We start from the raw sequence: 512,241 nt of genomic DNA, 5'->3' as shown, positions 1-512,241 counted from the left end.
AGCGCTTTGCCTGGAGTCCGAGCCGGCCCGCTCCACCTTGGACCGAGTGTGACCTCGGTACAGAGCGCAGCACCGGCCTCGAGTTGGCACCTCACAACATCGCCAGCACCTAAGAGGAAGAAGCAGCGTGGGGAGCGCGGACACTCCCCTGCACCGTCGGTATGGGCAGGGTTGAGTACGGAGATGCACCGGATGCCTGTCGAGTCTTCTCTGGTGCCTGCATCTCCGGTCAGGGAGCCTCCCCTGACTCCTGGGAGTGGAAGAGTGCCCCTGCCGATGCCATCAACACCAGAGGCTTTTCAGGTGGCAAGAGTCTGGTTGGCCTTGCCTACGCTGCCTCCACCCCCCTTCCGCCGAGGGAGAAGGGGCCAGTGTCACGGGGGAAACCCATGTTGGATCCCTCTGAATGGCAGTGGAGATCCCCGGTACGGGGAGGATCTCCTGCTGGACGGTCTGCGAGGGTAGAGCTGAGCTGTTCCCCCAGCAGTCGCTCCAGGTTGGCATCGACGAGCTGACCTGTTTTGGCACGGGATGTGGAGTCTCCCTCTCGGCGCCAATGTCAATCCCGGCACCGGAGGCACTGCATGCCAGGAAGCGGCACTGGTCGAGGTGTGCCAGGCGGCGCTCGGACAGTTCCTGCTCCAGATCCCCGGCACCGAGGAGTTCGCCCATACCTAGAAGGCGCAGAACCTGGTTGCCATTGGAGGACCTGGCACCGCGCAGTCCACGATGCGGAACCTGGTTGCCAGAGTCTGGCTTGGCACTGAGGAGTTTGGAGCGGCGCCAACCTCAGTCACTGAAGGTGTCTGCAGGACTGCAAGGCAAGCAGCAGCGGAAATCATCGGTACCGAGACGACGCTTCGGTACCTCTAGCTCTTCGGAGTGCACCTCGGTTCGTCAGCACCACTCGTTGCAATGGAGGCAGTCCTCATTGTCGTCCATGTCAGAGGCATCAAGAGGGCAGTCCCCGGCACGGAAGGGCACCCGGGACTGAAGTACACAGCACCGCCGGTCCAGTGACTTGGGGTCTCTCGGGGGGGGGGGGGGACGGTCATCAGGAGAGCTGACGCCCCCATAAAGTGTCAGCCTTTGGCACAGTCAGCCCTGGGTTTGGCCTCAGGGTCAATGGCTGCAACAGTGGCTTTATTGGGCCCCATGGGGTATCCAGATGGGGCCGGGGCCCCAATCCATTATGTCATCAGGAGTGCAGTCCGTGCCTCCAGCCAGGAGAAGGCCCATAGACACCACTCCTCAGACAAGGAGTCGGACCCCATAGAGGGACCTTCAATGGGTGCAAACCTTTGCCAGGAGGGGGCGCACCCGCAGGACGTGCCTCGGCAGTCCTCTTCCTCCTCACCGGATGAGGCAGTCTCCTGGGACCACTCGGCGCCACAGGAGGATTTGAAGGCACACCAGGAGCTGCTCAAGAGGGTGGCCTCCAACTTGGAGCTAGAGGTGAAGGAGTTAGAAAAGGCTGAAGATAGCCTCTTTAATGTGCTGGCGCCGGCTGCCCCAGCGAGAGTGACCCTCCCAGTCCACGAAAGGGTCCTTAAGATTGTAAAGGCCCTGTGGCAAACCCCTTCCTCAATTGCCCCTATCTCAAAGGTGGCCGAGAAAAAATAGTATGTCCCAGCTTAAGGGTTTGAGTATTTATTCACTCACCACGCCCCAGGGACCTTGGTGGTAGATGCGGCTAACCAGCGAGCCAGGCAATGTCAGCCAGGGTCCACTCCCAAGAACAAAGACAATAAGAAGCTGGACTTGTTTGGAAGAAAGATTTATTCCACGGCAAGCCTGCAATTCAGGCCCTCCGGGGCAGGCCCTCCTGGGCAGATATAATTTCAACCTGTGGGACTCCCTCAGGCGCTTCACTGAGGCCTGCCCCAGAACCAGGCTGCGGACTTTAGCACCATCGTGGAGGAAGGAATCACGGTAGATAGGACAGTGCTCCAGACATCCTGTGACACTGCTGATTCAGCAGGCAGGGCCATAGCCTCCGCCATCTGTATGAGAAGGTGCTCATGGCTGCAGTCCTCGAGCCTGTCCCAGGAGGTGCAGCAGTCTATTCAGGACCTCCCCTTTGATGGGTTGGCCCTATTCTCTGACCAGACTGATACGAAGTTGCACGGTCTGAAGGACTCCAGGGCCACGCTTTGCTCCCTCAGCCTGTACACGCCCCAGTTTTCCAAGCATCAGTGACGGCCCCAGGCGCAGCAGCAGCCAAGGCCTCCACCCAGGCCTTTTTAACCTTATAGGGATAGTAATAGGAGGTTTAGAAGGAGAAATCAGCCCCCCAGCTTGTCCTCAGCTCCCCAGCAGGGGCCCCCAGGAGGTTGAGCAACCAGAGAAGACCATTTTGATGGAGCGCCCGAGGGTGGCGCCCCGCCTGCTCTCCTGGACCCGCCCCACTCCTTCCTAAACACATTAAGGCCCTTCTATCCCGAATGGGCAAAGATCACGTCTGATCGTTAGGTCCTTGGGATAATCTCAGGGGGCTATGCCCTACAGTTTACATCTACCCCTCCCCATTAACCCTCCCCCTCCATTTCTCTTCAGGGACCCTTCTCACGAGCAACTCCTCTTGCAGGAGGTGGACACCCTCCTCAACATAGGAACGGTGGAAATGGTCCCTCAAGGCAGAAGGGGGAAGGTGTTCTATTCGAGGTACTTCCTCATCCTCAAGGTGAAGGGGGTTCTGAGACCCATATTAGACCTATGTCGTCTAAACAAATATGTCAAATGATTCAGGTTTCACATGGTCTCCCTAGCCTCCATAATCCCTTCCCTGGATCCAGGAGACTGGTATGCTGCCCTCGACCTCAAGGATGCATACTTTCATGTGTCTATCCTCCCCAGCCACAGGCATTTTCTCTGTTTCACAGTGGCTGGTTCCCATTACCAGTTTACAGCCCTACCCTTTGACCTATCTTGGGCTCTTAGGGTGTTCACCAAGTGCATGGTGGTAGTGGCTGCCCACCTGAGATGAAAGGGTGTGCCAGTTTTTCCTTACCTGGACGATTGGCTGATCGGGCAGGTCCAGGTCCCAAGTGTAGGAGAGCATGACCCTCACTTGCTCTACGTGCAGCAGGCTGGGACTGCTCATAAACGAGCAGAAGTCCACACTAACCCCAGTGCAATGCTTAGAATTCATTGGGACCACCCTGGACGCTTCCCAGGCCAGAGCCTTCCTGCCTCAGCCATGTTTCGAGGCGATGGTCTCTCTCATCTCCCAGCTGCACTGATGCCCCACAGCAACAGCCAGGCACTGCCTACAGCTGTTAGGCCATGTGGCGGCCTGCATATATGTAGTGAGATTAGCTCGCCTGAGGCTCCGACCGCTTTAGGCATGGTTGGCCTCGGTATATGTGGTGAGCAGATACCCATTGGACCGGGTGGTCACAGTTCCCCTGCCCATCTTAGCCTCCCTAAACTGGTGGTGGACTCCCAGAGCAGTGATGAACGGCATTCCGTTCAGCGAACTGGTCCCGTCGGTCACCCTAATTTCCGATGCGTTGGACGTAGAATGGGGAGCCCACATCAGCGCCAACCTAGACGCTCAGGGGCTCAGGTCAAGGGAGGAGAGGCTCCTGCACATCAACGTGAAGGAGCTGAGGGCCATTCGCCTAGCGTGCAAGGTGTTCTTCCGATTCCTGACAGATAGTGGTGCAGGTGCTGACGGACAACACCGCAGCCATGTTTTACATAAACAGGCAGGGGGGAGCGCGCTCCTCAGCCCTCTAAGAGTTAGCTATCCATCTGTGGGCATGATTTCCACTTGACTGCCTCTCACCTCCTGGGAGTGAGGAACGATGAGGTGGATCGCCTCAGCAGGTTGTTTCTACTCCACCACGACTAGTCGTTGCACCCAGAGGTGGTGGCTATGATCTTCCAGAAGTGGTGCATTCCCCAACTGGACCTGTTTGTGTTGGCTTGGAACACGAAGTGTCTGAGGGTTCTGTTCGCTCTGGGGTCATGAGACTGAGTCGATTTCCGACACATTCCTCATGGACTGGACGGGCCCTCGTATGCATTCCTGCCCATTCTGCTGCTACCCAAGGTCCTGCTGAAAATAGAGGGACGGTGAACGTTATACTCATCGCTCCGGCCTGGCCGAGACAGCACTGGTTCAGTATGCTGCTGGACCTTTCGATCGCCCCACCCCTGGAGCTCCCGAGGTGGCACAACCTTCTATCCCAGGACCACGGTCGCCTGTTGCACCTGGACTCCCTGCACCTCACAGCCTGGAGGCTCTGTGGCTGATGGAGGGAGAGAGAGCCTGCTCAGTGCAGGTCCAGCAAGTCCTGCTTGGCAGCAGGAAACCTTCTACACCGGTCGTGTATCGGGCTAAGTGGAGGCAATTTACCTATTGGGCGGAGTCCTGGGGTATTCCACCTAGCCTCTCGCCTGTACAGGCGATCCTGGAGTATCTGCTCCAGCTAAAGCTCCAGGGTCTGGCACTGGCCTCGTTGAAGGTTCACCTGGCAGCCAATTCGGCCTTCCATCAGCCACTAGAGGGGAGATCGCTGTTCTCCCATCCCATGTCGGTCAGGTTCCTCAAGGAGGTGGAGAGGCTTTATCTGCAGGTCTGTGACCCGGTGCCTCCTTGGGATCTCAACCTGATCCTTTTGAGACTCATGGGGGCCCTCCCCTTCGAATCCATGGCTTCATGCCCTCTGCTCCAGCTTTCATGGAAGGTAGCCTTCCTGATGGCCATTACCTCAGCCAGGAGGGTCTCTGAGATTAGGGCCTTAACCTCTGAGCCCCCTTATACGGTATTCTATAGGGACAAGGTTCAGCTGAGGCCACATCCGGCCTTCCTAACCAAGGTGGTTTCCCAATTTCATTGTAACCAAGATATTTTTCTCCCTGTGTTTTTTCCCAAACCTCACGGTTCGGAGGAGGAGAGGAGATGGCGTTTGCTGGATGTGAGATGAGCCCTGGCCTTCTATGTCGAGCATACAAAGCCGTTCTGGAAATTGACGCAGCTCTTTGTTTCAGTGGCCGACTGGATGAAAGGCTCACCTGTCTCTAGCCAGTGCATCTCCTCGTGGATTACATTATGCATCAAGTTCTGCTACGAGCAGGCAAAGGTGCCGCTTCTGACAACCATCACAGTGCACTCAACCAGAGCTCAAGCCTCATCTACAGCCTCCTGGAAAGAGTGCCGCAGCAGGACATCTGCAAAGCTGTCAACTGGTCATCAGTGCAAACCTTCACGTCCCACTACGCCATCGTCCAGCAGGCGAGAGAGAACGCGTAATTTGGCAGAGTGGTGCTCAGGGCAGCTCACTGGTAGGAGTTACTCCTACCCACCTCCAAAGGTATTGTTTGTTAATCACCTATAGTGGAATGGACATGAGCAAGCACTCGAAGAAGAAAACAAGGTTACTTACCAGTAACTGCTGCTGTTCGAGATGTGTTGCTCATGTCCATTCCACAACCCACCCTCCCTGTCCCCGCTGCCGGAGTTGGCAGAAGGAAGGGACTGAGGGGGCGTAGGGCCGGCAGCACCTCATATACCGCGGCATGTGCGCGGGGCTCCAGGGGGCACCAAAGCTGGCCCTACGTGATCTGCTAAGGGGGAAAAAGTTCCGGGTAACCGTGCACGGAGGCGTGCACACACATATAGCCTAATGGACATGAGCAACCCATCTCGAAGAACATCAGTTACTGGTAAGTAACCTTGGTTTTCACCAAGCTAGCAACAAAGAACTTCACCTCACTGGTTATCTAGAAGCCAAAAATGCAGTTACTTTAAAGCTACCCAGCTCTCTGACTTCCACCCAGACAGCCAAGTCAAATATAGGGATTAATGAAAATCTTGTCCATCATGTGAAAAGTTCTATCAATCCCAAAGGACTGGACACATTGCCAATCAGGTCAATGAATATTTCAGATCTTACCCAAATACATGCTTGTAGCCAATTCTTATTAGCTAGACTAAATTTCTATTAAAAAAGAAAAGAGTATTGGTTAAAAGATCATTGTACATACAGATGAGAATGAAGTCCGTAGATCAGTTTCATAGTATAGATGGTAAACTGAGTTGCAAAAGTTCCTTCAGGATCAGTTTCACAGGTTATGTAGTCCAATAGACAGTTCGTATGCAGAGTCTGTAATTTCTTCCATAAGAAATAGCAGGGTGAACCAGGGTACTTCTGGGATCTTAATCTTATTCCCCCTGATGAAATCTAAGCGGACCTAAGATAAAGCAGGATCAGGGCCATGGTGCCCTTTTATAGTTCTTTAGCAGGCCATGACAGCCTCTTGACAGCAGACATCACAGCAGGCATTCCTTGGATCAAGAATAGGTAATAGGTTGTTTTGAAGTAAATCCCTATTTCCTAGGCACATTCTGGTAATTAGCTGTGTTGATTAGCACAAGGTAATTATCCATCAATAGGTATACAATGTGGAGTTAAAAATTTCAAAGAGAAATGAAAACTGGTGGTATTACACCCAAGTTTCATCTAAATGTTAATATTCTTTTTGATCTCTCAATCAATAGAACACAGCAATAGACAGGAAAAGCAGTTTACTATCTACCAGCTAATAAAATCATATTGTGAAATTTTTAGCAGGTAAACACAGACATCTATAATTAGTATTTACTTCTAACAATATAAACTTGCATTTCAAACTCTTGGGCCTACTAACATGGCAGTGGTTGATTTATCTATAAGGAATGGCCTTCATTACCATTTCAGTACTTTCCTGGTATGTCTTTAAAGGTTGATTTTTGGGTCACTTTCAGCCTGCTTGTTCTTAACTCTTTTCGGCCCAGTGTCTCACAAGTATTGGTTAGCTACAGGGGAGACCTCTTCAAATGATCAAACAGGTGCGGGGAGAAGGCTAGGAAGTGGGAGAAAGGCTTACTCAAATAGTTCCCTCCTCACTTTCTGTAATGGAGTTCTTTTAGGAGAGAGATTTGGGGGGCAATAGGCTCCCATACTTTTTGGTGCTCCCCACACTTGCTGAGAGAGATTTATCTAAGGGTTTTTTAAAGATGATCTCCTAGATGACCAGAGTTTGTCTTCAAGACTAGTCCATTTGTGGGGGCTGGCCTTTGGGCTCTGGACCAATCATAAGTGGAGATGGAGTTTTGGGAAGACCCCAGATTGGTTCACAGCTATCAGGAATAATGGCATTAGAGCATCATTTCCTCCTTAGCTCAGTCCCAGGAAGGGTTCTCTCCAGTGCTGAGCTGCCAGTGAAACTACTGGTTACAGAGATGCAGAAGCTCAATAAGATGTGTGACCCGTCCCAAAGGCCAGAATTGTCAAACTTGAGTGCTTAAAACTAGACATCTAACTCCCAGGTCTGGTCTACACTGCTGGCAGATTACTAACTTCTACCTACCGCGGTGCCCCACTGTGCTGCACCGATAGGAAACAAATACCCTCTTGTCGACGCAGCGTTACTCTTCTTGCGGGGTGGATTAACGGCATCGACTTCTGGAATCGATTGAGTGGGTCTCCACTGCCGCTCAATTGATCCTGCACTGTCAACGATGTTGCCGGCAGTGTAGACATAGCTTCAGGGTGCTGAGCACCTGCAGCTCCTATTGCTTTCATATGTTACCATTGGATATTAAGACCTGGTGCTTCTGTGAGTATATTTAAAGTTTTGGAAGTCTGAATAGAAACAAAGTGAGTTCCATAATCTAATTGAATGTGTTTTGGAGGCATCTGTCACCTAGAATAGGAATTGTTGTAGGCCCTTCCTCAAATATTGGAGGAACTAATTTGACATCAAGATATTCTGCCCAGTCACTGCATGTCAGTGAAACCCAGTACATAGAATTATGCATACAATAACCTGAATTTGAAATTCTCCTTGCTTGCTGATAAAAGGATAGCTATTTATTTTTTGATCAGTCATACCATCCAATGTGAAACACAATTTCATGTGACATAGATGAACCAAAATGTTTTGTAGTGTGGGTGGGATTTTAGTGTCATCATTTATGTACTCCAGCCAAATTAGGTGTAATTACTTGTTTTCTGTCTACGTATAATGAATGCTTAGGTGTGTTGCTAGGCTATGCATTTCCATATACTGTTTACAAGCAAAACATCCTCCTGGTATTTACCTAGCCATCCCACTTTGATATTAAAATATTTGTTGATCTCTTTCCAAAGAGAATCCTAGAGCTCAGCAGTGTTCTTATCAGATCCAGACTATATCCAATGTGTTAGATATAGTATATGGGTAACTATGCTGGTGTTCATTAAGCATACCAGGAGTACAACCCTTTTATTGGCTTCTGTTATGGACACACAGCTTTTCCATTGCCTCAATCCTGTATGTAATTCTGGGTAATAGGGTGCATCATGTTGCTTTTATGATTTACACTGAAACTTATTAAACAGCATTTACATAGAATATTTTCAATTAGAAAAAAAATCAGTGATTAATAGAAGAGAAGAATGTTGGCAGTCATTTAAAGAAAGTGTCACCTGCACACCCTCTTAAGAGCCAGTTGTAAAGTGTTAATAGAATATTTAATAGTTCGTAGTACTTTAATCAGGGTGACTTGTTTTACTCAGAAGATACTCATTTACGTGAAACACTTCTAATTGTCGATCATGTATCTTCAGTTTTTATGGTGGTCTTTGCAGGGTTTTTCCCCATAAAGATCAGAATTATTTGTTGTCAGAAACATGAACTTGAAACAGCAGTAGCAGGTTTTGGGAAGAAGATAAGCAACCCTTAATAGCTTAGGGTCCCAGGGCTTCAGCCTATAATAGAGGAAGGACTATAATGTCATTTTGAGGGTTGGTGTGGAACTCCTGTAACTCAGAGGAGACGGGCTTATGAGGAATAATTAAAAAAAAAAAAAAAAAAGTGGGAATCTAATTAACCTGGGAAAGGCCAAGCAACTGTTTAGCCCAATGGGAACAGTTGGTGAAGCCTCTACCAACAGAGGCTGTGGCCTGAGGAAGGTCAAGGGTGTATTTTGCTTGTGGGGCTCTTGTTACTCTGGAAATGGGGGACTTTTGCTATAGCTGAAGAGTCAAAGTATTAAATTTACCCAATCACCACGAAAAAAAGGGGGAATTGTGAGTAGATGCATCCTGATGCTGGACCCGGTAAGCTGCTGTTACTGCTTTTAGTATGTGATGGTGCTGCTGTATGGATTATGTGGTAGATAAATATTTGACTCAGATTCATATCAATTAAACTGCTGAAAATTTGGATTTACTTCCATTACTTCAGTAGTTTCTCCTGATTTACATCATTGTAAATGAAATCCAAATCAGAACCTTTATCCTAGTTTATGGAACATGAACGATACTCCTTATATTGTTTTCCATCGTTAAACTATTTTCTCAAGACAGATGAAAGCTTTAGTCCCTAAAAGGTTGACAAATGCTGCCTAGATAAAATGGAATGGTACAAATCCCTTTAAAACGATGTTTGCAAAGCTATTAGTGGAGCTCTCATGCTGGTCATTAACAAGAGGCTGCAAGTAATATCTTACTTGGATTGGTTGACTTAGAATCAAAATATGTAATAAATGCAAGCTAAATGATTATAGAATGTTTGGCAAGAGGCTAAATTGACAAAGTATTGGATTTACTTTGAGGTGAACTAGTTCACTCGGAGAAGGTGAGGTTCAGGCAAACAGAAGTGAAAATGACTATATATAAAATGATTTCTAATCCATAACAAGATAGGAGACTTGTATAAATCGTTTGACAAGTGCACACTGTTATTCCAGTAAAAGAGGCCACAACTTTAATGAACATCACAATTAATCAACTCCTAACAAATTGCTAATAGTCCTTCAGCCAGCCCTGGGAGTACACCTACATCTGTTCCTGATGGCTGATTTTGTCCCCTGCCCCACTAGAAACAAATGCTCCCCATTTCCTCCTTCTACTCTCTACCGTATTAGCAAACTTCAACATCTGGTTGTTGAGGTGGTGCATGCGTATATGCACACAGCCAGATACTGCTGCTAATTCCCACTGTGAGGATTAAAGATACCTTCACCTGGTGTCACAGATGTATGTTAACTAGAAGGTGCAAAGGAGCTGGATCCAGTCCTATCTCTTGCCCTTGCTGCTCTTGTAAGTAAGCCGCTGTAACCAAAGCCCAGCTGTGACCCATGGTTGCTGTCAGCTACATTAACCAGACAGACTGAAAACCAGGGCCCTCTGAGGCTGGACACGTGGGATCTTTCCTGCCACCTTGGTTTAAGCATGTGCAGAGCTGGGTATCTCACAGGGAGGAGAAGGAAAGGAGAGTTTCAACAAGGGATGGTCATTCAGGCACGGAAATCCTCATCTCCCCCCACCCTCTCATTCGTGAGAGAAGTGCTGTGACTGATTGATTTACTGGGCCGGAGGAAGCATAGCAATGTGGGTTTTTTCCTGTACAAAAAGTACAAGGCTCAGTTAACTATGACATGACCCAGAGCATTCTGAAGCCACATTTCTTGTCCTGAAATCTGAAGGTGATTCGAAATACTCTTGAGTTTGGAGTGTTCAAAAGTGTGTGGACCAGAGTCAGGAAGGCTGTAAACAAACCAGCTATCCTGGTTATGCAGTGTATGTGCTGACAAGGGTTGCTTGAGCCATGGGGCAAAAGCGTGTCTTTAAATGGTGCCATGTCACACCTGTGACACATGTATCAGACATATGGCCCATTCTTTATCTCAGGCCAACATGCCAAATGTTTTAATGGAGCTTTTAAAATGCTTTTATATCTTAACTTTGCTGGAGGGCCTATTTGTTTAATTTCCTCCTTCTGAGTTGTTTCCCTATAAAGGTCATTTTCTGCAATCTAGCTGTTCAAAAACATCTTATCGGAGAAAATGGCTTCTATTCGTTGGTTTTATAGTTCCTTTTCACAGCTCACCCTGCATTTCCTTATATATATTATAGTGCAGGTGATACATAATGCATTTCCTTGCTTGTATCTATATATAGCCATGAATATTCATATGCTAGTTCTGATTTAATTAGGGGATAAATCACAATGAAATTGTATGCACACATCAGCTGTGGTGTGGTGTTGATAGTCATGTGATATGTATTTATCACATGGTTCCACTATTTATTGTGTACTTTCAATCACTTCACTTGCACTCTGGCCACCAAGTTTTCTTCTCCGGGACTGATTTTACCAATCAGATCCTCTGAGCAGGTGCCACAAAAATGCTTCCTCTTCTCCTCCTGTGGTGGAATCCCCCTCACAAATTACTGGCGCCTGAGAGCTAGGTTGGACAATACTCAGGCTTGTACCTATGGCAGGTTTAATGTCCAATACCTCCATAACTTCCAGGAGTAGAAACGGGAACTTCATCTTCAAGAGGACTCCCACCAAGGCTCAGCATTGTAGCCCTGAAAGGCACCAAAGAACCAAATTCTGAAATCATGACATTTGAACATACAGAGAAGATATTTTTGGGCATTTGTAGAGGCTTTCTTTCCTCTGAAGAAAGCCCAGCTGGAAGGAAACAAAAGGAAGTTCCAGTAAACAGAACGTTACAAAATAAAACCTTATCCTCCTGCCTCACTGCAGTACACACCATAGGTAAGTGCTATTGCCTCTACAGGGACTTCTCAGAGGAGTAGGGTGCAAGGATCAGAACTCCATCCTTGGTTCACTCTTGCAGTCTTTACTCCCAGTGTCTGATGGGGATTTTTGCCTGAATAAAGACTGCAGGACCCCGCCCTGTGAAGATAATTGTACAAGTATGTGCAGCTGCACAATTATATTGTAAAGGCCAGATTGTCCCTCACCCATGCAACTGAAGTCCTGGGATCACAAGGACAGCTCCCACCATTAGAGTGGGGCCCTGAACAATCCCCCTATACTGGGCTGTTGAGCTGGCCAGCCAGCGAGAAGGGAGTAGATTGCACCATTACAAGAGATGCTGCTGCAGGCACATTCCCTGGATCTCTAGTAGGGATTATGCCTCTAAGGTACAAAACCCTTCCATAGCAACCCCAGAGTGAGTCCATTCGACTGCAAATGCAACAGGTCTGTGCCATAAAAGCTGTGTGACTAGGCAGTTTAGGCTTAACAGGCTGCTGGCTGGAACAAGAAATTTGGCTTAGCCCCACCTTCACAGCGTGACTGCAGGGCAGTGTGCAGATCAAACAGGTGGTGGAGAAGTGCACAATTAGAAGATGGGAGGATGGACTGCAACACCTTGCTATTCTCAGTGGTCTAGCAGTTAGATGGCTGAATAATCTAGAAAGCGACTTTGTGGTGCACGAAAGAAGTGGAGATTGATTTTTGCTGAGAGGCCCCCATTGCACACCAGACAGTTCTCACATGAAATATTACCACTTGTAATTAATATTACATTATATGTTCCACTGACGCCACTTCGTTGTGGACAGAATGGCCAGTGGAGTCACTCACTCTATGACGACAGGCTTGCAGCAAAGAAAAGTGACATTTGTTACAACATCAGTGTATGTAGAAAGGGCTATATTGATACAGTTGTTGCCAGATGTGGTCTGACTTGGTATTACTCTGTAAAACATTGGGTTGTTTAACTACCAAAGAAAATTGCAGCTATGTTAGGATAACAAGGCCATGCACGTGTATGTTTTTTCAGGACTGCCCTCGTCTGCTCAGTTCAATCCGATGTAGTGTTTTACACGCTATCTTTCATATAAAGTATCTTAAAACATTCTACAGTGACATGGGAGATATGCCTGTAACAGATGTGTCTAGAATGGATACTTAAATAACTTATTTGGGCACCAGACTCAAGAGAAATGCAAATATATGAAAACATGGTTGTTGATATTACTGAATATTGAATAAAACGGTGACCGTATGAAAATCCTGCCTCTGAGTAGGTGGTTGCGTCTGTATGGAAATAAATCATTTCCTCGTCTCCCGCAAGGAGATTCTGGTTTTTATCATCTGAGATTGAGTAACAAAATATAATACTGGACAACAGGGGCCCTAATCTTGTGCCTACTGCCGCCACAGGGAAAACTCACTCTGATGGTGCAGGTTGGGACCCATGTGAAACTCTTGTCATCTGAGGAACTTACCATTGTAAAAGCACCGAGTAATCTTCAGCACAACCTTTGCCATCAATGTCACTGACACATCTTACAGAGGGAGAAACTGAAGCAGAGAGAAGTCAAAAGGACAGTCAAATGGATTTAATAAATTCACTTTAAATGTATGCATTGTCTGACAAAACCCACTTGAAACAGTGTGGCCCAGATCCTCAAAGGGACTTAGGCATTGCTTTGCTCAGTAGCAGCAGCCTATCCCCCTGCCCCCTGTAGGAATCTTCAGTCAGGAGTTAGCCAGCCAGACTGCCCATACAACATGTGGGGGGAGTGAGAAAGGGATCCTCAGACGCCAGCAAGCCAAGTGGGGAGCTGCCTGAACTAACATTAAGCCAGGAACTAAATGCTGAGGAGAGGGGCATTGGAGCTTAAGTGACTCACCTGGTGGATGTGCTAGAGATAGGTGCCTCCCTCTGCTTGGGATCCTTAGCCGCAAACCCTCTCCTAAGCTCGGTCAGATGCTTAGGTAGCACATGGCCTAGCAGCTGAAACAGTCTGTCTCTCGATCTCCTGCTCATGCTCAATACCTTTCTCATGCTCGTCCTACATTTCCCTGTGCCTACTGTGGGCTTTTGCATGAGTGCTGTGCTGACCCCTCACTGGTGGCGTGCATGCAGCCCTTTGGCTGTGGGGTCTGACAGGTCTTAGGCGTGCTCTGAGCACACCTACAGGATAGGGCCTGGGGGTGAGATAAGTGTTCCCCCTCCTAGTTTGAAAATCCTGCTTTGGGGCCTCCAGGGCTTCAGCTGGAGGTAGGACTCTGAGCTGCACACCAGATGTGGGGTGGCATGTGGGGCATTAGGACTTTCAAATGCGGATCAGTAGAAATGTAGATGTCTAGAGCTGTGTGGGGTTTGGGGTCAGCAAAAATGTCAGTGGCACTGAAATGGTGAATTCCCAAGTCCTAGTGTGAGGTAGTGCAGCCTAGCTGATAGCTTGCAGGACTGGGTCTGAGGAGACCTAGGTTCTAGTCCTGGATCTGCCACTGGCCTGCTGAGTGGCTTTGGGCAAGCCTCAGCACCTCTTTGTGCCTCAGTTTCCTCATCTGTAAAATGGGGGTGATGGTACTGATCACCTTTGTAAAATAATTTGCGATCTACTGATAAGTGATGAGTGAGGGATTATTATTAGTGACTAGTCCTCTGCTCTCATCACTTTCCCTTTATTAAAGACTGGGCTAAAATTAGGCTGTTACACAAAGGTGAATTATTTTACACTGACCCTTCTTTTGATCACTCCGGTCAGCGTTACATGCAGAATGTGAAACACCAGTATGCTGGGCTGGGCACTTCTTCCTGGTCCCAGGCTGCTGCTGCCCTTGATGTTTTAGCTGGGATTTTGGTGCTGTGCCTTGATGTAGAAGCACTGTGTTTAGTGTTCATTAGTTGCCATAGTTCCAAGAGTTTCTCACATTCAACAGCAGAGAGATTTCAGAGAGAGCCATTTAACTGATAACCTTAGTCTTATGTTTGGCATGCAGCACTCGCTGACCATATTTTGTGGTTCTCTGTAGTAACTGAGATACATTTCCCTCTCTGGAACAAATACTGGCCTCTCTGTTGTTAGCACGGTGTGTTTAACAATAGCAGTTATACATGGGATCATTTCCTGTGTGGGCCAGGAGACTCTTCTTGGTTCTACACACCCGTCAGGAGTTATAATTTATCTTTGCTTTATTTGATAAAGGCCTTTCTTATCTTTCTGCGTCAAAGACACATACAGGAACTGATTGAACAAGCAAACATCCCCAATCACTTTCTCCTCCCAGCCCAACGAGTTTATTTTGCCAGTAGCCTTCTGCTGCCAACAGCTGAGGACCTGGGGTTTGGTTTGGTTTTGTTTTTTGTTTTTTGCATCTCTCAGCACATCTCTATGGGCAAAGAGAAAAATATGAATTGAAAGAGGAAAAGTGAAAGATCTGGAAACTGCAGCAGACTGGTGGTGGCTTGAAGAACAGAGTATGGAAATTCCAAGAGAACAGTCTGTCTCTTGAAGAATCGGCCAAAGAGTTAAAGGCACCACATCTTAATTTTTTTCCGCTGAAACCCCAGAAAGCATTGGGACCTGCTCTTTCAGTCCAGACTTCAGATGCACATTTCCTTCCCGCTTGGATTTCTCTGTGGTGGAGTCACTGTAGGCGGTGGAGTCTGTTATGTCTCTTGGACTTAGCGTCTCCGTCCTCATCTCCCAAGGAAGATGGGCCACCTCTTGTATGCAGTGTTACATTCTCTCTTGGGCTTGTGCATCCCCTCAGCCAACCTCCTGGTAATTGTGGTCGTCTACAAACTAATGAAGAAGCAGCACGGCAGAAGCTACATCTTCATCCTCAACCTGGCTGCTGCAGACCTGCTTGTGGGGGTGATGTGCATTGCAGAGGCACTGGATGATATCCTGGATGGAGACTTTGACAAGAACTTATCCTATTGTCTCATGCGGATCTGCATGAGCATGACGCCTTGCATTGGCTCCATTCTCACCTTGCTCTTGATTTCCTTGGATAGATACTTGGCAGTGAAGTTCCCCCTCTATTATCCTACCCTTTTGACCAAAAAACCCATGGTCTTCTCCCTCATCATCCTGTGGGCTGTCTCCTTCTTGTTTGGGCACATGCCTCTGATTTCTCCCTCCCTACAGAAAAGCAACTACATGGGCTACTGTGGGCTCCTGTATGCAGCCAGGAGTGACTACCTTTATGTGATCTGCTTTGGGATCTTCATCCCTTCCTTGCTGGTCTTGATCTGCCTGCACATCTCAATCGGGAGGGTTGCCTACTCACAGCACAAACGAATCTGGCGTACCTGCATGCAAACAGAACCCCTCACTGCTCACCTCCGCCACTTCAAGGCACTGCGGACAGTGCTTATAGTGATTGTTGGCTTCACCATCTGCTGGGGACCTTACTATGTGGCAGGCTTCGTGCAAGCTACTTGTGATTCCTGCAACCTGGCTGAGCCGATGACGGATGTCTTATTCCTGCTGGGAGAAATCAACTCCCTCATCAACCCCCTCATCTATGCTCTGTATAGCAAAGATATAAGAAGCCACCTGCCCACACTGATGAAATGCAAGAAGAAAGGCCAAGTAAAGCCTCTGGCTGTGGTTCACTTTAATATCCAAGCCCTTGATGGTTTATCCAATGGAGAGGCTGAGACACCCACTTCATCTGGGACTCAAGCCCCCAATACTACCCTCTACAACAGTTCTAATTCCTGCAAAATAGTCTTCTCCGTGTCATGATCCAAAGCAGAAGAGAAGGTCTGCATGAATCACCAGTGAAGTGGAATGAGACTGACAATTCTCGAGTGTAGCAAGTGATAGGAGGAGAAAACCCAACACCCAACCACCTGGAGCTGGAGCACATTAACTGGTATCCAGATTTACTACTTTCTCTTTTGTCCACCTCTGTGTAAAATGTAGCTGAGCTGGCTGGGAAAAAAAATCAAAACTTGGACAAAAAATGGTCGGGGGATTGGTTTTAAAAAATAGCTTGTAAGAGTTCTGCTTGGACAACTAAACTCTGCAATAATTTATAACCAGTGTTATAAGTCTCAACATACCCTGAGCTGCTGTCCACTCTTGCTCACAGCGGGGTAAATTAGGAGTAACGTCTTTTGAAACTGTGTTCATAAGTAGCAGTTAAACACGCAAAATTATTTCATGTAGGCCAAGGAGACTGTTTGCATTTGTTTTAGAAACCCAGGAGGGTGTTATAATTGTATCATTACTTTGTTTGGAGAAGGCCTTGCTTACCTTCCTGTCAGCCACATTCAGTGAATGAGTGAACAGTCACTCTAACCCAGTGTTTCTCAACCTTTTTGATTCCAGGGGCCGGCTTGCTGCCTTCCTAAGCTGTGTGTGTAAGCTGTGGCAGGGAGATCTCAGGGACTGGCACCGGTCCATGGACTGGTTGTTGAGAAACACTGTTCTAAGCAACTGCTCTCTGACACCATGTGAAAGCAAGATCAGTCAGGCTCTGTATTTCCTCTGTATCAAAATATAACGTGCATTAGCTACGCAACACAATTCTGCTTTACCATATGGAAAATATCTTTTCCTGAGCTTTTAAAATATAGCGGTGGTCAGAGGCTGGTGGCCAAAAGTTGCAGCCACCTAGCAAATGACTGGCTGATGGGTCAGGCCGGTTACTTACAGCTTCAGCCATGTAGTGCCCGGTGGATAGGTGGCCAGATCACACAGTCCACCATATATAACACCATTTGGCAATTTTTGTTGGCAATTGGAGCCTGAATCATCCCTAGAAGAAATCCCTCCTAGGGAGGGGTAGGAATACCCTTGAAGGACAGAATGGGAAAGCCTGCACTGTTGCTATGTGTGTACAGAGAATGTAGTTAAGGCACTGGACTGGAACTTGGGGAGAGCTGGATTCAGTTCCTTGCTCTATCACAGACATTTTGTGTATGAGCGATCTTGGGCAAGTCACTTAATCTCTCTGTAAAATGGGGATATTAATACTTCCTTTCTGCATGCTGGTGATGAAAGTGATGAAGATAAGTCCATAAAATCCTTGTGTTGGGCTCAGCTACTACAGGAGGAGGGCACAAAACAAACAAGGCAGCTATGTAGCCCCTGGCCCTCTTTTCCCTTTAACACAATGTGTGATTGTAATTCCTATGCAGTACAGCACATGAGCTCTGTCAGGAACCATTATGCGTTCCCCTCTATCAGCACTGGAGTTAACTAGTCAAGACCTTAAACATATACTGTATTGTTTGCACACACCGTCTAGTGGTGATTTAACATTAAATATACTATTTATTCTAATGATACCCAAACTGGAATGTTACATTTCTGAAAACTGGAATAGATTTAAAAAAATATTTAGCTCGGGTGTTGCTTTTCTTTTTAAAATACAAGTCATTTGGGTCTAGTCTTAATCAGTCTTAGAATTGAGCAAAGGCATCATCTCTGAATAACACCTCAACAGTGCATGCTTTGACACAGTTAACAAGTCAGTGCATCTATACAAAATTTGTAAATAAGGGCATCCTTCCACAACCACTTACCACTAGGTATAACGCAAGAATAATCCCACTTATGCTAATGGGAATGCTAAGGGTAGCAAACACTCTTTGGTGGCATGTGGGTTACTGACCTCTTGGATTGGAGTCAGAATAAGAGAAGGAAAAAAAGAGCTGTCCTTAAATTCAACCTGGTGTATATGATTCCTTTAAACCCTTTTTTTTTTTTTGGAATGTGTATAAACAATGCAATTCTCTAGGTCACACACAGCTGTCCACATGGCTGCAAATATTCCTCAGAATAATTAAACTAATCATGGAACATACACACACACACTGCTAGTCAGACAGGTGCATTTATTACAGCCCTTATTGAACAGTCTATATCATCACTTATGTCAGCATTCTTACAAAGGTACTTTAATTTTAAAGCCTGTGTTGCAAGGTAGGAAGGGGGTTTGATTTTGTCCCGCTGCTCGTTAGAAGGGAAGTTTAAACACCCATGTAGTCTATCAAACAGACGCTGAATCTTTATTTTGCAGGCAAACAGCAACAGTTCATCTTCGCATACATGTTTGGGTGATGGAAGCAGAGCAGCTTGTCTTACCTTTGAGGGAAAGAAAGTGTGTGTGGGTGAGGGGGACAGTTATAAAATGCTTATGTTTAGAACAGCAGTCAACAGTTCTGACAAAATCAAACTTCACAGGAGTGAAAAGAAATCTGAGAGCAAAACTTGCATGCCACAGGGGCCCATCAGCACAGCTACACCCAGCAGTGGGAGCATAAGCCTGGCTCACCCCTCCCAACCTGTGAGGGGACATGCTCTCCCTCTCTTACATGGCAGGTCACATGTCCTGTACTTCTGCTAATTAAAGACTTAATTTGCTGTTCTCAGTGCTGGCTTGTGATATTAGAAACAACGTGAATTGTGTAAAAATGCTCAGTGATTGAAATAAAATATTTGAAACAAATTAAGAATAGCCTGTGGAGATGCCCCCTCTGCCTGTGTCTTTCCTGACTCCAATAGAGGAGTATGCTCTGCTTTATTTAATCCATGCTCTATTCCCATCTCTACAAGATGCATACCTCCCAGTGCGGATTACAGTGCTTCTGGAAGGAATAATCTGTATAGAGGGGCTGTGTTTGGCTGCTGCAGACTAATATATGGATTATTTGGGGGAAGGAGTTAGCTGGGGCACATAGGTCCAACTCTGGAAATAGGCAGAAACTGGCAGAAAGACAAAGGTCTACATTGAGGGATAGAATGATCTCTACTTTGAGTTCAATACCCTTATCGGCAAAGGTAAGTTTCATTTTATAGGAAGATGTGTGCTGAAAGTTGTAAGGATGTTTGTAAAGCGCAGTGCCAGCAGGTCCCAAATCAATTACTTCCTGGGAAGAAGAAATCTAAAAAACACGAGAGACTGTGAAGTGATCCTACGAGCGAACACTGCAGAGCAGCCTAGATCGCTTGTAATGGATTTCTGTGTGAAAAGGCTAGTGGGGGATAAAAGCTGAGTGGTGGAGGCTTGCAGACAGGGAAGATAGTCTGAGACTTAAGGCTGAGGTTCTACTGAGACTGGACAACAAACAAACTGATCATGATGATACCAATGAGGTTTGGGGAAAAATAGCCAAACATTTTACAGAAAATACACAAGCTGCCTGTGCCCAAGCTAAAGGAGGGAAGTTTAATGGCAGGGAGCCATGCTGGTGGTCTGGTGGGTGGATGGGTGCGTGACTATGCTAAAGTACCTGCACTTTTGTCCCCACGTTGAATTTTGCTTGTTGGCCCATTGCAAGAAAAGAAACTGCAATCTTGTCTTGCCCAAAAATCCTGACACCAACATATTGGTTCAAGGATATAAAGATGGGCTTAAATGAAACGCGGGGTCCAGAATCGATCACACTACTTGGCCAGATCCACATTCGCACCCTGTTGCCTGCTTGGTCTGAATAATGGCCTCCCTGAATATTTATGTTGATCCTAAACAAGAAGGAAATAAATGAATCAAATTAGTGCTTTACATAACAGATCATGCCTTGCTTTTACTAATGCAACGTAGGGCCACTTCTGCAAACTTTTACTGTTCTGCAACCAAAAGGCCTACTCACAAGTAAAGGGCTGGAGGATTGAGCCCTCATAAGTCTAACCCTACTCCACAGTCCGTGGGCGTCATGCTTCTGCTGAGGTAGGTCATAAAACAGGGCCCATAGGGCTTGACTTTACCAGGTGCTGAAAGTGCTCAGCAGGACATGAACATGCTCAACTTCTTTTGAAGCCAAAAGCGGTTCAGGGGGCCTGGCCCCTTGCAGAGCTGAACACTAAATACCCAGAAGTAGAAAAAGGAGAGTCTTTCGCCACATTGTGTTTACTTCTTTTTAATACACTGTAGTTTTCAGGGCTTTACATTCACTGACTGCTATGTTCGTTATGTTAAGCAAATGTATTGCTTGTTTGGGTGAGGGGTGGGGAGTAAAAAGTGGCATTGGTGTTAACACTTTTTCCCATGTATCATCCCACTCCATTGCCTCCCACCTCCCCTGGAAGGGTCCCTGGCGCACAAAATGGAGCTCTGCAAATACTGTACATTCCAGGTGGTGTTACATGTCTAGTTCAGAGGGATTTACAGTTGTCATCTTATGTCTTCCTCTTTGATTTAAGCTGGCTTTTCTGTTTTACAGGATACAATGGGCCCTGATCCTCCAAATGCTTTCATATGTGCTTAACTTTAAGCACAAGCGTGGTTTCATTCACCACAATGGGATTTCTTATGTGCACGATTAACTGTCTGCAGGATCCTGGCCTCAAAACATAAATAAAACTTCAAGTTGGAAAGCACCCATCCTAAGCTATATTTTGGCCTTTTAATTTATTTAAAAGGTGCTATTAAAAATGCACATTTTTAAACAAAGGGAGAAAATAACCCTTCTGATCTCCGAGATACAGATAAGCACATGCTAAGCAGAAAACAAACATGATCTGATTTAAATGGACATACCATACAATTCCATTTGGATGATAGCAAGTACCTTTGCCACTGGACTCAAACACAGCTTGGATTGCTGCATTATTTGGCTTGTCTTCCTGTACTATGCAAATATAACCTCTCCTCTTTTGCACAATGATAACTGCCAGATTTCCAGATGGATAGCTGTGTTCAGATAAGGTGTTTAAGGTCTTGTTTGTCTAGTAGAACTTCCCTATTATCAAGCATTCAAGGTTTCTGATATGTGTTTTATAGTACAAAAGTTGTCATGTCAACTAGATTATTGTTTTAGATCTGGTGAGACTGAACTGCCAATATTTTAAGCCAGGGGCTCTCTCTCAGGCTGGCTGGCCCTTTAAGGTAAACCCAGCTCAGCCTTGCCTGTGATCTGGCAGCTCTCCCCCAGCTGAGTGTGATGGTGCTCTAATTCTAGTGCCTGACCCCAGCTGCGGGGTGACTGCTTACACAGACATCTGAGAGCTAGGAGAGCGATGTTGTCTCTCTGCGAAGGGCCTGGGGGAGTCAGGGTGGAAGAAACCCCCACACAGCAGGTAAGGCTTCTGTGGGGGCAGCCTTGAGACAGGGCCTGTATGGAGCAGGGATATCCCTGAGGGAAGCTACCAGACTCCCCAGGGAAGGGAGGGAGTGGGGAGGAAACCTACTGGGAGGAAGCAGCCTAGGAGAAGCTTTGCAGGACCTGAGAGTAGGGGCAAAGCAGCAGAGAACATCAGCGTAGCCCAACTGGGGCAGAACTACTAGTTTCAATACATATTTGGACCTTTTGTCACTCTGGAAGAGGACTGAACTTTTAGTGCCTTAGGGTCAGGCTGTGGAAGATTCTGACACAGACAGGCCATTTCGGGGGCATGGAAGAGGCCACCAGGGGGCGCTAGAGGCAAAGTACCTTGCAACATTGCGCCTTGATGAGGACAGAAGATGCTATGGTGGTAAGACCAATTGCTTACAGGCTCACAGAAAAATGTCTTCTTGTAGCCTGTGAGGAGCCCTGCTGGTCTGTATGCAACCAGAAATAAGTGGGAACCGATACAGGAATTTATTAATTTGAGTCGTATTCCTTGCACCAGTAACCAAAGAGGTAGGTAATGCTACTTAGCAAACTTACACTAAAGACACATCTGGAAAACTGCACTGGGTATATTGAATAATTGTGTAATTGTAATGGGAGAAGTGAAACCCTGTAGGAAAATCTGGAGCAGGATGTATCCTCCCCATGGAAATCATCATGCAAAAACCAAACAAAAAAAACACCCCAGGACCAAATGCTTGGTGTAATCTGTAAATCAAAACATTTGCTTTTCAGGAGTATCTTTATGAGCCCATGGATAAGTTATCTCTGGCAGAGTTGATTTAACATGCTTCATGCACATTTATGGCATCTTGTAACTTGACAGTGCTAATTAATAGTTCTATCTTTAGGACTGAGTAGGGTGGGGGATGCTAGCAAAGGCAGGGAAGTTATCTCAAACCCATGTTCACTTTGGGGGCAGTATTTTAATAAATTCTCTCTCGTGCGTCACTGAGTCAGACAGATGTCACTGCAAAGGAAAAAAACAAGAGGCTCTTAGAGCGTTACAATGGTAAAGATAGTTTCAGGACTACGGAGTCACTTGGAGATGTTATTTCTGTTGGGTTTAAACAATTCTTGATGTCTTGTATATTCATGACTTGTAACTATCTGTAGTATCTTTTACATGCTCCTTCTTAAACATATGACTCTTCTCCAAAAGGTTAATCTTCGATCTACCATTTAAAAGTCATTTCCAAGAATGGACACTGATGGGTGGAGGTATATCAGCACAGCTCAGGTTATAAAGTTCTTGCATCTCCTAAAGAAGCTTGTGGGTGAACCTGACCACATAGCTGCTCCAAATGATTGACACTCCAGTGCTATGCTGGGGCAGGGGAGGCTGGGGCATGGTGAGAGGCGTGCCTCTGTTTGAGGTGTTAAACTGAAGCTCCAGCTGCAGGTAAACCATCTCCCTGTGCTCTTTCCAAAAGAGTGGCAGACTTAGCTGGTGCCCTGGCCAACAGTCCCAGTAGAAAGAACAGGTTCTAAAAACTGAGCCTGTGCATGACATGCTGCACGACGCACAGTGAGAACCTCGGTGTAGCAATACCAGTGCCCAGCTTGTGGCTTTGCAAAGTGCTCTGGGATAATGAGGGTATTAAAGGTATTTGTTATTTCAAACCAAACTCTGTTCTGCTCTGAATGCAAATACTTTAAAATAGAGCATGTCCTGATGCAAGCCCGTTTCGTTACTGTGCAGCAGTAACCCCACTATAGTCAAGATTCAGGAGCTTACTTTATGTCGGTTCTTGATACTGCTGTAGCATTCACCACAGTGACAGCTAAGACTTCAAGGTAGGTTTTACCCTTTGCCATTCACAGATTCAGGGAAACTCTGCTTACCCCTCCCCCTCCATCGTTTCTAAGTTAGCATTTCCTCACCTTCTGTTACTGCAGAATGGGTTTGGCAAATAAGTGGCTCCTGTTATTGTGTTGCCCTTTCCACCCTCTCACATCAAAATCCAATCTAGTTCTCCAAACAGACATCTTCTTGTCATGAAATGTTACCAGGCAATGCTCACTTGGGAATGCAGAGTGTTCAAATCTTGCACCTATCACAATAGTAACACACAGCACTTCTGCAGCAGCTGGAGTCCCTTGGAGAAAAGAGGAGTTAACTCTTGTAATCAGGAATAGTATTCCCAGAGTGGGACTGGCTCCGTTGTAGAACATGCCTTTATCATCGTAAAATACTAGCTCAGATTTAGAGCCCTTAAATTGTCAAGTGACCAGCAATTTTTGGGTGCCTAACATGAGACACCATAAAGGGATCTGATTTTCAGAGGGCATGCCCTTCCTGAAAATCAGGAGCCCTTTAAGATATCACTAGTTGCTCTTGAAAATCTAAATTAAAAAAAATTTTTTTTTTTTAAAATTAGTGTTTTATCTGGGGTAAAAGTAATTAATCTTTTAAAATGCGATGAAATTTGTGGACTGCCTGGGTAAATTAGCCTTGTGAAGGATACAATAATTGTGCTGTACCATCTGGAAATATGGTAAGGAACTTTCTTCCGTGTCTGTAGTATTTTTCCAAGAACTGTCTCTTCACTAACTACATATTAAAAAGAAGAAAAAATTGATGAGTTGGATCTTCACATAAACCTCACTATTAAAGGCCCAATCTCCCAACTGTTTAAGTGTTTATCTTATTAAGAGTTTAGGGCCTTATTAAACCCCACTGCAGGAAAGTTTTTGCAGTTAAAAAACGTGATCTTGATTTCCCCCCCACACACACATCCTTCACCCTGCACATGTCATTTGACTGTGCCCTGAAGGCCTTACAACCTAAGTCTATAACCTTACTGGGGTAATGGTGGCCATACAATTACTTTGGACAGGCAGAGAGGTTTGTAGTGTGAAGATTAGAACACAGATCTCCTGAATCATTGGTCTAGTGCTTTCATTGCTAGATCATGCTCCCCTGCTACATGTTACAGCTCATTTTGTTCCTTCAGGCACAAGCTAAATGGAGAGGACTACCAGGGAAAGGCAAAAAGAAAAGGACATTTGCAAAACTCTGACTGTCAAACACCAAAAGCTTAGCTAAAGCTGTCTTAATAGCCGCTGGCAAAGCAGCAAGTGGAGAAAGCTCCTTTGCTGGCCAATGTCCTTCTGATAAAGGAACTGACAGAAGTGCGGGGTCAGAATATGCTGGCTGATGGTGGAGGGAAGAGACAGCAGCTTTCTAAACTTCTCAGTGTTATGAGTTCCTGGCTTCTCACGCATCGGGGGTGAAACTCATGCCCATGATCAAGGGCAGCAAAAGGCCTATACATCATTTAAATCCTACTAAGGCCCTTCTTAAGTGATGCATGCACAGAGGTGAATTTCACCCTAAAAGGGTCAGACCCAAGAGTGGGGATCTATCATAGTGAAAGTACAAGAGCTGTTACCTTTCCACCTGCAATGGTAAAGTCACAGCAAGTAATACTGTAGTTAATTTCCTCTTTCTCTACTCTTTCCGCTGTCTCATAAGGTATGAGAGTCCAACCTCCAGGGGAGGGTGGCTCACGGGAGAGCTGGTAGGAAATGGTTTTGAGTTGTTTTGAATCTAAGGAGACAAGAATGGAGTTATACATTTATAGGTGGGCTAATAGTACTGTCTATTATTAAGTTTGCCCAACATTTCTTATTAGAAGACCCTGTTTTCAGTTGCTTATAACCTGCCAAATTTCAACTGTTTGAGCTGAAATTTTCCATGCCAGGTGTCTGCTTCAGCTTGAAAAAAAAATTATTTTAAAATATTTCAGCCAAAACAGTTCAGCCATTTCAGAGAAGGCGGTTATGGAAAAATAAGTTGTTAAAATCTTGAGACCTTTTCTCTGAAATGCTCCGGCACCTACCTGATTTGCAGAAGGGACGTGAAAGTTGGCAGAGGGCTGGCCTTTGTGTCAAGGATGTGCATTTTGCTACCCATGTGGAAATCTGCCCAAATCTGGCCAAGTTCTAAGCATTTGAAAAATTAACACAGTCTCTTTGCAGAGACTTGCTAAAGCTGAACAGCTAAAATCTCTGAAAATTCTGTCCTCCCTATTTCTCCCCCTTCTGCAAGCTTTCTCAGCGATGATTTTGTTTTCTTCTAGATCATTGATAAAAATGTTAAATAGCGTAGAGCCAAGAACAGGTCCCTGCGGGACCACACCGGAAACAAATTTGCTCAATGACAATTTCCCATTTACAATTACATTCTGAGACCTAACAGTTAGCCAATGTTTAATCTATTTAATGTGTGCCATGTTAATTTTACATCATTCTAGTTTTTTTAATTAAAATATTGTGAATTACCAAGTCAAACGCTTTACAGAAGTCTAAGTATATTACATCAGCACTATTCCATTTATCAACCAAACTTGTACTCTCATCAAAAACAGATACCAAATTAGTTTGACACTATCTATTTTCCATAAATGCATGTTGATTTGCATTTATTGCATTACCCTCATTTAATTCAGTGGCTCCATTTTCTTGCCCAGGATCAATATTGAGCTGACAGGCCTATAATTCCGGGATCATTCTGTTTACCCTTTTCAAAAATTGGTACAACATTAGCCTTCTTCCAGTCTTCTGAAACTTCCCCAGAGCTCCAACACTTATTGAAAAGCAACATCAATGGTCCAATGTGCTTTAAGCCAGCTCTTTTAAAACGTCTGGATGCAAGTTGTCTAGACCTAACGCTGGAGCATGTTAAACAGAAGCTACTAAAAATACCAGTGGAATGGAAAGAGTGTTATCACTAGATGAGACTAAATCATCTGTTTTTCCCCCCAAATACAGAACAGAAATATTTATTGAACACTTCTGCCTTTTCTGCATTATTATTGATAATTCTTCCATTTCTATCTAGTGCTGGACCAGTGCCATTGTCAGGATTCTTTATGTTCCTAACATTTTAAAAACTCTTCCTTATTGTCCTTAGCTCTACTTTTGCTGGCCATATATTTCACCTTACGTCCATTCCTTTATCCATTTTCTACAATTCCCAACTTCTGATTTATTTCATCACTATCAATTCTCCTTCCTTTCATTTTATTTTATATTTCCCCCCCCCCCCCCAAACGAGGTCAGTTTTGTTGTTGTTTTGTTTTTTTTAAACCAGCATGGCTGCCTTCCTCATGTGGGATTTTGGCCACATAGTAAGGTGTTCTTAAATAACACCCAATTATCATTCAAGGGGAGAGGAAGATAGGAAAGGACTGGCTGGGCAAGAAGACTGGAACTGAGATGATGGACCAGAGGAATGGAGACAAGGACTGGGGAGGCAAGAAGAATGGGACTGGGACAAGGAGCCAGTGGTGGGGCAGAAGGGTCTGTGTGCACTGGTAGTGCACTGTCACTTTAAGAGCCCAGAATGGAACTCAGGATCCATGAATCACACCATTCCTCTATCAGCAAATGTCTGTGAAACCCACTGGTAAGGGGTGTATCTTATACTCTTCTGTGCTGGCTTGCATAGAAAATGACAAGCTTCTAATGCTATTAGTTACTTTATTAACTCAAGTGGCAGATGTCTGTGCAGTGAATCCAAAGGTTCCAACCCTGATTATGATGATCCATATGGGTGTCAAGATGATGCCACATGATGGGATTTTTTTCAATTTGTTTTTTTTCAAAACCTGGGAAATTACACACACACCCTACATTTAAAAAAACGTTATTAAGATTGCAAAATAAGCACTCCAAAGTTAGGAAATGCCAGAATTAAGGTTGCCTGTGCTGCCTTAATTTGGCCCGTTTGTGTGTAAGTATTATGATACAGTCTTTAATTACATAATCACCTATGATTATTTTCCCATGGGACTCCTTTCTCATTCAGCGCACCGGCTGGATCTGCTTTGGGGATAAATCAGGGTTATGCCATGATGGAGACTGTTCTCTGAAGGACTCCTCCTCTATTTTTTTCCTTCCAAAAACTGGAGGCTGTCTAGTGAACGAGGCTGGGGATTAGGCTGGGGATTGCAGGAAAAGGAAGGATGGTCTCATGATTAAGGCAGTTGAATGTTGCCCTGGAGAACTGAATTCTATCCTTGCCTCCGCCACAGAGTTCCTAGGTGATGCTGAACAAGTCACTTAAACTTTTCACAGTCGGTCACTAACTGTGTGTTCCTCCTTTCTGCCTGAGACCATGCAGCCCGATTTGCAGAAGTGCTGAGCACTCACAACTGCAACTGAAGTCAATGGGAGTTGTGCTTGACTACATAAAGTGCTACATAATAAGTACACTGAAAAATCAGCTCCTAGGCATGTCCAGTTGGGTGCCCAAATAAGTGTACATTTTTTACCTTTTCTCTGTGCCTCAGTTCCTCATCTGTAAAAGGGGGATAATACCTACCCCTCACCTCACAGGGGTTTTGTGATGATAAATTAATATTTGTGAAGCACTCAGATACTACAGTGATAAGCACCATAGAAAAGCCCATGAGGAAATTAATAATTCTCTCTTCAGAAGAGGCTTTGAATAACGTACAGCAAATAAGGCCTAGGACCACATTGAACAACGAAGATAAAACAAAATGTTTGACTAGTTTCTCATGAATTGAGCACCGCCACCCATTCTGTGCACTGAATGAAGCCTGGGCCTGTGGAAAAACTAGTATGTGCTCATGTAATTAAGGATATGATTCTGTCACGGATTCCGTGCCTTTCCAGACCTCCATGACTTCTTCTGGGGCGGGGGAGGGCTGGAGCACCTGTCAGCCCCAGGGCCACCAGAGCAGTAGCCCCAGGGTTCAAGCAGTGGCTGGGGTTGGGTCAGCCCCTTTGGGGCAGGAGCAGCTGGCCAGGGTTCAGTCCTGGGTCTGTCAGAGCAGCTGGCCGGTGGACTGATTGTTGAAGTAGCAGTCACTGGCCCCCCAGAGTGGCGGCTGGGGTTGGGTCAGCCCCTTGGGTCTGGAGCAGCAGTGGGGCTGGAGCAGTTGCCAGAGATTGACTCCCAGCAGTGCTCTGACTGTTAGCTGCCATCTTCCCCCCCCGATGCTGTGGGCTTCTGTGAATTTTTGTTTAGTGCCCGTGACGTGTCCCCGAGTTTTACTAAAAAATACCTGTGACAGAATCTTAACCTTAGTCATAATGCATTCATGCAAAGGGGCCAAATGCAGATTGCACCGGCAACCCTAATTCTGGCATTTCCTAACCTTTCAGGGCTTGACTTTGCAACCTTAATGTCCTATTGAGGTAGCTTGTATGTGTGTAAAATTGTATATTAAAACAAAGAGTTCAAACACAAACCTTTGACATCTGAATGAGAGAACCCACCCTGGGTAACTATAACACAATTGTGCCTATTTCTTTTTTTTATGCTAGGAGCTGCCTTAACGTAAAAAAAAAAATGGCTCATGTGGTAATAAATTAATGAGTAGTCACTGAAATCCATATTCAGTTAGAAAGCCTTTCCAACCCAGGCACAAATTTTCAGTTGACGTTCGTTGTAACAGTGAAAAAATCCAACTCACAATCAACGAAGCTGGCCTGCTCTGCTGCCATGAAGGCAAACTGTTTTGCCATTTGTCTTTCCTGTTGCCTGCAAAGCAAAAACATACAGAAGGTAAATTCCAAACATCTTGCTTTGAAAGCTACAAGTACATTTCAGATGTCCTTGCAACAGTAATGCAAGTTGGCTGCTGTCTGACAGGTATTTGGGCCTGATTCTCCTCTTACTTATACAACTGTAAGTAACTCCATTGGTGACAGAGGAATGATGCCAGTGTTAAATCTGTCCATGCAAAAGGAGAATTGGGCCCATTTACAGATAATTGTATGATGTAAAATTTGACTCTTACTTGATTATTGTTTGACCAGCTCTACTAATGAGCTTAAACTGTAATGTATGCAAATATGCATCTTGTATAGAAGAGATTTGACATCTTGCAAGATTCTGTAATTGATAGGGATGGACAGAACATAAGGGAAAGTACAGAATATGGAGTTACAGTGGCAGAGTTGGAAATTTCCTCTCTTGCTTATGAGGATATTCACTGAGATGATAAAAATCCTGCCAGTAATGCTGATGAGCTGAAAAACAAAGCAAGAATTCTTAAGCTCAACAGCTGGGGTCCCATAAAAGACTGAGTCAGATCTGGTTTTATTTTGTGTTGAATACCTCTGAAATATCATGAGCCCTAAATTAACAGCCTGTGTCAGATTTTATTTCTGGGTGAAGACTTCTTCACTGCCATGAGTTATCTTGACAAGCTGACCCAGCCTTTGGATGTGCAATGTATTTTGAAATGGCTAGGGCAGTGGATATACTGGATTTCAAGATGGGATGACTGGAATTTATCCAGACTATGCAGATTTCTTAGTATAGAAAACAATGGCCTCTCTCTTGTAGTTTTGCATCCAGCACAACTTCAGGTATGTTATGCTAGCTAAACACACTTTTGAAGTCTGCTCAAGATTCAGAGACTTTCCTAATAGCCAATGCTGGGCAAGCCATGGCAAGAATGGATTAGGAAGAAACAAAACATAATTAGGGGCTGTTATTTTCATGCTATTCTGTGACGTTATTTTCTATCTAAGTTTGTAATATGTTTGATGGCTTAATTTTAGATTTGGTACATAATGGAATATGCTTATATTATAGGAGTACATACACTATAGGAATAAATGGAACTCCTATTGTAACTGAGTGTTCAGGGATAAAAATGTTCTTAACATTTCCCCAGGCACTTTACTTTTTTTCTTTAAATTTTTGGAGCAGGCTCAGATATTTGCATAGGCTTTTAGCTTCCTTTTAAGGGCAGAGGAACTGGACATGCACAGTAAGATGAGCAGTAAAATGGATGACTAGTTCATAGTTCAGTGGGGATTCCACTATCCAACTAATTCCTTTCTAGCCCTCTGCACAGCTAATCAGTTATAAAATTTATTTATCTGGTTATTAGCCTTCAGCTTGGACAGGCAAAAGGCTCTACCAATGCCTTCTCTAAGAATTAAATTTGTACAGCTGAGTATTGGCATTAGTTTATTTCTATCACTCCCTGCAGCTTCCATCCTATTTTGCTTTCCTTTTTCTTTAAGGAAGGAGAGACTTCTATAAAGTCACCAATTAATTTGATTGATGGTACTTGATAGTGTTGTTACTGTAGGTAGAGATGGCGTTTGTAGAGAAGAGACAAACCTTTTACTATTTTCTTATTATTTGGCATAAAAGCAACCTGCTCTGTTGTCTTGTAGACCTGAAAGGTTTGGGTATTTTTCTGTATTGCTACTGCTAGAAGTATCACTTGTTGCTATAACAGTCTAACAAACTTTAAAAAAAAATTTCCCCTTAGTTGACCTTTAAGAAGTGCTGAGTGCTCACAACTCGAATACATGTCAAATTGTGAGTATTCAGCACCTCTGAAAAGTGGGTTCAAAGTGTCTCTCTGTCTGATTACCCAAAAACGAAGGCATCCAAAATCAGCATCTAGCTGAAAAATGTGGCTTAAGCATTTGGGGCAACACTTAGGCAATATGTGACTGAATCTGGCTACGCCTACTCTCTGGAGATGACTAAAGCCAAAGATGTCACTAATATCAGTGAGAGACAACAGTGCCAGAGGGGCATGTGCTAACACATACTGACCAGGCCCTCTCTGGACTATCCCTGACATAATACCAACATATATTCCTCCTGTTGGTTGCAGATTCTCTTTTCACTCCCATTTGCTATATGTTGAGTTTCTCTATGTTGTTGTCATGTGTCATCTGCCGTCGCCACCCCTCCCCCCCAGGTTGGAATCCCCCAGGTTCCCGAAAAGAACTAACTACACAGTTCACTCTATTAACCAGTGAATGGTACCTTTGATAGGCTCTTTCCCTTGCTTGCTGCCTGTCCACTTCACTGCCATGAGCTGCATGAGGGTCAATGGAGATTGACTCATTTCTAGCACTCTCATAAGCCTTTTTTTCAGTAACAAGGTACTCATAGAGATCCTGATTTTGCTCACAACAGAAATACTGAAAAGCAAAGCAGCAGAGTCACTTTAGAAGGGGGGGTGGGGTGCTTCATGGAGAAGCTCTGTTAACTCTTTGCGATCACTTACTGATTCGTAATCATCAGAGGCTGTATCAAGTTCTTCAAAGGAAGGAAACAGTTTCAGCAAGCTGCCACAATATTCGCACGTTGCAGTATACTCCTCTTCAATCTACAGCGGGGGTGGGTGAGGAAAACAAGGGTTTGTATGTCAGTGTGATGTTTCCATAATCCTCCTGTTTCCTGTTTTAGGAAAAGGAGGCACCTTCAAAAATGCCATGTTTAAAGTCCTTTACTTCAGCCTATGCAGATACAACCAAGCTTCTGGGCTGAGTTATCATGATCGTTTGAAGGCTATTGGCTCACTTTTACTTTCTAAGGAGATTGCCAAGCACTGTAACTTATCCAATTTGTTATTTCATTAGGGATCTTAAAGAGCTGTCTAGCTTCTGCAAAGCTGGTGGCAGAGGGGCTTGGGCTGCGCTGCAAACTTTTTGTAGCGTGGGTTCCTGGCAAAATATTTTCAGAGACTGTTTTTCCTTTTATTTTTAAATTTCACAGGGTGCTGCTTAGTGCCATGGATCAAATCATTCAGATAAATGATCAGGTATGTTTCAAGGGCAGCTCTGTCAGTGGAACACTGTCTGCTTCCTGCTCCCAGATCTTACAGAATGATATTTAGATTGCTTATCTTGTTTTTGAAGCAGTGTTGTCCCTGTTAGATAAGCATATACCACTTTGGGCTACCCACAACTACGTACTGGGCATGTATCATAATATATATATCTCCATTTTAGTGAAAGAACTAGATTTTGCCCTAAATGTATCCTGAGCATGAACTATTGTGGGGCGCTTGCACTGTCTGAAGTATTTTGGTGCGTGGATTACACATTTCAATACCCTAGAGAATGAAAACCTCTCACTGTTAATGAAACCCTTGCGAGCGGAGTTTGACAGATGGCAGCATCTTACACAGATTTCATTTTTGCCTCCTGTCGCTGTTGGGGTTAAGACAAACACATTACCATGTAGCAGAAAACAACATCACCTGTATCTCCAGGCCTTCTCTTGATGATTCTGGCCTATATGCTAGAATAGTTGGTGGCCCAATATGGGACAGCGTGCGCAGAGATTCCTCAAACAGCCTTATGAAGTCTTCATTAAACTTAAATTTGAAAATAGCAAATTCAGGGTAGAGTCAGCTCTTTGTTCAGAGGGAACATTGTTAAGCTTAAAATGCATAATTGTAGGGAGCAGCAGAGCCATACCTCCATGTCGCACAAAATGCCTAAACTGCTGAGGTCTTGTGACAGGACTGCATGTGTATCTGAATAGCAGCAATGAGAATTAATTAGGAAGATGTTGTATTCTATGAGAGCATTTCTTCCTAGCATTTTGGGAGGAATTTCCTCCCTTGCTTTTCAATACCCTCCGTCCCCCTTAACACACTCCATCCAGCTGGGACAGCTTATTAACACACTGCTCCTAAAACCACTGGTAGGGTTGCGGTCCATCAATGTGGAGTCCTTCCCCTCTTCTGAGAGAGATTGGACATATAGGCCCTGATCCACACTGCACTTAAGCATGTGCCGTTAAGCATGGACTCAACTTTAAACAAGGAATAGTTCCACTGAAGTCAACAGGACAGCTCATTGTCTAAAGTTAAACACTTATATTCAGTCTAGATCAGGACTAGAGTCTCTAAAGCAGTTCCCACCTCTGCTGTCATGAGAAGCAAGAGACTAGAAGCTAGAGATGGGGAAACTCCTATTAAGTCTTCTAATCCATCCTCTGACAGCCAAGACTGTTTACTATAGTCTACACATAAATATCCCAAGTGAAGGGGTTTCCACCACTCCCCTCAGACAGCTATTCCCAATCCAACAGATTTGGTTGGCAGGAAGCTTTTCCTGACATCCAGTAACAATGCATCCCATTGCTCAGTTACATTTCCTTGTGCCACCCCATATAATTCACCTTCTACCTTAGTATTTACATCCTTCACAAGCTTGCAACAAGTCATATCCCCCAGTTGTGGCTCAGATAAGCCATGCTTCTAGTTCTTTAAATCTTGTCAGTCCAATCATTTTTGTTGCTCTTTTCTGAGTTCCCTTCCCTTTGTCACTATGCTCTAGGTACTGAGGTGTCCAGAAATTAATGCAGCACTCCAAGAAGGAAAGCAGCGCCTCTGGGTATCAGTTTACCATTTTCAGCAACAGTAGCAAGGTAAATGCTGTCTTTCTTGAGCTCTTCAGTCTTTCTCTGAACTAGAATTAAAATACACAGTCAACATAGGCAGTGATCAACTTTTGACAATGTGTTTGATCTCTTCAAAGAAAAGAGCTGCAGGGAATGCCCAGCTTGAGGAGAAGAAACACTATGGAGACCAAAATACATTCAGAGCTACATTGTGGACGGCCCTCTCTTTTTAATATAGTGGCATGCTGCTGGGAGACTACAGGCCCCAGGCATTCAGTGCTCCATCTTGCCTCCAGTATTTCCTATTGCAAATGTGTTTGTATTGAATTTTACAAATATGTATCCATTAAAGACTAGAAGAGCAGCCCTTTCGGATAGGATATCCCTATCGGTAGTGGTTGTCCAATAAAAGGTATTATCTCACCCATCTTGTCTTGCTCATATCTTGGGACCAAGGCAGCTATAACAACACTGCAGCTAACATTTGGATGATGCAGTGTAGTTGTAGCCGTGTCGGTCCCAGTATATTAGAGAGACAAGGTGGACACGTAATATCTTTTATGTAGAGACAAGTTTTTGAGCCACTTTCCTTCAGGACCCAACTGACTTCTTCCACAAACTCTGCAATATTAACAACCTGCTTCAGAACACCATCCTCACCACCATGGATGTCACTTCCCTATACACCAACATCATCCCTCCTAGCTGCCTGTCTCAAATATTTACAAGGCAACAGACAACCTTCAGATAGCCACCCCAAACAAATTGCCAAACACATCCATTTCATTCTCACCCATAACATTTTTACATTCAACAACAAACACTTTGTCCCAACCATTGGAACAGCCCTGGGTATTGGATGACTCCCCAGTGCACCAACCTCTTCATGGGCCACCTTGAAGAAGAATTTCTGGACAAATGCACCATGAAACCAATGATATACTCAAGATACATCAATCATATTTTCATCATCTGGACACACAGCTTAAACTCCCTCAGATTTCCACCACAACTTCAACAACCATCATCCATCCATTACACTCTCTCTAGAGCACTATCACAGTAGCATCAACTTCCTGGACACCATGATCAGCTTCAACAATGGAACCCTACAGACAACCACATACAAGATCCCAGATCACCACATCTACCTTTATAGATCCAATAACCACCCTGAACACACAAGACATCTCTCATCTACAGCCAGACATTCAGATATCACAGAAAATGTTTCAAGGAGAAAGTCCAAGATATGCCCCAGAACACACTCATAACCGCCTTCACCAAACAAGGACACTCCACCAGAGAAGTATATAGTATCATGGAATGAGCTATCCAAATACCTGAGAGAACTTGCTTCAATACAGAAATAATACTCCATCTGACCACATGCACATCCCTAGTTGTCACCTACAACCCCACACTGGAACCCATATGGGATATCATCAAAAAAGTGCAACCCATATTTTCTGAACCTTCATTTCTGGCCTTCCAACAATCCCCCACCCTCACCAAGTTCAACCTCACAAACAAGCTCCCTCCAGACCAGGACACACCAACTCCAAAGTGGCACCAGACCCTGCCAGAACAACAGATGCAAAACCTGCAGACATAGCTCCACTGCTATGATTAACACCCCCACAACACATCTTTCAAGATCCGTGGGTCCAACACATGCCTATCACAACATGTGGTATACTTCATTCAATGCACTAAATGTCCCAATAGCAACTATATGGGTGAAACCAGACAATCACTACGCTCTCGAATGAACTCTCACAGGAAAGTGATAAAAGATAACACCACATCACTTGTGGGTGAACACTTTTCATAGGTCAGATATAGAGTGATCGCTCTATCAGTCCTCATCCTCCAAGGAAACCTGCACAACACTTTCAAAAGATGAGCCTGGGAGCTTAAATTCATTACACTGCTAGACACTAAACACTAAAAATCGTGGACTGAACGTGTGCTGTGACTGCAGAGGTGTCAATGGGCCACTCTACCTTGAATGGTTCTTTACAATATTTGATAACTATTTATGCTAAACAATCTGCTCCACCTGGCATTTAGCTGTGATGCTCAGAGTAGCTTTGAGACCTAAAGAAGAGCTCTGTGTGGGCTCAAAAGCATGTCTCTCTCACCAAAAGAAGTTGGTCCAGTAAAAGATATTGCCTCGCCTACCTTGTCTCGCTTGGATGACTCAGTTGAGCAGCAGAAGGAAAGAGGCTGTATATTTTCAACTCTATTAGAGGTTTTGAAAGTTATTTTCCATAGGGATACGATACACAGCTACGTCTGTCATCTACAGAGCATTTCCACACACACTGCTGGGTACTTCTACTAGCTGAATATTGTCACAGGTTTAATAATAGTTGTACTTAGAAGAAATGCTATTTAGTGGTTACAGCAAGGAGCTCTCCTGGGTTTTGGTCCCAACTCTGACACTGACTTGCTGTAGAACCTTGGTCTCTTGACTTTGTGTGCCAAGTTTACCCCCTGTGTAAAATAAGGGATTACACAAATACTTGGTTTCTAGGCATCTTAGATGAAAAATGCTATAAATGTGCAATTACTACTACACATCCTGGCTCTTATATCTTAAGCATAAGATACTTGAACTAACAAAGAAATTTCTTACTGGTTTTTCTGTAGATATGTTCATAAATCCAGCTTGTTTCTGTCTGCATTGATTCTGAAATTCCTGAAGGTTTCTCACGAGCAGACTGATCAACATTATCAAATATTTTTCTTTCACTACATGTAAGATACAAATTGCAAATTAATCATATATGATAGCTGCAAAGAAATTGCTTCTGAAAATCTATTCAGGCAGGAGTTTTTTCCAATTATAGTATTTAATACACCGTTAGAATTTAGAGTAACATATATGTAGGGGGAAAAAAAGGCCTAGAAACATATTTTTGTTGTCTGGAAGATTTATAGACATATGCTCAGCTAAGCTACTTTCTGAAGGTCTCCAATGGATTAGACAATTAAAATGTCCTTAAAGGGCGTTTGCGATTAAACCATGAAACTCTCAGAAGAACAAGTAAATGGACACTAGGTTTGTTTTATATGTTAAATACTTTAAAACAAAAACCCTTGTCTTCCATGGTAAGAACTGAGATGAAAGATGTAAAGTCTGGCAAATAAAAATGAATCAAACCAGCATTTAAAAATCCTGCACTGCACCAGCAAGGTTGACTGTTCCAACACTTGACTTTTTTTCTTCTTGTATCTGCTCACAAAGACCCTGTTAAGTATCTAAGGTTTTTTGGTTTATAAATCAAGAGCCTAAGACTTATGAGCAAACTTTAAAAACAACAAAACAATACATGCACGCATGGGGAAGGAACAAATGTTCAGTAAGTAAAGCCCTACCAATTTTAAGCATAGTCTATTTTAAACAGCACTGAGTTAAAATTTGCAAATCCACCTGAGTATCCCCTTACATTTCCAACACCTTTCATATGCAGAAGATTATGATCCACTTCAGCCTTTTCATCCAATCTAAAGTTAAAGCATAACATCAAATCTAAAATTAGGGCTGATCAAAACTAGAAAATTAGATTGACGCAGCTATGTCGCTCAGGGCTGTGAAAAATGCACCCTCCCCTTCTCTGAATTGGTAAGATGACCTAAGCCCTAGGTTGATGGAACAATTCTTCCATCAACCTAGCTACCTCCTGTCAGGTAGACAGATTTACTACAGGGAGGGGAGAATCCCTCCCACCCTGCTGTAGTGTCTACACTGAAGCGCTACAGAGGCACAGATGCAGCTGTGCTACTGTAGTGTTTTAAATAGAAACAGAGCCTTAAAGACAGAAAGCATCACAGACCTCTTCCTTTTTAACTGTATAGTGCAGCTGGAAAGGTGAATTCAACAGCTGAGTTGAAAGGGATAGCCTGATCAAAGCTATGAGCAAGTAGTAATATAGGTGGAATACATTGGGGGTCTCACCACAGATCCTAGGGAACAGGCACCACAAAAACTATCACCAGACAGACATAGCGCAAATAATCAGCACCGTTGTTGGCTATTTAAGCAGAAGCCAAAACAGCCTGGCTATAGAGAATGAACTGCCCTTTCACTCACGAGTACTTTTCCCTCCAAGCCCAGGTTGAAGTTATTTGAAGAGTAGCCCATGCTATCATGGTCCATGCAGTACCAGCTTTGTGGATAAATAGAAGACAACATTCTCGGGGGTTGTCAGACACCTTTGACAAGGCCTATATCTTAAAAACAGGCTTGAACTATATTCGGGAAAAACACTGAAAGGAAAGGAGATCTGTAAGTAGCTTTCCTCACTGCTTCTAAGTCCCTCGGTTCATGTTTGACCACCACCAAGTCATATGAAGTTCTGTGGTAATTTTACGTGTGCTTACCTGCTTAACTTGTGTAATGAGGGAGAGCAAATTTCTCTTCTAATTCCGCCTAATATTGTAGGAAGGCCTTTGGTACCTATTGAACACAACAAACTAGTCTATGCATGCACGCATTACAAACAATACTCAGTGATTAAATGCACAGACTCTCCAGTCTGTCTGCTGGTATAGGTACATGAGAGAGAACTGTATGTGTTAAAATCCAAACTAAAACACATCCTACTTTGTAAATGTTCTATAGCACGGTGCTTCTTAAGAGCAAAAATTTGTTACTTAGTCCACAAAGATGAAGTATTCAAGACTAACTCCTGCGTCAGTTTTGCGGGATTATTATTGCTACATGCAGTCTAAACCTCCTGTAACCCTAGGCTTTCCAGGCTACTGACCTGCAGGTTCCAACCCCTGAAGACTACAGCTGCTCAGGTGCTCCTTTCGGCTACCAGTCAGAGGGTCTCTTAGCCCACCCTTCTCAGAATGCTCTGGTTGCCAATATGCTATGCTTCTGTATATAAAACCCATCTAAATTTAGGACATAAATAGCTCAGCGGTCAGCTTTTGCCCTCTGTCCCTCCCTGACAGCTATGCTCTCATTCCGTGTTCTTTTGGTTGATCATAGAGCACAACGTTTCCTCAGTCAAAGGCTGGATTGTGGAACTAACACTTGGAAGAGGTTGACAAAATTCCTTCCTAAGCTGCCTTAAGACAAGACACATTCATTGTGGCTGTCTAGTTCTTGATAGTTTGTTTTCCCCCCTCGCCCCGTTTATTGGATCTACTAACTCTTCCCATCTTGCTTCCTTTTGTAATAATTGGGCCTACACAACTTTATCCTAATGGTGAGCTTACATGTGAAAAGCAACTGAAAGGTCATTAAATGTTACAATAACCTCTAACAAGAAACGGTTATGGGAAAACGTATAAAGGGAGACAGACTAAATTAATCCAAACAAAGAGGCCTACTGATGTAATCCAAGGACTATAGTAAGATCATGCTTTGTAAACCAGAGGGGTGTGGAACTGGAAATTAGGCCTAAGTGCTGGAAAAAATAATGAGGGGAGGAGCTATTCAGCTAATCACCCCTTTTTGGGACCCTTAAAAAGAGGCTTTGGGGGGCAGGAAGGGACTCCCACCACCACCACAGCCACTGCTAAGGGAGTTTCAATCGTGACACCCAGATCTTGGCGCACAGTGGGGCCATCTGGCCATCACCACCACACCAGCAAGGACCCCAGCCTGCCATGTGAGAGATCCTGCTCTGTCTTCCCCTTCTTTGTGAGTCTCTTTCCCACTCCATCTTCCTCTTGTCCTCTTCCCCACCCTTAGCTTTTCACTTGGTCCTAAAAAAAACTGCACCTCTCAGTACTAGCAGAAAGAGATGAGACAGCCCACAGAGCTCTGCTCAGCCTGAGAAGGACCAGTGAAAGAGAGGGACCTGACCAAACCAACCTGACTGGGGAGGCAAGCCAGGATCCAAAGCAACTGCTGTTGTGGGCAATGTGCCAGCCCACAGCACCTAGCTGTGACTGACCAGCCACCTGTATCCTGTGAACATCAACAACAGCCATATATACCCCATCTTTACTATCTTCTCTCCCTTCTGGGTCCTTCTGTTGTGTCAAAATCAGAAAAGTGACTATCATTCCAGACTCAAAAATGAGCAGACCTAGCCACTTTCTTCCTCATCAAGGAATAATAGACTCATTATGCTGTCCTAGGCCTTGAACCCGTCTGGGAATCCCCAGCCAACTGCCACATAGGGCGCTTCACCCGATGTTTGCTGAAACAGGGTGGGCTGAGAAGTTAGTAGGACTACAGCTTCAGCCAGGGCACTGCCCAGGGAAGCCCTGATTGGAGGCGCCCCCGGGCTCCACCAATTGGTACAACCATGCTATTTAAGCCAAAAGGAGGCATAGGACATTTCTTTGAGCAATGAAGTGATTTCCTGTTGTGGCTGCATTTGACCCTGCTTGTGCCTTCTTCCTGCACCCAAGCCTATTCTTGATTCCTGCTCTGCTTCTGGCTCCTACCTCACTCCTGCCTTCGCTCCTGTTCCCATGGGAGTCCTGCTCCATGCTTGATCTTTGCCTCTTTTCCAGTTCCTGCCCTTATCTCACTTCTACCAACAGTTACCAGTCCTGTCTCTGACCCCGGCCTCCAACTTCTGATTCTGGCTTGACCCTTGGCTCTGGCATTTGGTATCCGACCCTCAGTTTCAATTCCTGACTCTGGCTTGATCCCTGGCTCTGGTAATTAGCAGTTGACTCGTGTATTAACGCTTGGCTTTGTTCCCCCGCCCTAAACCACTCCACCCATTAGACATGATTCTGACTACTAGGCTACATTGCCTACATCCTGATCCACTGCACTCTAACCAGTATTCCCTCTCTGAAAATACTTCAACTTTATTTTGCATAATCACTCAATTTCACTGCTTTTTGCTTTGTTTTAATTCTTTTCCTTTTTTGGTGTTTCTATCAATACATTTCTGACATTTGGTATAAACTTCCTAGTCTGTTTTCCATGGTACTAAGCAGGCTAAGGTTTCATATACCAAAGTTTGGTTAAAACTGTTTAATGGGGAACACTTACAGTTATAATAGGGTTACGTTAATGCCTTTAACTCATTGGGCCTATATATTCCATCATAATTAATACAACATCCCCTTTATTTGTATAGGTGGGACACTGATCCCTTTTGTTGATGGGTGCTTGTCTGAAGGTTACTGGGTCTGCACTTTCATAGATTCCAAAAACAAAAGGGACCACTGTGATCATCTAATCTGACTCCTAAGACCACAGAAGTTCCTGTAAATAATTCCTTGAGTGTACCTTATAGAAAAACACCTACTCTTGATTTAAACATTGTCAATGATGGAGAATCCATTATGACCCTTGGTAAATTGTTCCAATGGTTAATTATGCTTGTGCTCAGCCTGTCTGATATAGTTAAGGCTGTATCCAAATAGCTTTCATGTAGACCAGATATAAACTAAGAAACTTTTACCTGTACAGTATTGTCAATTAGGGATTTGAGGTTTTTAATGACATTTTTATATCAGCAAAAGCCCTAGTCTAGACATGATTATATTGGAAAAAGTAGGATTTTGCTGGTATAGCTTGTTTTGTTTGGGGAATTATAATAAGCTATACCAGTAAAAATGCTCTTTTGCTAGTAAAAGCTGTGCCTACATTAGAAAGTGTTTTTGTTCTAAATTGGGAGTAGATACCTTGCAAGACACTTTATAAACTACATAAAATAGAGTTACTATCAAACTGAATTGCCTACTGGGGCATGAAGTCACTGTGCTAGTGGAAGGAAGGAACACTGTTTGTTTGTTTTTTTTAAGGTTGCAAATTGTATCAGATTTGCCAGCTATGTAATGACACCCCCTTTCAGAGGGCAGATAATTAGGCAGACAGAACATTTCTCTCTTGATTCAGATTGTGAAGGGTGGGAAATCCAGTAGTTACACTGTGCGTATGTAATCTATATCTGGCTTTCATACTCTGACCAATGCTTATTCTTAATCCTTTCTATGCTAGGAAAAAATTATGCGCTTTGATGCTGCCGTTTCTGGGCCATACTGTGCTTTTTCAAGATGAGGGGCCAGCTTCCAATGTGCAGGCCCACTTGTAAGTCCCAGTATTCTTTGCGGAATGTCCGTAAGACACATGAATTTCAAGACCATATGGGTGTCCAAACTGGTTTGCAAGCCAAGAGACAGAAAAGCAAGGATGCTTCCCATTCTAGTAATTGCTGTATTTATGGAATCTTTCACTACAATAATTGCAGACTAAAACACACTCAGAGTCCCTGGAAATGACTGACTGCAGAACTCACCTTCTCTGCTTTTCTAGAGCATTGAAGTCTGTCTCCTTTCCAGACCCACAGTAATTATTTAAAAAAATCTACCCCATAGCCTGATAGCACTCCCCCATACGTTGGTATTTAATATCTTCCACTGCATGCTACAGATCTCTAATCCCCTTTCCCTATAGCTGCTCCATGCCCTGCTCTGTCCTCCCTATGCCTTGAGGGACTGATGATCACTCCCTTCATGCACTAATCCCCTTACCCCATAGCCCCAGTACACTGAAATACCTAACTCTTGGAAAGGTAGGACATAATCCTTTGAAGGGCTCCTTTGAAGTGAGAGCAGTGCAGTTTGTGATTGCCAGTGATTAGAGGTTGCTGAGTGAGCAGGGCTGAGTCATTCTACTCAAGAAAGCTGAGGTGCTTAATGCCTATTTTGCTTCAGACTTCACTGAAAAGGTTAACGGTGATCACCTACTCAACATAATTAATATTAACAAAAAGGGGGAAGGAATTCAAGCCAAAGTAGGGAAAGAACAGGTTAAAGAATATTTAGATAAGCTAGAGGTAATCAAGTTGGCAGAGCCTGATGATATTCATCCTAAGGTACTAAATGAAATAATCTTTGAACCGTAAGCAATTATCTTTGAGAACTCCTGGAGGATGGGTGAGGTCCCAGAAGACTGGAAAAGGGCATACATAGTATAACTTTGAAAAGAGGAACAAAAAGGACCGGGGGAATTATAGAGCAGTAAGCCTGACATGGTTACCTGGAAAGATACTGGGCCAAATTATTAAATTATTAGTTTGGAAGCACCTGGATGATAACAGGGTTATCAGGAATAGCTAACATGGATTTGTCAAGAACAAATCATGCCAAACCAACCTAATCTCCTTCTCTGAGGTCACTGGCATATGTAGATGTGATCTATCTTGATTTTTAGTAAGGCTTTTGACACAGTCCCACAAACTAGGGATATGTAGCCTTGATGAAATTACTAAAAGGTGGGTGCACAATTAGTTGAAACACCATACTCAAAAATGGTTATCAATGGTTTGCTTTCTAACTGGGAGGGCACAAATCAGTCTTGGGTCCAGGACTGGTCATTATTTTCATGAATGAGTTGGATAATGGAATGGAGAGTATGCTTATAAAATCTGTAGATGACACCAAGATAAGAGGGATTGCAAGCACTTTGGAGGATGGGATTAGAATTCCAAATTACCTTGACAAATCAGAGAACTGATCTGAAAACAACAAGATGAAATTCAGTAAAGACAAGTGCAAACTACTACCCTTATGAGGGAAAAATCAAATTCCCAACTACAAAACAGTTGGTAGGTGGTAGTACTTCTGAAAAGGATCTGGGGGTTATAGTGGATCACAAATTGAATATGAATTTTCAGTGTGATGTAGCTGCAAAAAAAAGCTAATATGCTGGGGAGCATTAACAGCAATATGTAAGATATGGGAGGCAAGTATCCCGCTTTACTTGGCATTCGTGAGGCCTCAGCTGGAGTACTGTGTTCACTTCTGGGCAGCATGTTTTAGGAAAGATGTGGACAAATTGGAGAGTCCAGAGGGGAGCAACAAAAATGATAGGTCAGGTTTTCTAAACTGTTTATGTGGAAAGGTTAAAAAACTGGATATGTTTAGTTTTGAGAAAGGAAGACTGAGGGGGGACCTGATAGTAGTCTTTAAATATGTTAAGGGCTGCAATAAGAGGATTGCAATAAATTGTTCTCCATGTCCACTGAAGGCAGAAAAAGAAATAATAGGCTTAATTTGCAGCAAGGGAGATTTAGGTTAGATATTAGGAAAAACTTTCTAGCTATAAGAGTACTTATGCTCTGGAATAGGTTTCGGGGGAGGTTGTGGAATCCTCATCGTTGGAGGTTTAAAAACAGGTTGGACAAACACCGGTCACAGATGGTCTAGGCCTACTTGGCCCTGCCACAGCACAGGGGGCTGGACTTTAACTTCTCAAGGTACCTTCCAGTCCCATATTTATTTGAGTCTATAATACCTGTGTTGGGAGCTGGTTGCTTTGTGGCCCTCTTCTGAAGGCTGATCTCTGATCTGGGTTCTGTGCTTCCATCAGACTTTCCTGCTGAACTCTTGTCTTGAGGAGATCTAAGCAGGCGAAAGGCAATATGATCAGACTTCAGGGGAAGGGCTTTTTATCCATAGTGCCTCACTAATGACCATGGTTAAGTCAGATGGCTTGCCATCTACTAAGAAATTTAGATTCCCTGTTGCCAAAGACAAAATGCTTCACCTAGCTGACTGTTTAGTGGCTTATATGAAATAAATGGGTACTCTTAATGTAGTTCCTACTGGACAGGTATCCATATTATAACAGCCCCCTAACTGCTCTCATTAATCAACAAGAACAGAACACACAATAACAGGCTTCTACTGTAGCAGGGAAAACAAGTTCAATATTAGAAAAATCTTTATAGTAGAAGGGCCTAATTCAGTCCTCTGATACATGTATACAACTTTCATTAAAGGCAATGAGAGTTGCACATAAGTTAGTAGGGAAAGAATTTCATCATGTGCAGTTTCACAATGGAATGTGTGTAAGGAAAGCTATGGAATAATAATCACTGGGAATATTAATATGTAGGTACCCCTCTTGCAAAATAACCAATTTTGCTGTGAAGTTAGCGTGAGAGAAATATACACGGCTGATGATGGTTACTTCCAACCCAAATGATCATTATAACTAAGGACCAACGTTTGGGGAAGAATGAAAGCAAAGACGAGTTAATTGTACCGATTGTATTGACTTCCTGGTTGTACATTCCCTATAACAGGAAAGGTTACAGCATGCCACAGCTCAGACAATAATAACAAACATATTCAGTTTTCTCTTAAAGTAATAGTTCAGCTGAAGCCTGATCTAACTCCCATTGAAATCAATGCAAATAATTCCACTGAGTTCAAACAGGAGTTGAAGTGGGTCTTTCCTTACCTGCTTAATGTATCTAATGTGGAAATTTCTCTTCTAATTCCTCCTAGTACTGTAGGGTGAACCTTAGAACCTGTTGCATACAAAAATCATTAGTATTTACAACAGATTGTATATGTAAACTAGTAAATAAGTATAATTCTGATCTGCTCTATAAGACTAAAGAATTGTGTGCTGATATGAATGTAAACTAAAAACAAAACTTGTTTTTTTGCTGAATTAAATACAACCAACACAGCAACTACTTTGTCTTAAATGAGAAAGATAGTCAACTCCCTTTCCTGGCTTCAGATAATGGTGACCACCTTTTCTCCCCCACCTGACTAGTGATTTTATACTCCAGATCTCAGATTACTGAGGCAAAAGTGCTCACCCTTGGGTGTCTACAGCGAGGCACCTAAATCTGCAGTTAGATACCTAAATGAGGTTAATAGGGGCTGCGTGTGCTTAACATCTCTAGAAAAGCAGGCTAAATATTTAGGAGCTTAAATATAGAGTTAGGTGTCAAAGTTTAGGCATCCAAAACTGAAAATATCGCCCTGACATTATACCCAATTTCTCAGTGCAGCCTGTATCTCTTCTTCTTGCCACAACGTATTTACTTCCTTCTCCTACATCAGTGGTTTTCAACCTTTTTTCATTTGCAGACCTGTAAAAAGTTTTCAAATCTGTGCATAGATCCTGTGCATAGATTTGTGCAGACAAGTTTTCAAATCTCAGACATAGTCTGCAAACTCCCAAGGATCTGCAGACCGTAGGTTGAAAATCACTGTTCTGTGGTAATGACAACTTTTCACAGACCCCTTAGACATAGTTTGTGGACTCCCAGGGGTGTGTGGACCCCTGGTTTAAAACCACTATCATCACTGGCTCCTCCCTTTTTGTGTGCACTGATTTTTCTCTTCCCCTATATGTCCAATGCACTACAACCCCGTGTCGAGGAAGGATGGGATTACATGGTCATACCCTGGCCTGGAGCTGGCTGTTCTGTGGCCCCCTCCTGGAGGCTGCTCTCTGATCCCACCTCTGTGCTGCTATCAGATTCCTGCTGTGAACTCTTGTCTTCAGATGAGCTAAACAAGTTGAAAAGACAGTATGTTCAGCCTACAGGGAAAAGACACATCTCCGCCTAGCATTTATTGTTTCACTAATGACCACTATTTATAACAGATGGCCTTATCTCTAAAAGAATTCAATTTCCCTCTCCTTGAAGAAAGAAAATGCCACATTAGGAAGTACATTAGTGTACTCTGTCTAGTTCCTAGTAGATGTGTTCATAAAGTCCCATCTCCACCACTGGCACCTCTGCTGATAGTCTCAGCAGAGGTTCAAGTTCTGAATAAGCATGAAGACTGAAATAGACTAACGTAGGAAATACGTTCCAGGGGCGTGGCCGTGTTAGTCTGTATACAGCAAAAACAACAAGAGTCCTGTAGCACCATAAAGACTAACAAATTTCTGCGGGCATAAGTTTTCGTGGGCTGCAACCCACTTCGTCAGATGCATGAAATGGAAATCACAGATATACACATTCAAAGGGTAGGAAACAACAATGGGGAGGGCAAGTGCTAACGAAGTCCATTCAGTTAGAGTAGATGAGGCCTATTCACAACCATTGATTAGAAGGTGAGAATGTGTGAACAGTGACAATTATTTCTTGTAATGAGCAAAAACAAGAGTCCTGTAGCACTTTAAAGACTAACAAATTTAATTTCTGCAGGCATAAGATGTATCTGACAAAGTGGGTTACAGCCCACGAAAGCTTATGCCTGCAGAAATTAAATTTGTTAGTCTTTAAAGTGATACAGGACTCTCGTTGTTTTTGCTGTATACAGACTAACACAGCTACCCCTCTGGAATTCTTGTAATGAGATAACCATTCCAAATCCCTATTTAGACCCAGTCTGATTGTGTCAAGTTTGCAGATGAGTTCCAGCTCTGCAGTTTCTCGCTGAAGTCTGGTTTTGAAGTTTTTTTGTAGAAGTATGGCAACTTTCAAGTCAGCTACAGAGTGTCCTGGGAGATTGAAGTGCTCTCCCAGTACTCGTCCCCAAGCACCTCTTCTTTACCTATGCTACATTGATGACATTTTCATCATTTGGACCCAGGGGAAAGAGTCCCTCAAAGAATTCCACCGGGATTACAATAATTTCCACCCCACCATCAACCTCAGCCTGGACCAGTCCACACAAAAAATCCACTTCCTGGGCACTACAATACAAATAAAGGATGGTCACAGTAATACCACCCTATACCGAAAACCAACTGACCGCAATACATACCTTCATGCCTCCAGCTTCCACTCTGGACACATTACACGATCCATTGTCTACAGCCAAGCCCTAAGATACAACCGGATTTGCTCTGATCCCTCAGACCGAGACAAACACCTACAGGATCTCCATAAAACAGTCTTAAAACTACAATACCCACCTGGGGAGGTGAAAAAACAAATTGACAGAGCCAGATGGGTACCCAGAAGTCACCTACTACAGGACAGACCCAACAAAGACAACAACACAACACCACTGGCCATCACCTACAGCCCCTAGCTAAAATGTCTCCAACACGTCATTAAGGATCTACAACCTATCCTAGCAGATGATTGCTCACTCGCTCAAGCCGTAGGAGGCAGGCCTATCCTTGCTTACGGACAGCCCCCCAACCTGAAGCAAATACTCACCAGCAACCATACACCATACAACAAGAACTAACTAACTAACCCAGGAACCTATCCCTGCAACAAACCCTGTTGCCAACTCTGCCTGCACATTGACTCTAGTGACACCATCACAGGTCCTAACTACATCAGCGACACCATCAGCTCATTCACCTGCACGTCTACTAATGTAATATATGCCATCATGTGCCAGCAATGCCCCTCTGCCATGTACATTGGCCAAACCGGCCTGTCACTACGCAAAAGAATAAATGGACACAAATCAGACATAAAAAATGATAACGTCCATAAACCAGTAGGAAAGCACTTCAATCTCCCAAGTCACTCTGTAGCTGACTTGAAAGTTGCCATACTTCTACAAAAAAACTTCAAAAACAGACTTCAGCGAGAAACTGCAGAGCTGGAACTCATATGCAAACTTGACACAATCAGACTGGGTCTGAATAGGGACTTGGAATGGTTATCTCATTACAAGAAGTAATTGTCACTGTTCACATTCTCACCTTCTGATCAACGGTTGAGAATAGGCCTCATCTACTCTAACTGAATGGACTTTGTTAGCACTTGTCCTCCCCATTGTTGTTTCTTACCCTTGGATGTATATATATACACCTCCTATCTGTGATTTCCACTTCATGCATCTGATGAAGTGGGTTGCAACCCATGAAAGCTTATGCCCACAGAAATTGGTTAGTCTTTAAGGTGCTACAGGACTCTTGTTATTGTTTTTTGAGGAAATATGGATACACCTAGGTCTATTCAATCAGGGAGTGGGGAATTAGAGGGAGGGTGACGCAACTAAAGATATGGAGACATACTTATTAGTCAATGATGACAGGACAAGTAGTAATAGGTGTAAAATGCAATGCTAAGAAAGGTATAGAGGCCATTTGGTAGGGGCAACAAAGGTTACAGAATCATCTACTAGCTACATTAGATGCTAGACATCTTCCTATCAAAGATGGTTTTTGGAGGAAAAAATCCTCAATATTGCCCTGATGCAAGGAATGATGGATTAGACGACCTACTGGAGAGCCTCATAAACATCAATGTTTCTAAGGTGATTACAAAGGATGGTGTGGGGGGATGAAGGAAGATAGTGAAACCAAAGATTCCCAAGTAGAATATTGTGCTGAATATTGTATTGTTAGCTCTAAGATCATGTACAGCAACTGTACAGCACTGCTCAAACCAGAATAAAGCAAATTAAAATTATATTTCCATTTGCTTACCTGCTTCGTCCCTCATAGGATGAAGATGAAGTTTCTTTTCCAATTTCCTTGATATCTGTTGAATGCAAATATATATAGACTAGGTGGACTGCAAGATATGCATCTGAGTATGCAAGCATAACCCCCAGTATTTGGGCTGGACTAGAGGAGAGGTAAAGAATTTTAGGGCAAGGCATTAAGGCAGTGTATAGAGTGCCTCCCACTGTTTTTATTGGGCCCCACAGCAGTAAATGGAAAGGATAATCCATGTGAAGGACTCTGAGGGATAATGTTTTGCCAACAAGTCTGGATAACTCTTTGGCTTCAGCTTTCAATAACCTGGCCCCAACGTGTCCTTTCTCCCAAATAACTCGCCAGGCACCATGCTTTACAGTAGAGCTGATCAGAGCATTTTAACACAAGTGAAATTTCCAACCAGCTCCCACTCTAGATGACATTGTAAGTAATAAAACAAATGAGGAGATGGCTACAGCATCAGTGGCAGAAGTCTTGGGCCAAGTCTGAATAAAAATTATGTTGCCATATTCTGCCATTGATGTGCAAAAAGCAAAGAATTTCTTTTTCTCCACCCTGGCATCAACAGTATCACACAGCAAGACTGATCTGGATAGATGATAATCTTGTGAATCTCAGCTGCCACCACTCAGAGTGACCATTTTCTTCTCTGTGAAGAAATTTCAAATTATTTTGCAGGTAACAGCTTGGATCTGGACTAAGATGTCTGTGGAGACAGAATGGTGTCTTGCGGGGACAAATGCTGACTGCTCTCAGAAGATGTCGCTCAGAGATTGTGGGGATGCTTTGGCCCACAACCTGTACAGATTCATGTTGGCTGGAGAAGGCCTGTTGGAAGTACTGGGCTTGATGTTGGTTGAGACTGTCATTTTCCTACAAGGAGGGGAGTGCAAAGTTCCAGGAGTCCTTAATGAGGATATTGTGTGAGTGCTACTCAAGAAACCAAAATCGTGATACTATCTTGCTAACCATTGACCTGTATCTCATATTTCTGTTTTGGGAAAGATCATTGAGAAGGAGGTTGCAGGATGACTCTGGTACTTTGTGCAGTTCTCATATTTCCTTATCTTTAGACTCTTTCACAAACAGAACTGAGCCCTTTAAGAGGAACCTGCTCCAGCCCACCTGTGCCTCATTAACAGACTCTTGAGTGGGTGTGACAGAGGGCAATCCACTCTATAAAGAGCCAGAGGCACAAGGACACTGAGCTAGAGGCTTCTGCATGAGACTATTAACTAAGAGGAAGAATTTAGGCCAGAAAGCTGTAGTGAGCCTGCAAGGATAGACCTTCTAAATCAGGGGAGTTGCTCCCACCTAGAAAGCAGGGAAGATGCTAAGAAACCAGATAAATTTCTAAGCAGGAAGGACTGGTAAATAAGGCTCCTGCAGAGAAGATCCTGAGAAACTAGGAGTTTTGAGATGGTATTCAGGGAGGAGGGGCTGTGTCCAGCATAAGATTTTTTAAATTTAATTTTTATGCCACTAAAACTAGACTCTAAGGAGGGGTGTTACTGAACAGATAAGTTTTTCTGTAGGTTAGTGAGATATCAAGCAGGGAAGCTGAGGCAGGGTGTGACAGTCACCTGTGACCACCAAGGGGTGCTCAGGAGGCATAACAGGCCCAAATATGTGACTATCTGCACTTGTTCTGTGGTTGTCCTAGCAATGCATAAAGATTTAATAGCTCTGGTGCTCTCTTCAAACCTCAGAAGGCCTTGATTCTTTCAGCCATGAGGTTTTGCTGGCACATCTGCAGGTGCTAGTAGGGATGGATGGAGTTGTTCTTGGGTGGCTCCACTTCTATCTGTAGGGGAAGTCCTAATGGACAGTTCTAGAAAATTGCTTGTCTTGCCAAAGGACTCTCTCTCTGTGAGCCAGGTTACGCTGAGTTTCTTTTGGAAAGGCTATTGTTTCTATGGCTATCCGAAAGGCTAATGGAGAGAGGCTGCAGGGTGGTAGTGGTACCCAGCAGAAAGAACGAGCCAGGCTCCCTATAAGACTAGGGGGTCGACAGAGGGGAAGCTGGCCGGGGCTCAGTTTTACAAGTGAGAGGATGCTGGTAAGAAGGGGAGCTGCAGCTAGGAAAAGGAAGATGCTAAATACCCCCGCTCCCTGTCCAAACCCGGCAAGGCAAGGCAAGCCGCGCTGCGTCAGGCAGGGTGGCAGCAGAGGTTTGCTCGATGTAGAGCAGCGCCCGCAGCTGAAGCTACGTGCCTTAAAAAAATCCGCTTCTGCTGGGCGGCCCCTGCAGACGGGTGCCCCCTGCCCGAGCACTGAGCAGGGCCCAGCTCCCCCTCCCGCTCAGCGCTGATGCCGCCGCCCACCCTGCAGTCACAGCTGAGACGGATCAGGCCGGCGGGACTCGTGGCCCGGGAGCGGGCCGAGCCGAGCCGAGCGGCTGCAGGCGAGTCACTGCTACACCCTTTCCTGTGCTGCCCGTCTCCGCTCCGCACCAGCGAGCGGGACAGGAGCCGCGCGCCGCCAGGCGAGCAGCAGGGGGGTCGGGACACGCTGGGCCGCTCCCTCCCCGCGCCTCGCGGGCACCCCGCTCCCCCCTTCGTATCCCTGCTGCCCCTCGCGGGTCTGGGGCAGCACCAGGCTGCTCTCCGGGCCCCGGCTCGGCGGACCCACCGCGCTCCCGCCCCGCACTGCCGGCTCCCTCCATGGCGCGCCGCGGCCCCTTTAACACATGGAAGAAGGCAGGGATTCCTCTCCGGGAGCCTTGTGACGCCAACAGTTGTGCGTTCTAATTGCTAGGGAGACGGCGGGGCGGGGCGGGGCGCTCAGAGAGAGCACGACTTCAAGGGGGCGGGTCCGCCCCACCCTTTCCCTGCGCGCGGGGGAGGAGCGGATTCTAGTCGCGCACGCGCAGTCTCCCGGGGTCCAGACGGGGAGGGTCACGAGTCAGCTGCGGCGTTTGCTGCTGTTCCGCGGCGGAGGGGCGGGATCCGCAGCCAGCCGCCCCGCTGCCCTTTGCTGGGCTCAGCCGTTGGCTGCAGCTCCGGGCCCCCTGGGCGGCCTCGTCCTGGGCACAGGGTGTGTCAGCGTCTATTGCCGTGAGCGGCGTGATGGGCCCCTCCCTGTCGCTGTAGAGCCCAGCCGCTGGGCCGACTGCACCGCGCCGTGCACGGGGGTGTAGGCGGTGGAGGATGCGTCTCCTCCTTTCCCCGGCGTGGGCAGGGCCGAGGCGAGCTCCCGTTTGTGAAACCGGTTCCCCACCCCGCTGTCTCACGGCGCCTGCCCCACCGTGCTTCCGCCCAGGAGCCAACGATGTGGTGCTTAGGCCAGTAAAGCGCCTTAGCCTGGTCTGTCAGAGGCGCTGGATTGCTGTCACCTGTTGTTCGCCGCCCTCGGCCTGGCTGGGGCAGCGTCTGCTGCTGTACAAGTGTCTGTGACCAGAGCCCGCACTTGTACAAGTTGTGGCCTTCGCGGCAGCCCTGCCCTGCCCTGCCCGGCGTTTCGGGGAGGGTCGGAATTAGTGAGCTGGGGAAGGGTGTGCCTGGGGAAGTTACTCGTTGGGTTTCTGTCCGTTGGAGCCACACGTCTCCAATATTTTACATTTTGAAAGGTACGAGCCTAGTGTTATACAATCTCAATAGTAAATATTCGAGCCTCATGAGATCCAGATGGGGGCGGTTGTTTTAAGATGCACGAGGGTGTCTGAAAACAGTTCAGTACGACACAGTGTTCTGTAATCTGGACTCAGGCGAACATGGCAGGTAACACTGAGCAGATGGACTTTCACTTCAGTTTACACTAACTCTGTTTCTTAAAAGGGCTTTGGTTTGTCAAATTTGAAAATAAAAAATGACAAGAATTCTAGTCTGCCACAGGATGTCATGCTACAGGTGGTGACTAGGGGGAGATGTTGAATAATCTTTTGTCCCTGTTCCTAAGAGACTAAAATGACTAAGACTGTTTTCTTTAACCATCTAAACTCATCTGGGGTGGAACTCCCCAGAAGTCAATAGGGTTATGCCTCTAAGGGTGAGTTTGGTCATGAGGTTTTGCAAGATGTTTTGGGGTGTGAGGTGCAGATTGCTGTCCTACAGAGCTCTGCTGAGGCTGGCATTGTTGGGTAAGGCTGTTAAGCTTCCTTGGGTGTGGGCAACAGTGCAGTTTGTGCTGTTCTCTTGCAATCCCTTGCAGTCTCTGGGAAGACTGCCTAATTGTTGCTCTCCTGGTGAGTGTTTAGTTGGCAAAAGCTGAAGGAGAGGCAGATGCCATGCTGATTGAGTGGAGTGGGAATGCTGCCTCAAAGGGAGTGTATTACAATCTTACAACTACAGCTGGTTGAAAAAGGAAACTTGTCTCAAATGTTCTTTTGAAATTTTTAGACTGGGGGCGGGGGAGAAGGGAGCAAATTTTGTAGATGTTTTCAACCAGCTCTACTTACTCCTTTTAGAGGAAGGATGCTCCAATGGTTAGAACTCTAGCCAGAGTTCTGGGAGATCCCCATTCAATTCCTTACTCTGCCACACATTTTTGTTTGATCCTGGGCAAGTCACTTGGGTCCAGATTTTTAAAGGTATTCAGGATCTAAGGGTTCATCTCCACAACCCATGGCAGTGAGTCTCAGAGCCTGGGTTGACAAACTGGGGCCTGCACTACCATACTAAAAATAGCTGTGTGGAGGTTGGGGGGGGAGGGGGAACACACCAGATGTTCTGATTTTTATAGGGACAGCCCTGATAGTTGGTGCTTTGTATTCTATAGGTGCCTATTGTCCCCCACCCACATCTTGATTTTTTCACACTTGCAATCTGGTCACCCTAGGTGGGGGTAAGGCTGGAGCGCCATAGGGTTCAGTGCCTGAGCCTACCTCTACACAGCTATTTTTAGTGCCATCACATGAGCTTAAATATTTTGGTCCTGGGATTTGAGACTTGCTGCCTCTTGCTGTGTAGCCATACCCTCTGTCAGTTGCAATGCAGACTGGAGCCTCTAAAAATCAGTGCCTTATATTTTTGTCTCATTTCTTCTGTAAAATAGGGCTAATAACACTTCCTTTGTTTCCTTTGAGTGTTGAGGATAAATGCAATAAAGACTGTGAGGAGTTCAGAGACTGGTGATAGGGGCCATATAAGAAAACTCCAGAGAACTCCCTTCATAGACAGGCTATCATTTTCTGTTTCTCCCACACTAACATAATAACCCCCCAGCATACTATAATTGGAACTGACTGCATGATGTTGAACTCTTGGAACACACACATACTCTGTCTCTCTCAAATGTTATATTTTAAAGAATAGATTAGAAAGAGAAGTAAATTACGTTTATCGTATCTATATGTACATTTAGTGTGCTTAATTCTCTGTATGTACAGGGAGCACTTAGGCACCAAACAGTCTACCCGAGGAGCTGCCTCTGGGTGTTGGTGGCTGATTACCTAACAGACTCTTTCCAGACTGTTGGATTACTGAATTGTATTGTGGACTCTTCAGTATTATGAGGAAAGCATATTTTTGGACTAGGAAGGTAATATTTTGTCTGTCAGTTTGGTGGGTGTCCTTTTGAGGTTTAAGCTGTAAATCTATATTCAGTCATTTTAAAGAAGCAACTCTTCTCCCTCCTGAACTAAATGGGTCCTTTGAAGATGTTATGCAAATCTTTGGCATGATACCTCATTACTCTTTTGCCAATCTATATAGAATGGGTGGGTCACAATGTTAATTTGTTACATAATATACACATTTGTATGCACTATGGCTACTTCTTTTGCAAGTGTGAAATACCGTTTACAGTGGCGTTGTTATGATATACTATCACAACAATGGCAAGTATCATTAGAAATCTTTCCTAATCCAATAGTTTTGCTACTTGCAGTTTATGGAGATTAAGGTTTAGTCTACACTAGAAAAGATTTACTGGTGTAACTAATGTAGATGCAGTTTCTACTAGCAGAAATGTGCTTTTGTTTGTATAGTTTATACCAGCTCCCTGAATAAAATAAGTGGTAGGGGCAAAATACCTTTTTGCTGCATAAACTTGCTGCATAACTGCATCTACATTAGAGCTTTTTGCTGGTATAACAACCTCTCCCCCAACTCATACTATCATACTGGCAAAAGTTTCTAGGGTAGACCTGTCCTATTAAATGTTGTATTTGTTTGATGGGCCTTCACACAACTCAGCATTCTTATACGGAAGAAGGTACTCCTTCTGCCTTGATTGGAGACTCAATATCAATGAGGGATTTTCTCACCAGTCATGTTTCTCTGTAGGTCACTGATCCCAATCTGACTGAGTTGCTGTCATCGTACACCAGTTAATTGATCTGAATGATGGCTTCTGAAAAATGGCTTATTTTTGCTCATTTTTCACATAGCAGAGATTCAGTGGCTGTGTGTCTCTTGCACAGACAGCCAGATAAATAGCCACATCAGAGATTCAGAAGTGAGCAGTTTCAAAAATGCAGTTGGATATTTACCAGGAGCTGTAGCTGCTAATTCAAAAGATGTCCAAGATGTATCCTACTAATGCTTGACTGTCCATCACAGTCATTCTTTGTATAGGTATTGAGTTGTAGCATTGATTACACAACATGCATTGTCAGGGCACAGCTATGCCTTGAAGTCCATGCCTGATCACACCACTTGCTCTGCAGAAAGCGTTATTAAACACCAAACACTTCACTCATGTCTGTGTACCATTTGCAATTAGTTTTCATTTAAAAGCCTTTAGCTTCTGCTGTAAAAAGATTTTACAGCCCTTTCTGATGAATGAGAATTGAAACATGGGCACACTATTTGTCTACATTGACTTGTTGCCACAAAGGAGCAACTTCAGCTACCTCCAGTCAATGGAGCTGTGAGATTTTTGCATTACCTTTTTTAGTATGGCAACCTATACAAGTGATGTCAAAATTAATACAGTAAGTATATTTATTATGTCCAGACTACTCAGTTGACTGTTAAGTAATTCCTTACAGAGCATATCAGATAAGGCTAGATTTAATGACCTATTGTCCCCACTAGTTTGTGGTATTCCAGGACCTCTCCTAATAGACCACCACCCTTTGCTGAGTGGGCAATTCCCCATCACCACCAAGGTCCTAATAAGACATCCACACACACACACTAGGTCCACGTCAAGGAATCCCAGCTCCTGGATTCAAGTGATCACATCAGAATCTTACTGATTTTTTCAAAATGAAAGCTAAGCCCACTAGCTCTCATGGTTGTGAAGAAAATCTTGAAAAGATGACCCAAACGTAACTAATGCCTGGATGATGCATTGTTCCAGGTGGCATGGAACAGCAGCACTCAGCGGAATGAACAGGACCATCATCGCTGGCATGTTAACTCCAAGACTCATGGCAGCGGAAGATTCCACCAACAGCACCCAAGGAGAGGACTTATGTGGCAGGAGGAGAGAGTAGCAGGCAGCCCAGCCTACCCACGCAGATACCCCAGCAGCTGGGGTGTAAGTATTCTGAAACTGTCCTGCTACCCCGCCTCTCGAAGGAAGAGAGGAGGCCCCATGATGCTACCTTTGCCTTCTGGGAAGTTGTGGGCATCCTTAGCCTCTGTCATTCCAAGTGTGAGAGGAGCCATGGGGGGAACCTCTCTGTAGGCCAAGTTCATGTATGGGAGTGAACCTGTAAGCAGGCATTGGCTTTATAGCAGGGCCTGGCTTTTGCTCATAGCCTGACTTTGGCTTAGACCTGGGGCCTTGTACCAGGCCCCATGCTTCAGGCTCTCTTTCTGCTACAGTCTATTCTTTCTGTAACCCTCAGCCAGAGTCGTCAGTCACATTGGTAAAATAGTCTCCAAGAATATGTTTCAGGTTTGCTTCCTTAAGAAGTTAATCTGATTTTTGGATCAAGTATCAACTACCTGAGTCTATAAATGGATTACACTTTTGACTTCTTGGCAGCAGCCGTTACATATTCTGTGTTCAAAAATTACTCTCAGCAATAGATACACCAAAACCAGGCAGTGTAAAATCTGGAGTGAAAAGACCCCTCTTCCCACTAATTTATCAAGAAATAGATGATGTCACAGGTCTTTAACTGTGTGAGTAAAGTGCTATGCCAAGCCTCAATAAAATATACTTAATTCCAGTGCATTATTTTCTCCAACATAGGTGTTAAATCATCTAAGATGAATTGTGCAGTGTGACATACAACTCCTGTTAGGGAAATTAATCTGGCTTCATGAATGTTACAAACCAGGACTTCATTTTCACTCTACACAGTTGTTGTTTAAATTATTGTGATTCCACCTTGCTTAAACTAAGGGCCTTCTGCAGTAAATTCATACCTTAAGTTGGAAAAGTTGCCTTTCACTGTAAGCATTGCGAGGCTACTGGAATGTGAATTGCTTTTGAGAATTCCTGATTAACTGGTCTGTCTACCTTCTGAAGAGCTGGAACCTGAGTCTGATCTTGCCACACTAGTGTAAAACCGGAGTTTGTTCATTCATTTGAAATCACTGAAGTTATGCTAGTATAAGATCCACCAGCAGGACCTTGAACTATAGCATCATCAGATATTAGAAGATAAGTTTCCGGGAGTTCTTTACAGGATCTCACAAACCCTAACCACAGAACAATTTATTTCCTACTGATGGGTTATAGGGTGAACAAGTATTTGGGAGTACTATCTTGCAGCCTCAAGAAATTCTAAAGGAGCCCTTCCTCTCATAGTGACTAGGTCACAGAAAGGAAGGAAACGCTTGACTTGGAATATCAGATTGCTCTTCCATTTTGGAGCATACAGCATATTGTCCCCTATGGTGACAAGGGGCTATGCTGTTAGAGGGAAATCAGAGTTGCACAATGCTTTAAGAGGGTGGTGGGCTAGATCTCAGACCCTTTTGGGAGGAGGAAGTGGCATGGCTGAAGACCTAAATCTGCTTGTTTTCAGTGTCCCAACAGGACAATAAAACTATAGTCTCAATCTTGCAAACCTTCTACATGTGGAACTTGCAATGATGTCTATGGACGTTCTGCATGCAGAGCGCTTACAGAATACTCCATAACGTGTTATCTCCTCTGGTTTGATTCAGATAAAAAAATTGTAAGTGACCACTAAGACTGAGACTGTGGTCTCAACTCACAATAGCACAAAGGAAAATTTACAGTTAGAGGCTGAAACAACTTGGAAACAGCTGCCACTGTAAATACACACAATTAAACTTAGTAATATGTGGGTACCTCCATCAATTAAACATGCTCCACAATGTTGTTTTTGCAAAGTATTTATTAAAAAACTAAAGTAAATATGGCAACAAAACAAATAGCAAATGACATGACACTGGCCATAAAGCTTTCACTATATTATTCTAATCAGTCTCTTACAATATCACTAATCAAGTATGTCTCCAGGGGAAGCCACATGTAAACAACGTGAATGCACTTCTCTATGACCAACTCCTAGCTGTTTGAGAACTATTAGGTATGCACCTCTTGCTTTATTGGTATCTGATCCAGGGCCCTTGTGCAATGTTCTGGGTCCACTCAACTTTCAACAGAGAATGAGAGCAGAAGATGCTCAAAACTTTGCAGGATCAGGCTTGGCTCATTTTTAAAGCCACAGAAAATGATCCAACATCACTTAAAAAAAAAAAATAGTAGGGAATCAGAGCAGCAAGCGAACCAACCCTTTGAGTCACAGTAACTCCTCGCCTGAAGCATTTGTTTTTTTCTCTTGATCTTTTTACAAAGCCCATCAGGGACAGTAAGTCAAGAGGTGTCTGTTTTCTCCGATAACTCCCCTAAAGGGAAATTTTGGGTGCACTTCAAAGAGAAAAACAGACCCTCATGTCTATTAAAACTGTATGTCTAATGGAAGCTTTTTTAAAAAGTAGTAAAAAAAAACCCCCCAAAACCTTCAAAAATTATTCAAGAATTTAAAACACCCTCTTTCAGTTCAGATGAGTGATAGGACCCACATGCTCATCTTGTCAGGTTAGCCATGACTTAAAACCCAAAGAGTTGTTACAAAATGTTGGCTAATTAGGAATCCTAATATATAGGAAGACATAATTGAATGCCATTTTTAAAAATATCCTTAAGAATGTAAAGCACTATGCCCAGACAACCCCATGTTTCACTAACTACAAAGATATAATCAGGGACAGCACGTAGAAATTGTCACATTGATGCCAAGGTTTCCATTGTCCGCAAAAAGATGTGCTATAGCTGTATCGAAAACTAGACAGTCACTGTTCATGATGGCGGCAGCCACCCCATCGTGAATGGAGCGGGGCGTTGCCTCCCAAGTCAGCCTCCGACGGTTACCATTCAGTTCCAGTCGGTATGCAAAGTTCTCGGCTTGTTTGCGAGTGCCAATGAGCAACACAATAGCAAAAAACTGTTGGTGACCCTCATACTTTTCCTGTTTCTCCAACACCAGCATGAAGTGATGGCCAAAGCAAGACTGCATCATGACCCAGTCAACTGCTCCGGGAAGGTTAATGTCCGTGGCGAGAAAGACTATGTCTTCTCCCTGAAGGGTGGTAATGCTTTTGTGGGCGTGCATGAGGTGGGACATCACGGCTTCCAAAGATCCCTGCCATTTACAGGAGGCCCCAGGACATGGACAGGAATAGGGACGGTATTCACAGATGTCTTCATGCTCTGGCTTTTCTGTATGGTGGAGTGTCAGGGAACAGCCTGTAGTGGCATACTAGAGGGAGACAAAATACAGGCCATCAAGATATGTGCATCCAGCTGTTCTATATGTTATATAGCTCTCAGTTGTGAACTGCAAAACACAACAGCGGCAAGAGCCTGCATTTCATTCTAAATTTTACATTCTGTATTTTTAAGTGCTCTGGATTCACAGCTAAGCTTTATTTTACCCCTAAATGGATTCCTGCTTCACATGCTTTTAAATGAGAATTGCAAGCATGTAGATAAACACAGGTATTCTATTAGAACATGCTTTTAGACCATCTAGCATTAATAGCATTTGTATCACATTCAATGAAAGATTTTATTTAATTTAAATATTTGCAGTCTCACTCTGTGACTGAATGACAATCAAAGGGAATGAAACTGACTATTTTCACCATACGAGTAAGGTGACAGCCTATGTATCAGATTTTGTTTAAAGCTCTGTGTTTTAATAGTCTCTGAACAACACAGGTAAGGACACGTATTTATTTGTTTTAAACCAAATAGTGCACCTTTTACATTCTTAGAGCAAATTCAACATTCCTCAAACAAAGCACATATTTCTCTACCCTCATACACCAATAGTCCCTTAATGGAAAAGCTTTCCCCCTTCATCCCAGCCACTGAATATCACCATTGGCACAGCTGTGAGACAAGCTGGGGCACTTTCTACACTGACAGCAATAAGCCCTCCATAATTTTTACATCTACAATTTAAGAGAAAATGGATTAAGCAAGAGTTTTCACTCACACTATGGCTAAAGAATAAAGATGTCTCAGATAGGAGTCTAACAGGAGAGTCAAACTTCTTTTCTCAACCTTACCCTGTATCTTTTTAATGCACTGATTTATTTACATAGTCATCTTATTTTCAGTCGCTATTTAGGGATCAGTCCAAAAACAACCACCAGCAAATAAGCTGAGTCACTATGCTGAGATACCCAGTATGTTATATTTTAAGTTTCTATGCAACACAGTTAGGAAATGTCAAGTGACAGTTCTTACAGCAAGCAGTACTTGGCATTTATGTAAGGGCCTCATGGAAAGTGCATCATGGAGTTTCCTTTTTTGTATACATCTAGTGTTCCACGGATGTATTGACGTGTTTTTTGTTTTGTTTTTTAATTGTGTGTGTGTGTGTGTAGGGGAAAGAGAAAAATATATTTGGCTGTGCAGTAAGAACTTTAGAAATCATACATTCAAAGACAAATGGTCTGAGGAATTTTGCATAAGGAATAGAAATAGCTGACCAGGGATCAAGGAAGATTCACAGTAGACAAGATTAAAGCTGACTTGCAAAAGTTTTGTTTGTGTTTTTAAATTGGATTTGTGCTCTTTGTTTATACATTGTACAAAGAAGGCCCTACAGGTTTTGTTTTTTTTTTGGTTAGCAATATCAGGAATGTCAAGTTTTGATGGAGAACCTTAGATGTTTGTTAGAAGATCTCACATGTTCTTAGAGGATGGGGGAGTTGAATCTTTAATACAATACCCTTTACTGAAAATGTTTGTTAATCACTGGAGTTAAGAGGTGATACCAAAACAAAGTTTTCTGTAACTGACTGAAAACCCCTTTCAACTTCAATTATCTGAATTCTTGTGCTAGCACAATGTTACTAAAGCTATACCTTCACTGACGGAGGAAAATTCACCACCATCAAATTGACTTCTCTGGATCGACTGAGCGGTCAGTGAAGACCCGCTCAGTCGATCCAGAAATCGACATATTAAGACGACCTCCTCAAGTAGCATAGTGCTGCATTGACGGGAACACAGTTCCTGATGGCGCAGTGCAGTGAAGATGGCGCGCAGAACAGAAGCAGAGAAGTCGATGGGAGTTACGCAAGTTTTTTGCGTAGCTTGCGTAATTCCAGTCGACTGCTGCCAAATCTCGGAGGTAAGCGAAGACAAGCCCTAATTCTCCAGTTATCATACTCTTTTCAAGGGCAGACAAGATCTACATTTCTGATGTCAAATTAAGTATGTTTTGTTTGTTTTTGGAAGGTGGAACCTCTTCAGCCTTTACATACTATAAAACAGCAAGAAAAACAGGGCACATCCCCAATTTTTTTTTAAATCGTCCTTTGCAAGTCCTTTAAGCCTGAGCAGTCAGGCCAAGGCTATTTTACCTAGCTTACACTATATTTCAGCTGGCAGCCCTCCACAACATTGGGAACTAGGGAGTATCACATCTGTGTGTGTAGTGCTACCTTCAAATGTGTAGAAGCTTGAACATATTTCTGTTAGACACAGATGTCAACTGTACTAATAAGTTTAGTCATCTTTGCAACATACCCATTCACAGCTGTTTAGTCACTGAAAAAAAGATATGGTCCCTTTCCCAAGGAATGGGACAGAGAACTAAGATACCAGCTGAGGTGTAAGAATGACAAACAATGTTTGGAAAGAAGCTGAATTAACAATAAAAATAGCCACAAGCCTGGAGAGAAAGTTTCTGATGATACCAACAAGTAAACAAAGGGTTGTTTCATAATAATTATCTGACCAATTAAAAAAAAAAAAAGGTTAAAGGTTAAATGCAATTCTCCCAAATGTTTAAAAAATAAACAGCTAAGTCAGAACAAGCACAAAGAATTTCAGTTCCAAGGGTTAAACACCTGAGAAACAAGGGCTTGGATTCAATTTCATCTCAGTTATTATACCTGTTATGCTGCTAACGTGACACTGTAGTACAGTGGAAGAAGACTAGCATACAGACTCTTGTTTTAGATATCACTAAAGAGTTAACATGAAGCTCTGCATTTACTGTATCTGCCTCCTCCCCCTACTGTTTAATCCTCTAAGAGATTTGGTTAGGTAACATTTGCCCGGTGAGCTCAACCACCATGACAGTAGAAAGAACGTCACAGGGTGCAGCCACAAGCGAGGCCAGATGCTGCAATTTGTCAGGATTGCTGCACCGCTGTCTGCGCGTGCATGCACACAACAGCCAATTGTTCCAGACACACAGTGATAGATACAGGCAGACGTGAAACAAGTCGAAGTCTTAAGCCTAAGCATTCTTCCCAGGAAAAGATTTCTAGTCTGATTGCTGTTCCTGGTGAAAATAAGTCTTTACATTAGTGACATTTTTGGAAGTTAATACAAAACAGAATGCAAGATAGAACTGAAATTCAGTGATATTGTGCTCATGGCACAGAAAAGGCAGTATTTTAGAGAGAGACCACCGAAGGGGCAGTGATTTTTGTTAGAAGAGCCATCACTGTAAGTACTTTGCATTTCTTTTTGAAAGCACAGCCTATCCCTTACCATGTTTTTTAAAAACAAATTTGAACAGCCCCCAAATGCTGCCCTTTGTTGCTGGAAAGCTGTTCTCATGGCATAACACCCTCTTATTTAGCATTTAATGACTGTTCCTCAAAGGGTTAAATGGGAGTTTCCTTATAGATGTTCAGTATGTGAAAAGTGTGAACTCTCTTGGCGTGGCTGAGCCATGCCCAAAATTATATGGTGTGAGAGTGCTGCTTTAGCTTCTGACATCATCCCTGCCACATGCAGCCTAGATCTAGATTTAGAAGCCCAACCCACACCGATATTTTTCTCACCAGCGGTGAGTAAAAGTCTGTTAAATAGAGGGTCACAGCCCTAAAACCAAACAGCCTCCTGTATGCTCCAGTTCCTTCCATTTGTTAGAAGGCTTCCTCGGTTAGAAGCAGCTAGGTCCAGCACCTTTCACAAACTCAGCTTCTTTAGCAAAGCTGCATTTTCTGATGTCACTGGAGTAGGCTGAGGCCAAACCACTTTATATAATGTTGAGAAAGCAGCTTCACTTAGAACAATCAACCTCTATTCAGCACCGTTCAAATAGAGCAAACAGTGCAGAGGTGCTCCATACATGATAGCATGGATGTCTACAACATAAAAAACAAAACACGAGAACAATAAAATGTAGTAGCAGAAGGGTGAATATTGGGAAAATAAACATCCATCAGGAAAAGATAGAGAATGAAAGCAGAATTGAAAATATTAATAAAAATGTAGAATCATTATCTACTGCTTTCACAGCCTGGGGTCCTGCAAGCCTTAGAAGAGCCTGTTGTGCCTCAGAATTAGAAAGCATAATGTTGGACTTTTTTAGATCTTGGGCAAATATAATAAGTAATTCGAATTAGAATCATAATGTGTATGGGCAGAAGAGACCACCCTATCACCTAGTCCAGTGGTTCCCAAGCTGTGACCCAGGGGCCAAAAGTGGCTCACTAGGGCTTTCAAAGGGGCCACTGCTCCCCTCCTGCTGGCTGCAGAAGGGAGCCGCTGCCTAAGGACCCAGGCGGTGCACGTTGCTGCGGAGCTAAAAGACCAGTGCAGGCTCTTTGCTGCAGCCCAGGGGATGGGAGATCAGTGTTTCCCTCTCCCTGGCTGTAGCAGGGAGCACAGCAAAGTTCTCCGCCTAGGTCCATTGGCACTGGGGTCCCTGCTGCAGCCAGAGAGAGGGGAGATCAGCCAGGGGGACAGGAGAGCCTCCTTGCTGAACGCCTTCCATCTGGCTGTGGGGAGGAAGCGGGGGTGGGGGAGGAGAACTGCTGGCAGAGACGGGTGGCCCTTCAGGGTAGTAAATATTATATCTGGCCCTTGAGCCAAAAAGGTTGGGAACCACTGCCCTACTCTGACCTCCTGTATATCACAGGCCACCAACACCACCCTAGACTCAGACTAACTCTATCAACTGAAATTACTATTATAGTCCGCAGGAGCCTAACTTATTACGTGCCACAGTGAGAGAATAGGAAGGACTGACATGCACCATTGCCTGAGACACCTGCAACGGCAGTAAAATGATTGTGACATATACTTAGATAATCTTGCAAGTGACGCACACCCACATGCTGCAGAGGAAGGCAAAAAACCACTAAAGTCACTGCCAATCTGTACATCAGGGGTAAATTCTGTCCTGACCCCACTCATATATGTTAATCAGTTAGACCCTGAGCAAGAACCAGCCAACACTTAGAGAGAGAATGCTCTCTTACCTTTCCAGTTTTGGAAGATATAAGGTTTGATGTCACAGGACACCAAATCAATGCTAGACACTGGGTAGAGGGTAAATAATATACAGCACATAAATATGAAATGCCAAACACCTGGCATGATGTTTACCTGATCAAGAATGCTGTCATTCTACCTCCCTGTGTGGTGTGTCTGTGTGTGTTTGTGTATGGACAATTAAAATAAGGGACTCATCTGTCTGCCAATGAAAGATGAATTTTTCTATGTAGGCTAACAGTCATATAGTTTGCCTTGTTTGTGGTTGCGTGTAAACTTTTGATAAGGTTGTGAGGTAACAGTGAAACATAGGATAAAATTCAAACTTTTTTCTCAAGTCAAAATTTATTTACATAATACTGAGTTTGTCAGGCTCTATTGTAATTAGTGCACTTGTCTTTAGAGGGCTTAGAAACATCTAATCACCTGGTGGTAGAGTTGGCTGAATGGTCAGATCTGCCACTGGCATGTTTCTTGAAGTGACATCTCTATAACTAAGGTACCTGTGGTCTAAATTCAAAGTGCTGAGCACTACAGTTCCCAATGATGTTGGGAAATGTGGGTTTAAGGCCCCTGAAAAAATTCAAGCCACTTACTTCTCTGAGACTCCTGAAATATATGCCATAACGAGAAATATAGAAATCTGACTATTTTCTTAATTTTCAAAATATATTCTTAAATCAAATTACTCACATCATTAAGAACCCATTTATGCGGCAATGGGGGTAAAGCCCTAAAACATTTTAGATAAAGCCCTCGGCACATTTTATGTAGTTGCCCATCAGCAAGTATGCTACAAATGTATAGACAATAACAAGACATTCCCCACAGTGGAGTCCTCAAAGCTAACACGAGGGGACTAATTTTATGGCGGTGTAAATCTGAAGCAAATTCTACTGTAAACTAAAACATAAGCAGGAAGTATCACGAATTTAAAACTGAAGAGGAGTGCAGTTGTGCACAGGGTTATGTCATTTCCATGGCCACAGCAATAATCACTCAAGCATGCATGGATGGCTCTGTTTGTGAAGTACCATTCTGAAAGATACTATAATGCTAAAATATTGCAGAAGACACAAACATTGGCTGACATACTCTGTAATTATATGAAACCTCTGTAGCTTTGTAGCTCAAAGTAAACAGTAGTATTTAAAACTCCAATTACTTCACTGCAAATTTTTGAATAAGTAGTTAATCTAAAAAGCACATTCTATCACACAGTCAGGTAAGCCAAATTGCCAAGTTTCAGCTTCCTAAGCAACTGAACTGCTGCAATCTCACACAAGTACTGCATAATTAATTAGATTTTAATAGCCTTTCATACAGCTGTGAGTTCACAAGGTTTATTTTCTCTAATCTACAGTGCCCTTACAAAGTCACCTGAGACCACGTGAGAAATTAAACTAAATCCACATAAAAAACCCTCACTGACTAAATAGCACTTTTTACAGCTAACCATTTCCATTTTATATTTATTTAAAAGAGGAAAGAAAGCAAGATGATACTTTAGCATGTCTTTATGAGGATTTTGAGTCAGATGATGTGTAGTTCAAGTTGAAAAGAGTGCCTATAGCATTCAATAAGTATTTTAAAATTTCAATGACTTAACACTTATCTCCTTTAGGACTAACTTCTTTCATAATCTCCATAAGAAGCAAATAGATGATAATTATAATATTTAAAAAAAGCCTATGTAGCCCAGATGGGAACAGACCATAACCACATGACCCTACTGCTACAAACCTTGTCCTTCCTTACCCTACCCCCTCCCTACTCTTCTAGGCAGGGACACTTGGCCTGCTGTTTCTCTCTGTTGCACACTTTGGGGCACTGTAAAAACAATAAGTAGATACTTTCTAAGCATGGAAGACAAATACCAGTGAAAAATACCTGTTAATTTCACTTTGCTGCTGTTTGGGAGAAGTATGTGCAGCTGCAGCAGCATAGAAATTACTCCATGGTAAGAGAGACCCACATAAAAAGAGAGGATGGGAGAAAGGTAGAGTAGCAGAGATTCTTACTACTTTCCAACAGCTTCCAGGAAGTAATATTTCCCATTTAGCTGACTTCAGCAGTTAGAGGCTGATGCAAAGGATGGAACACCTATGCAAAGTGTGGGAACTTCAGTCTGGGAAAATCCCAGCACTCTCCCCATTCTTCAACAGTTAGGGAAGATGGAGTGGCAACTAACTACTTTACCTTTCATATCTACCCCCTGCAAGCTCTTCAGGCCCTGTACTAACTGGTGCATATATATGTCAGTGACCCAATTCTAGGTTTCCTTTGGGCTTCACTGGGAGATTTGGATGCATAAAGAAATGCAGGATCAGGTCCCAGCCTATTTCACACAGGCAACTGAACTATCAGCTTTAACAGCTTTCAGTCACCCAGGCCACATTTGAACTCATAAGCCAGAGATGAAAAGCTCCAAATCCCATCACCAAGTAAGTCTCTGAGCTATGGAGTCCCCATGGCTTTTTTCAATTATTCCAACTTCCAATCTAAACTACTTCCCTCCTTTTTTCTCAGTCAGTGTTAATGGTGTCAGAGCAGCTCTGCAGGTCAGAACATAGCAAGCAAGACAGGTAGTTAATTGCAAAGGTAATATGGGAAGGATTTTGGAAAACTGTTTCCTCAACTGCAACAGAAGTAAAGGCTTCAAAATACAAATTTAAGCTTTGTAATTAACCTTGTGCTCTCTACACCTCCACAAATGTTTCAAGTAAGGACTGAACATTTTAAATATGTGGACTCAAATCACTGTAGCTGGGGTCCTTCCCATATTTATACTGAGACAGCACTTAAACTATTAGATTGGAACTTTCTGTGAATTGAATTGCCTTGCACTGGCATTGAAGATCAACTGTGGATCTGCTGGGACCCATTGCCCAGAAATAGACCAAAATGAAATCTAGAGACAGTTCTAGAAAAGAGGGAAGGATATAAGTTGCCAATAGAGAATAAGATGATTTCCACTTGTTTTCGTCCACTCCTCATATTACATTGTCTCTGTCTCAAAATTAGTAGGTGTTTGCAGGAAAGTTTTTAAATTAAACTATTAAAGTTCACCTACTTATTTTTCCAATTACTCTATCCCAAGCAAGATAACTGAGCTCTTAAAAGTGCACTGCAAAATGAGGTGGCGTGGGGAAGGCTGTGTGTGTGCATGTGAATTTTCTTTCTTCTTTATGCTTAAAGAAAACTAACCAGACATTTTTTGTGCCTTGTTTACATTAGTCAGTCAGGGTATGTCTGTGCTGAGAACCTCTGGCCAAGTGCAGAACTGTTAGGTATATGACAGATATACCAAAGAAGAGAAACTTGACTCAGAAAGAGATGGGGTGCTTTTTATTTAGATTATTTATATTTTGTTAGGTTTTATTGGTTATACCTTTTTATTTAAAGAACATGAAAGAAAAGAACTGTGTTAAAGAATCAACAAGTCCATCCTTTGTTTTATTCTATAAAGTAAACTGGTTAAATGTATTTGCTTTGCTAAAAAAACAAACCCCAAAACACACATACTATAAAAACAGAGAAAACAGCTTGTTTAAAGGAAAGCCTGAGTATATAGAGCTTTCTTCACTAAAGCTTGTAATCACATATCAGTGTTTCCTACCACTAGCAGTGGGGCTAGGAGATATGTAAATAAGAGTTTTTGAGCTTGGGGGAAAAAAGCCTATCCTTTCAATTAAGGTCTCAGAAAGCTTTCCATGCCCTTTTCTGAGTCATCCAAGATGCCTTCCAACAACAGAAGATGTGACATTTCCAATATTTAACACCCACAGTCACACACCCCTTTCAGGCCTCCTTCAATAATCATAAAGCAGCAATAAATAAATAAAAGCATAAGTCCAACCTGGCAAAGACTACTGTCAGACAGGTTTTCAGCCTAAATGGATCTCTAGTCAATTTCAATACAACACAAACTGTAATATTCTAATCAGAAAAGCTGCTTTAGGGGTGATGCATTGATTTTTTTGTTGAGGGCAACTAGGAAATATTAACGGTCACAGATAAGATTAAAACAGGACACTTTAAAAAATGAAAACTAAGTAGGCAAGCATATCTGAAAAGATTGCATAGAACGTTTTGTTCTTTTTAAGCCAAGAATGCATCACAGCTGGGCATCTGACTCTCTGAACTTCTTCCTATATTGGATTTAAAAAGAAAAGCTGTGTTTTAGTTCTACATTCCATGTTATTACAATCATGAGATTCTCATTCAAAAACTGAACAGAGAAACATGAATCCCTATGTTCTTAAAAACTCAAACCACCTACACTCATCCCTCGTCCTATGATCTAGTTCGCAAGCTAGATGTGTCCTGATCAAGGATTGAGTTTAAAATGTTGCAGGAAGTGGTACTGATGATTCATTCAAAAGGTGTCATTCTTCCCTCTCAGTCAGTAATGAATCTGCAGGTTGTTAGGGGGCATGATAGTGCTATGGACTGGGTTTGAGAGGTGAACCACCATAAATATCCCATGGTATCCTTCATAAGAGTACAGATCTGAACAATGGTGTTCTGTCCAACTTGGGTCATTATGTTCTGCCTGCTTACATCATCAGGCATTCTCTCTCACATCTTGTCATGAACAGTTGCATTCAACAGCATTTGATATCAAAACCACTATTGGCTTCCGCCATTATTGTATTGTTGAGAGGCTTAGTCGTCTGTCAGGTGCTTTGAGGCATTATGAAAGTGTAAAGAGTTAAGGATTTCTAACTAAAGTTTTAAGGTCTGAATTAGAATTGCATCTCCATAACATCTATTGGAAAAGATATAGACTTCAGAACAATTCACTAAGTTTTTAAAAGGAAACAATTTTAAAAATGCAACAGGATTTAAATATTTAATCTGCCTACATGAAAAACTGCAAAGTTCAGAACTAAATCTAAAGGGGTCAACTTTAAACTGTCAAATAATCGGTGACAAGACAGTATGCCTTCCCCCTCTCTCTGAAGAAGGGCTGCAGAAAACTGGCTGAAGAGATGTGATGGATGCCCCATTCCCATAGCTTCATTATGTACTAAAATACCTAGCAAAATATTTCTAGCTTCATAACTGTAGGCTGACTGTGCCAAATAGTAAGGACAAGAGAGACATTTGGCATTGGATTTACTGCAAACTAGAACTAGTCAACCTTTTTTTTTTTAATTTCAGTGAAATTCATATAATGCTGATGATGTCACTCCACGCTGGAAATCTGCTGAAGCAGGTATCTGCCCTATGGAGTGTCAGGTAAGTGCCTTCTTTTTAGTACAGTGCATGTTCTGTTTGTAAAGCTTTAAAAGATATCCTTACAAACTGAAGACTTAGCAGAGCGATATGTTCACTGTACTACAAGGGGCATTTACCTGACTCTTCACAAGTGCTGCAGTGGAGTTCCATGGTGAAAATTATTTCACCTCCTTAGTGTACACTGGCATATTGCACGGAGCACTGGCCAGAGATCCACAACTTCAGGGGCCTTGAAAGAAAGAAAAGCTCACAGTAAATATTATTTAAGTTGAAAAACAACAAACTACCAAACTCCCTTACAAACTGCCAAATAAACCTACCATTATTTATTTTTTATTAATCTCAGAAAAATCCTGGAAATTGCCCTGTAACTGCAAACCATAATATTTCTATGTCTTGCTAGCAATGAAATTTAATGTTAACTCACTTAATCAGCACTTACACTATAGTTCAGTTACCATACCTCTTACGCATCAATCTCCTCTTGGCAATTTAAAATCATCCTTGCAGGAAATCCAACAATAGTCATGTTTATTACAACCTTAGATTGCCAAATAATGCAGTTGGCTGAGACAGTCACACAACCAAATACTCACACATTCTTGTTTCTGCCATGGATTCACAGGGTCTAGTCTTTGCCCTCTAGCCTATGACCAGTCCCTTGGGAGTGACCTTTTAGCATACTGTACCCCAAGGGGTCACACAATTCCACAGAGACAGGCCCATGGCCTCCAAGACTGGGTATTCCTCTCTCTCCATGGCTCCCTGTAACAAGCCAGACCCTTGCAGGAGGCTTGTGCCCTTTGGGCACAACGGTCTCAATGAGCATTTCCAGTGACATGGGCAGCCTTTTCTAAACAAGGTAACAATTTATTAGTCACTTGGAACACAGAATCTGAATGTCCTTAGGTTAGCAAAGAGAGAGAAAAGTTAAGCCATAATCAGGCTCTCTCTCTCTAGCCCTTTGTCCACCAAGGTGAGAGCCACTGTCTGCCTGTTCCAGAAGCCAACCCTTTAACCCCTGCTTTTCCCATTTCAGTTCTTTGCTCTCAGTCTGGAGTCTGCTCAACTTCCCCACTGAGAGGTGGTGAGAAAACCTCCTTCCTCTTGGTCACTGTTTCCTAGGTGTTAATGTTCTGGCCCCAGAGGTTTCCCATTGTCTTTTTTGGAGTCTGCATTAACAGGGGTTGCTTTCAGCAGGTTCCAGCCAGTTCCTCAACAACCCTATTCATTGCCTGGCCCAGACAGCAAGGCAACACCCACACCTCACGTCCTGTGCTATCCCATGAGCAAACTTAACTCTTTTTCCTCCTCTGAGTAGCAATGCATAGTACACATGAGTTTCACAAAAATATTACAGAAAGTCCCAACTTCATCAGCTCCTCCAGCTGGTTAATAGCTTTTTGGAATTGATTGGCAAGATATTGGCCAAGAGAGGGGTCACAAGGCTGGCTGAAAGACTTCTCAGCACAAGGCAACTTTTATGCTGCAGCATGTAATGTTCTGGCGACATCCTCTCAATGTTCCCAACCAGGATTTAAGAACACCCTAAGAGATAGTGATAATGGAATCCACCTCCCGTTTTACACTGAACCCAGTGCAGAGGTTGAACAAGAGTTAGTGAGTTTCCACCCAGCATTTACTTAACTCTGTCCTACAGTGAAAACATCATCAGTAACACCTATTTGTGTTCCTTGCTATCAAGTCCCAGGTTCTTGCCTAAAGGAGCTCTCACTTTTTTTTAGGGGGTTGGGAAGGGGAGACACCTTTGATTGGACACATTCTGCATTAGAACTTATTCCAAATGTTAGGAAATATGTACCAATTTTTTCCACATACTCTTGTTTTTTTAAGCTTGTGCAGCACAATGAGTAAGAATTCCAGGTAAGAATAAAAAGTTTAAAAAAAACCAGATGATGAGACACTAAGAACTGAGGAAGCTTTTCAGTCAATAATGCGTGCCGGGTAAATATTACTCCTGGAACTCTGCTGTTGGCTGACAGCGTCATGTGATCCTGCAAACAAAACTACAGAACCCTCAATAGCAGCAGAGCATGAAAATAAATACTTAAAAAGGAATATGTAAAACAAACTGGAGTTTTAAAGGACAAGCCTCAGTTTGGAAAATTAAGACTAAACAAAAATACTCTTAGCTGTAGAACACAGGACATACACAGGGTGGAAAGTGAGCAACCATCATGGCCTGCTGTCACTTTTTCCAGCCAGAAGGAAGATACTGTTTTCACTATAAGCATCAACTCCGGTCAAGACACTAGATTGTTTTATTCCATTGTGTTAATCTATTCCATGTTATGTTATATTCCCTATTGCTCCAATCTTTCAAGTAGATGTGACAGTATGAACTCTTGAGCTTGTGTGAAATCTAACTACAGAATGTGGGCTTGTTTGTAAAAATCAAATTCTTTTAGGTGTACCAAGAATCTGGGTATTATACCTTGTATACTTGTTTCCATGAGGAAATATTTTAAGATATATTTCACATAATCTACTTTCAATGAACAGCTACCCCAAAGAAAATCAATGTTCTTAAATTCAAATGAAACTTTTCTAAATATTCTTTGTGGCATATTGTGGCTGGAACCATGATCAACACTTTATTTAAAAGGACACTGCCAATTTGAAATCTAATCAATTACAGAAGTGAGTGAATAGTTTCAGTTACTACATCTGTCCCTGATTTCCTTGGTCTATCACATTTCCTATTTTTTAAAATATATTTTTCTGCCCTTTGTTACTGCAAGACAGACCCACCCAAATTACAGAGGACCATGCCAGGGGAAAGATATGAAATTGATTAACTACCCAAAGTGCTGTCTATAGGCATAAAGTAAGCAAACTGAAAAAGAGAGGACAGATTTTTTCACTAATTTCTCAGAATTATAATAATGTTCTAAACAATAGGTAAAAACTATTCGGTCATCGTGACTTAAAATATATCGTATCCCTCTTAGTCACCAAATCACAGGCCTACTTACATAAACCCAAACCACTACTTCTTTCCAGTGATTTAACTGGAGATGGGCATTTGTCCTACAAAAGAAGCAGTATATTGCATGAAGAATAATGCAGTGGAATGGTATAAACCCTCTGTAATGTGAAAGAGGTCTCTGCAAGAATCTAAGTGTGTGAGATACTACTTTTAAAAATTAGATGCTTATGTAATTTTAATGGTTGATTTTTAAAGAAGCCTTAATTGTGTCTTTATGCATAATGCCACTGTGCAGCTGAGCTATCAAATAGGATTAAGGCAAGACAGCAGCACTAACTTGTAAACGGGTATGCAGAAGAGCCAGTTGTGGGGATCTTTAAGACAAAGAACAATCGGATATATATTCTTTGTACTCTTAATGCTCATCCTCTCCTTCCCCCCCAAACAAAGGAACTGTGCTCCTGGCAGGAGGTGATAGTCTGTTAACAAGACTGGGAGGCAGCCCCACCTGTGTTTCTGCTTGAATGGGGTGAACACTGGGTTACTGGGGTTCCTCGGCTCCTACTGATTTGGGGAGCTACTCGTGCTTCTTCTGGGAAAGGGAGCAGGTATTTGTTTAGAAGCCATATAAATAACTAGGGCAGGAGCCTACAGTCCCTTTCGTAGGGCTGCGAGGTGGAGAATGTCCCTGTTAACTGCAACCTGGAAAGGAGACGCGAAACTTTCACGGTCTCGCCTCTTTGCAAAAATCGGTGTCATCTCAGGAGTTGAGATGGCAGGTCCCCTGCTTAGCAGTAAGCCGGGGGAAAAGGCTCCCTATTGGCGCTCTTGGAGGAGCCTTTGCTGTGTGGCTCTACAGAAGTGACAGCACGCAGCTGAACAGTGGCACAGGGAGTTGAGCTCCATCCAGTCACCCCCCGGGACCGGGACAGCCGAAGCAGGCGAGGGGCTGGGAGGATGCTCTTACCTTGCAGGGGAAAAGGACAGCCGAGGCCACTTTCTCCATGGCCAGGTTCCTGATGCTCGGGGTCAGGGATCCCCTGCACGTGGGGCAGCAGCTCAGTTTCTGCCGGCATTGATTGCACACCAGATGCCCGGCTTGGCACTGCAGGATCGGCGGCAGCACATAGTCGAAGCAGACGGGGCACTCGAAGAGCGAGGTCAGCTCGTGGTGCTGAGGCGAGACCGGCCCGCCGCCGCCGCCGCCTCCTCCGGGGCCTGAGATCACAACGGCCGCGGCGGGTAGCGCGGAGGAGCCGGGGCCGGCGGCCGAGATGGTGGCGGCGGCAGCGGGGGCAGCAGCGGGGGACGGGGCGTGCTGCTGCTTGCCGCAGGGTTTGTTAGCGCTGGGGCCGGCGGAGGACGGGCGGCTCATCGCGGTCCGAACCAACCATCGAAGTGCGGACACTCGGGTGGCCACTCACCGAAAGCCGGCGGGACCCGCGCCGGCACCGGGGCCGCTCTCGGGAGCGGGCCGGCGCTGGCGGCTGAGGAGGCGCGGAGGGTCCACAGTGTAGCCGCTTTCCGGAGAGAGAGGCCCGGGTAGCGCTCGAGGGGGACCCCGCCAGCCGCCGCGCTTCCCGGGCCGAGCGCGCCACGCGCCGATCCTCCCTCAACCCAGCCCGCCCCGCCGCGCCGCCTGGTGCCCGCCCGCCCGCTGCAACACTGATCTGACGCAAGAGAGCGAGCCAGCGAGCGAGGCAGGAAGGAAGGGGCTGGGTGCAGCGCCGGAGCTCGCTCCCCGGCGGGCTCTGCTGCTCCCAGTCCCCGCCGGCCGGCACCTACTGAGCATGCCCCAGCCACCCGGGCGAGCGGCCGCTCAGCTGCTATCCTACGCCCGCCTAGTCCGCTCCGCTGTCGGCTCGGCCCGGGGAAGTGAGAGGCGCCGGGGGCGGGCGGGCGGGGGAGCGAGCCGAGGCGCTGGGGACCTGGGGTAGGAATAGCCCGAGCAGAAGAGGAAGGCATTTGCTGACACTCCAGTGGGGGCGGCCGCCTGGCCACACTGGTGGCGTGTGTGACGTGTAGGAGCGGAGCGGAGCCCCCTACCGCAGGCCGGGGGTGGTGGGGCGAGGGCCGCCTCTGCTGCCCTCGTCTCCAGGGGACCGCGTGGCTGCTAACGTGGCTGGCGCAATCCAGCGGGAGAAGCGGCACCGACAGCGCAGCAGGCGCTGAGTTGGCACCGAGGGCGGGGAGCGGATCTATGGTGCCTCCATCACCGTAGCGTTTGACGGGAGTGAAGAGGGGCTGGGGGCTGCCAGGCGGGCGATGTGCATGGGGAGGGTGACTAATTGCGATAGACGGCGGCAGGCAGAGCTGCCGTGTCTGTGCACCGGATCGCACAGATGTGGGAGTTGGTTAGTCTAAACAACGTCCTGTGGCTGCGGGAGTAAGGATACACCCAGGGCTTGGCGACGAGTCTGCCCGCCTCTTCGGACTCACGGCAGGCGGTGGGGTGCACTTAGTCCAACAGCAAATATTTTTCATGTCACCACCCCCCCCGTTTTGCGCCGAAACACGTATGTTGTTGATTTGACACACCAGGTCATGTGCGTGAGAGAGAGAGACTGATCCTGATAAGGGGCGCAGGTTGTGGGAAACCTAATTTATTTGTAGGTGAAATGTGGCTGTTTGCAGGTCAACAGAGCCACTCCGGTGTGACTCATCAACTGGGGGCTTGATGTAAAATCCACGGCCCATTGCTTTGCTGACGTGCACTCTGCATACATACATGGGGGCGGAGGGTAATGGTCACATGCACTTTCCTTTAAGAGATGATGACTGTGTGGCGTTTGGCTTTAGACACAACAAATCCTACAAATTGGCAGGGGGTTAGACTGGATGACCCTTGTGGTTCCTTCTACCACTATGATTCTATAGTTACTGGAATTTCAAGGGGGAGGGCAAACTGGCTCTGAAACAATTATATAGTGTGGGTGCTGCAAGCTGTTGAACAAAACTGTAAACTCTGTATATAATGGAAACCACTTCAAGCCAAGGAGTGCTGTTGCACCCCTAGTTCCAGCACCCTTGGGGGCAAATGGAGTAAAGGCATCCACCCTAATATTGGATTATTGGTGGTGTGCACCGTAGTACATATAACACACCGTGAACATTTAAATTAATCTCAAATCATGTTACACAAGTCTTTCACAAATAGTAATCACAGCAGATATTATAACTTTGCATGAACACATGAAATAATCACTTCAAAAATTCCTTTGGAAGATTTAAGATCATGTAAAATTCTAAGTGCTTTTGCAATATTTTCTGTCGTCAACATCAGAGATGCAAAGGTTAGAAACCCTAGTTTTGCAAACACTAAAGCACATAGGTAATTTTGAAACTAGTTACCTGACTAAAATTATGCACATGGCTAAGTGCTTGCAGGATTAGCACCAAAGCAAATGTAATTAACTATTATCCAGTGGTTCTTTGTTTATTTCTACAGGTGAGATGAAAGCTGGAAGACTGCTTGCTTTGTCCAACCAGGGAGCATACAACCACCTGACTCTGACATTACTGAATCTGCATTAAAGAATATTGCCTAATGAAATTACTCGTATTTTATTTGATTGTATCTTGTTTACGCAACATCCTTTCAGAGCATATCTTCTTTCATTTCAGTGGGATCAGAGGATCCTATTGTTACCCTGGAACTCTGGGTAAAGACCTAAAAGCACTTAGCCACAGTAATACTGAGAAGGATGAAATGCATCTTGGGCGCTTTTTAGAAACTGACTGATTTTTCTGGATTGTCTCAGTATTTCCCTGTATACAAGCTAAGGCTCTGATGCCATTATTTCAACAACTGCAAATTCCTGCATGCCCCTGTATACGTTTAGCCATTGCAACTACTGTACACCAATTGGTTCTCTAAGCCACAATTCAGCAAGAGCTACCTTAAAAGCCTCTTATTATATTCTCTCATTAACAATGTAATGCATCACCTGATAATGAACAAGTCTGTTATAGTCCAGTTCTAGAGGTCAATAGCTGCAGTTTCTGGAAGGATAGAAAAAGAATAGACTTGTATTATCTGCAGTGCCAAACCTGAATGAAAATTGCAGTATAGTGTTGACTGTCTTTTCTGAGCATTCATAAGATCTTGTGACACCAGTAGAAAAATATAGTAGTCACCTCTGTGATTTTGGTGCTTGAAATAGGTTTGTATTAAATCCATTCTCAGGAGTGGATGCAGCAAAAAGTGCCAGCATGTATGTATGAACAAATACAAAAAATACACCAAATGAGGGTGTAAGGCAAAGTAACCCAAACTTCAATGGGATTGCTCATGTGTAAACATAAACAGGATTGTTTATATAGGTAAGTGTTTGCAGGCTTGGGGCCTGTTTTATGAAATCTAAAAAGAATTAATGACAAAAAGATGTTTGGTGGTGGCAGTGGGGTGTTTTGTTGTTTTAGTTTACAACTAATACCCTCCTGTAGTGCATGAGAATGAGAAAGTTAAACTGATTTGGCTGCTTTCATTGTCCAAATTAAGTGAAGTTAGAAAATCAATTTTGATATTTTCAAAATCCCTTCTGTTTTAATAATATTATAGAAGTAAGGAAGCATTGCTTTTGAGGGGAAAAATAACTTTACAGTTCCTCTTTAAAATCTGAGTGAAATAGAGGAGAAACAGGAACATTTGATTTATAGTTTGTAAAGAGTCAAACTTAAGCATGTATCTGTTTGTTTGTCTTTTTTTTTTTTTGTTCAGTGACCCTCCATGTGCAGAGGTTAAAAACAAAGGCCAAACTACTTCCTGTGTCCAAGTGCACATGTTGAGCATAACCCATCAGAATGACCAGTTAGTTCTGAAGGAATGGTGTAACTTGGGTGCATTTCCTCATCAGCAAAATGAGTGAGTTTTACATACACAGACTGGTTTCCAAAGAGGAGTTGTAATTTGACTCTGAGTTTCCCTGTGCATACCTCATGCTTATATGCTTTTTGTTGTTGTTGTTTTTGTTAGACCTACAGTGTAATGGTATAATTAGCAAGGTTGCTATGGTATGTGCAACTGCATGACTCATTCTTGACTCTAGCCTAGGGGTGGCCAACCAGTCAGAGATGAAGAGCCAAAACATAGCTATAGATACTGCAAAGAGCCAATTCACACTGATCCCTCAATTTTGGCAGCAGCTTGTCAGTTTCACAAAATCACAATATAATTGATATGAAGAATATGTCTTTGGCATTAGTATATGCATTTCTAGTGTCAGTTCAGCACTTTACAACTTTGTTAAAGCATTTTAGTCAACTATTCAATAATGCATAATTCAGTAATACATTGTGAAAAGAGTTTGCATTTCATCTGACTTCCATTAACAATGTCATAGGTGAAAATAATTATAAATTATAAAACTCTCATTTAAACAGTATCAGCAAGAGAAATAAAGGGCAGTCAGCACAGAAAGTTCAGAAACTGAACTGCTTCAAGTAAAATAACTGGAGACAAGGAAGATGTTGTACTGTGAGCAGCTTCTCCACAGGGCCCTGCCCTCTCTTTCCATCCCTGTCAAGGGTCCAGGAAGTTATCAGATTGCAGTAATAACTAAGGCTCAGATTGGCAGTTGGGGAGGGAAAGATGGTAGTGCTCTTCCAAGTTCCCCCCCTCCCCGCGCCCCCGCATATTAATAGTGTTGATACGGGAGATTTGAAATACATTTTATTTCAACAACTTGTAAAATCAGACCATCTCCCCTGAAAGAACTCCTCTGGAACCTTCTTAGTGAGTGACATGGACTATCTTCTTCTTAGTTTTGTGTCAGTGGCTGCCAAAATCACCACCGGACATTTCAGATCATCACAGGCTTTCTCTGATGTATGTTTTCTCAATCTGGGTCTACATTTGAAAGCTATATTGTCAAAGCTATGTTGTTCAGTGCTGTGAAAAAGCCCCACCCCTGACTGACCCAGCTTTGCCACCATAACTCCCAGTGCAGATGCAGCTATGTTGGTAGAAGAATGCTTTGTTGATGTAGCTTATATTGTTCAGGGAGGTGATTTTCCTATACTGATAACAAAAGCACTTCCATTGGTGGAGGCTGTGTGTACATTACAGTGCTATGCTGGCATCATTTTTCTGGAATAGTCTCTATAGTGTAGACATACTCTTAGGCCTTGTCTACACTGGCTGCGGATTTTGGCAGTAGTCGACGGATGATACGCAAGCTATGCATAGGAGCTTGCATATTTCCCGTTGACTTCCTTAACATCTACTTCCTAACGTCTCCACTGTGCTGCACTGACGGGAAATGCCCTCCCGTCGATGCAGTGCTGCACTACTTGCTGGGGTGGATTTACAGAGTTGACTTCCGGGTTCGATTGAGCAAGTCTTTACTGCCGCTCAATCAAACCCACAAAATCGATCCTGCGCTGCTGGCGGTGCCGCCGGCAGTTTAGATATAGCCTCAGTGAAATTATCAAGAACGCAAAGAGGGCAAGGTAGGCAGTAGCAATTATTATTGTTTCTTTTTTTTTAATCAAGCGGCTTTCCCTTTTACAAGGATCATGATCTGTGTGTTCTCAAAATGTCACTCAACCACAATTTACGCAAGATCAGTGAGATCTGAATTGGAATAAGGAAGCTTTTGAAATATATGGTTGTGTGGCTGGGGCTTTTGAAAATTCACTGGCCTTGACTCCATCAGATGAGAGGTCCCTTTACTGCAAGTCATTGCTGCCAGTGTCTGTCATTATTGTAACAGTAAAAACACTGCGAATAGTTTAGATCTTGCAATTTCATGTCTGCAACTACAGAAATATTTCTTCTCTGAATTTTTCAGTCCATATAAAGCTCCATGACTTTACAATTACAGGGCCCAACCGTGCATTCACTGGACACCCAAAGCTCCCACTGAGGTCAGTGGAAGCAAAACTGAAGTGTTCGATCACATTACGCTTTCCTCTCGATCCTGTCCCCACTCTCCTGAATCCTTTGAATACTTAAAACTTTCACTAACTTCAGAGCAAATTAAGTGGCCTAGGCAATTACTGAGGGAGATCCTTGTTGCAAACAACATGGCCATTAGTTGGCAAACAGGAGGAGCAAAAAATGGAGGGGTGGGGGACGAGGAATCAATTATTTTTTGTCTAGGTCCAAATTTCTTCCTCAAGGTATAGTCAAGGTCCGGAATTCAGAGAAAATAATATAAAAATAATAACAATAATGATGATAATAAGTAAATAAAAAGATTTCATGATCCATTCAAAAGCATCTGGTGGTCCGGATTTGACTTGCAGTCGGCTATTGACTACCCCTGCAATGAAGTTTTGCAAGGAAGTTCTCCAGGTGACAGGAGAGCAACCATGTGACCTTCGGGGTGAGTGTTTGTCTGTCTGTTATGTGCTTGCTTGCTTGCCTTGTGCCTGCTTGATGGAAGTTTATAGTGTGGCCTGTTTGGGGGACTGTGTGCTAGGCAAGCTTGAGAGCTCCTTAATAAGGCTCTAGCCTGCTATCCTTTGGTCACTAATCCTGTTAGGGTCCCTTGACATGGTGATGGCACTAATTCAGAGAGAAAAGGGAAGAACACTTAATAAGAGATTAAAGTCCAGGACCACCATGATAGCATTTTCTGAAATGCTTCCAGTGCCATGTGCAAAGTCAGTTACACCGGCAGAACTGCAGGGTCTCAATGTGAGAGGATGGTGTTGGAAGGAGGGATTTAGGTTTATTTGGAAATGGGGAACCTTTTGGGAAAGGAGGAGCCTGTACAGAAAGAATGGGCTCCACTGAAAGCAAAATGAAACTAGATTGATGACATTTAAAATTAAAAAGGTTGTAGAGGAGTTTTTAAACTAGGGCTGGGGGAAAGCTGATGGGGTGGAGGAGCACACAGTTTGGACAGACACATCCCTTAAGTGAAGATTTATTTAAGGGGATACTCTATATCTCAGTAAAGAGGAGAGGATAGAAGTTGATAAGGTACAGGTAGGCACTGAAAAGAAACAGTCAGACAAAAAAAAAGTCGCATTCAATTACATAACATGAAAGCAGACAACTAAATATTGACAAATGTTATAAGTACTCTCATACAAATGCAAGAAGTCTAAATCTTAAGATGGGGGAACTTGAATGCCTGGTATTAAATTAGGATATTGATATAATAGACATCACAGAAACTTGGTGGAATGATGATAATCAATGGGACACAGTAATATCAGTACAAAATATATAGGAATGACAGAGTAGGTCATGCTAGTGGGAGAGTGGCACTATATGTGAAAGAAAGCATAGAGTCAAATATAGTAAAAATTTTAAATGAATCAAACAGTACCATAGAGTCTCTGTGGATAGAAATTCTATGCTTGAATAATAAGAGTATACCAACCACCTGCCCAGGATGGTGATGGTGACTGTGAAATGCTCAGAGAGATTAGAGAGGCTACGAAAACAGAAAACCCAATAATCATGGGAGATTTCAACTATCCTCGTATTGACTGGATACATATCACCTCAGGATGGGGTACAGAGAGATGCTATTAATTGTTTCTTAGGGCAGCTCGTCCTGGAACCCACAAGGGGATAGGCAATTCTTGATTTAATCTTAAGTGGCACACAGGATCTGGCCCAAGAGGTGAATATAGCTGAACTGCTCACCATTGGTTTAACTCAGTATGGCCGTTCTTGTCATAGAGTTCAATAAGAGAGGATCAGGTTCCTTGTTAGGAATATCTTTTGCTCAGGAATTTGTCTTAAAATTAAGCATAACTCTTCAGTATCATAGGAGAGCATGGAAATGCTGCTATATGCAGAATTGCCAGTTCCCACTACAAACCCCAGCGTTCAGATGGTTTTAATTTTATATCTCAAATTTAAATTTAATCTGGAACTTCATATTTTAAGTGTCCATCCAGTACATTTTTATATATTAAAACATTTTAAAGTTTGCTTGTTATTAAGAGTTCACTTGCAAAATATTTTTTCATAATTTCAAAACTGTATTTTTGCTTGTGGTTGGATCTCTTATCAAAATATTTTTCCTCATTTGTGTACACATACCAAATTGTTGTAGAGTTGTTCCCAAATGCATTGATGTGTATTTCTTTGTTTGTGATGTTTGTATTTTATTTTTATTTTTCCTCCCATTTTGAATAGAAGCATTTGTTTGGAAACGCCCTCATTTGTTAAAAGACAGATTTGTGTGTGTATTTGTAATGTGTATATACAATAAATAATGTAGGGCCTACTAAACATAACAGGGAGACTCCAGTTTTTTGGCTTTTAAAAGCTTTTCTATGCTTCCATAGTCAAAATGATGCCTAGTTAGTTCTGTGTTGTTATACTGCTGTAGCTGCAGACTTTCAACAGTATCTGCAGTGTAAAACCATCGTTTTAGCATGTAGCAGAGCAGCTTCTGTGCACATGCAGTCAGTAATTCTGAAAGGTTTTTAGCAGGTCTTGGTACTCAGGTGTGGCACTTCTCAGTGTGTGATCCACTGAGTAGGATTTTACAGTGTAATCAATAATAGCTGAGAAGGAAAGGTTAGTGTTGTCAGTTGTTGGTTTTGTGTGTGTGTGTGTTTCTCTCTGTGTGCTGTCCTGGCTCTGGCCAGGTAGCTGGACCAGCAGATCTACATCAAACTGTCCAGAAAGACTACAGACTTGGTTCAGTGGTGAAGGCGCTAGCCCAGGTTTATTGAAGACAAAGCACGGTACCAGCACCCCATAGACTCTACAAGGACACTAGTATGTGTATACCCATGACAATGGATCGATCAGCTCAGTCAGTGGTGGGATCTTCCATTGCCCCCTCGGTCAGACGAAGACACTCCTCCTATGACCCCTTCTTTTAGACACTGATACAAACAAGTTACGTAGTACCCTTATGATGTGGTTAGTGACACCCTACATCTTGTACCTGTTGGTTCAAACAAAACATCTCCATCCATTATTCTGTCATCCTGTCCTTATCTTTAGGAGTGGTCAGTGTCCTTATAATATCTTCAGGGAGTGTGTTTATACCATAACTTTGTATCAGGCTGTTCTTGTACTACCTTCCTGAAATGTGTTTATGAGAATACCTAATGCCTAGTATTACTTAGGAGTGCTAATGTTTTATCAACACCAGCCATGTACTTGCCAAGTTCATGTTTTGGATGTGAACTTGTAAGCAGGTGTTTGCTTTATAGCAGGGCCTGACTTTTACTCATAGGATGACTTTTGCTGAATATGGTTCAGGCCTCAGGCCTTGTACCAGGCCCCATGCTTCAGGCTCTCTCTTTTTACTACAATTAAGTCAATAATGTTAAGTGTGTCTTAAGTTTGTTGTTCAGAATCCCTGAAATATACCCAACCACAATAGAATAAGCTAAAGATGGCATCTGATAGTTAAATTAAGTCCTATTTATACTACATCACAGCTGGACCAGTCAGGGGAATCAGTTACAAGATACTTAAAACTTGCATTGTAGTTTGGATTTAGCTGTGTCCTTTTAACAGTGCTAAAAGCTTTATTTTTGTACCCAGTTCCTGTGATTTGACTTTAATTTAGTACATGGGGGGCCTTCAAAGGTCTTTGCTTTTGTGGGGCAAATTCTGCTCTTATTTCACACATGAACTCTATTCAAATTAGTAAAAACAACGAGAGTCCTATAGCACTTTAAATTCTAACAAATTTAATTTCTGCAGGCATAAGCTTTCGTGGGCTGTAACCCACTTTGTCAGATGTAAGGAATAGAAATCAGATAGGAGGTATATATATATATACATCCAAGGGTAAGGAACAACAATGGGGAAGAAGTAGGTATAACTTCCCTCTGACGAAGTGGGTTACAGCCCACGAAAGCTTATGCAGAAATTAAATTTGTTAGTCTTTAAAGTGCTACAGGACTCTCGTTGTTTTTGCTGTATACAGACTAACATGGCTACCCCTCTGGAACTATTCAAATTAGTGGAATCATTTCAGATTTAGTGGTGTAGCTGAAATCAGAACTTGGCCCTTAAGATTTAAGTCAGACCCTTCCAGCCAAACTCTGCCTATGCTACCCCAGGGAAGTCAATGCAATTGCATGGAGTGAACATGAGGGCAGAATGTGCCATGTAATTGGATAAGAACCTTGTTGTGTTTTTGTGGTTTATTATGTGTGCTGTGGTATGGGGGGGAGAGAGAAATAACAACCTACCTAAAAATAAGAGTGGAACAATGTGCTGTTTGTAGCACTAGAGCATGGTTTTGTCTAAATCCATTAATAGACATTAATTTAAAAACATGTTACTATATTTAAGCAGGATCCAGTTTGCAAATGTTCAGATGTAGCTTTTTCATTTTTTTCTACCAAACACTCCTGCTAAATAACTAACCCAGATAACACTTTTTTAAAAGACTTTTTGAATCTGACTGAAGTAAATGGGAACTCAGCACCACTCTAAATCAGGTCCTAAGCCAGTTGGGTAGGTACCAAAAGAACATGCAAGTTTCCACTTGGTCACACTGGCTTTTGAAGACAAAGACGCGTGGAAAGGTTAACCCACCTTGACACAAAATAGTACAATACACGCCAGTGCCTAAAGGGCTCGATAAGCCCATAGTGACCATTGTTTACAGAAAAAAGGTGATTCATAAAGCAGTTCATGAAAAAAACAAGAGCAAAAAAGGATACAGACTATTGGAAACAGCTTTTCATACATCAGATAGATGGATGTAAACAAAACAGAGTAAACAGGTATCTAAATAACCCGAGGGAATTAGATCCAGAGCAATACAACATGCTGTGCTGCATACAGTGTAATGTAAGTTTCTGGGAGTACCTTTAAGTATACTTTCACATGTTTATTACATATAAGTAAAGAAAATATCATTTATGGCAAGAAGGTAGCGGATATACAATCTATCTGCAAACACGCCTTTCCTTGTAGGCATATGAATGTATTTTTTGTTTTAGCCAATATTACTGACTTTTTAAAAAATAATAGCTTCCATGTTTCATATACGATACTACTGTATAGTCTAAGGATGGAAACATTTAAATATGATTACAAAGAAAAAAATACAGGCAATATAGGCTACACAGGTGTACCCAAAATTTTCTGTGCATTTGGTAATTTGAGACATTGCATTTTATAGGATTATGATGCCATAGTGGGGGAGAGAATATTGAATTTCAAAGCGTTACTGGAAAAAAGCATTTTTTTGCTAGGCTTGTGCATAGGGGAACGTGCACAGTTAGGATTCCCAACTCTTGTCACCAGTACTTGGATGGTCTTTGTTGCAGATGGGATATGAAGCCTAGGTAAAATCAAAGTCTTGTTTTGCTTTGGGAAATGTAGCTGGCTTGTTCCAAAGGGATGAGGGCTTCTGTAACCTACATTTATTAGATATTGTAGGGGGTCTTCAGATCTGCATGGCCTTCAGAAGGGTCATATGGGTGAGTTTAAAGAGATACCATCAATTTCAATTATCATAATTAGTGGTGCAAACATTTCAGAAGGGATATTAATGCTAGTGTGCCAGGGTTTAAGGTTCAAAATCAGAGAGCAGGATGAGACCTATGTGGTGGGCAGATTATCCCACCTCTGCCCACTGCAGGGCTCTTCTGAAGCATCTGATGCTATTCACTGCCAGAGACAGCGTACTGGACTAGATGGACTGTGGGTCTGATCCGGTCTGGCAATTCCTATGTTTCTAATTTTAAAATAGCAGCTACTCTCTGCATCTTTTTACTGGCTGTTATCTAAAATTAGTGTAAATGATTGTGCCTGGAAGGGGGAAAATTTCCCCGTTTGCTTACATTGTGCATTTGACAGTAATTGAGTCAGTTCTGTTATTTCCTATGGATAGTTAGCCAGCTTTCCATTTATTTGTGTGATCTTTCACACAGCAATAGAGAAGAGAAAAATAGTTAAAAAGCGAACAAACAATCCCCTGCCCCCAAAAACCATGGTTATAAAACCACAGGAACCGGCAGGGGGACTCAGGTAGGCGTAGTGCCTGAAACTACTTTCAAACTCCTATTTTGTGGCTTACAGTACCTTTTTGTCCACTAGTATTTCTTTACAAAGACGGTTTATTTTTTAGATTGCAGGGAGATTGGCTTGTATGTGTAGAGACAGTGTCCACTATGTTTTGAAATGCTTTCAGAACTTTCTCCTGTATTAAAGCTGGGCTGTTAATATTGGGCCATAATCTTTGTATCTTTGGGTGTGCAGTGGCCTAGTTCTTAGGATACAGGACTAGGAGTCAGAAGGCCTGAATTCTAGCCCCAGCCACATCACTTTGTTATTCAGACTGTGGGCAAATCACTTGGTTTCTCCATGACGTAGTTTCCTTATCTGAAAAACAGAAAAATTATACTCGTTCTTTGTAGAACACGGGAGGGAGAGTGTGGGTGAAAATTCAGTATTATAAATGGTAATTAATGATGTATGTACCATCTCTCCTGGCTGGGTGGTGACCATTGCTGTCTTTTTTCTAAATTGCTTTCTAATTCACAATCTCTGGGTAATTGTTGGATATTGAAGCTGCACAGCTAGGTGATATGTAAAGATGTCTGGTCTGGTTCATTCCCTCCTCTAAACTCTGATAAAAGTTGTTCATGGTTACTTTATTTTTCAAGATGCCTCAGGGGATGGCAATATTTAGGTTCAATATTGTGTGGTAAGCTTGTGTGTGTGTGTGTGAGTGTGTGAGAGAGAGGAGGAAAAGAATTATCTGGCAAGTTTGATATGTGAACAGCTATAAGTATCCTATTAAAAGTGCTTTGCACACCCATAGTACCTCCTGGCCAAGGATGTCTAAGTGCCCGGTAAACCTTAGCCTCACAACACAGTTAGGAAGCAGACATATTACCCCCCCACCCCACGTTACAAATGGCATGGAGATGACAAATATCCCAGAGCAAGTCTGTGGCAGAGATGGAAACCCAGATTTCCTGACTCCCAGTCCTGCACTTTTCTGGATGCTGCTTCCTTTCCTTTGGCTTGTGTGAGCCGCTGTTATAATAAATACAATATTGAATGCTAGGGGTAAAATCTGGGTCCCATTGAAGCCAATGGCAAAACTCCCATTCTCTTCAGTGGGGCAGGATTTCACCCCAAGTGACTTCACCCACTTAAGATGCCATGCAACTGGCCCCTAGAACTGCAATTTGTAAGGTGCTTAACTGCTATGATGAAACAGAATTTACAAATAACAGTCAGGAAAATGTACCCACCCATGTTATACTGGGCTCTGACGTGGGGGTGCCACCAACTATAGGTAGTCAGAAAGCTGAATTCATCTCCAGCTCTTGAAAGCTATTTCATAATCATCATCATCCCTGTGTGTAATAAGTTTTCCAGCTTATCCAGGCATTTTCAAGGGCTCTGGTTACACTGTGTGAATACTGAGACTGGCTCAGGTAAGATACCGAAATGAGTTGTGTGTTTCATTATTTACATTGACTGGATTTGTTTGTCAAATACTTTGTCATGGCTTCAAACTTATTGAATTAGGCTCTGATCCTGCAAAGACTTATATACTTGCTTAACTTTAAGGGTCTGAGAAATCCCATTGCAGTAACCACGTCTTCCATTAAGTCAGTGGGACTACTCTAGGGTGGCCACTCATACACCCCTAGAATATCAGACGGTTCCCACCTGTGTGACCCTCCACCCACCAGCATGACGTCACATGGGGACACTGTTTTGAGGATCGATTCATCCCCTCCCTCCCGCCAGCATGACCTCACACACGGCACGTGCAAAGTCCTGCTAGCGGGGGCACAGCAGTACGTTCTTCAAAATGGCTCCCCCATCTGATACCAGACAAATCCATGTCTGGTTTATCTCAGTACTGGCGGGGCGGGGATAGAAGAGGAACGTTAGAAAAGCAGGACTGTCTGACTTAAAACTGGAAGAATGGCCTGCCTAGACTACTCATGTATAAGCAGATGTTTGAATCTCTGCTGGCCTAGCCTTAGTCTGTCTTCAGAGAAGAAATTTCTGTGCTAAAAGTGGAAAGCCACAGTTACTTTAAGTGTGATTAAACTCTTGAATGCAGAATTTCTCTGAGCAGTCAGAGCTGTTTAATCTCCACATCTGTTTTTTCAAACAGGCTTAACTAGTAGCCACTGGTCTCACTATCTCTTGTGGTTGGCTAGTTATTTTTAGTGTACCTAAAAATGTGCTGCCCCCTCAGAGAATGAATGAAGAAACAGTCCCTGCTCAGAGGAATTTACAGCCTAGATTAGATATGATGCAACAAGAGAGATTATAAACAGACACAAAAGGATTTGGGGGCGGAAGGGGAAAAGGAGAGGAAACCAAAGGGAAACAGTAAGATCAGGTGATTTCTCAGCTCAGTGAGGCATGTGCACATCTTGATGTTTCTGTTCTCTTTTTTCCCTTTCTTACTTCTTTTGGGCAAGAATGCAGAGATGAGGGGGCAGGGGGGAATTGAATGAAGAGAAAAAGGTGGTTTGGGGAACAGTATTTGGGAAGATGCTCCAGGCCTAAAATAGAAGTGGAGAGTTGTTTGCAGATCGCAAGTCATGAGCATTGCCTGAGTTTACAAGGGAATATTGCACAGAGCTTGCCCACATTATGCCGGACGTTAGGCCATCTCTTGGTCACTAAAATCACTGAATTCACCGGACAAATATTTGAAGAGATTGCTTTTGGCAAAATACTCAGATTCCTGCGTGTGAGTTTTTGTACTGCTTTTGCTGAAGTGAAGGGTAAATGAATAACTGTATGAGCACCACCTTGTGGAGAGCTTAGATAACATTTAATGGAAGAGATTTTTAGAGCAGGTGTTTCGGGGTATTTATTGCTAAAAATATTTAATTTACATTTTTGGGTGTGCAATAAATGCAAATTATTCTCAGTACTGCCAAGTTCTTTATGGTTTTGCATTATATTGTATTTCTGTCTGTGCACACAATCAAAGGACACCATTCTGATAAGATCTGGTTTTTTATTTATTTCATGGAACAGTTACTATCAACTGACTTTTTACTTTTAGATGTTCAGGTATGTCATGTTACATAAAGTTTGCACGCTTATACATCTAAACAGAGTATTTGTGTATGTTGTACACAGAAAAAAGAGACAAAGAATGACAAGAAAACAGATAGGACGTGTACTGTAAAATGCAGTCACTAGTCCTGGTTTGTCAATGTGCTTGGGTATCTGAAGCAGGAATCAGTCGCCGGTTCTGTAGCAGAACTCTGCTGCTGACTTGTTGACATGAGGTTCTTTATCCCCTCATCCAAATGAAAATGTAGTTTTTCGAAAGGGTTGGGTGAAACTAACCCTTTAGTGCTGTGAGTGTCACGTTCCTGAGGCAGAGACAGTGCTAAAGGACTGGTGCTAACAGTCAGGGCCTCAGACCCACGGCCTTTAAGGGGAGAGTGTTTTTTCTCATCACTATATGTCACCAGAATTATAAAGAAATTGGTCTAGGTATAATGTTATGTCAGAAAAGTCCAACTCCTGTAATGAAGGGGAATTTCAAGAATTTATAGTAAGAATTAACTTACAGTGGAAAGTAATTCCCTGTTACAGTTTGAATGGACTACCAGCTTCTATTTCCTCCATACCTATTATGGTAGCACTCAGTTGGTTAGTTTTGAGGGCTCGGTTGTTCCAGAAATAGATATTCTACAGTAATAGTTTTGCTTTTTTTTTTACTAGCAAAGTTGTAGAGACTCGGCTTATAGGTTAATTTGGTGTGTGCAGTATACTGCACAGAGGGAAGGGACTAGCCAGAGAGCTTCCACAAAAGAACTTGCAGTGATCACTAGGCCAAAGTTAGCCCTGTGTGAAACTGAGCCCTGGTGTAAGGGTGCGACTCCGGTGAAGTCAGTGCAATTCCATGCCCCAGCACTCTGAAACTCCAGGAAGGAATGTTTGAAGCAGGGCGACATTCTTACATTTGAAGTTTTCGGATGGGACTTTCAGATGTGCTCAGAGTTGCCTCAAATTTGCTTCCAGCGGGAGCAAAGTTAGGCCAATGCTGAGTGCTTTTGAAAAATCACATCCTATTGTATTTTGCAACCAAAAGTGGCTCATAAATGAACTGTACCTAGTTTTCAGCTTCGAGTCCTATGCTCAGTCCACTAGGACCCCTGTCTCTTTACTCACAGTAGAAGATTTAAAAAAAAAAAAAAAAAAAGACGTTAATTAAGTGACAGAAGTTAGAAGCGTACAGAATTTGAAATGTGTGAAGCAGCTTGTGTTTCATGCACGCACATCAGATGAACATAATGGTCTTTCCTACTGTCATCACTCTATTTACTCTGATTTTATTTCCACTATGTACAGCACCTACAGGAGATATAATTATTCAATTAATATCACTGCTCACACTAGGAGAAAGGGCTGGTGTTGGTGTGTCTCCCTGCCAAGATTTGCTATGCTCCACTTTTCTCCTTACTCTTTTTTTCGTCCTGCAGCAGTGAGAAGCATGTGTGCATATATCACAAAACTACACCCTCTCCCAGAATTCTTGTATAGCTTGAAATAGTTTTAATAATGAATTTTTCTGTCTCATAAATGATGACTTATAACCCAATGCAAAGTGATTTGTAGTAGACATAATGCCAGTCTACGCTGAGACTCCTGTGAAGATATCAAAGATTGTTCTCTTGGTAACAAAGCATTCTTTTCCTCTGTGGATTTCAGTACTTTACGGAGCCAGCCACAGGATGGTGGATGACACGTGTGTGCAGTCTCTTTCTTCAGAAGAATGGGACAGCCCCATTCCAGTTGATGGCTGCCCCCTCCCACTTAGTTCTGATTGCCATCTCCACAGAAGGAAATCTCTTCTCCGGGTCACTTTCATCTTCACCATGATTCTTTTCCCAGTGATGAGAATGAGTGTCTGAAAGGGCAATCCCCCAAATTCAGTGGGGAAAAAAAACCCCCAGCAACATGAGTCTAATTGCTACAGCTCCATTGACTGTTCTGTTCAAGCACTAATCAGATTTTAAAATTCCACATTAGAAGCCTGATGGAACTGTGCATTAATATCCTGCTCGTCTACGTGCAGTACAGGTCTAGAACTGCTAGGCAGATGCAGCTATTGCAAATGGAAGTCTAGACTCATGGCAGTGTGCAGTTTAAAGTTAACATGGTTGGCACTGCTTGCTTTCCAATATTTGGTCATTACAAAGGCAGTTGTATTAAATGTTCAGGTTTTGGGATCAGAATTTCAGAAAGTGAGGTCTGTGGGCACTACAGGCATTTGGGCACACAAATGGAATTAACCGTAGGTGTAAAAATGAACAAGGACCTCACTTCCTAATAATCTGACCCTAGTTCACAATAGCAGTAATGACCTGTGGGTGGCGCACTTCCTGGCAGTTTAAGACCAGCTGGGTAAAAGATCCTTGGGCTCTCCACCCTTCCCCTGGATTGTAAATAGGATGGAAAAGCCCTTCCCATCACTTGTTGTTATTACCCGGTTATGAACTCAGTGCAATGGCTCAGAATGAAGCCTTGCTTTCCTATGGGTTATTGTGCCAGCCACGAGCTGTTTGGAAGGCTGTCATTGAAAATGAACCAAAGTCTGCACCTGCGGCAGCATGCAAACCTCAGGATATATAGTGTATTAAATCTGAGCAGCCATACTGACTTTTGTATAGCAGTGATGGGGCATAGGGTGGTGGGGAGGATGCAGGTGGGTTACATCTTAGTGCATGGAATGAAGCTATAATCTTTGAGTCACAGTTCCAGGGCCCATCCAACCAGAACGGCAGTCACTGACCCACCTCCTGCAGATCCAGTTCTGGCCCTATTAAACGGCTATACCCCAAAAGGTCTGGCCTCAGTGGAGTGCAACACAGCAGAATAGCAGCAGACCAGCAGTCGTGGCACTCTCCTCTCTTTCTACACCTGTTAGACACTCACGGATGATGTGGCCCATGGGCAGCAACATCACGATGGATCTGTGCCACTGTTACAATTAGGAGGACAATTGTTGTTAAGTCACTGGACTGGGACTCAGGAGATCTGGATTCAATTCCTAGCTTCATTGACCTTGAGCCAGTCATTTTAATCTATCTGTGCCTCAGTCCCCCATCTGTAAATGTGGATGATAATACTTCCTCTCTTCCACCCTCGTCTGTCTATTGAGATTGTGAACTCTGTAGGGCAGGAGCTGACTCTAACTAGGTGTCTGTACAACACTTGGTACAGTTAGGCCCTGACCTTTGTAGGCACTACTGTAATACATGTGATAATAACGTGATCCCCGTCCTGCATGGTGCCATGCTCTCAATTCCTATTAATATTGGTGGGTATTACAGATGTTCAGCATCTCAGAGGATTCTTGGTGTTTATGTATAGATTCACAAAAGGTCAATTCTATTGACAATATTCCTAGACATCTCCCCAATAATAGAGCGTCTGCTCATGAATACTCCCCCCCACAACTTATTGTGTCTCTCAAAATCCGCTTTTGATCTCAGCCTTCTCTTATGCATTGTTGTTTACTGTAGCTTCCCTAGACTATATGAACAGATTAATATTAAACACTGACAGTGATCTGCATTTAAACACCCTCCTTTGATAAGCTTAAATGCCTACCTATTGTTAGATGCACTGTTTTTTTCTGTGATGGCTGCCCATTATATAAGTAAAGATCAAAGATGTGTTCCATTTTCCAGTCAGATAAGAGCAGCCTGTTTGTGCTGAAAAGAACACTGTATGTTCCATTGATGTTGCACAGCCAGATGGGTAATTTAGGAGTCTTCAGCATGCTTCCAACCTGGGGGGAAAAGGGTAGTTCAAACATACCCTCATTATTAATAGGCACTTAATGTCTATGTTGCTTTAAAGGAGCATTAGTTTTACTGCTCTGAATATAGGGTTACTAGGAGGTATTACTGTCCCTTTCTTCTAGTAATATCACCACTGATACCTTTTAATCAGGGAATGAGTAAATAAGTCAAGGTGGCATGAATGATATACGTCACAAATTGAACTCCAGCTCTGATGAAATCCTCCCCCATGCTTTCATGTCAATTGATTTACAGCAGCTGACGATTTCATCCACTAAGTTTTAACTTGAGAAGTGCACTTTGCTTTACGAAAAGTGTAATAAAAAACCTCCAGTAGATCCTAAGCCTGGGAATATATTTATGGGAATCAGCTTTTAAAAAGAACACTGATATGATGGGGTTCTAAATGGTCTAAGAAAGGGGCGAGATAATGAACGGGTTGTAGCCAATTCAACAAATTGTGGCCCCAATTCCACAGTCCTTCCACATTCATTCTAAAGTGCATTTGTGCAATTGCTACTGAAAAGTAGTGCTATTCTGCCAGTAATTCTATGTGGTAATGTAAGCAGCTAGCATCAGCATCTGAAATATGGAAAACAAACAGTGTTATGATATGGTGTAACCATGGTGGGGAAGGTGTATTAAGCAAGGTTTGAAGGGCTGAACATTGCATCAAAGAAAGTCTCTCTAAAAGTATGTAATCTCTTTCTCCCCACCAGTAGGAGTGAATTCTCCAGTCCAGAGAGTTTCCAGGTAGTCCAAGCATTGCATTATCCTCCAGGACCTGCTTCATAATGTCTCTTCATAGTGCTGAAACGTCAGACCTCTGGGCCAGGTTCTGATCTCAGTTACACTGATGTAAATACATAAGAACTCTATTGGGCATAAATCTCATTTCACTTATTTATATAGGTTTTTATAGTGATGTAACACCACTTAAGTTGCTCTGGATTTGTACGGGGTAAATGGAATCCGAATGTGCCCTCATAACCTAAAACAGAAAATAATGGAGGTGCTCTGTAAATGGCACCTACTGCAGTAACATACTGCTGTTGAAAAGAACAGGCCAAATTCAGCCCTAGTGTAAGCAAGCACAACTCAATGTAAGTCTGTGGACTTGTGTTCTCTTACACCAGGGCTGAATTTGGAGTCTCCTGAAAGTCCTTCTATCTCTTCTGGCAGGCTATTGTGAGGGTCACTTGGGGAAATGCAAATTTCATGTCTCTAGATGTGGCCTTTGAACCTTGTTTTTATTGCTTTTACATTATGTTCGGACTCACATGATATATATTTGGCAGTCTCAGACCACTGCTCTATCAACAATTGCCTGCATCCAATGGTCATTAACATTAAGCCTGCTGTGTAAAGATGATTTACGGAGGTGAAATGAGAGATATGACCAATCTAGAGACAGAATAATTCCTCATCTTCAAAGCAAAATCTCTCTGTCAGGTGGAATTAAGTATTGAAGAAGAAGAGAACCCCTAAACAGTTTATAGACTCTAGTCCATAGACATATCCATGCAGTAATGGTTTATTAAGGAAAGTCACCTAAGCTTAACTCTAGCGTTTGATGGTATAAATAATCCCTCATCCATAAAAGAAGAAAAAAAGGTTTAAGTTTGCATTACTGTGCATTCTCTCTTGTCTGGGGAGGGAAAAAAACATCCTCTTATTTGTCTAGAAAATAATGCAAGTCAGCTGAAAAAATGGAATCCGACAACATCTTGTAAGTCAAGTTTGAAATAATCATTTGCTATTGATGTACCTAAGCCTCAAGAGTGCGACAATGACCATAACACATGTAAGAAAAGAAAGAACAACAATATGTATTGTGTCTTCTCTGGATAAGTGCAATTAACCCCAGAGGGTGATGTCTGCATTCATTCTGCATTAAGTGGATCTGTGAAAATATTTCAGTCTTAAAAAGGGAACTAATATAAAAAAACCTTGCCCAGATCCATAAAGGTATTTAGGCTTCTAAATTTGGAACGGGGCCTGGTATCTCAAGCCCTTAAAATACTGTCCCAAAACAGTAGAAGACTCTTCAAGCAGCTTAAGGCCCATCTTTATAAAGGGTAGATGTGTCTTGTTTTAAACTTCCATGGGAGTAGACAAAAAGCAGATGGAAGAAGCATTTTACTAGCATTGACTGTCTACCGTGTTTGATGTGTTACTCTGAGGACTGTAGCTTTCAAGCCCTGGATTTTGTTCTCCTGTGGCATGAACCAGGGTGCAGCTGAAAAACTTTTAAGGGACAAAGGAAAAGAATGGGGAGCACAGGAACCTATAGAGAAGCTCCTCAGATCAGGTACTGGTGGTGGAGGAGTAGGCACCTGAGCAAAGTGTGGCTGTTTTAGCCATGTAAGTGGAAGTTCCTGTGATGCAGCAGGGACTGGACATGTGTAAGGGGCAGGAGTGTGCATTAGAAGTTCAGCATGTGGGCATCAAGCAGTGAGAGGAGGGTGGAAAAGCGTGGGAGATGTAGAGGGAGAGTGCTGGTGTCTGTGTCCAATGGTAACCATAAGTGTGTGGCCAGGCATTGCTCTTTTGTGTGACTGTGAGTGGAGTGTGACTTATGATGCCAATGTTCATGGGCCTGGCTCATTCCTCAGTCCTGGCTAACTGTGCATGGGTGTGTTTTGGCTTAATGCAGACACTGTCAGCATTAGTTCAGATGGGTTTCTAGGAATGTATTTCCATGCTGTTTCTTTCGCGTGATCCTCCTTTTCTCCCCATGTCTCTCCTTCCACTCACTCCACCCACTTTCTATCTTGCTACACCTAGATTATGTCCCTTCAATCTATTTTAATGCTAGTTTTGTGAGTGTCAAAGTTGGCACATCTTAGCTGATGGCATGACGGCATTGAGACAACAACCCTGTAATTACCCAGCCTTCAGACTCTTTACCTCATCACTTACTGCCTGTTCCCTCATTCCACTGCCTTTTTCCAATACCATGATGTGGCCCCCAGCCTCTGTAACTGCCGTGCTTTCAGTATATTGCCAGACAGGAACCTTTCTAAGGCAATTTACAGTTTTCACATGGCTTGTGTTCATTAGTATTTTACCTTAGTTATCTAACTCAAATTAAGAACCCGCCATTTTTTCCCAGTGAAGACGAGCCGCCCCCCAGAAAGGCTAAGTGAAATTTCAGGGGGAAGCTGATAATATGCGTTGTGTACTCACTGTAACAATCTAAAGGCAGGGAATCTGAGCGTAGGACTGCTGGTGCAGCTCAGTGATTTGCATAGTCTCTCACCTGGAGGAGTCTGTAATGCTCCACTTCCTCCTTGTTCCAGTGTAAATAGCCCACCTCACTGCGAGTCAGGACTCCATGCAATAGTTCTTGCACTCCTCCTTCACTGTTAAATTTCTGGAACCCATTAAACACATGTGGACTTGCTCTGCCTGTTAAAATGATGTTGAGAATTGCCTAGAGGGGGAATGACCCACAATTACACTTTCAGGCAGTGGAGCAGAAACTACTCTAGAATTGCTTACTGTTGTTCATCTTTCTCATAGCTCTTCCCCCTCACCCCATACCCCCCGCCGCCCCAATATAGAGTAAGTGGCATAAAAACATGATTTCATACATATCCATCTTAGGCATTTCCAGGACACCTGTCACCCTGATATCTAAATGCCAATAACATAGGGCCTGTCACTTTGCTGTGACAAAGGTAAATATTATTAACCCCCTTTTACAGATGGGGAAACTGGAGCAGAGAGGTGAAGTGGCTTTCCCATAGTCACGTAGTGAGTCGATGGCATAGCCAGGGATAGAACTCAGAAGCCTTGCTTCTGAGCTCAGTGCTCATTCTGCTTTGTCTTGATGGAAGTTTTCAAAATTGTATAATCAGTAGTAAAAAACCAGTTGTGTCTATAGGAATGTGGGTATGGATTCGTGATATTAAGTAATGAAAATATGCGCAGGCAGCAAAATTAAACTCTGCTTACAACAGGTTGCCATCCATTACTTTACCAACACGTTGTTTACTATTAAGGACAACTTCTGTTCTCTTCTCCTTTTCATGTGTTTTGCAAGTGTCCTCCGAGAGGAAAAGCAATTGCTATGATTCTGAACCCTAAGCACTGAAATCCTGCTTGTCACTGATGTCTCCCACAAGTACCAGACACTTATTTTATGCTGCACAAGCACACGTTGCTATTTGCTTTCCCCTAACTCCTGCTTGTACTTCTGTATTATCCCTTAGTGTGCCTTGAAGAGAGACCCTGGTAGGCGATCTGTACCTTCTGATGCCTTTTGATTCAAGCAAATATTGGTGGGAAAAATATTTGCAGTTACATTTGTAATGCTTGCTATGTGAGCATTTTTACATTTTGTCAAAAATCCAAAACTGGCCCTCTTTTTGCAAAAATATCATACTAAAACAGGCTCACTGTCATGTGAACCTTTCTAATTTGGCATGTTTTTAGAATTACTTTCCTGTTTTTTCTGACCCTTTGCCCCCAAAGCCACATAATTTTGGGAGGTGGAAAAATGCCTAACAAAGCAGCTATAGCAGATGTCAGGAGAATGCCTGCAGCTTTACACAGCCCAGCAATGCTCTGGGCAATGAAACACAATGAAACTCTGCAACAGTAAAACCCTAACGAGGGCTCTGAAACCTTATTGCCAGATCTGGACATAGACATCCAGTACACAGTAGTCTGCTTTTCTTCTCTGCAAAGAATAGGTGCCTGATCCTCTGCTGGTGGGAACTCATGTTACCTCCATTGAATGAGGAACTGGCCCATAATCTATGACCTAACATTTGCCTTTTAGCAAAACGCAGTAAAATTTATGACTGTTTTTCAACCTCAGCCACCAAATGATGCAGGAAATCATCACAGGTAACATTAATGATTCAAATTCTAGGAGCTCAGCATTGTAGTTGTATGGACCATGAACTGTAAAAACCATCTGTTGGATAGGGCATGTGGATGCTGAGGCAATGGGCTTTTGAGTGGGGTGGGAAAGGGAAGGGGCTACGCTACAGTGGCATCTACTCTCTGCTGGCTGGCTTGTTCTATTTTCTCATTATATTTTGTGTGTGGTAATATTTTTTGTGACTACAAGTTTAATTGTGGCCGGACATCTAGAGCTTGTGTATAGATGTTCATTTTTATATTTTAAATTGAAATTAAGAAATCTTAAAATATATTTTCGTAACTGGGAAGTCCTTGATGGATTCTTCTTGAAATTCAAAAGACTAGAAGCAATAGCAAAAATAGACCTAAAACCCATACACCAATGTTAAGACAGTCAGTTAGTAGGACATGATTCTAAAGCTTCAGAAATACCTTTTGACAATATCTGGAACCATCTGCTTTTACGTGGGTCTTATTAACAATTGCAAATGTTCGGGAAACCGATTACAGGCATTTCACAAGAACCATTTAGGAAAAAAAATCACATAGTCCTACCTGTCTACAAATGAAGTTTCCAAGACTGAATTGTAACAGATGAGATGTTGTGAAGTCTAGGTCTTTTTGGAGCCTATGGAACCAAAACCAAAGTATTATGGTGGTGTCAACTGAATGATAGGAGTGACTCTGTATGTCAGTGTATGATTGTCAGGAAAAATTAAAAAGACTATACTTCTCAGGGTTATTTTGTTTTCCTTTATTACAGGCATAGCAGTGGTGAGCTAACTATATTTTTACACCCAGTTTTAACTTCTACTAGAGTTGGATCTGAGAGGCAAAATTCAAATTTAGATTCAGATCCAAACTTCCCCAAAGTGTGTGTGTGTTTGGTTCCCAGGGTTCGGTTCTGGCTGATCTCCAGAATATATAGCTTTTATTAACAACTATTATTAACAATTCTAATACCTATCTGTAGGAATTGAACAGAAAAGTTAGTGGGTAACATTTTCAAAAGTGCCTAAGGTCTGGACAACACACCAACTTTATATGGCTATAACTATTTTGGTAAGGGGTACAATTTTTTTTAACCAAAATAGTTATACAACACTGGTGTGGACGCAGTTATATTGGTATAAAAGTGCCTTACACCAATACAGCTTATTCCCTATCCTACATGGGAATAATTATACCAGCATAATGCCCCTTTACACCAATATAATTGCATCTATTCTGGGGCTAAGGGTAGGGGTTTTACCACTTATCTATATTAGTATAGTTAACGTGGTACAACTTTTGTGTGTAGACAAACCCCTTAGTGATTTAGGTGTCTAAGTCCCATTGATGTTCAGTCAGTATCACCACTATTACATGTGATAAGAATTGGTAGTATAGAGAGCAGTTTTTTGCTCCCACAGAGAAATTAAGCTTCCCTCTCCTAATTCCTCCCAGTGCCATAAGGAAATAGACCACTTCATAAGATATTGCTGAACTTGTGCAGAAGGTTTTAAAAAAGACAATTTACCTTTCCAATGTCCTAGAGAAAAGCAAGCTATATAGAAATAAGATCACACCATGGCTTCCTTCACCTTTGAACTGATATAAAACAAACAAACAAAAAAACAACAACAAAGAAGGAATTACGGCAGTTATCCATGACTGGTTGAGGTATCTCTTCTGTTAACTCTTCAGATATGTTCCCCCTGCATCTTTTGCTACAATCTTAGATGAAAATACTGGACCAAATGCTACTGCAGTCAATGGGAGCTTTGCCGCTGACTTATTAAGCACAGTAGGATCAGGTCAAAAGGGATGATAGAAATCTTTCATTTTTATTATTTCATAGAACAAATTACATTCCCATTTGTTTTTTTCTTTGTATTCAGCTTTTAACAAATGATTTTAGTGACTTTACAATTTTTTTGTATTTTTACAAGCCACTTTTTCATTAACATAAAATTTAGGTCCTGATTACATAGAGTATCCCAATCCCATTGAGGTCACTGGCCAAACTCCCATGACTTTCCCTGGGAGCAGGATCAAGCCAAGTAATGCACTGTACCGATTTCCGATAGTGAAAATCAGAAATGATTCATGATCTGTTCATTAGGATTCTGAAGATCACATTAAATAAATGTTATAAACCTATTGCAAGATCAGTTCTTTTAAAAGAAATAGGATAGGTGAGAAGCAAAAAATAAATATAAAAAATTGCTTATTCCTCACTTACACAGTGTATATGATCACAGATAAATTTCTGAGCTGCTTCTTTCTCAAAAAATTCAAACAGCTGAAGCTGGAAGTCAGGAACATAAGAAAAAAATAGAACAGGAGACATTAATTATATCCAAAAGTGGAGTTTTCAACCCACTGTTGTATTTCTTTCATACAACCAAAGGAATGATGTAGGAATCTAATCTGAGTCTGCCTGAACTAAGGCATTCAATTATATACAGGATTACGAAATAAATAGCTATAAAGTTAATGTTTGCCCTTTTTGGGGAGGAGGGGAAATCAGTTGTTAATCAACATGAATTATAGCTTCTGGATTCATATAAAGCCTTTGTGAAGCAACAGAAATACCTTTCAGAGCTCCAGCTCTGACATGGATTTTAAAGGGCTTATAATTTGTAATGTATCATAAGGTAGGGCACAGGTTTAGGAGATTTTATATTCGCCTTTTAAAAAATTCAACCCACTTTTTCCCCTGCAAATTTTGTTTATAAACATATCTTCTTACTTACTCTTTCAGTAAAGTTATCTATTGTGTACTCTGTACTGGGCGTAAAATAAGCATCAGTGGTGACAAGACAGACAGTGGCCTTCCGACCTTCCCCTGCTGTCCAGAGAATATCTCCCAGAGATTCGGCAAGAGCGTTTTCTTGTTCTGTTTGGCTTATTTCACACAAACTGCAATGCAGGACACAAAAGAATGCGAAAGGCATGATAATGCAGATGAACCTACCCCGGGAAAACTCTAAGGAACTGTGTACGCACAGGGATAGCCCTGATTCAGCACTCAGTGGTCAGCAATCAGTGCTGGTGTCTAAATGTAGACAGAGCCATACAGCTAAATGAGCTACAGGATCAGCACAAGCACAGTTACACCAGCTGCTGGCCACTGTTTGCTGAATCAGGGCTGTGCTTGAGTGTAGCGAAGGCTGTTGCAACCATTATGATGTTGGAGGATTATCTTATTATTATAAACTAGTCCTACCTGTGTTCTGACATGATTTACTCTTTCCTGTGTTAGAACCATTTTATGATCATGCTACAGATTTATGATACAGTTCAATGAAGGCTCAGGTTCTAATATTCATTCTCTAACCTGGGTTGCCTCTGTCTACACAGGTGAGACCAAGCTATGTTATGACATGATCAGGACTCTATCAAGTAATAACCCAATCCCTGACACAATAAAATATGTATGTAGATCGGCCTTACTTGAGAACCAAATTCTATCCTACAGGAAAACCTGTGAGAGGAGGCCAGAGGACCTAGGAAACCTTGAAGTGTTTCTGGCAAACGATCCTCTCATGGGGATGAGCTTAGAGGGCTGGGGAAGAGGCCAGAATAGGAAAGCTATATTCCTGAGGCACCTGCCCCTCTGCAGCACGGCCTCTACCTCTAGAATCAAGAATACCAGCTAGAATCAAGCTGCCATTGGCTGTCCATGCCGCACTGTGAGTCAGTGCTCCGAGGAGTCACATTAGCTCCTGCATGGCTATCTGTCGCTGTTAAAAGGGGCTGGGGAGCATGGCTGGAAGAGGTTTCAGGAGTTCTGAGAGGGAGGACCATGCCTCACTGGCTCCCACCCCATTGGATGCTTTCCCATGCTACTTTACTGTATTAGCTACCCTCCACACCTCACTGATGGGGCTAAAAGTCTCTATTAAACCTTTGCTCATGTTTTTGTCTCTCTCCTTTGATTTCTCTGAGGGTGCTAGTGGAGTCTGCGACTGCCAGAGAAAGGAAGATCTGCCTTTCTAGGTGCAGCTTTACAGAGCTATCCCATGATTACCCTCTTTGCCCAACTGAACTGGGACTAAGCAAATTCATGTTAAATCCTGCCTGATCTCTGTGAACCTTGGGCTGCCTTTCGGGGATTTCAGTGCTGCATGGCATTAGGGCCTGATCCCAATGACCTGATCCAAACTGGGATTATTACATGATAGCACTGGGTTTTTTGGCTCATCAGGAAAAAGATTGGGCCTTTGGTTTGACCCATATACTTTCTGGCTTACACTAAATAACACATTATATGAGCCATTTAGTTATTTGCAGGTAGTGTTTAGTGTCTTTGTGCCTGCCATAGAGAAATACTTATCAACCCACATAGCCTGGTTTTCAGCTCCTTTACACCAGTGTAACTCTACTGATTTCAATAGAGGTCTTCCTGATTTACATCCGTGTCAAGAAAGAATCAGGCCCATGGATTCCATGAGTCATAACCTCAGATAGTATAGCGTTATGCCAGTTTACACCAGATGAGATCTGGATTTATGTGGTTATTCAGATTTTGGACCCATCAAGGAAGATATTGGAAACTAGAAGGATTTGCTAAGAAAGGAGCTGCAACACAAACAGTTTAATTTTTCCCTTAAAAGCACCTGTGCATTCCCATTACACTCTATTCAGCCTGTTAGCCAGCCTGAACCCCACATCTGGCTCTAAGCATATGCATTTGTTATCATTAAGAAGGGCTCCAAATGTAGAGGGGGAGGGCACCTGTGTTTTCAGGACTTTCATTTGATTTAGTACTGCCACACTGGTGTCCTTTGCAATGATTGTTGAACCCTGCCTTCTCCTTTCAAACATTGACAAAGAATATGCTTGAGATCAGGGGAGGCTTTTAATTTCAGTTCTCAGTATGAAGGCCAGCCATGCAGCATGGGAACTGTCCATAAGTACTGGTCACCACAAATCAAAATAGGCCAAACAAGCAAGTCCCTTGGCCATAAAACTAAAATGTTTCTGAAAGAAAAATCCATAGCAGATGGGCCAGATTTTGCTCTTCACATTGGTATGAGCTTGGATTTGCAGCAGCATAATGGAGAGTAGAATCTGTCTGTATAACACATAGGACAACACTATTCTTTCTGTTTAAGTCCAAATCATTCAAGTAATTAGAATTTTTATTTCCTGGGGAAGTACAATTTCTTACCTTTGGAGGGAAATATTTTCATCTCTGTTTCTTACGAACAAGAAGTATTTAATGATGTTCACCTGTACAGCCATCAGAATTGCTCTTGCTCCTCCCTAGAAGAATTTCAGAGTTAAAAAACAAAACAAAGAAAGACACCCTCCTCCCCAAACCAAACTCCCCCCCATGAACTAGTGGAACCAAACTAGCATATGCTATGTGGACTTCATGCTAATTCCAGCCTGAGTCTCTGACCAAAGTCTGAGCTCTCAGGTATTGGTGTCAGTAATTTGTCTGGCCTGTCTGGGAACTCAGAATGGCCACCGTGCTACTGACAGCTCTGGAGATAAACTGAAAAGCAAGTAGAGAAAGGCCTTATGGGCCTAAAAATAAGAAATCTTTACCCCAGAAAGGGCACAGTTTTGACCCTGACTATATGCCTGTGCTGGGAAGATGTCCCTCTTCCTTCTGCTGACTACAGCTGTCTGTATGGTGGGTAGCAACAGGAGAGGAGAGCAGCTTCTGCTCAGCCACTCTTTCCCATTCTGTGCAGTGGGCAGGCAGGGGCAGAGTGTGAGTGGAGCCTTGAGTAACTATTTTCCAATACAGCAGCCAGCACAGCAATCTGCTCTAGATATAGGACAGGTTCAGGTTGCAATTGCTACTTTCTCCTCCCCAGCGGCCTCCAAGAGCACCAGAAGGACCAGATTCTCTGAATCACAATCTGATTCCTGATCTGCTTCTGGAGCACAATAGCTCCTTACTCAGGGTTTGCTGCAAAGAGCAACTGAGCCTTAAATTAATGAATTCAGCAATAACAAACTCTTCAAGATTAGAAAATTTCAGCTGGACTTGCTAAAAGCATTTCAGTGAAGTTAAATGGAATTGCCAGAAAGCATTGCTACATAAATAGGGGCTTATGGACAGTCACAACATTAATTACTTTCTGCAGTCTTCTTGCTTTGCTTCTAAGGCCCTGATCCAGTAAAACACTTAGCATGTGTGTAACTTTAAGCACATGAGTAATTACGTTGAAGTTACATGGGGACTGCTCATGTTTTCAAAGTTATGGGTGTGCCCTGCTGGATTACAGTGAAATGTTACCACATTTGTTCCTTATCTGGACCTAGAAACATTTCGGGTCTTCCCTTAAGGGACATGCTTTGAATTGCTCACAGAGAAAATATTGGGGAGCATGCATGTGATTTGAAGCTCTCTACAGTGCATCTCATGGAGAAAAACAACAAAAATAATGGATGGCTATTTAAGGGATGATAAAAAGTTTAAAAGAAATTGGAAATAGAGATCTCAGGATTGACTCTGTGCATTAGGAAATGACAAAAGTCATGAGAAAAACTGGCTAGCGAGGGGCCTGGATGAGGAAGTCTGAAGGTACTGAATTGAAAAAACAAGTTTTATAAATAGAAGAAGGTTAACGAAAGAGTGCTCTGAACACCTGCAAAATAAAGTTGGCAAATCTGTGCAAAATAACAATAAAACCAAAAGAAGACCAATAGTAACTGTATCTGGACAGCTACTGGGGGGGGAGGAGGGGGAACCTTGAAGGAGCAAGACCAAAGAAATAGGAAGGAAAATCCCACTGCTAGATAAGGGAGTAAACTGAATAGTTCTCTGAATGGTTAGATTCCTGTGTGCAGTTTCACTGCCTGGAGGAAGAACAGAGCACTTCATTACAAGTCATACTGGAAATCTCTAAATTAAAGAGGCTGCCAAAGGCACAAAAGGGGAAAAGTGCAGAAATGTCCTGAAACTCTATTTCAGCCCACTACTTTTAGTACTGTTATAAATAAATCCTCTTTTTCTGGTATTTTCTTCAGATTTTGCAGACTGCTCTGTCGTCCTTCAGTCATTGCTTAGCCATGCAATATATTCAACTCTTGTAATCTCTCCTCATAAATCATTCTCTCCAGACCCATAATTATCACCTCTTAACCCATTCTAATTTGTCCATATTTCTGGTACTTGGATGCCTGGAATAGAGCACAGCATTCAGGTGTGATCACGCGGAATTAGAGACGTGTGGAATTAGAGTACATTTGCAAATCCCAGCAGTTCCCTCTGTGATACTGAAGCTACAGCGTCAGTTTAAATATAAGTATTTACCTTTTCTGCCTCCACAGCATAGGACAGATCAGAATATGGGGCGTGGAACTTGAAATATGACTTTTTCCATTCATAGCTGAAGACGTGGAATGTGTTTCCAAATAACATCTTTCGGATCTCCTTCAGATGAGAGGAATAAAGATAGAATGATCCAGAGTCTCATTTATGCTAAGGCCACTTTACACCACTTTGGCAATGTAAAGGGGCCTTCAATAGGAGTGAATTACATTGACATTCACTTTAAGGCACCTTCCTTCACATTGCCAGAGCAGTGTAAGGTGGTCATAGAGTATGTCTACATGTCAGCTGGGAGATGTGATTCTCAGCTCACTTAAATAGCCTAAAAATAGCCATGTGTCCATGGTGGCACAGGTAGTGGCTTGGCTAGCTGCCCGAGGGGTCTGGTGGGAGTGTACTTGGGGTGGCTGCCACCACTGACACATGGCTATTTTTAGGTGTGAGCTCAAGCGGAATTAGCATGGGTACATCTATGCAACCTGGGAATCACACCTCCCAGCTCAAATATAGATGTACTTTTAGTGAGAATTGGGCCCTATGACATCAAAGGAAATGAAACATTTTTGGCTAGTCATGATGACTTGTTTCAGGTTGCTATTACAGTAAAATATAGTAGTAGACTGTGAATAATTTATAGCGCCTAATTTAAAGGGAGCCACTTTTCAGATTTGCTGTTGCTCTTTTCTGCAATTCTAGGGATGAAATTCTGGCCCCACTGAAGTCAATGGTAAAACTCCCACTGAACTGAATGGGGCCAGGACTTCACTTCAGAGATGCAAAGGGGGCGTAAAGCTGGCTTAACTGGCTACTTGGGAAGTCTCCCATGTAAGGTGAAGCATAGAACTGGCCTAGCTGCTCATTCTCACTAGTGGAATGCCTTCATCCCTCTATTCACACACACCTGAGTGAAGCAATTTACGTATGTGTTTGCCCATTCAAAATGGATAACAAGCTGCTACTTACTGATCACTTCTTGTGCTGCATTTCTAGCCAGAAGATACTTAATGGGAATGTTTACCTGTGGTGTTCACCTCGTGAGAGTGTGGCATAGAAAAAAGGGGCTTGGGTTAGCCAAAAGAACATGTTCCACATACCAGTCAGGGTAAAGTGTTCCTGGGCAAACATCATGGGTTGCTCTGTTCACAGGCTCTGATTAAGCAACTCCACTTCAGAGATGGAATGATTTATGCACACAGGCTGTTTTATCCAGTGTGGAGAGATTCATCTGAAGTCAGTGAGACTACTTGTGTAAGCAAAGTTGTTCATATTCATAAATCTTTGCAGGACTGGACCCTTACTCTCTATTTTGTGTGTGTTCACCAATGCAGATCTCTTGACAGAATTTTGCCCTTCATATTAAAGTCCTGGGCTTTATATTAAATAGGTATCGTACATTGACAGATGCCTGGGATTTTTATTGATCCTTACAGCCTCCAGGCATCAACGATCAATTCCCCATCTGGAAAAATCCCATTGGAGCCAATGGAGACTCTGCATGTGGGGGACTGGCAGGGTCATGCCCCAAAATATCTAATGGCTCAAAAAACTACCCTTTTGGGTAAGAGAAAAATGTTACTGTCATCTCCTGAGTTTACGACCAGTGTTCTTAGACCATCCATTAGGCCAGTGGCTCTCAAAGCATGAGACATGGAGGAACACTCGGGGTTGAGGGGGCCAGCCCAAATGGAGGATGAGGTCGAGAGCATCACGCTTCCAGCCCCGCTCTGTCCCCAGACTAGCTCTACCTCCAATCTCTTTCAGCCCCCAGTCCTGCTCTGCCTTCAGGCCCAGCTCTGCCCTCACTCCCTCTCGGTCCCCAGATCAGCTCTGCCTCTAGCTCCAGCTCCTCCCCTCCCCAGTTCTGTCCCCAGCTCTGCCTTCAGCTCAAGTTCTGCTGTGGAGGAAACCTTGTCTGTGCAGTAATGGAGGAGAGGTGTGGACAGATTTCCTTACTGGTCAGGGGAGGGCACACCTGGAAAGGTTTGAGCACCACTGCACTAGGCAACTAAAATAGCAAAGAAACATTATCCTTTATTATTTGCCATATTATCTAATAAACATTGTATTATCAGTTTTGCGGCTTGGACAGCAAGTGTGTTCTGTAAAAACATCATCAATAAATAATTAGCATTATATTCTCCTTTCATCAACCCCAACAAACTATGCGCTTGAATCCAATAATAATCCAAGCCTCACATAACACCAGATAAGATTCCCAGCTCTCTTTGTTTTGGTGAGGTTAAATTACAGCTCATGCTTAATTGACGAGATATGCTTACCATTGCCATTTCTAGGGAGATAGGCAGGCTGCCCAGGTTTGAAGAGACTGTAAGAGGTTTGGGGACTGAAAAAGGGATATTGGATAGAAACTGTCCCTGCCTTTTGGAACTTCTGAACGGAGATGATCCAGATCCAGCCTTGTCATAATCAGATTTACCATTGACTTGGTATTTCTACAGGGAGAAATCAACAGAACTAGCATATTCTTTCAAATGCAGTAGTTAAATCTATGCTTGGTCCTACTAAGTTATTCTTTTTTCTCTCTGTCCTCTTTTCATAACAACATGGACATGATGAAGTAAAAGTTATTAAAAAAGTGGTAAAAGATTAAGAATACATATTTCTTTGTCATATAACTCCAGATAGTTAAAAGGAAACTATAAACTGATCAGTACGCTGGAGTTCTAGATTTGAGATAATACATCAATGGATCTAAAGACACAGACTAACATGCAATTATGCAACACTGTTCAAATGGTGCAGTTTTTGTAATAATTGTTTATTTATCTTTCTAAAGGCTGTTTCAAGCCACATAAATAATTTCTAAAGCTTTCCATTCCTTGCATTGTGTAACTAACACACACACAAAAATCACTTTGAAAAGTCTCAAATTCCCAATAATTTAGGGCATTCATATTTGTTGGGGTGGGAAAGGAATAAAACAAATACTTTTCTACTTACTATTTGGCTTTTCTTTACCTCTTCCTGCAATATTTCAATATAACTTAACTTTGAATCTACCCGTCTTTTGACCTGCTGCACTTTTGGACTGATGTCCATAGTTTGCCAGTATAATGAAAGCAGTCACAGGAGAAGTTACCCAGTGACAATTGAACCTTGAAGAAGAGAACTGCCTTCCGAGCTCTCTGGATTACCAGAGAACAGGAGAAGCTCTTATTCTTATCTAGCTAATAAATCGTCTGAGTCATAGGCAACTACTGGAAGAGAAGTTCTATTGAAAACAAAAAGACAAAGCTGTCACACAGGCATTTTGAATGTTTTTTCAACCCTCTCATCTACAAAATGTTACTTATCTAATACATATTTTTATTTTGTCTTCCTTCTCCTTTATACACTTAGCTTTGAATAGGATTTCTAAAGAGTTTAAATTATTTCACTGTCCCCTATAAGGACATGAAGATAAAACTCCAGAACTATTTCTGTTTTAGAACAAATTTGTTCAGGAAGTCATTTAAGCACAGACTTCAATAAAGGCAATGCCTTTAATGTCAAGTTATCTTATTTTAAATATGAATGATATTTAAGGTCCAATATTGATTTTATAGCCATAAATTATTATATTATCCTAAATACTAATGAGGGGGGAATAGCTATATGTACATATTTATTGTTTCAAATTGCTTAATATGTAGTTTGTCCGTTCAACTTGCATTTTATATGCTTATCAGTGGTTGCCAATAACTTTAGCATATTCTAATGACTACAGTACAAAAATATATAATCTCTAACATCTTCCAATTTAAGTTTAGGATAAAGGTTCAAAATACATACATTTTGTATTTTTGAACAATATCTCTTCTGTCCTGTGTTTTGAAATTGACCAAGAAACTCTTAACTTTTAGACAAAAAAAGTTCATTACTTTAGATTCTTCTGTTACTTTGACTCTAATTATGAAAATTGGCCTTTCAAGTATATGAAAGGATTGCTTCTAAAAGGAAAAATATATAAGAAGAAATTGCCAAAATAGGCTTTTACAGTTTGATGATTATTTTCTTATGAGAATAATATGCTACACATTACATGAGTCATCTCGTAACTGGGATTGCCCTAGTGAAGCAATCACAAAAAAGGGCAGACAAATATAAACTGTTACCATTGAGAAAAACAGTTACCTGGTGAATTGTATTATTGATTTCCAGCCTGCAAGTGAAAAGAAAACACATCTGAAGAATTTAAAGACAGTATTCCCCTAGTACAATTTTCCTTGACTAGTGGGGGGGGGGGGGAGCTTAAAACAAAGGAATTATACTTGCATTTTTAAAATACATTTGATAATTCAGACATAGAAATAAAACATTAAAAATTGTAGCACCCAATATAAAATATTATCTGGTTGTGATAATATGTGAGAACCAAGCAGAATAAAAATATTACCCATGGCAACTAAAAATTTCTCTCCATTTATCTAGATATGAAATTTTGCTGGATATCTCAGCTAATTCTATTTGCTGTAAGCTGTGTTCACCTTTGGATACCTCTTTGTCCAACTGTACTCTGCACAAAAGTAAGAGATGCAAACATTAAAAATCACGAGATAAACTCCCTTGTGTTTAAAAGAGAACTGACCCTCTTTGCACATATGCCTATATGAAGTGTCCTAACCCATCACCCAATAGCAGCAGACTCACTCTCTGGCTATCACTGCCCTGGGTTTACTGTAAGCTCATACTGTCAGATTCTGATTAAACTTTCATTAGAGTTGGACATAATCTGTATTTTTCTGTTCACTGTATATACAGCATGAATGTTTAATCCAAGAAACAGACTTGTATAAAAACAAACTGCAATTATATATCGCTGTCAGAGAAATCTGAGTAATTGACTTGATGGCACTAGGCTTGAGAGAATGTAATCAAAGTGACTGGTTATTTTCATATAGTTCTGTAGGGAAGCCTACCTAAGGACCAAATTTTGATTCTATTCAAGTTGATGGCTAAATGTCCATTTGACTACGAAGGGACCAGGATTTGGCCTGTAATGAATACTTGGTGCTGGAATAAATTTCCTGAGGAAACATATTCACTGAAGAGGTGTCTATAAACTCAGACACACTCAATGAAGTAATGTGTTTGTTAGAAGACCAGCTAGGAAAAAGGAGGAAATTTAAATTGAAGACTGACACCTGGTCTTTGACTGCCCCTCATGTGTCAGTGTTTATAGTTGATGGTTGAAGGAGTAATGGCTGGATATTTAGTCTATAAAATGAGCTTGTGGGAAATACATTGGTTTCATATTTCAAGGGTCATGGAAATATATATTTTTCTCTTGTCTATTTAAGCTTGACTCAAGAGCAAACCTAAGACAAATTTCATTTCAATGAGTTTGGCGTGGCTTCAGGTCAAAACTAGAGAGGAGTCAATACATCACAGCACTGATCTGAATTTTCCCAGGAGATGTACGAATTCAGGGCTTTGTTATAGGCCTATCCAAAGAGCAAACCATGTGAAATTACCAAATTTCCTATCTGAAAGCAGAAACAAGGATATGGGTAGACACAAAAGCAGTTTCACCTGGAACACCAAGCGGAGAGTGTCTCCACATCTGACAATCATAGGCTCTCCCACAGGAATGATTTGTTATGGAATGTTTTTCTCTTCTTCTTCTTCTTCAGACTTCTGTTATTAGTAGGATAGATTTGTTCTACAATCCAAATCTGACATCTATTGTCTGCCTATCCTGAGGCTTATCTAAAACATGTTGTAATGGGGCAGTTTATGCAGACAAGCTGCAATAGGCCAGAATCCTGTCTGACAAAAACTGGCCTCTATGCCAAGGTATCTAGAATGACAAAAGTCAGGTTCAAAGACAAAAAGTGGGTTTCATTTCCCCAAATTGGGAGAGTCCATATTCCTGGAACATCTTGTAGCAGGGGAGAATGAGTCTGACAGTGCAGAGCTGTCCCACGGATACAACCAGAGAGCAGCTTACACCAGGCCAAATTGTGGTTCTCTGAGCCAAGTAAAAGACTTTCCTGTGGGGAAATGCCACTGGGAGTTTGGAAATTGAAATCTTCCCCTCAGTCCTGAGGCGGGGGTCCAGCTTCTGGGCCATGTTCTGGCCTTTTTACACCATTCCGATGGCACAGCCAGCCACATCTTCCCACAGTGGAGTATCCCAAGCAGCTCAGCACTGCCCTCCTATGCAGGCTCTAGCGTAGGTGTGTGTTTGGGGGCAAGGGGGTATGTGGCCAGAGAGCAGCATCTTGCAGCTGCTCTATGTTTTACTGGGAGCTACTCTCAGCTATTAGAGGGAGCAAAGGTGGCTTAAAGTGTCTATGTGCTCTCCACCCTCATCAGGGCCATGAACCCAGAATCAAGGCCAAGACGTTGAACAAGAGGGCAGCCCTTTATATTAGAACATGTCTTTGAAGGGTCAAGTTAGCCAGCGTGCTACTGGCCACAACTTGCCCTCATCTACACCAACTGCAAAGTTGTATCAGCAGTGTATGTATTGACTCTTCCAGGTCTTGTTCCGTCATGACTAGATTTTGTGGTGAAGACAAGCCCTAATCTGACTCAGTCTGGGAGAGCAACTCTAAAACTGACCCAGAGATCAGGAGAGTTTTTCTGTCATATCCACTGCTTTTGCCTTTGCCTCAGGTTTCCTCCCACTTCTCTCCTACAGAGATCCCCCACCCTTCGATGCTACAAAATGGGCCTGAGATTCCCTGCCTGTCCCTGGTGCAGTGCAAATGGGGGGATTCTGCTGTGCTTTGGGCACGCTGTGGTAGGCAGAGGGCCACACAATTTAGCTTTGTGAAAGCCAGGCAGCAGCATCCAGAGCCAAAGCCCTGACACTGATTAGTGCTCACCTTCTCTCCTTAACCTTCCAAGTCTGCTGTGCATAATAAAAAAATGAATAATTAATAAAAGAAAATGAATAAATTACTTTAGCTTAAGGCATCAATAATAAGATCTGTGTAAATCTCAGCTGTTGACAGCATATCCTTCTAGGTGGTAGTTTGGCATTTCCTGATTTTTCTCATGCAAATTCATAATGACTCCCCTGTTTTGATATATAAAATTGGCCCAGTCTCACGGATGAATGTGTTTGCACAACTCCTATTGGACTCAGCAGGAGCCTCAGGCACAGTGGGCTTGTAAGACTGGGTCCAATATGAGCAATTACCTCAAAATCCAGAAACAATGGGTCAATAATCACAGGGAGGTTTACATGCAGAGAGAGGCCACTGAAAAGATGGGAATGCCCAGCCCTTAGAGAGAGTGAAAGGCACCAGAGCCATATATCAATAGCTCATTTGCTGTTATTTCCAAGGGGTCCGTGAAGCAGACCCATGACCATACAGCAAAGGGAAGAAGATGCCTCTGCTTTGTGTCTTCCTCTGTCTTTGTACAGTGCCTAACACAAGCGGGTCCTGATCCTGATGGGGGCTTCTAATTGTACTTGCAATACAAATAATAGTTAATAATAATCCCCACCAATCCCTACAGAATGATTTGGGAACAACTCTGTGAGGAATCCTGACAAAGTTCTTCTCCCCCTTAACCCTTTCCTGTGGGGTTTGAACAGGAAGGGACAATCGAGGCTCATAGGTAAGGGAACAGAGAAGGATCTTTTATCCTAACCCCTCCCTCCTAAAGGCTGTAAACATTTTAATATTTGTCTTGTCTATAATCTGCACTGTCCACCCGGCTCTTAATAAATAAATAAATAAATAAATAAATAAATAAAAAGTGGATCTGCCTGAGAGACTGACTTTACCACTTCTAGGATGTGTCACAGGCCAGTTTATTTGTTACTGTCTTATTCAGTATTTAAATAGCCGATGAAATGTATCAAAATAAATGGAAACCGAATATTACATTTGCCTGGAAAGGAGATGTTGGTATGAAAAGGTTGACCCTTAATTGAAGGTTTCTACAACCAAAATTTCTTGTTATTTTGTTTCTCTATATGCCCCTCTTACAGTTGCTTTTTGTTTGTAAGATAGCCTTCATCAGGGAACCATAACTGTCGAGTGTAATGGCTTCTTATCTGCAGTATAATGGCTTTTGGACTTTGATGTCCTACAGCACTCCATTGTATTGTATATACCCCTCTTTGTGACCCATCACTATGTGCCTGAAAGGACATGCTCAGTGGATGCAGGCATTTTTAGACAGCCCCACTGCCCGAGCCCCATGAGTCTGAGTTGGCTGGCACATGTCAGCTGCGGATGTCTAGTTGCTGTGTAGACGTACTCTGGCCTACTGGTAACCTGACCTGGCCTGCCTCCTGATGCTTGACTCTCAGTTTGCCCTCTGGCCTGTCTCAGACTCCGATCTCCAGGTTCCTGAGTCTTGCTCTGACCACTCGGTATGACTGCCCTCGTCCAACTTGTGACACCAACCCACACTCATGTTCAGTGGAACTGCATTAGACTTACATTTCAAGCTTTGGTTTGCAAATGGTTAAGTGGGTGCTGCTGACTCACTGAGGCAGGTGTCTCATCACTCACCTTGATATAAGAGATGTGGCTGTTTGGAGAGAAAGAATCTCTGGGGTGGGCTGAGCCCTCCTGATGTAGGAGCCCTCTTGTGGGGCGGGCATAAGCTGAACACTCTTATGGTTAATATCACTGTTAGTAAGGCAACAGTGTTTGGACTTTGTTTTGAACAAGTTGTCAAAGGCGCCTGCTCACACAGCTTTGTGTGCCAAGGGAGAGCTGCACATGTTGTTCTTCAAGCAGAATCTGCAAACTCTAGGAGTAAAAAGGTTGTGAAAATATATTTTACCTCCACATAAATCTAAAAAGGAATTAATATTTTAAAAAGGGGTGAATGTGATACAGAATATATTCAAAGTGTTTTTACAGTTGGGCCAGTTTTTGTCCTCATTTGCACTATGGTAAATCCAGAGTAATTCCATTTAAGTCAGGGGAGTTATTCTGGCTACATCTAAACATAACTGAGCAAGATTTAGCTCAGTATTTGTATAATTTTTTTGAAATGTTGTTATATTAAAAGAAAAATGTATCAAAATCATTTACTGGGAGCAAGGATATATATCATACATCACCAGACACCCAAGGTATGTGGGGATTTTGTTTAATTGCTGCCACCATCTCCCCCTCTATGTGGTATTTAGTGAATTTCAGGTACAACATGTTTCTTTATTCTAAAAAAAATCCCCAACCTACTATACATTTTTCAATTCATCTGCCTTAAATTGTTTTAGTACTAATATTAGCACTAAAGTAACATTCCATCTGTAGATAGATCTTAAAGTATTTTACAAAGAAGGCTGTGTCATTGTCCTCATTTTAAAGATGGAGAGATTATCTGACCTACCCAATGTCACTTTTTGAACCAATGGCAGGTCTGCTGACTTCAAGTCCAGTGTCGTAAAGGCAGATGGGTAGGTCCAATGGGTAGACGGGAAAAAAAATTTAGCTGTAGCAGGCTAATGAAAGTCAATGTATTTTTATGTGCTAGTCATAACCCTAAACTGGGTATCTAAAGAAACAGGTCAGCTCAGTTCACAGAATCATTGCAACTGAGATGGCAGAGATCTATTAGGGCATCTTGTCCATGTATATAGCCATGGGTATGTGTTAATTTTAAATACATATGTTTCAAAATGAGGCTTCCATCATAGAAATTTTGCAGCTAAGAAGCCGCAGAGTAAATTCCTAGGCAGGTGGGTTAAGAGGGGTAATAAATAAACCTTGGGTAGTGAAGTCAGAACTACTTTAACATTAACAGATGCCAGGAGCAATGAATTAGTGGTTTAAGGGCTTTTTATAATGTCTGCAGCAGTAATATGTAAAAAGGAATCTGTTTTTCCCACCTTGCACCATCTGTTATTTATAACACAATCAGTAATAGCTAAATTGTTCCTCTTAGTTACAGGAGCAAATTAGTTTTATTTTTAATTTTCTCCCCCCATGTGGTAGGTATTTTATATGAGAATAAGAACTGGGATCACTTGGAAGATAAGTGGAAAGTTAGGACTTTTCCCTATATCATAATACTTGGAATAAATCACCTTTCTTTATATAGGGAAACAAGTTATAAATGACTCAGTGGGTAACCTTTCATTAAAGGCATGCTCTAGTTACTAGAAAACATATCATTCAGTAACACTGCCTGTTGTTATGATTAATTCATATGACTTTATAATCCCTGATTAGCACTTCTTTGCCCAGTGTATTTACTGGACTATGCTTTCCCAGCTGCATACCCCATTGATTTCAGTGGGAAGTTTGGCTTAAATAGTGACAGCACAAGGCAGTCCAGTGTGTGTAGGCAGTCCTGTAATCTATATGCAACAGTGGTTGGCATATTTCAGATCTGATCCTTGTCATAAGTAGCTTCTCATTGCTGTTCTTCAGCTTCTGCACTTTCTTCTTGTCTGTGGGATGACAGACATAGAATTTAGGCACAGATCTAGTGGCCCAGGGAAAGGGGCTGAGTCAAGTACAAATCTTAAGTAGGTGAGATACCACCTGAGAGGGCTGGTTGGCTGGGATCCTCACTGGGAAGCTTAATACTGGTCTGCTCTAGAGGGGCCAGAAAGGAGGTTTTGCATTGTTTCTGTTATAGTTAGGGTGTGTCTAACTAGCAAAAGCTAAATGTACTGGCTAGCCCACCTGAGGTAACTTGAATACAGCTAGAGCGGGTAACAATAGCAGCCAAGTCATCACAGTGAGAGCTTCAGAGCAAGCTAACAAGCCACGTACGTACCTAGGGTCCACGCTGGGCTTGTACTGCTAGCACTGAAGCCCAAACTTGCTCAGGTGGGCTAGCCCGTGCACAGCTTTTGCTGTGTTGACATAGCCTTAGTCACACAAAAGGCCCTAATGTGCTTGACTCTTTCAGAGGTGTATAAGGGGAAAATGGCATTTTGAATCCCCATTCAAGAGCTAGGCCCAATTGCTCTTTTCTGAGCTCAAGGACTGCTTTCTGCTGGCACCCTGAGGACTTCTAGTCACTCCAAAGAAGGTGGGAGGAAATGGGGCTATGGCTATGCTCCTCTCTTCACACTGGCCTGTGGAGCTGCCTGGCTAAAGAAAGGCGAGTAAGTGACTTTACAAAACGTAGATCGTGCCAGACCAAACTGATCTCCTTTTTTGAGAAGATAACAGATTTTTTAGTCAAAGGGAATGCAGTGGATCTAATTATTTCAGTAAGGCATTTGATACGGTTTCACACGGGGAATTATTAGTTACATTGGAAAATATGGGGATTAATATGAAAATTGAAAGGTAGATAAAGAGATGGTTAAAGGGGAGACTACAATGGGTCATACTGAAAGGTGAACTGTCAGGCTGGAGAGAGGTTACTGGTGGAGCTCCTCAGGGATTGGTCTTGGGACCAATCTTATTTAACCTTTTTATTACTGACCTTGGCACAAAAAGTGGGAATGTGCTAATGAAGTTTGCAGATGACAAAGTTGGGAGGTATTGCCAATACAGGGAAGGATTGGGATATCATACAGGAAGATCTGGATGATTTTGTAAACTGGAGTAATAGAAATAGGATGAAATTTAATGGTGGAAAGTGCAAGGTCATGCATTTAGGGACTAATAACAAGAATTTCTGCTATAAGCTGGGGACGCATCAGTTGGAAGTGACAGAGGAGGAGAAGGATCTGGGTGTACTGGTTGATCACAGGACTATGAGCTGCCCATGTGATGTGGCCGTGAAAAAAACTAATGTGGTCCTTGGATGCATCAGACGAGGTATTTCCAGTAGAGAAAGGGAGGTGTTAATATCATTATACAAGGCACTGGTGAGACCTCATCATCTGGAATACTGTGTGCAGTTCTGGTCCCCCATGTTTAAGAAAGATGAATTCAAACTAGAACAGGTGCAGAGAAGGGCTACTAGGATGATCCACGGAATGGAAAACCTGCCTTATGAGAGGAGACCCAAAGAGCTTGGCTTCTTTAGCCTAACCAAAAGAAGGTAGAGGGGAGATATGATTGCTCTCTCTATATACATCAGAGGGATAAATACCAGGGAGGGAAAGGAATTATTTAAGTTCAGTGCCAATGTGGACACAAGAACTGATGGATATAAACTGGCCATCAGGAAGTTTAGACTTGAAATTAGACGCAGGTTTCTAACCATCAGAGGAGTGGGGTTCTGGAATAGCCTTCTAAGGGGAGCAGTGGGGGCAAAAAACCTACCTGGCTTCAAAACTGAGCTTGATAAATTGATGGAGGGGATGGTACGATGGGACAGCCTAGTTTGGCAATTGACTGATCTTTTACTACTGCTGGTATATATGCCAATGGGCTGTGAAAGAATGTTAGATGGGGTGGGTTCTGAGGTATTACAGAGAATTCTTTCTTGGGTGTTCTGGCTGGTGAGTCTTGCCCACATGCTCAGGGTTTAACTGATCGCCATATTTAGGGTCTGGAAGAAATTTTCCCCCAGGGCAGATTGGCAAAGGCTTTGAGGGTTTTTCACCTTCCTCTGTAGCATGGGGTACGGCTCACTTCCTGGTGGATTCTCTGTACCTTAAAGTCTTTAAACCATGATTTGAGGATTTTAATAATTCAGTTATAGGTTAGAGGTTTATTGCAGGAGTGGGTGGGTGAGGTTCTGTGGCCTGCATTGTGCAGGAGGTCAGACTAGATGATCATATTGGTCCCTTCTGACTTTAGAGTCTATGAGTCTATGAGGTTGTACCCCTGAAGGATGGTCCAGCAGACATACTACTTCTGCTGCAGTGGTAGTGTGAGTCCTCGGCAATTCATAAAATCAAGTATTTCAATTTGGGCAGCCAAAATTAGTTGAATGTCTCTGAAAATGTTATAATTGTCCCTCTTCTTCCTTATTAGCACCTGGCTGCTGGCAGGTCCCACTACACATGTGCAGCAGCCACTATTCTGGGAAGCTTCCTCTTTGTCATGCTCTTGCTTTTTCTCTTTTATCCCTTTAACTTCCTTCTTTCTTACCTGTAAGTGTCAGGTCAAATTACACAAGTTTCCTATCGCAGGCAGCACCTCCCTCCACATGGAAGGAGGAATTCTTGCCTTGTGGCCCATCACAGCTCAGCTGACTGAATGTTCTCAGCACTGGCTGGCCCATGTGCAGTTAGCTGTCTGTCCAGTTTCTGTGGAAATGTCAGCACTGCTACCCCAGCAGGGAAATGGCTTTCCACCTCCAGGCTCACACAGAGGGTCACAGTGATTAGAAAATCGATCATTTTAAAAAGATAATACTTTGCATTTCCATAGCAATTTCCTTTCCAAGATCTCAAGATCTCAAAGCACTTTACCCGGATAAATGAATGAAGTGGGAAGGTGGTGTGTCCTCTTACTTCAGTTTTACACCAGCAGAACTCTACTGACTTCATGGCAGTTACTCCTGATTGTTGGGAGAGGAAAATCAGTGCCACAGTATCTGAAAGATGCTATCCTCAACAATGGACATTAACCAGAAGCTAGGATTTTGAGTCTGTCTTGAAATCAATGCTACAGACTTACACATACACAATGATGTGGAAACCTTTTAAAATATTTTCTTTATTCCTCTCCCACCCCATACAACTGCTTCCTGCTTTCTGATCACAAAATATGTGACTATCTAACTGACACAGGGCAAAGGATCCCAAGCAAAATTCCTTGGGCTTCTAGTGCAGAGCACTTGGTGGTGGTCCATGGGAAGAAAAAGCTGGTTACATGATGCTGGCTCTCACCTTTGTTTGCAGCTGCTAAAACACACGAGTAGTTTTCAAGTATTGCTGTGATTGCAAAGAGGATGATGTATCATCATGAATGGGAATGATGTTGGTCCTCCCAATGTAAATAGGAGAGATGGTGGTCCTTGGAGCACTCTCTCTGTTAAGTAGTGCTTCACCTCATGAGAATGTTTGTTTGGGAACCTCAGTGAGGAGTATCTTCCGTTCCATGTAGCTCAAGTGTATTGAAAAAATATTGTCTTTTTTACTGATCACTTTTGGTTTTATTTTTTATTTTACAAATATGGGCCCTGCTCCTGCACTAGGATCTGCTATGGAGCCCACTTCATGCAAATATATCTTAAAAATACACAAAACAAACTTCTTGTATTTTTGATCCAGTACATTACAATTTAAAAGATGTTGCAACCCCCTCTCCCGTAAAGTAGATAATTTTTATAACACACTGAAACAATCAGAACAGAACATCATTTTTTTCATTTACTGTATTTACTCATCAACAATCCTATGAAAATGATTGACAGTTTGTCTGTACATTTACTAAGTGTCCATGTCAAAAATGTTTTTTGGTTGTGGCACACGACGGTGCATTACATCTTACTGACATTGCAATTTACGTATTATGCTTCACGAGGCACTGGGGTCTAGTGGATGAGAAACTGGAGTAGGAGGCAGGAGATCTGGGTTGTATTCCATGCTCTGCCACTGACTGTTTCTGTGATCTTGGACAAGTCATTCTCCCTGTGTGCCGCCATTTGCCATCTTATCCTTTGCCTTGCTTTCTATTTAGGAAGTAAAGTCTTCAGGACAGAGACTCTCTTCCTGTGAGTGAAATCCTTGTTCTATTAAAGATAGTGGGTGTTTCACCATTGACTTCAATAAGGCCAAGATTTCATCCTATGTGTGTTCAAATAATAATTAAACTGACCCTTTTTTCAACCAAGCAACAGGTTTTATTTTCTATTTCTGCCCTTTATAGTTTCTTGGCATTGTCAGTATCATGGTAGGTGTGGTACCTGTGAAATATATGTGGGTTTAAGTTGTCTGCTGTCTTCCTCTAATGCTGTTTACTAGCACCACTGAGAATAAACGAGTTGTCTTTTTTTTTTTTTTTAAATGGAGCTTCTGCTTTTAAAAAAAATCTTTTGCTGTTCAAACTCTTGTATTGCAAAAATCCTTTGTCTGGTTAACCTCAGGTTTTTGGTTTTTTTTAAGTGGGGGCAGCAGCAGGGGTGCTGGAACAATTGGTATAAGGGAGGTGTTAAAAGCCATTGAACCCAAGTGTAAGCCCTGTATATGTTGGAAACCACTTCAAGCCAGGGGGTACGGCAGGTACCCCTAGTTCCAGCACCTATGGGCAGCAGAGAACACATGAGAAACAGGAGGCAGAAAGGAGACTTTTTTTTTTTTTAGCAACTTAGGAGAAGTGGAGGCATATAATAGATAAAGTTATAGGATAGTCCCTTTTATGGACTTAATCCTGCAAGATACTCAGCAACCCTGGGAGGTGCTGAGTACTTAACTCCCACTGGATACTAAAATATGGAGCACTTGTAACTATTAAGGCATTGCAATCAGCTAGGCACGTAGCTTAAACAGTGTAGCCTTATAGTTCGGTTACACAGTCTGTAGACTTTTCCCCTCCCACCACCCGCTCCAGCATGTTTTTTAACATTACTTATGGTCATTGTATTGAGAGAGAAAATTCAACCCCCCATTTAATACTATTTTAGCACAATATTGAGAAAACTAAGCAAAATAAACTCTCATTCTAGTAACTGGAGTATAAACACACCCCGCCTTACCCTTTGGGCAAAAGCCTGAATAAGTGGATGCCCCACTTATTGCACCAGATCTGGAAGACAAATGGATTTTGGCTCTGGTGGATCAACTGTGGAAGTATACTTTGTGGAAACAGCCAATAATCAGACCCAGACAGTTACATTTGAGATTTCTAGGGAGAGCACAATGGTATGTAGTGCATAGGGAGAGAGATGGTCTTGTAAGTAGCTACAGCCCAACCTATACAGGGCTTTTAAAGATAAATATCAACACCTACAGGGGACTGATTCTTACTAGCATGACTCTGGTATAACTCCATTGATTCCAGTAGAATTACACATGCGTTACAACTGCTCAAGCGGGAGGAAACTCAAGCTCCTTTAAGTGAATAGGGAATCAGTATGGTCTATGGAGCACAGGCACTGTATGCCTTCTGTGTCTAGTTCCACTAAGCAGTTATACCATCACATTTTTCTCCGACTGTCACTTTAAATGTTCTACAATGGTAGCTTCATATTGAGCCTGTCTGTGTAACCCAGTGTGGAGGTGACAAAGGCCAGAGACACCAGTGACAAAGTTCATCCTTAAGAGAAACAGTGGTGATGGTCGGGCCATGTGCCAATTAAGAAAGGCACTCTTGGCTTTCAAAGCCATTTGGGACTCCCAGAAACAACGCGAGATCCATAGACTGAGCCTCCATCAGCTTCCTTTTATTCAAATTCAGACCCCAGGCATGCTTCAATTTACCAGATATCTTCTACCTCCACCCTCACAAATCTCTGCCTGCTACAAACCTGGAAAGGTGCCAGAAAAGGAAAAGATCACACCCTGTGCAGCTAAAGCCAGGGTGGGGGATTCAAGAGCTAAAGGTTTAAAAAAAGGGGAAAAACTAGGAAAATGTCCAATGAACCCTACCTGTCCCCAGACAACAAAACAAGACACCCTACCCCCACCTCTAATAATTTGAGCAAAATGTCTACCCACTTAACTCCCCATCCCTTTAATCCATCTGCCTCTGGCAGCAAATCTCATTATAGCCCCATAATCCAACCTGCCTCCTTTGCAAATGATACTGTATCTAAACCAAATCTTATCCACTCAGTATGTGATCATGTAATTAAAGACTGTATCTTAAGGCATACCCACAAGGGAACCAAATTAAGGTTGAACAGGCAACTTTAACTCCGGCATGTGTTAACTTTTGAGTGCTTGCCTTTACTATTTTAAAATGCTCTTTTAATGCAGTTTTTTTGGGATGCAATTATAGCAGAATCTGGCAGCACTGTCTATGGTTAAGTTTGCCTGATAGTTCCTCTAGAAGACCCTGCTTTCAATTGCTTATACATTTGCCAAACTTAAATCATTTGGGCTGAATTTATATGCTGGCTGCCTGCCTCAGGTTTTTTAGCAAAAATGGTTCAGCTGTTTCTGAGAATGGGATTAGGGAAAATTATATTGCATTACCCAAACCGAGATGAATGGTACTCTGTGGATGAATCAGGATGTGTAATGAAGGAGACAGTTGTCTGTAGGACCTCTGCCTCATTTGTTGCAGAAGTTGGAAGATGTGTAGTGAATAAGGAAGGAACCTGAAGACGTAGAAAGAATGATCCCATGATTAAGACAGTTGAATTCTGCCTTGGAGAATAGGATTCTATCCTTGCTTTTGCCACAGGGTTCCTGTGTGATGCTGGGCAAATCACTTAAACAAACTTTTCATAGTTGGTCATTAATTGTGTGTTCATTTCTGGGTGCCCAACTTGAGATCCTGGGGTATGATTTGCAAAAGTTCTGAGTGCTCATAACTGCAGCTGAAGCCAATGGAGACTGTGCTTTGAACATATAAAGTGCCATATAATGCTAAATACTCTGGGGAATCAAACCTTAGCTATTTCCAAAAGGGCAATTAGTGTAAACTTTTCACTTTAATTTCTCTGTTTCAGTTCCCCGTTTGTAAAATGATATAATAATAGTCCTTCATCTCAGACTGGTGTTGTGAAAATAAATTCATTAATATTTTCGAAGCACTCAGATACTACAGTGATAAGCACAACAGAAAAACCCATGAGAAAATTAATAATTCTGTCTACAGAGCAGGGTTTGACCAGTGTGCAGTAAATAAGACATGAGGCCACCGCTGAATGAGGATAAAATGAAATATTGAACAGCTGCTTGTTAACTGAGCATCATCCATCCTCTGCACTAAATGAGACAGAGGTCGTGTGGAAAAATAATATGTGATCATGTAATTAAAACAGTATCCTAATACATATGCACAAGGAGACCAAATTACTGTTACTCAGGAAACTTTAATTCTGGCATTTCCTAACTGTTGAGTGCTTCTTGATTTTTCAATCTTAATGCTCTTTTAACTCGGGGGTTTTTGAATGTGTGTAAGATATATATCTCCATAGTATTTTTCATAGATTAAGGCCAGAAGGGACCATTACCCTCATCTAGTGACTCCCTGCAATAACATAGGCCAAAGAATCTCACACAATGATTTCTGTATCAAGCCCGTAATCTCGGTTTTGAGCTGTAGCATATCTTGTTTTGTGTCTGGCAACTGATGAGTTCTCTGCTATTTCCCCAAGGCTTTTGAACTTGAGAAAGTACATTTTATTTATTTACTCAGAGAACTTTTACAACAGTATTTTCCTGGGCAGATTGCTCCTTAGTTTTTAGAAGAGGATTTTTGGGGGGAACTGACAGCAATTCAGGAAGCACCTTTGGCCAGTTTCTCCATTGTTTATCTGGTGTTGTCATTTACATCTATGCACAGTGGGTGTTAAACACTATCCGATTAGATTCCTCCACTCACTGATGCAGGTGGCAGCGTTTTACTCCCACAGAGCACTTGCTTTGCACAGGTGTAAATGACTACCTAAAGAGCAAGGCAAAGGGGGGATCAGGTCATTGTCCTCTTTCACTAGTCTGCATGGAATGATGCACGAGCCTTTTTTTTTTTTAATTTGAGGAAGTTTGGAGGGGAATAAATGTTTGTTGTCTTTGTTTTCATGTCACTCTGGATTTCAGAGGTGGAAATAGAAATAAGGAAACTGGGTTTTAAGAAATACACATGATAAAACACTTTTAAGAAAATGTTGATTTAGGACTGGATTCTGCAGGACGCTGAGACCCCCCAGCTACCTTTGATTCAATGGGAGATGGGGATGCTCAGGACTTTACTGCCAGGTTTGCCCACGTAAAAATGGAAGACACAACCACAATGTTATGAACACAAACCAAAATGTTATAAATAATGTGATGCTAGATTAAAATATTAGTATAGAGAGTGTATATGGGCCCAGTCTTGCAAGCACTTACCACATGTGGTGGTAAGCACCACCCCTATAGTGTTTGCAGGTCTGGGCCCTAAATTAGTTACTTAAACTACAATAATACATTCTGTTTTCTTTCATTTGGTGTTTGCTGCTTTGTGGTGCAATCGCCACTCTTTATTTGTTGGCAGAGTGGAATTCTTAGTGTTGATATATAAAACATTAGTAGTAGCCATTCTAGTACATCACCACCTTTACAGATATAGGCAAATGCTGTCCTGCTGCTGGAAATGTTTGCTTATATTTTTATTTCTTCCTCCTTCATTTAAGTACATAGGGCCAGATCACCATTATTTATGTTAAGTAATTCCTTATATAATCCCACTGAAATAAATGGGACTACTGTTATGATAAGGTACTACATGATGGGAGTAAGGGTATCTTGACTTAATACTTGGTGAGGAACATGCACACCATACCTTTATCATATTTACTGTGTTGACATTTATTTTAGCTCTTTTCTTGATTTTAATTTCTTTTAAATTAATCATTTAAAACCAGATAAATGTGGTCATTGTTGAAAATGGCTGCTATGAACCTATATGCTACAAATGTTGTTAAAAATCCACATCAGGCTAGTACATGAGATCAACTGCTCCAGTAGCTGGCTGTGAATCTTTAGTTTTTGAAAAAGGAAATTCAAATCCAGCAAGCCGTATTAGCAAAACATTCAGGAAGTACACCAAGGAGCAAGCCAGGATGATCCAGAATGAATTCTCAAATTGTTCGCTGTGAGTTTTAAAGATGAAACTTCCCTCTTCATAATTTGCAATTTTCTCAGAGAGGTGGTGAATTTTCACTTCTGAAGAAAATAGTATCATGACGAGACAACCACAAGAACCTGAAACAGAACAAGAAAAATCACTGCTCCGAGAATTTCCTAACAACAAATCTTTGAGGTACATAAAAATTACCAAGAATAAAATGCCATTTTTGTTACCATAAATATATATTGAAATGTCACTTAACTGACTCCTTCCCAGAGGCTTCTTTTTTAGGACCTGATCCAATGGCCATTGAAGTCAATGGGATTCTTTCCATTGACTCCAGTGAATTTTGGATTAGGACCTAAATAGTCAACCATACCAAGCATTATGTCTAAGGCCTCAATCCAGCAAAGCACATATGCTAGTGCTTAACTTGACTATTATGTATATTAATAGTTCAATTGAAAGTAATGGGACAGCTCAGGTGCTTAAAGGTAAATATGTACTTAAATACTTTGCTGATTAGGGCCTTAATGAGCAACATCCCTTAGCACAATTGTACATTTTTCTCTCCAGCTAAACTAATAGTAAAAATATGCTCTAATTTTCCTCATTCTCTTTATTGCAAGTGGCAGAGGAACAGACAGGGTTTCATGTCCCTAATTGGCTTCTTCAAATCAGGATGATTTCCAGTGGCAGCCCTTACAAAGTGTGAAATGTTGGCAATGAATTTGCTCCTGGAAGAGAAAGGCCATGGGCCTGATTCTGATCTCATGATGATGTCAGTCAGGAGTAATTGCAGTCAAGTCAGTGGTGTTACACTAGTGTAAAACTGTTGTTAATGAGATAAGAATCTCACTATGGTTCTTGCTAATAAGGTATTAACAGAGTCCTCTTCTCCCCACAGTGAAATTCCACTGACTTCAGCAGAGTTATGTGTTATCAATGGAGCTAATGGGAGAGGCAAGCCCAAAGATTCCCAGGTGGGTTCCCCAACAAGGATGCCATTTTAAAAGAGTGCACAGCATGATCATGGTACATAAACTTTAGGTAGTGTCTAGCAATGTGTGCTACTAAGCTATTTGTAGGGTAAATATGCTCATTGTGCAACATCAGTTTGATGCAGAAAATGTTGACAGTACATTGCTTTTTTTTGGTGATTGTCTTCCTTCAAATACTGCGATCTCTGAAGTAAAATAATTTACTTGGGATTATTAGTCATAATAATCCCATTCACACATCCAGAGGTGTGAGACTTCAAATCACATCATCATCTTGTGTTTAAGAAATGGCATGATTTTTATATCTTGATTGATTTCTCATGTTGAGGTTGAACTGTATATCTGGGTTTACTCAATAACTTTCTGAATGGACAGAACATTATCATGCCCCATTAAAATCATAGAGGGCATGCTAGTGCAGCTCTACATCCCCTAGCTGTGACTGAAGTCAATACAGGGTTTGCAGTACAGCTGGTTGGAAAAATTCAAACAAACCAGGGTCTTTGGGAGTTTGCTGATTCATCAGAAACAAAATGTGCTGTGGAGATGGTTTGAATTTGACAAATGGAACCCTGCCTGCCAGGCAAATTTTGAAACCCTACCTAATATCCAGCCAGTTTGCCTACCTGTCTGGGAGAGTGCTGGGGAACCCAGGCTTCCAAGGTTTGTGGCTGCATACTGACTTGGGGCCATGCTTCATCTCCTTTTATAGAGAATTTTGAAGTTTGGGGTTTGTTCAGAATCAGAACGAAACCAAATTTTAAAAGAGCAGAATTCTCCAAAATGGAATACCTCTCTCCATCCAGCTATAGTTTGCAGGTTCAGATCCAATGCAGCAACAGTTCTCTGTACAGTATCATGTTTTAATAAATAGATTACTCATCTTAAGTCATTAAATATGAATAAGTGACCAATTTAAATGCAGAACTATACTGAAGTACTTACATGAAATGAAGCTCCAAAGATATAACCCGACTGGACCATGCAGAGTTTCACAGGGATTGCCAAATGCATTGTACATGAAGAAACCTGTTCCCACCAGAGCAAAGATGAGCAGTACTGTACAGAAGAGAATGACACTTATATGGATACTTGCAGGGATAATTTTGAGCAAATCTGGAAAAACTAAAAACAAAATGGAACAAAACATTACTACAAACATTAAGCAAAATTATTATTTTAGAAATCAGGGCAGGGATTTCATGCTACTCTGTGCTAATTGTTTTAAATTGTACTCCTCAGAACTCAATGAAAGAAGAAAATGAAGTAATCAAAAATTTAATTACAAACAGATTTTCAAGGATGTTTAAAGGAGAAGCACATTATGGAATTCAGAAGTGCAAATTGGCCAAAAGAGAAAGAAAGAGACTGGCTTTACCAAAACCTCATCGCACCTTCTTGATCACATCTAAATACATGTATTAACAATTATTGCCTTTTCTGTGCCCATAGAGTAACTCAGAACCTTATCTTGGGATGTCTTAGCTTTTAAGAACATTCTGTTTGAGAGCCAGCCTTATTTGTGTTGGACTTTTTAGAATGTAAATGTCACATATTTGTATTTTTAAATGGTAAAAATATGCCCTGAATCAGCGTGCTAAATGATCACTCCCTTACTCCCAAACAGTATTAGAACAAACTAAAGCTCTTCAACAGCTGTAAGTATTCCTGCTGTTATACAGTGCCTAACGACTAAATAAAATTCAGACTAGAATACAACAGTGCAACACCCCTGGAAGTCTCTGAGCTAAATTCAGTACTGATGTAAATAGTGGTGCAAATTATATGTTGGGCATAAGTTGGTCAAGAAACAGACCCTGCTGCGTGTAAGTTGCAAAGTAATGTAACTGGCATTTATTTGGCATTAAGTTTTTAATGTCAGTGAAGTTACCCTAGCATAAAACTGGAAGAATGCAGAGATGAATCAGGTCTAGTTTGCATAGGTCTAAATAATGACACAAGGTGCAAATGAGAGGAAAACTAGGTCCAATGGTAGTGATAAAAAGTGTAGCTTACACACCAAGTTGGGGGTGGGGAGAAGGATGCAGCAGGAAAAGGATATAAGAAAATACAGCTCTCACCTCACTTTAACTTATAGGGAATCTTCCCCTTCATTTCCTAGGGCAAAATTCTGCACTGGTATAGTGGATCTCAGCTAACAGGTTCCAGAGAGTCATACATGATTATACAAGGGAAAATTTTGTTCCCACCCAATCCTAAATTGGTGTAAGTTACACTTGGTTGACACACTTACTGAATGCCAAATTGGAGCAATTTATTCTACTTTGCTTAAATCCACTTTCAATTTTTTGACCCAGTTAGAAACCTAATGTAGGTTACATTTACATCAACACTAACTCTGGTCCATAGTCTTCAATAAGTAACAAAATAGTGCTGGACACTGAATTGTTTTGGTCATTTATGTAACTGTAGCAAAAGTATGGAATTAATTCAGAGTTTTGTTTGATGGTTTGGATGAGTTTGGATTTATATTATTATCCTCGTTTTATTCGCTGAACAGGTTATGTTGTGATGAGGAGTCCTTTTATATTGTATCATTATTTACATTGTGTCCTTTAATTTATCTGATGGGCTCCTGTTGGAGCTTTTATACAGCTAAAGAAATAATTTAATTTTTTCCAGCTGAATTGAAAGTTTTGAGTTATACTGTAGGGGAGAGTAAAGCATTGTGTTTTGTGTAGTGTACTTCCTTATCTGTTGGAGACAGAAGGAACTTCCCAGTCAAGACTCAGTCTGTCACTGATAGTGGAAATGTATTATGTGGGCTCTTAGATGTATCCCATAACTTGACTGTTGTATCATAGCTACCGCAGTTTGTGTTTGTAAGTTTGTTCTTAGGTGGTTCTTATAGCTTTGAGTCCAGGAACTACAATTCCCAGGATGCACTGGTGGAGGAAGAAGAGGAGAGAGAGGAGGAGGAGGAAAAAGATAGGAAGAACGTGAACTCTGTGAAAGAGTGAGGAGAATAAATCTTACCGTTGCTGTTATCAAGCTTTCCGAGCCTTCCTCAAAAGGGTTCAGGTACAAAACAAACTTGCAACAAGCATAAAAGAACGACAGAGAAACAGAAATTTAACTTATCCAAGTGCCTGATGATTCCTGCAGCTGTGATCTGCTGTTGCTGCTCCCAGGCAAACTCCCAAGGCCTATATCCTGCAGCTATCTGCAATAGAGGTTTGCTGAGAAGAGAAATGTAAGGGGCAGTGCCTATTCTTTCATAGTGCTCCTTTTTCCCAGCTGGCATCTTCCTCTGCAGTTGTGAATACCCTAGCTTGCTTCCACATTTACTTCCATGACACAACACCTTCACCGTTGTTAATACCTTCCGCAGGAGATTCTCCACTCCCCTGGGAACAACCGAAATCTTATGTCAGCAACTATATGCTTGCTATAGAACTACTTACACTCTAGAAAAGCCGAAAGCCTTACTGTTTCATTGCCATGATCTTGAGGGACAAGGAATCTTCCATCGTCTCTCTCCTGGTACTGCAAGACGGGTATCCAAATAATGCTGCTTTCTGAGACCTAGATGGTCATTTTAATCCTCTACTAAATGTTGTTGCCCAACACTTCAAGTTCTATTCTCGTGTAGATACCTCATCGACCACTACGTAGCTGCATTATGAGAGTTGGGTGCAGCCTTTGAATTTACTAATTTCATAGATGAAATGATCAGAGATCAAATTGTCATGAAGATGACCAGTTCCAAGACTTGTGAATGATTCCTCATGATAAAAGGATTTACCTTGTAGAAAACCATAGAAACCCCTCAATGAGTGGAAAGCGCGATCCATTGTGCTAAGTCACCCTCCATGACACCAGATGTCTTCCAGCCTGCAGAGGTTAATGCAGTCTGAATGCAACCTGCAAAGCTCCTAAGTCTACATCCATGGTGCCTGAACCCTCCCACACATCACACTACTACCAATGCTAAAGATGCAATGACCCATCTTTGACCTACTGTGGGAGGTGCTGTTGGAGTGGACATGCTGCTGTTGCTACTGCAGTTTGGGGGCCCTGCTGGCCTGCCTCCCTCTCTCCCACCCTCCGGGGAGGGAATGAGTGAGTGAGTGGCCCTATCACCACCACTGCTGTTGCTGCTCCTACCACCTGCGAAGGGCCTTTTCTGGCTGGCTACTTACTGCTGCTGCCTGGGAGCCTGCTGCTGCTGTGTGTTGCTGCCCGTGAGGGAGCAAAGGAACACCATCATCATTGCTGCTGGGGGAGCATTCAGGACTGCACCAGGAGCTGTGGAGAGGGCTTGTTCATCTCTGGACTGAGTGACTGTCATCTCTGCTCTTGTGGTGGTGGGGGAAGGTACTGTTTTTGCTGTGGGGAAAGGGGGAAGCGGCGTGGAGCCCTCCCCCCGATCCATCTGCACCCCATCACCACCATCACTGCTGTCGCCCCCTCCACCACCCCCAGCCACCGTCTGCATTGCCTCTTCACCCACAGCTCAGCCGCTAGTCTCCTGTACCATCTGGGACTGCTGCAGCAACAGGGACATTTCCCACCACCCAGGTGCACTTGGGCACATGTGCTTTCTCTCCCCCCGGGTTCTTCCTGCCCTTCCCCAGCTACATTTGGCTGGAGGGCTCCCCCCACCCTCCCATCTATCCCAAGGTAGTTTACCCACCCCTTCCCTCACAGCCTGCCCCACCCGCCCCTTGCTGCCCATTTTGTCCCCCTGACATTTTCCCTTGGGTTCCCTTAGCATTTGTTTAGTTTCCCTGCCCTGCCCCAGCTCCTGAGTGTTTGTTGGTTCCCCTACCTTGCCCCTGTCCTTCAGCATTTTTGCTTGTCTCCCTGCCCCTGCCCTCCAGCATTTGCTGGTTTCCCTGCCCCGCCCACTCTCTGGGAGTTCTGTCTTTCCTTGCCCCACCCTTGCCGTGTGCTAGACCCTTCTCCCCCAAGCCTTTGCTGCTTCTCCTGCCCTCCCTGCTGCGGCCCCCCCCTTCACCATTCCCTCCACCAGTTCTGGGGGCGCCTCTGTCTTGGGCCCCAGGGTGTATGCCCAGGTAGCCGCCATCCCTCCACCCGTTGCCTCGTCATCTGCCCTCGCTGCCTCCTCTAGCACCACCTCTAGAGGCTGGGCCCCCTTCCCCACACTGACCAGGAGGCACGGTGTCTGTTGCCTCCTGGTGGCCACCTCACCCCACATTGGCGTGGTTGGTGGGGCACTCGGCCCCTGTGGCAGCCTCCAAGATGTATGGAAAGGTGGTCTTCTTTCTGGCATCGGAGACCACCACCCAAGAGGCAATAGAGAAGGGCCTTGCGGGTGGGGGGTGTCTATGTCCATGTAGAGCCCCTGGAGGACCTGGGCACGTGGGTGGTGCTTACCTCTGTCCCGTCCTTCATCCCTAACGCTGCCCTGCTCCCCTTCCTCTCCACCCTGGGGAAGTCCATTTCTGTCATCAGTCCTTTCCTACTGGGCTGCAAGGACCCTGCCTTCTGTCACATTTTGTCCTTCTGCCGGCAGGTCCAGAGCCAGCTGTTGCCGGTGGCGGCACATGACGGGGAGGCGCTTGAGGAGTCCTTCCTGGTGCCCCATCAAGGGACCCAATATCAGATTCATTATTCCTTGGGGGAGGCCTGGTGCTTCTTGTGCCAGGTGATCGGGCATGCCTGGAGGGACTGCCCCTTGACCCAGCATGGAGGAGCACCCGGGCCCCCTGAGATCCTGGTGGGTGCCGGCCCTGCCACCTCCGGTGACCCTAACCGCCCAGCCCCTGTGGCCGCCCCTTCTCCTCCTCCTGTGCCTGTCTTCATCTCTGCTCGGGATGCGGGGGTGGCCCCCTGTCATGCCCAGATGAGTGATCAGTGAGTTCTGGGGCGTGGCCTGTGGAGGAGAGGGCAGCCGGGTCAGCCCCGGGTTTGGAAGAGGGCTTACCCCAGGGAGAGGCCTCCTGTTCCCTTGCTGCCCCACCCTGGCCCCCTCGATCCCTGACACCATTGCACTTGCTGCCTGGCCCCACCCCTGCTGGCCAGCCCTCCGCTAACATCTTGGAGGGCTGGGTGCTTGTCAAGGGGAAGTGCCACAAAAGGGAAAAGGCTCAGAACCTCCCCGCCAGCTCAAAGAGGGAGGAAGCCCCTTGAAAATCCCTGAGGGGAGTTGGCATTGACGAGCCCTCTGCTGCACCCCCCAACAAGGTCCAGCGGGTGGTCCGGGGTTCTCTGCTCAGTGTTCCCTTCTGGTTCCCTCAGTTTGACCCTGTGACCCCCAGGCCCATTCTTGTTCTTTCATTAGTTGACCCACGGAATCAGTTGTGTCCTGGGTCCAGTGACTTCTCCCCTTAGGCTGTGGGAGGAGTCTTTAGCAGGCTGAAACACAAACAGGACCACTCTCCTACTGCCCTCTGCCCTTGCTGTATCATGCTATCTTAATCCCTTTTAAATGAAGCTTTTGTTTATGGACTATAACAATGAACTGGAACAAATGTACAAAGTTTACATTAGAGAATCTCTCTTCATGAGTTCTCCAAATGCCCCACTGAAGCTAGGAACTGACAAAGGTCAAGGGTATTTTGGAAGATCAGAATACTTCCCCTAACTTGCTTTAAGTAAATCAAACATTTAATGGAACGTTTTGTGTCTGAAAATATAGTTCTGCATGTAAAAGAGGGAGGGAATTAAAGGGAAAGTAAAAGGAAATAGTGAAGCCTTAAACGAAAACAAAGTGGGATGCCCAAATAAAGGAAGAAGGAACTTTTGAAAAAATAAGTTGTAGAGGTGCTGTTGGCCTTTTTCTGCTCTAATTCATGCTGGTTTTACACCTCTAGCTTCACTGACCGGTCAGATTGCATCCTCTTATGGCTCAATTTTGGCCCATTTTGACCAATTTTGGAGTTTGGAGTTGGGTTACTGCTCTGTATTCCATACAGAGTACTGTGCCTTGTAACAAATTAAGCAACACTGACCGGGAAGTCTATATTTTGTTTTTTAAAAAAGGCCTCAATATTTTGACTACAATTTTGTAGCATGTGCAATTGTGCCCTTTGCCCTAACTTCCTAAAGATACCCATGAAGCAAGCATTTTGGCATCTAACTGGGTACAAACATGGGCACAATTATTATACCTGCAGTTTTGTACCCATACTTAATTATTACTGAAGGATAAAAACTGTGTCTGCAAAACTGGAAACTGTGTTGAGGCTCAGCTAAAATCAAGGTGTATGTGATCAGACACAGTATAAAGTAAATTGTTTTGAATTACATATAGTTTTAGCATCTTTTATACTGGGTTTTAGCTATTAGTTCAAATTATGACCATACCTTCTCAGACTGTGGTGGATAGTGAAGCAGATTCTCTATACGAGAGTAATTGTTGATCACTTGTGTGTGTTTGGAGACAACAGATATTTTAGAACGAATCATAGAACAAACTTAACTGCTCCAGATCCACAGGGGCATGATTAAACTAGGGGTAATAACTCCTCAGAACTGCTTTGCTGCAGTTATAACATGCTGAGAAAGAGCTAAGTAGGAAGCTCACATAAATTAATTTACCTTGTAAAATGTTTACCAGCAAACAGTTTTGTAGTCTGCAATGCAGTAAACATAGAAAAACAGGTAATGTGACATTTATCTCCATGATTAAATTGAAAGCAAATTAATTATAGTTAAGCAAACATTTGTAAAATTTGCTAAGAGCTCTGTTAAATGTAACCTTTTGACTCATTCCTTCATATTGTCTAAAAATATAATTGTGCACTACAGTGAGTCCAGGCACTCAAATTCCCTTCTCCTTGCCCATTACCCTCTCTCAGCCCACCACAGGAAGAACACTTTAAAGCACTATTCAGAAGAGCTGATAAAAACTCTACTTTGCTTGACCAATGTTGATAGACAAAGGCATTATGTAGTTAGGGTTTTCTATCTACTTGCCTTGATAGTACCTGAGAGGTACAATCTCATCAATGTTTCTCTCATTCTATGATGAAGCATGTCCAACTGCAGAATCAAATCTCATAATGTCAGAGTTATTTACACAGGAGTTCCTTAAATACCAGCTTATATATTTCCAGCCCTTATCAAGAACTCTAGGCACTTAACATTTAAAACTAGCCATGTATATAAAGTTCAGTTCAAACACATTAGCAGAATAGTTACAGAACTGCTGTTCATCAGCAACAAACAACCCCTCTGTTAATGCCACCACCAGGCAAGAACCAAACCTTTACTATTTTCAAGACATCAGATAATAGTTATTATTAATTCCTTACTATTTAGAGTCTGATTTTTCAAAACATGTTTGCATGCCCAAAACTATGTATACAATTGCATACCTAATTTGCAAGAACATTTACCCCAATTGCATATATAAATCAGGTATTTGCAAATGTCATTTCTGCTGTAAGCCACTAACTGGCCAGTTTTGCACATCCAGATGCCCAGGTTTCATGCACAGTCCCAGTAACTGCACATGCATAGTTTTGAAGATCAAGCCCTTTTTGTTTATTGTTCTTTATATTATACATTTACCTTCTTACTATCCAAAATAGTACTAATCATAATAGTACTTGTGTAAATGGTATACATTTTAGCACTATACTGATTAAGTTAGCCATAAACTAGGAAAAACAAGGTCTTTAGTTCTTGTGGACTTTCTAAAAGGGTATATCACACATTCTGACACAAATAAGTTTCTCCAGAATTAATTCTTTCAGCGGTAGTGAATATTTTGGGATAAAATACAATACCGCATACTAAATAAGATCAATCTTTATTCTCTTTATTTTAAATAAACATACAACTGCGTTGTATTGATTGTTTCCCTTGACAGAGGCATCTAGAATTTCAAAATTGTACAGGTGATACATCAGGAAAAATTAAATCCAGCAGCGGTGTTGTCTTGAAAGAAAAACATTCCTTCATTATAATGAATGAATTTGTTTTCTAGGTATGAATGCCAAGGACCTTTAGAAAATGAACTGCTGACCCAGAAACTGATGAGAATCAGCCAGAGTAAATGAAGCAGAAGGCTTTTCCCAGCCTAACGGGATTTGCTGGCAGACCAAATTCATTTTACAATTAAAAGAGATATAGTGGTCAGTAGGGAACATTTAATGGGAACAAACATAGAACTAAATCATTTAATCTATTTTCCAGACTGTTTCTTCTCAGACGTTTTACAGTGTACTTCAGTGCATTAAACCGTGGACACATGTATCACAGTACTTCCTGGGACATTTATAATGACTTCTAGAGAGAATGTGTGTAGACTATGTGTACTCCCACAGATATGGAGAATGTCAACCAGTCTCTCTCAGTAAGTGGTCTCTGTGCAGGTGAAATCCTTCCTTAGATGCAGATATTAACTACCTTATCATATTTAAACAAAAAAATTACATATAAATTTGCTCTCTCAGCTAAATAAAAAAGGGCCTGAGTTATTTTTAAAGGGAACATTAACTCCTCCATCATCCACTCTCCGTGAAAGTTCATACAGTCAAAAATGCTTTAGTGACTGATTTTCCAAAGGGGCTGTTTTTGTAAGATGATTTACACTGTAACCTGGTTGCAGCAGGTCACCCTAGCAGGATTCTACAGTTTCAGATATACACTGGGGCCAATGATCACTTCCTGGTATTCTTTTCTGCGGCTGCTACAACAAAATATTTCTATGCATGTAAATAGGTTTACAGTGGGCTCGTAATACAAGTGGAAACCCTATTCAAATAACAATACAATACCACATATTTAATTTAGATAGAAGGAAGACAACTTATACTAGTGGTTCACTTAGGGAACTGGGAGCTAGGAGGCCTGGTTCTATTCCTGACTTTCTACTGATTTGTTTTATATTTTTAAATAAATCACTTAGACCTCAGTTCAGGAAAGAAGTTAAGCATATGCTTAAGTCCAGTCCTACTCAGGAAAGCATTTAAGCACATGCCTGAACTTTAAGTCCCCGGTTAAGAGCCCTTCCTCAGGAAAATGATGCTTTGCTGAATCAGGGCCTCAATCTCTTTGTACCTCATTTTCTCCATCTATAAAACTGGGGTGATAATATTTGCTTGAGTTGAATGTATTATTCTTAGTGCAACCTCTTTTTTTGCTTGTGGAATATGTGCAAACATTGCCAATTTCCTCAGATTTATTCATCATTTAAATGTATTTGATGAATTTTAAAAAAATATTTTCCTATGTGGAGTGATCACAGTTCACTGTGGACATCCAATACTCAGTTCTCAACATTCCACTCTGTGTTTAGTGTATTTAGCTCTGATTAGTGAGATACCTCACCTGGTATTGTTTCTGTTCATTGACTGGATGTGCTTGCGTGCACTTCTGGGTGCAGTTTTTTGTAGGTGTGACGCATAACATTCTGATGAATGCAACTTTGAAATTAATGTTGGGTGAACATTTCTGAGAGTAAAGCTCGTTTGGATGATTGGTCCCAGAAAGCTCACCCAAAGGGTACGTCTGCACTGCAAAATAAAAAAGTGTTTTCTTAACTTACATTAGCTAACCTGAGTTAGCTAGCCTGGGCTAAAAAAGCAGTGAAGACACAGCAACTCAGTTTTTAACTTGGGTTTGCAGCTTGAGCTCAACCTCTAATTTAAATACCAAGTTTCTATGTCTTCACTGCTATTTTAGCCCATGCTAGCTAACTTAGGTTAGCTAATGTGAGTTAAGAAAACACCTTTTTTGCAGAAAGACACGCTCAAAGCAAATTCATTTAAAATGGGAGTAGCTCTTCATGAAAAATTTGTTGCAGTATTTTCCTAGCTCTAAAATCCACTTTAATAAAGCACTTTTGGATCCTTTGATTTATTATTATAAATCATCACAAACATATTAACAGCACTTTCATAATTTCTCTTTGTGTAGAAATGATAGTAAATTAGAAGTGACCAATTCAGAATGGATTAGTTAATCATTTTGGTCATGACTAGCTTCATGAAGCCTGCCATCCTAGACTAGGAAAATATACTATAAACATTTTGTTTTATACTATGAGGACAATGCAAGTGTTCTAATAACTCGGGACCCAATTCTGCAACCCTTACTCACGCTGAGTAGCCCCTATTTGAGTGAAAGTTGACAGAACGACTTGCCTAAGTAAGTTCTGCTCAGTGTAAGCATTGCAGAATCAGACTCTCAGCTGCAACTTTTGCCAAAGCTCATTAGTGCCTTGCACATTCCCAAGCTGCTGGGGAGACAAACTTCCCTCTTTCCCTGTTGCTAATCATGTGAGCCTCAGCTTTGTCCTTAGCCAGTCTTAACAACTCCATTACCTTAATGAACATGAACTAAATCCAGTCACAGTGCTCTGTCATGCTATCTGCATTATCATTTGCAGTTCATAATAGTCTCTTCTACAGATGAAAACTAATTCCTGGGGATTTAGTAGACTGCTCTGAAAATTCATCCCAGACTGTAACCTGCAGGGTAGAACATCAGCATATTGTGACAGCCGGGAAAGTAAGAAAGAGGAGAACTTTTATAAATATATAAATAGACCAGTTATGGAATTTAGACATCAACATTTAATAATAAACTAAATGAATTTGGTCTACTACCTCTGCACAAATAGTATATAGTAAATCATTTCTGATGCATAATCTGGTAACCTTACTTCATCACAAATAACTCATGCAGGCAATTTACCAGTTCTGTTTCAGAAGACTGCTTCCAAATTGTCTTTTGTAATAATAATTTCATGTGGCATATTGTGAGATATGTACATAAAACAAAGATCCAGTTGTTGTTATCCATTTAACATGTTGCTATATATAAACTGTGAGTTCACTTGATCATTTTATTGATCTTTTTATCCTTGAAGATGAAAAGGTTATGAATATTACATGTAAATCAAAACAGTTTCTAACAATCTCTTTCCATTAAACTCTGTATCTGTCAAATACTCAGTTCAATTTGCAGGTCAATTAATTGAACAGCTACTAGCATAAACCCACTATGTTTTCTCAATTAATGCAGCAGATTGTTAGTTTTTGCTGCTATGTTCTTCAAAGGCAGTAAATGAAGCTTTGCACTTTCTAATAAGGTTGCTGTTACCTTACTGATGTTCATTTCAGGAGAGAACATAAGATAGATGATAAATTAGACACAATCATTCTTTCAAAATAATAATAAAAAAATTAAGGGGACCTAGCTATCTGTTGCAATAAACCATAATACAGATGCATTGACATTGTCAATCATATTGTAACTAATGTTAGTAATAAGGTGGTTTAAATAAGACAGAAACACTTCAGAAACAATACCATTTAATCTTAGAATATTTCAGACTTGTTAAAACCTTTAAGTAAATAAGAACACGCTGAAGCATTTGTCTGTTCATTATCATGGCAATGTGCATTAAGGTATTAAATAATTCAAATGTGATTGTTACTTACATGAAAATCGAAAAGGTCTCCCTCCTAGCCCACATTGTCTAACACGCTCCCCGTAGAAAAGTCCATACTGAATTTCACCAATAAACTTCTCCAGTTCTGGTCCGGTAGCATTGACAAGCAGAGCTCCAGTTTTGCACAGTGTTGTTCCTTTAATCCATAACTGAGTTCCAATGGCAGCTGCGATGCCTAGAGCACAAGCAAAGCTTAACACCCCAGCTATGCAAAAAATGACTTTCTTCTGTCGGGCTGGCATAGCTGCTTGCAAAGTCCTTTCCAGGGAAGGAACAAAACTTTTAACAAGACAGCAAAAAGATCTTCATCACATCAGCAAAGCAGACATCCCAGCCAATTCCAAAACTGCAATTTCAATTCAGTGATAGCCCTTCTCCTCATAACATTATAGTAGCATACTAGCACTAAGTAATCTCCCCCAAAAGAAGCTTTTAATTCTTTTTTCCCCCTTTCCCCCTGTATAATACAAACATTTTAAAAGAAGCTGTAAAAGAGAACTGTTTGCAAAGTTTTCAGCATATCCTCTGTGTCACTTTATAACAAAGGTTTAAGATGACAGATGGAATCTGCTGTGTAATTTGATGAATGCTTCTCCTTTTCTCCGTCCTTTATCTGATTGGGTGAGCAGAAAATAACAGAAATAGGTTTGCCTGCCATGTGAAGTTATCAGTTGTCCAATAAGTTAACTTCTATATGTGGTTTTAATTTTCCAGTAATAGCTCTAAAAACTAGCAATATATAGCATTTTTGATTTTTTCACTATTCCTTGTGCAGTACAGAGACTGAGACAGACGTTCCTAGGTGGAATGTCCATTTCTGATCTCCTTTACAACAGGGCTAGTGTGTTTGCTACATAGTACTGTGTTTAAAATATGTAGCTAGATGCCAGCTTCTGGATGGAGTTTGGATAAATATATATTCGAATTTGGGTTTCAGATATAAGCAAATAATTTCCATTTGTTTTACTTTTATAAAAGGAACAGTAGTGTCCCCTAGTAATATGTATTCAGAGCAATTACGTAGTTAGGCCCTGATTCTGCAAACACGCATATGCCTATTTTTTTATGCATGTGAATTGAAGTCAGTGGGACTACTCGTATGCATAAATGTATTATGTGCATGTTTTTATGTGTTTGTCAAATCAGCGTCTCAGATAGGACCAGAAGCATAGGTGAATAACCTGGGATGGTTCATTGACTACTTGCCATCTCAACACTTTTTGTAACTCACTAGAGCTTTGTCCATGCTAAAAGGTTGCACCATTTTAGCCAAACCAGTTTAGAAATGGATTTAATTAGCTCAGGGCGAACCCTTTGGATGGACACTTTTAAATTTGTTTAAGAGCACCTTATATCAATTAAGCTTAAATTGATTCCTTACCAATTTAAGCTTAATCAATTACATTAATTCTTGCACTGGTTTAAATAATTGGTTTAAAAACAAGACTTTTTGGTGAAACTGGTGCAAGTTTGTGCATCGACAAGATGTAAAATGTGATAGTCTTTTGTAAGGGTTAAATTTAAATAAACCTTTGGCTCATGGTTGTGATTGTAGTATGTAACCAAGAGATGGCGCACTGCTTTATCATTAGAATCTTTAGAGTCAGACTTCTATGGTACTCTGAACTAAATGCATACCTGTTTGTAGCAAGCAGTAGCTAATTTTAAAAATGATTTAGAAAAATCTTGGTTAAGAGGAATGCCCTGAATACTTCTAGGTAACATACTGTACGAACATCACAAATACAACACTGAAACCACACACCACAAAAACTCTTGAAAATCATTTGAAAGAAAATATGTAGTTTAAAAATGAAAGAACTGTATGCTTACAGCATCACCTGTTAAGGGAAATCCCCCACCTGTGGGGATTTTATATTTTATTTGATAAGGACCAGATTCTGATACCCTTTCTCATATGGAGTAATACCTTACTCCACAGAGAGTTCCATTAAATCATTAGTGTTATTTGTGGAGTAAAATATTACTCCATATGAGAAAGAGTATCAGAATCTGGCACTAATTTTTTAGTGTTTAATTTAAAAAAGATCTAAAACAAATAAAAAAGAAAACTCTAAGGTTCAGGCTCACAACTCTTGATTTCAAAGAGGCTACTCCAAGAGTAAGATATTACTCAGTGTGAGTAAGGGTGGGGAATCCGGTCTATAAACTTAAATTTAGCCATACTCCAATTGTACTGTGCTGACCTAATTCAACTTTTTCACAAGTGTGAATTAGGAGTGACTCCAGTGAAGTACAGCAGTGTCTGTAGCATTATGTGAATGAGAGGAAAATTAGGTCCTTTCAATTGTAGGGGGTGAGAATTGTTCAATGGGGAAGGGATTTGTGCTGGGTTGTTTTAAATCACTGTATTTTTAAAGTATGTCAAGGGGGACTAGAGTGATTGTTCCTTTTTAGCACATTTATAAATCTAGCAAAAATCATATAAATAAAGCTACTGGTAGATGAGGCAGCTGTTTATTTTCAGGCATCTGAAAACTTGAGGCCCAATCCTGCAAACCCTTGTTCATTCAAGCAGTCCTGAGTGGTCCATGAATAGCACCGCTGAAGTCAATGACACTACTCACAAAAGGAAAGGTTTGAAGTATTATTATTAATTTAACAATGCTGTTGACGTAATGCCTAGAGACCTCAACCAGATATGGGGCCTCATTGTGCTAGGCACAAACTCTCTTTACCCGTTAAATTTTCAACTAATGTAGGGCCATATTCTGATAGCCATACTTCCACAAAGTGGCAGCTTACTCCATGAGTAGTTCCATTAACTTTAATAGGACTACTGACTCCTCATTGCATTTTGAGGAAAAAAGGATATCGAAATCTGGCCCTTGGCAATTAAAGGTGGGATTTTTAAAAAGTGCTTAGCGTTGGCCTAACTCCGCTCTCATTGAAGGCAATGGTAAAACTCCCGTTGAGTCCAAATGGGAACAGAGTTAGGCCAGTGCTGGGTACTTGTCCAAATCCTGCCCTGTATATTGAGCTATCTTAACTGAAACTAAATGCTTTTGATTTAAAGAAAGAGGAGAGCCTTGCTAATCCATATATCACAAATCTGCACTCTCTAATTCACAGAGATATCTTTGTCTCCCCATACATCACCCAAGATTTTATACCAAAATGCTATAGTGATGTTACCAGTAAACCCTCATTGTTTCTAGCAAATAGGCTGAAATCCATCTATTGGTACATTCTTATCACAAGTCATTCAGATAACCTCCAGCTGTTCAGGTGAATGAGTGAGCTGTATTTTTCTCTTGGGGTCAGCCTATCATTGGACAGACCAGGGAGCAGGGGCGTCTTGGGCACCATGTGCTTTCACAAAGAGTCAGTGTCAATGTCAACTAGTCAGCCCACATCTTGGAAAAACCTCCATCCAGTGCAGACACTCCCCGTGATACGCACACTGGGGCAAATGGGTGGGCCTCCTTATGCCCTCTCAAGGCCCCTCAGAATGGGTGCCTAGGGATGTTTGCTCATATAACCAAATACTCCTGCTCCATTTAGGGCTAAGGAGATTAACCCTTTCCTCACTTTTCCAGGGTCAGGGTATAGATACCTCATGAAAGAGACCTACTGCAAATCACTGAGGTTAGTGAAGTTATACTGTTTATAAAACAATACATTTTCAAATATAAGCTCCATGATGTTATGTAAGTTTAGAAGAATTAATGCACTTTGAGGCGATTCAGTGCTGAATTGACTTTTGCCTGCTTTGACAGGTGGGTAAGAGGTTTTTTGTGGTTTTCAAATTTAAAAAATTATAACAAAATAAACAGATAGTTGGAGGCTGATGGGGTGGGATTCTGTTCTCATTGTTGCTATTGGCATTATTCAGGTACTGTTTTCTTTGTGAACTTTCCCAAGGTTTTGTTTTGTGACAAAGAGTCAGGAGTTGCAGGTTGGTACTGTTAACATTTCTTGCTACTGAGCTGTGTCACAGTTGCAGGAAGTTTTGAGAGATTTAGGTCCATTGCTGCAAGCACTGACTACTGAACACATTGTATTCAGTGGGGTTGCTCACAGTTGTAACCCTAAGCATGGTAGAAAGTGTTTGTGGTGTTAGGCTTTATTCATACGTGCTATTTAGACAGTTAGGCCCAGATCCTCAAAAATCTATAGTTGCCTTACTTCCATTGATTGAAATGGGAGTGAGGCCAAATCTCCATTACAAAATGTTGTCAGGCAAAATGTTGTCAGCTATGTTGCTCAGGGATGTGAAAAAAACATACCCCCATGCCAACATAGCTATGCCAGCAACCCCACATAGACACAGCTGTGCTGACAGGGGAAGGTGGTGTTGCTATGCCGACAGAGAAACTCCTTCTGTTGGCATACACTGTGTCTGCACCAGGGAGGCTCTGTTGATATAACTGTACCAGTACAGTAGTACTGACAAAGCATTTGTAATGTCTACAAGGCCTTAAGTGCCATTGAGGATCTGAATCTTGCTGACTAGTTTAGGGCCTACTTTCCTTGAGTTCGATGAGAATGTTTTTGGTGAACTAAGAGTATAGGATCTATCTCAGAATCAACTATCACTGCATGCAATGCACACATTTCACAGCACAATCAATAACTATTATCTGTCTCTTCCCCCCTTATATTGTGTGATGCACTGTACATCATGACATACAGAGGTCATGAACATTGGGGAATGTGTGTGAATGCTGAAGAGAAGTGATGTGTTATCCTGTTAGCAACATCTACAGGACACAGATAAATATTGATTGATTGATTGATTGTAGCAGGGTATGCATCTGTCTCTAAGAGACTTTACCGAAAGGATCAGAGCTATGTGTTGCTGTTTTGGGGCAGGATTTGTTGTACCCTCTGCATTTGAGTTCCTGGGTGTATGATTTAGCACAGTGGTTCTTAAACTTCACTGCACTGCGACCCCTCTTCGGACAACAAAAATTACTACACGACCCCAGGAAGGGGGACCAAAGCCCGAACCCTGCCACCCCAGGTGGGGGGGGCAAAGTCTGAGGGCTTCAGCCCTGGGTGGGGGAGGCTGTAACCTGAGCCTTGCCCCAGCAAGTCTAAGGCCAGCCCTGGTGACCCTATGAAAATGGGGTTGTGCAACCCACTTTGGGGTCCCAACCCACAGTTTGAGAACCGCTGATTTAGTGCATAGGTTTGTTGCAATGTTATGAAAAAAATTCAGTTAAGTCCTGTACTGCATGGGGAAGGAGAGAAATTGGATGTACTGTCCTTCAAATTTTGGTATCATAGGCAGTTGCTTAGATTTATCTACATGGTGTACAGCTTATGTTCTACAACAGAAGACTATTTCATTTTTCCATGATTTTTTCCCTCTGTTAAGAGAGGCATAAACGAGGCTCTTTCAGATTAGGTCCTAGGCTAAATCGTACACTTGTTTGAGCTGATGCATGAGGAAGAAAAGGGCACAGGACAACATTATGCAGGGGGAAGGGATATCTTGCAAGAAGCCTCAGGAGTGTGCCAGCAGCTATGTATCTGTGAGTCAGGACTTGCACCATGGTAATCATGGATGTGAAAAGTAATCTGAGCAAAAAAGGGGCATGGCTAGGCCTGCTGTGCTGCTTATCAGTAGTATGCTATGGTCAGTTCCAGTAGCAGCACCTGGCAGTGCATTGCAGTGGTTTGCTCTGAGCCATCATAGTCTGCTACGGTAGAATGCCTTTTTTGCTGGATGTACGGTCAGCTAATCACTTCTCTCTCCAGGGCACTGATTTCCTGCAGTCAAGGTTAGGAATTTGTGCATTTAGCTTCACAAACCATTGTTATATCTTCAAAGGTATTTAATTGATTTCAGTGGAAGGTAGGTGTTTATATATCTTTGAAAATCAATTCTGAGCCCTTGATTCTGCAAAGTGCTGAACATTATCGATCCCACTGGGGGAAAACCCCAAACTTTTCATACCCCTTCCAGGTCATGGCTTTCCATCGAAAGGGAATAATTTAAACTGACACCAAAGACTGGATTTTCCACTCACATACCCCAGGGTAACTGAGAGGAGAATCATGCCTGATGATTCTTAAACTCACTCAGTCTTTGAACAGGTGTACTCGGTAAGTCAGGACATGAAGCAAAAGCACCCTTCTAATGATTAGAGCCTGCAAATCTGTAGATATCCACTTTATATCCGGGGATGCAGATATCTGCGGACTGTGTTTGTAGATTGGATGTGGATACAAATTTTGAATCTGTTCAGGGCTCTACTAATAATCACCTGAATTCTGTATTCCTGTGGTTTCAGAAGAGGTTTCTGGCAATGTCATGCAAGCATTCATCTGGCAAGAAACAGACTATGGCAATATAGATTTGATTCCCAATCAGAATTTAGCTCTTAAGTTACTATTAATAGGGATTTCTACTTTTCATCTCTTTTCTCCATGCTTTATTCAGTATCCTGGGTGAGGGAAAAGCATGTTTTATATGGAAACTTGCCAAGAGTCTCATTGATGACTCCTAGTTTGGATAAAATAGAGCAGATTAGTCACCTTTTATTTTTACTGTGTCTCCATTAATAATATCCTTCTACTCATCTCAAGACTAAACACTGCATGCTGGGATCTATTGTCTCTGTGGGCTAGAGGTCACATTCAAACTGAGGGCATCTGCAAGCTCCATTGTAGAATTCTGGTCACCTCTCCTCTTTCTGAATAAAATTTCACATTGACTCAGTAGGTACATCATTCAGGCTTAGAAGTACTAATTAAATTACTAAATTAATCTTTATTAAATCTGTCAGGTAGGGCAATTTCATGGAGCCCAAACCAAAAAAATGGTACAATTTTGTGAGTTGTAATTTCTCTCTAAATCAGGTTTCTGCAATGCCACTTTGAACCAAACTAGCTGCTACAGAGTGGCTGGTAATTTAAGGGGAGTTGGGCCCAGCCTAATCTGTGATTGATCAGCGATCTCTCAGTTGAGACTGATTAGCTAGGGATTGGGTGATTGTAAAAGCTAGGGTGGAGAGCTGCTAGGATTATGGAGTTTCTGGGAGAAAGTATCTTGGCAAAGCTATAAAAAGAAGATTGGTTCCTGTAGCAGGCAGGTTCAAACAAGTAGGTGGTAAAGTGAGAACCTATTGGCAATAGATAGGCCCCCCAAAAGATTACTAGATTAGATGGGGAAGAATGATGGGTGTTCTGAATTTCTGTTATTTATATACAGGAAATAAAGTTGAATCCCTGAGAAAAAGGGCCTGACCCAGACTCTATATCTTATCAATTCTTCTTGGGCTGGGGAGACAGCCCAGCAGCCCACACTTGCCAAGAAATGTGATAATTTAATGTGACTCTGCAATTTTGTTTATAATGAAAGGCCATGGATGATAATGGATTTTATCTTCGTGTAGGGAGAAGGACATGAACATTAAAGGCAGAAGATTGTTTACAGTAACACTGCAATGTTCAGAAGGCCTCTAAATATCTGGAAGTCTTGAGGTCAAATTCTGCAATCGTCTACATTGTAGCCAATAGTATATTGGAAAGAAGAACTTGGTTCATCAGGACAGTGTGTTTAAAATGATACTGTTGGTAATATGAAATACAACTTACAGAATTTTGGTTCAATGACTTTACAGTTGTCAGATACACTTGGTGTCTTAGATCATATATCATGTATTGATTTTGCTACCAATTAACTGAGCTCTAGGGTATCAAAGTAATGTTTCACTTTGTATGGGGAAATTCCAAGTTGGCTATTTAGGGCAACTCCATAAAGCCAGAGTGGTACAAAGGGGTTGTCACCTCTGGGGTCAGGATTTATCCTTAGGTTTTCACTTATACTGATTTGTTTTTAATTTTAGGTGGAGTAATCATTATTAAATGTAGGTACTAGGATAGTTCTCCCATTCATTAGGAGAAGTGGCTCTGCACTGGATAGATGTAGTACCATCTATAATTCCATATTGTTCCCCATCTTAGATATCTGTTGTGTAAAATCATCAACTCAGGCCTGGATGCTTATTTGAAATCCCTTGTTTTCTCAACACTGGAAGATATCAATGATGTAGCTCAATGCTAATAGATAACTTTGAGTTAGACCTCTTTATTTATTCAGTGGCATTTAATATCCTTTCTGTACTCTTTGCAAATGTGTGTACTATCCATGCACTTAGAGCAACTGAGTGTGTGTGTGTTTTTAAATCAGAATGAATGAAAAAAATCTGTGTCTAGCTTGCCCCCTATTTAAAAAAAAAAAAAAAGTACATTCAATGGTGATATGCAAAGGCGGCTGACCGTAAATAGAGAACTTATTCAACTGAATACGAGTGACGGCTTTTTCCTACATTTTCACTGGCATTAGGAGGGGTAGTGCTGATGAAAATAACAGAATACAAAACAGAAAAGAGCCACCACTGACTGCTTAATGTATGTATGTCAGGGCCAGGGTGGAACCAAGTAGGGAATTGGGGAGCTGTAATTGTCTATGAGATGTCCACTCCTCTCAGCTGTGCCCCGTGGGCTTCTGCTGCAGCAGCAAAGACTGACTCACAGGACATGAACAACTGAATTAAAATTAAAGCAGCCCAGCAGGACTAAAAAATAATAATAATAAAAACAAATTACATGTGACTCTATTTTTTACGTTTATTGTGTACTATAAAGATGCAGAATTGTCTCAGGAAATCAGTGTATGGATGCTGGGAGTTACTGACCCAGAACTACATACTTATTCTCCAGTGCTTTTAGTTCTCTGCACTGTGGCTGAGGGGTCTGATTTGCATAAAGATTGTCTGGTTATTTTTCAGCCATACAGTGTGTAGATCCCTGCACACTAACTAGCTCAGGGCTGTTAGCTGATCAGAACTCAGGGATTCATAGTAAACAAGCAGAGTGTAAGAGAGCGAGGGAGGAGGGGAAAGGCATTTCAGCACAGTAATAAATATTACTATTTGTATTCTAATAACACCCAGAATGTGCTGACCCTGTCTCTTAATAATATTCCTGTTAATAAATTTGAATGTGCCCTTGATTAACTCAGTAATGAACATACCCTGCATTAAAAAAGTGCCTAGAGTTTTGACCTATGTGTTTATTTTCTATATACACCTTAGCCTTTTTCCTACTATTTTTCATGCTAGGTATAATTATTACCTGGAAAACAGGGACCATTTTTGTTTTAATTTAAATAACAGTGAAAGTTCTGGCTTGATAAGTCTATGGGCATTTCAACATGCTGCTGTTTTTTAATAACAAGTAATGTATGTTTAAGTTGTAGTGGTGGTGGCCAGGTGTCTTTATATTTTATTTACTTTACATCATCCATAACAGTGTCCAGAACTATTATAGCAGCAAAGCCACAATTTCCCATGGGGAGATTACAGTTCCCCTTGTTAATAACAAGTAGTTTAATATGCCTTCTGCCTAAATCCATATATCCTCTGTTAAATTCTGCCATTAAAGTTGTGCTTGTGACACAAAGAGGAATATTTGACAGGGCCTAGGGATTTATATTTGATAACAGCTGCACATTTATTGCTTCCCCACATACTGTTTGTTTTACTTTTCTGTCTTTACACTTTGAACTCTTGGAAGCACGAATTGTACTTTTTGCTCTGTGTGGTAAGCATTTAACACACTGTGGGTACTATTTGAAATCAATAATATGCAGGGCTAGATCCCCAATTGGTGAAATTGGGCCCAGCACCATTGATTTCAGTGGAGCTGTGCTCATTTACACTAGCTGAGGACCTGGCCAATAATGTTAATATTTCTAGTTTAAAGGCTAAATTTCCAGCTGGCTTTGAACTACTCCAAGAACTTGTACTAGAAGATGGGTGCATGTTTACTTTTAAGAGCACAAATGCTTTTGGGAGCAAATTTAGAGGCTGTGGCTGAGTTGTCCCTTCCACCACAGTTATAGTGACTCAATCAAATTTTTAAACAAATCTACATTTCCTGCATTCATATTTTGTGTTCTATTTCCAGATATTTTAGCAAACAAGTTGGCTACCAGCAATGTTTGCCAAAACAGCAAAGTACGAGTCTTCATATAAGAAATTGACCCTAAGAGTTATGCTCATCCTATCAGAAAACAGAAGTATACCTTGTGATATCTATGTCCAATCAGGCAGCTCAAATATTGAATACTTGCAATGAATGTACCAGTATCTGTAGAACTGCCTTAGTCTAGTTTCCTGAAGTCCACTTTTTGATGGCTGGTTTTTCTTCTTCCCCTTAAAAATCACTGTGCATTATTCTCAGTTAACATTGTCCAGTAACAAATGTAATTATAGATATAATTTGAAGATAATTTTGAGCTTGCTTTAGCTGCAGTAGTCATGCTGAATTCATTTGGTATTCATGGGATATCACATGCATCTTGACAGCAATTGCATTGTAATGCAGTATTATCTTCTGAACACTTAGAATAATATCTCCAGCTATCTTTGACATTCTCTGTATCAAGCAATTTACAAAAAAGTCAGCCCCCCCCAATTATTTTAGATGTTGATGACATTTTGTATACAGGCCAAGCAAGGTCTCTCTCAGTGAGTTTTTGCAGTTTTCATACAAAATGTCTTCCAACTTCTGAAGTACATGAAACAATAAATGGCATTTGATAACCACAAATTCATTTTATTGCAAATGCTGTATGCTCCAACGCCATGAATGTTACTCCTAATATGAGACAAGATAAAAGAAGATGCAACAAACCACAAGATGAAAAAGTATGTGGGGGTCTAGGTTTGTTTTTTTTTTTTCCCCTCAAGAGCTTTAGAAGCCAGACATTCCCACTGAATAACTGAGGATGTGTGCGAGGGCAAGTCTGATAATCTAATATTTGTTCAACGAATGTTGTAAATGGGATGTTAGGATTGGATGTTGTCAGATGGGAAGGGACAGTGTTTAATTTTTCTGGCCAATGAGTGGCTGAAATCTGTTTTGTTGATAGATAAGCTGCCAGTCAAAGTATCACCAACCACCTTAAAATATTTTACAGTATAAGGTTGTACTACACACCATTGTAATAATCTTTGTACAAAATATCCTTGTCAGGTAACATTTGAAAATTAATAACGTACTGGTCAATAATATAATGGTAAAATGTTTGTAGCAACATTATATGTAAAGCTGTAAAATCCCCCTGTAGGATATTATTAGCATATGTTCAGAATCACACAGCTCTGCCTAGGGAACAGCTGTTAAATAGGTGTGTTCTAAACAAAGGAATGTGCGTACCTCAATTTACATATACATTGCAAACAGGGTCCTCAGACATCGAGAAGGGAAAGACAGGAGACAAGGAAAATCTGCATTTTAGCAAACCACAGAATGAAACCTCTTTTACGACAAGACCCAATGTCTCCATCTTTGCAACTAGGAGGAACTTTATATAGTGGTAACTCTCAGGAGAATGCATTTCAAAGGATGTCTGAACTATAAAAGTGAGGGACAAAAACATCCCAAGTTCTCTCTCCCTATCCATCTCTCTCTTTTCCACCTAAGATGACAAAAGAAATACTGTAGTCTATGGACTTTGAGAGCAGATCCTGAACTGTTATTGGGACCTTGTGGTAATTATTTCACCTTGCACCAAGTCTAGTTTAAGTGGAGAAAACATTTTATCTTTATTTCTCTTGTAACCATTTCTGACTTTAATGCCTTAGATTTTAAGTGAGTGTAGGTATATCTCTTTGTAGGTAAATAAACTTGTTTTATTCTTTAATCAAAACGAACCCAGTGTTGTGAAGTGTGAGGGTAACTCCATTTATAGTACCAAACTGTTGTATATTGATCTGCTTAGAGGGGCAATGGACCTAATATATCTAGAGTGTTCAGGAGAGGCTGGACAGTGCAGAACACAGGTGTTTTTGGGGAAAATCTGGGACTTGGAGTGTATTAGGGTCACCCTGTAAGTAGTAATCAAGGCTGCTGGAAGCCAGAGTGTGACAGGCTCCTGAGGTCAGAGTTGCTGGACCAGTGCTGTGGTATACACAGATACTCAGGGTGTTACCTGCATGCTGTTTGGTTGTTTGTGAGGAGCCCAGGTTGGAAGATACAGCAGCAAAACATTGTGAGGAAACTCAGGTTGTAGAGCAGGGGTAACACAGCCCCTTACTGGTCTGGATTGCACTCTGGAACATCATAAAGGTTTAGTAAAAAATCTTGCTTTGGCTAGTTGCAAAGATGGAGACATTGGGTCTTGTCGTAAAAGAACCTGAACTGGCTCATAGACTTATATTCTTTGTCATCTTTGACTCTTTCCTCTCTTTCTCTCCACACATCCGGACTGTCACTAAATCTTGTTGCTTCTTTCTACATAGTGTTTAAAAAATCCTACTCTTCCTTTCCATCCTGATAGCTAAAGCACACTCTCATGAATGCTTTTCATCTTCTGCCTCAGCTTCAGCAGCCTCTTCCTCTCTGGCCTCCTTGATACCCCAGTTACTTCCCTCTAGTCCATACTAAACCGTGCTGCCAACACAATCTTCCTTGGCAGATGATCAGACAAGTTGCTCTCTCTTTGAATTGCTCCGTAGGCTGTCCTTTGCCCACCCATATCAAATTTAAACTTATTCTCCCCTTTAAAGACCTGTACAGCTCAACCACAGCCTGCTCCCATCATGTTCCCAGCTGTTCCCTCTTCTCCACTATTCCAGTCTTGTCCCTCTCCCTGTTTCATTCCCTTCTCTTACTCCTACCTTCGTGCTTTTGCCCAGGTGGTCTCCTATTCATAGAATATTTTCCCAATCCCAAAACAATAGCCGCTCCTCTTTCAATCCTCTCCTTCTAAAGGCCAATTTCTCCTACAAGGCCCATCTACAATGCAAAATAGAGTCAAGGATAAAAGTAAAACTTATTTTTAAGTGTATCATTCTTCCCTCTTCCTCCTATTGCTGTCCCTACCTCTGTTTTTTCCTTTTAATTAATTCCTTCTGTCTTCCCTCCTCATCCATCCTCAGTTATCATATATGTAATAGATATAATACAGTAACATGTAAAGTAAATAAAAACCTACCCAAAATTATTTAAAAAACAAAATAACCAACCAACAAGAAATGGTGGCTGTAATATAACACTTGCATGACACTGTTCATAGTGTATATTATATCTTTCCCCCACCTCTGTCTGTCTATCTTGTCTATTTAGATTGTAAACTTTTTGGGCCAGAGACTGAATACTTACTCTTACTCTATATTTGTACAGTGGATAACGTAATGAGATCCAGTCTTGGACAGGGTTTCTATACGCTACTGGAATACAAACATTAATACAGTAATTCCTTCTTATTACCATCTCCCAGCGTGTCTCATCTTTCCCTGTCTATCTTGTATACTGCAAGGACTTAAGGGAAGGTATCATCTTATCTTAACAGTTAATAACAATTTTGATGGGTAGCTGAACCCACTAATTACTTGCAATGTCTGTGCTGAGTGTTCTGTATCAAAATACTGTATACAGTGCATTAAAAAGAGGGTGTGGAGAAGGAGGGGTTTGTGTGTAGAATTTTTTATAAATATCACTTGTCCTTCAAGATACCTGTGTGATTTTTTTTTCCCTACATGAACGCACAGAGTTAAATCAAAAGTTCCTTTAACAACCAAGCAGGAAAGATAAAACAATGACACAAATGAGACTCCTTGAGAAAATAATAGGGATGCTGTTTATTGGGGATTATTCCCTACCTGACTTCATCTGGGCTAAGAACAGTATACTCTTCTGAATGCTAATTTTAGGATCAAAGAAGGATGCTAACCCATTACAGGACCCTGGACCTAGGAAAAGAAGGGGATTTGGATGAGCTAAGGGGCGCTGCCCAGGGCGTGTCTGTGAGAGCTGACAGACACGCACAGAGACAGAGAGAGCTTACTTTTCCCAACCAGAGGTGAGGGTTAGCTGGGCTGAGGGAAATTTACAACATGTTTGCAAGGAAAGATTAGGGTGTAGGTATGGGGGAAAATGCATAAAGGACTCTGTTGTTTTAACCCTTTTACTCTGGGTGCTTTGTACTGTGGGGTGAAAGAATAAATAATTATTTGGAAAAAGCTGGTTTTGTATCACCAGTCAGCTCACTGTCACAGGCTCGCAGATGAAAAAACTAACAGACACCAAACTCAGCTGGGCCTGTTTTGTTAGCAAGGTTGGGAAATAGGAGGGCTGCATCCCAGAGACTCATTCTGAGGGGTTGGACCGTATGGCTCCAGCCAGAGTGAAGTGCAGGGAGCCAGGCCCATTACCTAGAAGGTGAACTCAAGGGACAAAAAGATGCCTAAGGAGCAGCTTGCCTGGTAACTCTGACAAACGTTAAGGAGGTTAACTGCCTTCTCTGTATCAAGAGGCTCATATACACACACTTCCTGGGGTGTTGAGCACTCTTCTTTTAAGGGTGCATGCCTTTTAGATATGGCAGAATACCCTGTCCGTGAGAAAATAGCTCCTTTTTAATAGCCACATCTGTACACTCCCTTCCAGTTATATGGCACCTACTTATTTAATTGACAAAAATAAATTTTAGGGCTCTTAGCATGCAGAGCTAACCTATCTGAAAAAGCAAGTTGGGTTATATGCTGCCTGCTACATTATCGACAAAATTGTTAGCTATTATTCACCAACTCTTGCTGGTGGCCGCTCTGACAATTTTTCCTAAAATACTTACTTAACTTTAGGAAAAACAAATAAATATGCACCTACACATGTCCAAATCATTGTAATTTATTTATGTAGGGTTTTTTGCAGACTCAATAAAAATAATGTACAGTTGTCTCTATTCTTTACTGGAGCTGAGCAAATAAGGTGTTTTGCACATTCTTGTCTTTTTGTTGTTTCTTTTGCTTTTTTTGTTTTTTGTTTTGTTTAGACTTGCTAGCTAGTAAGTCTGCTGCTGTGAAAAGTGATATCTATATGTTTGTAAATATCACTTTTCATAGCCTCCCAACTAGCTACCAAGTCTCCCGTGAAAAGTGATATTAACAAACAAATATCACTTTTCACAGCAGATTTACTCATCCCTGGCAAACTGGGGGACACATTATGTCCTGGATTGGAGGTAGGGGGGCGGAAGTAGGAGGCAATGGATGGGGTCCCCGGGGAGGCGGGAGAGACCAGGGGCGATAGGAGGTGGTGAGCCCAGGACTGGGGCTGGCAGCCACCACCATGCAGCCAGGGGCTGGAGCCAGAGCCTGAAGCCCTACGACTGGATTCTGAGGTCCAGTGGACAGTGCCAAGAGCCCTGCAGCCAGGAGATGGGCCCAGGGATGGAGCCCCTGCCATGCAGCCAGAGCCTGGGGATGGAGGAGGCAGTGGGAGCCAGGGGTGATGAGGTGATGAGAGCGATGGTGAGCCCAGGGCCAAAACCCAAAGCCCCAAGGCATTTGTGGCTCCAAAGGATGGCAGGGTCCAACCCCTGCTGGCAGCTGTGCGGGAGAGGTGGCTGCTTTGCCTCTCTCCACCCAATCACCACCCAGGAGGCTGCAGCCACAAGACAAGCCCCTGGTGGCCTTATGTAGCCACAGTTGCTACATTTCAGAAACATTGATCTAGTCCATGCTAGCAATCAGCAAATCATACTTGTAAACTACTGTGAATAGTCTTAGAGAATCTGGTACTGCACCAAGCATGTCACTTAAATGCACTAGCGTGCCATTGTGGAGATACCTCTTTGATTTGATGATCTGTGATTTGCTACAGTCTTCTGTGTTACTTTGCACACACCTTGTTTAGATGGCTTTGTAAATCAGTATCAGTCGTTTATTGGAATTGAAATGCATTGTATTGAATCTGCTCCTTGGCAACCATCCCAATCAAGTGGATGCGTTATTTATTAGTGTGTTGAAGTGTATTCTATTGTACTCCAATGACTGGAAGTACGTGGATCTGGGACACATGGAAATATTAGGACCTCCAAAATTGCCTTCAGGGTTGTATAACAGACCATAGTTGGTGCAATGCATGAAAGAATAAGACTTTAATCTTTGGACACTAAAATTCAGATGAACACATTCTATATGTGGAAATGATTTTGGTTTTGTTCTAGTCTTTTAGTCCCCTTTGTCCTTGTCACAAAACTGCTGTACAGTTTGGATCAATTCAGCACAAGTGGCAGTTTCTGTTATAAAGATGCTCAGGATGGAAACAGCAGGAATGATGTAGAACAGAAGTGAGATATGCCAGCACAACCATCTGTGGAACGCTTACACAGTACCTACTTGTGCTCCACCCGACTCCAGTCAAGGCCATTAGTCCTTCACTACCATGAGCAATACAGTCACTTACAAATTTTGAAAACAAAAGATGTCCATAAAGAAAGCATATTATTAGTAATTAACTTGATGTTTTCAGAAAATACTTTTTATTTGTAACTAACAGGAGCTCAGGAAAGTCAAAGGACGATAAAAGTGGGTAAAAAATGTCTATGGGGCAGATTCTGCCACCCTTCCTTACACTTACTAACTTACTCCATGAATAACACAATTAAATCTGTGATACTGCTTGTGTAGTAAAGTACTACTCAACATGAGGAAGGGTGGCACAATCTGACCTTTTATCTTGTGACTAGGGATGACTCAAAGGCCAGGATTTGAACTCCAATTAGTAATCCAGGTTTCAAGCTGTATTTCTGCAATGGTGCATACTAACATTTCAGGTCAGTACTGTCGCAAACCTGAAGGTTTGAAATCTGACTCTGAATCCAAATTTTCCCTAATTTCAAGAGGTTTGCAATCCACATCTGAATACAGGTCATTATAGAAAGCAAAGAACTAAAATCCAAATCTGACTTCAGAATTCAGATCTGTGCTTTTGGTTGGGGCCCTCTTTATGGATGACATTGTGAGGATGTTGTGAGTTTGTTTCATGTTTGTAAAGAGTGTGAGATCCTTGGATGGCAAGCAGGATAGCATGCAATGGATTTCTATGAGATCGCCAGACAATTCTGAATTGTAAAAAAGGACACTAAAGGTCAGGATGTGTGTGAAAAATATTAAGATATGTTTGACAAAGATTCAGACAGAAATAAAGAGTGAAATGATATTAATCTTAAAATATGTAAATATGAATGATTGATTTTAATCTTTCCAAAGATATGGATCTTAGCCCTAATCTAGTTATTCTGTGTACCAATGCAATTTGTGAAAAGTTCTGAAGCATTCTTATCTGCTACTGGAGATGATGGAGAGAGATAAACACTGCTAACCAGCTGAGCATGCTCTTGATTCAAACACAGAATCCAATAAACCTATCAAGGAGAGTTGTTCCTGAACTGAATGTTAACTTTTTGATGAGCTCAGACATGTTGATCTTTGGCCTTTTGGTGAAGACTATAGCTTGAAGCAGTATAAGTAATTTAATAATATGAAAATGGAAAAAGATTAAATTATTTAAACAGAGGGATGGATTTGTCAGTTAACAGATTTATTAAAAAATGAGATAATGTGGGACATTACTACTCTAACTGATACCATACTCTAGTTCAGTATCAGTCTTTAAATTCTCCTTGGAGAATTTGTCACAGAGATTAAACTTTTAATTCTGGGATAAAAGGAACGGGGACTAGGCAAAGCATCCAATACCACCAATACCTCAAGTTCATGAGTTCATCTGAAGAGTGACATTGTTAATTTTGCTAGGAGCCATTTGCTCACGTATCTAATGGAATTTTATTTATAAAGTACCTAATCATTGTACTGTCCTGTACTTAGCACCACCACAGAAGCTGGTAAAAGTAGGGGATAAGAAGCATAAAAACTATTTTTCACTGTAAACATATTGCTGTCACAAATGCATCTGCTTGCCTGTAGCAATCTACTTTCTATTTATATTAGGTGTTTTATAAGGTGCCTTCCATCCTGGCATCTATATCAAGGAATTGGAGAGTTTACTGCAATAAAGGAAATGAACAATCCTGACAGCAACTGCATATCTATGGTAGGAACTAAGGGCCTGATTCAGCAAGGTAGGTAAGTATGTGATGGCCTGACTTGTACTGAGTAGTATGTTACACTGGGAGAAGTCCTATTGAGTTCACTGTAATTTATTTATTTATTTTGCAGAATAAGTATTCAGAAGTTGCAACTCATTCTACTGAAGCCTGGTTGTTTTTCTCATCCAGCCTAAGTTCCTGGTCCTGTGGCTCTTCCTCAATGAAGTCTATGGGGCTACTCAAGTGAGGAAGGACTGGGCTGTATAGCTGTCACAGTAACAAATGTACTTAGCATTTATACAGCAGTCTTCTTGTGAAGGTCTCAATGTACTTGACCAAGCAGGGTGAGTATAATTAGCCCCCTATCCTAGATGTGGAAACTGAGCCATAGAGATGAGATCACTTGCAAAGGTCATGGAGTGATAGATCATGGAATGAAAGTCAAGTCTCTGGACTCCCAATCTATTGCTCTGTTTAGAGGAGCATACTGCCTTTCCATAGTCTTTTTTTTGTGATGTAATGGATCAGGGTCTCAGCCTGGTTGTGGCAGACTATACTCAGCCATGCAGGGGAGTAAGGGGAGTTACTCCTCTGCTGGGCCATACTCAGATTCCTCCCCATGGCTGGTACAGCAGAGCAGGGGCTACTTGCTTACTGCTGCTCCTCCCTGCAAGCAAGTGGGTAGTGAGAGGGAGATGGTGTGGCCCCACGATCTCATTGTCACTCGCTAGCCAGAATACCTACGTGGGCGCACTGTGGGAAGAAGAGCCTTCAAGAAAAGAGGTGAAATAACTTACTCCTCTCTCAGAACTAGAGGGAATTGTGACTCTGAGAGTCCCAGTTTTTTCACTGGTTTGCTCCTGAGGTGGTGCAGTTATGCACTGGCCCTTACTCAGGACAGAGTGTGAAGTTACAGTCTAGCTCTACCGGATAATCTCTACACACTTGAACTCACCAGCAACTCAGGATAAAATATTACAGTAATTGCAATATTATAATAGCATTTCATATAGTAAACTACATTTGTTTGCTATTACTCTAGACCTAAATCTTGCAGTCCCTATTCAGACAAAACTCTCATTGATTACAGCTATCTTAGCCAGCTTTTTTCCTGGGAAATTTAACAAATAACAATAAACACCTGAATTACACATATTGACTCCATGAATCTTTTGTGTGAGATGACATAGTGTGATCCATGCCTTTGCCACTTGACAACTGGGCTATTGCAATGCCACTCTAGACCTGATGTCCATTCACAATCTGTGGCTAGGACAGAATGTGACAGCCCACTTAATAAAGAGTATTCTACTGTGAGCACTGGTTGCCAGAACTCTGGGATCCGCATTAGCTTATTAAAAAAACTTCTTGGTGAAGTTTAAGGTGGTGGTTTTGACCTTTAAAATCCTAAATGGCCGGGGAACAGCCTGTCTGAGAAACTGCCTCTTCCACATGCCTTACTACTACAATTGAGATCAGCAGGTGCACTTGGTGTAAAAGAGAGGAGTCTGCCATTTGAGCCTTCTCACTGAAGGCCCGTTTCTGTTGGGAATACTATTTGCACCAGTCAGGAGTAGCCCTATCTATCTGAGCGAGCATTAGAGGAGGGGAGAGGCAGTCTCTGGAAGGAAAAGTGCATGGTGGGGTGAGTGTATTAATCCATACAGGGATGGCTGAGAGATGCCAGGTACAAGAGGTCACAGGCAATCCCAAATTTACTCAAATTGAAACCAGGAGACTCAGTCCTGATAAAACTGGATGAATGTAAATACTTGACCACACCAGCTGCAGCCTAGGATGCTACCTTGATGAGACTGATCAAGGAACTGAGTGCTGAAGAAACAGAGAGCATCTTCAGTTGTTTCTGAATGCAGCTGAACTGCCACATGATTCTAATCTCTATTCTCAATGAATCTATTCTATCTTAATAAAGGGAGATAATTCTGCTGAGAAAAGTGTTAACTATTGAATAGGAGTGTACACAGTTGAGGTTTGACAGTTCAAGTGAATCAGCTGAACAAAATCCAGCTCAAGGCTAGATGACCAGATCTGAACAAGTGAGAGAGCCAGTGACGTGTCTGGATCTGTGATTTTGATTATAAATAATAATTCTTGCTAGGGATAAGTGACATAGAAAAAGGGGGTCTGGGAATTGTGAGGAGATGTTATATTTCTTTAAAACTGCATTGGGAAGACAGGAGTGGGGGTTGAAGGCATGAATCAGGTTTTACAGTGAAGGATGAGAAAGATTAGCTCAAGGGATAATACGGTTTTCCTTATTACAATGGAGTTCCATGTTGTTCTGTAAGACAAGTACTCTGTAAGTCTTTACCATTGTCATGTGACAGCCACTAGGGGAGAGGACCTGCTTTGCAACCAGGGAGGAGAGTCTTCCCCTCCCCCAGCACCTCTTCACTTAAGAGACCCCTTGGGAGTGCACCTGTTGCACAATAATTGTGGGCTTTCCTCCAGCATCCACACAATACATTCACCGGGAGAGGGGACTATCATGGATAGTGGCCTCTTTTCAGCATTGCAAACTACACAGCTGCCAGAGGAGCAAATGTAGCAATCTGCCAAGCCCAAATGCAGGATGTGATATAGGACAAAGACCCAGAATGGTGGATACAAAAAACCATCCATGGAGGAAATTTAAAATGCTGTGGGATTCCTTCCTTTAGTGCAATTGACTCCTGCTGTAATGTATGCAGTGTAATTGTAGCCAAGTTGGTCCCAGGATATTAGAGAGACAAGGTGGATGAGGTAATATCTGTTATTGGACCAACTTCTGTTGGTGAGGGAGACAAGCTTTCCAGCCACACAGAGCTCTTCTTCAGATCTGGAAAAGGTACTCCCTAGCATCACAGCAACATGCAAGGTGGAGCAGATTATTTAGCATAAGTAGCTATAAGTTTATGTTATAAGGGACCATTATAAATGCTTATAAATTATAAGCACATATTGTAAGGGACCATTCAATGTAGAGTGGCCCATTATCATCAAACAACTACAACCCATGCTTGGTGAGGACCCCATGCTGAAAGAAATCTTTCCTGGGCCCCCTACTTCTGGTCCCCAAACAACCCCCAACCTCTCCAAATTAGTCATCAGAAGCAAGCTCCTCAAAGAGCCGGACATACAACTCATAGCAGCAACAGACCCTGCAGAACAATAGATGCAAAACCTGCAGACATATCTCCACTGCCACAGTGATCAACACCCCCCATAACACACCTTTCAAGATCCATGTGTATCACAACGTGGGATAACTCATCAAGTGTGCTAATGGCCCCAATAACTACATGGGTGAAACCAGACAATCGCCGCTTCGCTCTTGAATGAACTCACACAGGAAAATGATAAAAAGATAAAAAGACCACATCACCTGTGACTGAACACTTTTCACACAAACATCACGCTATATCTGATCTATCAGTCCTCATCCTGCATAACATTTTCAAATGATGAGCCTGTAAACTTAAATTCATTACTCTGCTAGACATTAAGTACCATGGACTGAACAGAGACACTGGATTTATGTTTATTACCAAAATCTGTAATCCCTTATTCCCTCCTTTTGTCCTGTGACTGCAGAGGTGATAATGGGCCACTCTATCTTGAATGGTCCCTTGTCCTTCAATATGTGCTAACTATGCTCAACATTGTGTTTCACTGTGATGCTCAGAGTACCTTTCCTAGACCGGAAGAAGAGCTTTGTGTGGGCTTGAAAGCTTGTCTCTCCCCAACAGGGGTTGTGCCAATCAAAGATATTACCTCACCCAACTTGTCTCCCTCTGTAAGCTCAGTTTTAGGATTCTTTATTTCAGAAGTAAATTATTTTCAACAGTAAAAGTGTAGTCAACAGTAAAAGAAGAAGTCACATCAAATGTGTTGACTGTAGGTAAATTTGGGATGAAATGAATAACATCTCTCAAAATAAGATAGAGTGGAGTGCTCTGCAAAGGAGGTGTCTTTTTGCACAATAGCTATGGGTGTCTCTCCCCCACTCCATATAGCACACAGAGGAGTTGAGAAAGCAGTTAACCACCTGTAAGCCACTGTGAGAGACTTCTTCAATTTGCATGGACCATATCCCATCTCCTCATTATTTCTATAGGTGGAAGCACTTGGGGAAAGCAGCTTCGATTTGAAGCAGTAGGAGGCAGCCACTTAACAGACAGACAAAATTCCTGCAGGTTCCCCCCTGCCTCCCTCTCCTCCAGGCCTCAGCAGTGTTCCCTTCCATGTAAGGGCATTTATGGGAGTCACCCAGGCCCCTCAAAGCTGTGGGCATTGAGGGGGAGAAATACTTCTGCTGTTTAAACATTTAACTTCAGAAATAGCCAAAATAACACTGTGCTTTAAAAAAAAAAAAAAAAAAAAAAGTTTTGCTTTGTTATGAGCTGAATTATTAGGCAAGGTTCTGCCACCCGCCTATCTACCACATCTCCAAATGACGGAGATGAGGAGATTAATGTTAAATCAGTTGATTTCTGAGCCCCGCTCACGAGGAAGGGTTTTGCTCTGCTGCCCTCACCCCCTCATTTCGGATGAAATCGGAAGGCAGCTGCCTCCTGAGGGCTGGGCCTTCAAGAAACACCATTTAAAAAGAAATACCCCGCAGGGGTTGAATTGCCCCAGAGTGCGGGGGGGGGGGGAGAATAACCCTCCCTCGAGCTGGCTGCACTGCTTCCCCGGGGCCCCCCCTGCCTGAGCCCCAGCTGCACGGCACGTGCTTGGCGGCAGCAGCCTGGGTGCGACGCTGGTGTGGGGGGTGGGTTTCTGTCTGTCTCTGTCTGTCTGTCAGGAGGCAGCAGCAGCATCTAGCCTCCGTCCCGCCCTCCCGCTCCCTCCCCTGCAGGAGCGAGCCAGACGGAGAGAGGGAGCCTGTCTGCAGAGTGCTGCTCCCTGGTGCTCAGCGCCTGCTCCGTCTCCAACTCATTCATTTCGCCGGCTAACATGAGCGATCATGGCCGCCTTCGGGCTCCTCAGCTATGAGCAGCGAGCGCTCAAACGCCCCCGGCTGGGGCCGCCCGACGTCTACCCCCAGGACCCCAAGCAGAAGGAGGTGAGAGGCCGGGCGGGGGCTCCGCGGAGCTGGCGAGGGGCAGAAGTTTGCCCGGCGGCCACCTGACGGGGTGATGGGCGGCGGGGGAGGGGGTCAGGAGCCGCTGCCAGTCCGGCGGGGGCCCCGACCCCCAGCGCTGATGCCTTCCCGGGGGGGCTGCTCCCAGCCTGGGCCTGAGGCAGCCCGAGCCGCTGCCGCCCCATTCCCCTCGCCAGCGAATCCTTTTAAACTTTTGAAAAATGTCGGCTTGCAAGGAGAGGCGCCCCCCCCCTCTGACTTGCATTTTCTGCGGCGCGGCGGGGGCTCGGGGCTGGGCAACCCGTGACAGCTCTGAGGCTGGACCCGTGTGAACGGGAGACCCCCCCCCCCTCCTCCCTCCGCGCCGCTGGGCCGGCTGATTCCCTTCCCTCCTCCCCGCTGGAGCAGCAAAGCACAAGTGGGGACGGGCGGGCATCGTTTCGAACGGGCAGAGGTTTGCCTGGGTCCATGGGCGCTGCTTTAGCGCGACAAGCAAGTTGTTTGGATGTCTGCTGCTGAAACAAAAGCTCTTTGACTTCTAGGTACCTTGCTTCAGCACGTTGGGTGCCACTAGCAGGTACAGTGCCGTCACCATGGCATGGTGGAGGTAGGCTACACTGCAATTAACAAGCCATTCTTTAAAAATAATCGCTTGTTAAAATAATCACTCTGCTACAATTTGTCATGGGACTTGTTTGTGTGTGTGTGTGTGGTTTTTTTTAACTAACCTGCTTCCCATCTGTAATGTTTTGTATAGGTTAAAGTTACTGTCACTGGTAAACCATTTTACCTGAGAGACTTTCCTTTTCTTACTGTGACCTCATCCAAATGGTAGTAATTGTCCTTATGGGTATTTTGAATATAATTGAGGGGAAGAGGGGAAAACAATGATCATGTATTAATCAGAGAAGATCATTGAAATGCGATGGGGCCCCAAATCCGCCAGGGTAAAACTTTCTGGAAAGTGCAAGTTTTGATGTCCTCCTATTACGAAGGTTTGGTGTGCACTTTTAGAAAGAAAAAATTTAACAAAATCTGCTCTTTAATTGTTAATCTAGATTGTAAAATGACAGATCCCAAGACTACAAGTAACTCTTAGGCCGTGCTTGCTGATGTGTCCAAATGCTTGCAGATAAACCAAACAGAGACCTGAGACTGCGGAAGCAGGGATAATGATTCTCATTTCAAAGGGCAGCTGGTTGCTTGGCCATCTCAAGTGGGAGTTTATTAATTACTAGAAACATTTTCTTAAATCTTAAGCGGTGGGCTCTGAGTGTCCTTCAATTCTAAGGTAAGTGGCAGCGTGAGAAATTCAGAAGCTTGAAATATTTTTAAAACTTGGTCAAAGGAGAGGTGGGAAGGAGGAACCATACTTTCGGCTCTCAAATATTATCAAAACATTTGATCATGGTCTTTATACTGCTGTTGTCTTTGGTAATATAACAAAAAATACATATCTAGAATTATGGTTAATTCCTATATTTAGGAGTTGGGAGAGTAACTCAGGATGCACAATATATTCTAGTTGATGCTTCTCTATAAAGTCTGACAATTAGACTGTCAATATCTGCTTCCTGTAATTTTTTTCCCTTTTGCCAAGGAGATTTCCCCATCTCTCCTTTATATTTCTTTTACATTCCAAGATCTGACTTCAAGCTGATTGTCCCTCTGGCAGAAGAAGGCTGAAAAAAGACAATCTCTAAAGTTCTGGGGTTTTTATTCAAAGCTCATGGAAATCAGTGAGCATCTTTCATTTTTTCCATTGACTTTGTTGGGCTTTGGATCAGGCTCATAGCACTTTGTGTGGTATGAAGGTCATGTATTTCCATTCCCCGCTATTCCTCTCCTTGGTAACTGAATGTACTGTTCTTGTAGCACTCCCATCTTCCACATTTTTTTTGTGAGTTCAGCACTTATGAAAGTTGCTAGCCTGCGTCTTGGAAAATGCAGCTCTCTAGTTATCTACAGAGCAAGTATAGCATGGTCAGCAGCAATCCAAGATTTTCTATGTCACCAGGTTATCATGGCCCATGCAGTCTTTGGTTTCTTTGCTGAGACAGCCAGCAAGGATGCCAGTGAATGCTAATTTTGATTTGTACTAGTAATTTAGATAATAGCTCCATTTTCTAGCCCATTTCCAATCCTCTGAGCCCCTGAGGATTCTCCGAACTCTTGCTTCCTGTTGTCATGTTTATAAATAAAATTGCAGTTTACATTTATTTGAATTATTTTGTGACACATTGTGTGTTTACACATGTTCTTGACCAAGTCTGCAGAACTGTATTTGGACTAAGCTGTGACTATATATACAGCTCAATTTTTAGCTCAGGAATTCTATATATTTTTAGTTAGGAAGTGGATTGATTCTGGCAGATACATTTCATAGATATGTAGTCAGTTACAATAAGAATGATAGTGGCAAGTGTCCAGCTAGTTAATATTTAGAACACACTGCATGGGTGTGTTAGTAAGTAAAAAAATAACTGGAACAGGCCTATTATTATTTGTCATGAGATAATTGATTGAAACATAACTGAAGGGGAAGACTTGCTCATTTTATGTTCATATGTTGCATTGCTATGTGTGTTGTTATACTGAACGCATCCAGTATGAAATAACACTAACAGCATCGCTCAGTCTCTGTTGTTAAAGCATAGACATAATTTTTTACAAGGTAGTAATAAGTTTAAAATGATTGATTCAAGAGAAGTTGGGAGCAAGCTGTAGTAGATACTTTTAATTAGACTGGTATCAAAAACCACCATTTCATCCTTTCCCATATTCACATTCCATCCAGAGCAGGCAACACCTCATTTGTTGATTTCTTATGCTCTGTCTCAAATCTTGTTTTACAGTAAACGAGTGCAAATATGAGGTATTGCAGGCTGTAGGACCTGGTGTTTTTTTACAATTGGTCAGTCTCTTTGGAGTTAGCAGTTACTTACAAATACAAAAAGGTGGTTGAAGAGACACCTTCAGCTTAAAAAATCACTCTTCTGTCTGAATGTTTTTACCTAAAATTGCTATAAAAGAAAGATTGTATAGTAAATACATCAAAAATAATTTTCATTCAACTTTGGATAGTACTTGGCACTTAAAAAGTTTTACTGTGTAGTCAGCTTCCTCTATTGATTGACTGCATTTTTCACATAATATGGGAGAGAAAAACATTGGAAAAAATGTAAGGAAGACGTGATTGTTCAACTAACATAAACTGGCAGAGGAACTCAGGAACAAGTGTAGTACCTAAACCTACTTGTCTGTCTTTAAAAAAAACAAAACAAAAAACAAAACCCTTACTAGATTTCAAGCTGACAGTGTCCCGTTAAAATAAACACAACTAACATGACATGTTGTATAACACAGATCTAAGGCTGTAGTCATGGCACTTAAACTGAATACTACAATGTGGCATTATGGCTAGGTCCTGCCTGTTTTACTCATATGAATAGTCCCATTGACTTAAAAAGTGTTCTAGGATTTGGTCCTTCTAATAGCATCTTTCATACAAGGTGTATCTCAAAATGATTTACAGAATCAAATGCAAAATATAACAGTGTAGTGTCATACACATCACTATGTATTTAAGAAGTGCCCCTACTAAGGAAGGGTTTCCATTGTCATTTCCAAACTAGAAGCATACATCATGACTCTTCCTAAACTTCAGTTCTCCTAGGTTTAAAATACCTCCCATTACATCCATAACCAAGACTTTATTTCATTTAAGATGCTAAATTGTCTCATCCAGCGTACCAGGGAAACCTCTCCTTACCTGATTCTCTGATGCAGGTTCAGAACATCCCTGTTCTTCTTAAGCCATATTAGAAAGTACATGTAAATCACTCCTTTCTTTCATGCTCTGAGTGTCCATTTACTATGTTCAGTGTGTAATTGTCACAGCCTCTGATACACATTAGGCTTTAAAGTTCAGTGTTTTCCCTTTTCCAGAGTGATGGAAGCACCATTCTGAATAGTTAACCTAGAAAGCACTAATTGCCATATAACACTAATTTAATCTTTCACTCCTTCCCCCTCATCCCCTCCCCCTGTGCAAATATAGCACACTTTCCATTAGATATAACTAGCATAATGGTGTGCTAGTTACATCTGTGTGCTTTTTCATGTTTTAGGGAGTTGTTTCTTGATCACGTAGTTACAAATCAGCTGCACTACTAGTATAAACCATGTATATGCCGGGGGTTTGTGCCAGGGCAGCCACACCACTGTGTAAAATCCCAGTGTAGACATGGACTTACTAAAGAAGAGTTTGGGTGCCTGAACTGGTGTTTTAGCCTGGGAATAGAAGCCCCCAAATCCAATCCCTCCGCCTGTTGCTGTGAGTTGGGCCAGAACTGAAATTAATGAGACATTATACATGCTTATAAGCTAAGACATCTGCTTTTTCAGTAACGTCTGTTACCTTACAAATGCTTACAGAGAGAATTATAAAGATAGCATTACAAATCTAGATGAAACATGTGCAGCTCTGACTCATTCACCTGTCCTTATTGGTACATACTCTGGATTTAATTCTACCTTTTTTTATTTCATTTTGAATTTCTTTTCTTTATCTCAATTTTGTTTTCATTCTTAGACTGGAAAAATAAACACAAGAACAAACACAGAAGCTGATCATAACATCTTTTATACTGTTAATTTTTTATATAGATCATTTCTAAAATGTTTAAAAGTAATCCAGTAAGGATGAGAACACAATCCAGGTTTAACTTTAGTGTACTATGTCTCTGTCCATGGTGAATTTGTTAGTAAATGACACAAATGGGTTGCTGTTCTAATTTTATGAGAGAGAAAATGTGGAATAATAATAAAACAAGCTTCTTCCCCAGCTCACAAATGGTTTTGCAGTTGTGTGGCTCAAAATGTGATTTTTTTTTTTTCAATTGACAGCTCAAAGTATTGCCTAATCACACCTAGTATTTTAGGGGGAAAAGCGTCAAATTACCCATTTTAAAATAAAGGTCAGGTATGTGACGATTCAAAAGACAATTTAAATGTGTACTCTCAGACCTGAGCCTTCCTTTAGATGTGCAGTTTTTATCTCTGTGTTTGTGCTGGTATAGTTTAAAGGAAAAAACCCAGATTCATGAGATAGATGCTAGTTAAAGTCAGTGGAAAGATTTCCATCCACTTCTGTGAGCTTTGAGTGAGCTTTCTGTGAGCTTTAATATTATGCTGTAGTCCTAATTCCCATGTTATTTCATTGTACTGTACAGTTACAATGTACCAGCCTTGTGTTGGAGTTGCATTCTATGCCCATGGGCAGAATCAGTCCTAAATGCTTCATACACGGTCACATAGGGAGTCAGTGGAATTGGAACACACGAGTTCCTGGCATACAGTCCCATTTCCTAACCACTATATATTACAATGTCATAATAATTAATTTCTAACCCATTGTAACTGCTTTGTGCAGTGTCATCAGTGAAATAACATGTTACAGCATGTTAGCACTTTGCACTGTTTCTGTATCTCCTAAGTCCAACTGATAACACTAATTTCTTACGTGTTGGAAGATGACTACACCTATGTTTGAAATCCTATCAATCAATGGAAATAACATGTGTTAGGAGTGTTTCAAGGTGTCATGGTGAATTAACCAGTCATGCATTTACACACAGACCATCCTAACAGCAACTTCTGCAAGTAGAAATATAGCCATTCTAAAGGACACTTTTATTACTAACTTAAATGTGCATGTTCCTAAAACATGTAACAAATGTATTTTGCACTTTAGTGATACACTGCATGCCTGTTTATAGTTAAGGATCTGTCAGGATTTTCATGGTTCAGGTCATGGTCTTCTGTGGGGAAAAACCAACAGGTGGGGGGGGGGGGGCAGGGGCAGAGAAGAGGAGAACTCTCCCCAACGTCTCTATGCTGTACATTGACAAAGTTCAAGCTGTAACCAGATACCATGTCAATGCTCTTTCATGCAACAGTGCTTCAAAGATGTGTTGAAGTGTCCTGAGGCCTTGTGCTGCTCTATGCCACTCGAAGCATCATCAAAGCAATGCATCATGGACTGGGCAAAATGCTTTGTCTTGTAATATTGTACTAAAGAAAAAGGTGGAGATGTAAAATGCTTAAAATAAAAAACCCCAGACTTGATATTTCACATAAGGAAGGGAATCCAGAGCTTAATATGGAAAGTATTTATTGTAGCTGTATTGTAAATAGTGGCAGTCACAAGTGCCTGTTGTTGCTGCATTGTACACTTGAGCCTTCACAGCAAGGATGGGAACAGCAACTGGTCTTCCTTCTCCGGAAACACAGGCCTCTACCACTTCAGTTCAAGAGAAACTTCCTTAGCTCTTCGACATATAGGGCCTATGAAACACACATGAATAGTTCTGATTCTATCCAGTTGAGGTCAGTGGCCCACATATGAGGCAGTTCATTAATGTCTGTTGTACTTTGATTGTAGGGGGCCACAAAACAGTGGCTGAATGTGAATACCATATATGATGCAACATCTAGACACAAAAGAATGAGTAAAGAACATTATTCTGTATTTTCTTTCTTTTGTGGGTTTGTTTGTCCCCTATAAATTAATCCTCTGAAGGATTCTCTAATTTTAAAATTACATTTAAAAAAAATCCCTTGTTTTTAATAACACTATTAAACTTAAATAATTTTAAATCTAATTTGCCATTCACCATTTTTGCTCTCTGTTTACTTCAGACATTTCATTTAGGCTGGATGTCAGAATACACTGGGCAGTTCCCATTTTATTTTTCCCTGTAATTTTCTAGTCATTTACTTTGATTCTCCTTCACTAGCCCAATGATACAGCGACTGAGTAATAAACATTGCAGGAGAATGCTGAAATCTAAAGACACTCTCTTTTGCAATGAATTAAAAACAAATTCATATACAAGTGTATAATCTGAAGTACCTGACAATGATCCTTAATATTGTTTGAACATAATTATTTATGGTGCATTTGTTTCATACACACATTCTGTCTCTGGTTTCAAAAACACTAATTGAAATAGGCCTGTTACGTAATAATTGTGACCTTAGGGACACACCAATGCCAGTTGGCAAGGGGGCTCCCTGGTACGTAACAGTGTAAAACTCAGCTGGTCTAACCAGCTCAGTGAACGTCACATGCTGTTTTCATGATATTATTCTAAAAGGTGTCATCATGGAAGCTATATACAAACTGGTAACATGCTGGTCCTGAAAATCATTGCATGGTGTATATATGTGGCTTGTACAAAGAGTTGTAAATATTTGGCAAGCAATTCATTAGCCCAGTCTGCCCTAGAAAAAGGAATGTGTATTTGCTTGTCTGACCTGCCTGACTGTCAGGCAGAGACAATGAGGTACATAAAAGGTAAACAAAGCTAACAAGCGAGAGAGAAGACATGGTGCTTACACCACAGCAGGAGAGAGAAGTTTTGTCTGGCTGTACTTTTTAAAGACCGTTTCAAAGGTTTACTGGACTATTTAAAAAAAAAAAAAAAAAAAAATTGGGGAAAGAACACCTATATTATCTATCACCTGTGGAGTCAAAGAAACAAGTGCTTTGAGCTCTGTGTGTTGGGTCCTGACTGAAGACTGGCCAGCGGTGCTGGGGAAGAATGGCTGTGATGAGGAAAACTTCTTTGAATAGAAGACTATAGTTTGTTGATTTTTAATCTTCATTTTGTTGTTTGTAACCATTTCTGTCCTTATTCCGTATACTTGGTGTCACTTAAAACTATGTCCTTTGGTTAATAAACTTGCTTTTACTTTTACCATGAACCAGCTTAAAGTGCTTTGATTGAAGTGGGGGGTTTGTCATCCAGTTAATAAGCTGCTATGTACTGTCTCGTTAAATGAGCAGTGAACTCAGTAAGATTTTGTGGGTGCTGCAGTAAGAGGGGCTAAGCACTGCAGAGAAAGACATCGCCACGGAACTTGGGAATTGGAGTTCACGGATTCATACCTGCTAGGCGAGGTTTGGATTGGCATAGTCCTGAAGTTGGCTGGCAAGGCAAGGGAACTGACACATAGCTTAGTAGGAGCAATGCTCTCACTTACTGAGGCTGAGAGGGGTAACCCAACGTGTCTCAGTTGTGGGAAACCCAGCAGATCATCACATTAACATTCTGAAGTCTCTCTTGACAGCGTTTGGTGGGTGTTGCGAGACACTACCATCCAATGACAAAGGCAGTATATGAGGAGTGTAATAATGGACAGAAATAAGTTCAGGACCTGACTTTTCCTCAGGGATGTGGAACAGCTGCAACTTACATTCAAACCATGGAAATTGAGGATGCCCTGAACATCAGCACTCTAATTTATTATCACTATTACTATTCATTAAAAAAGAAAAAAAGATATTTGAACTTCTCACTTGTATAAATGCTCAGCTGTTGTGGTGATGAATGTTGTAAATACATAGATGGATCTCTTAAAATGTTCTGTAAAGCAGTTAAGATGTAATAAAATTTGAGCCCAGCTACGCGGAGGGCTATTTAAAACTACAAACCAGTTTTAAATCTTGATTGGGCTTGTATGGTGCCCTGCTTGACATTTTGAAAAGCAGACTTGACATCCCTCCAGGAGCCTGCAAAATCCAGCGTAGCATGCTGCCCGCAGGCGTGTCCCTCTTCATAAGTGACAGCACTGTGCAGTGTTCCTGTTTGTTATTTGGAGATGGCTTGAAAATCAAGCCAAACCAAGTGACAGCATGCTTAACCTTTGTATATTTAATTGTACAATTTAGGGCTTGCCTACACAGGGAGAAACCTCAGTAGCTGGTGTGCACTAGCTACTCTGCATGAACTCCCTGTATGGACACTTACTGTGCGCTAAGAGTGCCTTTGTGTGCATTATCTTAATACTCCTGGAGGTATACTGAGCTAAACTGCTTGAGGGCACTCTTAGTGCACAGTGTGTCCACACAGGGCACTAATGCCGAGTAGCTAGTGCACTTCACATTCACATGCTAGCTTACTGTATGATAGCTTCCCTGTGTGGACAAGTCCTAAGTTTTACTGATGTTACATTGCCAATTTACATGACATTTTTTCCCCAGCAAGGTTGTACTCTTAGGAACTGATCCTGCACCATTAAAGGAATTGATATATTTCTTGGGCATTAAACAGAGCAGGATACAGTTCTCATTTCTTAAGTTTTTAACCTTCCCAGTATGATGGGTGTTCAATGGTATGAATATGATTGGCTGAATTAAACCAGTATGATATATTTGAATCTTTTGGGGGGTATCCTGTACCTGCATTAACTGACCTTTGTTCTTGGTATATTAATCTTCTATTATTAAAATCAAAGACTGATTGGGAAGAAGTCCATAAAAGTGAAACCACTCCTGTGAAGTCCCATTTAGATCTAAATTTGTTTGAAGCATGGGATTCAGTTAAAGTTCTTCTATCTGAACTGTTGTTGGAGGCCCAAGTAAGGTCAAACTAAAGAACTACAGTGTACACCTTTCACTCGTGGGCCAACAGTATGTATGATATTGGTACACAATGTCATGTAAGGACAGAGTTTCAAAAAAGCAGAATTAAAATGAAAAAAAGACAAAACAGAACCTTTTAAGGTCATCTATGCAATGAGCAGTAATAGTAAAATATATATTGTTTTTCTTTGCAGTTTACTTTACATTTATTTGTTTGCTTAGAATCCTTTTGATCACTTTCATCTCTTGGTTGGTTTACGTTTTCAAGGCTGTCTTGGAGATAGTGCAGATGGGAGGAGTGTTTTAGCACTTTGTTGTATTCATTTAAAATTCAGATGAGTGTTGCTGACTGGCTTCATAAACCCTGCAGAGTGCTCAGAGTTCTCTTAAATTCAAAAATACTGTAGTGAATAATTCCTATGTTACCCTTCAAACTTCCCAGAGACACTCAAAAGCACTGCTCCTTGTTGAGGATAACAGAATTAAACCAAAAGGGGAGATTCTAGATCAAGCTCCTTTTTTGGAAGGCTGTTTTGTCGTCAGTTTCTTCCCCCCCCCCCACCCCCCAAAAAAAAAAAAAAAAAAAAATTAGGCAACTTCCAATTATAGACCATATTTAAAAAAAAATGTCTGGCACAGTATTTGTTTAGTTTTGATGAAGTTTAAAGAGTTTGGGAGACTGTTAGAGCTGGTCTTAATTGGCACATTACACCTCAAACCTGTAAAGACCTAGATATGTACATGTGATTTGTTCCACTTAACTCAATGGGATTACTTGTGTTTTTGAGTTCAAAATGTTCCATTAATGGGGCTGTGCACTTGCATAAGGCATAAATCTCTGTAGGATCAAGGTCACTGTCAAAACTTTATAGTGATGCTAATCTCTCACCATAATACTCCTACTGCAAAAGTAATTCTCCAGAAGAATTAGGTTGAACTACAAAAGGGGCACCATAGCTTCGTTGTAGCAGATAATTCTGTCTCAGTATGAGTAGTAAAGGTCTGTTTCAGTTGTGGTATCATTCACCAAGCTGAAATGGTTGCATAGAAAGTTTCAGCAAAGCAAAATATGGTTCAGATCATTTCTCGTCGTGACACTGTTTGTGCTCTTGGGTCAGGACTACATAGGACAGTGTTCTCAAACTTTGCCATAGAACTCAAGTCTGAGTGAAGTTATCTGTAGTGCAGTGGGAGCACGTTCTTACCTTTGTTTGCTCTCTTAGCTGCACTGGTTGCCTGTTTGTTTCTGTGAGCAATTCAAGATCTTGATTCTAATCTGTAAAATTCTTCATTCACTCTTACCTGACTACTTACCCATCACATGTCTCTATGCACCATCACAACATATGAGATGCTGACAGTTCCTAGATATGTGTTCTGAAGGGCTGGAGCAGAGGGTCCCCAGCTCTGGGAACGCTCTGTTTCTGGCAATCAGAGATCTTTCAAAATTCACTGTTCTGTTTTTTGTTTTTGTCGTCCCCCTGTGTCTCCTCTCCCCCCTCCCCTCCCGGAGGCCATAGAAGGCACAGTTTTTACTCCCATCATTACTCTGGTTATTGATCAGCACTGTGATATTTATAATGGCTACAGGGCTGCTTGTGCTTTCTGTTGTGAACAGTTTCATTTGTTCTTTGTTAATTTGCATCGTGCCCAGTTGCCACAGCAAGAGTGCATGAAAATATAAAAAATGTCATCCCTTCTGTTTTCCTCCAGCTTCAGCTGAAAATCTTCAGGTTTCTAATCTAAGAATGTTTATAGGAGTTCTGGATGGCTCTTAGTGTCCTCTGAAATGTATCATGTGCTCTTTGGATGGTGCAAAATTTAAATTGCTTCTGAAAGTTTATGGTCATTGAGCATTGTAGGGTGCATTCAAATAAATGCCAGAATTACTTCAGAAGTGTAGCTGTGTTGTTGCACTTGGATTTGCAACGTCCATAACTTTTGATGCCAGTGTCTCTCTTCTGTAATACTGGGAGGTAAGGGCGGGTTGTATAGCTCCATTTAGCAATGAGAAGCAAATCTAACTCATGCCCCTACCCTTTCAAAAAAAAATGGAACCATCTTTGGAAGAGAGGCTGATTCCTCAGACACCACTGTGATACGACCCGTGCCCAGGGTAGCCAACTGGTAATGCCAAGGTCAGGGCAGGCTGCAAAAGGGGAGCAGATTCTCCCCACGCTGGTGGGTGGCGCTGAAGCCCGGCTTCCCAACCAGCCACGAACTGCTTCTGATTACCCCACACTGGATATCACGAAGCCAGTCCACAAATGCCCACTGCCCCCTTCACTTGCATTTCAGCTCCAGGCTCCCAAATCAGCACCAGGTCCAGCAAAGAGACCAGTTACTTAAACTCTCTGCTCTTTGCTAAAAAGGTTCGAGAGTCTTGAAGGGTCTAAAGTGGCTGTAGAACAACTTTGATATGGAGAGTAGGTTTCTCTTTTATTGGCCACAGTAAATGCATCTTTGAGGAAGGGTGGGGAAGTAGATGCAAAGGTTACATTTGTGTGTGTAGTTAAACCATTTTGGCTTTAACAATACAATGGAGAAATTCTTTATAAAGACCATGTCATTTTAAAAAATGGACCTTGTAATGCAGCCAAGAACATGAGACCTACGGTAGGGTCATCTGCTGAGTAAGTGCTGATAATGCAAGTCAGTGGAGTGATGGCAACTTACATTTTATGTTCAGTCATTCTCCTAAAATGATGTATTTGGGGAAAGAATATATAAACCTGTTTTGTGTAGGGAGAAATTCTAGTGCCTCACATAAAAGGGCTTTGTATGGGGAAACAGTGTGGGAAAGATGAGAACCTGGGCAGGCCAGGGAATCTTTTTGCCCCTCACTCCCCACCAAAACAAACAAACAAACCAAAACAAACTCCCAAACCAATAACAACACAAGATTGTAGGTCACTACAGTCCATTGACTGTGTGGTGAATACAACTTGTGTGTAACAGGCAGGCTTGTGGCTTGGCACTTCTCTCTCTGTGTCTTGGTAGGTATTCTGAGGATTACAGTTCTAGGAGGAAGTGTGTGATTGTTGAGAGAAGGCCTGCTGGGAAGGGGGAAGCAGAATATAAAAGGCAGGTTTTGTTTGCCAGTGTAGAGAGAAACCTACAAAGAGCAGCATGCTGATGAGGTTCTCCAGTGACTGGGGATGGCAAGTGGATTTCTAATAAGGGGCCATGCTAAAGCCTATGGAGAGGGAGGGGAGACAGATCAGTGTATGAAGTGAGCCTGGCTGGGAAAGTGGACCAGGAAAAATTATGCATGGTGTGGGCAGCTGTTTTGCTATTCTAAGGTGTTAGGGGTTGAGCCTTTGATAGAGGGTGGGCACAAGCTTCTCTGTGATGCTGCCTAATGGCAGCAGTGTATTGATACCATGATAGTCAAGGGGCAAAGGGGCTGTTGTGATACCACTAAAGCAGAGGGGGGAAATTCCAGACTTGTGTGGTTTTCCTTGCATCTCTGTTTACCCCAAAAGGGAATGCTTTTCAATTTGGACAGAGGGTCAAACTACCTCTACCAGTAAAGGCAAGCAGAGGTGTAGATGGAGGATACGGAGCCAGGGGTTCCCACTACCTTTTGCATGTCCTCCATAATGGGGATTTGTTGCTAGTGGCTCTATCTAGTTCCTGGACCTGCTCATCATGCCCTGCCACACTCTTGGCTAACCCCGAGCCCTCCTTACTGCAGAGGTCATCCCTATGGCATATAGAGGCCTGTGGAGTTACACTCTGCTCCTTCTGTGCTTCATGTCCCCTCCCTCTCCCAAATAGTAAACCATATTGGTTCTCTTGTGTGTGAGCCTGCCATGCAGATAATTGGAGGATTTGATCTCCAGGCAATTTATGTTCTTCCTTCCTTCCTCTTTTTATAGGAGCCCTCCTACTCCAAAAAAAAAAAAAAAAAAAAAAAAGAAAGAAATACAGTCAAGTTTGATTAGAAACCTGGAAATCTGGAATGAGGAAGAACAATTTCATTTAACTGGGAGAAAGAGTGGCATAGTGTCATTCTTTCTTTAAAATTCTATGAAGAGAGAAGACATGCAGAGAATACACAGTCCAAGTGCAAAATATACAGTGTGGCACATTAAGACTTGCTTTTATAAAAAATGTTGATGCAAATGATCAAATTTTAAAAAGCTAAATTTAATTTTTTGTAACTTAACAAAAATATGGTCTTTGCAGGATGAACTTACTGCAGTGAATGTAAAGCAGGGTTTCAATAATCAACCAGCCTTCTCCGGAGATGAGCATGGATCTGCTAGAAATATTGTCATTAATGCCTCAAAGGTAGGGCGAGGTTTGTTAGTCTGCTGGAGTACTGTGTTTAAAAACTACTCTGTGTGTGTGTGTGTGTGTGTGTGTGTGTGTGTGTAAAGCTGCCTACAATTTGCAAGTCAACAGTGGTGTTTTTTTTTTTGTTTTGTTTGTTTTTTTGCACTGATTGTTATACACTAAAGTCTTAATATTTTAAAATCATGATTGGATGTTTGTCTAGAAGATATCTTCCAGGAATTATTTTTGGGAAGTTCTGTGGCCTGTGCTATACAGAAGGTCAGAGCAGAAGATCACAAAGGTTCCTTTTGGTCTAAGAATCTATATATCTGAGTACTGAAGTTAATTATAAACCTAATGTAAGAATGTTGAGAATAAATTCTTGTTCTTCAGTTGGTAACTGGTCTTCAGATGTTAATAATAAGGTTGAAAGTAATAGCCAGCATGGATTTGTCAAGAACAAATTATGCCGACCCAATCTAATTCTTTCACTGGCGTAGTGGATGGAGAGAAGCTGTAGATGTGATAATCTTGATTTTTAGTAAGACTTTTGACATAGTCCCATGTAAGTCTCATAAGCAAATTAGGGAAATATGGCCTAGATGAAATTACTATAAGGTGGGTGCAGATCTGGTTTGAAAGACCATACTCAAAGTAGTCATTAATGGATCACTGTCAAACTGGGGTGGGGGGAGAGGAGGAATGGAGTGCAGTTGCACAGGAGTCTGTTCTGGATCCGGTACTATTCAGTATTTGCATTATGACATGGATAATGGAATGGAGAATGTGCTTATAATATTTGCAGATGATACCAAGTTGGAAGGGATTGCTAGCACTTGGGAGGGCAGTTTTAGAATTCAAAATGACCTTGACAAGTTGGAGAATTGGTCTGAAATCAACAAAACGAAGTTCCATGAAGACAAGTGCAAAGTACTTCACTTAGGAAGGAAAAATCAAATGCAGAACTACAAAATGGAGAATAACTGGCTAGGTGGTAGTAACTGCTGAAAAGTAATCTGGGGATTATAGTGGATCACAAATTGAATATGAATCAAGAACATAGCGCAGTTCCAAAAAAGGCTAATATCATTTTGGTGTTTATGTCCAGGAGTGATGTATGTAAAATATGGGATGTAATTGTCCTGCTCTACTTGGCACTGGTGCAGCCTCAGCTGGAGTACTATGTCCAGTTCTGGGCGCCACACTTTAGGAAAGATGTGGACAAACTGGAGAGTCCAGAAGAGAGATACCAAAATGATAAAAGGCTTAGAAAACCTGGTCTAAAAAGTTAGAAAAAACTTGACTTCTTTAGTCTTAAGAAAAGAAGACTGTTATCACATCCCCCCAATCTTCAGATATGTTAAGGGCAGCTATAAAGAGGACTCTGATCAATTGTTCTCCATGTCCACTGAAGTTAGGACTAGAAGTAAGCAATTTAATTTGCAGCAAGGGAGATTTAGGTTGGATATTAAGAAAAGCTTTCTTACTACAAGGATAGTTAAACTCTGGAATGACTTTCAAGGGAGGCTGTGCAGTCCCCATCATTGGAGGTTTTTAAGAACAGGTAAGACAAACACCTGCTCAGAGATGGGCTATGTATACTTGTTCTTGGCTCAGCACAGAAGGCTGAACTAGATGACTTCCTGAGGTCCCTTACAGCCCTCCATTTCTATAATTCTATGTTAGGGGAAAAAAGGGTACTCAAAACTGAATAGTATATACCTTGCAAAATACCAGATTGTAACATTTCAGCCTGAAAAAGGTAATTACTTTTTGTTTCCATTCTTATGTTTTCATGGTTTATAAAGGCAATCATGACTTTCTTTCCTGGTAGGTTAATCATTGCTGGTGTAAAGAGCACCCGCCTTAACTATTTCAGCTGTTTACTTACTGCCTGGAAATCCCTTCCCCATCAGTCATTGTTGCTGGTGGTTTGATTCTATTCTAATGAACATTTAAAAAACAAAAAAGTAGTTTTGAATTGTATTTACTGAAACTTCACATACCTTTTTTATGAAGAAAGCTAAGGGACTGTACACTATCAAAGTACTGTAGTACTCAGTAAAATATTAGTAAAAGACTTCTAATAGGATAGTTACCGCAGGTAACTACACATATTTTTTGAAAACAAGGTTTTTCAAGGACAGCGGAGAATTTTTTCCTCCCCTTCTGTTCTCCTCCCATACTTTTTTCCACAGGGAAAGAAGGTGGGGGAAGGAATTATTTATTTATTGACAGAAAAACTGAAGTTTCAAGTAAAATAAAAAATCTTTATTGCATTTGAAACTTTTAATAGAAAACACAAGGGCTGGTTGGAAAAGTAGGTGATAAGTAATCAACCGTTTTATACACAGAGGCCATGTTGCTTTTATTTGAGGGAATGATAAATATCAAAATATGACATTTGCCAATTGATTCTTTTAAAATATTAAAAGATATGTGTATAAATTGTTTTTATTGACAAAATACTAAAGCATTTGTGTTTACATTCTTGTAGCTTTGGTATCCTCTACAACTGTTTCCTGCAGGCACTTGCTTTTGTCTTTTACCTTTTAATTAGGGCTGTCCATTAATCACAGTTAATGCATGTGATTAATGTAAAACAAATTAACGAGATTAAAAAAGTTGCGATCAATCAGTTTTAATTGCGTTGTTAAACAATAATAGAATATTCATTTAAATTTATTATAAATATTTTTGGATGTTTTTCTACATTTTCAAATATATTGATTTCAATTACAACACAAAATACAAAGTGTACAGTGCTCAGTTTATTATTTTTTACTACAAATATTTGCACTATAAAAAGGTAAACAAAAGAAATAGTATTTTTCATTTCACCTCATAGAAGTACTGTGGTGCAATCTCTATCATGAAAGTGTAACTTACAAATGTAGATTTTTTTTTAATATATAACTGCGCTCAAAAACAAAACAATGTGAAACTTTAGAGCTTATAAGTTGAAGCATGAAGGGGTATATGAATGTTTAGCATATCTGGCATGTAATTACCTTGCAATGCTGGCTACAACTGTGCTATGAGAACATCTCTTCACACTTTCAGGTGACATTGTAAATAAGAAGCGGGCAACATTATCTCATAAATGTGAACAAACTTTTTTGTCTTGATGATTGGCCGAACAAGAAGCAGGACTGAGTGGACTTGTATGCTCTAAAGTTTTTTGTTTTGTTTTTTTTGAGTGCAGTTATATTAAAAAAAAAAAAAAATCTAATTTGTAAATTGCACAATAAAGATTGCACTACAGTGCTTATATGAGGTGAATTGAAAAATACTATTTCTTTTGTTTATCTTTTTACAGTGCAAATATTTGTAGTAAAAATAATAAACTGAGCACTGTACACTTTGTATTCTGTGTTGTAAGTGAAATCAATATATTTGAAAATGTAGAAAAACATCCAAAAATATTTATAATAAATTTAAATGGCTATTCTGTTATTGTTTAACAGAGCAATTAAAACTGTGATTAAGTGATTTTTTTAATCTTGCGATAAATTGTGATTATTTTTAATCATTTGACAGTCCTACTTTTAATTAGTTTTGAATCGAATAATATTGTACTATGATGAGATCGTAACTGTTTTAAAATGCATACTTAAGAAAAAAAACCAAAGCAACCCAACCAGTTCTGAGGAAATGCTCATAGCTGTTAGAATTCTTTTATTCTGCAAGACATAAAGTGTGTCCAATGTCTATTAAAGCCTTTTTGCTGAAATTAAAATGTAACCAACTGGAAACATTCTCCATGAAAAGTAAAAAGCCCCTTTAAAATGGTTTTGAAGTATCCATCTATAACAGCTTACGTTGTGATTAAACACTTGTTTTGAGGTATAAATAAATTTGAATAACTTTTTTTTTTTTTTTTTCTTTATCCCCTCTTTGTTTTTTATGCTGTTGGTAGGGTTGCCGGTTTTGGTTGGACATATTCCTGGAGGTTTCATCACATAACATAATCTTTAATTAAAGATTAATGTTTGATTCTTGGAGACTCCAGGACAATCCTGGAGGGTTGGCAACCATACATGTTGCTTGAACCTAAAATTGCTGATATACTGTAAGATGCAGCTCCTTGAGCATTTTTGACTCACAAGAAATAAAGAAGTATTGGAAATCTCATGAATCTATGCTTAAAGATTTGCATAGACATTTGAACCTTTATATGCTTATACATAATACCTTTCAAGGTTTGAATATCGTCACTGATGATGGAAAGGAATTGAATACTGTCCTGGTCATAACCGAGGGCTTGTGTACATGGCAAGATACTGTGTGGCAAACCAGAATGTGACTCTGCGGTACACTAGGTTGCTGCAAAGCAATATCCTACTTGGCCACTGCTACAGTGCACTGAAAGTCCTGGAGTGAGGCTTAGCAGGCAACTACTTGACAGCACCGTACGCTACATCACACTACCGGACCTTCACTGTGTTTGTAGCAGTGTCCATGTGGGGCGTCACTGCATGGTAAGCTGGTGTGCTGTAGATTGATGCCCTGGCTTGCTGAGCAGTAATTTGTCATGTAGCTAAACCCACAGTGTGTGTGTGTGTGGGGGGGGGGGGGGGGGATGTGCACTCACACTCAACATGCTATAATGATGAAAGATTGAGGAATAGTTAGAGATGTATTACTGTTAAAGTAATTATTTTAGACTTGTATTATGGTCTCGATCAAGCAAAGGATTTAAGCACACCCTTAACTTTTAAACGCATGAGGAGTCCTATTAAAATGAGGCTATTCATGTACTTAATGCTTAGGACTATTCTAAATTCTTTCCTGGGGATTGGGGATAATGCCCTACTGGAAAGACATGGAGGTATGGGTTATAGTGTAATCATCATAAGTGTGGGGTCAAATGCATTTTCTTCACTTTATCAGGTATCTTCAAGAGCCTTTCTTGTTGACTGCTTCGCTCTATTGGCCCACTAGTAATAGTGCTTTGGCACTTAGCATCAGGATACTCCAACTCCCAGCTCCAGGGAATTAAAGTGTAATCTCATTAAATTGATAGTTTAAAGGAGTGTGATGACTACATCTATTCAAATGGAAATCCTGTGTGTGTTAATGTACAACAGAAGCTTACTTACTGTGTTGTCTTATGTTGTGTGTTTTGGTTTTTTCCACCAGATTGGCGCTTATTTTAGCAGCATATTAGCAGAAAAGCTAAAACTTAATACTTTCCAGGACACAGGAAAGAAGAAACCACAAGTTAATGCCAAAGATCATTATTGGCTGGTTACTGCTCGCTCTCAGAGTGCAATTCACAACTGGTTCACAGATTTAGCAGGAAATAAACCACTGACTGTTTTAGCAAAAAAGGTATAAACAGCTTTTCACTCCCTCTTTTTATGTTCTTTAGATTTTATAGAGTTGGAGTATTTATGTATTACTTGACTTATGTTTATATTAACCAATGCATATTTCTGCATTTATTAACGAGTGACTTGATCTCATTCTGTGTAGATCTCAAAGTAGGCTTTCTAAAAATCATTGTGTAGCAAGGGTGTAGATGGAACATCGAGTAGTGAGTGTTTTATAATAAGAGCTATGCCATGGTAGTTGCATATTATCAACCAAGAAGGTTCATTTCTTAACTTAGAAAAGAAAAAGTTAATCTCAGAAGTAGACTGTATACTTTCTTCCTAGTAAGTGGCCAAGACACTCAGAGGTCTGAATAGCTAGGATAATTGGCCTGCCAATAACACCACAAAGGGATACTAGTAGTGTCATGGGTCTAGTACCACAGGGTAGACCAAGCACTTTTGCTGAATGTTGGTGAAGTACTATATGAAAAAAATTCTACCAGTCAGTGTCAAAGATCATAAAAGCAGCCATTGTTATACCAGCAACAGAAAGCTGAGCGTTCACACCTTACTCCACAGTATGAGTTGTTTTGAAAGAAGTGTTCAGTGGATATGTTTCCTTCTTAGATATTGCTTCAAAATGCATTACAAAATTATTCCATGTATATGCAAAAAGTCAGATGACCTCCTGAATTTATGGATTAACATAAAATACCTTCTGAAGTGTATTTTAGAATTAAATAGCCAAAGTCTACAGTAACCCAAGCTGGTTTCCTTAGAATTTGTTCTATTGGATTTGATGTAATGTGTATTTTCTGTTTCATTCCAGGTTCCAATTCTCAGTAAAAAGGAGGATGTCTTTGTTTATTTAGCAAAATATTCTGTGCCCCTACTGCGTGCAGCATGGCTGATCAAGATGACATGTGCCTACTATGCTGCTATTTCTGAAGCTAAAATTAAGAAACGTCAGGCTACTGATCCAAATATTGGTAAATGAACAAGAATTCTAATGTCTAACTGGACTGTGATTGAATGGAACTGTTACTCTTGTTCAGTGTTCTGGTGCTGCTCGGAAAGTATGTAGCAAGGAATCATTTATTAATAGGAGTCTTATTTTTTTTCACTTAGATTTGTTACCCATCCCCCGCATTCCTCCCCAAACCTGTCAAATAATACAAAGTGCTAGAAGACATAAAATATTGCCCCATACAATTTCTCCCCCACCTGGCAAATCAAATCCCAAATCTCTAATCACTTTATTGAAAAGAATACTGTATCTTAATCATCAGCTGGTGACATTCATTCAGATGAGAAGAGCTCATCTCCGGGCCTATGGCCATTCAAGTTCCCCTTATGATGAAGTTAAGGGCTTAAATGGCCAGAGGTCCTTGCATGCAAGGATGAATGTCATCCTGGAGTGAGGCCTGGTCTACACTTACCTTCAAATTCGGCGGCAGTCGCTTGCGTAACTCCCGTTGACTTCGTAACTCCTCTTCTATGTGGTGTCTTCACTGTGCTGCGCCACTTAAGGGGGTGGTTTTAACAAGTCAAATTCCAGATCGATTGAGTGGGTTTTCACTGATGGCTCAATCGATCTGGATAGATCGATCTGATGGCGGCGAATTTGTCGCCATCAGTGAAGTCGTACTGTGAATTGAAATGCTACTTTGAAAAGCCTGAAATGAAATGTGAAAGTTTATATTTTAGGCATAATTATATTAAAATGAATGTGGGAGAGCACTTTTCATTTCACCAGTGGGGGTTAAATACTACCTTCTGGCACCAACCAAATGAGCCAAGTACTGAGTATACAATGTGAAAATCTAAAAAGCTTTCAAGAATACTGAGAATAGCGAGCTCTTTCAAGAGAAATGGGGAATCTGATATGCCTTCCTGCTAAACTCTAACTTGAAATTATATTTGCAGGCTGTTCAAGGCTGTCTGTACAGATACGTTGGCTCCCTGATCCAGATCCAACCTGTATGTCTTTCTATCAGTGTCGTCAGAATAGCCTAATGTGAGCTCTCTGGGCCAGGCAGGGTCTTCCCCCTTCCTGATATGTACAGAATGGTGCCCTTGATAGTGGTTCCTAGGCGCTACCAGAACATAAATAATAATTGGAACAAGTCTGCTCTTGGAGGGAAAGAGCCGAATGTCAGATCATAAAAATGACATAAGCCATTAGAATGGTCCATCTTGTTTCTGCTACCCATCTTCCATTTCCTCTGACTCCAACCCACATTCTCACTGCAGATCTCTTCTGTACTGCAGCACTATGTCTGTCTACCTAAATCCTCTATCTGAAGTTTCCTCCTGTCAGTCTTCCTTGTTTGCAGGTTTGTATTAATTTATTACTTGTATTATGGTAGCATCTAGAAACCCCAGTCAAGAATCAGGGCCCCATTGTACTAGGCACTGTACAGACAAATAAAAAAAGACCAGTCCCCACCCTAGAAAGCTTACAGGGTGAGACGGGACATAGCAGGTGGACAAAAGTATAAAATAGACATATGGATAAGGTAAATATATTAACAGAGTTTTTAGCAAATAAACAGAGGATTTGATGGATACCAAGGCAAGTTATTAACCTCCAGGATTTAAGGAAAGCATTTTTTAATTTAATATTTAAAGTTTAATATTGAAGGTGCTTATAAATGGTTGTCAAACATATCTGCTGCTGAGTGTACCTTGTGAGCCCTGACTTTCTGTTGTGTTCAGTGAAATGTCACTTTAAATCGCCAGCTCAGAACTGTGTCTTGGAATCTAGCATCAAAGGGACTAAAACGAAATATTTAGCCACTTTGTGAGTCGGAGTGTGTGTCGATTGTAAGAAATGAAATAATGTGTTTACAACTCTTCCAGTACCTGGAATTAATGATTCCTTTTCCCTTCCCCCGCCAACCTTTATATGTAATCTAAACTACTAAGTTAAAGCAAAAGCCCTTTGTTTTTCACCATGAAGCTGCAGCATTTCCTTGTCCCTACAGTGAGCACCTGCAAGGTGTTTTGGCTGTCTTACATTACTGGTATTTCATTTAAACATTTTTTTTCAGTTACTATTTGTGGGTTTTCAGCCCCTAAACTTACTTTGAGTAACATATTTTAAGCTAGACAGGCATGTTTTGCATTCTTTAGCAAAAATTTTATGTACTTTAGTTCTCAAATGGGGACATCCAGAAATTTTGAAAAGTTGGGTCAGATATTTATTTCTGTAACTATAATTTACCTCTCTCTAATCAGAGGAGATTAGAGAGAAAACCCAATAATCATGGGGGATTACAACTATCCTCATATTGACTGGATATATGACTTAGGAAGGGAAGCAGAAATAAAATTGAAATGATTGCTTCTTGGAGCAGCTAATCCTGGAACTCACAAAGGGAAGAGGCAGTGCTTGACTTTGTCCTCAGTGGAGCACAGGATCCAGTTCAAGAGGTGGATATAGCTGAACCACTTGGTAATAGCGACCATAATATAATTAAAATTAACATCCTGGGTGGGTAGTGTGTGTGTGTGTGTGTGTGTGTGTGTGTGTGTGTGTGTGTGTGTGTGTGAGACTGATACTGTTCATCTTAGAAAAGAGATGACTAAGGGGGTATATGCTAGAGGTTTATAAAATCATGAATGGTATGGAGACAAGGAAAAGGATAGTGTTTACCTCTTTGTTAAACATAAGAACTAGGGGCACCCAGTGACATTAAGAGGCAACAAGTTTAAAACAAGCAAAAGAGGTACATGGTCATGCAGTGGACAGTCAACCTGTGAAACTCATTGCTATGGAGTGTTGTAAAGGCCAAAAGTGTAACTGGTTCAAAAAAGTTAGATAAATTCATGGAGGATAGGTCCATCCATGGCTATTAGGCAGGATGATAGGGACGCAACTCCAGATTTAAGACTGGCTTCTACCAGGAAAAAAGGCCCAAAGCAGGCATAATGGGTCCAGTTATTTTCCTTTTTGGGCTAGCAATTTTAAAATGCAAATCCTAGACACCTGTCACTGGAGGGGAAGGATGTGACCTGAAAGGATTTTGACAGCTAGGATGGGCAGGCTGATAATACAAATAACATAGTGGGAAATCTGTTTTTCCTCAGCCACTGTGTGTTCTTGGAGGCTACCGCACTCACTCCTGCCTTTCTCTACATCCTTCCTTAAGGGTTTAGGTGCTAGCTTTTCCAACTCGTTGCTGTTTATAAACCCAAATTGGCTGCTTTTTCGGTATAGCCAGGAGTTCCTTATGTGAAGGGGCGGGAGAGAGCTCCTCCCACAGTCCCAGGGCTGGAGGAGCACTCTGCCCTGGCGATGGCTCTGGAGCTGAAGGACTGCTGTCTCCCCTGTGCTGTGGCAGTCGGGGCTCGAGGTGAGAACAAAGAATCACCTTCACTATAGCCCAAGGTTTGCTATCGCGAAGGGCGTTATAGCGACGATCTACTGTATATTTATGGAACATCCCATATTGTGCCCATTAAAATATAACATGACAACCACCTTAATTTAATGGAGAAGTTGCTGGAGGAGAGAGCTGGGTGTAGCAGGGAAGAGAGAAGGCGCACTTGGGACTAGCACAGACACCGTTGGATCCAGCAGCAGGAAGGGGGATGGGAAGTGCAAGGAGCCTAACTGGACAATTGTGTGTCTGGCTCTGTAGTGAACATGTGACAAAATCCAATTCTGCAAGTACAATTGAGCACATTTGCTGGTGGATTAGTCCAAAATATCCTCTTTATGAGGGACAATCAGGTCTTTTAAGAAGTATACTTGAATTTTGGCAGCCTATTTTGTGCCCTGTTTGTCCGTGCTTCTCAATTTCATATATATCTGTTCTTTTCAATAGCTGATAGAAAAACAGGCGGAAAGAGAAAGTTCTTTTTGTTGAAAGAATTAAACTTTTTTTTTTTTAAAAAAATATAACTGGGATGCTAGTAACATGTTGCATTAGCTCGAGGACATGGGGAGAAAGAGGTGGCAGGATGATGATGATGATCTGCAACTCTTCCAAATCTGAGGCATCATGTGCCACACCCATGGAGAGTGTATTCTGGTTGGGAGATGTCTGAGAGCATTTTGCACTGTTGTATGGATACAACTTGATCTGTCCCACCAAATCTTGTCGGTTATTCTGCCTGGGATTGTAGCCAGGCCACAATATGGGCCAATACTAATTCATCCACTGAAGTTATTCCAAGACCACTTTTCCTGCTAGCTTCTTATATTCCACCCCACAAAATAAGATGCAGTGTGCATAGAGCATTCTGGAAATGTGAAGGAGAAAGTGGTGCTTCTGTCATCCAAACAAGTCAAGCAAGAAAGTGCAAAGCATGGGCTCAATCATGCAGCCCTTAAGTCATGTGAATTGTTGCGCTGAAATGACTTAAGAGCTGTAGATCTGGGCTTTATTTTTGATATTACTGTTGCTTGAATGTTTCTGTCATTAGAAAGGATTGTATCACAGGACGTGATTCATGAACTAGGAAACACAAACGAGCAAAACAGTGATCTAACATGAGAACACAGAAAACAAAATAAAGTCGTATTGGCAAAAATACAAGTCTGCAAACTTCCTCTGACTCTGACTTGTTATAAATACCAAGTATTTTTGTGCAGGATCCCTTGTCCTCTCCTCCTGTGTGCAGTGGGATTCTAATTCCTTGAAAGTGAGGAGAAAATCCCTTTTAATTTAAAGGGCAGAAAAAAAGAGAGGTCACTCTTGAAATCCCAAATCACTAGTTGACACCTTTAAACTAAAAAGGATAGTTTTTCAAATCTTTCATGCTTTAAGACAAGCAAATCTGGCTTGAGGTAAGCAAGTGTACTTTCAAGGTGGTGGGCAAGGAGTTAGACCCATATGGCATCTTCAGCAGCTGCACAGTTCAGTTAAAGGGACAGAAAGATTGGAACGGGAGGGTACATATGCCCCTGTGTATTTGGCTGAGCATGAGACTCGGGCAATAGGAATTTTTGAGTTCTAATCCCAGCCCTTCACTTACTCCCTGTATGACCTTGTAAAGTCTCTTAATCTGCTGTGACACTTTCCCCATCGGTAAAACATGGGTACAGACGATTACTTCGTTACTGAAGTGCCCACAGTGCACGAGTAAGATGTGGTCCCTGCATGGAGAAATTTACAATCTGAACAGACAAATGAGACGTGCTAGAAATCCCAGGAGAGGGTTCTATATTAGAGCATATATATTTTTAAATTTAATTTGGAGATAGCATTTGTGCTGTCATGGACTGGGTTTGAAAAGAGAAAGGTGCCTGGCATACTGGGAATAGAGTGTGGGGTCAGCAAGGGAGAAGACACGAAGATGGGGAGAAGTGAAGTGAGCAAAGGAGAAAGAAGGATTCATGAGCAAGGGTGGTGGTAGTTGAAACAGAACAGTGAGGCAGAGGAGGTCTATGCAGGAAGGCAAAGACAGCAGTTGAAATTTGATGGGGTAGGTGATATGAGGTTGAGGGGGGATTCAGGGTGAGGTGGCAGTGTTGAAGTGGCAAGGGAATAAGTTTATTTTAGTAGTTGCATTCTAAATGGTGTGGCGGGGAGCAATATGGGAATGGTGGAGAGCAGAAAGATGATTATCAGGAGGAGAATCAACACATGGACAAGCACTTCAGTGGTAGGGACGAGTAGAAATTTGGAGGTACTGGAAAAGAACCAGTAGGATTTGGTAACTACTTGAATATTGGGGAATAGGAATGGAGAGGAGCTGAAAATAAAAGGTGGTGAGCTTGGCTGAAAGGCAGTGTGATAGCAATGGAAAAAGGAAGGAGGGAAACTAGTGTCTTAAGAAGAAAGAGTTTGAGTTCTTTCTATCATACTTGAAGGGGGTTGTGACAATTGCTTAATGTTTGCTGTGATTTTTGGGATGCAGAGTATAGTAGAAGTGGTAAATAATTATAGCACTACTATTCCTAGGCAAAAACATCCTGGTGCCGGTACTAAAGGGGGAAAACAGTCCCTTAAGAGAATCTCTCACTTTCTAAGAGACTCAGACTTTGGAGTTTGGTTAAAGATAAAGTTAGACAAACTCCCAACACTAGAAAATAGGAAAATAAAGTCATCCAAGCAGATGTAACTCTGTCCTCGTTCCTGCCAACCTTCTATTCTTTCCACTGTCTCATCTAGATTTTTGGAGAATCTCTCTTTCAATCAGCACTTTAAGAAGTTTTTTCAGCCTGTGACAGTTTGTCTTTTATCACAAAATGAATTGTCATGGCATTCTGAAAAAAGCCATCTTTAAATCTAAACAGATTTTTTTCTTAAATTGTGTGACAGCGGTGTAAGATTAATTTAGGATTGGATAATTTTTGACACTGTAAGATTATTGCACTCATTACTATGGATGTATTTTGACTGCACATTAGTAGCAGCAAACTCCCAAAGCAATAAACTTGAGCAACAGTGGCAGAACACAATGTTGTATTGAATTATGAATTCTCATTCAGGAGTCTAAATATGAAAACAGGTGAGAGCAATAGATGAGACACTGGGGAGCTAGAGTGTCACAAAAAAGGCATAAATGCAGAAGGGGGAAAAGCATTGTTTCCAGTGTAATAATCAGTGTATTTAATAGAGTGGCTGTAATGAAAACCAATGAAACAGGAAATTGTTATCCTACTTTTAGTTCTACATTTGGTAGGTGGGACTCTAGTTTTGCATCTCATCCAAGATGGGACCTGGGGCGCAGTGATGGCTTGCAAATGTATTGATTTAGTACTGTCACCTACAAAACTGGCAAAATGAGTGTGCTGTGTTGTCCTGGGTTTTCTTTAGTGCTGTCCCGTCAAACTTCTGTTCAGGTCTGACCTTGCATATTCTGTGCAGTCTAAGGCTGGCACAATTGCAGCTTGAGGCAAGTTTGTGCAACACTGTTAAGATAGATTTCCTAAGATAGTGTAGTAAATGATAGAGATGGGGCTGTGCCATGATGCTTAAATCAGGCATTGTCCAAATTCTGAGTATGTTTGGACCCAGCGTTCAGCTTCAGGCCCAGATACTCTGTAGTATGTAAGACTGCTGGAGTGCATTTTAGGCCTCGGTTGAAATGGGAAAGCATCCCATCACCAGTGACGGGGGGGTTGAAAGGTTCATGCCTCTATTTTCTGTTCTTGTTTCCTTAAGTAAGGCAGTGGAGCCCTCTCCTGTCACTCCCTGATATTGACCTGTCTGGTCAGGGGTCTGTGCCTCTTGTCTGTAACTGACAAAAAGTGCTGTTTGGTGGAATAAATGTCTGCCTTTTTTCTCCCTTCCCTCTCTGCTGCTCCAACTCCCTCCATCCTTTCTTTACTGGAGAAGCTCATCTCCATCTCAGTGAAGCAGACCTACAACTTTTTGGGGGACTGACCACCTTATTCACTGCATCCCCTAACTCATTGCTAGCCCCAACTCCCCGTTTCAGTCTTATCTCCATACAGGGCCCTAGTTATTGTGTGACAGAATCTCTTCTTTCGCCCCAAGCATTTGGGGTTGGGTAAGCATTGCAAAAGGGTCTTTCCCAGTGCTCTCTGTGTGTGCGTGCGTGCAACAGTGCGTCCTCTGTTGCCTATCTCCTGGCCGTGGAGTGTAGGGCTCAAGGTTTGCATAAGTAGGCACTCTTTCTCCTCCCTTTAGGGAAAAGGATTGGGGCGGTGGTGGGGTATATACAGCAGGGATATTTGTAGAATTTATAGCAGAGGATCCCTAGATGAGAATCTTTGTTCCCCCCACCCTGTTCTCAGTGATGTATGTATTTTAATGCAGCTGCTGGTGGGTAATTGGGCTGCTGAATTCATATCATCTCCCTTTTCCCCTCTTCCTTCTGTGACAGCATATCTCCTCAGCCTGGAATGAATACTGGTAATGGTGCATGTAAACCAAAGAATTCTCTCAAACTATCTTAACCTTTTTTTTTTTAAAGAAAAATAATTACATTGAGTCTTCTGAGCAAAATCAGCGGGACAGATCTTCAGTTGATGTAACTTGTGGCATAGTTCCAGTTTATGCCAGCTGAGGCAGTATTTGTGATGAAAATTTTGTTCTGCTTACTGGAAAGAGCGAGCCAGTGGTTTGTAAGAAAGAAAAATATATATTTCTGGTTTCAATTCTGTCTTTGGTCAGTTCAATGACGACAACTAGAGGAGGCACATGGTTATCAGAATGAAACGAGACAACAGAAGTATCATAAGGCGGATGTGCTTAGTTGTTGGTTCAGTATTACGTTAGTGTTCCAGCACAGATTTCATTTGAATGTACCAACTGGGTGCTAAAGGTTATATTATACATGCAAGTTTGCTATTTTGCGAAGGTTATTTAGAGCTTTCTGTGAATAATTATACAGTACATCACTGATTAGTTTTTGGCAGTCTTCTAAGTGTTTCTGGTCTGTGCCTTAAGTAATGAAAATGATTCATTCTCTACGGTTTCTAACTCAGTGGCACTGAGGAACTGGTAATAAATTGCCTTGGGAAAATTATCCTTTCACAGTGTGACATGAAAAGAAGCGTGAAATAGTGGATTTGCAATAGTTTTTAGAAAACTCAGTGAGTGTTTTGAAGCAAATATTTACTAAACATTCTCATATAGTTGTTTTAAGCTTAAACAACACAGAATTATTACATGTTTTTGTACCAAGCCACTGGCTTTGGAGAGGAAAAACCTTCCCATAGATGTTGATGGTAGAACTCTTCTGTTAGAAATTCAGGGGAAAAGATTCAAATGTGAATAAGTTAGCTTAAAGCCTGAGGAGCAAATATTGCATAGACCACAGTGAAAACTGTAGCCTTTCAGTGGGGAGTCCCTGTAGCTTTGATAGTAAACAGGATTAGACTGTCAAAGCAGTGCTTTTATGCATTCATAGAAGATTGTGCTATTCTCAAATATACTACGTGCTGCTTAAACATAACTCTGTAACAAACGTTTCTTTCTTGTGGGATATGAACAAATGTCCTTAGTCAATTCAGCTGTACTATTAAGAGGATGGAAAAGAGGAAGCCTAAGATAGGTAATCCTTCACCTAAATTATCACCTTGCATTAATTTAGGGCTTGTCTAGATAGTTAATGCATGGCAAGCTGGGATGTGAATCTGTAGTGCAATAGAAAGTGTGTATCAGCTGTCCAAGTGGACCCTGCTACAACACACTCCTGCTCTTACACTAATTTTAAGAAAGGAAGTTCCACTATATTTTGTGTATTGTTCTCATACTGTGTCCATATTTCTTTGGTTATCTGATTAAGAATGACAGGAACGCAGCAATCACGTCATATTACAAAACTCTTACACAGCATTTTGCTGCATTGGCCACCTCACTCTAACTTTTAGAGTGAAACACTCAATGAGGTGAACGGTGGTGGATTAATTCACTTCATTGAGCATTGTTCTGTGTACGGCAAGATCAAAGCTTGTGATGTCGGTGGTTTGTATTCACAGAAATCCTCTTCATGTGCACAGACGATAAATACTGAATTGTGTCCTCTGAGGTGCGCAAGTCATACAAAGGACAGAATCTTTAAGATGAAAGGGTTGTTTGGTCTCTGAAAGGCAAGACATCAGAAGACTTCACTAATATTAATGTAAGGTCCAACAAATGGCTCATATGATTTCAGAGGAAATGGTAGGAGTACAGACAAGAGCAGCTGTCAATTGAAGAGCTAAGGTTTTGGGTGTAATGAGCTAGAAGGAAAGTTTTGTGGCTAAATGTTTGGTTCTGGGTGCCTCAAAATAGACATTTAACTTCATATTCAGCCACATGTTTTACGTGTCTATGTTAAGACACTTGCATTTCAAAGTTTTGAGTCCAAGGGAATTAAACATAGATTAGGGGGAGAAATAGTTCGCCATAGCTGTCAGCTGTGTGGTTGGAAATAATGGCTATTTTCTGAAGCAAGAAAAGGTACAGTTAATAGAAGAAGCTGTTTCGATAAACTCAGCCAGGCAGAGGAACATACCACCAAAAGGAATAAAAAATATTAGTAGAAATTGGAGTCATATTTTGAGTAGCCAGAAGTACTGAGATTAAAGTAATGGGGAAGCTCTTTGGTTAGCAAAATTCCTATGGGCTAAAACTGGAGGGTTTGGGTCATATCTCAAAAGTTTGCTTGGAATACTGAATTTTCTATGAAAGCTTGACCCCTCCCCTGACGACAGGGTGCGGTAAGAAGCTCTGCTGCCTCTATTTCCCACCTCCCCAAAATCCTTGGGAAAGATCTTCCCTGGTAGTGGGCTGCCTGCCTTACCTCCCCATTCAGTAGCTTCCCTCCTATTTAGTACTGTGAAACTGGAAATTCTTCCTATTTTGCTTTTTTTTTTTTTTTTTTTTTTTAAAAGCAATTTACTTCATTTGGGGGTCTGGAGGAGACTGAATAATTCAGGTTAGGGAAATTGCATTACACACCTAGCACAGATTTGGTCCTATAAAATATTGCAGAATATATTGATCACGCAGATAATTGATGATTTTGTTTTTAATCCTTAAGGCTTTTATATAATCAAACCTGCATTTTGTGACTTAAACTACTTGATGGTGACTTTTTAAGTTATATTCACTGAAGTTGGTGGTGGTTGAAGGTTTTAATATCCATCTCTTTCCTATGTATAAAGAAAGGAGGAACACACTATTTGTTTTGTGTTGCTTTCTCTTGTTTATCAACTCAAGTGGCCTGACATTTGCTGTAGCATCTGCTGAAATCAGTTTTGAAGTTCTGCATCCCTGACACCCACCCATCCCTTAGCTTAGTCACTATTGGCTCTGACTGTTTGGTCAGGGAACATCCTCTCAGAGGTAGGCCCAGGTGGTATGATCATCATGAAGTGCCAAGCAATTCTCACATGTATGTTCAGGTGTAGGTATGGTCATTTTCAGAGTTGCCTGGGAATCTTCCCTGCTAGCAGATTGGATTGGTCTATAGGGTATCTTCCCCTTTCTCCGAGCACCTTGCAGGGCTCACATGGTAAGACAGCTGACATCCCTAGAGGCCAGAGCTAAGGCATCTTACTATTGTGCAGTGGTATAAGGCAATCTCAGGGTGTAAGCCTGGCTCCTGGCGTGGGTGGAGGACTAGAGTGAGAGTTGTGGTTGGGAGACCTGTGATTGTGTACGAAGAGGCTGTGGGCAATGAACAAAGACTGCAAGGACTGGGTGCCCCTAAATAATTGGTTAATTTTGATTTAAGGTTTTGGACAGAGGCCTTTCAAATAAGTCTAGAGCTCTATTGGCAGTGCTGCCAAGTGGCGTAAGCAATGTGCCACTAGCTCTTTGAGATACAAAATGTATTGAAGTTGACCTTTTTATGCTTTGAGGTTGTCAAAGGTGACCTAGTGGGTGGATTTCTGTCACTGGTTTTGATATAATTTAGTTCATCTTAATTTTCTTAAACCCCACTAAAACATTCTGCACTGGTGAATCATTGGTTGGATGAGGCTAAGAGAGAAGCATTACTGCTTGCTGTTAATGTCATGACTATATGACAAGCAGTACAAGATGACTCAAATCTGTGATTGCATCTTTATTGTCAGTCTGACTCGAGAACCTTCAAAGCAGTCTTGTCTTGATGCATTTGACACTGCACTGGCCAGTCTGTTGACCTAATAAACTGCTCTAAGAAGGTTAGGTTTTAGAAGACAAACTAAAATCAGAGTTGTTATACATCAACTTCAAAGTATTAGAAGAGGAACAATTTTATTTCCAATCATTCTTGTGTAAAATCTTGTTTAGTTTTATTTGTTTATAATTCTTTGAAGGAAAAAGTAAGACTCCACATTGAAGTAATTAATGGTGGTGTATTTATTCCTACACTTCTGTTCAGGTTGCTTTGTGATTGAATATTGAGCCTTGATGGAGCAGATGGGTGATTCTCTAAAGGCATAGTTTTTATTTGTACCTTTAAATTACAGGTGGACACATTCATTAAGCTAGCATGCTAGTTACACACTTCCTGGTGTGTACACTTTGAATACAATGCACAGGAGATGGGCACACACACAAACTATTAGTTCAGAATTGTGTTATACCGTTGCTGCTTAATGTTTTGAAAAGGTATTTTGACTGTAGAGGTAATTGAAAAGTTAAATTTTACTAGGAAAAATCAAATCATCACCTGATAAAGTACGATATATGTCAATTTTTAACTGTAAATTTATTTCATAGAATGGACTCAAATCTCAACCAGATACCTTCGAGAGCAGCTGGCAAAGATTGCAGAATTTTATCATGTGACCTCAAACCATGGCAACGGTTCTGTAGCTATGCCTCAAGAGGTGGAACAAGCTCTGAAGCAGTGGGAATATAATGAAAAGTTGGCATTTTATCTGTTCCAGGTAACTTTGTAAAAAGTGCCTTTTGGGGGATGACTGTATTAGATAGGGTCCAATTTTACAATGCATCTAGAAAGAACTGATCACTTTACCATTCTTTCCTAATTTACAATTAGAAGTTTACAACTTGGAATGAAATTTTTAAGTTAACATGCACAAGAGAATTTTAATGTTCCTCCATATTAGGCTTACAAGGTTAAATAAATTCAGATTTAGGGACAAACTTTCAACTTATTTTTAATTGAGGGCCTGATTTAGGATACCTAGGGTCTGAGTTTTCAGAGCTCCTGTGGTTCTTTAACTCGAGTTGTGGGTGCTCAGCTCTGCGGAGGATCATACACTTCTATGTCTCTGAGGCTATACACCAAGAATGAAGGCATCTAAAAATGAAGTCCTGTTTGAAAATTGGGGCCTCCTTTCCCCTTACTGTGGTATATGCACAGTTGTCACTATGACAAAGCTGCAACTTTCTGATTTTACGACCTCATTAATTTTGCATGAAGTGGATTAAAACCTTTTATAATCTAGTAAGTAATGCACATGGTTATCAAATTTTCAGTCACTGAAACAGATGAGCAAATTAATGTGTTAATTCAGGTGCAACCTGCTGATAGCAAACTTGTAGCTTCATATTTGGTAATGAAAGTTATTTGTTCATAATGGGATAGTGTAATTCAGCTCAACCATAACCTTCAGGTTACTGTGGGGAGGGATAGGTGGGGGAGCAGAGGGTGTTCCTTCCATAAGCCTACTTTTCTGCCCCAGTGAAGAGGCAAAGGTCTGTGAGAACCAGAGGCAGGACCAGGAGCCAGCAGGGAGCGGCCGTCTTAGAGAGGCTGTAATACCCTCCCCCACCACTAGAGGGTGGAAGAACACTAAAGGGTGAAGCAGTTCCCTGATCTGCCGCTAGAAAGAAGCGCTGGACCCACTGAGGTAGAGGAAGAGCTTTGCCACAAGGGGGTAAAGCTCAAGTTTCTTTTAGCCCTTAATTGATTGATCATTTGCTTTGCTCATTAGACCCTGTGGTCTCCATAAATGCATTTTCAGCATGTATTTGCTGGTTTTGATTCTAGTGCTTGTCCATACATATTTCAGTGCACTTGAGTTGGGGTTCTTTTGGCCAGCAGTGTCAGCTGTGTGCTGTGCGTATGGCTTGAGAGTCCTCATGTCTCCAACCAAAGGCATAAAGGGTAGGGTGACCCCAGCTGCCTCTCGGTTCCTTCTCTCTGCCTTTGGCTACGAGTCAGATTTGCAATGTCTGAGCTTTGTTGCTCACTGTGCAGCCTCAACCCCCCATCCCTTTTCAGGGACCCCTTTCAAGACAGCATGCTACATCAGGAGGTGCAGTCACTTCTAAATCTCAGAACAGTGGAAAAAGTACCTCAAGAACACGGGGAGGGCTTTTACACTCATTACTTTCTGATTGCCAGAAAGGAAGAGGGCTAGCACCTTATTCAGGACCTGGGACAACTGAACACCTTCATGCACAAGTTCAAGTTCAGGTTGGCAACTATAGTTTTGGTAATTCCAACTCTAGATCCACAGGACTGTACATAGCTCTCACCTCCAAGATGCTTATTTTCATATAGTGATTCACTTTGCCTGTAGAAGGTATCTGAGATGTCAAGTGAGCAATTCCCACTACCAGGACAGCAATCTACCATTTTGCCTATTGACAGCACCAAGGGTATTCACAAAATGCCTACCAGGAGTGGGGGCTTACCTCAGGAAATGAGTCCAGATTTATCCATATTTAGATGATTGGCCATTTGCAAAGGTTTCACACTCCATACTACAGAATTGACAGGTTTCACACTCCATACTACAGGTTTCACACTCCATACTACAGAATGCAACTTTTCATCCCTTAGATCTACAAGTAAACAAAGAAAAATCAATATTAACTCCAAGTCAAAGAATGAGAGTTATAGGAGGGGCTTTAGTTTCTACGATGGCAATGGCCTACCTACCAGAAGAGAGGTTTCAGGTCATCTTAGATCTGTCCACCTACAAGTCCCTCCCAAGGCATCTGTGATAACTTGTTTTAGACTTCTCAGGCATATAGTCTCCTGCACATACATAACTCTGCATGCCAGACTTCACCTTAGCTGCATGCAAGGATGGATGAAGTTTGTATAATCAGCCAAACAGGTATCATCCTGCATATGTCAGTACATGTTCCCCCAGAAGTCCTGTCGTCATTAAACTGCTGGAAGGACCCTCTGAAGTGAGTAACCTTCTCTTCAACATTGCCATCAGATGCTGGTAACAGACGCTTCCATAATGGGTTAGGGAGACCATTAGGACAACTGTCAAACATGAGATATCTGGACACCTCAGGAACCATGACTTCACATGAACATCTTGGAGTTAAGAGCCTTTTGCTGGGTGTTCACAGTTTTCCTCCCCCTCTAAGAGTACTGACAAGTCAAATCTTTACAGAATAAATCAGCCATGATTTATATAAACAAACAAAGGGGAGTAAGATCCACCCCTCTGTCAGGAAGCTGTATGCCTGTGGAACTTTTGTATCCACTACAGGATTACTCTAAGAGCAGTATATCTGCCAGCATTACAGAATAAATTGACATAAATTCTCTGCTGCAGAGAGAGCTAAGTGACCACAAGTGGTCAGCAAAGGACAACATAGTTCAAAATATATTGCTCGGGTGGGGGTCATCCAACCATAGTCCTCGTTACTACCAGACAAATCAGGAATGTCAAAAGTCCTGCTCTAGAGTCAGGGATCCCTGTCAAGTGCATGTCTGAACCCATTTCTGAAGTGGAAGCTAGATAAATTCAGACTGGAAATAAAGGTGTACATTTTTAACCGTTGTTGTAATTAACCATTGGAACAATTCACCCAGGGTCATGGTGGATTCTTCATCACTGGCAATTTTAAATTCAAGACTGGATATTTTGCTAAAAGATATTCTCTAAGAGTTACTTTGGGGAAGTTCTATGATTCATTATACAGGAGGTCAGACTAAAATGGCGTGGCCAAACAGCGGCTTGTGAGCTGCATGTGGCTCTTTTAGCATTAGTGTTGCTCACAGAGCCCCTCCAGACCTCCCTCCCCATTCTCTGCCTATCAGATTGGGAAGAGCTTGGGGCTTCTGTCCCATGGGGCATGCTGGGGTGCTGGGCTCCTTCCCTGTGGGGCTGAAGCCCAGCAAGCCAGCAGGTGCTGCCCTAACTTCTGACTATTATTGTATGCGGATTTGGAGGGTCAGTAAGTTTGGCCACTCATGGGCTAGATGATCACAATGGTCCCTTCTGGCCTTGGAATCTCTGAATATATTAATGTTTGCTTACTCTCCAGTTCTATTAATCTGAAGGGTTCTCTGGAATCTTGGCTCAAATTTAGCCAGGATGATCATGATAGCTTCAGCACAGCTGAAGCAATTCTGGTTCTTGGACCTAAAGAATCTTTTCATCCAACCTCCAATGCAATTACCTCTCCAGCGAGATGCAGGGTCTCAAAAAAGACATTCAGTTCTTCCATCTGATCTGTGCTTTCTGCACCTCCTGGCATGGATGTTGGCTGGCTAACATCAGTAGAGACCATGTCCAGCTGAGATACAAAACCTTCTCATCCATGGTAGAAAAGACACTGAAGCTGGCTTGCTCTGCCAAGTGGAAAAAAGCCCTCATCTGGACAAAAAATGCCAGTTCTCTCTAGCTCAGATACCAGATGTTCTGGTCTCTTAAGAACCGTGGACTTTTTGTGAGCTTCCTCAGGGTTCACCTGCCAGCCATCTCAGCTTCCCACTCTCTAGTTTAGTGGCATTCCATATGCTCACACCCTATGATGGCTAAGTTCCTTATAGGTTCCTAGCCCACCTTTTGACGCATCCCTTTGATGCTTCACCTTTCCATCAAAACAGCCTTTCTGATAACCGGAACATCAGCCAGAAGGGTAGGTGAGATACACGCACTAAAGGCAGTGCTCCCATATATGGCTTTTCATAAAATCAGGGTGCCCTTGAGACCTCACCCAAAATTTATAACAAAGATAGTGTCTCTTTCATCTTAACCAGGTTATACAACTACCTGTATCTTTTCCTCAAAACACATTCAAACTAGGGGGAAGCTGAACTTCGCACTCTACTGTTCATAGAGCGATTTCCTTCTATGTTGATAGAACTAAGACATATAAGGTATCCCCCCAGACTGTTCATAGCTTATGAGGACACGGTGAAAGGTCAGGCCATTTAAACTTTGTACCCTATCCCTACCCTCCAGCGTATCTACCATTCCTCCAAGCTTAGTGTCATCTGCAAATTTGCTGAGGGTGCAGTCCATCCCATCCCCCAGATCATTAATGAAGATGTTGAACAGAACTGACCCCTGGGGCACTCTGCTTGTTACCAGCTGCCAACTAGACATCAAGCCGTTGATCAATAGCCGTTGAGCCTGATGACCTAGCCAGCTTTCTATCCATCTTATAGTCCATTCATCCAACCCATACTTCTTTAACTTGCTGATATGAATACTGTGGGAGACTGTATCAAAAGCTTCGGTTGCTTCTTTGAGAAATGTTGCAATACTAGAAATACATCAGGCACCTACTGGGTGTTCACTGCACACTTTTAACTGCATTACTCCATAGTGGAAGTGTCAAGATCTGAAGATAATTTTGGGAGGACGGACCTACGGTCATTGTTTAGGTGGACTGGTGGCGCACACCTCCAATAATCATGGTTGTTGCTTGTGAGCCACAAGCAGTGGAATATGTATGAATAAGTACACAAAGAAAATATGATATTTACCTTACAGTAACTGTGGTTCTTCGAGATGTGTTGTCCATACATGTTTCATGACCCACACTTCTTCCCTGCTACTACGGAGTCTGAAAACACCTGGATCTGTATTGGGGGAAGGAACTGAGGTAGTTAAAATCATCCTGTCCTTTATGCCTATATTCAATGCACGATGATATTCAGGGTGCAGGCATGGCCCCTCCCAAGAGACACTGCTGGTCAAAAGAATCCAAACTCAAGTGCACTAGGTGCATTTGCACCAACTGTGACTATATATGGAAAATACATCTCATGTAACCAGTTATTGTAAAGTAAGTAACTGTTTCTTCCTATCTCCTATTGTAATTTAAAGTAATTTTGGTTTACAAGAAGTTTAAAAAAAAAGTGTGTCTAGTAAATAGTTATTGTCTAGACTAACCAGTGTACAATTAGCATGGGACTAAAGGCGGGTCACATGCAGGGATCCATTCCCAGCATTTGAGGGTTTCTTGATTTCCCATTTGCAGAGTACTAGACTATACCCTCAGTGCTCAAAACAACCACCACCACCAATTGGTATTGAATCAGTTTTCTGTTCCACAGAGAACTCATTTTGAGGAGTTCCCATCCTAGGTGTTCAGCCATCCCCTCCTCCTGAATGGTCCACTGTGCACTCCGATTTGCCTGGCCTGCCACTAAGCACCTCTTTTTAGTCTGGTTATTAAAAATAATAGTAAAAAGGAATTCTGTTGTTGGGTAAATCAAGAAAGGTAGCGGAAGGCTGTGCATGGAGAGTGTGTACTCCCTGCAAAGCTGAAGGTCTGAAAAGACGGAACTAAGATTAAAAATAAGTTTCTCTGGTGCCAGAGTCAGGTTTAGAGCTGGCATGGGAGTGAATATGTGAAGGAGGTGAGGTTTAGACAATCTGGTGAACGTGAACTGTGTGCATAGTCCATTCCAGTTCACAGTTGCGCCTTCATCTACTAGGCTCTTCAAGTAGCATTTGGTTCTTGTATGTTTTTCTTTCTAGGTTAACTTTTAAAAATCTTTGAGAGTTTAGTGTCTTATTGTCAAGCCTTAAGTTAATTGTGATTTGAGTCATGAGATCAAAACCAAGTAATATAATACAATACAATAGCATTTGTAACAAAATTATGAGGCTTCTTATGTGTTGCTTCCAATTTAATTTTTGATGCAATTAAAAAAAATTATTTCAGGAAGGCATGCTTGAAAGACATGAGTATTTGACATGGATACTAGATGTTCTGGAAAAAATCAGACCTGCTGATGATGAACTTCTTAAACTCTTGTTACCGCTAATGTTGCAGGTACAGAATGTGATTTAAAGCTATAGTTTTTTTTTTTTTTTTAAAATCTATTTTAAAATATCCTAAGTAACGTTTTTTTATTTGTTGCTCTTTGGTATATTTAAAAAAAACCCTGCTTATAATACTAGTGTTCTATCTATAAATGTACTGAAATCTTTTCCCAGGTGCTTCATATTTGGACTAAACTGAAGTTTTATATGCATTTTTAATGCTTTAAACTTCTTCCTGCCGTGAATGAACATGAATTAGTTTTTCTAAGTAGAAAAACAGAACCAAAAACCTGCTCTTTCAGGACAGAAGAGTTTTTAAAGAGCCAGAACTGTAGAGCAGTGTTTCAACTATGTTTTCTGTTTGAGAGATCTTCTAGGTGCATTAGATGATCCCTTCTAATATGTGTATGTTAGAGATGAGAATTGTAGTGAAAAGTACATTGAAAAGGCTGTTTTGCTTAATATATTATGCAATTTTTATTTCAGTATTCAGAAGAGTTTGTTCAATCAGCCTACTTGTCCCGTCGCCTTGCTTATTTCTGTGCCAGACGACTGTCTTTATTACTAAGTGATACTCCTAACCTCATAGCTGCACACTCGCCTCATATGATTATTGGACCAAACAATCCTCCTTTAGCAGCTCCAAGTCCTACTACAACTGGTCCTGTGGTGAGCCCGGTACAGCTAGCCTGTTCGGATTTCTTTTCCTGCCCACAACATCGTCCACTAGTTTATGGACTTAGTTGTATGCTGCAGGTAGGTAGATGTTTTCAAGACTCTAATAATTCTCATTGCAATGTATTTGGGAACTTGATTTATGGATCTGGTAACAGGAAAAAAGCCTTATCGTTGTCATTTTATAATGGCCTATGGCAATTATAATCTCATGGTTGTTCATTGGTCAATTTGAAATTAGTGATGTCAATCACATGTCTAATGTATAGGTGCCACATTGGAAAAACCACCAATAGGTTTGGTTCTTCTGTCAATTTCAGCTAAGAGATGAAGATCTGAATGAGCATGGAGAATGAACGTAAAGGTGGTCTCTCCAGGTTATGGCTGAGGTTTCAGCAGGACTGTGGGGGAAAAGGCTTGTGCTGGCTATGGTCCAAGTTGGTACCTGTTATGTGGAGAGAAGCCCTTTTCTGGTAGAAATAATCAAAACCTTCCTCAGGGAGAGCACTCTGCTAGCACTCTGGAATACACGGTCGTCTGGCCTGTCCTCAAGAAGCTAGTGCTTGACATCAGTGACCTTGTTAATTTCTGCCTGGTGTCAAACCTTTCATTCCTGAGCAAAGTCAAAGAGAAGGTGGTAGTGGACCGACTCCAGCAGTAGCTAAACGCAGAAGATGTCCTAGATTCCTCAAGCTTGGCATGGAATCGAAACAGTGTGGGTCGCGTTGCTAGACAAATCCCCATGGCAGAGAACCAAGGTGAGACGGTGATGCTCATACACTTGCCTTCTTATCCGCCTTTGACACCATTAATCATGAGCAGGTAACTCATTTACATGTGCTGGCAAGAGGAGAACAAGGCTAATATAATTTCTTTCCTTTCTAAAAAGGCTCAGTGACGATGAGCAGCTTCTCCTCCTTTCTGAAAGTTCTGACATGCAGAGTACATCAGGGCTCCTTCCTACTACTGCCTCTGTTTAACATCTACTTTGACATGGGTTGTGATGCCAACCATATGCTGATGACATGCAGCTCAATGTAGCTCTCAAACTTCACTTTCTCACAAGCTACGGCACTTGCAGGAGTTGACAGCCTGGATAACCAGCTGTCTCAAACTGAACAGAGGGGAGACTGAATTAATGCTAAGTGAAGCAGGTAAACTGGGAAGTATCAACACCTCTTCATCCATCAAGGGCATATGACGACTGTACTAGGATAATGCACAGCCTGAGAACTCATCACTGATTTGGGAAAATCAAATTGTAGCTAGAAGAGACTTTCCACCCCCAAGTAGCAAGACTCTTCCTGTTCCTCTTGGACAAGGAACTGCCATAGCAGCTAATTTGTTTGTCTCCTCCATACTGGATTACTGCTGCACATGCTCTTTCACAGCAGAGAAAATTCATAAAGCTGGTAAACAGCAAGTGGCTTATTTCCCAAGTGGAACAATCCAAAGAGACTGTTATGCTCTGCAACCTGCACTGGTTCTCCTTTTACCATCAGATCAATTCTGGATTTGATACTGATTCACAAAGCCATCAATGGGATATGCCCAGGTTATTTTCAAATGACACTTCTCCTGCAACTTATTTAGCAGGCCACTGTCGTTGGAATCCAGATCTGGATTTATGAGAGCGGGAGATAGAATCTCTCAACAATACAACCAGCCAAGGCCATGGAACCCATTACCTAAAGAAGCTGGAAAGAACCTTATACTAGCTATTTTTCAGATCATGCTTTAAGATCCATCTCCTCTTCACCAAAAAAATTTCCAAAGAACCAGGGCAAAAGAAAATCAACTGGCAAGCTCAAAAGTAACTTGGAACTTATGTTCCAAAAGTAATCTAGAGCAGGATGGGTTGCTGACAGGAACCCAGCCTCGGTGTCCTGCTTATATCTAGATGATGAACAGCTCTCATGGTGGATGAAATCTTACCCTGAGGAAGTCGGTGGCAAACTCCCATTGCCTTCAGTGGGGCATGATTTCACCTGTTGGTTTTTAATCCTTCTACAGCATTACATGCTTCTCTTTATAAACAAAACCCTAAAATGACACCTATCTTGCTAAGTTATTCATGTGTCATAGGCAGTGTCTGATGGAAATTAGCCTTCAGTGGTGTTCTTTGATGGCAATATGAAGGCAATACAAATATAAATTGAGCAAGTATATATTTAAATGCAATTTTCAATTTAATAATAAGGAAAATAACATTTTAATTTAATTTCCCACACTGATGTTTTTAAAAGCAAATGGTTATGCAAAGGCCTCTTTTTAGTCATTTTCACTGCAGTTGTGAGGCCAGAAGTGATCTAGTTGATGAGACTATCTCCTGTGGTTGGTGTTTAGCTGTGACCCTGTCTATTGCAAATGTTCTGAAAAGATGACTTCTTACTACTTTACATTATTGCTTGCAGACTGTAACTCTCTGTTGCCCAAGTGCCTTGGTGTGGAATTATTCCACAAATGAAAGTAAGAGCATGAATCCAGGCTCTCCTCTGGATTTACTTCAAGTTGCTCCATCTAGTTTACCTATGCCAGGTGAAAATTCAGCATTTAATCAACAGGTAGGCTTGTTTTGCTTTTTAAAGGGCAAAAGTCTGTATTCTGTATACCTTCCAAAAATGTAATAGTTCATGCTATGAATTTAGGTATGGCTATAGTCTTGGTTTGGGATTAGTTATGTTAGCTTTGAAATTGTATTGTTTACGGTGTACCATTTGTTTGGTAAATATTTACGAATGCTGGGATTGTTTGAATTAAAGTATTGTGTATTTGAATTGCAGTATTATTAATGCTTTCAAAGTAAAGATCTTGAGTTAGTTGAAACTGATGTTGTTCAATGGCACAGAACAGCAAATAGCGGGAGACTTGTTGCACCTCCCAATGAAGTGCAACATTTGTGACCTGAAAAACTTTCACTCCTTTAGCATTGTTGGGTTGAATACAAGTCCTGGAATGAAGCTATTTCAGAATAATGTTTAAAAAAAACCAAATCAGTTGAACACACCATTCTTGAGGGTACTGTTTTCTAATGTAGGAAACACTGATACACTGTTGGATACGGATACCTTACTGATGCAGAGAAATGTGCCATGTGCTTCAGTTGAGAATCATGGCTTCCCAGTCACTAGCTAATGTGCAACAATAATCTTTTTAGGTTCGGGCAAAGATTTATGAAGTAGAACAGCAGATAAAACAAAGAGGTTGTGCTGTGGAGGTGCGGTGGTCTTTTGATAAGTGCCAAGAATCAACAGCAGGTAATGCAAGTCAAATGCAAAGAAAATGTTAGAAATGTTGAGTGCTAGATTTTGTATATTTCTGTTTGTGCTTGATTACATCACACTGTCATTATTGTTAAGCATAGATTTGACAGAAGGACATAACAGGTAGCATGTTTTTGTTTTGTTTTTGGATTGGCGCTGTATTGTTAGCATAAATGTTAGTGGGGAGAGACTGTTACAGTTCAAGTTCTGGGTCTGATGAATCCTAAGATCTTGGATCAAGTGGCGATATGAAATATGGAGAAATAGCCTCTTCAGACAATAGGGCAGTGGTTCCCAACCTTTTTAAGTGAAAGCCCCACTAGTTAACACTAGGTAAAATACACGCCCTCTCACCTCCCCGACCCACCCCTCACTGGCCATAAACACACACAACCCCTATAAATCCCTATAAATGATGATAACACTAAATTACATAAATAAATAATAATAAATTACTTTTACCTGAGTAAAAAGCTAAGTCTTCCATAGCACAGCCGCCACTTCATGCCCAGTGTATCCCTGCCTCTTCCTGTCCCTCATGGACTGAGGGTAATGGAGGTGGGCCCTGGTGAGTTGGCTGGGGCTGCTCCAAGCCCCCACCAGCATGGGGCTGCTCCTCTCTGGCCAGGCACTGAGTCGGTACAGGGCTGGGGGGGGCTCCTTCTTTGCTTTGGCCGGCGCGGAGCTCAAGGCTCCTCCTCTGCTCCGGCCAGCATGGTGCTCCAGGGGGCTATGACTGGCCAGCGCAGAGCTCAAGGCTGCTGTGCCTGGCATGGAGCTTGATGGGCTAAATGACCTCACCGTTCCCGAAGTCTCATGAAGAACCCCCTGTAATCTCTGGCGTCCCCTCAAGGGGGTCCCGCTCCCCAGATTGGGAACCAATGCCATAGGGGATAATCTTCCATGACTTTCCTGGTGAGAGAGGGCTTAGTAGGTTAGAGCTCCTGAGGGAAGCTATTTAACCCATCTAAACTGTAGGGTTGGTCACTGTGAAAAGGGAGCATATAAAGTTCCTTGGAGGTGCAATTATTCCAAGAAGGGCAGTGAGGATATCACGTAAGGACTAGAGAAACTTGCAGTTTTAATTGTAGGATTTTGCGTGTGCATAGATTTCTGGTAATGGTCAGGATTGGGTTAATCTCTAGATATATTTTTAGAATACAAGGAAGTCTTGCATCATCACTCTTTTTGCTTTTCAGAGGCCAGGGGGGAAGTTAATTTGGTTTTAGTCATGTTTGCTGGGGACAGGTGTCTGTCGCCAGATCCACCGCCCCAATTAGCACTTTCATAGTAACATAAATCACTAAATTCAACTTTCTTCCTTTTTTTGGGGGTGGAGGGGGAATTAGTTTTGTGTCCATTTCTCCCAGATGTTGGTGCTGTATGTATCAAGTGAAGTCTTGGATTTCACATAGAATTTTTCTGGTAAACTGTTTGGTTACTTTTTAAAAAAAAAATATCTAGGGGTCACCATCAGCCGAGTATTGCATACATTGGAGGTCTTGGATCGACACTGTTTTGACAGATCAGATTCCAGCAATTCAATGGAGACTCTTTATCACAAGATTTTCTGGGGAAACCAGAATAAGGATAACCAAGAGGTAATTAATGTTCTCCCAACCCATTTCAGAAACTGTAGGCTCATGAGTCCCTTATTCATTGCAATTATTTTATAAAAGTTTGGCCCTAAAGCTTCCTGTCTTTGTTTAGTTTATTAATGTTGGCTGATAACGTTAGGAGAAAATGGTTCCCCATTGTTATGATAGCCTTCTTCAGAGTGATATGACCTAAGCCTTTATATTTATAAGGAATACTCTTTCTCCACTGGAGCATAGCTCCTTCCCCCTGCATTGTGAATGGAGGGAAAGGAGAGATTCCAACTCCCCTTGTTCCCTGAGACCATCCCCTCCAAACAGGTATAACTTATTTTATTTTTTGTATAATCTTCTTTAGGGATCCCAGATCACATTCCCCCTGGGCCTGCTGCAAGAGGCTTACTGGTGCTCAGGGGCTGACTAACCTCTGCAGGCCGTGCCTGGGGAGAGGGAAATAGGCTCTGCAGAGGGCAATGGGATCAAACTTCTGCTCATAATGGATTAGTCCAGCATAACCACTTCAAAGCCTTACAGTTCCAAGGATCTGTCAAAGCTGCCTGCAGCCTAATAAACAAATACTGCATTTCTATAATTTTGCATCATAATTCTATATAGGGTATATATGGGTTTTGTAATGCGGATTCCATCACCATAGTCTCTATTCTGGACACCAGCCATAAATTTTTGATAAATTAATTAGATTAAAATAAAATATAAGAGTTAACTGTAAGGCATATATAGGGGCAGTAAAATCCTGTTTCAGTGGGAATTTTGCTGTTGATTTCAGTGGAACTAGGAGTTCATCCATGGGGGGGGGGGGGGGAATTACCACCTTTGATGTATGTTGTCCTCTGCACACTGACTTTCAGGGAGCTCCTACAACTTAAAACCAATAAGTGTGTGGTAACCATGAGTATAAGGTAAATCATAGTCTCTGTATTAGTTAGTCCATGTACTTGATACAAAATTTAGGAAAGTGTAGTTGAGCCACTAGGTGGCAGTTTGTTATTAGGCAGCTTTATGGGCTAGGCATATTTACTTATGCCATCTTTACCTCTGTAGGAGTTATATACTCAAGAGGTAATAGATTTGTACTGAACTAGAATGCCTCCGACTTATATCTTGATTTCAATCTGTTAGATGCACACTGTCTTTATGCATGCAACCGTAAGCTCTCAGTCATGGGCTTATGCTTGTACTCCTCTATTTTTAGCTAGCAATTTATATAACGTGGCCTGTCCTTGTTTTTTATGCTACTCACAGTACCAGAATATCTGCATGCTAACAATTAGTTAAAGCAAAATTCAGCATGAAGGGCTATATTCGCTATCCCCCAGCAATATGAAGCCACTGTCGCATATATAGATTTTCTTCCCTGCTTCCGTGGTTGATGAATTGCAAAACTTCATCTTGAAAATAGTAAATTATGATAGTGTTTATTTTACACTCCTGGAGTGTCCCCAAAGTGCTAGGCACTGTACAGAAATACAGGGAAGACGCAGACCCTTCCATGATGAACTTAGAATAAAAACAACCAAGAACCAGATGATACAACATACTCGCATGTTTGGGGTGGTGCTTCGCCACCAACACATCTTATTGGTTCCATGGAGGATTTTTTATGGAACAAGTAAAAATAAATATGATTTTTATTTCTTGCAGGTGTCATGGAACAAGTGGTTCTTAGATAGAGATTTTCATGAGGATAGGGGAGTGGGATAAGCCAGTTGAGGAAGAGCAATCCAAGCATGAAGGTAGAGTGACAAAACAAATGTAGAAATAGTTGTGGGAGAAATGAATGGTGGGGCATCAAGACTGGAAGAGCTTAGTAGCAGGGGCAGTGTGACAAAACGGGTGTGGATAAGCGAAGATGCCAAGTGAGAGTCTTAGGAAGGGTCTTGAAGATTAAACTTTGAAGTGGAGAAGTAGGGAGGTAATGTCAGGTTGGGTGAGACAGATGGATTTAGCAGCTGCATGAACATGTTGTGTAGCTGAGAGGGGGGAATTGCGGATGACCTCCTTAGAGTGGATGATGGAGGGGTGGCATCATTGATGGAGAATGGGAAAGTGAAGAAGTGATGGGATGAAAAACGGGTTCAGTTTTGGCTATGTAAATTTTGAATTACAGTGAGGCATGCAGGAGGAGGTACATAAATGGATTAAGGAAGGCAGAGGTCAAGCCGATTTTGGAGAACCATCAACATAAAGGTGGCATTTTGAAACGCAGAGTAGCTTGCGTAACTTCCGTCGACTTTGGAACTCCTCTTCTTCGCAGTGCCTTCACTGTGCTACACCGATGGGAAATGCATTCCCATTGACGCAGTGCTATGCCACTTGAAGGGGTGGTTTTAATGTGTCGACTTCCAGATCAATTGAGCGGGTCTTCACTGACCACTCAATCAATCTGGATAGATCGATCCAGCGGCAGTGAATTTGCCGCCATCCGTGAAGACGTACCCTGATTGTTCCTGCTTTCTGATTGATTGTACCTGTAACGTAGCAAGGTGGTGGCCTCTGCATTACTAACTTTGAACAAATTGGCCCGAGAAAACAAAAAAGCTCTGGTGTGATCACAGACCAGAGCCTACATACTCTCTTTGCCTTATGGTTGATTTCATGCCAGATACAGTAGATTTATCAAACTGTTGGTGTGCAGACCAAAAAGCAATGTCTGACTTGTAACGGTGAGCTCTTTTCTGTGCTATAGTGGTCATACTTGGGTGAATTCTTTACAACCAAAGCATGTGGTCTGAGCTCTCCTATTATTTTTATCTGAGCTTATAATATGTTACTGAAATTCATAAGGTGTGCGTGCATGCGTGTGAGAGAGAGAGAATCGTACTAAGCACAGTGACTAATGCTAAGTGCTTCTCCTATCATTTATACCAGTTCAGCTCCACTGACTTCAGTGGAATTGCTCCTAATTCTTAGCAGTGTGAGTAGAATTGGGCCTGAAGTATCTACGGTACTACATTGGTAAATATGACTGAAACAGCTGCTTTCCACTGACTTAACAGCAATTGCCAATTCTATGATAACTAACCTACAAGCAAAAAATTACATCACTATATATTTCCCTAGATTTTAAAGTCTGTGTGTCCATGCAGGTTAATGTGTCATTTGAGATTGCATGTACATCTGTAGAATTGTTGTGCTTAACTAAAAAATGATTAGTGCTATAAATATTGTGATGCAGGTGTAATATTTTAAAATAAATATTGTGTGGGCAACCTCCATTCCAGCCATGCAATTTTAAGCTAGAATAAATGTTTACTAAAATCAGCTAGATTTCAAATGATTGCTTAATTACAGCAGGAATGCCTTTAATCCTTCCTTTTTAGCTGCTAAAATGCCCTCTGGAGATTTGGATTAAAAGTAGGGCTCTTAGAAAGATTGAGACAGTATCCCACAGAGGCAGACTAATGCCCAGGAATATATTACCAATTTCTTTTTGGACCTCAGATGAGTAAGTTTGAACAAGCCCCTTTGCTGACTGCTTAAGAAGATCTGAAAATTGAAATGCACAGAAGTCATAAATTATATTTAACACTCAGCAGCAGGTTGCTTGAATTGCATGACTAGCAACTATCTGGTTTTAAAGTACTCCTACAGCTTCCTTTTCATAGTTGTGCATTGGAATTTAGTTTGGGCCAAATTATCAACCTAAGACACAGCCTAAATAATGGGACTGAGTACTGAGCTGTCCATGGGATTGTGAATAAAGGAATCCTCATCCCCGGCCCCCCCAAGGCTGTGGAATGGCTTTGTGGACACTCAGGGATGCACGCTGAGCTTTTGCACATAGTGTGCCTCCATGCCTGACCTTCCAAGACTTGTCAGGAAGGACATCTGCCAGGCACGAATGTCAAGAGTCTGGCCAAGGAAGCCATGATCTGCACAGGGAGTGTTCCTGTCTGCATAGGCTCTCCAAATGCTTCCTCATCTCCCATCCCTCACGATGAAATGGAAAGGCACTGGTATTGCTATGTCCGGAACTCTGTGAGAGGGAAGGAGATGGCAGGATTTTCCCGTTTGTGAGAGTTTCTCTTCTAGGTAGCTTAATGGTATATAACATACAATAATGCTGTAACTAAACCATGCAGCACCCACCCATGACTTGGAAGTGAAAATTCAACTGAGCTCATCAGGCAGCGTGGTCCAATGGATGGGGCACCACAATGGCAGTCGGGAGACTGGTGTTTTATTCACGACTGTCACTCAGTCTGTGACTTTAGGTGAATCATGTAGGCCAAAGTTGTCAAAATTGTCCCCTAATTTGGGATGCTCAGTATCTAGGTATCCTGCTTTTGAGACGCGTATTTCCAATTGAGGCCAATGGGAATTGTGGGTGCTCTGCACCTCTGAGAATTTAGAATGTGATTTATCTTGGTATTTGTTGTGAGACTTCAGCTCATCAATATGTCATTCTTCCCATGCTCGGCCACCGTTTATTCTGAATACTGAAAAGCCAGACAGGTTCCTATAAGTCCCCCCTCCTCCTCCCCACTTAATCTCTTTGCATTGCAAGAAAGAATCCAGATACGGTCATGGAGGAACTACCTACTTTCAACGTATTGTCAAGGGCCACTTCTGTTGGATATCTTAGTCCTGTGGTGAGACACCCTAAGTGTAGGAGTCTGAGGGAAGTACTCTGACCTGAGTGAGTTTTTCTGTTTCCACCCTGGTCTTACATCCCTGTAACTCTTTGACTGTATTTGAGTTACTTTTGATTTGCCATGATATAAATAGGAGGGGAATTGAGCCCTCTGTCAGATACTGTATGTAAATAAAAGGTCCTTTGCTCTTTTCTTGTCGGTGTGTGTAACTTCTCCTCACCCATTATAATCCATCTCCTTTCTCTACAGTAAGCATGCTCTTTTTGCCTCTGAGTGTGACCTACTTTTGTGCTTCCTCCGGTCCTTTCTGCCTCTTGACATTAGGAAGGACAAAAAACAAAAACAAAACAAAAAACTGCACTGGCGTGCATTTGTGGGGGGAGCAACCAACAACAATTGCTGCTGGTAGTGAAAATGGCAAGAGCATATAGAGGTTGGGTGGAAATGCCAAGCATGGCCTCTCTGAACATCAGCACCATGCTCCTACTCAGTTTATGAACTGCTGGATGGAATTGATTAGCTGCTTTACTTGATAAGTGCTGGGGTTGAGGTATTTCTGTTGAGCTGCAACTTGCACTCATTTTCTGTCTAGATTTCAGAGTCCTATGCTGCAGATAGGCAAGTAACTATATTGCTTTGGTTTTTGTTAGGATTTTAAACAAATACCTCCTTTTTATATTTGATTTGGCTTATTGCCCTAAATAAATATTGCTCAAAATACATCTAGGCAAACTAGTGTAGATAAAGCAATAACTAATCTAAGCCTTTGTTAAAACTTAAACCTAGATGAGAATGCTTTGGGTGACTTTTTTCCCTAAACAATTTGTTTTGAAAATGTGTGTTTTTTTTTTTTTTTTTTTTTTTTTGGTTCCTTTGTTTTTTGTAAATGGCAAAAAACCCATCAACCCGTCCGGCCCCCCCCACCACAAGGCAAGCCCGCCTCAACCCCAACCACAAGGCAACTCTGCAGGCCCCCTCCTGCTATAGATAAGATTGATAACATCGCACATCTCCTCATTCTCGTGTGACTCAGACCATGTGTCACACACAAAGCGTTTATATGTTAGTGGGCAGACAACTGCTATGTTTTCAATAGTTTTGATCTGTCATCGCTTAAACTGTGGAAGTGGGAACACTGCAGCATCTTTAGCTGGACGGAGAAACTTAACATTAGATATCCCAGTGTATTGTGATGATAACACAAGTCTTTAGCTCAGTGTTTTTTATTTAAAAAAAAAAAAAAAAAGGTAGATTAAATCATTCTTTGGTAACTGGCAAATCTATTTAAAAAAAACCCAGTCAGGGCAGTCAAATACCAGCCAGGCAATAACCCTATTTGAAGATGAAAAGCACTATAGAATGCCCAAGTATTATTATTATTGTTAATGAACATAAAAATGTCATTGATTAATTATAAAAATTATAAAAATGACCTACTTCTATAAAACTTTTTCACATGTTCTGTCCAACATGTCCTGAATAAATATTTGGACTGGGGCTCTCCCTATTATCATGGGTGCAATAATGATCTTTTCACAAATTAAATTATAAAAGGCTTTTTATCTGTTGACAATTGTCAGTGAATTTGTATTCTTCCCATGTCAGGAAATCATCAGTCTGTTTTAATGCAGTACAGCAAACACTCTCATCTTAGCTTTGGTTTCTCTGGATTTTGTTGGGTTGTCACAACTCTCCATAGTTGCAACTTCCTTTTAAATAGAAGAAAGGGTAATTTTTAAGAATGGTTATAAATTTAGCTTTTAAATTTTCAATATCTTGAGTAATAAAATATTCACTTTTTAATGTTCTTCTAAGTATGCCTAACAATAGGAATGCTCTAGGAAATGGCCACGTTGTAGAGTTCATTTTATCGTGTGGAAATTTATAATTGAAAAATATATGAAATAATCTATTTTGAAAGGGACATTACTGGATTTAAATTGGACATTACTGGATTGAAAATATAAATTATTGTAGCTCCAGAGATAATTAAAAATGAGACAAGATTTTCAGAAAGGGTAGGCTTCTAAACCCCTATTTAGGCCATAAGTGACCTGATCTTCAGAAGTGCTATCTGTCTCCCACTGAGGTCCCATTGAATTAACTGATATCTGTGAGAGCTCCTGGGTTCTCATAACTTCTAAAGAACAGGTCACTTAGGACTTGATCCTGCTTCATTAATGTCAGTGGGAGTTTGGCAATGACTTCAGTGAACATAGGATCAAGCCCCTCTTTAGGCATCCAAATGTAGATTTCGGAGCTGAACTTCAGGCACTCATTTTCTTTAAAATCTTGGCCAAAAACTTTTTAGAATAGCGTCTGGGGATTTTCATTAGCATTCTGCATATCTTGCACACGGAAAATAGCCTGGTCATTAACTTTTGTTTATAATCAATTTTGCTGTTACATTCTCATCACCTAACCACTGCTACAGTGTTTGTTACAAACACAGCAACTTAATATCTCTTTTTCTTTTTAAAAAATCTTTCCATTGCCAACAAGAAAAATGATAGAAACATTTGTTTTAGATTTTATAGAATCTTGTATATACAAAATCTAAAGTATGGGTCAAATTTGATCTGAGAGTGTCTCTTTAATTTAGGCAGTCCCGTTGACTTCAGTGGTACTCCTTACATGTGCAAAGTAAAGCATGTGTGTTTGTGTTTGCAGGATTGGAACCTACATAAGACCAGTCACGCTGGTCTGATCAATGGTCCATCTAGCCCAGTATCCTGTCTCGGACAATGGCCAGAGCCCGATTTCTCAGAAGGAATGATCAGAACAGGGCAATTTTTGAGTGATTCTCTCCCCAGTTTTTGGCAGTTGGAGGATTAGGGACACATGAAGCATGGGGTTGCATCTCTGACCATTTGCCTAATAGCCATTGTTCGACCTATCCATGAATTTATCTTATTCTTTTTTTGAACCCAGTTATACTTTTGGCCTTCACAACTTCCCCTGGCAATGACTGTGCACTGTGTGAAAAGTACTTACTTATGTTTGTTTTAAATCAGCTGCCTATTAATTTTATTAGGTGACTTCCAAGTTCTTGTGTTATGTGAAGGGTAGAATAACACTTCCCTATTCACTTTCTCCATATCATTCATGATTTTATAGATCTCTATCCTGTCCCCCGTTGGTCAGCTCTTCTCTAAGCCTGAACAGTCCCAGTCTTTTAATCTCTCCTCGTATGGAAACTGTTCTATACTCCTAATCATTTTTGTTGTTCTTCTCTGCATCTTTTCCAGCCTAGTTCAACAAGCAGTGGAAAAGCAGAAATAAATTCTGAGCAAGGTTATAAAGTTTGGTAATGCAATCAGCACATGCTGAATTACTGTTTGTTTGACATTGTCTGTTTTTCTTCTCTGCCTGAGAAATTCCAGCATGAAATTTTTTCATGTTTAAGGGACGGTAATGCGCAAAATCATTTTGTGAGGAAAATTCTGCCCTGTGACATTAATAACTGGAATAGTTTTTAAGAACAAACTGATCAAAGAATTTCTATTATTAGAAAAGTTTTAAAAGGACAATATCTTCATAATTTTTTTTTGAGTCCAGTCTTTTTTTAAGCAAATGTGTAATACAGTGTAGCATTTTCCCTCTAATTGAAGGTTTGTTTTCAATCCTACAGTACCTTGGTATAGTGAGTAACGGCTCTCCCGTCTTCCTTTCATAACTTTCTTCCTTTTGGTGGTCACTGTCATGATGCTGTTGAAGGCTTTTCTTTTGCATAAATACATACACTATGTACACTATATTATTGTCTTCTAAGTGACTTAGAATGAAAACAATAAAATTATTACCTCTGTCAAAAATAATTTTATAGCATTTGGTATATACATTGAGAGGCAGGGGTCAGGGTCAGAGTCAGGTTAGAGTCGGAGACTGGAGATCAAGCAAAGTCTGGCATTGCAGCAGGTCAAAGTCTGTGCTCAGACAATTTCCTGGGGCAACCCCTGGTGTTAAATAGGGCACTTACCCAGCAGCCCTCTGGTCGGCTAGCATCACTCTGGGTCTCTTGGGCAGCACTTCCTGGATTGCCTACTCTACATACTGTGTGCTGGCTCTGCCTCTGCATGGCCTCCCGGTGGCCCTCTGGCAGAGTCAGTTTCTAGTCCCTGGGTCCTTACAGGAACAAGGATTCTCAGATGAGACCCAGAGGAATTAAGATGAAATCCAGAGTCTGGTCACCTTTAGGAGATGCCGTTTGAATGTTTTTAACTAAACTACAGTGTAAATCAAAATTCACAGCATCAGAAGGCAGGAAGTTGTGAGGTACAGTTTTTATGAGATAATGTGACCTTTATGGCATAAGAGAGGTAAACTATATGAGAACTGGTGTGCTATGCTTTTCACTGTCATAGACATATTGATCATATAGACAATTTGTTCATTGTGTTGTGCACTTGACATTTAAAAAATTCTATATTTTTGCACTCTAATTATCCATTACTTTAAACTGATCAAATAAAGACTTTGGGTGTTACGTTCTTAACACTTATACTTATGCGCACTGTGAGTAGTTTCATGGATGCCAATGACACAACTGTGACAGTACATAAATGGAAGCATATACATAAGTCTTCAGGATAAGGGCCTAAGAAATTGAGCTATTTTATACTGCTCTTCATGCATGTAAATTTTATGAAGAGTTCATTGTTTGTAGGTGCATGGAATTTGAATGAGATTTGAATTTTGAGGTGGGTAAACATGTTAATGTTTTTCAGGTAATTGGAGCCTTGTCATTTTGTTCAATAGAGATTGTCTTTTGAATAAACATGTTTACTGTGCTAGTGAAAAGTATGAAACTGTAGAATCAGTGCTATGGCTTTTGAGTTTAATCACCTGCCACCAACTAATGATCCTTTTTTTTTTTTTTTTTGTTGGCACCTTGCCTTTCTAAAAATTTAGATTCATTTTTGGTAGGTATATAACCAGGATTTATTTTTATATTTGGCCTGGCAGTTGTACAATATTAACATATAAATGACACACTTAAAATCAGAACCAGATGTCTGCCCCTTTTCAGTTTCACAGAGCTATTTTTCTAGTTTATTAATGCTAGTAAAAATAAACCGATAACATTTTGAAAAGTCTTTAGTAAGAAGAGAAATGATGGTCTCTTTAAAATATTCAGATAACTCTACTATAAAACCTGTTTGAATTCAGAGTGAAACTGGAAAAGATTTAATTTAATCTGCAGCTGCCTTTGTCAACCCCAGTGCTGTCCTCAGTAGGGTAAATGCATGTTTGTTAATTTAATGCAAAATATACAGAGTATACTTCCAGCAGAATTTTAAATTGGACGTGTGTAAATACTGTATCACTCAAATGCAAGAAGTCACAGCTGTTCTTAAGAGCAACTTCATAAAAAGAAATTTTAGCTTTCACATTACAAGGCCAGCTGGCTCTGTTTCTTATCTCTTATTTGGGGGCAATTGCCTGAGCAAAGTTAATTATACAAGCTTTAGTCAAATAAAAATGTGCAATTAATGTTGTTGACATATATATTAGCTAGGAATGTTCTTTTATGTGTTTTGTGTGTATAATATATACACACGTATGTATAATAAATCTCATCGTTCTTTTTATAAATCTGCCTCCAGGATTAGTTGCAGAGTAAGAGGTTTTAGTGTTCTTTTGTTTTTAATCAGTGTCTCCTCTCATTTAGCCTCCGATCTTAACTTTCAGGTTTGATAACACTGACTGCAGAAGAAGATAAGCCTTTCTAATGAGGATTAAAAAAAGCACTATAAGAAAGAAAAAGGATTTGAGTCAATAAGTCTTTACCCCTGATTTCAGTTGGTACAGTACATAACTGAAGCTGTAGTTCCTTTAAGCCTGAAGAGATGCTACAGTGTAAATTACTGCACTTCTTCAAGTACTTAGTAGAGATGCTGTGTGTCCGATAAAGCAGGATTTAGCAGTTTTCCAGCATCTGAATCATAGTATCAGTAGACTCAGGAAGATAGGTTTTGTGGTACTGACCTTTCCCATCTTCCTGAGAGATATCTTTGGATGAGCTTCGATGTGTATCAGGTACTATTATGGGAAAGCGTTATTATGCAGGCAGGAAGGAACCAGTGATGACCTATTGCATTAAGTAACAAATGTAATGCAATCTTAAATATAATTTGTTTCTCTATGTAGGGGATCTGTCAAACCTGTCGAGTTCTGTTGTCTCCATAATAACATGTAGAGTCTGTGTGTGTGAATCACTGTCCACTTGGACAACTGAAAAGAACTTTTGGACATTTGACAAGGGTCCTCTGTGATCATCATGAGCCTGTAACAGGGTGCTTGGGGCGGGGGTGACCCCCCGGCTAGCTCTCTGTTGCTCCAGCATTTATACCTGAGGGGCAGCAGAGCTGGTTAGCAGGCCGGTGGCCTGATTGTCTGAGGGGGAGGCAGCTGTCAGCCTATGAAGGCTTAGCAGTTGCCCAGGCTTGATCAGACAATGGGCAGCAGCTGCCCCAGCAGGGTTTATATGCTAGCCCAGAAGGGAAGAGGGAGGGCAGAGAGCGAGGGGAAGGGAGTGTGGAGGCTTTACCGGTCTCCCTGAACAGCCCAAAGACTGCTGGCTGAAGCAAGGCACTGTAAGGTGGTGGGAAGTCACATACATCTTGTAAATAAAAGCACCGGTGATTGCAAACCCAATGGTCTTCAAGTTCTTTGTTGGCCAGAGGGGAACTGAAGTAGAGGAGCTGCGGCAAAGGAATCCCTTACAGAGCGCTTATGTGTGTTGTCATGTTTGTGATCAACTTCCTGCTTTTAAAATCATAACATTCATGTTCATAATAGGAACTTATAACTGTTCACAAATAAAACTTCATATATAGTGTTTAATGTTTTTTCTGCTCTTTATTTCACTGTCTTTTCTTCGTAGGTTATGTTGAAACATTAATTTGACCATATTTATCCGAAATCTGAGATTGGATATTTATACTAAACCTCAGATTGGATAACTTGATCCAAGCTAGCAAGAGACTAGGGCATTGAGTTTGGGGGCATCACAAGTGGGCTGGCCACATGGCCAACTTTCGTTTTTCATGAGAGTTTTTAAATGTGGTAAAATAACAGATGAATGTGTCTCATGGTTTTGACCATCACAGATACTTTCTGACGAAAATGTTTGCATATTATGTGTGTAGATATACATTTTGTAAAGAGCAGTAGTTTCATTGTATTTGTGCTGGGAGAACTGGTGAATGTTTTTTGGGGCAAATCCATGGAAAATGTTTCTTAAGTTCATTTCCCAGAGTTTTTGTCATTGAAATTTCACGTGTGTGCGCCCCAGGTTAGACTGAGATAGCAGCATCTAGGGATGTTTGCACTCTAGTTCCATCTCCAGAAGTGGCATGCAGGGACCTGTTCAGGACTTGCTCTTCTCGATTTCTCTGCAGTTTATTGTCTTGTCAGCTTCTCTTTCTGTGTTTCCTCCCTTCTGTTTCCCCTAGCCCTGATCACTAGATGCCTTGATTAGTCCAAAGATACTAACTGACCCTACTGATGTTGCAGCTCATAGAACTTTTCATGACCTGCATGATTCTACATTTTCTCATTTCTTTAAGGCTTGACTGTTTCAGAGGTGCTTCAGTAGGAGTTGTGGGTTTAAGTGCTGCTGAAAATGAAGCACTTGATCTGTTGATACTAAGAGCACCTGTCCTTTCTGCTCGCTGATGAGATAGAGATGATCTATAGGAGGGGTAGGGAACTCCAGCTAGGAATTCAAAGGAGTGCTGCTGTGCTAAACACAGCAATGCTGCAGCTACAGGTGATGTAAGAAACTTTTCTGAAACTCTTATTTAAGACAGCACCTGGTTGAGCTACAGAACCACTTCTTTCAATTTTTTACTTGTTTTCTGTTGATTGCAGAAAGGGGAACTGGTCAGTTGTAAAGTTCGAATTGAGATACCTTAGGGATTTCCTGCCTGGTTTTTGAAAACATGGTGTATAATTATTTGTAGAGGACTGTTTCCACCTGCAACAGGAAGACAGATGGCTTTGATCCTTGCGGTTCCTTCTAACCCTATGGTTCTATGATTATCTCTCAAAATGAAATGGAGCAAAGAAATATTTTGCTATCCTACATTTGTTTGCAGGAGTCTGCATTTTATCTTCATGGTTTTAAGATGTTTTAATCTCTCTTTCTGGCCTGCCCTGCTTGAGCACAAATGTAATATGTGGAAATGTTCCATACAATAAGTAACATAGCATCATTTTTGTATGTCAATGGATTTTATGCAAATAATCATTCTTCTTAAAAATATAAATCTTGAAACAGTTAATCTTCAGTGCTTGGGATCTGTAATTTTTAATAGCTCTGAAAAATGTGTTTATTTTCTGGCTGTTCATGTATGTTACCCTTTTACATTTTAAACTCTTCAAACATAATCTTGATCAATAATCTAGAGGAAGTAGTAAAGAGCACACTTATTTAATTGCAGATTACACTAAATTTGTACTGTTTCAAATGCTAAGTGAAGACAGAATAGTAGTAGTATATACTGTATAGATGCAGAAAAGTTAAAAATATAGGCATGAATTACCAAAAATGAGGTGCAACTAGTTAAAGGCAAGGCAACATCCAAGAGGAAAAATATTTAAAAAATGAAGGTATTCAGTGTGAATGGAGATATTTACTAATGCCAAAAAAAACCCCTACAACAAAAACCAACAATGTATCAGGGGGTGATAGTGAGAGCAAATTGGGTATGATCTTGCTGTGAGATGAGTGTGGAGTTTTAAAACTAGTGTAGTTTTGTGGAGCAATGCTCAGAGGAATCACATCACAGATCAGTGACGTCCTCCTTTATATGTCACTGGGGATTTGGTAGCTACTATATTGCATTAATTTCTGGGTACTTCAGTACAAAAAGATGCTGATAAACTAGAAGTAATTCTGAGAAGATCAACACAAGTAATTATAGCGAGAGTTCTGTAGCACCTTAAAGACTAAACAAATTTATTTGGGCATAAGCTTTCGTGGGCAGAAACCCACTTCGTCGGATACATCTGACAAAGTGGGTTTCTGCCCATGAAAGTTTCTGCCCAAAACAATGAAATGGGTTTCTGCTCACGAAAGCTTATGCCCAAATAAATTTTAGTCTTGAAAGTGTCTCAGAACTCTCGCTGTTTTGCTAAAAACAGACTAACACGGCTACTCCTCTGGAACACAAGTAATTACGGGGCTGGAGATATTTCTTTGGACAAAGTTGAGCCAAAGTTAAACACATTCTCTCTGGAGAGAAGATCAAGGTGATGATCTGTGTTCCTGCTAGGTGTTCTTGTTTACACACTTAAAGATACCATTTTTTAATGGAAAATTGGATTTTGGATTAAATTTTTCATGAAGTGTCAGCTTTCCATAGAATTTAATTTTTTGCATTTCAACAAATTTTTTGTGTGGATATGTCGCTACAGCATCTTATGGGAATTATAGGTTGGTTGCCCTTGCTATCCTCTATGGGAAACACGAGACACCCAAAATACAACCCCCGTAGGATTATTTTCCACACAGAAGTATTTCAGATTTCAGTCCAAGTTTTTTTTTACCTATTTCAATTTTTGCCAAAACAAAACTTCCTGTAGGAGGGGAAAACTCCATTTAATTATTTATTTGTATTACTATAGCGCTAGGCACTGAATAAACCCAAAACAAAAAGATGGTCCCTACCCCCAACAGCCTACAATCTTAAGTATGAAACAAGAATCAAGAGACGGGTACCGACAGACAAATGGGGAGTATAAGGAAAGGAGACTGTGTGGCTTAGTATGATAGACAGTGGTCTTAGCATGCCCGTTGCCTAACCACTGTCACGTTTTTTTGTAGGCATTGTAGAAAAAAAGGAGTTTGAGGATATTGAAGGAAGGTAATGAGGTAGGTGGGTGGATATTTATGAGGAGTTCCTTCCAAGCATGAGGTGAAGCATAAGAGACTTCTAAAACTAGTCTGGACCAAGTGTTATATGGACAAATGCAAATGGGTCTGTCTTACAATGTCTTAACTCTCTTTTTTTTTTTTTTTTTTAATTTTTAGGTTAATTTTTAACATATTTAGTTCAGTCAGTCCACCTTATCTGATCTGGGTGTGGGGATTTGTATAAACAGGAAATAACCAGAGATCAGTGGCATGGTAACCCCATCCCTCAACTCTAGTGGAGACCATTCAATTTCAGTATAATTCAATTTTGTCAGCTGGCTAGTCATTTGGTTACCATTCTCCCTTGTCTCCTCCTGCATTCCCAGCATGTCTCTCTCCATCTATTAATGCTTCTGTTGTTCCCCTTGTTGCCTTCTCCTACTGCCACCATGCCCTCCCATACCCACTTTTTTCTTTTGAAGATAAAACGTGTGTACACATGCATCAGTAATTTCTAAAAGTTGTTTCACATGCGTGATACAAAATGCTGGTACAAAGTAAATCACTAGTTCATCACTACCTGGTTCCATACTGTTTTTAGCCAGCAAATAAATAAAGCAGTGCTATTTCTGTGCTAGTGAAATTACAATTTATTTTGTTTTTCTATTGATCAGGTTGCCCCTAATGTTGAAGCTGTGGTGACATTGCTTTGTGAATGGGCTGTGAGCTGTAAAAGATCTGGCAAACACAGGGCGATGGCTGTGGCAAAACTCTTGGAGAAGAGGCAAGCAGAAATTGAGGCAGAAGTAAGTTGTTCTTTTTAGTTTTAGAATAATATGTTGTCAGTGCACTTAAAATGAGCAGTTGAGGAGAAATTAACTTGATTTAACATATAGCATATTTAAATTGTTGAATCAGGCTTGGCAAATTTGGATGTTATGCCACCAATTTGTGGTTCTTGAATCATGGCTTAATTTTGAATGACAAAGCATTTGATAAAAAATATACCTTAAACTAGCTTACATTAGCTGCATTACCATTTATTATTCCTGTCATGATTGACTTCCTTGTATTAGGAGTCCATATGTAGTATTGTGTGTGGAGTCTTGCCATCTAGGGTCCCTTGTAGAAATTAGTGTGTTAAACTGTGTAGGCAGATGCATGATTGATTATGCATACTAACGATTGTGCTCTGGTGGCCTACAAATCTGGAGAATTCTAAAAACCAAATGGGCCATTTGAACCAAAATGTCTCTGAAACAGAACTAATGTTATGTAAAACTGCCTAATTTTTTCAGTGATTCTGGGAGAACAGCGGAAATGTTTCACATAGCCACAGGGCTGTGTCCTTGGCTGATGTAATTGGTGTAATTTACATGGATTTAAGCCAATTTACACCAGTTGACATTTGACTCATAATATTTCTTCAGCCTCTCTACAACTTCTTTTCTTTATAAAATTAAACCCTTGCCATACCGGGGATCAAATGAAGATGCCATGCTTACTGCAGCTATTTACTAGTCTACTAATTGAGTATCTCAGATCCTGTGGTGTGGTAGCCCATTAGTAAAGATTGACTTTTTAATGGTGATTAGTGTAAACTGTTTTTTAAGTCCTGTCTAACAGTCTGTTTCAATAAATGGTTCTACTAAAACACTATAGCATGAGGGGTATCCAAAAGCAGAAGGCAAGGCCATTGATTTAAGATCCAACAATCTTTTTAATGCAGCCAGAGTTCTCTTATAGAAGTACCTCTTCCATCAGAACTGGCTACCGATAGCACCGTATGCACAAATGCTTTTTTTTACTTTCACTCTTCATCTGCTCTGTGCTCCTTCAAGTCACTATCCGCCCTGCAGCCCAAGCAGTGGGGGAAGTGAGAACCCATTACACCAGCAATGGGTAATGCATGCAAACAAGAAAATTAACTTCCTCTGTTTAAGCTGTAATTACAGCCTGTTTGTATAATCAATTCTGAAAATTAAGTTTGTTTGGATTTTACTAAAACATTCTAACTATAACTATACAAGTGGTGATTCTGTACAATTCTCAGGCACTTCTTTTCCATAATTATTATATAAGGCTTAAATAAGCGCTTTAGAAATACCTAAGGAGGTGGGAAAACGCTTTATTTCAGTCGTATTTCCTGAGAGATTTCTGGGCTTTAGGTGGATACTACATTGTGAGGAGAAAGAGAAACATGGTCATATTTAGAATTGCATGATATGCTAATTGGTATTTCTTTTTTCCCCATTGTGTAGAGATGTGGTGAGTCAGAAGTGCTAGATGAAAAAGAGTCTATTTCTTCAGCTTCTCTCACTGGCTCCAGCCTTCCTGTCTTTCAGAATGTCCTACTTAGGTTTTTAGATACACAGGCTCCCTCATTATGTAAGTATTAATTCAGCTCTGTTCCAAAATAGGACAAGAGCAATTGGTCTTGTGTCCAGCTGCTGAATTTATTCTTCTTTGTTAGAGCAGTGTGTTAATTTGCAGTTTCCTTGTGATCCTCCTTGCCCATTTTCACATGATCATAATTTTCCAAAATCTTTAGCTTTTGTGCTGAAATCTTCCCGTGCTTTCTGTGCCCAAAGGTGATTTTTTGGAAAACTTGAGTAAACTTCTTTTATCCATGTTTGAGTTGCAATATGAGAATGGGAAAATACACTCTTCATACAATAATACATAATATAAAGCAAAAAGACTGACCATCTTTGATTTTATGAGGAATTCAAAATGGCTAACTTGTGTATGGTGTATATAATTAGTTCCCAGTTCTTAATGTGGAAAGAAAATTGGTCAGATTACAAGCAAGTGGGGAAAAAAATCACATTTTAATAGGCATGTTAAATAGCCATCACATTTCTTAGTCTAATTATTAAACTCCTTTATGACATTTCATAAATTTCTCCTGACTTGGAAGCCTGGCAAGCACATGGGCTGCTGACACCTTTTGCATGAAGATTATAAATAGCACAGTCCTTCACAAATCTACGCTCTTAGCAACAGGAAAATGTGTTTAAAGTTTGTTATAAAATCTGCTTTTTAGGTGCAAATGGTCCATTTTGGTGAGGGCTGCCCAGAGCCTTAATAAACACTCCTAGGTGTTTACACTCTCAGGGATTGAGATCTGTTGATGTTTTAAATGATATGTTGGATTTCTGTCACTAGGGACTCCTGTCCTGGGCTGGGTTGGAAGGCTGGCTTGTGAATGTTTTTCTTGCCTCATCTGCTTCTCTGTGCTCTCCAGTGTGGAACAGATCAGAGACAGGGATCGACATTCCAAAAAGAGTTATACATTTAGTTAAAGAGAAGATGAGAAGAAATGGGTGGGAGGATGGCCTCTTCCTATCTCCCTTGCCACCAATCACACTAAGGATCTGAGAGTCAGACACCATGAATGGAGGGGAGGAAGAGAAACAGAAATATAGGAATATCATGGGGAGAAAGAAACTCGAAATTTTGGGGAAGTGAAGGAGCGAGAGGAAGACCTTAACTGGGAGAACATTGTATATGGGTATGGGGAGGAGAAGAGAGGACCCCTTCCCCAAGCCTATTGACCAAGTAGAGTGAGATGTGCCTTGAAGATACAGAGAGGAGATGGGCATTCTGACCCTCTTCTCCCTAAGATACAACCTCAGTTTGGAAGAACCTGTGGGGGAGGAGACGTATCAGGGATGGAGGATCAGTGGCTTGGTGAGGTCCTTCTTCTTAAGCTTGATGTTTAAGATGTCCTAACGCCTCAGAAAGTCTGTTACTTTGTTTCTGACAACTAAGTATGTATTGCTGTCATAAAGTGCCATAGCTAAATAGCTGCCCTGTTGTAATACTTATTGCTTGGAGACGATTGGCCTACGGTAGGTTCTATCATTAACAATATTATACAAGGTAGAGCAGCTTTGATTCTCGGCCTCAGATCTGTTTCCATTCAAGCCAGATACTAGGAAGCCATATAGTCCTTCCTTCATCACTTTCCCACATCCCTTCCTCCCTTCAGCTCTCCTTCCATGTCCCTCTTAATGGATCCCTTTAATGAGCTTTTATTAAAGCAGAAGGTGAACTTTCTCCTCTGGTTAGTAGCAGTAGAGCCGGTCCCTCTTTTCACAATGGCTAGGGTTTTTACTCAAAGTATTTCCAAAGAAGAAAAGAGAATGGAGACTGATCTTTGAGCTAATATTTCTAAACATGTTCATAAAGCTTCAAAAATCCAGCATAGTGATTCTGGCAACTATAATTGCTTCACTGGAGAAAGGGCAGTGGTTTTTGGCTCTCAATCTACAGAGATCCATATTTCCATATAATGGTACATCCTTTGCACAGGAAATATCTATGATTCACTATAGGCTATGATAATTTCCAAGACCGAGTGCTTCCCTTTGGTTTCTCCTCTGCCCAAGGGTGTTCTCCAAGGTCCTGCTGGTAGTAACTTCTTACCTCCAACAGGAGGCAATCCTTGTCTTCCTGTATCTCAACAACAGGCTGCTCAAGGAACATTCTTATGAAATAGTGCTGTCTTCAATCCAGACAGTCCTTTCTCTGTTCCAAGAGTTGTGTCCCAGCATAAAGTAAGGAAATTCACGTTAACGCCTGTAAATGAGTTTATTGGGGATTCTTTGGACTTGTTGATAGCAAGAGTGTACCTTCCCTCAGACAGGTTCATAGCCTTGTTAGGATTGGTATGGACAATTCAGGAGAGTCCTTGGATCACAGTAAAGAACTGCCTTCAGCTCCTGGGGCGCATGGTAGCTTGTACTTTTGGGACTGATTATGCAAAGCTATGTCCCTGTAGCTTCCAGTGTTGGCTCAGAACGACCTATTCTCCAGTCAGACACACCTTGGACTGACTGGTGATTGTTCTTATATAAGAGAGGAACTCCCAGGATTGGTGGAAAGATCAACGCAGCATCTTCACAGGCATTCTGTTCTGTTGCCCAACTCCACCACTAACTTTAACAACAGATGCATCACTGTTCGGATGGAGAACTCATCTCAATGCTTTCACGACTCAGGACAGATGGACAACTCAGGAAACCAATCTCCACATCAATCTGTTGGTACCCAGGGCTCTCAGGAGTGCCTGCTTTCATTTCCTACCTTTCATCACGGACAAATTAATCAGGGTCATGGTGGACAATGTGTCTTGCACGTTCTATATCAACAAGCAGGGAGAAGCAAGTTTCCCCCCACCCTGTGCCCCAAACCCATGAAGCGAGGGGTGCATAGCTCATCAGATACAAATTTCAGTGCTCTACTTTCCAGGCATTCAGAACAACGTAACCAATGTCCTCAGCAGACACTTCTCGCGGGTCTGTGAATGGGAGCTAGACTGTCAATTGCTTCACAGTATATTCCAAAGATGGGGTCTGCTGGAAGTGGATCTCTTCATCACTTCCAGGAACAAGAAGTGCCCTCTGTTATGCTCAAAGACAGAGTCCAGACCACCATTTTTTGGGGAACACCTTTCTTCTGTCCTGAAAGAAGGGTCTACTCTATGCGTTTCCTCCAACTCCACTGATACAGGGTTATCCTAATAGTACCAACCTGGCTGAGACAAGCTTAGTACCTTTACTTGCTTCATCTATGCATCCATCCACTGCTCAAGCTCCTGACCACTCCTTATCTGCTCTCAGAGGATGTGGGTCACTTCACCCCAATTTAGGTGTTCTCTGCCTCCAGGCATGGTTCTTTGATGGTGGAAAGAATCTTCCTGCACTGAGTAAGTACAACAGGTGTTACTGAATAGTAGGAAGAAGTCAATCTGTACTATTTATCTGCAGAAATGGAAAAGATGCTCTCATTGGTACTGTCACTGCCATTTCCTGTCTGGGTCTATGCCTAGTCATCCTGGGTTATCAGTTAACTCAATTAAGGTCAATTTGGCTGCAATAGCCACTTCTCTTCTGGTGGTAGAGGGGGTTTCCACGTTTGCTCATCTTGTATCATCTAGGCTTATTAAGGGTTTGCGGAATCTCTATCCCCAGACAAAAGACCATACCTCGACTTTGGGAAGTCAACCTGGTATTCAATTACCTTATGCAACATCCATTTGAACCTATGGCAACCTGTTTTTTATTCTGTTTATCTGTGAAGATGGCCTTCTTAGTAGCCATCATGTCAGCCCATAGAGTTGGAAAGATTGGTGGCTTGACGGCAGATACCTTTAAGGATAAGGTTTCTTTATGCCCAGATCCTAAATTCTTACCTGAGGTTCTCTTGGAGTTCCATCTTAACCTATCTATTCATCTACCAGTGATTTTCCTGAAGCCACATAACTCTCTGAAGGAGCCCTGTTTTATACCCTGTATATCTGAAGGTATCTGGCCTTCTTAGATAAGACCAAGCAATTTCCATGGTCACCCAGGCTGTTCCTCTCCTTTGCAGATGGATCCAAGGGATCCATGATTTCTGCTCTAAGATGAACAAGATGGATATCTGGATGTATTGTCACTTGTTATGAAACCACAGGCATTCATCCTCAAAGGGTGATAGCAGATTCTACCAGGTCACAAGAGAGATCCACAGCATTACTTAAGAATGTACTGGTGTCTGAGATGCATAGGGCTAGTATGGTGGCTTCAGTATGTACATTTTCAAAGCACTATGGTTTAATCCATGCCATCTGATCTGTTGTGGCTTTGAGTCCTACAGTACTATCTTCAGTTTTGGACTCCATTCTGAAGCTTCCTCCTCACTCTGGGGAAACTGCTCAGAAGATGCCTGAAGTGGAGCATACATAAAGGCAATACATGAAGAAGAAGAAAAGGTTACTCATCTTGTGCAGTAATTGCAGTTCTTTGAGAGGTGCCCCCTATGGGTGTTCTACTACCCGGCCTTCCTTTCTCTCTACTTCAGACTGTTCTCTGTGGAAGTGTTCAGGTGGAAAAGGAACTGAGGGTGGTTTGCCTCTACATTCCTGCATAGCCCCGGTGTCTGGCATGAGGAGGCACAGGATGCATGTGTGGGCCGACCGAGTACTGCCAGCGGAAAAATCTCCGATCAAGGACTTGAGGGGTGCATGCATATCTGAAGTGGAGCACCCATAGCAGGACATACCTTGAAGAACTGCAGTTACTGAACAAGGTGAGTAACATCTTCTTTCCTACTGGATAGCTTACCACAAGTCTCTTTCCACCCCCCCAGTGTTTTCAACCAGGATGGCTGAGATTCCCCATTTCATAAGAGCAAGCCAAATGGTAATTTGTCTTTTGCAGATTGAAGGATACCTGCACCCTTGATCTTTGTTCTTCACCTGAAAACAGGGTCCTTCTCCCCCCTGCTGTTTACTTCTGCCTGTTGATTTCCTTCTGAAATCTCTGCAAACTCTTCATGAACATTTGACTTGTTATGCTAATAAATTTCTGTTGTAAGACACAAAATACACAATGGTCCATCAGGGAGATAAGAGTGTCTCATCTCCTGTCTGGAGAAGTTTGTCTCAGGGCATGCTATGTTTGATTGACTTGCCTTTAAGTGCAAAGCCTAGAGAATATAATTTTCAGCATCCATGCATAAATTTTCATTATTTTCCATATGTGCATCTCACAACAATGATGATGATTAGCGAGACATGCTTTCAGTTGACTTCTTACATTACATTCTTTTGATGATCCCTGTGCTGCTATGTATCCCTGTGCCCTCTGCCAGTTGGCATCAAGAGGTCCTTGGGTGTCACACACTTGTTTTCAAAGTAGGGGTGCTCTACCTCTCATTCTTTAGAGTGTGGTTTTTTTTCCCCCCCCCATTCTGGGGATTTAGTTGAGAGAGCTAAATTTTGAATTACTCATTTTATAAAGCTCATTTTTTTTTTTAACCTTTTTGGTGATGTTTTGATGTATCTTCTCCTTCCCTTCTCTTTTCTATCTGAAACATAAAACAAAACTATGTAGAAATCGTTCAGCATAGTAATTGTGGGGTTGGGTATTTGCCTTTTTGTTAAATTTGCTGCAGAATGTATTGTATTTGAATACTTTTGAGATACTGTTTGAGCTACTCAGTTTCCAAAAATGAGAATACTATGCAGATATCTATTAAAAGAGGAAGAATTGCTATCTTCTAACTGTACTTTTTTAGAAAAAGATACTTCTCTCATTCCTCCAAACTACCACCTCTCTGCATTTGAGGGTTCTACTTTTGAAGCAGTGTGCAATTTTATCTGTCCTTTGAACAAAATATTTTAGAACTTAGACTATTTTAATTTTATAGATGACATTTTTTAGTGAGCTTTGGCTTCTTGTCCAGTTCAGGAATTAATGGGAATTTTCACTTTAGTTTTGCAGGTGTATACTTCTGGTAGTTCTATTTTAAAGTGATGGTGTAACTGACCTGTAGCAACCTAAGTGATAGTGTACTTTATTGAGAACTATAACAAATATAGTTGATAAAAGGTGCATTGGGGTGAAAAATAGAAGAAGGCCTTTGTTTGCCAAAAGTCGAGTAACCTAACCAAACCTTGCTCATTCATCTGTAAATTTCTTAATTTTACAGCAAATTATTGCTGTTTCTAGAACAATTGTATTTTGAACTAGTTCCAGATTATACAGTGTAACTTCACTTTGTTTTGGAATGTGCGCTGATGAAATGAGTTTGTGGTAGCTCCCTGGCTGGAGGTTTTGTTTCCTTTTAAAGAAGTTGTGGTAAAGAGCTATCATCCGGTACCTCTGCATGGTTACAAACATGAAATGTTTGATGTGTTACAAACTCAGTAAAATTGAATGTTGCTGTGACAAATGCAAATATGAAGTAAAATAGTCACCTTCAGAAATGATTATTCATTCTTGATTCTTTGTCAGCTAATAGTAACTTATTGGCAAAAATGGATGATTGATTATTTTTAAGAAACTTTCTCTGATACACATGAATGTTTAACTGAAATAATAAAGTTAACATTGATATGTAGTAAAATGTTCTTCCAAATAGTTTTCTAAAATAATATTTCAAAAGGATTTAAAAGTGTGTGTTTAAAAAGGTGTTTAGTAAGAACATAATTTCATATAGTCACCTTAAAATGCCCCAATAGAAACATTATAAAATCATGAAGACTCCTTTGGCGAGGTGGGTGGTAGTGGTGAGTAAGTGGAGTTGGGGGAGAGAGGGAGAGTGTCCATTTTTACAACTTGTGATATGCTCATAAGTTGTTAAACATGGTAGAAATACATTAAAAAATGGAGAGCAGTGAATAATCTGCTTATAACACAATATGGCAGAAGTCTGTGGAGTAGAATGCTTTGGAATATGCTTCCAAAAGAAAGTGCTTCAGAGAGATGCCCTGAATGGCAACAAATCTACATAGGCCAGTTATGCAGCACTGGATTAGAGTTAGCTTATCATAAACAGAAGAAGAGCAATTCTTAGAAGACAATAATAAAAAACAGCTGTTGTTAAGACAAAATATAAAATATATTGAAAGCCTTTGCATTTTTGTGGAATTGAAGAGTAAATTTATGTTTTAAACTACAATTCACTTTTTTTGGTAGCTGACCCAAACAGTGAATATGAGAAGATAGAATTTGTGAATCTGGTGCTGCTCTTTTGCGAGTTTATTCGACATGACGTTTTCTCCCATGATGCATACATGTGCACTTTAATATCACGTGGAGACTTGTCAGTCACTGCAACCACTCGACCACGCTCACCTACTGGAGAAACTGTGGATGAACACTATTCTAAGGACCATGATGTGAAATTGGAGGTAAAATACACATCTTCCCTTATTTCTCTTGCATTCAAGATTCAGCATTTGTAGCACCCTTTTAAAAGCAAACTTCCATACAAGGAATGCAGCCCTTCAGATCTGATCTGTTAACTGGAAAAAGATGAAAATGAAAATAATCTGTTGTATTTGGAGTCCCAAGCCAAATTCATCTGTGTCTCTTCACTTTGAAATACCCCAGCTGTAGTGCAGGTATAATGAATTCCCTTGAGCTGAAGATAATGATGCAAGGATGTGCTTCTGATACATATACAATCCCAATTGGAATCTGAGTTTCAGGAAAGCTGATGAAACTAAATGGGGAAAGGTTCTCATTAACTTCAGCGTGCTTTACATCATGTCCTTATTTTGCTGAGGTGAAATCATCCTGTATCACTGTCCATGTAAAACCAATGGCCTGTTTCTTGCGAGTTTCCCCAGTTTCCTTTTCAGCTCCAACATTCTCACAGCCAGATTGAAACTTGAGGACATAGGGTATGTTTGAATTATGTCTGTGGTGTCCACAGGGACATGTGCACCAGAGGAATACTATCCCTCAGGGGAGGGCAGGCAGCAATACTGGTGGAAGCAGTTTTGAGTTCTATCGTGGTCCCCATGAGCAGAGTCACCCTAAGAAATATGCTGATTCTTGGCGAACAAGATGTGTATCCATCTTTGTTTCCACTTCAACCAGTTTGCCCTTGATTATCTTTGGTATATGGGTATGAATTAGAAAACGTTTTTTATAAATTAGGGAATACTGTGAGTATTGACAGTAGGAATGGTTTGTTTTTGCCTGATTTTGAATAACAAAAAATTTAATTTTCAAATGGGTTCAATGTTTGTGTTTATGATGAATCAAATCACAGTTTCCATTATAATCTGACTGTTTGTTTCTCTCTCTGATGATTATTAGGAACATAGTATTATGGAACATATGGGCATTGACTCAGGAACCAATAATATTTTTGATGACGTAGACAAGAGTGACTTTAAGACAGATTTTGGTTCGGAGTTTCCAGTAGGTTTAATGTTTTTGATTTTCTGCACAATATCCATTTCTTTGCCCCTTGCTTGCAATTTGCACCAAAAATGTGTTCTCCATGATCCTGAACTAGAACTATCTTATTTTTGTTATATGGCCCATATTATTTTATTTCCAATCCTTGTACTGTTACAGGTATTGCATCATATCTCCATTCATCCACATGTTACAGCATCCATTCATTTCTACATTGGGGAGTTCTCATTGATTTCCACAGTTATCCCTTAAGCCATCTTCTGTATATCAGATCACTGCTTGTCTTAAATACACACTGTACAAATACTTGGGGTGATATTGTGTAATATATTTTTAAAATGTCAAGCCTAATTCTCTAATCTCATGATGGTTCCTGAGCATCTCAACTGAGGACAGATAGTTACGCTCGTGTAAGATGAGTTCAAATAGGAGCCTAATCAAGCTTATCATACAGTGGCTGAATTTTGAATGTTTCAGTTACAGTACACTTAAACATTTGTTTTACATGACTTAGATCTTTTCTCCAATGCCTGGGGAGTCTTGTGAGAACGTGAACTCTTCTTTAGACAGAAGAATTTCAATGAACAGTGAGAAGTCAGTGAAAAGGGACAAACTGAGAGAACTAATTTTCCCATCCAGTTATGACCTCCTTCGCCATTTGCAATATGCAACACACTTCCCTATACCTCTGGTAAGTTAGCTCTTTACATTTTAATTTTATATGTAAATGTATAGATTGAAGATGGAAAAGCACTTTGATAAAATAATAGAACTTCATGTTCTTGGAGGGTGAGATTTATTACTTGGCAGAGGTCTGGGGCACCACTAAAGCTTCTGTTAATCCTCAGTCCTGCTTAAATGTTGAAGGTGCTAGATCGATGGGTGTAGGATTTACAACAGTCCCTTATTAGAAGTGACATCCCTTATTTATTCATCTCTGTACAAAAACATTGGGAGTTGCTGAGTGTTGCAAAAAGCAGTGAGAAATAACCTGGGTTAATGTAGGTGAACATTGCTTGCTTGCTTGTTTTATTTATTTATTGTGATTATGATGATGATATTGGGAGGAGGATTGGGGCAGTGATGCTAAGAAAACAGTCCCTTATTTTTGAAATACAATGTTGGCAATCAGTAGGTGAATGTAGTATAAATACTTAAATATAATGCAAAGCTTATTTTACTTCGATTTGTGGAAATTCCCAGGATTCCCTGGAGTAGTTTTTTTTGTTTTGTTTTGTTTTGTTCTCCCACCCCTCCCTGCTCTCCTTCCTGGAAAAAACTGGTTATGTCAAATGTGGCCATTTAAACAAATATATGCAGCAATGCCACTAAGACTGGTTAACAGGTGTTAACTTCATATTAATATTAGTCTTTACTATTTGTTTCATTCTGAAGAATTCTGTGTTCTTTAGGTTTCCTATAACAGGTAATTTTAAAAAGAAAAGTTACTTCTTTTTCTGGTTTCTTCTTGGTAATGATGATGGAATATATTTTAAATTCTAGAAAACATGTGTTTAAAAATTAGGTTTATTGTACTTTATTATATTTTGTTGACTAGAACTTTCTACTGCCCCCACCTGTGGATTTAGGTGAACAATATGTGTTCCTGCATTAAGAATAAGATTTCTACGCTCCTCCCAAATGACTCAATAGGCTTTATTTGGAGAACTGTATGGATCTTGGAGGGACAGAAACCTCATCTTGCCAATGCAGTGTAGTTTTGTTATCCTCTGCCTCGATGCCAGTACAGTCTGTGTTGCAATTAAAGCTGCACTCTAGACACAGTTCCTATAAAAGTGTTTGCAACTGAGGACTTAATGGCCTAGCCTGCCTCTCCCTGGGCCTGTCCCCAAACTTCTGTGATAGACGCTATGCTGACTCTGCATGACCATCCCTGCCGCAGCTTGCCCATGCAGAGTCGTCCTCCCCTCCCCTTTTGTCTATCGAGTCCACAGCTGCCCTCGCCTATGGTGGCTCTACTAAAGTGAAGACATTCAGCAGCACCTGCTACAATGAGTAACTGACCCAAAAAAGATTGTAGTTACAGTTACAGTGGCACTAATTTTATTCTTAATCCTGTTGTGCAATGCATTGTATTACTATGCAGGAATGCTAACCACTCCTGGGGCACAAGATAATACAAGATATGGCAAGGTTCTTTTTTGGTTGTTTTCTATTCCAGTGAGCTTTCCGGGTAGTTGTTTAGCTACAGACATATGCATATGAAGTAATAACATATGGTGATATGCTAGAGGAAGAATATGGGTACTGCATTAGAATACTCATGTAGGGGTTATGGATCAAATAAGCAATTACACTGAACATAAAACTGGGTACTGTTAGTCATTGGAATTTTCATTTTCTGTAGAATCAGTTGACTGCTGTCTGATTAATTTACTGGTACATAGGTAACAGTTTTTCTATTTCATTTACTGAGTCATAATTGACAGTATAGCTGAGAAATAAGGAGATCAGAATGTATAAGATTAATAATGGTGAAATGTGTAGGACTGAAGAATTAATGTAGGGTTTTCTTCCTTGAGTTTTTCTCTCTCTCTTTTTTTTTTTTTTTTAAATTAAAGGGCATATAACTGTATACTCTTGAGAAATGAAGGGAGCTAGTTGACATGTATCTGCACACCCAGAAAACCCAACCATCCCAACACATTCCCTTGTTGGCAACTTCCGGAGAGTGGCCAAATACTGCATAAGTTTGGAGGCTGAGCATGTCTCAGTCTAGAAATGTTCACTCAAAACATAGGAAAACTGACGTAATTTAAAAAGACAATACAAAATCACACCAACTATTGTAGTTCTCAAATCAAGAGGTAAAATGTGATATGACCCCTATAATAATCTCTTCTTTTAAAAAAACTAGAAGCTTCGGGTTGAATTTTCTTACTCTTAAATTCTTGCTCTTAGACTGTTGGATGAGCTATCTGTCCAGAGTCATTCTGGGTGCTTGTTTACAGATGGGCAAAATGCGAATGCATTTTGCAGATCAGTAAATGAAGACAATCTCGTTTTTGTTATATTTCTGAAGTATTTTTGATTTACCATTAGAATGGATCCAGACTGGTAACAACTTGTATTTGTCTTTGATTATTGGGTGTTTAAGACTTTTTATTTTCTAAATGTCTTAGATGTTAATGCCACTTAGCTGTTTTGTCGCTGTTGTTTTTCTTTAAAAAGTTTTATAAAAATCAGGAACATACAAAAAGAAAAATTGAATATTTTACATTCTGTGCAGTTTGTATGGACTTGTCTGTCTTGTATGTCTGTCTGGACTTGTATTTTGTCCAATTTACCCCCATTTAACCCGAGAAGTTTACTCTAGCAACTTACATATTACCATAATTTTAATACTCAGTTAAGTAGCAAAATGGGAAAGAAAGTGAGTATTACAAGATAAAAAAATTATTTGTAAGTGACTCGGGGTGCGATATAAGCTGATACAGTACATTTTAAATCAGTGCAGCTTAAAATCACTTTCTAGAGAAAGTAGTGTCTTTTGAAATGTGGTTAGGTTAATTATGGCTGTGAAAAGTTTTTGCAGCTTATCATTTGCTGTTGAGCATGTTCTTCCTTGATTATGCCGAGTAAATTTAATACATTACCATATGTATTCTAGATTGAGGAATCCTGGACTCACCTTTATTAAATGTTTGAATCTTTTTGATAAATTGCATTATAAAACAACAAGTTTGGATCATACTTCATTGGTATTTTTTGTGTAGGTCTTCAGTATCACTATAAGTTCTTAATTAAGCTGTCCGTTAAAATATTCCTATAACTAGTATCAGGTCTTCTGATAGCCCAGAACTGTGTTATATTCCAAATCAGTGTATGAAGCTGTAAAATAATAAGGTGAGCCAGAATCCATTATTAAGCTTTCCTTCTGTCCAAGGTTAGGGTTTGGCAGTAATTTTATTTACCTTGTTAGAACCATGTTCAGGAAACACAAAAGCAGATACACTACATGTGCACACATAGCATAGGTAATCTAGGCTGAAATACTATAGTACTTTTGTATACAATGTGCATCTTTTTCAGTGTTCTCCTTCTTCTGTGAGAGCCTTTGTTTCTTTATGTGCTGTAAAAGTCTCAGTAATTTTCAGTCTAAAAGTCTTGGAAAGATAAAAATACAAAATAGGATCAAAACAGAGATTTGACACTGCAAACAGCAGGGTGGATTCCTTTGCTTTAAAGAGGGATTGTTTCAGAAGGCAGTCAGTGATAGCATCATTCTGGCTCAAAGTATAGGGAATCCGAACAATGTGGTAAGGAACGAAACAGATAATGTAGCCTGCTGTTACTAACAGTATATTTACCTGGGCTTTCTTGACATTTGCATAACTCTCACTGTATTTGTTTCGGTAAAGTTGTCTGACAACAAGAAAATTGGAAATAAGGATCATGGCTGAAAAATTCAGGAATATTGCTGTACATATGAAATTAGTAAACACATGCCAATCTTTTCCAAATTTTGTTTTTAAATCAATACACCCCACAGTAGGCTTTTGTTCTATTTCTTTGATTGGAATCACCATGTTAGGCACCATCATAAGGAGAACCATTATCCATACAACTGCAGATAACATCTTGGCGAACCCGGGTTCTTGGATTCGATAAACCTTAGAATTGTGCATTAGCTGAAGGCAGCGGTCCATGCTTACAAATCCCAAAAATATGATTGATAAATACATGTTAATATAAATGAGGCAAGCTGTGACTTGGCAGTGGAATATCCTCAGTTTCCAGGGAGCAATATCTAAGTCAACAATTATTTTAACTGGCAATGCCAGAGTCAACAGGAAGTCAGCTGTTAAGAGGTTAATTAGATAGATGCTCATACATTTTTGTTTCTGATCCTTTTGAGTGAATGCCCAGAGGGCAAAACAACTCCCAATAAATCCAATGAGGAAAATTAAGTAGTAAAAATAGGTAAATGGTTCCAGTTGTGTGTAGACACTGCAATTTGAAATATTGCTTAAGGACATTTTAATTATCTTGTAGAAAAGTAAGGTGTGTTTTTCTCCTTAAAGATAGCCAGAATCTAAAAAAAGGAGAAAAGTAAAACATTAGGAGATGATCAATGTGAGAATTTTGTTCCAGTATAATTTCATAAAAATGTGTGATTAGACTTGGTAATGATTTTCGTGAAATTGAAATATATGTACCTCCCCGTGTCTGACATGGCGCACATTAAGTTGCATGGGTTTCATTAATGTTTAAGCAATTTCTTGAAATATCTTGCAAACACTTATGCTTGAGTACCTTCACTTGTGTGAGCCGTCTATTTAAGTGAATGGGACTATTTGTGTGCGTAAAGTTACTTGTGTGTTTGCAGCAGACCTGGCCCTAGAGGTTTTTCTCCTCAGGATGGAAAACATTTTCAGTGCCCCCAGCAGCTGAACCAAAAAACAAACCCCAAAATAAAACCACACAATACAAGATGAATAGAGCAGCAAAATAAATAGGCCTAGTGGTGTGCTTCCCCTCACCTGACGGTGGTTTGACACCCCTACCTGTTGGGACTCAGGGTGATCACCTGTCCCCAAGACTGGCCCTGGTTTTGCTGATCGGAGACCTAGTTAGTTAATTGGAGCCACATTAAAATGTAAGTTTTTAAAAAAGATGACACACTTACTTAAAAAAAACAAACACACAAATGAACAAAAAAACTCACAACAAGTTAAGTTAATGTTTGTAAAAATATTTTATATATAAAAATATTATAGGAATAGTAAATATTAATAATAATCTGTCAAAAGCAATATAAGGGTCTATCCAACAGGAAGAGACAGCAGAGTACCTGTACTCAGTACTAAATATTTCTAAAACTGCTGATTCTTCTAGTTGAACAAAAGAGAAATATATTTGATGAATATTTTATGTAGTTAAGAAAACCATTAAAAAAAACTGTCAGTCATTTGTTTGCTTCATATTTTTGGGCTTCATTGGATATTTAGGGAAAGGAAAGTATTTACTTAGATGGAAACCTAAATATTATTTTTTAACTACCTGAAACTATCATTGTACATCAGTATTTTTTTTCAGCTACACTGGCATTAACTTTAGTTGGAACATGTGGACTGGAGAGGAAATGAGTGTGTTAAAGTTTCTGAGAAACAAGACGGAAACAAGTCTTAGAATAACAGCTGAACTGTAACAGCTTCCTATTAATATAGTACAGTCATTATTTGCTAAATTCTGTTTGTTTTAGTGATCAAACATAATTCTAGGTTAACTGTTGCCTGAGTAGTAACAATTAACAATGAGTCAATATATAGTATAACTTAATCATTTGGTCTGTGTGTGTTGTTTATATAAAAATGCAAATATTTGAAACTACTTAGTGCCTAGAAATGGAATACAATCTGTAACATTATTATGATCATCCTTATGCAAATGGAGAATATTGCTGTCCAAAAAAAGATTATTAATCTGAGATCAAATTAAGTTGAATGCCCACAAGGTACAGAGGAAATAGTTGGTTTTGTTCCTGAGCTAACAGAAAGTGGGAGCCAAACTCCCGATATATGAGTGAATTAGTGGTGTCATTTCACAATGACCATTTTACTTGGTTTCAGATGAGCTGTGGAGTGACCTGTATCTAGTGCTCTTTGGCTCAGGAGACAGCCCTATTGGAGGCCTTTTTTATGTGAAAGCAGGGTCTCCCAAGGGCAGGACATTCAAAATGGTTAAAACAAAGTAACAATATGTGCAGTGAAAAATATTAGTATGTTTAATATTTAACCTATTAGCATATTATTTAGTATTTTATACAATATATTTACCTAGATGTATATGGACATATTTAAACACATAAAAAGCATTTAAAATACATACCTGCCTTTTTAGATTCTGGAGCCTCATAGGCGTGAGAAGAAAGTTGGTAAAATGCTTGATTAGTCTCAGTAGGCAGTCACATTCTCAACTGATATGTTAATCTTTTCCCCTTTGTGCGTCAGCCTGTTTTTAAAAGAAATGTCTGTGGTTTTTAAATGTGTAGATTGACGTAATTAAAACCAGCACTCAAATTAGTAAACCACATGGAAGTTACCTAAAGGGGTCATGATAGAAAAATGTAAGTGTTCACGGAACAATCCAAAGCTTCTGTTTTTTTCTTTGGGAGAAGATGTTCTAGAACAATATTTTCTTGAACTGACGGCAAACTAACTGCTGCTGTTATGGGGCCATACCTTGCACAGACCTCTACACCTTTTAATATCCATTGATTTCAGTGAGATGTTGAGGGCACATTGCAATTTGCAGGATGAAAACGAAATAAGCTGTGTGCGTAGAAGGCATCCAGTGAAAGAATGGAATTATAAACTCTGCTATGCTATTTTACCTCTTTGCCTCAGAGGACCTGTGTTGGACCATCAACGATGCCATGCACTTGTTAATATGTTGGAATAAAACTTAAGGTTAACAAACATTGATTTAAGTGAAAATGAAGGATTAGTGGCTTCCTGAGCACAAAACTGTAACCTATTTTAAGACCTAAACCTGAACTGAAACTTTGAGCTTGCCTAGATGATGTGTGATTTTTAAAGTGCGCTAACATGCTGGGTTCTAACTGCCCTGTGTAGACTCTGCTGGTGCCCTTTAAAAGAGTGGTTCTCAATCAGGGGTACGCAGCGGTCTTCCATTAACTCATCTAGATGTTTGCCTAGTTTCACAACAGGCTACTTAAAAAGCACTAGCAAAGTCAGTACAAACTAAAATTTCAGACAGATAATGACTTGTTTATATTGCTCTACATATACTATACATTGAAATGTAAGTACAATACTTATATTCCAATTGATCCATTTTATAATTATATGGTGATAATGAGAAAGTAAGCAATTTTCAGTAATAGTGTGCTGTGACACTCTTTTGTATTTTTGTCTGATTTTCGAAGCAGGTAGTTCTTAAGTGAGGTGAAACTTGGGGGTACACAACACAAATCAGACTCCTGAAAGGGGTATAGTAGTTTGGAAAGGTTGAGAGCCACTGCTCTAAAAGGTATCCTCGTTCACGTTAATGTAGTCCAAACACTCATGTGAAGTAGGTACCGTTTTAGAGTCTGCCAGCATGGTCTATACGGGGCAATTAGAGCCCAGCATGTTAGTGAATTTTATAATTCACACACTCGTGGCATGCTTTGCTGTGCTGTGTAGGGAAGCCTTGTCACACATTCACTTGGATTCCCCTTTCTTCCCCACACTTTTGAATGTCTTGCACTTTCAAGTTATAACTGGAACTAGAAGAATTAGAAGTGCGGGTATACTATACTTAAGGGCTGGTTTTATCGCGTGTGATTTGAAACCAGGAGCAGAAGTGTAAGAAATCTTATGAGTATAAGTCTTTTCTTGCAAGAGTTACAGTCCGGTTTGCAGACTTAAAACATTTTAGGTGCGTCTAGTAAGCATCTGGATGTCTTTTTGAACCAAATCAAAGTTCCAAACCTTCTGAGGTTTGTCCAGTCACAACAAAAGATAGATGGGTTGAGAGGGCAGCAAAAATCTTCATATTTGCTTTTTGGAACTGGAGGAAACAACCCAGACAGTAGAACAAGACACTGAATTTAGACTAGTGGCCTGTGATACTGACAACAGTATAGAGCAGTGTTTCTCAACTTTTTTGATACCAGGTACCGGCTTCCTATACTGTGTCAGGGAGATCTCAGGGACTGGTGCCGATCTATGGACTGGTTGTTGAGAAACACTGGTATAGAGAAACTAAAATGTATAGCAAACTCGCTGCATTTATAGCTGAGAGAATCATCAAGATCTCTCAGAAAGTTTGAATGACATGCCAAATGGAAGTAGCTACTACTATCAACAAAAATACCCTTATTTCTTAGAGTTGGGAAAAAACCTTTGCAAAGAAACCACGCTGTGTGTCTAGTTTCATGCTTAGTCAGAAATTCAAAACTCAGACCCTGTTTATCACAATGTTTGCAAAGGTTCATAAACTTTTTGAGTGATCCTGGATTCAGTTTTGAGCAAATGTGGGCTGATTTATGGCTTTCCACCCAAATCATGCAGAATTGGTGATTTCATGTTTTTGACATGAAATCCAGTGTGCTCAAATTAATTTTATTTTAAGATTTTGGGATTCATGTTGAACCCAAATCTCAGAGAAATTCCCCAGTTTCTAAAAGTAGAAGAATCCCCCTGGATCCAAAAGGAGCGAAATCTCTCTAGTTTCCTGAAATCTTTCTACTTATTCAGGAGAGGAGAAGGCATGGAATTACAGTACCTCCAAATTAATAAAAATGCAATTTATATATATATATATATTTATATTTATTGTCCTCGTTTCTGGATCAGCATCCCCTCAGCATGTTCCGCTGCTTGTCAGTCATTGAAAAAATCAGTGGGGTTCATATATGAACTTTGTACCATGATCAGTGACTAAGCTATCCAGTGGTATCAAGACACTTTCATTTTAGGCCCCCTTCTAGGAGACAATACATCACAGGTCAAAGCCTTTTGTGTAGGAGGAAAGGCTAAGACTTCCTGGGAAGTTCTTGGTGGGCAGGTGACTGCTTCAGTCACAGGGGTTCACTTTTGCCATGCTTGTTGCTGTCCTGAATCCCGGAAGGATCTCTCTTGCTTGTCTTTTGCCATGCACTTTTAAAGATGGACTGTGTGAGAGTAGGAAACACAGGTAGGTCTGTAATACAGAACAATGCACAGATAGGCAGAAGGCTGGCAAAATGATGGTTAGGTAAGCTGAAAACAGTATTAGAATGGCTGTATTGGTGGACAAGGGCAGTATGAAATGGAGATTCATATGGCATTTTGGTAAAGGGAGAGTTACAAGACCACTTACACAGTTGCACAACCACATTACATGTGCAACCCTGCTACTGTTGGGATGCAGGAAAGCAACATACTCAGAAGCTTGTTCAGGCCTCAGAAACAGAGTGGTCTTGCAGGGCCTTCACAGGGTGAGTTACTTGTGGGATGAATTTGGCCCATTGTCTTTGGATCCTTGTCTTACGTACAATGTAAAGTTGTATTATTTAATGTTAATATAGATGTCACTTTTCGATTTCTCTCAGCTGTGTGTGTGTGTGGGGGGGGGGAGGGGGGTGAGTTGCCTAACTGCAGAGTGTGCGTGCGTGCGCGCGCGCGCCTGCGCAATGTTGGAAGACACCCACCTAGGAGCTGGCAACTGTCATGCTAATGCAGTTTAAGAAATTTGAAATTGACATTTGTGTTTGTAACATTAAAATATAGAAAGATTTTTTTTCTATTATATATACACAGAGAGTGTGTGTGTTTGAAAATGTAATTTAATGAGGAGTTGGGAAATCTTTATTTTTAATCCTGGAATTTATCTTGATATTTAAATATTTACATGGTCTTAGGTGGTGATCACTCTTGCGGATGTACTAAGTGCTTTTATTCTTTCAGCCAGTTATTATGAGAGCTGAGTTTTTAATATAAACATCAGAAACCCAATAATCAGAGCAACAATAAAAATGAGTCCTGGAACTTTCCTTTATCCCTTTCCCACATCCATCTTTGTGATTACAAGGACACCGTTTTTAGTCATGAAGCTTAAGGAGAATCGTTGAGAAATTTTATTACCAGCATTCAACCAGGCAATTCTTATGGAGGTTCTTTCATTTCTGGTTTTGTTTCTGTTTGTTTGTTTGGTTTTTTTATGAGGAATCTAAGTGAACTCTGGCACTGTTTATACTGTCCCTAGTCTCTTCAGTGAGGCTTCTGCACATCTTTTTGGGACAGGAGCAAAGTGCTTTGTTTGTGTTTTTTAACCTCGACATATACCAGCTAGCAAGTTCAGCACACTGTGTCTTTGAGCTGCTCATAACTTCTGTTTGACAGATGTCATTTTTACCCCACGATATATTTACAAAAATATTAAAAATTTAGATCCTGATACAAGGGAGTTATATAAATTGTGAACAGGATATCTATTTTGGGGTTGAAGATGGAGATTTAACTTTTTGAGTTAAAAATAAAGAATGGTAAAATATTATATTATAGTTCAATATATCTCCTGTGACTTTAAGACTGTAATCCCCTTATGGAGGGGCCTTTGTCTTGTTTGGCACACTGCACTGTGGGCAACCAAGCTGCTGTATAAAAATGGTCATGAGCAGGGCCTGTAAATGACCTAGTGCTGCACTTCATGGCAGCTAATGAAAACTGCGTAATTTGTGGTAGCAAGTATCTTCCTTGACAGGCTCTGGTGTGGTGTTTTATAATCGGTAATTCGTTATTTTAATGTTTACACAGTGCTTTCAAGATGTACAGTGCTATGTAAGTGATCCTTATTAGTTGATGTATTAAGAGAGGTTCCTATTATATATACATTCATAGAAAGGATGCATGATTATAATTTAAGAAAAGAAGAAAACCAATCCTTTTGTTTGTGAAATCCTGGCCATGCTGAAGTCAGTGGGAGTTTTGCAGCTGACTTTGGTGGAGCCAGGATTTCATCCTGTATGTTGACAGTGTTTGGGGTGAGCATGAAATTAATTCCCATTTTTAGAGTTTAGCCTTGCTCCCGAAAAACTCTGGTGTTCTGTTGGTGGTAAAGGGATTTGATGTCTAATTTGAAGTTCCAGTCCAAAGCATTAACATAAATAACCCACTGCATGTTAATGGGGACATTGACATTTGTCCAGTATAGCCTGTACTTCATCACTACAGGATAGAGCCGGTGACTGAGGTGACCCATAGGTTAAACTGTGAGATTTGTGCGTTCTACATGTATGAGCTTTCTTAGGCAGATTTATGTGCTCATATCAGATCATCACCCCAAGGTTTGGAGTGGCTGAAAAAGTGACTCTTAAGCAAAAGATGGTTTGGAATTCCATTTAGAAATTAGGTTTAAAACTTTATAAGCACTTTCATTTTCACAGTGCAAAGGTGTGCTTTAAATCTCCTTTAGCTTCTCATGCTGCTGGTTACTTTTACCTAGGAGAAGAATGGAGACGGTTCTCTCTGCAGTAAATACAAAATATATTTCAGTCTCTTACTTCTCAAAAGAAACACCAGCATTTTATTAGTGTGGGATGAGGAAGACAGCGCTTCCATGGGTACACTTCACGTGTTTCTGTAGTTACCTCAAGTGACCAGGTACATTTCTGTTTGGTTCTGAATCAGTGGTAGCTTGTAGTGCAGGAATTCTAGAAAGAAAGTTCCGTTTTTGGATGGTTAGTGAAACCAGGCAGGGTGCTAGCTGATACAGTGCCATGAGTGCAAGACTTCTGGCTATCTAGGGACGTCGCTGGGATAGTCTGCTAGAGGTATGTTTCTCGCTTTCTGTGAAAAGAGCATGGCATGTTTTCCATTTTAACATCCTAATATGTATGTAGTCATTCCAAGTCATAACACGTCATCCTGTTGGGGTGGGGGGAAAAGATATTTCCAGGTATGTTTGCATAAATTACTTTCAAGTAATGAAGATAAGGTTTTACAAATGCATGTGACAGAAGAGGTTTTCATGTCGCTATACCAGTGCTCTTTCACTGACTCTTTTGTTTAGATAATGCAGCATATATAAGGTGGAACTTCTGCAAGGCACGAAATGCTCTTGCCATAAGTTGCAATAATAAAATTAAAATCATCCACTAACTAGTAGATTCTCCTTGACAAATCTGGATTTCTCTTGCTAGGAGGGGATAGTCTACCAATGGAACTCTGCTCTGTAACCAGAGTGAAACGCGTCAAGGAGATCCAAGGTAACATGACAAATAATGTTTTCTGATCTTAAATAAAAGTTCAAACTAAATAAGGGCCCAAACTATGACACTCAGATGAAAATCTAAACCTGTGAAAAAAATGGGGATGGGACCACTTCCAGTTCAAACAGTAATGTTAAGGGGATGCTAGATGGTGTCCCAGAAATGAGTTTTTTACTTTCTAGTCCCCCATGGAAAATCTGGTGTAGGTTAATAGTGACAAAAAGCCATTCCTGTCGGTTGGTGGTCTCAAACCAGTCCATGCTGGACATGGCCTTGACAAACAGATTAGGGATTCAGTGAACACAGTTACTGATGATCAGTACAGCCCAGAGCCTTGTCACCAGGATGCCTTATTTTTAGTTAAAAATGGATATTGGTCATGAACTAGTCTTTTACCCTGAGAGACTGTCATTTCAGAACCGTGGTAAAGCAAATTGGAAGGATCTTTGTTGGAAAAGCTCAAGTGTTATTTCCAGTGATAAAGATTTTGATGGTGTAAATGGGAGCCCTCCCTATTCCAGAGCTGTCATGTAGAATCTTTTGTGAACAGTATATTCACTGGCCTACTCCCCAAATTATAAAATCCAAGCAAACAAAAGTAGCTGCATTGAAAAAGAGTTTTTATTTTTTATGAGAAACACAATAAAACAGTGAGACTACACACGTACAAGTGTGTGTGTGTGTGCGTGTGCATATACATATATATAATATATATAAAATGAAATATGGATATTTTTCAGTCATTTTGTACAAAGAACAGTGCCAGAAACAAAGCAAAATACCAAATAATTTTTTCCAGGTATACAAATGTCCTGTTTTAAAGAGAAACTAATAGCTCTGAGTTTTAGGTACAAACAGCTAGTTTTAGTAGACTCTCCTCGCCTCTTAAAAAATCACTGTTAGTGAATTCACAGGCTCTTTGCCTTGCAAGTTCTTTGGTGCAGACTAAACTGCATGCCAAATAGGTTTGCTCATTCCATAGATATAGAAATGACTCAGTCTCTGCTGATCTGAGTGGGTGTTTAGTTTTTCACTTACTAACTCATTGGGGTGGGTCACTATTTTCCCATAAATTTCATCTCTACCTTCCTGTAAAAAAGCAGAAGTTTGTGTGTGTTTTGATACTTTAATACCTCGTATTAAAGAGAATTGACCGTCTCTTCTAAGGACTTAATCCACCCTCTGATATGCTGGCATGCATTTCCATGTATCTTGTAAAACTTACAGCTATGCATAGTATGAGTAAGCTGGTGGCTTGACAAGCTACTGTATGTAATAATGTGCATGGTGTTACCAAAAAGGACTGTGTTCTGAGAGTGCAGAGCTGTTTGAAACTAGTCATTGGAGAGCATGCAAGTGATACCCTTTCTGTATTATCTCAGCCTGTAGAAATTGGGATAAGACTGGTACCTCTCAAATTCTCCCAGAACTTGGTGGTCCGAAATGAAAGAATGTTAGCTTCATATCTAACTCCGTATTAAACAAGGGGCTAAACTATTTCAGTAATGATTTGTGTGTTAATCAGTAGACTGGGACACTTATAAAAAGGCCCATTAAAATATCCTTTCTTCATTATGAAGAAGTCCTGTAGCATGTAGTAGAAAAATACTTTTCTACAGGTTTGTAGACCCATCCTATGTTGTTTAAAATAATGCATTATATCTGTGCTGAAGAATTCTGTGGGATGGTTTCTGAAAACATAATATCATTTTCTATTACTGTCTGTATGTTGTAGGAATCACTCCTATTGATTTCTATAGTTTTGTTGCTATTAAATTAGATAGGAATTTTCCATAGAGTTTATAAATAGATTTTCATAAAATTAAAATTAAATTAAAATTGCCTCATGTCCCCATATCTGCCAAGGATTCCTCAAGCTCTACACAGAGCCTTGAGGATCTGAGCTATGTTACAACTTTATTCTTTCCTACCTTCCTTCAACTGTCCTGAGATTGGCTGGATGGAACTGTCTCTGGAGTCCATCATTTCATCCCTTCATTTTCCTAGAGATTAATACAGGGCTCTCTCTTTTTGAGGTGGGGGCTGAGTAAGCTGATTTGTCCCTTACCAGTCACTACAAAACAGTGTGATGCTGAAGTGAGAGGAGAGAGAAGATCTATCTCCTCCATCCCTGAGCAGGGCACATCACAGATTGGTGTTTTTTTTTGTTTGTTTTTTTGTTTTTGTTTTTTTTTAATTCAGCATCAGTTCCAAAAAATAGGGGAAAAAATGAGTTTGAGTTGAATGGAATCTGAAATAATTGAATCAAAAAAGTCTGTTTCAGGTCTGTTCCGGAGTGAGAATTTGAACCTGGGTCCACCACATCCTAGATGAGTGCCCTAACCACGGGGCCAAAGATTATGAATGGGGGATGGTGGCCGCAGCAGCAGTGTTACTCTCTCATCTTCCTCCTGCTCTTCCTCTGGCGGTTTTGTGAATGCCAAAAACTATTCATGTCAAATTCACGAATAGCTGCTGGTCAACTGAAACTACATTTTTCACTGAATAAGATATTTGTCCAAAATATTTTGCCCAGCTCTGCTATTCAGCCACTCCCAACCCCTTGAGCTAGCTTGCTCCACTTATGTGCTGCAGGTTGGCTTCCTTGGAGGTTAACAGGTTGCAGCTGTTTTGCAATTCTGCTGGTTAATCCTTGCCACTCATAGAACCCTGGCCTGGATCTCCAGAGCTTTCTAATCCAGTCATTCCCCTGCCTGTCCTAGGACTCAGACAGTTAATATATTCCATTATAATAAATTACAGTTTGAAGTAATCTGGAAATAGTGCATAGTACAGTAGGTGGTAATGCTTTTTTAATATGGAAAACAAATAGCTGAAATGGTTTTTATATTGAAACCTTGTGTTTATTATTGCATGTGCTCTTGATTTATCCAATTTCTTTCTTATCTGTTTGCAGTCTGGAATAATTTTCTATACTGCATGTTATAAGGGAGATGTGAATTTTATGAAATAATTACACTTTCATGAAGTGTTTGACCTTCTGGACCTAGAATTTTCTTTTTCACCTGAAGTCATCTTCAGGTGAAGTTTTTGATATAACTTTGATCTAAAGGGTTTGCAGAGAAATAGATAAATAATGGGATCAAGGCACACATTTGCAGCCGACAGTAACAGAGTGAATTCTTTTGCATAGAACAGATTTTTCCTTGCCTGACAGGTGAACTGAGATCCAGTTTGACTTAATGTGTATGGAATTCTGCAGAGATGGTAAGGCACAAAACAAATGACAAATACAAACATGATGCTGAATATATTGCGATTGGTTTTTTCCCTAGTTACTGTTGAATTTCTACGGAACTTTCTGTAGGAACTATATATTTTTCTTGATATCGCACTGTAAAAAAGGATTAACAGAAGGAACACAATCCAGAAAATCCCTAGGCAAATATAATTTGAAGCCTTGTGCCACTGCAGCCCAAGCTCATTTTTAAGAGCTACACACTTTGTGTAATTATTCTCTGCAGCATTTTGGTTAGTTAAAATGCTATTTGGAAGTGATATAAATATGAGCAATGCCCATATGACTACAGATATAATCTTGCTGTAATTAACTGTGTGAACAAAGGAGGTAAGCAACGGCTTTACGATTTTGTAGTACCTGTCAAACCCGATGAGGCCAAAAAACGTTATCCCAATGTACATATTTAGGTAAAAAATCACAGCAGAAAATCGGCAGACAAAAATGTTGATCTGCCAAGGCCCAATTTCTGAATCGCTGAGAATTTTGAAGGGGAAAGTCAGGCTCATGAGAAGGTCAGCAACAACAATGTTCTTGAGATAGACGACAAAGCTTTTCTTGCTGGGAACATGCAGGAAAATCCATGCTGCTACACCGTTTAGCAGGATTCCTCCTAGGAAAATGAATCCATAAGCCAGTGGAATGACTTGCTTAGTTATTATTGATCCGTAAGGGCAGGAGTTTCCTGAAGTGTTTACACTTGAGTTGGACATCCTGAAATATTTCAGTCAGTGTTCCTGAAAGCAGAAGGAAAATAGTTTTACCAGTGAGATAAATTGGATGTGTTCATGTTGCAGTTGTTTCCATTATTATAAAGTTAACATTGGTGTCCTTTGCTGTATCAATAATATGCTCAATATATTTTTCAGGAACCAAAATAATAACATTTCCAGCAAATGTGCTTAGTATAAATGTTTAATCACTGATGCTGGTTCACTCTTTTGACTATGTCTGAATGTGTGGTATTGCTTTAAATAGGAAAACAAACAAATAGCTTCTCTCAGTCCTTGACACCTTTCTGTGAGTGGGAGTAGGTGCATGTTGCACACCCTCAGCCCTGTTCTTGGACAGAAAGTTTATTGCACAAGAAGTGGGGAAACTTGTGGGACATCCTTGTTAAAATACCAGGGTGATCATTCACTTTAGTGGTCTCAACTTCATACATTTTGGGAAGAAAAACCTGCCCTGCAACATTACTTATGTTAAAAGAAAATCTGGAACAGAAGTTTTGTTAATTTTTCAGTACCACTGATTTCCCAGCACCTAAAGTACAGTTTGTCTTGTGAGTATATGTTGCCTTTTCACTTTAACAAAATTATACATTTTTAAAACACTGAAATATTTCATTTTTTTTAGCCTTTTGTGTACTACAAAGCTCCATAGCAGAATCTGTGGAATTCTGTTCTGTAGGATTAATATGTAAGGCATGATTTCAGATGCTTAGCTGGGGCTCCCTATTTTTTATCATGTAGTGGAGACAAGGTTGGTGGATATGTCCCTGCATAGATCCATTGCCCATTAGGGATGTAGAGGCTGCTACCGTCCTGAAGCTGGAATAGCAGCTGCATAGTCAGTTGATCCTCTGTTACTCTCTTCTGGTCATGACCCCATGGAAATACAAAATCCAGTTACTTGAGCCAGGTACTGGGAACAGGATTTGGAGCACAGTATATGTGGCTTAATGACGGGAGAGAGATGCAGTTCTGGAGTTCCAGAGGCCAGTATACTGTAGATACCCTGTATGTTGTTAGAAGGTGTGAGGGAGGGAAATGTTGCTTCAGCAAATTTTATATTCTGTATATTGTACTTGTAAACAAGAGGCTGGTGAATAACACTAGATTGGTTTCTGTTGAAGGAAGCCTTATGTTCAGCTAGCACAGCTTGCTCTAACTTAGTTTGTTGGTAGCCCAGTATATAAGGATACACTTTTACACTAGCATAAGGTATAAGCTAGAATTGTCTTCTAAGGCTTCCCAAACTTCATTGGCTCCAGAAAATCCCATCTGCTGCCTGCTCTGCTCTTGCTTTGACATAAAGTTTCTGGGGACCTATTGTCCTTGGTATGAACCGAAGAACCAATATATTGCTGCTGTATTTGGCAAACTTTAGGAACAATTGAGGAAATGAAGGTCTGTGAGGTCCCTTTGAAAGTAGAGCTTTTGCTTGTTATCATAAGCTTGGTTTGAAATGGTCACAAGTGAACCAAATGTCAAGAATAGCAGATCCATGGGATCCCTGTAGCGTGGGAGGCTGGAACTCAGACACGACCTCACAGTAATTTTAAATATGCTACATGGGAAATTTTCTTAGAAATAGGATTGCATGGTTGAGGTCACCTTCTGCATACTGCATCTGCAACATCCCTTTTAAAGAGATACTGTCAGGTTTTAAGTCTGTCACCTTTAACGTGGAGCCCTCATTAGCGCTTCCTGTGGAATAGGGTGGCATGTGGCAAGGGTTCCAAATTCTCCCAGTGGCTGGTTCAGAGGCCCACAGTTAAACCTCTTCCTAGACACATACCCAAATGTAAACAGGTCTAAACTCTAGCTAATTAGCCATTTCAGCTGGGAAAAGAGGGTTGTTGGGGGGGTGGGGGGGAAGGGGAGGGAAAAGGAGAGGTGTAGGTCTTGTTTGACTGTAGTCACAGTGTGAATAGATAGGGAGGATCATTAAAGGGCAATAAGATTTATTCACCTACAGCTTCGGAAGAAATGATTAAATATAGGAAGATTAAAAAAAAATGTGCTAAACTTTTTCCAATGTAGATGGCTAAAGCTAGATACCTAAATCTCTATTTAGGCACCTAAATACACAGCCTGATTTCTAGATAGGCTGGGCACCCCCAGCTCTTCTTTTAAATCGATGGAGTTGCAGATGCTCAATATCTCTGAAAATCAGATCACTTTTATTTAGGTATTAAAGCATCTGTATTTGGAAACTGTGGCCCTTGGGTACTGTCTTCTTCCCTAAATTCTTGTTTGTACTGTATATTTTCTGTTTAGACTGTAAACTCTTCTGAGCAGAGAACTGTCGTGTTTGTTTGTCAAATGCCCAGGATACATTTGGGTGTTACATAGAAAATGAGCTATATGCAGAAGAATTTCACTAATGACAAGTGGGTCTGTATCTAGTAAAGAGTTTGGGCAAGTTCAGGAGATGGTCCTTACGCAGAGGCTGCAGACTCGGGAGGGCTGTCTTGATGACGTTGGTACAAAGATGTGAGAATAGAAGAGCTTTGTATGTTGTCTCTAGCTTAATTACAAAACGGAGGACTCCTCAGAGGAAGACTACACTTTCAATTTGTGCTTAGTTCAGTTTGATTTTAACAGTTACGTAGTTCATAAATATGTTATCTAGACTCTATACAAGCTGGCTATATCTAGTGAATGGTTGAAATCATACACAGGACACAATCTGCAAGTCAACTGAAATAAGTGGCATATCCTTACCTGTTTTACTCTGATTTGATAGGTTGTAGTGATCATTTACTGAGGTGGCAGTGTTGTGAGTGAGCTTTGCATCCCAAAGGACAGAGACTTTTCCTTTCCTGGGTTATCTGTACTTAGGACGAAGAAAAATATAGTTTAGTTTTGTGTCAGATGGTAGCATATCTCCGTTAGTATTACATGGGGAGTTGATAGTAATCCCTGTATTTAAGTTGCCTAATATTTAGCGTTCTAAAAGATCTGGAGCCCATTTATTGAGAAGCTCTACTACCTCAGTGGTTCGCAGGAGAAAGCCTTGGGCTAGAGATTGTTGTTTTGCTCATTATAGGCAATTCCATTCAGGGTTGGCTGAATTATAAACTGATAAAAATTGTCATCTCCCTGCTGTGGCTTGTGAAATTTTGGTAGTGTCTCAAAATAACTAAATAAGAACATTCTAAAAGCCAGGTCCATGTTGCATGGGAAAACCAGGGAGCTGCTGAAGCAGCTGTAGTGATGGGGTGTTGAATATAGCCCCAGAGTCCCGTATCTTTCTCTGTGGACACTACATGAAGTAGGAGCTCACTACGTTTTCAGGTGAGGATGAGGAGTGAGCTGGACTGGACTCCTTCTTTAAGCTGGCCCCAGCACATAGTGCTATCAGATTATGCATCTCCCTCTTAAAAATTTTTTTCAGCTGAGGTCATTTTAAAAAAGCTTTATAACAAACAGAAAACCTTTAGTATTAAAAGCATTTTCTAAAACTACTATATGAATGTTCTTTTTAAATAGTGCACCATTAGAAAATTCACTTAGTTGCTATCCTACTTCTATCCTCATGAGAGCAGTAATGCCTAAACAGACTTTATCCTTTTTTACTGCTTATAATGTATTGGTATCGGAAACTCTCATCCTTGAACATGAGTTCTTAAAACAATGTGTAGTTCTTGTTGCCAAGGCTGTTCCTTGGTTTTCACTTTCATTGTGGTCATATACTGCATATTTGATTTGGGTATCCTCTGAAGATGATGCTAGACTTCTCTACTATGCATCTTGTAATGTTTATAAATGTGCATTTGCATACACAGGTGTCTGTGGATGGTGCTTCAAATATCAATTTTAGGCTTGCTAATATGTGTAGCAAGTTTCTCTGAGCCAATGTGTGCCACCACCACTCTTCAAAAATAAAATTAAAAAGCAATATCTAATGTAGTGGATCCAATATCAAAGATCTCTACCACCACCTAATGTAATGGACCCAAGTACAATAGCTGCTCCACTAAATAACTAAGTTCTCTCCAGTAACTCATCATTTTCTACCCTTCTATGTTTTGACAAAAACCTGAGGAAATAAATGTGAAGCTGCTGCTGCCCTGGAGATTTGTGGTATATGAACCTGTCACCACAAAGCCATTGGCCTCACCCTTTCCGTTGCATATATTATTGTTCTGTGGTGGCTCGTTGTTCTGTGGTGGCCCAGCTCCACCAAATGCAGGGGATATGCAGTCCTTCATACTTGTTCAATAGCTGTCCCCCACCTCCGCAACCAGAATGTCTTAGTTCTAGTGTGTTAAGGGTTTTAATTTTTGTCTTACATTTTAGGTAGAAGTAGCCTCTGCTAATCTTAGAATTGACTGTATGTGGTCTTTTCTTATCCAAGATGGTGGTTCATTGGGAAACTTATGCTACCTCCCATTCGATCTTAAGTGTGTGGTTGAGGGATCTGTCAGCTCTTTGGCAGAATTCTCCTGGAGATGAGGATGATATAAAGCCAACTGAAAGTAGGAAAACAGTGTCTTTCCTTGCTAATAAAGTTGCTGTGTGAGAAAGATTGGTTAAACAATTTAATTAACCAGTTACCTCTACTAGCTTTTTCTTGGTTCTTTGGAGGTGTGTGCCTTAGATAAAGTACAGACTGTACAACTATTATGAATTTGAGTTTCATTAACCAAAATAGCTTTGAAAGCAAATGATAAATTATGGAAAGCAAAATAAAGATGATCAGATGATAGTGTTCACAATGTCAAAAATTGAGCTCAGGCTGGGATGTTACGATTTTCAAGAGATAAATAAGTTCAATTAATTCAAGGTCTCCTTACAGTCTTGTCACAAAGGCAAACTTTTATCCTAGTTCTTCTCTAGTCTAGGTGGTGGTTTTGATATCAACATGAAACTATGGATTTTTAAACATAGATCCAAGTAGGATCAGTTCATATATGAAACTCTGTGCAACTGCCAGTTACACAGATAATCAGGCTTTGTGGTCATTTAGGCTTTAAAACATTTTGTTTGTTTCACCTTAAGGATTTAACTTCATATTGGCTTCTCAACATACCATTTAAATGTATTAGTTTATTTAATATAGAACAAACACTTTGTTAGGTATACATCTGTTAAGTATTATTTATATCTTATTAATCTATTTCTATTTAAAATAGCATTGCCTGAACTGTACAATAGTTTGTGGTCAGGTTGCCCGGACAATGAGACTTCCTCAAACTAAAGGGGTCTATTACAGAATGCTTTTAGGTGGCTTTAATTTTCTGATATAGTTTCTTAAACCTTAATTAATACCTTTTTAGATTTATTGAATATTATACCTTGATTCTGTAAAAGGTAAAAGAGGAAAACACTTCATAGTTTAGCAAGAGTTTGTGGTTATCTGACTGGTTTGCTGTTGTAGATATTTAACCTGTGTGAAACAGAAACAGCATCTGCTGTCTGACATGCTCTAAAGGTTTAGGGCTAAGATATGCCAAGATTCTGGCCTATATGTGTATCTATAGCATTATTGTTATTAGTAAGCACCACATTTCCTATATTACAGCTATCATGTAATTTCTTTCATGCATTTGCTCATGTACGTTGAGTTAAAATGGTGTGTTCTAATTTCTAACTATCGAATTTCTCATGTAAACATTACATACTTGCATATTTGTTTTTTTCAAATGCATGTCTCACATAACTTGATATAGTTCATATATCATGCACATACATTAATTGGTTGTATAAAGAAAGCAAAATTGACAAGCTAAGTTCACAAAAGTTTGATTTGGTCAAGCATATAAACAGCCGTTTCTTATTGGGCTACCAATTCACTTTATAGTCTTGCCAAAAATTTGAAAAGAAAGTTATGCAGCTACATGATTGAAATGCTTGCATTTCTTCTATATTAATATGCCTACCCCCACCATACATGGATTCCAAAACCATTAAGACACATTTCCTAATGTATTACAACTTGGCTGTCAAATATCAGAAGTCTAAACATACAGTGCATAACCTCCTTTTAATTGAGTGCCAAACGATATTTGTGCAAACAGTCAGGCAAGTGACACAACCTTTGCTTTTTATGTGAGAGCTGAAAGACTAAGTTTATTTTTTCTGCTCTTTTCCCTGATTTTTAAGCATTCCTTTTCTCATCCGGTCTCAAATGGCTGCCCTCAGTACAGAAGACGTTAGCAGGCTATTTTTTTTAAACAAGTGCAGTTGCTTGATCAGTGAATATGCTATACAATTCATGGGTGCAAGAATTGTTTACAATAGTTATGGGCTCTGGAAACCTCTCTGAATAGGAAAATGGGGTCTAACTAGGATAGCAAGAGCATACCAAATTTGAGTGCTCTGATGTTGTGAGAAATCTTAGATAGAAAGGAAGTAGAGTTTGTTTGGCTTTTTAAAAAAACAACGTAAACATTATACAGCAGTTACAAATGATACTGCAATCCATGTTTTGAGGCATAGCACTTTTTAAAATACATTTTCTATCATAGTTGGAGCATAGGAGGTGACCTGGACTGTGTGTAGTCCCCAGCCAGCCAGGGGTGCTTGAGTGCTCAGGGACAGAGCTCAGATCATCCTGTTCTGAAAACACAGGTCCCTACCACTGGAGCAAATGAGACTGCCCTTTAGTTGTCTGCAAATCTCAGGCCTTCAGCAGCTGAATAGTTGTGATTCCCTTTAGCAGAGAGCCATGGTACAACTACACACTAGCCAGTGCTATGGACCTATCTATAGGAGAAAAACTAACTAGTCTGGATAATGATATTTAGCCATGTGATCTCCCTGGTCTGCCTCATTTGGTATCGAAAATGGTTTAACTGCTTGAGAAGATCCTGGAGTTTAAGGCCAGAAGGGATCACCAGATAATCTGGTATGACGTTCTGTACATCACAGACCACCAACACCACCCCGCATCCGCACACTAAACCCAGCAACTGAAATTAGACCAAAGTATTACAGTCCACAGGAGATTAAACTATTATGTGCCACAGGCAGAAAATAGGAAGGACCGAGGTTCACCAGTGCCCCAGACTCCTGCAATGGCGGGGAACTGAAGTGAAATATACTCAGATGTTCTTTGGCAAATGACCCGATGTCCCACACTGCAGAGGAAGGTGAACCCCCTGCCTCAATATTATATTGCTGCCAATCTTATCTGGGGAGGAAATTCTTTTGAGACCACCCTCAGTGAGATTCTGTGTGTGAGAGTAAGGACCAGTCAGCTAAGTAACTATGTATGAGAGAATTCTCAGTACCATCTCAGATCACCGGCCCACCCCATCCAGTGTCCCATCTCCAGCTGTGGCCATCACTGACGCTTCAGACAAAGGATACACACCCTCTCCCTACCTCTAGCCTCCTCCCCCAAAAGAACACATCTGGAGGGAAGAGTCCTTCTTGACCCCTGCAAGCAACCAGCTGAAGTGGACATTTTAGGAACAAAATAGAGGAGGCAAAATAGATCTAACATAGTCAAGGTAAACCATACTTTTTCTATAACTAACTTACTTGAGTGAAAACTACAGCTGCCTTGTCTACAGTAGGATTTTAACGTGTGTTAACATGTTAGCTATTGTATTTAAAACCGCACCATTTTTCCTAGTGTCGACATGGCCTTTGGGGGTAGAGGACTAGAGAGGGGACCTATTGCAGAAAAACATTCTGTAATACGTTGTTTTCTTAAAGTAGAGAAGGTCTATGATATCCCCGTGGTTGATTTAAAAACCCAATCTCTAGTAACATGATATTAAATAAACCTCTCTTCATGACTCTGAATTTTCTAATTTCTTACCACAAGATGCTAAAAATTTTAATTCCCATCATAATTTCATCATGGTTTCATCATAACTGACTAGTTTCACAGAAATACAGCTATTTCAGCAGCATGTTGACACACCATTTTTAGCCATGCATCTCTTTAGGAGTGTGCAGTGTAGACATACCCTTATGTTGGCATGTAGAAACATGCACTGCATGCCCCACCCCCCAGTACAGGTATAAATAGCAGTGTAGATGGTGAGGCACTACTTAGGTGAGTAAAGACGTGCTTGAATCCATAGGGTATGTACCTTACATGGCTCTCTGTATGACGAAGTAATGCCTCCCCCATCTACACTGTTGTTTTTAGCAGCAGCTGTCCTCTTCCTCCATTGCTGGAGTCTTTCCCTGCCACAGTGCGGAAATGCTTTGGCAGGGGAGTCAACAGGAAACTACAGTGCCTCCCTAATACTGGAGCCTTTGGCCACTTCCGGAGCCTTTCACAGCCATGTGTAGCTGTGTACTACAACGTGGATGCCGTCTGCTTTTCGCTGTAGCATGTGACTACGCATACCCTACACACTGCCACCACTGGTGTGCAGTGTAGACATATTCTGTGCATAGTGTGCTTATTTTTTTATATTCAACTAACCAGGGATGATAATGAACAATGAAGATTTACTGCGACCTAATATAAAAATCTCTCCAAATTATAGAGATGCTTCTTCAACTGTCCATAGTGTGGTCCTATTTTCCTAAGGACAAATTCAATAATGGAAAAACCATTTTCAGTTTGTGTTTACACTAGTTTCTTATTTTCATAATCAAGCGTATAAAACATCTTGCACCCTGATGACTGCAGTCCAAGGACATCGTTTTAAAAAACTGCTTTACACTAGGTAATAGAACTTTTTAATGTAAGAGGACTTTTCCTTCAGTTCGTGAAGATTAAAGCATAAAATTACCTGGCTAATGTAATGGGCTAGTACTAATTTTGTGTCAGCAACAGGTTTTGTCTGTCAGTTTATAAGCATATGTAAATGGCGAGGCATCTAGTGACCTCTGCTTTTCACACTGTTCCTAATAGTTTCATTAAGCTCTTGTGTTCCCTCCATCTTTCATTGTATCCACCTGTGCCTCTCATTTTACACTTAGATGTAAACTCTGTGGGGCATAGACTGTCTTGTTACATATTTTTATAAAACCCAGCAATCTGGACGCCCAGTTATTGATTGGGAGTCCATTAGGTCCTACATTAGTATGGAAAATAATTATTTTATTTAAAATTGTGGGCCTCAGATCATCAGATCTTGCTCAACTTGCTCTGTCAGTGTGCTTTTTTACATTTAATACAAGTCAAAAGTACTATGGTACTTTTACTGTAGGTTCCTAAACCTTGTGTTTTAGTGATCAGTAATTTCTTGCTTTCTCCTTTGCTAAGAGAATAGATTCATATTGTTTTTTCTGATCTCGTGACAACATTTGCCACAAGGCAACATCTACATTTTAATACCAAGGAGAGTGAAAGTTTGTATAATATATACAATGTATTACTTCAGCCATTTAAAATATTTTGTGTTTGTATTGGCTGGTCATTCCACTGGGTTGTCTCAAATTTCAAGGCCATAAAAGGAAAAATGGGAATAGGCAGTTCATCAAATTATAGGACAAAAAAGTCCAAATAAGTTCTTTCACCATAAGATGTAGAAAACATTACTGAGAGAGAGGCTAGCAAATACACAAACATGTTCAATGCAAAACCTCTATTTTAAAAAAAACCCCAACCATTTATAAGAGGAACTGGATTGACAGACATGGAGATACCATTAGAGGACTTAATTCTTCACTTTTGTATGTTATCTGGCTACCCTTTTCATGAGGGACCACTCTTTAAGTGTTGGAAGATAGTTCCTTCTTCATGACTCACTTAATCCTTGGCATTTGTCTCTAAACCACCATCAGATGGAGATTGCTCTAGGTGATTGCTGACCTGGGATGAATTTGAACTGGTGATCTAAAGGCATCAAGCTCAGTATAACACGACCAATGCCTGGAGTTATCCAACACCTCCCACTGCCCCCGTACTTCTGTCAAAGATAGTAATAGAAAAAACACAAACTATTCCTGTTTTCTTGGTAATATATTCTATGTGAGCTTCCTCAAATGCAATATTCTGCTTCTTACAGTGTTTTCCCCTGTGGTTGGAGATGTAATATAAATTAGAGGCTGTGCTGGCTTGACCTCATACAGTACAGTTTTAGAAGGAATTGGTCTCATATTGTGGCTTTTAAAGGTGTAATTTTATCAAACCGTAAGGAAGGGAAGTCTTGACCTTCATCCTCCATATTCTTTTGTTCTGGCTATATTGTCTGTGTCTGTTTTTGATTATAAACACCTTTGGGGCAAGAACAATGTCTTCCTTTGTTTGCACAACATTGTCAACATTCAGAAATCCAGAAGAAAATGAATCTGACTCTTCTGGGTGGGTGGGTGTATGTGTGTGTGTGTCTGAGGGTGTGAGGGTGTCTGAGGGAGTGTGAGGGTGAGAAAATAAATTGGTGGTTGCTTCTGCAAACACTTGCTACCAGGGATAGTACCTTTCCCTGCAGCTGGAGATTTGCAAATTTAAATTAGAGGCAGCGTGGGCCAGATCTTACAGCTCAGTTTTGGCAGGACTAATCCGGCGAGTTGTTCCATTAACCTCTCACAGAAGTAAGCGTTATGCCCAACAGTAAATATCTAAAGCCCTGGGATTTCACTTTTGTCGGGATTGTAAATGAATGCCAGTTTCCAGACAGCTGTAAAATGGCTGTGCCTCTGAAGGTATGTCTATACCACAAATCAAGGTATAATTGCAGTGTGGATATACTTACCTGTACTAGTCTTAATTCTAGAAGTGAAGAGGTGGGAACATGTACCGGGATGTGGATCAGCAGCCCAAATATGTACCTGGAGTCCCTTCTGCTGAGGCGGCTAGCCTGTTCTGCAACAATTTCACTACTATGGTTACCTGAACTAGTTAGATTACAGCTAGTGTGGGTATGTGTACTTCTCTACTTTAACTCTAGTGCAGTTCTGAGGTAAAAAGTGAATTGAGGTTTTGTTCTGTTCCCCCTCTCCCCAAACCACAATGTTGCCAGATGTTCAGTCAAGATAGTGATGCTGTATGTATTTAGTCATTTTTATGTCCTGCTAGATCAAATAACTGATTCTGACTTGGAAGAACACAGGAAATTTAATTAAATTTCTTGCATGATTTTCAAAGATACTGAGCACCTGCAGCTCCCCTGGATTTCAGCTGGAGTTGTGTGTGTTCAGAACTTCTAGGCCTTAAGTAATCAAGTAAAATAGTTAATACCATAGTTTGTATTAACTGTCCATATTTTCTTTTTAATACATTGGCATCTGCAGGTGTTGCCAATAGGCAATGGGAATTATATCTTGTGGGGAAAAGGATTTGAGGTACAGAAGGATAAGTAACTGAGCTAGTTAATCTCATTAGTTTTTCTTATTGATATTGCTATGTTTTCTTACTGTTCCCTATGACTACTACTGTAAGGTAGAAGTTGATAGGATGCAGCACCATTGTAAAATACTTTATATGGGAGATGAAGCAGAGCTTGCTGCAGTCAGATAGGGCCAAATTCTGCACTAATTTAAGCTCAAGGGATCTTCACTGTTTAACAGTGTATATTAGCATGGAATTTAGGCCCATGGTTCTAGATGTAATCAGTGTTGTATAAACAGTTATATTCCCAGTATTTATCTATCTCTTTTCCCCTCCAGGGGACACTAATAGTTCAATGTGCTGAAAAGAAAACTTTGTCTTATTGTTTGCCTGGGTAATGCGCAGAATTACAAAGATGACTCTCTTTTTAATTAACTTGGCAATAGAAAACATACCACTTACAATAGGCATGTTTAATGTGAACATTCTTTTATAGTGGAGACTTTACAGACCAAACTTGTTAAATTAATTTAGGTTATAACTGACACTTTACCACATGCTAGCTTCCAGTGAATTTGGTGTTCTACTTTCAAGGAGAAGATGAACTGTATCTACAGCAATTGATTTCTATAGACTTCTGCTTTTCATAAGAAAACTTTTTCCTTCTTTTTTATAAGAAAAGCAGGAGTGTATAGAAATCAATTGCTGTAGAAACATTTCATTTTCTCCTGAAAAGTACAACACCAAATTCACTGGAAGCTAGCACAAAGTTTATTTAGTTGGGCAGGGTGGACACCTAAAAGGTAGTTTTTTATTGCTCATTGCAGCACGCATTTGTAGCCAGTTCATTTGTTCTTACTGTCCAAGATTTCCAATCGGCATCCATCCTTGCTCTCACCCTCCTTCCCCAATTGTAACATTGCCTCATTTTACTGATTGCTAGAGTTTATCATTTTCTTTTTGGAGAGTTAGTTTTGTTCTTGTTTCTGAATTTTGGATTAGGCTTTAAAGTAATTAAAAAAGCATTTATGATTAAAGGTCTAGATCTATGCAAACCCATGTACTTGCAGGAAGCCCCCCTAAGGTCAGGGGTACTCTTTGTTTCCATGTAGATCTACAAATGGATCTACCCTAAAGATTGGACTTATTTCCAATATTTGAATTAAGCTTCGAAAAACTTAAGGTATCTCATTAATTGGAAAATAGAAGGAGTAAGGGGAAAAGTTGAATTGAGCACTTAGTGTGTACATGATGGTCCTGACCTTCAACATCAGGGGATTAAAGAGATACAATATTTGGCTTTTAGAAATATCAGCCATATCAAAATTTTGCTTCCTTGCATGTAAGCTTACATGTAAAGCATGTAAAATAATTTGTATACATTAACATTTTTATCGTCCTTGAAGATGAATATTTGAGGATGCAAGAGGTATTTTAAAAAATTACAAATGAGGAGTTAAAAATACTCCTTTTTATAATTTCATGTCTGTTGAATAATACTCCTAACTCTTTTCATAGAACTCTCTTACTTAAAATAAAAGCATCGGAGAATGGAAACAAGTTCCTTAATTTTAAATATTTATATTCTGTTGGTCACAGAAAACTAAACAAAAATTTGAAGGGAAAAAAAAGCATAGCTTAAAAGAAGAAAAGGGGAGAGACAACCACGAAAACTCCACACTTTGGGAAATAAATCTTAAACTACATGTGAAGGTGGAAAAGTCCTTACCTGTATATCTGTAGGAGGTCAGACTAGATGATCATTGGTTTTAAGGTCTGAGTCCTTACCTGAATGGATGTATGCTATTCTAGTGTGTCATTATGAATGTCATTGTTAATAGAAGTGGAAATGACAGCCTGTTTTTCTTGCTTTCTGGATTATAGCTGCGATCTTATGACTATTCATGTTATAGTTTTGCCTGTGGTTTGCATGCCATGTGAATGGTTTTCTGTTCACATTCACTTCATCATTTATAAGCATTTTCTTAAACATAACTAATAATTATAAATATTTGCATAGTAACAAAAATGTTAGAACTGTACAAAATATATTTTTAAAAGATGTAAAATTAAAACAATCTTTTGATAGTAGAAGCAATTAAATATAAAACTTTACACACAATTCTTGTTGCTAATTTAAGCCTAAACAAGGAGAAATATTTCAGGAGAAAGCATATGAATGTATTGGAATATTTTACAGCAAAAAGTATTAAATTATAGCAATTTATTTCACTTACCAATTATTGTTTAACCTTCTCTGTGGTATTCACTAATGATACTTCTTAGCAATCAGATATGCTCTCAGTTCTTGATTGAAATATGCTTCACTCTGTTTTCTGCATAATCTTCTTAAGTAGTAAGAAGCTGTTACTTTAATTTCCAAACTGAAGTATTTAAAGGCTGGTTTGTATTGTCCTAATGCTTAACCAAATGTGGTTTAAATGTCAAGTACTGCAGATGGCCAGTACTATTTTATTGTACTTACGTGCTTCCAGGAGGATCAGCACTGAATTGTATTCAGAAGTTACAAATTTGGAAAGTTTGGCAAAACATTAAACGATATGAAGCTGAGCTTTAAAAAAAATTGTTCTCATGCCTAGATATGACCTTCTCTAAGAAGTTACTAAATAGCTTCTGTATTTATTAGTGGAAGTCCTCTACACTGGAGGTCACGGGTTGTATTGCAGTTGGTTGGGCTGTGTCTGAAAACCACAAATAAATATTTTTGGGAAAAGCATGATACATTTTTGGTTTTGTTTTATTCTAAATCTTCTGGTTATGCTAAACTTGTTGCCTGCCTGCTCTCCACATGCTTTACTAGTAGGCTCCAAAATAAACCACAAAACCTATAAAATTAACAGTGATACAAATGCATATGTTGCTTACGTTTGATTTTCACTGTTTAGTTATTTTCTTGGGAAAACTCAAAAACCTTCAGTTTGTATTTTTTTCTTCATCCTCAAAGCTTTCTCTTGTATTTCTTTTCCCACAGGTTCACACATGAAATATATATTCATTTTAAAGAAGTAAAAACCATGTTGTTGCAAAGTCAAGCACACAAAAAATTAGGAAATGCCAAATTAAGGTTGCCTGTGCAACCTCAGTTTGGCTCTGTTGTGCATATGCATTATGATTGTGTTTCAGTACATGATCGCATAACCATTTTTTCCCAAAAGCCCTTTTGCATCATTTAGTGCACTGAATGGATAGTGCATTAATTGAATGGTTAGCTATTTAGTTGCTTTTATACTTGCCATTCAGTGTGTGATCCCATGCCTCATTTATTACACAGCATCCAAACTCTGCTCTGCTCTGAGTACAGAATTACTAATTTCCTCATTATTGTAATATCGGAATGCTTCACAAACATTAATGAAGTTATCTTCACAACACTCCTATGAAATAGGAGATATTAGCTTGTTTTACCAATAAGTAGCTGAGACAGAGGGATTAACCAAAGTTGTCAAGTGGCCACTAAGTTTGGATGCTGAAATTTGAGATGCCTAGATACCGATTTTACATAGCATTTTGATAGCACTTTGTGTTCAGTGCACAGCGCACATAGGTTTTGGTTATAGTTGTGAGTGTTCAGTGCTTCTGCAAATCTGACCCCACATGTCTCAAGTTGGGCATTTCATAAAATAAGTAACGTTCAGTTAGTGGCACCTAAAAATTTTTGATTTTTGACTTCACCAGCATCACATAGGAATTCTATGGCAGAGACAGCGATAGAATCAAGTTCTCCAGGGCAGCAGTAACTTTCCCTAACCATAGGACCATCCTCTCTCTTTCTGCAGTCTCCTTGCCTCATTCACTACACACCTTTGAATTTCGGTAATGAGGCAGGATCCCACAGATCACAACTTCCTTTATTACACACCCCTGATTGATTACCTGAGCCGTGTCCTTTCTGTGCACTGGAAGAGGAAAGGGTCTTGAAGAAAAAATGGCATGTAATCATGAATTAAAGACTGTAACATAATGGTTATGTGCAAGGGAATAGGTTGGTTGCAAATTAAGGTTGCACAGGTAATCTGAATTCTGACATGTCCTCACTTTTCAGTGCTTTACAACCTTAATGTTTTTTAACATAGTTTCTGTGTGTATTTCCCTAGGTTTATAAAAAAGAAAACTAACCCTCCCCCCACTCTGCCCCCAGAAATTCTGTCATGTGGAATCATCCCAGCTGTCACACGGGTCATCAGCAGGGTTGGAGCCTTTAAACCCACAGCACAGACCTCTGTCATTTGACCTGTGGAGTCACTGATAGCAGTAGCAGGTTGTTCTCTGTGCAGTCCAGCACAAGACTTTGTCAGTGGGTTTCACAGGTATTTGCTAGACAGCAGATTAACGTTGACTCAAAAACACTGGCTGTTCCAAAATCTGGAAAGGGGAGTATATTCTAGTGGTCAGACTCCTCTGCCTTTCCATCCTGCCTGTCACCTCTGCCTGTGCTCCTAACATGTACTCCCTTGCAGCCTGTCTCTGCATTGTTTCTCCCTTTGAACCTCTTTCTTTATCCCTCTAACTTTTCTCTCTTTGCCCCCTCCCTGCCACTGTCCTTATTGCCCCTGGAACTTGTCTCTGCTTCCTGCCTTCCCACCCCCTGCATACACACCTGCATTGCAGTCAGGCTGCTTCCTCTTTCCTCTGGTGCCAGCATTGAGCAGATAGTCTCCCTGCTCTCAGTTCCTATGCCTAGCACCTGCACAGCTCCAGCAGCTGGGAGGAGTAATTTTAGAGGCCTTTTGCCATCTTTGGGAAAACCTATCCAGATTTGCCATCACATGACTGCCGCCATGACCCTCCTGCCACAGCTCCAAAATATGGTGGCACTAGAGTGTCTTAATGAAACCGTTCTAAAAGATTTTTTATACCTTGTAAAACCAGTGTTTTTCCCCCTAACCTTGTTGTGGGAGGGAACTACACTGTATTTGCTGAAACAATAAAAAATGTCACTCTGAGGCAACCATCTGGCAAGGGAAATTTCACCAGGAATGGTTGATGATTGGTAAGGTTACAAGCAATTGAAAACAGGCTCTCAAAATTGAAAATGTCAGGCAGTCTTAGTGCCAATTGTAACTATCAGCTCTGCCTGTAGTAAACCAATTTGTTGCAGTATAACTTTGAAGAAAGTTATTTGAAAGGTAATGAGTTAGTGCCAAAAACTCAGCCTGGGACAGTAAGATTCCTTTTTCTTTTTCCTCTTGTAAGTAACCCTTCAAACTCTGCATTGTGTTTTTAGTCTTTCCTTCACTTTGTTTTCTCTGAATCTGAATCCTGCCTGTGCCATCAGATGTCACTCAGAGTATGGAATGGTTACATTGTTGTGTTTTTTTTTATAGCTTAACTTTTTTACTAGGGATAGGTGGTTGACCTAGAGGACCCCTGGACTGCATTTTATTTATTCCACCCTTTGACATGTCCGGTATGGGTGGCCCTACCATGAGTTAAGCTTCTGTGGGCAAAGTTTCCAGTGTCATTGGAGCGCATGGGCCTTCCCACAGCATCAAGGTGCACTCCGAGGGAAGCCTGTTTTCTCTCTCTCCATTTAAAACATTGATTTTATTTTAATCAAAGGACACTTTACAATGTCTTGGATCTCATTTGATGTTTCTGGATGGCTGTATACCTAATGTGGCTTTTGAGAAGAATCTAGTGAGTGTCTCTGGTCAGACGCCAGTCTTCATGAGGGGATTGCTGCATGATCTAGTAGCAGTACAAGCTATTTCTTATTCGTAATAGGGTCCACAGATCCATGACGTTGGGTCTCTGCTCTGTGCAGCCTTGGAGCTAGACCAGAGCTGTCGATCTGTGGCGGGGAGGTGTGGCTCCACCTCTGAGAAGCCTGCCAGTTTTTGTCCACCTTAACAGATGCAGGCAGGCAAACAGCTCTTCCTTTCTGTAGAGAAAATAAAAAAATCAATAAGCTTAAAATCACTACGCTCTCAAGGTCTGCCTTTATCAGCAGAGGGGAGTCCCTTTTTCCCCCATAGTCACAGGGACACTGTACCCTCCCCGCTTACCCATGCAGAGGTGCAGCAAGGTGGAGAAGACTAAGAAGAGAGGGAAGGTCAGAAACTGTGTTCTGCACCTCCTCACTGATTGAGTGCCTGCATGGAGAACTGTGCCTGTTCTGTGGAAACTCAGGTCCCTCTTGAGTGCTCAGGCAGGGATAGGGTGTCTTACAGCTTCTCTCCCTAAAGCAAGAAAGCTCCACGGAAGCAGTGTTAGCTCTTCAGAGCAAAATCCTCTGAGGCCTCCATAGGCTGTGGTCCCCCCCTCTTTCTGTGTGGGGAGCTTCATCAGAGGGCCATGGAAACTTCCCTTCCACCTGCTGGAGCCTTCACTCACATCTCAAACTATTGTATTGGGAAGCCGTTGTTCAATCCTTCCCAACCATGACTCCTGCAGTGGCAGGGTGCTACTGACCTGGATCCAGGGTAAGAAGAGCCCAGTAAGAGGCCTTTGGGCCCAACCCCTCCACCTCCTTTTTGCAGCATATGGGGTCCCTCTACCTAAGGTTGATGCAGCCTGTTTTCTAGTGAAGGACACAACCATTTCCATGGAAGGAGACCTATTTCTATAGGACTGCACAGATAAGAGAATTGAACTGGCAACAAGGAAAAAAAATTTGAAGCATCATCAGCTGCCCTTAGAACTTCATTGCATCTGCTGGTTTTGCTAAAGTGATGGAGGCCTGCGCTGACAATCTCATTCAGTACTGCTAAGGTACAGAAAAGCCTTTAATCTGGGCACATCTCTTGGAAAAAGCAGTCCTTAGTTGCTACAGTTGTGTCTGAAGTCTCCTTGAATGCTCTCTGTACTCAGTTAGGTCTATGGACTACAGTGTGGTAGTGTACTGACACATGAGGCTCTGAGTCTGGAAGTTAGAGTAAAAGGCTAAACAGCTTTTAGCTCATTTAAGATTCTCAAGGGGCAAGCTATTTATGAGCCCATGAAAAAACTGATTGTGGACTCATTGGAAAAGATCAAGAAAGGCTGTTGTCCCCAACAAGCAGTATAGGAGAGATGACAGACCCCATCTCACTGGTTTCATGCTAGCTAGTGCAGAAAGTCTGTCAGGAAAGGACTCAGCTGCATCGGAGAAAAATGGAACAGATGCAGGGGACCCCGAAGGGGCAGAGGTGAAATTTCCAATCAAACCCCATCCGCCTCTAAGCAAACCACATGACTCACTCAGTCGAGGGTGGTGCATAAATTGGTGGTGGCCTTCAGTACTTCAAAGGGGGTTATTCTTTGATCCTTTCGGATATCCAGGACTAGATATATCCTGGGGATCCTCAGAAGAGATGGGATCTACAGACAGCCATCCTAGATCTCCTACAAATAGGCACAAGGGAGCCTGTCCCTTCTGTACAGAAGAAACAGCTTATGATTCATCTTGTTCCATCATCAATAAGGGGGACTTACTGGCATTAGTAGATTTGAAAGGTGCTTCTCTCCATATTCCACTTCAATGTGTTCTGTTGCAAAGGTGGCCAAAGTTCTCCTATATGCCTTCCCTCCCTTTCATCTTCTCACCAGAATGCTACAAAAGATCAGGCAAAAAGCAGTAGGAAAAACAATATCACTGTTCATTCACACATTCTTACTGATACCACTATCACAGTTCCGCACATTCACACTGATAGTGCTAATCAGCTGGAAATGGAACAGCCACTTAAAAAAGCCACAATGACAAGAGTGGATCAAGATTTCAAAAATAAAGGGAACAGGTTGGTTTTATTTATTTATTAATAATAATAATAATAATAATAATAATATTTCCCCCAACCCTGGGTTATCACTACCACTTTACAATATTAACTCAGAAAATCACTCAGCACTAAAGATGAAAGATTTACTTTTTGAATTTCATTCTGGATAATTAAACAAGGTTAGTATCACTCACTGTCTGACAATCACACACTAGCATAATGGTGTAATGACTGGATTGCACATGATATCCTCGTATACAACTTTCCATTCAGTTTGGTTTTGTACTCTGGGTTCCAGTAATGCAGAAAACTTTAATTTTCAAAAATATTGTATTCATCAGGAAAAAATTGTGGAAACAATTCTTTTGGAACTTTTTTTAAACAAGATCTAAATGATGAATTTAAGTCAATCTGAGAGTGTCCCTTTAAATAAAAAACCCTAAATTTAATATTCTGTCCAAAGGCAGATTACATTTCACAAGCTTTGTGTTGTCTCCAAATGTAAACATATTTTTGGGAATTGAGTTACATTAAACAAAGCAAAATTAAAAAAAAACAAAAAACAAAACAAAAAGACCTGTAAAAGCAATTGCTTTGTAACAACAAACTTTCTTTAGAAAGTAGGATTCTAGTCTATTGCAATAAGACACTGATAACATGCTGACAGCCAATAAATCCATGCTTCCAAAAGTGACTGTTTTCATCTTTCCTTTAAAGAGATAAAAGTACAGAGCTAGACACAGTCTTAAAGCCATTAGGCTATCTAGGGGGCTAAAAAGAGATTTGTTAAGATGGAGTTCCAATAAGTGAGGTTTCTTGAAGCATCAAGGCCTGTGATCTCAGTTATGATGGAGGAAATATGGAATAATTCCACTTCACTTGCAAGTAGTCTTGGATGTACATTGGCGTAATTAAGAAGAGTAATTGGCCCTACTTTATTACAATTTTTTGTTTATATTTTTTATTGTGAATGACACTGGGTCAAAATAAAACTGATTTATGCTAGAATACTTTGCAGTCAGAAACATGACAACACACTGTTCTAATTTTCCTTTAGAGATTAATAGAACAAATTATGTCAAACTGTTATGACATCTTTCCTTTAATCCTTTTCCAGCTGCTAAGTAACAACAATTCCCATTCCCATATGGGCAACACAGAAGGATAACATTTAAAAGGGAAAATATAATAATTGAAAGGCTCAAAATGTGCTATTTTCTGTTTCAAAATATCCTCTGCTAAGAGGAAAAATAAAACCTCCATCACCTCTCCAAAATAAGGGATACAACTTTGTCAAAATCTCTGGCCTAACTAATTACTGACTCGTGATTTTGTGTGCCCAGCTTGAAAAGTTTGAAAGGGGCCTGGCTTGCAAAGGGCCAAAACCCAGCATTTTCTGAAAATCAATCCCTTTTCAGATGTTTCTAGTTGGGCACCCTAAATGAGTAGTCACTTTTGAAAATTTAGGTCCATGTCCCAGGCTGAGTGACCTTCAGCTTCTTCTGATATTACAATGTGACTAGAACTCATTAGTTTGTCATACTGTGGTGGTGATTCCTCAGCACAGATAAAAGTATGAAGAAGAGCTACAGTCCTTTTCAAGAGCTTATTTTCAGACAACATCTTTTTAAAACTTTATATTATTTTTTATCCTATTGTCAGTTTCTCTGAACAGTCAAGGTCTGACCATGTAAGATTATGCCCTCCTTATTGGGAGTTGTCGGTGCTCAGTGTCAGTGAGATCAGGAGTTGAGGGCACTCATCATCCTTAGGAGGAACTTGTTACTTTTTAAGATCAGGTCATTAATTCAGACCAACAGCCTTTAGATAATGCTTGTAGTAACAGCAGAGGTGCAATGATAATACAAAGCTATCCACACTATCACACATCGAGGTCATTTCAGTTTTGAAACAGCAAAGGTATCATAGTCACAATGTTGTTTGAGATACACGTGCTTTTGGGAGTAGTTTGACAATCCGAGGCCACAAGCATTTCCCACTGACCAACACAAGTCTGTGATAGATGTCTATTTTCTATAAACGTTGACTGCCCTCTGAGTAACTCGTGGTTTCAGTTCACATGTGATTGGTAAATCTTTTGGACAGTTCCTGTTCAGAGTTTCAGTCTCTGAGTCTGGTTCTGATGTCACTGACACCTGTTTTATTCTGGCATCACTCCAAAGACTTCATATACACGCATGTGAGTGTATCAGCTTTACAGCACTCAAAAAGTTAGCCCACATTTTTAGAGGTATTTAGGTATTGCGCCACTCAGCATTACAACACCTAACCGATTTTGGAGGCCAAATCTCATTTTGAAAAGGGATTTAGGCAATTAGAAATCAAACTGCCACTGAAAGTCAATGCAGAGTTATAGTCAGGTTGGTCCAAGGATATTAGAGAGACTAGGTGGGTGAGGTAATATCTTTTAATTTGGATCAGCGTATGTTGGTGATTGAGACAAGCTTACACAGAGCTTTTCTTCAGGTCAGTCAATGGGATTTTGGCTTCTAAGTGCCTAAATTCTTTTTGAAGATGAGATTTAGGCTCCAAAATTACTTGGGTGTTGTGGTGCTCAGTCTGGCAGCACCTCATACCTGTAATAATTGGGATCATAGTCAGTAAACATGTCTGTAATAGATGAAAACAGGAAATTTTTTCTGTGCCTTATCTGAAAGTTTCCTTTCTTGAAGTAATGAGGTCCACAGGTCCATGATATTGGGTCTCTGCTCTATACAACCATTGAGGCAGACCATATCTGTTAATCAGTAACAGAGGAGGTGTGGCTTCGCCTCGGAGAAACCCGCCAGTTGAGACAGTTCCACTGACTTGGAAATCTCTAACCACTCTGTATCAGTAAAGAAAATTAAACTTTAAGACCAAACAGAATAATCCTTTTGTAGAGCAAGGAATTCAAATGAATAACTAACTTGGAGTACTAATAAATAATCCCATGCTTTCCCCAATGAACAGTTCATTCAGAGTGGGTTCACTTGTGGACCTTATTACGCCAAGAAAGGAAATTTTCATATAAGGCACAATTATGTTTTCCTATTCTTGTTTGTAGTGAGGTGAAATGAATCCTGTGACAGTGGGATTTTCATAGCAATGCTCACTCTGAAGTCAAAAGGGGACTATATATATACTAAAATCCAAGCTCAAACATATACTGTTAGCCATGCTTGTCAGAGTTTAAAGTGTCCTCAAGCCTGGGGTACAGGTTTTTCTGTGTGTATGGAAGGGGGTTGGGGTAGCACCTGCACTAGAATCTGGGTTAGCTCTGCAGTGAAGATACTCCCTTAAAGACTGAGTAGCTGTGCCAGCAGTGGGAATTGGGAAAGTGTTTAGGGTCTTACTGCTGCAGAGTGATAATGAAAACAGGTTTTTATTACTACAGAGAATTTGAATAATGGTGTAACACTGGGCTGCTTGTCAAAAACCTGGAAATGAAGTGCCACTGGACTTCCCCTTTTGCTGAAGGTCATGGGGATGCGGGATGTATTGGGAAAGAAAGGGTGTTCTGGACTAGTCCGAGTCATCTTGAAGATCAGGTGATCTGAGTTAACTGCAGGGCTGGAAATTAAGTTGTGGTTGGTTTTGGATTTCTATATCTATTTCTATGAATGCGCTGCCTTCACGTGCTGTCCCATCAGACTGAAATGAGTTACAGCAAACAGCAGCAGAGAGATCATGCTTGAGAAATCCTTGGGTAATTACCTTGTGGGTGAATCTGGTTTCTTATATTTTATCAAAAGCACATTATTATGTTGCCCGTCAGCACTGTGTGAGGTAGCAAAGGCAGAGGGCAGTAGGAGAGCGGTGGATGGGAGATATGTGAGTCCCAGAATGCTCAGGGCCTTGTTTCCTACTGCCTAACTGAGCCATTAGGGGGCAATTAGGAGCAGCTGAGGCTGCTCCATAAAAGCCCTCTGCTCCAAACAGTCAGTACACGAGCTGGAGGAAGTAGGAGTGCCGTGCTGAGCAGAGCTGACCAGAGCAGTGCTAGGAGTGTGAAGTTGTGTAGAGGACTGGAGAGCAGAATCCTGTTGTGGAGTGGCCAGGAGGAAAGTACCGGCTCAAGGAGCCAGAAGGACTGAAGGAGGGGGAAAAGTAGCCCAGGGGAAGAGCGTGCAGTCTGGAGAACAGTACCAGCAGCACATAGCTGATAGGGCCCCTGGGCTGGGACCCGGAGAAGCGGGTGGGCCCGGGTCCCTACCCCCTCCCCTGGGAAGACTAGGTGACGGGCAACTTCCCGGCCCACTACAAGCAGGAGAGCGCGAGACCCACTAGGGGGAAGCCGGCCATCAGCCACAACTGGTATTTCATTCTTGGTAGAAATGTCTATTTTCAGCTCTCCGTTTGTTCAGCTGCTACTTCACTTAAAAAACAAAAAACACCACAAATGTAAGTTGGCAAGTATTTGGTGAGGAGGGTCAATTCTGCTGTCATTTCAGCAAGTGAAGTTGCCCCTCCACCTGCAGAACAGTTTCATGTGCTGCTTCTGTATGGGGAAAGGGGAAGAGATTTTGGGAGTAGAGGATTTGTTTGGGTGTGGATTGTAGAGAGTGGGGGTGCTAGAGTTAGAGCTAGATTCCTTTATGTTACTATATAGCTGAATTACACTAGGCAGATTATCTAGATGATCTGGTCAGAGAGTTTTGTCAAGAGAAGGACCAACCTGTACTTCCTCTGCCACCCACGTGCCATTAAGGCTAGTTTTTTTTTTTTAAAGGAGCCTAAAGTATGTTATGTGCCCTAACCGTATTGAAATTTAAATGGCATTTAGCTCCTATAGGCGTCTTTGATAATTCTAGCCATAGGACCCAGTTCTGTGAGGTACTGAATGGCATGAACTCCCATGGACCTTGTAGGAGATGACCAGCATCTTGCAAAATCAGGCCCAACTTTGAAAAGTTGGACATGCACAGTATATTCTTAAAAGAAGTGTCATCTGTGTTTTTGTTCTGTGTCCTTGCTGCCAATGTGAATAGGGTAGGATTCATGCCAAGATGTATACTGTAGTCTAACATAATTTCGAATGGTAAGTTATTTTGGTTAAAAGGGTGCGTTTAGTAAAGGACTTTAGTGTAATCATTAAAATTTCAGGTAAGTAAGATAATTTGCAGCATTCTGTTAGTATCTTAAGAAGTAAAAAGTTCACAGGAATGGAGTAGGTTCTCATGTGTAAAATAGCCATTTAACAGTATAGTTTCTGTAAATCAAGGAAGATTAAAATAGGAAAGGCTTAGTTTAAACTAAGTCATACCAACTAATTAAACGTTTACTTGCTTTAATTCTAGAGAGCAAAATATAGTCTCAGGCTCAGCACACTTCCACTGAGGAGCTCTCCTTTAAAAATAAATCACACTGCAACATACAATGAACTGTGTGTGCATTTTTAGTTAAAGGATATTGCTTAAATAGGCAAAAGCCTAGAAATTCACAGTTAAGGTTGAAAATATCCCCGTATTCATAATGTGCTGGATTAAATGTTGAAGCACAAATAACTTAATGTGTATTTAAAAAGAACAAGAGAGCGATTAGAATTCTTCCAGGGTGGGGTGGGAAGTCTCTACTATCTGCATATAATTTGAGCCTGTTAGAGTGACTCTACACAGCTGTACAAATCAGTGGGTCACTCCATTCCCATTATGCTAACATTGACATTTTCCAAACTATTAGCCAAATAGATACTTAAGAGGATCTACAGATATGTCTGCTGTCTCCAAAGGGTTAGAAAAAGAACAGTGATAAATGTCACGACTGCCAGGAGACCTCTGCAACATGTAACAAACTCTGGATAGTCTTAAGAATGACGTCTTGTTTTTCTACTTTTGTCCATTTGTCTTTTTTTTCAAAAGTGGGATAGCTATGTATGATTGTAGCTTTAAAATTCAGTTTTGTGTGAATATAGCACTTGTGAAAGGGTGTCAGATTGACAACCCTTGAGACTGAATTCCACTGTCTGTCCACAGCACACATATTGCACAGATGTACGACAGTGAAAATTTCTCTCTGCTGTCCCACCAACATTCCTCATCCCTCACCTGCTGGGGCCATCTCTAGGTATGAGAGGGAGGGTTAATTCTCCTGCTCATGTGGTCCTTAACTTGTCTGCTGGCGTTGCCAGCTAGGGTGTCAGTTATGGTGTTCGATCTGTGACAGAGAACCCTACTGCTCGGAACTGGACTGAGGCTACGGCTACACTGACAGTGGCAAAGTTGCCACCGTCACATCGACTTATCTGGTTCGCCTGAGCGGTCAGTGAAGACGTATTAGCGGTCAGAAATGGATGTATTAAGACCACCTTCGCAAGTGGCGAAGCGCTGCATCGACGGGAATGCGGTTCCCGTCAGCACAGTGCAGTGAAGATGGCGCAAAGAAGAGGAGCAGAGAAGTTGACGGGAGTTATGCAAGTTTTTTGCGTAGCTTGCATAACTCCCATCGACTGCCGCTGAATCCCGGAGGTAAGTGTAGACAGGGTCTAGGATGCCCAAAATCATGTATCACAGGCAGCCAAACAGCTGTCATCTATTAGCAATTATCTGTTACTTCTGATGTGTCCTCAGGTTCCATATCCTGTTACCAAACCCCTGGGGCTATGCAGAGTCAGTCCTTCCCTCCTTAACAATTATTTATAATGCAGATGTTGTTTCTGTGTCGATAGCTCTCTTGGGGGGATAAAGGCAAGATGTCCGAAATAAACATTTTTAGAGAATAATCCGAACAGAAGGCTTGTTAGTTGGAAATGCATATGTGGGGCATTTTGATTGTTTTTACAATACCAAAAGCTGTGTCAGCAAAGTTATTTTTTCCTTCTGTCTTTGTTTTTCCAGGTCTGTGTGTGTGTTCATTCTTCTGGGGGGACCTGAGGGAGAAAAAGAGAGAGAGAGATTCATGCAAAGAAACTGTCTGTAGATGGTTGGCAATGTCAGAGTTCAATTGCGAGAACTTTCCCTCGCAATACACACATGAAGTGTAGTCGTATTTTTATTTACTATTAAAAGGTTCAGATAAGGTTCTGTGAAAATGGGGTTTGTCTCTGGAACGCCTCACCATAATTACTACTCAGTTTGTTGCTTGTGAAATCTAGTCGTGGACTGAATCTTGCTCACCTTACTCATATGTGTAATACTATTGACTTCATTGAACTTTGGTCACATGAGTGAGCCATGCAGGGTTTGGCATTTTGTCAGACCTTCTAATTTCTAAAGCACTAACGCCCAGATTTTAAAAAGTATTTAGGCCTTGCTCTGATCAATATTGCAAGGCAAGTGACTTAGACAGTTGTCCCATTTTCAAAAGTGATGTAGGAGCCTGCATCCTATTGACTTTCAGTGTCTAAAGCTGTTTATTTTTAAAATGCTATAGCAGCGCAGCTGTAGTGCTTTAGTGTAGGCACTTGCTACAGTTTCCATCGCTGTAGGTAATCCACTTCCCTGAGAGGCAGCAGCTAGGTTGATGGAAGAATCGTTCTGTCAACCTAGCGCTGTGTAAAGTGAGGGTTAGTTCGGCTTAAGTATATCTCTTGGGTGTGGATTTTTCACTGTGCTGATTTAACATAGCTATGCTGATTTAACTTTTTAGTATAGACCAGTCTTAAGTCACTTAGGCCTTGAAATGCTGAGTTGAGCAAAGCCTAAATATATTTAAGAATAACTTCTGCAGGTCTCCGTAGGTGCCTGATTGAATCACACTCCATCCCTGAGGTGGAAGCCAAATCCCTCCTACTTCTGCTAATGGAAATTTGACCTTTGATTTTTATATGACTCTGGCATAGAGTAAATGCAGAAGGTGAAGGTCTATCTCAACATGTTTGACTTTGGGTTTTTAACTCTAGCTTTGTAGAAGTGTCCTACAGTTGGCTGTTTGTATTTGGCTTGTCAGCAGATGGATCTGTAGAACTTAATCTGGTTTTAGGACTTGCTCTAATAATCTTGTTACACTTGGAAATGCACACCATGAGATTTAGGTCTCCCTGGACAAGATGAACTCCAGCTGAATTGCTCATCTGGCTGTGGAAATAGATCCAAAAAATTTGACTTTTTGAGATGAATGGAATCTTTTGGGTTGTAGGTTTTGAATTATTAAGTTTTAGGTTAGATCAAGAATTTAATAAAGTATTTCAATACTAGCTTTTGCTAAATCTTTACTCTACTAATGGGTCTCATAACTATTTTTTGAGATGGATGTGAATTACTTTAACAATGCCCAAAAGTGTTTTGGGCACCTCCCAATACAAAAACCCCATGATATCTGCTTCAAGCATCTTACCAACTAAATTCAAGTCTGACTCAGTGATTGAGGATGAAAATAGTAGGGTGGGAGAAGGGAAGGAAGGACAGGAGTAAAATAAACCATATTATTCTATGAAGGCTAGTGCACAGCATGTTGGGTACAAAGAATTATTGTTAATAGGTTGGATAGATAGCATAAGTAGATGGAAGGTTTAATGGGATAGTTTTTTGGTAGGCCTTGCAGAAGAAATGAGTCTTTTGGAGGGATTTGAATGAAGAGAGGGTCTGCAGACCCCTCTTGGGAAAGGTGTCGCTTGTGAAGTGTGTGTACCTGCAAGATGTCATGCATTTTACATGACACTGGAGTATTTCTCTTTGATGTCATGCTTTTTCTGCTATAGCAGAATAGTATTATTCTATATTTTAGCAGAATAGTATTATTCTATATTTTATATGCTATATAATACTATACCTCTAATGTAACCTAGAATCAGTGCTGCAAACTCTTGTGAATTTATTGCAAGTGATGTGATTATGGTCTCTGCAGAACGCACTCTCACAATGATGTGAAAAGTTCCATTCTTCACACAATTCCCACCTGGAAAGGAGCAGGCAGAAATGGGAGCAGCAGCTGAGTCCTTTTCTGTCCGCATGGCTGTGTGGGGAGGGATCCTCTGCTCTAGGCTCACTTATCCCTGTTATATTTGGGCTTTACCCCACCATTCCACTTCAACTGGCCTAACCCCTGATTGTCTGCATGCTAGATTACCGTTTATGGATTAAATGAAAAAACTCATCTCGGTGCTATGGAAATTTACAAAAATTAAGCTCCAAAAGTCATGAAATTTCAAAAGTTAAGTTTTCTACAGCAGTAGGACACTGCCCTTGTTTGTTGTGAATTAATTAAGGCCAAGATTCAGCAGTGCATCTGTCTTCAGCTAGGCACTTAAGCATGTCTTTAAATGCAATTTACTTTAATTATATTTAAACAAGTGCTTAAAGTTAAGCATGTAAGTGGTTTGCTACATAGGGGTAGGTAGTCTCATGGCTTTAAATACTTTTCTCAGTTAGGGACTCAGGCTTTAATCCTACAAGATGGTTGACAGCTCTCAGCTCCCACTAACGTCATTGGAAAAAGGGGATGCTCAGCTCCATGCCGGAGTACAGAGTAACTTGCTGGCTGGAGCCCTATTAACATATCTGATGCACATGTTTACATTCCACAGGGAAGCTGTCACAGGAAATATTTGGATGGAACGTGGCAGAATTATCTTTGTGACAGAAACCTTAACTTTTGGTGCTCCCTAGCTTTTGTGAACTTAATCTCTCAACCTTTAATGCTTTAATGCTAGCGTTTTGCTTGCAGTTAGCCTGTTCTTATTCAAGTGAAGGGAGAACATAGTGAAAAAATGAAAAAAACAAGAGTTGTTAACCTTGTGTGGTTTGCAAGTTCTTTACAGGCTTTGCTAGCAGAACTCGCAAGTGCCTTGTCCTGCAGTTAATTGAGGGCATGCAAAAATATTCATCTTTGTGTGCAACAGTATAGCTAGTAGGCTAACAGAATTTTCTCCTGTGCCTTCTCAGTCATGGGATTTCAAATTAACTTTATTTAAAAATGACTTTTTCAAACTAAGCTAGTGAGATGTTGTGTAATTTAGCACCCATTTGCTAATACCACTCTACTGCTCATTAAAGTCTATTGGTGTGTCAAGTTGAAAATTTCAATTTAAATTTCAATTTCCATCTGTTTTAGGGTTATCAATGCAAAAATTAAAAAAAAATTCTAAAGATTTTTTTTTTCTTTTTTCAAAACATAATGTATTTTTTCATCCTCTGATAACTTCAAAATGGCTAAATGGATTTTCTTCAAGTGTCCCCCACAATAGATATTCGTCTTTGCTGAGAGAGTCTGCAGATCCATTGCAACTGGTCTTACTGTGTACTTGCAGCACCTTGGAGAAAGACACCAGAGCTATCAATTAGGTCTGCAGTGGCCACACCCTTGCAGCATTCATCAATTCAGTCTGTGTCCAGCAGCTGCAGGAAGGCTTTATCAGCTGCCAGGCTCAGAGCAAGTGGAAAACAAAAATAGCTTTCTTATTCTTAATGTTTGGCTTAGTGGATTCAAAGTGCTGCTGGAGTGTTTACACTCAGGGGCTCTTCAGCAAGATTGCTGGAAAACCTCTTCCATTATTGCTGCTGCAGCTTCCAGCACAGCATGTCTATGCAGGCTTCTTTGGCAAGAATACCTCCCAGACTACCAGAGGATTAGAGAAGCTGGCAGGAAATGGTGCAAAAATTCCAAGGCTGACAGGACCTTGCTTATGATGTGGGTTGGCCAGTCCACGCTGGCTGTGGTTAACAGGACCCTGCTTATGTGGTGAGTTGGCTTGGTCATGCTGCTTTCTAACTCTCTTCCATCCAATCAGTTGTGGAGGGATATGGGGTAAGGGAGGAGGGAGCAGCAGCAACAAGCAGGTAGTAAGGGGCTTCTTGGCCCACCACTTATTTCTGATAATTTCTCTGTCTCCTTTAACAAGGTGCGAGTTGGCTCTTATGTGAAGCTGCCAGGCTCACTGGGATTCAGTGAGATTCACTATGGGCATGCCATGTATCTGTTATGTAACATCACCTTGCTCAGGCTTTCCCTGGCCCTCCCTTGTTCTGGGGCTTATGTAACATCTCTAGAGTTCAAGAGTTGTAGGAGCCCTCTTATGGATTATCTCACTTACTGCTATAGCATGCACAGCAGCAGATGCTGATCTCCCTGCAGGTTCCCTCTTCAGTGATATCCTATTATCTCAAGACATGAGGCTAAAGGGTGTGTGTCCAGGTAATAAGGAAGGTAAACCCTTTCACAAACAAAACTTCCAAGACTGTTTTTCCAATAAAACAAGGAACAAGAAACACATGACCCTACTTCCTCTTTTTCTTCTTCTTCCAATGTAAAGACTCTGAAAGGGACAAGAAAGGGCCCAGAAAATGTACAGGGCTGCCCATATTCATCTTTCTGAGAGCCAGGCTAGATTTTTTTGGACTGGGTCCAGAGACCTCAGAGGAGGAACCTCAGAATCCATCTTTTGAGAATTAGTATTTTTAAACCATTCTTAGAAGTATTATGTAGAATCTCTATTCCTCCAGATATGCTTCTGAAAAAGGAAACATGAGAAGAAGTGAAAGAGAAGGAGAGTGAGTCCACCCACAGGCAAAACTACTCTGATTTGTAATCCCAAAAAAGTTCATGCAACCCTAATGTCTGATTGATTAAAGAAATGCCAAGTCTTTATTTAAAATAATATTATTATAATAATTAAAAAAAGCCACATCACCATAGCAGGTCTTTATACTTCTGTCTCCACATCTTGGCTGGAGTCATGTACGTAGTGAGGCTCTCTATTATCCACTATGCCTTTCAAGAGTCAAAGATCCTCTGGACTGGGACTTATCAGTGGCTGTTATGGGAGATTGCCCTCTCATCCCTCCTCTCCTTCCCTCTCCCCAAAATTTACGGTAAGAACAATGAGCTATAACTCGGTCACAATACTAACTCTGCCTGAGAGAGAGAACCCATCCCAAGTAAAGCAGGTACCCACTACATGTTGTGGAGTAGGAAGGGGATAATTTTAATTATTGGATGCCAAACAATTTTATTTTAAAAATTATGGAAAATATTAGTTTTAGAGAAACAAAAAATGGGAGACTAGCTCTTATTACTTGTTTCTCTTACTACCAGATCAAGGAAAATCAAAATGAAAAGATGGAATTATTGGTGCAGGCTATTCATGAAACCATCCTAGAAAAAGTGGAAACATGGATAATTCCTAAAGATGAATACAAAAGAATAGTACAGATAGGGACAAAATCAGAAAGGCTAAGGCACAAAATGAGTTACACGAAGCAAGGGACACAAAGGGCAATAGGAAGAGGTTTTATACATATATTAGGAGCAAGAGAAAGATGAAGGAAACTGTAGGTCAACTACTTAGTAGGGAAAGAGCCAATAACAAATGATATCAAGAAGGCTGAAGTGTTTAATGCCAATTTTGCTTCGGTCTTTGTTAAAAAGTTTTTTATAAATTCATAGATTTCAAGGCCAAAAGGGACCATTGTGATAATCTAGTCTGACCACCTATATAACACAGGCCAGAGAACTTTCCCAAAATAATTCCTAGAAAAATATCCAATCTTGATTTTAACATTGTCATTGATGGAGAGTCCTTGGTAAATGGTGTCAGTGGTTAATTTATACTTTATTTCTAATCTGAATTTGTCTTCCACTTAATCTTCCAGCCACTGGATCATGTTATACTTTTCACTGCTAGATTGAAGAGCCTATTATCAAATATTTGTTCTCCGTGTAGGTCCTTATAGAGTGTAATCAAGTCATTCCTTGACTAGCAAGACCTCACTAGAAACACACTTTCTTGATGATGATTATCTTTTACAGTCACATTTTGAGACTTCTCAGTTAGCTAGCTTTTAATTCATTTATTATGTGCCATGTTAATTTTATTTCGTTCCAGTTTTTTAGTCAAAATGTTGCAAGCTACCAAGTCAAATGCCTTACCAGAAGTCTAAGTATATGACGTCAACACAATTACTTTAATCAAATTTGTAATCTCATGAAAAAAATAAGTTAATTTGACAAAATCTATTTCTTATAAAATAGATAGGTTAATGGTGACTAGTTACTTACCACAATTAATAATAAGGGGAAAGGAACACAAGCCAAAAATAGGGAAGAAACAGGTTAAAATATTTAGATATGCTAGATGTATTCATCCTAGGATACTTCATGAACTCACTGAAGCAATCTTGGAACTATCAGCCATTATCTTCAAGAACTCATGGGGGATGAGTGAGGTCACAGAAGACTGGAGAAGAGCAGACATAATACCTATTTTTAAAGAGAGGAACAAAGACACCCTGGGGAATTCTAGACCAGTTACCTCAACTTCAATACCTGGGAAGATACCTGAACAAATTATTAAACAATCAACAGGGAAGCACCTAGAGGATAACAGGGTGATCAGTAATAGCTAGCATGGATTTATCAAGAACAAATCATACCAAACCAACCTAGTGTCCTTCCTTGACAGGATTGCTGGCCTAGTGAATAGAGGGAAAGCAGTAGATGTGATGTGAGTAGATTGATTTATAGTGAGTCTTTTGACACAGTCCCACATGACAGTCTCATAAGCACACTAGGGAAATGAGGTCTAGATGAAATTGCTGTAAGGCTGGGTGCACAACTAGTTGAAAAACTGCGCTTAAAGAGTAGTTACAAATGTTTCACTGTCAAACTGGGGGTCTTGCAGGGGTCAGTGTTGGGTTTGGTACTATACAATATTTTCATTAATGACTTGGATAATGGAGTGGAGAGCATGATTAAAAAATTTGCATATGGGAGAGGTTGCTAGCGCTTTGGAGGTGTAGCCTGATCTACAGGTTATATATGTTGGTTACTTAAGACTCCCCAGTTATCACTTTGAGGGTTGACAGGTTCTTGTCCCAAAGTCAGGCCCAGCATTATTCAAATTATTATGTAGTTGGGAATCCCAATGTGCACAGTTGCAACACTCACACTATAGGAGCTCTTCTATATTTACCAATAGTTTATTAATACTTTTAGCATAGTTACAAACATCCCAACTCAGCAAGGTTGATATAGATACTACAAAATATACATCTGCACATCCATGGATTCACACCATTCCCTGTAGAACAACCTGAAATGTTAGCCATCATCTTCCTCATTACCTTTCTCCTCCTCATCAGTGGCCATGGTTCTGGCACCCCCTAAGGACTACATCTCCTTTTCTTACTGCTCCTAGGCTGGGATGTAACTTTTATAATCTGAAATACTGATGCCACTATGTTTGCATATTCAGTAGAGTGTTTTCCCTTTTCTCTTATTTATATTTTCTCACATTATTAATGCTGGAATGTCCTTCTCCTATAGGTTAGTTTATCAATGATTTCAATTTATCATATATGTCAATTCATTAGTGTGGCCTTCTTGTGGTTAGGTATCTGTGGATGTAGCTCATGTACCTGTTATTTACGTCAATTCATTGCCATAACAGATTTATGGTTGGACACTTGGACATTCTTGTGGTTGGTTGTTTTTGTGGTCAAACACTATATTTTCAGCTCTCCAAGGCTTGGGGTTTTCCATTGGGCTGTTTATCTGTTCAAAGTTCATAGGCCTCAAGTCTTATATTAACCCACTGAAGCTAATGTCTTACAGGATACAGGCCTGTAGGTTCCTTGCATTACTGCTGAATATAATAAAAGCAGCTAAATATAATGAAGTGAAGGTAGTGAATATAGTAAAGGCAAGCTAGCCCTATGGGCTGCAGAGGGCAGGATTAGAATTCAAAGTGACCATGACAAATTGGAAATTTGGTCTGAAAAACAAGGTGAAATTCAGTAAAGGCAAGTGCATAGTACTATACTTATGAAGGAAAAATCAAATGCACATTTACCAAATGGGGAACAATTGGCTAGGCAAAAGTATTGCTGAAAAGGCTCTGGGGGTTATAGTGCATTACAAATTGAATAAGAGCCAACAATATGATAGTTATAAAACAGGCTGATATACTGGAGTGTATTAACAGGAGTGTCACATGTAAGACACAGGAGGTAATTGACACTGGTGAAGCCTGTTTTAGTACTGTATCTGGTCCTGTGTCCAGTACACTTGAAGAAAGCTGTGAACAAATTGGGGAGAGTTCCGAGAAGAACAAAAAATCCCAATAAACCTGGCTTATGAGGAAAGGGTTTAAAAAAAAAAAAAAAAAAAAAACTGGACATATTTCTTCTTGAGAAAAAGACAGATGTAGGACCTGATAAGACTTCAAATATGTTAAGATCTATTATAAAGAGTGAGAATGGTGGTCAGTTTTCCGTGTTCACTGAAGGTCGGACAAGAAGTAATGGGTTTAATCTGCAGCAAGAGGGATTTAAAATTAATTAAGAAAAACTTTCTAATTATAAGGAGAGGTTTCCAAGGGAGGTTGTAGAATCCCTGTCATTGGAGGTTTTCAAGAACAGGTTAAAAAAACATCTGTTCAGGGGATGGTCTAGGGGTCTTCCAAAGTATAGTTACCATTGTATTTTCCTTAGCCAGAAAAGGGTTCATGTATACTCATTCTGAGGCTAGGGGAAAAATATATTTTTACCTATGTTAAAAAAAAAAAAAACTGGTAGCATCCTTTTCTTTGAAGAATTCTAGTGTATCCATTCTTTGGAGCAGGGACTTGAAATTTGGCAGGAGGAGATGGCTTTTGTGTTAGGGATATGCTGCTTGGCATCAAAATCTGCCCAAATTTGGCCAAGTTATAAACCTTTGAAAACTCAGTGGGCACATGGTCAGTAAAAATGCCTTAGATTTTTTAGCAACTAAAACCTCTGAAGATTCAGTCCTCGCAGACCACAGTCAAGCCTCTCGCAGGTCATGTGTGTGACTGAAATGAATGTGGAGGCTGAAGACCAAGGACCAACTGAGCTAGGAGAGTGTGATAGGGATGAAAATCCTGAGGAATGGTGACTGGTAATAGGCAAGTAAGGAGAATAAGACTGGGACAAGGAGCCAGGCAGAAGGGTCAAGGTTGGGAAAATGGGCAGAGGAGTCTGTGCCCACTAGTGCATGCTCCTATCCAGAACCTGGAATAGAACTCAGGATTCCTGAACCTCATCATTCCTCTGCTGTCGGCAGAGATCTGGCAAAATGTTTTATTCTCCTCTAGGGCTGGTCCTCATAGAAGATAACAATTTACAACTAGTATCAATTACTCCATTAGCACAAGTGGCAGAGGTCAGTGTGGTGGACTGAAGGTTGCAATCCTACTATTGAACCGTGTGGGTATCAATATGATTCCATGTGATGAAATTTTTTTTTCAGTTTCAGTTTTAAAAAATCTAGGAAATTATATATAATACACTCCCCCCCCATGTTAAAAGAACATAATTCAGCTTGCAGTCAAGCACTCAAAAGTTCAGAAGGAAATTCTGAATGTTTTCATTTTGATAATGTTAAAACTTTATAGTATAAAGTATTATTTTAAATGTATATAATATAAATAACACATGAACATAATGAAATTCATATAATATAAAAGTAAAGATGAATGAAACAATAATCAAAATGAAATGTTTTGGCATTGTAGAAATGAAATGAAAAAGTTTAAATGAATTGTTTTGACTTTTTCCTATCAAAAACTTTTCTGAAATTGATATGCTCCCACAAAACTTTTAGATTTTGGTGAAACTGCATTTTCATAAGAGATGTTTGTTCTGTCAGATTTGTCAACCAGATGTAGTTTCTACATTAAAAAGGTGATTTTATTTATTTATTTATTTTTTGTAGAGCAAAGCAAATGCATGATGAACTATTGACACCTTCTGATTGTGCAGTTTAAGTACACTGCATAAGATGCATTTAAATTGCCAGCCCTCAGAACATTCAACAGTGGGGGCTTGTAATAGATTGGTTTTTGTTTAGACTGATGTTATTTTTTACAAGCTGCTTGTACAATAATCAATTTGCTGTAATCCCCACTGAAATACATATTATTAAAGAAGAGAAGATTCATATAAACATTACGCAGTTTATTGAACTTGACACAAACAAGCAGATCCTTTTTGCTCTTAGTAGCCAAGTTTCATTTCACAGCTAATTTTTTCCATTATGATGATGATGTTTCATAATGTTGCATAATACTATTAAAAAAGAAACAAAAATCTCCCAAACTCTCAGCACCCCACACTGTCATGTGGGCTACAGTGTCTGTATTTACAGTGTGAAATGTTGCTGTTTAAGCAGTTACACACTTCAGAAGATTATTGAAGTAGTAATTATTGTAAGCAATCAGCAATGGTAATAGTAATCCCTACCAGGTAAAGTTGGCTGAAAAATTTTGAGTTTTGAAATTTTCCAGTTGAAAAAAGGAACAAAATTTTCCATTTTTCAATTAGCTTTGCTGCCCCCAGGGAATTAATTACTACTCTTGGGTGTACTGCTTTGTTTTTGTCTTCTTTTACTTAGTCATTCAGCTGGCAATACCATGAACTAGTAATAGAAAGGTAGCTTGGTCTGGTGGATTAAGTACAAAAAACTGTGACTTCTGAATTCTAATGCCAGATCTGCTGCTGACTCTGTGTGCCTTCAGATAAGGTTATCAATATTGCTCTGTTGGATTGATCATTTGTAAAATGGGAATTAAGCAATACAGAAAGAAAAAATATACAAAGCACCTTGTCCAAACCAAAATCACTCCTATAATTGTCTGCTTTACAGGACAAAAGTCATGACAAAATCAATCATTTGGAAAGAAAACATCCCATTTTAAAAAAACCTGTTACTTTCTCTATGTGACATGGAGTTGTAATAGTCAAATATTGTCAAATTCGCTTGATTTCCTTCCTTGTAAGGGGTGAGAAAAAAAGAAACGTGTTAGACACAGAAATATAGGTATTACCACATTAAATCAGACCAGTGCTTCATTATATCTAGAATTGTATCTCTGATAGTAGCCAGATGCTTCAGAGGAAGGTGCAAGAAACCTTGTCGTGGACAACTGTCCCCTCATGTGAAGACATTTCTTCCTAATCAAAGTTAGTGGTTGACTTTTGAGCTAAAGTATGGGAATTTATATTCTGTCTAAATGCCAGTGCTCTGATTGGGTCCGTAAGAAGTGAAAGGAGAAGGAAGATCAATTATGGAGATCTGACTATGATTGATGCCTCATTTGAGCCATGTAACTGAGTGGGCTGGGGACCTTTCCCACAATAAATACAAAAGAAAGCCAAGTCCAAGTTGCCTAGCAAAGCACAGCAGGGCGTCTGAACACAGCCGGGGGAGCTAATATCAAGCAGCCCAGTGGAGCATACATGCCTCACTGGGAGGAAGTCAAGCAGAAGGAGCCCAGCAGAGCCCTTGTGTGTATTTAGGAGCCCAGACATCATGTGTGATTGTATTTTGGGTAGTGTGTGGAAGAGTACCACTATGTTTTGGTTTTCCATTTTGACTCCTAAATGTAAAACTCTGGGTGTTCTCGTTATCTATACAAATGTTTAATATCTTTTGAGTTCTGTTAAGCTTTTGACTTCAATGATGTCTTGTGACAATGAGTTCCAAAGGTATTTTAATAAAGGTATTTTCTTTTATTATGTCTAAATTGCTTTACAGTTCATTTGAATGCCCCTTTGTCCTCGTATCATGAGAGAAGGTAAATAGGAGTGCCCACTTTACTTTCCCAGTACATTACTTTATATAACTGTCATGTCCCATTTCATTAGTCTCCTCTCTAATCTGACATTCCTGATCTTTCCAACCTCTCTCTGCCTCTAATAATTTGTGTTGCTTATCTCTGAACTCCTATTTCTGCCACATTGTGAGCAGAACTGAACAAGGGTGAGTGTACCCCAGGGGTTTAGATCGATGACCTATTTTCTATCTTATTCTTCATACTACTTAATATATTGTTTGGCTTTTGAATGCTTCTGCATATTAAGATGTTTACATTGATCCATTTATAATGACCTCTCGGTTTCTTTGAGTGGTTAGTTAATTTTAGTACTTATGGATATGAGTAATTCAAATTATTTCTTGCAACCTTGCATCTTTTTTTTTAAATTTTGTTTTAATTGTCAGTACTGAATTGCACCTGCCAGAGTGCAGCCCCTTTGAGTAAGTTTATCAGGTACTTCTAAAGGTCCACACTGTTTAGTCTATTCTTGATTAGCCAAAATAACTTTGTGTCTATTTGACTTTTTTTTTTTTTTTTTTAAAGATAATTGATAAATGTGTTATATGGTATTTATTGACTTGAGTAAAGTATTCAACATGATTCCTGAGTATTCTTCCTGAGAAATTGAATTTGGACAGGAAGATGGATAATGCAGCTGTCTAAATAAATAACAAGTTAATTTAATGATACACTATGCTGTCATCTTGAGAGGGGAGTATCTAATAATTCTGCGAGCGTCAAGTATTTTTAAAAAAGGCTTAGAAAATGGGCACAGATCAAACTAATGACATGGTAAGAAATGCATGGGAAAGACAGAGAATACTTTAGAGGCCAGAATAAAAATAAAATGTGGACTTGATAAACTAGAGAAATGGAAGATTAAATCAATAAAATGAGATTCATGAAGGAAAAATGCAACATTGTTCATCTGAGGAGGATGTATCAATTGCACAAATTTAGAATGGGAGAATATTGGCTAGTGTTAGAGAGAGAGGACTAAAAATCTAGAGTTATTCTGAGTCATATTACAAAATTTAACACAGATAAATTAGAGGATCCACATAAGGGCAAAAACTAATCATGACCTCTGAGGAGAGATTAAAGAAAATTAATTTGTATAGCCTGTAGAAAAGAAAAGATTTATGAAGTCCTTTGTGTATGTACAAGTAGTTCTCAAAGAAAGTGTGCATGTGGTGAGGAGTCGAGGTGGGGATTTTTTTCAATAATCACCAGATATGGAACAGGAAGTAAAGAAAGGAAAATCAGTGTTGAAGAGAGAGAAATTTGTAGATAATAAACAAAATTTCAAGGGAGGTGTGGAAGTTCAAAACCTAACTGTTGAGATATTTAGAAAGAATGAAGACTGTGATTAAAGAGGGGTGATCTAGATACAAAGTCTCTTCCATAGCTTATAACTGTCTGTGCTTTCTAAATTCCATTTTTTTTCTCTTATTTAAAAATCCAACCCCACTTTTTAAATTCCCCATTCATTTTTTACAGATCTTGTTTTATCTAGGCATATGTTTTCCCCTGTTCCAGCTTTGCTTCTTTTCTAGCCACAGAGTGACCTATGTAAATTTAAGCTTGTGTTTTGTCTCCTCAGGATTATTGATTTTTACACAGCCTCTTTATCTCTCAGTGATAAAATGGCATTAGCAATTTAAACATACGGAAAAGATGCAAGAGAAGCTTATAAATCAGAATATCAATAATGTAGAAAATAAATGATAAAAGACAAAGTAGGATATATTATTGTTATCCACAATATAACCCTCATTCACTCATGTGACCGTAAGCATTTTGTCCCAATATGATATATTGTTCACTTACTCTTTTCTAATTATTTTAAATGGTCAAATGGTAGGTAAGTTTACTGCTATTTGAGTGCATTTTAAAAGTAGCCCACATTGCTTTGTCTGAGGATAATCTGATGGTCAATATATGTCATATGGCTAAAACCCTGTACATTGCTTTGAAAATATACCCTTAAGAGCATTGTTACTTTATAATGTGGAGCATCTGAATTAAATGTGGGACTGACCAGTTAACAAACTTGAGTTTTGTCAGTGTTCATTCGAGGTAAAAAGTGTTGGCTTACAAAGTTTGCCTGGGGTCCTACTTAATAGGATTCTCCACAAATTCTTCATTCATCTGGAATAATTCATTAGTTAGCTCCCTTCATTTTTGGCACACTCTAATAAACTAATTGATGCTCACTGCTCTGTGTAGCTTCCCCTCCTTCCCCCGCTTCCCATCCCTGCGCCAATTGTGTAAACTCTCTCTTTAGACCTCCACTGTTGTACTATTCTGGATCACATGTATTTCACAGTTTGGGGTGTCCCTGTGAAGGGACGATATGTGGATCCCATGGCACAAATGGTATTGTGGGAGCTCTTCTCTCAAGCGTGAATTTCACCTGCTTGCATGCACACTATTATATTTTTCCTTAGCTAAAATAGAGAGCTTGAGATGCATGCGTGAGTGAGCATATATCTGGACCCTTATATGCTGAAATAGAGTACTCATTTTACAAGACAAAAGTATAGAGAAAAATATATATCTGTTCCTGCAAATGATTTGAAAATTTAGGGCCCAATCCTACATATGCTGAGATTCCTTAGCTCTCATTGTCATCACTGGGCGTTAAGTTGCTCAGCACCTCACAGGAGCAGTTTCTTAAGTTTGTGTTCATGTTACGCTAAGGAACAGTGTGAAACCTATGCAATCTTTTTGTTTAGTGTTCAAACGTTCATAATTCAATTTTCAGTAGCAGTGATTATTTCAGATGAATCTTTTATTTTGCCTACCATGACTACTTTATTGCGCTTTTCTCAGTAAAGTGTGGGGCATAGGGATGGGGACAACTGGGGTGACTAATAACCTTGGTTTTTTTGTCTATTGACAACAATCTTTCCTTCTTTAAAAAAAAACAAAACAAAAAAAACCCGAAAAAAAAAAAAAAATCAAACATGGTCAAAGAGTTCAGTTAGGTCATCTGTCTGAATTCCATAAATCGAGGTGAAATGAAAAGCTCTGTTTCTTTGATTAATGTGGTGGGTTTGAATCTAGATAATACTGATTGACACTTTATAAATCTTGGAGAGCTAGATATTTTGAAATAGAAAAAGGTGTGTCCGCTAGATGGTGCTGTGTAACTTGTTCAGTTGTATAGTAAGCTGAATCTGTTGCTGAGCCTCTCACCTGTTAAAAAATAATTCCTGCACCTCTTGAACACACAAGTAACTTCTTTAGTACTGAGGTGAAGTTATTACAATCTCCTTTTGTGCATCATGCAATATAGCATGATATCTAACACAGAGGAAAGTATAATACTTTCAGCTTTATTTCATTGTATGATTTGATCTGAGGCATTTAAACATAATTAAAAAGTAAAAGCTGGAGAGCAGAAAGTTACATCTAGGGTATGGCACAACAAAACAGGAGTCAGTTTCCACCAAGCTCCAATCATCCTATCCCTGTAGCTATTTCCCTGCTAGTTGGTTAAAGAATTTGACTCCTCAGCTGTACTTCTGGAACAAAATGCTGTACTGTAGCTTTTGGTGAAAAGACAATATATGGAGCCGCCTATCTGTCACCCCAGAAGCCAGGCCTGGTACATTCCTATCATCCTTTTAAGATCTAAGATAGTAATGGACCTGCTCATGCTCTATTCCGCAGATGTGCATGGGCATGCTCCTAGTCCAGCAATCCTACATATATGCTGTTGCCTTCAGGCAGTGGTGATGGTGTACTTTCTGCTCAGTTTCAGCGTTACAGCACAAAACATATTGCCTCTAATTCCACTGGCCCATTTTGCCCTGTACCAGCAATATGACCTGTGAATTCTCTTAGTCAGTATCATGGCGTTGCCCACCTTCTTGCACCACTGTTTAACTGGTGTTAAAGGCAAGATGTTGCCTTTAGTGTCTTGCTCATTTCTACAGAGAAGTAGTGCCAAGTGTACATAGGGATTCAATAAGAATAAAGATTGAAGTTAAAAATTTTCCTTCCAATTTTTGTTAAGTGGGATAGTCAATGGTGCTAATTAAACAAACTTCAGGCCAGAAGAAATAATATCACCTGTTAGTTAGTGAGACTCCTCTTGGTCAGTAATTTCAGGTACATAAGTTCTTTTGCTTAATTTGCTGCTGCTTTCTGATGGCCTAAAAAACTTCTATCTGGTGAATATTAGAGAATCTGTTATCCGGGTCTTTCAGCGTAATTTTTTTTTAAATTAAGGATAGCTTTTAGAAAATTGAAGTGGATAAGATGCAAACATCTGCTCATCACTAAATTAATATGCATATTGAGATTTTGTTTGGCTAAATATATGTTATGCACACAGATAATCAAAAGAATTATTTTATTATTTGCATGCTGTACATATATATATTCTTGCAAATGAGCAAAGGTCTCCGTGAGGATAACCTCACACATCAGTGTATTCATGATATATGCGCACTTCTGATCTTCTGACACTTTGAAGTGACCTGATACTTTCACTCCTGGTTCGCATATTTGATTTCTTGAACAGCCTTCGTGAAAATGATCTACACATGAAAAAGTAGATGATTGGATCTAGACATACATTACATGCAGACAGGAAAAGTGTCATTTCCTTGCAGTAATACAGAATTTTATGTGCTGAATCATCTAAGAATTTATCTGTTTGGCTAAAAGTAAAGGGTATTCTACACAAATGATATGGGAGAAAGCAAGTGAAAAATACAGCCACAACTACTCTTATGCTTTGGTTGTGTTTTCGTTTTCTACTTGATGAGCTAATAAACTGCTTGCTTGATTTGTATATATACCTGGATATTGCAATGTAACATCCTATTAGTACTATAAGCACTACTACAAACATACAGGTATTGATATAAATGACTGCTTCGTGCCATTTTACTCCCAAGGGAGTTTTAAGTTTTATGCAGTCATCTGTATTTTTCGTTGTTGGGTATCCATTGGTAAGAATCAAATTTGGTAAGGCTAGAAAAGCCATAACTACCCAAACACATGCAGACAAAATCTTGGTGAAAGTAATGCTGTACATTCTGGAATCCCCAAATGGCTTTACCACTTTCAGATACCGGTCAATGCTAATGAGTCCAAGGAACACAATCGTGGCATACATATTTGCATAAAACAAAACTGTGGAATATCGGCAGAGAAAAAAGTTAAAATGCAATGGTCCCAGTCTTGAGTCCTGAATTATTTTAAATGGAAATGTCACTGTCATTAGAAGGTCTGCAACCACAATGTTTTTGAGGTAAAAAATAAAACTTGTTTTATTTCTGATGTGGAAGAATATCCATACTGCTAGACCGTTCAGTAAGAGGCTTGCCAGAAATATGACAAGGTAAAGTACTGGCAAAACAATGGTTGTAAATTCATTTTGTGTGGAGTTCCCAAGTAGACCTGTTGTGTGATTAGTTGAAATACTGTCGTCTTGGCCCAGATGATAATCTGTAGGAATGAGGGAAAGAAAGAATATAAGTGTGTTTTGATAGTGGTAAAAAGGATTGTAGCAGCTGTTCTCCAGGGCATGTCATGTTATTGTGTTTGACTGAGCCCAAATGATTCTTAGATGAACCTGTTTAGAAAACCTGAGCTACTTTAGTACAATATCCTTTAATACTTTACATTTTAAAATAAAAGCATCAGGACTTGTTAGCCACCATAAATCAGAATACTATAGGCACTAGCTGTTCCATGCTGCTGGAACATAAGCACACTTCTGCAATTTAATTGATAGGAAAAAACTATGAATATGGCTAAAACTGATCATTCATTTTGACCATCTCCTTCATTGGTCTTTTTCTATAGAATACTTTGGCCTTTAAAGCATGTTACAAAAATCCCTACATCTATTACTGCATTATAGGTAGGGATCTCATACATCCCCATTACCAGCCTTACATTTACAAGTTAAGAAATTGAGGCAGAAAAGTTAAGGGGGGAGGTGCTCATAAGGAGTAGGTCTGCTGAGCTTGCTACAGAATGTATCACTCTGAGAGGTTGGATAGCCTGACTGGAAACTGATCTTTCAGAGCTCCACCTGCCCCCAACCTCTCAAGAAATACATACCATACATCCATGGGGCTGTAGCGCCAAGCCCTCTTCCTGTCTTGAGAGGTTGGAGGCAGGTGGAGCTCTGAAAGGTCAGCTTCCAGCCAGGCTGTCCATTTCTCAAAGAAGGAAGAGGGCTTGGTGCTATAGTCCCATGGATGTTTGGTATGTATTTCTTTGCACTGTACAGTTGATGCTGGCACCTGCCACACAAGAATGGGTTGTACTGATGGGATTTTTCTCCTCTGCACCCTACAAGAGCTTGTAGGATCAAGTTCTAAGAGACTTGCTGAGGCCACTGAGAATTCCAGTAAAAGCTGCTGAGATTGGAATTTAGGGGTTCCTCTTCCCTGTCCAGTGCTCCCATTTTGCTTCTCATGGGTGTATTGCTTTTATTTATCTTTAATAGCAGGCCGCATGAAATATACCGAAAACATCATGGGTTTGAACAAATCTATTTTGTATAAACTGAATGCATGGAGGAATTGTTAAAGGTAACTTAGGGCTTTCATCACTGGCAGCTGAGCTGTTAGAGCAAATGTTTTTCTAGTCGCTTAAGAAAAAATCCTTCATTGCCGTATTATCAAAAATCTCAGGAGACAGTTCTCATAAGAGAAATACAGTAATTGAACTTCTGTTACTCTGGGTAATTTTTTAAGAAAATGTTGTGCATTTGCAATCACTTTGTTAAATTCTGTTCTAAAGTAAAAAAGAAGTGGGATGCACACATGCACCTGAAACATTTTTTATAACCTTGCATTGGCTTTGGTAGCTAAGAAATCGACACTGATCGTCATTAAACCAGAGTGTACTGTTACACTTACAAATACTTTCCCACTTCAAAATTCCTGCCCGGGTCAGTTTAACTGTCTCTGCAATTAATTTTTTGTGGGATAAATGAGAAGACTGAGGCAAGAGATGGGGAATAAACCTGTGTGCTATCTTTCAGGTGGAAAATATCTTTCTGCCCTCTGAGTGGAACCTGCTTGGGGTAGGGTCTCTTGGAAGAGAGATGATGGCCTTTGTCTGATCAATGATGTGCTAGGATTTAAGCCTGAATGGAATAATGCACTGAAATTGCAGGATCCTAATGGGTACTTGAGTTGCATGGGAGCTAGTCTCTTCTGTGCTGCACCCTTGTCTTGCAGGGCTCAGCTAGGGCAGTGTGAGAATGGGTGGTTTCTGTTGGCACAAGATTTACATTAGATGTGCACGGCCATAGAATTTGTGGGTGGATAGTTTGATGGTTTGTCATCCATATAAAAGGCCCTGTGATCTAGTAGGTAAGTAAGCAAGGTATTTGGCTGGAATCACCCAGCTAACATGTTTGTTCTTAGCTGCAAGGACTCTGCCTACAGATTTAGCTATGATATTTTACTGTCATTGTTTAATGAAATTGTGACCTATTTTTGCCATTATATTTATAATCACACTTCTACATAGCACTTGAAATCTCCAAAATACTGTACAACACTTGTTAATCAAAACAGTATTCCTATCAGACAGATAAGGGGGCATTATTATTTTCATTTAACTGATGGAAGGAGATTGAGATACAAAGGGTGCAATTCTTTGTTCTATTCACTGGCACAAAGAGGCCATGAACCCAGTGGAACCAGTCAATGGGAAATTCTTCTGTTGTAAGAAAGATCCACCAGGGTAGCACATATCAGGACCCTGTCCTGATAAAAAGAAAGCCAGACCACTTCTATGCTCTGGCTGTTCCCAGCTGCTGGAACAGCCCATAGGTCCATAGGTAACCAGACACATGCCAAAGCAGCTCTCTGGAGGTCATACAGCCCTTTGCTAGCCTTTGACTACGATGGCTTTATGCCACTTCTACTGCTTGCCTGCATCTGCTCTGTAGCAGAGCCAGAACTGAGAATTGAGTCAAGAGAGGTAAAGTGCCTGAGACCGTGCATCAAGTAAGTGGCAAGGTGAAGTTCCTTTCCCTGTTTGTGATTTTGATCAGCAATGGGACATTTTAAAGAATTGTAATGCTGCTTTTCAATTAAAAATTAGAAGGAAAATTAAATATTCATAGAGACTGTACTGTACATTTATGACCTAAAATACTTTGTTTAGATTACTTAGTATTCTAAATGAGAACATAAATGATGGCAGACAGACCATAAGGAAAAGTGACAAATCTAATAAACATTTTGGAGCATTTAGCAAGCTAAATAAGAATGACTCTAACTATGCAGAGGAATGTTTGTATCAGTCGATTAAAATTAATTATGGGCCAGCTCCTGTTAAGTTACTGATTGACCTTAACTTCCTTTGACTCCAAGGGGAGCTGAGTACTCAGCATCTCACAGGATTAGGCCCTGTGTTTTGCAGTGCTGATATCATGGGTTGTGAAGGTGTGTTAAGATTGAGCCTACACCAGCTGTGCAAGTCAGAGTTTACCTGTTATACTTACCAGTACACTGGGAGTGAACTGTTGATTTTAATTATAGGTTGTTATCTTTTGACTCCTTGTCATAACAGAACATTGCCTTTTATTTAAAATATTTATTCACCCAGAATTGAGAAGGTGATCATTCTGTTTGTCCTTATTAAATTGCTGAATATGAATCTCAATTTACTTAAATACATGAAAGAACAAAATGACAGTCATTGTGGATTTTAATGTTTTCACATAAATATTTGTGAACAAACTTCTAACATCAATTTTGCAACCATTAATAATTTAGATAAATGTTTCTTTTATGGCAAATAATATTGGTTTAAAATTGCCTCTACCTTGATCTTCTGTGGTGTATTAAATCAGATTGGAAACCCATTGAGGAAATGTTTGGCAATATTTGGATAGCCTTTTTTTTTTTTTTTTTTTTTTAAAAAGGACTAATTTTTTAAAATATTGCTCTTGACAGTAGCTACTCCCAAACAGGGAATACTGTAAACTTTTGTCAGTTAACTCAGACTTTCCAGAATTCTTTCAAATTTACCTGGGTCTTTCCCGTATGATAAATTGAACACCATTATTTTTGTTGCTGTTGATTTTCAACTGAAATGTTTTTCAGGAGACACAGGGTTCATGGGCCTGGGACTCAGCCTGGGCTGTACCAACTTGAACGTCTGAAAAATAGAGGAAATAAAAAATGATTAAGAATAAGTAGAAGTTTTAGTGCGACCGCATTTCAGAAATGAGAAAATGCCAACAGCTGGTTGTCTGAACACTTCATAGGTATTCTTCAACTTAAATATTCACTAATTTTTACTCCTGTCTTCCCTCATTAGTACACCTAAGCGTCTTTTAAAGTACTGTACACCATTATGGATTGGTGTATAAACTTTTATACAATATAATAATATAATAGGCAAACATAACTGCCTCACTTTGCTCAGTCTGTGTGTTCTATCTATTGAAATGCCTTTGATTGCTACTTCAACAATTGTATTTCTTCCTTATGAGCTGCCCTTAAAGTTGACAACATCTGCCTTGATGAAGTGTCTCGGCTTTATGCCCACCCCTTGTTGGATGAACATATGCTTGAGTCTGTTCTCAGTTTTGGAATTCCCAGTGGCCGGTTTAAGCTGCTACACTTATGTCACTGGACCCTCTAATTACTTTCTGTCTCAACATATTAAACCTTTATATGCTCTCCATGGACAAATTGCAAGGTATAAAATGTACCGGAGTAAAATATTGACTATTTTGTGCTATGAAGAAAAATATTTAGGAAAATGTATGTTAAGTGTAATATCTTTTATTTTTCAAATTAAAAAAATGTAATACACAGCCACAGTGTACATCTGTGGCATTGTGTGCATGAGATGTTATCTGTTGACTTAATATATGGAGTGTGGTGTTTGTTTTATATTTTTTTTAGTTGGAAATTTTACATTTCTTGCTTATTTCCTTCTGGTTTGCATGGTGTGTTTGTATTGTGTGGCCTGTTGGCAGGTCAGCTAAAATAGACAGCTAAGAAATCTTGGGCCTGAAGAGACTTTAAGTGGAAGAGTGAGACACTACAATGGCAATATTATGATGTTTTGACACTGAACATAACGTGTATTCAAGTTTAATTATCAGAAACTTTACTATTGATTTATGAAATAACTTTGCAAATTGCTGATGTTTTTGTTACAGTAAGTAATTGTAATAGATCCTGGCTCTCCAAACTTTTTTGTGTGTGATTGTTAGGGAAAACACATCGACAGCCCATTTCTCAGCAATAAGCAATGACACCTTTAATGGCTGTGCTTCTCACAAGTTGAAAGGAACCCCAAATCACAAAGCACAGAATCAACAAAATCCACTGAAACTTACCTACGTTGGAGGCCAAAACAGTATTGAACTAAGTTTTACATGGTTGTCACCCCTTTACCATGGACTGACAATGAACATATTTTAAGCTTTCACTACATTGTAATAAAGCAAATCACTTTCTTCCCTACTGCTATGTTTTAAGTACAAACTAAACTTCAGCCCAAATGTTTAAAACTTTATTTTAATTTTCTTTCTTATTATCTGCTACTGAGGTCCCTTGTGGGACATTAAAAGAGATGGGGGATGTAGATGGCAACTTGATATCTATTGGACATAGGAAAAAATGTTACTGGTTAATATCACCGTCAATTGTAATCGTATCAGTCTGCAGCTACCATCGTCCAGGGTCCAGGAGACACAGGGATTAAACATGGGGAACCATATTAAGGGAGTTTATAAATTCTCCGTGGTGTGGCCTAGCTGCCTTTTTTTCTAAGTTCCTTTTTATTCATATAAGCCTCCATTCATGGTCGTCATTCTCCCCTTCCCTCCCCCCCCAAGTCGTTCTGCTTTGCTAGGATTTGATCACAGAATAGCACAGGAAATCTCTCAAGGGTCAAACTCACTGGTGGTCAGGTCTATGATGATACAGCTGTAGCCTGGCAGGCACTCTGGATACAATTTTGATTTGCAAAGAATCACTCCGTTAAAAATAAACTTATGCCTCTTCCCTTGTCTGATAGCTACCTCTTTGAGTGGGATTCCTTGACTAATTCCTTAAGGAACTAGCAACAAGTAACTCCATATGCCTACCACACAGGAAGGTTCTGCCTAGTGGCTTTAATTCAACATAACAGGTGTATATTTATCTTTTATAAAGGAGGGGGAAGAGGAGATTACCATGTTTACGAGACAAGGGGTCATCTTTGAGATGCAAGGACCACAGTCCCATACTTGCAGGAAATCCTCTGTCTGTGTATCAAGGGCTACACTGGTCTTGAACACTATCAGAACCTTGTTTTCTTAAATTGCTGTGCAAGCTCAATTATTGTTGTGTGTGCTTGCTTAGGTTTCCTCAGATTTCTCCTTTTACCCTGTATCATTCATTCTCACTTCTGCTTCTCAGTAAGAGAGCGCCATATGGCGATGCAGGATTTACTTTCAAGAGAGGCAGCAATGGCAGCCCCGCCCAGGAGAGATTCTCAAGCTCTTATTTATTCTGAGCCAGATTCTGATACCCTTACTCTTGTTGGGTAACATTTTACTTTAAAAATCAAATAATTTGAAGTCATGAAGTGAGGTACCACTCAACGTGAAGAAGGGTACCAGAATTCAGCCCTTAATTTTATAGTTAAGAATGTCTGTATTGGGGACCAGCACACCTTGGACTAGAAATGGCTAAATTACTACTTTCATACTGGATTCCACCTGGACAACCATTATTCTTATCATTCCAGGGAATTACTTATAATCCATAGGTCTCCGACATGCTTCCCTGCATCTACTGATGACTTTAGCACCAACAATACCTCCTGTTCTCCCTCAGCAACCTACATCTCCAATGTCCCCACTTTCTCCTTTGGCCTCCCATAGACTTCCTGAGTTCATGGCAGTTGTAGCAAGTCACCTCTGGAAACAGGATCACAATCATGGCCTATCCCCACGAGTGGCTATTGTGAGGTTGTCCTTTACGGTGACAAAAATGGCAGCATCCTAACTCTATCTGTTCAGACTATGGGTTTTACTAGTGAATCGCAAAGAGAGTTTGTTGATTCTTGCCCAGAACTTCGATCACATGAAGGGTTCTCTGCAAGACAGTCCTCAAGGACAGCTTTTCCAGCTGCATAGAGCATGGCCAAAGTGAAGTCATCCAGGAAGTTCCAAGTCCTGTAGCACTGTTTTTAGAGAATACAGCTGCTCTGGCCTTACTGTACCTCTTGACATAACTTGAGCTTGCTTCTGGCTCTGGACCCTATAATTGCTCCTCCTACAAGTCAGCCAGGAACAAACCTTTCGAGAATCAATAAATATCCCTCTCCTGTTTAAAACTTTCTTGTTCTTTGTGTCTAAATGTCTTTGTTGATTTTAAAACAGTTATAGGAAGTACCAAAACATGGACAGGAACCAACAACAATAATAAAAGAAACAACAATAAACACTGCACAGAAGTGAAAGTCTTGACTGCTTCACCATCTCTCTGATCAAACATTGTCCCCTGGGAATTCCAGGGCTTGAATCTCTTAGAGGGAACCCCTCTAGCTGATGAGCTTCACTACTGTTTCTATTGTGATAGTACTTAGAGGCTCCAATCAAGACCCCTTTGTGTTAGGAGCTGTACAGATGCATAACAAAAAGATCATTCCTGCCACAAATAGCTTATCAATTTGTATAATAATTATATGTCTAGTTAGGATAGCTTGTGTTTTGGGGTAGTATAGCTGTGAGAAAATTATCCTGCTTAGCGTTAAGGCTCCATATAAATGTTCTAAAGAGAAGAGAAGGCATCTTTGCCTTCTGTGGAATTCTGTCAATTCAACAGTGTTAGTCAGGAGACACAATTTACATGTAATTAGGTATCTCAGTTAGGAGGGTGGGTTTGATGAACAAGCACTGTAGGCTTATCTTAGGCTACGGCTACAATGACGGCGGCAAATTCGCCGCTGTCAGATCAATTTATCTGGATCAACTGAGCGGTCAGTGCAGACCCGCTCAGTTGATCCAGAACTCAACATACTAAGACCAGCTATAAAAGTAGCGTAGTGCTGTCAGCGCAGCACAGTGCAGACGGAGAGCAGAAGAGAAGCTCAGCAGTCGGTGGGAGTTATGCAAGTTTTTTACGTTCTTTGCGTAACTCCCGTCGACTGCTGCTGAATCTTACAGGTAAGTGTAGACAAGGCCTTAGAGTCTGTCCTGGTGTACTTCTGGTCCTCTTTGCTTTAAAGCAGCCCATCTTACAGGAACTGTAATGCTGCTCATGATGTGAAAAGAAACATAATATTCCCAAGAGAATTCACACACTTTCACATATGTTTTTCTGTTAGATTTGGATATAAAGACAGTCCTTCCTCTCCTCTCTATAAAAAGGAGAACAGGGGGCAGCTTAATAGAATGATACAAGGTCTTATCTGGTTGGTTACTGACATTGTCCAATCTTGAAATGGACCCTTTTTCTTCCTTGTAAATGATGTTTCTGTGATGGACAAGGTTGGTCTCCATCTTCTTACCCTGGTTTATTGCCAGTTACCTAAGCTTGAGTGAAAGTCTTTTTTTTCTCTCTAGCCAATTTCATTCCACCCAGGTTTTTCATACCTTCTATCTTATATCTATAGCTTTATAGTAAAAATTCTCCGGTTCCATTGGTCCTTCATGCCTGTGCAGCTGTGACTCTAAGGGTGCAGTCGAGCCTGCACCTTTCCTCAGCTGAAACATTAAATCACAGTTTTTAGCATTTTTGTGGTTTATATCCCTGGTTGATTGGCTGTGCATATGTATGTGTTTAGTGTCAGTAAACTAAAAGGTAGGCAGTTGCAATAAATGTAGGTTAAGTACATATTGTTGCATAGATGGTGCAATCTTTTACCACCAATGTTGATAGACTAGTTTATGTGCATGATTGATATAAACTCATATAAGAATTTAAATAATAGGTTACAAGAGATTATATAGAGTGATATGGCATGAGTCAATAGGGTTTTTAATGACTACCGCTTTGAGTTTCCTGACCTGTTTAGGAAATGTTGTGCGGGGAAGAGAGTTTTAGAAAATATTGTGGGGGAAAATCTGCATCTGTAAACCTCATTACTCTTTTCCTGGTCTTTATTTCACTACTTTGCTATTTTATCTTATAACTGTTGTTTTCCCTGGTCTAAGTTGCATATGTTAGGTCATAAGTCTGAGATCTGTTTAAATTTTTTTAAATGTGAAACTTGTCTACCAGAGTATAACTTTATTGATATATTGAATTTTCCAGTTACTCCAGTCATCAACATACACTTTGGTTAGTAGTTGAATTAAGTGTTTAACCACTGGAAAGAAAGAAGAGATTTAATATTAAATTTACTGTTGGCTAGCTATATGCATGTTCATTTTATTGCCTAAGAGAACCTATTCTTTACTAGTTATTTAATGGAAAACATTAATATACAAGATTTTGAAAAGAAGATTGTTTAGGTTGCAATGTAATACAGCATATTTGTGCACATTCCTTTTACAAGCATATAAGTGATATGTACAAAGCCAGTCTTCCCCAGCCTACAGCTCTTCCCTTGTTTCCTGTTTTACCCCACTCCCTATCTCCACCACTGGAGCAAGCCTCAATGCTTCCTTTGTTTCCTTCTTCCCCTCCCACCTCTGTGCCTTTCTTGATTCTGCCCCTTGTGCTTGGAATGACCTCTCCAGTCCATTACCTTCCACCCTTGCTCATGTTCTCCATAAAAATACACTTCTTCCATGTTGTCTATAAGAACTCTTAATTTATCATTTAAGGGGGAAAAAACAAAGAAAAAACTGTAATGAGATTGTTGGGATGTTCATGCACCATAACAGAGTGACCATGTTATCTTATTTCTGTAGTCCTTGTACTTCCTCACCCCTAACTGCTATTGTTTGTTACTTTTGCTAGCCATGTAATGTCTAAAATGGACAGTCAAAGACCTTGTCTTTGTATTAAGAGATTAGCACACTATTGGGAGCTGTAGAAATTACAATAAAAATTCAGTTACTCCATTAAAATACAAGTGAAGTATAGCATACACATTGTGTGATTAAAATACCAGCTGACATCGTGTGTTAAGAGGTTAAGAAAAAGTTCAGGGCAATGATTGAACATGGAAAACTAGGAGGCTCAGGGGAAGGATTGTGGAGGGTTTTGTTTATAAAAGGGAATTTTGTGATAGTAGATTGACAGTCTAGAAAGTCCGAGTCTTTTTATCCACAAAGAAATAATGCGGCCTGGACAAGTTACCGTGTAAGCTTCTTCTAGTACCTTAGCAATGTGCCTCAACTCTGACCTGGAGGGACCACCTCTCAGCGATCAAAGAGCATTCATTGTACATATATGTACAATACTTGGCGCCTCTGCCGAGACTTCCGGAGGAGTTGTCAGTTATCTCTGCCCTGAGCCATCAAGTATTCACTCAATATTTCCTAATTTTATTAGAAAACTTTATTAGAAACTCAGAACCAGTGAGAAGAGGTGGCTGTTGAGATGGGATTGAAGAGAGCCAGGAAAGCTGTTCTGTGGTGAGGCCAATTTGTGAGGAAGTTCTACTGCTCTCTGGTTGAGTGGTAAAGCATAGTGCTGGAGGAGCTTAAGAAAAGATTAGCTCCGGGTTGAGGGGAAGTCCAAGGAGGAACTTGAAGACCAAGCAGGATATTTTGTACTGAAAGCAGAAAGGAACAAGAAGTTTTCTGCCACCACTCTGATGAAACTGCCGTTCAGAGAGATGATAAAGGAAGTGTGTTACACCCTGGGTCAGATTCTGTCACCCTTTTGGACTACAGATTGGCTGCAAATTCGTGGGATCCTGCCAGCTAAGAATTTTCTCTGGTATGGTGTCTGCCCAGGCCCACCAACAGCAATTCTGGGCCCCAGGGCAGAACAGTCAATGGCCCCTCTAGAAAGGGATGGTTGAGGTCTGTTTGGGTTTCCACTGGAAGATTTTACTTATTTATTACGTGCCAGGCAGGTTCCCGGGTGGCTGAGGAAGTGATATCTGCTACTCAGCTTCCTGGGTCCCTTGGGCGCTACAGGGGGATCACTGATGAACCCAGGAAGCTGAGTAGCAGATACCACCTCCTCAGCCACCGGAGAACCTGCATGGTGCATAATAAAGCTCGACTCGGGAGGGGCGGAGAGTGCTAGCGGCAGGAGCCTTGGGACAAATGGGTGTGTGGAGGAGAAGAGGATACGTATCTATCCTCCCATCCTCCTGGGCCCTTTTAAATCATCAGGCCCCTGGGCAATTACCCCTCTTGTTTCCTCCCCCCACCCCTTTGGTGGTCCTGTGTCCACCTCACCTGGCATAGAGTCTGTGTAGCCAGCCTTTGTACTCTCTCTTTTCCCGTCTGTTGTAGAGAGCATTTTGTGTGGTATGAAGGGCCACTGGTGGAGTGCTACTACACTTCAGCTGTTCTCAGCAGGTGGACAGCCCCTTGAGGGCTGAGCCTCACTGTCCTGGTTTGGTGCAGCCTCTCCAGACACTTGTAGCCTATCACATGGCTTGTTTAGTGTCAGCATGGGAATTAAGGAGTTGTAGCTGGATGTCTTATGGCCCTCGGTCTGCTGTGCCCTACGAAGATTGGATTGGTTGAGAGTTTGGACCTCTCTATCTTGAGTATTTCTAAGGTGCCTATTGAAGCACCTAGTATCTGACACTTAGACCGAAGCCAGGTCTACACTAGGAGTGCTTTGACCGTATAGCTTTACCGGCATTCTGTGGCTCGGCTCTAGGATACCTAGAAGACTGCCTAAAGCTCTTGAATGAAGAACATTGTTAACAGCTTTGCTCCTCTGGCATAATGGGACTCAGCAATAAGGGTAAAGCTCGTATGTGAGGGAGACAGAATAAGGTCCCTCCAGAACTGAGGACCAATATAAACCGCACCTTTCACTCCAACTGCAAAGTACATTTCTCTGATGTGCCTTCTCTAACATAAATACATAGCAACATGTATATTTAACAAAAAAACAACCCTCCCCCAAAACCCCAAGCCAAGACATAACACTGCATGTGTTTCTTCTTTGGGGCAGGAATGAGAGAACAAATGCATGAGATGTTCAGTATTGCTTAATGCGCTACAGTAAGGCACTCAGATACTATAGTGTTGAATGAGTATAGGAACATACTTAAACTGGATTAATATACTGGCAAAGTGCTCCTATTGTGGACGTACTTTATACTGGCAAAACTGCATTTTTGCTGGTATATCTTATACCAGGTCCCCCAAGTGAAATAAGCTATGCCAGTGTAAGCACTCTTATACCAGTATAATTGCACTGATACCAGGGCTTTTACTGGCTTAGTTATGTCAACAAAAAAATCACACCCCTAACCAATATTACTATGCTGGCAAACCATTCTTGTGTAGACATGCTCTTTGTGCCAAATTGTGCTCTCATCTATGCTGGTTTAAATTCAGAGTAAGTTAGTTCATTCCAGGTTTATACTCATGTAACTGAGTAGAGCATAACTCTGCCCAAGCCCATTGTGGACAAAGGCTTCCTGCATAAGACTTACTGTAGAGCAACAGCAAGATAATACCGTATGCAAGTGAAATTTCAGAGTTGGTAGTAGGTATTGTTATAGACCTGGAAGTTGTAGGAGGCAAAAAAGGATTTAGAATCAAGACACCTACATCCCTGAACGTGACATGAAGATAGAGGCTTTTGGAAGGTACCTTTTTATGAGGGCTGTCAAACGATTAAAAAAAAAAAAAAATCCCAAGTCTAAAAAAAGTCACGATTAATCGCTGTTGTAATAGCACTGTTAAACAATAGAAATCCAAAAATATTGAAATAAATGGTAGTTTTCAACATTTTCAAATATATTGATTTCACTTGCAACACAGAAAACAAAGTATAAAGTGCTCACTTTAAATTATTTTTATTACAAATATTTGCATTGTGAAAAAGGCACATTTTCAGATTTTGGTTTGGTGTGAGCATGTGTGTTTTCAGGGGTGGGGGAAGTGTATGTTGGGGGAGCACTGTCTCTGTTAGCTGAGCACTCAAGAGCCTGAACGCTTTCTCACCCAGCAGCAGCTGCTGTTGGCAGCACTCACTCCTAAGCCAGCAACAGCAGCAGACAAGCTCCCCCTGTTCCCTGACCCCAGTGCAGTGGTGACCAGGTATATGAGAGGGGGAGGACACCTCGATGTCAGCCTTCCCTGCCCCCGCTCTGCGTAGCAGACAGGAGGTAGGCTCCTGGTCTAGAGTAGCTTGGCCAGGGGTGGCTCCATGGGAGGTGAGGAGGTGGGAGAAGCAGTGGAGCAGATTGGCGGGAAGAAGTGCGTGCTGAGTTCTATCTCCAGAGGTATGCGGTTAACACCCATTTAAAAAAATGTTTGTTTTATAGTTAATCACATGTGTAAACTGCGATTAATTGACAGTCCTAATTTTATTACTCAGTAGCATTTTTATTTTGAATGTACTGATTTGAAGGAAGCAATGCTAGAACCAGGTGCAGATGAGAATGAGGGAAGAGTTGAAATGCAGAGAACATTTTAGGTAGGTTCTCAGTAGAATTGTAAAATGAGTCCATCACCCAGTGTCACTAAGTATAAAATCTGCATGCCAGTTTCACAAAGCTTGGATAAAATACTGTACCTCAAATTCTCATCTTTACCGTCAATACTGACAGAACTGGCGTAGCATAGTGTTTTGTGTATTACTTTGGCAGACAAAAGAATTGTGCTATATTAACGGGAATGACTATTTTTTATTATTTCATCCTACTACTGAATTCAGTGTGCCTGGAGGTATATCCAGCAACATGCATGCACAAGGTACATGTCCCCAGGGTATGTGACTATTTCCCCAGATTAAATTTTATGTTGTGGGGAACCTATTTTTTCCCTCAAAGCTATGTTTATAATATTTCTACCATCACTAAGCCATAGGTTCTTTCAAACCTCAAATTTACTCATGTGAAATTTCAGTTTTTCCTTTTTGTAATATCAGTGATTTAGTAAGAGCTTATTTGAGCTCCTAGGTGGCTGACTTCTTGATTTACAGGACTTTCCACAGGTCAGGTGCGGAAATGGAGTAATGTTTGCTAGTTACATTTGTTTGCAAATCCTCTTCCCTCAACGCCTCTTTCTGCTGACAAAGTACTCTCTTCTCTCATTGTTGACTAATATACTTCAAAATTTTCTAATTCAGATGTTAACTTTGACTTTCCATATTGATTTGTTTGCTACTTTAGTTTCTTACCTATTGATTTCTGCTAGGGCTCAATTGATGAAAAGGTTTTTTTTTCAGGATATCTTTGTTTCTTCTCTTTCCTCTAGATCTGTTGCTCGTTAGAAGTTCACTAAACATTTACTTTTAGGAGCACATTATTTTCTGTGCAGAGGATGTGTTTGGTCCAACAAAGCTGTGTTTATGACCACTGATTTAATACTTTCTATGTAACCCACTTGCAGAACCTAGCTATTTGTGATTTTATCTTTCCCTGGAAAATGCATAACAGCTTGATGGTGATGTTGATGAAATATTTTCAGTGCTTTGGTATGCTGGCGATAACGTCCGTATTTCATGGTCACAGAGTGAAGTGGAAATTGCTACTGCATGTTCAACGTGGGTGTTAGTCTTTTGTGTTGTGCCATACTGGTTCCAAACTCAGTATTGTAATCTGCTCTAAGCAGATGATCTTGTACGCAAAAGAGGGCAAAATTACAAGAGAAGCAATGCTAAAGCACATCTTTCTTAGGCTTTGTTTGCTATAACAAATGGATTCAAGACAGCCACCTACAGCATGATCAGGTGTTCCATTATGCAACTGACAGATGGCTTTTCCTGTGAAGGACAGAGGAGTGCAGTTGGATGGTGGCAGACTTTGTGATGGTCTGGGCTTCCCCTCTTGAATCTGTCAGCCCTTTATTACGTCATGGACATGCATTCATTCCTATGGTGGCCCGAGCACAGAGAAGAAAAGTCACTCCCCTCTTCCTAAAGGAAGATGCTGATAGCTGTCTTTAGCCATTTCTACTGCAGGTATATGAAAGTGCTGCTGCGGCCTTATAAAGTGGCCTTCTTAGAACCTACATTGAGAATCTCTGCCATAAAGGATGTAACTTTCATACTTTCAATGCATTTGACTGTCTCAACAAATATATGATATATATCAGAATCCTGGCCTTTGACTCCTAGAACTCTCTCTAACCATTTATTTCTAACTGATTTTGTCCCCTTGAACTCTCCTTCTGCCTTGTTTTGCTTCTCTCATTCTTTTCCTTTCCCTCATCATTAATCTCTCCTACTCATTTAGCACCTTCCCCAGAGTTTTGACGTGCATTCAAAGGGGGAAGGAAAAGACCCTTTTTGATAGACACCAGGACAAAACCCTAAGACAGATAGACTATCACTGTAGTAACTCATTCAGTTTCCTTGTTTTGTGACCCCCCCCTCCTTTCATCCTTTTGTATCTTATGTTTAGGTGACCCCATCTTTTTTCATGTCTTCAACAACCACTTTATGTGAATGATTTCCAAATAAACTTCACCACCTCTGCTCTGGACCTCTTCCTTTGTTCAATCATACAGCTGCTTTTCTTTCTGACACTTTTTGGGTGTCCTGCCACCTGTTCAAAAGTTGAACTCCTTCCCCCTTTCCTGCCCCCCAGTTTTTTCCTCTCTCCCTTTCTTCTTCATCACTGCTGGTATTTAATTATCCTCCCCATTACCCACGCTTGATACTCTTGCTTCTTCTCTTTTCTTCTCTCCCCACATCCAGTCTGTTGCTAAATCATGCAGGTTTAAAATCTAACCTTTCCTCTGCTTCCTTTCTGCTAAAATTCTTGACCATGTCTTGAACATCTCCCTCCTTCTTTCTGACCTCACTCCCTTTGATCTATCCAAAACATGGCTGAAAGAATAAGCTACCTCTTTCGCTGCTTGGACTATGTAATTTCCCCATTTGAATCCCTTGTATTAGCTTCCCATTACCCCTTGCATCAAACACAAATTTCTAATTCTTCCTAGCAAGGCTCTTTACATGCCACTTTGCAAAAATCTCTGTATGGTCATTTCATCTTCTTTACTTTGCCCAAGCCTCTCTCCTAACCATTTCCTTCACATTGTCTTCATACTCATGTTTTCATGTCCTCTTCCATGCTGCTCCTTAGCCAGGAACAATCTTATATGTCAAACAACCATCCTCTCATGATGCAGATCCTTCTTTAAAATATGTATAATCTGTGTAGCCTTTAAGTGATTTTTTTCCAAAATCTATTCTAAAATAAAAATTATTAAACATACAAAATAGCTTAAATCATTATTAAGGTTGGAGAGTTGAGCACTCAAAAGTTATGGAAAAACTGGATTTATGATTGCCCGGGTAACAATAATTTTGGCTCCTTGTGCATCCATCATATGCACTGAATATGGCATGGATCCTGTGGAATAAATAGTATATGATCATGTAATTAAAGACTGTATCATAGTGCATATGTGCAAGGGGGCTGAGTTAATGTTTCATGGCAACCCTAATACTGACATTTCCTAACTTTCAAGTGCTTGACTTTACAACTTAAATTTATTTTGATATAGTTTTTTGTATGCAGTTTCCTAAGATTTTTTTTTATGGGGAAGAGCAAATTCTGGAGATTTGCCATAGTTTATATTTCAACGAAATCTGAATTTTGAGTTTCATGGGACAAAGAAAATACAGCTGTGTGCACTAAGATGTTTTGCCCTTGCTGTATTTCAAAGGCCTGTTGTCAACAATGTGGGGAGAGAGGAGGAGGGGCTAGACTGTTTTAAGAAAAGGTTGCAAGAATATTTTATAATGGGAAGTATATGACCGCTAAAATATAGGAGTCTCTACCTTCACTATCAGCAGTTGGACTTCTATTCCACTTCACCCAGTTGCCATATGAGGAAACAAGTTGTTTGAAAATGACATGGAGGACTCCATAGAGACACTTCATGTCCTTCCTTTGTGGTGATATGGAACCCTTCTTCAATTTAAAATATTTTACAGTATTGAATGTAGCACACTTTATTAGATCATAAATTTAACATCACAGACTACATTACAGCTCTCCTGGCTGACTTCACCGAATACATTTAAACCTATAAATGGCATAAGAGGGAACTTGCTTCATAAAAAGAGAAGACAAGACCTCAGGAAGTCCAGTGGAGGAAGGAAATTCCTCCATTCCAGTTAATCATGTAGTTCTAGTAATGTACTTTTTTAGTAACTGTGGAGTCCTCTTTCCCTTCTTTGCAAGTAGTGTAACCAAATGCTTATATTCAGGACACCAGATACTTATCTTTAGAACAAGACAAAAATTCAGATTAAACATATGACATGCCTGCTCCCCTATTCTGATGCCCTCTGCTGATCTCTGTTCCTTGTACAGTTTAAAAGAATGCAGGGCTCAGTGTTGCATTGTCTTCTGAATAACTTTCCAATTCTGTTGCTCATGCAGTAGTAATGCAGTCTAGGCTGTTCCAAAAGCCCAGAGTGCCTGGGGACCTCTGGCGCGTGGAACAGCTCAGACTTCATTGCATGCTAGTGCATGAATGGGTGACTTGGGCAGGTGTTGAACCATCTGGGCCCAGAGTTCCCTCCCCTCCCTACCCTAAAGGAAGGCACCAGCAGTTAGGGAGTGGGGACTGGGAATGAGACTGCAAGGTTGTAATCTGAAAGGAAACTGGAAGAAAAGGAGGCGGAGGAAGAGAGACAAAAAGGGCCATGGGAGGAGCAGGAAGTGCAACACCTGTGACAATCCATCTATTTGTTTTCTCTCACACCTGGAAGACAAAAAGTTGTCTTCTGTTTCTAAAACGCATTCACATCCCTTCCCCGCACCTCCCCTCCCCCCTCTCCACCTCCACTCCTGTCCCATTTCCTTCACTTGCACACGCCTCTAGCCTTGGCTCCTCTTACTCCTTATAGGAATCAAACCACATCCTCAAACCCCCATAGGATAAGCATCCCCTCTCTCAAACAGACTGGTCTCTTCTTCTCCTAAACCACCTAGGGCAGCATCCCTGGCATCAGGATTAGCAATGAGAGGAGTGGTAGGAAATCTAATTTACAAGTAAATAAAAAAATGAATTAAAGACTTTTGCGAGGTGGCTGATTTCTCACTGAAAGAGTGCAGTGATGTCAGGAAATGCTTGATTTGAATCCTAATTTCAGTGAGGTACTGACATGGGTTTCCATATGATCAGGCTGCTACAATTTATTCTGAACACTGAATATATAATGTCATCTGATTGACATTTGTAGTGAGAGTCCGGGTAGAGGTTGCTTTAAAGCAAGCTGCAAAACCTTTAAATACCAGTTAATTAAAAAAAAAAAAATAACAACTTTACCCCACAAAAGCAAACATGTAAAGCAAGAAGAAGCTATAGAGCACTGTAATACCTTGGCACAATTCATCACACAGACTCATTTTTAACAATATAGAAATGATTTCACTGTTCCCTTTAAGTCCTTGGTACCTTAAAATAATAAATCAAGTGTGTAGAATAATCATAAAATGATATAGGTTTTTTGCAAGTGTCATGGAATGACAAATGTATTTTGCCTCCTGAACTTAGAGACGCATCAGAAGTACAGCTCATGGTTTAAGTTGTTTAATAGCTATGTGGTTCTTCCAGTGACTCTTAAACTTAACAAGTTTTAACATGATTTCAGAAGATTATAAAGGAAGGGAATCCTTATTCTTTTTAGTATAATTAACAGAACTCAAATCTATTTTTCTCTTTTATGAAAGAGGCAAAAAGAATTGAACGTAAATCTTTTCTAACTAGTTTGGAAATTTGTCGTTTCTTTTCAATATCAGCTACTTTCCCTTTAAGAAACAGCACTTCAGTTAGACTTTGAGATCCTGCACTTACATAAATATTGTAAGGGAAACAATCAGTAGAAAAATTATTAATCTTTTTAACTTTTGGAAATAGAAAATACAATTTTTCTTCATAACATAACATTGGTAAAAACTCATTACTGGTAGAACTTTAATGTTTCATGTTAATGTGATGCTTAATTTATCTTTCTAAGCACTTTTTACCAGTAGCATTTTAACTCCCATTCTCTCCTCATTTAAAAATGGTTAAGAACAAGGTGATATTTATATTTTTAAACATCTAATGAACACCTTCTAAGACCCTTTTGACAGCATTAAAATGATTTACCTGTCATCATTATTGCACTCCGTTTGCCTCTTTGTTGTGTTTTCAGGATGCATTAGGCTCCTCAAAACTGCATCTTGTAACTAAAACAGACATAAAAGTATATCTTGCAAAAAAGTAGTAAGAGAAATCATCTCTGGATGTTAAGATTTTTTCACTTAAAGTGATTTATTCCACCTTCTGATTGCTTTTTGTGCCACCTGATCAGAGTCAAAATTCTCCCGGCCAGGAACAACCGAAGCAACTGGCTTTCTTATTACTGGGAATGACTCATATGCCAGTGTAGGTGAGATCTGCAAACTTCCTGAGTCTGGAGTAATACTAGCTAGCTAAAGAAGCAAACAGTGATTCACCTGAAGCAGTGGGTTTGTATCTTTAAAGCCAGAAGCGTTCAAATAGGGAGATGTGAAGAGTCTGAAAGCATGTTTTACAGTAACCTATGTAATTGTTCCCATGAATTTCAGTTAATACTACTTAATGTTACTTGTTAATTACTTTTATTCTGTCTATATTTAAATATCCTTAATGTTGTCCTTTGATCAGATCTTCTGTTCAAAATGATGTATAAAATGAAAACATTATAAACAGATTTTAACTAAGGAAACAAAACTTTCCATTCATTTCATACTAATTACTACAAGAGCATTCTTTTGAGGATCTGAGTTTTACCTGTGCTTCTTGCATCTCAACAATTAAGGGTTCCAGGTACACACACAGGCAGATTCAGATACACTTTTGTTTAAATTAAAAGTGAGGTTAATGGCTGTTTTTTATTGAGAAAGTTGGAGAAAGGTAACTCGGGACATAATTTATTTTAAACCAGTAGAAGAAGAAGGTGGTTAATTCCCCTTTTCTCCAGTCCCTGCATGGTCTACCAGGCCTCCTGAAAAAACTCTGCCCTTTATTAGAACATCTCTGCAATTACCACAAAAGTCTCTAATAGTGAACTTGTTCCTACCTAACCATGTCCGAGAGAGGAGACAGTCCTCCTCCTCTTCATTTCGATGTCTTAAACAGACCTCCTGCTTAGCCTGCTTGGAAACAGTGCTAATAGCAGGTGTGTCTAACCACCAGCTTAACGTGCAGCCCCTTTCCCTGTATTAGTGAACTGTTCCATCCAATTGCCAGTGTCCTGTCGTCGTGTCTCCCCGCCCCCCTCTCCCCCCCCCCCCCAAAAAAAAAAAAAAAAATGCCCACACCAGTGTCTGAGTTGTGAAATCCATTCATCTATGCACTTGTGCTTTTATTCAGTTCTGGTCAGATGTAGGTAACCTCCACCTGCTTCTGCATTTCTCCACAGAAATAGTGGGTGCTTCCATTTCAGGAATTTCCTGGTGATATCAATTTCTGAAGGCCAGATCCTGCATTGCAAATGAATGTCTCATAAAGTAACACATACCATAACATAACACCAGCTGGCCAGTTACACTTTTTGATGATCACTCTTTAGCTACAGCAACCCCTTGCGATTGCACTAGTTTTGTTCCAGTGTTATCAAGTGCTAGGATCATTCCCAGTGGGTTTTGTAGTGCTTTCCCCAAGTCCATGCAGGGTGGGAGGTCCTTGCTGGCATTGTTGTAGACACTCACTAGTCTTGAAGTCTTACTAATGGGTTATCCTTATTAGTACAGATTTGTGAAGTTTTTCTATAATGCACTCAGGCCTGTATCAATTCTTCTTTTGGGGTATGACTTGCCTATAAAATGTGGGACAGATAGACGTGCACGTGTATGCATGCTCCCATACATACACACATAATTACATGAAAAAAATTAAGCTAAATTTCTTTGACATAGTTTTAATACTTGTTAGAGAGGTCCAAGGGTTTAGTTATTGGTACCCCATAAATACAATAGATGGATATTTTTTTAATAGTGATTAGTTACAACTGGTCATGCTATAAATAATGACAAAGACTAAAACAGATGAATGCATCTGTTTGGTTTTTTTGGCTGAACGTAGTGCACTGTACAATAACTTTCCTTTGAAACTTTATATGTATTTTGAGATATCAGTGAAAATTAATGGACTATGAGAAGGTTAAAAATAAGATCCTACATGTTTTTTAAAATCCAAATGTATGCCAGTTCTCAAGCTGAAGCTTGTCAAGGCTAGTCAACGTCTAAAGGGAATATCATTGGGTTAGTCATGAAAGTCGTGTGAAAGAAATGTAAAACTTTGATGAAAAGAGCGGCTGAAAACCAACCCCATAACTTCATTATTATTCAGATTATTTAAAGGTTGAATTTGCTTGTATATATATTTTTCTAGTGATTATAGAGCAATTCTAATATTTCATAAGTCTTGAACAACTTTATTACAACAATTATGTTGTTGCTCCATACTGAATCTTTTTATTGTCATGTCTGAAAAATACAAATAGCAGGTTTATTTTTAATACACATTAAGTGCCTGGATAATATACATGTGAGATATTTAGGGTGTTTTTAACATAGGAAAGTGGTGGAATGAACCACAGTTGCAGCATAGGCATGATTCCTCAGGGTTTGTAAAGCTAAGTTCAACAAAAGTTCTGTGTTCTGTGTTGCTTCAGCAGCAGGGGCCAGAGTTGTGTGCCTTAATGTCATTCTGAAACCTGAATTTTGACTGCAAGTTGCAGATTGCTTCTACATTTAGTAACACTTATAGATTATTGTGGAACATGAAGACATGCCTACTTCTGTACGTAACTATGGAAAGTGGTGTCTGTTCATGAGATGTTGACTTTACCTGAGTGTGCACTAAGGGAACAACGACATAACTATATCAGAGGAGGTTCTCAGAGTTTTTGTATAGCACTGTCCACTAATCTTCCTTCAACTGGTAATGCACACATTTTCTGTTAATGCCTGTCCAGGCTCCTCTAATGGACATTTGTAGATTTTAGCTCATGACAAATATTTTTCTGCTTACTACTTTACTGAAGTCATGTACTTTTACCTTTGTCTTGACTCCCACCCGAACGATCTCAATAAGAACCAACATGTGCAAAGTATCTGTTTGTCTTCCCTCCGTCTTCAGCCCCTTAGTTTCTTCACTTCAGCATTAGTGGATCACTAATTGGAGTTATGCCTCTCAGTTGATTGGTTCCTCATTTCTGAAGGAGAACTATACAGCTTGTATTTTTGGCTCAGTTGGGTTAACTCCTATAATATTAGGATTCTGCCAATATCTGCTTTAGGATTGATTTCACATAGCACTTGTAAACTTGGGTATCATGTATGTTAAACATCTTGTATATCTTCCTTGGATTCCCAACTACTGTCTACAACACAAGCTTTTATCTGAGAGTATTGCTTTGCAGTGAGAGAGGTATTGTTGCTTCGTTGGAAGGGTTTTAACTACTGTTCTATAAAAAATAGGGCATATATATATGAAGTCTAGAATCTGTGTTTTATGAGCTCTTTATGAACTCTTAATGTCTGATGGAGTCATTCCTGGAGCTGAAAAAAATCTGAGATCTGGTGATCTGAGAAGTGGAAATACCATGCAAAGACTAGCTCCCCTAGTCTTCCTTTAAAAAAAAAAATGGAAACAAAGACTGTATTAGGGCTCATTCAAATAAGACTATATATGGCAGTGGCTGCCAACCTGGGGCCCGAGGGCCAAAAGTGGCCCACCACTCTCCTCCCGCTGGCTGCAAAGGAAACCGCTGCCCAAGGACCCAGGCGGAGAGAGTTGCCGTAGGGCTACAAGACCAGTGCAGGCTCCTTGCTGCAGCCAAGGGGATGGGAGATCAGTGCTCCCCTCCCCCTAGCTGTAGCAGAGAGCACAGCAAAGCACTCCACCAGGATCATTAGGTGTTGGGGTCCCTCCTGGAACCAGAAGGAGGGGAGCGCTGATCTCCCATCTCCCTGGCTGCAGAAGGGAGTCACTGCCTAGGTACCCAGGTGGAGTGCATGGGGCGGGCTACAGGATGCATACAGTTTCCCTGCTGCAATGAGGAGGATGGGAGATTGATCAACAAGGAGGCTGTCTCCTTGCTGAACTCCTATCTGGCTGCAGTGGAGGGTGGTGGTGGGCTGCTGGCAGAGCAGCCAGGGCCCACCATGCTTGAGGAGGGGCAGAACTCTAATCATCAGTGCCTTCCAGTTTGGCCTGCACTTAGCAGACCGTCCTTTGATACTATAGATATAGAAATTTGACATTCAAATTAAAGGAAAAACCCTTCTTGATGGTTCAAACCAAAGGTACCTAGCATGAACATCTTAGGCATATTATTTTTTTCTTCCTGTGCGGCTGCTTTACCAAGGAAGACCAGGGTATTTCTTTAATATTAGTTCCGGTGCCTGAGATACTCCAGACAGCCTGTCAAATCACATTTTTTAGAAGGGTTAGGTTTGGAAAAGCAACCAAAAGTGTGAAATGTTTTGTTTAGATTTTATCTGAATTATGTAAATTATGCAAAAGAGAGCTGAAAAAGAACAGACTTTGTGGTGAGGTTTCTGGTATTTCCTGCTTGTGGTCAAGTCAGAAGTCTCTCAAATGTCTTGTCTTGTGGTATTAAAGCATTTACGCTTCCAACTTCAGATAGGAGCAAAAAGAATGGAGGTAAGCTGTGAAAATGGAAAAGTCCTTTTAAAAAAAAAAAAAAAAAAAAAAAAAAAAAAGTTGCATGCATGCGTGTATGTGAGAGAGAGTATGAGTGTTTTTCAGGAAACTTTTTGGTTTAGGAGGAAGTTGATCTCAGATAGTTTGTCCATTCCTTATTTTAATAAATACAAAGTTACCTCCTTGGTTTATCAATCGCATGCCAAGTTGATTGAGACAAGGTCATGTGACTTACAATGAAGAAGCTGTGGGTTTGAATTTTTTTAAGCTATGGGGCATTAGATTTCCATTATAAACTAGTGATAGGCAAATCAAAAAAGTTTTTTGGACTATCTGTACTTCTTGAGTTGTGTTGGGCTGGAAATCTCAGGAGAACATGATTTTTTATATTTCCAACATGCTAAAGGCCAGTTTTTCTCATGGTATTTTGACAGTTTGTTTCCTGTTCTCCAGATGGAAACTAGAATTGTAAAAATGTGGGAAAAAACTCCAGGAGAATCTGCAAACATTTCAAAATCTAACAGATGCTTCTTTCTAAAATGGGCAAAGATTGGGTGTCTCTTATTTTTGCAACCAGTGTGCCCTTCTATACTATAAATGTTGGTATTCCTACCTCCCTGTTACTGTCTTAAAATGAAGGCAGTTAAAAAACAGCTGATTCAGACTTCTGTAAAACCTTTGGCACACCCCTGTTTTAAGAAACAACTCAGTTTAAATTGTGGTTACACCCACTACCAGTTGCAGGCTTCTTGCTACTTGTATTGTGAAGTATATGCTTCTAGCTTATATTTGCACATGCTGTTAAATAACTTGGATTTTTTTTGTTTTGTCCTCCCACCATTTGTTTTTGATTTCTCGGATCCTTCTTTGAACCTCAACTTTGAGCTGATGGAAAGAGCTCTGCTTCTGAGTGGATGATGGATAGTTTTTGCCAGTCACAGAAAGCTTTTCTCTTCTGGTCCAAGAGGGCTGTGATTGTTGTTGTCAATCCAGTCCTGATGGTGGTGGATAGCAAGGCCAATGGATTCCTCATAAGTCTCATGGATGGTCTGTGTTAGGGCTTCCCAATCTTCTTTGACACATGTGTTATCATTTCCAGGTGTGCCTATGGTCAGTTTTCTGCTGAGGTGTGCTTGCAAGTTCTCTTGGTGCACTGAGGATTGAAGTCTTTGGATGTTGTATTGCCATCTGAGTGATTTGGACTGCTTTCTATGTTTTGGTGCAATCCTGATGGACATGACTGACCTCACTAAGTGGTGGTCAGTCCACCAATCATTGGTTTCTTTCATGACACTGGTGATTTGGCCATCTCTTAGATCCTGTGTTCTTACAGTGACATAGTCCAAGAGGTGCTATTGTTTTGAATGGGGATGTTGCCAAGTTGTTTTGTACTTGTTGCTTTTAAGCAATTAAGCAAATAAAGAACAATAAAGCATCAGTTCCTGATAGCCAACCAGTTGAAGCACTGAAAGCAGAGAGGAGAAACACTGACCAAGAAGTTCCATTTGCTGTTCCTCAAAATCTAGCACACTGAAGAAATCCCCACTGATTTACGCAATGCTAACATTGTCACCATTTTCAAAAAGAGAGAGAGAGCTGACTGTGACAATTATCGAGGCATTGCCCTCCTCTCCATCAATGGGAAGATTCTTGCTAGAATCTTATTGAATCATCTGCTCCCTCTTGCAGAGGAAGTATTTCCAGAGTCCCAGTGTGACTTTAGGCCATCACAAGGCACCACCGACATGATTTTCACAGCTAGGCAGATTCAGGAAACATTTCAAGAACACCACCAGGAATTATATATGGCCTTTATCAATCTGACCAAAGCCTTCGACTCAGTCAACTGTGAGGCTCTGTGGAAAATCATGTTAAAGCTTGAATCTCCAAGCAAAATTACCACCATTTTAAGACTCCTTCACAACCAGATGACTGCATCCATCCTGTGCAGTGGCTCTGCCTCTGAGCCGTTTGCTATCCAAACTGGTGCAAAAAAAGGTTATGTACTGGCACCCGCTCTTGTCTTCATTTTCCTAGCAGCTATGACCATGCTAATCCAAGACAATCTGTCACAAGGCTTTGGCATCCAATATCGGACTGATGGCAACCTCTCTTGCCTCCGTGCCAGAACTAAAGTAATATCGGCAACAATAACCGAACTCCGATATGCAGATGATTGTGCTGTAGTTGCACATTCAAAGTAGGCTCTACAAACAGCCTTTAATTGCCAGCACAGCATTTTCTCTGGAAGATCATCAGCATAAAGTGGGAGGATTGCTGCACTAACGTCAGTGCCCTCACGGAGGCCAACATCTTCAGTGTTGAGGCCCTGATTATCCAGCACCACCTGAGGTGGAGTGGGCAGTGCATGCGCATGCCTGATGCACACCTACCAAAATAATTGCTGCACTCCCAACTCCCAAAGGAGAAAGGAAACGGAGGGATTAAAAGAAATGCTTTAAAGACAACCTCAAGACAAACATCAAGAGTTGTGGCATTGACATCACTCACAGGGAGACAGTAGTCCAAGATAGGGATAAGTGGTGTGAAGACTTGTCAGAGAAGGAACAACCACTTTTGACGAAAATAGCCTTGCCCTGGTAGCAGAAAAATGCCAGAAAAGAGAGGACAGACAACTGTTATGCAGCAATCATGGCCCCACCCTGCCTTCCAACACCACTGCAATGTCTGCCAATGAGTCTGTGGCTCAAGGATTGAACTCCTCAGTCACCAAAGGACCCATATAAAATAAAACCCATGAAAGAGATCATCCTCGACCACTGAGGGATCGCCAACAACAACACTGAAAAATAAATGAACTTCCTGAAAGTCATGGAATTGTTTACATTCAGTGTTCTGGTACAGTTCATTACAAAGAGATGTCTGAATTGCAATGTTTGGTTTTGAATTGGATCCAAAGTTCCCCAAAATACAGGGATGGGTGGAGGGGCGGGGAGGTTTTTAGATACTCTGTTGTGGTTTGGGCCCAACTCTAATTTACTATGAATAGCTTATTCATTTTGTTAAATTTAGCTTTAGCCGCAGAGGTAATGATTATGACATATGAGTAGGATCAATAATGCCTATTCCATCTTCTGTCTCCTTTCAACCACCTTTCTTTAAATATGTTATAAAGCTGTGAACAGTGTTTTAATCCAGGCACTACTGAAATTAATAACAAAGTTTGTATGTTCATTTTTGCCAAAAGCAACCAAAATAATTCTGCTGAGGACTGGAGAAACAATAGCAATAGCAATGTTTACTGAGAGGAATGAACTGATTGAAAACTGTGATATAGCGAAGGCAGAAGGCTGTAGGAAAGATGTGATATTGTGATATACAAGGGCAGAGAGCGGCGCCCGCCCACTGCTAAAGGCCCCTCCCCCAGCCTAAGGGGAGGAGCCACTGAGCCTGGAACGCAACTGATTACTTGGGACAACTAATGAAAAAAACAGGAAGGGACGTGAGGGTCACAGGTTTAAATGAAGGGAGCTAGAAGGGGACACCGAGCAGAGAACCCCAGACAGCGCCCACTGCTCCCGGAAGGTGTCAAGGGAGCCAGCGGACGCTGCCCAGAGGAACTCTGCCCGGATGCGTGAATACACAAGGGAATGGAAGTAGTCCCCACAGTCGCAGAGCACCCCCCCCGGCCAACCTCCTCTCCCTGGTGTTGTAGATGGCCAGTTTGGCCAGGGCTAGGAGGAGGTTGACGAGGAGGTCCCGCGACTTCATGGGGCCACGGATGGGGTATGCATAAATGAACAGGTGCGGGGAGAAGTGCAGCCAGAACCTCAGCAGGAGATTCTGGAGGAGCCGGAAGAGGGGCTGCAACCTGGCGCACTACAAGCAACAGAAGCGTGAGACCCACTAGGGTGGAGTCGGCTGTTTGCCACAAAACATATTGATAATAGAGAAGTTCAAAATGAAGAACTATTGAAAAGAGTGTGTTCACAGACCTCAAATGTACAAAAGTATTATAGTTCAGGAAGGTGCATTTTGTGGAATTAAAGTATCTAGTGAATAACTAACAGGTATTAAAATACTAAATAATATTTAAATTCAGCCGTTTAGTGGGATTCCTAAATGCTGCTGTCGTTAAGGCACAGCAGTCTAAGAGTGCAAAAAGCAACCAGCGTGGCTGTGCAAAGTTACCTTGGAAATCAGAAATTCTAAAAATAACCTAGAGGGAAAAGGGGAAGGCAACCAGAAAATGATACAAAACATCTGATGCTTTAAGAGAAAAATAACGGCTGAAGGGAAAAAAAGAAAGGATTAATTATTGTTATCTAAAGAAAGGAAGAACAAGAAAAAACAATGTTATAAATAAGTGCCTCACTCCACTCCCTCTGCCAGGGTGGTTAGGGCACTGCCCAGCTACTTAATTAAAAACATCATAATCCACAAATATAAAATAGATAATCACATACTGCACAGCCATTAAAACAGAGCTAAGAAGATCCTCTGCAAGGGCTGACAGGGATTGAAATGGAAAACACTCTAGCAATTGCGGGGTTTGAATTCTGATGTATTCTGCCCTCTCAGGGAAACTCTGCAAGATTGTCACCTATCAACCCAAGACGTGGTTAGAGCCAGGTGGAAATTTTTTTTGCGAAAAATGTATTTTGTGGGACTCTGACACTATTTGCTGAATTCAGCAAATAATTTCAGCCAGGAAAAAAAGGGCAAGAAAAATGTTAACACTTTCAAAACAAAGCGTTTTGACGTTTTGAAAATGCCCTTTCATGTTGACCTGAACAAATGTTTTTCATTTCCTCACCTGAAATGTTAAAAAAAAAAAAAAAAAAAACATCCCCCCAAAAAACCCAAAAAGTTTCATTTAAAAACTAACTGAGGTTTTGGGGGGATTTTTTGGTTTGGCTAACAAGCAAAAAAAAATCAATTATTCACTCAGTGCTGAGGATAATAGTCTCTTGGACGGAAGGTGGTATCAGAGGACAGGTTCAGTGTAGCCATTCAGAAGGAATTAAAAACACCCCAGAAACTTGACAAGTTTAATATTATTTTATACCGTTTGCTTTGTTCAAGCTTAAGTTTCAGTTCCCGAATAAAACATCTTGACATAAAGTATCCTTTAATTTCCTGTAAATATTTTAGTGCAAATTACAGAAGGCTAAAGTTACACCAAATCAAAAGTCTATGTAGATATTCCAGTGTCCAATGGGATTGTTGGATTTTCCCGAATTGTACTTCTAATTTTTTTCAGTTTAACACAGAATGCTTTTTCTGCAAACTGTCTGCACAAGATTATGTATATCAAAGGATCCATGCAAATATTTGTAGTAGCTAGCCAAAGAGTACTTTCTTTAGCAATGAATAATAGATTCTGTACATTGCAGTCAATTGTATTGCCAGTTTGACTTAGAGTGTATGGTACTCTAGAAAAATGATATGGGGCAAAACATATGAAAAAGACAGCTACAATAATGAATACTTTCCCATTAGTCCTCTGTTTGCTTTTGCTATCTTTCTTTTGAGTTTTTATATAAGACTTGTATACCTTTTTGGTAATAATTGCATAAAATAGAAGCATTAGAATTAGCACAGTCCAGAAGATAAACTGACATATGTAATTGACAGCTGCATGCCATTTCAGTCCTATGTGATTCTTCAGAGAAGCACATTTCTTCACAGAGAGGGGTGTTGCCTTGTTGCTTGATAAAATCATATTTGGCAAGGAGAGGACAAAGAAGAAAAGCCAAACAAGACCTGAAAGAATTTGTGCAGCAGTGACATTTTGCACCCAAAACTTCCCAAAAGGTCGCACAATCTTCAAAAATCTGTCAAAAGCAATAAGTCCAAGTAGTACTATGCTAACATACATAGTTTCATAAAATATCACAGCTGAAAAGCGACAAACATAAGCTTTAAGTTGCCATGGTCCCAGTCCTGAATCAGTAAGAATTTTCAGAGGAAGCATAAGAGTCATTATGAAATCAGAAACCAATGTGTTTTTGAGGTAGACGATGAAAGTCGAGGTGCTTGGAATTTGAAAGAAAGCTCGAATAGCCAAACTGTTCAATATAATTCCAGTGAGGAAAATAACAGTGTATAGGATTGGGAATACTACGTGTGTAATTCGGGTGTCTCTTTGGCATTGTCCAGAGAGAGATGTTGTCCCATTGGTGATGTTGATGATACTCCAGTTCATTGTTAAAAACAGAACCTGAGGGGAAAAGTGGTTTTTAAAAAAGTAAGACATTTTATATTTAAAATATGACATGCTACTGACCTGTGCATAATGCATTCAGAATATCTTAATATACATTGCATTAACTACATCTGTTGACCGAATTTGTTTTCTATTTCCTACAAATGTTAAATCTGTCTTTTTCAAGTTGTTTTCTTTATTATTTCCTAATATATTAGAAATAGCATATAGTACATTAATGTAGTACTCTGTTAATATACTATAATAGCTTATGTCACAGCAGAGTGGCTAGGAGACAGCTTATCTTTCCATGAAACATAAAAAAAATGAAAACCTATTGAGTTTAAATATCAAGGTTAGGGCTTAAAAGCAATATGCTTTAAGGGGGATAACTGTGGTGTGGGTTAAGAATAACATTCAGGTTTTTAATGTTTCTAGCTTAATGCAAACCATATTTTGTTTCTTAGCACAATTTTAAAACATTAATCTGAGCAAAAGACATAAACTATAGGTCATTAGCATAGTCTATACATCTCTATGAACATAGCTATTGTAGTTACCTCTATAAAGGATACAATAAAGAGAAATTCTTCTTTGCGTTGAAGGAATACTTGGTTGCTGTTCCTATGCTGATTGAAGCTTTCACTGGTATGTTAAGAATATGAAACATGTCTTCACAGTGACACATAACTGGGTTTTTAAAAAAAAATTTCCTTCCTCATTTTCATGTACTGAATTAGTTAACCTGTTCTGTGTCTACCAAAATAATTATTAGCTTTCATTTTAAAATAATATATTTACTATAAACTAGAAATGGACCCAAGTCCAAAAAACTAATGTGGAATGAGATTGAAAAGACTGCAACTTTTATATAGTAGAAAAGGTGAATCAGATTGTTAAGATAAAACTACAAAATAAGGGATGGTACAGAGTACTAGATTATTCAGTCTCTCTTCATAACACAAGAACAAGGGAACAGCCATACAATTGAGATGTGACAAATTCAAAACTCATAAAAAGAGAACCACAACCCACAGTTAGACTGGAATTTTATTGTCATGTGATATCATGGAGGCTGAGACCTAAGCAGGAGTAAAATAAGAAGGATTATCCATTTATATGGATAACAGAAATCTCCAAATGTTATAGTAAAGTTTGAGTTTTGCAAGGAATATAAACCCTCAAGCTTTGGGTTATAAGGCTACTGTCATGGTTACCAGGCTAGCTGCATCTCTGTTCCCTCTCTGGTCTCTGAGTACGCCCTCATAGGTTGCAGACGTCATGCCTGTATCTCTCCTTGGATGGAACCATGTGATTCTCTAACTCTTGGACTGAATCCAGGGCTGAAGTACTCTGTGTATCCACTGTTCTTACCCTCAAGTCCTACTGGGGTTGGTATTTGCTGCTGTTACCTTTGGCGTCTGTATCTATTGGATTATCTTCTTACAACAAAAGTGATATATGTTTAGCCATAGGAACAATGCATAACTTAAAAGAAAAGGATTTTAAAACAGAAGGTCTACATACTATGTCCATCTATGTCTAACCATCCTCCTGAGGGTGTCTTCCATACGTCTAACTCACCAGGACCACCACACAGCGGTCCCTCTGTTATCAGCCTAAAAAATCTGTCTCGCACTCTTGTGTCTTTACCACACCACCCTCTTTTCACAGAGACTGGTTCATTCCTGGGGAAACCTGTCTGGAAAGCCCATCAGGGGGTAACACTAGAGCATCCCAAGTGATGAACTGCTCTCGTATTGTCTCAGAAGTGTTTGCTGATAAGTATTTATCAGGACCCTTCTCCCTGGGTGCATTTCTGGGTAATCCTGTTATGAATTAACTAAATATATGCCTACAGTAAGCAACACAATCACCAGTGAGGAAATAATATTCATAAATTATTTCAGGCAGCTCCAAATCTGTCATACCCACCTCTAACTATTGCAAAATAGGAGGAAATTTGCCCTGTGTGCAGGTTATCCCATATCTGCCTGCTGCAGGATTTAGTCTTTTGAAGCAACTAGTACTGAAGCCAGTCAGTGACCAGATACTGGACTTGATGGACACCATAAGCAATTCTTATATTCCTAAATACAAAAGTTCAGCTCTGGATTCTTATTTCCAAAAATTGGGTGGTGGGATTATTTGTCTTTTCATAATAGCAATTTTTGTGCATATTATTTTAAAAATATTGTTGCCGGAAATAATTTTCACTCAAGTGGGAAAATAGTTGAGTGGCATTACAACCATTTCTTAGAACATGGGTACCTAATGAACAAATATATACACTTAAAAAAAAAAAGGGGGGGGGGAGAGAGAGGAGGAGGGGAACCGAAAGAAATATTGTATTGTATTGTTACCATCTTTCCCTTTAAATAATTCCTGGTGCATAATTTAATCTACACAGTAATAGTTCAGTTAGTGTACTGTTCATTAACTCAGTTGCATACACCTATTTTTTAGGAAAGCAGTTTCCAGTGTTTTGTTACAGATATACAGCTGTAGTTATTTCTGCTTCTGGTACAGAAGGACCATAAAATTGTGTGGGGAAGCCAGACCACAGAGGGTATGTCTACACTATACAGTAAGCTCAGAGGCCTGGTCTTGTGGACTTGTGTTTACAGGTCTGTGCTTAAGTGTCCACACTGAAATGGAAGCCCGGGTTTCACAGCTGTGCTGGCATGACAATACTGCAGTACGCAAACTTGAGTCAGAGCTTCATTGTCTGTGGGTGTGCACTATCATATCCCATGGTTCCCAGTGCCCTCACCAACTGAAACAGCTCTGGGGCTTTTCTCACAGTGGGTTCTGAGAGAACTTGCCTGTCCATCCCACGGCAATTGGCTGGAAGCATTTTGGGTGGCTGTAGCCTGCAAACACATCCAGCTGAGTCATTTTATGTCCACACACTTCCTTCAGACAGAGCCAACATGAATCCACCCCTGGGGAAGGATTTTTCTGTCTCATGCTGTCAGTCCTATTTTGGGATACAGACAGAGCATCTGTGAGATGCTGGTGGACATTCAAGTAACAGGTTTTTGAAGTGCCAAAGCATCTCATGGAGGAGGATATTCACGTGCCAGCTCCCAACCAGCTGATGCTGCTTATGTCTGTTGCTTTAGCTGCAGATTCCTGCGATGTAGACCGGTGCTTCTAGGGCAGGAATACCAGCACAGACAGGTGGCATCACACCATCATGTGGACCTGCGATGACCAGCATTGGGTCCAGAATTTCAGTGAAGAAGCAGACATTCTTGGAAGTCTCTGAACAGCTTTCATGGGGCCTTCAGTGCTCGGGCGCACGCATGAGGGGGTCCAGAAGCAAGTTGCTATAGGCATATGGAAGACGGATACATCACACTGCTACAGGTGTGTGGCTAACCACTTTGGAGCTGGCAAATCAACTGTGGGGGTGGTTGTGAGGTGATCAGGAATCTTGATGCACCCAAAAGTGACAGGCATTACAAATATTCCTGAAATAATTGCAGATTTTCAGAGTATAGGCTTCCCAAACTGTGCCGGGACACTTGATGGGACGCATGTGTCCTCTTCAAGGAGCACACAAATACATATAAACCACAACGTTATATAACCATTGCTATGCAGGCGCTGGTTGATCATAGGAGCAGATTCATGGACACTAACGTGGGATGCACCGTCAGTGTGCATGATGCCAGAGTGTTCGGGGATTGGGAACTTTACCTTCATGGAGAAGCGGTGACATTATTCCCACTGAATGATATTGTTACAAATGGAATCACTGTCCCCGCTGTTGTTCATTGGCACCCTGCCCTTTGTTGACATGGCTTTGGAAATCATGCTCTTTTTTCAGAGGACCTGGCAAAAGAAGGTTCAGCTATACACCCAGTAGCTATAGAATGGTGATGGAATATGTATTTAGCAGAGTGAAATCCCATTGGCACAGCCTTCAAAACCATCTGGATGCCAGTGTCATTAATGCAGTCTGCATTGTTGTGGCTTGCTGCACTCTGCCCAGTGTCAGAGAGGAGAATGTGGAATCTTTTACCAGGAATGGACTCAGGACACTGTTGGATTGCTGAACCAGTATACACAGCCAGACAGTGCATCTGTCATGACTAGTGGTGGGTCCACAGAAGCAGTAGAGATCAGGGATACTTTGGGTGCCTGCTGAGAGTTTTTAGGGACTCAGTTTATGGGCAGTCTTTCAGAACAGTGTGGGTGCAGCTGATTTATGAGGTCTGCTGTATTGTGTGGGAGGGATATGTGAGGCTATTGATATGAGGGTGATTGTGGGGCCCAAACCCATCCTTCTAACGATCAGTGAGTAGCTAGTAAAAATGTCATGATAGCTGCTTGTCTTAACTTTTTTCCTGTTTTTGCAGTGTGCATTTTGAAACTATGTGGTGTCAGGGGGGGCCTAGTAGAGAAATGGTATGAATTCTGCCCTGAACAGAAAAACACAAAAATCCCAGTTTGTATTAATAATTTCATAGGCCTGTGAGGTGGAAATCCCTCCCATCCATATAGTAGCAATAACGAACATAGCAGCAGAAATTTACCATGTTTCGGTCCATGTTCTGATGCCAGTCCTGCAGCAGGCTACTCTTCGGAACCATCTTTAAATTAGTCCTCAGTGTATGGACCCAGAACGTGCTGTAGCTCCTCTGGCGTCACAGCTTCTTCAGTTACCAGCCTTTGCACCAGGGATGCTTCTGGCTCTTAATCCTGCAGCTGGGTCTCCTCCGGTAGTGCCTGTGATTGGGGGTGGGGTGGGGTTGGTTTATAAGGTCATCACTCCCTCTCAGCCGAGTGGCATGTACCTCTGGCTGTAGGTGTTTAGTGCACTTCCCAGTACCTATTCAAATTTCTCGTAAAAGCGTTTAAGAAGATGGCGATTTCCCAGAGATGCCACTAGCATCCTTGATTCCCTGGTAGTCTGTCTTCAGCTGCTTAATTCGCTCTCTGCATTGTTCTGCTGTCCAGTCGATCCCAAATGCCGCCAGTCGTGCTGATATAATTTCGTAGACATGATCAGTCCTTGTGCTCTTGCTGAAGTCAGATGTATTGCTTGCTTTGCAACAGAGGTTAAGCAGAATCAAGCTGTGCTCCTCAGAGCAGCTAGCAGTGTGTTTGATGCAGGGCTTCATCTTGCTGCTGACCATAGCTAATACACATCAACACTGATTGTGTTCGTTTCCAGTTGAGCAGTCCACATGGAAAAGAAGGGCTAAATGCCAAGTAGTTGCATTTGAACCAGGATATCACTTCGGGTTCTTGGGAAGTGTGTGGCAAGTTTTGGATTTGAAGGGCTGGGAAGCACAGCACAGGGGATAGCGGGATAGCATTGGCAGATTCTCCAGGCCTAAGTCTGGCAACCTGGACTTGAGCTACATCCACATTACAAAACACCTGGGCTCTGACCCATGTCACAGCGATAAACTGACCACAGGCCTGAGTCCAGAGGGGTTCCTGGCCCCAGTCAGACTAATTTCTGTGTGAATGGAAAGGGAGGCTTGGGCTTAAACCTGAGTCAAAGTCCAGGCTTACTGTGTAGATATACTCCTGTATACCACAGAGGATTGCTGTGCAATAGGTTCTCTAATAGAAGTATGGGGAGTATGGTTAATGGGTCCATCAACCAGTATCCTCACTTTTCTTTTTCGTGGCTCTCTCCTCCCTCTTTCCCACCTGATGTGTAGGAAAGCCAGTAAATATATTTTTTTTCTTGTCTTTACTTCAGTTAGAGAGAAGCGCCTATAGGATCAAGCTGCTGAAAACAGCAACATAGCCAAATATACTGGCCCTCCTCTATGTATGATGCCTATGACAATAAGTGTGTAATTTTAAGTTGTTCCTTTTGTTCTGTCCTCACATCTCTCAGTATATGGAATATTTTCCAATATAATAATCAGGTTACACTACAACATTAGTATTAGTTTTTGTGTGTGAATTCCTGTGTGTTTCAACACAGTGCTGAAAGATCTTTAAGTGAAACTTTTCTTGACTGTTACACTGCCCATAACTCTCATGAGTTCCCATAACTGTTTCACCAGTAATAGGAAATCATGTTAATAGTCCTGTGTTAAGTAAGTGCAAAGAACTACAGACTTGCTCAACTACAAAATGATGAAAGTTTCCCTGACATGTTTGTGAACCATATTAAATAGCTGCGTTGTGTGGGAAATTGCCTTCAGAGAGTGAAGGGAACTAGAGGCAAGAATAACCTTTTTTAACATTGCGGTGAGGGACTGGGCATTAAAGTCTGCTGAATAATCACTCAAGTTGGCTTTATTTTTAATGTAGGTCATAGGCAGCCTTAAATCACATTGTGAAATCATACTTTATTTAGATATTTTTGCTGATATGGCACATGTGAGCCTAAACGTGACCATCTGCATCAATATGAATGCTGCTGCTCATTCAGATCTCTTTCAAAGGCTGACTGCAGCCTGCTGATGTGTTCAGGTGACTGCTGTTTCATCTGCAGTCCTACTTCTTAGAGAGAGAGAATCACTAGCCCAGCAGGGCACCATGTGAAACCCAGTTAACCAATTTGTTGTCATTGATGTGGGGAGCCCTCTATTTGAAGTGGTTGTAAAAGCCATTGTGATGCATGAACTTCTTTTTAATAATCCTATTTGGCTTCCATGGAAGCCAATGGCAAAATTCTCATGGAATCAGTGATCGTAAACTGCCCTTTAAATACATTGACTGCGTTGTTTTTGTGGCGAAGACACTGTGTAAGCCTCCTGACTTTAGTGAGTGTAAATACTGCAGTGTGTGTGCTGTGTGCATCAGAGAAAAGCATAGTTTTAAAGATCAGTTTATTGTACATGAAGTCTGTTGTGCTAATAGTGAAGATCTTTACAGACTCATTGAGCTCCCAAATCTTCTACAGTAAAATTGGCTGGTTATTAGCTACTGTTATATCCCCTAGGGCAGTATGGAACTTACCAGCCTCAGGCTGATGAGACACTATCCACTGTGCTGCTCTGAATGATTGTTCACACAGATTCCACTCTTGGTGTGCATGTGCCAAATGCAAATAAAATTGTATTCTTTTGACCAGCGGTGCCCAATGGACCATGCCTGTGACCTAAGTGGCGTTGTTCCCCTCCTCACCTAAGGGCATAAAGGACAGAGTTGGCCAAACCACCCCTCAGTTCCTTCTTACCACCCAGGGCAAAGAGAGAGATCCTTTGCTGTGTCCGTTGAGTTCCAGAGGGGTAGCCCTGTTAGTCTGTATTCAGCAAAAACGAGAGTTCTGTAGCACTTTAAAGACTAACAAATTTAATTTCAGCAGGCATAAGCTTTCGTGGGCGTCAGCCCACTTCCTCAGATGCAGTTGGTAGAAATGATACAGCATTACTGTGTCTGCTTACTCTGCATGCTGTGTGGTTTCCGTAGCTTTGTATGATATATTATCATAGTCAGTGTAGTATTCTTTTTATGCCCATTGGCTAAATAAATAGTGTATATAGACTAGCTATGTTTTAATTAATATAGGAACCTCCCAGAGTAATGGCAGAAATGAAATCACCGGTATTTTAGATCTGTCCCTTGTGGTGCTTCGATGCCCATCAGTGCCTGCTATCTTGGAGGTGTCCTGGGGTGATGTTCTGTTAGTTGCTTTTTCTCCAAGTTTACCAGAGAATGAGGGAGGCAAGATTGAAACTTTTTCTGTTTTAAAGAAGTCGATTCCAGCATCCTCTGTCTCCCCCCAAGAGGAGAGCTACAACGTAGCCTCAGACATGGATTGGGTCAGTTGCTTTTGATCAGTGCCCTATTGAACCGAATAACACTTTGAGGTTCTGGGCCACATCCACTCATGGACACCATTTGGCCACTCCTATGTCGACATCAGCATCAACATCTGAGAAGAGCAGACAGAAGCACCCATGTAAGGATGAGCCCATGTGCACGTTTCCTTTCTGTCACCTAGCAAGAGATCGAAGGGTCATGACCTGCAAGACTCATCTCGGCTCCTACTTCAAAGGACCAATAGGCTAAGAAAGTCCATTTTGGTACCCTGGCAATGCCTTCCAAGTTAGCACATGCAGTAGCTTCTAAATCAGCAGACCATGCTGCCCTCATGCTAACCCATTGGCACCAATCCCTGCACTGAGTGCTTTTGGTGTTATAGCAGTACCTTCCACTTCTGTGCCAACTACCTCTGCAGTACCTGCTGCCTCAGTACTGACTGTCCGAATACTAAAACCTTACACAGTGCCCAGTGACTTACCAAGGGGCCTGGCAGAGGTGTCACCTCTGACTGAAAAACTTAGAGAGGTGATCACAAAAACCCCAGCCTTGGAGTCACCAGTGTGACAGGTTAGAGTGGTGTCTCGTGTTCCAACCTCCCCTATACAGAGACAGGTTACCCCTGACAGGACAGCCGCCCTCCTCAAGGAAGATCATTGCAACAGATGATCGACTCCGTTCCAGTAATTCTAAAGCTCTTGGTCTCACTAGGTTTCTAAGTTTACACACACAAATCCACACTCACTCCAACTCAGAGCGTGGAGTTCGCAGTAGCACTGTTTTACTCCGAATCAGCGAGACCTACTTTCCCCAAGAGAGATTTCAAGCATCAATCAACTTCAAGCCTACTCAAGAATCAATGAGAATATATCTCCAGCTTCTAGGACACACAGCCCCATGGACTTCTGTCACACAGCATGCCAGACTTCACTTCACTCTTTGCAAGGGTGGTTGAAATCAGTGTATCTGTCTAGCAGACACTGCATGAACATGATGGTCACATTCCCACAAAATGTTCTCACCATGTTAAAATGGTGGAAAGACCCTCTTCAGATGTGCAATGGAGTACTCTTCTCTGCACCTCTTCCTAGAAAGACTCTACCTGTCTAGGTTTCAACAGTTTATTGCACAAAACAATCCAATAGACATCATTTAGAGAATTGTGCAAAGATACCAATTAAGAGCCAGATTGTGGCTGGTCTAATGCAGCTGTGCAGGGAAATAAGGGGAGAGGTGCAAGGTGTCCCTTTCCTTCCCTGTGCCTGCTACAGGCATTGTGGGTAGCAGTGTAGGAGGGAGAACAACTTTGGTGGGATTGCTATTACCCCTCCTGTGCAGGTGAGTGGGGAGCAGGCAGAGCATTGGGTTTTCCCATTCAATGCACCAGCCACCGTCCGGGAGAACTAATCAGTTCTAGTGTCAGAGCGTGCTCCCTTGACACCCAACACTGCCTCATCTCACCAGCTACAGGTAACCTCTTCCCTGCTTTTCACTACTTTGGTCTTTGTGTACATGCATGAGTGTGCACACGAGTGGAAGTAAATGTTGTTTAACAAATCATTGAGAAATTTGAATTTCATATGATATTAGGTTCAGAAAGTAACATGAACTACCAGACCCATCTAAGAGCAGTAAACTACACATTCCCCTCTCCAAAGTGCTACCCATATTTTCTTCTGAATTTTGTTGTACAACCAGAGAGGGGAAATGAAGACATCACTTACATTATTAGTAACTATATTTTATATTTCGCTTTGGCAGAATTTAATTTTTATTTTAATTTCAGCAGATAATAGTGATTATTTTAAAGTATGTTTTCTGATAATTATCTATTTAAATTTTTCACAGTTACAGGAAATTATGGGGGGACATCAGACAATAATTTGACGGTAGACATGGAGATTTTAAAAAAGTTAAAGCTTTATAACTGTTAAAACACATTGTCAAGATCACATGTCAAATATACAATGCAAATATCCTTAGATCAACAGTCATACCTGTTTTTACTATTTATTCGCTAGTCCATTTGTAACATGCCTAATTAAAAAGCCTAAATCACTGGATTTAGCCCATAAAGTCTTACTTTGCCTATATGCACATTTTGATTATTATCAATGAAAATATTTTGTCATTTTTTTATGTTTATGATGAAATGGACATTGACTGATGATAAATCTAATCCTTCCAGGCCTATTTATAATGACTGTTGGTATGATTTTGTGGCTCAACAGAATAAACCATAAAACATGTATAGTTTTACAAGTTCAGTACTAACATTATATACAAGTGAAGAATGTTTTAACAGGTTAGTATTTGGCCTCCATCGTGTAAACAGTTACTACTCTGTGAGCTTCCAGTGTTGATAGAAAGGATGCAGTAGGTAATGTCTGTTTGTAGTATCAGAGCCTTACATGTCAGTGAAAGATTTTTCAGACTGGGAGTCTGGTTAATAATTGTTGTAAGTAACCCTTGGTAGACGTACTGCTGCTACATCAACCTAGAGTCATCTGCAGTCAGAATTATGTACAGAATTGTTATTGAAAATTGCATTCCTGATTTCCCCATTTTCCAAACCTAAAATGCATAATATCTGTAATTAAAAACCAGAGTTAGAAATCTAGTATAAGGGAAACAAAAACTGCCATTAACTCTCCTCATTGATTTAATGTTTTCAGTGCTTTCATCCCATGAAACTCTGGAACTATTGTGTAAAATTAGTTTTATTGAAAATTGTCAGATTCCATTTATATATTGCTCACCACAAACCATGGTTTTTTGGCTGGTCTTCCATAATATATTCTGGGGTACTCAAAGGTTTACATTTAGTCTAGATAGATTTGCTTAATATACAGTGTTTCTTATCAGATACAGTTATTGATAAAATGGCCAGTAACTTTAAAAATGCAAACATATAATGCCGGCAGTGAAATGTTGTTCATTCTGCTAATTTAGTACACATGAATAGCTTATTTTTTCCATATGCTTAGTAGCTTGGCATTTGGATGCAATGTGATAGCATTTTTTTTTTTAAATCTAGCTTATTGGTATTTTCTTCAGCTACATTTCTCAGATTTTAATTGGTTTGGGTGAAATCCTACTTGAAGTCCGTTTGTTTTGTCATCAACTTCAAGGGAGCTAAGATTTCACCATTTCTCTGCTGAGCCCTCACAGTTCATAAATTCATCCACAGTATTCTATGACTAAAAAGGTTTTTTTTTTCCTTTATAATTGTTTTAATAAGTACATAGGCCTTGATCCAATATGTGCTTAAACTCCAGCTCAAGAATAGTCCCACTGAATTCTGGGAGACCACTTGTGTGTAACAAAACATACACTTAATTACTTTGCTGGATTGGGACCATAACCAGTAGTTCCTCTGTTCCAGTGAGTTTGTGCCTCTGTCAAAGAACCTAGATTCAGTTCCCCGGGAAGTAATTGGGAGTTTAACCATTGATTTTATTGAGAGTAAGACAGGGGTATTTGTTATTAATAAGCATGTAAATAGGCTAAATAGCAAATATTATAGGTATGTTGTAGCTTTACAATGGCGTCTCATCACTACTGTCTCCATTGTTCTGCTCCTTGATGCGTTTGTGCAACATATGTAGCAAGGATTTTCTAAAGGACTTACAAAGGAAAAAATATATGAATGGATCTAGGCACGCATTTAAAGATGTCAGCCAGAGTGTACTCTCTTTTATATAGAACAGTATGTTCTGAGCGGAGCATTCAAAAACATCTCTTGTTTGGCTCAAGGTGTAGGGAATTCTGGTAAAATGGAATGGCACAAAACAAACAAAGAACACTGCAATAATGATAAATACCTTCATATTTACAGTTTTTCTGGACACCTTCCCTGTACATCTTGTTCTTTTATATGATTTGTACAGTTCTTTAGTTATCAGTATGTAACATACAATTATGATTACCAAATTAATCCAGAAAATAAATTGGCAAATGTAGTTCACAATTTCATGCCATACTAACCCCAATTCAGATTTCAAGAGCGCACATTTCTTCACCGTTTCACGCATGGGTTTTTTATTTGTCAGAATCATGTTAGGTAGTGAGAGAAGAAACATAAATATCCATATTCCTGTGGACAGAATCTTAGCGCCTAACAGGCTGCTAGTGCTTGATGTTTTAAATGGTCTGGCAGCTTTCTGATAGCGATCAATAGTTATTAGACCCAGAAACAAAATACTAATGTACATGGTGAAGTAAAATATAACCTGTGTGACCTGGCATACAAATCCTCTCAGAGCCCAAGGTGCCAGTTTTGCGTCACTAAGAATTTTGAATGGAAAGGTCAGGATCATGAGGATGTCCGAAATGACTGTGTTCTTAAGGAAGATGATGAAGTTAGATTTACTGGAGATTTGAAAAAACACCCGCATTGCCAAGCCATTCATGACAATGCCCACGAAAAAGAGAACAGTGTAGAGCAAGGGGAAGAGAACTTGGCTGATTTTGTTATCACTGTTGCAGTTGCTTTTGTTTCCAGGATAGCTGAAGTTGGATGTGGCTTTCATTTGTCCTTTGATATCTTTTCCCCCTGTTAAAACAAAAGATGCGAGGTTATCATTTATCAGTCAGAGAACTCCAGCATTCATTGTATTCAGGGAGGATAAACATCACTGATATAAAAGTTTTTAAGTTGGATTTTTTAATTAAAATACAGGTTTATTTTTTTTTAAATGTAAGAACATAAGAACGGCCATACTAGGTCAAACCGATGGTCCATCTAGCCCAGTATCCTGTCTTCCCACAGTGACCAGTACCAGGTGCTTCAGAGGGATTGATCAGAACAAGTAATCATCAAGTGATCCATCCCCTGTCGCACATTCCCAGCTTCTGGCAAAAAATGTAACTTATTTACTTTAATTTTGAAATTGACAACTTACATTAAGGCATAAAACTATTGTAATCAAACTCATTTAAATTAAATTAAAAATATAGTATTAAGCAGAACATGTTTGTTTGCCACATTTTATAACAAGTTAAATCACTGAGCAGGTGGAAGTCACTGGCTAAGCACCTGGAGCAGTGTTTGTTGAAGTGCAAACCCAGCTTTTGACAGCAGTAGCATCTTCTGCAGGTACAGAAGATCCCGGCATTTGCTTGGGTTCCTAGCTGGCTTCTGGTGCCAGCTCCAGAAATCTGTGCATCCCTGCCCTCAATATCTGCATAATCTCCCCTTTCATTTCAGTTTATTCCGCTAGTTTAGTTCAAGAACTAATTCATTCAAAGTTAAGAAGCCTATTGGGAGTTGAAAAAGCAGGAAGGCTTGTTTTCGCCTTCCAATCTAAGAATAAAAGCTGTATGTGAAAGGATGAAATCTACTAGCTCTAAAATCTTGAGGGACACAGTGATCAAAAACGATTAGTCCAATTCAGTAACTATAGATAATACTTCCTTTGTTTAATAAAAGAGTTAGTTTTAAATACAGAACATGTTTGATTTAAACTTTTTTTTTTCTATACAGCATCTTTAAGGTAGTTTCATTTAATTAAATAAATAAATGCTGCTTTTGTGCATTTTTAATTGAATTTGAATTTCCATCCAAATAGACTAACACACATCACAAGCAAAAAATTAACCTAATAAATAAGAAATGCATCATCAAAATCCACCATTTTCTAACGTAATAAAAATGTAAAATTTAAAAATCTGAATAAATATAAATTAAGCTGTATAATTGTTTAAATAAATGTGTATGGCTATACATATCCTCTTGATTAGCAAAAAGAAGCACCAAATTTAGTGTAAAGATTATCTTTGGTTGAAAATCAATATGTTCTAATGGTTACCAACCAATGAGAATCAATCTTTCTTTAGGAAAACTACTAAAGGTACAATACAAACTATGATTAAAATCAATTATTTAAATCAAGGTTTCCTGCTTGCTGATTTAAATCATAATTAAACCTAATGATTTAAATTAATCTACCCTGATTGTATTCTAGTTATTTTATTTATATGAATGTTGTTGGGTTTTATGCTACCATAATGTCTTGTGAATTTATCATCACAGCATGGATGACAGATCTTCAGATACAGAGCTAAATTTAGGGGTTGTTTGTCTTAAAATAATTTAGAGTAAACCACCATCAGTTCAGACAGACATAGGCATTCTTAGACTCAGTTAGACTCTTAGACATTGGTAAGTTGGAGAAGTTTGCATGTCAAGAAGAAAGTAAAAGAAAGTTTAAGATAGGGTGAAGGCTAAGGAATTTGAGCCCTTTTACCGCCTTGTCTTCCTCTCTTTGACTCACAGGGTCAAGGAGATGATGTGTTAGGGTTATGGATAAATTACACACTACTACTTCCTATGGCTGATGTAAATGTAGAGCAACAACTATAATTTTAATTAAAAAAATTACACACTGGTATCAGTAAATGGCTGTTGAGTCTAAACTGGTTTGACGTACATTGAGGGTTTGGGGGTAGAAGGCAGAAGAAGATTTAAGCTGCCCCCAGAGACACCTCCTTTAGTCTCATCTCTGAATATGCCGCACAGAATATTCCTTTTGGAGATATGACTTGGAAATACCATGTTTCCTAGTACTTTCTGTGGAGAATTGCTAAGCGAACTCTAACTATCTGTGCATTGCTAATGCCACCTTCTGGATGACCCAGGCAAGGCACACCACACAGTTTTGGATTAAAGGCTTTTTGGACACAACTAACAACTCACAACAGCACAAACGATGAATCTGGGGGCAATATGGGACTATCATTTCATTTTTGCCTGTGTCTCTCCAAACCACAGGTTTCAAATGGGGAAGGAAAATGTTCTTCCTGTTTTTATTTATTTTGTTTTTTACTATCGGGGTGGGATTTGTGTGTACAGTATTCGTTGCTTTTGGCTACAAATTCAGTATCAATTGGATTAGCAGAAAAAAGTAAATCACATGCAGTGCTCAGTATATTACCTACTAACTTTTCTCTCCCACCTGAGTCTTCCATCCTAGGACTTTTGCAGCGCTATGAACCTGTCCCCTAGCCTGGTTATTTTTTGTTGCTTTTCCCTGTTACCCCTAACCCTTTCACATTGTTGCCCCAGTTTCCCTCCGTTGTTTTTTTTCCTTTCCTCTCTCCTCCTGTACTGTCTCTCTTGCTGCTGCCCCCTCTTGCTGATCACGTCTCTGTGCTGTCTCTTGACCTCATTTTGTGTCTCTTCTAAAGGCCATTCTCCCCCCGTCTTCCTATGCCCGGACTTGTCTCTCTCTCCTTAGTCATGCTGCACCCACTAAAGCCTTTCCCTTCAGAGTGCAGATGAAGGGAGAGAGGAGGAACCTTTGGATCATCTCTCCTGCTGGCTGCTGCTGCCCAGGGATGGGAGTGGGCAGGCGAAGGTCAGCTCTATCCCAGCTTAGTCATGGTAGACTGGCTTCAGATTCCACTTTTCCCCATCAGCTTCAGCAAGATAGCAGGAGGGGACTCCCACTTAGATCTGAGGTCAGGAGGCATCTCTAGAGCTGCTCCTTGTCCTCAGTACTCCATCTGCCCAACTAAATAGCTAAGGCACCAAGGCACCTTCTCAACTCTCACACCAACTGCTGAACTGCAGAGCTTGGGGGGAGGAAAATATATAGGGACTGCTTTGCCACTGTGCAGTCCCCACTGTCAGGCAGTCTATTTAGAGCCCATCATAATTACCTGCAGTCACCTATCATTGCTGTGGGACTTAAACCTTTAGGCCCCAGGAGGTGTGGTGCCCCAAACTGCAGGTCCCTTAGCAGCCCATTTCTTGAGGGAGATTTGAGCACTAGCCTTGGACAGGGATGCTTTGAACCTGTGTCCTAAAAGGTTTGCTTCTCCACGTACTGTACCAAGCCTCTCACCTCAAATACCAAACCGTAGCCCAAATTTTGGGACAAAGCATGAAGACACCATGCTGCAAGGGACTCCTGTCCTGCCTTCCGGTTGTCCCAATAACATGAAATAAAAATCTCGAGGCACTGCTCAGCTGCCTTTTGCGTACTCTGTTGCTGCTGGTCCCCAGCCAGTTATCAGACCAAAAGTTTCTTTAAGTAAACAGGTCCAACCCCTCAAATGATGCATCCACAGGAAAGCACAAACCTGCTCAAGGCCCGACAAACCCGCCATTAGGGAAAATCTCGTCCTTAGTCCCAAAACAGCAACGGGAGTCATGATTCGCATGTCAGCAGGGATCAGCTGTCTCAGACTTTAAATGTGAAAATCATGCTGATTCCACAACCGGTGTCTATGAACTTGACACTCAGTTATTGATATTTAAGACCAAGATGTCCCAAAATCTGTCATGTTAAAGTGTTTTGATATCCTCAACTGGAAAACGCTATATAAGTGTCAAGTATTATTATTTATTTAACTACTTATTAATTGTACATTGCTTTCTCTAGTCTTTGTAAGGCAGCCCAAATATTTTTGTTGTGCTAAAAGGAAAGAATGATAAGACAAGATGTAGGATGGGAAATGCTTCTATGAATCATTTGCTTTAACTACAGCTAGCAGAATGTTATGAACAAACAAAAAATATTTACACAAAATTTAGTTTGAGATGTCAAAATATTTACCAACAGATCCTCTCAAATAATTGTATATGATGCAACTTTATTTTCAAAATTGCATATTAGCTTATTGCCACAAACAGGAACATCTGTGATCTATGTCCATCAGAAAAAATGACAACCTCACTAATTTGCTTATTGATAAAGATGCATACTTCATAATATGTGTACAAATGGCAGTCCTCTTTCCACCTTTCTGCAACGATTAAGCTGTGTTGGCATTGTGGCGTAGCAAGGATTCGCGTTAAATCTTTGTTCAAACGTCAAACTATTTAGCAGTGTGCTATGAATTATTGTCACTAGGAATTAAAGTACACTTCTCAATTAAATTAACAAAGTGCTGCTTTGTTTTGGTGGCTGGTTTACTCTTATTTACAAAAGTAAGAACATTGGATTTCTCAGCAATTAGTACCAAAAAAATGATGGTCTACTACATAATTCAAAGATGTTTGGAAAGAAGAGTGGAAAAACCAGATAAGGAAGGTTACAAGAACAAAGTTTTAACTGAGTAGTACTATTCAGGCCCTTCAGTCAGACCATTATAAAAATTACTATACTTCAATATTATCCCAGTATGATGGGGGTTTATAAATAACTTTAGATGCTCTGAGTTGTCAGATGATATATGCATATCTCTGGTACCTTCATTATTAAAAAGTGCTCACTTGTATTTCCATCTGTAAATGATTGTATGAAAGGAATTTATGAAACAGTATATATTTTAGAGTGTATATATAACTTTTAGCTGCAAATATCAATTGTAATTAAATGACTATTACATAGCTTGAGGGATCAGAAAAGAATATTATGAAAGAGAAAATTACCTTAATACCATAGAAAAATGCTGAAATATTTTTTCCTGTGATGGGGAGTTATTCCTGGCAGAGCATCATTTGCTCTTTTTTTCTTTCCTTTTTAAGCCTGAGACGAAGAAGATAGCATTAGTTCAGTAGCTTTCTTCAGTAAAAATCCTTCAGGTAAACAGAGAGAGAGAAGGAAGTTGTCGTCCCAGCTTTAGTACTCAGAAAGACTCTCTCCAGTTTTAAACTGTTGCGTCTTAGCTGTCCAGACAGTTTCAAATTCCAAGTGACGGCTTCTGTTTCAATTTCCTGTAAAAGAGGGAAAAGAGACTTGGTTAAAAAAAATTATACATTATCCTGCTTCTTTCAATCTGTTGAAATATTTTGTGAAAACTACAGATCATGTATTTTAAAAGCTTTTATATAGTTGTTACTTTGTGCAGCTCCAGAAAAGTTCAGATTTAAAATAATATGATCAATTTCTTTCTATCTTCTGGTGACATATGTATTATTACAGAAGATGTTCAGGATTGTATTTTTTGATTATTTGCTTAGAAAACATGTAATTGTGTTTAAACAGAAGGGCGTGTTGACTTGAGCAAAAAATTATATTACTGTACAATGTCTTGATCCTTTATGTAGATTACAAACTATTTCATATAATTTTTTCCAAGTTACTAATGCATTTACTATAGATCAGCATTATATAGCACTTTTTTATAAGGAGAACAATTATCCATTAGATTTTAAAGAATCTCTCTCTCTCTCTCAATAAAATGAGGTCAGTTTCTGCTTATTTAATAATTTACATTTTAAACCTTAAGAATTAACAAAATATAGTTTTTCCTCAGTTAAAAATTTTATTTGTGCATTAGTAACATAAATGACACCATGGCTAGCCATTTTGTGTTATATTTTCATTGGAGATTAGGATTAATAAATACAGATTTTGAAAAACAATAAAAAACAAGTTTGTGAGAAATAAGCTAAACACGTCTTTGTAATAGTTTGGGGAACGTATCTATTTACAAACTAAGAATTCTGTTTGATGAACTCTGTATGTATATCTATATCAAATGACAAACTCCATTTTCTTTTCTGAGCACCGTTTTACGTCTGTTCTGTGACTTCATCTTGGCTCTGTCTCTTCCATGTTGAGCTGGAACACAGAAGAAATTTTTGTACCTAGCGGAGAGTTAACAGTGGAAGTCTTTAAATCTTGATAATGGTCCAGTCAAATGGAAGTATCCTTGGACAAAGAAACAACTACTGCCCAGGGTGAAGCAGTTGTTCAAGTATGAACTCCCAAGTAATTGGTGACCAAGCAACAAGGTGCCTGATAGGGAACTTTGATCACCTGTCAGAGTTTTGAGGCTGACCAGGGAAGTCACCGGACAGGGGTGACTGAAAGTCTATAAAAAGAAGTCTTGATCTCTGGCCGTTTGAGAGAAGAGACCAGAACCAGGAGGCAAGGCTATACAGGGGGAGAAAAAATATTCGGGATTTCCTAGAGGAAATTTCCCCCCAAATGTTCAAGAATGGTAAGGAAATTGAAGCAGGGAATTGTGTATAGCTGTTCCTTAGTTTGCAAAGATCTGTACCTCTCTTCTGCTGTGTAAAATAAAGAATGATTGTTTTAGAAATCCTTTTGCAAAGTCTGTTAATTTACTTTGATTATCACTTGCTCCGAAGCAGTAAACTATAAATCAGAGTGCCCACAAGGCTGGAGCTCTGGGAAAGTGTGCTACTGGGGAGCCTTTGTGGGGATGAAATCAGCACCTGGCTTGGGTTTAGGGCAGTTGGACCATGTGGTCCTACTCCAAAGCGGGGCTGCCAGTTAAAGTGCCCAGGAAGTGAACCTAGAGGCTACTGGGAATGAGTGTTGCCTTAGTGACATTATTAAGTAAACTTGCTTACAGCTGCTGCTATATAGGACCAGGGCCGAGTTTACAGTGGTGCCATAGTCCCAGGCCCACACTCACAAAGGGCCCTGCCTCACTCCATTTGCATTCTGCCCTGAGGCCCTGACCTGCTTGGCCTCTTCCTTACCCCACATTTGCTTGCCTCCCTCCCTCCCTCCCTTCTCCCCCCCCCCCCCCACCCGCCCTGCTCTGCTCTTGCCCCTGGCCCCTCTAAAAAAAATTAATGTTTCCAAGTGCATGTTTGTATGAGTCAGCAAAAGTTAGTATTGAGTTTACGACACCTTGTGTGTCCAAGAGAGCCGACATTCATAGCTTAATAAAGTTTTTTTCCAATCTTCTGGCAGATTTTAGAGATATAAATAAATGGGCCAATGAGGCTATTTGAAAACATTATTTTGTTCTTGCATAGCAATTTATGTAACTCAGATCGCAAGCAAGTGCAAACATGATCACAGCCCATTAAAAGCACACGCCAGGAATAACCCGAGTAAATTCAGAATGTTGCAGTTTCAGCTAATATTAGCTGAACCTTTTAAACCTTTGCAGCTTTCTTTAACAGCTTATTTCCTTTTGCTGAACTGGGTCTCCATTTGACCCAAATGCAGATTGAAATAGCCACAGTGAATTCATAAAGGAACTCTTTGTCTCAGTCATTCTATTTTTGTGTCTTAAAGATTCCTTTTATATAGCTAGCACAATATACAACCCGGCACAATGCTGAGGTATTTTGACTTCTCTCAATATTTTCAGAATTAGCAGATCCCAAAGTTAGAAATTAAGGAATAGTGATAGATGAAGGCGCAAAAAAAAAAAAGGTGCTGTCTAGATTTGGTTGTCCATTTAAGTTCATTTGTGTTCTCAGACTACTTCATGATGGAATGACCACCACCACCCTCTGTAATGGGTTAGAGATGACCCAGTAACAGTCTGTTCTGGTGTTAAGCAGGGCTGTGTTGTTGCCCCACCCTTTTTCTTCATCTAACTTGCCATACTCTTGATTCTTAATCATGACTGCCCTTCTTCTGGGACTGGGATTGAGTATCGCATGGATGGCCAGTTTTTCAATCTGCGGTGTCTTCATTCTAAAACTCAGGTCACCTGGACTGTTATTACTGACCTTCTGTTTGCTGACGATTGTACTGTTCTCGCACACAGTGAGGTGGACTTGCAGTCTACCCTAGATCTCTCCTGAGGTGCCTATCATAGCTTAGGACACTCCCTCAATATTGGGAAGACTAAGGTGCTCCACAAGCCTGCCCCAGCACAAGTTGTCCCCCTTTTCCTACGGATTGTCATCAGCAGTGAACCCCTGGAAAACACTGAGCATTTATCTTACCGTGGTTAGCCACCTCTCCCAGGCAGCCAATCTTGATGTGGAGATTGAACATAGGATCCGTTGTGCCAGAGCATCCTTTGGAAAATTGCTCCATCATTAAGGTGACCAGATGTCCCAATTTTATAGGAACAGTCCCGATATTCAGGACTTTTTCTTATATGGACACCTATTACCCCCCACCTCATCCCGATTTTTCACATTTGCTGTCTCATCACCCTATCCATCGTGTCTTTATTGACAGAGATCTGTGGATGGAAACAAAGATCCTGGTCTACAATGCAGTAGTCTTTCCCGCTCTTCTTTATGGGTGTGAGACTTGGGTGACATATCAAAGCCATCGTTAAGTGTCTGGAGTGGTACCAACAGCGTTGCCTTAGGAAGATTCTTTGTGTCAGATGGGAAGACCATCACACAGATGCCAGTGGTCTCTCTGCAGCTAACATCACCAGTGTCGAAACGAATATTATGAAACATCAATTTCATTGGGCTGGTCATTGTGTGCGGATGGCTGATACTGATCTTCTGAAGCAAGTCCTCTTTTCTTAACTTAGTCATGGTAAGAGGACCCGTGTGGGACAGAGGAAATGCTGCAAGGACACCCTGAAAGTATATCTTAAGAAGGGAGGTGTTGACTCCACATATTGGGAATTGCTGGCTGGCAATGGACTGCAATGGCATCACACCATACATCAAGCCTCAACCCGTTTTGAAGTGAATTGCATTGCTTACGAAGCTAAGAAATGGCAGAGGAGGAAGGAAAATGTACAGCACCCCGGCTAGTAGTTGTGCTTTCTCTAAGCAACCACCTATTACATGTGGAAAAATATGTAGAGAATGAATTGGACTCCTTGGCCATATTAAGTCTCATCAATGACTTCCCCCAGCAGACATCATACTCAGTTCGAGGGATAGCCACCACTGCTGCTGCCAAATTAAGGTCTGACTTTAGAAAGTGCCATGGGTTAAGTGGTCAAAAATTATATGGGGTTATGAAGGACCAAACTATGTTCACTTATGGGGAAATGTTTTGAGCATGTTTATGCCTGCATTTCTTGGAAGTGGATAGTTGGTCCACATGATTGTTTTCATGTTTGTCAAAAAGGATGTATATGGACATATAAAGGCAAAGCATCCAGTGACTTCATTCACTTCGCTTAAACTCCTGGGGTGGGATGGAGGAAGGTGGAGAGCGAAAGGGAAGGGGGAGGAGGGAGAGCAGCGAACGGTGGGGTGGAGGGACGTTCTGGTGCTCCTGCTATCATGTCCCATGGGGACCCACAATATATTTGGCACCAAGCCCAGAAAAGGTTAATCCGACCCTGTATAGCACAGAGGTGATATTTTGACCATGTGCTTAAACGGGAGAACAATGGATACACAAAATGTATCAAAAGTCAATTAGAGAAAAACAAGCCCTTAGTATCAGGTAAAGGGTAAAAGTGGCCTGATCAAGCATGCCCCATCAGTGCCTGATCAGTGGTAATAAACGAATTAGGAAAGAGAAATAACATGAAAATAAGCAAGGAAAGCATAAGTCAAGCCAATTTAAGTGTACGCATATGTATTGTCTGAGTTGCATAAGACACCATAATTCGTGATGGTGATTGGAAGAGAATAAATGAATATGTAATTTGGATGTATATAAAATGTGGTAAATTATAAGAGGCAGTTGGAGCTCCATAGGAAAAATCCATCATGACCTTCATATGCCCCAGAAGAAAGTAACTGGCCACTGTCTTTTTCTGTATGTCAGTCATTTCTTACTTTAATAGTAATTGTAACTACAAGGCATGTGTGTTTCAAATACAGATTTGAATGAATAAACCTGAGCTTCTCAGACGTGTGTGTGTGGCATTCCACCCCAACAAGGCCAAAGAAGGAGACAGTGCTTTGAAGCATAAAAGCACACAGGGCCCCGCCTGTTGGTCCAAATCCAACAGCATGATGAGTGTCCAACGGGGTGCTTGACCCAGGCTGTGACAATTCCACAAAATGATTTAGATTTTCTTTAATTTTTGTCTGATTTGCTTCTCCGGGTTTCTAAAACAAAATTGAGTGGTCAATGATGAGAGTGAAATGTCATGAGAGCTTGTGGGCTGCATTTAGAATGCGGATTCACAGAATAAATATTTGCAGAATCCAGTAAACAGTAAGTTCACCGCTGACTTCCTTCACAGAGGTATTGGTTCAGTGCTCAGATAGGTGGAGAAGAAATGGATATGTTTAATCTTTTTCTCAGCTTTTTTCTACCATGTTAATTTTTCACTGGTAGCAATGAGAAGTTGGCACTAGTTTGCCTAGGAAACATGCTAGGATATCCTTATGTGAATCCGGGGTGTGAAGGGCAGCTTGTGTAGAGGTATTCTATATGTATTGGTCCCAGAATCCTGTACATCTCTTACCCACCGGTGTTGGTATTTAGATAGATCTTTTGTTTTGAAAAATTATCATTTCACCTTATCCTACATAAGGAATTGATCTACTGATCTGTGTATTTAACAGAACGCTTCTGTGAAAGCATATTCATTCACTCATAATAGATGCAAAATGACAGTCCAAGTAAAGCGTGTGGTGTTTGAACTTTCTGCAGCTCTGAATAATGAGGGAAAAATAATTCCAGCACAGCACTGTTCTGGCCGAATCTGCTCTTCTAGGCAATTATTAAAATGTGTTGGGTGGTGATATTAAACCAGACTGTTAAACATCTGCTGAAATGCTGCTTAAGAAATTTTGTTGCAGGATGCATTTGAAACAGTCCATGTGAACAGGGTTATAAATGAAGGATGTCTGAATAGACGGAACATGACTACTTTGTGTATGTTTGAATGATCATTCATATAATTTTAACTGAGCACTTCACTTCATGCACTGTACAATTAATAACATGCACAACATCCTATGTGGTAGGAAAGTCATTGGAAAGGAAAGTCCTTTTTATGGATGGAAGAATTGAGGGTAAAAGTGGTGAAGTGACTCCCATGACCATGAAGCGAGTAAGTGGATGTGCTAGGATTTGTTTCCAGGCTTGTGTGCTTTCCTTTAGCTTGTATGCTGCCTCTTCAGTCAAATTCTTTTTTTGGAACCATGCCCAAGGTTTTTTCCTGTTTCAAATGGCATTTCCTCTAAAATGCATGAATGGAGCATTCCAGTAAACTCATGTTAGGTTGTTTGGAGATGATCCTAAAGCAAATATACTTTCTGTGCAATATATTGTAGCTTAAAGGATAAAGTCTTGTTGTACTGATTTATCACTGGACTTGTGTGGTTTTTCAGCTGTACCAATTGCTGTTAGGATCATATTTGTGCTGGTTTCTGGAAAGGAAGCATCACTTTTTGATTTATGTTGTATCAATACTGTTACGAAGCTGTCAGATGTGATGGAAAATCCGAGTCACACATGCTTACAGGGTGATAATACGAGTCTGTGGCACAGGCATCACTGCAGAGTTTATTCAGATGCTGAACAATTGTTACTGAGAAGGAGGCACAGGTGTTGTGATGCTTCCCAGCAGTACCCAGGCTTGTGAGGCACTTCGCTACCACCTGCCCTTAGCATAAGGAAGTCTTGTCTATGCCTGCTTTGGATCAGCTCTCTGACACCACAAGCCTCTGGCAACATAAGCATGTCTTCCAGGCCTCCACAGGCCTTGCTCTCTCTCTCTGTAGGTTAGCGATAGGCACACACCAGCCCAGGACTCCTCTGAGTGTCCCTCTGGAATACTCAACCGCTGATCCTCTGGACACTCAAAGGAATAGTAAACACCGCCTTCCAAGATTCAACTCAGGCTCATCATTCAACTTCACATATAGCCATGCATATATTCTTGCTTTCATTTCATATATATAAACTTATTCTTGTTATAAAATGAAAACAAGAATAAGTTTATTTATAAAAAATGAAAACAAGAATAAGTTTATTACCAAAGAACAGGTGATTGGAAAGTAAAAATATTGGATGCAAATGGTCTCAAATAAAACAAAATCATAACACTCGCACTCTTTTCTAGAACCTAAACTTATCTTCTGCAAGCTTGCTTACTCCAAATACTTTTCCCAGCATTTTCAACCAGGCTGGCTGAGATCTTTCGTAACAGCAAGCCTGTTGGCATCTTGTCATCACAGAGTGAAGGATGCCAGGGTGTGTCTCTGCATTTCAGCTATACCAGACCAGACTTTTGATCTTCACCTGAAAACAGGGTGTCCACCCAGCCCCTCTTGTTTCTCTTCCTGTTAATTTCCTTCTGAAGTCTCTGCAAGCTCTTCATTAGCATTTGACTCAGTATGCTAATAGACTTCCACTGTAAGACGCACAATGGTCCACCATAGAGATAAGTGTGTCCCACCTCCTCTCTGGAGAAGTTTATCTCATAGCATGCTACCTTTGAGTGACCTGCCTTTAACTGCAAGGCTAGAGAACATAATTTTCAGTATATATGCAGAACTCCTCATATATTTTCTGTACATACATCTCACAAGATTATGATGACCCATATGACATTCCGTAGAGACCTGACCACCGTTGGCATCGAGAGGTCCTTAGATCACAGGTTCATTGGGGCTGCTTTTTGCTACTGAGATCTCTGCTGCTCAGTATAGGATAGGGTGAATAGGGAGAGTTGGTGAGGGGTATCGTGCATACTGCACAGTTCCATATTTACAGATCTGAGTTTAAGTAATTTGAGTTTCAAAAGTGCTGCGTACGTGGCAGCTCCAACCTTGGCCAAATTAATCTGTACTATGTAAATACATTATATGTAAGTGAATCCAGTTTGTACTTCGTGTTGGAAAGAGAATTAATTCTCTCTTCTTACTTCTTAGCAGCAGTCAACAAGGGAAAACAAAAGTTGCTTAATTTGCTTGCTTTACTTGTTTCACAGGATGAATCTTCTAGTCATGAATGTAACCAGCGCATGATTCTTCTTTATGGTGTTGGCAAAGAGCGTGATGAGGCAAGGCATCAGTTGAAGAAGATTACCAAAGACATCCTGAAAATCCTGAATAAGAAAAGTACTACTGAAACGGGGGGTAAATACTTTCCAGAGTCTGTAATGTATAATGTAGGAACTGCATAGAGGAAGGTCTGGTTAGAGCCAGGCAAATTTGTAAAATAATTTAACTTTGGCTGTAAAGAGATGAATCAGCCAAATACTGGTACTACACCTATAACATGAAATACCTAGAGTTAGACCTGCCTTATAACGGCACTAGTACAGTTAAAGGTCATTTCAACTTTGTCTCTATATCCATATTAATAACTTGGCTGCAAAATATTATTTCTAGGCTAAAATCTGGAATACAAGATCTCATCCTGGAAAGGATTTATGTTCACTACTTTTTTAGCAAAATTGTTTGCATATTTTTGGCCTTTGCTAAATGTCACTTCTTTTGCACTTGAATAACTTTAAAATGTTTTTCCCCAAAGTTGCATCATGTTTTGTGCTGTGAAATGTTCTTTTTTCTGAGCACGGTAGAAAACTTGTGCGAACAATGTTTAATGTGGTCATATAGAACCAAGCATTTAAGATTTTATTTAATTTGTGTTTGAACCAGTAAAAAATGCAAAACTAAATGAGCTCTGTTTAAATGTAAAATGACCAAAATAATGTTTTGTCTGTTAAGTTGGGGATGAAGGGCAAAAATCCAGGAAGAACAAACAAGAAGCATTTCCAACTCTGGAGACTGTGTTCACAAAACTGCAGCAACTGTCATATTTTGATCAACATCAGGTGACATCTCAGGTACTTCCCTTGCATAACGTTGTACCTATATAAGTTGCGCTGTTTACATATCAAACCGGAAGAAAACTGTATAATAAAAAAATCTGTTCATACATAATATTAATTTTAAATGCAGTAGTATTTTAAAGGCAAGTGAAATACTGCTTCAGTATTTTTAAATACCTTCTCCAGTATGTTTATTTTGTATTGGAAAGGTGCTAGCAAAGCTTTACTAATGTCATGAATGTTGTAGAATACATATGAAATATTTGGAACTCTCTCTACAATGTTCAGCTATCTCTGTGCATAGAATGTTAATTGATTGCAACATATTTACTGCTCATTGCTAAATTAAATGCTTCTTTTCAATTCATCAGTTTTGTGCAGTATGCCACTCATAGGTCTAGGGCAAAAATTATCATTGAACTCTATTAATTAAAGATGGTGAAATCTTTTTCATGTTTCTGTTTAACGTGTGTGTGAGAGAGAGATTAAATCGTCACTTGGTTAAAGATTTTCATAGAATTTAAACATTTTAAACTTATTTTTTGCTTCTGCTATATTAGCTACTTTAATAAATAACCACAACTAATGTCTAAATTGTTTTAAATTAGAAGTGCGCTTTCCACAGATAGATTTTTATAAGGAACTGAAAATTTGTTTCCATTTAAAACATGCTAGCTTGTCAACATTTCAACAATTATTGGTAAAGTGATTAGCACTAATTATTGTTATAAAGATTCCATTAATACCAGTAAAATTTCCTTTAAATATATTTTTACTAACTGAGATTGGCACAGAAAACAAATCATAATGGAAAAGATGGCATACATTCAGTAGATTTAAAGATCTTTCAGAACATATTCACGAGGCAAGTTTTTTGGATGATTTTGCTGTGTATGTTTTGTGGTTGATTGATTTTGTTAGTAAAGCATCTTAGTAATTAACCATAATGATCAACAAAATAAGTATGAATTTTGAAATGGTCAGAATACTAAAGATTAAAACACACAGATTCAACACTACTCTTAAATTCAAATAACACTTTAAAAACATTCTTGTGAAATAATAAAAATTAAATTGCAAAAGTTAAGAATAAGTTGATCTATTTAGGCCACAAAGCAAATTAATTCAACACAATTTTGTCTTCTTTTTGCTGGAATAGAAAACAAAACTGAGTCAGAACTGAGTATACATTATAATAAACCAGTAAGTAAAAGCTCTTCTCAGTTATTAGTGACTAGAGCATTCCTCTGTTGTAAGGCACTTTTATTATCTGATGCTCAATTATCAAAAATTACTTACCTAAATTGATGTTAGAAATGTTAATATTGAGGAAAAGAAATATTCAGTTGCTGTAATGTTTTAATGCACAGATGTTTTCATTTTCACAGATCTCCAGTAATGTTCTAGAACAAATAACTAGCTTTGCTTCAGGTACATCATACCATCTTCCTTTGGCTCACCACATACAACTTATCTTTGATCTTATGGAGCCAGCACTAAACGTCAATGGGCTTATTGACTTTGCTATACAGGTAACACTTTGTTCCTACATATATCAGCACAGGGTTATAATGTGACTTTTCCATAAATGGCGTATGCCTAACAAGTAGCTTTGCAGCTCGTGTAACAAAGTGGCTTGCACAACAGTGACATGCTGTACAAAAAACCATTATTTGGTGCTAGAGTAGATTTTTCCTCTCACATTATAAATAAAAAATTACCTTCACTTAGAAATGTTTAAAATGCTGCAGAATGCTGTTATCAATATTAACATATCAGAAGAGATATTAAACACATATCTGGCTGTCTGTGTGTCCCAAGGGTAGGACACTGTACTGGGAGTTAGGAGATCTGGATTCTTTTAGATCTGCTGCTGTCTGACTTTGTGCAAATCACTTCACCTACCTGTGCCTCACTTTCCCTATCTGTAAAATGGGACTGCCAATACTTAACTTCCCTTTTTGCTGTCCTTGGAGATCTATGGATCAAAAGCATTATATAAGAGCTTGTTGTCTGCAACTGTGCTTTTATTTTTCTTAATAATTGGATAATACATTCCAGTTGTTTTTAAAATGTGCTGTATTTATTGAAAAATAGCAACTCCAGAACATCTTAGTCCAGAATGTCTTATTTAATATGTTTTTCAATGGCTATTTCAGTCTAAAGCACTTCTCTATCTTATGCAGCTGTTGTCTAGACACAAGAAACTTTCTGCAACTGTGAAGAACAATTCTTAGAATGTGTATTTTTGGTACAGTTTCAGTTTTCTTCTTGACTTCTAACTTTTTTTTTTAATAAAAATGAATATTCACATGTTGTGTGATATTTTAGTATCTTTTCTCATTTATGATTCTTTACAATGTTTTGTATAGCTTAATTTGGAAAGAATATTCAATTCAGTATTTATCTTATACTTTAGCTGTTAAATGAACTGAGTGTGGTGGAAGCAGAACTACTGTTGAAGTCATCCAGCCTGGCAGGAAGTTACACAACAGGATTATGTGTGTGCATTGTTGCAGTTTTGCGTCGTTACCATGCCTGCCTAATTCTAAATCCAGAGCAGACTGCACAAGTTTTTGAAGGGTTTGTAGTTGCTGTATTTTTTTTAAGTTTATTTATGACATGCATAATTAAACTGACTATTTTAATAATATCATAGTTACATTAGAACTATTCAAATATATGTTTATATGTTAGCTGTATGCATTGAATATAAATAAATCAAAAACAATTTAAACTGCTGCAAAAAAGTTCAGTTTAAGAGTGGTTTATTTTGGTTTAGCTCAAGCTGTTAAGGAATTGACTTAAGATAACTTGATATAAGCTACTTGTACACTGAAAAATAAGAATTTTACACCAGTTCAACTAAATTTTTTTTAAATTATTTATATGAAATGCAATAGTTTCTCTGCAGACTTTTGCACTCATTTAACTAAACTGGTTATAAATATTCTTTAAGATTTGAAGTGATTATCTGCCCTATTAGCGGTGGGTAGTTACAGAATGGTTCGCTCAGAGGTAGCATAACTTACAGTAAACCCTTGCTATAATGCCCTTTGCAACAGTGAACCTTGAACTGTAGTGAACGTGGTCTCTGGATCCCACCTCCAGCCCTGTCTGCTGTGTCAGGGGGCTGAGAGCTCCTTCAGCCCTTGAGCTGTGGCAGGGGGCTGAGAGCTCCTCTGGCCCCAGGGCTGCAAGGGGGGTTCTGACAGCATCCACCCCAGGAGATTGAAGGAGACTGACAGCTCCTTCAGCCCAGAGCTAGGGCCAGGATAGAGTGCTCCTCTGGCCCAAGAGCCAAATGTTCCTCTCTCTCTCCTGGCCATGTCCCTTGGGGCTGGAGGAGCTCTTGCTCTCCTGGCCCCGGGGTTGGAGGACACTGTCAGCTCCTGCCACAGACCCAGGGCTGAGGAACTCTCTGTCCCAGCCGTGGCCCCGGGGCCAGGGGAGCATTCTGCCAGGGCCACAATCCTGTCTCCTGCCCATCACATCCACCCTCTGCCTTGCTATAACAAACCCCTGGCTATGCCAGACAAATGGCTTGGATCCCCAGGGGTTCATTATAGCAAGGGTTTACTGTGTGCTGCTGTTTTTCCTTTGTGTTACAATAAGTTCCCAATTGCTCCACTGTGCTGGGCCCTATACAAACATCATATACGACAGTCATACACCAAACAGCTTACATTGTAAATAATGACAGAAGGGTGAAAAACACCCTGGCCTCTCAAGTAGGACAAAAAAGGACTTACAGTAGATAACTGTCCCAGTATAAAATCATTGATTCAGAGGATACTGTGGTCTTCCATCCTGAATAATGCCTTATTGACACTCACTATAGACACAGGGAGAGCCAAATAACCAAAGAAATGTATGCTTCCATGTATTGTTACAGTGATATTAGCTGAAAACTGAATTCATTGGTGCAGTGTTTAGTCCTTCTTTGTGCACATTGAGCTTATGGTGTGTTAGGTTAGCAGTTATTGCATACTTTTGTATCATTATTATTAGGGCACAGTGCTGTAAATCTTTTATGTTTTCCATGACCTTGATTGTGCAGTGATCTGTTTGAGCAGACCCGTTTGGCCTGTGTTGAGCTCTCTTGATGTCAGTGGGATCCCCTTGTATGTAGTTCGCTGCAGGATTGTGGCCAATATGTGTAAAATACAATGAACACATAAATATTTTCATTTTAAAATTGTGACAAATAGGCTTAAAATGAAACGTGAGGATGCATTCACTTTGACTCTTTTGTGGATGTAGACCATTGTCTAATTACTGAGATGTGTATGTTAATTTTATAATATTAAAATGTATAATAAGGTTTCAGAGAGACAAGGTGGGTGAGGTAATATCTTTTATTTGACCGACTTTGGTTGGTGAGAGAGACAACCTTTCGAGCTTACACAGAGCTGCTCTTCAGATCTCGGTCAGGTACTCAGAGAGCCACCACTAAGTGCAAGGTGGAACATGTCGTTAAGACAAGACGTTAACACATTGCAAGAGACCATTCAAGGTGAAAGGGGCAGTTAATAAATTTTCAAGAGTCTGAGTTGGAATTAATCTCTGATTTTTTTTTTCTTTCCAGATTATGTGGTGTTGTCAAGCATGTTGTTAATCCATCAGAATGTTCTTCCCCAGAAAGATGTATTTTAGCTTACCTCTATGATCTCTATGTGTCATGTAGCCACCTTAGAAGCAAATTTGGGGACCTTTTCAGGTTAGTAGCACAATAACTGTAGAAACTACTAACAAATAGGTTTCTGCTTTTCAGTGTTGTATTAATGATCTTTTAATTCAGTTTATCTGCTTTAAATTAAATGCACGTTTTCTACTTTCTGGTTTTTCTTTGCCCTGCGTGGGAACCATTATGCCCATGCAGACTGTTTCAGGTTTGAAGCACTAGGTCCTGATCCTGTTTGAGTGCTCAGCACAGCAGGCATACCTCTGTGCTCAGTGACACCCATTGAAGTCAGTAGAGCTCTACGTGGGTACACACATCCACCTGCATGGAGCTTAGTGCAGGAGGGATAAGTGGATATGTGGATAAGTGCACATGTGCTCGGGCACACATACAGAATAGGGATAACTCTAGCGAAGCAATTTCATTCTGTTAATTATAGTTTAATTTTCATTAATTTAAGATATTCCATAACGTACTGGTAAATCTACTATAACAACTATACCATCGTTGAAAATAATGAAGTCTTAGGTGACACCACTATAGCACTCTGCTTACTAAATCTTTCATTAGAAATACAGAGAGAGAGATCAAAAAGTGTGTGTGATTTGTGGGATGCTACACTGCAAACTTTCAGTTCCTTATTATAAATTGGAATTTTACTTTAGCGATCTTTCATCTGTGAACTTGCTTGCTGTGAAAGTTACAAACCAGCTTAGTCACAATTTTTTCCACATTTATTCATGTGGTTTTGATCTGCATGGTTCATGTTTGAGGTTTGAAGTGCACAGTTATAGAGAGAGCTCTTAGTAAGAGTATCTGTAGATGTTGTAAATGGATTTATAAATGCACGTGAGTAAAAAATTGCTTAGTAAAAAATTATGAAATAGGGTAGCTTCCTAACTACAGATATGTCTTAATTGTAAATTAACTGTACATTCATTCTACTGCTAGCCCTATCCCCTTATTTTTCAACTCCGAGAGCTACAGCTTAATAGAACATATAAAATGGCAAAAAAACAAAAAACAAAAAAAAAAAAAAGAACCCCATCAGAACACAAAAAACCACAAACAAAAATGTATTTTATTGGTGTTCTATAATAATATTTTAAGTGGCATGCTAATAACATGAGTTCTCACTGCCTCTGAACCCAGCACTTCTATGACTTTCCAGTCCAGTGTTGTTAGAAATGCTTATCTTAAAATGCAAACCCTCTGAACACTAGTAATTATAAAGAAACACAGATGGTCCCTTAACTATAGCAGTGCACACGAGTTACTAGCAGTATACTAGTTTATTCTTTGACATACACTAATTGTAACACACAATAGTCAGCTACTCCCAATCATTTTTTCGGCTCTTTTCTACAACAGTGCAGGTCCCATGGGTTCTCTCTTTCGATACATTGGAAAATGCATTAAAATTCTGTATTTTAAGAAAATGTTCACTTTATACGACACTTACCGTCTCTTGACTTCAGGTTTTTAAAGGTGATTTCTCTGGTATCATCCTAAACAGCTGACATAAAGATGCCTACTGAGGCTTCCAGGCTGTTTTATTTATCAATGTTCACTACACTTCCCTTTTTTAACTGTCTCTTCACGTTTTTTTTTTATTATTCTTAACTTATGACCACTTCCTCAACATAACATGTTGTCAGAAATGTAGTTTGCAAGTCCACGGTATTAAGATATGATTAGCATTGTGACCATTAGGAAAGAAGAAGCATTCTGATTTGTGTTCCAATCTAGAATAGATTTAATATAAAAATTTCTGAAGTACCTAAGTCCCATTTTCTGAAGCATCTAAGAGGAAGGGCCATTCGAAAGTCAATGGGATTTAGGATCCTGAGAGGTCAGTGCTATTGAAAATGCTATCCAAGTCCCTAATTGGTTATGGTCTCCTTCTGCTCTGTATGCATGCCATGTTTATGTTCTATTTCAGGAAGCTAATGGTGTTCCATAAGCCTTTTCATGTATTAACAAAGGTTGAGCTGATTCTGGCACTTATTAGATTATGGTCAGACTGTAACTGGTGCTGTATGGATGTGGGGGTTGGAGTGTAATGACTTGTGAAAGGGCCAGCCACAATGTGACTAGGGAGTGAAGCCTCTATGCCGCATTTCTGACAGTACTGGCTTCTTTGGACGGGCAGATTGAGATGAGGGCCATGCCCAGTGTAACTGGCCAGGCTCAAGGGGAACTTGCAGCCTGCATTTTTAAAGAGTGGTAGAACTAAAGCTATGTCCTTCCTCCAAGTCTCAGAAGGAATTCTGGCTGAGTCTCTCTGAGGATCCTACTGCAAAGTGGGCCCCAACCTGCCAACATACAACTGAGTCTTTAAGACATAATCTAGCCTTAGATCTCTAAACAGCTCTCTAATGATTAGAGGTATGTAATAAGAAGCCCCATTTTCAGAAATGGTAAGCTACTTAACTCAAGGAGAGGAATTTTGTTAGTATTGCAAAAATAAATGCCAGATTTTCAGATGAAAGTCATGGGGGCTTTTTTACATTCTAAACGATGATTTTTATGGAAGTAGAAGGATGCTGAACAACAGCGAAGTTCTGTAGGCTTGCAATGAAGTTAAATGTGGATGCAGGTACAATGGCTGATTTTACAAAATGAGAGAAAACACAGAGGATGGAGAGAGATGTGTTTTGTCAAACAGCTAGTAAAATAAGCGGAACTGACATTCAGCATCTTCAGCAACAGGCAGTTCCTCCTTACATACCAAAGGAGTAGCTGGTTCTACAGGTCTGGATTATTTGCCACCTCTGGTAGTATACTTTTGGCTCCAGGTTGCATTTACATTCATTTTATTAATTTGCTTCAACAGAATGTGTGCCAAAGTCATGGTGTTAAGTAATTAATTTGTTTATTCATTGAAATGTATGGCTACTTTGATCTATTCTATAGGCTAAACACACAAAATAATACAAAAGGGATGCACATGTAAATAACCACTCTAGCTCTCAGCCAACTTTCTCCTCAAAAACTTAAGGGGAGAGAGAAAAGATTGGCTTTATCGTTGTTTCTGTGGTGTCCATATTACTTTGGTATCCCAAAAATGATAAGCCAATTACATCCCTGGTACTAGTGGAGTTGCATGAAGGATAAATTTGGTCCAGTGTTATAGTGTAGCTAAGAACATAAGAATGGCCATACTGTCAGGCCAATGGTCCATATAGCCCAGTACCCTGTCTTCTAACAGTGGCCAATGCCAGATACTTCAAAGGGAAAGAACAGAACAACCATCAAGTGATCCATCCTCTGTAGTCCAGTCTCAGCATCTGGCAATCAGAAGCTTAGGGATGCCCAGGGCATGGGATTGCGTCCCTGACCATCTTCGCTAATAGCTATTGATAGACCTATTCTCCATTAACTTATCTAATTCTTTTTTCAATCCAATTATAGTTTTGGCCTTCATGAATCCCCTGGCCATGAGTTCCACAAGTTGACTATCCATTGTGTGAAGAAGTACTTCCTTGTGTTTGTTTTAAACCTGCTGTCTATTTCATTTCATTTCATTTTTTTCACCCTGGTTTTTGTTTTATGTGAAGGGGTAAATAACACTTCCTTTTTCACTTTCTCCACACCATTCATGATTTTATAGACATTTACCATATCCCCTCTTAGTTGGCTCTTTTCCAAGTTGAATAGTCCCAGTTTTTTAATCTCTCCTCAAATAGAAACTGTTCCATTTTTGTTGCCTTTCTCTGTACCTTTTCCAATTCTAATGTATCTTTTTTCAGGTGGGGCTACTAGAATTGCACGCAGAATTTAAGGTGTGGGCACACCGTGGATTTAGATTGTGGATTTAGATTATATCTTCTATTTTATTATCTAGCTTTTTTCCGATGGTTTCTAACATTGTTAGCTTTTTTGACTGCCATTGCATGTTGAGTGAATGTTTTCAGAGAACTATCCATAATGTCTCCAAGATTTCTTTCTTGTGCCCGTAGCATCACCATGGCCTCAAAATCAGTGCCTTTCTGCCTCTCACGAAAGGCTGGAAGCTCATTTTCCTTGTTTGAGAACGGACCACAGTGAAAATCCCAAGAATAGCTTACAATTTAAAATAGATTAAATGAAATATTTAATGAGTTTGTTAGAAAATGGAGTTAAAATTAAATTAGAGGTAAACAGTACTGAATTACACCCAGCCTCTGGTTGGCAGATAAAAATTTTGTTTGCAGGAGAAATTAAGTGCTCACACCATTAGAAAATTCCTGCCTCTGAGGTTATGCCTTCACTGCAGAGTTAACCTAGGTGGTTGTCTCCGGCTTAGCCTATCCCGGGTGTGAGGACCCACACTGCAATGACATATCCACATTACTATGTCCTCACTGGTGCTGCACTCATCCATGTGTGTCACTAGAATTTCATGTGTCCCATGTGTGTCCCATGGTTCTTTGTGCCACTGCATTAAGCTAAGCCTTTCCATTCATTGGAAAGAATCATAATGGGACAACTTATCTGTCCTTCTGGGCAGGGGGAGGAATTATGGGAAGGCATTGGAGGGCTATCAGCAATCTAGTAGTTTAGCCACATCCTCACTGCAAAGTGGATGGGTTACCAGCCTGAGGGATAACCTCACTCAGCCTTTAGCCCGGAACATGCCAGCTAGCCTGGAAAAACATTAAACTTGGGGCAGAAGTTTTTATATGTGGACAGAGGCAACACCTGAATAAGAGCCTGGGTTAAATGTGCAGGGAAGACACACACTGAGAGATTCGTTGTGTTTGATCCCAGTGTCTGAACCCCATTTCCCTGGTGATCACATCCATCTTTGAGGTGAAAACTACATTTCTGACCTAATAATACTTTTGAACTGGTGAGACTACTTCCCCAACTTATATTAGATCCTATTTCCTTTGTAGTTTCTGCTTTACTTAGTCCTCTTCACCACACCAAAGTTGCACCAGTTTAGTTAAATCAGTGCAACCCCCTCTGTAGACTCCTTTAAATTGATTTGAGTGTTTTATATCAAATCAGCTAGCACTAAACTGACATAAGGAACTCTTAAACTGATTTCTGAAGTTAGTTAAATTGGTGCAATTTACTCATGTAAATGAAGCCTTAAATATGGAGTCACAGCCAGCATCTCTTTAATTAATGCAAATGTCCTCTTGAATCTTTTCAATTATCTGTGTTCTTCACACAATGGCTTCTTTCTTGCTGAAGGAGGCCCACTAACATGTTAAGATCCCTAGCCTAGACTGTCTCTCTATCTTTTGTGTTTATTGTTAATGTCATAAGAGCATGACATTCTCGTATCCTCTCTATTTATTGATTGTGTCAGCCAAGAAATCATGGGTGATATATCTAGTTCACGAATTAAAAAATTGTGAAAACATATTGTCTTTCTGGAGTGCAGAGGTTTTTTTTTGTTTGTTAAAAAAAATAATTTTGGTGGCATTCTGATATTGCTTGCCACTTCATTAACCCCTTACGCCCACACACACTCCAGTTCACAGAGCCCTGGTCTACACTTACTGGAGATTCGGCGGCAGTCGACAGGAGTTGCGCAAACTACGCAGAGTAGCTTGCGTAACTCACGTTGACTGCTGTGCTTCCCTTCTGTGTGCTGTCGACACTGCGATGTGCCCGTCGACACAGCACTGTGCTACTTGAGGGATGGTTTACCAGTGTCAACTTCCTGATCGATTGAGCGGGTCTAAACTGACCGCTCAATCGATCTAGAAAGATCGATCTGGCAGCGGTGAATTTGCCGCCGTCAGTATAGACATGGCCTCAGTGTGTTTTGAAATGTAAAGCACTCTTCTGAAGCAGCATCAGCATATGTTTTACAGGGCATGTTATGCTATATGAAATCATGACCACAAAAGAGGTGAGTGCTCTCTGATTCATCTGCCTGCTCAGGCTTTGAATAAACCTATTACAAAGCTGTTATGGGAACTTGTCAGTTGCAGGAAAACTTTGATCAAATTGGTTGCATGCCATTGGGTTTGTCAGACTTTCTGTAAAAAAAAAAAAAAAAAAAAAAAAAAAAAAAAAAAAACCACAGCTTTCTGAAAGTGTGTATAGAAGAGCAATCCAAGTAGGGTGAATTTACTTGTGTGCTCCAATGTCTCCTAGGAGAATATGATAGACTTTCTGGGATTTAACAGTGTCTCTGCCAGCTCTGCCAATAGTACTTAGGGCAGTCTTGTTTTAATCTGCATAAATATTTCAACAACCCAAGAGAAGTGAATAATGTGTTTTGTATCTTCTTCTATTTTTAACCCTTAGCAGCGCCTGTTCAAAGGTAAAGCAAACCATATACAGCAATGTACAGCCATCAAACTCCAACTTGTTATGGGATCCAGAGTTCATGTTGGATTTTATCGAGAATCCCTCTTCTCACAGTGTCAACTATTCAATGCTAGGCAAGATCCTGAGTGACAATCCAGCCAATCGCTACAGCTTTGTCTGTAATGCCCTAATGAATGTATGTATGGGGCACCAAGATGCAGGAAGGTAAGAGAGATTGATTCAGAAATAGAACTGTAGAAGTAGTCAAAATAAGTGTTAGTGCTGCAATGGAATGTAGTATCTGGGATATTATTAGATTTAACTAGGGCTGTTTATGTGCATGTTTTTGACGTTTGCTCTTTCCCTTCCTTCCTTTTTTTTTTTTTTGGCTTACTTTTGGTATTGTCTTCATTGTCAGAATTACTTTTTATTGCCACTTCAGTGTTGTACTGTTCTTTTGAATAGGTTTCCTTTCACTTAGCCTCATACTGGTTTGCCTAATGTTAAAAGAATTAATAACAAATGGTTTACTACATGTGTGGGCTTATTTGCATCACCAAACAATAGTAAATAGTAAACAATATAAATAGCAGCCTCTTTGTAAAATTGCAAGAAGAGGTTTGTAGGACATAGGCACAATTATTAGCTTCCTAGCAAGAGGAGACTTGTTATGCTTTCCTCCCGTTCTCATGATTCTGACACTGGATTCTTATCTTAGCATAATCATCATCACTTCCTGGTAGTATCCACATTGTCAAGGAATGTTGAGTTCCTTCCCCAGATGTATAATATTATTAATTAATTGAATTATGGAACTCCTCGCCACAGGATGCTGTCGAGGCCAAGTACTTAGCAAGTTTAAAAGAGGGATTGAACATTTAATGGGTAACAAGAACATCCAGATTTGTTGTAACTAATTCATTAAAGAAGAGTTTTGGAAGGGAAATAAAGTCTCATGCTTCAGAGTTTAAACTATTCTCTAACTATTAATGATTAGGATGAGACCTGAATGTGGGTCACATTATCCCATATCAACCTGCTATGGGGCTTCTTGTACCTTTTCTGAAGCATCTAGTTCCGGCTGGTATTGAGGCAAGATACTAGACTAGATGGATCCTGGATCTGAATCAGTCCGGCATTTCCTATATTCCTATTGTTCCATGGTATCTGATCCCTAAATGGAAAGTACCTATGACAGCAGAGAAGAAAGGAGACTGATGTTCCTGTCAGCTCAGTTTTTCAAGATGATTAGTTGCTGAAGAGAAGACTCTAAGGGACTATCGCAGTGAGTCCCAGCCTTTTCTGATAAAGCAATAGACTGGTTAATGATAGGGAACTTTTTCTTCTCTCTCCGGTCACCTTTGGTACTGTCTTTTTCTTTGTCCAGTTTCTCTATTTGGTCTGTTTTTGCCTCTGTTGTTTTTACCTCCTCATCTCTCTCTCTCCCCCCACCCCTTTCTCTCTCTGGCTATGTCTAAGCTATGAGCTAGGGATGTGATTTCCTGTTTCTGTACGCATACTCATGCTAGTTCTCATTCAGGTAGCATGCATATAAATAACAGTGTACTTGCAGCAGCAGCAGAAGCATGGCTCAGCTGTGCTGAGTTATAAGCCTGCCTGAAACTGGTAGGTTGTACTCTGCACTGTCATGCTACTACTGTTGCTACACTGCTATTTATACTCTCACTAGCTCAATGTAAGCTAGCCCAAATATGTGTACACAGCAGGAAAATCACACTTCAGCTTGTATTGCAGACATGGCTTCTCTCTCTTTCTCATTATTCAGCTTCTGTAAAGATCAATGTGAGAGCAAAAAAGGAAGACAGATGGCTTTCAGAGAACCTTCTTTGTATTGCCCATAACTACAGAATTGTATTTGCACTGGAAGAGCAAATCTAATATCATGCACCTTTTGAACCTCCTACACAAACGTCTTCCTCTGTGTGCCCTGCCCTTGTTGCCCCACCTGAGAGTCCGGGATCCTCCAGGTTAGAAAACATGGAAGGATGCTATTGAAGGATCACTGTTACAGTGATTGTTTCAGCATCCACAAAGGACATACTAAACTCAAATTACTTTACTAAAAGAAGAGTTACCAAAAGTGTTAGGTTTTGTGGGGACAAAACACTGTTTTTTCCCATCTTATTAACATTATCCTTCAACACCCCAAATATGGTCCTAAGATTTTCCCTCCAAATCAAGTATACCTCTTCTAGGACAGAAGAACAGAAAGATCTTCTATGTGATGATTTCCTTTACTATTTTCCTTTATGACAAACCAAGAATTGTCTCCTTTAGGCTTGCATTTTGGTATGGCCTTGAATAGCTCTTCAGTGTCTGGACCTCATTTCATTATTTAGAGATCAGCTTTCTCTAAAAGATTAGTTTTTTTCCCTCTCACCGTTACTTCCTTTTCTTAGGATCTCTAACAGTGGGTAAATGTTAAAACTAGGGTGACCACACAGCAATTGTGAAAAATCTGGCCGGGGGTGGGTGGGTAATAGGTACCTACATAAGACAAAGTCCTGAATGTCGGGATTGTTCCTATAAAATGGGGACATCTGGTCACCCTAGTTAAAACTATTCCTTCTATCCAAAAATAGCATTGGATTTCCTTGTTGGACTTATTTTTCTTAATTCTCCATTCTGCAAAATCTATAATGCAGGTAGAGATGAGCATGAATTTTACATCTGGATTTCATCTCCAGTTTCCTCAAAATCAGAATGGTTCAGATATGGAGTTCTGGTTTGTCTCCTATTAAGAAGAGTTAATCGTGAATTCAGATCGGGATTCAGGGGCAGATGACAAACTTTCCATGTTGAAGGTTGTTCAGATTTAATTCTGACTGTTGCCTAATTCAGATATTGAAAACTGTCATCCTGAAGGTCCAAGACTCTATAACAGGATTAGCCATACCACGATGAGTGAGTTTTTTAAAGTGGTATCTTGCATTTTGGGATCATTACAAAATACAATGTTCACCATCTATTCCTGTAATTTATTAGAGATATAATTTCCACCAATCAGTCTTTCTCCTTCCTACTCCTTAGTTTTGGTAAAGCTACTGAAAAGCCACTGATGGATTAAGGAAGAGAAAGGGAATTATGGACTACTCTTTATAGCAGCAATCTTTTTTTTTCCCTTTCTGAGTGACACTCATGCAGTAGATCATTCCTTCTCTTCCTCCCTAAAGAGCAGATTGATGTTTTGTCATTTTACCATCCATACCTCAGTCTGAGGCAGTTTAGGTAACTGAGGGAGTATTGGCAATGTGGAGTAGCTGAAAGGAAGTGATTCATTAAATCAATAAGAGGAACACCCCAAGGTTACCAAAGTAGTTTCCTTCTGGAAGGAAAAAAGGAACTGAGCCAAGGGAGAGTAACCCACATGTCTTAACCAGCCAACCTGGCTCTTAACATTGCACTGAATCTCAATTAATTTAATCTGTATGTAATCCACAAAGTGACAATGACACACTTCATTTTGTGTCTCCTTCTTGCTCCTAAATCATAAGAATAATTCTAGCTAAACTGCAGTGAGGGATGGTTTTCCTCACAGTTGATAGTTGGCAGAACTTCCACAGTGGCCTAGGATTTCTGGGGCATTGTGCAAAATATGGTGACTTCTTAATTTAACTTTCATTACAACATGGTCCAGTTTTGAGGGGATGGTTTGGCAACTTGGACAAGGCTGGAGCTCTTCTCCCCATGCCACCACTGCAGGTGTGACAGCTGTGTCACCTGGAAGAGGGAGCAGAGTACTTGTCACTATTGAGTGGAGCCAGGAAGGGTACTTGGTTCACTAAATTCACCTTTCATGGTTGGCCAGTGGGTGGGGGAAGGTGATTGAAGCATGCTGGGAGAGAGACCGACAAAGGAGGTGTGACTTACCAGGGTACAATCCAGACTAATGAGTAGCTCTGTCACCCCAGCTCTCTAACTAGTGATGCCCTTTACAATGCTTTACTTTTGTAGTTTCCATTGTGGACTGCTCATAAACAGTCTCCAGCATGCAAGTCACTCCCAGCTGTGCGTGCGTGCTTATGCATGCTGTAGCCAGCCAGCCACAACTTGGCTCTTACTAGCTTTTGTTATACTGCAGGGTGACCCCAAAACATTCACCAGTATTCTATTTTCTCCCAGAAATCTGTCTTATGCTGCCCAGCCATCTCCTGGACAGTACAAGTTTATGTGAAGTCTGTTATTTTTTTTAATAGAAATAACATGCATAAAACTTGCCACCTGCAGTGGAGTTTCCCAAACACTTCAATTTAAGCACAGTCAATTAGATAAAACAATAAAATAAGTCTAAAGAGAGAGAGAGAGATTAAGAAAGTACAAGTAATGTGTCATAAGTCAGAAATATTACAAGTTAAAATGCTACTGGTGCCTAATTTAACAAACTATATCAGATTCAAACCAAGTTTCTCACCATATAGTTTCAGCAGTCTTACTGACCAAACCTTCTAGGTCAGGACCCCTTCTCCCAGAATCCAATGAAGGCTTCCTCTGTTACTTCAGGTGCGGAGAATCAATGGGCAGCAAGGGGAGAGTGCCTTGGGGTGTTTGCCCCTCCTTTTTATAGTGTCAGTCTCCTCATGAAAAGCATTTCCAGCTGAGATTCAGGAGACAGAATCTATGTGGAAGGATAGTCCCTGATGGTTTTTTCCTCCTGTTCGAATTTCCCTTGTCTCCCCTTCCTGCTTGATGACTCTATTTACTGCTTAAATACAAATTAAGCAGTGCACTCATACCTTTCTTTGTGACAGACCCTTTTGCCAGCCTCAGTTTGGAGCATGTGTTGTTAACACCATACAGTGGGATATTATAATTTCTCATGCAATGTTGCCACACACATTTTATCAGAACACTATTGCTCAGTAAATTATAAGTTTTCAAATGATATCTTGCGATGTAATTTATACAGGATATTACAACGGTATGTACGGGGTGGACATGGGTACATTCTGTCACAGGAGTATCTCTACAAAATGCAGTGCCCTGTCCAACAGCAGATTAGTCCCAGGCCAATCACTGGGCACAATGCACATACCAGATGTTCTAGTTAGCATGAACAGGTGTCCACAACTGGAGAGCCCTAGATGAAATCTGAAATACAGATCTGGGTTTATCTATCTCCTAAATATTTATTGCTAATGAGTAGTTTTCGTCTGTTAACTTGTTTTCTCTTGTCTTCTAGAATTAATGATATAGCTAACCTTTGCGCAGAGTTGACAGCATGCTGCACGGTGCTGAGTTCAGAATGGTTAGGTGTTCTAAAGGCTCTTTGCTGTTCTTCAAATCATGTCTGGGGTTTTAATGATCTGCTCTGCAGTGTGGATGTAAGTTCAAAGTATTTTGAAATAGAAATACCAGTTAAACATATCTATCTTAAGTTGACTCTAGAGGAGCCATCACATAGTATCTAAACACTATACGTTGTTGAACAGATTTTAGAACTGTATCTGTTTATCTTTTCAAAGCATTGTTTTCCGCATTTTCATTGTTTGTTTCATTTAAAATAAATTATGGACCACATATAGAGATGTGTTTTTACTCAAATATATATATATATATATGTATGTATTTCTCATTGCACACTGCTGTAGATTGTGGGAGTTACCTCATGTGAAAGACATACCTATATACATATTTTACCTCCCAATCATTGTTTCCGTGAATTTAAACAATCCCACTCTTAAATAGCATGGCTCTGGGCTGGCACTCAGTCATAAGGGTGTAAATCACTTAACTAATCCTAACTCAGCATCTGTAAATTATAAGAGCTCTATTGAAGTCAATGGAGTTATGACAATTTCCATCAGTGGATGATCTGGCTTGATATATTTATCCTAGTACTTTAAAAGATTAGTTTATTCTTTGACCATACATGTTAAAGAACAGCTCTGTAAATCTAGGATTTTTCTTGCTGTGGGCTAACTGCTAAGGAGTGAATATATATGCCACCAATTTCTATTTGAAAATAACATCTGTTCCAGGTTACATAAATCAATTTACATCTGCTATTCATTTCATTAGAATTAATGTATGAAGAAAAAATCAGTACATTTTGTAATTAACTTAAATCAATAGAAGTTTGCCATTGAAAATATTTGGAAGATGTATTAAAAATTGGAGGAAGCTTCTTATTTATGATGATTTTATTTTTTGTTGGTAAGCCAAGTTTGTTTTTATAGTTAAATAACTTTGTCATTAATCACAGCAATGAATATTTGTGTATTGTAATGTGAAAGCATTCCAGTGTTATTTTTATTTCTAGGTGAGTGACCTTTCATTCCATGATTCACTGGCCACTTTCATTGCTATACTGATAGCTCGGCAATGTTTTTCTCTGGAGGATGTAGTTCAGCATGTTGCGCTTCCCTCTCTTCTTGCAGCAGGTAAGAAAATATCAATACAGACATTGCAAACTTTGTTTGTGATGTTTTGTTTTGTAAAACTTTCTGTTGATTACAAAACTTTACAGCTCATTCTGAAACCACTTGCTGATGGAGAATGCTATTGCAGCATGTTACGGGCAGGATGCTTTCCCAGTATGTTTATAACAGACTGGCTCGATAGTAATGCTAATGTCAGGGTGAATCAAAGAATCTGTGTTTGATAAATGATATAAAGTTAATATAAAATGCATTCTACTTCTTTGACAACACCATCCTTCTCCCTATTATCCAGGTTCCCTATCTCCAGCTCCATATGGTTTATGAATTCTTTGCTCCTGCACACAACCCATCCAAATTGTGTCAATTCTGCCTTCACAGCATTTCAAAGATCTAACCCTTTCTTCTAGTCCCTATAGCTTAAGATACTCATCTAGTTCTTGGTTGCCTCCAGCCTCAACTACTGTGACCACTTCCTCTGTGGCCCCCTCTTGCTCCCTTCTAGTCAATTTATAGTTCAGTAGGTACAATTCTCTGCCTTGCCAGCTGATCAGACCATATCACAAAGTCCTTGGAATCCCTCCACTAGCTCCTTCTCACCTTCTGCTTCAGGTTTATGCTTTTCATCCTTGCTTTAAATACTCTGCACAATTTCACCCATGTCTTCATCTCTGCTCTCATTTGACCACTGCTCCCCTTCCTTTTTCCTCTGCCAATTAATTCTGCTTAATTCATCTCTCTTCTTCCAAAACACTATTTAAAGTTTTTGCAAAACCTACAAATGCTGACTACCCTCAAATAAAATGCTCTAACTACATTTGAAATATGATTCTGTAAGACAGAATTTTTCTGTGGGTCTTCCAGTGAATTCTGATTTCTAAGCATCAATGTCTTATGTCAATGTCCTGTTTTTCATAGCCTGTGGGGACCCAGATGCTGAACCTGGGGCGAGAATGACATGCCGACTTCTGCTTCATCTCTTTAGAACACCCCAGCTCTACCTGTTACCCCAAGCAACGGGTAAGTTGGCAAGCTGCATGTTCTTTCCATTTTGAGAAATGAAGTGAATTCTGAAACTTCTGCATAGGCCTCTTACATCATAGTTTCATTACTCTTTTCCACACTTGGGTTTGAAAATTGTAGGCAGTATTAGATAAAAGGAGCAGAGGCCAAAGAATCATTGGTGTGGCAGGGACTGACCAAACCATTTCAGTGAGCAAAATTCTGCCATAGAATATAGTGTTCTTTGAGAAGCTGAGTAATGATTGCCTTTGCATTTTTTATTTTCACTTTTTAAAATTGTGTATGTGCAATCAAAATATTATTGCATTCTTAAATATAGGTAAGCAACTCAGCAGCACACTTTTCTGATTTATCTGAAAAAATAGTGCCTTTAAAGCCAATGGTTATGCAAATGAAACAATTTCACCGCTGATACTATTTCCTGAAGTCAGTTGATTATGGACACTTGAGAATTAAAATGATTATCCTGTCAACCTAGGACTCGAGCCTTTGTTATAGTAAGTTTAACAAAAGCTCAGTTTAAATATAACTACTATGTATAGTTCTGGTGAAGAAGACCAAACTGGTAGAAATCATTTACTGCTACTATGCTCACTCCTCTTTCAAATTCTGAAGATGTATATCTCCCGAAACAATTATTTTGTGTATATTGTAAATTATTTTGTTTATATTGTATCGTGCAAAATGTTATGAGATCATAATGCAGACTTTCTTAATACATACATGCAAGTAGAACTAACAAAGCGTGTGTATTCAACCTCCATTTTCCCATTTCCTGACTTTGGGCCTGGTCCTCTTCCCGCTGAAGTATGGAAAAATACCCACTGACTTCAGTGGTGCAGAATCAGCCTGAACTATACCATTGTATTAATGTACTTTGTTGCATTTATGTAATAATTTTGTTGTGGAAGAGGATGAGAGGGAGATGAGGGGGAGAAATTTCATAAACTGGAAGAGCTGAAACCAAAATAGACTTTACTGTCCTTGATAACTTAAAATTCAGTAATTTAAACTTGTTTGTTTGGGACATCATCTTAAGGCTCTCAACCGAATGCAGGATCAGAACCCTACTTTACTCGATTTAAATGACTGTAACTAGTTTTGTTGTTAGCACGCTACTACAGTTTCATTTTAATTAACTACAGCTTCAAGCAAAACAGCATTTTACCTCATTAGTCAGTCATTCATGCGTTGTACTGGATAGAAAAGTTCTTGTATAAAGAAGTCTTCCTGTAAAGAGTAACAGTACTACATATACCTCTTTCTCCTCTCTTAGGGAAGTCATTCCCAGGAATTCGCTCTTCTTGTGACCGCCACCTTTTAACCGCTGCTCACAACAGCATTGAAGTGGGAGCCGTGTTTGCGGTCTTAAAAGCAATTTTGATGCTTGGTAAGATTATTCAGAGAGTCATGTGTGAAGATCTTCAATTGAACACTTATCTAAAAAAGGAATAGATTTAATTCATTTTCTCGAGAATGCTCCTGTGATTGGGAATCTCTAGTTATTGAAGTATCTGATTGAAGACAAATTTGGATTCTTCCTGTGTTTCCTTGACACCAATCAGTAGCGTTTCCCCCCACAGGTCAAGAGACAGAAGTTTTCTCTGGTGAGTCTGCCCCCTATTTACTTGACTTTAAGCAGGTGTGACTCTCTTGCACACACTTCCTTTCAGAAAGTCACAGTAAATTTTAACTTGACATCAGTCTTTTTGTCTAAAAATGCTTGACGTTTCTAAGGAGAGTATCTTGAATCCAATTCTTAAGCTTCACTTATTCCAATGTTTGGACCTCAATAAAATCCTAATGGCTGTTGAGTTTCTGACGTCTTGAGAGAACCATTGCTGAACAATCTTTCCAAAGTAGAGAGCCCACAATCACTCCAATTGTCCCAGTTCTTAAATTTTACTTAAGCCTAAGGCTGCTCTAAACTAAAATACTTCGCTGGCATAGCTATAGTGGCATATTGTATCAGCAAAGTGCTTCTAGGGTGGATGCAGCATATGCCAACAAACTGCTTTTGCCAGCATAGCTTATTCCAGCCCTCCTGAGCCAAACAAGCTCTACTGGCAAAAAATCAGAGTACATTATACTTGGGGCTTTTGCTGGCACAGCTCTGTCAGTCAGAGATGATCTCTTGTCACATCCTTGACCCAACATAGTTATCTTGACAAAAGTGTATCCTAAGTGGAGATTTGTAAAGTATGGGCTGGTCTACACTAAAACATTTTGCCAGTGTAACTTATACTAGTGTAGTTAAACAGCAGAATATTCCTAGAATGGATGAAGTTTTATTGGCATAAAAGTATTTACACTGGTTTAAGGGACAGTTATACTGGCATAACAGCATCCACATTCGGGCTTATGCCACTATAGCTATACTGGTTAAAAAACCATTCCCTAAGTGACATAGGGATCATTATAACTTTAGTGTACACCTACATTTATGGTGGAGTTAAAATATACTTTACTTTAATTAACCCTAAAATATACTTAAAACATCCATACATCATTGCTGTTTGTGGTGATGAGATTAGAATTCTTATTTTGCTGCATTGCTGAGGTTTGAATAAATGACTAACTCGGGTTGCATTATGCATTGCAATGCAAACTCTGTAGAGGTATACCGTCACATTGGGAGTTTGTGCCGGTTAAAGGCTGTATGCTAAAGAGATCTAGAACACTCATTTCTCCAGCATGATCCCACCTCACTCCACCCTGATTAATATTCAACATATAATATTGATTTTTTTTTAGAATCCCTTTGCATATTTCAAATTAATTCCTTAAAAATTGTACTTAATTTATTGAGAAAAGCATCAGGTACACTATACCTAATGGGGTTACATGCTAAATAAGTAATTAATTTGTGGAGCAGAAATCAGTTTTAGAAAATTTAATCTCTCCCCACAGTGAAAGACATAGCTATATAGTGAACTGCAGTGGAAATATATTCAGGTTAGTCCTTTCACAAATCTTACTGCAATGTTTTTGGTTGGATTCAGAATAGTAGAATTTTTTTAGCATCCCTCTGAACTATAAATAACTTATATCATCTGTGTGGCTAGGTCTCCCCTGTTGGTATGTGATTCACAATTGGAAATACCAGGCCTGATAACAGTAACACCATGTTTATGGTTCTGGGGTATAAGGAAGGCAGATTCGGGACCCCGTGTCACACATATTTTGTCCTGTTTTGTGTCATCCTGTCTGTTTTTAGGCTTGTTGTGTTTGTTTATGCAGTGTTATGGTTATTGTTGAAGCACTGTAGATTGGATTATAACGGCATTACCAGAGTTAGGTCAAAGCCCCACAGGTCAGATGTGATGTTCCATTTCTGACCAATTTCTACTAATTATAATGTGCCAGATCCTCAGGTCATTAGGTATGCCATTTACTTCCATGGGAGTTTGGCTTAGAAGAACTGAATAAATACTGTGTAAATATCTCATGCTTAGGGGCCCTATATGTTTTAATTTATTAATTCCCTTAATTGTTGGTTCAGTTCTGGGTTATGTTAGTTTGGGGGGGATTTTTTTTTAACAATATTTCTTTTTTCCAAGATATTGTTCTCCTGCTTTCAGTCCATTTGGAAATAGTTTACCGGGGCATTGATCTTTTCTAATAAAAGTGAATACAGAATTACGGTTTTTAAATGTTGCTGTGGTTTGTTAAATGTGTAAGAATTTCAGAAATGTGTGTAGGGGGATTTTCTGCTACCTACCAACACTACCTGTGCCTTTCATGCTCGAAAGAGAGAGACTGGATATAGAAACTCTGTTTATAATTATTTCTCATAAGAAGTCATAACTGTAGTACTTGATTGGTGGCAAGTCTCCCTTCTTTCCATAAATGTTAATGCCAAGTCCTGCAATTGACTGCATGGGTACGACTCCACACAAATGCAGGAATATATGGCTTTACTGACCCTCCACATGGGCTCAGGGATCCGGCTATGCAGAATTAGTTGAAGGATCAGAGCCTCATCTAGTTCAATCTGTCAAATAAACTAATATATCAGCAGGTTGTGATCTATTCTATACATAAGAAGGCAGTGTTGAAATACAAGCCAGTCCATCATAATGAGCCCTCTAATTTTGATGTGTAAAAAGTACAGGTGGTTTAAATCCTGTTAAAGAAAGATTCAATGTAGTGCTTATTGGAGGATGACATTAAAGGGATACACACTGGGGATTTCGTGTGGTGAAACCGATCTTGTTGATACTAGGAAACCTTACCCCAATCTTCCTTTTTTTGCTGCCACTGGTGCAGCTTCCCACTAGTAGTGCTGGGAGAACTAGTGTACAAAAAGCATTAGCAGCTGCTGACGTTTTAAGCATCATGTTGTGCAGACTTGTTCTGAGCAACCGAAGACACCATGGTGGTAAAAATGCCCTTGGCTGCTTATAAGCTCTGTCTACATTTGCAGTTTCTTTGTTACTATCGCTGGTGTTGCTGTGGCAGCAATGGTGGAATATTTTAGCAAGAGAATCACACCGTAGAGACAGCCAAAAAGCAAAATATGGTGTCCCTGTTTTAAATGAGTTGAACTGGAATAGCTGAGAGACTTTTAACCGTGAAGCACAACAGAATGATGGACAGATGATTGGATGACAGTTTAAAATGGACGTTGACTGGATGGGGATGTTTTATGGAAGATTTTGTTCGTGGGGCTGTGGCAAAGTGTTTTAACTGGCTGAATCATCCAGACTTCCTGTGCCAGATTGGTTATTGAGGTTGCCATTAGATCAAATTGTGCTGTTTGGTAAGTGCTGGAGAGAGAGCATAGGGCAAGCCAGTTAAATTCCACAAGAGTGTCTGCTGAATTCTAGAATGGATATGTTGTCCCACTAAGTTACACTTCACCTGGAAACATGATTACTTTCCTACATAATGCATGATGTAAGAAGGTCCCTCAACAGTTGTGAAATTATATTGAGCTTTTTGGGGCTTATTTCTCATTGTTAAAAATAGTAGCTGCATCTTGCTTTGTGAGAGAGCTCTTGATCCAAGATTTCAAACTCTTCAAAAATTGTTAGTTGTCATTGCAAGATAGGTCTTTATGCAAATATTTACTACTTCTGCTTCTGCCCAACCATCTTACTTTGCTTAGTCTGTCCCCTTTCCCACTGCCAAAATTAAATATTCAGATCGAGTGTGTGCAGTTGTGCTGATGATTTGCAGAAAGAATGGGTTATTCAATGTTTGCCCTTTCTGACAGGGCTCCTTCAGCATGCATTGCCCTTTTCCATTCCCAGGGAAATAAATCTCTTATCAAGAAGTTCATAGTAAGGTGGGCTAAGGGGACCACCAGTCAAAACTTGTCTCTTGATCTATGGAGAGTTAATAAATCAGAGTAAGAGAGGAGACTTGAAAAAAGGGACACCTGAAAGGGTGAGTAACTTAACTTTTCCTTATTTTACAGCCAAATCAATTTGTACTCTTTTACTAGGGTAGGAAGGATGTAGTCTCTTTATTTATGTTTGGTTTGTGTAATTTTTTCTAGTTCAGAAACAGTAAGTTTCGTTTAAATGAAAATATTTGAACCACAATAAGGAAATAACGTTTTCAAAACTTATATTTTTCTAATAGCCAGTTTTTCTTTGTTGCCTACTGTCTAATCTGGGTAGGTGCAGAAATGAAGTTTGCACTGTTTCTCAGCTAGGATATACCTTCAAATGCTTCCTTAACTGAATATGCAAATTAAAAGTCTCAAGACTTCAGTAAGGTGTTAACCTTTGTACTCTTGTGCTTCTGCTGTCTAGGTGATGCTGAAATTGGCAGCAGCGGTGTTAACTCTTTGAAGAATGAGGACTTCACTATGAGAGGTTTATTAGATGACCTTGATGATGAAATTTGGGGTGCCTCACACACACTGAAATGTGGAAAAGCTATTTCCATAGAAACTGCTAGTCTAAGTGAATATGCTAGATATGTACTAAGAACTATATGCCAGCAGGTAATTCGTAAAACTGCGCTTCTAGCTTTTCTTTATAGAAAACATACTTTTTGTCAAAAACCTGTCATGTAAGAGGCTATAATATGTTTCAGTGCAAAACAGACATGAGGTTGTATTGTACAATTTTTTCATACGATATTTGAATATGAGTTCTCCCTTGTATTGCCCAGCTTTGACCAGAGGTCATTTAAAAGTCAGTGGACTTAAACCAGGGATTCATTTGGCCAATAGTCTATCTTCCTTTATTTTCATTAACTCTTTTTTCCAGTTGAACCTCAAACATCTTTTCCCTTTGGTGGCTGAAATAGCAGGCCTGACCTGAGAAATGACAGTGCTGCTACATGAGTTGGTTGGTAAAAGGTGTACATGCAACTTTTGGGTATCATTTGGTAGCATTAGTTAATTATCAAGCTGCATTGAGAGTGCTTAAGGAAACAAAAGTTGGAAAACAGTTGAAAGTGTAGTGTACTTTTAAGGGTTCTAAATTATTGAATGAAGGTGACATTTTAAGTGTCTCAGACTTATGTGGAACTAAGTTTTACTTTGTGAGTGTCTGCATATGGAAAATTTGTTTTGTGTGCATTGCCTCTGTGAAAAATGAGTGTTATATTGACGAATACATTATTGAATACAATACCAACTGTTTGATTACTTACAGGAATGGGTGGGGGAGCACTGCTTGAAAGAACCTGAGAGGCTATGCACGGACAAAGATCTTATATTGGATCCTGTTCTTTCAAACAAGCAAGCACAGAAACTACTTCAGCTTATCTGTTACCCTCATGGTATTAAAGAATGCACAGAAGGTGACAACACTCAGAGGCAACATATCAAGCGCATACTTCAGGTAGTAAAATTATTACAAATTACTTCTGTAAGATATTAATGCTCAGAGTTTCATTCAGCAGCACCATTAATTCAATGCAGATGTCATGCAATTCCCAGTATTACCAAAAGTTCAGATATAATGACTCAGAACACACACCCCCCCTCCGGTCCATCTTGAGATTTTTGAAAAAATGTGGTTTTGGCCTGTCTTTTGCCCATCTCCGCCCCCTGTGAGAGAGAGAGAATGTGTTGCTAACGCCAGCTCTCCCAAATCTGAGTATTGTGATTTTGTCCCTTTGCTGCCCAGAGCTCTTGATGGCTTACTGGTTGTACGGTGCTTCCAACTTCTCCCCAAACCCCAGAATTTGAATTAAGTAGTTCTGTGTACCCCAGCCCACATCTGCCTGTAACCCTACCCCCACTTCCATCTCCGCTCCTCATTCATCTCCTGGGGATCTTGATTCCTCCTCCCAGGCTTGGGTGACAGCTGCAGTGGGGTTTTCTTATGCCCTTCCCGGGCTTGGGGGTGAGGAGCTTCAGGGACTCTTCACCCCCTTCTTTATCTTCCCCAGCCTTGGGGCTAGTCAACTCCAGGGTCACTTCATACACACCCCTTTCCCTTTCCAGGCCTGGTATTGGAGGGAGGAGGAGCAAAGTGGAGACTTGACCCATAGTTCACAGAAGAAGAGTGGTGAGGAGGGAACAGAACCACTCTGAGCTACTGGGCTCTGTCTGCTCCTTCCTCTCCCTCCATTTCTTTCAGCTCCTATGGGGAAGACGTGGGCCTCTCCCTGGTTCCTGCAGCAGCCCTGACTGGCTGTTCTTCCCCAAGCGTCAGGGTAGTGGGAATAGCAGCCAATCAGAGGGGATTTTCTCCCCAGGCAGGGCTGAAATTCATGCAAGGACTGGAGCTTCTTATGTCATTGTGAAACCGGTTCCAGTCCCAACCAAAAGCACGGGATCTGGGAACCCTGATCCCTTTCTACCTAGTTTTTGTGGTTGATCGGTATTTTCTGTCAAGTACTTTTATTGACCAGCAAAAGTTTCTATTCAAGGATACTTTCCAAAATCAAATCCAGGTTAGTCCATTTATCTATTTCATCATCTGTTAGAAGCACAAAATATATTGGCTAGAGTTTCGACACGTAAGCCATGTCTACTGTAGGAGTGCTTGACCATTATAGTAATATCAGTGTACTATACTGGCAGAGAGCTCCTGGTGTAGGTGTAGCTATATCAGCAAAGCTGCACTTTGTAGCAATGTAGTAAAACCAGGCCCAACAAGAGAAACTAACTATATCGGTAAAAACACACTGCAGACTTCTGCTTTCACTGCTGAGTCTGTCAGGGATCACGCCGCTTCACGGACAAACCTGGCCATGGCGGCAGAATTCCGTAGTTTAGACATAGCCATCCTAGTCACCAGAGCTTTTTTCCTGTTATATCAACATACTTTATCATACTATAAAGCAGAAAAAAAGGAAAGTTTAGCATAAAGCTTGTTTACTGGTCCTAGAAAAACATAAGGCATTTTAGAGTTAAAACTCAATCTGTTTTTAGCCTATCCAACTGTGTCAAATTTGTAGCTCAAAACCATATAGTATGTAACATCACTATCCAAAAAGATACTCATTATGCAAAGCTGCGGCTTTGAATTTCTTTGCTTTTGTGAGTTTGTTATACTCGAGAGATTTTTTTAAGTGTAGATTATAAGAATTGGAACTAATAATTTTAACAGGCATTGAAAATTTATTAAAATGCAATGGATCTGTGAAATCCACAGCTGCACAAAATTTGGACAAGGGTTTTCAAATGAGTAAGAGACTTGAGATGAAAAGAGTTTAGAGAAACAGTAAGCAGCCTTTTAAAGTATTTAGATTCCTTGGAGAGATCAGAAAAGAGAGAGAAAATCTGTTCTGAAGACTCACTATCATAAAACTAACTCTGAATCTCTTTCAATCAGTTCAGTCTCTTTCCTCTTTTTTGCTGCTGCTGTCACTAATGGCACTCAGAAATTTGTGTGATGGTAAAGTATTATCCTGTAGATATCTGGGCACTGTTCCCAACAACAGAATGATTCACCCTTGATGAACCCAGATCTGGAAACATGTCAGTTCAGAGTATAGTCTATTAGGGTGCAGTCACATCGTGCCTGCAAACCCTAATTATTCAGATCCGCATGTGGGAATTATTATTTACAGTAAACACTCAGCAGGCATAACTTCCCTGGCTTTCCAAATATGCCCAAGCACTAAAATGAATGTTTAGGGCCAGGGTACCCCATGTTGATACTCGTGTAAAGAGTCCCTACCCTTCATGGTCTGACGTCTCCACAGCACCTCTCACACCCAATGCCACACAGAGTTCTCTAGAGGAGTCAAAGACCCACTTGTGGAAAAGACAAGAGCACTACTCTAATAATTCCCACAGCATCCTAGCAATCAACAGGGAAGCCACTGAAAGGTGAATCAGTTCTGGGGCTGTATTAACTGTTAGGTGAAAACTTTCTCTGTGCTGTCTTTGAGGTGAGTTCCAGGGCAGCAATAGCTGGAGTCATGGCTGGCGATACAGCTCTGCTGCAGAATACCTGAGCCAATGCAGAGGCATAGGGTTTTTCACACACAGCCCTGAACTCCAGCCAATCCCCCAATATTTTTATTTGTATTACCATAGCGCCTTGGAGCCCCAGTCATGCACCAGGACCCCCTATCATGGCCCAAGGAGCTTACAGTCTAAGTATAAGACAAGACAACGGCTGGATACATGCAGATGTGACAAAACAAGGGGAAACAAGAAACGATATTAGTCAGCATGATAGACGGTGGACAGGGACCAATCCCCATATCCAGTCTTCAGGTGGTAAATCTTGTCCTAATCGTGGAATTACATTGAGGTTCTGTTTCCCCAATTGATGTGGGGAAAATAAATGAAAAGCACTTATGGATTACTGCACCTATGTAAAACCCCAGCGTGTCAATGGGAAAATAGTCTCTTCTCAATTAACGATATACATTAGCTGGGAGGTGGTTTTATTTTTTGTGTTGATTTGACTTGAAAATTGTTTAGCTATCCATTCAGGTTCTTGTCTCTTACTCTTATGGAAAATTTGACAGTGGAGAATAACCACTTACAGACTCCTTAGAAAACCTAAGTGACAGCAACCTACTCTACATCATTTTTTCTGTGTAATCAGGGCCGGATTTCCAATTAGGCACAGTAGGCATGTGCCTAGGGGTGCTGGCATTCTAGGGTCACCTAAACAGTGGCAGATTACCACACGGGCCAACAGGGTCCATATTTGGGTGCTCCTCATGTGTGCTGGAACTATGGCCCCATCCCCTGCTGCTCCTCCTCCTCTCTCCCGGGGCCCTGCTCCTCCTCTTGCCCTGAGACCCTGCCCCTGGCCAGGCCAGAAGCCAGAGCCCAGGGGTGAGCATATTCCCTGGAGCTGACTGAGCAGCTCTTGCCCCTCATCCTACCCTGTGCGGAAAACAGAAAGGTCAGTTGTGTGTGGGGGGAGGGAAAGGTGCCCAGAAGATGCTATGCCTAGGAGCGCATAAGGTGTAAATCCGGCTCTGCATGTAATCACAACTTCCAGGATAGACACAGTAGATTATTTTCAGTACATAATAGTATTTCTAGTGTTCATTTTATGCGCAATAGATAAGATCAGGAACTTCCATTGCATCCAAATGACTGTATGTAAATAGTAGGAGATACTAAAGCCAAGAACACAGTAACTACGAGACAATGTTTAGAAGAATACAGAATTGTTTTAACTTTGTTATGACAGTGATTTCAAGCCTAGTGGGCTGTTTTGCCATCTACTTCCTCCCTGAATATGTCTTCACTAGAAAATTGTATCATGTTTGAATACCATTGTGAAGAACTGAGTTAGCTAACATGATTTTGGTCAGAGTGAGCAAGGACAAATCATGTTCATCCTCTTATCAGCTAATTATGATCACACTCTGTTGGGGTTAGGATTTAGTCATATTTACATGTTTCCAAGGATTAAAAGAACAGTGTGATAACCTACTGTATTGACATGATTTTGATCATTCCAATTAAGAGATTTTTAAAAAATCTACAAAAAACTTGACACAAATATTTTTCATTTTAATAATTTTACTCAGAACTTAGATCAATGGACTCTCAGGCAGTCTTGGTTGGAACTCCAGCTGATGATCAAACAGTGCATGAAGGAGCCTGTAAGTATTTGGTTCTTTTAATGTATTTATAATATTTAATAAAGTATGTAAAATTTGTACCTAGTCCCTGAGCAAACATACCATGAATATGCTAGTTTACTTATGTTTCACTGTAGGGTTCTGGGTCTGTGGCTGAAATGAACAGCTTGTTGGATAATATTGCAAAGGCGACAATAGAAGTGTTTCAGCAATCCGCTGATCTAAACAATAACTCTTCTAACTCTGGTATAGGCCTCTTCAATCCAAACTCTCTTGGAAATGCTGACACAAGTAATACAAGACAGAATGGTAAAAAGACATTCCTAAGGTATTTTTGTGTAGCACCTTTTTATTTGCTTTAACTAACACAATGGTTAATAATGCATAGATTGAAATTAAAACTTTGAAACTTACAAAGGCTTGAAATGGGAATGTTCAGGAAATGTTACCTGAAGGTCACTGGTTTTTACTTTTGCTTAACTGTAAACATTGGTGTTCTATGGAATTTTTGGAATGAAGCATTTGTGGCTGCTCAGAGAAACTAGCCCAGAAAAACTAGATCATCTGTATCATTGCATTAGTTAAAATGACTGAGAATGATGTCAAGAGTAGATGGAGATTTTTGGATGAAATAAGTTTGTGATTCTGCTTTTAGCTCTTCTGAACGTCGAGGCGTATGGTTGGTGGCTCCCTTGATTGCAAAACTACCTACCTCAGTTCAGGGTAGAGTCCTGAAAGCAGCTGGAGAAGAGCTGGAGAAAGGTCAGCATTTGGGATCGTCCTCAAAGAAGGAGAGAGATAGACAAAAGCAAAAAAGGTACAACCTTTGAAAAAGTTTGTATGCAACTTCAGAAGGCATGTTGAAAGTAGAGCTGTGGCGGGAGGCTGCCTTTTTGCAGTTGTAAATCTCCTGGGTCTCCTTTAGAGGTTACAAATTCCCAAACCAGCTGTGGATCAGATCCAGGTTCCATTTTATCTAAAACAGTCAATCAGTTTCAAGAATGGAGTAGAGGGAGAGAGGGAAAGACTTAGCCCATTTCCAGATGTGTGTACGGTGCTTTGTTGATTAAATACTATGCAAGTTTCAGTAATAAAGAGTTGTGAAATGGATAAATATTTAATACCCCCAAATCACAACTGCCCTCTCTCACCTCCCTCCAGCACAGGGAATTTTCATTAGCATTAAGATGTCAGTCTCAATTACTGTGGAAATGTTGCATCTTGGCAGTGTAATACCTAAGTTTACACACAGAGGTGGGTCTCAGAAACTAGCCTGTTTAGCCTAAGAAAAATTGATAATCTTGTACCAGGACCTGCACTACTCCCTTGTACAATTACCTTGAATAGTGCAATTAATTACATCCTTTAACTTCAAATACTTACCAAGCTCTCCTTTTGTGTGGTTGTTCCAAGAAACAATTTTTGAAGGTGACAAATTCTCTAAAACATTTAATTGTTCTATATGCAGGCAGTTGAAGTCACCCATTGTTGCGACATCATTATATTTTGTTACCTTTTTGATTTCCCTCAGCACTGTGTGCTTAGCATATTTTTCCTGATCGAGAGGCCAGTAGTATGGCTTTTCCAAAACATTTATATTCTTATTGCTTCATATTTTTATCCATTTGGACCCTGCTATAAGGTTCTCATTAGATTCTATGGAATAATTTCAATATAGAGTTATTTCCCCACCTCTGCAGTCTAACCTAACCTTCCTATATAATTTATAGTAATTTTCTTTTGTCATTGCAACATATTTCAGAAATGCATATTATTTCATTATGGTCATCTTCATTGCCAGGCATACTGCTTGGTATAGAGATGTATAGGTTTGGTTTCATTTTATTTGCTGTGTCCATGTATTATTTAATTCCTTTGTCTTGACACATACATGCTTTTTTTTGGAATTTACCTCTCTGATCTCAAGCTGGTTCCTTTACCAATTCAGCTGTAATTTCTGTCCTACCCTTTACTGGATGCAAAGATACCTTTTTGTTATTGACATCCTAACAGATTTCTTTGATTAACTTGAGTACTCCTCAGTACTTCTTTCTTTTTCTCCAGCTCCTAGTTTAAATAATCTCCCAACATTTGCCAATTTTCTGTTTCAGTAGCAAGGTTCAACTTTGGCTAAGATAGAACCAGTTCTTTCCGTCTAAGTGCTCCCTTCCCATAAAAGTTTCCTAGTGCACAGAAAATTTAACCCCCTCCTTTTTACATGATAGTCTCATCCACATATTAAGACCGGGAAGTTTCTTCTACATAGTTATCCCTATGCATAGAACCAGAGCCATTTAAAAAAAAGCTATAATAGACTCATATCTACTCTTTTTGTGCTTTTGGGTTTGTCTGCACCAGAGCAGGAAGGTGTAATTTCCAGCTTGGGTATAGACATACCTTATAGTGTGCTAAAACCAGAAGTATATCCATGACAGTGAGAGGTGCTAGCCATCCAAGTATGTATCTTTGGTTTCAGATGGGATCATACTCAAGCCCTCTTGCCACTTACACCAGTATGGATTTGCTTCTATTTTTAGTGCATTAGCTCAATCAGAGCTAGTGCGGGTATATCTACTTGAGGTAGAAATTACACCTCTAGTGCTTCAGTGAAGGCATACTGTCTGAGGCTTAGTACACACATACCGGGAAATTTGGTGGCAGAGTAGCTTGCAAAACTCCTGTCGACTTCCTAACTTCCCTTTGGTGCGCCGTCTCCACTGCGCTGTGCCAACAGGAAATGCGTTCCCGTCAATGCAGCGCTATGCCTTTTGAGGAGGTGATTTAATTGAATCGACTTCGGATCAACAGAGCGAGTCTTTACTGCCGCTTAGTCGATCCGGGTAGATTGATCTGACGGGGGTGAATTTGTGTGTACAAAATGTGTACATACCCTGAGACACATCTGCTTATTTGATAAAAAAAAAACCAAGCATTTATTGCTGCTTGCATGGCAGAGCACTTTGCATAGCACTATGGGAGAGTGTTAAACTCTATTTTGCCTTATACATCATCCACATCATTGTCAGATAAGCTCCTAACTGGAGAATTTTTGCTATTAGTTGCAGTGGTGGTGATGATGGAAGAGTTGGAGGATGCAGTTTGATTTTTCAGATCAGATTGAGTTTCAACCCTAGCAATTATAACAATCATCATTTGACTTGTTTGCTGAGCAAATTTGTTATGGAAGTTATTGAGAGAACAACTCGGGGTCACTACTCAGCCAAATTCACACTTCAATTTCAATAGAAAAGATTTTATGCGTTGGTTTTTTTTAATAGCTTTGGAGTTTTTCTGACTCTTCTAGTTACTTATCCCTTGAATTATAAGAGCAAAAATTAAATGCCAAATACAGCTGTTGAAATGAAGAGTGGTTCTTAGAAGTGCACATGTTGAAATGAACATGTGCATGTGAGTTATAATATATAAGGGTGCACAGAACTATCAGTAAGTGTACACATCGAAGGATATGCCTACATTCTGAGGTAGGGTGTGATTCCTCTGCTTGTTATACACATACTCACACTAGCTCTCATTGAGAGAGTGCGAGTATAAATAGCAAATAGCAAACCTGCCTGAACCTGTACTCTGTTGCCTCAACCCTTGCTACCATGGCCACACTGCTATTTATACTTAGGTTAGCTTGATGAGAGCTAGCATGAGTATGTGTACACAAGCAGGAGAGTCACACCCTAGCTTATAGTATAGACCTAGCCTAAAACACTGTTAAAAATAATTGCTTGAATTGAATTTATCTGAATGCAAAGGCCTCTATTGAAGTTTGGTTTTACTACTGCATGTTTCCAAATTTGTCGCTATTTCTGTTTGAATATATCTGAATATATATCGCATAGTCACATTGGAGCGAGTCTTGAAGTCCTTACTCTGACACAGTACCTATCCCCTTTAGTGATCATTTTGCTGGAGCTTTGTCTTCACAGGTATACTTTTAATTCATGTTAACTAACCTTTGTTAAAACCCCTGGATGGTTTACCTGGACCCACTAACATGGATTAAAACTACAACTGCTTTGTCTTCTCTAGGATTTTAACACAGGTTAAATAGCTGTTAAAATCCTATTCAGGACAAGGCAGGTGTAATTTTACTCCACGTTAGCAGTTTGAAGTAAATTTTCAGAAGTCTGGGATTTACCTTGCCCAGCTAACGTGGATTAGCACTACACCTGCTGTGTGTTAACATGGGTTAAAAATGCGTTGTGTTTTCCAGAGTTAGGTTTGATTATCTCCTGCAGGATGCTGTGCATCTTCATCTCCAGTTGACTGAACCCAGGTTGAGGGTTTCAAGACGATAAGTGTAGGTTCCAAATAAAGACTTCAGGATTTTGAAGTTAGGCTTCTGTTGGCCTACTTGATACATTGTCTGCTTTACACTTTGTTTAATTTCTGGTTTGTGAGGCTGTTACTTACTAAAATAGAAACTGAAGAAGATCTGAGCAGCATTTTCTTTTAGGGGAAAATTATAGGGAAGGAAGGGAATGGAGACGGGAAGTATCAAAATAACCTTACTAACTGAATCTTATGTGTTTGCCTCTTTTAAAGCATGTCTCTTTTGAGTCAGCAACCTTTCCTTTCTTTGGTACTTACTTGCCTTAAGGGACAGGATGAGCAACGGGAAGGGCTTCTAACATCACTGCAAAATCAAGTTAATCAGGTAAAACAAACACATACTACTGAGCACCCTTCATTTGATATTTTGTGCCATCAGTTTTATGTGTATCGGGTCGTGCAAAACTAGGAAAGTTCTAAATCACTGATTTCAGAAATGAATTGTCAAATGAAGGCGAAATCAAAGGTGAAGAAAATTTTAGCTTATCCATTCATAAGAATGAATCAGTGCTCCTTTAACAGCAATTAAAAAAAAACTTTTCCCTTTGTACTGACAAATAACTTTCTTAGAATGTTTCTAAAAATAATAGAACAAAAATGTAAGTAATCCAGGACCTGATTTCAAACCTTTCCTGAGAAGCAATGGTAGATTGTTTTAATGAGAAGGAAATCCCTCCCAGTGCTTTGTGTCTAAGGAGTTTTATAAAATCCTAAAAAGTTTGATTTTTCTGGAAAAAAGCGGTCTCTTTCTTGAATTAGATGCATAATTAGAAATAGATAAATTGTTTATAAAATAAATAGCTAATTTAGGGCTAGTGATTATTTCATTTCCCAAAGCAAAGCAACCCTGTAACCTTTCTCATGTAACTTATGCACACACACATGCATCCTCCCTGCCACTTCATTCCCACTGTAGCCCTCAAGATTGTAAGCTCCTGGAGGCTGGGACTGTCTTGTTATCAGTTTGAGTACAGTGCCTGGTAAAATGGAGCCCTGCTACCTGTTTTCAGTCTTTAGATGCTACCACAATACACATTTATAATAATAAGCTTCCCCCATATTCCCACCCAAGACAGATCCAGGCCCCAGCTTTGCTTCCCAGCCTCATTTGGTCCATTCCTTGATGCTGCTTTTCTCCATTTCTGCTGCTGCTCCCTGGCCCTCCTCCTCTTTTTATTTATTTATTTTTTTAAACTACTTTTATAGGTTCTCATCTAAATCCATCTGAACTCTGACTTACACCCTCTTCCTTGCAATCTTGGCTTTGTTGATCTATGGTGTCCAATAGGACAGAATGGTGGAGTGGCAACTGATGTTAGAATCCAGGTGTCTAGCCCACGGTGCTATAATCTTTGGGGGAAATTATTCTGATAAGAGAGTGGATGACAAAACTGCTTATTTTATCTTTGAAGGAACAATAGCAAGATATAGCCTTACAATCGAAGCCAACAAATAAATATCGCATCTATTCCAGCTCTTTGTAGAGATAAACATTAAATGGGGGGAAAATTATCAAACCCAAATTCAATGAAGGCATGAAGAGTAAAAGTGAGAAAATCCTTCCATAGTTCTTTGTAAATAAGAAAACTGTATCATGAAGTGATGGGTAGAGATATTTAACAGTTCAAGGGGAAAAGCTCTACTTTTATTCAAATGGTTGTTGTTCTTAGATCCTAAGTAACTGGAGGGAAGAACGATACCAGGATGATGTTAAAGCCAGGCAGATGATGCATGAAGCCTTACAGCTACGTCTTAATTTGGTAAGAAAGATGCATGAATATATTTCCCTTCACATTTATATTATCTAAATTAGAAAATAGCCATTTAACAGAAATTACTTTGCAATTGATGGTAAGAGGCGAGAGAGATGGAGAGTAGCAAAGTCTATCTGCCTGTCTATCCGGTTTTGTGCCATCACCATAGTATCTTAGCAATTTCTACCTCAAACAGCAATAGCAAAATCCCTAGCAGAGTCAACTCTTTTTTTTTTCTTTCTCTTGTCCTTTCTTCCCTCTTTTCCTCTTCTCCCTTTCCTGCAATATTTTTGGAGAATGTCACAAATGTGCCACCCTTTTCTGGAAGCTGAAAGCCACAGTCTATACCCACCAACTGGCAAGCATGTGTTAATATAACAGAAAAAAATTTTGGAACTAGGCACTTGTTATAGTTGAGATTTTCTAAGCTGACTAGAATAATCAGCCACACGTCAGCTTTGAAAATTTCTACCTGGACCTCCAACTGCTGTGTAAAAGGTAAATGAGAGGTGGCTTAACACCATTTTCTTTATTTTTAATGTAACTCCCAAAAAGTGTTTAGCACAGCAGAATAACCAATGCTTGGATGCAACATGTAAATCCAAAATGGGGAAGCACCAAAATAAAACAGAATAGCTGAATGTAATCAGGGAGCAGATTTTAGCCAAGAAAGAAGGTACAGTGCTATGCAGCCCTACAATCTATAAGGCCAACCCTGCTCCTATTTAAGTGAATGTCACAGGTACCTACCATGGATTTCAGTGGGTGCAAGATGGGACTTAGAACCATTACTCTGCAAACAGTAAGGACATTCCTTGTACAGTAAAACCAGTGTGGAAATAGTGGTCTTTAAAGCTTTAGACTTTACTGACGAAGACTGGATTTGTCTACAGTGAGAGAAGCAACAATAAATCACATGGCTTCAGACCAAAAGTTAGTTACTGATCTTCCCTTCACTATAATCATGACAATGGAGATTGACTGACAGGGCATTGGGTATGGAGTCTCAAACTCTTCAGCAAGTGGGATAGGAGGGACATGTGCTTCCCATGGAACAGGCATCAAGCAAGTTGTACCTGGTTGTAGCCATTCCAATCTAACTATGAGCCAGTGTCGTTGATCAGACATGGGCTTAGTAATACCCTTTTCTTCAGATCTTTCATCTTTCAACAAAAGCAACATTTTTAATCTAATTTTGGACAAAGAAAAGAGATAATCCTATAAGGATTTGATTCAACACCTTTTGGAATCAGTGAGAATTTTCCTGTTGACCTCAGTGTTGGTTCGGGCATTAAATTTAAGACTGATATTGCTAATCTTTCATTTTTCAGCACTTTTGTGCAGTGTTATTGTGTTGAAGCAGGGAGAATCAAGTCTTATTGCCAAAGAATATATCAAGTTAATGCATAAATTACTCAGTAGAGAAAAAAAAGCCATGAATATAATTAGGATTCAGCATCAAATATAGTGTAACTAATAAATATTCAAAGATATAAACATGCATCTATTTGAGTTATCTCCATCTTTTATGTTGTTTTCCATGTAGGTGGGTGGAATGTTTGACACTGTGCAGAGAAGTACTCAGTGGACTACAGACTGGGCACTTCTGCTCCTTCAGATAATTACTTCAGGAACTGTTGATATGCAAACCAACAAGTATGTCTCTCTTATTATTATTAGATAATTCATTAATATCTATAATGTTTTGAATGAAAATATAGTCATATTTACATGCTTATTGTAGCTTATTGTAATCACAGCCCTGATCTGGGGAAGCATTCCTGTGGGGGACAGCACTTAAGCAAGAATTTAAAATTAAGTACCTCTTTAAATACTGTCCTGAATAGGGATTCACTTAAACACATGCTTAAGTGCTTTACTGAATCAGGGCCTATTATTTCTAGTGACCATTTGTATCAGCAGTTTATGTGATGTTACACTATGCAGTGGCTCAGATTTGCAAATATTTGTGTGCACATATTTGACCGTGCATGTGTGCATTAGGTGTTGTACAAGCTCCCTGGAGTTCATGTGTGTGTAAATATGCTTGAAAAGTCCTTACCACACCATCTACATAACCCTTCCTCCATCTTCCGTCCTCTTGCTAGACTTTCCCTGGTGGGAAAAACATTCGCTCTTGTTTGCAATGCCGCAATCAGAGAGGAGGACCTGGTTCCATATGCCTAAAAAGTGTCAATAGTCTTTGACATAATCTGTTTTCAGAGATGTCTTGACAATCACGTTACTATAAACATAATAGAATTTTAAATTTTGAGTTTACTAGATGTGTGATATTGCTTCTCAAGGTGCAGCGTAATACTTGTCTTTTTACCTCTTAGTGAATTATTCACGACGGTGCTTGATATGTTGGGTGTTCTGATCAATGGAACCCTAGCCTCTGACCTATCCAATGCATCTCAAGGGGGGTCTGAAGAGAACAAAAGAGCATACATGAATTTAGTGAAGAAGTTAAAAGTAAGTTTTGGATCTCTGATTTTTAACTGCACTTCTGTTGAATCACATTCTAGGCCCATCTTTTAATTCTATCAGTTTTATTGAAAGTGAGGTTGAAAGGAAGAGGAAAGAGAAGAAAATAGAGGAGCACTAGAGATAGTAAGGAAGAGGAGAAGTGAATAAAAATGGTAATATGGGGAGACAGAGTTTTGCGTCCTCTCCTTTAATTGTACTGCACAAGACACTTCAAGAGCAAGTGCCCTAGCAATCCCTGAAAGAGATTTTATCATCATCCTTTTAGCCATGTTTGAGACTTTTAAATCAACATTTCACTTAAATCCTGTTTATATTTCTGTATTCTGTTGAAATAAAAAGGAAGTGCAAAAGGCAATTTATAGATGTGACAAAGGCCAAATTAAAATACATAATTAAATTCAGCAAAAGTACAAGGAAGTGATTCATCTAGGAACATGCTGTTTTTGAATTGTGAAAGCATTGTAACATTTGAACTTCTCTTTTTTGTTAGAAAGAGCTCGGAGACAAGTGTTCGGAAAGTATTGACAAAGTTCGCCAGTTGCTACCTTTGCCAAAACAAACGTGTGACATTATCACCTGTGAACCAATGGGATCTTTGATTGACACCAAGGGAAACAAAATTGCAGGATTTGACTCCATAGATAAGAAACAGGCAAGAGTAAATGTTTACCTTAAAATCTCAGTTTTATTATGACTTTCTCATGTATATGAAAGTCAAATAAACGGTTTGATGTAATTTTTTTTACAGTATACGACTATATATTTGAAACTTATGGAAGTACCGTGCTTCTGTTGTAATGTACCTCCCTGGAATTATCGTTTTTAATTTTCTGATGCTTTATCAGTCATAATGTAATCTTCTTTAAAAACAAGAAACAAATAACTTGTCTTTCTATGAACACTCATTCTAAAAATGGCGTAATATTACCAAGTTGTGAGGAGAAATGGATGCTCTTGGTAGATCGAGAATTCTCAACGTCATGGAACAATACCTTTAAATCTTTTTCAAGATAATTGATCTTTTTCTGGTACAAGAATGCTTTAATCATTACAGAGATAACATACATTTTAATTTGAACAGTGTGAAAATTCACACACAGTGGGTAGCACATCCTAGATTTCATTGCCAATGAAAACTCAGTCAGTCCTCATCTAAGTTTACTGATATTTGCAAGTTTTTTGAGAAACTTGGATAGATTTTGTTTAAGGTGGAAGCAATGGAAAATGTGGTTTTTACATAGTCTTATGTAACCATAAATCAAAATTCAACAGTTTTGATTGTTTCACTTCATTTTTGATTTAATCGATTTATAAAACTGGGGGTGCAAAACCCACACAAACTAAAATTGTATGAAAGGTTACTATGAACTCCTACAAAAAAACAGCCCCAGAGTTTGTGATTATGTTAAATTACTGATCTATTTAGTTTTGAAATTGTATTGTTTCATTTTACAGTCTGGGATCTTGACTACCATCTGATATACAGTTTGCCAAACGGCAATAATCTGTGCCTTGGAGGGGACTAGCAGAGTAGCTCTGAGAAAAATTGTTGCCCCACTGGGACACAATCATCCATCCTCTCTAACAGCCTTTCCTAAAAAGGCCTCACCACAGAGTACATCGGACATACAACTTAAGATGGGTACACTTTTAAAAATCATAGAAGGGGTTTGGTAAGGAGGGAAAGGAGCCCAATTAATTTCATTTTCCTGAGGGAGAGAGTGGTGTCCGCTTTTCAAAGTTTGGGAAGTGCTGCTCTATAAAATAAGTTAAGCCATGCACATTTATTTCTCCTTTGAAGTAGAGTGTTTTGGGGGCTAGAGTGGGAAGCTTCAGTTACCGGAATGCCATCATATGAAACTGGTGTGTTGGGAATGCATTTCTGGGATGTATCTTATTCCAAACATTTCATAAATGAACAGTGCAGACCAGTTTCCTTGGATGACTAGTCTTCAGAAAGCTGACTAGCTTTATGTAAGTTTACATACTTTTCCAGCTAACTTTCAACTTGAAAATGAAAAGCTAGGACTATTTTTTTAGTTCTGTCTCTCTTTCCAAGGGCAATTCAGCTTTTTTATTTTACAACCCAGGTTCTATATTTCTTAAAGTGTAGTGCTGACATTTATTCAGTTGTATTTTAAATATATGTACTTAGAGAGTGTTTTGGTCTAATGTCTTAATCTGGTGATTAATAATTTTTGTTATTTAAAATTTATTAAAAATGTTAAAGTATTATTTGTAGTGCTTTCTGGTGAGGCTGTTGCATGATAGATGAAACCTAAGAAATATATTGGAAAATAACCACATTTTAAAAAGCTCTGTACAGCTATCAACATACACAATTATGAACATATAGCTTGATTCATTCTAACAAGTGCTAGCCTTGGATACCCCCCACACAAACATGTATTTGATAGTTTTTGTTTTGAGGAAAATATAATACATGCACACAGAGGTTTTAACCATAGTGCACAAAAGCAGGTAATTCACATTATTTTGTTAAGGTATCAGTTTAAGAACATTTGTACTTTGTATTTTGAAACAGGGTCTTCAGGTATCAACAAAACAGAAAGTGTCTTCTTGGGATTTATTTGAGGGTCATAAAAATCCTGCTCCACTCTCCTGGGCTTGGTTTGGTACAGTTCGTGTTGATAGGAAAGTGATAAAGTATGAGGAGCAACAGCATCTTCTCCTATACCACACACATCCCAAACCCAAGCCACGAAGCTACTACCTCGAGCCCTTATCACTTCCTCCAGAGGAGGAAGAGGAAGAGCCTACTACACCTGTTTCTCAGGAACCAGAAAGGAAATCAGCAGAGCTGTCAGATCAGGGAAAGCCTACGACAGATGAAGAGAAGAAAACAAAAGGCAGGAAAAGAAAGACAAAATCAAATTCAAGAGCTGATGTAAGTGAATAGAGGGTACAGTGTTAAACAATAATTATGTGAAGGCTTGATGCGGCAAGGTGTGAGTGTCTTCACCACCTCCAGAAGTTGCAGGATAGAGTGCGAAGAAGAGAATAAATGGTAAAAGTTCAGCAGGAAGCTGAAATGTTACCAGACAAGTCTGCCTAAAGGATTGATATATATGAGTGCACTGTAAATTAATAATACTTGCAAATTAATATGAAATCTACTAAAACATGCTAGACTGGATCTTAATTATTGACAGTTAGTCAGGATCATTAGGCATACCCATGCATGGTTATTATTTTTTCCACTTGTTTGCATTAGAGAAGCCACCTGAGTTATATTTTGGATACATTTCTAAACTTCCCAATATCAGGGTGTGTTTGGAACGTTGGCTTTGGTTGAAGTGGTTGAGGCCCATCTCTAGTTCGTATAAAAGGGACATGGACAACTTGAAACAGATCACTTGAATCTAATATATGGAAGCCATTTTAATTTTCCACGATTTGTTGCCATTTCTTACCAGAGTTTCCAGTTTTATGTTATATTTTGTGTGTGCAGTGGGAGAGGGTGTTGCTGTATGAGACTGACATAAACAACAAAGCCCAGTGCACAGTATAGAACTTCTGATGAGGCAGACTTAACCTTCTGTATGATCTTTTTTTTCACCTAACGCCAAAACTTGTACTTCATGATTGAATGGCAAAACCACAATTTCTAAAACGCTTTCTTTACATAGTAACAGTGTTTTAATACTACAGTCCAGGTGTAGTGGTATTATGTAAGCCTAACACGAGCTTGTGAATGTGATGTAGACGCAGATGCTTTCAGTAGTGGTAATTTTAATGTATGGGATTTTTTTGCCTTTTGTGATGCTTCGCTTTAGATTCCCTATGTTATCTGTTGATACACTATAAATTGTATTGATGTGCTATAACCAATGACAGCATGCGGAAGATAATTATGTATAAGATGAAACAGGCTGGAACATTTAAGAGAAGCTGTCATTCTTAATTACCTGTGGATAGTTTGTGACTCAATCTATTTTCTTACAGCATAGTAAACTACAATAGGAACAGTCTTAAATCCTTAAATAATTGAGTAGGAAAACTGGCATTATTTATGAGTTAGTAGGGTAGGAATGTCAGTAACGTTCCTTTTTATGGTATGTTTAAGGAATATCCACAAAACAACGTCCACAGAGTGCCTCCCAACTATTCACCAATTTCCTCTCAAATGATGCACCATCCCCAGTCTGCCTTGTGGGGTTATAACATTATGGGACAACCACAACAGGCTGGTTTCTTTGTTCAGAACCAGCCCCTTCCACCAGGTATGTGTGGGCTTTGGAAGTAAATGGGGATATATTACTTGTCATACAATAAGAATATTACTCCTTGAAATAACAGTAATAACTTATTTTTTACTTTAGTTTTTTTCACTTAAGGTGATGTGACTGCTGCAACCTTGAGTTTTAATTCTTTAGTTCACTTAATACAAGAGCTTTGCTCTCTCAACTAAAAAAAACTTTGAGGATCATCTCCATTAATTTATTACATTTGCATTTTATCACTGGGTAAAAATAGATCACTGAAACATGTTAGAGAAATTCTGGCAGAATGCTGATAAATAGTTTAATACGGGAGGTATAAGAAAATATAATTTTTTAAAAATTCATGGTATTTTCCTTGTCACTTTGATTTATGATGTGTATTTTAAAACTAGTTGAATCCTAATTTTTGGTTTGTTGTTATAAATTGATCAATGTCCAGTATAAGTAGATGCCATGGGATAATACCCTTTAACGTTTGCTTGCCATGTGTGTTTGTATAATTTATTATTTTTTTGTTTTTCATTTCATGGTCATGTCCAATGAAAATATTTTGCATACTTTAAGGGAAAATACAGCAAATCTTTTGATGCTGTTAAAATAGCTACAATATCATGAATGAAAATTATACAACAGAAAAATTTGTGAGTTTGGTTACAAATATAGAAACAGAAAATATTTTTCTGATGTTTCAAATATAAGTAGATTTTATTTATTCTAGGGAAAAGGTCAAGAAAATATTAGATGATAATTGTAAAAAAATTAAGGAGATAGAGTTAAAGAAAGCTGCAAATGAAGTCAATTTCCTTCATAATAAACACACACATTAATTTTGTTGGGCAGCACGCAGTGAATAAGAGATATTTAGCCTCTAGACTATCAGGGTAAAATGGACTTACTCTTTTGCAGTTGGTCATAAAATTGTTCATTTTCTGTTTGAACTGTCATAGATCATTTATTTTTAAATTTTTCATTATAAAATACATGTTGTAGAGCACATCGCTTTATCAGGAGTTAGCTTTCATAGACTGCTTTCAATCTTCAAAGCTATTTTTTCAAACTATTGGTGTCATGAACTCAGGAGTTCATGGCTTGCAGTCCTGTGATCTTAAGCTTCTAGACTATACCTATGGGCACAATCCAGCTGTACCCACCTCAGTCAGGAGGTTGTTGGAGTACTGGAGTATGTGTGATTTGAGAGCTGGAATAGCTGGTAAGCTGCATTATAGTTATGGAGATCTTTTATTTATAAACCTTCTAATTAGAGTTTGGTTGAGACACTGGAGAGACAGTTCCATCCCCCTCCCTCCTTTCTTTCTCCCTATCTTTTTTTTATATATGTGTATTCCTCCTCCTCTCCCTTTCCTTCCATTTGCTGGAAGTCATTTCTCCCTGTATCATGTTTTTATACTTCTGTTACCTCTTTTGGTCTGAGCGGCTAGCCAAAAATTCCAGGTCTAGTGAGTTGTTCCTGTTGGAGGTAGAAATGAATGGAGTCTGGTATTTTCTTTTTTACATTTTTGTTTATTTACAAAGAATGTACACAGTCCTGTGTCTCTGAACACAGAATGAATCAAATAACAAGAAACAGCATCCCTGACCTAAAAATATCTTTCCAGATTTCTTCCAGGGTTAGACACTATGCCAGGGATGGCCAAACTTAGACTCTCTGAACTGCATAGAATAATCTTCAGAAGTTTGAGAGCCGGGGTGTGCCTGCCAGGCCTTAGGGCTTCAACCCTGTTGCAGGGCTCAGGTCATGCCTGCTGAAGCCACGAGCCCTGGCAGGCGCCTCCCACAGGGCAGAAGCCTCGAGCCCCACCACCCTGCCACAAGGCTGAAGTCCCAAACTCCACACTCTAGTCCGATAGGCGGAGAATGGGGGTGTGTAGAGGGCTCCGTGAGCCTCACTTTAACTGTAAAAGAGATACATGTGATTCCGAGCCACAGGTTGGCCACCCCTGCACTATGCTTTCAGATGCTCCCTGAGGCTGTCTGCCTCTGTCTGTCCTCCGTTTCTATGTGATCTTTCTCTCCCCATATCCATGCATTTAGCCAAAGGAATACTCAACCAGATACTCCTGGATTGGTTCACACACACCTTTTGTCTTAGGTGGGGCTTATGCTTACAGTTAGGGTAACTGAGGAGTGAGTTCACACCTACCAATTTCAGTGGGATTTTAACTCCAACTGATTACAAGGTTTCTTCACACAGTATCTAGTAGGGGTCCCAACGTTGCTAAAACCAGTGTTGCTGGGCCTAGTGTGGAGGAGGACAAACTATCTTAGCTATACACCACAGAGAACCATGAGGCTGAACCTTTGGTAAAGATGTATGGTGTATGTACACACACACAGCACAGTGGCAAATTGACCATCTACAAGAACTATTTAGGAAACTGAGCCTCTCAGAAAATGGAAATTTGCAAGGAGTAAAAAGGGAATATAACCCCCCGTGCCTAAATCTCCCTGATAATTCAAATAGGCACTTTTCTGTGCCATTCTGTTCACAGTGATCATAAACAACATAATTTTGATAGTACAGGTATGATGTGTAGAATTTTGAGCATGTCTAGAATTTAATGCAGTTTACTTGGATCTGCCCCCTCTGAAATCTTTCCTAGAAAGATATTTCCACTGATTTACTCCTCAAAAGATTCTGATGGTCTCTTACTAAACGACCTTTGCATGTTTCCCAAATCCATTCAGTATTGTATTTGTTGCTTTGGGCAAGCACTTTAGTTTCTTTTTTTCCTGTGTGTCTGTTGCATATTGAACAGTTATTCTGAAGGTGCTTGGATACAGTAATTGTCTCCTATTTCACATTTACATCCGAGGTACTCAGATATTACAGTTTTGGGCACCAGCTCCATTATTAGAACCTAGAAAAATGGTTAGACTTCCAATAAAGCTTCCATATTCTGAAGGTGCTCTGCTCTTTTTTTGTAAGCCATGCTTACTTGTTAATTGTTCTGGCTGAGAATGTTAACCACAAAGGCTCTTGCCATAATTTATTCTGCTGCAGATCAAAGAAGAATAGACAGATTAACAGTGACCTGTCACTCCTTTTGCTTTAAAAGACAGGGAAAACATTTATAGTTTCTGTATTTTAGGTGGTTCCAGATTGGATCCTACAGGTTCTTTTGTTCCAACAAACACAAAACAAGCCTTGTCTAACATGCTACAGAGGCGTTCTGGCACCATGATGCAACCACCCTCCATACATGCAATTACGTCTCAGCAGCAGCTGCTCCAGATGAAACTACTGCAACAGCAGCAGCAACAGCGGCTACTCAGGCAGCAAGCCCAGACAAGACCTTTCCAACAGGTTTGTTCAAACCCCAAAATATGGAGAGGAAGTCCTTTGTTTCAGCTCCTATAATAGTTACTTGCATATAGGCCTGTGAGGCTGGCAGCCATCTGAGGTTTCTTTGATCTCAGTTAACTGCCAGAGCAGCAGGTCCATGTACTGTGTCTTGTTCCACCAGGACCATTAATTTTTAAGCTTGAATTGCCAAACCAACTGTTTTGTCTGTGTCCTTTTTAATTTTACCGCCAATCTCATTAAATCATTGGCCTGTCTTCTACTACTTAATGTCTTTTAACGTTCCTGTGCTAATCTGTTTAATAAGTGTATGGATATTTTAAATGTATGTAAGATCAAGCCCATTTCTTGCAGAAAGCATGTGTAGAATTGAATAAGTTTTTTAAAGCACTACAGAAGGTAAAGTATTATCAGAGATTACAAATCCCTACGGCCCTATTCTGATATCAGTTACATGACACTTATCTTATAAACCTGGATATTACTTAAAACTTCAGTAGGTGATAAAGAAGATCTCATGGACACTATGCCTGCACTGCAATTAAAATCCCACCACTGGCCTGTGCCGGCTGAATCGGGCTAAGTAACTCTTTCATTGTGCAGTCCGAGCTTTGGGACCCTCTCACATGTTAGTCAATTTGCTGTGCAAATGTGGTAAGTTGCAATTCAGCTTCTAACATCGTGTATGCCTTTCCTGTAACCTTGAGACTGAATTTGAAATAGAAGGGCTCCTTTGAATCTTCATACTGATATTGTCAATATTACAGAGTATTTTGGGAGAATACAACAGACTTTTTATTGTTCTTGGAGTTGCATATAATTTTAAAAAAACACATCACCTTAGATTGTTTCTAAATTCCCTCAAGGTAGGAATCTGAGAGAGCTTTTCACATTCATGCTGCATGATCCAATATACTACCAGATTGGGAAAACCAAATTTGCTCTGTTTCTGCTGTTTAATAATAATGTTCATTACATTTAAGAACTCCAGAATTTCCAGGGGGAGTCATTCACACACACATTCTCTCTCTCTCTCTCTCTCACACATACACGTGTATAAAAATTGCTGGCATTTCACTTACTAAAATGTTTCATAGAGTGCAGTGAACAAAGGTTATACATAAAACCACACTTACCTGCTATGTAAGTATGTGGGAGATGCATGGCTTAAACCTACTTTTCTGGAGATTGCTGCAGGAATCTCCTAAAGCTGACGGTGTAGTCAGAACTAAAGAACAGTATTTAAAATGAAATTGGCTTCCAGACCCCTATTATCAAAAATTCATGTAATAATACTGAGTGATTTGTCCTGCCCTTTTCACATCTTGTCCTTAGTGGTGATTGTGTTTTCAAATCTTTCAGAATCTGCTTCTTGGGCATTCTTAGAACAAAAACTTCATCTTTCCTATAAGGAAATCCTTGGCATCAACAAATACTCAGTGTAGCCTCAAGCCATACTTTTTTTATATTGGTTTATTGCTCATAGGGAGTAGTACTTTTTTCTAGAAAATGCATTCTTGCTAGTCTGCCTTTGTAAAATGCTATGTTTGTCATCTTGTGCAAGTGACTATGGATGAACAACAGCTCCTGGTGTACAATATACACAATACAAATATAAATAAAAAACAAATAAAATAAAGGCACTCAACAATGCTGAAGTCCTAAGAAAGTTGATGAGTAAATTCTACTGATTTTCTCAGCATAAGCTGCAAGTTCATCACCAATTGTAGTTGATGGTAACCATATATAGTATCCATTTGTGAGTAAAATTTGCTGAGAAATTTTGTTTCCCTAAGAATAAGAGCTTCTCATATCTGATTATTCTTGTTGGGGGGTGGAGAAAAAAGATTCTAGTCAACTTTGGTAGATTCCTTGCAAAACTAGATCAGCAAATTTAGTTTGTTGAAACAACTAAATGCATCACATTTCCATTTCTCAAGAAGATATTACACTTTTCTCCATAAGTGAATTTAAAGTTTATGAAAAGTGCTGACTGGACAATCCTGCAGACACCTGCCTTTTTTATCCACAGAACAGGTGCAACCCTGTCAGCAGAACTGCAAACTCCTTTACAGTATATCACCGCATTATATAACCTGTCAATCTGAGTTATCTATCTAGGAATTTATGCCCAGTTCAGTGTTTATATACAGGATATTGGTGGACAATTACTACCTGTATGTGAACCAAACATAGAATGACCGGCCCTTCCCAGAACTTTATTTTGTTTAATTTTATAAACAGAAAGTGTGTACTATGTCAAACATAAACTACTTGTCTTTATTTTTAAGACCCATTTGGCCTATTCCCATGCTATAAATCATTCCATGTGTTGTTATGATGTTGACTCCTGCTTCCTGTCTGCCAAAGATGCCTGTCTTGATTGCCCATTTGTCAAACTTTCCCACAAGTATCTACATGCTTTGTCTCATGCTGCATGAAAGGAGCGCCTGTAAATATCTATAAAGCTACTTCATTGTCCTCTTTCAAATTCCTCCTTAAACCTCTCCTCTTGTGATGCCTACAAAAACCTCAACAATGATTAAAGAGCTGGTATGCTGAGACAGCATGTTGATAATCATCTTGTTACCTTGTGCTTTCCCCATATGTCTGTTGTTTCTTGTCTTTCACTTAGATTGAAAGCTCTGTGGGACAGTGACTGTCTTTTTCTTATGTGCTTATAGGGTGGCTAGCACAATGGGATCCTTATTGCCCTTTTGGGGCCTTGAAGTTCGACTGCAATACAAATTGTAAATATGATGATATATAGCACTATTCACAAGCAGTGTCTTGGTGTTGTACAGTCAGAGAGAAACTCTTTTCGTTCACTTCCCATGCACTGCTCTATACTTCTCAGATGGAAAGGGGAGACATTCCTACAATGTTGTGCTTTCTTCCTTGAGGATTTTCTTTCCTCATGTCTGTTGTCCTTCAGCAAGGGGCTAGTTACTAGCATTTAGTCCATGCTGTACAAATGTCCTGCATGCATATTTTCTTACCTAAACTTAACCTCTCTAGCCATAGTTCAAGTAGGTCCAGCTTATTCCAATCTTTGTGTTGTGAGAGCCAAAATGCTTGCTGTAAGTCCCTGAGTCTCTCTCCCATGGGTCTCAGGGCATGTCTACACTACTGAGTTTTGCCAGTTTATCTGGGTTGTCTAGAAGTGTGAAAAAATCACACCCCTGACGTATTAGTTATGCTGGCAAAAAAACCCGCCTGTGTATTAGCAAAAGAATCCTTTTGCTGGTGTAGCTTTTGTCATTTGGGGAGATTGCTTAACCATAGCAGCAAAATAACTCATTTTGCTGGCATTTGCTGTGTCTTCACTTGGGGACTTTGTGCGGCTCTAGTTATACTAGCAAAGTCTTTGTAGAGCAGACTAGCCTTCAGACATTTTGGGTGTCATCCTTAGTCTGCTGACAACCCACTCAGCTCCCCCCTCCATCCAGAGGCCACCATCTTAAAGATTTAGGATCCCCTTTGATCCTAGGTTTTGGTTGGGAGGAATACACCTCACCGGAGAAGATGGATCCAGTCAGGGGTATGCCAATCAATACATCCCCCATTGTTTTCTCAAGAAACCTTATCTTTTGTCATTGTTTCAATTCCTTTTGGCTTCTCCCTTACCTGCCTCATTTGATTCAACTCCTGGCAACTAGGCAGGTTGATATCAAACTAATAACTTGAGGGGCCATTTACATTTACAAAAAAATACTCCCACGTTCTGCATAGGGACCATGAACTACATCACCATCTGATTTCAGGCTTATAATCAGTTATGGATATTATTTCCTAAACTAGCTGCTTGCTGAATATATCCTTGGGCTGCTGGAAGGTGTACACCAGGGGTAGTCAGTAGGACAACTGTGGGCCAAATCTGGACCGCCAGATGCTTTTGAACGGATCCCCAAAACTTTTTATTTAGTTAACGTTGTTGTTGTTTTTGTATTATTTTCTCTGGAGTCTCGACCTTGACTATACCTTAACCAAGAAATTTGGACCTTGACAATAAATCACCCTGATGTATGCCTCCTTTCTCAAAGCTATAATCATCTGTGATTTTTTTAAAACATCCCCTCATGTAGACAGTGCCAGTCATCCCTTAAATCATTTTATTTCTTGTGGTCATGGCAAGCCTCCATTGCAAAGTGTTAACAGTGTGTGAGAAATTAACAAGATTCTGTGGGTGATTTTGCCTGAATGCCATTTAATACCTGCTCAGGTGTTACAACTTTTGCAGATCATCATTGAGTTTCTCTGCAATGGATGGAAATTGCAGCAGAGAGAAGAAGGCCACATCTACACTACAGGCACCACAGCTGTGGCACTGCATTTATGCTGTTATAGCACCGTAGTGCAGAGGCTTCCTTACTGTGATGGAAGGATTTTTCCAGCACTGTAGGTAATCCAGCTCTTCCATTGACCTAACTGATCTACACCAGGGGCTATGTGAAGTTTTCACACCCCTCAGCACCGTAGCTATGTCTACATAACTTGTTAGCATAGACCAGGCCTCAATCTCCCTTTGGGCTTGTCTACCAAGAGCCATAATGTGCACTACAGAGGTGTGGTTTCTAAAGTGCAGTCAGGTGTTGTGCACTAAGGTCCCTAAGTTCACATAGCATTTGATAGCACTGCATTAAAGCACACTGGGTAACTTTTAGTTTGCACCAGCAGGGTCTCCATGGACCAGTTAGTGTGCTTTAGAAATCAGATCCCCAGAGTGCACAGTCCTCCACCATGTAGATAGGCCCTTAGGTTATGGTCCAAAGTCCATTCAAGTCAAGCATAGTACGTAATCAATCCTGTTCAAGTCAATCATATATGACGTCCATGGTCATTGGATTGGGCCCTTACACTGAAACTCTTTTATGCAATTGTCTATACACAAAGTTGCACTAACAGTTAACTAAAATAGGTTTTAAAAACTGATTCAGTTAAATCAGTGTAAAACCTCTAGCTGGATACTCTTAAATCCATTTAAACCTGGCTAATAGATTTAATTTAATTTGGTAATGAACCAATTTAAGATGCATTGATTTAAATCTGGTGTATATTGATCTAAGAGTATCCACGTAGGTGTTTTGCACTGAATTCATTAAACTAGGTTTAAACCTTTTAGTTAAACCTCTGCAGCTTTATGCTTAGAGAAGGCCTTTGCAACATGCAACAAGAAGGCTTATTACATACAGGCATTTGGGTTGGCCACTGCCAAGATTGTGTATGATGCTAGGCTCAGTTGGCTCCCTTTGTGGTTTAATCTGTTTCCTGGCACTTTTATCTGTGGTTTAATGTTCCGCTTACAACATTTGTCTTTCAGACATTTTAGTTGTGTCTACACTAACCTTAGTAACAAAATATTCCTTTAGTTGTTAATACCAGATGACCTGCCTCAGTGGTAGTGTAGATAAGTCTCCTCTGTCTGCTGGCGTTTTTAACACCACATAGTTTAGACCTGGATTTAGAGGTTTAGATTTGGATTTAGATAGAGGATTTAATGTGCTGGTGGAGCTGCATAGGTGTCAGCAGCTGCAGGGAAATGTTTGGCAAAAGAATTTGAGAGTAGATCAGCCCTTTTAAAGTATAAATTATTTTCACGGGCTTTCCAGGCACATGCTGTGGTACAACTGGAAATTCTTATGAACTCTGTGCAGTCTTTTCCTCCATAGTTCAGATGCAGTAGTGGGACTGAAAAATTAGCCAGCGTTACCTAAGTGGAAAAGAAATGGTCGCCTCAGCATTTGCAGTATTTCTTTGTGTTTCCCTGGACTTAGTATAGGAAATACCTTGAGAACTGAAGAAAAAAGAGTTAGCAACTGCAAATCTTATCTTTATTTAAGGCATTGGGTATCTTTTAGGCATCAGCAGCATGAGCTGTATTTTTTTTAAGGGGTGGGGAAGCGAGTAGGTTTTCTTAAATATTTTTACTTCTGTATGTTGCTGCCAGCTGGAATATTGGTGTTCCTGCTCATTGACATAATTAGCACTGTACATTTCACAAAACATCTATAGTATGCAATTCTATAGGACCCCCTAGATTCCTGTAAATAAATCTAAAAGGAGCCAACACTTTTGCACTTGTGGGACTGTAAATACCATTCTATTAAAAACTTTTTGCAACAGAGTAAACACCGTTCTCTATTAAAAAAAACTATTATTTGCTCCACTAATTTCGCATATTAATAGACAATAAAAGCCTACTGTGATTTATAAGGAATCTATAACAGTTTATAGACAGTTCAGAATTCCTGTACAGAATTCTTGTAGCAGTGTTAAGCTTGATTAGCACCATGAAATACCAATAAGTGATTTTTAGTGTTCCTGAAGGATGATTTTCTGACAGTAAATACAGATAGGTATAAAAGTTTTTGTTTCATTAAGGGGGAAAGTATGTCATTTATTTTTTTTCTATTAATTTTATTACATACAATAAAGAATGAAGGATTAATATGACAATTGCATTAGACATTTGTAAGTTGCTTTTTTGTGTTATTTTGGTGAATTAATTCAGTAGATTGTAAATAGGTGATTGCTATGATTTAAATGACATTTAAATTAGTTGATATTTATTAGTATGTTAGTTGATAATCTAGCACCATTTCTTTATTAAAGACAAACAATTGCTGATGCAAATAGCATGTATTTTACTATTTGCGATTAAGAATGCATTCATCCACTTTTGTGTGGAAAATGTCTGTAGTATTGACTCTAGACTTTGAGTTGGTTTTAATGGTAAGTGTAAAGATTCAGTGAGGGAATCAATGTACTATAAACACTTGATGTAGGGGACCAGCCTGAGTTGCACAATCAGAGTATAAGTGAAGTTTACATATGTTATGTTAGGAGGATCAGAAGATAATCAGCCAGCATAGTTGAGGAATAAATATAGTCCTTGTGTGTGTTAATCTTGCTCTGGGTCTAGGAGGTTGTGATTGTGATTGAGATGTAAATTGACCCCTGTAGATTTATCTGCTACAAAACAAACTCTTTTTTTGTGATGCCTGGATATCAGTATTCTGACTGTTTGTAGGATCATCTTAACCATATTTTTCTATTCCCAGGAGATCTGATGTTTCTGTGTCAGCTATGGTTAGAAATGCATCACTTGCTGATGACTTAGTGGTTATGTTTCTCCTAGTCATAGGACATCAAATATTTGTTTTTATTAGATCAGTCTGATAATCCAAGACATATTGCAGAAGGCAGTCCACAGATAAAAGTTTACTTATCTTCCATGTTTTTGTTCTGAGGGACATATAGAATATGTATGTTCTTCCAGGGAGGAAATACACTTATTTTCATGATGACATTTAAAGTACTGTAAATGCAGGAAACAAACTTGTACTGACATTATTTTACCATGTTTTTAAATGGCAATATTTTGTAAAAAATTGGTTTAAAAAAGTGAACAGTAAAGAACTTTTCTAATATGGTCTACTGCAGATTTGTATTGCTTCAGCATGAGTTAAAATAGTACCAAATAAAGTACATAATTTGATAATAAACATAGTTGCTCACATGGATATTTTTCTGTGAAGTGCATTACTACGGAGTTGCGTGTCAGGTGCAGTTGCTCCTCATTGCTGTTGAGTAGCTGATGTTTTTGGTCTGATGCTGTAAAACTACTCCTTTCCCTCAAATCCCATTGATTTCAGTGTGTGTTGAAAATGTTAAGCATCTCTCAGTAAGTAGGTGCACAGCACTTTTGAGGATTGGACCTATGGAGAAGAACAAGCACAGTAGTCACAAGTATTGTTTCTATTAGCGTGACCTGCACCTCCTCTAGCTCTCATATCCTCCCTGGCCTGTTGACATCTCCCCTTGTGTTCGCTCTCCAAGGCCTGATAGCAATATCAGCTTGTTGTGAGTGGACACCAGAAACTCAGCATTTTAACTCCTCTCCTTGGAGGTTCTGTTTGGGGATTTGTGCATGAAACTGTCCACACAACTGTAATCTTAAAAATGTATATTTATTAAAATAGACGGTAAAAATGTAATTAAAACAAAAGAAACCCCATTTGCTTAACACACCTACATTTACACTTCTCATAATCGAGATAAGGCATTCTCAGGTAAATTACAGAAGAAAAAAGGGAAAGGTTGAATTATTTACATGTCTTGAAGGTAATCCCCTCTCTGATGAGACTGGCAGTCTCCCTTTCCGACTAAGTATCAACTTTTCTCTGATGTCCCCAGGTACTGAAGTATTCAGTGTTGTTGTAGCCATGTTGTACCCAGGATGTTAGAGAGACAAGGTGGGTGAGGTAATATCTTTTATTGGACCAACTTCTGTTGTTGTGCTAAACAATCTATTCCACCTTGCATTCAGCTGTGATGCTCAGACTACTTTTCCCAGACCTGAAGAAGAGATCTGTGTGGTTCAGAAGCTTGTTTTTCTCACAAACAGAAGTTGGTGCAATAAAAATTATTTCCTGTATTCCCAGTTTCCAAACCAGAATTCTCCATTTGCCTGTGCCCACAGTAGGGTTTGGGAACCTGCTGTATTCTCTGGGAAATGGACCAGTGAGGACATGAGGACCCATTTATAATGATCAATAGATGTCTTAGCTACTTAACTGCCTAGCCCAATGACCACATTTCACAAGTTGTCTGGTTGTGTTTAGCTTTGGCCAAACCTGTTGTTTAAATCCATCCAGCCAATTTTTTCCTTTTGCAAAGAATTTAGAGTTACGTTCAGGTCCCCAGGTCGTCTGTGATACCATGAAGCTTTTTACTTTGAAACTCATTTATTTTAAATAGCTCATTTGCAAAACTGAGATCTATTTGAAATCGTTCGTCTCAGATCATATTCACCTATCATGTTCTCAGTTGTTTATCAGTTTCCTCCTCAAATGGCAAAAGGATTAAAAATGAAAGGGTGTAAAAAAAAATCTGATTCTAATCCTCGTAAAGATAATACATTTGGTAACTGGATTGTATTGCTGCAGATGGTGGGATGTATAGGTAAAGTAATAATTATTTTAAGACGCTTATGAAAGAATGTCACTAGTCTTGCCTCATCAATGCAACAGCCATGTTGTAAAGGTGTCGTTTAAACTGAAGTCATTTATGTATAATAAGAGTGTTTTGTGTTAAGGGAACAACTTCTCTAATGAACCAAAGCTAATATGTATTCTCTGTGTTGTTTGCTATTTTCTCGCCTGTCCTTTTCCTTTAGGATGTCTGTAACACTGCTGTAGCTCTTCAAGAAGGCTTTGACAACATAATGGTAACCACACTGCTGTCTTCAACTTTATTTTTCTTTCTCACAAACATGCATTTCTTTCAACGCACAAGCTTTACAATTTGCTGTAAATGAGAATGATATGCTTTGAGCTCCAACTCTTACTCAGATAGTAGAGTGTGTGCATGTGTGTAGATTACATATACACATGTGCACATGGAGTATTCCTTTGACACGTTTCCAGTAACTTTATCATTAGTTTATTATTTTCCTTTTTCAAATATTTCACGCTTTTTGTTGTAAAAGATTAGAGGAAGGGCAAGATGTTTCTGATGCCACATGCATTTAAGCATGACCCATATCTTCACATACTGCTCATATCTTCATGCTGATTGTTGGTTTTGCTCCAGTTTTTTAACTTCCAACTCTTCCCTGCTTTGAGCTTCTGTGATAGCGTTAATCATTTAGTAATATGAGATTGAGGGCATTCTGCAACAGTGTTCCTGGTGCTGCTCCCTGGACTGACAGATGAGCTGTAAAAGTAGTATGGGCAACATGCTTCTCAGCACCCTAATTCATGCCATCAAAAATTCCAATCAAGCACTTAATTACATTCAGATTATGGGCATGTGCTAGTTCCTGCTCCTACTTAAATGGATAATAGTTCTGCCATTTCATCAATGGAAGCAGAGTTCTCCCTTATCCCTCTGTACTTGGAGCCCCCAAAATGCTTGTGATCTCAGATCTCATGCATGCATGGACTGTGCACTGCACTGCTGTCATATTACTGAGCCACCTAGGAAAGCAGATTTTCTAATGAATGTATTTTAGATTTTATGGGTCAAGTAACAAACTATAAGTATAGCATGTTGACATATGAATGCTAAATATTGAAACATAAACCCTTTCCCCCAGTCCATTTCAGAAATCAGAAGATAAATGATGTTTCATGATAAATGTAGTGTGTAGCATATTTTATATTTTTGTATTAGTACTGCATTTTTATCAGAAAGCTAGAAAATGTGTACCATTTTCTCCAATAACATTTTATGAAAAGGTATTTTGTCTTTGGGATGTCTATTATACAAGGGCCAAGTTTTCAATAGAGCACAGCTCCCATTTAGGCACCAAGATAAATTGCCAGGTTTTCAAAAAAATCTCAGCATGTTGGGTGCGTGCTCAGTAGGGTGACCAGATGTCCCAATTTTATAGGGACAGTCCCCTTGTCCCAATTTTTCACACTTGCTATCTGGTCACCCGAGTGCTGAGGTCTTTTAAAAATCTGCTACTGAGTGTCATAGTGGGACCTTTTGAGTGCTGAGCACCTTTGAAAATCTGACATTTAAAATTTGGAAAATCTGACCTAAATGACTTGTGAGCAGACAAGGGGTAAAATCCTGACACTGTTGAAGTCAATAAGAGTTTTGCCATTGTCTTCAGTGGGGCCAGGAATTTCACCCCAAATCATTATTTTTTTAAAAAAAGTTTAATAAAATTAATTTGTTCAAAAAATTAATCCATTACTGTGGCTTGGTGTGGTTCACATTTTAATAGCTGTGTTGAGGGCTTGTAAGGCATTATTGATTGGGAAAATTATGTTTCAAAGTTGGTTGCATGACTTCCTTCCTGTCCTGGGGAACTCTGTTTGTGTTGCTTAAATATTGAAAGAGAGAGGCAAACAGAATTAATCTTTGTTAAAATGTCTGGTGGATGCTGTGATTTTAATATTTTATATATTTGCAATAAATATTTTTATTTACTGGAGACTTGGCAGCAAAGGGATATAGTTTGGCATCTGTGCAGTTAATAAAACATGCCTAGACATATTATGGGCATACACTGGAGACTTTCATTTTACACAGATGTATCAAGTATCAAACCATGACATTTATGGTCTAACTAAGTGTTAGTATTTCGTTTTCTGTTTCCAAACACAGACTTTGTTGCCAGCCTGACTGAGGTAGCTCAAGCTGCTTTAATGGTCTATGTCAATTCTATTGCCATACTATAAAAGATTACTTATAACCACACAACTTACCAGACAGTGTGTTCAGTTCCAGTTGCAGTGAGTTTTGCTGCATTTTTTTCTATACATGATCAGAACGTAAGATACCACGGCTTCTACTGTAAGCTTGCATCAGCTCTCAGAAGAGCTCCTTTTTGTTACTTGCATGCACGATTCCATTTCTCACCAATTAACTTGCATGCTAGTCTACTCCTGACTAAATAATGCCTGTTCTGATAAAAACAATCACAGAATTCTTGCTCACAGTGTTGGAATTTGCTCTTTGTTTGCCTGCTGCTCTAGATAAAATTGACCTGTATCCTGCCTTGCTAACAGCTTTTTGTTTTAAAGTTCACTTTTGCCTATACCAATAGCTCAGGTCTGATGTAGGTAGGGCCTTATTGCTCAAGTAGACTCTGATCATAAATAAAAATATACTCTGCTTTGTAACTCATGAAATTTCTGGGCTTCACATAGTACCTTTTAGTTATTGAGACAAGTCTGTGAATTAATTTTGTGAACAAGAGTAATTAAATTTGGGAGTTCCTCTCTACAGCTTAGTTCTGTCTGTGAAATCATGCGTCTCCTCAGCATTTTCTTAATGAATTAGGGCTCAATCCAATTTCCACTGAAGTTTAAGGAAGTGTTTCCATTGATTTCAATGGGAGTTGAATGGGGCCTGTATGAAATGAGCACTTGTATCAGTGGGCAAAATTCCATTCTTCAGTGATTTCATTGGCAGTTGGACATATGTATCAACAGAAGAACCAGAAGCAATGATGACGAAGGGGTGACATATTCCATTGATTCTCAAAACACATTATGTACTGTGCCATCTGCAGAACCCTCTAGTGGGTTTCTGTTGTGTCCTTTTAGAAGCAGTGTTACTGATTGGAGGAGATATTTGAGCCTTTAAAAGCAAATCCCCAGCACAGTTCCAGGTTTCTTCCCATTGCTTGTTGTTACAAGCGTACTCCTCTCTCTCCGTTCTGGAATCTTGATTTATTTAAGTGTGGTCCCTGAGTTATGCAGGGCAGACAATGAGCCCGTTTCTGATATTTTGTCCCCAAACAAGAAGGTAGTAAAGGTGAGGGACCTGTTACCCTTCCTCTGCTGACAGCTTCAGCCTGAACTACTAGAAAAGAATGTGGGCATCTGGTTCAGGCCTTGAGTCCTTTCTCCTGCTCTTTTCCTAGGGTAAACAGGAAAATCTGAAATCTGTTTTCCTAGGTTTCTTACTTCTTGGGGTTGGGATTTGTCTGCCTCTCCAGCCAAACTAAATTATCCCTTCTCGGGGTAATGTCTCCCTGTACAGAGTCCACTCAGACCACACTGATCTCTTTATGCACCAGGTCTATTTTCCTGATGCTTTTGTGGCAGTGTCCAAATAGTAGTTAAACTGTGGGCCTGTTGTTTACTTATTTTTATATTTACAATCACATTACAATACTTTGTATCGCTTCCAACAGTGTGATCATTAACAGGATGAGAGTGAGTGATGAAGAAAAATTCCTGTTGCTCTTGAGGCTTTATCCCCAAGTGGCATTGCTCTTTGTCTCACTGATGACACTCATGGTAACATTGCAATTGACAGTGCATTATTGTCCATGTAACTTTGAATGATAGTGCCGGTATTTTGTTTAAATGTGGTGATAAAAGATTAGAGATGTTTTGTTTTGCTTTTGGGGTTTGTTTGTTTGTTTGCTTGTCTGTTTTTTGTTGGGGAGATTGAAGATCAGTGCAGACGCTGAATGCAAAGCTCTTAGGGCCCAATCCTGTAATTTTACTTATGTCTACAAATGTTTGGTGACTTGAGTCCTTAGGCACGGATTTTTAATGGTATTTAGATATTGCCGCGCTCAGCGTTGCAACCCCTAACTGATTTAGGAGCCTAAATTTCATTTTCAAAAGTGATTTAGGCAGTTAGGAACTTAAATTTCATTTACTGTCAATGGGATTTAGGCTCCTAAATGCCTAAATTCCTAAAACAGTTAGGGATTGCAATGTTGAACCAGCAACACCTAAATATTATAAAAATCTGGGCCTTAGTGACTAGTACAGTTGTTCAGTTAATCTGTTTGAGGTTTCAGAATCACAGAAAAATATGTTTCATTGTACCTCACTCAACTTTTCACTTGCAAATTGGTCACATGCTTGATCCTGAATTTATGCCCAATGTTAGTATTTTCTTCATCATTCTTCCCTTTGAAACCTATAAGAATGGCAGTTTAAATTTATTAGTGTTTTTTTATTTGTCGGGGACAGCACCGCTAATGTTCACTTTTGAAAATTAAGTTGTAATGAACTCTGCTATTGCACCACTGACCTCAGTTGCTTGGATGCATTTAGTTTGTCTGGACTGTAACTGGCCCTGTCACAATCCATATCTCTACATACAAAAGACAATTTTAAATCAACAAATGGGGCTTTTAATGAGCATGATTGCTGCATGTGTTTTCAGGCTCTACTGGAAATGAGTGCATTGTCTGTCTACCTATCCCGTAGGTATTTATATTTCACCGTAATATCTGAACGCCTTATGATATAATCATAGTCCTTTATTTTCATTGTTTCTATTATGAGGGCTAGCTCTTACACTAATTGATCAGAAAGTTATTCTTTGCATATTAAAACAAATGAGTCTCAGTGTCTTGATAAGTCTCCTGAAAAATTCAGTACACTGCCCTCAAGAATTTGTTACCTTTCGTCCAAAAGGGCCAGTTGTATTCCAGACTTTATTTTTAAGTAATCCCTACAGACTCTCTACTGACTTGATGATTGTGGGCTTTTTCATGCATTGCTGTGCTACAGTAGTGTTTCTGAGCTGAACAAAGGACAACTTTTCTGCTCACACCCCCCTCTCCCACCCTCCCCAGTAAGATGTAGATGCATATACTGCTCAGTGGTTAGTTCAGTATCAGAAAACAGAATTTTCTTGAACGAAAAAGGTAGGAAACTGGTTAATTCTGTTCATAAAATAAGTGTAAGACTTGACTGAATGAGCTATTTGTGTCCATGGATAGAAGCAGAAAAAGACTTTTATTTAGAATAAGCAGATTTGATTTGATTTGTACTTTGTCTTTCAGGGGCAACCAATAGATCAGGCTGCTATTTTCGCTCAACAAGTACGACCTTCTTCCCAGCTTCCACAGTATCCAGGGTTACAGCAGGCACAGGTACTGAGCTACTGCTATGGAACACTTGCCTACAGGCTGTAAGGTAAACACATGAAATTCACCTCAGTGTAGAGAGTCCAAGCACTGCCATTATATCCCTTTGAAGGCCTGGACTAAAGGCTGAATTGGGACTTAAGTGTAGGTTCCTAGAATTTCACCCTTAATGAAAAGTTATTGAGAGTTCTTCAGTTCCTACCTAGTTTAGTCAAACAAATCTTTTTGGCAGGTTTCTAATATTTTCCCAATGACCTCCCCGTAAAGTCTATGTGTATCGCAGTATTGAGTCTGAAATTCAGGCTGGTTACGGTGAGCTTGGACCCACTGATTTTTTTGCTACCCTCATGTCACGATGATACTGATACTGAAAAGAAATGGTACTGAAGATCCCAGATATCACACCTGATTAAGCATTGAAAAACTAGGCAAGATGGAAATTAAAACTGAAATGAATGTGTTCACACTGTAGCTGAGTGAGCCTATTAGAAAAAAAGAAATACACTATTAAAATACAAGGGTAATTGCTGTTTGTGTAATTATACAGCTGAATGTTTTACTGAGGGTTCCATTGTCCAGATTTTACTTTTTAATAAAGGTTATCTTTTTTCCTGTAATGCTTAAGGAGATTAACATGTGGCCGTTGTTAAATTGTACCATGGGCTGTTTTCCATGCAGACTGTGCCTCATGGATACACAATGTACAGTACTCAGATGCCTTTGCAGCAACAGCAGGCTGGTGGTGTAGTGCTATCACCCAGCTACAACCCCAGAACGTATCCAGCAACTCATTCTAATCCAGCTCTAATGGAAAGATTAAGACAGATGCAACAACAGCCAAGTGGGTACATTCAACAGCAGGCTGCTGCTTATATTCAGCCTTTAACAGGCACTCAGCGGTAAGGCTTTAAATGATCTTTTGGTTTATTATATTGCAGAGTGTGTGCAGTCTTGATGGCTCTAATGTTCCATTTAAAATTATGTCCATGAATCAGAATGAGGTTAATGGCAAGTCTTGCTACTGTTACAGTTGTTCTCCCTCCCACTTCCTGCCTATTGTTTGTTAGTCACTTGTTGCTTCTCATTTTCAATTAGATTGTAAATTGTTTGGGCACAGACTGGGCCATCCTCTGTGTTGGTGCAGCAGCTGGCACAGTGGAGCCTTTCTGTTTATAAGTGTATTTTGGGTACATAATACACAGAGAATTTACCAAGGTGTAACACTTAATACCATAATCTGGTTTACATGCATAAATCCTGCAGGATCCATGGGGAAATAAATGTTGGAAAGTCTATGAAACACAAGATGTGCTCATTCATTCAACTAGTGATGGGCAAAGGCACTTTGCTTAAGTTTGAATGCACTAGATCAGGGGTGGGGAACGTCTGGCCCACGGTCCGTATACGGCCCGTGAAATCATTTGGTCCGGCCCGCAAAATCATTAGGTATGGCCCTGGCGACGGGGGGGAATTCGGCGGCGGCGCGGTTTCGCGGTGGTGGCGGGGTTCCGTGGGGGGGGGGCAGTGCCCGCCGCTGAAACCCTGCCGCCGTTTGCCCCCCACGGAACCCCGCCGCCGAATTCCCCCCTGTCGCCGAATTCTCCCCCGCCGCCAGGGTCACCATCAGGCCCTTGACAGAAAAAAGGTTCCCCACCCCTGCACTAGATCAACATTTGAAAATTCAGCTCAGATGTAGTGGGATTTACTTTCTGCCTAGAAGAGACTGTCAGAAAAGAAGTATTAAGGAAAAGACGGAAAAATCAAGTGGGGAGAGGGGGGGGAAGAAATGAAAATGGAACAGAAAGTGGGTAGAGTGGAAATTAAATTGTTGGAGAGAGTGGGGGAAGAGGGAAATTCTAATAAAAATATAGGACGGGGATTTTCAAAAGTGCCATGCATTGGCCAAACACTGCTCCTGTGGAAGTTCAATGAGAGTTTTACCATCAACTTCAATAAGAGCAGTGTTCGGCCAATGTCAAGTGCTTCTGACAATCCCACTGGCACAGTATGTACCAGCCAGTGTGCCAGAGCCAGCCTATCTTTTAGAGAGTTTTTCTGTCCCTAATAAGGAACACATTTTACTGTTCAACTAGAAATGCACATTTTTATTTGGATAATCCTTGAAAAAACATGAGGTTAAATTATAGGTGAAAAAGATTCACAAACTCACAATTGTTTGGAAAACAAAGTTTTCAAGATTTGCAAAATCTCAGGCTCCACAAATGTATCCATCCCTAGTTGTCATGCGATAGATATGATTCAAAAGCCTGTCTTTAAAAGAAAATGTTAAGACTTCCCAAACTGTTGAAAACATCTCTGAGGTCATTATAACTGAGGACAGAACTGTTGTTTGGCTTTCTTTATGCTGCAGATGTTATGTTTCAAAGTCAACATGAAGCACATTGATTCTATTTATTAGTTATGTAAGGCATCACACAATCAGTATGACTAATCGGAACAAAGGTTTTAGAGACTAACATGTACAGTACCTAATTTTAATTTTGTATAATATGCTGATTTGTCATTATCAAGCTCTAAGAATAAACCTTCGTTTGACCTAGGAGTGTAAAATATTTCTAAAATATGCTTAGTAACTTACAGCCTGATGCAACTCCCAGTGAAGTCAATGACAGTTTTTCTATCAATGAGACAGAATGGCTTAGTGGATAAGGCATTGAACTGGGGATCAGGATTCCTGAACTCTGTTCCTGGCTCTGCCACAGACCTGCTGCGTGACCTTGGGCAGATCATTTCCCCTTCTGTTTCCTCTCTTTCCTATTGGCATACTTTGTTTTGTATTTTTAGACTGTAAAGACTTTGGGGGCAGGGACTGTCTCGTTACGTGTTTGTACGTTATCTAGTGTGACAGATAGTGCAACCCAATGCAGTATCTTTGGACCCGGTATTAAATTTATGAATGGTTTATGTAGGTTTGTGTCCTACTCCTGGGGGAGGGTTACCACAGCTTCTGCATGAACTAAAAACAATAGGGGGTGACTACCCCTGGGATTGTAAACAACTTTGGAGAAGCACTAACTCCTGGGTGATTTGCATATACTGGTTCAAACTGGGTTTTTCACAGACCAAGCAACAAAGAGAAAACCTGGGGTATTTAAAGAGTGAGTTTAAACAGACTGAAGGGCCTTCTTTCTGAGTGAGCAAATGGTCAGGATCTTTGATCCTGAAGGACGAGAAGGGGTAATGGCCTACCACATCCCTGATGTGGAAGATGGGCGAGTTCTGGTATGATTACTAAGCCTTTAGCGAGTTTTATGGTTTTATCTGTTTTCTCTCTGATGCTTTGCCTAAAAATAAATATATCCTGCTGAGAAGGAGCTGTGTGGTAACGTATAACTGCTGGCATATGCTGGCTATTCTCCTTGGCAAAAAAGCAAGCATGGGCACTGGCCATTAGGCAGACTGGCTTGCTGGGGATATCACAGTGTATGGCATAGGTCTGTACAGCCTTAAACCTTGGTCAGAAGGGAGTGGGACATGGGTCCATACCCAAGTCATGGCTAGAGGCCTTAGCATGACTGGCACTTTTGTGAGGTGACCATGGGAGTGGGGGGAATACAGAGGTAGTTATCCAGAAACTATGGCATCTAGCCCAGAGGTACTCCTGTAAAAATAATAATAATAATAAATAATAATTACTCAGTGGGAGTTGGATAGGTTCATAGGAGAAAATAAAAAAGCTTTAAGAGTTGTTGCTGGTTTACATAAACTCGGCATTCATGAACTTTTCTATTTTTTAGTGGGTGAATTGGTTGCTAAGAAACTAAGTGGTTATCAGCCCTGGCTAATGACATTATTTTAAATATATTGTGGAAACAAATTAATTTTACCTTAAAACCAGGATCAGATCTCATTGTGCTAGCTAGAAGCTGTACAAGTAGAGTAAGAACGGTCATTGCCCTGAAGTGCTTGCAGTCTGTTCTTCTTCACAGTTCAATTTAAATGTCATCAGCATTGTTAGAAAATATAATCCTGGCCCACACATTGTAGAGTAACTGATGTTTATCCGTAAGATCAAACATCCATTTTTTTCATCTCAGCAACAGCATCAAACCTTGTGTCCAACTTTTTCTTCTGTTGAGGAAGAAATAATTTCTATCATCTGATGACTACATAGTGAACTGCTAACAGCAAAGCATTAATCATATTGGGTTTGTTACAAAAATAGTCAAGCTTTGGTTTTCTCCCTCAGTGTTGAACCAATGAGAGATCCGCTAATTTGGATGTATTTACAAGTTTTTACTGTGACATTGGCATGTCCTTACCTCACCTGCTTCTCATTACTAAATTACACCACTGTTGGAATACACTGACCACAGTTTTATTTAAATGACTTACACATAAATAAGCACTAATCATCATGTGGAAATCCATCTTATGCACGCCATCTTGAAAATTCATCCCACACTAAATTCTATCCCACATATTCTGGAGTAACAGTGATTTATCAGTTAGGGAATAACAGCCTATGCCCTGTTACCTGTCACCTGTTCTTCTTTCTCTGTGTGAATTCAGCCCTAAACCATCCCCAGATGAAATTTCAAAATGTGCCTAAATCACTTGCAATTTAAGCACAGTATCATATTATTATGGAGGGAAAATTTAAAAATATTTGTGTTTTAAAAAAAATCTGTTTAATCTGGGACTACAGCCACTAATATGTATTAGTCAGAATTGTATGTTTAATGGATGGTTTTACTAGAGGGCACAGATAAGATAGTTTGGGTTCATTAACTGCATTTCCATACATTAACAGGTTTGGATTTCTTTTACATTTAATCTTAACTCTGAATGTTTTGGGCTTATAATGCTTGTTTTGGCAATAATTACATCATTCTTGCAATGCTTTTTATTCCAAAATATTGATATTCTCAACCTCAAGTTCATCTTAACATAGCTTTTGTCTGGAACTAAATCATAAGGCCTAGTGGAGAATGCCTGCTTCCTAGTTTAACAATAAATGTTACATACCATGTAGAAGCTGGCTGCTCATTTGAACTCTGAAGAGTTGAATAGCTGGATAACTTCTCTTTAGTTTAATTAATACACACATACAACAACATATTACTATTCAGTTCAGTTATTAAATAATAGTATTGTAGATGTTTCCATTGGATACATTTTTTCTAAACATTCTTGCTTGAAAATACAATCTTCCTGTAAAACTTGCATTTCAAGTGTACAAGACACAAATTTAAATCCAGAGAGTTGAACACTCAGACTCATTTGATCTTTATCTGTAAATTAAATATAATTACCCTGAAATAGATTCTTCTCATTCAGACTAGCTCATCAGCCTTTGCAACAGAGTTCCTTGGTCGCAGGGGGACTTGATACTGTACCAACCACAGCTGCTCATCCAAACCTTAACTCGGTACAGCTTCCTCAGGAACAGATGAGACAGAGACAACAGCAAATTCGACAACAGCGACTCCTTCAGGTGGGGCACTTGGTTGTGTTAATAAAAAGTGTATTTGGGGCCTTATTCTCTGAATCAGGTAGTGGCTTTAACCTGGATCTCCCGTGTCACAGGTGAGTGCCATAACTGCCATGCTGTGGAGTTTCTCTCTCACTCCCCTTTCTCCTAATCTAGTGAATAATTATTTATACAAAGTGGAAAAGAGCTCCAATAGGAGAGATTGAGAGAGTCTCATCCCAGAATAGATGATAGCCTCGTGGTTGTTCTGGGGTCAGTCTCTCTCTCTCTCTCTCTCTCTCTCTCTCATTTTGACCAGAAATACCAACCTGGACCTGAAAAACCTCACAAGGAATTAGCATTTTTCAGCAAAAAAACATTTTATCAAAAGATTCATGATGAGCTATAAATCAGAGAGTGTTGCCTTTTTTCCTCCCCAGTAACCTTCTCTTTGCCACAGGATACTGAGCTGCGACAATCTCAATAATCATGGCACAATATAATTTATATTTCTAGGTTATGTGTATTCTTATAATCAAATAGTGTAATATGCCAGACTTAAAGTAGGGTGGAAACAGCCCCTGTCTATAATATTTTGCATAATCTGATTTGATGATGTATCCTAATTTGGCAGTTAAATCTCAGTTTGGCAGTTAAAAACCAAAACACCACCCTGGGATTCACGTAGAAGGAAAAGCAACACACATTAAAAATATTTTGTATTCTTGGTGACTGGTATAATTATTTTCATGCTTTCACTCTAATGCAGTGGTTCTCAACCTGCAGGCCACTTGCACCCAATCAGCACATAGCTGCATCCCATGTGACATCCTCTGGGCCATACAGGTAGTATATATATTGTATAGCTGTGGCCCACATAACACACAGAGAGCATATGCAGCCCACAATGGTAAATAGGTTGAGAATGGGTAGACTTATGTGTGCATACAGTTAATAGTTGAACATACCAAATAGATAGACTTTGAATCTGTTTCTGCAATGATGTTTCTTCAATAGATATTATGAATGTTGTATTGTAAATATTCATTATTTATCGTCCAGAATGTGGCCGGCACTGTGCAAATAGAGAGAACGGCAGGGTGCAGCTCCTAAATATTATAGTGAGGAACACGCCGTCCTCAACCAACACTAAAAACATACACAAATCATAGCTTAGAAAGATAAGTTAGTGAAAAAGCAAACTCCATGATCTATATCCCTGGAACAGTGAGAGCTGCTATGCCTTCTTAAATAAAAAGGCTGCTGGTGCTGCTGTTATTGCTATTAATCATTTGTATAATATAGCAGATTGTACCATGTTACCATGACAATGTTCTTTCAGTTGCAGCAGCAGCAACAGGGTCAGCAGCAGGCACTTGGTCTTCAAGCAGTGCAACCACAGCAGCCGTTGGTAAGCAGGCCTGTGAAAACCAGCTGGTGTAATGTGGGTATGAGGGGTACTTATGGGGTAGGTTTTATTTCTCATGGAAGTAAAGCAGTCTAGGAGCAGTGCCAGGAAGTGTAGTATAAGCTTACTCAGACTGCTCTGCCTTCGCATATCAGTGCTGATGTGCACAATCCTGTAGTTCCATCCATGGTCCTCTCTGACAATCTTGTCAAATGGTGTGGTCGTTTTATGATGTGCTAAGACAGGTTACCCAGTGACTATCTTTCTTTTTTTCTTTTTAATGTAAAGACCAGATTTGAACATCCGTCATGAAACAAAAGGCTTGTGTATTAATCATTTGCACCACCTAGACTACCTAAAACACAGCATTTTAGTTTATCTTTTAAAAACACTAGTTCTGGGACTGGAGTATCATGAGCTACCCAGTCACCCTTGGTTGTCAGGGTTCAGTTATATTGGGGAAGTTGGAACTGCTCTTGCTCTCCTCAAAACTTTGATAGATAATTAATGGATGCCTGCTTCTATCAATCTGGAACCTTTCATGAGCACTAAATTCATGTAATTATTTTAAATTCATTAGTTCTACAGGCTGAGTATATCATTTCAGGGTGTGTATGCTGATGATCGGCGTGATTTTGGAATGACCATACAGCTCACATGCAGTGATTATCCCTGACCCGGGCTGATAAAGCCTTTATATTGCACCAAACTATCTTAGATTTTGCATATGCCACAAACTTAAGAGCAACTTTGTGGAAATGTTTGAGAATTTTAAAAAAATGTTATTGGAACTCTCTCTGTTTTACTTTATTTCCTTCCACCTGTAAAAACAGTTGCTCAAGGACCCTGAATCCTATTATGCAGACCTCGGAGACAGAGATAAAAATATAACTAACATATTTTAAAAATCTCTCAAATTCTTATTTTTATTCTAGACATTAAAATGTCACTATTTCAAGCTCTCGTATAAAAGCAAGGGCTGATGTACCATTGGAAAACTGTGAATCTCTTCATTCCTGGGGTGTAACCGATCATTTATTAGCCTAGAAGGAGTAAGATACCTGAACTTAACCTTTATTGCACCAGGACTGAATGTTGGCCATATATTTTGTATATACTATGTATTTTATATGTTTCCTCATGGTATTGACTATGCAGAACTCAACTTTATATAATGTTTTTTGTCATTGCTAATGGTTGTAACCTTACATTTTTTTATATGGATTTTTGTTTTAAAACTTTTATGTGAAAGCAGGATAACATATATTATTGAAGCCAATTCTGAAACTGTGTGCACTCTAATATGAATTATAGAATCCACTTTGAATTCTAAGGCACTTTATATTTTCCTTCGCCAATTTAAATATATTTGTATTATATTTACATGATTGATGGGCTCTTCTGATGGCTGATTTTAAACAGTGAAAATTCCACTCTCCTATTTAATCAAAAACACTAGTTTGTAGCGTAATGCCTACACATGACTTTAATACAGAAAAATGGATTTATATCCTGTAGAAGTTGTTCTCTTGATGTACAGCTAATGTGTACTAAACGGTTAAAATATAGTCTCTCGTGTGCTTTGGTAACTAAGAAATAGGTGCTTGTTGCCTAACATTTCAATGTGTACAAAAAGGATACAATATTGATTTAGTTTACTGGAGGAAAGTCCCATATACAGAACTTGATTTGTGCCAGAACACTCTGAAATGCTATTCTGATGTGTTTGTGAGCAGCCAGAACAGAGTAATGGCATAGTACCGGAAGTGTGTTCTGGCATATTGTCTTTTCTTTTTTTTTAAAGACTCGAGCACACAGTTAATTGTGTAGAGAAGCATTTTCCTGATTGGTCATGTATTGCAGTTGCATAGAAAGGACCATCTAATCACAGTAACTTTCAGAATATTTCCTTGTTAGTCTTAAACTGTAGCCTTTCATTACATCTAAAATATGAAATGTCTTGCTAAAAACACATGAATGACCTGGTCTCTTCCCGTATCATCAGGTAATTTTCTATGAACATGTTATTTTAACATATACTACATTTGTATATTTACACTGGAATTTTGAGAGCCTACTATACATGGTCATATGTGCCTTGTAAAAGTAGCTAATTAAAGGAACTCAAATTAAAAAGATAAGCCATACAAAAATGTGGTGCCTACCAAAAGTGCCAGGTGAGAAACAGGTTAGCAGTCTAAATGAGCAAGTTTAAAGAAAATATCAGCCCTTAACACTAAATTGTGCATCCAGAGTTTTTGAGTTTAAGTTTATGTATTCTAGGGAACCAAGTTACCCAAATTGCATTGTGTTTAGTTTGGATGTTAGAGAGTCTAGCCCTTTTCTTAGGTAGCTGGTTTATTATCATAGCTGTAACTTGTGTCTTTTGTCTGTGTCAGCTCCTCCTGAAACTCCAGTTAGGAGCTGAAGGTTGTAACATATAACATGCAAAAACTACTTTTCATTAGATTTACAGTATGATCTTTGATGTGATCAATGTCTTTGAGCTCATAAAGTGATAGTGATTGCGACATGTACTGTACAGAGAAAGTGTTAATCATCTTAGAGGCAGAATCACAGTCGTCTGCCCTCACTTCGGGCAGTGAAACATAGCAGGGCTAGCCTTTCAATGAGAAATTTGTTGGGGAAGAATCAACCTGGCTTTTAGAATTCTATCTATTCCAATCTATTAGAATTCTTTGCGGGGGTCAACAAGCATGTGGACAACAGTGATCCAGTGGATCTAGTGTTCTTAGATTTTCAGAAAACCTTTGACAAGGTCCCTCACCAAAGGCTCTTATGCAAAGTAAGAGGTCATGGGATAAGAGGGAAGGTCCTCTCCTGGATCAGTAACCAGTTAAAAGATAGGAACAAATGATCAGTTTTCTGAACAGAGAGAGGTAAATAGTGTTGTCCCTCACAGGGTTTGTAATGGAACCAGAACTGTTCAACATATTCATAAATTATCTGGAAAAGGGGGTAAACAGTGATGTGGCAAAATTTGCAGATGATAAAAACCTACTCAAGATAGTTAAGTCCAAAGCAGACTGCAAAGTGTTACAAAGGGGTCTCACAAAATTGGGTGACTGGGCAACAAAATGGCAGATAAAATTCAGTGTTGATAAATGCAAAGTAATGCACATTGGAAGACGAAATCCTAACTATACATATAAAATGATAGGGTCTAAATTAACTGTTACCACTCAAGAAAGAGATCTTGGAGTCACTGTGATAGTTGTCTGAAAACATCCACTCAATGTGCAGTGGCAGTCAAAAAAGCTAACAGAATGTTGGGAATCATCAGGCAAGGGATAGATAATAAGACAGAAAATATCATATTGCCTCTTTATAAATCCATGGGACACCCACATTTTTAATACTGTGAGCAGATCTGGTCGCCCGATCTCAAAAAAGATATATTGATATTGGAAAAGGAACTGAAAAGAGGAACAAAAATTATTAGGGGTATAAAACAGCTTCCATATGAGGAGAATTTAATAAGACTGGTACTTTTCAGCTTGAAAAAGATGACTAAGGGGACGAGGATGATAGAGATCTATAACATTTACTTTCTCCACACCAGTCATGAAAGGAGTGTTGTTTACTCCTTTTTATAACACAAGAACTAGGGGTCACCAAATTAAATTAATAAGGCAGCAGGTTTAAAATGAACAAAAGAAAGTATTTCTTCACACAACGCACAGTCAATCTGTGGAATTCTTTGCCAGAGGATGTTGTGAAAGCCAAGACTATAACAAGGTTCAAAAAAGAACTAGATAAGTTAATGAAGGATATCTCCATCAATGACTATTAGCCAGGATGGGCAGGGATGCAAAACCATGCTTTAAAGTGTTCCTAGCTTCTGTTTGCCAGAAGCTGGGAATGGACGACCGGGGGCAGATCACTTGATGATTACTTGTTCTGTTCATTCCCTCTGAAGCACCTGGCATTGGCCATTGTCAGAAGACTGGATACTGGGCTAGATGGACCGTTGGTCTGACCCAGTATGGCTGTTCTTATGTTCTTAATTAACATACTAGCAAGCATATTGGCAGAATTAATGAGTCCCAGGGAGAGGACTGGAGCTGGGAGAAGGCCAGGGTGGAAATTACTCTTTGCCCCAGTTTTAGCATTGCTGAAGTAAATCAGAGTTAACATTGGTTTGGAACCATGGCTAAAGACAACCTACTATCACCAGCCAGGGCCTTCAATGGACAGGATCTTCTTTGTATTTTCTTGACAGTGAACTACACCTCCCAGCTGTTTGAAGATATGGGAGTCCTTGCTTCATCAGCTTCACTTTTCTTGATCTGTCTCACACATTTACAAGGTATTTTTGGTAGATTGACTAGAATGTTGTTGATTTTCAAGGATAGACTCAATTACTAGAACGCTTCAATTTCTAAAAGATATTTATACTACATGTACATATTCTCCAATTTCTCCCACCATCAATCATGGCAGTCCTATCTGGGTGTTGGGGAAGTGTTATGGAGTGTGGCTTCCCGGTAGTGACCCCTGCTGGCCAAGCATGGCACTGCCAGTGCTCCCTGCCTCAGTTTCTTTCCTTGAGGTGGGTCTCCATACCCAGGTCAGTGTTGGGGATGTGGCTTAGCTCTCTAGCCAAATCACAACAGACATAACCTCTTTTGGAGTAGCAAAATTATATGTAATTAATGAAAAATTTTGGATGCTTCTGTTATCCTCCTAATCATACATTAGGCTTATAGTCTGGAAAATATGAGCATTCTGCAGGTCAACATGAAGCAGTCCAGGGAAATTGCAGCACATGATAATTTTTCCCCATTTTATTCACTAGGAAAAAATTATTACATTTCTCAAATAATAAAATCCTCTTCTAAAGTTCTGCTATTGGATACTGGATCCTCTGGAATTTCTGTAACAAGAACTTTTTTAGGAGCAATGGTGGGTTTTTTTTTGTTTTTTGTTTTTTTAATCAAAACTACTTGACAGCAGAATAAACCAGGGAATGTAAAGACCTGCATTCCAACCCATCTAATAATGTTTTACATAAATATAGATGATGATAATTGTGTATCTTTCCGGAGGGGTAATAGAATAATGAAATATGAAGTTTGCAAGTGCTGCCAGCATGCATAGTATATGTGCTGGAGTGGAAAACACAAGTCAAGTGACAAGCGTGGTAGTATTTCACCACTGGAGATCAAGGAAACTTTAAAGGACTGTTTAGAAAATACAAATAATATTTTGAGTGGTAACCTTTAGTTTTAAAAACAAAAGTAAATTCGTGGTCATGTCCTCATGCAAACGGGAAAAGTTCAAAGGTGGGGTGCATGTGTGTGTAAAATAAGTATGAAAGGGTATGTCTATATTGATGGTGGCACTGTTGGCACCACCAGATTGATTCTGCGGGATCGATTGAGCAACAGTGGAGACTTGCTCAATTGATCTGGAAGTTGACGCCATTAATCCATCCCCCAAAAAGAGTAACGCTGCTTTTACGGGAGGGTATTTCCTGTCGGCGCAGCATAGTGGGGACACCGCGGTAGGTAGACGTTAGGAAGTTGATGGGAGATACGCAAGCTACTCTACGTTCTTTGGTTCTAATGACCGGAAGGACACCTCCTTTCTTCTCCCCCCCCCCTTTTTTTTTTTGGTTCTCATTTGGTCTAAGATTAAGGAATATTACCCTGTTTTGCTATTTACCTTTGCTTGAAGCTGTAGGAAGCTGGGACTGGAAACATTTTTCTTTTGTAACCTGGTTTACAAAGATTGTGAACCCAAATTCCAAGGAGGGGTAGGCTGGCAGTTCTATCACAATATTTCTTTTGCAAAGCCTTTCACACAAAAGATATTCTTATTGAGTGAAGATTTGACCTTCACCTAATGGTCTGTTTAAGCTGTATTTGCCTGTGTCTGCTCTACAGTGTGCTGCTTTGGCAAAGACTTCTGTTGGTGAAAGAGATGAGCTTTCAAGTTACACAGACCTTGTCTCTTTCTCCAACAGAAGTTGGTCCAGTAAAAGATATTACCTCATCCCTTTTGCCTCTCTAATTAGATTATGGAAAGCTTTTGAAGCCTCAGTGCTTTGGGCATCTAGAACTAGATTGACATACACTAGAAAATTTAATGTAGAGAAACAATCCTGTATTGGCTGGCAGGGATATAGCAGGGCTGATCTAATACATCTTTACCATATATCACTTCTTTGCATTTGAGAAACATTTTAAAAAATCACTCTCCTCCTGGGAAATGACTTCGGTATTAGGCAATCCTATTGATGATCTGTGCAATGTACTTTCATTATTGCAACTTTTGAAGGCTAATGATGGCTGATGTGCTAAATTAATGGGAAAAAATCTTTTTGCATTATGGTGTTCCTAAAATAATAATGAAGATTAGATTAAATACCAAGGATACTTGCAAACACGGAGAAATTATGATGGAATCCTGGGACATGTTTTGTTACCAGAATATATGGGCAGTTACCTTTTTGTTTTAAAACACTTAAACTCAGCATGAAGATAATTTTATCTCCTGAAATAAATATATATTTAAGATCTATTTTGGCCCTTGCTGTTTTGTCTCCTTAATGACTGTTAGGTCTCAATCCTACAATAAAATGAGCATTCTTTCCCTGCTCCTACACTGCACTTAAGCACATGCATAAAGGTAAGCACATGAGTAGTACTTAACAGATGTGCTTAAGTGTTGTGTAAGATCAATGCCAGAGTGCTCAGCACTTCATAGGATTGAGCCATTAAAGAGCAATTAGCCAAATTCTGGTCTCTGTTACACTGGGGTGATTCAGTGGACATTCTCTGGATTTACAGCAGTATAATTGAGAGCAGAGTTTAATCCAGAGATTTTACAGATAGCCTGAGCCCATTGTACGGTATCACCACCATTGATAACAGCTGAATTTTAATGTGATTGATGAATTTTCTCTTTTTCTGCCACATATTCTAACTTTCTGCTTGCTCTGATGTCTGAGACATTGCAATTTATAATGAGTCTTTGAGAGAGTGACAGAAGTAAGAGAGAAATACAGTAATCTTTCCAAATATACAGTGAATATTCGTTGCTTGTTTTGTTAATTTAGGGCCCAATAATAGTCATTTCCAAGGTTTCCTTGTGTGATAAAGGGTTTACAGTCTAGTGTTTGGAAAACTGAAAGGAAAGTATCACTTTTAAAGAGAGGGTTGACACAATGCAAACATCAGTGTAATTAAAATGCATATACCATTGTAACTTCTTATTCTAATGTGGAAGAATAAAACTGAGTTTTACCAATTGAAACTAATCAGAATAACCTTTTGAATTCAGGTATCAGTGCGGACAAAACAATTTACTCAGTTTCTCCCATCCTGTAATCTACTTACTCAAGTTGCTATTAGTTGCATAAAGGAACATCTGGAGTTGGGGCACGTTTTCCTTGTTCTAATTCAGCAGCTTGATTTGAAGATATATTTATGATCAGATAACTGGAGATAAAAGCTCTTAATAGAGAATGTTTTTTCTTTAGAACTGCAGCCAGAAGTTTGGAAAATAAAGTGGTGCTAGTCCTACCGCGTCTGTTAATCTGAAACCCAGGCTCCTATGTAGAATTGCTAGGCAAGCAATGCATGTTGGTGGAAAGGCTAGTATAAGGCCAAATTCTGGTCTTGTGCCAGTATAGGTATACAGCAACTTCACTGAAGTCAGTGAAAGAACATTGGTGTAATCCCAGAGTAACTGAGAGCAGAATTTAGCCTTTTAAGATTTATCTCCTCCCAGTTTTCTACTGGTGTAATTCCATTTACTTGAAAGGACTTGCACCTGATGCTCCTTGGCGTAAGCGAGATCAGAATCAGGCTCATCATTGTTAATTTGTTTCACATGGGCAGAGTTGATCTGATCCTGAATGGTGCTGGACATCCTCAGTTCCCATTGAAGTCAAAGGGAATTGAGAACACGATCACCACCTAGCAAGTGGTGTGCAGAACCATGGAGGATCAAGCCATTTCGTGCATCTTTAATTTTATTTGAAGTAGTCTCATGGTGGGAAAAATCATCTTTTCCCCCTGCGCCGCCTGTCAGTACCAGAATTTTGTTTAAATATTACACTTGATTGAAGTGCAATTGTTATTTACAAATGATACAATCAAATAAAACAGATCTTTTTATCAGCTTTGGACAGGCAGACGGTAAAACCACTTAAAGTACTTTCCTGGATGAATGCCAGCCACTGCAAAGATAGGAAAGATGGATGGTCTGTTTGCAGAAGAAGACTAAATCTATGGCTTGTGTCTGGCTGGAAGCACGTGTAATATCTTATAACCAAATGTGAAATTTAAAAGGTTCCAAGGACTCAGGAAACACAACACTCTTTGTTCAATGTGTCTTAACCATTTATTATAAGAAAATTTGTCATGTTCTGTCATCATAGATCTTCAAAAATGTCTCTTCCTAGTTGCTTTTGTTGCCAATTGCATATGGGATTTTCAGGAGGTCAGATGGTTTTCTTTTCTTTTTCACAGTTAACACTTACAGAAACAGAAAAGAAACATCTGTTTCTCCCTAGGGTGTGATAGGAGAGTATGAGCAGTTTTGACTTCCAGAATGCGAAAGGCAAATACATATATAAATTCTCCAAAATTAGCTCTTTCTCCAGGGAACAATAGCCTCAGTGACGGCAGGATCAACACAAGCTCTATAGCTTCACTAGCACATTTTGTTTTGTTACGTAGACTCTTCTATCTCCTTGTCTGCTATTTTCTGTGCATGCCCAAAGTCTCTTGTATTGTGTTTGCAGTACTTCCCAGTGTCTACACTGCAGCTGAGAACATGCTTCCAAGCTTGGGAAGACAGACAAGTGTCAGCTCTGCTTAAGCTAGCATGCTTTTTTAAAAAGAAAAGAAAAGGCAGCATGGATGGTGGGTGGCTTGAGTTAGCTGTCTGAGTATGTTCTCAGGGTTTCTGGGTGGATTTGTATCCTGAAGCTACACTTGGCGACATTGCTATTTTGAGTGCACTAACTCAAGCAAAGATAGCACTTCTGTCTATCTGTGCTGGGAAGTAGACTCCCAGCTGCAGTGTAGACATATTAGTGACACCAGTGGGACACCAGAGATTTGGAGACATAAACTGGAAATTAAAGAGAGGTGATGAAGGAGGAACCGGAGAGAGACTGGAAGAGGTCCTGGTCTGTTCTCCTCCTCCACTGTCTATAAGAGGTGCAGTTCCCTTGAGAACCAGTGTGATAGCTGTTGGGAGGCTTTTCAGGGTATTATACATATTCAGTCCTGATGTTTGTTACCAACCTCCAGCCTAAGTAGTAAGCAGTTTGTGAGCCAGGTAGTCCAGGAAGGATTTCCTGTGTCTCTGGTTCGTTAATACCTATGTATACTGTGATATGTTAAATTCAGTGTGCTAGTTATTTTGATATATATAAATTGAATTTTAGTGTGTATCTTAGCTTTCCCTTTGTGTTTTGAGAGATGCATAGACTATGCTCCTTTGATAAGACGTTGATGTGTCATCCTGAACTGTATGAGCATTTTTCATCTTCTCTGTTGCAGTTTCCAAGACAAGGTTTGCAGCAGACACAGCAGCAACAGCAGACGGCTGCTCTAGTCAGACAACTCCAGAAACAGCTCTCTTGTAAGTATGCCCATCTATAAGAGGCATCTATTTTTCTGCAGTTTCTTTTGCATATTTAAAACAAGAAACATGAAAATGTAAGTACATCATGCTATTGACACCTACAGTTCTGAGAATGATGTAACTGCAGGCACTGAAAATCAGATTCGGTACATGACAAGAAATATTTTTTATTTTATTTGAAATAGTGGAAAAACTTCCACTCTGTTTCCTTTTTTACTTTCCTCCTCTTTTATTTTTTTTCTTTCTGGAAATTTTAGTACATTTAGAAACATTTATTTTTGATTGGAGATTTTTTATTTCCCGCAGCACATTTTTTTTACCCTTTTCATCCACTGGAAAAGGTTTGAGAAAAGTGGGAGAGAAAACATTTTCTCTCACATCTTGAATTCCCTACCCGGCTTTTATCTCCTCACTAGAAAAAAAAAATGCCGCCCCCCCCCCCCCCCAAAAAAAAAAAAAAAAAGTGAGGTGGGAAATAAAAATGAAATTCTTCTAAATAAATTGAGAGTTTTCTAAACAAAATTTTTAGAAAGTTTTTTAAAAAAATTTTCAAAGTGAGACTTTTTGAACAAAGCAAAAAAGGTTAGTTTTCTTTTGAAAATTAAAATTTCAACCAGGGCTTATGCAAAGACTTACTTTTAAGAGACTGAAAAGGTTGAGGCTTTAATTTAGGGAGGAAATGAATAACGAAGTTATATAACATAACATTGTACTTAGAGGATATATTGGGCACATCTTTCTGAGAACAAGGTTACAGCCAGTGAAATTGAAAGGCAGCACATTTAAAACTGATATAAAGAGCTGCCACTTTACACAGCACATTAGCCACCTCTGGTGCTTATTGACACACAACAGTACTGAGGTGAACAGCATTCCTGAAAGCGTATAAGATGTATGTGTCTAGTGAAAACATCCTAATTTACATATTATATAGGATTAAAAAATGTAAAAGGAATGTAATACATATTATGCTTCAGGATATAAACCAACTAGAGAGCGGTGGGGGTTAGGAAAAAACATCCCCCATGGGCAGGTTATTCCATTAAGGATGTCTAGCACCTTCCTCTACAGTAGTGCCAGAGACATGATATAAAACCATATTCCCCCCTCCCTCCCCCCGGTCTAATCCAGTATGGCAACTATTGTGTTGCTAAATAAAAATATTAGATTTTACTGTAATCATTTATTTTAAAAGCTTAATTCTTCAGGACAGGTCAGTAAATGTAAGATATAAAATATACTGAGTACTGGGCCTGCTATGATTACCAAGAATTGGGGCATTCAAATTTCCAGTGTTGTTCAGTGCCACTGAATTACCCCATATTCAGTGCCTACAAATCTTTATTTATGTATCTATTTTTTAAACAGAAGCATTATTTCAGCAGGACCAGTCCCTATAAGAACTGAGGACAGAGCCTCTAGTTGAAAAATACGTCACTAAATTACTATTCAAGTGCATATTCTGGATAGATACTGACCGCTCATGTCTCCCATAGAATTCCAGACAGAGCAGAGGTTGCTCAGTCCTTCTAATGATTAGGCCCTACATTTTTAGAAATAAGCTAGTGGATTTTTTGTCAGAATACTAACTTTATGGATTGATAAAACAATTTAAATACTGTGCTGCTGTTTTCAGTCTAAAAAGCTGTTCAAAACATAAACACATGTTTATTCATTGGCAAGCTTTTCACTGAAGTTTGGTCTATCTGTGGCTAGCTAGGTGTCAACCTATTTGTTAATGGAGTAGCCAGTTCAGCAGAGAGATGTATGCTCCTGTTGTATTAATTTAAATGAAATATATAGCTCAAAGGTGCTAACATAATTCAGTCACTGTAACATTAAACAGTGTTAACCAAGATGCAGGGTTTGGTATATAGAGACCTCAGCCTGCCATGACAAACACACTATTAAAATCCTTTTAATCTTTTATTAAAGATAAAAGACAGAAGGAAAAAACAGTTAAAGCATGTGAAATGTAAAGTATTTAATAAAGCTTTCATTTTAACAACATCCCTTTTTTCCCTTTCCTTTTAGCTGGAGAGAGTTTTTAGAAGGGAAAAATCCCTTGTTTGATGGACTTTTAGATGATATCGAAGTTGGTAATAACTGTTCTTTGGGGGAAAAGAGAAGACGTTGGTTAAGATGGGCTGGAGCTGTTCTTCTTGCTGTTATGATTTTTAAATTCTGATCCCGTTTTATCCCAGGTGGTGATAAGGGATTCTGCTGGAGCTGGTAGGGTGGCAAGGTCATTTGGGTACCTCTCTTTGGCCTGGTCTGGTCAAGATATCTCTCGGAATCTGGACAATGAAGACCTGGGATCCCAGGAGGTTGGGGGGAGGGGTGGAGTTTGCTCCAGTAGCCAATTTTTCTCCCAAAGTCTCTTTCTTTAAGGACCCACAAAGTGAATGGTGGGCAGACTAGCCATCCCCTCATTATTTTGCCCACTAATTAGGTCTAGATTCCAACACATTAATTTTGGTTCTGATTTCTGGTTCCACACTTCTTTTGTTTACCAAGCATGATCTCAGTTCAGACCTTGAGTTGTATCAGCAGGCCCTTTTGTTTGGACTAATTCAATCTTTCTGTCTCCTTTTGTACATTTTCCAATCAACATTTGTTGTATATTATTGTGGCATATTATGAACTTATACTCGCTTTTTTCAGCTATACTCATAATTAGGGTAAACCTCTAGCCCCAGTTATCACAATGCCCCTAAAGTCAGGGCTGCAGAATGGACTTACACTTGGGTCCCAGAGGAGAAGTGTTTTTCATTACTAGTTAAGAAAAGCATTTTGGCAGTTCCATTATTTTTTCTAACAAAAGGCAAGTATCAACATCCTGCCATATCAAGTATGTGTGATTAGGTAATATTGTTTTGAATGGCCTCATTTATGTTATGCAGAATACTACCATTCCAGGGTTGCTTCGTATACAAGATAGCAGTGCCGGAAAATTTTTCTAAACTACATGCAGAGGGGGAAAAAAAAAAGAGGGAAGAGAAGAATAAATATTGTCTACTAGTAATAGCCAGTAAAGTGTTAGAATCTCATAATGTCGTATTTTATAGTTTAATTTGTTTTTCCTTCAAATCCTTATTCATAAGGTTCAGGCTGGGAGCAGGAGGAAAATATAGGTACAGTAGTTACCAGTCTGCAGTCCTAAATTAGCTGGAGTTTCCAGACTTAAAAAATCATGACCCCACTGAAATCAAAGGCAAAGCTCCCATTGGAGTCAGTGGGGTCAGGATTCCACCCCATGAGTGAAATCTACTTTGATATCTTTTTTTCTTTGAGATTACAGGTTTGGTTGATAAAAGTAATAGAGCTGATGTAATATACTTAGACTTCTGTAAGGTGTTTGACTTGGTACCACATGGCATTTTGATTTAAAAAAAATAGAACAATATAAAATTAACATTGCACACAATAAATGGATTAAAAGCTGTATAGGTCTCAAAATGTAACTCTAAACAAGGAATCTTCATTGACCAGGTCTGTTTCCAGTGAGATCCCACAGGGATCGGTTTTTGGCACTATGCTATTTAACATCTTTATCAATGACCTGGAAGAAAATATAAAATCATCACTGCTAAAGTATGGAGGTGACACAAAAATTGGAGGAGGCATAAATAATGAAGAGGGATAGGTCATTGATTCAGAGCAATCCAGGTCGCGTAGTAAAATGGGTGGAAGCAAACAATATGCCTTTTAATGAGACTAAATGTAAATGTATATATTTGGGAACAGAATGTAGTGGGTCTGTATTGTTTCAGTCTGTGTACAGATCCAGGATGCCCTTTTGCACTGGTTCACATTTGGAAAGTTTCCTTCAGAATGATAAGAAATAAGAACTTGGTGCTCAATTTTTCTTCATGCAGGAGAGTACTAAAGGGGATGAAATTTCCAAGAGATTTTTCTTGCAAAGATTTTTGTCCAGTTTTTCTTTTCTTTTCTTTTTTTTTTTTTGGGGGGGGGAGAGTGGGACCAGGGTTTACTCACCCACAAATCCTGCAGATTCCCCCAGGGTTCAACCACCCACTATTTGTCATCACCCGTGACTCCACTGAAGCCAAACTGCCCTAAGACAATCCTCGCCTGCTTAAAGGCAGGCAGATCCCCACCATGGAGGAGGCACAGCACAAAGTAGTTATTGTCTGGGACCATATTATCTTTTCTCTCAAATCTAGGGATAGGGAAGGACTTAGGTCTATCTGCATTCATGCTGCCCACCTGCAGGGCTTGGGAGAGGATGTGGAATACTTTCTTGGAAGCACTGAGACACCATTTCAGAAAGGGGATCAGGGAGAGACAGGTGGGGAGCCCCCCCTTTTTTAAATGAAAGGTTAATTCTGCAGAAACTGATGAGGCCACCAAAGATATGTGGGTTATCCAGGAAGACAAGTATTATAAAGTAGTCACTTTTTTTATTTTATCAGTTTAGATGTCTCATTTGTTTGCATGCAATTATTGTTTGAAAGTTCATCTTAAAGACCCATCCTGCAATCCTGGGGCAGGCAAAGCTCCCCTGGAGTTTTCTTTGTGGTGGGTGTGCAGAATTCAGTCCTTAATTTGCAACTGTTCAACATTGAAAAATCCTCATTTTGTGAATGGATTGCTCTGAGACTTGTTTATTGCTTAGTATGGTGATTTGAAAAATAGGTATTTATTTCTTCATTTAGTATTATGTATAATGCACACCACACATGCAAACACTTGCTTTATTTTGTCATTTAGGTAACCAGCCACAACAAGGGGTGAACCAATATGGGCATTCTTCACACTTCTGAATCTGGAAGGTGGGAACAAAATGTGTTATGTTTGCACAGAAGAAAAATCAAAATTCAATGCACTAGTTATTGCTAGAAAGCAAATTTTTAATTTTTTCTCTTTAATTTTTTTCAATATGTATTTTTGTGCTGCACTTGATGTGAATATGTAACAAAGTGAAAGATTTTTTTTTTCTTTTCTTTTTTTTTTTTTTTTTGCATTTAACTGGAATTAAATGTATGGATTTGTGGGCCTATTTGAAGAACACAGTTGTTGCAAATGAATTTGGTGCTTTTTAGGGTACTGTTACTTTTAAAGAGGATAAAGAATGTTGGGTTTATTTATTTGTGGGAAACATTTTTTCTTTTTTTAAGAACTGCACTGGACCAAACTACTGAATTGAAAGACACTTCCGATTTTGGCATAAAGGTTGATTTGTTCATTAAAGTGTTCTCCTCTTAATTCTTCAACAGTAAAATTAGCATTGATTTAAATCATATTAATTTTGACTATGTCTGTAATTTTCATAAGCACTTTATAAAGTTCTTTGTTTAAAAGTACCCAATTTTCTCTTTCTTTCATTGTGAAAAGAAGGTGCTGAAGTGGGTTTCTTGGTTGTATTAGAACTTCCTAAAGTTTATATAAAAAGCCACAGTGTAATGTTAATAAATCTACTAGAAGTAGCTGTGCTTCACATTTTTCTTTTTAATGCAAAGCTCATTGGCAGTGAACCTTTTGAAGGGTACAAAATGTAGTAACAAAGGCCTGGATAGCCATAACAGATTTCGCTCTAAATCATTTAGGGCCTGAACAAGTCCTTCTGAAATCTGATGGCAGTCTTTCCATTGACTTCAAAGGGAATTGGATCTCTGGGTCTCATGTGCTAGGTTCAATAAAAGCCTCTTTCCAGATTTTGCCCTTTGGAAGCTTGTGCCAGGATGGAAGAGACCCCCCCTCCCCCAAATCCCTTTTGCTGTTTCCGCAGTGCTCTAGCTGAGCCTTGCATCTGTTGAACTTCCCCTAGATGAGTTCTTCCTCTAAGAGATGTATTTATTATTTATTTTGTATGGTAAGTACTTAAAATTTTGAATTTGCTTCTTAATGTTGAGTGGTAGTCTTTGTTGTGTAATGCATACTTCATTTATAAATTTGGAGCAAAAGCACAAGTAAGTTATACATTAAATTTATTACAAAGAGAGAGAACTATTTTAACCTTGCTCAAATATGTGGTATATTTGTTCATACAAGAGTGAAAAAAAAATCAGAATAAATTTACTATCGGTTCATGTAATTTAAGAGTTATTCAACATGATATTTTTTTAGAATTAGATGCACAAATTTTGAATGTGAAACATGCAGGGCATTTAAAAATATACGGGAATTTTGTTCTCATGTTGTATATTAACTCATCTTTTCATCTGCCATAATATAAGTGTACGATATGGTATCATAGTCAGATATTCATTGAATAGAAAAAAGTCTACATACAGCAAGCATTGTAGAAGAACTGTATGACAGCTCAGATAATTAAATTTTCATAAATAGTTTAGTGTGGAAAACTATAATATCAATAATTTGTATCTAACTCTGACTTCCACACGGCAAAGTCTTACCCATGCAAGCAACCACTAGGATGGGTCAGCATCTTTACTGAAATAAAATTCTTATGAACTGTTTTGTACTGCTGTGAAAATTATTTAACTAAAAAGTTCTTGACTTGACTATCTCAGTTGGTATGGACCCTTATTGAAAGAGAAAGGCCACTCATTCCCCTAAATGACTAGGTTGTCTGTTTTGAAAAGTTAACGTGTCTGCAGTGGGGCTTTGTGGTTATAATTGCAGGCAAAACTGGGAGATGCAGGGATACTTAGTATTTTGTTTGTTTACAAATTAATGGCATTGAGAGTGTCAGAAGCACAATACAATTTTAACCGTAATTTCTCTTTCATACTTGTGTTAAACAAACAACAACAAAAAACCAGATTACTGTATAATAAACTTTCTGTAGTCCCAGGGACATAGTCAGCAAAAGTATTCAAGGCTGCCTGTGTCTTGCAAAGCCTCAGAAATTCTTGGGTCTTGACTCTGCTTGAGTCCAGGTTATTTAGCAAAAAAAGAGGTTAAAACGAAATCTCTTTAAAAACAAACAGGCTGGCAATTTTTTGATCCTAAGGTTTTGGAGGTGGCTAGGACGCTCATGCAAACAACATTGTCACCAACTCATTATTCCTAATTATTCTGAACCTCACAGCAAATCAGAGTAACTGTCCTGTGTGACTACAGACAGGAAGATTTATTAACCCCACGTTAGTGGCAGGTCTTCGAATGGGCCTAATTTTTTGCTGCTTTTTAAATGAAAATATGTTTTGGTTTCCTGTGTGCTAGGATGACTTCCTTCCACTGTCCCTTCAGTGGTTTACAACGGACATTGGATTATTTGTTAATCCTTTGGGTTTACAGTCCTTTAAGTGCTCTTCATTAGCTGCTAAGGGCATTCCTGAGATTAAGTAAACAGAATCATTTAATCCAGCCAATTTCCCTCTACGTCCCATCAGTAGTAGGGAAGAAAGGAACAAGCAGCTATCACAAACTTCTGTATGTGGCTGACCTCAGGAAGTGACCGATCCACCACGGAAAAGTCAGCTAAAAATTAGGCTGTGGCCTCTTTTTAAAGTTCTTCCCCAGCTGACTAAAATTTAGTCAAATGGGGTAGAATCTACACTCAGATCTTGGGTACACCCTGACCACGTTCTGCTTGTCAAGAGCCTGATAGAATGACCTATGGGTTAATTCAATAGATGGGTTGAGTGGTCTGTTCCTTTGTTAATGTACAGGGGTTTCTATTATGGGGCCTCTTTTATGTGTAATGGCTTATACTTATTTTGTCTATAATAATTTTAAATATTGTGTGACATTTTACTGATGTAAGGTACTAGGATAGTGTTACATGGCAGCAACTGCTCTACACTGTTTCCCACATCCAACAGATTTTCTGTGGTTACTGCTACAGAAGCTAATGTTTCCCACAGAAGCATTAATTTCTGCTCTGCAATCTATGATCCCTGTTGGAAAGGGTCATAGAACTCCAGTTGTGGCCATGGGAACCAGGGGCAGCAAAACCAGCCTACCATGTTGCTAGTGTGGAAAGGACCTCTGGGAGTAACACTTACGGGCTTCTGCTCCATGCATATGTCCCAAATCTGTGAGTTTAGGCTCAGCATTCCCTGCAAATACTCGGGTTCTGTAGTAGTGTTAGAGGTGGTGCCCCGACCCCTCCACTGACATTAACGCCTATCTCAGAAAGACAGTGAGTCAGTTTGTGACTTAAGCTTTTGAGGTTTATTTGGCCTATGGAGTCCAAAAATCTTCTCTGGTGTAGAATGCCTTAGTGGCCATTTCCTGTTGTCGTAAAAGCCTTCTTCTGAGCTTTAGGAGGCAGATGTTTTGGAAGACTATTTTCTATTTGATTGAGCCCCCCTGCACTCTAAATTCTTATACAAATTGATGCACTTACTTTTTTAATTTGAAATCTTTAGAAGCTGTGAGCATGTGGTGAAAGGAACATTATACCAACCTACACTGTTTTAATAAACCGGTTTTGTTGCTTTTGAATGTTTAAATAAGGATAAATAGAAATCTTATTGGCTATTTACAGAGCATTATTAAATGTGTATTTGTATTCTTCCAAGAGCCCTGAAAGAATAGAATGTCATATTATTAAAAATAGTTCAACACTTGTTTTCTGTGAAATATTTATAAAAGAACTACAAAATATTCATACATATCAGTAAGGCAATTTAAATCACAATAAAATGTGCTCTTTTTGTTCTTAAATATTTTTGCATTATGTGTTCCATGCTTTTCATAGTGATACAAGATGGGACAATAAGAAACTAATATTAAAAAAAGTCCGTACTTTACTGAAGACTTTTCAGGTACATTTCTGGAAAGTAGTTTTATTTTGATGTTCAGTGTGTGTTGGCAAATTAAAAGTGCCTTATGTTAGTTTTTAATTGAAATCCATTTGGTCATTGAGTAAATCAGTGCTAATTCATATTGCAAGATTTTTTCCCATCCTTTCTCTTTTGCATGTTCATTATACATTGATTACTGTTAATGTATTTGGATTCATCTGTATTCCCATGGCTGCCTTTGATTAAACATCTTCCACAAACTTCAGTCCAGATGGAGACTAACAATTGTTTAGACTGTATTTCTCATTTCAAACGACCTGAATATATGTTGCTGTGAAATCGCTGCCAAGCTGATTCTTAGCTATGCACTTGTATACACCAGAATCTGAAGATTTTGGCTGCTGAATGACTAATGTCCCTTGAGGGTGAAGAAGTTCACTTCCGGATGACCTGCCTTTAGTACCAGGGGACAGCACAGAGTGGTCGGGCAGCTCCCATGTGATTTCTGGTTTTGGTATCCCCAGTGCCATACAGTTGAGCTGAACTGCTGTCCCAGCCATAGTGTGTATACTCTGTGGCAATCTATTTGTAATCCGTGGGGGATAGGCTATAGTCATTACAGGAACAGTTATAGATGACTCTCCTGCATTGTTCTGAGCCTTACACACATAGTTTCCTCTGTCATGAATGGTTGCTTCTCGGATAACTAAAGTACCATTTTCAAGTAGTATATATTTCCCAGTAATTTGAGGCCGATCTAGCACATAGCCACTTGGAACTGTCCATATAATGTTTGGTTTGGGGCTTCCATCAGAGAGACAGTGAAGGGATAATGATTCCCCACTGATGCTCTTTATTGGTCCCCTTGAATGAGTCAGAATAGTGGGCTTCTGGCCAACTTCCAAAATGGTCAGCTTTTCAATGTAGCCCACTTTATTTCTAGCTGCACAGCGATACTTTCCTGCGTCATCTCTGGAAGGATTATAGATGATTAGTGTACCATTACTGCCTATGTGATACCGGGAAATTCTGGCTCCCCTGGAAAATCGGGTGCCATTGGGTAATATCCAGATGATTTCAGGAGGAGGGTTTCCATCCACAGAACAATTTAATCTGACTGTTTTTCCTGGTTTTGCTATTATTTTTTCATTGAATGGATTTCTGAACATTGGTCGTCTTAGCATTTCTAATACCTCCAACTGCACTACCAATATGCTTTCTCCTCCATCATTACGTACCACACATATAAAATCTGCTGTGTCTGAAGGCCTTACATTCCGAATTTCAAGTGTCCCATTTTTGTGTACTGTTATTCTGCTCCCATAGTATGGAGCTGTTAGGAAAATATTGTCTGGCATAATCCACATAATTTGAGGGGAAGGAGTCCCTTCTGCCATACAGTCTATTTGTTTCTTTGAGTGCTTTATTGCTGTTACTTTAATGACAGTTTTGTTTGTATATAAACCATTTATCCTAGGTGGTTTAGAAACAACATCCAGTTTATAAAGTTTTGTATCATCCCCCCCAAGATTACGGGCAACACATACGTACTCCCCAGCATCCAAATGTTTTACCTTGCTGACTGACAACGAACCATTAATATGAAGTAAATATCTGTCAGTTGAAGCTGAGATCATGTCACTGGAAGGTAGCAACCAAAATATTTTTGGCTTAGGTTCTCCAACAACCTCGCAGTCAAATACTGCAGTATCCCCGGCTTTTACTTTAGCATATGTCTTGTAATTTTGCTTTATACGAGGTGCAACTGTTACAACTGTAATGTGTACCTTCATTTCATCTTTTCCCAGTGTATTTTGGGCATAACAGGTATAGTCTCCCTCTTCAGCTATTCCAACCTTACTGAAATACAGAGTTCCATTGTCAAAAAGAATGTATCTCCGAGACCTGCGTCCACTGTCATCTGCTTGCATCACATTATTAATCATCGTGCCATCTGGCAAACTCCAGGAGATCTCTGGTTCAGGGGACCCAGAGGCTTTGCAGTCCACCCTGAAGTCCTTCCCATATGGTACCTGTTTTTTAAAATACTGTTTTTGGTCAATCTTTGCTGGTTTCATCGTCACACTGACTTTCATTAGTATCAGGTCATCTCCAATTTTGTTTCTTGCTACACATAAATAGTCACCTGCATCCTTTTCAGTGACTGACTCAATAAACAAGGATCCATTAGGATTAACATGGATTCGACTTCCCATTCTAGAAGAGGAAAAAAAGAATTGTTTAATATGTAGCCATGTGCTAAAGAAGAACACTAAGCCCCAATAAGTGACATAAAGACATACGGCCTAAAGGTGATGAATATGCTGTAACTTCTGTATCTTAAAATTGTGCCTATTCCATGCTGTACATAAAGGTACACAATTAATTTTAAGCAAAAATAAAGATACATCAATATCTTTCCTAAACCCTGCTCCCCCATTTCCGTTAGGACTAATTTATCTTCCCCCTTTGACCACTCAAACCCATCTCGCCCTCCCTCCCACCTCCCCAAAAGACTGGAAAAATAAATGTTATGTGCCATGAAAGTCATCAAACTTGGGCTGTCAGATCAACAGGGGAAGAGAGATCCAGAATTTAGGGGCCAGGTCTTCAACCAAAGCCAAAAAGCAGCTAGCATAGTTCAGAGAGTTGTGTACAAAACAGACAAAGTTCTCCTTTACCCTGTCTCCTTCCTGGAGTAGTTGTGTGTATTGACATGTTCCCCCTGCATTTTGTTAGAACAACCTGATGGCTGCTCTAACACCAAGGGGCTGAAAACACAACCCAAGATCAGCATGGCATAAAGGGCATCAACTGTTTCCATGTTTCCCTACAGCAAGGAGACTGCATGATATAGCAGGCACTGCAAGATCATCCTGACAGTGAGATCATCTCTTGGTTGGTTAAACTGAATTTAGAACCAGTTTAAGCTAGCAGAGTGACACAGTAGTTAGAACGCATTGCATCAGATAATGTGGGCCTTGGAGTCTGATTCTGATCATACAACAGTATTTGCTCTAATGTAATTCTATTGACTTCAGTGGAGATTCTTTGGTGTCACAGTGGTGCAAGTGAGAAGAATCAGGCCCTAGGGAAAACTTACTTTCTTGTTCACTACAGAAATGGTGAGTATTATGCACTATTGACTGGGAATTTATCCTTTTGTAGGGGGTGGGGGGGGGGGGGGGGCTGGATTTTCTGACAGTTATGGGATTAGTTCTGTATTCCATTTGGCTAGTAGCTTTTTTTACTACAATGTTTTGCATTGTTGTCCAGGCTTATATTTGCCAAGCCAATTCCTAGTTTTAGTGTCTATTAGCATACTTTGTATAATTTCCGAATACGTTTTCTATTGTAAACAATACCATTTAAAATTCTACCTTAAAAGAGATATTAAGGAGTTGTAGATCTTAGCTTCAGAAGGCAACCAGCTAGCTAACACCTGCTACCAAGGGTCTCTCTGGTACCAGAGCCATACCCAGGTTTATAAATAATTCGTTTTATAGTGAATGTATAACATAATATGGATAAATATTCATAGGATGAACATTAAAGACCAAGTATCCAATCTTTTGGATATATATCAGTGTACATATATATAAGGCAACATAATTAATTTGAAATGGGAAGCTATTTATTACAGCTACCTATTTATTAATACATCCTTACTAGGTTATCTGTTGTAAAGTGAGAGTCACATATTGCCCTTCTGCAGGAAAAATGCCCACAGGCAAGAGAGATGAGTTAATTCTGTCACTTTACAGGTGCATAAGAAAACCTCCATCTACAGCCAAAAATATGTGGATGTTTGGGGGACAAGGCTTAAAGAAGTTACATATGCCTTATAAAGGGTATTTTGGAGCATTGGTTTGTGACAATATGCCTGCTTTTTTATTAGGGTTATGCCTTTGTTGCACTCTGTATTAAAAGCTGTGTTTTTTTCCCTCTTCATCTCTCTCATTTCAGCCTTCTTCAGACTACCTCGCCAGCACTAAATAAAAAATGAGTTAGGCTAAATTATAAATGTTCTTCACACCAGTGTTTCAGGACCAGCACTCGTCTGAATCAGGTAATAATCGTTCCATGCTTGCAGAGCTTAAGAGCACCATTGTACCGAGGTACCATTTCTGTGGCGTTCTTAAGCTCTGCAGCATCAAGTGATCTCTTCCATTTTATAATATAGCTGGAAACTGGAAACGAGGAATATGTGCAGTTATTTGATACCTTCAATAGACCTAGCCTTTCCTAAGTGAACCTTGTAGCTCTCCGCTTTTTGGGAGAAGTTCTGAAGTTAGAGGGTTTGTAATTGTGGAAGTTGTTCATGTAATCAAATCTAGTCTTTGCTTGAATTTTTTGCTTGGTAACTAAGTGTCAGAGTATGCAGCAGTCTCTGGAGTTGTAGGATGAAGCCCCTCTCTGTGTCCAATAACTAGACCCCATAGTTTTGGAATTACAGTCAAAAATTGTATTTTGTAACAGTTTAAACTGTCTCAACTTCTACACCCACAAATTTAGTGTTTATTATGTACAAACTGTTTTAAGTTATTTCCTAAGGGGTAAGCTTTTTATTTTTATAAAATAAATTGCTAATTGTTACCAGTTTAATATTCAGATGATACCCAACTACATCACTCTGAACAATCAGTTTGCTTGGCACTACGTTCATAAACTATTACTGTCACTGCTAAAGTGGTTTGTTTCAACAAGCAGTCTTACAAAGCATAATTAAATTATTATTACCAGATACACCAGATTATAATAAAAGTTTATTGCATTTATCTGCAGCCATTGTGCTCTGATGCCAATAATTTAATTGATTTATGTTAAATCTCTTTTGTAGTGCACATATAAACGCCTAGGAGGTACAGTAAAATCCTCAAGCTTCCTCTAATGCATATATCCTGCATCTGTGTCAATTTTTATATTACCATCCAAATCCCACTCAACGGATACACATATGTTAAGGATTTGGCCCTAAATCAGGACAGAATAAAATGACCTAAATTCAGCCCTTGCATGAATAAATTCATCTTCACTGATTTAGTGGGCCTGCACCACCTTATGATAAGGTTGAATTTGTGCCACTGGTATTAGAAATATAATAATAAAATTAAATTTTCTGTCACTAGAGATGACTAACTTTTGTTACAGGTTAAAAAACAAATAACTGGCTTCAGTAATACAGAGTATATTAGGCACTTATGCATGGCAATATCACAGGGTTGGCGCTCTCAGAAAATTATTTCAGTGATTTGTGGTTTGCAATGTTAAAAGTAAGCACCAGAAAAATAAAGTAAGCGCTCAGTCACAAAGAAATATTCCTACCTGTGCCACTGGTCAATAACTGCCTTGGAAGGCAACCTCCAGATTATTCTGGGCATTGGCTCCCCAGTAGCTGAACAGTTCAGAAGCAATCTGTCCCCAAAATTCAACTGAGTCATTTTCGGAGATGCAGTTGCTATTCTGGGAATTGTATCTCTCTGTTCCACCGTCAAATTTACCACCCTTCTCTCTGACCCGGTGGAGCTTGTAGCTATGCATTCATAATTCCCGCTGTCAGAAGGAGCTATGTTTCTTATGTAGAGGGTTCCATTGGAGAACAGGAACAGTTTGGCATTTACAAAGTGCAAAGGCTTCACTACCGTTCCATCAAAGAGAACCCAGTGAACACTGGGATGAGGTTTTCCTTTTGCAGTGCAGGGGAGTTGCAAACTTACACCCATAATTCCTGAAATGTACTGTCTCTTTTCTTCCAAAATAATGGGAGGTGCCACAATCACCTGTAGTTTTACTGTCAGCGTATCTGTACCAGCTGGATTACTAACCATACATATGTAAAGTCCTCTGTCATAAACAGTGACTTCCTTGATTATTAAAGTGCCATCTGGTTGCACCGAAACTTGCTTGCTTCCTGGAGAAGATTCTGAGACATGTGTTTTGTTTGCTAGAATCCAGGAAATGGTAGGGATGGGCCTACCTTCAGCTCTACACTTCAAAGCCACAGGATTTCCAGAATGGACAGTGATCACCTTTGACCTGCCCTCGAGGATCCTAGGTGGATATGCTACCACAGACAATGTGACCAGGAGCCGATCTGAGCCATGCTGGTTGGCAGCAACACACAGGTACTGTCCACGATCCTGAATGTTAACGTTCTGGATGGAGAGGGTGCCATTGGCAAATACTTCAAACCTGTTGTCACGCTTGCTTTTTGATACATCAGTCCCTAATTAAACAACAACAACAAAAATATATATATATATATATTTATATTACATCAAAAACGGTTATTTATTTATGCTTTTTGTCTAATACAGTAATATTTGCAACCAAAAAAGCACGTCCATTCAGCTGTGTCTAGGTTTTTATCCTGCACTCCTCACCACCATGGTATGTGAGCACACTTTCTTTAGCCTAGCCTACTTTCCTTAAAAGGGCTAAAGAACAGTGACAGGAACAAGAGGAATAATAGGGCATGTATTTATGTATATTGCGAAAGATGTCTTAAGGGACCAACAAAAAACGATTACTTAGTGGAGGTGATCTTCCAATAAACGGAAGCTGAATTGCTCAGCAATGGAATGCAAGCTCTTATTACAGGTGGATTCTTAATAAGGATGGTCTTCTGTATAGGCCTCACTATGCTATTGTTTAACGTATGTTAAATATGGTAAACATTGTTAAATATAAATTGACGTTTTTCTGTTTTCTCTTTCTTCAAGAGCCATTTTATAAATACAATGAGACACTTCAGGATGTGTGTGTCATGCTGGGATATTACTGCTTTTCAGCCCATGTAGTATTCATCTTATTGCTTTATGCCTGGTAGCCCACCTAAAGCATGGCAATATTCCAGCATGGTGCACCTGTTTTATTGCTGGTATTTATTAGAGGACAACGTTTTAAAGAAGACTTAAAAAGCTTACCTGATGATACTTTAGTCCAATGAAATGTTGGAAGGGGATTACCAGTCGCTTCACATGGGATGAAGGCATCTGAATTAGCCAAGACTGTAAAAACTGCCAGTTTTCCTCCGACTATTCTAGGCTTTGCCAATCTATTTCTGTATAAGGAGTCTAGGGCTATGAGGTGGTTGTTGGTTTCTTGATCAGCTGTCTTGTCAGACCAGGTTTTGACAAAATTGTCCTTGTCCCTTCCCCATGCAGGAGTATATTGAATGGAGCTCTGTGAGGATTTTACTATAGTCAGGGTATTAACTGTTGTTGTTTTGCCTATTTCTGAAACTTCAGGAGATGGTTTATGCCAAAACTTGTTTTCCCATCGGGGAGATAAGGTGATTTGCAAGACACTTGCATATGGTGTGACTGTTATTTGGGATGCTAATGGGGTCGGATGCTGTATTCTGGGGTTGATTGCATGGGTATTTACAGCAGATTTGGTACTTAGTTCAGCTCTATCAGGAAATGTTGCTTTTGCTGTATGTTTCTGCTGAATAACTTTTTGTCCCATTTTTTGGTGTGGTCTTTTACTTACCATTACAATAGTTTTGTTTTGTTCAATAGACACTGATTTAGATGTTACAAAGGATGAGACAGGTAATATTGGGGTGGTGTTGAAAGGCTCCAAAGAAGGTGATGTGGTTGGGATTGCAGTGGCAGGATTTTCAGTAATGAGAACATCAGATGGTAGTTTAACAGGTTGAATGTTCTCAGCTGTTGTAATTCTTGTTAGTGCTTGCGTAGTTGTTGCAAGTGAATCTTTAGTTACATCTGTTGTGCTAAAATTCTGTGGCTGAGGCACAGCTGTAATTGGGATTGCACTTGTGTTCCTATAAAAAGACTCAGTGGCTATGGGGATGGTGGGCTTAGTTAAAGATTTAGCTGCTGTCAGGATACATAATTCTCTGTTCACTGATGAAGCAGTAGTGCTATAGCTTGTAGTAATGCTTTGTGAAGTCATAATCTTCTGGGGCTTTTTCCTCCTTTGATCTCTCCTCCTTCCAAGTCTGAGTGCTTTAATTTTAGTGATTTTATTTTCAATATGGGCAACAGTAGTAGATCTAAACATTGGCATTGGTCTTGTTGCATTCATTTTTTTGTTGATAACAGTTGCAAGATTAGAAAAATAGGCTGAAGATGGAAGTTCTGCAGTAGTAAGAGATGAAAGGGGACTATGTTTCTTTGACGTACTATTGTCATGATCGATAGGTTTAGTTAGGGATAAGAGATCATCAGTTTGATTCACTTCCACTGGAATAGTTGTTAAATGTAAAGGAGAAACACTGTCTGTGGATAGTGTTGCAATTGTTTTAGGAAGCATGGTTGTTATTGCTGATGATGGCACTGTATTTGTTCGTTGTCTGGGTAGCTTCTTCAATAGCTCCTTTTGAATGTGTGTGTTTCCAAAGAGATGGTGCCAAGGAATTTTTCCTCTTAAAACTTTAGAAGAAGTTCTACTTTTAGTGGTTGGTGAGATGGATTTAACATTTGAAGATGTCTTGCTACCTGCAGAAGTTGTAGTTTTCATAGCAACACTAGGGGACTGTCTTGCAGTTGTAGAGAATTTGATACTGAAAGATGAGATTCTGTCAGTGTATGTTTGTAATGGTGCACTGGCCTCTAGTTCTCTTTGCAGGGTACCCTGTGTACTTTCCCTATAGAAAGGCATTACCGTGGAAATTGTTTTTTCTTCTGCAGTGGGTCTGTTTTTCTCTTCAGCCAGGAATGCTGTGTTTTGACTTGTAGTTGTAGGTTGCTCTGATGTGAGTTCTGGTATATCCACTTTCAAAGGGGAGGGTGTATATGTTTGTGAGCTAAGCAGTGAAAGAGAACTGCTGGAAGAAGTTGTGGGATGTGAACACGATAGACATTTTGTGCCCAGCTCTATAGCTGGAGGCAGAGTTGTACTTTCTCTAGTGGAGTCTTTTCTCACAAAATTATATCTATGTCCTCTGATAGCTGGAATTCGATCAGGTCTAACAATTCGTCTTCTACCAGAAATTTTCCTTCGTCTTCCATATCGTTGTCTTGACTGTGGTGTGTTAGTTGTAACATCTCTAAATATCTGAATCTGTTGATGAGTAATAATAGTTGACCCTGGTGGTAGTTTAGGAGTTATTATTTTTTGAGTACTGTGAAAGTAAATGTGATCAAATTCATTATTTGGCTCACTGACTGTCACTACAGATATTTGATGATCTGATTTAGTTGAAGTCCTGTCAATAGACTCAGTAAATAAATCAGATTTTTCAACTGTGTTCTGGGAAGTTACGAGGCTGCTGACTTTAGTAACATCTGCTGTTGGTGTTGTAGATGTGATTTTTAAATTCTGATTACTTTCCCCAAAAGACACCAATCTGTGTTCAGCATTAAAGACCTTAGCTGTACTATTCACTAAACTAGATGATGCTAATGACTGTATATTGGTTAATGATGCTTGATTTAATTCAGAAGTTTCCAGCAAGTTTGGTCTTGTGACTGCAGGCTTTAGATCTGAATATAGTTTTTTACTCTTGGGTCTTATAGACTGTGTTGTAATCCATGGGCTAACTGTTGGAGCTACTGCCTCTGTAACCATGACAGAAGTTGTTTTAGAGTTGGTATTACTCAATGTAGTTTCAGGTTCTCCAGTCACAATACTTGCTGAAACTTTTTTCAGAGTAGGTATGGTAGGTGCTTCAGTTGCTAGTATAATAAATTCCTCTTCTGGAGGTATATGGTCACCAGATGTTTCTTCCTTATCCCCAGACATCTTTGAGGATAGATGGACTGGTGTAGGCGGTTTTGTTGTGGCATTTTCTTGTTTTTCTGGAAAAGTGGAATTCTTCTTAGTTTTTTCCAAAAATGCTGCCCAACGCTGTGGGTCAACTCTCCTAGCTGAGGAAGTGAATGGTCTTCTGTGTCCCCTAAATCGTCTGTTTATTTTGTCCCCATTGTGTCTGTAAGTCATCTCTCTATAGTTATTCTGTTTATTCGCAGTCCATATGGATTGATTTCTAGATGTAGAGTCAGTAAGTGCTTTACTTGATACTATAGTTTGTACGGTAGCTAATGGATACTTATGTTTTGTAACACTTAAGAGCTTATGTTTTGTAAGCTCTTCGTGGCCAGATCCAGCTCTCTCTTCATTTTCTTCTGGAGCTGTCTTTTGTTTTTGTGAAGCGTCCTCATTCACTTTAACCAGCACTTGGAAAATCAAAAAATCCATTCCATATTGATTGGCTGCTACACACCTAAAATAGCCACTATCTCGTTCTGTCATCTCTGTTATTTTTAGTGTACCATTGTGGAAAATATGTTTGTTTCTCACAGATTGATGAAGAACTGTGTGCTCAGGTAGGATCCAACTAATAGATGCATCTGGGACACCAGCAGACTGACATGGAAGATAGAGTGTGTCACCAATGAATGTGGAAAGTTGAGCTCCATTAATATCATTGTGCTGCACGTAAGGATCAATCACTGTGATTCTAAATGTTAGGACAGCTGCATCATTATAATTTGTGCCTATGCAGTGATAAACCCCCGTGTCAAAACTATCAGCTGTCCGTAGCGTGAATTTTCCATTTTTAGCTATTATGATTCTTCCATCTTCACTGACATGTGGAGCTCTAACTTTGCTCCCATCAGCTAGTATCCATTCAATGGTAGGAGTAGGCTCTCCAAATGCCTGGCAGTCCAGTTCCACAATCCCACCAACTAAAATGGAGTGTTCCATTCTTGTCTTATTAGTTCTTGAAATTATGGCCCAGCTGCGTCTCAGCTGTTTTTCATCAGCAGTGGGCAAGACAATTTGAGCATCAGTTACATATCGAATATGTAGCATGCTGAGTGTGGTTGCTGTCCTGTCTAATTGTAATGCCATCTGGTCTTGCAGCAACCAAGGAGGTTCAGCTCTCAGTTCACTCTCTACGTTGGTAAAAACTTCTTCTTTTTCAGAGTGGGTCTGTTTGTACTTGTAACTGATGTAAGGCAGTTTGGTCAGTAAGAGATTCCTTTCGAGTTTCAGGGGAGAATCACTGTATAGGGCCAATATGCTCCACAGCTGTTGAATGTGTTCATAATCAATACCACAGACCAGAAATGTTGAAAATGATACTTTGAGCACTTTATTATCCCCAGCTTTGTCAAATGAGATTGGGGACATTTCTGTGGGTTTTTGAACACTGCAAACCAAGGTAGCTTGATTTCCTGTTTGATCTGTCATGTTCAACATCATGGTTCCAATGGGAGCTATAAAATCTTTGTAAGAGATAGAAGTGAAATCCTCTTCATCTGGCACAGTGATGTTTTTAAATTTCAGGGAAGGGTCTATGGTTGGCCTGCTACAGGTGAAAGCTGCAGATGGGATGTTAACTAAATGTTTGCCTTTAGAATTTCTGGGATTGGCACACACCGGACATTGCTGGGCACTAGAAAAGCCTCTGTCTTTCTTGCACTTTATAGTATCTAGGGGGGAGGAAAAAATAATGTAAGTGTTTGCGATACTAGTTCCAATACCAAAACAACAACTTATAATTTTCTGAAAGATCTTTCCCTGAATAAAAGGCTATAAAATACTGACAGTCATGATCTTTAATGGATTACCAAGCTTTATTTTAAACTATTTCCTATTCCACTAGTGAAATCTTCAGCATGATCATCACTGCTGTCACAGCGAGTTAGCATGCCACAACTTTGCCTTGGAAGGCTACCATAGCTAGTGTAGGAGGAGCTGTAGGAGGCATTGTGCTATTGTGCCCAGATCCTATTCAGGGAGGCAAAAAGGAGAAGAAACTCCTTGTGCCCTCTTCCTCACTTGTGCAGACTCACTGCTGTTAGGCACAATATGGCCCTAATTATTTGAGGCTCAACCCTATGAGGGAAGCAATTATTACTTTCCTTATTTTAATTACAGCAACAGTAAACCATAGAGAAACAAAGGGACTTGTCTAAGGCTGCCTTTCTTATCCTTTTTCCACCAGACAATCCTTCCATTTTATCTCAGTCTTTCCAAAAAAAAAAATCAGTTGTCAGGCATGTTTGGCAACATTGTCTGGAAACAGTTTGTCATGAAAACAATTTATCACAGAAATTTTTCTGAAGAAGGCTGCTTGTTCTTGTAAATTATAATTATTATTCCTGACACTAAGATTGCAAACCATAATATGTGCTTAAAATATAAAAACTAGAAAAATTATTTGCTCTGGTAATCAAATTGTAAACTGAACTGAAAACATTATACATTTAATGCATCTCACTATCCCCATCCCACATAAAATATGCCTCAGTCCAGCCCTACAGGGAACCACCTATAAAGAAAAAGGATAATTCATTCTCCTTTAACATTTTCACCTATAGAGAGAGAATATAATGCGTTCTTGAACATTCAGTCTTTGGCACTGCCAAAAAAGGTTCCCTTTAGAGACAGCTGAGCTTGGAAATGTATTGGGACCTCTAACTTCAGTTCATCTAGGCCACTAAATAACATTCAGAGGTTACCCTGTCTGCGTGCGCATGTTGCTAGCTAACAATAATGGAAATAAAAGAAATGCATGGTAGTTTAAGGGAATAAAGTACTATGGAGCCTGGTATGGTAAGGAATAATATTTTAATCAGCTGACAAGGAAGTCCTAGGAGATGAACAGAAAAAGTCACAGAATAAAGTGTTACACTTTAAAAAGTGTTATAATAGTAATGACCAATTTCTTACTCTTCATAAGTCCCCTTTAATTATTAATTTGGCAAAAAAAAAAAAAAAGACTCTGTACTATCATGCCTCTATCCGGACTTTACTCATTGGTAATCATAATACTTTGCACTTAAATAGTGCAGTTCAACAAAGTATCTCAAAGAACTTTCAAAACCTGGCAGCTATTTTCTCCATTTTATCAGGTGGCTTAGAGAGGTTAAGGTCACACATTAAGTCAGTGGCAATTAGAAACAGAACCCAGATCTCCAGGTTCACACTGTAGCTGTAGCCATAAGACAATTATGCCTCCCTGGTAAAGACCTCAAGGGAAGTCACCAACCTAATTAGAATGTATAGACAAACACATTTTTCAGCTCGTACTGTACCTGGCCATTGTTCTGCCCAGTCTGCAAACCATTGTAGATCACAATCACAGGACCAGGGATTTCCATGAAGGTATATGCTCTCAAGTTCAGGCATGTAAGAAAACATCTCTTGTGGTAGTGAAGTTAAGAAGTTGTCAGACAAGTATATATGCTTTATGGAGGATGTTTTAAATATCTGGATGTAGCGCAGCGTGACAAAAGTGTCTGGATGAAGCTGTATAAGTAAATTTCCTTCCAAGTGCACCAGCCTGAGTGATGTAAGCCCATAGAAAACTTCTGGGTGTATAAATTCAATTTGATTGTGGTCCACATGCAGCCGTACCAAGCTCTTGAGACCATGAAAAGTGTCCTTCTGAAGTTTTCTGACTTTATTATAGCTCATTTTTAAGACCTGTTAATGAAAAAATAGTGATAAAAGTCTAACAAAAAGCTACATTATTTTGATATTGTTACAACTTTGAATTATTATTACTTTGTTAGGTGAAAGTACCTATGTACAAGAGTGATGGCCACTATGGGAAAAACCCCATATATATAATTATTTTTGTCAATGTGGTTATGGTCAGACATGACTTCAAAGATACCTTCTTATTCAACAGACCAATATATGTGTGCACTTTATTCATACAAATGGTCCCAATTAAACTACTTTTGTGAAGAAGGTAAGCAGGGTTTGACCATAAAATAAGTGAAAAGTGGGTGTATATTTTTTCTCCAGTTATTACTACAGAGCCAATACAAATATGGGAGGACAAGCTGGGATTCTGTTTTGGCTGACAAATAATGAAAAGAATTGTTAAATCAGCCTCAGTTGAAGAAGCTTTATTATGAGAGATAATGTGCTAACCCAAGCTCAACTTTCAGATGGCACTTTGTTTGCAGACTGGCAGTTGGAAAACCATCTTTTTACTTGTAAAATGAGCAAATCTGACAAAAAGTCATTGTGTGCTAGTAAATATGGAACTATAATGCCATTTCTGCAGTCATTTTTCAGGTTGTAATGATACTTTACTACCTTCCCAATCCCCACAAAGAACTGGTGAAGCCTTTATGAATTACTGAATGTTGCAAATTAGTGAGTAAGCAAACAACACAAAAAGCAACAATAATGCACAAAATCAACTTTCTTCAAGTATTTTCCAAATAATATTCAGTTGTAATTATTTATAGTCACACTTTGTCTTCTACCAGTTAACAGCTGTGGTTCAAAATTTTAGTTGAGAAACATGTAACTATTCGGGAACAGCTATTTCTGAATAACTCCAGGTGTGCTCTGAAGTCCAGCTGTTGGAGCTACCCTTGGTGAAATATGCACTTATATTCAGAGGCATTGCAGCAATCCTACATGGCTCCTCATCTGGAAAATAGAAAGGCTATACTTTTAAATTAATACATGAGAGCTGCACACAGAGTTGGTCTGAAGATAACTATATTTTACTTAATGTTCTTATATTTCTGAATGGCATCCATTGAGTTGCTCCAATGGCAGAATTGCCTCTGAACTTGTAATCCATTTTATGAAAACAATGAACTCAGTGTCATACTTGATTTTGCTATAACAATCTTCTAATAAATCTTTGCAGAGAGGTGCTAAGAAACCCACTTGGTTCTGTGTGCAAATGATGGGATGTGCAAATTAGTGAAGATCTACTGTCATATGTTCACTAATATTTTATGTTAAATACAAAATAAAGCTCAAATACTACAAACCTGTCTCATCCCCAAGTACAGGAACACACTGTTATAACATCAAGGAACTGCAATAGCCTTTGGTATTAGAATATAGCATTTTCAGTATGAAACTTTCTTGGCTAAAATAAGAGAAAGCTGCAAGACTATAGCATGCTGGCAGGAGAAATAAAATCTTGATGGAATATGATTCTTCTAAAAATGTATTTATTTAGTCCATCAAATTAACAAAAGATAAACTTTTCTACCGAAGATGTAGTATGAGGAACTTTTCAGCAATGCTCTCCGTCTGCCTTTTGTCTTGGTGGACATGATATAGATATACTAGCGAGGACCATGTTGGCAGATATCCACCACACTCCTCAGCATGGTATCTCAGTCCCTAGCTGGGACAGAAAGAAATTTCCTTTGTGGGTACAGTATTGCAAAATTAAGTTCACTGGGAAGGGGAACAGCATGATTTCCTCTGACGTGTCTTTCACTGCGATACATTAGAAATAGGATACCAGACTACATGGACTATGGATCTGTTCCTATAGATTTGAACCATTTGTGATATCTCTGTAGCAAAACTAAGATGGGGCCATCTTCCATTTTCAGTTCTTACCTGTAATGCATTTAAATCACTGAATGTCTTGTCAGGGATTGTGTGGATCTCATTGCTGTGCAACATCAACAACTCCAGTTTCTCCAGGCCAGAAAAATCTGTTTCGGTTAGTTTAACCAAGCTGTTGTAACTGTAACAAACATTTCATTCCAGATCTGGGTTTAGTCAGTCAGCTAAAGTTCAAAAGTAAAAAACAAAAGAAAACTTTCTTTTGCAAATGCATAACAAATAATTTTACTTCTGATTTGACAAGGCAAATTCTAAATGCTTTTTCCATCTTAGCAGGTAAAACTTAGAGATTTTGCTAGTCTGGCATGGACTGATTCCTGTGGACTGTATTCAAGTAGGTGGGGGAAATATCTGCAATAGATGGCTGCAAGAACATGAGGAGGAGACTGCCATTTTTGGATTCTTGTGTAGGAGATGAAGGAGCTTCAGTGCTGGTAGATGTCTACAATAATGCATTGAATTTTTATAGATCTTTTTTCAAAATTATTCATAGCTGGTGAAAGGTGGGAACAGCTGGACTTTGTTCCACAGAAAATATAAATTGCCCCATCGGTGTGCCTTAACAGTAGCTGGAGATGTAAGAATGTCGTTCGCACACTCTGTCAGTTCAGTCATTGCTCTCTGCTGTGACTGTAAATAAGAATGGAGTCATAGATTCAGAGGCCAGAAGAGGCCATTGTGATTATCTTGTCTGACCTCCTGTATAACACAGGCCTTAAAACTTCCCCACAATAATTCCAATAGAACAGAGCATATCTTTTTCTTTCAAAATCCAATCAATTTAAAAATTACCAGTCATAAAGAATCCATCACAACCATTGGTAAATTGTTCAGGTGGTTAATTACTCTCGCTATTAAGAATGTATGTGTTATTTCCTGTTTGAATTTGTCTAGCTTCAACTTCCAGCCATTAACATTTGTCAGCTAGATTGACGAAACCATTAATACATTTCCATAAGTGCCTCCATAGGTACTAATGGACTGTAATCAAGTCATCTCTTAATCTTCTCTTAGTTAGACTCAAGGAGCTCAATCTATTTAGTTTATCATTATGAGGCATGTTTTCTAATCCTTTCATCATATCCATGACTCTTCAGTATTGACTACGATCAGGGATATTGTGATGTGGATGCCTCTCCACCAGGACCTGGACTGAGAATTGCAGCTTACTTATCATGGGCCAAAAAGCCATAAAAAATGGTGGTGGGTGGTTGTTTCTAATAATAATTTTTATTTATATTACAGTAGAACCAAAAGGCTCCCGTCAGGATTGTGGCCTCATTGTGCTGGGCACTTATCACTGTGGGCCTGATGCCATGCCCATTTAAGTCCATGGAAAAGTTCCTGTTGACGTCAGTGGGCATTAGCCTAAAGCTCTACTATTAGCCTGGGCAGGATTTGAATGGGGCCCACTGTTAGCCAGCCTGTTAGAAGGCCCTCTAATAATGATTATATGGATTAGACACACTCCTCAAATACTGATTTTTTTTTTTTTTTAAACATGAAGTTGCTCGCTGGTCTTGTTTGATTCTAATATCGAGACTTTCACAACAGAGCATTACAGAAAATCAAAACTGAATAGATAACTTGGAGGTTAGTGAGAAATAAAAAGGGAGAAACCAGTCTGGATAAAATAAAAATCTATTCCCTCCCTCTTTTACCCAGTTATAGAACGGAACCATTTCTGAGACAAATATTCAGGCAAGTGTTATTTCACATCCAACTGACAGACGGAAACAGAGGTGCCAAAGCATCCTATGAGCAGTTTTAATCATGGTACAGTATGTATTCTCCTCAGCAGAAGTGGACGTGTTGGCACTTATCTCCGTAGATGGAGACCTATATATGTTAATCAATTTGTTCTCACAGCAACCCTATGAGGTAGAAAGTATTTTCATCCCCATTTCACAGACTAGGATGGAAGGCACAGAAAGATTAAGTGGCTAGTCAAAGTTACATAGGAAATCTGTGGCAAAGGTCTAATTTTACACATCTATTGAATTTCCAGTCCAGTGCCTTAACCTTTGTAAGGATGATCTAAATTCCAGGCTCCTCTGAATTCAATTTCATAAACTCAATAGGTTCAGATAAATATATTTTTTAAATCTTATATTTCAAAGCTTTGGAGATTCTTATATCCACAGAGATAACATGATTTTGCGTAAAGATGGTGAGGTAAAAGTAGTGGAAGGAAATCAAGTCTCAGACGGCCAGTTATGGAAAAGGGAAAGTGGGTGAAAGTGATAGGTCAGAAAATGTGGCCCCTTCTTACATAAAATCGCCTCTTAATGAGGACAACATGAGTGTAATTAGTGTTTCTGGATTTCAGATTTCTTGTTTTGTGGTGTCTATTCTTGTACAAAGCATGGCTCACATTTAATAAATTTTGTTTTTAATCTGTTTTTAAAAATTATATTCCTTAAATTATTTAGAAATGGTCCCTAGAATCTGAAACTTTGACCGCCCAATCAGTGTGGGAGAACGTTGTTTTGCCAGCTGCCCACTGTAACGAATTGTGAATATTGCAAAATAGTGAATTTTAAAATTTTAAATCATAAAACCCTGATGTCTATTTGTCTTTGGTTTGTTTGTTTGTTTTAAATCACTTTTAACCCAAACCCAGAAACTCTAATTATATTTTGCAAAGTAAGAGGAGTTCATTGCACAGCATGGATAAAGTGCAGATGTTAAACATACCCTAAATTGATGCGCTCCACGTTTTGGGAGATGTGCAGTGGGATGGCTGTGAGATACCGGAATGTACAATGTACTTCAGTTGGGATGTAGCAGGCACAGAGCCTGGGGCAGGCACTACTGCTCGGAAGCGTAGCCAGGCAGAAACTGAAGAGAAACTCCAGCAAGCAGGGTTTGCCTCTGCCTTTTACTTTCATCCTGTGTGCTAATCCTAGAACAACATCCCTCACAGCAAGCATGAACAAATGCAACCCTACAAACAAAACAAAAAAAACAGAAGCTGTCATATTGTGAGATCAGTATCTGGTATCTTAGACCTGGGTATTTTTACAGTTAAGCTTGTGTGTACAACTATTATAGAAAGATTTGTTAGTGTAAAAATGGTAGGGTTTCCTCACTCTTTAGATCTAGGCAGTAGGCTGGAGTATTTATCATTTTAAAAAAAATCCATTGTTTCTTACTTTTAATGAGAAACACGAGGCATGTTATTGCTTATAGGTATAGTAATAATAAATAATAAACCTGACATCCTAATGAGACTATTGTTACAAATATATGATTTTGGTTATTTAGCGCATCCATAAATCTGCTTGTAATTTGTTCTTGCCAAAGAACACGTCAGCCCCTTTCTGGCCAAATAATTACTCCAAACAAAATTAACAAATTTCAAAGAATCTGGGCTAGTTCAAAAATCAGGCTGTAGAAGTATGACTGATGCCACTCAAGTTTAATCCTGTTCTTTCTATGCTTTAGAATATAACCCAGCAATAAATCCCCCTTCCAATACCCTGTTTCTGCTGTGGGCAAGGGTTGGTTAGCACAGAGTTCTACATGTCTTGGGTGGACTCCAGGAATGCCTATAATCATCTACCAGAGTTTGGTACTTAATAGTCTAGCACTAAAAGCTTGTTGGGATCTAAACCTTCTCTGAACTGAGCTGCATTTATAACACAGTCCTAACTACAGACAAGTTCAGATGAAGAGACTATTTCAGTATTCTTAACTGTGAATTTCTTTTTGTTCAGAAATCTGTGCCTGCACCCTGGGAAGTGCTGAGCAGTCTCTGAAATCAGCAACTTGCTCAGCCTCTCCTGGATCAAGATCCAGGGATTCTGGGAGTTTAAAGAGCCCATCGGCCAAATCTCGTTCCTGCCATTCTTACCCTTAGCACAATGGATGTCAGTGAGCCTACTCAGGGGAGCAAGGGAAGCGAGATTTGGTTCTCTAGCTGACTTTTAGCAGCATTTTACCCATGATTAATAAGTAAAACTCTTGGCCCTTTCAATGTTCATACAAGATTTTTACTCTTAAAACAGTTGCTACAAGCCTGGTCTTGCCTGAAATGAACGTTTACCTGGGCACAGAGCAAAGGGGAGAAGGTCAGAGAGAAAACTGTAAAGACAAAAAAAACCCTAAAGCCATAGAAAAAACCCTACCTGCGACTCCACTTTGTAACTAGCAGCGCCTTTCCTTCCTCTGCTCCGCGCTGCTGTCTGGCTCGGAGCTCCAGCTGCTGAGACATGCACCGGCAGTGGGGCCAGGCCCTACTTGGTGGAAGCCTGAGGGAGGGGCAGGGCGCGCACGATGCTCGGGAGTAGCGGTGAGTGACCGACGCCGGCCGAGGGGCATTGGGGGAGAACCCGACCCCAGGCAGGCAGGCTGCGCTGCTGCGTGCGCTTTTCTCCTGGCCTCTCCTCGTGCGTAGCGCCCGCGCCCCTGCCCCCCGCGTCTCTCCGCGCCCGCGCCCGCTCCCCGGGTGCCCAGCTCTCCCCTCCCTGTGCAGGGGCCGGGGCTTCGCCCGCTTCGCAGGCTGCAGACTGGGGCGAGCAGCGCCCACGTCCTCTCCCCGCACTCCGCAGTTGTCAGCCTGCAGCTGGGCTCCGTCCCGACCCGGCACCGGGCTCGGCACGCCCCTCAGCTCCTGCGCCTCGCTGATTGGGGGGGGAGAGGCGCCTTCCCCCCCGGCCCGGCCCGGCCCAGCCCCGAGTCCGGCCTGCTGCCTCGGAAATCGGGCAGGATACCCCCTCTCTGCTGTGCTCATTGCCCCGGGGCAGGTCCCTCTGCTCCACACACCCCCCCCCTGTAATTTCCCCTCCCCACACAGTGCATAATTCCCCCCACTGGTCCCAGAGTCCTTCTAGTCTTGCTTCCTCTGTGCGCTGGTGCGAGAAGACTCAGGACCGCTGCCTCGGGTGTCTGTGTCCTGGGAATGTTGACCCTGCAAGCTGAGGGGCAGAGGCCTTTTGGCTCTCAGGCACCCCTCTGGCTCAGAATCTGTCTTTGCTCAGCTCCCAGCCCCTGGGAGACAGGAGGGTAGTCAGACTCAGCACTTCCACAAAGCAGAGCAGAGTCACTAAGCCACTGAGGTGTTACTGATTATTATTAATTTTAGCATGGTAGTGCTCAGGCTGCAATCTGCACTATACAAACACAGAAATAAGGGATGGCATCTGCTATAAATACAGGAAAGTTTACTGTTTTTTCTCTTCACAGGATCCAACTTTCTGCGCACATCTCTGATCTCAGCAGCCTTCTCTAGCTTAGCTGGAAGGTTTAGGTGTTTTATAAGAACTTTGCCTCCTGGCTGCTATTAGAGACCTCTTTTCCCCCCTCCCCTGCCTAGCTGAGGTTGGGCAGGCGGCCTGTGTCTGACAAACTTTCTCCCTTGTCTGATCCAGTCACTGCATGGAATGAGTGTGCTGAGATGATGGCTGGTGGAGAGAGAGAACCTGCCAGAGAGTTTTGTGGGGATGTAGTCTGGAGAAATGAAAACTGGGAGGGTGGGTGTGGAAGAAGTGTCTGGGGAACTTCATTTTATGTCACAGAATGGCAAACAAAATTCAAGTCAGGTGCACTCTGTATTAGGGTTTCAGTTGAAAATGGTTTACAAAAAGTTAACAAATGAATAATCAATGTTATAAGCAAGTCATTGCAGTATGTATAGATGGTAATAAGACGTTACTTTAAGATGCTATGGATAGTTATAAGCCATTGTTATAATAATAATTATATAATAAATATAATTATTTAATACCTAGTGCTTATAAGCTTGCTGTTGATCTACTGAAACTCTAACAATTGATCAACCATTCTTTAAACCATCTAATACTTTATTAAGCCTTTATAAACTCATTATTGTGACCCTCTGTAGGTGGGCAGCACGGTCCGACTGGGGCATCGCGACCCTTCTTCAGTCCCAGGCTCCGAGGAAGGCCACAGCGCCTCTGCTGAGGGGAATTAGCAGTCGGTTTAGGAGCCCACAGCCCCCAGCCTTCCCACGGTCAGGGCTCTTGGCGCGGTCTATGGCCCCTGGCCCGTAGGCAGGGACGCAGTCTATCGCCCCAGCCCTTAGGCAGGGCGGGCAGTGAAAGAAGTCTGCTGCCTCAAGCCCTCGGGCAGGGCGAGGCAGGGAAGCACGATGCCCTCTGGCCAGTAACAGAGGACGGCTATTATTCCCTGGGTGGCGAGGGAAGGGGGAAGGGGAACGCAGGCCCACCTGACTCCACTGTGTCCCAGCCCAGGGCCCTACCAGTGGCAAACGCCTTTGCCACTGAGTCAGCGGGGCTCCCGCTGCAACACGCTGATGTGGTCTTGCCCCTGACTCAGCCACTTGCCATGGCTGTCCCTGGGCCACTTCCTCCCCCTGGTCCCAGGTACTTGTGTCCTCCATTTCCTCGGGATCGCTTAAATCCTACCTTAAATACCTTAAATCCTAGTCTAAATAAAACCTATGGTATCCAAGCATATTAAATGGATAAGCATATTAGACCACCATAAGCATATTAGATGGATGTTTCTGCTAAAATGATTAGTAGTGAAATGGCTCTTGTTGATGTTTAAATTATCCCCAAGTTTCACTGTTAACACTGCATGTAGTTGAATGGGGGCAGTTTGCGTCTGTCTGTTTGCATACTCTGGAAAGCAGCCATGTATCTGTCAGTTTATATTCAGTTCAAGTTCAGAAGGCTTGGACTGAAATCATAAGAGTTTCAAGCTTTTCCTTGTAAATTAAAACTTAGGCTTTGTCTACAGTAGTACTTTTGTTGGTAAAACTTTTGTCGGTCAGAAGTGTAAAAAAAAAAAAAACAACACACCCCTGTCCGACATAAGTTTCATCGACAAAAGCACCAGTGTGCACAGCCCTATGTCGGCAGGAGATGCTCTCCTACCAAAATAGCTACCCCCGCTTGTTAGGGGTAGTTTAATTATGCCAGCGGAAGAGCTCTCTCTGTCGGCAGAGAGCGGCTACATAGGAGACCTTTACAGCACAGCAGATATAGCTGTCGACATAGCCTTAGACTCTGTAGAAGCTGGAAAGCCACAGGTGAAGATTTGGAATGATTTTATAGCCCATTTCTCCTTTTTTTCAAGCCCTCTTTATTTGGATTTGTAACGTGATTATCCAAAGCTCATGTCACATGTAGAGTGTGAGTTAAAAAACAAAACAAACTACGCATACTCAACTTCAACAAGACTCTTCTAAACCCACCATGCTTTTGATTCCTAGGCTCTTTATAGATTTAAACATTTTAATTAACAACTGGCTGATTTAAAATCTCTGCCTAAATTTGTATTGTAATTATTTACTTTTGTCCATTTAGGCATTTCTTTTTTATCAGATATCCCCCTTTCTTCTGCAAAAAATGGATTGGTTAAAAATGGCATAAATGGCTTGTCAGTCATTGAGGAGAGTGTTTGTTGGCTGCTTGTTTTCTAAAGAAAATTCAAATCTGTGTTCTGCCACAGAGTGAAGGGGAGTAATTTATGAATTATTTAGATTCATAGTGCTTATTCACATACTCTCTGATACTGTATTGCATTTGACATTATTGACAGGGAAGGTGATGTACCAGTTGTAAACTAACTGAGGATTTATGACAGTTAAGTGAGACAGAATGAAATGTAGTACATTTCCCATTACTTGTCTTCAAAGTTATCCGTTTAAACGAATAACTCATGATAATTAATAATAGTCCACTTTTTTTTATATGTTGTTACCACTATGTGCTTGATCTTGGAAACCCTTTTCCACAAGAATAGTCCTTATTCCTCTGAATAGTCCCAGTGAAGTTAGTAGGACTGGTTCCATGATCAAAGATTTCTCACATGAGTAAACCTTACAGGATGGGGTTGTGATAGATTTGTGTATGTGTGTATATATCTATAAGACACTTCAAATTCTGTTTTGTTTTGTAAATACCATTATGAATGTTAATCAGTTCTGAGCCTTCAAATGTGGTGGTCTTGCACTGAAAACCCCAAGAGGTATCAGGAGAGATACCTATACATAGCAGAGGGTAACAATGGGTAAAAGATCAAGAAGCATTAACCTGGATCATTAACCATTCAAATGGAAGCACCCTAAGACAATGAGCTGGCTAGCGCGCAGAAGAACAACTTCTCCTAGGTGGGCTTGTAACCAAGCAACAGCTCAGCTGATGAGGGTCTTGAAGTCACTCGGGAGAATCACTTGACAGGGAAGGCTAAAACCTTATAACAGGGAGGCTCTATCACTGGCTTCTTTAGAGAAGAGATCATAAGCAGAAGGCAAGCAATGCAGGAGAGGAGAAATCCTGAACTCCTTAGAAGACACTGACCAAAACCCAAAAGGCTCTCAGAGTGATGAGGAAACTGAGGCCAGGATTTGCATGCATGTTTTTGTTGTTTTCTTTAGATCTGTATATCTCTTGTACTTTGTGAGTTAAGTGTAATTGGTTCAAAAATTCCCTTGCAAAGTGTCTCTGTTTACTTATTTTTACTGTGGTATAGTTCCCAATGTAACGCAGAGGATCCACAACTTCACTAGAATTTTGGGAGCATGCAAGATATACTGAGTAAGCTTGGGCAAGGTAGCACTAGTTTCAGAACCTAGGCGGTTGGACTGTGGAGTCCCCATCTCTTAGAAGGGATGAATGCTAGACAGGGGCCTGTATCCCAAGTGTGTGCCTAGAGCCCCGCAAAGATCATGTAGGATCCAAGGTCTAGCTTCAGCACAGCAGGTGGGTGAACATCCAATTGAGGGAGCTCTTCCAGGGTTGTAACATGGGCCCTATAAACTAGAAATGAGAGCATCTCTGATTTTCTTTATTTACATTACTGTTGCTAATATAAATGCATAGCTTCCATTTGCTGTACCAAAACATGCACTGTCTATTAACTGCTGCTGAAAAAGGTGAACCTTCCAACTTCCTCACCCTCACAAAGTAGGAGTTAAACCTGTGGCCTTGGAGCACAAGAGGCCAACGGACATTATATAAGCCAAGTGGCAGGGAGGCTATTTCCTGCTTGACTGAGTTCTATGTGTGGAGTTTTGTCAGCAGAAATGTTGTATTTTCCAGTATTTGTTTAGGTCACAACCTTTCTGTTTAAATCTAATTCTTTTGTCTGTGTTTTTCACCAGAGAGAGGGAGCAACGGTTTTACAGAAAAAACATGGAACCAGAGGTAAAGTACACATTATGGAAGAATTGATGCTATGAACCTGAGCAGCTTTAGGTGGTTATCGGGTATTCAATAAAAGGACACTATTTAATATCAAATAACAAAGATGTCTGATGGTGCAGTGATGGGAGGGTTCCATTTTCTCACCCTGCAGCAAGGACTGGGGTAAGAACTGAGTGAACTCGGTATTTGTATAAGTGGGATATGACAGACAGTCTGAGGATAATTATTATTTATTTCTAGACTATTATATAAAGCGCTATTCTCTTGTAACCCAGCAATAGACTGGCACTAAGATACCACAATGATGAGCAAATTGGAAACACTCAGGCAAACTTCACCTTCAAAGATAATAGAGCCTCTGCTGTCATTTTAGTGTTCATACCTGGTCTTTGTTGTCAGTCCAGCACTTCATGGAGTTTCCTCACTATTCTCTCTCCTCTTTTTATTCCTGTTCTTATTTCCTTCCTTTTCTACCCCCTTTTCATATATATATAGGGGGAGTTTCCAGGGGCCATATAGTTACTACTATTGTTTATTTTGCTTTGTTTAAAGAAGCTCCTTAAACACCTTTTCAACTCCTACCTAATACTCCTCTGGTTATATATCCAAGGATCACATTTGCCCCTACCCTTTTTGCCACAGCATTACTCTGGGAGTTTGTTTAGCTGGTTATCCACTATGCCTCACATCTTTAAAGGGTCACTGCTTCCCTGGATAGAGTCCCCCATTCTGTAAGTATGACCGTTGTTCTTTATTCCTAGATGTATGACCTTCCATTTGGCAATACTGAAACATATCATTTGTCTGCACCCAGTTGACCCAGTGATCCAGATCACTCTGTATCAGTGACCTGTCCTTTTCATTATTTACCATGCCCCCAATCTTTGTATCATATGTACATTTTATCAGTAATGATTTTATATTTTTTTCCAATTCATTGATAAAAATGTTAAATAATGTAGGGCCAAACACCAATTCTTGGACGATACTAGAGAGACAGCTTCCCAGTGATGATTCTCCATTTAAAATTACATTTTGAGACCTGCCTTAACTAGTTTTTTATCCATTTAATGTCTGGTATCTTGATTTTGTATCATTCTAGTTCATTAATGAAGATGTCATGTGTTAGCAAGTCAAATACCTTACAGAAGTGTAAGCATATTACATAAATACTGTTAGCTTTAACAGTCAAACTTGTAATTTCTTCCAGTTGTTCCCTGTGTCATCTGGCAGTATCTTGGTTTTATCTCAGTCAGAATGCCCTCATCCATGCCCACACCCACATCCTCACCAAAAAACCGGCCCAATGAAACAGAAATGGCCATTACTCTTGCCATCAGATGGGAAAGGTCACAAAGGAACTGTGATTAACTAAGTTTAAAAGAAAATAGGGGTGGAAGGAAGAGCCACTGCACTGAAAGGTGATGTAGAAGGGAAGTGGTGGGGAGCCATATACCATAATTGGTGCTGAATTGGGCAAATAACAGGTAAATCATTGCAAGCATCAGTACAAGTTTCTCATGAGCTGGCCTGCCAATGTGTGTCAGCCTTGACCAAGAAAAAGTCCTGGTCAGGCTCAGGCTCCTGGTCAGCCAAGTCGTCAGCTGTTTCGTTGAGTCTGCCAACTAGTGTTAATTACTGGGGTTTTGTTATAAGTTGTCCATTAGGAATTAGACAGTGTTCACCAACTCATTTTACATAGGCCTTTGAATAGCTTTCTGGTTGGTGATTAGAACTGACTGAGATTTTTCAATCGGAATATTTTTCACTGGGAAATGTGATTTTCACAAAATCAAAATTTTCCTTGGAAAAAATGTTAATTTTTTGCCAAATGTTTTGATTTTTCCATCAGGAAAATTGAAACATTGTAGGTTGGTTTGACATTAATCTGTGTCTGCCTAGGCCGCCAGGGTGCCTCATGGGAATTGTAGTTCAGGTGCCTCAGGCATCAGTATTCCCTTATGGGCTAAGCGCCTGGGCTGGACTACATGTCCCATTATGTATGGGAAGAAACACAAAAATCTTTGACGTTGTGGAACAGACATAATTAAATGTCCCTGACATATTGCCACCCTCCGCATCAATGTTACTTTCTGAAAATGATTACATTAAAGTATTTTTTTAAACAAAGAAAATGCAGAAATTATTTATGCAATAATAGTTTCAACAAGTTAAATAGTAAAAATGAAATATGCAGCCAATTAACAAATGTTAGAATAATTATCTACAGATGTGAAAAATGACTTAAATATCTGCTGTATTTAAAAAGTGCTTGAGTGGAAATCAGTGCAAAACAAAGTGCTAAGCTTACTATTCTGGGGGTTTGCTGATTTACAAAAATAAAAATTTCCCTGAAGCAAGCCTCTTAAAACTAAAAGCTGATAAAATCACAGTGACTTATGTTAAATTTTCAACATCATCAGGAATATACTACTGTATCTTCATGACAGCCTCACATGCTGGCAGGTGAAACTGGGTCGTTATAAGAGCAATAGCAAAGGAGTGAAACTAGGGATTTCCTAATAAGTTGAAGATAATAAAAACCAACCTGAAAATCTTGCTACCATCAAAGCAAACATGAATGTTTATGAAGTTTAGGTCAGTGCAGATACATGACCTAAGGCAGATGCAGCAGGTTCATCTCAAAAGGAATGCTACCTGTCACAATAGTTGCTCTGAGATACTTGCCTAAAGTCACCTAGCAGGCTAGTGGCAGAGCCAGAAATAGAATCCAGGTCTTCTGAGTCACACTCCAATGTCCTATCCAATGGGCCACAGATCATTTCCTTTTTCACTGAAAAAAAATACTGACTACCATTACTATGTCACTACATTGCAAAAACAAATACAGCAGAGTTGCATACTTTGGCATTGTAAAATAATCTGTATTAAAACTACGTGACAAAATTGCAAGCAAACGATATTAAAACCATTCACTGATGCTGCAGCCGTTTTTCTTGGGTTGGTGAGTAGACGTTGCCCAAAGAATGCTTCTCAACATATTTGGAAAAAGGTAGCCATCAGAACTCCCTTTTACAGATTTGAAAAATTGATCACTTTAGTGTCCATTAAAATCTCCTTAGAGTTACTATTGATTTTACATAAGGTCAATAAAGGACATAATGGGAAGGAGTAGCAAACCAACCATCCAACCAAAACTGTACACTGAATTCCTACATGTGCTCATAGAGGGTTTTTGTTCTTGTTTGCTGGAGTGGTTACAAATTACAGCAGTGTTTGACTCTCTGAAATGTTTTAATTTAATTAGCCTACTTCTGTGAGTAAACGTACTTTAATGCCCCAAACTTTAGCTATTATGGGATAAAGGAGTCATACTGTGAATCTTCATTGCAAACACGGAGACTGAATAGTTTCATCAGTAAAGACAAGAAAAAGCTTTTAAAGAAATTTTTGAGGTTTCTGAAAAATTTCCAGATGGTTTCATAAGTAAACAAATGAGTGTTTGATATAAAGCTTAATGTGGCTCTTCATATTTACCTATTCAAAACAGTACAGCTATCTTAAATTTTTTTTTCACAATTTCTGAAACTGTAATATGTTAGCAATGCACTAAATCTTCCTTAGATGGGCTGTAGTTGCCTCAGGAAATTAGTAATGGAATAATTGCCTTTTACACCTAAGTCACTGATAGAAGTGTCTCCTAAGTAAGCACTGTCTAAAAGTCAGTATAATTTCAGTGGTGGCCTTGTATATGGATAATAGAAAACTGCCCATGTGGCAAGAAATGCCATACCAGTTGTATTAATTGGCCTTTTTATTTTCTCAGTTTGAACAGCAAGACCAGGCATTGAGTGGGCATTGAACTGTTCCTCTTTGGTAGAGGACTTCAGCACTATCAATTAGGCACCTTTTGTAAGTACTAAATTCAGTCTGAAAAGAAACAAGTGAATTACTTTTATGAGTTATTTTGCTTTACTAAATGACTGAGAGTGATGCTTTTGGAGTGACCCATTCTGATGCTGCTCTTCTTGTGGGTGAAAATGTGACTTAAAACAAACTGTAGGAATGATCTTGTACCAGTCACCATAATTTGTGGTGGAAATAAGACTGTTATTCTTAAAAGACATTCTCCAAAAACACAAACTTCAAAATCTGTATTTTTTTTGGTTTATAGTAATATAATGTATGTAGTTAAAGCTTAAGAAAAGAAGTATTCATCTACATATACTCTATATCCTAGTTCTTACTATGCATCTCAGAAACGTGGTATTAAATTACAAAAAAAAACAAAGTTCTCCCCCTAAGAAGGTTGCTGAAAAGCGTGTGGAATATTTTACACTGTAGTGTGGTTGTGATTTAATGAGGCTACCTCAGAAAAAATATAATGGTTAGACAAACCCACACTGATTTCTCTGTTTCGCCAACAAATCCTGGCACGTGTATGATACTGCAAGATGTTGCCTTGGATGGAATTCATTACCTGAGAGTTAAGCAAGGGAGGTTTTTTTTTTTTTGTTTGTTTTTTTTAAATGAAACAATTTTGACAGGATAGATTGGCTCAAGCTAAACTCAGCAGTACTAAAAGAAAAAAGGGAGTGAGTGAGTGAGCAAAGTACTCTGAAGTGGAATACTGAGCCTATACAGCAAAAAAGTGTTATGTACCAAAATGTAACTGAAGTTTTGTAGTGTAAAATTTGCACATTTAGTTAGGCTATTCAACCCTAATTTTTCACAAATTGGAACACCAACATTACCACACAACTGAAGAAAGCAGTTCCAAGTGGTTTATATAACTTTGGAAGCATAAATAATTCACAAAAGTAAGGCTGTGTTTTTTGCTGCTACCTCAATTTTAAAAAGGCCCACTTACAAACAGAATTCTAACCTCATGCTTTTCCAGTAAGTACACCTTATATGGCTGCTTATTCTTTCCTCCACCACATCTAATGCCATTGGCTTAGAATACTGTATTTTAGGGTATTTATTTATTTGTATTACAGATGTAGCAGCCAAGATCAGGTTCTCATTGTGCTATATGTTGCACAAACACACACTAAAAAAATAGTTTGTACCCTGAAGAGACTGCAGTTTAAATGGACAAAGCAGACAAAGGGGAGAGAGGAAATGTTATCTCCTTTTTGTAGATGAGGAATTGACAGACAATTATACATGTGAGTAGTTCACAGAAGCCAATGGCACTATGCTCATGTTTAGATTTAAGCATGTTTATAAATGTTTGAAGGATAAATACCTAACTGATGCACCCAAAGTCACACAGGAAGTCTGTGGCAGACCAAGGAATTGAACAAGCTCTCCTGATCCTAGTTGAGTGCCTTAGCCACAAGACCATTTTTATTAGGCTCCAGTCCTGAGCTCCTTACTCCGGCATAAGTCCCATTGAAATCAAGTTGAAGACTGAGCCCTGTGTTTGAACTAATAGCTATTTTATAGTTATTTATTACTTGGTATCTTTGGAAAGAGAAACAGTTTTTTAAGATATTTATGTTAGTAGTGGGTGTTTGGTCATGCTTATCTAACATACATTTAGTCCTTTGTGTGTTCTCTCATAAACTGTACATTTCTGAAAGGCTTCAAAGTATTATTGTTCTCAAAGTACCTACCGTGGTTTGTCATGAGTCATCCCAACTCCCCCAGCAGAAATGGAAAATGAGCTAAGATGATTTATATAACAACTTTTTTGGGGTTCTTCTTGTTCTTGACCTAAAAACCTTTCTATCATTTAAAATTCTAAGACTCTCATTCCTTTATCTGCCATCAAGGTGCTAAAAATAATAACGAAGGGAGAAGTGCATAAATAGGAATCCTTAGGTGGGCATTTTTTTCTGCCCAGCTCCCTCAAATGCAGATTATGTAGCATTCAGGAGACAGACAGTTTAAAAACAAAAGTACATTGAATTAGATCCATAAGGGTTTACTGAAAGTTGCAGATTTATATCTAAGCAATAAATAAATGTCATATACTAAGCTATGCCAGTGAGGAAGCTTCTGTAAAACAATCCCTGGAAATATCTTCAGGCACAGCAGTGCCCGTAGAAAATATAGCAAGCACTCAGAGAAGGGCCTCAGAAAACAGTGCTTAGATACATTTGTGAAGAATGCTCTATAAATAGGTAAAATGAATAGTGTAACATGAATAATATATTGCAAACACATACAAATTGCACACCAAGGGCTGGTATTACCAAGTGGACATATGTTGGATTATGATAGGAATACCTCACTATATTAAAAATAGTTGTTATTTATTTGTTTTACCATAGCTCCTCAGAGTGCTAATCAAGGACCAGGACGTCATTGAGCTAGGTGCTGTATACAAACAGAACAAAAAGACAGTCCCTGCCTCAAAGCGTTTATAATCTAGGTCTTCATTCTAGAGCATTACACAATTTTTTAGATATGCTGGACTGAGGCCAATGAGTGCCTTGAAGATAAAGACAAAAGATTTTGAGCTTGACTTGATATTAGATGGGAAGCCAGTGAAGGGAGCAGAGGACATGTCTGTGTTCGCAGTAGTCTATATTGCTGAGATGTGCTAGAGTGTCTGTATCAACTGAAATTTCTTAAAAGTCATACCCAAGTATATTGCATTGCTGCAGTCCAGATAACAGGTGAAAATGGTGCGTATAATTTATGCCAGGTCATTGTCTGTCAGAATGGTACAAATTAGTCAACTGGAGATGGTAGAAAGCTGTGTGCAAACTTAGTGTCAGTGAGGAACCCAGGAGAATTCACGTACTCTAACCTATTGTGGGTGTGTGCCTTTAAAGGGTCTGAAACTCTTTAAAGTGCTTTCTCTGCCCACACATATAACCTCTGTCTTGCTAGGGTTCACCTTCAACAAGATATTCTTCATTCATTGACTGATCTTGTACAGGCACTATGCTGTTGTGATGGTAGTGGTACAGTCATTTGTGGTGGGCGATAGGTAGAGCGGTATGCCATCTGCATATGGCTGGCACTTGAGTTCATGCTGTCTGACCAGTTCACCTAGAGGTGCATGTAGATGTTGACTTGGGACCAGAGAAATAATTGTTCCTTGTGGGACTCCCCAAGTGAGGGTCAAGTGGTGGAGGTGCAGTTTCTTATCGTTACTCATTGGGTGCAACCCTCCAAGAAGGACTTAAATCATTCCAATGTATTTCTTTGGACTTCTGTCATGTCTCTCAGGTGAGACAGCAGTATCTCATGGTCAACAACACTGAATGCTTCAGAGTGGCCCAGGAGGATGAGAATGGATGTCTGTCCTCTACCCGTTGACAGCAGGAGATCATTCATCAACACCACCAAAGCTATTTTTGTCCCATGTTCTGGCCTGAATCCAGGTTGTGCCAGGTCTAGGATGTTAACTACAATTAGATGGCATTGGGCTAGCTTCTCTGTTAACTTGCTCAGGAATGGGAGGTTTAGAATGAGCAGTAGTTGGTTACATCTCATGTATTCAGGGTGAGTTTCTTCAGCGTTGGTTGGATTATTGAATGTTTGAAGAAGGGAAGGAAAGATTCTTTTCCCTCAGTGAGGGGGTGGCTATTTCAGTCCTGAATGGCTCTAATTGCTTGTGACTTTTTCACAAGCCTGGAAAGGCATAGGCCAGAATCACAAGTCTTGGGTGAAGACTCCATTAGTATGTCCAATGCTTCTCAAAGCGTTAATATACTGAAATCTGGGAATGCAGGCAGGCTGCTTATTGGCCACTATAGACAGAGCAGATCTATACCATTTGAGAAGCTCTCACAAATGTCCATGATCTTTTCGGTGAAATAGGATGATAGTTCTTTGCAGCATGTGGTGCTGTGTTGTGCTGTGAGGCACTCAGGGAGGCAGTTTACCATCTTAGATAGCTCTTTAAAGTGAGATTTGGCAGCTTCAATGGAATATAGCAGAAAGGCTCTTTTGGCCTGTACTGCAGTTTCAACAAAGGCTTGAAGAAATTCTTTGTTTCAAGCTATCTCTTTCAGTCTTTGTTTACTGCAGTCAGCGCTCAAACTTCTGACCCACTCTCTTCATCCATGAGCAGGTGTCCTAAAACCAAGGAAATTTGTGTGGATGATGGAAAGAGGCCATTTGGCGGCCAGTGTATTGATGGTCAAGGCTAGTATACAATGATAAGGATTCAGTAGATCTCTACTTTTATCCTGTAGATGGAGTGCTGCAGTCCTTTAACATGCTCTGAAATTTGATGGAGTCTGTTCTATTCAATGGGTATGTTTCATTTCTGTTCCTGTTCTGTAGAATAGAACAGGAACAGAAATGAAACTTACCCATTGATTTCAATAGATGCAAGAACTGGCTCTAAACTGGGATGAAATAAAAGGAGAGACACCCAGTCGCTCTTGGTTTACAACAGCATTCCAGTATTTCCAGGATTCTTTGGCTGAAATGAGTGGAAGTACCATGTAAGATGCTGCAGCTCATGTATTTCCAGTATATTACAGCTTTCATTCAGGAAGTCAATGATAAGCAAGCTTAAGCATTCTGCAAAACATAATACTGTCTGTATGTATAAACAATGCCAACATACTTTATTACACATAATCTGCCATATATTAGTTCATTTATCAGAGTTTTATGTCCTAGTTTTGCTTTTTCACACTCTTCCTAATTAAGATTTTCCATTCTACTGACCCACAGTTAACAAACTAGCGCAGATGGCTCATTGATCTGCCAGCAGTTGTCATGATAGTCCTTTGGAGATGATGTTGCATAAAGTGACTGACTTGTGGAAGAAGAGATCATTGTCCTCTATCACTATATATAATTAGGTCTTCATATTTCAAAATATATTTGCTGAAGAAAATGTATAGGGATTTCTTTAAAGCATCAAGTTTTGTGTGTCACTGCATTGCATTTAAATCCAAATGCCTTGAATTCCTGGTATGACATTAAGAGAGAGAAGTGCAAAGAAGCTGCCGAGGTGACATGCATGTCTGGAGCTGTCGCACTTATAGGAGTTGATGTATATATTCAGCTGGTTTCATTCAAGCAGACTTTGGTAAATACCAATTTAAAATAGAGATGGGCCTGAGTCATAAAGCTTCAGTTCAAAATCAAACGTTGAGTTGACTCCATTTGTTTAGAGGAAATGAAGGAAACCGTATGAAAATATCAGGAGACAAAGCTTATTTTAAAGGAGAGATCATGCCATTGTGCTATATGCATTTGTTTCAGTATATTTCGTGCAGTATATTTCAGTATATTTCTGATCTGAAAAACATACTTGCTAATTTTAATGTAAACCATTACTACTTTGTAGCCCCTGTTCCATCTTCCCATGCTCTCTTTTACTATTCCCCACAGTCAGTACTGCACGACATTTTGATTATAAAATTAGAATGACATTAAAGTAACATGGCACACATTAAATGGATGAAAAGCTGGCAAACTGATATGACTAAAAATATAACCGTAAATGGGAACTCATAGTTGAATGAGTGTGTTTCTAGTGGGGTCTCACAGGGATCTGTTCTTGGCCCTACGCTATGGAATATTTTTATCAGTGAACTGGAAGAAAACAAAATCACCACTGATAAAATTTTCAGATGACACAAAAATTGGGGAAGTGGTAAATAATAAAGAGGACAGGTAATTGATTCAGAGTAATCTGGATTGCTTGGTATAAGATGGATGTAAGCAAAATATATGCATTTTAATATGACTAAATGTTATTGTATACATCTAGGAGCAAAGAAGGTAGGCCATATTTGCAGGATGGGGGGCTCTATCCTGGGAAGCAGTGACTTAGAAAAAAGATTTGGGGGTCATGGTGGATAATCAGCTAAACATGAGCTCCCAAAGCAATGCTGTGGATACAAAGGCTAATGCAATCTTTGGATGCATAAATAGGGGAATCTCAAGTAGGAGTAGTGACGTTATTTTATCTCTGTATATGGCAGCGGTGGAAATTGGAGAGGAGTCAGAGAAGAACCACAAGAGTGATTAAAGGATTAGAAAAACATGCCTTATAGCGATAGATTCAAAGAGCTCATTCTATTTAGCTTAGCAAGGAAAAAGTTATGGGGTGACTTGAGTACAGTATATACATACTAACATCAGGAACAAATATTTGATAGTGGGGTCTCTTCAGTCTAGCAGAAAAAGGTATAACATGAGTCAATACATGAAAGTTGAAGTTAGATCATTTCAGACTGTAAATAGGCTGTAAATTTTTAACAGTGAGGGTAATTATCATTGAAACAATTTATCAATGGTTGTGGTGGTTTCTCCCTTACTGACAATTTTAAAATCAAAATTGGAAGTTTTTCTAAGGGTATATCTGCACGGCAAAGAAAAAATCTGTGGCTGGCTCATGCCAGCCGACTCAGTCTCGGGAGGCGGTGCTGTTTCATTGCTGTGTAGACTGAACTCAAGGATCATGCCAGGTGGGAGGGGTCCCAGACCTCAGGCTCCAGCCCACGTCTGGAAGTCTACACAGCAGTGAAAGCCTGGGCCCCAGGAGCCTGAGTTGGTTGGCATGAGCCAGCTCTGGGTTTTTCTTTGCTGTGTAAGCATACCTTAAAAGATATGCTCGGTCTAGGATCTTTTTCAAAGAAGTTCTCTGGCCTGTATCATGCAGGAGGTCAAATTAGATCATCACTTCTGGCCTTGGAATCTATGACTCTATTACCTGATGCAGTCATAGCTGCCTGAGTCTTCAGGCAGTCTGAAATAATCGTTCTGAGAGTGGGGAAAACAGCCTTATTCATGCACCCACTGCACATACATCCTGGCTGGTGGGGTAATTGGTAAATACTGCGCAATGCCTCCCTTTGCTGCCATCTTGCCTCTCTGGGTAGGATAAGAGGCCCCTGTTGCTCCTGGGGAAAAAGGGAGGACTCTGCCATGGCTCCTGCCTCTCTGGGAGAGGTGTGGGGCCCCTCCACCACCAAGTGTGGTATCATCAGTACTTAATTTGTGCCAGGATTGAGCCCCGGCACCTTTAGGCCTGGCAGTTCGTAGTCCTACCAACTCTGCGCTTGCTGCATCAGTTTATGAATGGAAAAAAAATTGCTTGAGCTCCAGCACTTCTTTAATCTCACGTTGCTTTAATCCATCCCTGGGTACTTGAAATAAAATCTCAAATGACTGAATCTTGTCCTGCAGGCTTTATAGTACCATTAAAAATGACCAGTGCTGCATAACTGAAGGAACTGGAACTAGGCTGGTCTTTCACATTTCAGTGTGATATTTCCAGTGAACTCTTTAGATATTTAGATCACTGTATCTGAAGTGTAATTCAGTCACAGTGTATACAATATTTAAGGAATTAAGAAAACACTATAATGGTTGGGAAAGCATACAGAGAATGTTGTTTTAATGCTTATATATTACAATTTGAAATTAATGGCAAAGTTCCCTTTGAATTTTAGCAGAAACACTGAGATAGTCTTATCAGTTTTTCTTATGCAAATATGGCAGTTATTTAAGTACTTGACTACCTCAAGTACAGTGAAGAATTCTAGCATCCGAGTGAAGCTTTTTATGCAAATCAAAATGAGTTAAATGAGTTTCAAATGAGTACTGTCTTTTTTATATGAAATATAGGTTGGAGACTGAGTAATCAATAGAAATTTCATAAACTATTTGTGATGGCCTTATCAACTAAGTGTTAGGCAGCCCTTAAAACAATTATTTGAACTATCTCAGGTGACAAAAACATCCAAGAAGAAAGGTCAGAGACACAGGATGAGATGCTGAATTGAATGGAAGGAGACAGGTCAGTGATAGGTTGTAGATATGACAAAAACATCAAAGAGAATGCTTCTAATTGGAGAGCAACAAGACCCACCTTATGTCCTTTAGATTCTAAATATATGGGTTTTGTGAATTTAAGGGGGGAAAACCCCACAACTCATTTTATAAGAAAATAAATCATTAACACTAAAACCAGTTATGTAGCCACTGAATCCCTCTAAAGCTTTTCTCAGTCCAGAGTTCTTGTTTGACAGTGTTCTTTTAATTATTCTGGGTGGATCAAATAATTTATTTAAAATAGAAATGACATGTAAATAAAATATTATGACTGCAATTTTTAAAAGACCTAGGCAGTTTCATCACTGCTAACAAATGTAACTACTTAAGCTGGACTAATGAAAAGGGTGATCAAGTCATATATTAGTGTATAAGCTGATGGCTTGTGGAGGTGAGAGAGAAATTTGTCTTCCTCTCCAATATTATACAATAGATGGTAGGAGCTTTATGGATTTATCTTCTTGTGGACAAAACACACCAGATCTGATGATCAAATGGTTCTATTCAATATAGGGAATATGGTGTTGTTACCCATGTTTATTTAGGGTAAAAATCTCCAAAAGCACACGTGTGACTTAGAATCCTAAATTCCATTTTCAAAAGTGACTTAAGCACTTACTGAGAACTGCAAAGGTCAAGCGGACGTTAGCATAATAGTACACTACCTTTTTGTATATGGTTTGCTTGTGACAATAGAAAGACCAGTATATTCCCGTTTATCCGAATCACATGGGGGACCCACATTTTATTCAGATAATCAGGAGTTTGGATAATCGGGAGGACAGACTCTCTCCCCAGGCCTCTCAGGTGCTCTGCCTTGCAGTCACAAACAGCCCGACAGGGTATAGACATCGCTGTGGTCATTAAGCATGCACACTAACAGCAAGGCAGCAGACTCCTTAGCACCTGGGTTCCTGTCTGGCTGCTCAGCTTGGCATGCAGCAGTAACTCTTGTGGGCCCCCCCAGGGAGCAGCATAGACGCCATGTTGAAAAGGGAGCTGGGCATTTCAGTGCTGCATTAGCCAGGATTGGAGCTATGACACCGACCTGGTGAAGAGCAACCAAGTGGGCAGGGGGAGCAGATGTCTGTGAAGCAACTGGGTACAGGTGGCAGGGGTTTCACTGAGGTGTTGCATGCCAGCAACTGGACAGGGTGGATAATGCAAGTTTGGATAGGGTTTCGGGTGAAAGGGAGTACACTGTGAAATATTTTTACAGCACACACAAATGCATTCTGACTTCAGACGTGTCTCATTGGAAATCTAGAGATTACAGACATACGAAGCTTAATATGAAGACAACGTATCTGTGTCTGTTCTAAATAAACACATTTGCTGGAATCATGCAATTAAAAAATCAGTTCTTACTGAAGCAAACCATCAATTGTCCTCAGTGGGAATTTTGCCCAAGTAAGGACTGCAGGATGTGGTCCAGTAGAAGTTGAATGAATGAAACAAACATGATCAGGAATTGCATTTCAGCCCCTAGGGTGCTGGGAGTGGTTGTAATTCTGCTATTTTTGACAGAATGCAGGCTCTGGTATAACTAACCACAAATGTCCTCATCTATTGAAAGAAAATATTCAAATAAAATTCACAAAGTTATTCCTCATGGAATGCCATTCATTTCAGTGAAGATATACTAGAGAGAGACATAACCCAATACATTTTGATGATCTGCTGATCATATATTTATTTTTGCTCTTAATTGACAAATTACTTTTTCAGAATGAAAATTTCATAGCCCCCTTTTAGTCAAACAATTCCAACTTTATGGCTCTGGATGCAAAAAGCAAAATTAGTCAACTTCCATATTGTAGATTCCTGTATAGTGCTATATACATTCCAAAAAACATCATTCAGATTTCTTTGCTACAGTTGGTCTTTCAATCAAGTTGGTGTTTTTGAAGGAACATATTCAGTGGGTGCACTGGAAAAGTTCATTCCAGTCTTAGAGATATTATTGGTTCCAGCAACTTTTTAAATGTACTTAAAATGGGAAATTCTGCTAGTAAAGGAAATATCTCTAAAAGTTAAATGAACTTGCTAAAAGCATCCACTATAATGAAACCTTTCTCTGTTTTGGCCATTCATCTGTTCTCAGATGTTTTTATGAAGTATTTGTTTAATCAATCATTCTTTTTAAAGGGAATTTTTAGGACACTTGTCTCAGTATTTTCTACCTTGTAGGAATTTTCAGGATGTGTTTTTGAGAAACTAGATTCTTTTGCATGTCATTTTCATAGAAAATATACTAGCAAAGGGTCTAGAAAATGGCAGAGCCTCTCACAGTTTGGCAAATCTGTAGTATGAGTTATAGAGAGGACAGTGTGTCTATGTTTGGTGGGCTTTGCAGTATAGATGTTCTCTTCTGGGATCTGTATTAGTGCAGACCTGTGCCATCAATGGGCAGGAGAGATGGGGGGGGGGGGTGTCAGTGCTGGGGTGCTGCCAAGGGCAGGAGAGCGAGGAGGTGTCACAATGCTGGGAGTGGGGCTGCCTGGGGCAGGAGAGCGGGGAGGCGGTGTGGTCGCAATTTTGTGGATGAGGCCTAAGTGAGATGAATTAGGACAATTACTGCCAGGCACTAAAGAGATGCAGCACAACAAAACTTGCAGCCCCGGGAAAAGGATAAGGTGGCTTCAAGTCATTTTGTATCCTCTGGTGACTGGACTGATCTGGGAGCCAAAGCCACTCATGGCAAAACTGAAACAGAATCAGGGAACAGCCTACATTACAGCAGTCTGTTGCTGGATACCTGTACATAGGAGCAGTGCCCAGAATCCCTGCATGTGCCCCCTTCCCACACTTTTAAGTCTCAATTTAGCAACCGTGAAATCTAGGGCTGTTTAACAGTATGACCGCAGAGTAAATATACTCCACAGTTAAAGCAAAAGTAATAAATGTCAGATAAATGGATTTAATAGCTATTTTAGGCTTTATATTCAATGTTGTATTTTTTATTTTAAAAATGTTAAAATGATTTTAAATGTTTTAAATGAAAAATATAAATACCATAAGCATTGCAATGCCCTGACTTGTCTGCTGGGGTCACCAGAAAATTTTCCCTGTTTAAATGGGATCACGCTGAGTAAAAGGTTGGGAACCCCTGCTCTGTGCCTTGAAGTCTTTAAACCATTATTTGAGGACTTAAGTAACTCAGTCATAGGTTAGGGGTCTATTACAGGAGTGGGTGGGTGAGGTTCTGTGGCCTGCGTTGTGCAGGAGATCAGAGTAGATGATCATAATGGTCCCTTCTAACCTTGAAGTCCTATGAGTCACTGCAAATGGCACACCTCTGCAACCATTAGACTGTCACTTGGGCTATTCCAAGAAGTATTGTGTCATTTTCTAGCCACTCAAAGTCGGCTCCTTATTCCAGAAACATTTGTACAATTGAAGTGGGATGGGGATGTGACAGCACATTGTGCAGAAATAAATCTTCAGGTTCTAGAGTAGCATGTCCCTGCTACTTCAGGACAATCCAACAGTCACAGGGATGTGATTTGAAGTGACCTAAGGAGTTGTTTTGTCACTTAGAGGTGGTCAAAGCCAATTCATTATTCAGAGAGCATTCGCAAAAAGGAAGTGGGTTTGTGGCAGCATTTTGAGCAGAAATGTAGCTTTGGGTCAGGGAAGCGCATGTGCCAGTGCCTTCAGAACGTCTGAGTCTCAGGGATATGTCACTTGGGATGACTCAAAAAGTGTTTTGTCATTTATATATCAGCAAATATCAGTTACTTTTGAAATTTCACCTTGTGGGACAGTGGTCTTGCTTGAATATATATTGTTATAAAATTCAGTCTAATTATTTTGGTGACATTTCTAAAAAATTACACTTACACTGATGAATTTAAAAAAAAAAAAAAATTGGCCTTTGAATGAGGAATTGGGAACAAACTTCAGCTTTGTGCCAAGATGATGGTGGAAAAAAGTCTTCACTCTATATTTCTGAAGAATGACATAGTGAGTTTTTCTTAATTTTTAATTCTTGAATTAACCCAGGAGATTATTTTTCAATTTATTTTGATTTATCTACATATTTTTCTTCAGTATTTTGGGATTTTTCCTATATTTTATAATGATGATTCTCTTGCACTTGAAGGAGAGAAGAACGAATATCATCCTTTTATTTCTCATGCTCAATTCACAAATAAATAAATAAATAAAATTAGCCTGAACATTCATGATCTATTGCTGAACTTTGTAAAGTGTTCCAATTTGTAAAGGTAAACAATTTTTGTTACTAGTGTAGGGAGAACAAAGTAACTGATCATAGAAAAAAGGGAAAACCAGATTCCATTCCTATTTCCCAGGGCCAAACTATTATGATCATCATTCATTTAGAACTTAATCCTGTTGCCATTGAAGTCAGTGGCAAAACTCCCATTGACTTCAATGGTGTAGGATTGAGCTGATAATATACTTTTAATTTACCGGGTTCAGTTCTTATTTCTGACACTGATATAAAGTTAGGAGTATCTCAATTGGCTTCGGTGGAACTACACCAGTATAAAAATGATGTGAGAGGAAAAGCAGGCCCTATATGTATGCTCCAGCCTATGATGACAGTAAAATATGCATTACCTTCTTACCAACTAGAGCAAAATATCTGTGTTTTGGAATTATCACCTTGAAATAAGAATAGCAGGTCCTTTTTGAGTTCTAATGTAATATGACATTCTTGCAAGCTAACGTCATATCACAGAGAGCAACTTAAACTGACACAGCCTTGTATCTGGGCAGAATATTAAAACTAGTCAAGGTGAAATACTGTCTTTTTGATGTGGAACTTACCACCTCCTGACATCAATATTGATTCTTCTCAGTTCTTTCACATTTCAGAACATGGTATGTGGTGTCACTTTTCCTTACTTGAGATGCTACTTATGGAGCTGAGTGTTAACAGGGTGTTGAGTCATAGCCATTACCAGAAAGAAAGCTTTTCAGACAGAAATGAAATATGACCTGCCCGGAATGTTTCTCCTAGGTGTCATGGATAAACATGAACTGGAGTCTCACAAGACTGTAAGAAATCTTAAAGGAAAAAAGAGTGTTTGTGTGTAGAATGCAGTTTGCATACCTGTAAATGAACATATAGATGTATTCTCCTATGGTATTCGTAAGGTTCTCTTGTTGTATGACAACAGAAATCTTTGTGCCTTGTGGTGACATCTGAGGGAGATTGCAGTTTTAGTTTCATAATGAAAATAGTTCCAGTTGTACCTTTTTAGATTCGTAGTGCAAATGATACTAGAATAGTTTGAAGGTGTGCTATTTGCTGCAAAATCTTTGTCCATAGAATTGAACCATTGGGCTTGTGAATGTTCCCTCTCTCTGTAAAACTCTCTAGCAAAATAAATGTCATGTTCCTTTCTAATGGTAGTTTCATTATATAACAGCCTAGTTCTGCTGCCAGCTAATAGCATTAATTCTTTAGCTCAAGTGGTAGAGGTCTATGCTTTGTTGCTGTCAAATAACAAATTATGAAGAGAGTTAAAAATAGGAACATTTCTAAAAGTTTTCATTGTCAAATATATATATTTTTTTCATTCAATATTACAACATTTGTAATTTTTTAATGTAGTATACATGACTTTCTTCACTGTGTGGGCTAACTAAGACTGGGGCATGTGTTTGAATCAGAATCCATATCTGAATTTCCAAAAATTTTTGGGTATTTGATTCGGGTTTTGGCTCAGTGTAGAGAAAGTAGGCATTCATGCAGTACAGATCTGGATCTAGACCCAAGCTTCTATAAAATGTAGGGTGCTGAGGTCTAGGAATTTGTACAGAACCTATTTCCTTTTTTTCCAAAAGCCATAAAATTTGCAGTGAAGAAGAAGAAGAGAACCAGGCAGGCAAGCAAGCTCTGTGGCCCAGTTTGTCTAGGAGTATTAGCACCTACATCACAGCCTTATTTTCAAAAGAGTTTTGTTCACATTTAGCCCCAAAATAAATAGCCAGATTTTCAAAAGCACTCAACACAGAGTAATTCATTGCTCTTCTGAAAATCTGTCCATAAAAGTCACGATGAGAGCTAAGCATTCTTGAAAATTTGGCCCTAAATTTTTGTATGTATCAATTTAAATGAACTTTTCTTAAATTCATCTAATATAAATTATCTAAATAAATTCAAGTGGTTAAACATGACAAGCAAATCTCCCAAAAAATTATCCATTGCCATTGTTATAGTAGTACAGTATATACTCAATTTCATATTGTCATGCTGGCAAACTTGAATCAAATACTAAATAGCAAAACAAAAGAAGTCCACTTTTTCCTTTTTTGTTTTATTTTTGAAAACTCTTTTCCCACCCAAAATCACTTCTGCCATTGATGGACAGAAAAAGTTATATAAAAATAGAGCGAAAGGGTGAAAATGCTGACTTTTTTGTTTAAGTTGTTCTCTGGTGGAAATAACTGGATTGCAACCCAAATCAGTAAACACAATATAAAGAAGAATTAGTGGTATTGTGGGTTTGTGTAAATGCATAGTAAAAACATTTATTCTTTTATAAACAAAAATAGACTTCAGCCTATGCAACACCAGTTTAATCAAATGTAAATAAAATCATGTTTTTAGCTCACATTTATGCTATAATAAAAGGGAAGGTGGTTGAAATAGTGAATGTACTAAAATATTTTTAGTATTTCTACGGATGTGAGATCAAGCATCTACAATGGGGATTGCAATTATTTTCAGAGGTGTATAATTAAAATGAAAAAATCCTTTGCAGACTGAAACTGGACCATAACATAGATATTGCCAAAAAATTATTTAAAAACACCAGTTTGTTGTCATTTGTTGATGAGGAGGAGAAGGATCAAAAGGATATGCACTTTTATTGGTTTCAGCTGTCTTTTTTTCTCTTCTAGCCAAATACAGTCTTGAGTTTGCCTTTTATATGGTATTTTATAATAGTTGAAACAAAATGTGGTCAGTGTATCCAAGATACAGATGCTGTAAAGGTGGTCATTGCACGTACACAGCAATGATCTTTCATGAAATGTTAGCGCTTGCAACTCCAATTTAAAACCTGACATGGAAGAGGTCTGTGATGGGGATGGGGTGACTACCCCACACTCACCTTGCAGGATTTAATGCAGCTCAGATGGGCCAACCAACCAATTAGGCAGCTAATTAAGGATGCTCAGCTAGGCAGGAATAGGTGGGACCTAAAAGCCCTGGAGCTGAAAACAGAAGAGGCTGCTGGGAAAAGGCAGACACTCCTAGGAGACAGGGAGGAGTAAGTGGAAACTGCAGTCACTCCCTGGGAAGAGGGAAGTGACAGGCCCATGTAGAAAAGGGGAGCCAGTGATAGGAAGAAGCCCAGGAACAGAGCAGTGACACCAGAGAGAGAAGGCCCAGACTGCTGAGCTGAAATCCAGAGAAGAGGGTTGACCAGGGTTCCCCATTAGCCACTGGGCAAGTGGCACCAAGGCAGTGAGTGAGAGGATTGCCTAGGACAATTGAGGAGCTAAACCTCCCCCGGAACGGGGGGAACACAGACAGTGACATGGTTGGAGGACTGAGGCACGAAGAGGACACAGCAGTTCCTGAGGCTGCAAGAGGAGCTGCAGATGGACAGCAGAGACACAGTGACTGTGTGCAAACCCCAGATGGAGGGGCGCTGGCCTCGAGCTAGTCCTTAGAGTACCAGGAGGAGGTGCCAGTCCAGCAGTGAGGGGCATGCCCCGTAACAAGGTCCATTGGCATTAACTCTTTAATGATTGATGTGACTGAACACAGCAAAACAATCTGCCTCATTCACTTCCTTTGCAACTCCAGTTAAAGAACCATAATGCAATAGAGTTTTTTAATCAAAGATTTCAATACCTCAGTAGAACAGACAGGCTTTAATTATATTTATGCTAAGGCCCCTTTACGCCATCTGGCAGTGTAAAGTGGACTTGGGTGGATGTAAACTACATTTAATATAAAGGAGCCCCTTAGTGTAAAAGAGAATCAAGTCTTCAGTTCTGTAAGCTTGCAATGATACCTTTTACACTGCACAGCACGGCCAGTGAAAGAACTAAAACAAAGCATTTCAGACACATGCAGGAGGTTTTTTTTCTTTTTTGAAGTTTCCTTTAAATTGTTATTCAAATTAGCATAAAAATATTTAAAAAACCCTAAACCCCATGTGACATAACTGTAATGGTTAAGGTTCTAAGTTAAAACTACAAAAGCAAAGAAATTCAAAGGTAAAGTTGACATAGACCATATGTTTTTTCATATTTAGTCATAATAGAGCATGACCTTAGCTACTTTCTAACAATGCCTCCTTTTATATTTAAGTTTTAGAGGACATATGGTACATTTCAGTCTTGCATTTGAATTTCCTTGCCCTCGTGGATTTATCCTAAACCCTTCTCATTTTTTCAGTCTTCTTAGGTCATTTATTGTTAAGGGCCTGATTTTGCCATTGAGCATCACTTTCTCCTGGGAGTTTTCCCATGGACTGAAATGAGTAAGGGTCACTCAGCCTGAGTGAGGCAGGCAGAGTCAAACCATACATATTTTAGGAACCCCTCTTAAGCAAGCAAGAAAGTTTTGAGACGTTGGCAAAATATATAGGCAGACAGTATAGTGCCGGATGAACAACAGAGGGGACAGAAAGACCTAAATAAAAGGCAGAGAATGGTTTAGGCAGGAAAAGAAAACAATTGAGTAAGTACATGGAAAAGCCTTAATACTGGGTCTGGTTTTGTTATAGCGTTTAAGGCCAGAAGGACCACCAGGTCATCCACTCTGTCTTCCACAGGCCACCAGCAGCACCTACACACCAAACCCAGCAATTGAAATTAGACCAAAGTATTGCAGCCCACAGGAGACTAGACTATTGTATGACACAAGGAGACAAGAGGAGGGACCAAGTTGCACCAATGCTCAAGGCACTTGCAATGGCAGGGAGATGATTAAGTGGGAGAGACACAGATAATCCTAGCTAGATACCTGGACCCACAAGATGCAGAAGAAGGTGGAAAAACCCCAGGATCATGGCTAATCTGAGCTGAGAGAAATTCCTTCCCAATCTCACATATGACAATCAGTTAGACACTGAGCATGTGAGCAAGAACCAGCCAGCCAAACTTCTGAGTGAAGGAATGCTCTGTGCCACCTCAGAGTGCTGGCCCTCCCTGTCCAATGTCCCATCTCCAGCTGTGGCCGTCTCTGATGTTTCAGAGGAAGGAGATAAAACAAACTTCAAAAAACCACCCAGAATACACGTGAATCCCTTCCGGACCCCAATAGATAGTAAATCACCATGATTATTTATATGTATTGCAGGGTGCCTGGGTCTGAATCCCCTCTTGTGGGGATTGTGCACATGTGCAATGACTAGATGAGCAGCTGACATGCGAGATTGCAGCCAACAGACAAGAAGGGCCCAGAGTAACAGTGAGAATATTAGGGAGAGTGTAATAAGCATCAGGTGCAGCCCACCAAGTGCCCTGCCGCATTCACGTCCTGTGCCCTTCTGTCTTTACTGCTAGTGATGGTATGAGAGAAGTAGCAAATGGAGAAGGAAGACAGGAAGAGGCGGAAGAAGAAAACAAAAGGTATCTGGCATTAGTACAGTTGGCAGAGCAGTAGGCTAACATTCAAGAGACCTGGCTGAAGCTCAGCAAGGTTCAGCATCTCAATGACCACAGAACAGGTGCTCATGTGCGGCCAAACGAACCTTTTCATGCATAAAATCAACAGGAAGAGGATCACTGCCTTGTAGTACACTGTGGTTCTGTCTCTCTAAGATCAGTCATGTGTAATTGCCAGAGGATCTCCCCTTGTGAGGAGTGTCTCACACGAGGAAGGCACGCTCAGGGTTTGCATGCTTAGCAGCTGTAGGAGCCATGTAGCTAATAATCAGAGTTCTGGTTTAAATTTTGTGTCCCTGGCCTCACTCTGGTTCTCCTGGAGGCTGCAGCATATGCACAAGGACCACACTCTTGGCTGCCTGACCACGCGAGAAAGCCCGGCAGCCCTCACAATAGCATGCCCTTTTTTAGGCTGTCCCACTAAGTGCTGGAACTGGAAAATGGCTGCGGTATGGAGCTTCCATTTCATGCAGAAGGTGGAGAATTTTATGACTGATAGAGTCCTTTCCATGCCCCTGCATGACAGCGCTTGGCCCAGTTGTGCTGCCTTTTGCTTGCGCACCCATGCTCTCACCTTTCCAGCTGCAGAGGAGTCAGAGATTTGAAGCCATAATTTATGCTGCCATTAGAAAGCAACAGAAAGTGGCCGCAGCCCCTAACTAGCAGAGGAGCTGAACAGGAGGATTAAGTAGTGCCAGGTGATGTTACCCTATACTCACTCTTCTGCTATGGTCCCCATTTCCATAAGTTTCAAGTGATTTGGCACTTTGTTGCCAGGGGATAATATATGCCAAATGCACCCTGCTCTTCAGTGCACTTGATTGCCTTGAACAGATTGGTTCTGAGGTGGTTGTCAGCTCAGTTGGCTGTAGGGCTTGGGCAATGTTCATCTGCTGCAGCCATGATAATGGTAGTCATATTTTGAACTTGTACAGCTCCTCCCTTCTGAGGAGCTCAAAGCTAACGCAAGAACAAACTACCCTCCAAAATACACTTCTAAGCCCTGAACTGAGACTCCACAAGAAACATTATTTTCTCTTTAAAGGAAGGGGCCAGGTTATCCTGCCACTGCCTACAAGCAACCTCCACTGAAGCCAGACTTGGCACATGCAGCAATGGTGGAAAGATGGTTTTTTTTGCCTAAGTCTGAGAATTGAGGATGCGAACGAGGTGCACCTGCCAATGAAAGAATAAAAAGAGTGAGTTTATTCACCTGAGGATTGAACTCTGGCAAAACAGATCTCTTGAGCTCTCTGAGGAAAACTTGTGAATTACTCTCCTGTTAAAGATTGGAAGTGCAAGCTCTCCTGCTTCTATATTTACTATCTTATATAAAAGGAAGGAGAGAGGACACCACCTAATAAGCCAAAGTCTAGCACCATATTTTTGTGTTTGTTTTCTTGGAAGATTTCCCATTAACTTTTTGTAAATTTTTGAACCCTGCTAGGATGAAATCTTTTCTTCAAAAGAAAAGAAAAAGTGAGGCAAAATTTTCTAAAGAGCTGGAGGCCAGATTTTTTTTAAAAGCTCCCCTTAAGAATAATGGGAGTTGCTGAGTGCTGGACACTTTTGAAAATATGGCCCTTCATTCAGAAAAAAAAATACCACTAGGGGCTAGATTATCACAGACTTTTAATCAGCTGTGCAGAAGGGAATAAGATGATCCACACAAAGGGTGATCAAATTCACTCCTCCCCCCAGAGCAAAGGGGGAATAGAGGAAGATCTGCAACTCTGTATCACAGTTCACTCTCTCATCTGCTTATGAAGCAGTGCAGCTACATGCCTCCTTATTCAGAGTAGATTGTAAACTCACAATCTTATGAGTTGTCTTCTGCTGGGAAAAATAACTTGTTTCTCAGTAGGATATTTGGGCTTAGAGATGAGTTGGAGAATGTGGCTTTGAAAATAATGATTATGTGAAAATGATACGTTGTGACAAAGACACTAGGGAAATTGCTGTTCTTTATCAGTATGGTTACATGGAAAGCATTGGCCAAAGTTACAGCTTTGCTTTCAGAAAGTTTTTCTTGCGGGAATACTGGATACCTTCCACACTAAAGTAGTTATGAATGCATATCATCCTTAATTCCATCCTTTTGGGGAAAGATAAAGCCTCTAGGTATGTAATACGTGTTGAACTCTTTATGCCCACGCTCCCACCCCTCACCTTCCAGTCCTGCTCCTAATAAAGTAAATGACAAAATTCCCATTGACTTTAATCATGCAGGATGAGGGCCTATAAAAGTGTGTTTGTGTATGTATATAAAAGTTGATTAATGATAAAAACATGATATTGTCTAAGCTGGACAATATCTTCTTGATTTATTCTAGGTTTGTGAATCTGAAGGTCTTAATTTAGTTCATTAATATAGTATCTGTATAAATTATAGGGTTACAAAACTTTGATTAGATGGCAAAAATATGATTCTTGTGTCAGAATGCATCACACTGAAGAGTAACGCACATCTCTATTGAACTTTGTGGAAGACGTATATAAAACCCAGATCAGGCAGAAAAAGGGCACTTCAATCTTCTTAATAATGAAAAATGAGCACACCTGGAGAAAAAATTCTACCATCCACCCCCAGTTCCCAATATATATTGTACAATGCCAGAAGCATGTCCATCAGTTTTTCCTTGGTGAGTGAACTTGGCATATGTTTCTCCACTGGCCTACGTTGCTCGTTTCCTTCTTATATCTGGAGTTCCAGTCCCCTTCAAATGTGGCCTACAGTTGTGCCTGGACTGTGGGCTTGACACTGGGTTGGTTCACAACAAGCATGGATCCTGCTGTTTGGACGAAATAGTCCCTTGACCAGTTGGGGATGTACCTGCAGGGAGAACAAGAAGAGAGCTTATTGCATCAGAGTCCCAAAGCCATCATCACCATCAGCTAATGCCTGACTCCTATGGTGCTGGGGTATCCCCGCTTGTATATTGCAGTTCTACCAAGCCATTGAGCTATAACAAATTTACACTCAGTCTGAGTGCTGTTACCACTGGCACAGTGTTGCCTGTGTACAACACTTGCCTGAAATCCTCATCCAGGTTTTCATCTCCTCTTAGCTCCCTTCTCTATGGCCTGCCTGAGCTCCAGCTCCCCAGACTGCCTGGTATACAGAATGTAGCTGCTGTTCTCTCACATGTACAGTCAAGGTTCTCAGCAGTCCCGTGTGCAGGCATGTTCATTCGCCGTATATGTCCAGCAAGAGATCAAACAAGCTTTCTATGTAGTTAAAATCTCTTTAGACGTACTCCAGCTGACCCCACAGACCTTGGGTCCAATTCTCAATTACACTAAGGCTCCTTTATACCACTCTGGCAGTGTAAACACATCTTTAAAGTGGGTGATATGGCCCAAGTATCTTCCTTGTGCAGGAAATATCCTCTTCGGCCCATGTAGAGTTCGCCTAAAAGGCTCTTAGCCCTGTTTCTAGGCCCCACCCTACAGGATGAACTGGGTGTGTGGTGGGAGCGCATGACACTACAGCTCTTCTTGCCTTCCCAGAGGTTATAATAAGCAGAATATAAGCTAGGGCAGCCCTGAAGCTGCTCTAACTTACATGAGGGGCTGGGCAGGGCCCTACATGGCCCCAGAGTATGGGGAGCAAAAAGGGGGTTAAAGCCATGTTAACCTGCTCCCACCATCCCTGCTGGCCCCCACCCTCCCTCCCCCCAAGAATGGAGTAATTAAGAATCAAGCCCTTTGTCTTCTCCTCTGGAGCTCTTGTGGCATATCTGTGTTAGAGCTGTGCAAATAAGTGTGCAAATCAGTTTTTCTGGCCTGGGACAGTCTGTGTTTACGGGGAGAATTGCCTAGTGGTCAGGCAAACGGGGGTTTTGGTAGGGGATCCCAGGCCCTCTCACTCCACTGGACTCTGGCCCTGATGCCTGTGAGGGCAACCAAAGGGTCTGACTCCCAGAAGCGCCTTAAGGCTGTCCTCTCTGGGCCATTTCCTACCAACCCACAGTTGTCCAAAGTTCACATTCTGTCACAGGAGGCTGTGCAGGGGGTCAGCTCACTGCTTGGCATCTCTCCATGGCTGGGCATGGCATGGTCGCTCCCTCTCTTTTGGGGCAGTGGCTGCTTCCTCTCATGCCTTGGCCCTCCAGCCAGGTCAGTTCCCAGTCTTTCCCCTTGCAGGGTAATTCATAAATAAAACACTGGGAATCACCATAAATAAACTGGGTTAGTAGGTGAGCTAGGGAACTGAACTTCCTTTCAGGGTCAATCGGAGGCAGGTCCTCCCATCCCTCAAGGAGGGACCTTCAGGCAGCTGTTGATGGGAGAGATCTTGCCTTCCTTCAGTCATTTCCTTGGGAGCTGCATGGTGATGGTTCTTTCTCTTCTAAGCCTGCCCACAAATGAGCTGTTCTGCTCCCTTCTAACTTCTCCTCCAGCCTGTGCATCTCTTGCCGGTGTGGCGGGGCAGGCTGAGTCCAGAGCAGCTCCTTAGCCCATTGTTGCCAAGTGTGGTGATTGTATACCCCTACTCCTGGCCATTCTGAAAAACAGGGGAAAAAAATGCGTTTCGAGTCAACCCCTAACAATTTTTTTTGAAATTTGTCGCAAATTGAGAGGTTAAAAAATAAAAATTGTTTTGGGTTGAACTAAATGTTTTATTTTGTTTTTGGGCTTTTTAATGTTTCTTTATTTTTAAATAAAATTGAACTACATTTCAAAACAAAATTATTTCAAATCAGTCAAAATCTTTTGTTCAGAAAATGTGAAAAGGAAACATTCTGAGAGGTTTTTTCCAACCGAAACAAGTCATCAAATTTGACATGAATTTGTGAAATGTTTGTCAACCTGAATCTGCATTTTTTAGTGAAAAATGTTTTAGGGAGGCACCCAACTCTAACCCTGGTGCCTCACCACCAAACTCTTGCTTTCTCTCTCTGCTCTAGATAATTTATTATTTAACACTATAACTATATTATGTAGCACTGTAAAGTGTTGTGAGGAGATGGTTTGTATGGCAGGCAATGGAAGTTTTGCCTGAATATAGGGTTTTATTTAATGAACGTCTTTCTTTAGCACCTGTAGTCTGATCCTTATTTGTCTCATGGTCATATGCCACCTTGTCAGTGACCATATGCTGGTTGTTGACTTTGCATATGGGATCTTGATTTATGTTTCATTTATTTGAACTATAAAGCGTCTCTTCAGAAGGAAGCAGGGGAAACGAGCCAGCTGACTGATTTAAGGTAACACATTAATAAACCACAAGAATAAACTATCAAAGAGTAGGTTTAAACCCATAGTCTGCAATTCCCTCAAACAACATTAAATCCTGGTCCCATCGCAGCTGTGCAGAGTCAAAGCTGTAAGCCCCTGAAATCTCTCCATTTTTCCTGTGCATCTCCTCTGTGCAAAAAGGCTGGAGGGGTTGATTCATGGGTAAGGTTAAAAGAGAAAAAATTATTGCTTCCCCTGCAACAATGAGGCAGATAAGTTAATAGTCTACAAGTACTTGAAGGTTTTAGACAAGGAAGGAGAGGAATCATTAAGGTGGTCAAAGTCTACAGATATTAATGGCGGAGTAAATTTTGAACTGGTTTAATTAAACTGGTGCAAAAAGCTGCATGGACACTCTTATTTCAGTTTAAACCAGGCTTATTTTGATTTAGTTTGTCTGTTAACGGGCAGTTTACGCTGAACTGAAAAAAGCTACTCTTAAACCAAATAAGTGTCCATGCAAGGTTTGCACTGGTTTAACTAAACAGCTGCCAGCTTTTGTGTGGACAAGGACTACATGGATAAAAGCCTGGGGCCTGATTTTGCCATTGCCTTGTACAATCATTTATATTGTACAATCAATTATTGTATAATTATTTACACCAGTGTAAAGTGAGTGTAAAATTACGTCCATTCTGATTTAATAGAATTTAACACCCACTTTACGAGGGTGTAAATTATTGCACAAAGTGTAGCACAGCAGTCAATCGGATTGTTATCAATCTAGTTTGACATGTCCAAAGCAATGGAGCTTGCTGAGACTCTGCCCCCTAGAAAACAGATTATAAGGAACAACCCTAAATTGACAGCAACAGTACCAACTGGTCCGTGGGGCTTAGCAGTGCTTGCTTCACATTTGATGTGAATAAGTTGATGCTGAGTACAAGTGACTAGGGCTCAGGCATTTAACGTTTATTTCCCCAAGAATCTTGTTCAGATGGAACAGTGGGTTTTTCAGCAAGATTCCTAGTTTCACAGCAAGTTTCATGACTGAGTTGATTTAAATGTTTAAGGAATGGGGGGCAATGGCGGCTGAGAGTAGCTAATCCTGCATTCAGCTCCAATGAGGACCTTCTCTTCCAACTAGTTTCCACCCAAAAATACTCCTTTGGAAGGGTCTGTTTGACAAATGTTAAAGCATTTTGGTATTGGTTTAAAATTCCTATAGTGTGTTGTTAGTGGGGAGGTAAGAACATTAGAGAAGAAAGGAAAGAAATTTCACAGACACCGGGATGATATGATTTAGCATTATACATCTTCAAAGAGCTGTCCAAACATTGATGAACTGTTCCTTTTCCCCTCCTCCCCGAGGAGGTAGAAATACAAGTGGTATTATCCCTATTCTGCCCAAAGAAACATATACAGAGAGTGGTCCTGAAGAAGTGAATGGGCCTACTCATGTGATTCAAGTTACACACGTGCTCAAGTGGTTTGCTGGCTTGCGGAGCCTTAGCATACATCGACACAGCCTGCAGCAGTGAGCCTCTGAGCCTGGGTCAACAGACTTGGGCTTGCAGAGCTCATGCTACAATGCTAAAAATAGCTGTGTGGATGCAGCAGCACGGGCTCCAAAGGCTAGGGTGGCCTTCAGCGCCTGAGCTCCAGCCCAAGCCTCAACTTCAAAGTGCTGTCTACACAGCTAGTTTTGCGCGGTAGCACAAGCTCCGTGAGCCCAAGTCTATTGACCCAGTGTCACTCCTGCGGGCTGCTGCTGGTTTTGTAGATGTACCCTTAGTGACTTGCCCAAAGCCACAAAGTGGAATGAATATCAGAGCCAGAACTAGAACTCCAGGATTCTTGGCTCTGGTCCCATTCCCTCACAAATCCAGATTCGTCAGAGCGTTACTCACTTCGTCCACATCGTAGCAGGTCTTGCTGCTCTCATGGCACACTGGGACTTCTGGAGAAGGGTGTCTCTGGGTGTTTCCAACAGCTGATCAGTGCGCACTTACTTTGCATAAGCCATTTTCCTAAGGTGATGGTCTGCACCATTCAGGTACTGGCTCAGGGTAACTTACACTGAAGTCAGTCAGGGATGTAAGCAAAGCAGGGCTGCAGTTAGATGGACCTTTTCTTGTACTTAAGGGTCTGACCCACAAAGCTTGATGCCAGAAGGAATCTCTTGTCTGGTTGTATTTTAAAGTTAACTAAGACAGGAGTCCCACTTGCTAACTTGATGTCAATAATTTTGGGGATCTTGAATCAGCTCTGTGCTCCCAAATTATCTGGGTCTGGTGAACCTTGCTTTAGAACCTAATGGACAATGTTGTCACTTCATCAATGGCTGGTTAGTTTGTGATTTTATCCACTCAGCTAACTCCCTCTTCACCTTGCAGCGGTGCAGAGAAGGCATCCAACGGATTGGAATGGGACTAGCTAGTGTACACCCTTAGCTTGTGTGGATTGAGCCTTTTCTAGCCTGAACTTTGCCTTTGACCTGCTGTGTGGACTGGTGAAAATCAGCCTCAACTCTTCTATAAAATGGGGATAATAACAATGTATTGAATGAGGTAGTGTGTGGATTAGTTAGTTATTATTCTGTATAAATTATTCTGAATATGGAAAGCTCTAGAGACATGCTAAAGATTATTATTAGTTTCCAAATCTGGCTCTAAAAGGGCTGTTTTAAGGTAAATGCACAGGACTGGAAGCCAGGAGATTTATTTTCAGGAGTGATGGAATCAGTGTTAGTTTGATAGATTCCAAAGTGCAAAACAGAAAGCCATATGGATGATCAAGTAGTTTCAGTTCCTTACTATTACATGCATTTCAAACTGGAAGGAAAGACTGCCTGGTACTTAAGGCCTGGGACTAGTAGCCAGGAGTTGTGAGTTATATTTCCAGCCCTGACCCAGACTCAGTATGGGATAGTGGGTAAATCCCTTTACTTCTCTGTGCATCATGATTCTCTATCTGTCAGATGGGGATAATAATCCTGACTTCCCTCACATAATTTGACTTGTAAATCCAGGTTCTTTTTCTGATCACACTAATAGCCCAGACCACCGTTGCTGTCCTACAGTCGCTTCTCATTGACTTGGAAGTTACCTGTCTTTAGAATCCTATTTCTAAATGTGCAAAGGATCCGTGAGCAGATAATCTTCTTACCTGCCCAAAAAATTCTGATGTACCTTAACTTTGGATTTCTTGATTTTCAGAAGTCTGAGTTTGAAATACCTTAACTCTTTATTTCCTGGTTTTCCTGAAGTTTCAGTTTTTCTGAACTCTGAATTCTGGAAGGGCACATATACCACTGGGCAACCTAAACGCTCTGTTAATGAAATAGTTTGTTAGTGACTATGGTCTTATGCACATGATTTCAATTAATTTTAACTAAGTGGAAAGTTTGAAGTGTCTGCATTAAACTGTTGTTAAGGTCATTCAGGAGAAAGAAAACACTGAAACAGATACTAAACTTTTTAAAACACCCAATTTTTAAACTAACTGTAACTGAAACTAAATAATGGATTTACTTGAAAATTCTCAAAAAAATTATTCAGTAGTCAAAGAGTAGGTGCTGTGAGTACATGTGGGACACGTTTTATTCATACAAAACAAAAACATTGAATCCTTGCCTTAACTGCAAAATTAAACTCAACCATCAAGTTGTTTTTGAAGTCTTGATATGTTGCGGAATCATAAATTCAAATCTGAGAAACATGAATAAGCCTGTGGGTTTTTTTAAAAATAATGCTGCCATCTCCTTTTCCTTCTCTTTGTCCCCTCCTCTGGTTAAAAGAAGGGGAGAAAATCTCCAGAAGGCTCCAGACATGGAGATTCCCCCTTCTCCCCCCCAACATCCCATTCAGAGTAGGGGAGGGATTCCAAGGAGGCCAGGCCCTCCACATTGAGGTCATGTGCCTCTGAACTAAATCTGGCCATCAGCAGATGCTCCTGGCTCCACTGGAGCTGTGCGATCTGGGGTTCCCACTGACTGCAGCTTTCATTCGTAAAACTTCTCAAATGACATGGATTCTGGTAGATCAGTAACTGTGGAGGCTAACAGAGCAACTGTTCGGCAGTAACAGTTCACACAGACATAGAGATAAGAATCAGTTTTATTGAAAAAGGAGCAGTTGACCCGGACACCAGATTTAACTACTACCATTTTGTGAATATGCCATAGCATCTTTAACTTTCACCTGGACACAAAGAGACACAGGCAGAGGCAAGAGCTCATTTTATTTGTGAGAAAAGATGATTTACTGTTTCTTGCACTTGAGAAGTAGATCTGCTATCATCATTACAGGAACATATGTGCACCTGAGCAATCAAACATGCATTGTACGGTGACAAGTACTATCAATAGTTCGTACGCTTTAAATGCAATTGTTAATCTTCTTGCAGATGACCTCGGAAGTAAGGACTTTATCCTGCAAATGTGCTCAAGCAGCTGAGAGAAAACACAGATGTTCCTGTTAAAATCATTTCACAGGTGCAGACTTGATGTTGTGAATATTAGTCCCAAGTAAAAGCAGGCTAGTATTTTGATAGTATTCATCTCAGTGGCAGTATTGGAGTCAGATTTCTGGAAGCCTTTATTCATCACTCACTACAGATTAAACTAGGAGAATACTTAGTCTAGTATGGTGTTGCTTCTCTAAATCCATTGTAGTTGGTATGTGTTCACACACAATGATACAAGAAGACAGGTGTCATGTTAAGTGCATTAGAATAAATAGAACTGTTTTATTCTAACTACTTCATTGAAATTTAAACTAAATCAAACCAAGTTGTTCTGGGAGAAAACAGTTCAGCAGCGCGTAACAGAAACAAACTAAAAGATGGTCACGTATAGTGCAGTCCTGACAACTAAGTGGGTAAGAGACTCCAACAGATCAAGATTGAAGAAAAAAGACAGAGAGGCTGACCCAAGAAGAAGTGATAGGCTATCATAAAGGAAGACATGTTAGCAAGTGATGTGATAGAGCAGTGATTCCCAACCTTTTTGGCTTGAGGGCCACATATATCATTTTTACAACCATGAAGAGCCACCAGTCTCCACCAGCAGCCCTTCCACCCCCACTGCAGCCAGATGGAAGGAGTTCAGCAAGAAGGCTGCCTTCTCGCTGATCTCCCATCTCCCTGGCTACGGTAGGGAAATCGCATGCGTCCTGTAGCCTCGTGTACTCCACCTAGGTCACTAGGTAGTGGCTCCCTTCTGCAGCCAGAGGGATGGGAAATCGGTGCTCCCCTTCCTCTGGCTCCAGCAGGGACTCCAGCACCGAGGGACCCAGGCAAAGTGCTTTGCTCTCTGTTGGAGCCGGGGATGGGAGCACTGATCTCCACTCCCTCTGGATCCAGCAGGGACCCCAATGCCTATGGACCCAGGCAGAGCGCTTTGCTGTGCTGGCATGCTCTCTGCTATAGCCAGTGGGAGGGGAGCGCTGATCATGCATCCCCTTGGCTGCAGCAAGGAGCCTGCATCGGTCTTTTTGTCCTACGGCAACACACTCTGCCTGGGTCCTTAGGCAGCAGCTCTCTTCTGCAGCCAGCAGGAGGGGAGCAGCGGGCCACTTTGTAAGCCCCAGTGGGCCAGTTTTGGGAATCACTGTGATAGAGGATATGCCATTGAACAGATCACTTTGGAGAGAGAGGACTTGTAGAGCAGACCCCATTTGATGGGATTAACACAAGCAAGTAGAAGAGACTTTGGTATCTGTACTATGTGTTGCCTTCCAGCAGACCTCACAAACTATAAAAGATGCTTAGTGTAATAGAGCATCTCAATTTTATGGTGTATAATTTCACAGAGTGATGATTCTCTGAGGGGAGTATTTCACATGTAGAGGATGTTCCCTGACTTCCTCCACTTCCTGCAAGCCACACCCTATCTTTTGCATTTTGGATTTTTTTGTGTGTGTACTTTCTGCAGAGGCTGATGGTAGCCAACAAAACTTTTAATTTGCCTGCAATATTGGGCTTTGGCTGACATGGTGAGAGGAAGAGGAAAATTAAGGTGTTGGAGGAACATGAACAGAGCTATCTTAATGTTCACAAAATTAACTCCACATGCAGGAATAATTAAATATTGAATTTGTGTATCTAATCATAGTTTTGCAAGCTCTTAGATAGGCCTTGTATATGTTGTTTTTCCTCTACTGGCCATAATAATTAAACTTTTCAGCTTGAACTTGGAGAACTTTTATATAAATTGTCTACCTCGTGGATGGCTTTGTCTCAGGTCTCCAAAGCTCTGGCTTTTATCATGATCTAAGTAAACTCCCCCGGCAACCCCAAGAAAGCCTGAATATTGTTATAATAATTTTATCTTAAAAAAACTTGAAATGTACAAAGTAGTCATATGGGTCAGGAACTCTTTTATGAGCCGCTTTTGTTTGATCTCTGGCATCGACAGAGGCTATTTGTGTGGTTTCTACCATGAATTCACATTGTTTGATCTGAAGCAAAGAAAATATTAGGGAAAACTCAAAGAAACCTTAGGAGCATGTAGAAGCTTTTTGATTCATGTAGCTGTAGAAAATTGAGTCCAGATGCCTTTAAGATAGGGATTTAACCACCCTTGTTATTTGGATACAAGTAGTTGGTGCATGCAGTGCTATAGCTGTATCTTTCCCCCCCAATGCCAATTTTATTTCTATCATTAGAGTTGCTTTGACTCATATGTAAGAAGCTTTTGAATCAATGATTTGTAAAACTTGTTCACATATTTTCCCTTTCACACACCCATGCACCAATTGCTTTGCTTTGGTTTCATTGGAAACCTTTCATTTTATTTTTCTTGTTTTAGTTTAAATACATTCTTGGCTATGTCAACAAATGATCAGCACCTATAAATCAACATTTAATAGCCTGAAAAGCAAACTGACTGCTTCGTTCAGATTCTGAGATAAAAGACATATTATTGCAAGTTTGTGGTAATTGTGGAATTATGTGCATCTTGCAAGGTTCAAGAAATATTCTATGCCCCTTGAGCATCTCCATAAATCCTTAGAACCCAGCTGCTTTGTGTGCGCGTGTGCTTGCGTGTGCGTGCGTGTGCGTGTGTGGTCACCTCAATGCACATCTCCTGAATTGCATGACTCACTGCAGCCTATAGAGCTGGCCTTTTGCGGATAGTATGCCCTGAAAGACTGTCTATATGGCTTGAACTTGTGGTATGTTTAGGGACCCCAACTCCCATCCAGTTTAATGGGAGTTGAGAGCGCACAGCAACCCATAGGTCAAACCCATTATTTTTCCTAGATATGACTCCTTCCTGCAGTTTTTTTTATAAGTAAATCCCCCGCTGTCTTCACTGAGAACCTAATTCAAACCCTTTTGAAGTTGGTGGAGAGATCGCCACTAACTTCAATAAACTTCGGTTGAGGCGCTAAAGGGCCAGTCCTACAAGTTGCTGAATGAGGTGCTAAGTGCACTCAGCTGCCAATGAAGTCATTATCAATTAAGGGTGCTTCCCCACTATGTGGTGTCAGCACCTACTAGGCATTAAATAGTCACATTGCTATCTCACAAGTGATTGAAGTCCATTTTAAAAACAAGCATGAAATGCCATTTGACTTTAGGTTTGCTTTCAGTAATGCTATGAAGCACAGTCCATTTCACTACACCATTAGATTATATAGCCATACGTCTCACACTGTTTATAAAGTGCCATGTAAATGTACATTGGTAGAGAAATGATATTTAACAACATAATGTATTAACATAAGCTGAAGTTATATCATATTACGTTTTAAGAATAATAGCTGGTATCATACTCAACTATTTGACAATTTGTTTTAACAATAAATAGTAACATTAAAATATTACAATTTTCAGTATCCAGTGCCCTAAGCTCTCTGGGAATCTTAACAAAACATAACTAGGAGCAAAAGAGAATCATGTCCCAAATAAACCACTGAGTACGTCAAAAGGAAAAACTCCAACAACCCACTAGCACGAATATTGCATAATGAAAACGGCATACTCAGACCACATAGGCAAAATGAGTCTAATGGATGCCACAGATCAATTTTAGTGTCCAGTGAAGGGAAGAGAATTCCAGAGTCAAGGGATCTCAATGAATATGGCCCTACCAACCTCATCAGCTGCAACAGGATAGATGTGGAACAGGTGATCCCTTGAGGAATGAGTCTATATTAATGTTTAACCCTTTAAATACTAAAAAGTAAAACAAACAAAACACATTTATTTAGTTCAGAGTTACACAGAGGAGAAAATCTCATCTTTTTTATTCTAATTCTACTTCTTCATTTTTACTTTTTTTTTTTTTTTTATAAAAGTGGAGCACTATTTAAAAAATATACACAGTGGCACCTCAGTTATGAAATGAAGTCTTTTTATCCTGTAGAACTTTAACCTCTGCTGGCTCATGACCCATGACTCATATACAGGTGGGGACGTGGAGTTAAAGATGAGAACCCCTGGACTAGATGACTAAAGTATTTTCTAGTGATGATAAACTGTTACACAGCCACTGTGGCAAAAGTAAGGGTTTCTGTGAAATCTACTGTAAATCATGTATATGTAGATTGATTAAACTGTTTCTAAATTACGAGTTTTTCAGGGCCACATTACACACATTTACTGAGATTTCAGCCAAGTATAAAACAACATCTTATGACAGATCTGTGTTGTCTGGTGTTACAAATTCAATTCTCAGCTAGGATTCAAACTAACAATACATCTCCTGATCTTGGGCATGCTAAAATAAGGTGACTAGATATCCTGACTCTTCTAATTTTGTAAAAGGATTATTTTTTTCTGTTTTAATGCAATATGCATATTTGTTGGTTTTGTCTAGTGTCTTTTCTTGTTCTTTTCACTGATGATAATTTAGGGTTCAGTGCTAACTAGTTTTGAAACTGCCATGCGGCTCAACTTGTATACATCTAGTGGGAGAAAACGATGGGGTTAGTTCTGTAGGAACTCAGTCCTCACTCTGGCCCAGATCTAGCAAAGCATTTAAACATGTAAGAAGCCCCATTGAATGAGCTTTTAAAGTTAAGCACATGCTTTGCTTGTTCAAGCCTTTGGCGAACCAGACACATCACTGCTCATGTCACAGTTTGAGCATATGGCAGTTTCAAAATCACTTACTGAACAAGTGAGAAAATAGTACATTTTGAAGATCTTTCCACACAGATGGAATCTAATCTATCTTTGTGTTTAGGAAGATAGTGTGTCTTTATAAGAAGAGAAAGTTAGTTGGCAACAGGGCTAGTAGAACTAATTCAGACAAAATACATGTAAACTCCAGTCTTGGACTGCACAACAGGGGATGGATCACTATCATAGAATCATAGAATCATAGAATATTAGAGTTGGAAGGGACCTCAGGAGGTCATCTAGTCCAACCCCCTGCTCAAAGCAGGACTAACCTCAGCTATATCATCCCAACCAGGGCTTTGTCAAGCCTCACCTTAAAAATCTCTAAGGATGGAGATTCCACCACCTCCCTAGGTAACCCATTCTAATGCTTCACCACCCTCCTAGTAAAAAACTTTTTCCTAATGTCCAACTTAGACCTCCCGCCCTGCAACTTGAGACCGTTGCTCCTTGTTCGGTCATCTGCCACCACCGAGAACAGCCTAGCCCCATCCTCCCTGGAACCCCCTTTCAGGTAGTTAAATGCCGCTATCAAATCCCCCTCACTCTTCTCTTTTGCAGACTAAACAAGCCCAGCTCCCTCAGCCTCTCCTCATAAGTCCTGTGTTCCAGCCCCCTAATCATTTTGGTTGCCCTCCGCTGCACTCTCTCCAACTTGTCCACATCCTTTTTGTAGTGGGGGGCCCAAAACTGGACACAATATTCTAAATGCGGCCTCACCAATGCCGACTAGAGGGGAATAATCACTTCCCGTGACCTGCTGGCAATGCCCCTCCTAATGCAGCCCAATATGCCATTAGCCTTCTTGACAACCAGGGCACACTGCTGACTCATATCCAGCTTTTTATCCACCGTTACCCTCAGGTCCTTTTCTGCAGAGCTGCTGCCCAGCTCGTCGGTCCCCAGTCTATAGCTGTGCATGGGATTCTTCCTTCCTAAGTGGAGGACTCTGCACTTGTCCTTGTTGAACCTCATTAGATTTCTTTTGGCCCAATCCTCCAGTTTGTTTAGGTCACTCTGTATCCTATCCCTACCCTCCAGGGTATCTACCACTCCCCCAGCTTAGTGTCGTCCGCAAACTTGCTGAGGGTGCAATCTACCCCATCCTCCAGATCATTAATAAAGATGTTGAACAAAACCGGCCCCAGGACCGACCCCTGGGGCACTCCGCTTGTGACCGGTTGCCAGCTAGACATGGAGCCATTGATCACTACTGTTGAGCCCTATGCTCTAGCCAGTTCTCTATCCATTTTATAGTCCATTCATCCAACCCATACTTCTTTAACTTGCTGATAAGAATACTGTGTGAGACAGTATCAAAAGCTTTGCTAAAGTCAAGCTTTTAAAGTTAAGCACATGCTTTGCTGGTTCAAGCCTTTGGCGAACCAGACACATCACTGCTCATGTCACAGTTTGAGCATATGGCACTATAAATTGTCTTGTTCTATTCACTCCCTCTGAAGCATCTGGCAACAGCCACTGTCAGAAGAGCGGGTACTAGGCTAGATGGACCAATGGTCTAACCCAGTATAGCTGTTCTTATTTTGTTTTGTTTTACTTGTAACTCTTTCTATTTCATTCCCTATACTCTACTTTGTTAATAAATTTGTTTTTTTGTTCACTATAAACCAACTCAGTGTTTAAAGAGAAGGTATATTTACCCCAGTAAAGTCAATAAGTTGTGATGTGCTTTTGTGTCTTTTAGAGGAACAGACAAACCGTATTATTTGTCTGAACTCTCCAGGAGAGGGCTGGACATTACAGAAAATCCAGTTTGGGAAATTTCTGGACAGGGAATGTGTTGCGGTTATTCTGCAGTAGTATTCAAGGTTGGTGGAAACCAGAGTGGGGCTGTAGACAGGCTGCGGGGCTCAGAGCTGCTGAACCGGGGCTGTCTAGCACACAGTCACTCAGGCTGTGACCTGCATGCTGATAGGCTGCTTGTGAGCAGCTCAGAATGGGAGTTTACAGTAGCAAAGTATTATGAGACTCCCAAGGTTACAGTGCAGGCAGTGACACAACTCCTCACTTGTTTGGATTGCACCCCAGACCATTGGTGAGTTCAAACTTTGTATTGCATTGAAGACTCTTTGTTAGCCAAGAATGTAGTGGTAACATGTATATGCCTGTTCATGTGTTTGTGCATGCAGCTTGGTTACAAATAATGGCACAGTGAAAAAAAATGCACTTTTCCAATTGTATGCAAATTTTAAATTTGTTTTGAGACCTCCTGCAACAATATTTTGAGACATCCTGCAATAAGAATCTGAAACTTAAAATTTGGCATTTGACAGAGTCCTTACTGAAGATTTAGTGTTTGGCTCATTAAAAGGTAGTATTGGGTGGACATGCAAGTCATTGGCTTAAACTGTAGATTAGCAATGGCTGAACAAAGCAGAGGCAATTGGTCTTAAACATTTATTTGACACAAAGAGCCCTCTAAAGTTTGGTCTAAGAAATTCTCAAAATATTACATCTCAATATGCCAGAGCCTAAATAAAAGACACAAGAAAATGATTAGTGTGGAAACTCTTTTATGGACTGGGGATTGTTTCCTTAACATAACGTTTTCTATAAACATTGTTTCATGATTCTTCATTTCTGAGCTAAATAATTTACAGTGACAAAAATGAGATAAGTGCGGTGCATCTGGAAGATCTACTTCTGAAGTGTTTCAAAATGTATTGAAAAAATATGGTTTGTACAGAATATATAATTGGGAAAAAGACACTAAACCACATAAGTCTAGTTACAAAGAAAAACTGCCCTTTTTTGTTTTTGGATATGTAATTGAAAAAATGCAGTATTTTAAAAAAGACTTTGTTCTTGAAACACAAGCAATAATAAAGACCATTTTTCACTGTTTTTTGTTAAATCTCTACTGTTTTTAGAATTGAGAAGAAAACCCAATAGTCTGTATTCAATTTCAGTGAAACAATAAGTGATATAAATACAATTTATTGAGCTCTTAATGGGGTTCTTTTTGATAAATTGATTGTTTTAAAATGAAGAAATATATCAAGAAGTCTTCACTTTTGCCCAGATTAATCCATTTATATCTTGTAAAAATATGACTGTTGTTTGAAGTAACACACTGAAGAAAGTCATAGGAATTTATTTTGGCATCAGTGTTGTCAAAGATTATTTTACAGAAGTAGAAACAATGGTTTCCAAATTGTAAAATAAAATAAAACCAGTTGTAGTGGCACACAGTGTCTTACCACAACATTTGCTGTTAAGTTAATGCATTTAGATCTTTATTTAATTCAGATGTACTGATGACCTATTTATTTTCTTTCTGAAGAAGTCCCTGAATCTTTCAGTTATATAAAAAAGAATAATGGGTAATCTGACCTCCATAGTACACAAGAATCAAAACCAGGGGCCAAATTCATCCATGGTGTAAGTTCACCGTGTTCCAATTCATAGTTAATATCCAAAAGAAATAGCATTTCTAAGTTTTTGTTCCATTTCTTTATCTTCTATAATAAATACAATGTTTAACCTTGGAAACAATCCTGGTGACATATTTTATGCCACTAAATGGACACACGGCCCCTTCATAATGCATTTTTCTATGGATGGTGTTTTGTAGATAAATCTTTTATTGAACTAAAGGCATAAATTCCCCATGTGATTCTTACACTGGTGGTAGCCTATAGCAGTAATTCTAGCCCACTCCTGCAGATATCTTGAGATATCCACAGTTCTGATGGATTAGCCAGAGAACATCCATGAAGAAACTCTGGGGCCCATTGCTGCTGTCTAAGGATCTAAGGGATCTGTTCTGTCAGGATTTCTTTCACTGATGCCTTTGTCCCTAGATCCCTAATAAATGGTTCCACAGAGAGAGACAGGCCCATGGATAAGGTAATACAATCTGATGATGATATGGATTTAAATTAAAGGAAGAAAAGGTGGATGCGGTAATAACTTTTATTGAACCAACTTCTGTTGCTGACAGAGACAGGTTTTTGAACTATACAGAGCTCTTGTTCTGTGTAAAGTCAAAAGCATCTCTCTCTCACCAACAGAAGTCAGTCCAATAAAAACCTCACTCATCTTGTCTCTCTAATAGCCTGGAACCATTACGGCTACACCACCACTGCACAGAGGAAGAAAAAGCAAACTTTATCTAGATTAAGCTGTTATAGATCCTTGTAGATTAAGTTTTGAGATCCTGGGGTACTGGGATGCATTGGAAATTGCAAAATTACAGGATTATTAATTTTAGAGTTTTCTCAAAGGGTTTCATTAAGATGATATTGTTGTAAATATATCTGGATTTATTAGCATAATTAGATGGTATCCTGCTGAAGCATTAAGAAAGGGAAGGAATGAAACCAGATTTCCTAGATTTTTTTGAAGTAACCAGAATGAATTAGTGTATGCTAGTGCATCCATATTTATCATAGACTTCTACTGTGAGTAAATAGATTCTGGATGAGTTGAACAATCACAATTCAAAGTATATGGTATTGTCATTTAATTTATTTACGTATGTAATTGGCTTTGTAATAGTCTTTGCTTTGTCAAAAAAGTAAACATTTTTTTAAATCACAATACTTTTATAGAATTTTTAAAAATTCTTTTTAATGGCTAGAGGCTGTTGGGTTGCTTATGTGTAATGCTTTCATTGCTTTGGTCTGTTTCCTAGTGGACAGTAGCATTCATTGACTTCTTTGTTGGTAATCTCAGTAGAAAGGACTAGGATTGGCTAGACATAAAGACTGAAAATAACTTTGCTCTGAGATGATTCTTCCAGGATAGGGTAAGACGCATTGGGAGGTTGATGTTATGAAGCATGCATTACCACTGACTGAGCTGTACTGATTCTTTGGATTGACAGAAAACACAGCTGACAGCTGTCAGTCTGGCATCTTTCAAGATCTTTAAATTGACTTTTAAAAGACTTTTGACAAAAACAATGTATCTTACACATAAAAGTGTACAGGAAAAGCGAATTAAAGTGGGATAAGAGCTAGCTGGGAATTTTTCAATGAATTGTTCTTTACTCAAAAAATGCTGATTTGTGAAAACCGAAATGTTCAGTTGGTTTTGCCCAATTTCCCAACTCAAGAAAATGTTGAGAAAAAAGTTTCAAAATTGTTTAAATGAGATGTTTTTACTTTTTCCAAATGAAAAATTACAGTTTTCAGATATGAAACAAATTTGGTTTAGAAATTTAAGCTAATTAGACCGAGTCAAAATGAAACATTTCAAAATTACTGAAACAAAATGGTTTGAATAACCCAAAATGAAAAAATCAGCATTTTTTGGTTCACAAATATTTTTGACATTTCTAATTTTCATCCCGATTAGAGATGGGGAAAATGCTGAACTCTTGAAAATATTTGTGGGGCATGAAAAATATTTCCAGCCCAGCTGTAGGTGTGACAGACCACTAAAAGAAAAAACTTCTGTTAAATGTGAATGGTACCATATGCCACTAGTAACTTGACACTGGAGCACAACATTAATGGCTTTCTTGATGAACCTTATTATGCTTTGCTAGCACTTGAGGACACATGGTGCGTTTCACAGTTAACTGTGCATTTCTGTGTTTCTGTTAGTTTGTGTCAGCACCATTAGGCAATCTGAATGACCTTTCTGTGAGGGAGCATGTTATACCCTGCAGGCATGAATATTATAAACTAATTAAGAGAATAACTTTCTCATATCAAAAAAATCTTCAGAGTATGATCCACACTGCGCTGTTGAAATGCAAGTAAAAAAATATAACCAGGAAATGTGATTTTTTCCACAGAGAAAATAAATATAAAATGAATGTAATAAAAATAGGTTTCTTGACTTCACACCTTCCTTCATTTTCTCCTTTCCCTGTTGCTGTTGGCATATTCCTTTAACAAATGCAAATCTCAATCCTTCCTGAAAAATTATGGGAATCCGTAAAGGTCAGTTAAATACACTGCTCACTCAGAGGTCTCAGTGCACTTTAACAAGGTAAGTAATTATTATTATCTCCATTTTACATGGAGATATGGAATCGAAGGCACAGATCCCAAAGACACTTGGTAGTCAGTGTGGAAGAGGGGAAAGTAAAACCTAACTCTCTTGACTTGCAGACCTCACCCTAACCACCTAACACTGCCGTAGATGAGGTACTGTGTATGTTGTTGTTCTAGTACCTCCAATGTATTAAAAGACTTCACAGGTTTTACAACTATTCAAATAGATCAGTAATGTCATATGTAAAATTTAAAGCAAAGGGGCTGTTGTAGAAGTGCACTGAGTGCCTTAAGAGTTCCTCTTTTTCTCCCAGTACCGCCTCCCTCCCCCCACCACAGCAACTTGTCATTATTTCAGTCTGGCATTCCTTTGAGTCTTAATTATGGGAGCAGCAATCTCACCTGGTGGCACTGTATGACATCAAAGGAGTAAGGTCTATTGGTCAAGCTCTCAGGGTATATGCTATGACAAGTAATGTGCTATAAGGAGAGGATGTGCTGCTTAGTTCTGGAGCAACAGTAAAGTGTGCAACTGAGGACATTTTTCAGGTCTCCCTTGCCTCTCTCCTAGTTTAAAAACAGTTCATAGCTAACCTAACTGCTGTTCCAGAGAAAAGCCAAATACTCTCTCATTAGTACATGCCACCAACCACAGTGAGGGGCAGGGGCCTGTCGCATCTGGAGCTAGTAGTCCAAATCTGCCTGTGTACATGGAGTACTGGAAGGTGAGCTAGCTGTTCTTCTCTGTTCACTGTACATTAGCAAGATGACTCTGACTCTCCATGCCAGCAGCGTCATTTTGCTTTGCCTTCTAGAATGAAGACTCATTTTGCCTTTTGGCTGTAATAGGCCAAATTTTCAAAAAGTGGAGGTGGAGGTCCGAACACAAAAACATGTGAGATCATGTACACCTACATTTCCACATAAACACTGTTCCTACCTTGTAGGTGAGTTGTTTCAGGTATTTATGCAGGTGAAGTATTTATTTATGCAGGTGCTATTTTGCACCTGCAATTACACAATACACATGCAGAAGGAGTTGCAATGATGCACATGCTAGAGGGTCTCAAGACTCCATAAGTGTTAGTAATCTATTTTTATTCCTTATGTTTCTATTCGGGATATGGAATATAGTTGAGAGTTTGGAAACAGCCTAGTAGCTACTAAAATACACATTCTTTTATCTTTCTTTCTTGGCTTGAACTCAGATATTCAGTGGTAATAGATAGGAGTCTTATGCTCAATTTAAAATTGTGAATATGTTACTGAATTCATTAACTAAATACAGTTCAAACATGAAAAGAAAAACCTGATGATTTTATTTTCCTACTGCACCAGGAAAAAGCAATAAAGAAATACATTTACGTAGCATTGTGCATTATTCTAAGCATTCTAAATATATGTATGCATTTAGGGTATCAAAAGCACATTTAATTTTAAACAATGAAATCTTAATTAACTTTAGTCTTATTCCTGCTACATATATCAGAGAAGCTGTAGTAAAACTGAAATAAGTCAAGCATGTGTTCACTAAGCTTTAACTGGTGAGCCTGGAGCCTGGTATTTAAGCTCTCGGAACTGATTTCTCTGTTTTTGCAAGCACTCTACCATAACCTTGTCCTTGCCAACACCGCAAAAAGTCAACAAGTCTGCCAGTCAGTTAACTTTTATTTATTAGCATGAGATGTAACATTAAAATTTAGGACACGTTCCAAACAGATAGTATAATACTTCTTTTTAAGACATCATAGGTTTGTTCACCATATAGCTTACTGACCATAAAACCCACCGCCCCCCAATTCTACACATATAGTTTATTTTCTTTATTTAACCTACATTATGGCATGAGATTAGTAATATTAAACATTTGTGAGCAAGATGCAAAACAAAAGGAGAATATTATTCTAGGGTACATGCAGAACAAGAGAAGCAATAGTGTTTTTCTCTGCAGCATTGGTGCCTCTGCATTTGGTGTATGCCGTATGGTTTGAAGCACTTCCTTAATAGTACTGTGTAAAACTTGGCTGTTTCTAGTCACATAGGTTCTGATTTATTCTTCTGATTTATGTCATTTCTTACATTTCTCTTTAAATTTCAAGTTAAAGTAATTGAAATCATCTACGATGGAGAAAACAAAACTGAAAACTAAACTGGGAAGTTTTGTTAAGCTCTACGTTGTGTGTGGTTCCATAAGATTTCTCAAGGGTTTGTTCAACCCGGAAGAGAAGATCTTTGTTGTCACTCACAGAGTGAGCTGGCCTTTTAAGGGAGGATGCGGTGTGGTTTAAGGCTCAGGCCGCTCCTATGCTGGCATAAGCTCACCTCCGCAGGTGGAGAAAATGAGTACCAGGGTCATGTGATGGGGATCACTAAGAACTGGCCTGCTGGGATATATAAGGGCAGCCTGTGTTCAGTCATGGGTGAGATTCCAGGGAGTGCAGGCGTGGGAGGACTGAGGGCCTCTTTAAAGAGTGGCAGGTGAAATGTGTGAGGAGGCTTAGCCTGAATATGTAGGGAAATGTCCAGGGAAGGAAAGACAGGGCAGCTTGGGTTATGGGGGAGGTGGCTCAATGGTTTAGGGTTCAAAGGCTAGGGACCTGTAGTAGAGGGGGAGTACGAGTGTCCCCCTACCACTCTGAGGAGTGTAGACATCTCTGTGAACAAGAGGAAGAAGGGACTGTAGAAGAGCTCAGGAGGGTTCTAGTGCTAGTGCTCACTAGTTGTGCACAAACTGCCTGTGTGGATCCTGCTGCTGCGCACTAAATGTCCCGTAGTGCACTTTGATCTACCCCAATGGTTCCCAACCTGTGGCCTGGGGGCCAAAAGTGGCCTCTGGGGTCTTTCAAAGTGGCCCGTGGCTCCCCTCCCACTGGCTGCAGAAGGGAGCTGCTGCCTAAGAAACCAGGTGCAGTGTGTTGCCAAGGGGCTACAAGACCGGTGCAGGCTCCTTGATCAGCACTCCGCTCCCCCTGGCTGTTGCAGGGAGCATGGCAAAGTGCTCCTCCTTGGTCCCTAGGCGCCGGGGTCGCTGCTGGAGCCAGAGGAAGGGAAGCACTGATTTCCCATCCCCCTGACTACAGAAGGAAGCCACTGCTTAGGGACCCACTTGGTGCGCACAGGACTACAGGATGCGTGCAGGAGGCAGCCTCCTCACTGAACTCCTTCCGTCTGGCTGCAGTGCCTTACGGTTTGGCCTGGACTTAGCAGGCCACCCACCGTGACTTAGCTGTCAGGCCATGTGCTTCAATGTGTAGTGACAGTCACTCATCTACACCAGTGCTTTGTCTGTGAGTGTGTAACATACTGTGAGTAATTTGTAGGTGTAAAATAGTGAATGTACAAATGAGCAGAGTAGCATCAAAATGTTTACTTTAAATGTGTAGTGGTTTGGAGTCCTTAATGGTGTATACTTCAATACATTTTTTATGAGTTGATAGATTGGTGGCCCTTCAGGGTTGTAAAAATGATATTTGTGGCCCTCAAGCCAAAAAGGTTGGGAACCACTCCTCTACCCCATTTTGAAATGGCAGTAGATCAAAGCACACACTACAGAACTTTGAGCACATGAGAGCAGGGTCCACATGGCCAGTTAGTGTGCAGCAGGCTACTGTGAGGTAGATTTATTCCCCAGCTTGCCACATGCTAATTGTCCATATAGACAATCCTTAAGTGTGGCTTAGAATACAAAAAAGAGTCTAGCTCAGATTACTTGCACACTTATTCTAAAGCACCAAAATACCATTACAAAAGTAGACAATGTTAACAACTCCTCAGCCAAGGCGTTGGCGCTGTGTATTCTGAACTGATTGGAATAACAATCAATTCAGAATTGGTATTCTTTGTCAAACTGGACCACAAATGTGAGGCTGGTCTGATCCTATAGTCTATACTGAGGTAAAAGTTTCACCGGTATGGTAGGTGGAAACAGAAATACAAAGTGTCCCCAGTAGCTGCAGACGACCATACGTAGCCAGCTGATTAATTTTTCCAGAACCGCTGAGACTGAAGTTACTCAGCTTGGCTCCCTCTTGTCTGCATCAGATTCTTCCATTCCAGTGTCTAGACTGTTCCAAGGCTTGCCTCCTCTGTAATGAGCCAGCAGTCCTCAGCCAAACCACTGACTTATTTCTGTTCTAAAGGCCAGTGGCAAGTTAGGAGGAAAGTTCATTAATCTTCTTCCAACAGTTCAATGGCCAAAACAAGGATGGGGGTATCCATAAACAGCAACTTAGAGGAAAGTACTCTTCTCTCCAGTTTTAATATTGACACTAGCAAGGGGCCCATTACTTAAGACATAAGCAACAAAAAAGTCAAATGTTGTAAAGATTTTAAAATGGAGCCTCTCAATACTTTACATTTAAACTTAATTACCTTTCTAATACTAATATTCCTTCTTTTGTTACAACAGTAGGAATTTTAAAAAAATGTTGTCTGTGCAAAAATATATATTTGGACCCAATACCGCTGAAACTATGTCAAATCCCCATTTACATTAATTGAAGCAGGGATGAACCTCTTAACTTTCTTTTTCTGAATGAAGGACTTTGGTGTAGGATTATCTTTGTTCTCTTTGATATAGGCTTGTTCCCCATAGCTTTCTAATGACCAATTTCTTTATATGCTTTAGCATTCCTTGACTAAGTGTTGGGTGTTTCTGATTTGCCGATATTTTGTTAGAGATGAGATGAGAACTGGAAGATGTGGCAGGAGTGAAGAGCAAGAAGATGGAAGGATAGTGAAATACAACTTTTAAAGTGACTCTATGTGCCCAGTGCACAGTGGGCTAATAAAGGTAATTTTTTGTGAGACAGAATTTTATTGAAAGTCTAATCTGTAGACTAGTTATCTGAAACAAATAAAAACTCTCACATAATTAATGCTACTTTCTCTAGGCACTGTACCTCGCACTTAAAACTTGCCCTATGTTGATGCCTGCCAACTCTAGGTTATTTCTGTTTTTCTGATGGGGAAACTGAGGCACAGCAGAAAAGGGTGTAAAACACAGGTCTTCAGAGTCCCAGTGCTGTGTTTAAACCAGTGTTGTCACTGGGACAGGAATAGTGAGATGGTGCTCCTAAACCCTTAGGGTATGTATGAACTTCAGACCCAGTTGTGAATGGCAGTTTGTATTAGTTCACTAAAAATAGAAGTGAGGACCCCCACTGGGTGAATACCACAGAACAGGTGAAGGCACAAGGCCTAACACTATGGGTGCATGAGGGGGTGCACTCAGAGACCGGAGAAAAGGTTAGAGGTGCAGTTAGCCCTGTAACTGTGACAATGGGATTTTAAAAACACACCTTGGTATTGGTCTAACTTTGCTCCCATGGAAATAGTTGTAAAACTCCTGTTGACTTAATAGGAACAAGTTTATGCCAATGCTGAAGGCTTTTGAAAATGCCAAACTTTATGTCAATAGCCTAGACATAAATGCAGAATATATGATGAGGCAGAAATTTGCAAAACCATTTCAGTAAGTACCTTTATACCTCCACAGATACCAAACTACTGCCCTGTTTTCTCTGACTTCTGGGCCTAGGCCTCTGTAACTTGAAAATAATTAACTTACAGTTTTAGGAGCACTTTATTGCTGCCCTTCTCTTTCTGCCCTCTCTACAGTTTGGGAAATTATAACCTGCTGCTGACATTACTCTGATTCTGTGCAAGTGCTTGTAATTTGTTCTTTTTTCACTCAACTATAAAATAAGTCCTGCATATGGTGCACATGTACAGAACAGAGGGTGAGATGTAGAATGCTCACCATAAGAGTACAGTGAGTGTTGAGAACAAAACAAATGTATTGTGGATTACTTAAAAACCTTCTCTTGTAAGGAACACTAGAATAGGTGTAAAAATTGATCATTTGAAAGTTTGTTGTAAAAACTGGTTTCTTTTTGAATATGGCAAAACATTAAAGTAAAGTAGTCCTAGGAGTCTGTGTAAGTCTGTTATGGTTACAGGTGTCTGTGTTGACAATGAGAATTTGACACATTGTCCTTTTTTAGAATTCTGTGTTACTACAATGAGATCAGGGACACACCAGTCCTCAGTGAATAGGAGAGTTAACTTCAGTTCACCTTCCCCAACCTCTCACAAATGCTCAGGAGAACAATTATATACTGGCCTCATGGGGGCAGGTAGGGGACAGTATCTGTGCAAGGCAAAAAGACTTGATGACTGCATCTGTCTAACCTATCATTCCAACCATCTTATCCAGTCCTTCAGACAAGTCTCCTCTCATAGTAGCTACCTCCCTGAAGCCCCTTAACCAATCCTCTTAGGTGAGTTTACAAGACTTAACTGAAGTGCTCCAGGGCAGTTATCTGTTGTGGCCCTGGACCATTCTTTTCCTCCTGCAGTTCTTCATATATCTATAGAGAGAATTTACTGACTTCTCAATATCATTCCAGTATTTTACTTCCTCTGAATAAGCTGCCAACTCTGGCAATTTGTTTTGGTGCTCTATTTCTTTTGAGCTGGCAGACAAATGCAGGTTATGGATCTGTACTCAGAAATGGTTCATTCATTATCTGAAGGATAGATAGGTCTCCTGTGTAGCACAAATCCTTGTACACTGGCTAGACTTCAGTGCAGACTCATCAAGAGTTCTTAAGCATACAGTATGTGCTTATGTCCTAGAGAACAGCTGCTGCCTTCTTCTGCTGCCTTGGCCAGCGCTTGGATTGATGGCCTTGAACTGCGCTGAGGGTAATGCCCTGCTGTCTATAATTAGGGGAGATGATGAGCAGGATTTTAAAGTCTCTGCTCAGGACATTCAAAGACTACATCTGACAAAGTGGGTTTCTGCCAACGAAAGCTTATGCCCAAAAAGTTTGTTAGTCTTTAAGGTGCCACAGAACTCTTGATGTTTTGCTAAAGACTACAGAGTTCATTCGCTTGATTATCTGAGGCGATGTACACACTACAATTTAGGTCAGTATAAGTTATGTCAGTCAGGGGTGAGAATAAGCTACCCCCCCCCCGAGCAATGTAAGTTACACTGACCTAAGCACCAGTGTGGATAGCTTCTCCTGCCGATATAGCTACCACCGCTCACGGGGACTGGACTAATTAAGTCGATGGGAGAGCTCTCTCCAGTCGGCGTAGAGTGTCTGCACTGGCAGTGCTACAGCGGCTCTGTAGTGTCGCCATAGCCTGAGCCTTCAGATAACTGAAGGTTTCTCTTGCCCCTGAGACCATCAGATAAACAGGGAGGGGAGGCTTACTGTGTTGGTTAATTCTAATCATTAGTGTTTTATACAAACGGACTGAAGTCAGACCCAGTGTAAGTGGGTATCACTCCATTGACTTCAGTGGAGTTTTTCAAAAGAGCTGTCAGAGTTATTGGCCAAGAGATTTTACAAGCTTGTTTCTCAGTTAGTGAATCTAAGCACAAAGCTGCTCAGGAATTTTTTGACAAAATGTCTTTTGTCAGAAAGTGCCAATTCGTCAAAACTGAAGGTTTCTTGGAAACATCAGTTTTGACTGAACTCTCGTTGGGAAGGATTCTCTGGTCCATGATAAATTGCTGGTGAGAAAACTTCCCTAGAATAGCCAAAAGCCCAGTGGTTAGGGCTCTCATCTGAGATGCAGGAGACCCAGCGTCAAGTCCCTGCTCTGAATCAGGCACACATCCCAGCTGAGTGCCCTAACACTGGGTTGGTCAGTCATTCTCCATTTTCCTCATGGAAAAACTTCAAAAGCTCTGTTTCATCCCGTTACAAAATGAAACTAGATGCAAAACCTGTATTATTTTTTTCCACAAAATGGAATTTTTGGTGTTCAGCCAACCCTATCTTAGCAGCTTTGTCCACCTCTGTTGGCTGACTGTGCGGCTATGCACAGGAACCCTTTCTTCACTGACTGGTTGTGCTCTTATTGTTTCTCTTCTGCTACATCTTGGATGTAGCAGCTTTCACTCCAGTGTAACCTAAGTGCCACGTACTGAATTTTTCAGTACTCAGATACTTCACTGTCTCTAGGTGGTTACTACAGTTCCTGGTTCCTTTTAGTGCAATGTCCCCCAAGAATACAGTCCAGGCTGGATGTAGTCTTTTAGTAATCAGAGGTAGTGTACCAAGATCTAACTTGGTGCAATATCAGGAGATCCATTTGTGTGACTAAAGATTGTCAAAATTTGAGACATGACTGACTGCATGGTGTTTACAAGAGATGTGCATTCGTGACCTGTATCCAGTCATCCCATCACGGCATGGAATTTTGCATGCCATGTCATAGTGAGCCATGGTAACTGCCAACTACGGTTTTCTAAGGAAAGGAGGACAAACAGAAATGGCAGCTTGAATAAGCCATGAAGGGATCTCTGAAGATAACACGTCACCACTATAGGAATGCTGGTTCTGACTATCACAGGGCTTGGAAAGTTCTGTTCTTCAAAGCGCGTAATTAGCTGGCACCTCTTGTATATCTGTAAATAGTTAGACCAATAATTGTCTATTTTAATGCATTTCTCATTGCAACATGAACACTGCAAGAATGTTTTCTGTTAAAGGCTAGTAACTTTAAATCTTATTTTCTCTCTCCACAACAGTAAGCTTACTATTTTATATGCAAAAAATATTGAATCAAACTAGGACAATGCTCTTAATTTTTCCAGCAAATTCTGCAAGTATATACAGAAGCTCAGAGAATATCATTTAATTTGTTTCCGTACTGATACTCTCCACTTTAGTTTAATGATATTGAAGACTTTTCACTCAAGGCTGTCTTTAGGCTGAATGTTGCACTGGTAACATGAGTGAACTTGCACTTGCAAGTGTCACCTTCGGTAACTTGAAATAATGTGAAAATGTACAATACTCAATTATGTGCCTGGGATCCACTGCCATAAACTGGACTTCAGCAAATAAAGTCATATGTGCTGCTTTGCTACGTTCAACTACTTTTTTAGCCCAAAGCCAGTGTTAATTTATGGCCTGAAACATTTGTCCCTGGCTGAAGTTTAAACATATTTTAAAAATACTTGTTTGTATTCAGAGCACTTGAAAAAACAAATCTCTAAATGCCAGACTCATTCCAAGAAAACCTTAAATTTAGCTCTTGAAAATTTGCATTTTAAAGTTAAGTATTTTGTACAGTTTTGCTTAGGTCCGTAACCATTTTATGAGACTAGAGGTACTAATGATGTGTGAGATGCTATTTTTCACAGCAAGATATAATTGTAACATTTGTTTTAAAAGCAACATGAATATTTCACCGAATGTTCTGCTTAGAGTTGCATTTGATGGCAAATGTACCAATATGTGTAGTATTGTTTGACAAATAGTACTTGGCACTTACAGTATTTTACTTTTTCCAAAGTAGTGTGCAAACATTAACTCAGTACATCTTCTCAGAAGCTCTGTGAAGAAGGTAACAAGTACCCATTTTACAGCTAGAAAAACTGAGGTTACAAAGCTAAATATAAAGTATAATGTTATTGAGATACTGATACAATTTTGCATCTCTAAGACTTTATACTGTTTATAACTCATGCAGGAAGCTGGAGGCTGTGGACCTAAATGAATTAATTGCAGATGTTACATTTCTGTTCATTATCTGTGGTGATCTGAATAGTCACAAGAGATTATAGGGAAAGTAAAGAAAATGATGAAAATGTTTAGAGCAATTATTTGAAGAGAATAATTTAGTAATGTTATATCTCTTTGACACTTGACAGATACCAATACTGTTACACAACTCTTTCAACTCTTCCAGCATAGTCAACCACTTGCTACAGAATTTCCTTTCCATTTTTCTTTTTGCTATGTGTAACGGGCATCCGCCCCACACAGGATAGAAAGGGGTTAAGGTGGCCAGGCAGGCTAATTAACTTCACTGGGTGCACCTAGAGGCTGATCTGGGCAGGAGCAGGTGGGGCCAATATAAAACCTAGGAATAGTGAGCAGCAAGGAGGCTGCAAGAAAGCAGGGAAGTAGACCCCAGTTACTCCCTGATTGGAGGGAGTGGGGAGGCTCACAAGTCCAGAGAGAGGGGAAACGCCCAGAGAAACAGCAACAAGGGGTCAGAGTGCAGACACCTTGGCTGCTTGTTATAGGGTCCCTGGGCTGGAACACAGAGTAGAGGGTAGGCCTGGATTCCATTGCCAGCCACCGGGAAGTGGCAAGGGTGTTGGAGATGCCAGTCAGACAGTGGGTCTGGAAGGACTTTGAATTCCATGGAAGGCAGAGACCTTAGTGATCTGGCTGGAGGTCTAAGCCACGAAGAGGAGACTGCAGATCCGAGGGTGAGCAGTTCTGCAGAGTGAGCCAGTACCGGGGAAGATACCACCAGAGGGAGTGTGCAAGTCTGGTGGAGTTAATTCCCAGGACAGCCAGCAAGAGATGCTGTTAGCAGTGTGTGGACCCTGTGCCACTGATGCATTGCACAGTCAGTTTGACTGAGTTGAATTCTAAAGGACAAGCTGAAAGTAGCTGTGTCTGGCAGGCGGGCAGTCTCAAGCAGCCTCTGGGGGGAGAGTACACATTCAGACTCAATGCCAACTGCCAGCATCATTCATGCCTCAATAGACAGCAACAGCAGCCGCCGCCAAATGGAATTGTAAGGTAATTGTCGGGTGTTGTGGTATAACTTCATGTAGTCGTGAAATATGCCAATGTCTAGTGTACTTTACAAGCTGTTCTCAAGCGCTATAAGTAATATTAATTGGTTTTAGGGTAGTAGTCATTGGTTTGCTTTTTTTAAAGCTTCTGAGCCATGTACTCTACCCAGCACGGAGCCAGAATAAGATAGGGTGGTCTGCCTAGTGGGCAAATGGGGATGGTACCCTTCTGCTACAGGCAGCTCTGCAGCAGCTACTCTGGCCTTAGAGATGCGTTATCCCCTGTGGCTGCAGCGAGTCAACACATCTCTGCTACTGTAAGAATACAGAACGCCTCAAAGCAAAGCCAGCCAGCCCAGATACGCAGCCAGATCAAAGCTTCTGAGGTAGATATTTTTAAATATAATATTAAAATGTTGTGGTCTATTAATGCTTCCTTGTCACTGAAAGGCAATTACCATATTCATATCTCTGAAACTTGCATGGTCAACTACTTCCACATGATCATCTAATTTATCAAATGCTGCTTTGAAGATGGCCTTTGCTAATGTTCACTTTTCTAGTTCCCTGAAAAAAAAAGTTGTCTAAAGAAATCTAAAATGATAGCCAGAGTTCCTCCTTTGTTTCTGTAAACTATTCCTCAGGTAATAAACACAGTAAATAGTTTGGATGGATGCTCATGTGGAAGTAGTTGACTGTGCACGTTTCAGAGATATGAATATGGTAATGGTCTTTCCTATCGATAGCAGGTACATAATATGGGCCAAGTTCTGGTCTCCAATGAAGTTTGGTAAAACTCCCATCAATTTCCTTGTGATCCGAAAAGTGAACAGGAGAATTATTGTCAAGTCTCTTTATGTTAATGCTGAAAAAAAATTGACTTTTAAAAATTGAAATAATTTTAAAATTATTTATTTTATAAATAAGGGGGAGAGAAGACTTTGGAAGGTGTAAACACAGTGTGGAATAGTCTCCCAAGGCAAGGAGTGGAACAATAGTGTTGATTGGCAGATCCATATCTGCCGAGATCCAATAACTGCCCCTCAAGTCCCTTCCGTTCTAGAGCACTCGCACAGAATTGTGTTCTGTTGTCTGCATGTGATCCCATGTGGGGCTCCCTATATCCTGTAACTTCATAGCAGAGCTATTCATGGTCTCTCATGGCCCTCTCATGACCATGTAAAATGGCTCCAGGAAGGCCACTGATGAAGCTGACATAGCATCTGGCAGGTGATCTCACCATATTTCCAATTCCCACATTAGTTCTGCTGCATAAATGCCTTTCTGGGGCAAGGAAAAAAGCCAGTTAAAATGTATTTATAATTTAGTGGTGCCTACAAGTCCCAGTCAAGATATGGGGCATCATTATACAGCGCCTAATACTAATGCAGACAGCTCCTGCACCGAAGAGCTTGCAACAAAATATAAGTACAGAGCTATTTGAGTTTACCTGAGTACTGAGAAGCAGAACTATAAGTTATTACTTTTTCTTTCATACTTAAAATAAGGCAGCTTGTGGGAACAGGAAAAAAAATTAATAGCATGTTTTTTCTGATTTCTACAACACTAATAAGCCTTTAGAAGTTGAAATATAGCAGTGCAATGCAAGGTCAAGACATCTAAAGATCTTTTTGTGTAGTGGGCACTGAGAAGCTGCACTGTAGCCTGTTCCCAACGTGCCTGTTATTCAGCATATACTGTATAGATTTTTGAGTTTGCAAAAGCGTGGTAGCAGATCAAAGAGCCTGGCTTGCTTTCTGGAGGCAAATTGATGAGGCACATCTTAATTGTCCCTTTGCCTTTAACATCAAAGGATGAGGTAGAAGGTGCAGGTGGGCATAGAGGCTTTCAAGCAGGAAATTTTTGTAACATTACAGAGGGCTGTACAAAAGTCTGAAAGTTGAGATGCTGCATGAATGATAGTAACACTAATGTGCCATATATCTCGTACGCTGAGCTGCTCCATCAGTAGCGCCTGTCAGTTATCAGCTAGAGAGTGGGTTTGAAAAGAACATGTCCTCTACTTTCAAGAGAGAAAAGACCACGACTCAATTGCCTCTTATCCTTTTTTTAGTGTTTTTTTTTTCTCCCTCTTTGCCCTCCTTTCTGTTTCATTAACGGAAATTATCTTTATATGCAGTGTGGTTGTATGTCCCAGAGCTCAGGCTGCAGCCCAAGCCTGAATGTTTACATCACAGTTTTACAGCCCCGTAGCCCAAGCCCTGTGAGCTCAAGTCAGCTGACAAAGACGTCTAATTTCACTGTAGACATATCCCACATGATAACTCCAAAGTGAGTAACCTTAATGACTCTAGTCTGCTCACCTTTGGGGAGCACTGAAACCAGTTTGAACAGAGCAGGTCACAGAACCAGATTGGAGAGTCCCACAGGAGGATCTGGGAGAACGTAAACTCATTAATGTACTGCTCCTGTAGCTTAAGAGGAAAGGTGATTTAACGTAGATTATAGCGAAGTATAAGATTAGCTGTCACTAAATGTGCACTTTGGCTGTTCATTTTACGAAGGATGTTGGTCAAAGCATTAAATGAAAAAGGATTTTAAAACAAAGTGTTTTTATTTAGTAATTGGAACAGTCCTGGTCAGTCTCCTGAAGGGAAGACACACAGGTGTTTGAAAACCAGCTGGGCCTGCAGGCTGATGAGTGATTGGCATACACAGGAGTACTGTACCCAGCTCCTGGTCACAGAGTGGAAGAATTGTGAGATTCCACCCTGAGACAAGTAAGGTAAAGAGGCCCAAGTCCTGATGTGGGTGCTTTTGGAGAGATTGGAAACGGAACAATGGGGCAGCTAGCCCTATAATTGGCGGCCTTTCTTTGGATAATTTCATTTGAGGCCAAATCCGGAAGTCCTTATTTCATTCGTTGAAATTAAAATCCTACTTAGCTGTCATGATTGCAGAGCTGCTTGAACTATCCGCTTTCTGGTCTCTCCTGAATGCATCTTGTCAGGTGTTAGGCCTCATGTCCTTGGCTGATGTGAGAGAGGAAATACGATATTCCATCCCAACTCTTAGACCAGGCTTATGGGACAACACCCCATCTATTGTAATCATTTATTACTTTGCAGCTCTGACTGGACACCTGTCTTTCTTTCTTTCTTTCTTTGACCAGTGATTAAGCGAACAATAGCTGTAAAACGAGAGTGTGTTAGCAAACTGAACAAAGCATTAGAGAAAATGTCTTTAAAATCAAACGGCCTACACACATTTAGACTCATCCAATCTTATACTTTAACTACAAACTAAGTTTGATACATTTTCCTTTTGACTTACAATGTAAATTACCTCATACCATTGAATACAGATGGCAATGCTATTATCTGGAAAGCTATACCATTGTTCGCAAACATTTAGATGAGCAAGCTTTTCATAGCTTCCTAGGAATTTTCTTGCAATAAGGTCACAAATACTAGTGCAAAAGTGTGTGAAAGTTTCTGATACATCCTTTCAGAAGGTCTGTTTTTCAATTTTATTTATTGAACTATCAAAAGTATTTGCAAGTTAATTTGTGAACAGAAAGGAAAACTTACTGTATATAGAGCTTCGGCCATCACATTAGGAAACACAAACACACCATATGACTTAAATGACTGATCTTATTGATGGGAAGAGTGAATCCAGAGGAAGGAGAATCTGGAGAGAACTGAAAGTAGATTACTGGTGCTTTAATGGCAAATAGTGGATATTCCTTGTGAGCCATCAGAACAAATGACTGCTAAAACTTGTTTGCTCAAACTACTAGTTGATTGCAAAATAACAAGCAAGTAAACTTGAAAGCAGTCTGCAGATAATTTGCAAAACAAGGTTAAATTTGTTGAATAAATTCAACCAATCATTCTATGTACAAAAGGGAATACTTCCACGCTGCTGTTGAATACAGATGCTTGGCTTGGGCATTTACTTTTGTTTTTGTAACACAAACCACATGCTAAATTCTGAAATCTCAAAGCACTGTTAAGTTATATGCCTGATTTAGGAAAAATATTAAAACCGATTTCTAGGAGACTCTAGCAAAAATGCAAATATAATGGTTCATGATATTAAGCAAATGAAGGAAAAGGTAAGTAAGACACTCACCCCCTCCGGTGTCTTTTTCATATATTTAAATCAGATTGATAGTAATGAAAAGGTAAAGAGGGAAGTGAGAAGAAGCAAATAATGTTACTTTTTTAATTTGTTCTAATAAATCACCATGGAAAATAGACAGTTGCCTAACAGCGAGGCTGAAACTAAATGATTTATGGACTCAGCAAAACAAGTACACATGGAATAAGGGTCTATGTCTGAAAACTTCAAAGTGAACTTTGGTTGTGGGGAGGGAACTCTACAGAGTGAGTTCCCAGTAGACCTATTACTGAATGTGTAATGCAGCTATAAATTACTTACAGTCAAGCTAACATTTGAAGGTAAAAATCAGATTGAATGGGAAACTTTTAAGGCATAAATGAGAAATTTAAAACAACAGTTTTCAAGATCACTGGCACTTTACAACTGTAAAGAATAGACTATGCTTTGCAATAAAGTTAAATAGGTAAATTAATTGCAGGTTATAAAACAAAGTGTGGGATATTTTGCCTTAAAAATTGAGTAGGCAACCAGCTTATTGCATCTGAATTGTTTTTGAGAACACCACTAAATTGTGCTGAAAACTCAGTAGAATGGATGCAGCGGGGTTCTCGCAAATATCTGATTTTGAGTCAGTTAAGTTCAACCTTTACTGAACTTTTTGTTCTGTTTCAAATTTGAACAAATAAATCTAAAGAACAAATCATCCAAAACTGAGGGGCTTCACCTGCTTTTGTTTAATCAAAACCATAACAAACCCCAAATTTCACAAATTTAAATGCAAGAACAGAAATTGACCACATTTCACTTGAAAGATTTTTGAAGCTTGGGAAAGAGCTGTGTGAGCAGCAGAGATGTAAAAGGACCAGGTTTCTAAAACAAATACAAGAACAAGATGCTGAATTTACAGCAATAGGAACAAATTCTCTATGCTCAAAACAGGCATGCTGACACTGCAATCTTCTCCAGCCTACCCTGCTAATACACTCAGCACTGATCTGGCAGATACGCTTTTAAGAATTGTAGTTAGCTGTCTGTGCCCATTCACCTAAGTATCGAATGAAATATTTTATTATGTAATAATGAGGTCAATAGTTCGTTTCATATTGGACACAGAATAGCTGTCAGCTACTTTCAGGCACTGTCAGTCTGTTGGGAGGGTGAACTAGTAACCTACAGGTGAAATTTTCTGCATTCAGTTACCTGTTCTCATAATCATCTAGTCTATTTGTTTTGGGTCAAAGTGCCAGAACTCCAGAAACCTAGGACCCTATGTGTAACTCACTTAACTCACATGCAGAGTTATTACAACTGCAAGAACTTGCCAATTTGGTGAGGAATTGTCCCTTTTTATTGTGCAAATACCTTATTTGTGTGCAAATTACCATATCTGCACAAATCAGACCTACAATAATCATCTTATGCGAGGCTTTCTGCTCCAAAACTTTTGAAAATCTGCCCGTTTGACAGCTCTGAATAGCCAGCATGGCATGCCATACAGCCTGAACATTTTAGTTTAATTTCCTTTCTGAACAAATAAAATGGAAGTTTCCACTGGCTTTCTGAATGTACATACTGTTCTTCTTAATTGTCTTCCTTTTTTATATTCTCCATAAATTATTTGCACGATGGTTTTATACTAGAACTGAGACACTGCACAGAAGCAACACAATGGCTAGCAAGGATTTTAGCTGAATTTTATATGTTTTAACCTGTTAAATTCTCATAAAGCAAGATTTAAAATTTATGGCACTTAGCCCACCTGATCTCCCAAGCATCCAAATGGATACTGTGCCTCACCATACTTCTCCTCAGCACTGAAGACCATCCAAACGGTGTCTTTCTATCTTCATTCTATGGTTTCCATATTTCCCTTCTCCCTTTCTCTCACATAGCTGGCACTTAAGTTTGATGTGAAAGAAGCGTAGAATAAATCTCATCAGCATACCATGCAACG

At 40.3% G+C, this 512,241-nt stretch overlaps 12 protein-coding genes and 3 long non-coding RNA genes across 20 annotated transcripts; 5 read left to right on the top strand and 10 right to left on the bottom strand.

Annotated features, from left to right (window-relative positions):
• The first annotated feature begins 15,251 nt into the window (after window positions 1–15,251).
• Window positions 15,252–16,292, top strand: LOC137147151 (glucose-dependent insulinotropic receptor-like). Its single transcript, XM_067539031.1, has one exon. The coding sequence runs from the start codon at window positions 15,252–15,254 to the stop codon at window positions 16,290–16,292; it is 1,041 nt and encodes a 346-aa protein (XP_067395132.1).
• Window positions 16,293–18,377: 2,085 nt separating this feature from the next.
• ERICH6 (glutamate rich 6) lies at window positions 18,378–51,620 on the bottom strand. Its single transcript, XM_067551833.1, has 19 exons — window positions 51,466–51,620; window positions 51,292–51,315; window positions 48,856–48,910; window positions 45,910–46,016; window positions 44,947–45,016; window positions 43,977–44,102; window positions 38,154–38,231; window positions 36,406–36,521; window positions 33,770–33,832; window positions 32,834–32,892; window positions 32,614–32,730; window positions 31,636–31,737; window positions 31,392–31,549; window positions 29,062–29,129; window positions 25,006–25,163; window positions 24,079–24,164; window positions 21,037–21,189; window positions 19,790–20,021; window positions 18,378–18,641 (listed from the first exon to the last, which is right to left on the bottom strand). The coding sequence occupies exons 1-19, from the start codon at window positions 51,533–51,535 to the stop codon at window positions 18,378–18,380; spliced, it is 2,106 nt and encodes a 701-aa protein (XP_067407934.1). The 5' UTR covers window positions 51,536–51,620.
• On the top strand, window positions 21,503–34,125 carry LOC137155626 (uncharacterized). 3 transcript variants are annotated; one of them, XR_010920597.1, is made up of 5 exons: window positions 21,536–21,575; window positions 22,018–22,120; window positions 32,127–32,172; window positions 33,701–33,791; window positions 33,902–34,125. It is a non-coding gene; the product is annotated as an uncharacterized lncRNA (long non-coding RNA). The 3 variants fall into 3 exon arrangements; XR_010920600.1 differs by lacking the exon at window positions 22,018–22,120 and having other exon boundaries at window positions 21,508–21,575; XR_010920592.1 differs by lacking the exons at window positions 22,018–22,120; window positions 32,127–32,172 and having other exon boundaries at window positions 21,503–21,575.
• A 590-nt stretch (window positions 51,621–52,210) lies between the features above and the next one.
• LOC137155749 (uncharacterized) lies at window positions 52,211–76,222 on the top strand. Of its 2 annotated transcripts, XR_010920607.1 has the most exons (4): window positions 52,211–52,438; window positions 56,116–56,295; window positions 69,664–69,741; window positions 76,140–76,222. It is a non-coding gene; the product is annotated as an uncharacterized lncRNA (long non-coding RNA). The 2 variants fall into 2 exon arrangements; XR_010920606.1 differs by lacking the exons at window positions 69,664–69,741; window positions 76,140–76,222 and having other exon boundaries at window positions 56,116–57,844.
• Window positions 58,058–74,560, bottom strand: SIAH2 (siah E3 ubiquitin protein ligase 2). Its single transcript, XM_067551959.1, has 2 exons — window positions 73,659–74,560; window positions 58,058–59,503 (listed from the first exon to the last, which is right to left on the bottom strand). Exons 1-2 carry the CDS (start codon window positions 74,064–74,066, stop codon window positions 58,946–58,948), a joined length of 966 nt encoding a protein of 321 aa, XP_067408060.1. The 5' UTR covers window positions 74,067–74,560; the 3' UTR covers window positions 58,058–58,945.
• A 13,154-nt stretch (window positions 76,223–89,376) lies between the features above and the next one.
• Window positions 89,377–104,865, bottom strand: MINDY4B (MINDY family member 4B). Of its 2 annotated transcripts, none has more exons than XM_067538808.1 (9): window positions 104,535–104,865; window positions 102,432–102,526; window positions 100,012–100,177; window positions 99,498–99,563; window positions 98,793–98,863; window positions 97,829–97,901; window positions 95,661–95,834; window positions 92,205–92,385; window positions 89,377–90,498 (listed from the first exon to the last, which is right to left on the bottom strand). In XM_067538808.1, the coding sequence occupies exons 1-9, from the start codon at window positions 104,640–104,642 to the stop codon at window positions 90,356–90,358; spliced, it is 1,077 nt and encodes a 358-aa protein (XP_067394909.1). In that variant the 5' UTR covers window positions 104,643–104,865; the 3' UTR covers window positions 89,377–90,355. The 2 variants fall into 2 exon arrangements, with proteins under 2 accessions (XP_067394909.1, XP_067394997.1); XM_067538896.1 differs by lacking the exon at window positions 89,377–90,498 and adding an exon at window positions 90,614–91,572.
• Window positions 104,866–123,925: 19,060 nt separating this feature from the next.
• CLRN1 (clarin 1) lies at window positions 123,926–137,694 on the bottom strand. Of its 2 annotated transcripts, XM_067538473.1 has the most exons (4): window positions 137,442–137,694; window positions 126,004–126,183; window positions 125,297–125,312; window positions 123,926–124,217 (listed from the first exon to the last, which is right to left on the bottom strand). In XM_067538473.1, the coding sequence occupies exons 1-4, from the start codon at window positions 137,692–137,694 to the stop codon at window positions 123,926–123,928; spliced, it is 741 nt and encodes a 246-aa protein (XP_067394574.1). The 2 variants fall into 2 exon arrangements, with proteins under 2 accessions (XP_067394574.1, XP_067394656.1); XM_067538555.1 differs by lacking the exon at window positions 125,297–125,312 and having other exon boundaries at window positions 123,926–124,191.
• Window positions 137,695–144,460: 6,766 nt separating this feature from the next.
• Window positions 144,461–145,188, top strand: LOC137146820 (uncharacterized). The gene is made up of 2 exons (XR_010918062.1): window positions 144,461–144,526; window positions 144,820–145,188. It is a non-coding gene; the product is annotated as an uncharacterized lncRNA (long non-coding RNA).
• A 14,418-nt stretch (window positions 145,189–159,606) lies between these two features.
• On the top strand, window positions 159,607–426,213 carry MED12L (mediator complex subunit 12L). The gene is made up of 44 exons (XM_067551717.1): window positions 159,607–160,398; window positions 174,038–174,142; window positions 179,270–179,461; window positions 180,275–180,434; window positions 192,567–192,736; window positions 198,693–198,803; window positions 199,280–199,549; window positions 201,883–202,032; window positions 202,626–202,725; window positions 204,196–204,332; window positions 219,479–219,610; window positions 221,066–221,192; window positions 228,275–228,489; window positions 229,406–229,510; window positions 230,025–230,201; window positions 343,725–343,872; window positions 344,467–344,585; window positions 345,959–346,102; window positions 346,990–347,153; window positions 349,159–349,290; window positions 355,507–355,734; window positions 360,710–360,851; window positions 361,790–361,910; window positions 362,826–362,927; window positions 364,207–364,320; window positions 368,693–368,886; window positions 369,545–369,733; window positions 373,851–373,925; window positions 374,042–374,232; window positions 374,560–374,721; window positions 378,462–378,573; window positions 379,919–380,008; window positions 381,549–381,658; window positions 382,342–382,477; window positions 382,983–383,144; window positions 385,038–385,400; window positions 386,580–386,736; window positions 389,847–390,061; window positions 404,334–404,423; window positions 405,096–405,316; window positions 409,719–409,875; window positions 411,194–411,262; window positions 420,802–420,883; window positions 425,621–426,213. Exons 1-44 carry the CDS (start codon window positions 160,300–160,302, stop codon window positions 425,671–425,673), a joined length of 6,492 nt encoding a protein of 2,163 aa, XP_067407818.1. The 5' UTR covers window positions 159,607–160,299; the 3' UTR covers window positions 425,674–426,213.
• GPR171 (G protein-coupled receptor 171) lies at window positions 233,208–236,445 on the bottom strand. Its single transcript, XM_067551597.1, has 2 exons — window positions 236,363–236,445; window positions 233,208–234,566 (listed from the first exon to the last, which is right to left on the bottom strand). The coding sequence occupies exon 2, from the start codon at window positions 234,508–234,510 to the stop codon at window positions 233,560–233,562; it is 951 nt and encodes a 316-aa protein (XP_067407698.1). The 5' UTR covers window positions 234,511–234,566; window positions 236,363–236,445; the 3' UTR covers window positions 233,208–233,559.
• LOC137155269 (P2Y purinoceptor 14-like) lies at window positions 245,214–246,203 on the bottom strand. The gene has a single exon (XM_067551502.1). The coding sequence runs from the start codon at window positions 246,201–246,203 to the stop codon at window positions 245,214–245,216; it is 990 nt and encodes a 329-aa protein (XP_067407603.1).
• On the bottom strand, window positions 288,044–292,671 carry GPR87 (G protein-coupled receptor 87). Its single transcript, XM_067551139.1, has 2 exons — window positions 292,638–292,671; window positions 288,044–289,080 (listed from the first exon to the last, which is right to left on the bottom strand). The coding sequence occupies exons 1-2, from the start codon at window positions 292,669–292,671 to the stop codon at window positions 288,044–288,046; spliced, it is 1,071 nt and encodes a 356-aa protein (XP_067407240.1).
• Window positions 317,475–319,123, bottom strand: P2RY13 (purinergic receptor P2Y13). Its single transcript, XM_067551272.1, has 2 exons — window positions 319,049–319,123; window positions 317,475–318,503 (listed from the first exon to the last, which is right to left on the bottom strand). The coding sequence occupies exon 2, from the start codon at window positions 318,486–318,488 to the stop codon at window positions 317,475–317,477; it is 1,014 nt and encodes a 337-aa protein (XP_067407373.1). The 5' UTR covers window positions 318,489–318,503; window positions 319,049–319,123.
• P2RY12 (purinergic receptor P2Y12) lies at window positions 328,135–335,798 on the bottom strand. The gene is made up of 2 exons (XM_067551397.1): window positions 335,614–335,798; window positions 328,135–330,789 (listed from the first exon to the last, which is right to left on the bottom strand). The coding sequence occupies exon 2, from the start codon at window positions 330,764–330,766 to the stop codon at window positions 329,774–329,776; it is 993 nt and encodes a 330-aa protein (XP_067407498.1). The 5' UTR covers window positions 330,767–330,789; window positions 335,614–335,798; the 3' UTR covers window positions 328,135–329,773.
• Window positions 426,214–428,982: 2,769 nt separating the features above from the next.
• IGSF10 (immunoglobulin superfamily member 10) lies at window positions 428,983–447,821 on the bottom strand. The gene is made up of 6 exons (XM_067551013.1): window positions 447,586–447,821; window positions 444,880–445,009; window positions 442,584–442,974; window positions 436,494–440,975; window positions 434,893–435,793; window positions 428,983–431,784 (listed from the first exon to the last, which is right to left on the bottom strand). Exons 1-6 carry the CDS (start codon window positions 447,819–447,821, stop codon window positions 429,876–429,878), a joined length of 8,049 nt encoding a protein of 2,682 aa, XP_067407114.1. The 3' UTR covers window positions 428,983–429,875.
• Between the last annotated feature and the right edge of the window lie 64,420 nt (window positions 447,822–512,241).

This window comes from Emydura macquarii, unplaced genomic scaffold (assembly GCF_026122565.2).
Source record: "Emydura macquarii macquarii isolate MOO-44397 ecotype Brisbane River unplaced genomic scaffold, CSIRO-AGI_Emac_v2 contig_18, whole genome shotgun sequence".
NCBI lineage: Eukaryota > Metazoa > Chordata > Testudines > Chelidae > Emydura > Emydura macquarii.
This window is presented reverse-complemented; position numbering and strand designations above follow the sequence as displayed.

What these genes read in the sequence shown, in the direction of transcription:
- LOC137147151 (XM_067539031.1), top strand. Translation starts at nt 15,252, where the DNA reads ATGGGCCACCTCTTGTATGCAGTGTTACATTCTCTCTTGGGCTTGTGC.
- ERICH6 (XM_067551833.1), bottom strand. Translation starts at nt 51,535, where the DNA reads ATGGAGGGAGCCGGCAGTGCGGGGCGGGAGCGCGGTGGGTCCGCCGAG. An exon ending in ACATTAGATACATTAAGCAG is followed by an intron (nt 44,103 to 44,946) that starts GTAAGGAAAGAC and finishes TCGCCTGCTTAG; the next exon opens with ATCTCCTCAAGACAAGAGTT. An exon ending in ACGTGGGGACAAAAGTGCAG is followed by an intron (nt 18,642 to 19,789) that starts GTACTTTAGCAT and finishes TTTCCCTCAAAG; the next exon opens with GTAAGACAAGCTGCTCTGCT.
- SIAH2 (XM_067551959.1), bottom strand. Translation starts at nt 74,066, where the DNA reads ATGAGCCGCCCGTCCTCCGCCGGCCCCAGCGCTAACAAACCCTGCGGC. An exon ending in CTGTCCTTTTCCCCTGCAAG is followed by an intron (nt 59,504 to 73,658) that starts GTAAGAGCATCC and finishes GTCTCCCTCTAG; the next exon opens with TATGCCACTACAGGCTGTTC.
- MINDY4B (XM_067538808.1), bottom strand. Translation starts at nt 104,642, where the DNA reads ATGTTATTTGGAAACACATTCCACGTCTTCAGCTATGAATGGAAAAAG. An exon ending in GAAAATATTTCCCTCCAAAG is followed by an intron (nt 100,178 to 102,431) that starts GTAAGAAATTGT and finishes CCTGCATTGCAG; the next exon opens with TTTGTGTGAAATAAGCCAAA. An exon ending in AACAGTGCATCTAACAATAG is followed by an intron (nt 90,499 to 92,204) that starts GTAGGCATTTAA and finishes TTGCCCTTTCAG; the next exon opens with ACACTCATTCTCATCACTGG.
- CLRN1 (XM_067538473.1), bottom strand. Translation starts at nt 137,694, where the DNA reads ATGCCAGCCCGACAGAAGAAAGTCATTTTTTGCATAGCTGGGGTGTTA. An exon ending in GAGACCTTTTCGATTTTCAT is followed by an intron (nt 126,184 to 137,441) that starts GTAAGTAACAAT and finishes TTTTGTTTTTAG; the next exon opens with TTTTTCCAGATTTGCTCAAA.
- MED12L (XM_067551717.1), top strand. Translation starts at nt 160,300, where the DNA reads ATGGCCGCCTTCGGGCTCCTCAGCTATGAGCAGCGAGCGCTCAAACGC. An exon ending in TGTTACCGCTAATGTTGCAG is followed by an intron (nt 198,804 to 199,279) that starts GTACAGAATGTG and finishes TTTTTATTTCAG; the next exon opens with TATTCAGAAGAGTTTGTTCA. An exon ending in TTATTGACTTTGCTATACAG is followed by an intron (nt 346,103 to 346,989) that starts GTAACACTTTGT and finishes CTTATACTTTAG; the next exon opens with CTGTTAAATGAACTGAGTGT.
- GPR171 (XM_067551597.1), bottom strand. Translation starts at nt 234,510, where the DNA reads ATGTCCTTAAGCAATATTTCAAATTGCAGTGTCTACACACAACTGGAA.
- LOC137155269 (XM_067551502.1), bottom strand. Translation starts at nt 246,203, where the DNA reads ATGTCCAACTCAAGTGTAAACACTTCAGGAAACTCCTGCCCTTACGGA.
- GPR87 (XM_067551139.1), bottom strand. Translation starts at nt 292,671, where the DNA reads ATGGTGTTCAATTTATCATACGGGAAAGACCCAG. An exon ending in ATCATACGGGAAAGACCCAG is followed by an intron (nt 289,081 to 292,637) that starts GTAAATTTGAAA and finishes TCATTCCTACAG; the next exon opens with ATTATCATCTGGGCCAAGAC.
- P2RY13 (XM_067551272.1), bottom strand. Translation starts at nt 318,488, where the DNA reads ATGAACTGGAGTATCATCAACATCACCAATGGGACAACATCTCTCTCT.
- P2RY12 (XM_067551397.1), bottom strand. Translation starts at nt 330,766, where the DNA reads ATGAAAGCCACATCCAACTTCAGCTATCCTGGAAACAAAAGCAACTGC.
- IGSF10 (XM_067551013.1), bottom strand. Translation starts at nt 447,821, where the DNA reads ATGCTTGCTGTGAGGGATGTTGTTCTAGGATTAGCACACAGGATGAAA. An exon ending in CTGGGCAGAACAATGGCCAG is followed by an intron (nt 440,976 to 442,583) that starts GTACAGTACGAG and finishes CCTCCCCCCTAG; the next exon opens with ATACTATAAAGTGCAAGAAA. An exon ending in GTTATTGACCAGTGGCACAG is followed by an intron (nt 431,785 to 434,892) that starts GTAGGAATATTT and finishes TTCCTCTTCTAG; the next exon opens with AATGGGAAGTCGAATCCATG.